The sequence below is a fragment of the Anabas testudineus genome, chromosome 19 (assembly GCF_900324465.2).
Source record: "Anabas testudineus chromosome 19, fAnaTes1.2, whole genome shotgun sequence".
Lineage (NCBI taxonomy): Eukaryota > Metazoa > Chordata > Actinopteri > Anabantiformes > Anabantidae > Anabas > Anabas testudineus.
The window spans coordinates 13,728,712-14,305,427 of NC_046628.1; the positions used below are offsets into that span (position 1 = coordinate 13,728,712).

A 576,716-nucleotide genomic window follows, 5' to 3' on the forward strand; every position below is an offset into this window, starting at 1 on the left:
CTTGTCATTTTTAGATTTAGTTCATCTGTATAGGTACTTATCCAAAGTCACAACTGGCTTTATGGCTGTTCAAAGGCTACTCAGGTGTCTATGAAGCACATGCATGCCATCTAGTGTTTATTTCTGGTAGTTCGAACTTTTAAGCTTTTGTGCTACGTGATCTGAGGCAAATGAGACTTTGTAAAGAAACTGGGACTAGGCTGTTCGGTAACACTGGTTTGTGTTCTGCAAGTGTTCCCTCAGATTCCCCAGAGCCTATACCAGTCTGATTCAAGCAGCCACAGAGTTTGCAGGACACATCATTTGTGTGCTCTCAGGTGGTCGTCTTCTGGGGCTCATGTTAACGCAGTGCCCCTGTGGTCTCAGGGAAAGGTTAAAGAAGGTGACCCATGGTGAAGACAATCCAGAGTTAATTAAACACAAATGGGTTTGACAAAAAGAATGAAGGACACGCACACAAAAAGGATTAAATGTCAAGTTATTTATTATTTAAGATATTCAAATAATAAAAGTGCAGAATAAAATTAAACACATAAGCAAACGCAGCATCACAGCATGAATTTTCACCAATTTACAGCATTCTGATTATTCCTGATACAATTAATACAATAATTATTGCAAAAAATACATAAATATTATATGAAATTGTTCCAGTGTCAACTAAAATAGGTCAGTGATGAATTTTACCTGAAGTGAGTGGCTGTACAAGCAATGTGCAATCATGAAAAACTGAAATGAAGGAATGTTTCGTGTCCGGTGTTTTTTAACAATTCCCCCGATTTCTCGGTACATGAATAATTGGTATGATTCTGAAGGTCACTCAGAGTTTTGCCTGCCTCTTAGGTTAAGTCACCATTTTTACAGTGTCTCGGCTGTCAGAGCAAAATGTGAAACATGCGAGTCTTTAGACTTTTGGTTCGAGGAACTTTCTTGGTAGAAAACTTGATCACTTTGTACAGATTTGAACAACTTCCCAAGCTGGAGAACAGGAACCAGCCAGTAGTCCGTTTGCTCCCATGAAGGCTCCAGAAGGAGGATGAGCAGCGCTGGAAAACCTCGATGTTGACTGCATACTGACCTGGTGCCCACTGGGACACACGCAGCAGAGTCACAGAAGAGGCAAAACCACAGGTGTGGGGAGAGACGCCGTAAAACGTCGACTCTCCAGGTCTCACAGGTGCACCTCTCTCCCAGATCATCCCTGCCTCTTCTGCCACTGCCATACCGCTGAGGTTGCACAGGGCCTGCAGGCACACTTCCTCCAGTGCCTCCTCATCTTGAAAGCGAAGCAGGATGGCAACAAGACGTGGCACTGCACCTCGACGCAGTAGCAGTTCCTGCTGCTTAGCTGAAGGAGATGCGAAAACACAGTTACTGTTGTGAGTAACTAGTAATCTTAAGAACATTTTGAGGAGATATTTTTAATTGCTTTCCTCTACTTACGGCTGTCATAAGACATTCTTGAAATAGCCTTTGCAGCATAAAGGAGCAGTTCTTGATCTGAACTTGTCAGCACTGACAGCAAAGCTAGAACCAGTCCTGCGTCCCCAAAACCTTTACGAACCACAGCTGACAGGAAATAGGAAAAGAAAAAAGAAAAACACTATGAACATGAAGTGACAAACAATAAAGACGAGGAATAATATCTGGAAGCACCACAGAAAACCAAATGAACCAGGCATAGCCAATGTAATAAAAATGTACAAATGCATTAGACTGACATAGATTTGTATAATCAGCTTACATTCCTTGGCAAGTTCAGCCACTAGTTTTGCAGTCAGCAAAGTGAGAGGTCCTCTGTGCCTGAGAGACAGGGCCAGGATCGGCAGGATCCCACTGATCACTACCTGCTCAGCAGCACCTTTCTCTGCACATAAAAATAAATCCCACACGGTTCACACCAGTGTCCACAATACTGTCACATATATACTATTTGAAAAAGATTCAATTTTATCACTTTGAGAGGCCAAGACATGGTCGACATCACGCTACATCATGGAGCAGCTGTACTGTGTGTGTCTTTAATGTTTGAGCAGATGGGACTGAACTGAATCCTGTACTGTTTTCCATCTTTACTCCCTGCTTGATCTCTGTGACCCTTCTTTACTTCTTCTGCTTCTCTATCCCCGTCGTGCTAGAAGAGACAAATGCAGCTTAACGTCTACCAGGGATTTACAACTGTCATACACCTGATCCCCTTACAGCTTCCCAAACCTCAGCGCCCTGTCCCTCACCGTCGTGGTTTTGCTTCAGGTTTTATTCTTCGGGATCGGGAGCTGTTACGATACAGCTGCCACGAGAAGTGCAATGCATGCTATCTTAATGTATATGGATATGAAAACATATAAATATGTAAATTTCCTGTGGCAGCAGAGTTATTTGCCTTTTGCAAGTCAAATCACATCAAGTAAAAAACATATTATGACCTTTTTATAGGTTGAAGCCTGATGCTCCCACATCACACATGATATATTTGGGATGTCTAGCTGCAGCTTGAGGGGCAGCGCAGCTCAAAAACAAATACCTCTCAGAAATCAAGTGAATCAACTCACTCCTCTCCTTAATGTTGGTCAAAACTGTGTTCAGATGGGGTTTAAGTTCATCTTCAATCAGTTCCAAACCGAGGACTCTAATGGCACCTAGTGCGTTGTTCAGGTTGTCTGTGGGGGGATAGAAGAAAAACATATTGACTCAAACGGGGCCCAGATAAAATATTACTCATGTTGTATGCTGGGAAAATATGATGGGCAGTACAGTTAGGTGAGGCAGGTGCTCTCAAAATAAGGCACTTCCACGATGTGGCATGAGAGCAAATGTTGATGATGGCAAATAAGAGAATTCAGATCCAGATGCCACCGTCTTTCTCATTTAGATCACAGGTTTTCATTAGTGGAGATGACTTGAATGAAAATGTGTAAAGATGAGCTTCAGCACCGGTCTGGAGGGAAGAAAGAGCTTCATGGACAGATGCCTGCAAGCTGCTGCCCATAACAATTTCACACTGCTGAACGTGCTGGACGGAGCAGATTCACAGTGAGGGGACACTATGAAGTCCAGTTCTCTACTAAGTGGCCCTTAACTTACACAGAGGCAAGAATTATTAGTGTGGTCACATATTTCCAGTCATCACTTCAGCAAACATATGAACATGAACTATGAAAACGTGTGCGTGTGCTGAATTTATATAGTGGATAACCTAAATAACTGACAACTGTGATGTGCACTATAGATATTCACTCTAACTGAGGAGTTTTCTTAAGCTGCAGTGGCCAATACAGAACAAGAAACAGTCCCACGTGTGAATTAAAGCATGAGCGAGACTTAAATAAACATATTGTTTAAGATTTATGACTAAATAAAAGTACTACTGTAGATCCTACAACTACTGACACAACCTACTTCACACTGTGATACCATTCAACTCACCATTTGGTGTGTGAGGTTGCAGTCGACTGGGTCTACGTTTGTCCCTGTGGGAATTCGTATATGTGTATGTGAGGGGAACATTAGGGTGTCCCATTGTGCTCCGTCCTGTCCCCAGTCTTTGGGCAGCTGTTGGCTAAACTTTCTCAGCTTCACGTCATTCAAAATGCACAGCACTTTCTACAGCCATTCTTCTTTTGCCCTCTCTTGCCAGATTTCTTTGTGTCAGCCGTTGGAATCATTAGCTTAGATAAACCTACACTGCATCATACTTTACTCAGACTCCTGCACTCCATACCAATCTTCATCATTGTTCTGTGCAAAATAAAGTTGTCCATTTTTTTCTCCTACACACGTCTGTCTTCCTTGTGCTCCAGCTGGTTCCGTCCCCTCTCAGGGTTAATACAGAGCAAATCCTCACTAAAGCTGTTCACGCTCCCCCCTCCCTGTATGTGTGTGTAAGGTATTAGCACTTGGCTGACTCTGCGGAGTGCTTTCCTACCACCTTAAAATCTCTCTTTCAGCGTCTAGAAATCAAAGCCAAAACAACGCAAACATTAGGCATCAGTTTGTTCTGTATCATTAGATGGCAGCTTTTCAACGATGCAAAATGTTGTGAATGAGTCGTGAGCCATCTTCAACCTGATGTATATGTGGATTTTTACTCCAACGCCCTTCGCTGGCGTGTCACAGGACTTGTGAAAACAAATTTCCTTCCTTTTCTCCTCAGAGTTGTGTAATTAAACAGCTTCAATATTAGGTTAGAGTCACGTACACTAAAAAAAATATAACGATACTAATGCAGTGTAACAAACTGACCGAGCATCAATCACAAGGCAATAACAGAGCTCCAGCAGTTATGAAAATTATATCTTTATATTGAAGTTCAGTAAAACAGACACTTATTCATTGATCTAGTAATGAATCTACAAAATAAATACAACAGGAAAACAGGAGACACTGTAACACCAGCATAAAATATAATGCCTAGAACCTCTGCTGTGATCTGTCATTGGAACAGACGACAGGTTTTCTGGTCGGTTTGTTCACTGAAATGCAGCATGAAAAAATAATGCATGATCCGATTTGCTTAGACACCTAAATACATACAAAATCTGGTGCAGAAATTCACTTAGAGGAATAGTTCAACATCTTGGGAAAAGTGCTTAATCACTTTTTCTCTAGCAGATGTGAAAACTGATACAACTCTCGTATCTGTAACAGCTAGTCTGGCTCTGTGCTAAGGTAACAAATCAATTAGAACACATTAAGCTCACTTATAATTCATGTTAAAAAGTGTACAAAATATAAGTTAAAAATTGTACAGCAGTCATAGTCCTGCACATAACCCCTATAACACAGTTTATTGTACAGGGGACGTGCAGTTTCTTATCCAGATGATTGGATGAGTCTCTGGAGATTCTTAAAATATCGTCAGAACAACGGCGAGTGTTTTTAAATGACCTTTTGGGTTTTTCAAACACTGCAGGTTAATTAACTTTCAGAGAAACCAGTGGTTACCTCTGTGACCTGAATGTATGGCAACAGCTGCCTGAGACGCACAAACTAGGTTGATGCAAAGAGAGCACCATGAGGAGCCTGAGGTGAGTGACGGAGAAAGACGGAGTCCTCCTGAGAGGCAGGGTGACCCCAGCACAGAAAACTAGAGGTCAAAGTGTAGAAGCTGTGGAAGAGGTAGTAGTATCAGTATGTACTAAACTAGCATCAGAATCAAATAGCACAAATCCAACTCTGGTTTCCTCATACTACATTTTTAATCCCAGTCCAACCAGACTTTGTTACAGTTGGACAGAACCAGACCAGCTGTTTCCTCTATTAACAGTTTTATGTTAAGCCAAGCTAAGAAGCTGCTGTCACCAGCTACATACTTTATTTACAATACAAACATAATAATGATAATAATATTCTCATCAAAGTATCAGCAAGAAAGCTAATACGTGTATCTCCCAAAATGACAATCTATTGTCTTTAAGTGGACTCCATGATGTGATATTATACATATAGTAGTTGCTGAGTTCACCACATGTCAAACAGTTCCTGCTGCACTGAGACCGCTGGAAACGGTCTCATATCCCACAGATACCAGGGTGAGAACATTACTTTCCACATGATCTGAATTGCACTGCTCTGCTTGGTTTTCCACAAAGCCAACAGCTCCAGTTTCCTGTCTTGTTTTCTTCCTGGTTTTGCCTCGTCCCTTCCCTTTTGAAATGACTTTCCCTTGCTCTTTGGTCCCTCCAGACACCTTGTGAGGCATCTCGTTGTCCGCCGAGCGGATTTTACGGTGGCGCCTGCGAATGCGTCGCAACGGTTGACCAGAATCAGCTGGGTCTGATGCTGCTGCGCCTGACAGGATGCGGATCTGCTGTTCAATTACCATAATGATCATATCCAGTGCAACATCCAACATTCCCAGGCCGAGGCCATGAGTGACATTGTCAAACGCACCACTGTTTACTGGGTCCTTGAAACATTTTCTCATGTCCTCAAGATGGTTCCTAACACAAAAAAACAAAGTGTTATTACTCATTTCATCTCATCTGTTATAAACTTAAAATAAGGCTTGAAAGCAGGGACACACATACTTAGTTTCAATTATTTTGGACCAGTGTTGAACTGTATTTGTCTCAGGGATGAGCTGCTTAGCCATGTTGCCATAGTCAATATAGTCTTGGGCGAAGTCTTTCATATCGTCACATAAAGCTCTGGTGTCGCCTAAGAACCAAAATGAAAACAAATTTAAGACTCCTGCATTCTTCTCTGCTGTCAAATTATAATATTACTCCACACACGTCTGTCACCTTCAGTGAGTTTGGAGAACGAGGACGATACAGAGGTGGTTGTGCTTGGTGTGAGGCCGAGCACATTAAGTGACTCCTGTAGAGTTTTCTTGCTGGCTGGACCTCTGCTGACCCGAGTGTATGCTGCCAAGGAGCGCAGGGACATCTTCTCTGGGGCCTGGAGACGGCGTTTGATTTCATCATAGGAGATGAGATGCTTCCCTAAAATTAGAGCAAGTCAGAGTGAGATGAGGGGTCATCTCTGCTGGGGTACGGAAGGTTTTCTACAGCATTTTATCAAATCTGAACAGAATTTGATGAATTTGCTTATAAAACCCAAATTGTTTATCATATTTAATGGGGTTTAACTTTCAACAAAACTAACCAAAAAATGACATTCAAGATCACAGGCACTGTCGGTAGCAAATGGTTTAGAGTGGTTCATGGTGAAAGTTTTCATTTCTGTTAAAGTTAAAAAACAAAACGAGTGAAGATAACTGATTCATGCCTGGTATTTTACCCACTTGGAGCCAAAATGGAACTAGTGATTACTGCACAACCCGAAAGCTTTCACAGTTTTCACAGTTCAAAGGTCATTATCTTCAAACAACTGGCCACTTACGAGCCTTAGAGCCTTTCATGTTGGGATCCAGCAGTGATGGCACTTCTGCAAATGGCATCTGGGTGCTGGGCTCTGCGCTTGTGCTTGAGTTTGGTGCTGGGTCCTGACTCTGTGACACATCCTCTGGTTGAACTGGTGCAGAAACCTGTATGTGTGGTTGAATATGAGGCTGTATGGCATGCATTTCCACCTGGTTGGGGTCTAGCAGAGCCTGTCCTTGCATTTGAGGAAGGACTAATGTGTTTTCTGATAAACCCTGTAGGTCCATGCCTGCTTGTGCTACACTGTTAGCTTGCTCTGAGGAAACTTGAAAGATGCCCATTACTGGCTTTACCACAGTGAAAACCATGTTCCCCTGTGCATCCAGACCCACCACCCTAGTAGACTGGTCCATCCCTTTGCTGAAATTGTACCTGTCTAGCTGAGCAGAGGGTTTCCTAAGAAGAGGCTTTAATTATCAGATCAAGTTACCTTGGAGGCCCATGTAGTGTTACAGTATCCCTTTCTCTTTTTTAATGGTTATGGTTAAAGCTGGCCAAACAAAGGGGGAACGCAAACCGACTTTCTCATCAGTCAAGCTAAAACTCCCCACATTGAAGCTGCTGGAACATTTCACTTCTTTGCATAACTGCAATCTTCTAATCGTTCATGTAAACACCATAGTTGAAGGAAGAAGGTCCATTCTGAAAAGAACAAAAAAGGAAAAATCATTGTCAGAGCTGAGGAGTAAATTGATTCTTTTAATTTAAAGTAATGCACCAATATTTATTTGGTGGAAAAGCAAACAGTGGCATTGGGAACCTTTATGACTGCAAACTGAACATAGAGACCGAGGTTGAGGACATGAAGTGACATTAAAACTTATAGTTATGATAAAATTGAATATGGCTGGTATTCATTTTGTGGACTGTTCACTGACACATGGTTGAAAATGGGCCAAACATGAGCTGGTTCACTGCAAAAGCTGACGTCACCGCTACTAATCTCCCCAAAGCTGAAGTTTGTTACACAAATGGCCTACATACATGTACTGTATCTTTGCTTAGAGACTTCTGTCCACATCTTTAGACTGTCTGTAAGTGATAAGATGCAATAATAGAGAGAGAATCAAATATCAGTCCATATCATTAAAGACGTAGGAGAATTTACTTGTTTTGGTTTTATTGTGAAGGTTTGACCTACTTTATATAAAACTAAATTATCAATACAAATTAATCTGCATATTTGAGAATAACATGAGCAAAGAAATTGAATGTGGGATAAAAGGGGACTATTTAGTGGGTTTGATCACCTGCTAGTCCTGTAAATTCAATATCAGACAACAAAACAACAAACAAAACAAAGAGGACGTTACTATGTGAAACGTACATCGTACAAATTATACAACACAAAGTTCTGCACTTCTAATGCAAAACTGAATAAACAATTAAATGGTGTTTGAGGCTCTAGTGACAGCTTTGTGTCAACAATCGGCAACGCTGCCTTTGTGTTTCTCTGAGAAGAACCAGCCGTGGAGTCTGTTCAGGTCGCCACTAAATCACCAAATTCCCACATTAAGTTTGGTGAGACGTTAAGTTGATGTGGGATTCACGTAACGTTAACTTCTTGAGGCGCTTAACTCAGGAAAACTCACGTTTTAACCTCTCCACCAGTTATGGAGGCACATTAAGATCCCAGTCGTTCGCTAATAAAATCACTTTGAAGCTACTAACTCATGTAAATGTGTGTTAAAATCCACTCTGCTAACGCTCCGTGGATCGTTACTAACATCATGGCGGCTTCGGCCCGGTTCCTTTCTCTACAACGGGCCTCACGTCTTTCACAAAGCGGGCAAAAACTGCACCGGACCGTTACGGGTCTGGACGGGACAAACCGAATTTAAGCGCTGACCTGAGATGCAACTAGTGACGGCTGTCCCACTCACCGAATTGCGGTCTGTCTTTCCTAAAAGCACACTGATCCTGGAACGGTCCGCGTCGACGCCACCGACATTTTCCCTCCTTCTCTTCTGTTGCTTCGGCGGGTTGCAAATCAGCTGTACGTCCACTACCGCTCCGCAGACGTAATCCCGCCGCTCATTGGTCGATTAACGCGTCAATCACACAGGCAGCGCTCTGTCATTGGACAAGACTGCTGCCAGTAGAGCAAATGAGGCGGTACTTCCGATTCTGCCTTTCCAAAAACAATGGTCTGAATTAGTTTTTATTTATTTTTTTGTTTACTTTTTTTTAAACTTTCATTTTAAGATGTGTCACCACCAATTAACGTGTTCAGAAATGGGCAAAGTATGGAAGTTTTGTTAAATGGACAACATTGTTTTCTATTTGGCTAAGAGATTTAAATGTGGAGGCAGTGGTCTGCAATGCATTATCTAAGACTGACTGAAACCAGCAGCCCCCTCATATGTGGACTAAAATATATTTGTTTGTTACATTTGCGTTTATTATTTCCTCTGCAGGGGGATGTTCTTAGCAGACTCAAGGACTCAATGGACTGAAATGATAAAATGTTCTGTTAAAATGCCCAAAGCAATTAAAATAAAATAAGTAATTAAGTGAGTAATAGATAGAGGATTACTTAAGCAGTGATTAATCATATCATAAAGTTTTGATATATATATGACATACACATACAAAATAATGAACTGGAAATTTACCAGTGCGTTAGTCCTAGAGTGGTATTAATGATCTGGGAGAAAAGGAAAAAAAGGGTAACTGAACTTCAGAAACAAGACAAAACGAACAGAGTAATCGGGGTTTACAGAATAGTTCTTATAGTCAAATAGTCTAGCCATATTATAAGAAATGAACTACTTTGAGAAAAGGTGCTATAACTGTAGCAATTGTGCACCATCTAGTGGACTTTTTTTTTAAATAAACCACTTCTAAACAGTGGAATAGTCTCGTTCTAGAACCCTGATCTGCATGAGTTGTTCGTCTTTTGTATTTTATTCTATCGTATAAATAAATTTCTGCCCATGGAGGGCATGATCTCCACATTAATAGCACAGTGGCTGCATTCTAAAAAAGTGTGACCGTGTCTAAGATTATTGAAATTTTAAATATGAACTGAAAAAATTCTCATTCCTGCACACCTGCAAATATACACATCTTTGAATTTATTTGTGTACAAATAAAAAAAAATGTACAAAATAAAGCATAGAAAGTAGTAATTATGAAAATGATGTCAGTGAAAACAACATAAGAGAAAAGGCAACCGTTAAATAATCACTAATAGTCATGTAAAAAGCAACTTGCAGTACTATACTGTACATCTACACAAACGAGCATGACATTTAAAAGTCAACTTTGGGTTAAAAAAAAGGCATAGACCTGGGGCATGTGAGAATACAAAATTGTGTTTGAAGAGCACGACAATCAAGATGATCTTTTTTTTTTACTCAGACATCACTGCATCATGAAACTGAAAAAGTTCCCTGCATGAAAACATTGATGAATGATTTTACCAGTAGGCCATTGTTCCTTATACAGATTTATACTCACAGCTTTATACTTCATTGAACAAATATTTTCCATCTATACTAATGTTCATTACTGAGAGGTTTACACCCATAAACATCCTCATTACCTTGATGCATCAGTTCTTTCATAAGAAGCACTGAATGTTACCAAACAGGATTTACTCAAAATGCACAAACATTAGTACAGTGTTGCATTCATAGTGAGCTTGACACCATCCAGACTTGACGAAAACACAAGTAATTGAGCACAACACCGAGCAAAAGTGGAAACACTTGACAGAACAGAACATGCACTGTACGTGTGACAATATGTGGGCTTGCAGCCTGTCAGTGCCATCCCTCAGTGTCCACAACAGTGCACAGACGAAAGCAGGTATCCAGCTGCTGGCTGGTTAGCCTCCATCACGCTGCCTAACGTGAGTCACTGAGGGCATAAGTGTTCATTTTATCGGACTAGGGCTGGGTGTGGATGCTCTCCGTTTCATAGACGGTTACTTCCAAGGCTGGTTTGGGTGTTAGTGCTGGTGTTAAGAGTAAATATGGGATGGTGGCTCAGTGTCTGCGTGTGCGTTGGGCCCCGGTGCCTGTGGTGGTGATGTAGAGGAGGGGCTGGGGCTGCCGCAGCTGGGGTCCTCGCTTCAGATTATTTATGTGTGCTGTGGAGGACTCTCCATTGGAGCCTGTGGAGAGACAGGAAACAACAGATGCAAAGCTCAATAAAAAAATCATTAAAGAAGAATGTCACCATCTCTTCACTGGCAGTGACAGATACCTGTTTGGTGGCTGATGTGCGGTGCCCTGACTTTGGCAAGAGGAGGAACCCCTCTGTACTGGGGACGCAGCAGAGGGGCCTGGGGTTGACCGTTAATGTGGAGATGAGGGTCTGATGTGCTGTCCAGAGGACGGAACCTCTGAGCTGTGGTTGTCTTGGTTTGAGGAACCTGCAAGTGAGAGGAAGAAGAAATGACTGCTTGTCAAAGACATAATTTCAGACATATGTGGCAGACAATTGATAAGGCAGAACTGAAAAGCAATAAATATTAAGTACTACATAGCACTAACCTGCAGTGCTTATTTTCTCCCACAGTTTAAAACCTCAAACCATGTATTATTCAAGGTAATGCTCAGTCATCCTGTTACATTGAATTACTGAAAATACACTTAGATTAAATCTTTAATACCCTGGAAAACTAAAGCTAAGTTTAGTCCAGATGTGTAGGTAGACAATGATTTACATATATTTTAGCTGTAGTTTGCACAAAGCAGCAAATGCAAATACATTAAATGTATTAATACTGTCCAATACTCACTGCTTGACCTGTGACCTCAAAAGAGCGCGAGCGTCTCTTCTTGCGCCGAGCCTCGAAGTCCACGTCTCTGGGTGTTTGGTTCTTGGTGGTGATTTGACGGTTGCGTGGCCGTGTCCAGGTCACCTGCAGGCCGGATCCCTCCCCGGTGCTGCTCGACAGGTTATCATCAGAGGTGGCGTGTCTGAGCTCAGGGCTCGGCTGCCTGCCACGCCGCACTGGCAAACCTCTAGGGGGCGCTTCGCTCAAAGAAAGTGTGCTTTTCTGCTTCTTGGGGTCCAGGGGAGAGTGAGGCGGAGGTAACCTCAAGGCATCCAGCTCCAGGGCTTTGGAACGTCGACGGGCTGCTTTAACAACAATGTTCTGGACACCCTTTAGGATCTGCTGCCTCTCTGTGGGAACCCAGGAAGATCTTTGTTAATTTACTTGATGTTTTATCTTTTAAGTGTGTCAGTAAGGAGTGTTTTAAAAAAAATCAACTTGCAAAAACATTAAAGAATTGGCCCGTTTTTAAATTGTTTAAAAACTTTACCACTCTCAGTCCCTCCACCCACACTTACCATTTCGTGATAGTGGAATATCAACCCCGGCCTCGCTGCTCTCAGGCGATGAGTCCAGGTGGCTGCTGATGCTGTGGCTGAGATGGCTGTAGCTCAGAGAGCTCTCAGGAGCCAGCGGCTGCAGCTGCAGACAAGAGATGCAGAGTGGCACATTATGATCAGGCATTCACTGTGGTTCTTTGCTTTCAATCGAGGTCAGGTTGAGTGTCATTATAATCAATTCTGTTTTTCTCAAATGAAATGTTCACTTTGAATAGAGCTTTTGGGTTTTAGTTTTCAATACTCCCTTTTTCTTCATCATGTGAGACACACTCCTGACACAAATTAGATCGAGGTTATATATTTTCAAGCCTGGAAAAAAGATGTAGTTCTGCTGGCTTTCAAAAAACCATGAATGTAAGAGTGAAAACTTAGACAGCTTATGTTAAAGTTCTTTTATGGTGTGTGGGTTGAAAATGAAAATGTTCTGTTGAAATAGCCGTGTGAGTTTAACCCAAACAGGAACCTATACTGCTAATTAAAAAGCAGCACCTGGCCGAACTGAAATAATTCACAGCAGGAGACTCCTCTAGCTATTGAACTGGAATGAAAATGCCTATTAGACATGATCTCACCTCTCGGTTGCCTTTCCCATTAATGTGAATGGGAGATGGCGTCATTACAGCTGAGTTTTTCATCTGCCTGGCATGAGGGCTGCTCTTAAAAACTCTGTTATTGTCCCTGATGGAGGCAGAAAAAGAGAACAAACTGAAAATCTCAAATAAATGTGTGCACTGAATTTAAAAATGTATGAACAGAGATGCTGTCTGTTCAGTTCTGTCATCTTACAGCTCAGCCTCAGGCAATATAGGGGGCAAGGTGTGTCTTCGAATTCTGGCTTGGCCTCGTCTGCTGTCGGAGTGCATGTTGCGTACACTCTCCTGGTCTGAGTCCATGTCCTGCATGTAGTCACGACCATGACCCGGCAGGGTGATCTTAGGGAGAGAGCCCTCCTAGAAATGCAATGCAGCATTTATTAGCAATCCTATATCATTTAGTATAATTATCTCGGCCACCATTTAAATAGCTGGTATAATCTGTTTTTTCAATTAGATTTTACATGCAGATACCTTGATGGTGTGAGTGGCTGTCACCTTATCCAAGGCCACGGCTCTGTCCAGTTTCCTCTCATCTAGTTCCCTCATGTACATATCGTACAGCTCCTGGAGGTGTGGAGGAACTACCAGACTGTGGTCTGAAAAAAGTATAAACACTTAATTCAGTGAACCACAGCCACAAAAGAATTATTTATTATTGCTAAACTTTGACAGACTCACTATCGATGAATTGTCTCTGCTGCTGTATGATCTCATCACACAGGTGTCTGTGCAGCTCGAAGCGCTGCACCACAAAGTTTTTCTGCCGGATCACATTGTCTTTGAGCAACGCGTGGGACTGCATCTCTGCGTTCTCGATCTCCAGCTCGTGGACTTTGCACAGGAGACCGAGGACCTCGCGTTGCTCCTCTGAGCTCACTCGCCGAGGCAGCAGCTCCTCCAATCGCTGGGCCCGGTCCCGAAGCTCCAGAAATCTGCGCTCAAGCAACGTCTTCAGAAAAAAACAACGGGAACGAATTACACTTTTGGATGACAGATGTTATTTCACATGGTTAAAGACGATATACAGTACAACCATTCCCTTTATTTTTCAGTAAGTGTGAAGTCCAGACAGGAAATCCTACCTTCTGTCTTTGAATCTTCTTCTGTTCAGCCATGAGTGTGACTAGGTTTTCTCGGGCAATTGCCACCTCCTGGGTTTCAGTGCTGTCGGGGGGAGACTCTGGGGAGTCAGAGTCCTTCTCACTTTCATCCTTATTGACACTTTCCTTTCTATTTTCTGCGCGCCACTTCCTCCTGCGCTTACTCTGCTCCTGCTCCCAGCTAGGAGAGAAAAATAAAAGTTTTTCACAGCAGTCAGTCAGCACATGCTGCACAAACTGGTCACTAGAATTTATTTCAAACCTCAGAACATTCGTATTTGTACATATTGCACTACAAGTGGACATTTCAAACTTGGATTCCTAAATGTTACACCGAATATCCGATGTATGACCTAAATGCTAAACACTGACTCTGCAATGGTTAGCAGGTGTTTGGAGGTGTCCATCTGGATCTCCATGTTGCCATTCTCCAGCTCTATCAGGCTCCTCCTGATCTCCATCTGTTGGCGGAAAGCATCCAGGAGCTGCTCCTTCAACTGGTCCATCTCTGCTTGACCTTGCTGGGTGGAGTGGGCCTGGACTTCAGCTATGGGTGGAGAAAAACAGGACAGAATGGGAGAAACAATAATGACAATAATGTGCTTGTTACTCTTCTTGCAGTGAAGAAGACAGCGTGGAAAAGACTTTACCTTGAACGTTGCGGATGTCAGCCCGGTCTGCATTGACCTGGCGGCTCGCCTGATCGGCAATCTTTTTCTTGAGTCGCTGGATCTCACAGCGCAGGTCTGAGATGATGTTGGTGTATTGAGCAATGTGGTATGACACATTTATCAGGTTCTTCTTTACCTGAAAAACACAAGAAAAAAGAAATTTAGATATCTGATTTTCTAACTGCAAACAGCTGAATTTGCCTTGAAATGCTATAACTCTTCCTGTTCTATTTGCTGTAAATGTCTTATATTCAAAGGATTAAAATAAGCATTCTCACCCGTGTTCGAATACTTTTGGCACGGTCAGCATACGTCAGCGTGTTACGGGACTCCTCAAAAGCTACAGAGGCCGGGCTAATGTGGGCTATCATGACAGTTCGGCTGTTCCCACCCAAAGAGTCCTGTCAATTAATATTGTTAGAAAAAAAATAACATAAGAACTTAAAAATGAAATTTCATTTATGATAGTGTGAATTAGTCTCTTATAAATTCCCTTTTTCAAACTTGTCATACCTTTAATAGGCGAGTTAACTTGCTATCTCGATAGTTGACGTACTTGTTGCCATTTTTGTCGCTCAGTGCATTAATGCAATTGCCCAAAGCCAGGAGGGAGCGGTTGATGTGGGCCCCCTCTTTTAGCCGCTGACCCCTATTTTGAGTCTAATTGACAAACAGATGAACACAAGAAAAAGTTTTGACATTTTATGCCTTTGTTAGAGAAAAGACAGTTGAGATATAACAGAAAATAAGAGACATTAGAGTCTAAACTTCTTGATGAATGAACATGTACAGTAGCTCCTGTCTGTAGTTATTGGTCTCATTTCCACTCTTCCCCAGGAGATGGCATCACCTGCTCTACTTTGTTCATCAATACTCAGCTGAAGTAAATCAGCTTCACCTTTTACTAACCACACACACTTGTCTTCTTTAGAGTCACAGAAAATGTTTCCTGTGGCCTCAATTGACAAACTCTCTGTTCTGCTAAGGTCCTAATGGAGGCCACATGCGCTCTCCATCAATAATATGGATGTGAACTTTTCACAGTCTCCATGGTAAATAAGTGCTCTCAGCGCCTGTTTGCATGTTATTCTCATGGTGCGGAAAGACACATTCGTGTGAACATAGGTGACAATTACAAGCTATTAAAGGCAGACTCAACTTGAAAAACTGCTAGCAACAAACTGAACAAATAGATTTCAACATCCTCACTTTACTACTTAAAAAGAGAAGGTCAAAGTATAATGAAGCCCGGATATCTGCTCACAGATCATTTTCTCTTTCAGCCCAGCCATCATGAAAACAAGAGACAAGTCAGGGTATGATCATATTTTTAAGAGGTAAATTTCATTAAAACTATTATACAGCGAGAGAAAGTGTCTTAATTAAATAAACATTCATTTAATATTAAATAAACACTTTTGATTAGATTCCAACTGTCCATCATGTACAGGCTTTACTATTTTTATAAATAAAGAATTTGAGGACAAAAAGTTAGCTCAAAAAATAATAATAATAAAAAAAGAATTTAACAGTAATGAACTGTAAAAATATAATTGGAATACATGTTAGCTTTTGTATTTTTGCAAGTGCATATTACAGAAATAATGCAAACTGCATTATTAGATAAAATGATGATGGTGGATTACACTGCTAATTAGTTTTTTCTATAGCATGGTATTTTACATGCTAAAACCTCCATTTGAAAAGTGAAGAGCAACTGTTGCTTCCGAGTGCATGTAGTAGACTGAAAGATAAAGCGGCATAAAATGGAAGCACTCAAAGTACAAGTACTTTGCACCGCTGACAATTTTTTACTTCTGTTTAAGAGGAGCAGCAAAGCATAGTGTTTCCATTACGTTCTCTTATTTCCTGAACAAACTGCATACTAGACCAAAGCAGAAGATAAAAAAGAGGCTTTTATTACAGTCTCTTGAGTTTTATGGGAACCTGAAACCTGTTAAGACAATATGAGTCCAAACACACTAACAAGCAGACCCTTGTAGTATTATAAACGTCTAATGTATCTCTACAGTCTCTAGTCACACAATATAGCTGCCAAAAATAAGTGTAACCTCAAAGAATAAACTTTTCACTTGTTCAACTACCATTTAACACAGTTTCATTTCAAATCTCCTGACTGAGTGTGTGTATGTGTGTATATATATATATATATATATATGTACACACACCTGTGCTGCTCGTTCAGAGCCAGCGAGGTCGATCATGAAGAGGCGTGCAAAGCGGACCTCCTGCAGGACATCTCGGCAGCGGCTCTGCTGCTTGACGGCCACCTGCAGCACAGCGTGGGAGCGAGATGACGTCTGATTGGCGGCCGTTGGCTCCTGGGTTCGCTGTTTGTTGCCCTTCATCAGCAACTCCATGATCTGAAAAAACACACAGGTAGAGATTTTTATGGAGTGTTTAGTTGCACTAGAAGTAATCTGAACAAAGTCCAGGGTTACATCGTTCATCTCACCTCTTGAGCATTGATGGTAGACACCTCAGTGATGCCAGCAACCTGAATTACTCCCTTAGAGTCTTCTCTTAGGTCTAAGAATCCCGAGGATGGGTTCAGCAGGTCACGGATCATCTCATTGTAGATCTACAAAGACCCAATTACAAATATATACCTTTTAGCAGAATGTATTTGCAATTAAGATGAGAAATATTCTAATGTTTATCTAAATGCAAGGCCTCCTTAAATTATGCTGCTTAACAAATAGACATGAATCAAGTGAAATCATTTTTTGTTCCATAGAAAAGGCTCCATTCAGGCTTTCAAGGCTACTACACATGCCCAACCCTGGCACAAAAACATCAAGTACTATAATTTCAGCAGCTTGTCATTTAGAAACCACAGCTTGTTGGGCGGCAGGCTGTCATCAAGCATGTGTCAGTGCTCTTCTTTCACAAAAATAATTTGACTTGACTGGTCTGACATTGATAGAGCAGCAAAAGCCTGTTCAACCACAGAAAAGCTTATTGCAGGACGTGACAGCCTGGAAAGCTGGATGACAAACCACTAGGAGGGTGGAACTGTAACGACAGGTTTTATTTGTCGAGCAGACCGTAGCCACTAACTCTGACAAGGGGATGCTTTTACTGACACTGACAGTCGGGTGTTTGTTCTGCTTCACATTTCCATGGGGTCTTTATGTATAGGATGGTAATGTCAGGTATTCCATTATAAACCACCAAAGTTTAATAAAAGAATTGACCAGACTGTGACACTAAGTTATCACACGGTGTCTCTGTGTGTTGTAGACGCTGCATATGTGAAAGAGAGCATGAGTTGAAACAAGAAAAAGAGCAGATGTGTGCACATCGCTCAGTCAGGCTGTAAAATGGCATTTAACCTCTTTGTGATGAGGCGGCAGTGGCAACAGATTGCTCCTTACCCTGGAAACAGCAAACATACACGTTACACACAGCAAGCTTGTGTCAGGAATCATCCCGAAGAGTTCAATACAGGTCAGAAAACATCCAGACTCCATGACTGGGAGATTTTAACGTCCACCTACCCAGAGTGCTACTAAAGCGCTAAGCTTCAATAACATTGTCAATCATTGAACATAATCATAGTGGTTGGCACTAAAAACACAAAATGTCATTTACGCGTCAGATGAAAACCCTCCTCCTAACAGACAAAATTTGTACCCAACAAGTGCTTATGTTGTGTCATTTTGATTTTCTGTTCAGGCCTGAATGTTCTTTTCATGTTTGCTCTTTTATTCTTAGTATCCAAGGTTATAGTCATCATTTCCGTCTTTATCCCTTCCCTTTCTTTCTATCCAACCCTTTTCATTTTCTCTTTTTCTATCTCGCTCATTACCTTTCCTGACAGCCAGAACATTTCTGAATCAATCTGACTCATTCTTATTTACTGTACATTTATGCTGCCATCTTTTCCAAAATGACTTTTGGGAGCATAACTGTAATGGACAAATTGTTCACTTGCAAAATGATTTTTGAATGAGGCACTCAGGTTTTTTTTATTATTATATTACCTTGAGGTAATATAAGAGGTGCAAAGTGAAAATATGTATAAAACTTGAAAGGGCAAAAAAGAAAGAGAGAAAGAAACACAACTGAAAGTCAAGGAAAAACATCAACTAACAAATTGAATGGGAATGGTAAAGTAAAATGTGAGGCTCAGTTACTGCACTAGAGTGAAATGAACCAACTGTGTAGTACCCGCTGCTATCAAGGGCTTCATCATTAAACACACATTATGAGCTGGAGCTGTATCTCAGTAATGAGGTGTGGCACCACATCCAGCAGGGACACAGAGACACCACCATCTCTCATGTGTGGTTCATCATCCGCTGACAAAGGCAGAGATAAATGTGAGCTAACAAGACCACAGACGACGCCACACAAACGCTGAAGGCTTCTGTGCAATAGCTACACCTTTAGACTACAAAACCGGATTTGTATGTAGTCATTTTCTCATTGTGGTGTTTTACAGTAGTTTGTAAAATGTTTTAAGTTGTTTTATAGTGGTGCTGAAGTAATAGATAATTAAAACCGTTAGAGAGATAGTATTTTTCTCCATTAGGTCTCCACTCAAACCACTATAATCAACCTTTGACAACCTGACAACTGATTTCACGTTTTCATGCCTCATGTTACCTTGTTTCAACTCATGTTTCCTCACTTTGCCTCAGATTTCCAGTTAAAGATTGTGCTTCGAAATTGTGTAAACATTACAGCCAATAGCCAGCTATTCAATGGCAGGAGAAAAAAAATAATTAGTCATCTGTATTTGTTATTCAAAGAATAAACCAGAGAGGCGCACAAAACTAAATGGGCTGTTATTATATCTTCCAGAACATCATTTCTAATAGAGCACTGTCAGTTGACAGTTTGTGGAAAAATAAAATAAAAGGCTGTTGAGGGAAATAGGAGAAACTGCAGTAATTGGGTAAAATTACTGCTTGACTTTGCTGTACAGCCTTTCAGACGCCTCTCCATCACTGCCTCCACTAAGCTGCCAAATGGCCGTGGATAAGGGTCAGACACATGGCAAAAACTGAAGGTGACAGCTAGTTATAGCATTCAGCGGTTCACTGGCACACTTTGAAATTCAAAGTGCTTAAGATAAGACATGAAAAGGTATCAAGAAAACCTAAACATCACAATGTGGGATTAACTGAGCTTCTGTACAGGGCCATGCTGGCTTAGCTCATTTAAGATGTGACATGGAAGCCAGGGAAAAGTAAAGTGACACCTGTAGCATCTGCCTACGATTGGTATTAGCTGACAGCTTCAGATGTTATCGGTGTGAACGTATGATGGCGAAGGAAGAAGCTCTAGTTGTGATGTTGACAGTAAACGGGATCGATTTCAATCATTAAAATGTGAAGACAACAGCAGAAATCTGAGTGAGCGATCAAGATAATAGCTGTAACATTTTGCCCCACTGCAGGTCAGTTAGAGGTGTTAATGTTGAGGTGTAGAGGTGTAGTGGAGCAGTAGATCATCATCATCTCTATCTAACCTCTAGATAGGACATGGAGACACTGTACAGCATATCGTCACTGGTCTCCTCGATGGCACGGAACAAGTCGTTCAGCGTTCGGACGTAGATGCCTGGCTCCTTGTCTGTCCCCAACATGGTGTATGTCTTCCCACAACCTAAAACAGATAAATGATAAATATGTTATGTGTCACGTGCATTTTTAAAGTTGTTTAACATGTTAAAGCTAAGGCTAAAAGTTATGTGTTTGCTATGCCTGTGGCACTAAATGTTCAGGATTTGTGTTGAACACTGTGGCCTGACCACACACTTTAACTTGTGTGTTTACGTCCCCATAGGTGAGGTGGACAGAAGAAGACGAGTAAGGTGGGAAGTAAAGCATGACTTATTTTCTAATCAGACCTGCAATAGAATTAAAAATCCAAAAAAGATGGGAGTGAGATGTGTCACCATTTTTCTGACTAGATGACTCATGATGAGGAGGACGAAAAATCAAGGGACAGAAAGGTGACATACATAATTATAGGTGATATACTGTACTTCTGTTCAGTGGTTAGTAATCAGCAACTTGCACACTCCCTCACTCGCTCACACAAACCTGTGGGTCCGTAGGCAAACACTGTGGCGTTGTAACCTGATATGAGACCCTCAATGAGGCCTCTGGTTGTAGCTCGGTACACCTCCTCCTGCACAGAAATTAAAATGAGTATGTATGTTGTAGAAACACAAATGCAGTGGCATATTACTATACACAAACTGTGATTTAGGTTTGGTTGTAGGGAGTTTAACTGTTGACTAACCTGGCTGGCGGAGTAGTCGAACGCCACGTCAAACATGTAGGTCTTCTCCCTGGAGCGGTTGGCACGCAGGATGTCGTCCGGGTCCTCCATGGGGTCCATGAGAACCACCATCTAATGATGAAGAGGAAGGCGAGGAAAAGGGAAAGAGAGTCAGGAGTATGAAAACAGGAAGACGTTGTCAGTAGGTGGTTGATCAGACAGTTGAGACGTTGGATATATCAAATAAATTCTGCTAATATTGTAATAATAAAAAATATTTACAGTTTCTCTGTTATCATTTGTTGCCTATTTAGATTCTAATGTTTATTAACACACAGCTAGAAAGAGAATTAAAAAACAGATGTGGAATCAGCTGTCAGGCCTACTTAGGAATAAATACAGATGGCTCCGTGTCTGTTGCGGAAAGGTGCATGTGTCTGTGTTGAGACACTAGCATGTGGAATATGTTGGGGAATTAAAAGACAATAAATGCTGCAATAGCTGTTGGTTTTTAAATGAAATAAAGTCACTAGTAAGTTTCTGGCGGGTTTACCCGATGCAGTAAAGAGCGCAAAAAAAGTTGTCCAGGTGAGCACACAGGATTCCCTTAAACAGGATCACCCATTATACCAGGAGTAAGTAGTCAGACACCTTCATATTTTGCACACTTAGATGCAGACTAAGAATTTTAAATGACTGAAACAGGGTTTTTAATTAAATCAACAGCTCAATAAACGGTTCTAAAAGAGAAGTCGTCACAGTCCTTTTTAAAGCCACAGTACCACGGTTATGGGGCTGCTGGGAGTTTGCCGGTGTTAGCAGCTGAAACACCCGGCTTGTTTGATTACACCCTCAACCACTGAGCCGCTCACTTTGAAGCCTCTCAATTGAAATTCAAGAGGAGAGATTTCACTTTTAATAAACTGACAACAGCGGATGAAGGCGGGGAGCATGGCAAGCTTACACAAGCTGCAATCAGCAAAATGGGGGACGGGAGAGGGGGATGAAGTACTGAAGAGAGAAAGGGCAGACACATGGGAAAGATAAAGAAACACTGCCACCTGTTTGTCCTTTGAGTTTACTCCTAGGATGGAAACAGGAAGATGTGTTAATTGATGCTGTTCGTGTTTCTGTTTTTCTTTCTTTTCTGTGGCAAGTGAGGTTTCAAGAAGAGCACATGAGGAGGAGAAGAGGCACCATGTCTGGCAGTTGATACTACTCCTTTTTCAATCCTTCCTCCACCCCCCCACCTCCCTTCCTCCTCATTCTCTTAACTTTGTGCAGCTCCTCTGACTTTCCTTTCCCCGCCGTCTGACGTGCGACTTCTGATCACATTTCACAGGAAAGATATCGTGAACAAGGCAGCACTTCTCTTAGTATCCAAGGTCAGATCTACTTAAGTCACTTAGTTCCTACCAATCTGATCACCTTCATAGCAACATGACTATAGTATATAGGAAGTAGTGTGTCAAAAAATAGCAAAAGGCCATGAAGAGCTAAGCTACTCTACACTGCCTTTAATAATTGTTCAACACAATGCGCCAAAGGCTTTTGTCATTAGAAAAGTCTGATGAGATCATTGATTTCACTGATAGTTGCTATGACTATAGATACAAGCTTGATTTGCAAACATTAAAATGGCGGACATGAGGCACTGTACACAGGTCTTTGTTCTTTGATGCTGTGTTTAAATAAAGCTGAAGACACAATAAAACTTTTATATCTCTCTGTTGAATATAACAGCATCATGCCACGCAAATATATAACTGAATACCAAGGAGAGCAGTAGTTTCATAGTGCCACAACCAACAAATATTTTTTATATTTTTTTATATTTAATATTATATTATATATTATATAGATTAATAATTCGATTAATAATGACAGAATATTCTGTTACGATGACATAAAGCAGATAAACATCATGTTTGAAAGCAGGAAGTAATTAAAAAGATTAATTAATTATTATAATGAACTAATCAATTAATGGACTACTTGTTTCTATTGCTCTTAAAGTCATCTGATAGCTCTACAGTGAACATAAAACTCAACTGTGACTCAAAGACCATAAGGCCAGAGCTAACATGATGCCCCCTTTAAATTTAGCCACCTTTGCCCAACCTGTTACTATGTGAATAGAGCGTGCATGTGTAATTGTGAAAGCTGATGAGTATGCAACAATGCACTCACACAATTGCATGTATAGCAGGTATCAAATGTGGGCATCCAACCACAGTTTTGTCCCCGTGCATGTACTTGGGAAAATCATTAAAGGCCAAGGGTGTTGATGGCACCTCTAGTCCCACCTGCCATCTGTGTTTCTTGAGTTACAGTACCTTCCACAGCTTCACCCATGAACATTCACACACAACAGCTGCTGCCCGGGGACGTCGTATGAGACTAATTTTCTTAAGGCTTCTGATAAGACAGTGATGTACTGAATCTAATGGCAGCACACAGTGTAGCAACATAAGACTTTACGTCTGGGCTTGTTCCTCATGTGTTGATGCCAATAATGAACCTGCCTGAGTGTAGACTGTGCCAACACAGGCAACCTTTGCAGCAGACTATCCTCTCTGTTCAATTAAGAGACTTCCAAGAAACAAAGGGTCTGGGTTGAAGTAGAGGTCAGTTCAAGCTGTTGAGCTTACAGAACCATGCTTTTGGAAACATGGCAGTCTCATGGATACCGTTAAATCTCCAACATATCCTCCCTCTGTCTGTGATTCTCTCTCTCACACAGTTGCACGGAAACGTACCTGCTACATGTGAACTGCAAGCACGGCAAGAGGCATACGCACACTCATATGTAGTGTGACTAATAATACCAACGCAGGTGGCTTGTACTCTTTGTTTTAAACTAGAAATATATGCTTTAAGTAAAAAAACAAAGCTGAATAGTCACATATTAGACAGTATAACGTGTGTAATTTATTTTATGGACCAACCAAGCACAAAACAAAACCAGAACCAGGGTCTATAAACACAGAGATCAGCTGATTAAACTGTCAGCTGTTAGTCCTCAGACAGACAGGATCAGCAGAATCAGCCTCAGAAAATCGTAATGATTCATCGTTGTATTTGCTGTACATGAATCACAAGTCCTAAAATTGAACTGCGAGTCAGTGGACAGGTGCACAGCAACCATTTTCCAAATACGCATTGCACAATAAGGTAAACACACGGCCTGATAACATTAATAGAAATGTCTGACTGGTGCCACTGTTGATGAAGAAAGTAGTGGATGAGCTGTAACTATGACACTGATGATTAATCACTGATTATTTGCTATAGCTGCAATGTGAAGGTATAAGACCACAACAGCTTCTGTTTCTATTTACCTTTCTGCCAATGTAGCCTTCATTATCCATCACCTGACCTGCCAGTGTTGAAAGCCTGTCTTAGCAGGCATGTATTTGACAGGTGAAACTACATCAGATAGAAAACAGAAACTAGATGTAAAAGGAAATCCTGGATCAGTTTAGAAATATAATATTTGGTGAGTGATGTCAAGGTCAATATTTTTTACTATTGGGACCAATGTCCTATTTTCCACTACCTACTGACTAATTCAAGGGCACCACCGAACATGCCAATATGACATAAGTGGGCTAGAAACCAGAAGGACTCGAGAACCATATGATGTAAAAAGGAAAGCAATTTCCTGGTTGACAGCCTCTGTATAAGCAGTGTCATTTTTAGCAGTATTAATCATGCTGTCCCTTGTCACAATGGACATCACATGCTGCAGCCGCTTTTCATTTGGATGCAGGGCTTGATTCCATTAAAACTTGACCTCAGGGGCTGATAAAACAAATGGCCAGAGCGTGAATTTACACAATGTGACTACAAAAAAAAAAAAAAAAAAAGGATCCTGAAATATTCATATCCCCACAAGCATCAGCCAAAGTCAAAACAACAGCTTGCTTATGCAGTGCCATGAAACCAATTAGTCTGATGGAGTTATCTAAATGCCATAAAAAGCACTGGGATGAGATGGAGCACACTCGCCGAGCACCATTATTGGCTGATGGCTTTTCTAATCAACAGGCCCTGCTGTTCTGGTCGTTAAAGCAGCAGGGTTGACTTGCTTGGCCATCTTGCTGATTGTTGCACTGGTAGCTCCCACCGCGGATCCATAATTCAAGGCCTGGATGCCGTGCAGTTTCACAAGCCAGCCTGCTCTGGTTGGATGTCCCTGACTCGCTCAACTATCATGTGCCAAGTAGCTAATTCTGCCAAGAGAGGCAACTAAAGTCAGCATTCATTGTGCCCTTTTAAAGGCACTGGTTTTAGATCACTAGCAAAATCACAAAAGTGCAACTGGAAAATTTTTACTTAGAAATTGCAATAAAATAGTGCAATGTCAAAAACACAAAATATATTGTCTTGCATATAACAGGAAAGTATTTGAAAAACTTGGAGGTCTTGTATCTTGTAAAACATTTTAAATGTAACTAACAAGAAAAGGTAGATAAATACAGAAGCTACAAATAAAGACAAAAGAAATATGACCTGCAGACAGGGTCTGAATCAGGGCGATATGGCCAAAGAATGTCAAATGATCTGCACACGTTCACGTCCATGTTGTTTAGTTTGTGTCCTGCCTTTGTTGTTCTGGCTTCAAAGGTAATGAGGTTACACCCCTTGTTATCAAGCTCATAGGGTTGACCATGCATGCACTGGAGAGATTAAGAGAAAGGCTTTTGTCTGTGTAATTAGTATCGGTGTCATATCTGAAGTCCATGTCCACCTTTTTTTAACCAAGACACCATCCTCACTTTAACCTTCTGGTGACCTTTGTGTGACCAGGTGTCACACGTTTTCAGTTCAATCTCCATGTGTTACTTAAAACTTCAAAATACTAAATCAATAAAATCTCTTCTTGGACACACTATACAGCAGATCTGCATAATGCATACAGTTCCACGTGCCCGTCTTGTTCTCTAATTTTTGATTCTCTTCAATCAAGGTCAATTCATGCTTTTGCATTAATTGGGTCTGTGATGAACGTACCTATGTCCGCTTGTCTGCATTGCAATCATATCAACTGTGTATGTACCAGAGAGGTGAACTGGACAGTCATTTAGTGAACTGAAGGTGTGGACTGTTTATATAAATGTGTAAGTGGTGTCTGAATCAATAGTGTGTGTACACATTTGTCTGTGGGTAAGTGGAAACTACAAATTGGACTGAACAGGAGTTCAATTCAGTGTTTTTACTGTATGTTGTGTTTACAACACAAGTCATCTGGAGGCACAATGTAAGGTTTAAAAATATATATAGTATGTAATATAAATTATATAGAAAACAATTCCACTTGAACAAGCACTTCAGGCATTCTTTGTTCAAACACTGGCCGGTGTCTCATTGTGTTTATGTTGTACTTGTCTTTTCTTCTTCTCTGTATTTGTTTCCTTCTTCTATAAACAGTACGTGAATTAGGTTTGCCTCATGTGTGGTTCACATCCTATCAATTGGCAGCACCAGGAAGTTTAAGAGACTGTACAGGCCCATGAGGCAAATTTGTAATGTTTCATTATGGGGCTATAAACATAAAATTTGACCTGACTGTGTGCGTATGTGTATGTGTGGACACAGATAGTCAATTTATCTTTAGACTCCACAATGACATCAGAGTCATTTAACAATGACATATGTGTGCCATGTCAAGAATACTGCAAAGAGCAGAGGATCAAGGTCGGACAAAGAAAGCAATCAGATCTAAGCAGTGACCTTTGCAGGGCAAGCTGTCAAGCTGCTCTTTCAGAAATGCAACCAAAGCTTTGGAAAGTCCAGTGGACACAATTGCGGTTGGTTATCTGATAGAAAACCTCAGACCTGCCCTCTCTGCACCCTAACAATGCTACAGTATATCCCCTTTCAGAGGCTTTCGATGATTGGAGATGTGTTTTGGATCACTGTGTACCTGATACAGTGTGCCTGCAAGGTCTGCTCCTCATTTGAGGTTACATAAGACGTCTGGCTGTGGCAAATTAACGCAAGTAAGACAAGGGTTGCCGTAACTCCGACTCAGACAAGTCCTTGCAATAGGATAGGAACAATTTACACAATAACTGAACTTGAAAGTTCTGGATGAAAATGTTTCTTTTTCTCCTCAGTAATATTTCATCTAAAATATTTCATTATTCTCACAGATCTAAATTGAATTTGAAGATGTGTAAAGGTGTGGTACACAGACTGGCAGATCAGATGCTATAGACTGGCACAATGTGCTGGCTATTAAAGGTAAGAGGTAACCTTGAGGCCAGAGGTTGGCCATTATGCACAAACTAGAGCAGTCACCAATTACCCAGACAAAAACACACTCTACACCAGGTAAAGTTACAAAACCGTGGTCAACATCTAGTCAGTGGAACAACCTAAGAGTGCAGGGGAAGCTGTTTGGCTTTAAAACAATAAGGGAAATAAAGGAAATCTTTGCATTAAAAACACATCAAGTACTGCACAGTATGTGTCCTTGTTAAAATATAGTTTATTTGTAGCGTATACACTGCCCGCCCAAAATAAAAAGTCACCACCTCGATTTAACTAAGCAAACAGGTAAGAGCCTCCCATTAGACAATTACTACATGGATGATTATGTTTCAGCCGGCAATAAGTTATTTAATCCTAACTGATGCAGTGAGTAGGTTCTAATTTCTTAAATAACCGTGTCGTCCAACGTGGACATCGGGCTCAAATTGTGAAAGAGTGGTTTAGGGGGCATGACGCATCCTTATCACATGGATTGGCCTCCACAGAGTCCAAACATTGAGAATTTTTGGGAGAATACTTTTTGCAGGTCCGACTCTCCCATCAGCAATATAAAATCTTGGTGAAAAATGAATGCAGTAATCAAAGCTAAAGGCAGTGTGTGACTTTTTTTTGGGACGGGCAGTGTGTGTTTCCTGCTTTGAGATATTGTGAATTTAGGGCAACACTGGTTTGCGTCATCTGCTCAGTCACTCTAGCCGTGCACCGCTGCTCATAACATCCGCTATGAATTTAAAAGAATAATGGGTAATCCTGGAATTCGAGTCGGCCTAATGGGCACGAAGGCTCTGCAACAGTTCAGAGGCACAGAGCAGTGTGAGCCTGCCGAAACATCTGAACCAGGATAATTGCTGCCTTCAAATGCCTTCCTCGCAAACATGTGAGGTTGCAGTCTTGACATGGCAAAGTAATTATGCTTGATGTTCAGGTGGTTTTAAGTCTTGAGAACACCGTTGCTAGGCAACTGACAGCAAAAACGAATGATGCATTTTGAAAAATGGTGAATGAAAAGTAGTCTTATAGTACACTGGTTGGAAAAATAAGATCAGTGGTTGTTTAAAAGCATCAGCTTGCATCACATTTCACAAACCTGGAGCTGCGGTATCATAACAGGGACAGCATCCAACTCCCTCTCTGCTGAATCACAGCAGGTGGCTGACAAGACTGATGACACACACAAATGGCTGAGTGAACACAGTTGCCCATATGCTGGGCTGTTTTGGCACTTAGAGTTTAGTTAAATATGAAATAGACTCATGATTGGCTTGTTGATTCTTATTTTAATTAAAGGCTGTGCCAGAATTTCTCCATCTTTCACATTATACTTTGCATTTAATCATTCAGTTTCCTATATGACTCAGTCCAAATAAATAACACTTGGGAAATATGAAATGCAGAAAAATATGTGCTAAGTCTTTTGCGAAGTAGTCACCTTTGGAGGATCTTTTCAAATGGCAAATTGAGCAAGAATACATTTAGCACAGTGTCAAGTTAACTTTGTGCTTGTGTTCTGACGTAGAGACAGCAGCGATACCAGAATGGTGCTTAACAGCAGGCTATTTCGAGGCATTTCAGGCCATTTTGACACAACAGAGTGTGTGAGAGTGTCATTTGTCTGTGCACAAAAGCAGCAGCCATTAGTATTTCCAAGTAGCATCAAGTCTCCTGTCCACAGGGTTTCAAAAATGCTCTAGGCTCTGTTTTTGACGATGAAAGACAGATCTTGTGCAGCAAAGAGAAATAAGCTATAGAAAATATCTGATAGATTTTTAGTTAGTTAGATTTATTTATGCCGCCAGTTAATATACAGTACATTGTTTTTGTGGGATTATATCTTGTATTTAAGTATTTTTTTTATAGTTGGATACATCCCTCAAAACGTAACAACAAAATCTTTCACACAATCAGTCATGACTCATACTGTAATCTTTTTTCATATCTTTCCACCCATGTGAATAAGCCTGTTTTGGTGCTGTGCATAAACATTTCCATCACGCCAAACTCTACTCTTAACTTTCACTTTTCTGGAAACTACTCTCTTGAAGACGCCTTATTTACCAGACAAACAACATGTTGTTATGACTGGGTTATTATACAGGAAACCCCCGTAGAGACTGACTCCCAGTTGGTCCTTAAAACCCAAGGCATATGACGTGTATTTATTCTAAAAGCCTGCACAACTAGCTGCAAATCCATCTGTCCTCTGTGTCACCTGTCTCCTCTGTTCCTTTTTCCCTCAACCTCCTTTTGTTTAGTTTCTTTGATAGTTATTGGAATTAACTTTTGACTTGTGTTCCAAGTCAAAATCCCTGCCGGCCTTTCGGGCAAAGAGCCCAATAAAGACGGCACATCGATGGCCCTGCGGCCAGCATGTACTTCCTGCTTGTGTAAGAGATTAGATGACCATAGAAGAAGCCGGGGAACATTGTGCCCCTGATTCGGTTACACAGAACACACACATACAAATGCACAAACACAGCATTAGCGTCTGCCCTCTTATCAAAATGTAGCATTTCCACTAATATAGTAAAGCTGTTATGTTTGTGTAATATATAATATAATTAGCTGATGAGTTTACAGTAAAAGCCCTTTGGGTAGTTATTTCCTTTTCATCAACTCCTTGTAGACCAGCGAAGGACTCTGAAGACGCCTGAAGACACAGCATGCTGCAAACAACTCACACCTGCTACCCTACGTTCTTTATAAAGCTGGATTGTATAATACTGTCACTTTTACTCAAATTGCACAATGAACTCCTAGTTCCTAGTTGTCTCTCGGTCTGTACAGCAAAGGCCTTGCTGTTCCCACAAAGAGGGTTAGTTAGGGGCAGTACGTGTGTTTACTCGAGTATTTAAAAGCTGTTCAGAACCAACAGCAAGTCCACTCCAGCATCTAATCTCCTTCAGTGGCTGCTTGTGGTGAGCTGCCACGCCCTGCCCTCTCATCGTGCTCAGGAGTGGAAGATCACACACGTACACGAACATGCACAGACCCACCGTCAGTGGTCCTTGTTGTAAAGGAGACTCAAATGAGAGCCAAGCATCAGGGGAGTCGTAGGGGGCCCTTTAGAGGTCAAGAAAGGGAAGTGCAGTCAGAGAAAATGAGGAAAGGAAAGATTATCCCGTTTTCAGGGTCAGTCTATTTGTGTTGACATATTAACCTAGCTTTGAACGGTCTACCTTCTGCGTGACTCAAAATAAACTCGCTCATGTCTGCATCCCTCCACTGTGCCACTGTTGCCATTTTAGGTTCAGGTCTCGTTCTTGGCTCAGTCTGTGTGTGTGGTGGTTAAGTCTTTACAGCTAAAAGGGACATGGCTATTTGTAGTTCCTTTCCCTCTTGTCCAAACACGTAGCTATTCAAACATTCTGTCTAAAAAAGACAAAGTGTGCCCTTTTTCATGCTTCCCCCAGGATTTTTAACTAGGATTATGATGGTGGGGTGTTTTGGAGAGGGCGTTTTCATCAACAGAAGGTGGGGGAACATTAAGACAGCAAATGAACTGGGTCATTTTATTGATAATTTTGAACATGCTACTCACAGTAATTTAATTTAACTTGGGAAACTGCTGATCTGTGAATGAACAGTGACATGCACAAGGAAATGGGTACATTCTTGATTAAAACAAATACTCAGGTCTGGCTGTTGTTCAACTATTGCTTGGAATTGGTCAAAAGCATATTTCCTGTGTAACATACTGGCGGCTGCTTGCACATCCCGATTTAGATTTTGTCTTGAGTGCGTTCCCCTCCTCATTCACATTAGTTTGTTTTCCAGGTAGTGCTGCTTTTGCTGAGCAGGATAACTACAGTGCAGATTCTAAGGTGAAAGCAATTTGAGTCTCCTTTCACTGACAGGTCTGCGTTGAGGTTGGCGGAAACTCTACACTGAGCACTTGAGGTGAGGCGCTTTGTATTCCACAAAGGTAGAAAATTTGCCAATTCACAGACATACTGTAATCAAGCAGACTTGTCCTTGGACCAGGCTCAATGCTGCTCATTGTTTTAAAGGACTTGATTTAAACAAAGGGACTGGGAGACAAAGAGGTAAAATGTTGTTCGCCTGCTGGCTGACATTCTCCTGTACAGAAGTCAGGATGAACCAACTGGAACCCAAAGGATTTTAGAAAAAAAAAACATACCAGAGACTTCCCCCGCTGGAAAAATGATTAGATTAAATACCGCCATCAGTATTTAGTGTGATTTACTTGCTACTACACTCACAGTGCACCACAGGTTGCAGCTTGCCAACTGAGAAAAATATATTTAATACAGTCAATTCACCTCCAGACATGAACAAACAGCCGCAGATATCCGATCCTTGTTGGGTTTGTTCCCCTGCTGTTTTTCCTCGTTCTCGTATATGGAGGATTGTACTACTGGAGAACCGGGAAAAAAAACAACACAAACATACAATGGCCCTGACCTTGTCTTGGTGTCTCCATGGAGACTAGGCCTCACTATAAACCATTCCCCACTGTGTGCTGCTGACAGGCCGGCCCTGTCAAAGACAGGCTTAACAGGTTCGAGGGCTAAGTAAGACACATCCTTCAGACCGCAAACACTCAATTCTACTGTATAAGTGTGTTTATTACAAACGCGCATGATTTAACCTCAACTATAACTCGAAAAGAGTCGTAAAAAGTATTAAAGCTAAAACACAAATGATGGCACTGTGTAGAGTACAGCTAATTCGACCCATTTAATCATTCATCTTGTCTCATGTAAGCTCCCACCATGTTTGTATAGCCTTAAACGCCACAACAACAGCCTTCTGTAAGTGGAGTGAAATTGCTAGTGAGATATAATGGTCCTCTCAGGTGTCTCATTCACGAGGCTGAGCGACCATCTTTATCCCCTGGGGGTTAAACATAGCTTTTAGCCTCTTAAGGAGGGATTGTATCACCTCTCTGGGTCTTTTACTTCACCATGGACGGTCAAACCATGGCTATTCTTAGCGATGGTCAGTTGAGAAAGTAAATACACACAACAAGATGCAGTACTTCACTAATTCCCCAAGGTCTGTATTATTGTATTTAGAAATGGGTCCGGTCTGTTCTGAATAGCAGAGACTCATAAACAGAAGAACAACATACTGTCCATGAACACAGTGGCTGAAACCTTTTTGTGCAGCTTATTTCAAAACAGTCTTATCTCCCTGGGTGTTCTTTTGTCTGATAGCAACTTAACTGTCCATAGTGTCCCAGACAACACTGGTCGGGCTGGTTTTTTAGTTTGTTCACCAAGAACTCTCAACTTTCCCCTCAAGGGCGTACAGTACTTCTTAGTGAAACATACTGTATCATGAGCATACTGTCTCCCTCTGTGTTGTGTTAAAAATGCTTGTTATGACATTACGACCTTGACTGAATAGAAAATAGTGCTACTTGAGCCATTTAATATCTCATTCATGAATCCACCTCACTACAACTCAGACCTGTTTACAACTCACTCAAGGAAAAGTAAAGCCCATTCAGCATAACAGGCAACAGGTGGTCCATGAAAGACAGCGAGTGGATCCCCTGAGGCTCTCAGTGGGGGGTGAGTAAGCCAGAGAGGGAGAGAGAGCAGGTGGCAGAAGGCTTAACCTGTGCTAAAACCCATCCAATGAGCTCATCTCCACAGGCTTAGCTAGGTTCAAGTTGTCTGCTTTCTGCCAGGACAGCCAGATCTCAGTACTCGCACCCAGTTGGCCAAGTCAACCACCAGCTAATCTGTCTGAGTACTACCTGTAGGCCATATGGTCATCGCCTGTCTGCATGCCTAGCAAACAAAGTAATCAGTACGCAGCCTTGTGTATTTACAGAGGAACCACGTGTGGAAAGGACTAAAGGTTATTTGTATGTACATATGTAAGGTGTGAAGACTGGGCGAAGAGTGACAACTACAGATTTCATCCCAGTGTTGTTGTGAACTACATACACTACACACCCCCTCCATTCATGTTGGGGTCGTCCAAGCAGTCCAAGCTCCCTGCTTGCTTTTGCATCAGGACACTGGTAAACATCACATTCTCATAATTCTGCTGCTTCAATAACAAGTGTGTATCGTAAGCTCCACTAATCCCCTGCTGCGAACGTGCCTCAGTGACCCTGATGTAACCCCGTAGAGACTATACAGCATTTCTTGCCACAGACATAACACAGTTTGAAAACATGCAACTCAGGAATAAAGGACACAAACGGCAAGAGAATAGTTCTATCTGACAACAACAATGAAGTCTTGTTGTGGTGGTTATGTCAGCCTCACATACCTGCTTACCACTAGGCTATAATCCCCAAGCCTATTGTAACAATGCCTTGGTAGACAGAACTGCTGATGCTGCCCTTATGACTTCGTTTAATTGAATTACATAAACAGACAAATAAGATTGATCTCAACACTGTGGATTATTTGCTTTCGTAAGTGCTCTCTAGGAAAATCCTTTAGCAGCATGAGCAAACTACTAATCACATCCTTGCATAAACACAATGTTTCCCACCTCAGCACTTGTCACTGTTGCATTGAGGCAAATCTGAGCCACTGTGTCAGCTGCTGCTTTGCTTTTCCTTTAAATTTTAATTAATTTAGAGAAGATGTCGACTACCTCATTCCATCTACAGTGAGCAAGGAGACACTTCAGCACATTCCCAGTGATGATGCTCATTATCATTTGCACTATCATCATCATCAAGTCACACTCACCAGTGGTACTGCTAAATGGCATCCATGAGGGAGTACCGGTAAATACGGCCCTTATGGAGCTCCAACAAAAATCAATGACCTTCTCTTATAAGTGGTCTCATGGTAAGAACCTTATTATTATTTGTTGCACAGTGGTCACCAAGGATGAGAGGAACACCTCTGTTATCCAACAACAACAAGTCCAGATGTATGTTTTATAGAAATAATGAATAAATCCCAAATCCTTTTGTGCACTTTATATAATATGTGACACGCCAGTCATTTCCTGTTGTGGACAATAGTGTTCATTCATAAAAATTCCTCTTATATTTTACTCTAATGGAAAAAACAATTTGCATAATGGTCCATCCAGTCCAGTAAAAGCAGTTTATTTGCCAGATAAATCAGAAAACCATCGGAAATAGAACAGATAGAGCTACGTTCAGTTTGATCTTTAAATATACATTATGTTTAAATTATGGTTTTAAATTAAAATTACCTCTATCATCAGTTAAATGTATTGAAAGCTGTCACATAAAACATCATTTAAATCAATAACCAAATGTTAAAGCAGTTGCTGATTCCTTTTCTGTTAATCAATTAATTGCTTCTGTTCCGCTGGGAGCAGAGACAGGGTAAACTAATTTTCCTTGAATTCACTAACAGGGATTTCATCTAACAGTACAGAGGTGGTTGCAGTAAATAGCAGCAGAAGAGCAAGCGGAAGCAAGGTTACCAGACCTCCATTATCCACTCCTCATTTCTGCTTGAGGCTGGTGGCTCAAAACTACTTTCACTTCCATTAGCATGATAGTCTCAGCCCGGACGTTCAAGGTTTTCATGTATCCGATGGAAAAACAAGATATTTCCGGTTCTAACAATGTGTGCAGAATTTCAAATTACTGCGTAGTTGTTGATGAATAACAGAAGTCAGTTGGTGCCCTTGTTCTAACTTATAATTCTAGTCAGACAGACACACTAAGAGAACACAGTATCATCAGCATAAATATTTCTGTTAGAAGACGACAACTCTGCAGCTGCTGGTGCTTCATTAACAGGTATTCACTATAGTGAAGCTGTTGTTAAAGACATCAGATATTTGAAAAGTCGCTTTTTTTTGCTTCAGGTCTGAGTCGTCCAGCATTTATTTAAAAATAAAATGTGACACTTTACAAACAAGTTGTGTTTTTTTTTAAGAGCTTCTTTACTAAGGCCCCTGCAGATACCTTATCTGTGCAGCGTCATCACAGGCAGGAAGAGGGCTCTGAAATGGAGACAACACCCCTCGACCACACAAGTGCACACACTGACCTCATCACTCAACCACATGCACGCAGGTGAACAGGATATTGACGCACGTACGCAGAGCGGTGAAATAAAAGGTGGTCATCTCACCTGGTCATCCACTCTGTGGGCCACGATCGTAGCCCCCTCCTCTTGCTCAGCATCGCTGAGGGGTCGGATCCTCAAGGCAACCTGTGGCACAAAGAGTGAATCAGTCAACCTTCAATTTAAATAACAGATATGTTCAATTTATAGAAATTCAAACATTTATTAAACCCCAAAGTACCACCAGAGTCCTTTCTACAACAAATTATTTTTTATATTATTTTACCTTATCTCGAGTTGTAACTGAATATGTAAATGTGTTGAAATAACATGTTCTATTTGTAGGAACAGCTAGAAGAACGTCAAGCAGACACAACACAGCCAGACAGACAGGCAAGGCAAACTGATGTACAGTCAAACACACAGAAATAGCTGTGTAAAGTCTTTCATGGGGGGAATTATCCCGATATAGCACAGACAATGCAAACAAACATGTGTCCTGGTCATACTGAGGAAACCAGGAACCATAGCTGTAAATAAATAAAGTAAAATATCCTCAAATAAAAGGATCTTCACATTGGGCATTGTTAATGTTAAATAATAAGAAAATAAAGAGAAGGAGTGATCCTTATCAAAGATGTTTTCTAAAATCATATTTAGAAGCACTTTAACCAAACACTGTTTGCATTTGCATGTTGTCCTCATTTCTCTCCCCACAGCCTAAACACACGCTGGGTTATAGTGAAAACTCAGTCGGTCTGCAGATGTAAACACGACGCTACATTTATTTGACAGTCTCCGTGTAACAGCTCTGCGGGCAGCGGGAGACCAGGCAGCCTTCTGTGCTGTGAATGCCTTAAATTCAGTAGGTGTAGAAAACAGAACGTCTTTATTAGCTAATTACACTCCACATTTCACTCTTAATCACTTCACAGACTAATTAATGTTAATTTCATCCGCACACAGAAAATAGAACAGATTAGACGGATGACATTTTCCCACAATCAGGAACACTCGTCTCAAACACACACCTAAAAATTTAGAGTGTAAATTACCCCTCCCTTATGACCACCGGAGACAATTTGGCGGATGCAAAACCATTAATTGAGTGGAACATAGTGTTATTACATGAATACATTCACTCACTCGTAAGCCTGCTGTTAGTCTCCCTCTTGTTCTACGATTTATTTCCAAGAAAATATTCAGAGTTCAGTAGAAAAGCTACTAATCACTCATGTACCCAGAGGTTGTCATGCATATGATTCACAGATTATGTTCGGCCTAACAAGAACAGTCAGTGACGTACGTCATGTCAGCATAAAATGTGTTTGTAGTAAAAAAATAACACAGGTCCACGTTAGTTCAACCACAGCAACAGGTGGAAAATTGAGGTCTCGTCTCTGTCAACACCCTGTAGAAAGTGTATTACATGCTGGACAAGAGAGAGGCAAGGCAACTTCAATAATTCAGATACGGGCTGCAGAACACAGTGCGGGTGGAGATAGGGTGGGGAAAATCGAACATATACTGTAACTCCAGGCTGCAAATAATGACCATCATCTACTATCAATTCATTTGTGGAGTGTCTCAGCTATTAAGGTAGTTGGTATCAATAAACATGATAATTTTCAAATTTAAAACTACAAGAAGCTTCTTCTCATATGTGAGAAGCTGGAACTAACAAACATTTCTGCTTGAATCATGAATGAATTGATGAATCTGATCAAAATACAGTATTACTACTGTATTTTGATCAACTAATTAATGAATGAACTAATTATTAAAGCTCTAGGAACCCAGGATGCAGATTGCACTGGTACGCCAGTGTGATCTGATGCAATCAAAACAACTGTGCTGCTATAAATGTACATTTATGAAGCATCTCATGTTAATTAAATTGTCTGTTTTTGCACTGGGGCCACAGTGTGTGGTGGTGTTGTACTGCTCAGCATATGTACACGTGTGTCTGTTGCACTCATGTATGTAAACAGGAAGGACAACAAATTAGAATCAGTATAATAAAGTCCTGTACAGAGTGAACTGAGCTTTGTGTTAGAACAGTTTAACAGTGTATTACAGGTGAAACATTATTATTATTATTATTATTATTATTATTATTATTATTATTATTATTATTATTTTGGCTCTTGTTTACTGTAGCAACAGTGTGTTTAGATAAAAACGTTACAAATCGCGTTTCTTTAAAACCAATTGAAAGAACTCACAGTTAGCTGGTGGTCCTTGGACTCCCCCGTGTCCTTCATGGTCACTTTTCGGGTCTGACTGATGGATAACGCGCGTCAACAGAAGCCGGGACGCTGGACCATCCTGCTCCCTGTCGGTACCTGCATGCCACCTCCTCTAAAAAATAAAAGAATAATAGACTGTGCAGCTGTGTGTCTCTTCAGGAGGATAAAACCTGAGCTCCCAGCCTCACGACGTGTCTTTTGTCACTTCACGACCTCTTTCTTTACTACGAGTCCAGTCCCAGCGACTCCCTCTCCCTCTCCCTCTCTGCGCCCTTCACGGCGCGTCGACGCACGGCTGCTCCTCCTGTTTGTTTGAACTCAGCAGGTTTAGAAACACGAACACGAGAATAATTCATACGTGAGGGCAGAAGAAGAGTTGGACAGAGGCAGGTAACAGGTAACAGGCAGCAGCAGCAGCAGCAGCAGCAGCAGCCCACCTGCTACATGTTGCTCCCTCTGTCTCTCTCCGGATCCGCTCCGCTGCGCTGCTGCTGGGGCTCTGCGTGCGTGCGTGCGTGTGTGTTTGCGTGCGTGTTGTCCCTGGAGATCAGGTCGGCCACTGTAAACATTAGCCTATAGTATTTCCACATTAAACTGCACTAGTGGAGCCTGTTTCTCTGCTTTACTTTAAAATACTAACACACGTCGAGGCTCCCAGTTTCTTATGTGCGTCTTTTTTGTTTTGTTTTGTTTCTTGTAGACTTATTATTAATAACATTTATTCACAGATTTTTCATATATACACATTATAACAGCCGGCTGTTGTGTTTATTACTTGTTTTCCAACCCACACTCATCTAAATACTCTGATATATCCGATGTTAAACCAACAGCAGCTCAGTGCTGGAAACTGTTTCTCTCCAGCTGCACTTTCTGCAACACTGTGCTGACATCTGCTGGAACAAATGAAAATGACATTTGTGCTCTTTCCCTTTCAAATAAGTTGATTATTTAATAACTAAATGTAACTAAGTGTAATTCAATGAAACGAATGAAGTGTAAAATTCAAACTGGAGTCCAGATGTTGCACTGATACACTGCAGCTGTAATATTGATGAGTTTTCATGTCATTATGCTCCGAAATTAATATTAGTTATTTAAAAATCAAAGTTCAGTTTAGACATTTGGTAGATAATAATAATTTACTGATAAATAAGGAGTTAAGTAATGTGTGTGTGGTAATGGGCAATTTAAATGTACAACGTACATTTATTTTAGAATTTTTTTTTTTTTTAAATAAAACCAAGAAATGACAAATAACTCCACTATCAGTCATCTGTCATCTGTCAATCATTTACTATGAGTGCTACTTTAAAGACTACAAATGCAATTCAAAGCTAATTTTAATATTTTTTATACTAACTAAAATGTCTATTTCTGAGCAGAATAAATGAAAAACATGTTCTTCAGAATATTTTTTCAAATGCAAAAGTCATTCTCTCCTTTAATCTGAAGATGTAGATGAGATTTAATTAGATTTCTGCAGAAACCTGCTCGTCATTCCACTCATACTTGCTTCATTCAGCACCGGTAGCTGAACTGGGACAGACGTGGTTCAGACAGATTATAGGACAAAGGAAAAGCACAAAAACTGAAGATTTATTCGAAAAAGAGGATTCTACAGTAAATAAAGACGCATTAAGTTGTACTCAAAACTTGTTTATTCAACTCACAACGAGGCCCTGACATTTGGGGTCACACACAAAATTAAGCACCACTCTCAGTGCCTGTACACTGTAACATGCTGAAACACTTAATAAAAATAATTAATCAACCACTGCATGTATTAAATCCCTACAGAAAGTAACTGTTAGTCAATACAAATGAACAGTTTGAAGTGATGACAGTAATTACCTGAATATTTTCATCAGTCACGGTAAGAGCAGCACAGCTTTCAAGAAGTTACAGTATAGATGACGACTCTATTGTATTAGCTGGATTAGATATGCAGGCGACGTGATTTAATGGCCTTTTAGAATGTACAAAAAATAGTGATCTATGTGACATCACCACAGAAAACTAGAAAAAATATATAAAAACATGGCACATACTGTAGTTTACACAAAATCAAATCAGAACAAAGTCTGTTGTTGTCCAACTCGACGGGATCTTGTCTCGTCTCTGGAGATTTGCAAACATAAAGCTTCACTCGCGGGTGAATCTGTATGTATGAAGGTAAATAAATTATCCCTCGAAAATACTTCCTATACTGTGTGCTGCTAGTGCTGGGTTTGTGCTTCACAAATATCAAGCATGAAGCGTATCACGGGTAATAAAATGGCATGTACACCAGCTGTCATGTTCACATTGTCCTCTCTGGAGACCTGAATGTAAGCTGTCCAAAGTAAAAACACACATCTGTTTCAAAGGTTTTGAAATATAGCAGAGTGAACGTGTCTTTTAACGTGATACAAATGCAGTAATTTCTCTTTTTTCTGGGGGAAAATGTTGCTAAATTACTGCTGTGAGAAATCAATTCCTCAAAACGACTCCCATTACCTGTGTGTTCATAGCTGTTATCCATCTGTTTCACCTACACACTTTACTTGAAGGACTCAGTGAACACAAAGATGTCTTATCTCTGCCATAACACATCAATGAGGCATTTAAAAAAAAAAGTTTCAAGTAGTGAATGAACACAATGGATTAAGAGCAAGTTAAATTTGACAGCACATGTCAGACAGACAGACATGTTTGGAAAGTTCCCTGCGAAGGGCTTTGGGGCAGAAACGTGTGATTAATCATTTACAACACACAGACCTGGTCCATTGTTCTGAGACCAGATAGGCTGGAGTCCCGGACAAACTGTAGATGCTAAACTGTTCCTTCTCATGCTTGGAACAGCCACATGCTACTGTCGAATTGGGTGTGTCTGAGGCCGTTTCCCTCCTGGAACAGATAAAGAAGTCTATGCTTGGAAGTCGTTCCCAAAGTGTCTACTCTGTTCCTCGGTCATGGACAGATAGGTGGCCCTCATACTGGGGGAGTACTGTGGAGACAAACACAAGGACACAGACAGACAGTAGTTTATTTACAGGCTGATCCTGGGAGCCAGTAGATCAGAATCATCAGCTACATAACAGAAAATGTCATGTGGAGCTTAAAGGAACAGTCCACTGAAAATCTATCTATTAAGCACATACTGCATTTCTCACTCTTTGATGGCTTCAATAGTTGATGTAGTCCACTTAGCAAATTTGCAGCAGTTGCAATAGTGAAACTACAAAGGTAGTAGTCTTGTATAGATGCTCATATGTGACATTTGAAAATGGTGCCTTTGTTTATTAATTAAAAGAAACTAGAAAAAGTTAATTGTTTTACCATCTGTGCTCAAACTCAGGTTGGTGTTAATATCTAAAATTACAAACAGCCAGCTTGAATTGTAACTGCTGCTAATCAAGTTGATTACAGTTGCACCTAACAAGTCACCTGTTACCTTTTGACTAGTTTCAGTGGAGTTTTCCTTTAATTCATAGCTACTAAACATACTTAGGGCATAGATAACAAATGCAGACTAATCATTTAATGTACAGTTAGCTAATAATAATAATAATCTATCAGTGGAGTGCTAGAAAAACATCCGGTGCTAAAGATCTTGGGCCAGGACTGCATGCAACTGTGAGGAAGTCCGGAAATAGAACTACAGTACCACCCTGTGAACACCAGGGGCACACATTCCTCACTTTTTTTCAACTAAACTAAACCAACACTGTCTTGAAATGAGGACAACAGGTCATGATTAAAAAGCCATGCCCAACAGGAAAACTGCACACAAACCAAACGATAAGACGATGTGAGGTGGAGGATAGGTAAAAGGCAGAGATACAACAGAGGGAAAGTGAGGGGCTTAATCCTGAGGAAGAGTTAAAAAGACTTACTCGGTTTCTATACTGCTGAGTGTATATCTCCAAAAGTTGATTAAAGAAGAGGAAATATAGAAATGAAAGATACAAACAAACAAACAAACAAACATACAAACATACACACGACAAACGAACAAACAAAAAATATATAAAAGAAGCTGTTAGCTGAAGACGAATGCATGGTGCTGTACAGCTGTAGTCATGAGGGAGAATTTAATTATACAGTACATGCCGGTATTAATTAGGAAACGATTCAGAAGGCAAAGCACGATACATTTTCTTGTAATATCCCAGTGTGAACTACAGTCCGAAGGCTGACTGACATAAAAACTCATCTACACATCACATACAGTAGCACCGTCCCTGTAAGAAATACCCTTGGATAAACATATTATCACCCGCACACTCAGCAGCTGGTCTGTGCACAATCCAAATTGAATCTTTAATGTTTCTATTTTTAACCTCTACATGTGACTGGAGACAAGTGGCCCAGCAGGGGTGAATTTATCCAGCGAGGAAGAAAACATTTAGTGTCAGCAGCGAGCAGGTTTATGGGTGAAGACCTGTGTCACTTCCTCTTGGGAGTTTGGCCTGAGACAGGCTATGTGATGTTCACAGTATGATTAAATATTAACGACATTACTTCTCCTCTCCTTGCTTTGGTACTGTAAGTTAGCCTCGTGTAAGTTAGGGAGTGCGGGAAAAAGGCACAGTGTACATTAAACAAGTATTTAATGAAGTACTTTAAAGAAGTATTATTATATATACAGTATGTCTTAACATCTACAGGTGAGGATGGAAGTGGGCTGACTAAGTATGAAAACAACTTCCTGTGCTTTAAAGGCTAAATCTGGCTTTGAGCTCAGAGGGAAGTGACGTCATAGGAAGGACTTGGCCTCTGGGACCCAACGCACCGAAGGAGGTGGAGAACCACGTCCTATCAGAGGCACATTCTCATACCGTGGATTTCCCCCGAAGAGAGCAGTCTGGTTCCTGAGAAAGAATGACACAAATATTCAGAGGCTGTGGGAATTAGAAATGTTTTGCTCCGCACATTATTTCCATCCACTCACATGTACTCAGACATGGGGGCGTTGGAGACGGCCGGAGCAGGCGGGTGCAGGCTGTTCTGGCTGCCCATGCTGCTGCTGTAGCTGCAGAAGCTGTGCATGTTGGTGTGGTTGGGGTTCTGAGAGCCTGTCCTCCTCGTCCGTGGGCTGAATGGGTCCTCCTCTTCTATGTCGTCATAATCTCGTTCCCTAGTAGCAAACAGAGACAATTAGAACTTAGGGGCAGTCTCATGAAACTAATATGAAACTAATACCATGTTTGCACTGGACTATCAGTAGTCAGCTTTGTGTGAAAACCCTTAATCTGAAAAAAATTTAGATCAGAGTTTTAATTAAATGTTTACAGAAACCATTTTTTAGTACAGTATAAATGTCGGCTTTTAGAGATTTGGAAGTTTCTCGGCACATTTAACCACTGTATCTGACAAATTTGTGTAATTAATGTTTAGTAATCTGACTGTGAGAAAGACTGTGGGTTGATTTCTTGTGCTAAAAAAGGTAGTTAACACCTCGAGAGTCAGAGTGTCGTTTCAAAACAGCCACCGCTCACACTAAATGATGAAAATACAACACAACTGGCAAAGAAACAAAGCTGCTTAATTGTCGAAATCCATCATAATGGATTAACAAGTTGCAAGTCACTGAAAAACTTTTTGTAGTGTACTAGAAACAACGCCTGAAACAGAGGGAATTAATCAGACTCCGTACTAGTCATGATATAGCTACTTAACATTTAAATAGTTTACATGTCAAATATACTGTATGGTGCTTTAACCTGATGTTTCAAATAAACAGGAACACACAGAAGCACATAAGCAAACAGTAAATTAAGGTTCGGCCACTTTGAGGATGTAATTTGTAGTCCAACATTTTGCACTCACTTTGTACCAAAATATCTGGACTTGTACAAGAGTCAAAAATATTCACACACATGCATGAGCTGGCTGATATAGTACAATATGTGGTGCTGCATAGAGATGGGTGCAGGAGGAGGAAATGAGGGCGCTCCGGCAGGCAGGCTGGCAGGCAGACAAGCAGAGAACAAACTGACCTGCAGGCAATTTGTCTCCATGCCCTGGGAATGGCACACAGCATGACAGTGAAGGCACAGGCTGCCAGGATAGAGAAGAGGCAGAGGTAGAGCACACCTTCCACACCATCATAGCACACCCCCACCATCGCATCCAGGTAGTCCTACCGAGGTTAAATGCAAAACATACTGTGAGCACAAACAAATGGTAAATGCAGTTTGCCAGTAAAAGCAGACTCTAGTCTAGACATTAGTGTGTGTCAAACCCAAGAAGAATTATATTATATTCATATGATGCACATTCAAAAGGCGGTTAGTCAGACAGTGCACGACACACACGTTACTAAGATCTTCGAGAAAATAATCTTGTTAAAGTCCTTTCTTTTGTTCCTGGTTTCACTCTGTTCTCAGCTCCACTTTCATTTTTATTCTGAAATCCTACATGGCCACTTACTCTGCTGTTGACCTAGTTGTGCTGCTCTGATGCCAATTAGGATGCTGTGAACAAACCTTGTTGAGCCCCCTGCAGTCCAGCAGGGCGGTCAGCTGGTGCAGACTGGCCTCCGAGGAGTTGAGCAAATGCTGGATACCCAGTAGGTCTCTCTGTGGAGAGGTCACCGTAACACTGAGAAACACTCCTAAAATAGTTCAGCCCTTCTACAGACCAAGAGGTGCTAAGAGAATAGGTTGGTGTTTGTGTGAGATACCTCAGCTGTAGGGAAGAGAGGCACAGCGAACTGGAGTAGACTCTGGATCTGGATCTGCATGGTGGTCAGGGACCTCTGGAAGATGGTCAGAGGCTGCAAACAGGAAAGCGGAGTGCATGTAAATGAAGAGTAGCCTTGACCTTAAGCAGAGAATCATAATTGAAGATTCTGCATACAGCAAGTTCTCAAGGCTGCTGAATGCAGCTTTTGTAAAATGAGGCCCATTTTTTCCAAAAGAATATGCAGACATAGTGTCTTTCCACTAATTCAGTGTAATTTAACAGGATGGAAGCACAGTATTTACAATGGATCTTTATTTCTGTAACATGGTCACAATGAGAAATCCTAAAATCACTTGTAAAAGAGAGCTCAGAACAAAACACAAAGACAAGGAAGTCGTTAAACCTCAACCGCTTTACGCCAATCATCACCCTCTCACCACATTCCCAGAAAGAAAGAAAATTGTGTGTGGGGGAAGCAAAAAAGAAACCATCGCATATTTAAAGAACTTTAAGGCTAGTAAAGGCTCGTGCTTTTAAATTAAAACGTTAACCTCCTTAAGACACATGTTTTGCAGTTAACTATTTGTAAAATGTGTCAGCACATTCATTAAAACATTTAGCATCGTCTTGTAAATGTCCGTTCTCGCCAACAGAGGGCAAAAGAAGCTTCCATTCAGCACAATATATCTAGATAAACACATTGTTCCTGCTCTGTGGCTTTCAAAAAATAATAATATTCAAGCATAACCATAAATTAATTAATCTGTCATCTCTCCACAGTAAAATTATATCTTCACAAGTGAAACCTGGAAGTCCCCCGGTCTGTGTTAAACTGAAACAGGATATGGTCAATTACCACAGCCATCTCTAAATGTAATTGCTTTCCTCTGATCTAATGTTTTTTCTTTGTCTAGCTCTGCGTGACTGTCCGTGGTGAAACTGCTCTGCGCTGCAGAGTGTAATGGACCGATCAGTTGGGTGAGCTTCTTCTGAGCCAGTTCAAGTAAAAAATAGGACAGATCAAGTGGACGAAGGAGGAGATGACAATGAGGAGGTGATGACAATGATAAGAACAGAAAAAGAACTGTGGAAGGAAGTGGCGTTAAAGCAGGAGTGATGCCTGGAGCTATGAAATACAAGAGTGCAGAGGGCAGAACTGCAGTTCATGCTGCAAATACTGGAGAGAGAGAGACGTTAAGAGTGAAACGTGAATGACAGTATACTCGTGTGTTTGCCGCTGACTGCGAATTCCTGTATCTGCCAGCTTGTTTTGTGAACTTTGCACCTGTTGGGTTTATGTGCAGCAGAGAAAAGAGTGCTGACTTTGTTTACCAGGAGGGGTGACAGTTGTCTGCCCTCTGTTGCTGTGCTCTTGTTATCCTCGGGGGCATGTCTACGACAGGCACATAATAAGATCTGCAATCCACTGGGCCAGAGCTCGCAGAAATTGACTTTAGTACTGATTGATGTCAGTGGGGAAGTCAGTGATGTGACCTAAAGACCCCTGCTGTTTCTCTGTGGAGTAGCCTCGCAGAACTTCAGAACAGAGGGAAGATTTACCAAATTGCTTCACTTAATCTGCAGCGTTAGAGCCTGTCTCTCGGCAGCTTTGGACCACATTGGCATTTTCTGGCTTGTTTGCTTAATGCCAAGGAATGAAGACAGAGGAAGAAAGAAAAATAACGGTGGCAAACCGAGAGTGTTGGACGCGTCACAATTTTCGAGCTGTTCTGATAGAGTTGTGAAGACAGAGTTAGACAGACGCAAAGAGTTTGACGAAGATGAAGCTTGAAGAGCAGAGAAATCAAGGTCAAATCAGGTCAAAGGACGTCTAGACATTTGAAGTATGTTCAAAACTGAGCAGAATGTGGTTGAAAGGAGTCAAGTTTTTAAACATTAAGCTTAATACTGAAAGTGTTTCCTACCTGCTGGAAGGGGTTCGAGAGAGTCTGGTTGCAGTAAAGGTAGTAATGCAGAATATCTGTGAGAAACACACACAGGAGAAGAAGCTTAATTTCACTTTCTAATCATCATTTTATACTTTAGGCAAACACAATTAGTGTCATGGTCATAGCTTAATGCTTTTGTTAATACAACTCCATTAATGCAACATTAGTCATATTATTCACACTGACGCTTACCAGCACCGATGATACCCTTCGTTTGACTCATGAGGTACTTGTCGGGGGACACACAGAAATCACTTGTACCCTGAAATAACATGCATACAGAGCATTAGATAAAGACACAACACAGAAGAGTAAAGGAAATTCAGAAAAGGAATGAATCATTTAGGTCAAATACTGCTATTCCAGCTGATATTAATATTTCATTACCTCTCCTAAAATCTTTTTGACAATGGCGACTATATTCTTCATGACTTTTCACAAAAAAGGAAAATAAAATGGACAAACTGCTCTTAAAATCCACTTAAACGTGTCTATACAGGAATGCTTTTCAATTCTGTCACTCACAACCACTTTCCCTCCACAGCACAGCGCTAACAAGAAGCCTGCCTTAGCAAAAATAACAAAAGTGAGGCGCTGCCGTCTCCTATGAACTGTGCTGTCTGAATGCTAAATTTCCCCTGAGCTCAGGACAAACATGCTGCAGGTAGCTTAACCTTCTCTGGGGGGTACACTAATGAGCCCCGCACACAGATGAGACAAAGCAAGACGAGCCGGTTTGTTAGAATCAAGAGATACGGAGGGGCTGCTCAATTCAGGATGAAGGGAAAACAGCAAATCTCAGAGAACGCAAAGTTCTGACTGCCCGCTGTGTTTAATTAAGAGTACTGTGAAGAAGAGCATACATTATACATTCATTTATTGTGCACTAAGGCACCAATCTGACTACGTCTTCAGTCAGTCAGGCATAAAAACGTGGAACACACACAAAGGCATCTGTTACACACCTGTAGCCACACACGAAGATCCTCACAAAGACAAATAAACACTCTGTCATATTCTGCGCTGGCATGCAGGTTTGTCTGACATCATTAGCGCACAGAAACCACACTCATTTAAAGTGGGACACGGCAGCCTGGCTGCAGAGGCAAATGCATGTTCATGAGTTTAACCCTGAGAAACGCAGCGCAGGGGAGGTCGGGGAGCACGAGAATATTAGTAAGTAAGTGGCCACAGATGCTGCTACAGTGTGTTCTCAGCAGTCTGAAACCATTAAAAGCAGTTAATGTACACAGTTGCACAAAGGTGTGAATGCCAATTTCTTTTAGGGCGGCCAGGACTGATGATCCGTCCAGTGTTTGCTACTCCAGCAACTGAAAGCCCCCAAAAAGACTATATAAAACAGAAAATAGATCAGTGGTGCACAGATGAACCTTAATGTTAACACCACCTTGTGCCGGCGAGAGGTTAACATGATGAAATGGTTTCAGGACACAGTCATCCCTGTTCACCACAGCAGTAAAACAACCACGTGATAATAATGCTGTGTTATACAGGTTCGGAGTCTGAGTCGGAATCTTTCAAAATGATCATTATAGTCAAACAATCAGACTATTTGTCAGTTATTCTACTGGCAGAAAATGAACTGCAATTAAATATACACTGCAATTTTCATAATGGATAAAAAAATCATTGGTTCCAGCTTCTTAAATGTCAGATTTTTGCTGCTTTTCTCTGAATTTACACTACTTAAAATTCATTACCTTTGAGTTTTAGACTGTTACGTGAACAAAAACAACTTGAAGACATAACTTTAGGCTGTGGGAAATTAAAATGCATCACATAATATGTAAATAAACATTCTGCTGCTCTACAGGGTATTGCGTCTAATGTCTATGTGCCTTTTGTTATTTGAAGTTGTGCAGACCATGCACAGCATGCAGACACACACTGGGCCACAGAGCAGTGCACACACATGTGCAAGCAGGTTCCAAACACTCCTGTTCCTCATAAATAAACCTGTTACACCAAAACGAAAGACACAACTACATAAACACTAACACATTTGTTCACAAAGAAATAATGGAGAGGAGTTGGTGCAGATTGTTCATGTGGCTGCTTTGTTCGCAGCAGTCTGTATCCCTGCCTGAGCAATTACAAGGCATTTTTAAGCCCTGGTGGTGTTTGCTCTCAAGCTGAAAAAAAAAAAGGCTCAGTGGACGTCAACCACACAATCCAATCAGGGTTCACCTCAGCCAAACACCACTAAGAGGCGGGTTATATAACAGACCGACATAAATGATTTTCTAATACAGAGGACGAAATGTAAGAGATTCTTTTTTGTAAGGCAATTTACCTCTAAAGCCATTCATCAAGTAAGAAGAGAAAGAACAACACAACTAAATTCCAATATCTCATCAACTACTCGCCAGATTATGATTACATTTGGTATGGCTGCAGCCTCCAGGAGATCATCTCCAATTATTCTGATGCTTCTACTACCTACTACTTACTATCTACTAACCACTTTTTGTTAAGCTAGATCAGAATTTCCCCTTGACAAACACTTGGGCCATGACAAAGCAGTTACAAAATGAGTCATGGTCTCCAAAGGGTGGGCTGTCCTATTTTCGATGAGCTTCCTACAGGCAACAATCCCCACTTGCATTAATCTGTGAGTTACCATGAAATTTAAACATTTCCTCAGAGCCACACTTTTTAATAGTATGTTACTTATGACTAGACAGACTGAGTCTGGACACTGGGTTTAGATAAATATGTTCCACAGAGAAGTAGAAAAGGATTTTTGTCATCCTGTCCGACCTTGGTTTCAGAATTCCTTGACAGTCTTGTGTCATTACATTAATATGAAAAGAACTGCACTATGATTCAAAGACTGGACCATCAGAGAGCAGAGACTGTGACCTGGTGAATGTTTAAAGGAAGATTAACCTAGAGACTCATTTGTTTAACTGATAACTCCTCATTTCTGCTTTCGATGTCGACCTGATGTTCATTATTTCCAACTTAAATTAACACATTAACAATCCTGTACAGCCTTGAGTAAAAAAAACACAACAAGCAACAACAAACCTGAGAAATAACACACATGCCTCAGGTCTGTGAGTCAAACACCAGCGCTCATCTGTCTCACATTCATTCTTACAAATGCTTTTCTCTGTTTTCTCGCAGATCATCACATTGATCCTTCTGCTCGAGGTAATTCAAACCTTTCTGTGGCTTGAAATGATTCACCTAATAAGATAACATACTTGACCTGAATAAAGTTGTTCAGGCTTGTATAATGATGCTGACAAAGTGTGGGTTGGGGATTTTGTTCTTTTGCAAGTCTATTTTTAGAGGTGTGCCGTTTGATGGCAGAGATCGGAAGTGCACGAGGTGATAGACTAACCTTGATCACAAGAATTTCAAATCGGGCTTTGTGACGAGGTTCTAGTACCTTATCGGATGACTGTGTGTGGCTGTAAGGGCTCTTTCTAGCTCACTCAAAGCCCCACTATGTAACATTTAACATTAAAACAGCATCAAATCATTTTGATGGTACGCTGACTTGATATAAGGCCAGAGGCCGACCAGACTGGACCGTCTACGTCTGTACTACGCAACTTTAGCGGTGTGCAACTGCTATCCTGTACTCGCAAGAACTGTATTTACTCCTTCTGGCACGGCCACAACTACTGAGCAATGAGTGAATGTTTGTGAGTGTAATTCAGTGAACTGCTGCACCACTTACACAGGTGTACATGTGCAGCAGTGTATAATTATCTTTTCTCCCCTACATCCTTATACTGACAGACTTTGTGCAGTGTGCACAGACTTGAAGCAATTTATCACCACGGTCAGACATGATAAGACTTTGTTAAAGACCAGTTTCTAGTAGTTTATATTGGATCAGACTGTCAGGGGAGACGGGCTGAAGCAGCTCACCACTGCTGTGGCCAGGTCAGCTCCCAGAGAAGTCCAGCTCAAGATCAGCGTCAGCACTCCAAACACCATCATCCTGCAGGAACACAGAACAACAGCAAGGTCACAGTGCATCCCAGTACAATAATCACTGAATCAATTCAAGATTAACTGAAGCCTCTGCAAAAGCTCCCTATTTGCCCAAATGAAATAAAGCTTGGGATGTCTCTAAACGAAGCACAGGGATGTACAGTAAAGATTTATATCACAGTATTTTTTATTGATTATAGCGGAGCACTCTTGATTTATTCAATAACACCATGCTAACTAGATAAATGCTAAAGATCTGGGACACCTAACCAGGTATAGATCAGGTTTTATCACTACAAATTACATCTTTACACATAGGTGGTCATGTAATTTGATGTTCATCTGCAAATATCAGCCAACTAAGTCTTTATGTAAGACATGAGGAAGAAATAACATGATGTATAAACAGAAACATCTATAGCATACACAGAAATACATGGACTGGAATTCTGCCGAGTTAATATCCTACAGAGGGAGCGCAGTGACGCAAATGGAATTTTTTTCATAATGGCTTCTGCTATTCAAAAGGAAACAGCGTGAGCCACGAGGGGCAATTGTGGTGATCTCACAGGCCTGTCATCAGCAGGCAAAAGTCGGAGGTCATGTTTGTTTCTGTGGGAGTAGATTCTGCAGCCTCAACATACAGCTGCAGCTGCGTGGCTTTATGGACCGAAGAGCAAACAGGCGCGTCGAGCTGCTCCGCTGGCTTACGTTTAATTACATCCCCCTGGGTGGGCGGCTGTTGCTGCATCCATGAGGTTATGAAAATGTGGTTTTATTTTACAGAGGGCTCCCTGCCTGATGATCTCATAGCATCAGAGAATGACATCAGAGATGTGACAATTAAAAAAAAGGAGGAGGGAAAGGGAGGGGGGGGGGGGGTCATTTGGGTGTTTATGTGAGATTAAACATCAATATCCATTAAAGGACACGGACACAGAACACTGGTCCTATCATAGATCAGCTCTAATCTACAAACAATCCAATAAGCTTGTGCTGATTTGACCACCATGGCACCTTCCAGACAGTCCTTCTCCCTTTATCGTTCCATATCTTAGTGTCTCTATTACTCTCTCTCTACTCCCTTAACTCTTTCACACATATCTTGTCTTTCAAATCCTTCACTGAACCCTGACACAAAATGGATAAGGCATAAGAAGGAGAGCTGGGCTTCACTTCATGTCATGATTTGCAATATATGAAGGTGACCTGGTCTGAATCATATATTTTATTTTTCATTTTTCGCAGCATGCGTTTTTATCTAAGGCCTCAGGTTGCACTATCGGTGTCAGATCCAAGAAGCCCCACCTCGCAACTTAAAGCACTTAACTAACACATACTGTCTTGTGGAGTCTATGGATTGATGGGTTAGAGCTGTTATTATAGCAGAGGAGGAGCTACACAATAAAACTCATTATTGGTTTTCACTGGGGGAGATTCATGTTCCTGCTTAAAGCTACAAGAAAGTACCTCGACAGAAAACAACATACACTAGCACCAGTTTTGTTCCTCATTTTAAGCCACTTTGTAGAAGTAGTCCTCAATGTAATCTCTGTTATGGGTCAGGGTTCTCAATAAATAACCCTCAATCTGAGGGTTAACAACACTTTATCTAATTTAAACCTTGTAATTGCTCAGTAATTCTTCTATATATCTTTCAAATAAAACTATAGGAGCAGGAATACTGCTATGTTTTAAAGGACCTGCAATAAAAAACTGTCTTCTACTGGCCTGTGTGCCTGATAAGCCATATGTATTTGATAATTTAATGTTGTAGTATGTGTGAAACCTTGTGCGCTCTTACAAACAACTCTGACATTGTGTGTAAATGGGAGTATGTCCTCTTATCGCCCCTTCAGTCCCAGCAGTTCACATCCAAACCAAGAGAGACTGTATTCAGCCTTGGGCACTGATGGACAGAGAAGATTCACTGAGCTACACAGAATAGCAGCAAATCGGGTGAAAACCTGATGCAGAGCACATCATGTGACAAAGTCACAGAGACCAATGAGCTGGGCAGATGATGCTAACAAGTGCACTCAACAAGGATGAGGCCAAGTCAGTCTGAATTAAATCAACGTGGGACGTGGATAAAAACTGGGATTGTTTGCTGTAAACTGCTGTTAAATCCAGTTCATACAAACGATATGGAAAAAGATTAGGTTGTATCATTGTGCTACAGTATATCAGTCAATTAAAACAGAACAAAGTAAAAGTTGTGACCCCCAAAGCAAAAATCCAGCATGCATGGGAACACGCTGCCAATGCTAATTAGCTTGTCATAATAATCACGCTTTTCTCTCACATTCTAATTTTGGTTTCCGTCTTGTGATCCTCATCTCAGAGTCCATTAGCGACTAACTTAAAATGCACCTCATTATGTTGTTCCAATGTGTTTCTCACAAATTGTGAGACTGCGGTGCAGAATTTCTCAAGTTTCAAGAGAAGACTGAGAACGTGGCTCAGACTGATTTAATGATAAACAGTACAATTATTATCAGTCTGTGAATTGACCATTTATAAATCCAATATCACTCCTACTGAGTGAAGAACACTGAAGTGTATATTATCATCACTGGAACCTTGGTGATGAGGGGGTAAAAATGCTTTATTCTATATTTTTCTCCCACACACCAGCGGTAGGAAGCTGGAGTTGCACGGTGGACATGCAAAACGCTTCTAAGACAAATTGTTTTGTCAAATTGTGACATTCTGCCTCCAGCAGTTTTCTCAATTGTTATCTTATTGGAGTCATTCATGTGCTTCCTGTATAATTCTAACTTTTATTAAGAAAGCAGATGTTTTATCAGCAAGCTCAGTTGCACAAATGGAAAAACTAGCTGCTGAGCTGGTACTGAACATTCAAGATAACCTGTCCAGCTCTGGTTTTCCCTGTAAAACTGTTTTATCACCTTCCACAGAGCTTCTATTACCATTTGCTTCTTCCTGGCAGTAAATATGTTTTTATAACTGCAGTTTTTCTGTTTTACTGTAATTTAACCAGATCATATTACTGGAATTAATTGTTTTCATAACAGTTCTTCTTGAGGTAGGTCCTTTCTCATGACAGGTCTAATTATTTCTGTCACCTGGGGAAATGATTTTCCTCTCCCCTTTGCTTCTGCACGAGGGAAACACAGGCACCTGCAATCCATAAAAGGAAGCCTGAAAATGCTTATGCTGTATTTACACTGTGACATTTTATGGTTCAATCCACGCAGTAGTTGCTGTGTTATGTACGAAGGCTTTAAGGGGCCATTTAGTGAGATTTCTGCCACCTCTCCAATACAACAGATGTAGGAGGAAATGCATTTGCACTGATCAGAAAAAACAGAAAGAAATACCAAAGAAAAACTCGACCTTTCCACAAACGGAATAAGAAAAACTCTTGACAGCAACGTCTGCGGCTATCTCTTCCTCTCTCACATGTGGGTGTATCTTCTTGTCTACACAGAGCCAGCCAGTTATAAGCACCAGAAACAGTCGGTAGGCCCCCAGAGTGTAATCTGCCCCCGAATGCCTCCAACCACTTCCACTCTACTGGAAGAGAGCATCTCTTGGGAGGGCAGATAGTCTTGACACTGACTCATGTGGTGTGTGCGAAGGAGTTGGAGGGTGAAGTGGGGGGTGGGTTCGTGGTTAGTAGGGCAAGTCTAGTGCAGCTCACACCCTGAACTGACTGATTGAGAGAGACAGAGTGACGCTCGGCTGGATGAATGGAGGCCTGGGTGGATTTCATGCCCTGTGAAAGCTCCTTTACAGCAGGAGGGAGGGCGGGGGGGGGGGGGGGGGGGGGGGGGGCAACAAAAATATGCACTTTCCAGTAGGGATGAATAAATTGAAGTTATAAATACAGTAAAAGGAGATTAAATGAAAGCAGAGGCAAGTGTAAGATGTGAATATACACAGTATATTATAGTATTTGTATAGTGTTTGTTTGCAGTGTTATAATGAGTGGGGTTCTCATATTAACATCAGCATTTACTGCTACATCCTAATAGGAATAGTTTTGTTTTTTAAGAGGACCTTGTGATAAAATAATCAATATTAATATCAAGAATACATGTTTCTATCTACATTTTGGCTTTGCTTAAATGTTCTTTTATTTATTGAAGTTACTCTTTTGACACAGAAGGTTAAATATTGATCAGAAAGAAAAAGTCTTCAAAATACAAAGCTACAGACAAGACAACACACAAGGCTCCAGAGATACAGCGTGTTGTGTCTGCTGTGAAGTCTAATTAAGTCATTTAAAGCAGGTCAAGTGTTGGAATAGTGTTGAATATTAGGAAGTTATACTGTTGATAACATCACATGGCTTTGCTCCAATGTCTCCTCGGCTCTCTGGCAAAAGAAACCTACTGCTGGAAACGCTTAAAGGCAAATGGTAAAAAATAACAGGGTTTGCAGGGCAGTGTTTATACAACACCATACAATTCTTAGCTGCCTTATTCACATGCGATGTCCTAAGGGAAGAGACGGAGCTCCTTCCTCAAGCATTTCCACTCTACACCAATTCCTACTAATTAATCTAATTCTACATCAGAATGGTTTATATCTTTTCTCCCTGGGCGGCGTATTAGATCAGAGTTGAGCACAGCGCGGATTATTTTGCATACAGTGGAAATATAAATTCCATGTTTTAAAACTTTTAGCCTTGCACTGCAATGTCAATTCATTTAGAAGTAAAAAATGTTTTTGTCAGGTTTCTGCAATTCACAATTTATATTATTTTGTTCTGTGTTGTAAAATCTGGAATCTGCATCAGCTGCCTCGACACCAATGTGGCAAAAAATGAATGTATTTTGCTGCGAGGTCTCCCAGCTCTGATTTACTTAGTCTGCTAATCTCTCAACCCACCCCTTCTTTCAAAAATCCTACCCCTACCTCTTCAGTCTTTGTCTTTCCTTCCACTTGTGTGGGATGAGAAAATGACAAACACACACACACTTCTTTGTAAACAAAAACAGCTCTTGTCTTTATAAATAGCTTAGTTGTTCAGAGCATGTGAAACTCACGTGGTGAGCAGCCAGCGAGACTGCTTGGCCAGACCTAGGCAGGCTAGCAGGCAGATGATCAGATCCAAGATGAGGAGCAGCAGGTAGGTGAGCCACCTGCAGAGACAGACAGAGACACACAATTAAACGGCTGATAGAGAGTCGATAGCTGACAACAGGTTATGCAACAAAAAGCCCTGACGTTAGTGGCAGTGACCTGCTCATTATCCGGCTTGAGGAGTTCAGCACAATGACAACTAAAACTTTTATGTGAGATAGCATTATGTTTCTCATCCTCAAATCCAAACTTTCTACTGAAAACACACATGAGAGAGAGTTGATCGGCAAAAGATGCTTTTCTACATTGAGACTAAGATGAAGTAGCTGCCCTGCAATAAGCAGACAACCCAAAGGATAGTAACTGAGTAGGTCCATAAAACTAACTGAATATCCCTTAAAGTCACTAAAGCCCTTTAACTTTAAAAAAAAAGATTTTTTATAGGAGGACATAGAAACCGGGAGGGGAGAGTGTCCCACTTTTTCCCCCTCAGAACAGGCACATGCAGTAGCTGTCATGAGTGTGTGTTCATGCTCGAGGGTGCACTCCTGTCCAGTTCTGCCCTCCTCAGTGTCTCCATCTGTTATGTGAACAGTGGTCAGACTGTGACTGGACCCGGAGAGCCTGTCCAGATGGTTAATAAAGGATTCAATGGTTTCAAATCTATATAAAACTTCTGAGTAGCAGAGCAGTTTGATTACAGTGTCACTCTGTATATCTAATCCACGTCATCTTATTTTTGTTTCCTCTCTTCCACTTCTACTCATTATAATCACTGTTCATCCTCCTCTTTTTATCCATCATTCCTCCTGCTCTCATCACTCCTACAACACTTTTTAGTCTTTTACTTCACACCAGTCTGTCTCCATCCCTCTACAGAATCATTCCCACTCATCTCTCATGCTCTCTTTATTCTTCCTCTTCTCTTTCACTTCTCTTTAATCTCTCGACTCTCTCGCTTTCATCTTCCTTTTCTCTCCCTTGCCCTCTCTCTCACAACCATCTCCCCGCTGTTGCTTCCTGGTTTCATCTTTTCCCCTTTTGGCAGGGTACAGTACATCAACATGCACACGGAGGCTGCTGGGTGACACTGCCACCGTGTTGGTCTTTGTTATCTTAATCCAATTAGAGTGAGTGCAGCACAGAGACACATGGACGTTTTGGATAGTGGAGAGCTGTTCCAGATGTGCTCGCTTCGGTTGATAATGACGACCTCCCTCATAGAGAAGTCATATCAGCTACTTCTGGAAGGGCTCTAATAAAATATTAGGGAGGCAGATATTTGCTAGCCTTGGGGTACAATGACATATTTATGATATTTCTGTTCTTGGCAGATTTAAATCTGAAAGTTGGGATTTGTTTGAATAAAGAATCTGTTTGACAAAATGATTTTTCCTAGATTTGAGAGACTTGAGAAACATAAATAAGAATGAAGAATCTGAACAGCCCGCACGTCCCTTAAAGTACCAGAACATCGCAAAGTGAATTTAGTTGAAATATAAAAATGTGAAGTAGAGGGTTTATTATATTGTATTGACAGTGTAACAATTGAGCTAGACTGAAGAGTAAACAGAGGATTTCTGGATGAGTATGAAGAGCTATCACAGAGAATACAGGATGATGATTTGCTAAATCAAACACTAACTGTTTGTTGGGCTGAAGCAGTTCTAACGAGTACATTAACGGCTTAAAATGTTTGGCTGTCTGCTCTCGGTCTGTTCGCTCTATTAGTGTGGCGCGATGTGGGGTATTGAATTATCGGCAGAGTAGGGGAGTCACATTACAGATCAATACCAACACAGCAGCGTGTCTGTTCCTGCAGAAATCCTACTAGAGCTTCACGAGCACAGGGCCTGTTTCTGCTCTAAGATGATAAGAGTATGAGTTTACCAGTAATGCATTAAGCCTAGGATGACGGTTCTTAATATACTAGTAAAAGTACTTTAATGGGATGTTTTAATTTTCAAACATGTCACAAAAACATATCTGTAAGGGACTTTGCATACATGCTTGCATCCACATTATTTCATCCCATCCACTAAACATTGAGTGATATATTCAGGTCATAATATCAGAATCTGGAATAAAACAACCTACACATGAACTGACAAATAAAGATATCTAAGAGATATAGATACCTGCTATTGTTAATATATTATCTCGGATCTCCATTAAGTAAATATATAAAACCCTAATACCTAAAATATTTTTACACACTGCAGTAATGATAAATACGTGTCAATCCTGGTTAGTCAAAAACCTCTCTCACACTTTGATCTCTTGATGTGAGTGTCAGATAGAGAAGAATAGAATATGTATAAAACTATTATTTATTCATTAGCATTTCAGCAATGCATGTGTAAATGTTCGTCTCCCACAACATTTTGGATGCACTATTCACTTATTTCTATTGTGCACCAATATCTATAGCTACAGCAAACAACATTTTAAGATTTGATGTAAATACACTTGGATGTGCACCATTTTTTTCCAGTTTACCCTGTTCCTTTCCTGCTGAGCATTTTGAGTCAACACAGCACATAATGACCATGCACTTTAAAGCCCTGACACATGTATTTCTTTGTTCCTCACCTGTAGTACTCTATTGTTGCTGTTTGATCAGCAATAGATGCCAGGTCCACTTTAGCCCCGTCCCAGTCAGGCAGGCCGAGCAGCTGCTTGATCACGTTGTCAGCCATCTGCTGCATGAACTGCAGGGCCTGCACGTAGTCACCACGCGTGGCGAAGATCTCGTCCAGCCTCGCGAGGTGCTGGTGCAGGCTACTTTTCATGCTGCCCATGGTGCCAGTCACCTGGAGGAGAGGGAGGGTGAGATGAAGGGTATGGCAGATGGTAGCAGAGTAAGTCTTGATCAGTCTAGAGTAAAAAATACATACTGTATACATACAATATACGCTACCAGTCACAGTTTGGGGAATCACGTGGTACGTAGCATCGCACAGAAAAGCACATTTTAATAACACCACATTAACTCTCCCTCTGGCACATCATCTGTGACATGCTTTATCTACAGAGTCCAGAGGTGAAATAGGAGCTTTGCTAGTTTGGAGTTCTCTATTTCATGACTGCAATTATTGTTTAACAGGCTTTTTTTCCAAACTGATAACCTCACTAATTAGCTGATAGTTTGTTTACCACGTTGCAATGTAATATTAGAGCTAATCTATTCCTTAAGGAGACAAATAATCCTCCAAAGTGAAAACGAGAGACTTGCTCTTTTCTCACTAGATTTTTACTTTGTCGGACAAAGACAGCTAGATTATATTACACAGCAGGTGTGGAGGGAGCATCTCCTGTACCGGCACAACCCATTTCCTTGGGTTTGATTACTCTGTGCTATGCTTGAACGAAGAAGTTGTTTACAGGGAAATGGTATTCACAGAGACATCCTGCTATTTGATAATTAAAAGGGGTAATAAATGCTCTCATTCAGCACTGGGTATCTTGCATTCATCAGAGAGACAACTCATATTGTTGCCATGTTTATTATTTGCTGGAGCCGAGGGAGAGAGAGGTTGGTTGGAAGTACTTGGTGGAAGTTTGGTTTGCATTCAACGAGCAGGAGAAGAGCTAGAAAAACCCCACGTAATCAACTGACAATCATCTGCTACACCTTAAGAATAAAAACATGTTTCCAAAAATCATTCACTGTAGTAGTCACTCTCAGAAGCACATTTTTCTATAAACAAGAGAAAAGTTACCCCAGAAAGTCATTTCTCCAGAATGCTTTTCTACTGAGCAAGTAGAACAATTTGTGCTATTGGGTGCTGTACAAATACAAACACATAAATATGTATAATATTTTTATATAATTGTTTGAATATGTTATAACTAGTCAGAAGTCATACACATGCTGCCTTTAATATTTTACATTTCAAAGAAGAGCTACACTGAGGCAGCTAGTGGCAGTTGCAGGCATTTACACAAGTGCCTGTGGTGCTCTGGGTTTTTTTTAATCTTTGCATTCAATATACAGCTTCCTCTTCAGACTGAACAGATGAAATCGCAGATGAGAAATGAATGCATGTATCTGGTCTTTATCTGAAATGCTTGGGGAGACAGCCAATTCAGCTAATCTCTCTTTTGCCTAGGACTGATCCTGACTGTGTAAGTCATCCGCACCGATCAAGTGGATATGATTCCCAGTGCCAGTGTCTTTATCTCAGCCTGATGTTTTAGGGCATAGAGGAGCATTCTCCATCTCACATCTTTTCCTAAACAAAAAATAGCAGGGAAGTGCGTTTGGCACAAAGCTGTTTTACTGCGGCATATTCATTTCTACAAGCTTAAGGGCAACAACAAACAAAACCCTGATAAATGACACAACTCTGAAAAACAAGTGGCCTTGGGCTGAAAAAAAAGGACAGTGTGCTGTCAAATGCTGAATGTAAATTCTAGCTTGAGGAAACGTTAGAAAACACAGATCAATGAGCATTATTTAAAGGTTCTCATTTACATGAGTACGTATTTATTTGACGGCCTTAAGCAGTGTTGGTCATGGTGGCTGCCAGTCTCAGATTATTTTCCTTGCGGAATTGGCTCCATTCCCTGGTATTTATGAATTTATCTTTAACAATAATTATAAAATAAATAGATTAAATCCATCTTATGCCATTACAAAATATTGTTTTATATAACAATATATTACTACTAATACTTCAATTAATATTTTTTGTTGGTACGAGAGTTCATATCACAGGAAAATTGCCAACCAATTCCCCATACCTCTCACACCGCGAGTGCTACTGGCTTTTCAGTCTATGAAATAATTAGTGCCCTTTCTAGCTGCTGTGCAACCATCCGAGAATCTCTTCTACTATATTCTGTAGTTGTCCTGTAAATGTTTGATAAATGAGGGCCACTTTGCATACAGTACGTCTTGTAGTTAAACAACAGTTAAGATATAGGTCTAAACCTTTTTAAGGCTCTAACTCACTGTTTCTGCTGGATAGTGGAGAAGCTTTATTCAATTAAACTCGAATGTGGGAGCTAGTGCGTGAAATAGAACATGCATCCGAAGTGCCTTGGCAGCTCAGTCACCCCAAAGATAGAGCCCATCTTCACTGTTGTGTAACAACGATCTCTTTCAAAATATATCCTTTTCTATTTCACTTTCTCTTCTCACATACTTGACCATCAAGAGTTCATAGACATTATTCTTCGGAGGGACTTACAGGTGTTTATGGATTAGCTGATGAAACACAGCAGACATTACATCAAAGCTTTTGAAAAACCAACACCCGACATAGACCACAAGCAAAATGAATAAATAATGACTAGATGATAGTACTACAACAAGCTGAAGCATGAGGGATTGTAGTTGGGGTATACACAAATTAGTGGGCTGAGCATTTATACTTCTGGTTGAGTATTAGTAGTAGTACTGTCTATTTTCTAAAACAACTGAGGAAAAGACAAAACTACAGTAGTAGGAGTAAGAGAGAGACAATGATGCTGCAACCTGCTCTGCGTTACAGCTGTTGAAGGGAAGTTTGTTTCGTGTTCAGTAGCAACAGGCTGTAAGGCTGTAAGGTAGTCCAGATGTCTTTTTCCACAGATAGAGTATCTTTCATTTCTTTGATGTATTCCCAAGGTACAGTATTGTATCTCCCAAAGGAGTTGCAGTGCTGTCATATCCTTTCATAGTTTCTTCTTTGTGATGTTAGAGTTCAAAGTAGATCTTTGTCAGATACAGAGAAATCTAATACCAAGGTGTGTACTGGGTTTGCCTCAGGATCTTCTGACTTGGACATGCTTGAAATACCTCTACAAAGAGACATCCAGGAGATACAAGACGCATAAGGTGACTCATATGAATGCAAAGAAACACAAATTCTATTTTCAAATAGCTTTTTAAAATCCATAATCATCAGCCAAAGCATTAGCCCAGACACACTGTGCCTATGAAGTAAAATCATTTTGTTTACTTGTTGCCAGAATCTCATTTTTGTTCTGAACATAGCTGAAGACTGGACCTAGAAGTGCACTAGTAAACTAAGAGTTTAATCTGCAGACTCAGACTCCCACTTTCCTTTTCAGCACAGCGGTCCATTACAAAAAGACACAGCATGTTGGCACAGTGCTTAGTAATGTCAGCTCACAGCAAGGGCATCTGAACTCCCCCTGAGCAACTGAGACTGCGCGTCGGGAGTTTGGATGTTCTCTCTGTGAGATTTCTTTCCTGACCAAGACAAAAATGTACATTTAGTTTTAAATTTAAAACTAAATCCCTCATATTAACAGTCCCTTTTTTATTTTGGTTATTACAAAAAGCGTATTATGAGTATGGTGTGATCTATGCCTGTTTGTAATTATGCAGTGGGCCAACTTCCAAACCCTGTTGCTGTGGCCAACTGCTCAGTGACTGACCTAGACATTGACCGAGTCCACCTAGTGACTGGCTGCCAAACCTTCTCACCCATCTCCAAACAATAGAGTTATTATTAGTGTGACTAAATGCTTCAAATGTCACATCACTCCCATTACAGCATGGATAAAACATCCTGGCTGGCTGCTTACCAGATTGAAATGCCCTGTTTGTGCTTTTTCCCCCCCCATCTCTGTTTCAAAGTAATGCCTCCAAAGCGCTCAAGTTATTTGTTTCTCACTAAGAAAGACTGTGTGTGTGGATGTTTGTGTTCATAAACACATCATAAGCATATATTCCAGACCGTAACTAATCAAGGGCTCAATAGTAGCCGAGAAAGAAAACCTTCTCCTCTCCTCTTTAACAAGCTGAATCTTTAGAAGCAAACTCACTTCTAAACTCTCTGGGATTCAGCTAAAAGGCATCTGAGTAGGCCAAAGGGCATTGAGGCCTTCATTGTCAATGATTTCAATACAGATTTCAATCCTGACTCTGTCAATCAGACGGGCTACCATTGCTCCCTGTTCTTCCCCATCAAAAGGCTTTGTCTCCTGAGCTCATGGTTGATTAAGTGGGGGAAGACTGGGAGGTGTGTGTGAGTGGCACACTGGTCTCTTTGTCCTGCTCAAGAAGTAGACTCCTTAACAGTCTATAGCTGCATGCAGGGAAATTGCTCACGCACACCGTCAGGCCGAGCACACTCACGCGCAAAGAATGCTAAAATAAAGGCCACTATGTACAATTTTGTGTTAGCACAACTTCACAAATCCCAGAGGAACACACTGACAAGCTTTCACATAACTTATATGCTAATGATTTGTCTCCTCTTGCCATAGACTCTTGCTTGATATAGAGAAATGGACGAGGCTAAGTACTTTACAAGATTAATAGGAAGCAATCAGTGAACATCAATTCGTTTTTAAATCAGTCCCTGTGCATTAATAAAAAGGTAATACAAGCCTGACTGGGTTATCCTCATGAAATGGAGTAAATCTAAAAGACGAACATGCTTACAGTTGGTGTTAGTCAGTTACAGCTGGTTGATGCATGTTACATGAGAACTAATCCCAGATGACTTTCTACTCAATGCACCTTCCAACATCAGTAGCCATAGGCTTCTTACATCTTTCCAATTTAAATTATTTATAAAGTGCATTAACCAGACCCCGACATCTAAGACCTACTCTCCATTAAAATCAGAGATAATTTGCCTTCATCGTCATTCCAAGATATCCTAACATGCCACGAAAGAGTGCTGTGAGTGTACTCTATACACTTTTAGCAAAGACTTTATTTCTCAGGCAATGTTGAGTGACTGTGCTGAGTGGTTCACATACCACCACATTAATCTCCATTAACACAGATGGAGACTTAATCCCTACTCTTCGACAGCAAGCACCCAGAATCTCTGCTTGCACTGACATCATTGCTGGTCACAAACTACCAAGGAAATAACACTCAGCTAATGTTTAACCTATAATAAGGTACAGCAAGTATAATTATATTGTTGGTCATACTGTATGTCATTTCTCACATTAAACTGGGTGCGTGAGCTGCTGAAGTCGAGGGACTCCGCCTTCAGAGCAGGAGACATGACGGCCTTAAGAACAGCAAGGGCTGAACTGTCCCGAGCCATCAGAGAGGCGAAGCGCGCGCACGCCAGGAGGATCCACGGCCACTTTGAGGACAGCGGAGACAGCCGGCGCATGTGGCAGGGCATCCAGGCGATCACTAACTACAAGACAACTCCACCCGTCTGTGTTAGCGATGCCTCCCTCCCAGATGTGCTGAACGACTTCTACGCCCGGTTTGAGGTACAGGTAAAGAATAACACGGTAGCTAGGAAATCCACCCTTCCCTCAAATGATCAGGTGCTCTGTCTCTCCACAGCCGACGTGAGGAAGACTCTACGCAGAATCAACCCACGGAAGGCTGCTGGTCCTGACAACGTTCCTGGCAGGGTCCTCAGGGAATGCGCAGATCAGCTCGTGGATGTCTTCACTGACATCTTCAACATCTCCCTGAGCAGCGCCGTTGTTCCTACATGCCTCAAGTCAACGACCATCGTGCCGGTGCCGAAGACGTCTACTGTCTCCTGCCTCAACGACTACCGCCCTGTTGCACTCACACCCATCATCATGAAGTGCTTCGAGAGGCTGGTCATGAGGCACATCAAGTCCCAGCTTCCACCCTCACTGGACCCGCTGCAGTTTGCGTATCGTCCAAACCGTTCCACGGACGATGCCATCACCACTACTCTCCACCTGGCTCTCAGCCATCTGGACAACAAAGACTCATATGTTCGAATGCTGTTCATAGACTTCAGCTCAGCATTCAACACCATCATTCCCCAGCAGCTGATTGGGAAGCTGAGCCGACTGGGTCTGACCACCTCCCTCTGCAACTGGATCCTGGACTTCCTGACTGGGAGACCCCAGTCAGTCCGGATCGGGAACAGCATCTCCAGCACCACCATGCTGAGCACTGGGGCCCCACAGGGCTGTGTGCTCAGTCCACTGCTGTTCACTTTGCTGACTCACGACTGTGTAGCGATGCACAGCTCGAATCAGATCATCAAGTTCGCTGATGACACGACTGTGGTGGGTCTCATCAGCAAGAACGACGAGTCAGCGTACAGAGAGGAGGTACATCAGCTCTCAGCCTGGTGCAAGGCCAACAACCTGTCTCTGAACGTTGGGAAAACTAAAGAGATGGTTGTTGACTTTAGAAGAGCAAAGAGTGACCACTCTCCACTGAACATCGATGGAGCGTCAGTGGAGATCGTCAAGAGCACCAAATTTCTTGGTGTCCATCTGGAGGAGAACCTCACCTGGTCACTCAACACCCGCTCCATCAGCAAAAAGGCCCAGCAGCGTCTCTACTTCCTGAGGAAGCTGAGGAAAGCCCATCTGCCGCCCCCCATCCTGACTACATTTTACAGGGGAACCATTGAGAGCATCCTGAGCGGCTGCATCACTGCCTGGTTTGGGAACTGCACCGTTTCGGATCGCAAGGCCCTACAACGGATAGTGAGGACAGCTGAAAAGATCATTGGAGTCTCTCTCCCCTCCATCACGGACATTTACACCACACGCTGCATCCGCAAGGCTACCTGCATTGTGGACGACCCCACCCACCCCTCACACCCAATCTTCACACTTCTGCCATCAGGGAAGAGGTTCCGGAGCATTCGGGCCCTCACAACCAGACTTTTCAACAGTTTCTTCCCCCAAGCCATCAGGCTCCTCAACACACACACAACAAACTGAACTGAGCACACATACTCGCTAGATTCGACATGTTTCCATCCTTCAATTGTAAATTGTATTCATTTCCGCTACTGGTCGCTGCTGTTTTGTGTTTTGTGTTCTGTTTTTGCACTGTCTTCTGACGTCTGTCTGCACTTTTTCCTTGTGTTCTTGCACTGTTTGCACTAGGTTGCACAGGATGCACTTTATGTGTTTTGCTAGGACAACTTAGCAGTCCTCAGCCCCATGTTTGTCTTGTTGCCGTTTTATGTAGCACCATGGTTCTGGAGAAACGTTGTCTCATTTCACTATGTACTGCTTCAGCTATATGTGGTTGGAATGACAATAAAGCTTCTTGACTTGACTTGACTTGAACTGATGAAAAAGACCTTAATTCAACATTTTGGCAGACGATTTTATGATATACAGCAGTTTAGAGCAGTAATTTCAGTCAAGTCTCAAGTGGGTCTAGATATCCCAAGATAAGTCTCATAACAGTCCATAATTCTTGAGTCCAAACTCAAATCCAACTGTAGAAGACAAGTATCACATCAGTATCTCCAAATATAAGGTCAGTCTAAACAAGCCTCAAGTTGCAAGTCAGTACACAAGTCTCAAAATAATCCACAAATCTGAAACCAAGTCTCAGATCAGTACATTTTGATCCAAATTCAAGTGTCAAGTCAGTCTACACAAAGTAAAGGTAGTTGCTTACGGTGATGGTGGTTTACAGTAATGTAATTAATCAGTGGTACAAGAGCTGCTGATGGCCACAGCTGTGTATGACAGTCACGTTGTCACGATAAAACTTCACCAATAATGCAAAATCAATCGAATAGCACTGCTTTTTTGTGGAGTGGACAGTACCGTGGGAGGATGCTAGTACAAATGGCCAACCTAATGCGGGCAGCTACAGGAAGCCTGTGTAGAGATCTGAAAAGTGGTGTAATGTGGGGCCTTTTTGTCTGATAAAAAATGAGGCGCACTGCTGCATTTTGGATCATCTGGAGGGGTTGGATGGTGCAAGCTGGTAACCCTGAGAGTAAGACATTGCAGCAGTCCAGTCGATATATGACCAGAACCTGCAGAATGAGTTGTGCTGTATAGTCCGAAAGGTAGGGTCTGATTTTTCTGATGTTGAAAAGGGCAAATCTGCACACCTTAGAAACAGGAGATGTGGTAAGTAAAACACAGTTGATCATCAGTGACCACCATCAGGTTCCTGGTAGACTTATGTTGTGGGCCTAGCTGCTAGCATGACATAGCAGAAGATATGTGATGCATTATCACAATGAGGGCTATACTGGTTGCTACCATGTGGAAGCAACATCTGTAATACAGATCTTAGGCCAGATCAAACCACTGAGTACTGAGTAGAAAGCAGCTTAATATGTTCAGTCAGGTTAGGTTAGGGAAAGATAACGGTGTCATCTATACAGAGGCCCAACAGATTTATAACTGATAACCAAAAGTCAATCCACAAAAGTCTCTTAGCAATTTACAGAAATATCAAGTCAACTGATAAAAGATCTAAAATATCCAACTCGTGCCTTGTCATTAGTGTGAAACTTTAAACGGAGAGCAACATCTGGCTGTCTCTATCGGGTTTTATAAAACGGGAGGCAAGATGGGAAGTGAGACAGATAAAAATAGAAAATGATTATGAACACTGAGCTAAAGTGAGCACAAGAAAGCCACAGAACAAGTCTTTGTTTCTGCTGTGGCCACAGCAGTTGGGAGAAGGTAGAGCATTGGAGGGTGAGAGTACGTGTGTGTGTGTGTGTGTGTATGTGTGTGCGTGTGTGTTAGTTGTCTGTCTGGGAGGAAAGTGTTTTTGTATGGAGAGACTGTCAATTTGCGTGTAGTGGTAAAACGCCATAAAACGACCATAAAAAGAAGTTCAATGCATGCTAAATTGAGTCCTCTGGGCTTTCCTACCCTCTTGCATGTGTGTTTGTGCATGCCTGGGTGTGTGAGTGTGTGTGTGAGTGTGTGTGAGTGTGTGTGTGTGTATACAGCATTTGTCAAGCCTTCATTCAGAGCAGTTTGTTCTGGCTGGATGCATCTTAACGTGATGTCACTCAATTCATACAAGAACATTATAAGTTGAGTGTATGTGAGTATATTTTAAAGATATTAATCATGTTAATCACGACACTAATGTCAGAAGGTCTCTCTTTACTCACCAGACTGTCCACACCGCCCAGTGTATGGTTGGCATTGTAGAGAGAGTACGACAACTGGTAGACACCATCGTTGGTCTCACTGTTGCCATAGAAACCCACGCCCACCGCGACGCTGCAAGGAGAAGAGGTACGAAGGGACAGGTAAGCCTTTGATAAATTAATGAGAGGAGCTGTACTGTACTGTACCTGTATTTTGTTCTTGTACTAAATGTACATGACGGCATTGCTTAGTGATAAATTTACTACCTACAAAAGTGTGGTGTAATGACTATTTCACAGCTTCTTTTTATCATCAATTTCCCCATCAACTGACTTTTTGGAGAAACACAAACATAATGAAGCATCTTGGGACAACTCCTGAAAGGAGATAGAAATGTTATAGGGCAGATTTTCTCCATTCAGTTCAGCTGGTTGTCTATGTACAGTAAATAGTCATCCAATCAGCATGATTGGCAGTGCTTCGGAAAGGCAGTGTTGATGTTTGTGTCTGTCTTGAGGGAGCAGCTTGGAGACTTCATGCAGAGTTCGAGTTATGGGAAAGATAGTAGTCAACACAAAGTACATATGGATAAGAACGGAATCTATTTCTGACAGACATGTTACATGTATGCAAATCTTTAACATTCTGTTACCACAGCCGAAAAAACAAATATACTGCATCTATAGAGCACTGAAACTGCAAGAAACTGTTTGGATTTCTGTGTTAATTTATGTAAACAACACTCTGAAACAGAAATTATACAACACAGGGTTTTGGGAATGTGTGTGCATAATTTGAAACCATTTTGCATATTCAGTCATCCAAGGATTTCATTTGTTCAGCTGGAGCTTCAGCACAAACAAAATAACCACCAACATAAACACACCCTTAAGTAGTCTCTCTGAGCTTCAGTTTTTCCCCAAACTGCTGTTCAACTGCATTGCCATATGAGGGGATTTGAAAGCAGCTTCACGAGCTTTCTCCATGTAAATCCCCAAAGTAGATCTTATGTAGCATTATAACGTCTCATGGCATACGCTCACAGTGCGATGCCCACGATACAGGAAAGATCGCTCAAGTCTGGCAGGGATAGTGTGTTGTGGTTTATACTGAGATGGAGGTGGAGCAGAACAACAGGGGTTGTATTCCTAATTAGCCCAACAAGAATAAGCTCTCATTAACTGAGCCCCTGCAGGTAAACCTCCCACTCAGCAGGTTTTAACGGAAAAAAGGCGAGTGCACGTGAATAAAACCATCAGTTTGGAGAGTGGCAGATGTGAGCCAAGCAAGCATATACTGAACAGAGGCAGACGGGGAGAAAGAGTTTTACTAAAACAATCATGACATAGTAGAATAAAACAAAAGCAAAGAGCATTGGAACAAACTCTGCAAATGGGAGGAAGTGAGTGAAGATTTCACTTGCTTTATATGCCCACAATTATTATTAGTCCACTATTGTTGTGCATACACTGGCACAGTTCTTTTGCCCATTATAAAGTAGCACCTACAAAAGAAAATATACAAAGGGAGTTGCTTCTTTCATCTCTGTGTGTTCACATAGATCCCCTCAAGCAACAGGAGCAGATACATGTATTGGGTAAAAGTAGCTGGGACAATCACTTCTTTGAACCATGCAAATATTTTTAGACAGAAATCTAATTATTATGAAGAAACCTGTACAAAGAGAGAGAGGACCTGTCTTTTTCTCCCTACCTTTCTTTTACTCCTTCATTCCTCCCAGTTCAGTCAGTGCTGCTCTTTAAGATATCTTATTCAAAGGGAAACAATATCTTAGATTTGAGCTGGCATGCACTGAGCAAAAGTCCAAACTGTCACGTTGATGAATGACAAAGTGGATAAAAGATAGTGAAGGGATTCCAGAAAAAGAGCCTCCAGCAAAAAATGCCCTTGGCTACTTTGAACAGACTCTGACATGTTTCAGTATTGGACATTCTGCCCCAAAATGGCACCAAAGACTCCCCTGAGACGACAAATATAGACAGATTAGTTTATTTTTACTCTGCCCTCCTCAACTCTTGAGGTTTCAAGGTACCACCCTCCCTAAAAATCCAGCAATTTGTAAAAACGTATGAACTGTATTTTTATCATTTGTTCTCACAGTCTGTTGCTAAAGAGATCCTGATCTCTCCTGATTAAATCGAGCTTAAATAACTGATATGCAGTGAGTTTATAACATAAACACAATTTGCTGCTTTTTGATATTTTCATGCAGGCATTGCTGCGCACAAACGTCAAAAATAACCACTCTGCCCTTTCTGTGGCTTGAGGCGCCGCACAAACAAAGTTTTAAATTGTCAGTTACTAAACATAGACGACCCCAAAAAGAGTGAGTGAGGGCTCTGAAACACGACTGCTGGTACGGTTTTATTGCTAATATGGTTTAAGATGCTTGAGTACCGAAGCATTTCTTCATCCAGTGGAGGACGTACGATGTAAACATGGACAGCTTAACTTTTAATTCTGATTTCTGACTGGCAACAGGCCACTGCTATTAACCCTTGCTTAATTCACACTTTGTTGTTCCATTATCATGCTGTGTATTTTTAGATTGATGTTGTGTGTGTGAGTGAGCTGATTTGAGGTTTGCTGTGTACGCACACATGCTTGCCTCAAACTGCCCCTGTGGGATGAATAAAGCATTTTAAATTAAAGTGAAATGAATGTTTGTCCCACAATTGTTTGTTGTGAACAACAGACATTATATTGTGAACAATAGAGGTTATTTGTTACTTGTTATTTTACATTTAGAACCTCCTAGAAAAACTATGCAGGCATTTACTTTATTGTCACAGTACCACACAAACTAGAGATATTCGGAACTGTTAAAGCAAATCAGAAGCTTTGTCACAGTCCAGATGTCCTCGCCATGGACAGTTTGATCACTTGTACAGTACAATTACAGAGTAAATATGCTGCTCTCTGGACTGGGATGCAACCACAGCCGAGTGACATCTGCTCTGGCTTCACTAGTGTTAATTAGGATGGACATCACGGCATATCAGCTCCAGCCACTGTCAAACATAATTATAGGACAACAAGGCAAGACTTTAAGCAGAAACATAAGGAAGACAAGAGAACGAACAAGACTCTGTGGAGGGAGAATAAGCGAAATGAAAGGAGAAACAGGGATTCAATCAAATACAAAATCCAGTATCTATCCCTGGAACGTTGAGAAGACTGATAATCAAAGTTGAGCGTCAGATAAAGAAAGGAATTCCCACAGGATGTTTCCTTCCACCTCATTCATCTCACTATATTAAGCCTTACAGTTTTTCAAGTCGGGCCACGTAATCTCTTTAAATCTACTCCAGCACAAAACAGGTCACTCTAATGGGATTACGACTGAACACTGTTAGAGATTCAAAATAAATAAATGAAGCACTGAATTTTGAGATACACAGTATGTTCAGGATGGATTTTATAATGCTCTCACATGACATAGGTTTCCACTTAAAGCTAAAAACATAAAGCCATGAGACTAAACCAATCCCACAACCCAAGCAATCAATTAATGATGATTTCCTGTCATGATCTTATACCCCAGCCACTTCCTGTTATCCCCATGTATGGACTGATTGACTCTCTACTCTCTCCTCTTATCACCTGATTGTCTTCACCTGTGTTCTTCCTCTGCTCACTCACCTTAATCACCAGATCTGTTTCACCTGTGCTCCAGTCTTCCTTTATAAGATCCCCTCACTCAACACCATGCTGCTCTCCAGGTTGCTTTCAACCTCTCATGACTTCTGCCAACTCTGGTTTATGGCTCTTTGCTCCCTTGTGTTTGTACTTTGGTTTTTCCGCCCTTTTGGTTGCACCTTTTGTTGTTGACTCTGTTACTCACTGTTACTTTGCTCCTCACCGAGTTGCTGGTTGTTTTTTGTTGTCTGTCTTCTTGCTGAGTTTTGTTACTACTTTGTAGGCTCCCTTGTTCCTCCTGTTTTATATCTTACTTGTCTGGCATTATAAGTGGGTCCTTTTTAAACCTGCAATTCTTAGTTTCCAACTGCATCCAACAACGTGCCAAGTCAAAATGCAACTTGGAAAATGCAAATCCCAATTATTCTTGTCGTCTTTCAGTTGCTGCTTGTGGCATACATCTTTAATGGCTGCCCTTGTAAGTCACTCTACATTTTAAGAAACTGCACATAAATAATTAAATATCACATAATGAAGACTGGTTGACTTGGTGGGAACAGAATCCATTTGCAACCCTCAACGGCAAGAAAGCATCGAATAAATGTGTGTCAGACCAAGCTAAGTGTTGTATGATTAGTGCTTTAGAGATGCTTTACTCACAGCAGTGATCCGAGGGTATTCTGAAATACAAAATGTTCGTCAGTGGCCAGCAGTTGGCTATGAATTGAGGTGGTAAGCTTCTCTTGTCTGCTTCTTTAAGGTGGTTTAGTGAAAACCAATTATTTTGTTTCATTGTACTTTTCATTTGCTCTTTCATTGAAATGCATGTGGTAGAAGAGGAAAGTGACACACACACACACACACACACACACATATATGATAAAGAAGAAAGTGGATGTACAATAAAACATGAATACAACTAGTGCAGAACAAATAGTTCGGAACACAAACTTGAGCTGGCAGTGCTCAGTGTCAAGGATTTCTTTTACACTGTTTACAATGCATTTCCATTTAACAATGAATCTTCTCTGTAAAAATGGGGAAAGAAAGATTGAAGAAAATGCTTGAGGCCTAATCTAATATTACTCACTCTGGTTGCTAAACATGACTGTCACATGGTTTAGAGAAATGTGCACTCTGTATCCAATCTGGCAAGAAATTAAATTATCTAGTATGAAGGTGGAGTACAACTCGATGACTGACTTTGGCTGCATGGGATGATTTAAGTTCTGACTGTGGTGCATCAGTCCATATAAGTGAATCTATGCTTCTATAGTTCATGGTTCAGGTTGTAATGGTTAACATTAGTCAGCAGCCTAATGGGTTGCTTTGCAAGTTTGACACACACAGCAGCAGAATGTTGGAGCCAACTAAAACTGAATAACTAGCAGCTAAAGGCTATAAAACTGTTATCATTAATCCTCATCGCATCTAACCGTAATGTCACTCCCCATCAGGAAAGTTTCAGTTCATCATAGACTTGATGAGAAACAGCAGCCTCCAGCCAAAACAAAGCACAGCTACGCTGCTCCTCCACGCTTAAATCTGACGAGATCCACTAGGTCAGATATCATCTGGAAAATAAAGAAGCATTTCTCCTCCTCTAAAATAGTCTGACTTTAATAATTTAAGCAGTTTATTGTACAAATTCAATATGCTTCTGCGTAAGACATGACAATTAGGCGTAATTCATTGTGCATTATAATTTTTTATTGTCTTGTGCTGGTGGCACAAGATATGTGCTAATGGGACTAATGAAAAATGTAATTTTATTCACCATGCACCTGTAACCTGCTTTCCATTATTGCATCGGGTTGCATTAGCCACTCAGTGATGTAAACAGGAAGCAAAATAAATGGGCTACGCCTGACAAACTTTATAGACTGATAGTTCAAGCAAACATTAAGCTGATTATTTACAAGCATGAAAAACACAGTACTATTTGAGCCGTATCTAGATTTGAGATCTGCATAGTGACTTTCATCTCCTTTATTTTCATCCAATGTGTTTAATTGTATTTAAATATCCCTATCAGTTTCTTTTTCTTTTTGGTTTCTTTGTATCTGGTAGTCCTCCCCTACAGCTCAATACCATAATATAATAAGCTATTCAACAAATACATGCATTGGTCTAATATGTATAAAGTCTACAATACAATATAGTTTTGAGCATATTATTTTGCAGACTTTGTGCATCTGGTTACAGAGGTTTAAGGCATTAAAGTAAAGAGATTTGTCTGTTGCAGTTCAACAGTATAACTACAATACAACATTGTCAGCAGAATATTCACAATACACCCACGCCATCAGGATGGCCTCTCCCACAATGATCATATAGTGCTTTGCAGTATTTTGTTTGTGCCATTGTAAGCTCAGAGCTGTACAAGTTCTATAGTTGGTAGTCACCAGCTATAGAACCTACATATAGTACAATTATCATCTATCACTCAGTTTTATTAAAACTATAATCTTGTAAAAGAAGGATTCATATCTTAGCTCCTATATAGGATGGTATAAAGTGGGTAGTGAGTGTACTTTGGACAGATATCCAAACAAGCCATAATAACTTATGGCTCTTGTGGGAATAGACTGTGCAGAACATCATCTACTTACAGCTCCTCGTGAAGAATTTAAAATGACCAGTAAAAAAAAAAAAATGGGGAAAACGCAGAACAGCAGATCAACAGAGAGTGTGTTTGCACTATAATCAGCAGTTAGTCATAATAGCTTGTCTGCATCCTGATTATCTCACCATGTGATGAGGCCGGCAGCAACAGCGGACCAGGTGACACAGCAGGGGTTGGGCTTCTTGCTTTCCTCCTCCTCATCTTTATGGCAGCAGCACAAACAGCTCAGGTAGATGGCCAGACATAGGAGGTTGAGGCCGAGCCCTGCAGCTGCCACACATCCCAGAAATATGAGAGACTAGATGCAAAAAAGGGGGGGAAAGAAGGGGAGGAAATGACATGATGCATGAGTCAGAAGCAGAAAATATCAGATCTCATGTCATGTACCATGAACAACCATTTAAACCTGGAATACAGAGCCAACTATGACTGGGAATATATGGGCTAACACAACAATGCTGTAATAAAGTGTTAGCATAAAGCACTGGAGCACATTAATTACCAGGATAAATTAATTACTTTTTAAAGTGTGTTTATACTTTAAACACACTTTATACTGTTTAATGAATGAACTGGAAATTTGACCATTTGGCCACAAAGATGGTTCCTTTATTTTCATGTGGCCTCCATTAAACTAGACCCACTGTATGGAATCCTACAATGGCAGCACGTGCTTCCCTCCTTAATGTCTAGCAATTTAGGACATAATAATGTAAGAATGATGTTTTGTGACTCCAAACAAACCACTTGAGATGATCATAAACAGTTAATGTGATTAGTGTGGTAATAAAAAGTAATGAATATGTCTGCTACAGCCCCAGAAACAAGGCCAGCTGCATTCTGTGAGCCTGTTATCCTCCATCTCAGCCTTCCCTGTTTCCAGCTGGAGAGCAGACACCTCCTCATGCATCTCATCTACTTCTCTCCCTCTCATTCCTCCTTTAGCCCCCATCCCACCTTCTGCGAGAGACGGAGTGTTGTGACAAAAATAGCAACAAGACTGTCCTAACAGCCTCAAATGAATTCTGCATCCATCTGTGAGCAGATGGATTTATTCAAGCTCTGTCCTTCTGTTCCCCCCCGCACACACACCACCACCACAACAACCCCCCAATCCCTCCCTTCCTCTTCTTTTTTAGTTTGTCTGAAATCTTTTTGGTGCTGAGCCATCTGTTCTCATGCTGTGATGTCATGTGTCCAACGAGTCAAGTAGTGGGATTAAAATTCATAAATGGGAGAATCTGCAGGATTATGGTGTGTCAGCGATTGCTCTAACAGAGCCAGGTAAATCGCAAATTGAAAAATCCTCCAAAAGCCATAAAACAGCTGTTGACACAGTCTTTATCTTGTTGACTTTGCTAATAAAATATAAAAAAAAATACATCTGCAAGATATATGTAGAGATCATTGCGATGTGTGTTCACCTTTTTATACTTTGTGCGCTATAAATCGTTGTTTTATCATTTGCTCGCTTCCTCCTACACCAGTATTTCTTTCTATTCTCACTCCTCTCCCTAGATCCATCTGTTAGGGCAGTGCTTCATCTTGTTCCATTTCACGGCTACATGCTTTTCACTTACAAGGCCACACATCTGGTGGAAAAAAGGATTTAAAAATGCTGTGAAGTGTCAAGGGAAGGCTGGGGCAATCAGAGCCTGACCCCAGGAGTCATTGACCCCTCAACTTTCTCATATTCTCGAGTGCCCCATAAAATAGATGTGGAAATTAGTAGAAATGTAGTGCTGTGGTTTGAGAGGTGGGACAGTAAAAGTGTTGATGGGTGTGCTCAGACAGATGGATGGCGGTGTGCATCAAGGTGAGACAAAGAGACACACTGAGAGTGATGAGGCACCCCGTCTGATGCGAAGGGCGGGGTTTAAAGTGATGAGCACTGGCGTAAACTGGGTGTAATTGAGTTGAACACGATAAATAAGATTGGAGATGTGGGGCGCAGGTGGATAATATGAATGTTGGGGAGGGGGATGGGTGGGAGACGGCCTCAAATTGTTCAACAGAGGCGAAAAAAGGGGGGGAAACTCCTGCTGAAAGCACAAACACTGGGCCACCCAGCCGCTTTTATTGTCATGGTAACATCCAGGTTAGTTGGAGGGAGGGAGGACAAGTGAAAGAGCGAATTATCACAGACTATTTGAATTAAGCAGCATGTGACAGTCCTGCTTAAATTGCCTTGCCTCTGTCTTGTGATTCCTCTGCAACCAGGCAATGCAGAGAAAAGCAGAAGGGGGAGAGAGTTGTGGCCCCCGGCTGGGACTCTTTATGGCTACTAGTAAGTTTCATGGTATTTGGGCCTCTAAACCTCTCATAGTCTTTGCTTAATTTAAAAAAAGAGGCATGGAGATTACTCTTTCCTACAAATTAATACTTTTATGGAGACGCTTTTATTCCAAGTCTGCCTTCAAAACTCTTCCGACCTAGACAACGTTCTCCACTTTCTTTTACTCTTTACTATTCTTTCTTCTCAGTGGTGTAAAAATAATGGCTTCTGAATTATGTAGCATCCATTCAGTAGAGGGCCATACACAGAGACTGTACACTCACAAAGACACACACACACACACACACACACTCCACAACCTCATCCTGGAACCATCACTTCCCGAGTGCTCCAACCTTCCATTAAATTTAAAAACACCATTTATCTTTCACCGACCGGAGTGTACACACATTCAGTGTTTGGTAAAATCAAACTGGCAGCCCTGACCACTTAACTGCTACTCAAATTAGGTCTGAGTAGTTTCCTATAAAAGCAAACTCAATGTGTTAACACCATTCTCCTTATTTACTCATTCCTAACTCAAGTGGCCGGCTGCACTGTCCTGTCTCCTCTCCATTGTCTTTATACTGTAGACGGGGCGTGGGGGGTGGGGTGAAAAGGAGGCTGGAGGCAATGACACAGGAAACAAAAGGAAGGAAGATGTAGCTGAGTGGAAACACAGTCCCCAAGATCTAGATGGCGCACAAAAGGAGACAAAAGAGAAGCGGTGAAGAGATGGTGACAGAATGATGGAGTGTGAGTACTGATGGTGAGGCAGCAAGGTGGGCATGACAAAGAGACTAAAAAAGTCTTTGCACACGGTTTTGTCCATATTGGTGACACGAAGATAGAGAAACTTCATCCACATGGTTCAAACACACTCTATAACTCGCTGCATGGCCCAGTTTCCCATTGTAAATGACTTCACCCTGAGGCTGGAGTGTTGCATAATGCCACGATTTCCCCAAAATAGTGAGCAAACCTAAGAGTGCCATTGTTGCATGTAGAAAAATGAGTGCACGTGTGTGACAATGCAGATCAGTCATAAGCTCTGCCCCGAAGGATGACATTAATTAATTTCCATTGTGTTGCACATCATGTCAGAGACAACTTGATGTTTAAATGTTATAAAATATAAATACACAGCAACAGAATTCACCTTCAAACCAGTTATTGTCTACAAATATCTAAGGATTTAATGCAGGACTGATGTATTCGGTGGCACTGGATGTACACTGGTGTACACAATACACCGAAGAAAAGCGTGTAGCTAAAAATAGTGAATACTGAGTAATGTGGAGAATATAGAAAAACAGGAAAGGCCTATACACAAAGACGCACACTCACAGCCATGCATCTAAAGGACAAAGGGAGAAGGATAATGAGGCAGTAATAGCCTGGGGCAGAAATGACCCAGAGGGCACTGCGTGAGTCATTTACACCCCCAAGTCCCATCAGAGGTATGATGAAAGCCAATGGGAGGACGGAAGCACAGATGGGACAGTGAGATATATGGAGTGAGGCTGTAATGGGCTGCCGCAAAGCTTTCTTGAAAGTATGACAAACCCCCTACACTTTTAAAAAAGATAACAACTGAGATAGCCGGCCACAACAGAATGGCTTGAATCAGTTCTTTGCATTAGACAATGTGAAAAAGCACCGAACAATAGACCTGTGAGTGTCTCAAGACTTCAAAATCAAGGCTGAGTAGAAAATGTGTAGCCAAAAAGCATCTTTGTGTGTGCTTCTTTGTCAACGTGAGAGTAATAGTGGGAGGTGTAATTCAGTGGTAAGATGTCCATATTTAAAGCTTCATAGTCACACAGCTTCATTTCATCAGCAGGACTCTGAACATTGATTTCTTGCAGAAAATCTTTCCAAATGCTGAATGTCCACATATAAAGGACATATTTTACCCATAAACTTTAACCTGAATATAGACAGTTTGATGAGCAGTCCACTGTTAAAAATGTGCTTTATTGGAGCATAAAGGAAAAGCAACAAAAAGTAGAGGAGAGGGAGAATGTACTGTGCATCAAGACAGGCCAACTCACTGCAGTCTAGGTATATAGTTTGTGCCTTATACTAAGCGTGCATTCATTATTTAGTACACAAGTAGTGACCATAATTAATACATAGAGACAAAAAGCACCTCCATCTGTTACGGTGCATCTACTAAGCAGGACTCTGTCATGTAACAGTGGGATTCCACAAGCTTGGAGTGGTGCTAAAAGCACGCTAAGTGATAGGAAGTGTCTTCCGCAAGTATTTGCACCACAGCAGGTGGTAGCCAGCTGTGTGTTGGTGGAGAAGGTCTCCAGGCGCAATGTGCAGTGTGTGTGTGTGTGGCCTGGATGGACAGTGACATTCCTTTAATGTGATAGGTGTTAAATGGGTGTCAATTCAGTTGGACACAGAAAAAGACCAAACTGAAAACCCCCATTAAAAAACAAAGCTTAGTGAGCAGCAGAGACTGAGACATCCCAACTTTGTCAAATGCTTTAACAAACATAAGCTAAAAATTCCCCCTCTACATAGATCAATGAAGAAGTCCGGCTCCTGTCTCCCCCCCATGCTGCTGGGTGAATGCACCAGGGACCAGAGTCTTTCCAGTAGAGTGCACTCAGTTGGGCTGACCCACGTTCACAGCAGAGTGACCCCTGGGATATGGATGTGAAGAGGAGTAAAAAGCTTTGTTGCTAAATGATCCTTTAAATCTATTGTGCTACACAGCTGTGCTGTCCTCAACACTTTTCCATTACAAACTGAAGGTCTCTGGAGTTTGGTGAGGTTTAAATTTCTTTTCAGCTTTTCGGAAAACAGAAACACAGGTTTATTCCTGTTGTTCTGCATAACTTACGGATCTATTTCAATTACCTGACTCTCTGTGCAGGCCATTCTTACTGGGACATCTCCAGAGTGCTGCAAAGTGTGTTATTCCTTGATAAACTGCTTTGGCTCTTTGGACCCCAAAGCTCAAACCATTCCCTCAGGGGAGTCAGGTGTTGTGAGTTTAATGCTACACCCCCACAGCAAAGGAAACACAACCCCCTAGCTCGGATGGAAGAGCAGACTTTCATTGTTGTTTCTGCTGGAGGGGAATGTGGTTGCATGAATCCACTTGTCCCAGTTCATGCAGGTTTGGAGAGTGGGCACATGCACTCAATCTGACCTGCTAAACATTCTTACTGTGCTGTCGACAAACAACTATCATGGACAGTCATCCATTGCTGTCATGTCCTCTTTAAATGCAGTTAGTTCAGCACGATGGATTGACACATCGCCTTATTAGTACAGACCTCAGCCATAGTATCCAGCCAATCAGGTGATGCTAATCATTGGCTTCAAACGCTGCATAGACAGATTGAGGTTAATGACCTTCTGGAGAGCCAGAGGGAGAAGACTGTCTTTCTGTACATATGCATGACACAAATAAGGAATAATTAAATGGCTGCGTAGGGGGGAAAAAAGCATCATGAATGCTACAAAGGCTGAGGTGAATCACTGTTTTAACAATAAGATTACACAATCATTCACACAAACACAGAGGCTGAGCTACGACAGAGCATGGAAATCAAGAACAACAGATTTAAGATCGATTTTTCTTGAAGAGGAGGCTATAGGAGTTGGTGAATTTCCAATGCAATCAGAGCGTCTGTGATAGCTGAACCGATAATGGATTTCCAGCTCTTGGCATGCATAATTTTTCCATTTTCTACAACACAAACTAAACCAAGTTAACACAGCAGGCCAGCATATGCACTTTGTTGTGAAATCAGGCAGCTTAGAACAGCATTATGGGAAGCTGGACTGATGCAAAAATTAAATTCAATTAAACACTTGAGACCATTAAATTAGAACTGTTAACAAATGTAAGAGTACAATGAGAAAATAAGTGCTGTACTTTATTATGGAGCAAGTGCAGTCATTTAAAGTGAATGCATCCCTTTGAGGACATTATATTTCTTAAGTAGTAAAATAAATGTGAAAGAGGACTGGAACTGGATTCACTTGGGTGGGACCATTTTCCCAGAGAACCTCTGCATCATGATCAAGTGTGTTAAGAGCATGTGTTTGCAGCTGTAATTGAAAAGTATGTCTGTGGCTTATTCATTTATCCCATAACATTCTGAGCCACGGTAATAGCAAGATAAAAGTTTTCAATAGAAATTTGTCTGAGCAAGGCATTAAAGTGATCAATGGTGAGACATGAAAAGTGGATGCTGTGTTGTCAAGGACAAATGGTGCTGCTATTAACCAAAACCTCTTTGTGGTGCTGGGGGATAGACAAATGTTCTTTTATCATCTGTAATTAGAGGACCTGTGAAATCTACCTTCATGTGTTAGCTGAGGTAACAAAAACGGATTTATACTTTAGTTTCTATTGCCAATAGGTCTATAAACACAAAGTTGGAGCAAGTAGTTTGCAGACAGTGCAAAGTTTCATTGACATACCACAGCAGCACTCACACTATGAATGATCACCTGAAGAGAAAACTCTCAGGTGCAATTGTGGATGAACCACCTGCCTCCAGGCTATTACTGGTCTGTAAACTAGTTATCAAATAGATTAAACGTTGAATTTGAAGTGTTCTTTTTATGCAACTCACCCTGATAATAGTAGTACCAATACCTGCTGACTTAAAAAACAAACTGAACAAATAAACAGACCACAGTAAAAGCAAATAGAAGCACAAAGGCCTCGATTTTCCCGTGATTTGTCTCTTGGATGTATGTAAAGGACAGAGCGCATTGGGGACAAACTTGTTTGGTTCTCAAATCAGGAAATGGGAAGGGAAGTCAGCTGGACTAGGACCTGCTGACCTACACATGATATCTGGTGCAATACACAGACACACACACACCCATACAGACAAATATTAGCAAAACTAGGCGTCTGTCCTACTTTTAGATGAGCTTTTTCAGTTTTTGTCCTCTTTCAGTCCCTCAGGCCTCGGCACAGGGAAATACATTTCAGAATCGCACAGAAATGACTGAGGAGGAGTGCTCGCTGAGATCAGCTGATTATCTCAGGAGCATGGGCATCCCCAAAGCAATCAAAACAGGGGATGTTCTGCGGTGCTTAGTCGAGTGAGGTCACTCAAGGCCTCAGTAAAACAAAGTGCTTGCCAAATAGACGCTCACCCTTGATTCCACAGTCAGAACTGTCTGCAATAATTTTTGTAACTTTTCCAAACAGACACAAAGTGAACAATCGCATCCATGAGATTTACCAACACATGTTTATCTGTAAGATAAAGTAGAATAGCTTGCTTATTGTCAGAAGACACAAATTTGAGAGTAACCGGTCAGCTGATTCAGCTTATGGTGACTCGTTTCCTGACAGCAGTGGTATCGAGCAGGGAGTGGGGAAACCTACCAACACATGGACACACACACAGAGAAGACGGCAGACAAAGCACAGTGAAAGATCATGACCTCGTACATTCCATCGCATTTGATGGCACAGCCCAGCAGAGGATTGCCCACACTACAACTAGTCAATTACAATTCCCCTAACAAGGCATAAGGTCTGGGTTAAAGGCAGGGCCAACACTCTCCACAGCAGCAGCCACCTAAACAACAATTTAGCAATTCATTTACAAAAGACTGGAAACTTAAACATTGACTGTTTTAGTGCTTCAGTGCTACTACTGGCACCTACAATTGACTCCTGAATATATCAAACTAATTATACTCATATGATTCACATTAGCATCGTAACACTAGCTGTAATAATTCAACTATAATTCACAACATAACAATTATGCAGGCACATCCAGGGGCAATAGATCACCTGTTTTCCCAGCTCATCATTGCTTGATTGCATATACACATTATCACTGCTACTAATCCAGGAGACGGTCATCAGAATTAACTTGACAGCCCACAAAGGAGTGGAAATGTAATGGCCTAAATAGCCTCCGCTTCAGCTCGAAATCGTGCCATTACCTTCGGTGCTTTACAGACAATTATTACAGACAATTATTCTACAGGGTGGGAGCAAAAAAGGCTTGACGTGTATCTGGAAAAGAACAAAAATCAGAGAGAACAAGGGAAGTTGATGGTGGTGGTGATGGGGAATTCCTACCCTTGACTGACTGTCCTGTGCATAACAGGCCTTTCAAAAGGAAGTGCTGCTCTCCTGCTGAGACTCGTCACCCACTAATCCCACGTGCCGTGGCCCTGAGTCTATTTCCACAATGCAAACTGGCAGCAAGAGAAGAAGAAAAAAATCTCCCTCACTTTGTATCTATCTCTTGTTCCTGATACCAGTTCAGCATAAATTTAGTTCAGTTGTGCTGTCAGCTCATATCTTATAGAACAGAGATGTCAGGACTGGAGCTGCTGAAGCAAGTTAAAAGCAAAGGTTAGCATCACAGCAAAAGCCTTTATGATATTGTGCTATAGTGTAATCTGTAGCTAGTGTGTGCTAATGTACAATATCCATACTGGCTAACTACTCATATAAGCTGCTTTCAGAACCTAAAATGTATCTGGACATTACCTGGATGAGCTGCATGTGAGAACGCGAATGTACGAGTCAGATGGCCTGGAGATGACCAACTTTAAAGTTAAAGTAATGTTCTTCCCATGTGAGAACACGCCTGACTCGGACAACCTCCCCCTGTGTGCAACTCAACACAATGTCCGGACCCAACATTGACATAAAACATTAAAGAATAACAACGGAAACTTTCTTACTCTTTTGATGTATATTAATTTGTAACGATCTGTTTTCACGTTTACATTAAATTATACTTTTGGTACATTTTTCTAAAGAAAGCCAAATTAAATCAACCATGACTTGTGATTGTTGCAATAAACTTAGGGGCAGTAAACAGTGGTGCATCTAGCAGCTGCATAAAGCCAGATGTTTCACTTCAATGACACCTAAGAATGAGTTAAAAGGAAAGTAATTACAGGATTTACACTTTCCAGGTGGCCAGAAATGCAGCATATAAATGCTAATCTTGCTTTCTAACTGCAGCATGAGTGTGGGCAACAGTTCAGTATATCAACTTAATGGGTGATCACATGTCAGTGTTGTGCTCACAGCCTGGTTCCACCAGTGACCAAAGAAAGTTATTAGCTATTTGTCATTAAAATGTTTTTAATAAATGACCTTTATCCTATTGAAAAATCAGTTAAGATTAATTTACTTAGAAACATCAAGATCTATTGGAAGAGAGACCTATGAACAAAAATACAGCATATTTCAGAGCATTAAATGTTAAATTAAGACATCTTGTGGGTTTTTGCTGCTGTAGTATTTTCTTACAGTAGCTTCTAGTGGCTAATGTTACCTAATATTAGCAAACAGAGTCTAGTCACTCTGACATTATAGATGTTCATTTGTTACTTTATCACCATGTGTCACCATTTGTCACTTGTGGCAATAGCTATTATTCAAAATGGCCTAATTCTGCTTTCAGCTCAATGATGATGAGTTTTTCCTTTTGCTTATTTATTATTCCTCATTAACACATGTATATGCATTGTTCCATATGTTTTGTCTTTCTGTTATACACAGCCAAGGGGACATTTTGTATTCAGACACAGGTTGAGTTTATATCAACCCACTTTGAAGGTGTGTAAAACAGCTTGTTACTGCCTCTGGAGTTCAGTGGGAATTATTCTGACTGGGTGAAACACATCCATGCCAACATTTTATCTGTAAGTGTGCCTCCTGGCCCACTCTCTTTGTCTTCAAAGACAAAGGCAACTTATTTGTCCCCTTTGAAAATAAATTAAATTTGCATGTTCTGCCTCAACTGGCAAGTCCAATTTCTGTATCACGGCCTTAAAGCACAGGATCAACACTACTATGGATTGTTATACAAAGACCAACCAAAACATCTATTCCTGACTTTGGTCTAGACTGGATGGAGCTCTAATTAATGTGGTTCCGCAAGGTGAAATAAATCTGGATCTGTGGACAACAGAGAGCATAATAACCAGCTAATGTCAGAGAAATAGCTGAAGTAATAAGTCAGAATAAAATCATACAGTATAAATTCATTGGCCTGCAGCATCCTTTGTACCAGTTTCCTTTAGACTGTGCTTCCTCACAGAGCCCCTTGTCCCATCTTTCTTTCACTGACCTGCTGGTAGTTCTCCTCTTCAGGCTGGAAGTTGTTGTCAATGGGCTGAAACCTCAGGTTGATGTGAGGAAAACTGTGAAGCCAGTAAGTCCACCAGGGCGCAATGTAATCCACCCGAGCCGAAGACATCCCTGCCCCGAGAAAAAGTTAGGCTGCCGCTTCTATTGGCCTCTGTCTACTAACAGGGACAGTTTATTCTGCTGTCCGAGCTCCTATTCCAGTCTCATCTCCAACACAGGCAGAAATAGAAGCATGATCCTTTCTAGAAAACACTCAAACGTGCGCAAAACGCACATCAAGACCTGCGGAGACGGTGGCAAAGTCAAATCCGACAACGGGTTCCCATGAAAGAAGGAGCAGTCACCGTGCACCCATGTCCTCCTCCGTGTGTGGACCCACAGCTACTATCCGACCGACGGCTGCTCCGAGCGCACGAAGCACAGTCTGCGGCGAGAACGCGCACTGATAGTACGCTCAGCACTCCAACATGTACAGGAGCGCGCAGAGACGCATCCAAGAGGATTTCTTATTATCCTCCTGTTTCACACAACAATTACATAGACACTGAAGTGCAACGTGTAGTAAGGGGGTGTTTATCCTGATAGTGGTTCATTGGTTCAGTGTCGCTTTTTTTTTTCAGTCCCTCTGTGGATTTAATTACTGTGCTGCCCCGAAGTGGACAAATAACACAATCACAGCTACAATCAGACTCCACAACAACAGCTCAGTTTAGAGCTTCTCTCTAGATCTGCCTCCACATTTCTGTCTAGTTTCTCTACCTGCTGGTTTTCTCTGTGCATTAAACAGTGGTGTCTAATCCAGTTGGATGTACAGTAGCTTGAAATTGATTTGTCAAACTACCCATTTCTAAACATTCAGCTTCCCCTGATTAACTCACAGCTAAAATAGTAAAGCACATGTACAAACGGTTCAAATCACATTGGGGTTTATTTTACATGACTGTAACAGAAGGCTGTGCTGATATTTTACAGTTTCATTGAATCTTAATCTTGTGGAAAGATGTTAAAATCCCATTTATGACCACCACCTTCATAATGCACCTTGTAGTGTAATAAAACGTACTGATTTATCAAACTTTAAACATCCCAACACTTTAGACATAAAACCACAGACAAATAGTTGGATTTTCAAATTTTTATTACAATCTGTACATCACGGATTTACTTCAGCTCCTTCACAGCCAGACCTGTAAAGAGAGAAGAGATTAGATTAGACAATGGTTACAGATTTTCATTAGTGGTTAAAATGCTTGATAATCCCATATTTAGAGTACAAAAACTAAACATTTGACAACCAACAAACTGGAAGATTGCCAGAAACAGTTAAGTTTATTCATATATTTCAACAGGCTTCTAAATTGAGGCTTTTAGTTTTTGGTACACTAATGTTTTCCTATTGTCAGACCAATTACAAGTACATTAAGAGCAACCAAACACACAAATACAACCAAATGAATGAAGACTAATTGTGTTTGCATCAGCTTGGAGGCTCTCCAGTTAAGACAGATGCCACAGAATATTTTATTTACACACAGCTGTGCTTTGCTTGACTCCAGTTTCTAGAGCTGCAACTCTTACCACCGCAACATATGCATGCTGTGATGCTCTAAGCTTTATTCTCTAATCATCAAGTCATCTTTACAGTACTCGCTGTTACTGCTCTTCAGTCTTTAGACAATGTTCTCTCTCTGTTCTGCATGTTATAAACTTTCTTTGTAGTAAAGTCTATTATTCTGTTTCAAGTGGCGCACTCATTTTTCCACAAGGGTTTATCCCCTGTGGACTTCAATCTAAAGCAAAACCACACTGAATCTTTGCTTTACATGGTTTATAAATTCTCTATTCTATTTTCAAGTGTATTCTTAAGGGCCTAAAAACATGCTGAACCCATTTTCTACATCATAACAAATCTGCAATGCCTTTTATCCAAGTTCTTAATGCAATCGTATTTACATCTGTTTGAGTTTTTGTGTTGTAGCATACCGCTTCCCTCTACTGTCCTTTACTACAATCAAAGCCATCATGTGCAGTCAACATGCATCATGTCATCCCTGCTTGTGGCATACATGTGCATGTGTGTTGGTAAAATGAGACAGAGACCCTCTCTAAAAACATGCTCTAACCCAGAAGAGCTCCAAAACTTGAAAGGGTAACTTTAATTAGACCCAAGCAGAAACCTTTTAGTGCAAAAACTGATTTGTTTGTTTCAAGCAAGATTTGTTGCAGCATTTCTGCATTGTTTTGTGTTCATCAGAGCTTTAAAAACTTGCTACTCATACTGACCTGGTGGCAGGGACTGCTTGAGCTTCTCAGCCTTCTCCTTGTCTGTGATGACCAGGGTGTACAGGTACCTGCTGCAGCGCACCTTGAACTTAACATTGTCCTTGTTCTTCTTGATCTTTACGGCTGAAAAGTCAAACAGGGCTGTGTTCAAAATCAACTCAACAACAAGCACCTCCTTAAGAGAAAAAACAGACTTGGGATATGTGGTGCTGGTGCCTGATGTGTATACATAAGACTTTTAAAGGGCATTTTTTAACCATATGTTTTATCAATCCCATAGATTGACAGTGCTTGCATGTATTGGAGGGGCAAAGAGCCACCCTCTCTTTTTTAATACACAAATACCACAAAGTGGGATATACGAGTTTGACTTACACTTAGCATCCTTCCTCCTGGCTGTCAGCAGGAAATCTTTGATTTCTTCGATCTTGCGAGGCTACAAGTTAAAAAAAAAAAAGCGAAGAGGACAAATATTCAGACAGATCATCACACATCATCACAGATTGTGAACAGGCAACAAATGAATGTTAGTGGACCGGTGGAACTGGCGTTTCTGTAAAAAAATCCGAAACTCAGCACTTGGTCCATCATTATTCTTGCAAGCTTGTGAAATGCATCTCTGGCACATCAGCCTGAGATGTTTGGACGTCTTGCTGACAGTACATGCTAGCTAGTTGTAGCAGATATCAGAAACCATAGCTGACCTAAATAACGTGCGCAGACAGTTCAAAACAGCAACTACTGATACACTCTTTCACTATACTTTAATATTTACAGGGTAACTTGTACTAATTTGGGTGCATGCTTCCAAAGACCGGCGAACATGCCATGTAGCCGAGTGGCCTACGTGAGACATTAGCAACAGCATGCTAGTTCTAACCACCAACCAGCTAACATGAACAATATTTTTATCTACAAATACACAATAACGTGAGATTAGCCCCTATAAACAATACGCTACGTTTCAGCAGATGCAGACTTTAATATCTATGTATTTAAATTAGAAGGAACCCTTACCATGCTGCCGTGTTAGCGGACTGACGGCTGCGGAAGACCAGAGAAAGATGGAGTCAGTTTATCGGTGATAACACCGGCAAAAAATAACTTGGAAAACAAATTATTATCACGTCATTTAAGTATTAAGAAGAATAATTATGAGTTAATATAAATGTTGATGTACGTATAGTTGTTTAAGAGGATGGATAACGATTCAAATGGTCATTTTGTCTTGGTGAAATGTGAAACTCACTCAGTCTGCCAGAGAGAGGATGAAGAGGGGTTGAACTTCCGGTTAAAAGGGTTTTTATACTCACTACGGCAAGCACGTAGGACAAGAAGGACTAAAAAGCGAACTCCGAGTTGTTCACATTTTTACTTTTTAATATTTTATAATACGTTTAGAGAGTAATTAACGCTAAGTAATTGTTCAACATTGCACCTTTCGGTCTATTTATATGCTCTGCCTCATTCGTTTAGCTTTTTTTTATATTCTTTATATTTCTTGCAAAGACAAAGGACAACATATTGACTGTATTGTAAAAGCATACAGCCTATTTATTTAATGTGTATATTTCATTATTAATCTATTGGAATTCAACCTGTTTTGCCATATTCTATGTATTCAAAGACAAGTTGTCAAATTAAGTTATGGCTCTCAGTCCAGAACAGGATCTATCCGGTGATAGATGCACAAGTGTATCTACATCTTGTCCTGCACTGAGGTGCTTGAACATAAACACTGGTCATCAAGCAGAAATGGTCAAGCTGCTCCTAGATTTGGTTAACATGATTCAATCTTCAGCACAGGCCACCTGCTCTGCCCTCTGGTGGTGCTTTAGATCATTGCTTTCTTTGGTGACGTATGTTGCTCCATACAAAGGGGAAAAACAGCAGAATCAAGTCCCTAAATCCATTTTTGGTCTGTATATGCACCTTGCCTGGTGCCTTAGTCAAGTTAAAAGTCAAATGGATTTTAATCACAGAGCCTAAAATTGCAAGTTTATCTCAAAGGGCTTTATAATGTGCACATGATTTGAGACCTTTAGACTCTCAGGAGACACAGTGATGAAGTAAATACTGCATACATGTACATAGTGGAGTAGCACAGTTTGCAGGGCTGTAGCCAGGATTTTAGAAAAACAGAGATCATGAATTCAAGACATTCATCAAATAAAAATGTTCCAGTCTTACTAAGTAATAATTCAAAATGATTTTACATCTCCCTACGCCAGTAGTTCCCAACTTTTGGCTTTATGAGTCCTCAGAGTGAAGACTATTGCACATGTCAGTCAGTTGTAGGCTGTTCTATCAATGTGCTTCAGATTTTCTTTCTTATTTCTGACTCTATAAATGGTGAAACTATAAAGCATTGCACAAGAAAAGAAAAAAACAATTAAATAAAAGTCGGGAGCAAATTATGTTACTATCCTCCCTCTCAGCCAAGGTGAGAGTCGCTGCCACAGATGGTCTAAATGCTGTTTCTCCACACTGCCAGTTCTTTATTCTGATGTAAAAACATAGCAGAATACTGTATTTTATTAGAATAGGTTTTATTTTTGCCAGAAACAGTCTCAATCCAGGTGTTCTGAGTCTGATTAAAGATAAAAATCACACAACAACACTTATTTATTTTATCATTTGCATAGTTCTGTATGCATCTGTAATTCCCCCCCAACCCTCAAAGTTCCAGTGAAAACTACCAAGGACATGGCCTCAATGGTAGAGATTTAATAGAAGGAATCAAGAAGAAGCATAACCGCTTGTTTATGAACTAGATCTTGCCACAAAAATAAATGATTGTGAAGGGATGAAAGGCTAGGTGAGAAACCTCATGTTCTTTTCAATCAAGTGCTTTTCAATTTTCAAAAATGGATTCTCACAGCGGGTTGTGTCGCTGCTCCAGGTTTATCTTACAGCTCAAGGTCAGACTGCATCGTGCGGTCTTGTCTATAGAGGGGGAAGATAAGCAGCCAAATTAGGTAACATCTAATCCAATTAAAAGTGATTTCTGACTGCTAAAATAGTTAATGTGCTGGTCTTTCTATCTGTATGTTGCTTTTAATCAGTTTGACTCTACATTTTTTTATTTTTCGTTTTTTTTTTCTTGTTGAATTAAGAGATGGTGGATATAGATTTGGCTGTAAGCCCAGAGGTTACATTTTTTAAAAACTAGTAGATGTTTCATCTTTGTGCACAGGTGAGACCTTAGATCCGTTTTTAAAATGCTGTTCAAGGCCGTGCATTGAGCTGTGGAAGAACTGCTTAACGTTTTGAATGATTGCTGCTTTGACGATTGAAGAAAATGGAAGAAATAGTTGTCATTCTATGATTTGTTTCCTGAAGAAAAAAAAAAAAGCTGTGTTGTGCGTTTGTTGTATACATTCAGGCAGGTACACCTATTTCTTAGGTAAATTATAGCTGCTCATTTCGCAAAAAGAAAAAAACAATTTGTTTGAGATACCCCGGAGGCTGCACACATTACAACCATACCTGCTGACTGATGAATTCAATTATCTTTTACAGTCACGACAGATAAATCCAAAGGCAGAGTAAAGGTGCCTTTAAATACATAAATTGTTCACGCTAAAGAAATTTGCATCTATTTTCCCCTCAACAAAATCATCCCATATATTTCCACAGCAGCAGCAAACGTTTCATGGACCATTCCTGCGAGACAGACAGTAAAAGTAGTCGAACACATTCCTGCTCTCCATTTCCTTTCTGCTTCTTCAGATTAAGGTGATGTTTAGTCTTGTTATTTATAGTACTTGCACTTTATTCTATAAGAAATGGCAATATACCACACCACAGGCTTCCTCATGCTCATTATCGGGTTTGATCAGATGAAGTATTCAAGAGACACAGTGAAGGATTTGTGTCAATTATTTACACCAGGAGCTCTGTGTGAGTCGAGTATATTTGGTCGTTAGACTGACACTTTAGTCCACTTCTGTGGAGTTCCACTTTGACATGGCATTAATTCATAAAGACAGGAAACACCAGAGCGGTCGTTTTTAATTAACCCTACCATCTACCTGTCTGCCCGTGCCCACAGGCCATCTCCCCCAGTGCTTGTACTACTGGACACGTTTCAGTCAGGATTTAAAATTTTCAGCAGTTCGGTGTCAATCATGATAGAAGATAGAGTGCAGTTAGTTTCAGTAATGATTCAGGATTTCAAAGGAGCACCTCGGTGACTCGGTACAGACTAGATGTTTTTATCCCATCATGCTTTGTTATTTTGTCTTCATGTTTACTGTCACAAACCATTTTCCTCAACAGAACAGAGACTAAAATGTACATTTTTCTCCAAATGGCTTTCCACTTCTTGACAACAAGACGATTATACTCTTTTCTTTTCCCAACTGACCTTCAGTCACATTGCTGCTTAGCGTTGCTGTTGTACAGTTAAAATCTCTCTCCCCTCATGTAAGGAAACAGGACCTAAAGGTTGCTAGATCCTTCCTATGTGGTGTGTTAAACTTTATGAATTCTCCTGCATTAATTCTGTTTTATTGTATTAAATGTATTATAGTACTTAATGAAGGCCTATATCTGTGTGCACCTGACTGCACAGTGTTGCAGTTAGGTGCATGGGGAAAATCAGCTCAGCCTCATAGATTACAACAAACGACCATGTTCAGTTTAACCAAAGCTATTTTGCTACAAGGAGGATCTTTATTCCATTTGCTTTAACTGTGACAAACATGATCCTCTGTGCCAAGCTGCTTGTAGGAACCCACAAATGTATTTTTATTTTCAATTGCAGTTCCTGATTTCTGACAACAGAGGGCACTGAACAATTGCTAATCAGGAGTTGAACCATGTCTCATCTGTACTGTTGACAAAGGGAGATGCTGCGCATCAAGGAGTGAACTCTGAGTCATTAGAGTTTGCAAAGAGAGTCAGTGCAGGACTGCATGTTGTTCTCTGTTTACACAGTATGTAAATATTAAAATAAGCATTTCTGACACTGTAAGGTGCTGTGTAGTTGAATTAATGTGTAGACTCCATACATGGACTCAATGTATCAGCCTATCTAAGATTTATTTCTGCCTCGAGGTATACTTCTATACCATGAATCTTTACTGTTATGGACTCTCTATCTGCCTTTTTGATAATTTGTTCTTACAAATCATCATCTTCTCGCCAAGAAGGATGGACATTCAGTGAGCCTGCCTGGGGCGACTGTTCATTTATTTACTCAGCAGTGTTCATTTGTGAAATTTACTCTCTGCTGAAAAGTCATTTAAAGTCCTTTTTCTGATATATACCTGGTATAAAAATAGTTCCCAGAAACTATAATACGCTTTTTGTGTAAAGGTAGTAATTGGAATAAAAATGTGCACCCTCAGGCTGAGGGATGATCATACTTTGTAACTATGCACAGGCTTATTGAAAAGGCATAGTGGGGTTACAGGAAAAATGATCTTAGCTCCGAGATCTTTTTTAACTGTAACAGACACGAAAAGCGTGGATGATGGAATTTCACGAGCTCCACCGCAGACATTGCAGGTAATGATACACATCATTTCTGCCGGCAGCCCTGTATAGACGAAAGCAGAACAGCTCTACCTGAGAGCTAATGAGTAATGCAGTGAAGGGCTCTGTTATTAATCACAATTTGATCTGTGGGTGAGAAGCAACAAAAGATTACCTGAAATAGTTTACTGAACCGTCATTATTAGATTTACTTGGGTCATGAAGTCAGTAGAAGATTTTAAATGCACGTCTAGCATGAATGCAATGCAAAATACAGCAGAGGTGGTTGAGTATTTTATTTCTTCCTTCCTTTCTTTTTTTTTTTTTTACTTAAAGGATTAAGTGTGTCCTAAAAAGTTGTTTCAGTGAAGGAAACCACCTACAGTGAGGATCTGTGATGAAAGACAAAAGATTAAAAGTTAATGTGAAATTTAAATGAACGCCTGTGTTATTAAAGTTATGTTCAAGTGTGCCTGTCATTAAAAATGCAAAAGGATGAGAGGACTTGAAAATCCTCTCTACCACACTGGTTCACTAATCTCCCTGATTATTGATCAGATTGATTTGTCAAGTATTGATCCCTTTTCCGGCAGCCTTATCAGAGGCAAACTTAGTACATCTGCAGATGAGGAGAGATTATTAGAGAGTCTGATGGTTTACCCTGACAGAATCTCAATGCGAATGTGCTTCGACTTGCCAGAGTAGCCGCAAACTGAAAAAAAAGTTTACTGAGAAGTTCTCAGTTTTCATCCTACTGTATGTGTCGCTGCACACTGCTGTCTGTGAAATCAGAGTGGCTTTTATCACGACACAGGGCCACTTAAGCCTGTTTGCTTAGAAAAACAGGATACAGAGGAGAGCAGAGAGGAAGAAGGCTCAACAGGTCGCAGAGCTGATCAGCAGTTGAGTATTTTGCAGATTTGAATGCTGCGTTGAGAGGTCCCAGATGACACAGAGCTTAAAGGTTTCAGTGGCGATTTAGCAGGTGGAAATTTAACATTTTCTTATCACTGATAGATACACTGTTACAGAAATAGATAGATAGATGTGTCACTTATTTCATCCAGTCCATGCGGACATCCATCTCACTTCTTACCCCTCATTCTATTTTCATTTTCTCCATCAGAGCCTTGGGGCTGACCTAGTGTGCCACTATTCTCATGACATGGATAGAAGACTTAAGAGCAGAAATGAAGGTTTTCATGAATCCAAGGTCAAAAGAGGGGAAGATGGAAAAAGACAATCCTCAAGGGGAATTTTACAGTAACCCTAAAGCTGCTATCTATCTCTATATGTCAAGGGTGTTCCCTATCTCTCAGCCAATGACAACTGGGACTGGCTCCAGCACCACCACACCCCTAAACAGGAAACAATTGTTAGGGTAACAAATGCCTGGATCCATAATTCTCAAAATCTTCACATACTAAAGTAGTTTCCATGTATGTATATTGCACATGCATGCATCAATATGCTGATCATAATCATTCTCACTGAAAATATGCCTTTAATTATCATTAAAGGTGCAAAGTGCAAGGATGAAAAATAAGGTATCTGTTAATTATTCAAAACCTGATGACCTTCTGCAGGTTATATGTGATTGGGTCGGGCATGTAAACAAAATATATGATGATGTTGTAAGTATAGCATTTCATAGCTGGTGGCAAACAAGGCAAATATCAGCAGGAGGCTCTTTAATCTTAAAATCTGAGAAAAAAAAGTATTTTTCTATTTGTTGAGAAGCGTCAAGAAAAAAAATAGGATGAATGTTTACACTTAGATAATTAAAGAAAATACCAGAAGAATAACAACAGGCCCTTTACCTCTCTATGTTCTTTTTCATATATTCTCAAGTTAACCTGTATTAACTTGTTGTCTTTACCAGTGCTTCAATTTTTATTGTTCTTTCATCATCACAACCTAAAACAACATCACGGAATAATGAACATTTAAGTGGCACTCATCAGCATAGCTCATGGTTTTGTAGGTTGCATCCGTATACACAACAAATTCTTTAATCATAAAGGTGTGCTCATGGTGCGAACAGCCTTTCAGCACACTGCCACATGTAAAGAAGGATTAAATGGAGAGACTATTCATTTTATCCTGGTCTGGTCCGCTCACAGCAGGCGCACTACTGGAGCACTGCACTAATCTTCTTCTTTTTGATTAGAATCTTGTAGTCTTTCTCACAGACGGGCTAATTATTCCAAATTAAAGGCAGGGTTTTACAGAGTTTGTAAAGTTTCCTGGCAACACAGTGATGTTCAGCGTGTCTCATGTGCGTGGTGACACTGTGTTCATGCAGTTTTGTACTGAGTCAGGTCTGACTGTACAGCAGAGTCTAGTGCATCATGAATTATCAGTTCTCTCTGACTTTCCTCTGGACCATGTCTGAGACCTGCCCTGAGTCATTCGCTATCTCTACAACCATCAATTTCCCCTTGCCTGCCTCCAGCCAGAACACACAGACCCATGCATGCACACACACCTGCCAGCCTGCAGTACCAAGATGTCTATTGTCCCACATGCCCTGAGTCAGAGGCACCCACAGTGTCAGTCTTGGCTGACAGTAGGCCTGCATTAGTCAGCTAACATTTCCTGGCCTCTGTTTGCTAAGCATGGGCATACAGACTGTTGGCTGCACACTACACACTACACTGATACCCTCCTCTTAGTATTGACATGCATAGAGATGAACCCGACATGCAGTTGGTCGGTGAAGTCATCCAGGTGAAGTTATCTGAAAGTTGAGTCATGGCAACTGGACTTCCTTCTTGTCAGGTTGAAACATTTCACTACTCATCCAAGCAGCTTCTTCATTCTGAAGATAGTTGGTCAGAGACCACAAATCTATCCTCCAGGTTGGTTTCACTTCACACCTGGCCTGAATAGTCTGTTTAGGTGAAACAATGGAAGGGGAGGCTGTGAAAAGATGAAATGGGGACACCTCTGCCAGCCCCTCCTACCCCCCTAAAGTGGGCCGTTAGGTGTGGCCAACCTGGTGCATGTGTGAATTGAACATGATCTGATTCAATTCTGGGGATGGATGAGAGAGCAGTATGATAAATAGAAGACAGGTTATATCTAAGGCCTCCACCTCTGTTGACTGAGGGGATATTTATTTGCACATGTAAAGCCTCCCTCACACCTCTCTCAAACCACTTGTCTTCTCAGTCAAATATGTGAACATCAGAGCCCTCAAATAAGTGTTCTTTGTCCTTTAAATGAAAGCTGACATTGAGTTGTAAGTTAAACTTCATGCTATAGTTATTGTAGTTATTAGCTCAAACTACAAATACAAGAAAAATGTAAGGACTCTTTCAATAAAAGCTCTGTAGAACAATCAATTGTTCTACTCACTGCATGATTGTATTTCACACACATGACAGTTTGTGGTCAATTGAAGTGCCAAAGTATTTAAAGCAGTTGATTCATAAAACACAGAACCTGGTACATTATGTCCTAAAACTAATAGACATATTCTTAGTTTTAGTTACATTCAACTCACGGAAGAATTCACAGCACCATTTTAAAAATTCATTCATCATAGGACAATGAGATGTTTCGTCATTGTTCAGCTGATTATCGCTGTGAAATCTGCAAATGTGATTCTCATGCTGATATAGTCGTTTGTGTATAAGATGTATAAGAGAAGAGGAAGAACATAGTGCTTTGGAGCTTCTGCTGTAATATCTACTGTATCTGTTATTTCTATCAACAAGCACTGACTTGCAGGTGTATTAAACTGCAGTCCAACGAAGATTAAGCAATGTAGGTGAACACTCTTCCTCTTGCTGTAAACAGATTTAACCACACTATTGATCCTGTGTTTGCACAATTGTGTGTACCTAGCACAGTCTCTCTCTTACAGTAGCACAGGCTCTGTGTCACAAAGTTCCCTGTCTGATGCCATCATCAGGGTTATTTTCTCAGACTTTATGAAGCTCTCTCCAGAGCTACAGAAGACATTACACAATTGTTTTTGCAAGCTGAACTCCTTGTGAAGCAAAAAATCTGCTCTCATTATCTTTAAGATCTAACTCATCATCCTGTCTTCATCTACTTAAAACGACGAAAACAAGTACCAGAAATTGCACTTGTGTTAAAAATAGACGCTAGTCAGAGACAGTTACCATGACTACTGTATACAAATTATACTGTATACGTCTTTAACATGCTCAACAGTATTGTATATGGACAACACATGTACTGTCTGAGTCAAACAAGACACCACATCCTCCTCTCAGTGCTGGAAACTAGTTTGGTCATACTAACATTGATTTCATTAATCAGTATCTCCCATATCTACACAATGCCTAAATTCCCTCACTGTTCTCATTACCATTGGATCATTACTTCCGCTAATACCATGCACCTTCCGGCTGCTCTTTGTCAGTGGTAATTAGGTGATGATCTGTACCAAAAGATATTAAGATGTATTCTAAAGGCAATGGGTGGTACCGCTGAATAAGACAAGTCCTTCTTCCAATGCCCTGATTAAGCTATAAAATGGCCACGGGGTACTTTGGGAAGATGGGGCTGAGAATCTATTTCCAAATGCCAAAAACACTTCACCCGCACTTGCCATTCTGTGTGTAGAGAATATTGCTGCTGCAGTGAATTGCTTTATGAAGGTATATTGAAATCTCTCACTTTCCACCTACTCTTCTCACGTTGTTGAATATTTATCAAATCGCTTCGCCACCATACCGTTACAGTTAGATGAGATATTTACGATCTCCACAAAAAAATGGATCTATTCATCTATTCTGCGCCTCCCACATTCACTGTCTGCCAATGCAAGCATGTAAACACATTTCTGTCTTGGTGAACGTAACGAAGAACAGCTTAAAAGTGAGGAACGACCCACTTCAGTCCATCCGCCAGCGTTTGAAATTTGATATGAATCTTTTTTTTTTAGCTTTTCTAACACAGGTAACTTTAACATATTAATATAAGAATTTAGAGGCATCATGTCACCCTGGGAGGCCAAGGCAAAGTCTTAAATAAGTGATAACCCCGTCTTGTCCTCCAAGCCTTGGAACTGCGTTCTCCATGGAAACATAGATGAGAATCAACCTGCACTTAATATACACCCACATGTGTTAATAGTGCCAAGTGGGCATGATAGAGAGCATTTACCTACTGTACACTGTAAAAAGGTGAGGAGAGAGGAACACATATACACCACCAATGTTTAGTCAAGCAATGCTTTTGAAGGTTTCTCTTCTTTTAGGCCACTTATTGTACTTATTCTTGCTCAATAGCATCACAGCTGCCGCACACCTGATGGTTAATGGGAAGTAAGACGTCTATTAGGGTATGATCTACATTCGCCCCTTTAAAGTGCAAGACAGCACTAACTATAACTTATGATGGGGAGGAGTGTTATTGTGAGAGAACAGCAACTCCCGCAGGAGAGATCAAAGAGAATAATATTAAAAAGAAACATTACGGGTCTCTGTGGGGAAATTAGGTCATTCTACCAACACACTTAATGGGATTCATAGGGGAAAAGGCAGTTCAAAAAATGTGCAGTGAAGTCGTTCACTTAAACATAAGTGATACAATTACATATCATAAATAATAAACACATGAGAATTTCTTGGGTTACGTAAACAATTTATATGCACATAAAGAGTCATTTCACTTTAAGTGTGCATTAAATAAATAGTGTTGCGTTACAAGGGTGTATCTATTCATCCCAATTTCAATGAAAAGCCAGCAAGTGAGAGATGGAGGAGTCATGTTATCAATTTAATGTGGAGCTAACAGAGCAAATAACAACAAAAATCAACATTAAGGCACTTTGCATAGTAAGAAAAAACATTTACAGTTACAGCACTAGGCCAAAAACTCTCTTTAAAGGAGGAAACCTCCTGCAGAACCAGGCTCAGGGTGGGCGGCCATCTGCCTGGTTGGGGTGAGTGGAAAGAGGAGAGAGAAGAGAAAAACAAGCAGGAGAGAAACATTTGACAGGTTGTCAGGGTCAAAAACAGCTCAGAGGCTGGGATATCTGCAGGAAGGTAGAGAGAGAGACAGAGAGAGACAGAGAGAGAAACACAACTACGAGTTGTGAGAGAAATAAGACACAAAGCCGTGCAATGGTGCTATCTAAATTAATAGAGAGTCTAGTCATAACTATGAGATGGTTCAGAGTCCCCTGAGACAGCTCTGACTATCAGCTTTGTCCAAAAGGAAAGTTTTAGGCCTACAGTCTTAAAAGAGATGGAGTCTGCCTCCTGAACCTGAACTGGATGCTGGTTCTACAGCAGAGGAGCTTGTTAGCTGAAGGCTCTGCCTCACTTAGTAAGGAGGTCTTTAAGATCAGACAGAGCTTCATCATTTAGTGCTTTGACTGTGTGCAGAAGGGTTTTAAGTTCTGTCCTAGATTTTTTTTACCTTGACCACTGTTTTTTTTATATTATTTTATTATTATATTTATTTAATATTAAAGTAGGAAATTACAGGACATCCTCTTTTAAACATGCTTAAATTGAGCACGTCTGAAGTGAATACTACATTTTTGAAGTTTAAAATTCTAGTCTTCTTCTCAACAATCACACGTTAGAGATACTTGCACACATTAAGGTCACCTCTGGTTACACCTCCAGTTCGACATCGCTATGCAGACAAGTGAAGGACCTGAACCGTGCACGGCTTCTGCTGAAGGATGATGCTGGAATGCTGCATTACAATTGTATTTCCCATTCACCCACACAACTCGTCTTTGTGAAACTCACTATACAGAGCCACTGTGACAAGTGCATGACTCCCACATGAATTATGGATCATCCCAGGGGGCAAACACTGGGCCAAAAAGCTGTTAGGCCCCGCGGCCCGCTATGTGTGACATCTCTCACTCCATACAAATTCATTGCCAGACAAAACTGGCCGGCGAATGAATTGTCCTTCATAAACCAAAGTGAAGGTCACGGTCTTAAAGGTGTATTTGCATAAGTTGCATAAAGTAGTTTTATTACTTTATGATTGTGCATGGTTAGTTGAGAAAGCACCAAAACACCAATATATGATCTTCCTTTGAAAGATGAAGTTGGACAAATAGGTTTTAATATCTGGAAGGAGTCTCATTCAACTTACTTTTGTCTCATATCGCCTCCAATATTTTGTGTATTTTCATTATCCTCACATTAGTCCCTCAGAGCCTCTTTAAATTGGACTGACAGTCATAAATTCCAGCTCTGCTAATATTGCACTGGTACTGTGTTCTTGTGTCTAAGGAGCATTTTACATTCCCTTTGCTGCTGCCTTCAGCTGGCACATAAGCATTCTCTTTTTTTTTCTGAGAATGCAATAAAGGATACTTTTGAACCAGTTAAATGTTTTCAGCCTGCTTGTGCGACTCTATGGATCGAGGCTTCTGGCCTTTTCCAAACCATTACTCTATCAGCTTTAATAGTTGTGAGAAATTGGCAAATACTCACAGGAAAATGCGACTCGCTTCCTGCTGCCAAATCTTTTCAGGCTGCTGTTTTTATGGTTTTTTTTTTTTTTGGATACAAAAGTTTTACACTAACAAGAGTTGACACATAAACTGGTGGCATTTTTGTGCTTTTGTGTTTACTCCAATATATCCACAATGACATGAGTGAATGGGCATAGTATTTGTTTGTAAGAGGAGGAAATGATAGATTAGGAAACCAGGACGAGAAAGGGGAAGCCTCTGAGCCGTAGCGGCAGGATTAATTCCCTTATTAGTTACTCTCCGCAGTGATGCTACATCATGAAAGCATGAAAGTCTAATACCATCTTTTTATGGATTTGACTCAATTTAGATTACCTCCCCCTACATTCAGCAAAGGGATCACAGTGTCTCCTTCTGTTTCACAATCTTTTTTTTTTTTTATTCCAGCGGCTTTCTCATTGCTTTGTCAGAGATGATATAGGAGAACCAGCGAATAAATTGGAGATTGGTGAAGGAAGACGCCATTAAGAGTGAGCCACCCTCACCCTAAACCGAAACACTCACAAACAGAAAAACAATAACATTCTCTGTTTGGAGGGATCATTAAGGGAAAGTGAGAAGTTTCTCTACAAGTAAAAGAGAGCAGGTTTTGCAGTGGATGTAGTGATTTTCAAGGTGATTAAAAACACATTAGTGGAACGACTCTCACAGGTAATTCATAAGATAGTAATTCAAAACCCAGTTAGAAACCAGGAAGGCTCTGACTGAAGAAATGACTGTTATTAGATGAAGATATTATATCAAATTGCACAAGTGAGAAAGCTCCCCCACAATCTCCTGTCTGTGAGTTAAATCACTGTCATTTGGAAAGATGGGCTTTCATTTCTTCTGGCCGTTCCTCATCAGACGGGAGAATCCCGAGAAAAGCTCAAACTAATTTGCAAGAGAAGCTGAATTAAGCCTGAATAAAAATTTTAATTAGGTTATATGTGGTCCATCAGTGACCGGGACTTTAACATTAAACAGATAAAACAGAACAAACGAGAGAAGACATCCGTTTTCTAAATGATAGCTTCCATATGAACGCATACTTTATCACTATTTCTGAAAGAACAGACATTAAAAATAAACTTTTCATACATAGCTGTTAATGAACTCTGGGATGCCACTGTTTTGGTGTCGTTCAGGGATGCTTACTGAGTTGCACTCAGAATATGCTTTTCTAATGTATATTTGTACTCTACATTGACCACAAACTCTCTATTTCAAATTATAATCACGGTGTAAATCTATTTCCATTCATGGCTTATTGGTTCCCATCTTCCATTCCAAGCTCCATTATTTTTGAAGATTGCTTCTTGCTATTTGATGATGTTCGTGCACCAGCCGATCTGTGCACCAAATTCAAACAGAGGAGTGGAAACTTGTTCCTCAAAAATCAGGTAAAGCTCGGTATTCATCTGCAGCGTCATGCCAATACTGTATTCATATTTATTGCCTGGAGACAAATCAACTTTTTCAGTGTTTTTCTGGAGCACGTTGGATCAGAACATCCCAACTACCTTCATCTGTTTCCACTGTCTACCCTCTTTTTGTCTGACCTGTTTTATTCCAAATGCAGATTTAATTCTGCACCTGGGATGGATGACAATGAGACAGTTTATAGTATACACCTTGACACGTTTAAACTAGGGCTATGGTATAAACTCTAGGAGCAGCTTAAAGTATGGGCTTAATTTGTGATACCATTTTAAATCAGTCGTGCTGTCGGAAAGTTTCAACTGGCCTAATTGGTTGAATTCACAGAACAATTGGCTAAGTCTGTTTTTGATATCTCTGTCAAACCTCCAGGCAGAACATTGTGTTTTTCAATTTTGCTAACACTTGCCCAGGCAAATTGGACGGGAGAGCTGTTAAAATTCATAAGATGTGCTTTTGTAAAGCATTTCCAGACATCCATCTCTGTAGATTTCATGGGGCTTGAAGGTTTACTTTGCCGAGCTTTTTAACTCGGCTGCCATCTTTTACATTTGTCTCAGCTTTGTGTCAACGCCCGGAAGGTAGTGAATGTGTTCCGTTTTTATTTTAAGACTGCCAAATCTTCCTTATATGTTTGTCAGATGAGTTGGATCTTACTTGGAATTGTATAGGTCGTGTGGGCATCTGGCTCATATAGATTATTTGCCAAACACAGCCACTGATAAAGAATAATAAAATTGAACAAGCTCAATATTTAATTCAAGTGTCCGACCTTTCTCCCCCATAGCTTTAAAGATGGAGGAAAGTCATGTTTTCACACTGTCACGTCTTGTTTGAGGCATGATTGCAGCTCTGTGATGATGAATAAACAATTCAGAACAACTAATATTTCCATTTTATCACATAATAAATATTCAAGATGTCTTCATTTCATCATTTTAGAAAACATTTCCCACCAGAGTCAGCATGAAAAACCATATGTGGGCACAGATTGTGGGTTTTAACAAAGTCAGAGTCGCATCATGTGACGTAAACATACATGTAAGAGAAAAGAGTGAACAACAGGAGTATAAGTGAAACATGGAGGTCTCAGTTTTGGTTTGTTTCTTCACATTACGTTTGTTTTACAATTTTAATTGAGCATTTTTCAAACCTGGGTGCTATTTTCCAACCATAACTGTGTCCATTACTTTGGGTCATGCTAATGGTGTGCTTTAAGTTATGATGTCACTAAACAAGGAGAAGAAACCCACTTAAAAATAAAGAATATTTAAGGATAGAAGTCTATATATTTGAAATTAAAACCTTATTAGGGAAGTTTTATCTCTGGAATCAATGTACGACCTCTTTAAGACTTTTTTCTTAACACTGACTCGTTGGTCATATTGTAGTCTACTGTTTCCATTTCGGCTCAGTCATGGTTTCCTCTTCATTAGCAGCAGTGCTTTAGAACCAGCATACACATATATGAAACCCTTAATAAGGCATAATAGTGCCAAAATGTCATCCTATGGAATAAAGTCTGAAGTGCTCCCACCTCTTTCCAAGTGTTTTTCCTTATTAGCTGTACCCAACCATAACTGCCTCATTGTTAAACTAAAACACATCATATCACTCTCAAGGGCTTTGGGGGATTTAACCCCTCTTTAGGTTGTGGAGACAGTGTTCTTGTTGGAGCTGGGGTTTTGTGGAAATAGAAAAGACACAAGTGGAAGCCTTAGCTTACGTGTTTAGCACTCTGAGAAGTGACTCGTTTTGACCGTGAGAGATAGGACCAGAGCGACTCCCTTCAGACTTCAGGCTTTTATTAATGTCCCAACCCAGGTTTTCTCTAAGGGACGCATGACCGAAGATGAGCTCCCACTTTCATCTCCCAGTTAATGAGAAAAGGCCAGATAACTATTGAGCCCCTCTAGGCTTGAGCGGAGATATGGAGGCCAAGTTCTTGTTGTAATCTCCTAACATAAAGCTTAATGCTTCACTGCCCTGGGATCCGGGGCCACTTTAATAAGTCAATATATACACATTTAAACATCATGTACCAGACATGTATTTGCTCTTGTAGTGTATATCAGATGTTGCTCTAAAAAGGGGCCTGTGTCAGAGGATTACTGCATATTCATCTCCATTTGGCCTCCTCAAGTTTGCCTCCGGTTGTTCTAGTGTTTTTTTAGGGTTCATTAGTAGTACGACTGCTAAAGTAATGATATTGATAGTTTAGAACAGTCTAACAGATTATTAGATCATTTAGCACCTGCCATCCCTGCAAACAACCATTCTTCTCTTTCTTTAGGTCGCCCCAAGTGGCCGGAAAATAAAACCGCTTTAAAGAAAGTTAGGTTTGGTTTGTGAATAAAAAATTCAGCCTCTACGTGCATCCGCTTTAGATGTCGTTCATTTGACTTAATGTCACCTTTATTACCATTGAAACCATGATCCAACAGCCCAAAAACAACAGTAATACATTACTATTTTATGTGGTTTCTGTGTCAGTGACTCATCCGAATCTTCTGCATTCAAATAGAACAATGTGTGCAATTTGTCTTCCTTCTGTTTACTTGTAGAATGATATATTCAAGAGAACAACCCTTTTCTCTTTTGTATTATTTCAAAGTCTGATTGCTCCTCTCTGTTGTCAGTGATTTATTGAAGAGTCCTCTGGAAACTTGGGATAAAATTCAAAAATAAGCACTTTGCTTATAAATTTCTTTCGACATATTCGTGACTGTCAAACTATTACACAGTTTTTTTCATTTGCCATAACAAGGTGGAGGAGAAAACATGTCACCCATTTTAAGAGTTCTGATCATTTTAATTTCCTGACAACGTCACATCACACATCAGTGTCTTCCTCAGGCACCAACAATAGCAAGCGGCTTTATCATTATACTGCAAACGTCAATATCAATTATCAGCTCTGACTCACATCTTTCCATCCTTCCAGTCCTTTTGCTTAACAGCTCCATTTCCAATCTTCCCTTCCATTAAAGCTTTTCTACAATTGCATTACGAGTGACAAAGAGGAAATAGATGTGCAAAACGTATGTTCCATGAGGAAAGTAATTTCTCGGCATCTGCAGGTAATTGAATTTTAATTGTTATGCAGAAAGAGAATTTGCAGTTGAAGGGTTATGTGTAAAAAGAGACAGAACAGCAATGGGAAAAGGCGACGTTATTATCACATCAGCTGTCAAGTTAAAGGATCTGAATAAACACATAACCTGTTTGAAACTTTATTTAAAGCACAAACTAAGTTGTCACTTGTCAGAGGACTCTAGGCTCCTAATGGTTTATCAGCCTTCCACATTATGCACCTTCCATCCAACCCAGCATCCTTTTGATTCCCTCTCTGTTAAAAAATTTAGAGCCTGATTCATTCAAATATATTTGGCATCACAACATGATTATTATGTCTTTACATTCGCTGCAGAACCCTAAACATGGCTGCATTTTAGTTGCACAGGAGCATTATTTTTAGGAGACCTCTGATTAAGTGCAAATAAAGGTTTATATTGCTTGGTGAATTCTACTGGTTGATAAACACATGCCACTGGTTTATTGAGATTGGATTTGAAACATTTGGACTTTATATTCCAGAAGGTGATTTGTATTGTGTTCAAATGTCAAACTGTGAAAACTCTAAAAGACTTAGTGAGCTTTGTTCATCCGTTGTTTGCTGTCCTAACTGTCTCATTTATATTAGCTGGTAATTAACTTACTGTTGACTGTTGAAGCATGCGGCTTTGCATCTTTTATAGTAGAGTATAGTCTCAGTCTAATTAATTGGTACATTAAGCTGTACAGTTTCTTCAGTGCATCTGGCACTGCTGATTCAATCTGTTTGTTCAGGTCGTGTTTTGCTCCACACTCTGTTTAGCTGAATGTCTTCATGTTTTTAATAAGCACACTACATCTATTCTGATTTGGGACGTCCTGAATCTTGAATCAGATTTGTCCTGTGACCTAATATCATTAACATGGTTTCACTTGATGACTTTTATGGAAGATTTATTGTGTTTAATGATTTTGTAGCTGTTTTGTTTACAGTAGACAGTTTTATCTTTTTAAGTGACTTGCAAGTGAGGAACATATCCTGAAGTTCAGGATCCTGCCCAAAGACTTTGAACCACCGGTCCCGCAGTTGCTGGACTACCCACTTTACTCTTCCTGCACTGTCACCTGTAATTTATTGGTTATGTGCTGTCATAACAGACATTTTCTACGTAGGCCTGACGCCTGCCCTTTTACTGTAAAGTCCATCATAAATCACAAATGCACTTACTACCAGTCTTTGTTTCTGAACAACTTAGTTTATCCCATTAAATAAAGTATGCAAGACAAAACTCACAGTGTCAGATAAGTGCAAGCAGAACAAAAGCACAGTTTAGTCAACCAGCTCATATGAAACAGATAATCACGCAAGAGAGCGTCCATATTTAAAAGTGATGGGTATTCTGAAAATGAGGATGATGTTTTTGTGATGAAGAAGATGAGATGAGAGACATCCATATTTGTCCACGTGCTGGGGGATTGCAATAGGTACATTTACTACAATACATGGCTTATAATATAATAAACATCTGCCAACAGAGATGGCTGTAACTCATGTAGACGACATACAATCTTGTTCAGAACTTTTCATTCCAGAGACAATCTAGAAAGTGACTGTATTCTGGACTGCTTTAGAAGTTATGGAATATGGAGAGAGGTGAAGACAAAGAGACGCAAGACAGGCATGTGAAGTGCAGCAAAATCCATGTCGGCTTTAAAGACTAAACTGGTGCAGCCTTTTCCTGGTGCAGCTTTAACCTTTAAGTTTGTTGGACTATCTTTAAATTTCAGATATGTATAAATAATCACCTCATTAGTAAAAGTCTGGATGAAGATCAGTAAAGCAAAGTATAGATACAAACTGACCTTCTTTTGGTTCGTAACATGTAAATCCAGTTGCAAGTCATTTTAAGTTATTCGTCCACACTTATACTCATGTTTTGGTTACACTGTCTGTTGTTGTCTTGACTCAACCAAATGATTTGATTGATTTCTAAACTGAACCTATGACTACACCCCACAGACGTAAAACTATGCCGTTGCACACCACGGGAGGGACAGATTGTATGTGTGTGAGTATGTCTCGGATCGTGGCTGTGTGCTAGGATTCTCTTCATTTAATGAAGGCCCAGTAAGTTTGGAAATCACATGCTGTTATGTTGTTAAGTGTCTTCATGCATATTAAGGAAACTTCATGAGTGGCACTAATTATTCAGCAGTGGTGGTGTGTAACAATGTGTGTTTAATACATTTCCCAGTAATGTCCAGGTCTTAGCAAATCAGTGAGCTACATCTGTCCATTAAGTAGCATATTGTGTTTAACACATGATGCTCCACGGCGGTACATCAATCAATCTAGGCCTGAAACACAGGCTGTGATTGATTGACACAGTGCATGGGGCTGCATAGCCCCCATCTGGCCCGAGCTGACTCCAAACTTAGTTTGTAAAACTCTTTGTTTTCTTTCACTTTATATAAGTGAACTGTTTCTTACAGTGAGCAAAAGTTTTCTCAGCACCAGAACTGCAGAGAAATCAAATTTGTCTATTGTTTGCTATTGGGATTAACCTTTATTACATAGTGTTCTTTCTGTCTCAAAGTTGTCAAAGTTGTCAAGTGTTACAGAAAACTACAGATTTGGATTGCCAAAACATACCCAAAGGGGTCTTATACTGTACCTTTTGCTGGCTAAAGAGTCTAGCGTGACCTATTTTTCAGCTGTGATAAGTTGTAGCAAGAAAATCTGTCCACAAAATGACCACAGATAAGTTGGCAGGTCGTGTGCGCTGCCCTTTACGCTGCTGATTTGATTAAAATAATGCTTCTGCTGAAGGGACGTAAGCATGAGGCCTGAATTTCATCATGAGGGTGGTTTACTTATAATCAGTGACCTGACCCTAGAGAACCACTGCCTGGCTTTAGCTGTGGCCACAGACACCTCAAGCTCCAATTGGATTAGTGACACTGAACCATTGGAACTGAAATAGCTGGAATAGAGAAGCTATGAGATAGGTTGTAATTCTCAGAAGGCATTAGCCCAGCCCACTGGGACACGGAGCATGCTGCTGGTGTGTGGAAGAGATCAGAAGGAGGGGATCCTCCTCTGCAGCTCCATTGTAGTCCAGGTAGCATAGATCAAAAACATCAATCCCCACAGAGCTCCCCAGGAAGTGCTTACCGGGAAGCAATCTTCGGCATCCCCAAACGATAGACATGGCATATGGCCTTTTGAAGATAGTGGCTTGATATTACAGCATATCCCGAGTCAGGGAGCATTGAGAGGGGTTGAACTGAAGGTACTATATTTTGGTTAGATACAGAACGTCAGATAAGGGAAAAGCAAAAATCTTAATGCAGCCATTTCAAAGTACACAGCAGAAAATGTGCATAGACCTGTTTAGATATTGATCGGCAGCATCGTCAAGGGCGTGAAGCAGAGATGTTTTCAAGAACCAGCTGGAATTCAATAAAGATGATGCTATAAAGTGCAACATCAAACCTCTCGCCTTCAACTTTCTGTGAAATCAAATGAATTTCTAGACAGGAGTATGATTTGTTTTCCACTTTGTGTGGACACTGATTTTCCATCTAGACTAATTTCCTGCTCAGTTCTTGCATCTGCTCTGCCCTATTCTGTTGAAAAGAATAAGAAATAATCCAGTATAGTGTATAAAAGCGTAATTGATGACAGAGTAGAAGCTGTGTGTGTGTGTGTGTGTGTGTTTTCTCTCATCAAGCGCTGTTTTTGACAGATGTTCACTGCAGCAGCCTGGAGAGTCGGCCACCGCCGTGATGCCATTTTATCTTCCAAACATCTGAGTAATAGAAAAACTGCTTCACTCTACACTAAAGGAGCTGATATGAAAAAGGCACCTCACTTGACCGAGACTTATTACTACTCTATTTGTGAAGCAATGTCTTGGTGATATTTCGTGTGATAAGATGGCAATTTCAATAAGAGGCTTCACTGGCTTTTGGCCCCTGTGGGCTTTGGCTTGAGGAGAAGGGATATATTTCACAGGGCAGAGCTTGATGAAATGGGGGCAAGCATTTGCAAAAGTGAGATAAAACTGTCTTTTTTTGAGACATTTCGCAGTCAGGGAGTCATAAGAAGTTTGTTCTGTGTTGATTGGGAGAGTGAGGCTAAACCCTGTAGAAGTGGAACAGTGTGGCTGGTGTCCCATCCATTTTCCACTCCGATGAAGATGATGCAGTGGAAGCTATCGGTGGTGGTTGTGTGTGGCGGCAGAGGGACAATTTAGGGTTATGCCAAGCCCAAAATTAAGATGACAGCAGTGACAAGGCAGATCTATTCCACTGATTCAAGCTGCAAGCTTAACAATCCATGATGAAGGATCTATCACTGTGTGATCACACATAGTGTAGTGTGTGTGTGTGTGTTTGCATGTGTTAGGGTTTGTGCCTGCATGTGTGCTTGATGTAGTGTGCAATATGTTCGCCCGTTGACAAGATCATGGAGACTCAGTGTCAAACTAGACAGCTGATTGCAGGCTGGGGTAAACACCTAGTATTACGCTTGTCTAAAGCTGAGGTGAGTCATTGCACATGCATGTCAACCAAAATGTCAGAATGAAGGCACCGAAAACAATGTCTGAAGTAAACAGAGGTGAAAATGCAGCAGGTGGAAAATATTTTGTTAGGTTTGATGCCTGCTTCCAACTGAAAAGCTTCTTCCATGCGGAGATGTGGAGGAGCAGGTCAACCAATACCACAACGTCTGGAATATGAGCGACCAGATAACTTGACCTGAACATTTCAGTTACGAGCTGAAGATGAGATTTTAATTTATGAACAACAGGAGGACATTTAAGACACTGCCCACATTAGAACCACAGGATGACAATTTAAAATTGGTGTGATTGAAAATTGAGGTTATATACAAAAGGCTGTGCAGATTATAGTGTATATAGGAGAAAAGGAGCCCTGATAATTGATGGTCTGCAGCTGTAGAATTCAGAGAGGGATCATAACTTAGTCTTTGCTGAACCGTCATCTTTTACTATTTTACTTGAATCAAATAATTGACATTCACAAACTCGCTTTCAATTTGGCTGAACCTTTAAGAGTAAAGTCATGCCGAAAATGGAATCGCATTCATAAATTAACTTTGAAGTTTTTTTTTTATTCCCACTTTTCATTTGAAAAGCAATTTTGTGTTCTTTCTGAAATAGTTTGACAGATAGATGGGGAATAAAGTGAAAACCAGGTCCCCCTGCTGACCCCCTGCTTGCTGCCTTGAAGGCAGACGATCTTAAGTTCTTCTGATTCTGATCTTCTCTGATATATATGGTCACATCTCTCTGCTAATGGAGGTTCATTATGTAAAGATAACAATAGGAGATGAGTCATTTGGGAAAATTGCCTCTCCCACTGAAATAAGACCATTTTTTGGTCATAGGTAAAAAAAATCTTTATATCTTCACTGGGAGCACAGATTGGCTTTAAGTACATGGCTCTCTTCTAATCATGAGCCTTTTCCTGCTCATGAGCCAACATCACTGCACTTAAAATATCTGAGCTTCAAAGTGCGGTCACTACTTTTGCACAAGTGGACGGAGTAAAATAAGAGCTGCTGATTAGAAGCTTAATTTTTTCATGCTATCATTACTTAACACAATGCAAGAAAACCTCAGTGCAAATGTGATTATTATTTTATACAAGGAGAGGAATGTAAGGTTGGAGTTGGGAGGACACAGGGAAAGAGAGTGGCATGTTCTTCTGTAGATTTCAGCAGGATGCTGCTATCCTAACATTATTTAAAGCACCTACACTTATAATCTTCCCACTTCCTTTTCATGCACAGGCCTAAAAATGAATAGCATGCAATTAACATTCATCTTTATTATTAGTTGTATTTAATTATTAGACTCACTATTACATTTATGTGCTTTTGGTTTGAACATGTTAGGGAGTCAGTCTCCTTGTCTATCGTCAGAGCTGACAGGTCTAAATCAAGTCTGGTTCATGCTGTTATTTATCCACTGACTCCTATAACCGACAGCCAAACTGTCAGACAATCACGCTGCCACCACACAAGGAGAGAGGTCAAGTAGAACTTAACACTGGGGACACAGGGGGCACTGTGTTTGGTTGCTGTAAATAGCCTGGGTCAAACCAACCAAATCAAAGCCGGTTGCTTGCAAATTCAGCAGACACACAGCAGAAGAAGCTGGTGTGACACTTCTGAGAGTTAATTATTCCCTGGTTCTAAAACAGTAGTTTTAATGGTGGGGCTGAGGTTTTACTTGGCTGAACAGCAATTATTTGCTAAAATACCACTAGTGAAATGCTTGCATTATCTTATTGGGTTGACTCATGAATGCAGGCGTTTGCATGTAAAAATTAATAAGAAAGCCATGGATGGTTTCCTGAAGCTAAAGGGATTCTAGAGTCCCCTGGCAGATTTCAAACCGGTACACATCTTGAACATAATGCTGATTCCAGGGGATCACACATTTGGAGCTTGTCTAATTGCCCTGCTTTTGCTATTTTTTAATGGAACAACAAGAGCAAATACAAAAGCCCAACTTACATGAAGTGCATTAATAACTTTAGTATTTCACCAGCTGCTGCAAACCACTGTTGACCTAACTCGCACACACTAAAGCGTATACTTCGGTACTTAAAATCTTTTCAAACTTGCAGGCGAGAGGGAAAGTTCTGCACCTGTATGATTAAATATAAAACAAAGTAAGAAATTGAAAGAATTCCACTGGAGTGAAAACCTGCGATGTAAGTGAGGGGAAGGTCATGGCTGTGGGCGGACAGTGCCTCAGAGGAGACTGGGAGTTTAGAGAGAATGAAAATAAACCCAATAGATCTTATCACCTATGCATTGTCTTGTCTTTCATTGTGATAGGGCAAAATCACATCAGGGATAAACACAGTATGAATTTTTAAGAGGCACCTCTCCTTATTTCTGTTCCGTCTTATTTTGCCTCGGCTCAAAATGACCTCTGGTAATCTTCAGAGGTGAATATCACCATTTTCCTGAAACTGGAATAAGAAAGCAGATTGTGAGACCTACCAGGGGAGTTGAAGTACAGGTGTTGAATATTACAGTATGTATATTTCATTAGTGTTTGGCACTTTGAATGACATGCTTGAAATTATTAAAAACAGCATAGGTCTCTGTGCATTGATCTGAATTGCAAAGGCCACCTTGGCTGCGAACTGAATGCTGAGGAAAATGGACATAGCACATTTGACAGACTGTGAAACTGATCGATGAATATTTGATCAGCGAAAGATGCAAGATTTTCAGCTGAAATCAGCTATTCCCTTCAAAAGCATAAAAAATGAAGAAGCATCTGACACAAACATGTGTCATGAAGATCTCATGCTTATGAAGATGGCTGCATTTAGAGATTCAAGTCACTGGGTGATCTAAGAGAGGTTGAAATCTAAGAGATGAAAGGACCTGATTGGCTCCAGTTTCCAATGACTGAGTGAATGCTGACTTTTTTTATTGGCTGTTCTCGTTTATTGTTTTGATGGTTGTGGGCTGTACTTTATCATTGAGGGGTAAAAGGGTTGTCTGACCAACTAATGCTCTGTAGAATCATATTTCCTCTGTTTCTATACATCGAGAGGACGAGTTAGAGGAAGGTAAATCTGGAGAGACAGAGAGGAAAAGGACGAATACTCGTTTGGTTGTCTGGGTCGGGGACCGCTCACTCCATCAAGGGGCCACAGTTCTGGGAGGGTCATGAGATGATTAAATGACAACACTCCAGCTTCACAAAACTCTCTTTACTTTCTCCAATTTATTTCTCTGATCTTTGCTTGCTGTCTTATGAAATCCTCGGGGGTTTGCCTCTTCAAGCTTCAGAAATGTATTCAAATTAAACAATATAAGAAGAGAAAAACAGTCTTTGGCTGAACTGCCCGTGACTCCGAGACATAATTATGCTAACTGTGACACTACTTTGGTTTAAGAGGTCAAACGTCAAAAAATGAGAAGCTTAACTCTATGTTGAATTAATTTCTCTTTTTATCATTCACACATTTAGCTTGTGTGCTCTACATCTTTAAGAATGATTGTGGAATCAAACATATTTATTTGTGAGCCTGTATATTCATTGTATTGTAGAAGGGGACACATCAACAAGCAAGTGTAAACACTAAAATAGGTGGTCAATACCAGGTAGTAGACACTAATGAGATTGGCAGTTTGACTCTGTATTGGCCTGCTGTCTCCAGGTGAAGTACAGAAGAGATGACCTCTCCTCACAGAGTGGAAATGTAATTTCATGGCCTGTTAGACACTGAACTCCAGGAGTAAACAGAGAGGTGTTAATGTTCACGTCTGATGGGGGCACGCTCAGACCACAGCAGCACTCTGCTACTGGCCATTCTATTCCTTAGCAGCAAATCCTCTCTTGCTCTGAGTTTCGAGGCTGTCAACACTGGCAAAGTGGATTGAACTTCTCCTAATAAGCACTTTTACAAATAATTATGCTGGTGGAGATACAAACAGTGTGTGTGTATGGGGTGGGATGGGTGAGGGATTGGACCAACTGAGAGTGAAAGACTACATTTATGCAAGCGATGAATGAAAATAGTTAATGCAAAACCATTCGTGAACTAAATGTGGAAACCAATATTTATTATGCATCCACTTATGATTGCAAACGACCAGCACTGACAAGAATGACTGCACTGTGGCTGCACGCTTCTCCTGATCAGAGATGTAGTTTACATGCATGTCTGTCCAGACTCGTGCTCTAAAGACGTTTATGCATGAATTATCCCAGTTGTAACAAAATTCCTTTGATGGTGAAGGGACATGCATAAGGTCACAGTGACTTTGACCTTTAATCACCAAAATTTAATCAGTTTATCTTTGACCCCAAGTAAATTGTGCCAGATTTGAAGCAATTGCCTCAAGATGTTCCTGAGACATCACATTCACAACAAGAAATAGATGAACATGAGGTGACTGTGACCTTGACCTTTGACATTTGGCCACCAAAATCAAACGAGTTCATCACTGACAGTCCTAGATGACAGTTCCAAATTTGAAGGAATTCCCTGCAAAGCACTCCTTAGATATCATGTTCACGAGAACTGGCAGATGGTTGTATGGATGGATAACCCGAAAACATAACGCCTCCGGCTCTGGCTATCACTGGCTCTGAGGCGTAAAAAAGGAAAAATACCAACACTATAAAGTTGAACATGAAAAGTCAGTTTGATCAAAGATAACAATTCAGTATTTTCATTATAGCCTACATGGTCTAGCACTACAATGGATTTACTCACATCGCTGCAGTGTGCAGCACATGTCATTCTCAGTCTCCCTTCATTTATTATGTATAAGATATATGGGAGATACAGACCGGTGCATACTCGATGAATTTAAAGATAGTGGTACCACCTGAAGAGCTGCTGGCCTTGTAAAAAATTCAGTGAAGCTGTGAAAGCAGTATGTGAGTTAAGAGAAATTCAGAGTCTATAATGAGTCTCCTAAGACATCAAAGGTGAGAGAAAACACAGAAAAACATATGAAACAATTGATTCAGGTTTCATCCCACTGGGTTTTCATCAAAATTGGCAAATTAATCATCAAGTAGGTTGCACAACCCTCATCTCTCAAAAGATGGACTATGTTAGCATGCTGAGATAAAGAGATTAAATAATTCACAAGGTTGACCTTTGTTGAACCTTTTACCTATTCTCTCAGGAAAAACTCACTTTTATTTCATCTTTCCAGTCTGACAGAGTTCAAGACAATATCTGCCTGAGCAAAAAGACAAGCCTGTCACAATCAAATATGTCTGGCAAATAAACTCTGAGTGTGACGTGCAGACTGCAAGCGCTGATGGGAAAATCATGCAGATATAGATTATTGCATTGATTCCTATTCTCTTTTTAAATAGAAAACAAGGAAGGTAGATTAAAATTGATTTAATTAAAAAAAATAAGTCTCTCAAAATCAACTTTCTTTAACTGTGCTCCTCCCACATAAAAATGAAGGGAGGAAGCACAGGGTCCTCTGTCTTGATTTGACAAAAATAAATAAATAAATAAAAGCAACACACAACAGGAAAGACGGATACGAAGTCATAGGGTTCAGACGAGCAGCCTCCTTAAAGCAAAATAGACTTTGAACATGATTGAATGAATTATCTTTACTAACCAACATTACTACAACAAAGTGAAGTGAAATTACATTTGGCTAAGTTATGTTAGTATTTGCTTATCTGCATTCACATTGTCTCCAACTATACAATCATGTTCCTTCCAAAGTTTAAATGGATGCAAACTGTTTCAGCGAGATATCAAGTCGATATTATAAACAGCTACACTCTGTTCTGCAAAAATCAGTTTGAAATTGTCAGAATGTCCTAAAAACTAAGTAGGAATATATGACTAGTTTGTCTTAGACTGACAAGCACACCCTATTTCAGCCACTGATTAGTCCTCTTCCATGACAATACATCTCCAGCCTGTAACATCCCACTATCGAAGTCGATGTCTTTCGCTGCAACAGTTCTAACATTAAAGAAGATCAATCATAACCCAGTACTATGTGCTGCTACCAAAAACTTCCCAAGCAATTTAAAAAAATGAACAGCAAACATGTAATCCAGCTTGATGCAATGTTGTTGAAATTTTGCTCCATCTCACTGGATCCTCCCATGTTCATCTAAGATTCCCACTGCAGTGTGTAAAAATGTAAATGTGCAGTTGTTAGTAGTCTGCTGTTCAGTTGTTTTAACTTCAGTCCATTAAACATTCAGTTGATGTGTTTTTGTTAAGTGAAAACTGCAAGTCACAAAGGTTATTTGTTTCTTTGCTTCACATTTTGCTTACTAATTGATTTCTGCAGGATTTAGTCGGAATACCCTGCAATAAAATCACTTTTTATTTCAAACTTTGCAAATTCCGATCAGCACCAATGCTGTAAGAGTTGTTATTAACTTCAACCCTATGTAAAACAACTTCGTTAACAGACAGAGGACAGCATCATTTTGCTTTCTAACCACAAACTAAAAACGAACCCTTTGAGACATGTCGAGTCAAAGCTTCTTCAGGCTTAACGGCGTTTAGCTCATGTAGCTGCTGTACAGTACGTTCAGCTGCGGTTAGTGTGTCAGAGGCTTACTGTTCTTATCAGCAATTATATGTGTGCCTCCGTCTCACTGCTCGCTTTCCTCTGGCTCATTGGTCCATTACCTCTCTCTCTGCCCTGCCCCTTCATATCGCTCCTCTGGACATTCAGGCACCCATGACCCTGTGTGTGGGAAGAGGTGGGGGAGATCAGGGAACACAAAAGAGCTGGCTGCGATTAATTTTAGTCAGGCAACCTTCACAATAATCCAACGAGACAGCCCTTTAATTGCACTAACCCTGAGCCTGCAGCGGGCCTGTCTGTCCCGACGTTCCCCTTTCTCAGTGAATACCAAGGAGCCATCTTGCTTCATCTTCATTAAAGGAGCAAGAAGAGTGTTGGTGCGAGTGTGTGTGTCTGTGTGTGTGCGCATGAATCTGAACTGTTGGATTTTTTTATTCTCCTCTGCTCTTTTCTTTCCTTTGCTCATGTTTATTTTCCTCAGCATTGTTATCTCAATTCTCTGCAGAAAAATAAAACGACATGTCAGAGAAAGTTATTGATGGCGACTGTGATGTAGGTTTATTTTTTGAAAAGAAACTCCGGAGTATTGTTCACATTCAGCAACGAGTTTACAGCTTGCTGGAGGGAGACATTTTGGAACAAAGGCAGAGAATGAGTTGTTGTGTGCCCCAAAGATAGAACGTATTGGAACTGCAGAGGTCATGGAAAAACAGCTTCTGGGTCGAAATCTCATCCATCTTACCTATTTCAGAAAAAACTAATAGCTAAAGACAGAGACAGTCTTACTCATGCAGTACAAATTACTAATATTACTGATTTATATGACAAATATTCCTAAGCCACTTGAATTCATTCCACTGGAACTGCAGTCAATTTAGTGAATTCACTCATGAGGGCGAAGTAAACTAACTTTGTTAACCTCAGAGAAGACGGAGCACCAGAAAGTCCCAAATGGAGGAATCTATCATAGCTTACAGGCTTAACTTTTTGTCAACAGCTTTCTGACAGTAGCAAGAAAAACAACTGTTAACTAGCATGGCTGGTGAGTAATGTCACAAAGTTTTAGAACCAGGTCAGGCTGTAACATCACGAGAGATTACAAAATCCTGAAGAGGTTTCAGTTCAGAAGAGGCAGTTATTTAAGAGCAAAAAGCAAAAAGGAAGTAATACAGGTAGAGTGTTTGACATGTGACTCGCTCCCTCTCCATATTCACATAAATAATCTAAGAGGTCATAAACTCACATCAGATGGTTCAGGTCAGGTAGTAACTCTATAGAAAATCCTCCTCTGGGTGAGAATGGCTTGACAAGTGGCCCTCCATCCTGTCAGTCCTTACTCACTTTGCTGATCCCTCCCTCAATAGCTATTGCTTCTCTGCAGGTAATTACAGTGCATTGGCACTATAGTCAGAAAAAGGTGAGGCTGACCACTCCAGGGGAAGGCACATGATCCATTAGCTGAGCACAGGGCTGGATGGACCCTTCCTTGTTCCCATTTTTCTTTCCCTCTTTGCTGTACCCATCCCTCTCTAGACATTTCTGAATCTTCGCCTGCTCCATCAAAGATACAGAATTGTATCTCTCTTATTTTTAAGAGAAAAATAATATCTTAAAAATCTATATTTCAGCATGAGAGATTTTTTTTTTTACATACCTGAATAAAACAATGCCCCGATAGCGAGAGAGTCAGCCAGAAACCGTGTATGCACTGAATCATTCACCAGGGGAGAATTTTTGACAAAACAGAGCTCAGCTGTCTTGAATTCCATAAAGGCAAATGTAATATATTTTTCATATGCTGATACTGCTAGAATCCAAATAATATAACAGGTCCACTGAGAGGTGCAGCCTAATGGCTTCACAGAGTTTTCATTTTCGTGTCCCTTTTCATTTTAGTTTACAATGCTATGACAACAAAAACAAACAGCTATCACAGGAAAAACCTTACAGTTACTACTTTTCTGTTTCTGTAAAAACTTCAGCTGCTAATGAGAGAAACAAATAGCAATGATAACACAACACATGAGACAATGAGTCATTCCGGTGGCAAATTTTGAAACAATTACACTCAATTTCCACAACTGTCTGAACTGCTGCCACTCAACTGCCTGTCACACCGATGACTCATGCTCCTTTTGTGCTGACATGACCCTTGCAAGTCGTGAACTTCTTTTTACCACAGGCTCACAGCTCAAGTAAAAGAGAAAGTTAATTACTGTAATGACCTTCTCCACAACTATTAGGTAAATCCATTACCAGAGAAAAGATGGGGGAGAGAAACAAAGCCATTATAGCTGCAGCTTCATGTCACATCACAGAGTTAACTCCTCTTGTCTTGTTTAATCAGGTGCAAAGTCTGCACTCATCGATAACCTATCCCGCAGGTAAAGGACCACATGTTCTATCCCTATCAAATGTCCTGTCCCTGATTACCTCCAATGTCTACAAACTGATATAGTTAGATAATGAAACTTATTTAAAACATGTTTATACAGTATATTTACTTAACTACTCCATGACAGCTTGTTCTGTTGGGGAATGATGATGAAAAGGAAAAAAAAGAGGGAATGATACCGCTGCTATGAAACACTTTCAGCGATTGAGAAAATGCAGATCAAATTGTTGTACCTACGAAGAGGTGGCTGTATTTCAAGCAGTTTTCATTCATCAACGTAGTTTATTTACATGTGGAGCAGAACAGGAAAAAAACAATAGCTGTTTTTCATGTATTGAATGGTGACCTCATTGCATATCTATGAATATATACATGTATAAAAATTCATGTTGGTTCACAGTTCCCTTTTTACACAATGTGTGCTGCTGCAAAAAAAAAAAAAACAGCCTTACATTCATTAGTCCACAGATCCTTTCCCCAGTAGAACCTCAGGGGAGCTGTGATATTTTATAAGGAAACAACACAACACACTAAACATGGATTGAAAAGAAAAGTGACTACCTTTATGAAGACATGACCTCAATGAAGTATGGTGGTGGAGGCATCATTATCTGGGGCTGCTTTGCCATTATAGAGGGGAAAATTAATTCCCAAGTTTTTCAAGGTGTCCTACAGGACAAAGTCAGGGTGGTAGTGGCTGTTTGCAGTGTCCCAGTAAAAGCCCAGATTTCTTCCCACTATATATATTATGTGATGACTTCCAGAGAATTGTTCACGTCAGATGTTCTAAGAACATGACTGAGCAGAGGTAACATTGTTACCCATTGTTCCTCCTGAACATTGTATGGTTCAACCAGTTAAAACACTGTTACAACTACTTTTTCCACAAACACCCTGCATTTTTAATGGGTGTGTTTAATAAGACATGAAAGATCATGACAGTTCAGCAGATCAGATCAGCTTAGAATTATTGCGTTTGTTTATATTTGTGACTTTGGTGAACATATTACATTTCATGAGCTGAAAACCAGGAAATTGCAAACAGCAGCATTACTTTTTCATGTGAATGCATCTACTGTATGTATGAATTTTCTGGAAATGTGACTAAGAGAAATTACATCTGTTGGTTTGCTTTCTTTTCTACTTCTCATCTCCCACTTTCTCCGTTTCTTGTTTTGTTTGCTAACCTGAAAGGAAGAAATCAATTCTGCTGACCCTAATCTAAAGCATGACATGAGAATTAATAACTTGCCTGATATGGAATATGCATAACTTTCTGTCAAGCAGATGAATAGGCTGCAGTCCAATTGAAATAACATATGAGGAGCTTTTTAATCATTGGGTCAAGGGAAAAAAAGCTCCTTGCTCTAGTCATCTTACAGAAGGGACAACATGGCCTGGTTGGCGTTTACAGGTATCACCAAAGAAAATGACAAAGTACAAGAAATATCTTCACGCAATTAAATATTTTATGTAATACTTGCAATAAGAGTAATTATGGCTACGTATATACAGCCCTTTTCATTACTGTTATAACTGAATGATAGATAAGACATAACATTGTTAAAGCTGTGAACACTTGGACAATTGTCTTACATGTAATAGAACTAATTCTTAAATGATTGATAAATTGATAAACAGATTTACTGATCATGAAAGCTAGATTTCCTGCCAACATGTTACCATGTTTACATGCGTGTCTGTCCAGACTCATATTCTTGAGTGAGGAAGATGTTTGATGTTTGACCATTAAAATGTAATTAGTTCATCAGAGAGTTTCTGAGAGATCATATTCACCAGAATGGGACGAACGGATGTACATTCTTTTACAGACAATGTAAAAACATATGCCATAGCTGTCACCAGTGTATCTTTACTGCTGCAGAGTGAAAGTGCAGGCACAAAAACCAAAGACAGTGACTCAAATTAGACAAAATCACTCTATGTTACTGATGGGGCTGATAATTCTCTGTGGGTTCATAATACATATTCCACTTCTAATATTAATAATACTGATTAGTACAACTGGTCAGTGAAGAAAAAAAGCAATAACATTTTTGATTATAGTGTGCAGTTGAAGTACGTGATTTAGCTACACAACAGTATTTTGTCCCTTCCCCAAGTCAGCAATTCAGCACCACATGCAGTGGACAGCTCCTGTTCAGAGGCTCAGTTCTGTAGGAGGAGGTTGTGAGCTGTTCTTCTAGAAATAATAATAATAACATTATAAAAAAAGAACACATGAAACTCTGACACTGCTGGAGATATAGAAAGTTAACTTATCCAAAGGTTAAATTTAGGTCTTACAGCTCACTAAAATTAGTATATAAAAAATTACACTGCATGAAGATCAATCAGCTTACAGCATAATGAATCACGGACTCCACATATTCATATATCACAACCAAACTGTTTTGGTGCTGTTACATTTATGGATTGGTAAAGTGAATGTACTGTAATGGAATTCTTCAGAGAACTGTATGCGGGCCAGTTAATTTTCTGTGGTATTATATTAAAGTAGTTCAGTAGTAGTTTGCCACTTTGTCATTCTTGCCTTAATGTTAAGGCTGAAACTAAGTTGCTTTTATTCTTTTTCTTTCATTTTTCTTCACTAACATTTAGACATAAGCATCTTGTCATGGTCATGTTTTAACCTCATGTGGATGTAATTTTTATGTCTTTGCAGATAAAAATATATTTTAAAAAATTTATTTCCGTTATAGACAAAACCATGCTCACCCCATTTTCAAATAATTAAGATTTTTATTTTTATAATTTTCTTCTTAAAATTATACATTATTTCCATTGTTGTACCACATTCCTATACAGCTTTTATTGAATTATTACCACACAGATGAAGACTCTTCTTTCACACTGATGTTTAGGATAATTGGGAGCAACCATTTTCTCCCTCTCCGCTGTTCAAGGAAATGTCAGTCAGCATTAGCATACTCATTTATAGAGCGCTACAGCTGTCCCTGGCTGCTACCTCACTGACCCTCGCTCTCTGTGCACCCAGCCGTCCCTCTCAAGAAGGGTTATCGCAACGATTATGAAAAATGACTCTTAAAAAAACCTAATGTGACACATTATCTCAATATTAAAGGAGTTAGAGCGAATGATAAGTTTGGCTTATTAATCAAGGTATGAAAGGGTAAGGAGCTGCCAAGTGGAGTTAAATGCCACTGTCAATCTCAGCATGAGTCACTTTTGACTTCAAAGTATATTTCAGCTGAATCATGTCACACTATTTATGGAAACACCAGTTTCCCAATGGGAGTCATGACCCTCAAGTGACACAGGGAGTGATTTTCTTCAGAAATTTGGTAGACAGTCCATGGAAGCATCAACTCCTGCTGAATATAATGAGCCCATTAATTTTGAGTTTGTACAAGTGCAGGCTTGCATAATGGTGTTAAAACTTCATCCCTCGGTGTGTGTTGGCATATGTGCATATTAATGCTCTCGCATGTGAGCACATGCATGAATACATTTTAAGCACTATATATATTCAAGCATTGTATTTTCGCCTGTTGGGCCATTAGGGATGTCAAATGAGAAGCAGTAGGTCGATAAACCACGATAGCCTAGTGAGAAATATATTATTCTCTATAAGGCTGCTTTAAAGAAAAGAAAGAGAGCTTTGAATTCTCTGCTCACTTTTCATGAATAAATGATGAGGTGTGTTTGAATGAATCCATGTCCTTTCTTGGTGTCCTTTCTAAAGTTCGCTAAATGGCAGACACGGTGGTACATTCCCATCTACCAACTAGGTGCCGCTAATCTGATGATGAGGCGTTATCTAGGCTGAGCTATTCACTGTATCCCCGTGTTACAAAAGCTTCTTTGGCGGAGGCTGCTGATAGCCTAAAGGTCCAGTATTAAACAGGGCACAGAGGTATAGCAGTAGGTACAAACTGTACACTGCTCCTTGCTTTATGCTTGCTCAGCCTTGATTTGTGTCACTCTCTCTCTCTCGCTGTGATATAAACAAACAGAAGAAATGCCGCCCTGCATCACACACCAAAGGGCGACAACACTAAAAAGCACCTGGTTGTTTAAATGCTGTGCACAGGCCATAATCGACAGCTGCAAGAACACACAGTGTATAGTAACCTGCTGCATTTGGGGCTGTGCAGAAGCAGGTAGGTCAGAGTGGCCTCGCTGACACCTCATCTGTACAAAACAAAGGCCTCCAGGTGTAAATTATATCATGTTGTTCTACATTAAAGTTTAAAGCACCTGTTTATGGGTGTGTGAACATGCACCTCAAACCATCTAATTGAATTGGCCACTGTCATTAAATACTTAAACAGCTCATGGGGCAAATTAGCTTGCAGACGTCTTTCAGAAAAAGAAATGAGGACATATGGGACATGTCTCTGAGCTCCACGGAGCAGACTCATGGGAAAGGAAACCAGTCGCAGCTCACACCCAAGCCCAGTTGCACAAAGTCAGCGCCACGAGCAAGAAAGAAACAGAGAAGAGAAGAGAAAGGCGCTTCGTTCAATGAGAGTCTGGGGCAAAGATAAGAGAAGAATTAGCAGTTAATTTGTGGAGAAATTAATCCGTTTTCAGTATGAATCAGAACCTAACTCTATGGCATTGTTCAAGGCAGTGAGCGCTCCTATCTCCTGTCCCCAGATATTTGCAGGTCACTACAGAGGAGAGGATTTCAATTTGGTCACTGATGTTGGATCAAGAGAGGAAAGATACAAAAGAAGTCTTTGTTCCAGCGAGGGGTTCACTGGAAATGGCACATATCATCTTGGGAGACTTTCGCAGCTGCCAATGTGCGCCACCACCACGTGTGTCATGAGTTGCTTTTCATGAAGGGAAAGTGAAGGCCACACAACAGCAAAACTGAGCAAACTGTATTTGGAGCAGTCTCTATTTGATAATGAGCATTTAATCGCAGATCATTAATGCGGTGCCATTTAAAAAGCCTCAGCATCCCCAGAATATAGAGAAGGTGACATTTAAAAAGCCCCCAGTTCTCCGCAGACACTAAATATTTCGCCAGTTGCTCAAATTAATTCACTGATGACTTGCCTTTGGATACGAGCAGCACAACATCACAATATAGGAGAATTTTCTGAAATTATACACTAGGCAAGGTTATGTGAAAGCACCGTCGTCTTGTGTTTAGATGAAACCAAAGCATTCAAAATAATACTGCAATGGCCTGGTTAATATTAGAATGTGTGTGTGTGTGTGTGTGTGTGTGTGTGTCCTTGTGGAATTGTTCTGCAACTTGATTGACATTCTTCATACAGTGGCACATCACTGAACTTAGACCTCTCACCTTAATCAAACAATGCATTCAGCAGTGCCTCATGCATTGTAATACAGTGACTTACATTGTTATACAAAAAAAAAAATAATATGAAGATGGTGATTTCATTTGGAGACATGCTCTCAGCTGAACTCTGACATCTACTTTCACTCCTCAGACCTTCTCCTCTTCTGACTCTTGCAGACTAAATCAACAAGACATCCTCTCTTAGCGCTGCAACCTCCATGCTAATGCACCTTAACAAAATGGCATGAGATGCTGTTGTTCGAGTTTTGTGCTTCTTATTGTTCCTGTGACTATTTCATTTCTCAGAGTTACATCAGTGACAGCTGTTGACAGTGTGAGGCATCAGAAAGGAGAAAAAGCCGTCATTTCCAAGAGGGGTGGCGAGTTCTCCTTCTCAAGCTTTCATCGTCCTCGCACCTGTGAATGGGTTTGAGAGACAAAGTGTTTCTCACTGTCTGAGGTATGGATATTAGAGACATTGAACATTTCATTAGGGCCTCCAGAGACTATGCATGTTGTTGAAGTAAATAGTAAAAGAGGTACACTGCCTGTCCAAAAAAAGTCACACACATATTTCATTGGACGGCCTTTAGCTTTGATTACAGCACGAATTTGTCGTGGCATCATTTCAATAAGCTTCTGCAATGTTATAACATTTATTCACGTCCAGAGTTGTATTAATTTTTCACCAAGATCTTGTATTGATGATGGTAGAGTTGGATTATCAATGGGGTTAGGGTCTGGGCTCTGTGGTGGCCAATCCATTTGTGAAAATGATGTGACATGCTCCGTGACCCACCCGTTTACAATTTGAGCCCGATGAATCCTGGTATCGTCATCTTGGAATATACCCGTGACATCAGGGAAGACAAAATCCATTGATGGAATAACCTGGTCATTCAGTATATTCAGGTAGTCAGCTGAACTCATTCTTTGGACACATAATGTTGCTGAACCTAGACCTGACGAACTGCAGCAACCCCAGATCATAGCACTGCCCCCACCGGCTTATACAGTAGGCACTAGGCATCTCTCTCTTCTTACCCTGATGCAACCATCTCTCTGGAACACTGTAAATCTGGACTCATCAGACCACATGACAACTAAACAGTTCTTAACCCACTTTAGTAGTTTCATCAGCCTCTATAGATGTTTTCTGTGCTTGATTCGTGTCAATAATTTGACCCTTCAGAAATAGATTAACATCTATTCTATGACCGCAGGATGCGTCTTCAGACATTCTGTATGAAACAATCCCATTAAAAAGATTAAACCATGCTTAAGTCTGTCTCTCAATATTTACCACCATCTTTATACCACTGAAACCAAACATATTTGAATGCACAGATGTAGCCTACAGTTTTAAGCACAGTTCACAAATACATGCTGACATTTATTAAGAAACATGGCCAGTGTAGCTTTGAGGAAGTAGGCTATTACTGAACAGTGAGCAGTGCATTTTTGGTCTATTTACAGCTGCAGAGTAATAAGATGAATATTTACTGTGCTTGTAGTATTGTCTAAAAATATAGTATAAGGCCTGTGTTTATCATGATGAAGGACTTTGTCACTGCAACAGTGTGCCTCGTGAAATACTCCCATCCTTTAATGTAATACAACCAAAGCGCAGAATAAAAACTGAACAAAAGTAAATGTGCATGATCGTGGGCGCAAACAGACCTTCTACATCCTACAAATCCATTAACTTTTGTTATGTGAGAACTTTTCCAATCATCAGTTCTCCTTCTGTAACAATGTTGGATGAGAATGAGCCGTGTTCTCCCTATTAGCTTCTCCTCATTATGACACAGAACAAAAACAAAACACAAAAGCTGTGGCAAGCAAAGGCATTCAAAATTAATTCACAGCACCTGCTTCCAAAGACACTGAGCCTCCATCGGCTTGCTGCTGCGGATTAAGTAGAATTAATAACATCACTTGGAAGAAAAAAAGACGTAGAAAGAAATACAATGAAACGATGTACAGACATACATACACAGACCACACAGTCCATTTGCTTGATTTACTGGGCCCTTGCAGAAAACCTTTTGACAAGGTTTAATTAGCGTGTGTTTTACACCGTTTTTCATGTTTAAGAGGTGATGAATTGTATAATTAAAGGGCTCACAATGTAAATCAATGGGGCAGAAAAGAGTGAAGGTAATTAAACAGAGCTCTGGCTGGCATCATAATGCTCCAACTTCCATGGGAGACAAGACTCCCTGCACCGTGGCCAAACAGTTGTTTGATAGAAAATGTTGATACACAACCACACAGCAGCTTTATATACTATGAAGTACAGTTAAATAATAACCTGCTTCAGATATTCTGCTAGACAGTAAAGTTTTTATGAACACAGTTTCTCTTGGCAGAAATGTCTCAATTAGTCCAATAATAAGGTATCTCAGTGTATCCAAGCCTGGATATTTGCACAAAGGTTGCGTTGTACTGTATCTGTTCCTCCTCTGCAGCCTAGAGAGAAGAAAAAGCATTGTTCTGAAACAAGTAAATGTTAGTATTTTACAGACTTTGCCCATTCCTTATCCAGCATGATGAGAACATGTCAGAATTCTGCACCATCCCGCCGGGCTTATCTTTCCATCGTCTTAAACTGCATCTCCCATTCAAATCAAACTTGCGTTTTCCCTATTCTCGTAGGATTTATGACATTTTAGAGCTATGAAAAGCTGCAAATGCTGATGTGACAGACCTCATTTGCAGTCTCAGTCCCAGTGCTCAACAGACTCAAAGCCTTAGGTGTTCTGCTACTTGAGCAGCCAAAGATAAAGCTCTTTTTTTTTTTTTTTTTTGGCCAACTGTGCCAGAGTTTCCTGGGATTGCAGGAGCTGGCGGCAGGGGTGCAGATGTGTGGTAATTGAGTTTGGAATGGGCTGTTTGAGGTGGAGCTGCCGCTATGCAGCTCAGTCATAGCTATCCTTCCTATTTTCTCTCTCTAAGGACTTCTCACCCCAGGGAGTGTGCAAGTGAGTGGACTACGGCTGACTGTTACTGTTATGTGAAGTTACAGATGACACAGTCTCTTCTCTCGTTGAGGCACTCTCGCCCACATCCTGTTCTCACATTCGGTATTGTAGCTGACTGTGCTAACAAGATTAACCACTAACTTAGGTTCAGACTTACCCTTTAGACATCCCTCTTTTTGGATGTTCCCTCTTTTGGCCCTTTAATTTGCACCATAGTATGAATGGTAAGCTCTCCATTTTTTGATCTTTCACGTAAAAATGTACTTTTTCTTAATGGATAAATCTGACACTCAGACTGTTTAAGGAACATTAGCTGTCAGAGAACCAGCCAGGTCGTAAAGCAGCAAGTCAGCCAGACATGAACTAAACCACTTCTGAGGTAAAAAAGCTTTGACCTTGCAATTCCTCTGCTGTGCCATGTCAGACACAAGCCAGCTGACACCATCATGTTCAGATATAGAGATGTATAAATTTGAGATTTAACAGTCAGACGACACATTTATGTCGCAGTTACACAGGCCTTCTCAAACCAGCACCAGCACATAAATATACCACTTTTAGAACACATGACTTAGATGTAGAGCATTTATGGTTGTATTACATGTACTCGTTACCTCTACAGATATGTTCTGGCATGTTCTAGAAATTGAGGGATTTCCATTACACTGGCCACAAAACAATAGTGAATATGCTATACTACTTCAGCATGACTATCAGCCAGTGTCAGAAAACAGCAAGTGGAGCCAACGTGGCTACCTGGCACATGAAACACATAACCATGGATTCATTCGTTCAGAGAAACAAACTGAAATCTAAATGAAGAGACAGACAGATATCTACAGCAGCAGCTCCTGTGGAAAACAGGAAATCAGTTGGCTCCTTTAGGTATAACACATGTAGCATTATCTGCAATTTCCCCCGATGTATAGAAGTATAGCTATGAGTTATTTATATATATTTATCTTTTTATCTCTTGATTCGCTTCATTTCACAAAGCCAGCGGTTCACCATTATGTGATGCTACAAAAAGCCAAGTCAATTACAGAACAACATAAAGATTACATACCGTATACAGAAACACACATTTGAACTATTACCAGACGTTCACTTTTTCCTTTTGTTGAAAGATAAGTCTGAGTGTATCAGGAAAAGACAGCGATGATTACCAGCAACCTGACTACATGAAAAGATGCATCCCTTCTGAAAATAAAAAATAATGAGGTTACCTGTAAAAATGCATAAAAAGACAGAATGTTGATTTTCGATAATTAATGTACACATTGTTTGGTATACCAAATCTCTTTTTTAAACCACCCACCTTGTTATCTTTTTATACTCAGTGAGTCTTCAACCAGACAATACTGTATAACAGCTGGACAGAAGCAAATTACAGACAGTAACAGTAAAACAGACATCAAATGAGGTCTAAACTGTTGAGTGTAACAAGACACCAATTATTTTGAGTAAGAAAAAGGAATGTGTGTTTAGAGCATTAACTGTGATTTGTAATCGCTCTCAAGTAAAAAGTGCAGCTGGGTTCAAATTATTCTCCAAAAATCAGACGTAGCTTGTCTTGTGCTAAAAATCAACAAGTGCAAAGCTCAGAACAGCGTACGAATTTGATTCCATGTGTTTCAGAGAACTGAATGGGGCTGTTGATGGAAGTGGCATACAAGGGGACGGGGATGTGAGAGTAACCAGCCACCATTTCTTGGAGGGGTTACAATTTAGAGGGCGGAGCAGATGGACGGCCAACAATCAAACAGCTGCTGTAATCAATTCAGCATGAGAGTTCATCATGAGTCTGTCTGAGAGTGAGAGGGGAACAGAAAGGCTGCTGCCGAAAAAACAAGAACAGACTGACGGCTTGATGCACACAGATAGAGTTTTTGTTATTTAAATATCAGTGAATGTAAATTTATTTGAAATTATATAATACCCAAAGACTATATTATGTTGTCTTGGCAATGAAACACAATGGAGCACACTGTAGGATGACATTATACTAGCGTTCTTAGTTATGATAATGCCATGAGACTAGGGATGGCAAAATTCGTCTGCTGGTTGATCATCTACTGTGTCCATCCATCCATTATCCTAACCACTTGTCCTCTCAAGGGTCGTGGGAGTGCTGGAGCTTATCCCAGCTGTCATTGGGCAAGAGGTGGAGTACACCCTGAATATGTCACCAGTTTATCATAGTGCTGGCATATAGAGACAGACTCATGGGCATTGTAGAGTCACCAATTAACCCCTGACTCAGTAAACCTAAACCAGAGTCCCTGCAGAAAACCCACCAACGGGGAGAACATGTGAACTCCAACAACTGTTACTGTATGATCACAACATAATATGCATCTATCTATCCATCTACTCCGATTGTCCAGAGCCAGGTCAGGGGGGCAGCAGCCTAAGCAGAGATGCCCCTCCAGACTTGCCTCTCCATAAACACCTCCTGTTTATTCTCGCCCCTGGGACCCGGCCGAGCAGGGCCCACTTTCTTGTAGGCCCACCACCTGCAGGAGGGGCTGATGTAATTAGATTATAGTAGATTGGGTGGCAGTCATGGGACGGTGCCTCTTTCTTCCACTATGACATCCTATATTGCTAATATGGCCACTGCTCTGGTAATTTCATTTGTACTGTTACAGCCTCTGCATTGTGACTCACTTTAGAACTAATGGGTCATTTTTTTAAAGGCAGACTGCATATATTTGCTGAGAAAGACATCTTAATGCTGCTTTGCATACGGACTGTTGAACTTTCATCTCCGCTGTTGTGCACACAGCTTTAAAATTCTGACACAAAAAGGCATATGCCACTGGATGTCTTTGGTCTCTGCAAACATTCTTGTTTGTATAGCTCTGATCACAATAAGACGAGCACACAGAAATCCCAAATGAGTTTGCCTCTGCAGATCACTTGATTAAACAGGCCTGAAGAATCATCTTTGCAGGAGTTGTGTCATTTAAATCTTCCATTTAAAGACTCTGGCATCACTACCTTCAATCTGCTTTACGACCTGCTGGAAGTTAAACTCTAAGCCTGATGAGGAATTAAATAATGGCTGCAATGTGTTATGTTTGGCTAATCACTCTTTGCTCAGGCTTTCAGTGGTTTCAGTGTTAGTCCTATCTCTTGCTCTTTACATCTTTTCTTTGCAGCTCACAGACTCTGCGCTTGTGGACTTCTATTCACTGGCTAGCTCATTGTTCTCCAACTCCACATTGCAGCTAAAGGCTAGAGCGCTATCACGCTTCCATCTGGACAGAATTTTAGGGACCTTTTTGTGAAGGCGCTCCTGTAGTGGGTACATTAAAACATAAAACACCACATGACACATGAGAGAGCTGGTCACTGGTCAGACCAGAAGCTCACGGCATATTTCTGACCATATAACACATTGACTAGAGTCTCCAGGGCACTGCTGACCTTTAGGAGGGAAGAGTCCAAGAGACCAACAAAACATTTCCATTACTCTGATTAAATGATATTGAATGTTTTCAGGGAATTGGCTAGAGACGAAAATTAGGTTTAATGCTTGCAAAATGCACCCAGATGAATGGAAAGCTAACACCTCAACAGGCTCTTGTACATTGACTTTTAATCAATCCACATCATGGTTCCTGGAAAGTTATATTTATGTGTTGTTTGTGTTACATTTGGTGACATCTGGGGTATTGATGATACTGCAACAGTACCATCCATGCACCGTATAACATAATTTAGAAAGAAATATGCTAAACAGAATACTTTATCAATTTTAAATAAACAGCAATTGCAAAATCAGTTGCTCTACAGTGAAGCTTCACCGGATACTATACACATGTCTGGTTACATGCAACATGGGACTTTCACAGGGAGAAAACAGATGATGTGAGGGCTCATTAATTCAGACTTCACCCTTTCAGAAAGTTGACGGTGCTCATTAGGATGGAGTCTAACCCGCCACCTGTGGAGCCCGGACAACTCCAAAGGAGACCCATAAAGAACTGAATGGCGACAGAGCAGAGAGCAAACAAATTTCACATGATGACAAAAGAGCAAGTGTGGGACACAGAGAATGGGAGGAAGGGAGAGAAAAAGAGACTCTGCACGCAGGCACCGGGATGAACAAACAAGAAGACTGATGTCTTCAGTTACCATGCTTTATAGATGATATTCAAAGCATGACCCTGCATTTATCACACTACTGTTGCCACGGTGCTGTCACTGTGACACATCAGGTAATGGCAGAGGGGGTTGTGGTAGCATGAGGGTATGTGGGGTGACAACTGGAAATGGATAAAGGGAACGTGGTGAATGAATGAGCAACCATGTGCTCATGTGCTGCAAATGACAAACAATGAATTATGAAGAAAGATGGATGTCTACAGTGAGGGAATGAGGAGAAATGAGTCCCAGTTGTGCAGCTAGCATCCCTGTGCAATACCCTCCCATCCTTTCTAACAGTCGAAGATTATAGGGTCTGTCAACTTATTGGTACATAGGAGGTTCTATTAATTAACACGTGGGACTATGGTAACTCCTGTTGTCTGGGGGGATTTAAGCAGGAGACCCAAGGGCAGCTGTTGGAAGAGGTGAAAACCACTTTGGTTCACCTTGGTGAGATGGCATAGACTTAATAACTAAGGTAGACACAGTGTCTGCATCACTACTGGTGGTTATGTCTCTGTCTCTAGCTCTTTGTGATATGGTGATGAGCAATGCTGTTCGAACGGGTTGCCACTTGCACTGAAGCTCAGGCACTCAGAGAGAAGCAAACACTAGTAATTACAATTAAAAATGTGGCTTTATCACAACTGTCGAGACCTGAGGAGAGAGCAACAGCCTCATGTTGTTCAGGCAGACTTTGTTATTATGTAAGTGAACACTGATAAACCTGCTGGTTTTATGTTTGTGTCTAAGTACGAAAGGAATGAAGCAGGAAATGTATGGAGAGTCTTTGAGAGGCACCGCTGTGATATGAATAAAAATGCTATAAAACCCTGATTTTACAACAGCAGCCAACTTCTCATCCAACTATCATCAGACACTTACTGATTTTATGAGGGGTTTGAACTGTGTTTCTGAGATCCTGTAGAACTTACGAACCAGTGATGGGGCATATATACAGTACTTTCGCTGTCCCATTAGATGGTACTGGGCCTTCTAACTTTGGTTTGTGTCACATGTTTGATCCAACTAACAAGGCATACCTCCATCAAAAGTAGGACTCCTCTGGCAGGCTACATTTGATTGACTTAACCCCTCTCCTCTTTTGACATTAATGGAATCAGAGCAACTGACAGGTGGAGTCTCACATGATCTACAACTTCAGTCAAATATGTTCTTCAAATGTGACATCATTGTATATTGTCACTCATCTAACTGATATGCCTCTATGCTGATATCAAACAGCAGAGGGGTTCACAGACAAGAAATGTTTTCCTGTCTGCTTGTCTGCAGACACCATTTGATTTTCCACTCTGTGACACCGTGATTGGCTCTAAACTCTACAATACGTGACCTACAACAATTATTATTTGCTACAGCTTTTGCACATTCCTCACGGTTAAGCCCCCAAGACACAACATATCATTTTCACACTCAAAACAACACGGCATATGCAAAATACATGAATTTTGCAGTAGCAGCTGCTGCATGGTTATTTCAGCTGCGACTATTTAGATATCCATGTGGCTCAGTTTGAATAACATTGTTGTAATTCATTTCTTCCTCCTCGATAAACTGATTCTCACAATGGTTTACATACAGCCTGCTGATGTGTCCCTGGACCTTCTGGTAACAATGTGTGAACTGTGAAATGTGTAAATTTTTCTACTATAGCTGGAGATAGAGACATGCCCAGACTAGATTATCACAGCGAAGGCAGCTGTGGCTCACCATCGCACTGTGTGGCTGACGGTCACTTTGTCCCAATCCCTAATGAATCCCAATCTTTGCTATTTTAATGCTGCTGGCAACAGGACACAAAAAAGCTAATGTACCATTATAAAGCCTATATTAATTCAAAATAAGATAACTGGTCACACAGTTAGTAGTTGTTCTATTAACTGTGGCCATCTGTTCTCTTAGTTGACAGAACGTTTTATTAGCGGACTATCAAAACCTGCTTTCCTTGTGTAAATTCAAAGTTTGTCCAGTACAGTGACAACACAAGTTTGATATAATGTTCACGCAACCGGAATGGAAATTCCAGCTACATGAATTATGGTGATGTTAAAAACATCACTCTCTCCGTTCCTGTGGACACCCCTGACTGGAGAGACGTCAATCAGTGGTGTAATCTCAGGCTCATTGTGCTAATCGAATAACATTTGAATCTCATATTGTAGCAAAATCGAATGGATGTGTTGGAGTTCCATTATTTAAGTAATAAATAAAACATAATGTGTGTTAAAATTTTCCCTGCTGTTTAACATGCTAGTCTCATAAAGCACAAAGTGCCCTCTGAGCCTTACTCAGTTTGGGATTATTGCCACCTCCCTAAATGTCAGTTTCAATTACTGCCATTTAAATTGCCCAGTGACCATCATTTCACTTTCTTCACCTCACCCTTCAACTCACCAAAATCCCATCACAACACTCTTTCTGGATCTCTATCTTTTTTGATTTCTAAAGGAACAGCCATTTGTGTATAACATTTGAATTTAGGTTGTAGATTTCTTTATTATTCCTGAGAAAGAGCCGAAGTGAATTCCCTGTTGTCACGATTTTCATGCAGGGGTCTAGTTTTTGCAGCTGCCGTGGTAAACAAACATTTCCTTTATAAATCTACTTCCATTTGACTTGTTAAAGATGCAGGACCCATTCTGAACACAGATAAAACGTATGGAAGGATGAAACTTTCTGGCTGAATTCTAAATGTTGAATAATACTCAGGCTGTATATTTACATGGTGTTTACCTTGTGCACAATATGCATTTCTAATGAAGGTGTAGGAAGACACACTTCTGGCTGCGATCTGAGAATAAACCCTCGGGGAACAGCTGACAACGAGAGAATGAAAACAATGTTTGGATTTGGTGTCAGATTCTGACATGGCAGAGATGCACATGGATTACAACTGTGAGAGAAACAATCATAGACTAACAATCAAATGTGCACACACATTCTTTCTCTTTAACCAGCAGATCCGTGCCTGACATTCACAGACCCACAAAAACACACACATACACCCACAGTGAGATAAGAACTGTGTACCACAGACATTGCATGGTCCGGTGCACAGAAGTGTCACCTGCGAGCATGTAGAGTTTGGACCAACAAAGATGATAACCTGGTCGGTTCACAGCAGCACAGGTTAGTGGCACATCAACCTCAGAGTGACTGACTGAACAAAAACCAGCCAACATAAAAATCAGCAACAGCAGCAACATACAGTTTTATAATGAACATGGAACAGGAGTTGACTTTTTGAACATTAAATAATTTTTTGCAGTCATTTTAACACTGAGCACTGAGGTGAGAGCATTTTGACATGCAAATTTGTTCTTGACCAGGAACAAACTACGTTTGACAAGGCTTGAGGGAACATTTATTCCAAAATAGAGAAAGCTATTACTTTTATTCTCTTCTGGAACACAAAATGTTCTACAAGAGGAAAGGGTTGCAGATGACTATCAGACATAATTTACAGCTTAACAATAATAACTATCTATCTATCTATCTATCTATCTATCTATCTATCTATCTATCTATCTATACATTTACAATCTAATCTAGTATGGGCAATGAGGCCTGGGACAAACAGAACGATAAGCAGGCGGCTTTGTACTGTATGTGTGTGAATGAACGTGTGTGTGGGTGTACCAATGAGAATGTGTGGGTGGTGTGTAAATGTGTGTGTATAAGGTGGTAAATTGTAACACGAGTTTTTTTTTCTCTGTCGAATGGCAGAGCCAGAACAGCAGCTCTCATCAGAGAGTTGTATATGTGGCAGCATAATGGGGTCACAGTAGATGTGCAGGACAGGCCAGGGCTCTATTTCAGAGGCTGGGAGATGGAATGTGCAGGGTGGTAGCTGGAGTAGGCATCAGAAAGGTCTGAATAATGAATTCTCTCTTTCTGACCTGTCTGCTTTGTGCCTCACACCCCCTTCCCCCTTCCCCCACCCCCAAACTCCACTTGGATATTCAAAGATGCCATAAGTTGTACACTGTCACCGCAGAACCAGTGCTAATGATGCAGCGGCAGAGAAATGTGCAGAACTGAAATGGGACCGACAGATGAAGACTGATAGAATGATATGATGTGTTTAAGTGCCTGTTTACCAAACACAGCAAGTTCAGATTTTTGTCATTATCTATTCCAGATGGGACATGAAGCAGTGGAGACAATTCAGTACGGAAGAAAGCTACAACACAATAAGGATTTCTGCTTCCCTTGTTTGTTCAGGTGACAATTTATAAGTATTACTAAGCAGATTAGACACATTAATATAGTTTGACCCTAGTTTTTCCCTTAAGGGGTCTGTTCAACAATTATTCCTGCATGACACTGCTCATTGCCTGACCTGAGCCGTTTATCAGAAACACGAGCTCTGGGTTTATGCTAGGAGGTGGTTGATGTTACCTGGGCATGAATTAATAATTCTATACAAGCTCCAGAGCATAAAAAAACAAATTAGGTTTCAAAAACAAACATACGTAGGCATGTTATTTTAATTAAAGTGTTTGCCTAAGGATGATAATAACGTACACGGGTCCTGTAACTTGCAGGTTCCATGGAGTCTGTCAGAAGCAATGATACTAATGTCCATTTGCTTTTTCATCGTTTCATTAAGGCTTAGATAATTGTATGTGTGTGGAGAAGTGTGTATGTGTGTAACTTTGAGTCTGTGAGTGATAAGCAGCTGAAAAGGTGGATGGGGACTTACAGGAAAGTGACATTAAGGCTCTGTCACATCATTAGACTACTGGCCAGGCCCAGTAGGTACTGCGAGGCTGGCATCCTACATTATTAACAGACACACTGAGACACCATTTGAGGTTTGGTGTACAGGACACTACAAGTCAGTACATCCCATCCTATCACCGTACTACAAGGTGAATAGCGGCAGCACAGTCTGATTACCAATTCAAAGCATTGCCAACTCAGCCAATCAACCAAGACACTGCTGAAACCCAACCGGTGCCGACACGGTGGCTTGCGAGTGCACACTGGTCCTCGGTTCAGCTAGCTGTCTTGTTTGGTCTTTTTTTTCCCTGCCTTGTTTTTCTTTTGTTTTGATATACCACCAGTCCCGGTAGATATGACGTGGTCCTGGTATGAGTGCTTCTCTTCTCTGACAGAACAAATTAAGCTGAAATGACAGGCGAAAGGCCAAATGGTTCCAGAACAGCAGAACGGAAAGTGCCGTTAATGAAAGTCCCTTGTTGTGAAAATGGGGTTTCACAGGAACCTCACTGGCCATATAACTTTCGATGAATATGCAATGCCTCCGTCAGCCAAACGTATTTAGCATACAGGATGACAGCTTTTTTTTCTTGCTTCATCCATGAACTAATGTGAAGGGTAACGTTTTCTGTGGAGTACATTAACCAGCTACTTAAAATGAGAGCTCTAATTAAAAGGATGACAGCTTTATTAACAAACGCGGAGGAGTGGAGTACTTGATTAGCAGGGAACAGCTGATTTACATTCTTCTATGCATGTGTAACCCCTCGCTCCCTTCAATGTGATGCACTGGAACTACTTTCCCAAGAAACAACGTCAGTAGCTGTCAACAACTCTTACAGTATTTCCTGCCTGTCCTAAGAAAAGGATTCCTTGTTTATAGAGTTGACGGTTATTTGCGCTGAGTGGGTGGCCAGCAGTATATGATAATTGTGCTGGTGCTTGAAAATAGTGTTATGGGGTGAGCGAGACTGTTTATTAGACCATACTGTTTCTTAGACTTTTCCTGCGTGTAGCTGTCTCCCCACTGAGAGATATTTTTCACCACCCCATAACAAGGCAGACAGCACCTGGCATAAAAGAAAAACACAAACCCTAGTTTTCCATTCAACGATGGCAGTCTTAATCCATGTAATTCCCTGTGAAATCAGATTTGTTGTGGCAATACCAAGGTGAGATAAGATAGTATTGTAATTGTCTTGCGCTGCCAGTCAGGATAGATTGAGCCTGAAACAAACATGCATGCACACAGACACCTGAAGAATTAATTATGGCTGTCGTGGTTCTCTATGCACCATTAGACAAGTTTCCAGGTATTGATCATTTTGACATCTCAGCTGTGAAACTACCACTTTAAGTGCACAAAAACCGAACTGCAGCTGTTTTTTCATGTAAACAAACATACTATTTATTCAGGTAGTGAAAAAGACACTAAACATTAACTTGGCATGTGACACACTTCACTACAAGGGTCATTTAATGCAAATAAACAATGTTAACCTCAGTTTTTCAGGGTAGTTTCTTATTCGGGTTTGTCAGCCACCATTAACATATGTTTGTGAGATTGTGAGGTGTAGAACCAAACAGTCCGACAGCTCCTCTGAGTTCCCTCCTCTCATTAATGTCTAAATTGTATAGCTGATGGGCTGGGGGGTGTGGAGCTTGGCAGGGCCCAGCTCTTTGGGACGTACTAGCATCACTTGGACAGATGGCGGGAGGAAGCAGCTGTGACTAAGGGATATAGAGAGGAGCCAGAGAGCTACAGCCACGGCACTGTGGCAATGACACAACCTCAAGATGGAGATTGAGAGTAAAGAAGTGAAATGGAAAACAACAGAGAGTAAGCTCTGGAGTTGAACTATGTTACAAACACCACTGGGCAACAATCTTCAATCTACATCCCTCACGTGGAGTCAAACTCTCAGTCTCCCATCCTCACTCAGACACAGTGCTGTGCTTCAATCACTCACCTTCCCTTTCTTCCCATTTCATTCAGGTCTTCAGAGCCCCCAAAGCAATCCCTCAACCTCCTTCCCAAAAACTATCTTAACTACCTTCTTCTGATTTCTGGAAGCACCAAAACATATAGTGAAGGGAAACTTCAGGCTCTTTCCTCATCCCAGTTGATGTGCTGTTTGGCAAGAAGGATGCATAAGAATGAGCAGTTAGCAGCGTTTGGAGTCCAACTGGGGGGCCTAGCTTGAGAAATGAGCTGGCATTTGCAGATAGGCAGGCACAGACTGATGGAGTCACTCTGAGGGGTTCTGAGGAAAATTTTCATTGCATTTCTTAGGGGGTAAATCATGGTGTATGGCAAAGGGGGGAGAGCATTGAGACACTGTGAGCTGAGGCACACAGCAGCCGTTTGAGCCTGGGACTTCTGCTGAGCATCTTATTAACATGCACCAATATGTCTGCATGTTTGTCGTTGTGATTTGTGATTTTGTTACAATTTTGGATCGACAACTTTTTGTCTGTAAATCTTGTTAATTTTCTTAAGTTCCTCAGAGACATAAAGGAACACTGTCTGATTATCTTCAGGTATTCTGAATAAAAGAAAACAAAACAAACATTTGCAGCCATTACTGCTAAACAGAAGGGAAAACTGAATTCAGCCACATGCCCTTCAGCGTTTTCCTAGCTCCCTCAACAACACACATCACTTCTCTCATTTGATTCCTTTGTCTTTTCTGGGAGCACAGCAGATGTTCCTCACCAAAATATTTGATGTTCTTTGGGGGCCTTTTAGTACGACAACGCAAGTTGTTCTGCTTGAAAAACAGCCCTTCCTAATTAAGCATGGTTTCCAAATAAACGGGTAAACAGAAAATGCTCTAAATGGTTGTCATTAGGCAATCACGTCAGAGCACACAGGTTTAACACCTATTTGCACTAAAACACACAAATCAGAGGCTAAAGCACATGTGTGCACATGTGTAAGTATTTATGTATGTATTGATGTATTTTTATGTTTATGTGCTTCTGTTTTTTACAGTATGTGCCTGCCTGAGAGAACAGGCTGAATCTCATTTACAGTTCAGGGGGTCACTTATTGACTAAGTCAAACCCCCCGACAGCGCCTGGACAGAATGGAAGCTTAACAAGATTACTGTTATATATAGCAGCGGTAATGGGGACCTCTCTGGAGGTTCTGTTGTTGCTGATTTCTGCCTTGCTACCCAAATTTGAGTAGAAACGCCAAACATTCTGCACACTGCCTCTCTCCACTGGGAAACTCCTGATGCATTACAGCTGCAACGGATCAATCAATCTACTTACTTCCATCTCTCCACCTGCTGCCTGCCAGCACAGTGATTCCTCAGAGGACTGCGCCTGGGGCAGACTCACTGAGTCTGCACTGCCCAGGCATGCTTGTCCACCTCCAACACCAGTTAGGGAAATCACTGGCTGTGCGGGCTACTCTCTATCACATTCTCATGTCCCTTTGGTGCATACATTCTGGGTCTAAAACCCAATTGTGCAGCACATTGTTGCTCTCCAGCAAGTCACTAGTCACGTTAGGTTAAGGTGGTGGCACTAAGAATTGAACGAGGGGGAAAAGGAGGTTCATACTAGAAAATGCGGCACTGCCACACTTGTTTTGATTAATGGACCTCTCTCTGCCAGTGAGTGACAAATTATCAGAAGAGTGAATGGCTCGTTTATCACTGTCAGCCAAGGCTTGCTAGTGTGGCGTCTCTAGTCCACCAGCCTGCTGCACTACCATCGTGTAGTAGTTATCGCTCTCACCTGGTCCTGGAGATTTGCAGAAGAAGAGAGAGTAGACTTAATCAGGAAGTAAGCGGCCCAAGGGAGCACAGCTGAGACATTGAGGTTTGGTGATGGCTTTCAGAAACTCTCCTGGCAGCCATTAGATAGGTGGACTCTACACTTATCCAGCAATTTTCTCTATGTTTACTCAGATAACCTGACTGGGAAATGTCTACAAGCAGGCAAGATCATGAACCAAACCATTTTCACATGATTGAAGTTAATTTGGTGAATAGGAAGGAGGCGGGTGATAAGAGTCTTCATGTTGAACAACTGAATGGCAGATAATTCAATGGCAGGCAGTGGAATTTAGTTTTGTATCTCAGCCCAAGGCTCTGCCTGGTCTCCAATTAAACAAACAGGGTTCTCTTTAGCAACGGGAATCTTATCTTTTCTTTTGCCAGACGACAGAGATAGGGTTCATAAGCATAAACACTAATTAATTACCAAGAGTGCACTTTGCTGTGAGAAAGCTTCTTTGCTGGTGCCTGTTGTGACGGGCATTACAGAGATACAGATAAAGACAGAAACTGCACACACAGATGCACACACACTATAAAGTAAGCAAAACTCCCATTTCCATTTTTACGCTCTGTCTCCTTTTTCATGTTCGCTTTCTCTCTTTCTGACTCATGCACTCAATCCCACCTGGACATGGGGGGAAAGGTAAAGTAGTTGTTTTTCAAGTGAGGCACTATCCTTTGACACAGACAGCAGACCACGCTGAGCCAGTGATGGATGGGAAGTGGACAGCTGTCGACAGGCAGGAGGACGATGGGGCCGCGAGCACCCGACAGAGACACACCTAATTCCCAGGTCTTATTTTGTCAATAAACAGCAGCCAGTGGCACTCAATTAGAAGACTTTATTGACTATGCTGCCTGGCCTGTGTCAGATGTCAGCTGGTGACACAGTATGATGTCCAACGCAGACACTTTGTCCGAGATTACAGAAAATAGAAAAATCAAAAGAAGACAGCAGAAGCGGAGAAAATAAATAAAGGAGGGAAAGCAGAGGAAGGATTTGGTGAGAAACACAGAAGGAAGAGGTGGGATTAGGAAGATAAAAAGGCTAGTGAGGACTACACTTGTCCTGAAAGTATTTTTCTCAAGTGCTCTGGTTATTACATACTGTTGGGCCCATTGAATATGCCCAAAATGAAAAATTTGATTAAGGAAAAATCGGATATGACAACTGGTAGCACTAATTGGCAGGTTTTACTTTGTTGTCTTTCATGATTATTCGTGCCGCTTCAAGTTGGGATAAGAAAATAGCCTCCCCATCTCTTTCTTAAGAGTGAACGAATCCTTTAACCAGTGTTTGTTTTCAGTTCTCTCCTGCGGTATGTTGTCTTTTGTTTCACTTCAAATGTCACTGCATCATCTGTTTTTCTCACGGAGAGGAGGAAACAAACAGCGCTACCAGCTTAAACCGGCTTTCCAAAGTAATTGGTTTGGAGTCCCTCCTTGAAGTGGTTGCATTTTTTGACACTGTGATGCTTATTTTCCAGCTATCTATTTACAGACTTTTAAATAATCTGAAAGAAGAAAACTACTTTTGTTTTTTTTTACCTCAGATCAACATGCAGCTGGTGCTGGAAATTACTGAGCAGGAGAGATCGTATCACTCCTGTTAAACACTTTTACAGATTAAAATTAGTGTTTTCTACACATTTTAGAATATTTTATTGTGATTAAACAATATATTTTTTTTCATGTAGGGGACTGACTGCTTCTTTTTTGTACATGTGGGAGAGGGGGCAATGTCAGAAATATAGCCTCTTAAAAAGAGAATACTGATGTATATTATAGATACAGAAAATGACCTTGAGCCTTCTCCCTACTTGTTATTGTGCAAAACATAATAGGCTTGTTGCTAATGAGGTTGACCTTTCAAGTTTACTTCCCATAAAATAAAAATCCCAGCACGTCATGCATGGTATAAGGAAGATTTACTTTACTTTATAAAGGTAAAAAGTATAAAGGTAGACATCAACTCCATTTTGCTGAAAGCTGAAAGTATATACGATAACCTTGTAAAACCTGTAAAATATGGTTTAGTTGTATTTCTTTGATGATGATGACACCACTCAGGTAAAATCCATAACTTTTTTAAAAATCCCATGTTAATAACAGGGTTTAATCAAAGTAACATTATATTGTTGTTTAATTATTAGAATTAAAAAATCATTAATCACAAGCAACGATACATAAGATTTAAAACATGGTAAAGTGTCTCAAATATAATGGATGGAGTAGAGGCAGGCTGGCTCCACTTTATCATTCCCTCCACTGACTTCATTATATTTTTCATGTCAGGACTTGGAACACTGCGCTTCTTCGGCTTATTTAATAGGCACTTAGGGAACTTCAGCATCTTTTGACTAATTTCATGAGTTCTTATCAGTGTTTCACTGGGTTATAACTGAATTTAACTGTTTGTGAGTTTCACCACTACAGTTGTGTAAAGCATGAGCTCAGCAGCTGTTCTGAAGTTGATAAACATTGATTTTGAACAGTGAATAAATTGTTAGGTGGAAGTATTATAATTAAGTGTGGTCCAATGATTTAAATGATTCGTTTGTTGTACTCTTAGAAGTTGTCACAAATGTGAATACAGTGTTTTGAAACATTTTACACAAGTAGCACTAAAATGCTGTAACTTAACGCACCTGATTTGGAAGATTGACATTATATGTTCACCTGAGAAGGTTTGAAAATCTGTGAGTCTATGCACACTATTTTGAAAACCCATATTTCCCTTCTTTTTAATGCACTGGATGCTGAAGCTGGGCAGTGGTTCTGCATCCCTCTAGGTGGTCTCTTAATCTTGGTGTAAAGCTTCTGACCCTCTGACCTCTCTGATACATGAAATACTGAGATGTAACAACTTGTGGAAGTTTTATTCAATAAATGTGAATGTGTCCGTCCCATTTCTGCCCTGTGGGTTTTCTTTAGCCTGATTTCTTGCTCTGACTAGATGCCCTGACGCTCCCTGTGTGTACCTAGGTCACCTTTTCACCTTCATATTCCCCTCTTGCTCTGCCTGCAAAGTTTAACTTTTGCACAACCAAAACAATGAGGTAAACTAGGCTTAAAAAAGAATTTAGAGAAACTGTGGACAGTAAAGCTTGACCATGTTTACCTGTACACAGTCACTTAATTCATTGCTTACATAAAAATAAACATAGTGAAGGCTTAAAAAATCAAATTACAGTGGCCTCAAATTTGAATGAATGCATTCTACCCCAGTGTGTGCCTGAATTATTAACTGAAGATAATAAGAACGATATCTGTAATGATATATGCAGGTGTGGCTGTGTTGGAATTAAACTGGAGCGGTAGACAGTCTCACAGGAGCTAAGAAGATGTGGAAATGGGGCTGAATTTTTATATCTGAGCTTGTAAAGTTTTATTAATTTTATTGTGGATAAAATTCATGGTTAGGATGAGGTAGTAATTACAGTTACTGGACTTTCTCTGCAAACACCACTGCTTACAGAAAGCTTTAGAGCCAATATTTTATTCCCAAATATTATCATTGCGTTTAAGTTAAGAGAAAACAAAACCCTCTAGATTTCAAACTCTGAGTAATCCAGACATACAAGTCAGACAATTTAACAGCAAGTCATGTGCCAGAAACACAAATGACCATCATGTGCAGCCAAGTGGACACTTGCATTCCAGGATCGACTAGTTATTGGGTGAGTTTGGCCAAGATATTTAACAATAACAATAAACCTGATACTCCCAAATGGCATTTTGACCATGGCATATTAATCTCCCAATTCAGGAACATGGTTAAAAAGTGGATTTGGGGTGCGGATACTTTGTTTGAGTGCTAAACGTCAAACCTTGAATACTCAGGAGTTAGTCTCTGGAGGCCTTTTAAAAATAATTCAACACAATGTGTCTCATTGTAAGTCGTGTCTACCTGGAGTTTCGCTCATATTCTCCAATAACCCTCTGCCAGTGCCTGTCTGCCACTCACAACATGAGTGGTAGAAGCAGTCATAGAATATGTGCCACATCACCTGTGCCAATTAGACACTGGCTGAAGAGTGATAGAAAGGTAGATACCTGAGAGATAGAGAAAAGCTGAGACAAAGCAAAAAAGGGAAAGTGAGGGAGAAACACCTGCTATTCACCAGTCAGGCAGGTAGCTGGACACGTTGCAATTTTCTGACTTGGATGGCATAAAATATACTACCTGTCCTTGTGATAATAAGCAGTTGTCTAAGTGTGACATTAACATGGAACAGTCAGTGTGACCTGGCAAGAGACACTAATGGAGAGATAAGTCAGTGTAGTAATTAGTGAATATTGTAATATTTCTCAATTTGTAATTTGACATTGTAGATGTTACTGTTTCTTGCATCTGAGTTGGAGGACATGTTAGCTGTGCAGCTCCATTGTTAGGACAAGGTTAAGCTGTTGTTAGTATTAAATATATAAGCTGTATAAGCTATAATCACAATGTCCTGTTTTGTACCTTTGATAGATCTTCACTGGGATAAGCAAGTAGTGTAACAGGTCATGTAATGCAGGTAATGGCTGCTTATTAAAATTCAATGACTCAAATATGGTGAGTGCATGATTATATTTGTCAAGTATTTGTCAAACACTGGTTCTGATATGCACATTGTATATTTGACAAACCAGCACACTGAGCACAAACTGTGATGCAGTACTATGTATGTGTGGCACCGTCTTTTGTGTAATCTCTTTACACAATGTGATACAGAAAAGAGAATTGACCAGATTCTGCTTTGTTGTTGATTAGCTTACACATTGAATCTATTAATTTTACATCACAATGCACATGTTCTAAACATTTGCTCTTTTTTCCATTACTTTCTGTCTTACCTTGTGAATTTTCTATGAATTAGTTGAAGATCGTTGTGTTGGTGGGGTCTTGGAGTGCAGAAGTATTTTTCTTGGCTAACCATGCTCACTTCCCTGCTGTAGAACAATTGAAACCCAATTGCCATTCTTTTCATTCAACCGATGCAGTTTGTTTCCACTTCATTGTCAGGACAATGGGTCAAAGCCTTGTTGCAGATTAACTGTGCAAATAAATAAGGAAAGGCAAGTGAGCAGGAGCTTCAGCTGGGGCAAATCAATAGGGTCAAATGAGGATGGAAACCAACAAATGCGAGAGAGAGTTGAAGGAAACAGCAAGTCGGAGAGAACTGTAGGTAATCAAGTGAGCCATCAGCTGCATGTTAAACCCACAGGAATCCCTTTCCCTCAAGGAAATGAATGTTCAGGAACACAGTGAAGGCTCATCTCCTCTGACTGAAGTCTGCATTAAGTGTCCCCACTAGCCGTGCACAAAAGCACTGAGTTGGAGAGAAAGAAACTCTCAAGTTGTGGTGTATTGATTCAGCTGTTCTCATTATTTTGTGTGTTTGTCTTTAACTCATTTACTTACTGTAAGGGAAAGAAATAAAACCACAACAAAGCAGACACACAGACGTTTTGCTGCCTCTTCAGAATTGGAAGTCAGTGTTTTCCTTCCTTAACACACAATAGCTACTGATTGAGCCGAATTAGGACTAGACTAGCCCTGCCATTGTGCTGACTTAAGTTCAAATAGTCATTGGAATCAATGGAAATTACATTAAATTAAGAAGAAATGCAAACATTTCTCATTTCTATATTGCATCTTCAAAAAGACAAACTACACTGAAAAGCACCAGAACAAGAAGGGTGTTGTCTCTGTAATGCCCAGAGCAGTGGAATAAATTCAATTGAAACAAAATTCTGTTTGTGGCCCAAAAACAATGAGATGGGTTTTATTAAGTGAAAACTGGGAAACAGTGAGAGTGGAAAAGCTCTTCCAATTGCATTAGGACCGGATCTAGGAGAGCTGGTGCAATAATGGCTTGGAAGGCCAGGTCAGATTACAACAGAATGGTAAAGGGTTTAGCAGAGAGGATGTCCCAGAGAGCCCAACACAGCCTGACTGAGTGGCTAAACGAAAAATATGAAAGATATTGGAAGTGCAAAGAATGGAGTGAATGGGAAATGGCAAGAAACTGGGAAAGTTAGAAAAGTTTTTAAAAATTGCCTGGCTGGCTGCTCTGGCTGGTTTAAGTGCATGCCATATTAGTACAGTACAGTCTGCAGGTGTTTGTCTGTGCCATAGACCTTTGCTTTGTCCAAAAAACATTTAACATCAATCAGACACACAGCTCCACCTGAGGACCTGTTTCTGTATTTATTTAAAAAAATGACCCAGTTGCCTTCCATAGCTCAATTGGAGTTCTTGCACATGTGCAATTAAAAAGAAATATCTCAATCCAGTGTTTTGGAATAAGAATTAATTAATGTCCCCCAGTAGAGTGGTGGGTCTGGCTGATGTGGTTTTCAAGTAACACCAACACACGGAAAGCAGTAACTTACAGGATAGTTAAGATAAATGGTTGGAGATATGACATCAGAAACATAATGGCCCACTGATGAAACCATTCTTTTTCTAATATCTTTTTATAACTAGTTAGTTTTAGAAAAGTTATGTGGTATGGTAAGATGAGCACCACAGCTTTTCAACCTGATATTAATTTGCAATTTAACAAGCTTTTTAATCTCCTTAAACTTTGATTATACAGCTTGGCACAGACTTGCAGTTTTGTCATCAGACATGATTTATAAACGTCTATCAAAAGATACAAAGAAAACTTAATCACTATTCGAACTCTAACTCAATAATACTGATTTATTAAATATTTAAGCTATTGACAGAAAGACAAAATTAGTGGCAGCTGTTTGGTAATCCAAGGAGACTGCAGTCTCATTAAGCGGTATTGTACAGAGGACCTTGAAAGCACAAGATGGCTCTAACACTTAGGTGAATCAGCCTCATCGACGCATCCCTCTAGAATGACTCTAGCTTCTCAATAGCATCCTCGTGTCTGGCCTTGCTGCCTGACTGTCTGCTCTCTGACCGTCCCTGACAGTGCTCCCGTCTGAGTGCCACTCCCTCAGTGTCCTTGCATCTGCCAGGGCGCGACACGCTCATCGATACGTAGCAAGATACACTCTCTGTAACGGAGGGGGATAAAATTGAACTGATTTAATCAAGGCGTTCGATACTCACCTCACCTTCTGCCAAATGACAATGTGATTGAGGACATTAAACAGCAATAACAGAGTGCCACAGTGCGGAGATGAACTCTTAGGCTGCCGTTTTCAAATTACCATCTTCATCTCTTAGGAGTTGAAGAGATGGAAAGACAATACTTTTGCTTTGCTGTTGATGTCGAGAAGGAAAATATTTCCATAGTGTACGTACAAAAGGTAAAGAATAATGATCTGTGTTTATATGGTTTGGGTTTTCAAACATCTTGTCCTTACAGTTATTGCTTTGGGAATTGGCTGTTTTTCCAGACTTGACAAATTCAATTGTCCTTCAGGAAAACAATCTTTATAATTAGACTGTCATTGCAATTAATGACAATGTTTACCATGAGAGCTTATGGAGAAAGTTTTTTCAAGGTTGTGGGTTTTTAGTTTCTGTTGTTGGAGGTGGAAAAGTTTCCAATTAGAACTATCTCACAAATATACCTAGTCTGTCTACCTGTGCTACCTTCTCCACCCGGGCCTTTATCTGCCTTGAGGATCTAAACTTATTCTTTTCTCTCAACAACATTGATCCCTCCCTTTCCTATTTTGCAACAACTTCCTCTCACGCAAGATGTTGTTTTCTGGGCAGCAGCTATTATGGGTTGTTTGGTGCTGACCCGTGGGGTTGTGTGGTTTCTCATACTCTCAGCTCTTATCCAAAGTGATTCCGACAGGCACATTAAAATGCAAATTCTTGCCGGTGCACTCCTTGCCATTTTGTCACTTCCTTTCTCCTTGTGTGGCATGTTGAGGGGAACAGAATTAGAGCACTGGCCCTGGGGTTGAATATTCAAATGGCCACCTGATTTCCCAACAGAGCTGTACCAGTCAGGTTTCCATTTACATAGTTCCCTTTCCCCATTTACTGCCCATCATCGCTGACTAACCCACAACTATCCACTAGACTATTCACACAACTTTCAACTCTATATAACGAACATTCAAACAATGAACTATCCACTTACATCAACTACACTGTGCTTCTTGAAAAAGACCAATCACAGAACTTCAGACACCCAAAAGGGCATAAAGAAGTCATCATTAGAATAATGTTGTGGAAAATGGCTACTCATTACCACTACTGGGTCTCTACGCTTGTTGCTAGAGGTCAATGCTTTCATGTAGCACTGGAGGGGTTACTTGGGTTTGACTGGCCAATTAGATGTAATTAGTATATAATGCTGAATATGAGCACAGTAGGATAATATAGGTAATCAAGCCTATAATGAACTGAAGCTGGTCATTGCCCCTGTGCTCACAGGGCACCGATCATGTGGCTGAACTTCTCTCTCCTTGAAAGTACAGAAAACTAAAGTTATTGTTGGCAAATGTCTGATTATCTAACAGTTTTTATTTGGTACAACAAGCATGAGTTGTAGAATAATATTAGTAAGCATAAGTGTGCAAAAATACTGTAACTTGAACACATCTTATAAGCAGACACTCTATAGCAAACACATCTGTTGAAGAATTTTAATTCACTAAACAATCCAGACAGAAAATTAAAGACAGATAAGAAACTAAATGGAGTGCTTTTCAAATGTTCACTGATTTCGCATCAGCTAAAATTTTCAGGCTTGACCCTGCTTGGACCTGGGACAACTCCTGTACTGGACAGTTACTTGATGGGATAGGTTTTCTATTTATTCAAGATGCAGTTAGTTACTTTTTGGGATTTACTTTTATAGAATTCTTCTTCTTCTAAAACCGGCAAGTTTCTAGTGCAGGCCACCACTGATTTCCTGATCCAGCCTCTGAATAGAACTGTCTGCAATGCAGAGATATTTGTTCTAAAAGTTTTTGAATGAAGCTCACCTATCTAAACTAAAGAGAATTTCAATAATTTATGCATGATTAGTACATTTAGGAGTATTGTTTGTTATAATTTTATAATTTTGACTACTCAAAGTGCTGAGCAGAGTGTGTTGAAGCACCTCAGAGCAAGAAGAAAGAGGACTATGTTGTGCAAAGTGAATTGATGTGTTTAAGTGTCATGTTAGTGCTAGTGTTAAGTTGAACATCATTATTATTACTATGGTATTATTACTGTTTAATTTGAGCCAACCTAATGTTATAGTAGTTCACATGTGCTAAACAAATAAACTTTACAAAAAATGTTTGACGATAGGCCCTGATATGTGCTGTACTTTAGCCAAGGTTTCGTAGGACTAAAACAGTGGAACATTTTCAAAATGTTCAATTAATCAGTCAATTAATTACTTGTTCAACTGTAACATTTCCACCATGGAAGGTGTACAGTAGCTGTGTGAAGTTAAAGCAGAGACCTTGGAGCAGAGCAGGTAATGACATATTCATAAATGATGTCTCCACAGTAAGCCTGTCTTCATTATACCTGTCTCTGTCAATGACTGCCCTCTTCTCCTGCGTGCCCGAGCTGAATGGCTAATTACCTGGATAAGGTGCATGGGGAGCAGTCGACCACAGCAGCCACCTGTCGGTTGGAGCGCCTCCAAATGACAAACGCCTGCGGGGCTGTGCTGCCCAGGTTGAGTCTGTGTTTTCCACTCTGTCGCCTTGCCCCACACCTCAGTATGGCAGCATCATCCTGGGGAGCAACTGTTGTCTTTACTAATTTACCCAAAATAGCTGCCTGCCTCAGGCTCTTCCATGCTGCCAGTGCTGGTGAAGAGCATCTGTTTTAAACTGCAGGGGCAAACGTAATCACACTGCACGGTGGCTCTGGGTGTTAGCCAGGCGCCCAGTTAATAATGCTGCATGTGTGCCTGTTTCTTCATAGGTAAAAAAAAGATTTAGTCCCTCACTTTGTAGTGTTCCTAGTATTTATGGTCATTCATAAGTAATAGTGTGGTGAAGGTATTGACTGAATACAGGTCAAGAAATCAGAAAAAGCGTATGCATGAATGTACTTTTTTGTTTGTGCAGCTGGGTGTTTCTGTCAAAGAGGAAATGAAAGACCACGGAGTAAACAAAAAATAACTTTTGGGGTATATATGTGTGACTGGCTGCCAAACAGGAGGAAATCAATAGTATTCCTGCGTTTTTGTGTGGTGTTCTCTTGATCTAGTCAGAGTATGACTCAAATGCAACAATTAGCATCCACAGAGAAAAAACGTTTCTTTCAGTTTTCAACAGCTCTCTCGATTCCCGCACTTCTAAAACAGGACTATAGATTTGCCCAAGGATATTCTTACAGAAATCTTTACAGGTTCAGCTACAGAAATCTTTACAGGTTCAAAAGCTTGCTGCAGGCTTTATAGTGGATGTTTTCAGAATATTTGGTCAAGTGTCACGGTTACAGTCAAGCTGTGGAATATTCCCATCTCCTTAAACACACAGATACAATCATTACATTTTACTAAGAAGAAATACAATTTGTGACATGTATTGCACTGAAAATGTGATTGGGTCAGCCAGGGGAGAAATAAAGACTCGAAATCTGTCTCTGGAAGGTACTGTGATGTTACCAACATTCAGCTTTATTGTTTTGTAATAAAACCTAATTACATAATGTGTTGTAGCTCTCACATGAAACAAATTTACCCCACCATTATGCTTAAAGCATACATGGATCATTTCCGTCTCGATGGAATGAGGGAAAACATCAGCACTTCAGGGAGACAGAATCACTTTGAGAGCCTCTGTAAGTGTTTTAGAATAAACGTGTGCACACATGTCCAATATGGCCCTGATGGTACGACAATGAAATTACAACCGAAGAAAGACATGTACACACACACACACACACACACAAATAAAATTCACTATGTGCCCAGCTGAGAAGCCTCTGCAAAGTGACAGTGTGGGGATTTTGGAAGCAGGTTGATGGTGGAGGGAGTTGCTGCTTAATGTGGCATCTGTTGCACCACAGACTGTTCCAGCTGGAACAGAGGACTCCAGGCCACACAGGCCTGGTGTAAAATATATAGTGGAGAAGGTCACTTTCCACAGCCCCACTGCACCAGGCTGTGATCCAGACTGCTGCAAGAGCTGGCTTCAAGAGATGAGCCCCCTAACACAAATAACCACATGCTAAGTCCTCACCCGGCATAAATGACAGAGAGACGTTTATGGAGACACAAAAACACCCCAGGGGTAATGTACAAGGTGAATGTAATACGATTATGTTTTAAGGTGTGTTTAGAATTCACAAAGCGATGACATTGAGATGCCGTACAAAATCAACAGAGCATAGAAAATGATTTGATGATTTAATTTCATTTAGATATGTCAGTTCAAACATCCACTTATTGGCCATGTTCACACACTGGCCTGGCTTATTGGAAGTTGGCCACTGTTAACAAGATTAGCTCCACCTGAGATTTTCCTGCTATGACAAGTCAAAGTGTCTGCTGTGAAAAAGGCAAAATAGACAAATTCCCATGAATAAAAGTGAAAATGCTCAATGTTCAATTTAAACATTACTTAATTCATAGGTTGTAAATATGCTTGCACTGGTATTTTTTAGTGTTTTAGTAAAACACATTTCTCACTTTCTTACATTCAACCTTGATCTATGATGCTACATTGCACTGAAGACAATAGAGGCTCATAAAAACACATCTAAATGAGCAACAAACGGTGTTTGTGCATTGCCGCTTTTGACACGTCATGTTATCGGTAATCCACATGACATCAAATCTACTTTTATCAACATTTTCTTGATAAAATCAAAGAAATCATTTTTACAGAGATCAGGCACACAACAGCTCAGAACCATACCTCCACAGAGAATTAAATGAATTGAAAATAATTTCCTTTACAACTTGAGAAGTGCCTGGTGGTTTGGATCCTGTCTTTTCTCCACTCGTGATTTTAGAACCATTGTACATTTGGGCTTTCTCTCGATTCCTCGTATACAATACCCCTTTCCTGCTGGATTCATTTGCTTGTTATTACTTTCATGCTTCTGACCTAAGTTGTTAACAAATTTGTGAGAAGCTTGAAATGTGACCGTTAATGGGATATTTAATCTTCCATTATTAATGCATCAACTGCTGAATACTAAACATTTATCTCAGCTATCTTCCTTCTCTGGTCATTGAGTTCATCTGCCAAATAGTCAAGCGCTGTGTTCATATTATTTGTGTGTGCATGTTTCTATTTATCTTCTATTTTAGATTGATTATACAGTATATATGACCATGTTTTCTTATAATATCACTACAGAAGTGAACTATAAAAATAAGATTGAACTCTATTTTATGATTACAGAAGAAGCTGAACTGAAGACTACATGTCAGATAAACAAATTTTATTATATACCAGATGAAAATGTTGCGGTTACCTTATATTACATTACCTTTGTCAAGGATATTGAACCGCAGGATTTGATATTTTAGTAAAACTGATTGTCTGAGGACATATTTGAGACTTGCCATCTATGTTAACTCTCGACATATCCACACTACTGTGATGTGTTCTTCCCCAGTCATGGACAAAAAGCTCAGTTGGAGCTGAGAATTATCGTCCTAGTTAATTAAAAATGCAATCACAATTAAAATCTAATAAATATGTTGTGATGCAACATATTTTGTATAATAATTATATTGCAGTGTGATGAATTTTTCGAAAGAATGAAATAAATGTTACGCTTATTATAGGAAAACAAGTTGCAAGGAGGTGCTGAGAGTAGACGATGACTTGTACTGTGCAGGACTGACAAACTGCAGACCTGAGTTTAAGTCCAGAATCTGGTGTGAGTTTGGATTTAGGCCAGAAAAGCACTTTGTAATACAGGTGCTGTGTGTGAAATGACTGTTGCCTTACATTAATCTGATTTTAACCCAGTGCTGTGAGTGTCCGAACTCAACCATAAATAATGTTGGAGTCCCACATCTGGATGTTGTATTGCAAGAAAAAAGTTGGATATCAGATATTTTGTGCATTTAATTGATTTATTAAGTATCAACATATATTCTACTTGTTAATTATGCAAATTGTGAACATATGGACATGTATGCATATAGAAAATGTAATCAGGTTACAAGACTTCGACTTTAGAGTCTTCCACATGCTTTCTTGCAGACTCTAGCTGAGAGTTAATGTGAACTTTTTCTCTTTGCTGCTGTCAGAGAAAAGCTCAGACTGATTATTGACCTGGACAAAACTTGCTGTGTGCACTGCCTCTGCCATCTCAGTTACAGCTTCTTTGCATTTGCAGTTTAATAGTATAAAAAGTCACGTAAGTCATGTGAAGTGTCACACAGGGACACTAAAAGACAACATATATAACATAACGTTGATCATTTCATGGTTTCATTTCCAGTAGTTTCAAAATTCTGACATTTTTATCACAATCAATTCAAATACTTCCTAAATTGTAAGTAATGATAAGAACGTGTTTAAAGACTGTGAAACAGTTTTTGTAATTGCTGGAAAGCTTTTAGTGTGTCATGACATCCAGCGTAATGGTCTCTGATGGCTCCTTTTCTTTGAGGCACTGTACGTTTATTTTTAACTTCACGGTTACATAATGCTGTCATATTGCCATACCGCGGACCTCACAATACCATCTAACAAATGATACTTCTGAAGAAGCAATAACCTCGGTTGCTGGTATAACTATTCCCAAATGATGTGATTTCTACAGAAAGCTGGGCCCGCCTGGGAAATGGCAAAGAGTTTAGAAACTCCTTTACCTTTTTCAGTATTCTTTTCTTAGAACGCTTCTAAAACACCAAACAGAATCCATCTTCTACACTAAATTATATGAAACAACTTCTGGTTTATGTTAAACCTTTTTAAAAAATAACAAATAAACAAATAACAAATAAAATAACAGAAAAATCTGAACTGAGCAAATATTTGTCGAAGCAATATTTGCTGTGTTGTTTTTCTGTGAGTATCTGAAAATACATTTAGTCAGAGTTCAACTGAAGTGGAATTTGTCTTAAATTCAAAAAGTGTTCTAATGGGAATCTACCGTAACAGCCGACCCGTACATCAAAAGAACCAGCGTTCTTGAAGGAGGAGAGTTTGTGCAACCACCATGTTTGTACAATCTAAATAGCTTTTTGACTTACACAATATTTATAAGACAGGATTTGCTTTTAATACACCCTGTAGCCTTTCAAAGGCACTAAATTCTGTAGCCCAGAGAGAGCTTGTTGATTTATCCCAGAAGTCACTGACTGAATACAGAATCTGCACCAGTGGAACTTTTATGCATTCAGGTTTGTGTCATGATTTGACAATTGACGTGTGTTATTTAGGCATGTGCGGTAGATTGCCACGTCAACAATTTCAATTCCAATATCAAATTCCATGTTGTGGAAGTAGTTTTTAGCACACAGATCAGAATTATTCAAATACATCATGGTTTTTCAGCATTGCCAGTCACATTTCACTTGCTGTCATAGATAGCTTCGTTCCACTAGCATCGATGACAGCCAGCTGTTACCCAGAATACAGAATGAAAACAATAAAAGAGGTGAGCATTTCTTTATTTCCTATGGGAGGAAACGTCTGCAGCCATAACCTAGGATGCTTTTTGGAAATTTCATGGTCCTTCTTTTTCACCTCAATTGAAGAAGATTGAAAGGAAGCACTTCTTGTAGTGTAGAATTAGCCTTGGGTTTTCTTTTATATTGCCTCTTCTAATGGTAGTAAATTATGCAGACAAAGTACAATAAGTGCCTTAAAGGCCAAAAGACAAGACTTGTTGAATTTCTTACAGAATTGTAGAAAAACAAAACAGCGTAAATGCACTTATTCATTCACATCCTTTGGGCTGAGGAACAAAGCTCGGTGTAAAAGTTGGTCTTGGCTGTGAAAACACAGTGAAAGCAGCTTGAGTAATCCTGCACAAGACCATGATGCGATGCAATGATACGCTACGTGTATTTTTTCTGTCTGGTACTATTGACCCTGATTCCCTCTGATAGGGCTTTAAGGAGGCTAAGGATTACATCAGCTTTGTTTGTTTGCTGGAAGGGAAGCATACAGAGACCTTGTTCGTGGAAAGAAGCAGACAAGGGCATCTTCCAAAGCCATCTGCGAAACAGACTCAAACAAAACTGGCCTCTACTTCTCTCCCTTTAGCCCTGTCAACTTTATTGATGTACCCAGCCTAAGTTAATGCATTACAGTAGAGTCTTGATCTGTATGGAGGGTTTGTACGTTTTTTCAAGAGCATCTTACATTATTGTCTTCTCATGCTGTATCACATCATTTTATTTTGAAGCAATTTACTGTAGTTTATGGAGGTAAACTATCTTCTGTAAATCTTCTTGAATACATCTTGTTACACAATGGTGTCAACTTCCTCTTGACACTATTATGATTTTTACCCTTAATTATAGTAATGGTTATGTGGATGTGTTATCTATGAGATGTGCATATTATTTCATTCTGTTATTTTGTGGATCTTACATATATAATTTGGGTCATATGAGATGGTGCCTTTTTATAATTAATGCCTACACTTTCGTCTTTCTGGATGGTGGAGGTTAACTAGATTAACGGGGATAAAAACAATATTTTGAATCTGTTTCTCACTTAGTTGAGTTCATTCAAAAGAATCACCAGCAGCACCATAAGCAGTCATCAACTATTATGTCTTCCTCCCACTTCGTACACCTCGAGCATCTCTCATCACCTTTAAAAGTCATCATCATCTTTGTTTACACTATCCAAAAACCATAGAACTAATTTCTCCCATACTAGTAAATTACAGTTATAAGAAATATAAAAAGCTTTGACCAACTACTGCCTTAATTGTTGGCACAATCAATGGAAGAAAATGGAGTCCCAAGTTTTCTTTTTGCTCTGGGACAGTAATTGAGCTAGCCACAAAGAACGGCTTCCATGCACAAAGTGTGTTTCACAGACATGTTTGAAATGCGTCAGAGCTTCCCATCCCATCCATCTGAGTTTTAAGATGTCTCCATGGAGATGATTGACGACAGTAAAAGGCCACTCTGGAGAAAAGGCCCCGGGTGAACAGATGAGATCACAAATCTCATCTCTTTCTCTGCCTCTTTCTTTTTCTCTGTCACCATCTCTCTCTCACCTCCTCCACATGTCTCCCTCTCGTTTTCTCTCTACAAACTACACAACACACAGGTGCAACACACACAAACAGTGTATACCCGAACATTTTATCACTTTATTTTCATGGTGCCGGTAAAAGTTTAGAGAAACTTAAAAGCAAAAACCATAAGAAGAAGAAAAAATTGTGGACAGAATTTGAGAGAGTCTTCAAGCTTTCTGGGAAGATGTGAACAGTGACTCAAGAAGAAGCAGTGTGCAATTTTACAAAGACAATAAGCGCTGAGTGATTTAATATTTCTCAACATAGCACATGTTAACGTGAGCTTTCATTGGAAGGTCAACTAGGAAAAACACAGATATCAAGACACAATGAAAATACCACAGGCTGAACTCAAGATCTTTTCACTATCCACTTTAAGGAACTTAAGCAATTTTATCATTTCTGAAGAACATTAGCACCCAGTGATGATTCTACTATCTGTGTCCCCCTGTCATGTCGTTTCATTAGTGTAATGACCCATCGATTTAGTGTTTATGCTACAAATTGTAGGGAGATGGCCCTGGGCCAAATCAATCACAGGCAGGGCTGGCTGTGCATCTTGGCAAAAGAAGGTGATTAAACTGACTTGGAAAATTTCTGTACTCCGCGCCCCAAACAAGCATAACGTGGCCAGCTAGCAGCTCATCCAACTGGATTTCTTCTATTCTTGCCGCGTCTCCCTCGGGGTTGGGAGGAGTCCGGTGTGTGCACCTCACTTACAGTAGGTTTGGCACAATCTGTCCTAGGAGGTGTGTGGCACAGAGCGGGAACTGCAGATGGACTTGGCAACATAGGTGAGGGCTGGGTTGTGTTTGCAACAAATCATTATCGAACAGAAACAGCTTTGCTCTCTTAGTAGAGGTAAGACAGCAATCGGTCATATTAGCTTAGCATGGGGGCCGATGGTATGAGAAGGCAGCAAGTGTTTATTTCATTATGGATTATCAACCTGGTAATAAAAAAGTAGTTAATTAGCCTGAGTTTTACCAGCTGCATGACGTTTACACATTAATGCACAAATGATGCAATAATATGAAATATGCTAGTACTTCCTCATCTAGTAAATATTTGTTTTGATCAAAGATACCTTTATTGATTTGTGTCAATTCATTTACAGCCAGGTTAAGCCCAGTTCAGCAGTTGCAGTGGAAATAGTCAGAGCGAGAGGGAATTCAGCCCCCTCCTTTGAATTACCCTCAGTGCCCCTTTTCTATTCATCTGTGGCCCTCTCTCCATCTTCTCCACCTCCTTCCTCCACCCTGCAGTGAAGATACTTGAAGAACCTTTCGCCCTAGCACTACCACAAAGGTTCAGAATACCTGGTGTTTATTTCAGTATTATTTATTCATTATAGACCAACAATACCTAGGAGCAACTGTTGTGTAACAGAAGTAGAAATGTGTACATTAGATGTCTGCACTTAGTTTTTTGTTGTTTTGTATTGTGGGGCAGGTTTTGGTGGAGTATCCACCTGATGGTTGTGGTGGGCTAGTCTGGGAAAAAAATTCTGGGCTGGTTTTTAGTCCCAGTCCAATTCTGACTTGTGTTGTTTTCGACCATTGCTGATCTTACCTGGAGCCTGCCTGTTTTTCACCACGTCTCTGCTCATGTTTTTCTATTTGCCTTTTGACAATCAAGGTAAACAGTTTTTGAACTGTAATCTGCAGCGTGCAACTCACCTGAAAAACATTACATCTACCCTGTGGTAATGCTTGTTTCATCATTACTCAGTATCCCCAGAAATACCACTTGACAGTTTTACTGTTTTTGTTTTACACTTAGGGAACACAGATCTTTGACCCTTATTTTTTATTACTAGAAGTTTTTTATTGCCATATTTTCTCCCTTTTGACTGTATATATATTATATATTACTCACTGATGTGTGTACCCCAACCTCCACTTTGTTGTTTCTACTATCTAAATAACACATGTATTAATACCTATTACATAAATCCTTATACAGTGGCAAGAAAAAGTATGTGAACCTTTTGGAATTTCATGATTTTCTGAAATAATTTGTCATAAAAAGTGATCTGATCTTTTAACAAATACAATGTGCCTAAATTAATAACTCTTTTTTTCTGGTCTTTCATGTCAATCATAAAAACCTGATAGTGGCTCTATAGAAGTCGTTCCATAGCATCTCTCATAAGGTTAAGGTGTGGGCTTTGACTAGGCCACTCCAAATGACTGATTTTGTTCAATGTTTTACCCACAGTCCAGAAGTGTCTTTGACATCACTTTGTAACCCTTTCCAGCTTTATGTAGGGTATACTCACAGGGGTGGTTGTTAAAAACCACGACACTGGAGGCTCCAAGTCTCATTTTCTTGTTTTCTATGGTCACTATTTTTGGAAGACACCTACACACAAAGTTAAGTTAAGTGACAAAAATTGTATAAATAATTAGTATCTTTTCAAGTGCATCTATTAGGTAGACAACACAGAAATAGCTTTATAAAACACAAAAAAATTTTTTGAGCAAACCAAGATGTGACTGAATTTATAGTATCACATGTTGTATAATCTATTGTCGAGTCTATACACTTGACCTTTTTACCAACATGTTGTTTGTCACTACATCTCGTAATATAGGCAGGTAACCACAGACGGGCATGCCCATTTCACTGCTGCTGTACCAACAATGCTCCTCAAAGATTGCCATTTGTCCCCATTCATCTCACACACTGCTCCCACTTTAACATATTGGCATTTCTGAGGTGCTTGGCGGTAATTGTCAGCCACATGGTGGCTCCTCGTTTGTTTCACTGACATTTTGCCTTTGGTTGATTGTGTATTTAACAGGGAAAGGAAAGCAAAATTAATTGGATAGAAGCCCTAATCTTTCTGCTTGAAATGTCATCCCTGTATTGTGATGCCTTCACTGACTTAGAGGGACACAACAGGCAGCAGCAGAAATGAGAGAGACTATTAGAAAAATGCGAAGAAAAAAAACGAAAGGAAAAGACAAAATAAAATGTAAAATGACAAGAAAAGAGAAAGCTGCAGAGCCCCGTTAGAAATCAGTGCTGCAGAACGACTTCATACTTCATCCCTGTGGGTTTCAGACTCATCAGTGATTGTAAATAACCAGACATCTACATTCTGGGCTCTTTAGTTGTGTCACTGAGCTGTGATGATAAAACATATGTTTTGCAGGAGTTTTTTGAAGCTTCACCACAGCTTCAAACATAGTAAAGGAACAGGGGATTTGTCATCTTACTCTGTTTGCTATGTAATACAGGATGTCTAGAGCAGAGTACAAGTTTGCATGCAAGATGTAACTGGGAAAGTAGAAGCTGATCAAAGGGTGATTATCCAATGCCTGGAATTTTTAGTTATGCGCTGTTGAATAAGTCATTTTAAAATGTCACCTCTGAGCCCCTAAAGAATATAGGTGACTGAGACAGTCCTCAGAAGATCCCTAATGTCACTGACATAATACGTATACTTATCCACAATCACTTCTAACCTTCTTATCTACCATAGAATAAGAATTCAACTGGAAGTCATGAGTAAAGCTGACTTACAGTATTTTTAAACCAAAATTCTGTGACAACACGTAGTAAAATCTTTCAGTGCTGATTTGAGCAGCTGTTCATAGTGAAATTTCCAGGTGCAAAAAAAAAATATTCTTCCCATCATGTACTTCCCACAATGGTTCAGCGTCTGCTGTCCACCCACACTCCATCCCACTGGACAACATGAGAGACGTGTACTTGTGTAAATGGCTCAACACTTCAGAATCACTGCTGTCACTCATGTGGCACGACCAAATGTCTCCTTGAAATCAGCTCGCTCCTGATTGTATGCGCCTGTCCTCTGTTGTGTACAGAATTAATGGATTCTTGTTTACCACAAAGATACAGCAAGAAGAAGCAATGTTATCATTTTCTTGTGACAATATTTCAGCAGTGGAGTGCAGACTTTGTTTGCTTGCTTAATATTAATGCGCAGAATAACTTTGACCTCAGAAAAATATGTTGCACATGTGTAAACAGTAAAGTTGCATCATGCCTGTCAAAGCTCTTTAATGAATTAAAGGTTTCTATAATTAGTTGCAGTGAAGTGAATACAGTAGAGTCCTTATTGCAGAGTTCTTACTGAAAACTTTCTTTAAATAGTTACGTCTGTGGCATAATTCTCACTGTCACCTGGTCATATTAGTGTTTTATTTCTAGGTACTGTGCAAAAGTCACCATTAGATTTGTCTTTTTAGCAGTGCTATGATATTTTCCAGTTGTGTTTTAGTGATGAGACTAAGATATAACAATTTGGTATAATAGACATAATAGATTTGGTCATAATGACATTGTCACAACAACAAATCTAATGGTGGCCACTTTTGCACAGTACTGTACCTCCACACATACTCAAGTGAATTTACTTTTCATTACTATCACACATTACAATTCTCTTACAGTATAAAAAACCTCTCAACTATACATAGACGTTTGGATTTACTAAATACTGTGGCATCTTGATTAATCAGAAGTGATAAATCCGATAGAGTCACCAAGCAACCACTTCCAAAACAAAAAAGTGGATATTAAAGTCATTCATTCGATCACTCATTCATATTATTGTGCAAATGTTCCTTTATGAATCTTCTCCTTCAAGCTGGTTTTATATATATATATATATATATATATATATATATATATATATATATATATATATATAATATATATGGAAAAGATAATTAATATCATGCTGGATGACGCTGAGATTTGAAAAGCTGGTCCGGCTGTATGAGGTTAGGTTCTGCAAATAAAAACAAGAAAATAATTAACACTTTAGCCCAGTATTAGTATTTTAAAGTGCTCAAAACATAAGGGTAAGGATAATTCTGTTTGGAACAATCTGATCTCAGCTCACTTACATACAAACATTCGGATACACATCCCACACATGGCAACAACGCTGGAGATCTGAAGTGCCCTGCCACACTCCGGGCTCATCAGACAGTCCCGTGTCTTCAAGCAGCATGTTGGACACTTGCGTCCTGAGCTTTTAGTCTCTGTCTCATTGAATCTCTGGGGCTGAGTTTGCCTTGTGTCTGGATGCTTCTCATCCCAATCGTCAACCTCGCCTTTCCCCATGCTACGTGTTTATATGTTGTTTTTATACAAAAAAAAAACAAGTGGAATAAAGTAGTTTGAGGACAGATGGATTGGATCTGTGAAGAAAATAGCAGAAATGTTATAGGGTACAGTATAAGTGCGCACAGCTTTATAATCACAGAATTTTCACAGGGAATAATACGAGCCACATAATGTGCCCACTCCCACGCGCTCGGGCTTCACAATGCAGGCTTTGTTTACAATAACAGCATCCCATGACCATGGCCATAATGCAGCGATTTTGTTTTGTTTGTTGAGACTTGCAAGTGCTGAATGTATGAGTGAATTGTTTTGTGCACAACTATGACTAGGGTGTGATCATTATCGCCTCCGTCTTACTTTAGGAATGTTTGCAACTGGCCAGGTAACATTCCTCAGATATTTGCTTAAAATGCAGAGGTTTGTTTATGATCTTTACAAAAATACAGTCTAAATATAGAATCCAAAATGTACTGTATGGAATGATAGACAGATTAAACCTATTAAACCAAAGGCAACTGAACATATTATGCACAGAACCGATCGATTTCATTAAGGAGAAATAAAGTGTGAATCATTAACACTGCCGTCTCTGCTTAAGTCTCTTTAGAAACACTTTATTGAGTAAAGTCACATTGATTTGACAGATTAACAATTCTTCCACACTGATGATCATTTCTCCTGCCAGGAGTTGAGGCCCCCTGTTTTAACTGTCGGATACAATTGCTCCCCACAGACATTATCAGATATTAAGTGATAACCCTGATGGTGAAATACCATCTTATCTGTGCCATCCGGTGGCTCCACATTTATTACCACTGACAGTAAATTAGATTGCTGGCATCTGGAGGGTATACTGGCATTTTGAGTGCACCTTTCCATCTCATTCTGCTTTCAAAACTCCATTGGTTTTCAATCATAAGTAATGAAATTCCATCACCCTCCCATGCCATGAAAGCAACTTGGAAAGGAAGAGAGAGAAGGCCATTATGAGTAGAGAAAATGAGTAATGGTCCTACCCTTTGCTTTCAGAGTCGCCTCTCTGTCAGTTTGAATCTCTTCTCTTTGTCGAGTTCTTTAGACACACACATCCACCCGGACAGACACACTGTTGGGAACAACTTCATCTCAGCCTCAACTCATGCAAGCAGAGCAGGAGTGTCGTCAGGTTTTACAGGTTTGAACAAGCGGACCGCCCTGACATGAATGATTTTATTTTCAACAAGGAACTCACTCTTCACATTTTGTACTGAGTCTGAAAGGTACAATCAGTAATCCAGGCGTAACAACAAGTTCTCCCCATCGACGAAATCCAATAAACTGTAAACTCTAGTGCTGCAGATACTCCGTAAATGATTGACAGTTTGTTTACTGTCAAACAAGCATTAACTCCAGACAGCAAGTCTTTTTCATAATATTTTCTGATGCTGTTTAATATTTGTTTACATAAAAAAAAGTTGTAAACACACAAAAAGCACAGTCGTATGTCAAGTATGTTCATTTTGACAATTTGTAAAAGTCTGTTTCATGTACTGTGTGAATATATATATAGAGAATTGGTTTATTTCTTTGTTTGTTTATGCTTTAGTTAGATAGAATTGAAGTCTTCCAGCATTATGTCTGCATAATTTCTTCCATTAATTCATCTCCAGACACAGTAATGTTGCCTTTTAATAGTCAATAACAAACAATTCTTCCCAGCACTGTTACAGAATATGCTGCACAACTTTTATCACTCTTTGCCTCTCTAGAAGTGCAATCAAGGTTTAATAAATAATTACACTGAATGATTAATTGATTATACAGCACATTTCAATACATGATGAACAATGATGAATCGAAAACACCAATTTAGGGAATTAATTAAACCCCAAACAAATGTAAAATATTCAAAGAATTACATTTCATTAAGAAATGGAATTACTTACTGAAGTGTTCATCATCTATAACTGTACTAAAGTAAAATGCACAGTCATTTACTAATTTTGTCTAAACAATACGTTTTACTTTGTTAATTGGAAAAGATGAAAGCATTAAAGTGTACAGGGATATACACACTTCCTATTCGCTATGAATTGTCACACTCACAGTACACACAGTGGTGTGAGCGAAGCTTTGCATGTGCAAATCAATACCCCTTCACTCAGCAGAGGTGGAGGCCTTAGATATAACCTGTCTCCTATTTATCATGCTGGTAACCAGAAAAACCTGGCCCACTTCAGACATCCAGCAGGTTGGCAATGACCCACTTTAGGGCGGTAGGAGGGGTTGTCAGGTGTGACTATTAGACTCACACCCTCCCCTCCCATTGTTCCACCTAACGAGCCTATTCAAGGCAGGTGTAAAGTGAAACCAACCTCGAGGGTAGATTTGTGGTCTCTAACCAACTATACTCAGGCTGAAGAAGCTGCTTGGATGAGTAGTGAGTAGTTTCGACCTGACAAGAAAGAAGTCCAGTCGCCACGATTCAACCGAACGAGTGAGAATAAAATTAGAACTGAACAGTAGTCTATGTTATATGATTAAGGGGCCACGTGAACAACAGGGTTAAACAGCTGTGAAAGCAAGTATCCTTTCTGTTCAGTGACCTTAGCAGAGATATGGGTGAGCTTGTAGAGAGGAAACAAAGGGAAAGTGCTGTTGAACTACAGCATGATACAGTACATGCTCGATTCCATTTTTAGCTCCTTGTGAAGCAGATTTCAAAATCCAAGCTTTAATTACTTTTTTAGGAGGATCATGCTATGTAGAATTACAAAAATACACATCTTTAACTGCTTCTGGAAAATGCTCCTAAGGTTACAAATGTAAAGTCAAATTTGAGTTTTGAAGCATTATTTGATGAGGTTGTTAGAATATGTAATAATAAGGTAAAAATATGATGCAGTGTCTTGTGTTTATTCAAACCACTTGGTGTAAAATGTGCGTGGCAGTAGAACATGACCTGGCGTTTGCATTTTCATTTCCTTCATGCTCTATTACCCATTCAGGAAACACCTCCTAGAAAAATGACAAGCACTATACAGTAGTACTGTATGTCCTGGTGTGTCATCAGATCACAAACCCATGCAGTCGGTGCTATTGGCTATACTGAACACATACAGTTTTGTAATTTCGATGTCTATAGAGGTACATCTGCAGCCGGGAAAAGGTTGAGCTATGATGTAAAATAATGGTAGATGAAGGAGGAATATGCTGTCCCTGACAGTGCATTATTCAAGTTGAAAGTGCATCTGTCACCTTCATTCTCTGCACAATGAACACTGCACAAGATGACATGAAATCCTGCCTTGAATCTGGTTTGCAGTCCTCCAAAGAATCTCAACTTTACAAAAGTGTGACTGGTTTTCATCTGCACTTGTCTGTCAAAATGTCAGAAATGAATGCTGGCCTCTGCTTTGCTGTTATGCTTTGTGAGATTAGGCAGTGCTCGCATCCAGAACGGCACAGACATGTCTTCCTGTGCAATGGTTAACATTATAACTGATTCCAAGTGAAAATGACATTTCTGTACTAAAAATTAGGACAGCACAATCTGCCATATGGGATGCATAAATGATAAAACTTACTTTGAATAAAAATAAAAGTAACTGCATATCAGCATTAGCAAACAAATACTGTATCAACTATGTCAGGTGCATGATTTGTTTTGAATTAAGCCTTAAATGCATGTTGGAGGACTTTAGAATATAACATGTCTAATATAATCCTTTTACTCAGTGAAGCTCCCAACGGCACAGAATTCCTCAAACTATTTGTCTTTAAGAATTTTCTGTTGTCACAATGTCAAAATGATAAAACACATTGTTTCCCTGATCTTTCTCTCTAAAAACTCTTTATTTTTGCTGTAACAAAATGAAAAATGTGATGTTTTTAAAATATGTTGTAATGTTGTGTTTTCTAGTTTGAACTCCCAATGGCAATGCAATCTGACTTTTACAGCATGTGTCGACACAGCAGGCATGTCTGTCGCTTGTTTTTAGTTGACCAGTTCACATGCATCTGATGGAACAGGTACGCTCCTATTTCAATCAATCTAGCCGCCTGGTGCACAGGCTCGAGTTTTGCTTGCAGTATAGGCCAATCTGAGGAGCACCTTCACATTCAAGTCCATTTCCTGTATAATGTATGGGACTCTAAGTGTTTCCAAAACACAGGTAACCTACAATCATTACTGCACCTGAACCTCTCCTACGTAGACACACACCGAGCACTGCAGCTAACACCAGTCTCCTGTGGAAAGTCAGATGTTTTTTTGATCCATCCACCCACCCAAACTTCTCCCTGGGGAACTTTGTAGCTCAGTAACAATCTCACAGTACTTCCTTCTGTGTGTATGCTACTAACAGGCAGCAGACATAATTACTACGGCTACAACTGGGATTTGTCACTTGGACGTAAACATTATTTTTGTACCCTATGTTTTTCTTGGGAGAAGAGTTTTACCAAATGAATGCAACTTAAGCTTTGAAGTTAAGTTCAGTTAGATTCGGACGTGGAATATGTATACCATTGTCACTCCCCAAACTCAGCACAGCAGGGAGTGACGTTAATAACTTCTCCCTATGGGAAGTTGGACTCTGAAATGCAAAAGTATGAGAACAACAGTGGCATGGACAGCAGTAGCAGCAAGGGACAGCTGACCTTTCAGATGAGCACTGTGACAGAAGGCGTAGTAGGAAAATAGTGAGAAGACAACTGAGAAAAGAGTAATAAAAATAGTGCTTTGGATATTCAGCATGTTTCAGTGACATGAATATACTACTGTATGTGAGTGCAGTGGCAGACTTGTAGGCTTTGCTTCATTTGTACCTTGGTGCAACTGCCACTGGCTGTAAACTTAGTTGACATCTTTGTTTTTCCTTTCAGCAGTCGTGTCAGATGTATTTCCAGTGAGATTTAACCTTTCAATGAAATATGAAATATCTGACATTTATTTTCACAATATTAATACTTCTATACTATAGGATAAAAATCACACCCTGTTCCTTTAAATAGAACTTTGAAATGAGTTGAGACAAATATTTGACTCACTGAAACCTACATATGATAGTGTCTGTACACACACAATGCAAAGCAATTAAATGGGATTTGCTATGGCTGAGTAAAGTCTAAAGTGTTTATTGTCAGTTAATTGTCATGCTAGAAACGAAGCAGCAGAAAGCCGCCATAACTCCCATGCTACTTCAAAACCTCAACTTAATTGAAAATGGTTATTTTCTCAGGTTATTCTCGGGTAGCCTTTTCTGTGTGGGGATATATTTTGTTTCATTCCGCTGCTGTTCTTCATGTTTTATTAAAGTGGAAATTACTGAGAAATTAAACACAGGGAGAATTTATTGCTTTCAACCTTTCGTGTTGGGATTTGGCCTTTAGAGGACTAGCCTCTTTTACTTACGGTTATTCCATTTATCTGAGAGAGTACCATTCTCCATGTGACAATATGCTTTTCTTATGGTGTCATGTCACTCAGGCACACATCGTGTCTGCTTGCATGATCACCCTCTCAACCCTCCATCATTACTCTCTTCCACTACACACATACAGTATCAACCATACATAATGACACACCTGAAGTCAATTCCTCTATTTCCTACTCCAACATGTATTATGATTATGCTTTGCTGTTGTGCATATATCTTCAGTCATAGACACATTTATGTATGCAGATATTGTAGATTATACTCTGTATGTGAACAGAGCAGAGATGAGAGCAGTGAATAGTTGTCAAACATGCAGATGTGACCTTGATTATACTCGAGGCGTTCATAAATTCAGCTATTACGCCATGGAAACTTGATTAACTCAGCTGTAACAAATATGTAAAATACAACCAAGACATTTGAGGGTTATAATAACTAACTATGACCCTTCACAGGAATGACGAGCTGTGTTGTTGGTTGCTATACATGTGCCATAATAATACATTAGACACTATAATACTGCCCACCTACTTTAACAGAGCCGAAGTAAAATCGTTAATATAAAATTCACATATGCGACTTACTGAATGCATAATGTACTTACTTATCTGTTTTCCTGTAGTGCACCAGCTAATGCTGATGCTAGAAAGAGCCACTGTGGCTAGGAAGCACATGCTCTGCTGACATTTGCAAACTGAGGTTAGGAGTGAGTTTGGCCACATACGAAACGCACCATTTAGCTCGTGTTTGCCATTTCTCTCTCCACTCAGCAGGAAGATAATTGGATATAAAACATCAGTGAAAAGTCATAGCTTTCGTCCGTCTATCCCTGCATGCCCTGACAGGCCCAGTTCACACAATAAAACACCATTAAACCTCATCAGCGGTGCTTTAAATGTGGTGGACAGGAGGAGACGGTTCAGGAGTCTGTCCCATAATTTATGTAGATGCAATTCTCATTGACCTCCACCCTCCTGGTTGACTAGTTTCTTTATGTTTCCTTCTGCTGTGTTAAAATTCAGCGCTCACATTTTCTGTTGTACCCCCAAGTCAGTTTTATGGCACCAATATAAGGTCAAATTAAAATGATTAGTTGAAGTCAAACAGATGTAAAATGAGACAATGAAAACCCCTAAACAGTACTATATTAAAGGGAACACTCCATGCAGTTACCTTGATGGCAACCTTGTTTTTCTCTCACTCTCTGATGCTCCTGGATGAAGCCCTGTACATAGAATATGGAGCCTTGTTCATGCAGAGGTTAAGTTGATAGAACTGGGATGAGATAAGTTTGATCCCTCTGACCATTTACATCTAAATAGTGACTCAAATTTCAGATTTTAAGGCACATGCGAGCTGGCACTCAGCAAGAGGTGAGGTACATACTGTGTGGCTTTCAGAAAAAAGCACTTTTAGAGCATTTATATAGGATTATAGTCCTATAATCATTTTCCTGTGGAATTAGCTTGTAAAACACAGAATTCATAGCTTCATCAATGATGGCAAACTGTCATGGTCAAGCCTTTCCCGACTAGTGAGTGTTAACAACTCTCAAGGTTCAGAAATCAGTGTTATTTGACCCTTAACACTTTCTGCAAACCTTTGATGTAAATATTCATCATCATCCCACTTAATCATACACTTTAATCTATTTACCTCTCAGAATGAACTTATAATAAGTTAATAATAGGTTCACACTCTTTTTCATCACATTGGTGCTTTTTGCACTATAAATACACTGAAACTATTTATTTTTTACCTTAAATTGGTTTCCCTGTGTAATTTTAGGGTTTTGTGAAAATCATAGTTATGCATAAATCAGGAAAATTGAAAAGAGTTCACATACCAGTGTTCTGAATATACTCAGGGGGATCCATACCAGGATTTAGCCTCCGATCAAAACTGTACATGATTCATAATTTCCCATTCTTCACATTTTCATAGGTTGACAATGGAGTACATATATCACTTTAGCATTTCTTCAATTTTAGGGTATAGCGTCCAAATCCAGAGATGAAAGAACTTACATTAGTTCAACTTATAGGGTTGTTGGGCTTTGAAACCCTTACTAAAAAGGGTACCTGTGTGTGTGCCTATGTGAGTGTGTAGCAAGTGTTAATGCATGAAATATAGCTGCAGTAAAGGGTGCAACATAAACCTGGCCACTCTAACTTTTTTTAATTTGGATTGGCAAGTCGGCTGCCAGGATGGCAATATTTTATCCTAAAGTTGTTTTCTGAGTATCCTGCTCTGAAGCAGAGTGGCTCTTCATCATTTTTGTCAGAGGGAACTTTATTGTGGAACTTTGGGACTGAATTGGATGCTGGGCACACACTGATGTGTGGAGAAGAGTGTGAATGTATGGGAGCTCCTATTGGTGGAGTGGTTATATCGAGTTTCTTTGTCCACAATCCATGCCCTCAGCCAACTAATGCATTTAGAGCCATTTCTTTAGCAAAGAGTTTGTATAGCTTTCCACTGTGTTGATTAGGGTTATTGTAAATCCTGAAGTACGTCTGACAAAATAAACTAAAACTACCATTATAAAATGTTGCTTCAACCGTCAGCAACCAAAAGAAAAGCATAGAAATAAACAGGTTTGTTTAAGGCTTTGTCTGAGGAGGTGTATACACATATCTTGTCCTTGCTTTCAACAGCATTAAATTTCAACAGAGGAATAAAAAGCGTTCACAACACTACAGGCATACAACAATATTATATTATGTTTATTACTTCTATACCTACAGTATATACTGTGGATTCTTTCAGGTAATACAATGCTGTGTTGCCATTTTAAAATGGGCCACATTGCTCCAAAGATCACTGGAACACTTTGGATGAGTTTGTCTCTTCATTGCAAACAGTGTATAAACAATTAACCACTTAAATTTGTTCAAAATGTGCTAAAAAATTAGTTGAATGTCAGTAATGAACGTGTAGAACCATGGTTTTAATGAACTAGGTGAGCAATGTTAAAAGCTATTTATGAAAGATAATTCCTTCTTCCTCCTTTTAAGCAAACTTGTTAACTTAACATTTTCATTCACATTGATGCCAAAAGAACCAAGGGCATCCCATTCTAATAAACACTGAATCTGAAAGACTTTATAACAACATTCACATTCTTTCGTGGCTCTCAAAACTGGCTTTAATTGCTGCATTTTATAAAAACCATCACTGAGTGCACTGGAATTAGTTGGGTTTTTTTTGTGTTGGTCCTAGATTTGTTCAAGGACCCTTGACTGAAATATAGTGCTTATGAATCCTCAAGGTAATGGAAAAGATGCTCTGCTGACAGGCAGCAGAGACCCAGGGTCATGTTTTTCCTTCCACACATAAATCTTGGCCTCCTGTTGGCCCTTGCCTGCCCTTCTCATGCATCTGTAGAAGGAGCTGTCTTTTGGCTATCTTGACCGATTGAGAGGCTTGATTTATGCCCATGGGTCAGGATTATAGCAGAAAATTCAATTAAATGGAGGAACATAAATAGAAGATAAATGAATAAGTGCCCTCACCTCTCTGTATTGCTCTTTCCCACAGGCCTTTGTCCACATGAGAATACATTAAATGCATTTCTGTAAAAAGATTGTTTTCATGCACCAGATGACTCACCCCGATATGGTAATTATATCTGCAGATTTGTACATTGGCAGCGAATTGAGGTAAAAGGACATATTGAGGAATATTTTTTAATTCTTACTGTATGTAGAAAAGCAGAAAGAGAGAGAGAGACAGCAATAATGAAAATCAAAGATAGATTCTCAGGATGTTGAGATGTAAACTGTTGTTTACATCTTTCCCATACAGCAGTGGAAGGTATCATTCGTTTTTTATATCTTGGGTAGGAGGACTGGAGAATACCATCTGAAAAGGGTAAGATTAATGACAAACATGTGGGCTCCAACATCAAGGACAACCCACAAGTAAGCTGCATTTGAAAGAGAGAAAAGCTCTGTGCCTCTCTCACTCTCCTCCATACAGGTCGCAAAAGTGACTTTTGAGATTTGATACTTAAACCTAGAAAGATCTGTTCCCTGCTCCCTGTTTAGACCTGACCTTTCCAAGCAGCCAGCTAGGCTATATCTCACCACACATGACAATAGGATCAGTGCTGAGAGAATGCAGTGCTCACCACTCGGGCAAAACAACTGGTTGTGGACCAGCGTGCATGCTTTTACAGTATTGACATTGCTGGTTGTTTTACTGCTTCATTTGCAGGACCACTGAATTATTTATAGACCCTCCCATCCAAATGCACCACATGTAAATTAAGCTTCATCATAAATAATCCATTGGAAAAAAAATATGCACCTCTATAATTGGAAACAGGTACAAAATACTAGATTCCTGCATTCATAATGTGCCAGAGTTTATTTTCTGTCCTGCAGTGTTATGGTTGTATTGCTTCAAGCCAGGATCATTAATACAGTATATGACTCCCCGTTTCAGATGCCCTTGCTCGACAAGGAGTTCTAAATCTGTGTAAGTGGTTAGGAGGACACTCATCTTAGCTTTGCGGAGCTATGGCTGTCTTCCTTCTCAAATAGGAGCAAATTTATGCCTGGTGATAAAAAATACATAAAACAAAAGCAAGGAGTAGCCCAGGGCAAGAAATGCCAATAAGAGGTGTGAGTCCTTAATGGCAATAATTCAGAGTGATTTATAACTGAGTGAAAGGAGGAAAATATGCTTCACCAGCACGTTTGTCACATGCATTCATGTAAGCATGAAGTGAAAACACAACCTACACCTCAGAAAAGTATATTTTCCTTTATTCATTCAGAAGAGTTATTTCTATTTGTTGGCACTCACTGGTATCTATTATAACAAGATCAACCCAACGGCTTTACCCACTGGCAAACACAAGTCGATGTGTGTTTGTGTAAACAATGTGTCCAAAAACACAGTTATTTTTAAAGAATGCATTGTTGATTATGTGGCCTAAATCTCTGAAGAAATAAACAGTTAGAAATGGTTTATAATTAATTTATTGTTCTCACGTCCTGTCTATATAATGGAGTATGGTAAAACATGTGGCACATTTGCATGATTGGAAGTGCTTTTCATGCTCTGCAATTGAAAAATTATCAGGTTGTTGGGTCACACCTGTCTTGGATGAAAGTGAAATTAAAATATTTTAAAAAATCACATTCGCGTCACACAGGCTGGTCAGTGTACTACTGAACTGGACACAAGCTTGAAGGTCTTCCATCATCATAACATGTGAAATGTGCTGGGTTTAAAAAATCTTAATTAAGATGATGCCTTCAGTAGTCTCTGTTAGGTAAAACACACATATAATGTGTTGGTGTCTATTTATCAAAGTATCATTTGTGTCACCATATACTCAAATTAAAATGCCCTAGGGTTGCATCCCAGCTGGCAGACTTTCCGACTCTGTCTCTCCTTCTTAAACACATATTTAGACATTCTTATATTCAAGCAAACAGAGATTCAGACTCAAAGACCAAGCACCAACATATGCATACTCCTGGACAAAGTTACACGTATGATGCAAAGGTGGGAAATTACAAAGGCTGTTGCCATGTGGGGTACCCGTCCCCTGCTTTACTCTCTCTGCTCCATACCCATAGCATCTGCTCTGCCCTCATTAATCAAGGGAGAGGTGGGCAGGGGGCTGCCACTTGAAATAGAGCTTGATCATCACATGGAGTGCCGTGGACCACATCCTGGCATTTAGCTAAACTGTTTTTGTCGTGTGTCTTACCCATCTTCCCTCAAGACTACACTGCTTGTTGGTTTTCCTCATGCTCCTAATGCACCTCATGCATAGTCTGCACAACATGGGCTCTGTGCCATCTGTTGGTAGATGTCACCCTGTGACCTAGTAGAAAGCATGAAGGCTGTTAACCCCCCACCCATATGTGCCATTTAACTGGGGCTTGACAAAGCAGGCACCTCCAGGTACAGTATCCCAAGAGGGTCTCTGACTTTTCTACAAAACTGTGCCAGACTGATATGTTCCCTCAGCAGCCCGGCGGGACCAGCACACTGTGTATCCTTCTTTATGCTGTTCACCATTTCAGAAGAGAATTTAATTTTCTACAAGGCACTTTCTGCCATCTCATTCCTTCAAAGAAAGCCTCACCATGTTGTGCTCCTGGGTAGCTGGAGGCTGTAAAGATTCATCACAGACTTGCTTGTGTAGACATATATGACAGAAGTCACAAGGACAGGGGTTCGGTGGCTCAAGGACACCATTAAAGGACTTAGCTAAAAATCCAGATTTAAAATTCCCCCAGCGTTTTGGTCCCCCTTTTTATCATTTGTGAGACTTAAAATACTGCAAGAAAAATATCTTTAAATCAATGTCACTGTTATTTTGCAATAATCTGCTGCTCTAACAGCTGTAACATCATCATATAGCTCTGGATAAAATAAAGAGGGGCACAGTTCCCATCAGGCTTCCTGTTTTGCATGCTTTTACTTTGAAATCCCCCTGATGTCTATGCCATGTTCCTGTGTCAGGAGGATTTCTCTCTTGCTCCCGTCTACTCTTGGGCTAATCAGGCTGATTGGTTTCATCTGTTTCCCTGGCTACGTAAGCAGCTTTTGGACTCCTTCTCCTCCAGAGGACATTATAGCCTGCTTGTGCTTGAATGTGTTGCTTTGGGCTCTGACTCTTGGCTAAACCCTCCAGAATGTGTTTTACACAGGTCCTGACATCAGGGCATTAGTGGCATGACAATCTGATATGTAACATGTCAGATACAAAACATTACTGGTTAATGAATCATCATGTGCTTTTGCTAGATTTTAATAATTTAGAGTCAAACACAGTTGTTGTGCATTGAGTACAACACGATCATAAGGGATCATGGTCACAGATTCACTTACCTTCAACAACGTGTGGCCAAGCAAACACTTGAACTGCAATCTTGCCTTTTGCCTCATCACCTAGTCACATCACTCAGCAGCACCTCAAGGACAAAGTACTGTATAACATTGCCAGCTTACATCTCAAGCACCTCACATCAGCCAATAGAGAGAAACTATCTTTGTGTGTATACTTACCGGAGCCATTTCCTGTATTCACCCTCCTGCTCTCTGTTCAATGTCTGTAACAACCACCATCTTGAACCAGCTCCTGGTCTCAGCCCCTCAAACTACCTCTGTTATTTTCATAAAACACCTTAAAGTGATCTTTTGGTGTCAGTGCAGTTTTTGAATCCAGGAAAAAACTAGTACTGTATATCACTGATATTATACCCCTGCAAAATGATTCTTTTACTATCTATAAGTATGTGTTTGAGTAAAACATTTAAGTTTTATTCACCTAAATTCCAAATAAAAGTGTCATTTAAAACACTTATTTGCATATAAATACAACTGCTGTTTGAACACAAGATTTCACAAATCAATATTAAGAATTATCATGATTTGTAATCACAGCTTTTGTTTCTTGGTGTGTGTATTGTTTTTACCACTGGGTAACTTCACGTCACTCCTGGTGCACCTTATTTTTGTTTGATGGCTTGTGACCATTCATGCTCCTTTTAATCACATTCCAGAGGTTTCAAGGGGGTTCAGTTCTGGTGATCATAGGATCCTCTATCCACACCTTCATTGACCTGGCTATGTAACACAATCCACAGAGTTGGGATCCATCCACGATAGCCTAGATTTATGTGTCCATCACAAAGACAAATCAATCTTTGTGAAGCGTCTGCAGATCATTGTAGATTTTCCACCACTTTTCAGTGGGTGCAACACACTGACTCTCCAGGTCTCCATCTAACCTTTAGAAAACAAGGTGTTGAGCAAAGCTGAAAACTGCACTTTTCAGAGATGACAACCTGACTTACTCCTCGTGTTTTTTTTTTTGCAAACCTCACCATGACTCTTCTGTGCTTGTCATTGATGAATGTTTTTTTTTTTTAGCTTGTTCATGACTTCAACCCGGTCACTAGGATCCTGTTGCAAGACGTCTTCACTGTACACTTCACCTCACGCTGCCGTTTGCTATTATTTGTAGGTTACTTGATGGCATCCCATGGGCGTTGAATGCCATTCGAATGAGTTGGCGGTCATTCCAGTCAGTGGAGAGCTTTCACCCTCTTTGTTGTCTCCAATGTCTGTCGTGTGACCTTGTCCTTATGAACTGTTGTCTTTGACATTTTAAGAATGGGAGCAACCTGACATCCACTGTATTCCTCTGCAAGTAAAGCCAGAATTTAATCCTTATTTTTCCTCACTCAAAACTTTTCTTTTTATCTCTTTTGTTATGGTCAATAGTTATGTTTTTAAAATGACTTTAGAGTCACTACTTACACTTTAATCATCCAATTGGCCCCATTGCAAGAGTGTAGTGTCAGCCACATCACATTTGGTTGTTGTTTGTTTGTTTTTACTTTTCCTCACTTGGCTCAGGAGATCACCTAATCAGTACCTCATTAAGTAGGTGTGCCTGTGTTAGAATTCAATTGGCACTGGAGAAAAATGACTGCCACACATACTGTTTAGAGATGCTTGTTTTTAGATCTTTATTTTTAGCCCTTATTTTTGTCCAAAATATATGTAATCACTAAGAGGAAAGGTGAGTAGGAACCATGGAAGGCCTCGATCAAATCATTTAGCAGAATTGTGATGCACTAATTCACCAGACTATAACTATGATGATTTAAGAGGCTTCAACCTATTTATTAAATCTATAACAATGAGCCAATGAAAAAAAATTCATGATTGGATGTAGAATGTCGTTATTGGGCATAAAAACATGGAAACTGATATCAGTAACAGAGTGAATCTACCTCTTCCATCTAACATCACCCTTTTCATGTTGCTTTTTTGAGTGACAAGATATGATATTAACTCTTTTGCTCAGATTGCTTTCATCTAAATTACGCATGACTAGTTTCTTCTGATGTCCTTGACTAGATTTTTCCAGCTGTGTTAATGATGGATTGTAGACGTTGAAGGTACTATACAACCTATGTAGCTGCTTTTTTCAGTGGCTTAATGAGAATGAAACTTCTTCACAGTATCACTCTGTCGAATCAGGTTCTTGACAAAAGAAATCTGGATCCAGACACTCACATACTTCTAAAACCTAAAGACATTTATGGGGCCATTTGAGTCTCAGATAACTAAGAGCCCTGTCACAGTCTGTAATGTGTCATGTGCTGCAGTGATGGTGAGTATGTGTTACCTTTTAGGTCATTGAGAGGAACATCGTGACACCTCACTAAGGCTCCATCACCAAGCACCTCAGAGGGCTGTCATAGGCATGACACAATACAGCCAAGAACCATTTGTATTAAATCGTGACAGCTAATGACAAGTGCCCATCACGGTGGAACTACATGCTGATTAATGTTGAACCATAAAAGGCTCTGGAAGGATATGAAAGAATGCCTCATCACAACAATGGAAGTGACTTTAGTAATTGATAACAAATGACTGCTGGGTTTGAAACCTCAGAGACTGTCACGCTAATAATGATGTGTTTTTCAAAGGCCAAATAACATCCCTTGTTATTGCATGTGTTGCATGTATCTAATAGGCGTACATTGCAGTAATCTCCACTGTCCGTGGCTTCAGTTCAGCCATTTGATTGCCTCAGATACTGAAGTGAAGATTCTGAGGGGTTTATACTATGACCTTCATAATCAGAGCTAATTTCCCCGTTGCCACCTTCACCACTTGAACATCAAATAATTCATCTTTCATTGTGCTCGGCTTCTACAAAGCACCTCAAAGATACCACTTAGGTGTTCTAGCTTGGATACAACAAATCAATCGTTTCTCTGTGTTAATATTTTTAGGCCAGAAATCTTTTATTCACCTCAACTTTATCTACAAAGTTTCTGCGTTTCCTCAAGGGCCCAAACAATCCAGTCCTACATATTGATTAGCAGATGCCTTTTGGGGCCCCAAGCAATTGTTAAGAATTCAGTCCTGCCTTTTTAATGGAAATCAGGGGTGAAGCGTTTATAATCTATACACATGCTTTGAATGATTTATTAACAATTATTTTGGAATGGAACCAATTTGTTTCATTAAATGCATTTGTTTATTTATTGAGCTGTTGAGATGAAGTTAAAAATTAATAAGCAAATAATTGGCAACAAAAGTAAGGCTTCATGCAGGCTGCTCACTGAAATATTGTTCTACACTGTGATCCTGAGCGACCCCACTGCACACCTTTTAATATGCATAGAAATATTCTCCCTACGGCGTTTATTAACAGTGCTCTCATGGCCAGTGGAGGATGTCATGTATATGTACGTATTCTATAAGTGAGGTTCAATTCATCCACTGTGATGTTCAACCTATAAAAAACACTTGATTTTCCATGAGAGATGGCAATGTTTATTTATATCTTAATTATTTATTTTTTTAATTTTCTTTCCTTTAAAATCTTTCTCCAACCCCCACACTAGTATTGCCCATTTGTGGTGAAATGTGGGTGAGTTTATTTCTAATAGTATAATTCTTCCTTTTGAAACTTCAGTGCTACACACTGATGTGTGTGTTATTATATTTTCTAGCTGTATTCTAATTAAATAAGTAATTTTCTGTGTGTTTTCTATGTGTGTATGTGGTGGTGCCAGGGTAGCAAGCATGATGGGGTTTGTCAAATATTTGTACCTAAAAAGCTCAGTATGAATAGTATAAAAAATATATATCAACAAATATAGTGTGGACCTGAAGATAGCAGAAGGACCCACTTGTTTTAAAAACTGAGTTCTTCATTAGATGGTTTTACTAGATTACAGAGACACCCTGTCCTCTCTGATTGGTCAGAGGTGTTACAGAGTGATATATTCAGTTCTTATAGTGAATAGAACAGCACTATACCCTTAATATTGGTATTTTACCTATAGTTTTAATGTGGTATCTTGTACAGAATTGGGACACAGGCCAAGTTTCCACTCTACCTGCACTCCACGCTGATGCAGACAGAATAGTTCAGGGAGCATTGGAGAGATGGAAGGTTAGATAAAAGAGGTTATATAAAACCACCACCCCCCCCCAACCTTTTTTTAAGCAGAGGAGTGTATGTCTATGTGTGTCTCTGAACCACATTCAGATAATTTTCTTGGGAATCTCAGTGGCCTTTAACGTCGTCTGAAAGAACCATCTCAAAGGGAGTAAAGGTGGGAGGCTTTTAGAAAAGACATTTCAATGCTAGTTTTGGCTTTAATCTCCATTATGAACTTGCAGGAGGTTCAACATTTATGCTAGAAGGCCAATTCTTTACTGTCAAGGTCTTATTCAATGACATTTTTATTTTATATTTTACCTTTCTGACATGAAAAGTAGCAAACACAGGATGATTACACTTTAACAATGTTGTGACTTCTGTGACACGGTGATTGAATGTTACTTCAGTAGACCATAATTGCATAAAAATGTGAATGTCACTTTAAACTGTAATCTTTAAAATTATGATTTAAATCTCACTTAATGCTACTCAGATATATAATTCACTGTTAATTACAAACATGGTTCACAGCTGGCGAAAGACCAGGCTGACAAGTGTTGATTTGTTTTTATGCAGCTGGGATACTGTGTATGTGTATAATTCATATGCTGGCAGACCGAAGTGTGAATTCAAAGGGCTTTTTTTGGTGCAGCTTATACCCGAACCTGCTGTAAAAGCGAACTTTAAAGGGTCTTCATGAAGTAGAATCACTTCAATAAAATACTTCTCTGTGCCCCTGCATGTCTAGCACCCCTGTATGTGCCTCTGGACAATCTCCTTATGTCTTTATTTCTCAAGTTTATTGGAACACAGTAAGAAATATTGTTGATTCTTCGATGTAGTCCGCTGTGCTGTGATATTTCCCTTGTTTCTTTTTTGACCACTGGACAGAATGATTTGGGCTCTATGACTTTCACAGCAACTGGCACAAAATTAGATTTAAGTCATGCTCAGCTGGTCCCAGCTCTTACCCAATGTCATCGTTGTCATCGGTGGCTCTGACGAGTCTCCAGTCAAAGGACCTGAATGCCAAATCATTTCAGATGTCCTCAGGTCCAGTCTTTTCCTACTGAAAACATTTCTAACCATACATGTTTTTTTTTGTAGATCAATAAAAGATATAACTATTCACTTCTATTTAACGAATAATGTGTAGATTAAGTATAAATGTGGTTAATTTGAGGAATCAAAGTGGAAATCCTTTGCAATGGAACCCCTGAAGACACAAAAACAACAAACCAACGGCTGATCACTAAAGCATGAGGTGTTAACTAACATAAAAAAAAAAGTGTTTGGCATACTGTGGCTTGCAATAGCAACATGTCGTCCAAAACTAACCACTCATGCACATAAACCCTTCAATACCCAAATGTGAATTATGGTTTAACCCTGTGCTGCTATGAAACCACACAGCTAAGTGGTCAAAAGAGAAATGCACGGTGTAACTTTGTTAAAAACAAGAGGTTTCTGGCTGTTTAATGCAAACTGTGCAGCCCACCTGACTTTACTTCATTAGTATTTAGCAGACGTGAGTGAGCAGCACGACTCCTGACAGATGCAGGATTCCTGCGCAGCGTTGTGATGGATAGAGCAGTTGACATGTTCCCAACAAAAGCTACTCCACTTGTCATCACTCTGTTTGGAGCCAGGTGTGGTATGACAATTCATTTACATTTTTTCTTTCTAACGCAAAGGGGTGAATTGATTGAATCATGTTGGACTTGCACTTAACACAAAAGCTGGGCTGCTCCTCACATCTGCTTTCTGCCACAATTATTCAAATGGCTCCACCAGTTCACTGCTTTACTGAACACAAACTGATCAACAGATTGTTTATGTCATTCTGAATTCATTACAGGGGCATTAGCCAGACCACTAGCTTCCAGCCCAGTTGATGGATCTTTGCTATAAAGAGCAGCTTTTATTTCAGGTACTTTTCAGTTTTTTATGAGTACAGATAGCAGGAGAGTAATTGCTTCAAGTGCTAAACTAATAAAAGGGTGTTGTATTAATTTGGGATCATCTTTATTTCTTTTTCACCATCTGTGTGACAGAAGTCGGCTGTGTACACAGTATGTGAGTGTGTTTTCTGTGCGTGCATATTTAATAGGGTGGAAGAACAGGTCACAGGTAACGGTGGGAAAAGGAGACAGGTAACACCCAAACTTAGCCTGACAGCATGACAATATGCAAAGTAGCATCTGCAAAATTCTTTCAGAAAGTGTGTTGTCACTGCATCCTGCCACCCACTCCCCCATTCCCTTCTTTTCCTCCAATTCCTCCTTTTTTTTTCTTTTATCAACGAAATTGAGAGCTGCTTCTCAGAGCAAGAAATAAGAAGTCGGTCTCACTCCACTGGCCAAAGTAATAGAGAAATGACTGGAGCAACAGGCAATGGTTATTTACAGCTTTTATTTATTTATTTGTTTAGACGTTATCTGGTGCCAGTGTTGAGGAAGGGGAGAAAAGCAATATTCATTTTTTTAATGGTGCTGCCCTCCACAGATAATGTCCCAGTGTTATTTCCTTTCTCCTGGATTTCTCATACAACAAAGTGTGCGAGGAATGCAAAGTGCCACTTTTGTTCTTCCATCCAGACAAAACTGAAACTACCCTTTGCTAGAAACTAAAGTCGTGAATGCAGAGAGCTGCATCTTCCAGTTAAACAGATGTTTTAATTACATGGATCACCACTTGCTGTATATGTTAACTGTTTTTGATGCTTTGTAATGTGATATAGGATCGGACCAGTATGGGCGAATCCTGACCAATTAGCACAAAATATCTAGTATTGTACATCACATGTGATAATTGTGCAGAATATTAGCACATCTAAAGACAGCCAGAGCATCATTAAAGGCTTAGCGTTGTTCCTCCTTTCTTAAACTAACAATAGTTTTGTGTATAACCTCACAGTTCTAGAGACAGTTTATTGTGGTGGAACCATTCATTAAGGCAAACTGCTGTAGTACTTAATTAATTAATAATTGTACACTCAATAATATTCCCCTAGAAATGACAGGGTTTCCTCTTAATGAGCTGCTTTGGTCCCGCGAGGAGACATGTTGCCAAAGCTACATGGACTGACTAATGCCAGGTTGATTCAGCAGGCTGGCTGTACCCAGCGAACACAACACAGCCACTCAGCCAGCTCCTTTTAAAGCTGTCTCTGCCTTTCATTCATCTTGCCATTTCATTTTGATCTGACTTTATTTGTTTCCCTTGTTTTCTCACAATTTCGCTGTGTCTGTGTTTTATTCATGATTTGTTTTGATCTCTGATTCTCTGTCCGCTTCACCTTCATCTTTCACAATGCATTCATTCTCTAGGAAAGGAGATAAAAAAAAGATAAAAATGGAATATAAATGGTTTAGAGGGAGACGGAGAGAGAGAGGGAAAAAGTTTAAATAATTTTCACGGGTCTGCACCAAATCCAAGTTGGAACTGAAGGACCACTGACCTGCATAAAAAGGTTAAACATGTGCTAAAATGAAAAGTGCGAGAGAAAAGAGAAGAATTTCAGCCAAGTTAATGCTAAAAATAGATTATAATGGAAGCAGCTGAGGTTTCCACACATGTTGGTATCTGTATGACATACTGTATGTGGTAAAATGTTCTGGCTACACAGTTCTGCACATGTAATTAACATTTCTATCTTTAATGATTTCTAATCATGCTTTCCATCAGTCCACTGTTCACTGTCATACAGTGAAAATAACTGTATGTTTGTTTTTTTGTTTTTCCAGCAGGTCTTCAGTACATCTTCTTCCAGCAGCAGTTAGAGAAGTGAACTTGAGCCCAGAGGATTTCCAGCGCAATTCTTCGACTGGCTGTCTAAATATTGTTGGAACATTCAAAGAGCCCCTTTCTCATTAAAACCGCGGAGTTACTCACGAGCAAATGCTGGAAGTGAAACTTCCCTAATAAATGAAGAATACAACAAAAAGCTATCAGCCAGCCTCTTCTGGTTTAGTGACACTAAGATTTGACAAGGACAAGTAACTACAAGGTGCCATTTGGGAGAAAATGAAAGACATGTTTAGACATAGTTATCAATAAATGTGATCCATTTGATAATTCTGTGCTCACTCAACCACCAGCGTATTCATCTCCTGACTTTAGCTGTTTCATGTTCAAACTGAGTGATTCATCTGCAACTATGCCAAAGAATTTTGTTCCATTTTAGGTGTTTGGTAAGTTTCAAGTCATTTTGATCTGCAGGGAACAATTTAGAGACAGTATCAGAGCAAATGTCTTACTTTTACAAGAGTTGTAGTAACCCTAACCTCCTAAGAAGTGTGTATTTCAGTTGTGTGTTTTTCGGTTAAGTCCCTCTCAACTACTAACTGAACCAAGTGGGACTTTCTTTAGAGGAGGATCTGCCAAATGCTAAGTCGTGTTTGAAAGCAGCGGGTATTCCCATCGGATGTGTATTTTAATTTGGGAGGATGAGCTGAATTGTAAAATCTCCAAAGTAATTAATAAAATGCAAAGTGTATCACCAAATGCTGTGGGTGAGGGGGCACAGTAACAGGTCTCTGAATGCCCCCATTTCCATGACTCAGTTACCATATTTCCAACCTCCAGAAGATGAAACAAACAGATGAAGGAGAGTGAACAATTTGGTGGCACCCATTAATCTACTGAAACTCCGAAAAACTGGAAGCTTTTTAGGACTCCACCGCCTGCACAGACTTACCGTCGCACCTCATAGAGAAGGCTAATGATTTGTTTGAAAGCCAGCTCACTGCTCCTGGGTGGGAGGCATGAATAGAAAACAGTGAGGCAAACAAGTCCAGCCAGGTGTGTACGCAGCTAGAGGCAATGAGTTGGGAACAGAGCTGCAGAGTCAGTCAGCATGGCATTCAGAAAGGTGTGAGAGGTGCCCTTCTCTGCCTCTAATGCATCCGGGGGTGCGTGATTGATTTTTTTGCACAGGAGCGGGTGTCTTAATGTCCTAATGCATTGCTCTGTCACAGAGGGCTGCCTTGGCAAGCTGCCCTTTCCACAGACTGATCTGCCACTCAATTGGATGGGACCAGGGTAAATAAATAAAGAGGGGAGGCTGGGAGAGGAGGGCTGGAGGAGAAGAGGCATGGGCAACATGCATGATTACACCACCAGATAAACACAGACACACACATTCACACATTATTCTCCTAAAAAAACACATATTCCCAAACTGGTGTCACACACACAAACATAATTTCACAACTGTGTTTGTTGTTTCTTTACCAGATATTGATTTGACAAGGTGAGGCCCGGTGCGTTTCAGGGCACATGCGCCTGTTGTTGTTCAGTGCCTGAAGGAGGATAACACCAATCGATATATTGTTTGACAGCATTTTCATGTACTTCTACTTTGGTGAAAAGAGGCCCACATGTCCCCCTCCTCAGAATTAAAGTATGTACATCTGCATGTGTTGCGCTTTAGCAAATCACAGTCAGTGTGATGTTGAAAGATGTGGGGGTTATCAGGGCAATGCTCATGTAAACCGTTCGCCACACTTGGAAGGGTTGTGTGCTCTCTTGTGTGGTGAGTGTCACTTAAAGCTCACAAAACAAAGTCATTCACATTCAACAGGGTGCAGCTTATTCACGAGATGAAGGTCATTGTCAAGCTGGTTCTACCGACTCACACCCCCTATAGAGAAAAAGAAGTAATAGCACATTCAACACAAATGTAATTAGAGTAATTTTCATAGTGATTCAAATTAAAAATTAAAGGTGCATACAGTGAGCTGTTTGAATTATCCAGAGAAACCAGTATATTGATTGTGGATTGCTGCTGTTTTTTTAAACGGAGTGTGTCAGTCCTTTGAGCATTACAAATGAGATTTCATTCACCTTCAGTAAATTAGGGTCTCAGAGCTGGATGACTTTAGAGCCTGAAAAAATAAAACCAATACTATCTGTGAGGCTGGGTCAATTTTTATATATCTGGAAAATTGGGTGAACTGACCTTCAAGACCTTTGGCTGCTTCGCATCAATGTCACTTTGTGTCCTTAACCTGTTTAACTCCTAATCCTCCGTCGTCCTTCCTTCCATAACCTTAATTGAATGCTTAGATGTATACAGTTGCCAGAGCTCTTACTAAACGTACCCTTCTACAAATGCTGTAACAATAAGCACCTGAAAAATGTCAGGAGACAGCATTCAGGAAACACGTGTACTATCTGATATGGTGAATAAAAGCACAATTTATACAGCATTATGTTTCCCTTGAATGTATTTTGCAATTCTTACATGTGAGCATCACTTGCAGGAGATAAGGTTGTTGGTAGCGCAGCAGAGAGGTGGGTGAATCTGCAGAGCCATCTCTCTCATTATTCAGCTCTTGCTTACTGTAATGTTCCTACACTATTAAAATAAATGAGCACCACTCAAGTTTTACTGTTTATGGGCTTACATTAACAGCTTTTACCCCCATGGTTTTTAAATGAGAAATTACTGTAAGAAAAACTATCAGTCATATCCACGTCGTGACAAAGACTTTTAGTGGGCAAATTGTTCATTATTACCCCCTTTGGTCTGATAGATGTTGGCTGCATTAAATGAAAAAAATTACACTTTTCATAAACATTTCATAGCTGCACTCTTGTACAGCTCATTGTGTTTTCACCAGAGGTTCAAGATTGTTTTCCCGCATGTCAGAGGAGATCATATCGGCATCAACAAAGAAATAATATGCATGATATGGCTATGATATATAATAGGCTTTCAGACTGTGGAATCTGGCATCATCGTGCTGGCAGCAAAGTCCTGCAAGTGCCAATTTCTGTCTCCAGAGAAATAACTCTTCAAGAAGAGCGTTTTTGTTGCCAAAAAATTGTAATTTGTAGCTTCAATGGAGTGTTAAAATGTAATGACCCGAGGTGGAGCAAAGTGGGAGGAAAGACTTGGGAATTAGGCTGTATCAAAGGAGTCTTTATGCGCTCCTATACCCCTCCCCACCTCACTAACACACAATAAATATAAACAATAATTGTTTGAAATGATGTGTATGTGCACACAGATGGTGGCTTCTGCAAGGCAAGTGCTCTCCACACAGACATACACACAGGCGCATGTCGAGTTCGTTGGATAAAGCAGACACTGGCTCAATTTGTTTGCCACATCCACTCTGCCCTGCTCTGTGCCCTTTTACTGTAAACTCTGTTGTGCTCATGGTAACTATGGTCAGGAGGTTTTATTCTATAGCAAACAACACGCTCACTTGACTGCTCCCACTGGCACTGGAGGAAAACCAATATAACATTTGAGTGCAAATGGCAAACTCTCACCACAGGAAATGTAAACTGCAGGGCGCTGGTTCCTCTCTGCTGCAATACTGAAGTGAACACTGAACTCTCAACTCGCAATCAGAGCACCCTTCCTCCTCGGTCCCTCTGCTTACTGTCTGTCTGTCATTGTTTTTCATTCTATAAGTGGAGACTGGCAGACAGCTGCAGCTGTGGGTCAGGTAAAAAAAAAAAAAGGGGGTTTGCTTGTTTGTATTTCTCCCCAAAGCCCCAGAGAAGCTCCAGCATGGCCAGTGACAGAGAAAAGACAGGATCTGCAATGTTCTGCAAAGCTATGCAAAGCTATGGCTTTGGAGAAAGTACCCCTTTAGGTGCCAGCATGACTGCAGCTTCACAGCAAAGTGTTCATAATGGTAAGAATATGCTGACAAGATGCAGTGTGTGTGCGTATACGCATACGCTTGTGTTTAGGAGAGGGGGGAAGCGATTTACTCCTCCCTTTCGCTTTAAACACATTGCAGATCCTGTCTTTTCTCTGTCACTGGCTGCCAAAGTAAAGCTTTCCCAATTTTGCTATGACAAGTGCCAGTGGTTATGCAGCATACATATCTGTAGCCTGACATTAATGCCTTTTATACGGGACTTAGAGTGCACTCCATAGCCCTCTCATCCTCTGTATGCTGGAGCAGGGGTTGAACAGGTTACTTTAAAGATGAAAATGTGAGCTGTGAGATCACCAGCCTGTTTTAAAGTAAACAGAATTCACATGTACAGCAAGTTCACATTTAACAATCCGCTCTCTGTCATGTTATTTCCTCTGGTTAAGTTCATTTTATGCTCAGTTTTTATGTGATTTACAATGCTTTTATATTTTTTTCACAAAATGTTTTTATACTAAAAGTCCAAGGTTAGAGTTGCTGCTAAATGCAGAAGATCACAATAAACAAAATGACATTGTTTTAATTTCATATTGCTTGTAATCTGTTTATGTTTCTTTCTGACATGAAGCAGTTGGTCTCTGTCTCGGTTTTAATTAAGTGTTGATGATGCCATCCTCATCTTTCTTTCAAACGCTGTTTTGACCTTTCTTTGGACATTTGCCAAATGGATGTAAAAAAGCCATCGTATTTGTGATATTTGCTCATGTAAGCTTGAAGAAACAAACTGTATGTGATTGCTGCAGGGCTGTATTAACTAACAAAAGGGACTCTGGGCTTAAATGTTTAGTGGACCCCATAATGATGCCCACCTGCTTGTCCTTCTTATTCTGCAGACACTGCTGAATATAGACTTCACTTAACATGCACATTTTCCTCACCTATGCATGATCATAATTTAACATCGCTTTTTTAAAATAATCCAGCCTATCATTGGTGAACATCTCACTCTATTTACTAGATGCTACTCTAACATCCGTGTCTGTGCCTCTCTGGGAGGGTTAGTAAGACCTGGGTCATAGTCAGCAGTCTGGGTCATCCCAAATGTGCTGTATAGGGTTGAGGTCAGGGCTCTGTGCAGACCAGTGAGATTTCTACCATACCTAACCAAAAAAAAAAACCTTTATGGACCTCGAGCATGGTCCTAATAGAACAGGAAAAGCTTCCTCCAAACTATAACCATATAGGTGGAAGAACACCATTGTTAAAAATAGCATGGCATGCTTCCAATCCTAACTCAAACCACCTCACACAAAAGTCTGGCATGTATGAACCGAACGAGTTGATCAAAACCGTCCACTCATGCTGAGAGGTTGAATGGTATCATGGAGGACACTGCTATCAGCTGAGGTCTACAGCACTGAGCCATGTCAGCGTTTGTTATACAGTTTGGATTTTCTTCATATTCACTTGTGAACTGGTGGAATTAACGAGGACTGTGGGAAACAATCTTCGGCCGCCTGGTTGTCATAGCAGCAATGCTGTTTGGTGCTTCCACGCTTCCGAGTGACCTGTCATCTCTCAACTTCACTCGCGCAGCGTGTGCCTGGTTGAAGTGGTAATGGCCAAAAATGGAGGTCAGATCACGCAGGGTCATTATCTGCAAAGGCACATTAGATGATTATCTCTGCAGCTGTTCTTTGTGGGTCACTGCAGACTGCTGTTAAAGCTGTCAGTCAGAGAGGAATAAGTCAGCTCCTCCCTGCAGTCAGGGCTCATCTGCAATATAGACACCCACACACCAGTAAATGTCATCACACTGGCTGAATGCAAAAACAAAAATACCAGCTAAAATCTGTAAAGCCTCTATGGCAATGACGCCCGCTTATTTGGTATGCATGCTAGATATTTTGACAATAATACTCACTTTAGGCATTAACTGTTTGTTGAATGCCACTTTCTTTTTCATTTGAATCTCACATAGTGGCAGAAGGTGACTCAGGAGAAATCTGGGCAAGGTCAGGTGAGAAAAGAAGGTCTGAGTTGGAAGAAACTACGGGGAGTGCATAATCAGGAGCAATGCGCTGTTTCTGTTGCTACAACTTCATCAGCCCAGCCAGTAATTAAGACTAATTAGAAGACACTAGGGAAAAGGAAGGCTCAAAAAAACTTAATTAATGTGAAGACCCATGATGTCTGTGCATAACAACTTCCTCAGCACCTGCTTAGCACAAGACATCCCATTAACCTACTGTTGCTCGCAGGTCTCCAGACAGTCCGCAGACATCCAGCAGAATCTTTAACTAGCTGATGCAACCTTTGATTAGCAGTGAGATCTGAGTCGGTCATGCCACAGCCAAGCTGATCAGTTGATAAATGGCTAGAACCGCCCTATAGCAGTCATGTGTTTAATGGATCATCAGAGTAACCTTTTTAGAAATATTTTTCCATTGGCATGACCAGTGGTCACTGTCACATATTGTATTGGAGGCTTTGATGGCATTTTAACTTGTAATATTAATAAAGGAAAAGTTTCAGTCCACTATCTTTCTCCATCTAATAATAATATTAATAATAATGATGACATATTTGATTGATCCTCTATAAGGAAATAGGTTTTCATACATGTGATTTAAATTATTCAGTGCTTTCAATTGTAAAAATAATAACAGTACATGCTCTAGACTTGCCCAGTAGTTTTATACTAGCCCCATTGACCCTTAGCAGGTCATAGCGATCTATTGTGCTTTAGGGCTAGTAGTATATTATATATATTAAAATATATATATATTTTGTCACTACACCACATCATAAAATAAATAAATAAATAAAACCACTCCAACTTTCTGTTGCTCAATAAAACTCTCCATGGCCTTTTCTCCCATATTGAGATGTGGGATCTTGCCGGTGTTAAGTGGTGGGAAAGGTGAGCTTCTTGGCGTGTTGAGCGATGCCGTGGGAGTCAAGGTCAAGTAGAGGAGTAAGAACTGACAGCATCGGTGTGTCCTCCCACTGTGTTATCTGGGCCTGACAGACTGTCGAGTCACAGGGAGCCAGACACTCTTTGAGCTCATTTAGGAAGATATTATACCAAGCCATGTCGAGATGGTACCTGCTGGTCCAACCTTTCTCTAACGCTAACAGGAAGAAAAGAAGAACGTGTACTGTTGACCCTTAGAAAGCAGTATACTCTAATACAGAATCAGGTAGTGGGGATCTCTACTATTGCTGCACCCTATAAAAAGGTGATGTCAGGGACTGAAAATGAATCTTAACCCTTACAACTCCAAAAGGTACAAATTCCTGTTTGTCTATGTAAAATGCCACAGGGTGAAATTAATGTCCTCCATTAACACTTGCCTGCTGATTGATCTTTTAAGGGAATTATTTAGCATTTTTGATAAATGCACACCTTTATGCTCTTGCTCACAGTTAGATGAGGAGATCAATGAATAACATGTTGCAGCGTGTTTGATTAATCAATGTAAAAATGACAATTTGTGGTTTGGTTTGCTAATTCTCTGGTGTCTCCTGGTTGTAGCCTCATATTTAATAGAAGTGTTATGTCAGTCATGTCATAGTGGCAAGACAATGAATGAGCGTCTTTAAATCAGATCAATAACTCCTTCAAAAGACACAGATCTCACATGTGTAGAAATGTAAAGTCAGTTCATGTATTTAAATTGGGGCTATACAGTAATTTCAGTTCAGCTGCACAGATTTAGTTATTCTTCTGTTTTAGGTAGATAAAAATCTTCATTTTGTGTTGTATCAGTTTGCATCGAACTTTTGAACCCTTTATCTTACAGCTCCATGAGCTAACTGATTTATATCATCACTATCTGGGAGTAATATTAAAACCCTCTATGTATATCCATGTATACCATAATAAAATAAAAAATATATATATAATAAAACCTGACTAACGTACCTCTGTAGTAGTTTATTACTACATGTTCCTCAAGCAGTTTGTAACTGTGTCAGTGTCTATACTGTAACGCTCTGTAAGTGGTGTTTCAGTGTAGCTGTCAGTGCCGTGATGTCCTGACGCAGTGAGGGGGTGACGCAGGGGAACGTGTCTGGCCCTGAAGCGAAAAAACTGGAGCATTGAGTGGAGAGGTCAGTGTTATTAGATAGCATTAGATGCAATGTGGCACACTCCAGTTGCTTGTTGAACACAGCAGAGGGCAGTGGGGACCTCACAAGAGAACAGACATTGACCTTTGATTGACAAGGATGCAAGCTTTAACAAACATAGGCTGCTATGAAATGAGGACAGAAGAGAGGAGGGTGATGAAGAAGGGGTGAAAGCCAGAGGTCAAATGTGCTCAGTGGAATGGCAATGAAGGACAGGCTGCTTGTCTCAGACTTAATTAAGACCCACAGGATCACTGTGATTATAGCAATATTCCAGTCTGAGCAATGAGATGAGCCTGATGAGACACAACTTGTTGCTCATGTTTAAGCCCTGATATCCCATAAAAAGAATTTATGCTCATTTTGCAAATCGCTGTGATATCCTAGTGGCCTATTTTCCTCCATTCCTCTCACAGTGTGTCTGGCAGCAGGTGACAGGTTTAAATAGGATTTGCATCGGAAACCGGCAGGAACGCAAACGTGCTTCGTGCAGGGAAGATGGCATGAAGATTGTAATAGACGAGAGAAAAAAATGGAAGACACTGCATTTGACCTTGGGAGGAGCTGAGTGGAGAAAGACGGCAGGCAAGATTGTAGAAGAGATTTAAAAAGATAAAGATGAGGAGATTAAGAGAGGGACTCAGTAAGACTGTCGTGTAAACAATATATAGCTTTAGGAAGGCACAAGAAAAAAGGATTATTTGACATATACAGTGAGCTTATATCTGATATTTAATGTAGACTCTGAAAAAGTGATTTTCATACATAAAAATATCTATTATTACAGGAATTCATGTGTTTGATAAGATTATTGCATAATTTGAATACTTCGTGGTCGTTTAAATGATGCTTGTCTAATCTACACAAAGACATTGTCTCAATCCGCCTGTTACTATAGGACATGCAGTGATTATACTGCAGGAACAAACATTTGTGACGGCAGCTTCTGAGAGCTGGTAGTTTAACCTCTTCACACGATTTACATAACCATGAGTGGTGATGCTCTAGTTTTGGCACAGCAACAATTTGGATCTGAGTTTATACTGTATAGTAGAGCAGTGGTTCATGAACTTCACAATAGGGACCCTAGAGTGCTGTGAAAGGCTGGGAGATGATTATATGTGGAGGGAAGAAGGAGGAGAAGAAGGAAGGAGGAGGAGAAGGAGTCATGCTAACAGCTCTGCGAGGCGGTGCCTTGTGAGCATTCAGACCAAAAACATGCATTAAAAGTACAAGAGGCCGCTTGACGTTGATGCTACAGGTACCAGTGATTCAAATTAAAGTGATCAAAAAAGTCCAATTTTAGTAATATAACCTTGAATTTGGAGGCTTATCAAATGCTGCGCTGTGGTTTATAAAACCCAGCTCACAGTGGCAATTATCATGACCATCACGTTGACAGTTACAAGGTAAACAGTGGAGGCTGCAAAAGTAATCTGATGGCTGATGCAGCACCTTCTCAAATGATGCCATTCTTCATTACTGGAAAAAGGATTCAGATTTTGCCACACCATATTTTTCAGTGCTGGAGATGTAGGCACGGTGGTGCACTATATTTAACTTTTGCTAATTAGAGCCTGTTGATTATCTTGTTGACAACACGTGTATGGCGATTTATATTAACATTTGTAATGTCGTGTATTTTTGTTAATTGTCTTGTGCCCTGTAACACCATTACTCACAATAAATGCTGACCTGCATACATTAAATTCTGTGATGGGTGGCACAGAGATGTACAGTAGTGGTTACCACTGTCCGCTCACAACAAGAAGGATTCAGGTTCAAATCCTGGCTGTGGGGTGGTTGCATGTTCTGCATGTGTCTATTTACATGTAGGTTTTTTTGGGTTCTCCAGCTTCGGGTGATAGACCCATCCAGGGTTTACTGTGCCTCTTTCAGCTGGGATAGGTTCCAACACTCCTGCAACCGTTAAGAGGAAAAGCGGTTAGGACGATGGATGGATGGAAATACTGTTGTTGTAAGAAATAAGGGACCAGAGCAATAAGAGGAATTTGGCTCACATGGCTAAAAGAAACAACTTCTGCAACAGTAAAAATGATTAAAACTTAATGCTCATATCTCACCAACCTCACAGAGACAACCTGTGAGGAGACATGTCGCTTCAGAGGTAAAGACTGGCTGCAGTGTGTTTATAATGAATGTACCAAACATCTACTGTAACTTCCCTTTGAGCTTCTGTCTCTTTCTCCTCTGTAACGGCACAGAGACAAAGATACCCGTGTGCTCATTGAGATCAGTGGTCAGCCCGTCTAATGGGGTCTGTCAGATGGTCCCATTACAGAAAGCCAAATTCTACACGGTGCTTTCACTCTTGTTAGCTTTCTAACAGACAGTACTAATCGTGACCCAAATGAAAAGTGTCTCAACTTGTTTGACTGGGTTCTTTATCCGTTTTTTCATTCATTCTCTTGAAATATGAAAAGCCCTCTTGATGGCAGTAAATAATGGAAAATAATAATATTTGCTTTCTCATCAGTCACAGAGGAAAAAAGTTTTTACTTGTCAAATGTTTTTTTGTCACTTGCCAAATTCTGGGTGCCACTTCAACAATTGTTGTTTTTTTCTTCCTATATTCTCACTGTTAGCGTGGGAAGATTAATCACACCTTCTTCCAAGGTCTCGCTTCGTTCCCTTAAACTAAATAGTGTATCATATTTTTACCCATTGTCTGCCTGTAGCTGGCAGGTGGAATCACTATATCTCATGGTGACTCCTCGTGACACCTTCATCACTAAAAACCTTTTCTGTCCTTGAGCATTGATTGTACCACAGGCTTAATCTAAACACTATATAGTTCCTGCCAGAAAACCTTTCAGACTATTAACGTTTTAGCCCTTTTCCCCTTTGCTTTCATGATCATTCCATCTCTGACATTGTTTCTCTCCTTTGTTGCTCAGTCTGTCTCGTGAATTATTGGATATAAGTGGGATTAAAGTTACAATTGGGTTGTGAAAACACAGGTGATCATGAGGCTTTACAGCATATTGCTTAAAGCACAGAGGATTCCTGTAATGAGAAGGCACCAAAGGGAAATCGGTCCACATTAAATACTAGCCCACAACAAATGTAACATATAAACACAACAGCTAAAAGCCTCTAAAAGATCCCACTGAATAAATCGACTTATCCGACGAGAACATCTCAGTAAATCAGTCACTTAAAAAACAAATAACAACAAACAAGTGCCAATAGCCTTGTCAGCAAAAGGAGCCATCATGAAGTAATTTTATTTGCTGTACCTTTATATCTTTCACCTCCTCTATAAATAAGATACAGGGTCTGCATTAAATGTGAGGGGAATACACCTGAGTAATAAACGCAGCTGAGTTATAAATCAAAATACATTCATACATGAAGAGCGGGAAGAGAAATGATCGAGGTGGAGGTGTGGAAAGATTTAAAATTCGCTGTTGCTGTGTAATGATAAAGCACGGCTACGCTGTGGCAAAGCACGGTCTCTCTCACCCTTCACATACACTCAAGTATTTGTCAGACCTTGTTTTGTGGGTGTTTTGACTTATTCTTATTCCCTGTTATTTGCTCAACAACAGCCATGGTGCCCCATTTTCCGATGGTAAAATTATGCTGAGCACAGCAAGAATGTAATGAAGGCACTGCAAACCAATAAGGAACTCCGAATGAGGGCGCTTACAAAATAACTATTCGAGGTTTGAAGACCACAGGGTGTGTGTGTGTGTGTTTCTGCAAAGACTACATTTGAAAGACAGCACAGTGCAGAACAAGAGGAGGCAAGAGGAAAAACTGAATGGAAGAAAAGAGAGGAGGCAGAGCGGGAGCAGAGCGACAGGAGAATGAGATACACTATGGTATCGCAGAGAGGCTTTTCATTCTGTTGGACAAATCGGAGCTCCTTGCCTGTTGAAGGTTGTGTTGCCCAAAAGCTGCATAAGTAACACAGACTAATCCCTCAATCCAGGGTTAGTGGAATGGGTGATTTGTAAATTGTGCCCTTTACAAATTGGTTTCAACCTTCTTCTTTTCCAAACTTGTGATCGACTGTTTTTTCCCTCCATTGTCCACTCTCTCTCTTCCTATTTCTCTTCCTTCCCCTTGCACACAATTCAGAAATATGTCATCGCCTGGGTGCATGGACTGGCTCGATGTCACTGCACCCGCAACCGTACTTAACACATTCAGTTAATATAGATTCTTCTCTTCTGTTCCAGTTCATTAAAGTTTCTCTCTGTGTGTGTGTGTGTGTGTTTGTCTGACTCTTTCCCTCTGCAGAGCATAGGTCTACTGAGATACTGGGAAAGAGGGGATTAGTGTCTGCCTGGTTCATTTCAATGCCTCCAAAGAATCAGAAACTAATCCTGGCCTCAGCTGCCTGAATGCTTCTGCTCTGTTTGCACTCAAAGGCTGTACCAGTGGGGCGCAAGTGTGCCACAGAGATGCCACAGAAACAAATAAGAGGCTTTGTCCTCACACATAGCACTAATTTTTCCTCGATCCAGGTGTCCGTGCTGCCTTATTTTTCTGGGGTTTAAGCCAGCTTGGCATCAGAAGAATTAAACCCTAGGGAACATGGCTGTGAAATACACTCAGGGGATAAACATGATCACACTATTGTCTCAGTTCTCTGCAAAGACTTTCACCCATCTTAGTAATATTATGCAAAAGCTCAGGTTACATTTCACAATAAACAGACAATTTTAATTTAGCAAAGATTAGAAGAGAATACATTCATGTGGGAAATTTCTCTCAGCACAATCTTAACAAACATAATAATTTAACCTCTTCGACCTGAAGCACTCTTTAATTACTTCTATTTACATCTGACAGAGAAAATGTTTTTGTTTCCAATTTTATGGGAATCTGACTTTTGCACTGAATTTCATTCAGATTACTTTTCAAAGTTTGTTTATTCCTGACTCAAAAAGAAATTATCTATTGTACTCTACAGTACAAGGTTCTCTGCTGTGGCACAGCTATAAAATACTTCTTCCTATTCCATAGCCATGTAAAAACATCATATCCTTATACATATACTCTCAAATCAATGTAAAGGATTTTTACATTTTCTGTCTATACAATAATAGATAGAAAACAGAGAATAGAAAGTCAGAGTGGTTTTTAATTCAATTCATGCTTGGGCTGCTGGAGAGTGCAGGATCTGGTGCCCAACTCAACCTGTGTTTGATTAGTCAGCAGAGTAGCCGGGCTTGTGCCCTTTTGTGAGTTAACAGTGTTTTATTTTCTCCTAAATACACTTTGGCCAGTATTACCAGCTCAAAAAATTGTGTGGGCTCATGTAAATACACAGAAATGTAGACTGTAACTTGATGGTACATTTCACATTGTGGCTTAGAGAGTTAGCATCCACTAGCCTGTGCTTTAATAAATAGAAATAACCGCTCCGTTTGTTTAATTTTCTTTGTTCTGTTTTTCTATCTGACCTCATAGAGATAGAAAACTAAAAAATAAAAGTCCAAATTTTACATTTACCTAGAAATTGCAAAATACAGTTTTAGAAAACGGAATTAGATTTTCTATTTGGTATTTTGGGTATTTCTGTAGTCAAACAACACTCTGTGATGTTTGTAGTTATAAATATTCAGATGAGAGTGATGTATTGGAGTTACTTCGTGGGATTGTTTTGTATTTTTTATCAAACAGGAGTTTAAATTCCATAATTGGCATAGCTTGGAGCTCCTGTTGCCAGGACTATATTAATATAATAATCAATTAATGTAACATCATTGTGTGATACTGAGATAAACCACAGTGATTATTATGCTAACTTGTAAAATTCATAGTGAATTACAGAATTCACAATATGTGTAGGTGAGATAAACAGATTGTTTAGTCTCATTAGTCTGGGGTAACTGCTAATACTAATAAAAAACATCAAATAATGTCAGAGGTCTTATATTTAGGATGCCTGACACTGTGGCACTGCCTTGTCATACCCTGGGTGCTCTATCTTGTGATTTGTCGGTGCTGTGTATGTGTGGTGGTTGGGTTTCAGTATTTCTAGGTGTGTATGTGTGTACATGTCAGCGAGTGCATGTTTGTTGTTCTGCAATCTCGGTTCACTTGTTGGTCTGGTTGGTTTAAGTGGATGATTGTGTGGAGAGATTGGAAGGGAGGGCCCATCCTCCCCGAGCACGCTGCTTGTTCGTCTCTCTCTCTGTCTCTTTATTCTTTCTTTCTCCTAAGGCAGACTTTATTTCTTAAAGAAGAACTATGCCTCCCCCAGCACTAAAGCCAGGATGTGCTCTTGGACATTCACACACACTTACACACTCTTACTCTTACAGAGTTTTACAGTTTATTCTGCTCTAAAACACACACACAACACGTCACCTGGGCAAAAGTCAGAGCCCTAAAGGCTGATGAACAGACCATAATTCACACGCTGCTCTGTGACTGGGCTGAGACCTTGTTTAATAGAGGAACTGTTGGCAATTTCCAACCATCAATGTGCTTGCTGCAGTTTTTACTGGTCTCAGAGTCAATAATTGCCTGTGATTGAATTGTGGTGTACCAATTTTTCAGTATTCCACAATTTTCTGTCCAAAAATGAAAGGATATATAACTGCTTTTAAAAAGAAAACATAGTTTCTCCTCCTTAATTTGATGAGAGACGAAAAACAACCTATTAGAAAATGTCACAACATAAAAAAAGTCCTCCCCTGATTTAGTTGATCAGTTCAATACTGTGAAAGCAGTATTTAATGTAGAATTTCAGTGTAATTATCACAAATAGAACTCTTGCCTCATGCCCATTAGCATTGTACTTAGTAATGCTTAAAGGTGCTTCTGTGCCAAACTTCTCCACATTTTACAATCTGCAAAGTGGGTGCAGCTTTCAGTCACCAGCTGCCAGATTGTCTGTGCTCCTTTTGTGAGTTAGTGGTGTAGATAATTCCTGCCTGCCTGTTACCTGCATGATATCTGTAACCTGCAAGGACTCTGAATTACCTACTGCATTAAATCTGGAACCACAACCACCATGTGACAGAAGATAAGTCATATAGAGAACTACACATTTTACTTAAAATATGATAAACAAGCTTGAATTAATTTCTAACTTTTCGTCTGGAGCATCTCGTATATGTGATGAATATTAAAAGTTATTATGGTGAACCATCAAATGGCTACCTACTCTTGACTGTTGGTGGCTTATTGGTGTTGGTTACATCGCATAGAGAGAGATTGTTAAAGATGTATTTTATTGTTATTTATCTTTTTTGATATCAACTGTGTACTGCAACTGAAAACGAAGGATCAGAGTTTATTAAGCTTGACATATTGGGTGTATGTGCTAGGGATTAAAAGTCAGCATTGCTCAGCCACTGCCGCTTAATTTTGACCATTCTTATTTATATTTATCTCCTGTGAGGCTTCCAACTTTATAAAAGTGTAATACTAAATCCTGAGAGTGCTAATTAATATAAAACATTGATTAGTGGACCTTGACATTTAATCTTTGACCATGTAAAAACTTTATTTGTGCGTATGTGTGGCGTGGTAGAAAATTACTTTGCCCTGGGCTCTGGTAGAAAAATAACTGTGACATTGACAAAAACCTTCAAACTGTGTGTTTACTAAAGTAGGAGGAATAACCTCTTGAATAACCTATTTTCACTGTAATTAATATCAAGTAGCATTTTACAAAAATGTACTGATATAGAATAGAAAAAATAATAATTTATGGACTTTATTTTACTCTTTTGCCTCCTGCCATTCTTCCTCCACCCACTAGATGTCCTCAGTCTTTTCCTCTATTCTTTGTTTCCCTACTTCCTCAGAATTTAAATCTGCCAGTTCCACCTTCTTCCTATTATGTTTGTACATTTGTGCTCATTCTTGCTAACTAACAATACTTGTTTTGTTTTCGCTGCTATTATCTGTGCCTACCTGCCTGCCTGGAACTCCTGGTCATTTCTGACTTTATTAAAGCCACTTCACATAACCTGCCTGAGGAGCAGCACTGAAGTCATATAGACAGGGCTGAAACCACCCACTGACACAACACACCTGGGAGAGACCTAGAGAGCAATGATGGAGATGTGTTAACCCCCTAGCAACATGGACGTTGGAGGTACCACAGTTTGATAAGTTAATCATCCATTGTTTAACCTGCAGAATTGCCAGAAGATGACCACAAGCTTGGGATTCTCTGCCTCATTTCAAGACGCTGCATCACGTGGGCAAGACCAATCCAGAGGCTATGGGTGAGTCAAGGCCTGTTGTGCCCGAAAAACAGAACACACTCATAAAAACAAACAGGAGCTACCTACCTCTGCTATCTCTTTAATAAAACGTATGGGGAAAAGTTCCACGTCCTAGTACAGACTGAGGCAAATGGCAGCGTTCCTCGCTTCAAGGTTTGTGTGTATCTGACTTGAATATGTTCTATTCAGTATCCCTTTAATTAGCCCCACAATGGGCTTTGGCCACAACCAAATTTCTTTATGCCTGAACAGATCTGAATTTCAATACATTTTACTCTGCTGTGGGTGATTGTGTTCTAAACCAATTAAGATGTCATACACCTTCACAGGCAAGGTCATAGCTCCTGGAATCCACATTGACAATACCAGATTTCTAATCAATTTGCAGCTTTAGAAGCTAATTTACAAAATGGAAATAGTCCATTCGCAGTAAGGGATTTAATATGGCCAGCAAAAACTGCAGCCAGTAATTTAATTGTTGTTTCATTCAAATGAAGCACTTGCTGTCCTCTGGGGTTGGTTGATTATCAAAGGGTCCTTTCACTCCTCCAGCGCTCCAGCTCAGTGTGTGTCAGGCTAATGGGCTTCAGCCAGACAGTTATTGTATATTGGTAATGTATCTATCACAAGAAAAAAAACTGCTGCCCAACACACACTCACAGCCAATACCTTCTGAGACATGAAATGGGCCATTTTATAAATGTTTAGCTTGGTCTTACAAGCAAATGAGTTCTTCTCATCTAATATCTCATATAAAAACACTAAAGATAATTTCAACCAGTCTGTAAAAAAAGAACTACTGCAGGGGAGCAGATGTGATAATAAGTAGATCTGTAGTGTAATAGTGTTTTTATTCTCTGACTTTCTGCAGTCCTTTCTCTCTCTGGTATTGGCTCCCATGCTGCATCCGTGCCTTCTTCCTCTCCAGCCCTTCTTCCATCTTTCTCACTGCAGCCCTCTGATCATGTTTAATTCCCCACCTGCTTGCCCTAGATTAACGTCTCCTTGTGTAATCCCATTAAGTGCCCTGTGTTTCCGCCTGGTGCTCATTACTCCTCCACCACACCACAGTGGAGTCTGGAATTGACATAGCCCTGACATCCAGCGCCACATGAGGCCATCTTCAGTTTCTTCCTCCTCCTCCTCCATCCCCAGCTGCCCCCCAAAGTTCACTTTGCATTGTCCGTATGGCGTGGAAAGTTTTGTGTCACATTTTAAGCTAAGTTTAGTCCATTCAGGAGCGTCACCACTGCAATTTGGCCTTCAATTGTTGCTGTTAGCAGCATAGCTATTCGTTGCTATATTGGTCTATTTCATTGGTTAAACTTGAAATATCTCAGCATCTGGCGATGGTTTGCCATGAAACTTGGTACAGATGGTTCAAATGACAGATCATTTGGCAATTACCCAAATGTTCCAGTAGCACCACCATGAAGTTGACCTTTATAGTTTCAGTGGAAAATGAAAACCATAATATTCTGGTGTTAATATTCATGTAACTTTGGTTCTTTCCTGATTTTTTTCTGTGAAATTTAATCCAGTACTAACCCTATGACCAAATATATAAAAAACAATGATATTAGCCTTAATTGTACCTTTTTATGTGGCGCTACCCACCAATGCCTAGTATGCTAAAATGCTAAACTGATATGGAGAATCTGAATTTTTAGTGTTGTCATTTAGAACCGACATTACCATTAGCTCAAAGTACAGCCTGAAGCCATGTGGCTGTAGCTTTGTAGCAGGCTTTATCTTCCTTACACATTGCATGGTGGATGGTGGATGGCATCATAAACCCACAGCCACACACCTTTCAGACACCTTCCCCTTTTTCACATTTTACTGCACTGTGAATTTATTTGAAATTGAAAAAAAAATGGTTCATCATTCTGCTGACAATAAAAATGAGACATTTTGAATACAATTAATTAGCTACATTTAAAAAATAATGTGTTTCCACCTTGTCATTATACTGTGTAGATTGGAGAAATTAAAATTTAATTTACAACACATTAAAATGCAAAGTTTGAGGGGGTCTGAATACTTTTCAAAGTGACTGCATGACTAATAATTTCTGTAACTCTACAAAACCGATGTAGTCACACCCACTTCACGCTAAAATGTAAGATGGTGATGTGAGAGGGAAGCCAGGTATTGAACTTCCCTTTCTAACTCCGTGTTTTAATTTGTTACCGAGCAATTTCAGTCACTTTTGATGTGTACAAGTAAGTGCAACATTATGAAGACTTCCCCGGAGAGCTTTTCTGAAAATGTGCAGCTTTATTCCTGTTTTTAAATGTTTTCCTTCTTGAAGAATGCCAGCTATTCACTTCACTTTTCAATGTGGCTGTTTGGAACAACATATATTTCTAATATGCTAGTTGGACAGCACGTCTTCACAACAAGTTCTGAGGGACCAGAAACTGCTCTTTGTCTTCGGACTGTGTCAGCAGGGTGGCAATTAAGGACTAGATTCATTAAGCATCATCTGCTCAATTAATAATTGCTAATAAAATGACAATCCTCTAATTCAATTAATCAATTAATTGTTTTGGCTTAAAAGTTGAGCACATGTTTTGTTCCACCTCTACAAGCCGGCTATCCCCTACAGATATTCAGTTTGATTTTTTTTAAATGAGAGTTCTTTCTGTTGTACAGGGAGAGGAAATTGCCCATGCTCGATCATTGGGCCTTGTTTATTGAATCAATGGATAATCAACAAAATTTGCTTTCAGGGGGTGATGACGATGGTGATAAATTGTTGTCATAAACTATGTTAGTGGAAGCTGCTGCCGGTGACCACACAGCCGGGGGATGGGGAGCATTCATACAGTCCTTTTAAAAGAAAGATTGGGATGTGAAACCACCTCCGCAACTTCAATAAACTCCCCATTGTGTAATACAATAAGCATTTATCAGTTTGTTTTCTCAACCACTCTCTCTAATGGCTGTCTGTCAACTGCCATTATCTCTCCCATATATCTGTCTATCTGTCTGATGTTTTTCCCACAGTGAGTAAGAATTTAATGTGGACACACCAAGACTTGTGACACAAACTTATCTCTTGGATGTGTGGGAGTATGACTGAGATGCTATCACGGCTCTTAGTTTACACTTGGCAGGGTCATGCAGGGATGTTCTGTTGGCTCAATATTATCTGCACTGCAGAAATGTTCGCATCTCTGCACTGTTACCACAATACATTCTTTAATACAGGCGTTTTATTCAGCATTCCCTGTGTGTCCTTGTTGTTGTGGCTGCTCATCTGATCACGACAGATAAAAGCACTCTGGAATAAAGTAACTGTGAACTACATTTTGAGTTTTGCAGTGAAGGGCAGTGTGCCTGCCTTGCAAAATGTCTGGCAAAAGCTTGTGTGGACACCAGAGTGAAGCATGCTGGGAAAACGAGTCTCCTCTGCACCTAAGTGTGATTTATGAGCAGCAGGAGATTAGTGGAAACTTCTTAAAACCTGACGAAACGTCTTCTTCTATGAGCCGCTCAAGGTTGGCAGACAGTAGAAGAAATAGGCCTGAGGGATCACTTGCTAACCTTAAGCACCTCTGCTGACTTTAGTCTTGTATGCGGTTTATATCTGGGGTGACATGAGTCTTACTGTTCTGCCTGGGATCCAGCAGAGTTCTTTGAATGTTTTTTAATGGGAAGATGCCGGAAACACATCCCTGCTGGACCAGCAGCCAGTAACTAACTCCCGCTGTCTTTAAAGTCGGGGCCAGCAGGAGCCCTCGTTTTTCCCAAACATCATTAATCTTACTTTACCTCAGCCTGTCCTCCTACCACCTCCTCTTCTCCCAGGGTGGTCTCCCTCGGGCACACCTCTCTGACTCTTTTTGCTTCTGTGCGACACATATTCATTCATAGATTTGCACACACAAACACCAATACACTTTATCCCTTATTTTCCTACCATTTCTCCTGCACTCATATACTCAACCTTAGTAGAATATGGAGTGGCCAGTGTCCTGAAATACTATAGCTGAGACAGGACTCGGCCAGAACAAACCACCTACAGACACAAACTGTACACACATTAAATGGAAGCAGTGAGGGGGCACAACTTACTCTGGTGACTCAGCACATCAACTCTGGCCAGACATAAGCATTAAAACCCTATTTCCTACTATTTGTAGCAGCTAATTCAATTTGAAAAAGATGTTTTGGAGACTGATTTCTGCCTGACTGCTCTTTGCCAAACTAAAAAATCTTAAAGTACGTCATGTAAAGAAGTTGTTGTTGATGGGTATGATTTGTGTAAGAAGCTAAGGATTTTTATTCGAGAGCCACATCATGTAGCAATAGACCACTAAAACACCAGAGTGGTTAGTTGGAGTGGTCTTGTTCAATTAAGAGAAGCCGATCTTACGTAATAGAAGTCAGGTTATCAAGTTACACATTTCATGTGAAACATGACATGGAATCTGTGTAGAACAGTAAAACATTACAGCCACCAAGACCTGTTGTCACAAACACATACTGTGTAGGCACCTCAGTAATGTCATTTCATGTAATGCCTTACTTTAACAACCTTCACCAAGCATTTTGTTTTGGTCAAATGTGATCATAAAAAAGTCACATTTCACTTTAGTGGACGATTTTACTGTAGAAAAAATGTATACAATATGGTGAAAGTGAACATTTTAGAAAAGCACTTTGCTTTGAATTCAGGCACACTTTTTAAACATGTCATGCATGACAAACATGTGCATATAATTTTTAATTATGTTAAAAGAATTGTCTTGCCTTAATCTAGAAAAATGATTAATCTGCTGGTATTTACTAATACTGCAAGTTTTAAGAGACATTTTGCACAGTTGCAATCACGTACAGTACTGCATGTACTTATGTGTGGCTGCTGAGCTGAAGAGTAGGTCTACATCAAGTTGTACCTGCTGCTTGAGACAGTCAGCTTTTGTGTGTGTCAAAATAAGTTCACAGAATCTGCAAATGCAGTTGCTTCCTCTCAGCGCTTTGCTCCTCTCCTCTGCTCCCTCCCCGAGTAGATGAAGAAAAACGACTTGCGTGTTCAAATCAAATGTCAGGAATTACATAACTGTGGGGCTGTTCAAACAAACTGGTTTCATGAATTTTATTAGAGCTGATGTATAGAGATTTAGCTTCGTGTTTTTACAATGCCTCAAGTCTTGTCCTTGGACTCATTCACCCAGCCGAGTTGAAGCTTTTATTGGATTAAGCATAACGCATATACAGTGCATGTGCTCGAAGACAGGCAGCAGACATTTGCTTCAGCATCTCATTTGGAACATGAGTCCTTTCATATCATTGACATTTTGAAATGAATGCATTTCTGTTTCATAGTGGTAGTTTATAATGACACTGATGTGTGCACTGTCAGATTGTAGTTTTTTTAATGGATATACACGTGAAGATGCACATCACAATGTTGTTCTGAAAACCACAACTAAATTCATGAAAATTGAACCAAATCTATGGGAAAAAAATAAAAAAGGAATCGTTTGGTCTAAGGGCCGTGGTACACCAAGTGAACATCTGTCACGCCAGTTTTTGCACTGTTCCATTGTTCCACACGCCCGTTGGCAGCTTTTCAACCAATTTAACATGTTGAATTGGCAACATGCAACATGCTAAGACTAATCAGAGAGACGCAGTCTGATTGGCTCAACACACATGACAAAAGCAAGCACACGTCAACTCGAGGACACACATACAAAAACTCTTGTGTACATTTTTTATCTCCTCTCATCTGAATGTTACAATGTGAGAATATTTTCACAACGTGGCCGTCTGGGATCAAGACACTGAAACCATCTGTGCTGAGCTGAGAGGTGTGAACATTGTAAGAAAACACTGATTTATTTTTTACAGTTTGTATCTGCCATCCTAGATCTTCCACGTTCCCATACTGGATAGAACCTCCTACAGCTTCTCCTATGGCATAATTGCGTCACAGTGTTGGAAGCAAATAAAAGAAGAGGTGGAGACGAACGTACTGACTTCAGGCTTCATCACCTACTGAAAATATCCTCTTGAATGTGATAATATATCCAACATTTACTGTATCACATACCAGCTGCTATTGTCAGTCAAACAGATGAAGACAATTGTAGTTAGACAGGATAACATGAAAAGCTGTTGAAAATGTTTGTAGCACACACTGGACACCAGGTGATAGTCCTCTGTCTTATTGTTATTGTACTGTTGCCTTCTTTTTTTTTTTTTTTTTTTACTGGGACACAATCGAATTTCAGGTTAGAGTTATTACTCGATCAATTCCGGCACCGCGCAACATAGCAAGATGACATTTTTGATGTCGTTGCAGTACGTCGTCTTTGAGACTGTAGCACAATCCCAGACCGAAAAGGACTGTACATGTTCAAATAAACTTGTAATTTATTCAGCCATTGCTACAAATACAAGCCAACATAACTTGCCAGACAGCATTAGCTCATATGTTCAGGGGTTATTTTGACTACAAACTACTGCCACTTGCTGTTTCCTTTCATGCAGATGTAGAACCTATGTGGTAGCTGGATGTTGGCTGTGGTTTATGTGGTGTGTTCAAATATAATTGTTTGGCCCAGAAGAAGCGAAATCAGTTGATGCAGTAGTAGTTTTAAGTTGCTTCTAGTTATTTAATGCCGGCTTGGTATGTCACAGCCCTAAGACTGAAGACCTGTGGAAGGAAAGGACAAACAAACTATCAGTGTCATCTTCAAATCTGACAAACACCAAAGCAAAAAAGTCTGAATGATGTTTGTTTGCTCACAAAAATCACACATTCTTATCAAAAAATGTATATGAGCCTGAGGGAGGTGTCTACCTCTAGTGTGAGCTTTCATACAGGCATACATGACAAAAGTGGGCACTGAGCAAACCTAGCATGCAGGTTTTGTGGGGGGGGGACTTCAAAGTCCCAGGCTGTTAGAATACATTTCTTTGACCGGTCTTGCATGAAACAACAGTGGATGAAAGAATAGAAGACAATGAGATTGCTTTGATGTAAAAAGGTAAAGCTCACAACCACTCGACACAGAGGACGAGAGGACAACTTTGCATATTAGTGAGTCTGAGTTTGAGGAGCTCTTGATTGGTACTTTATTGTATCAAGTCCAGATTCAGTCCTGTTGTGCTGCCTTAACTGTCAGTGTGGTAAAAGTTACGACAGTCCTAGAATAATCAAGGTAGCTACTGTCAACGGGGTGTTTTCCTTTTTTCAGTCTGTTCCAACTCGTTCTGCAGCTTAAAATAACTGCAAGTCTGGATATATTCTGTTTCTTTGTGTTGTGGGTCTCAGTCAGTGCAGTTGCAGGAAAACAACAATGCATAGATTGTAGATTTCTGTGATTTCTCTTTTTTCATGGCATGTTTTATTACAGTTAATGATTAAAACGTTTTTCACAAAGCTTAGTGAGAAACTCTTGTTTGTTTGGAAATAATTCATCTACAGATGATTTGCATGTGTCCTATGTCCTTAATTCAAATTGTATATGAATAGAAGTTACTTTGTGATATTGTAATGTTGAATAATCTCCTTTTAACTTTTTAACTTTTTTATTTCATTAAGTAATATTTTTCAGCTCAGTGGGTCCACGATGGTGGAACGACCTGCCCACCTCTGCACGCTCGGCTGCCTCACACCCAGTTTTCAAAAACCTGCTGAAAAAAGAGCTGCATGCCAGAAACAGTCGTTCAAAATGGGCACAGTGAAACAGATCATAAGCATAAGCATTTGATAGTTCTGTGTTTAAATTATTATTATAGATCATATTCATAATTATTTGTGGTAGTAAACAAAGACAATTTATTTCTTGTACACAATCCCCTCCACAGTTATCAGAAGGTGACAGTGATCTGGCTTTACAGTATTTGGATCATAACTCCCATGCTAATAATCTCAATGACTTCTGTGGCCTGAAGTCACAGCACTAATAACACGTATGCACCTACCCTATGGTATATGGTAACATTTAGGTTTTTTTATTTTTTTGGTTTTCCAGGGCTGTTTCTCGGGCTAATGTATGCATGCATCTATGCTCTGTGTTGTTATCACAGAGCTGAGAAATGTGTTTTAATGATCACCATGAGGCAGAAAAGTCAGTTAGAGCTCCACCATCAAAGAAAGTGAAGGACACAAGGAGGGAAGCCAGACTACTGAATGTTTCCGTGTCAGAACAATAAATATGATTTAGTAAAACTGATGCTGAAGTTTATCAGTCAGGAGAATACATTCAGAAGCTGTAGCATGACATAGTACATACATTAGCATGAATTTAGTTTTGTCTACTTAGGATATTTAAAAATAATATATAATATGTACCTTATCTTGTTGTTTATTCATATCTACTAGTTTTTTTGTTTTACCTTTATATTAAATTTACATTAGTTTTTCCTGGCTTTTAGGCGTTTGCTGTTTTGCAACCTGAGTCACAAGCCGAGTCAGCGGGAGGCTCAGCTCAGATTGTACATCTTTTGCGTAATGGCTCAAGTTACTCATCTGGGGATGTTTTAGTCACATTATCAACCACCACTCCCCTGTATTAGACTTTATGTCCTCACAGACGGCCAAATGCAGAAAAATAACTCGACAGGTCTGTGTCTGTAGATCCATGACCAGAAGTTCACTGTCACTTTAATAAGCTTTATGTCTTCGGGATGACACTGTTCAGCTTCTAAATGCTGAGCGAGTAGATAAGCAACAGGACATCAGTAACTAACAGTATTTAGCTGCATCCACCTATTGCATTAATTGCTGCTTTTTGTTTTATTTGTTTTTGTTGTTTTGTGATTTTTAAGTGCACTGATTGATTTATTTTTTTTCTCCATTCTCATCAACAACTGCCTCTCTCCTGAGGGGGAGCAGTTGAGAGGGGTGGGGGGTGATCATTAAAAATCCATTGTTTGAGACAACGAATGACTTCAAAAGCTTGGCAAGACTGCCAGCCTCTCTCCCAATGAGTGCAAATTAATGCTCCCGATGGCTCCTAATAATAACGTAGAGGAGTGCAGCAAATGAGAGAGCAGATTCAGAGAATCAAATCTTCAGTATGGGACCAGAGAGAGAGGAGGGTGGGGGGGGGAGGGAAAGAGCTCTTTATGGATTCTGCCCTAATTGACTGCCTTATTATGAGTGATTCACAGCAGCCTTTTGGGAAGCATCTTCCCGTGGTGCTTGACAAAGACCGGAGCTTGATTGCCCGAGAGGCCAAGAACCACAGGTGACATCTGTCACAAACTATTGCATTGTCTGCCGCTTAAATTCAAAGCTTGTAGATCACATTCCTTGCATTCCACTAACACAGTAAATAACTATAATGGACAAAATAACAATTGGTTTAACTGAATTGTTCATCAACATCAACATCAGAACTGATCACAGTAACCCAACACATGTTGTGATAATTGTTCTCAATAATTTCCGACAACATTACTTTAACACACTGTCACTGCATAATTGAACAATGATAGACAAGTTAGAGGCTTTACAAACATTTATTGAAATGTGCTTGTTCAAGTAAAATAAGATAACTTAACTTTATTAATCCCTGAAGGGAAATTCCGGTAGTCAAAGTAGTAAGTAATCATCTATTGCCCAGGGTGTTGTAGAGCCTTATGACCATGGGGATAAAGGATTTCCATCTTTCAACGCTGCAATGCAGCGACGTGAGTCGTCCACTGCAGCTACTTCTCTGGTCCATCAGGATGTTCTGTAGGGGATGGTCAGTGTACTGTAGAATGGTCTCTCACAAGTTTTTTGCATGAGTTTGTCCAGACGCCTTTCATTCTTCTGTTTTAAGCTGACTCCCAAGCAAACTGCAGCATAAAACAGCACACCTGTAGTACTGTAGTTTGATAAGACATTTGTACCATCTTCCTGCACATGTCTAATGACCTAAGACATGTGGAAAAGACGCCTCTGCCCTTTTTGAAATTGCACCTGTGTGAAGTGACCAGTGCAACTTATTGTCCAGGTGCACACCTTGACATTTGTAGTTGTTCTGTAGACCTTCCACTGCCATCTTATAGATTTTAGAGGTGTTCAATAGCAGTCGGTTTTGTGTGACTCCAGTCACTGAAGGATTTTACAAGTCCACTGTACTTCCCTTCCTGTTCATTCCATCATGATCCATTGCCTCATCAGCAATCATACGTCTAAATGTGGCAACACTGTTGTAGAATTGTACTTTAACCCCCCCACCATGTGGGCCTGCTGCCTTCCCATGGCACAGTCTTTGTAACTGCAGGCTGACTCCTGTTACTGTGATTGTCGAGCGTGATCAGGTGATGAAGAGGACAAAGCAGCAAGGGTGGAGATGCACACAGGTGATGTTATTCCATTGTAAGTGTTTTTATGTTCTTCAGGTCATGTTGGACATATTTGTGCCTTCTTTGTCTTCATCTTTAAATGAATCCTTTTTCTGGTTACGGATGGCCTTGATCTCACTAGTGATCCACGGATTGTTATTTGGGAAACAGTCATGTTGACTTCACAAGCAAGTCCCTGTTGTCTTGCCACTTTCCTGAGCATTTCTGTCTGCTCGTACCAGGGTGAGGTTTGTCACCATCCATGTTGGAGTCTTCAATGTTTTGATTCAATCAGGTCTCAATAAAACTCATCAGGCAACACTCACGACCAGTGCGTCCTGACCAGTGCCTCCAGCTCCTCTATTTTGTTCAGTATAGAGTTGACCAGACCCTGACCAGGTTATATAGTACCAGCAAAATAAGTTGTTCTCACTGGTGGCCATGTAAGTTATTAAACCATTTATCGAGCCATAACGTATAACCTATGAACTGCAGTATGCTTTATTAGAAAGTAGTGGTAAAGGATGTAAAGAGTCTGAGGTACAAGATGTGAGATGGTGGGGAATATGTCTGAAGGGATGGATCAGGTTGTGTAGGTGAGTACATCTGTCTGAGTGATCATTTGTGCAGGTGGGATTGGTTTACAGAGCAAGGAGAACAATTTAATTGACTGAATTAACAAGGTGCTTTATGGGCTTCGTTGCAGGCAGGAAGGGAAATTCTCAAGAAAAAAAACACAACACCTGAGGCTTAACTGCGGGGATGAGTGATGAGAGCAAATGAGTGGAATAATTGGTAGATAGTGACACATCCACTTAAGGAACAGTGCTAGTGCTCCTTGACAGTTGGGATTACAAGGGTAGATGATGGAAATGGAAGTGAGACGTTCCGGCACTTGTAAGAGGCCTCCCTTCTTTTGTGAAAACCCTTATATCTGTGTCTTCTGTCTTCAGTACTATTGCTGTGAATCTGGCTGACAGTGAAAGATTTCACCGAGTTCTGCTCAAAAGAATGAATTGACTTTGTCATGTTCACCACTGTCATTCAATATTAAACCCTCTTGTTTGCTCTCTGCCTCAGGGGCAAAGCTTTCCTTGCCTTTAATAACCTTTGTGATGGCACTCCATGTCTCACTGTTGTTTTGTTTTATACAATGGTGGGGATGAATAAATGAAGAGAAGTACTGAATTCCCGCCCATTCCTTTGGTTTTCTAACCTCTCACAGAAAGTCTAATCCTAAATGACTGACGGATGGGTAAAGGTATGGGGGAAAACAGACTTCAGAAAGTCTCACTATACAACATGCACCCTCAGGGTGAGTACCAGGTTAAGAAAAGAAAAGCAGCATCTATCGAGATGGACAGAAGGGAGGGGGAAGATGATGAGGAAAAGACAAAAAAGCAAAACTAAACCACTACCACTCTGTCTGCTTCTTTCTTTATTTCTGTGTTCAGCCTTACAGGAACAGAGAAGCTCTGACCATAATCTGTGCTTCCTGTGGCTAACGCATCCATTACTAAAAACAACCTCTGAAGGGGCCATTTGTTTGTACATCCATTAGCTTCATTCGCTGTCAGCTGATGTTGGATCACTCGTATCTTAGCCTCGCTAATGCTGTGTTAGCTTTGTTCCCTGTCAGCTGATGTTTGATCACCAGTAAAGCTCTGTGAATTATTTACTAATGTTAGGTCACCTGTCGTTTATCCCCACTTAAGGAATATTAGCTTCGTGTGCTTTTGGTTTGACAGGAGCTCATGTCCAGTAATGTTGGCACCTACTAGAAAACCAGGAGATGGTGTACACACCCTGTATCCCTTTTAATGCTTTTTTGATAAAAAGCTCCCCTGAAGTCACACTTGTGATATGAAATGCATGCAAAAGCATGGCTGATCTGGTTTTCAGCATTTTATAGTAGCATAACATCACACACCAACACAACTCCATCAGCAATCTTCACCTCACTCAAGCAACTGTGTCGTCTCACAGGCTGCCTTCGTCTGCCTTGCAGCCCTCCCTCTCCTGATCCATTTTAAAAGTAACCTACCTCTCCTCTCCGTATTTGGTTAGGAGAGTGCTGTGCTGAACTTGTCTCTCCTGCTGCTGATGTTGATGTTTATGGAAGACTGCGTGAACTGGCAAGAGCGGGCAGGAGGGTCCCCACGGTGTGCAGTCCTAGGCTGGCTGTGCTGATGCTCACTGAAGCCAGCAACTCGCACAAAGTCACCTGAAGCTACTGCACTGGGTTGCTCTAACTGCATCCATGTAATATAAAATTAAATATACCTGGCACTACTTTAGGCATTCAAAAGGGCCTTGAGCTGCTTTTAAAAGATATTCAAGGGAAGAGTCTGACACAGTAAATGTAGATTTTGAGTCATTGAACTACAGGGAGTTTCAATTCGCTTCTCCTGGTCCAGACAATTGTAAGATAAGTTGAAACAGAAGACGAGATGGAGTTTGAAGTACAACCTCAGGACAAATTCATTTTGATGCACAGAGGTGGAGGGGTCAATGAAAATAGCTTGCACAAAAACACAGATGTGCGGCACGAAGAGGAAGCAGCTGCAGAATATTTTGATCTAGTGATGCATTTGTGATAAGAAAATAGGATAAAGGTGAATATCAACACACTAATGTTAAAGTGTTACATTCCAAATATAATGTTACAAAAGTATAATTTGCCACTTTCTGATTTCATTCCACATACTAGTTTGTTTGTCTTGCCAGGTCTGACAGCTGCCTCACATCTTTTAATAACTACAGTGTACTTCAGTATGATCCTATGGTGCGCTCCCTTCCTCTTCACACTCCTCCGTCTCAGTGAACTGGGTTTGACCCTAGGGACTAAATAACAACAGTAAGCAGGAATTTATTTATATTCTCAGTAATCAACATAGGATCTTTATGTGCACGTGTGTTTGCATTTTAAAATGTTTGCCAAGGCATTTTGTGTTTGCATGGAGATCTCATCTTCCTGGTGCAACGGCTATGCTCCAAGTGTTTCGGTTTTGTAACATGCATGAAAAACCTGATTTACACTAAGGACATGTCTTGCACAGCACATATCAAACACACACACCAAACAAATAGGTATGTCAAATCATAAACAGCCGTGTTAATCCTACCGTATAAGACAAACCACAGTGTTGCATGAATCCACTGACAGAGGAAAAAAATGGAAATGAAGTTGAAGATCATTATGATTAAGGCATTGTTAATGAAAACATTTTGTTCCACTTATGCAAAACACCCGCAAAAATAAAGCTGAAGGTTGCCTGAGGACAAAAAAAGAACAGAATATGGGGCAAGGGGATACTATCCATCCCTCCCCTGCTATTCAACCTGGCTCTATTGTGTGCTCTAAGTAATTTTTGATGAACTACGTTGAACACGTTTGTTGTTGTTATGTTGTTGTAGAATTAACTTTAACTGAAAAAATCTGAATGCTTATTTGAAGAATTACTTTTGAACAATTGGTGATTACACAGCCCTAGATGATTTGATTTGTCTTTCAGTGGTTTTACTAATGTTTATTTCCATCACGCCAAAATAAATGGCACACTAAGTCAGCACTACATAAATTCATAAAATTTTAATTTAACTGAATCTGTTCCTTGTTTCAAGTAATTATACAACGTGTACACAATGAAATAGGTGCTGCAACCACAGAAACCAAAGACAGAATAGCATAACACAGAAAACATGTTCCTAATTCACCTATGACAATTAAACCAGCTGTTAAACCAACTAAAACTGCAAGTTACATTGAGTAAGTAAATGTGGACAGTCTTAAATTTGCCCTCCCAGGTGCTCAAACGTCTTCAAATAAGTTCATGCCCATTAAACAACTAATTTGGATTTGTCTCTTCCTCTATAGTGAGAGTGATCAGATCAGAACACGCAGTGAATGTCTCAAGTGCACATCTGCTCAAAAAGACAAGTACTGATAGGTGACCTTTTTGAGAAACGGATGCCTCACTGCTCCTGAACGGGGTGCATCAATAAATAAACGTAGAGAGAAAACAATGTGCAATAGACACTGTGTATAGGAGACTCGGGTTAGCTGACCACATGGGCACAGTTGCCAAGAAAAACTACTTTAAGTTTGAGGTATTTGGGTCCAAACAAAGAACATACAGCACAGAGCACAGATCCAGAGATCGTAAACAGGGGATACCTACCTAACACCATCAGATTAGTGAAGCATAAAGGTGGACATGTGATGATTTGGGAATGGTTTTGGAGATAATATGTCCAAGCATTCTTCCGGTTGAGTAAGTAGACTGACATACACTGACAGCACAAACCTGTACTGGCACATGGAAAACCTGGAAAAACAACAGTCAGAAATCAAGTTTCAGATCAAGAATAGCCAGGCTGAGGGTTATAGGGTCAGCTGTGTTCTCTCTTTGTGTGTGTGTGTTTCTGTGTGACAGTGATTCCGATTGGAAGAATATTTTTATTCCTGACGAAAAGGGGAAGAAGAAGAGGTGAGCCACTGTCAGAGACCCTTCTGTATCTGAGCTGTCACAGACACCGTGGCAGTGATTAATGAGACTGGCCGAGCGAGCGTGCCTCAGAGAGGAATGTGTAGGCCTACAGTGTGAGGGCGTCTGTGCATGGGCAGTGTATCAGATTTGCAAATGTTGGTTTTGGTTGGTTCATTCTCAGTGGTGCCCAGCACTAAATGACAGACAAACAAAGTTAGCAATTAGCTAAAGAGTCAGATAAAAAAAAAAAAAAACGGTTAGAAAATATAGAAAATGGGGTTGTTAAAAAAAGTCCTAAGAAACATGTTCTTAAAACTGCACATTTGCTCATACATTTGTTCTTATATTTTTAATTCCGATTGTCCTGAAAGCACATTCTAATTGTTCCTATTTTGAATGGGGAAATGCCCTTCGTGCCCATAAAAAGACACGTGAGTGCAGGGTCATATGCATACACAGAAATTAAATAGGAAAGCTCAAGACGGTGCAGTCTCACTGGAGTTCTGAACCAGAGGCAACATTGCAGGGCGTGAACAGCAAACAAGCCTGTTGGATAAAAAATAACACAGACACACGACTGATGAAGTAAAAAAAAGCCTCTATCTCAAATCTGAGAATATCTTCTCTTCTGGAGAACAGACTTTCCCAGAGCTATTTGAGCTGAGTGAGTCTGCTGTCTGGTGCCAGGAGTGGGTCAGAACAGTGGTGGTGGCTGAGAGAGAAGTAAGACATCACGGTTCATGATTGTTTCCTACGATGTGAGTTGTGCTGGTGTAGAGCTCATTAAGACCATAATGATTTGTAAAGTGGAATTTTAAAATATTATTAATAATAGAAATAGGACATTAGTTTAAATAATATTATATTAATATGGATATTATACAACTGTAGAATCAAAGAAAATGGAATCACCAGTTGCACAAACACGTCAGCACTAAAATGAGCATCAGAGTGGTCTTTGCTGTACACAGCTTTGGTTCTCATCTAAAAACAAATCCCAAATAAGAAATCCTGCCTACTTACAGTATGTTTAAAGCTATGGTTTCTACACATCCTTTGCAACCCTGCTTCCATACTTTGACGTTTTCTACACTGAAGAGACCTTGTTCAGCTGATGAAGGGTTTGATTGCACAGTGACTGGCAATCACATATCCTGGTACAAGAATAGATCTAAAACACGGAGTTGAGATTTATGAACTGGTGCACAGTTCTGCTATTTTTATCTTTGTGTGCGAGATATTTATTGTCCATGCTGTATTTAGTATTTATTTGTTTGCCTATAATATCTAAGTCATTTGTATTTGAGGGATTATTTTGTATGTGTGTAATCACTACTGTACCAGACTCCTTGTTTAGCTTTCAAATGGTCTCATTTACACTTACATTTTGCTGTGCTGGGCTGCCAAATTACCTGTCAGGGATACTTTATTGGTGCTTAATTAATCATTTTACAAGCCTACTGCATTTTCAAGCTATTAATGTAGCATCACCAATGCCCCAGATTGATTTTCATCATGATTTTTTTTTTTATCACGATTTATCAGATTCGGCTGCAAACTAGCTACAAACAAACACACAGTTTGCACAAGGCCTCTTGGTTTTGCAGGAGCTATTTTCACAAAGTTAAATCACTTTGCTGTTCTGTCCCTCCCAGTGTCACGGCAGAAGTGGATTCTCACTCCACTTGCTAGGTGTGATCAGCATCAATCTCGAATGAAACCTAGGGCCAGTCACACAGCTTTGGACAAGTTGGCAAGACCTCTGTGAACATTTTGACAAAAACATTTGTACGGACCCTTTTCATTAGATTTGTGAAGTTTTACAATTGTGTAACTGCATGTGTGTGAATCAGGTAACTTCCACTCGATTCCACACTCCCACAAAGCCTAATAATTCCTCATCAATACTTGACACCCCATGACACCCCCCAAAAGAAGCAAATAGCCACATATTACACATGGTTCTGGCTGTTTCCTGGCAGTTTAGAGCACTTACTATGTCATCAATTCATCACACATCAGCAGCAGTGATACAGTATTAGTTGTCATCACCAGACTTGAGATAGTCATTGATTATGTTTGTAGCACATATTAAAAGACTTTACAATGTGCTTCACAAGAGGATAGAATGAGAAGAATATAAGCACGGGGAATAAAATGATGCCTCAAGTAAAAATAAAAAGTAACTCGACAGAATCCGCTGAAGAAATTAATTAAAAGAGTTTCCTCCATGTTTAGTACACAAGGACTTGTAGTTGATGAACATGAAACATTTAGTTTTTCTGAATTATATTGCAGTGAAAATATTTTGGATTCCCTCCAGTTTTCTTCTATTTTTGTGTGTATTTACCTATGTAGTTACCAAATCCAAAAAGGGAAAAAATAACTGCATTGATCAGTCTGGTAAGTATTACAAAGCTATTTCTAGGGCTCTGGGAGAACACAAATCCATAATGAGACACATTATGTATGAGTGAACATTTAGAACAATAGAGAACTTACATTTAGTCATTTTGCAGACGCTTTTATCAAAAGTGACCTGAAAGGTAAAGTCAGCAGAGGCAGGTGTTACCTAAGGACCCCTACTGGAGGTAGGCCACAGCCACGATTTGAACCCTGCGCTCCCACACAGAGGGCAGCAACATTACCACTACACTATCCACTTACTTATCCAGAAGTAGCCTAGGATTCAAGGCCTCTCTCACATATAAAGAGTTAAGGTCTGTTATCATTACTCCAATACGGAATAGATACTGGGTAGAAATGACATCAGTAGACGAACATTAAGGCTCATCTGAATTTCAAACCTAGATGACCTCAAACCTTTTGGTAGAGTGTTCTACAGACTGATGCATCAGATGTTTAACTGTTTGAAAGACAGGAATCCTGTTATATTCTGCATAACCCAAACACAGAATACCACTAAACAGGCAACCATGGAAGCGGCTTTGCTGTTTCAGGGCCAAGGCGACTTGGCTGAAGTCGCCTTGAGGGGAACAGGAAGTCCACTCTCTGCCGGAGAATCAAGTTCATCACGTTGAAGCTCATGCAAATGGATTATTCAGCAACACGGCCATAAAGAGCATAAGTTGACCTTTGACTGGCTCCAAACAAATATAACTAAAGTTTTTTTTAAAGTGGCCTCATCAACGTCCAGACCTGAACTAGTTATTGAGGTCTAGCTTTCTGCTTCCAAAAGTACATTTATCAGTTAAAACCTGCCTTTTGTATCTTTGTGCTTTTGTTTCTGGTTGCCTTTGTTTTATGCCTGATTTTGTTTGAAAGTGTGAAACTGTTCAGTATGAGATAAAGATGAGAGAAGCTTACAGCACTGTCAGATGAAAATCAGTAAACATCTCCTAATGAAGAGAGGAGTCTTGTGAATTTGGTATTTTGTTCTTGATATCAAACCCTATCAATGACTGGCATAGGCTCCTTCAGTCTGTGTGGCAGTTCCTGTTCCTCTCCTAGCACAGTTCTCTAATTCCCTTCTCTCTCTATCTCGCCTTCTCCTCCATTTCTCCCACTCTTTCTGTCCATCTCCATCACTACCTTTATCTCCCTCACACCTTGTCTGTTCTATTTTCCACTCAAAGAGTACATTCATGATGCAGATAAGTGTAATGGTCCACTGGTTAGGAGCATTCTGCCGCTGAGACTTGGCAGACACTTCTCATGCTGCATAAATCCACCAGGCCTTTTTCTTGTTTGCCTTTTTCCCTTCATGAAGCTGGGGGGATTCTAATTCACAGACTGATCACCATGCACCGAGGCTCTGTGAGTTTGAGTGACGGCTGTGTGTACCTATAGGCTCTACTTTGATGAGAGGCAAGAGACTCCGATCTTCTCAGCCCCAGTGTCAAACTTATAAAGACAGGATGTTTTAACAGAAAAAGAGAAGAAGGAAGAGGCTTTTTTCCTTTTTGGAAACTGAAATATCAATGTTCCAGACAGCTACAAGAAAGATTTGACTGAATTTTCAGTGTGAAGTCTTCTTGGACTTCTTCTTCTTGGACCAGCCCTTTCACCTTTATGGAGTTTTCATTGAACAAGTAGGAGTAGTTCACATTGATCTTTAGCAACTGATCACTAAGGGGTGTGCACTGATAGCTGGCACCACAGTTTGTCTTCGTCTGTGACCGTCATGGCAAGAGAGTGGGAGGCACATTGGATCCACTCCATGTCCCCTTTTTGACCTTTAAGCTGTCGATGAAAATGCTCCTCTTTGCTTAATGCACCTTGGCAGGGTTTAAGTGTACCTTTTATAATGCAGCTTTTATGCTGCTGCATTCCCAGGATTCTTTGAGTCTGAAAGAATGAACAGAGACTTGTGGCCTTTTTCTTTCAAAGCACTATATTCTTCTGTAGGTATTCAGATGTTAAATGATCAGCAAAAGGAAGTAAAGACACTAGAATGTGAAAGCAAACAGGCAAACAAACACTTAAATACCAGTCTCATAGTGGATGTCTTTAAGTGCACAAGCATTGCAGACATTGGTTTTGCAGTAATCTATACCTTGACAGACACGTTTAATTAACAGTGTATCTGCTCCAGCAGCTCAGTTTTACTGCAGACATTTGTCATAATTGTCATAACAAGTGTCCCAGAAAGTCAAGCTAGCAGAACCCTTCCTGAAATCGAAACATCCATATGAAATGTGACCATATTGATGCTATTTTTACTACTACAACATGTCAAATTACCTGATGTGCAAAGTGAGCAAGGTTCTTCATCAATGCCAGGGTCACAATGCATCATGAGTTAGGCAAGACTGTGGCTGTGGTTTTAACAACTTGGCCTTCGCCAACTGGTGACTTTGACACCTTCAGTCATTGCTGTGTTTAGGTCTGGTGGTTTTACAAACAGCTGATGTTGTCTCTTTGCAGTCTTCATTCAGTCTCTTGTCCAGGGTCTTTGCTATTGCAGGGGATGCCACATGCTTCTTAGTTAGTTTGTCCTCTCAAGGTGAGAAAAGTCAGACATCTTTCATGACCTGATGTAATTGTGGTTACGTTTCTGTGTTTTCCATTTGCTTCTTCTATTGTGTTCTCCATCTTTGTTTAGTCAAATTACACCCAGTGTTGATTAATCATTGTCAAAGTCAAAACGGAGCTTCTAACATCATCCTCCTGATTTCTACAGGCTAAATTTCCATGTAACTGAATAACACTGACACAGAACAGATGGCAAAATGAGAAATTTTGGAACAGAAATGGCATATGTAAGAAAAATCATTAAAACTGAGCCTTATGCTGCAGAGACCCTGCGAGTCACCCCTCCTCTCCATGCCTCTCTTTTCATCACACTCACCCAATCATAGTTATCACCTAGACGAATTTATTCTTGTCACCATGCCCAGTAAATACAACAACAAAAGCACAAGGTGGCTTTGTTCTAGTAAATGAAATGTCTCACTGATAGGAGGAAGAGAATCAATCGCCGTTAGTTTTACTGTGCCTAGGCAATGTGGAGACATTGTGACTGTGGCCATGGAGGAGCTATCAGGGAATGCTTCAGATCAATAGCACCAGGATTAAGCACTCCATCAGCGACAGACTGAAGATGAAATGGGAGCTAGTGGGTTTTGTGAATGTGTGTGAAATTTCTTTTTTTCCCTCATCTTAGTGCTTTTGGAAGACAAAATGAATATAGGATGAACAACTGTATCAATCTGGTGTTGGATGCTAAAGAGTGTTTTGTCTGGTTTGTTCCCTTTTATCCCTGTTACTGTACTAAAATGAGATTTTGGAGCCAAAAAAAAAACAAAAGCTAAGGCCCAAATGATTGATCTACGTGCTATTCACTGTGGCCCTACCAGCATCACTGGTTCAGTAAGTCTGTTTCCATTGACCTGTCAAAACAGAAGTTTGCTGCGTGTTGGTTTTTGTTGTTTCCAAGAAGTGTGTGCACCCTGCCGGTGGTGCTGATGGAGATGTGACTAGTACCTCAGTTTGCCACTTTAGATTGTCATTATGCAGGATTTGCTCGGACCGTCAAACCCACCTTCTGCAGGCAGACACAAACATGTGACCCCCTCCGATGCATGTAAAGCCATATATAAACAAGTGTGTGTATACACACACACACACACACACACACACACACACACACACACACCCATCGTCTCATCTTCACTAGCTGTTTTATTTTTCTGAATATTTTAACAAACAAGCCACCTCTCTGCTTGCCCTTACCCTCAATTCCTCAAATGCTCTGCCCCGCAGCTCTTCAGCAGCATCTCATCTCTCTTCTCTGCACTGTCTGCACAACGCATGCTTTAGTAGAATTAATAGAAGTCTCCGAGGCTCATCACAGTGAAATGGGTGCCATGTGCTGTGCTGTCTGCCAGCCTGTAATTCATGTATAATGCATCCTGTCTTCTCCTCTCTCTTATTCAGGGGAGATGAGGAGACGCTCACTGAGTGGATGCCAAGTATGACCGCATGCTGTAGCAGAGGTGCAGGGGTCAGCCAGCGGGAGCGAGACACTGTAGATGTACTGTAGATTTAGAAAATGAGAGGGAAACAAAGGGGAGAAGGGCCAAGGGAGGACAAACAACAGAGGACAATGATGGAAAAATAAGTACAGGAAGAACTGGAAAAAACAAAAATGTAGAAAACAAAAATGTAGAAAGAAGTTTTGCAACAAGAAAAACGTAAAAAAAAATACTGGTAGTGGAAAGTAAATTTACTAAAGAGCAGTTTTAAATATAATTTGCATTCATTTTACTTGATAAGGTCTGTTAAAAGCTTCAGTATGATTGACAGTTAGTAGTTAGTATTAGGATTTTTACACAAAAACTAGACTAATTAGGTGAATATATAATGAATAATAAATAGTATAATTAAAGAAAATATTATTTTATTATATTAAGTGATTACCACAGGACTGTGGAGAGACTAAGACAGCATAGGAGGTTTAATTTTCTGGTACAGTAGCCAGAATGTTATATCGTCTTACAGTTTGAGAAATGTGTTCTTGTGAGGTGCTTATCCTACTGCTGAAACCAGGTCAGCATCAACTATCACAAGCTGTAAGTTCTTCGTCTAAACAAGTGTAAAATCACTGCCAAACAGGGACGTTGTCGACTCCTCCGCACAAATCCCACATGAGCACACAGTTTGACCCCTGCAAATGGCCCAGTAAAAGCACACTCTATGAAAAATAGCAGCAGGCCCAAGTGAGTACACACCACATGCAAGGTGATAGTTAATCGTTTACACATGTACACATTTTCCTAAAACTATTACACAAGTATATTTAGAAGCATAACGAACATACTGTATTTGTGCGGAGGAAAACTGTGATGCTAAGGTCATAGTCAGGGATTTGTTCTATCCACGCGTTTCCTATCTGAGAGGGAACAAAGCACACGATGCATCCATGTAAGAGGACTTTAACAAATATTTAATTTACTCTGGATTAGCCGTTCTAATACTGTAGTGTTCTATGTGCTTTTTATATTCAGCTACTTCAACCAAAGAAACATGGACAAAACACAGAATTTTTCTACACTTAATGAGAGGTTCCTTTTCTCTCTAATGGCCTTGTTTCATTTAAAGTATGCAATGCTAAATGTGCTCAACTAAATTTCCATCACACTACGCAGTGCATCAGATCATTGCTGACAGTGTTTTAGACTTCTGAATGCATTCTTTCTCACTTCAAGGCAGCCTCTGGTTATCATTGATTTCAGGAAGTGTCTATGACAGTTAGCAGCACACTTGAATATTTTACCGATGCTGCTTCCATTGTGATGGAGTAGCTGTTTTACAGTTTGTCAGAGTTGGTGTGTTCACATGTTTTTCAGCAATCACAACCTTTAATTACTGCAAAGACCAGAGGAATTTGGAACTCTGAATGAAGAGTGAAGGGTTAGGCTACGTTTTCTATCTTTGAATAACAGCAGATTTATCATTTATCATATATCATATATATATATATATATATCACCATGTTCACAATCTTAAGGGACAAGGCCACTAATTATCTCCATTGCTGTTATAGGTTTTTCAAATTTTAACTTTTTTGCAATGAAGAAACTAATTATTTTCTTTACAGGCAAATAAGCTAAATAACATTGTGGATTCACAGACCATGTGGTTTTACTCTACTTTATGATTTTACCCGTAATAAGAATTTTGCATCTTGTGTTAGCACACAGTGTGTAAATAAACAGCGTGCATTGATCAAGCATTTTACATCACATCATATATTTGCTTTTAACTGTAATCCTATAGGACAGAAACTAGAGGGATCCCAGAAAGTTCAAAGATCTTGTTCTCCATAGACATTTATCTACAGTCACTAAATCCTAAACACACAATTTTTTTATCAGCTTCTTGGCAAATCAGAGTAACCACCAGGCAATTTCTTCTATTTCTTCATCACTAAGTTGTATATAGTTAAAGCTTTTTAACTGAGAGGTCCGTCTAGCACACATCACCTGGATTTCCACAGTGCCTTTCATAGCGATTTGCTCGTGTCCCACAGTAAATGAATGGCGTTGGACTTCGCGTCATGCTCTCTGGGTCTCCATGGTTACAAAAACAAAAACAAGTCTGTGATTTCTGTGTATGCGGTGTACTTTACATTTAGTGAAGAAAGAGGGTTTGGTGGCTAATTAGTACCAAAACCAATTCTAAATCATATTATTGCAGTTGTTATTGTAATTACAGATTATTACAGTAATTACAGTCTCTTAATGGCTCACTTAAAGCACACATTTAAAACTCTTAAAAGTAATTTGTAAAATTATTCTCCATGTTCCAGGGGAATCATTGACACCAAGCAGTGACACTTTTCTTCTTATTTTCTTTTGCTTTCCATTGATTTTAAAATGTTTTCCGACCAAGAGCGATGAATTAGAACGTTTTTTATTCTTCTGTGCAGCTTGGTTTCTGCGAGTGCCTATCTCTATATCACACTACATCTCTAATCTCTAACAATTACAGTCTATTTTCTCTGTCTGATTACAGAGTCAGGTGGACGAGCAGGTGTCTGCAGCTGCAGCGTGACTACCCATTTTACTGACAATGACACAGACAATCATTTTCCTTGCGTGCAGCCACTGTACTTTGTTTAAACACCAGGACAATCCATTTTCTGAACTGGTCCATAAAGTCAGAAAAGACTCAACCATGTTTAATATTCCTGTCTTTCTTTGAGCAATGAAGATTATTTCCAACTGTTGCTTTTGTGAGTGGAGCTTGCATGGTCTCCCCCATGTCTGCATGGAAGTTTTGTTTTATTTTGCTTTGTTTTGTTTTGTTTTTAATCCAGAGATGCAGGTTATTTGAACTGGTGACTCTAAATTGCCTGAGGATGAATTGATATAAAATTTAATTATTAAAATATTTATATTATCTAATATCTATACTATTTCCTTGTTTTAAAGAATCTCTTTACCGCCATCTTCATATTTGCTGTTACAATCCTGATCACGTTTAATTGCTAGAGAAAGCCTTTCTCTTCCACTTCCTCTGTTTTTTTTATATAATTATTCTTATTTTCCAGATTCCAACCATGTGTGTCATTGTTTCTTTGCAAATATTAAAATAGTATTTGAAGTCTTTGTCTTTGACAGATAATACCGTACTGTAGTTGGTGAATGTGTTGTTTCTAAATCTAATCATGGACAGATGGACGTTAGGGTGCAAACTGACAATTTGTAATTTCACCACAGCAAAGAATCACTATGGGAAATGTGACAATGAAAATGAACCTAGCAATGACCATGAACAAATGACTCCCACACAATACAGTTTATTCTATCATGTTCTGCAATTGCCTTCACAGCATGAGCTAATCAGAATAAATAATATGAGATCAAATCAAAAGCAGCACAATAGGTGTGACAGCGTTTTCAGCCATCAACGCTGCTGAGCCGCGTGTCATTTCACATGTAGCTTTGTGGCCACAAGATGAAGCACAAATCACATGTGAACCATCAGAAGTATCTCATCCAAAGTGTGATGGTTGTTTTTTACTCCATGTATAATTTATTGGCTTTGGACTTCCATATGAAATGCGGTGACATGAAGGCAGAGAGGGTTTGTTTGAGTTTAGTTGTATTGTTTCTTTTAGCTTTTACAGCCCAAATAAAGTAAGTTATAATGTGTACGCTAAGTACTGATGGATTATCCATTCTTATGGACGTAGACTGTTACGAGTTCATCCATAAAAGGGAGAGGAAACTTTTTAAAAAAGTGGTCTGCAATTTGTTAGAGTGTGTTCATTGTTGATAGTACTTGTTGTCTTGTTATTCACACTGAATCCAGTTCCCTTAAAGGAAATAAACAAATTTCCTTACTCTTATTGTCTCACCCTGTCGGAGTGCTGTACCTCCTATAGGCACAATAACACAGAGACAGACTCTCCAGAAGACTCCGGCAGTTTGAAGACACACTAAATATTTGAAAAACGGCTTTGCCAGAATATGTTTACCAGAACAGAATATTACATTTACATCACCAGGTTCATGGAAACATATGCATTCATCTGTTTTCACCATCAACACTTCCTTTAACACATCTAGCTGCGTGTATGAAGCAAGCTAAGTTTGTTCAAAGAGAAATACAATTTGTGTTCGAATCATTTCAACTTCAGCCGTTGATGAATTAATTAACGTTTGTGGGAAAGTTTAGGCTGAGCTCCAGACAACGAAACTTAAGATTCACACCCACACATACAGTATGTGTGCACAGATATGGACCTTCAAGTTATTTAATTGCATTTTCAGTCCATTCAAATAACTTAATAGTAGTTAATGAAGACAAAAAAATGACATGATAACAGTGTAGATGCAAAAAACACAAACAACAGCTCATAAAACTGTGGCATGACAGTGTTTGACTGGGAGCCGCTGGCAGGCTGACGTCCAGCCGTGCCTAGAAAAACAAGTGTCAGAGTAGAAAGAAAAATAAATCCTGGATCATTGTTTTGCTTGATAGCGGATGTGGGGATATACACTGAGAACTGAGAACTTTTCCTTTCTGATTTTGATTCTGATGTGAATCATAGAACAGATTTTTATTCTGTAGCAAGAAGGAGTCTAAATGAGAATAGGAGTATGTTCCAGAGTTTGGTGGTCCTCACTAAAAAAGTTTGCAGTTGCTGTAACTAGGACAGGGTTTTGACTTATGGAGAGAATACAGATGCAGCATAAATGTCCAAGTTGGTACCAGAGTAGAGTTTTACTTTCCAAAAAGTAGAACTTCCTTCCTGCATTTGCTTATTTGCAGAAATGATGAAAGTCGTCATGTTAGCGAACAGAGGTTCATACAGTTGTGTATAAACTCCACAATACTGTATTTAGTTTTTGGCTGATGCACCCAACCCTCCTGGATTAATCAGGAACAAATGGGGGGAAGAAATTCAGCAGACCACTGGATGACTTTCTTGGATTTAAAAAAGAAATAAAAGGAAAAGTGGATCAGACACGGGAAAAAAAGCAATATTTAAAGGAAAGGTTGGAAAAGTACCATCATTATCAAAAACAGAATCAGTTGGTATTTATGCAGGATGCCATTGTCCTCCCACTCTCACACCTGGGGACCCCAGAAAAATTGTTGCACACCCACACAGATCCACACACATTTACTACTGTGACTACACATCGCACCACATGTTTATACTAGAAAAAAATAACGATTAACGGAGAAAACACATCCATTTTTTTGGGGGGGTGATTCATTGTTCTTTGGGAATACACCACTGCAGTAATTGTGCAGTGGAGAAAAGGGACTGTGCATCAGCAAATGCATGTGCATTGTGTAGATGAGTCTGTTAGAGCTGATGTCACCTTCACACATACGATCAGCTGTGTAACATACGAATGTTGACATTTATTGCTGCAGGAGAAGTGCTAAAGCATGTGCAGAGTCAAGTGTGTCTGTTGTATTTGTTCTGTATTTTGTTTCTTGACTTTGATTTATGTTTGTCTCTCTCTGCCAGTATCTTCCTCTTGAACATTCATTTTTTCAGCAGTTGTCTGCTCTCTCAAACTTGTATAGTAGATGTGCAGATTATACATCCCCTCATCTGTTTTAGCATTTTTATTCATAGTCTGGGGTCCAGAAGCATAAAACATAGTGTCGATTCGGCAAAAAGATTGTTGCATTGTCAAGGTTCTCCAGCAGCACCAGAGCAAGTGTTATCACGCACAACTGCAAGCTGTGGTGATCTACAGCTCCTGTACCACTAATTCTAGTTAATTACACTTAAACCATAACTGCTGTGATATCTGAAGTATTATTATTAAATGTAAGAAAGATGATAGTTCTGAGGATGAAACAGGCCTGGCACAGTACGTTACATCTCAGGAAATATCTGAAAGATCAAATAAGGGAAATTAATGGTTCAAATGCAAATAAAAAGAAAGGTAAAAGCGCTTTAGAAGCTAATAAAGGTATATGAAGGTACAAATTGCTGTGTAGATTAAAAAAATAATAAGGCCGTCAGTCAAACTGATGAAATACCTAAACAAAAAATGCTTTACTGTAATGTCTCTCATCTTATGATTATTCTAATGATATGCATCTAGAGAAGCATGTGTATACGTGGTCTGATTTCTGTGTGGGAAAAGGCTGATTGTATGGTTTTTATACTGTAAATCTGGCTCCAGGTGCTGTTGCGTGCAGACGTAGCCTCTTTATAGATACATTTTAAAAACACCTGGGTGAAAGTGCATACAGAAAATAGACTTTAGAATAATTTCCATCTTAAACAGGAACAAAATGTGTATAGGACAGCACAGAAGCACCTTAATTACTCCTCGTAGTTCCTTAAACCAAATGTTTGCATACGCTCGATGTGCTGTTCCTGTCCTGCTATCTGTATCTGTCTCTCATTGTACGTCTACCTCGTGTTGTGTCTGTAGAAATGCACACTCAAACCATAATCAATGCCTGTTTGAAGCATGTTCTAGTAATAGAGACATTTCATAGACACTTGTCTACAGAAGGTGCACTTTCCTGTCAATAGGAGGGGGAAAAATCTGCACTCCATCCTTAATTGAAAAGCTCTTTCCCTGAAATGATTTCTGCAAAATTCATGAATTATTGAAATGAATGAAGAGATGGAGGTAAAGTGGACCAAAATACCAGATATTTGATACTAGCAAAGTGGAGAAGAGACTAGCACAAGAAGAGGGATAAATCACTTGAGGTTATTCAGATCCGAATGCTTTCCTTGTCTCACTGCCAATAAAGGGCTAAATACACTTATATTTATTTTGTGCAAATTCAATTGCTGACTTTCTTTACGCTCTAGTCCTAATGAAGATTTCCACCTAAAATGCCCATTTGATGCCCGTTGTGATTCTCTATAAGATCAACAACTGCTGTTTTCGAACTTGTCTTTTGCTTGTCACAATTTGTCCTCCTCTTTTAAATGAGTCTCCACACCTACAGCTAACACCTTACTAACTGTGTTGTGGCTTAGCCATGTTAGAGAGAAATAGTCGTCATGTAGAGAAGCTCATCTCATGATGTAATGCTATGAATCTTCAGCATTATGTGGATAGAATTGGTTTAAATGAAACCCAGCTTAAACTTTAAATGATGCCCACCTGTTTTTAGCAAATTCATAATTGCACACACACAACTTCTGGGAACTTCAGCAGACTTTGCACTGTACCTGGCTTCTCACAGACTGTGAGATGGCGCGGTGGAATTTCATTTGAATGTTTCATTAAGCAAATTACAATGTGCTGTGTCAGAGTGGGGAATTTCCAAAAAGGCAGTTTGAGCTGAGAGCCGGACCAAAGAAGCAGAGGTGATGTGTCATCACATGATCTGTCTTAACCGTAACCCGGTTAAAGCAGATCAGAAATAGAGAACCGTAGAGAGAGGACTCGAGGGAAAGAGAGAGAACTGGTATGTCATGCACAGCACGGAGCCTTTTCTTCTCCTGTTGTCAATTAAAGCAGACGGCTCTGCACCTGCATGTGGATGCCAGGCCGGCGCTTTTAGCCAGCATTCACCTCGGCACTGGGCCCACTGTCCAACCAGCTCTTAATGAGGAGCTTTGTGTGAATAAAGGGGGCTGGCGCAGATACTCAGGCACCCATACATGGCAATTAGAGTGAACCAATCCTGGGGAGATCAAGAACTAATGCTCCTCTCACCCTCTTTCTGGCTTTCTTTCTCTCTTAGAGTCTTTACTCTCTATGTTTTCCTTAAGCAAGCCCAATGGACAAACATGTAGATACCAGATTGTATGGGTGTATGTACGGGTTTTAAAATGACTGAATGGAAACTGTAATCCTCACCAAATGAATCATAGCTGATGTGTTCCTCACTGGAAATCCATTCTAACATAGCATTTACATATTTCATCAAAAGACAATTCTTGCAGCATCATATTTAGGATTTTCTCTGAGACCCACTTTATCTTGACAGTTATGGTACTCAACATTTTTATTGCGATACATTTCGCAGTCTGCACAACAGCTCAAGACCCTATGGATCTCAAGTCTCAAACAAACATTGCAGGAGTCGATCACATAAATTGCCACTTACTTGACAATTAAGTCTGTTTCAAGACTTAAAATCAAGAGACCGTGATTATCTGGTGTAAAGCATTAGAGAGAAATTTTGGGTGCTAATGGAGACACATATTTAGTGAGCTGTCATAGTGTCATAGATTACAGCAGAGAAATGCAAATTCAGTTCTTGTGAAGCTTTTCACTTCAAACAGTATGCCACCCTCAAAAAATAAATAAATAAATAAATAACAATCTTATTTTGGAACCACAGCACTAAGAAAAGTTTTTTAATCCTACCTTTGGTCACACAAGTCAGGTTTTTCTGTGCTGATGCTCTGCAGTAAGATACAGTGGCAAGAAAAAGTATGTGAACATTTTGAATTTTCCCTTGAATAATGACCTCAAAAATTTTAATTGGAGTCAGGTGTTTGCATAGATTAAGAAAATTAGTTTAGAGGTGTGGACTAGAGCTACAAAAATCATTAACTTTTTGAGTTTTCTCTGTACAAGAAGAATACGCTTATGTGAGTCAGGCCTCATCAAATGGAACTTTCAGAGGATCATCATGATTTACATATAGCTGTAAGGGTTAAAAAGTGATGTCCAAGACTTTAAAAACTCACCAGTCTACAGTTTGACAAACAATCTACAAATGAAGACACTTTGGGACTGTGGCTACTCTACCAAGAAGTGGGCGGCCAGTCAAAAAGACCCCAAGAGCACAAAAAACACTCATTAATAAGGTAAAGAAACAACCCAGAGAGACAGCCAAAGATTTGAAGGCATCATTGGAACTGGTTAACATCTGTGTTCATGAATTTACAGTAGGTGAAACATTAAACAAGCAGCGTGTCTATGGCAGGACACCACGAAGGAAGCTGCTGCTGACTAAAAAGAACATTGCTGCACACCTAAAGTTTGCCAAAGAGCGCATTGAGACTCCTCAGCAGTATTGGTAAAATGTTTTGTGAACTGATGAAACTATATTGAACTATTTGGAAAGAACACACAGCACATCATGATTTGGGCCTGCTTGGCTGCATCAGGGTCTGATTGAGGGGAAGATGAAATACCAAGTGTTTAAAAAAAATTCTTCAGCATAATGTGAGAAACTGAAACTCTTTAAAAGTTGGGTGATGCTACAGAACAATGACCCAAAACACACAACAGAACAGCTTTAGAGTGGTCAGAGCCCAGACCTCCACCCAAAAGAGATGCTATGGAACCACTTGAAGAGAGCCACACATGAGGCGTCTAAAGAATATAACAGAGCTAAAGCTGTTCTGCCTCAACCAGTTCTAATTTGAAGGGTTCACATACTTTTTTTCACTAGCACTATGAGGTTTTTACGGTTGTTCTCAATAAAGACATGAAAGATCAGTATGTTTTTGGTTATTTTAGGCACATTATATTTAATTCTCTTCAGATCAGATCACGTTTTTTGGCAAATTAATGCAGAAAACCACGAAATTCCAAAAGGTTCACATACATTTTCATGCCATCGTGCAATTTTGGCAGGTACATTAGAAAGTGACAAGAACAGAGAGAACACGTACTAAAACCCTCGTGTGAAGCAAAGATTTGAGGACGAGTGTAAGTGAGGGGGGGAATCACTTGAGGAGAGCGTGGGAGTGCAGGAAAAGAAAGTGTCAGTTGAAAGTAAATTTGACACAGAACTTTGAAAGAAATGATTGCTTATCAATCAGAGCTGAGCTGAAAGAGAAGACGATGAAAGGTAGCTTTTTCTATCTGTGAATGTTTGCCTGTCTTCAAATAGAGCGCCACCCCCAGGGAAGCAAAGGGGATTTTCTAAAGTCATTGCTGAGATGTGGAAAAGTCAAAGTAGAGGTCTTGTTCCTCACAGGTCTAACGTGGATGTCATGTTAACTGCTGCAGAAAGGATTTATCTTTACAGGATCATTCCAGTGTGACAGGAATTCTATCCTCATGTTAGACTTTTTGCATGCATGGCAGCAATCACGTTTACAGTATGTGGACTGTGGCTTATATTTACCTGCAAAAACCGGGATGCACAATATTTTTAAACCTGCCAAGCTACGAAACGACTCCCAACAGTCAGTGAAGGTGATCCATCACTGTGATTGAGAAGATAACAAACACGTTTTGCCAAGTTGCATTAGAACGCCACGGCGTGTCGTGGTGCACTGATGCCCAGCCTGTGGTTATCATGTTTCTAACCAAGCATGTAATTGTATAGCTGCTGCCAAGCTGCAATGACACTGTGTTCTCATTGCTCTTTAATTTTCTATTTGCGTTTTATGTTTTCAGTACTGTACATAAAGACATGCATCGTTGCGCTTACTGAACATGCAAAATCAAGCTCAAATGTTAGTTTTATTTATAGAAGAAATGTATATGCGCTTGAAAATAAGAAAAAAGAATTCCCACAATAGTCCACTGGCTAGGAACGCTATTTAGAGCTGCAGCCCACGTGGTGTGACACATGCTCCCACAGCTAACGTTCATGTCTTACATGAATATAACTGTGCTAAAAAGTACATTTTCTAAACTTACACCTGAAGCTTGTGATTGATTTTGCCGGTCAAAGGTCTAAGGTCAAGATCAGTGTGACCTCGTGCAGATACCACACCAGAGGTGGTTTCTTTAACTTTGGCACTGACGTCCTCTTGGACTCAACAGGAATAGTAATTTGAAATACATGAAATCAATACAATACAAGTTTATTCATCATCCCTTTTTTTAATACCTGCTGATCATCACAGACATCACACATCTCTTTTATTTATCTACCTGTAGTTTGAACAATGCTGTTTTTGTTTATATGGGGGTTGGTTATCAATTCAGAATCGGGATACGCTAATTAAGAGAAATGGGACAGTGCCTGAATCTCAACAGTCTTTTGGTCTAGATTCGGTTCGATTGGAAGTAAACAGTGTATTTATCTACAAGCCAAAACATTCACAGAAAGCTAGAAATAGTTTGGGCTAAAAGCCATTTACCACAGATGTAATGGGTGCATTTTCAAAACCCTCTATAATAAAACTTAATGGCTTCAAACATCATCTTATGTAAAGGTAAAGAAAGTCATGCATCATCTAAAATAACAACAACATGCACATGCTGGTTTCTTCCCCTGACTTCCTGTGTGCATATCTCCTTTTAACGAACCTCAATCAGTTGCTGGAAATTCTTGTGTGCTCGTCGTCTCAGCTGCTGCTCTTCAGATGTAGAAATCTCTTCACCTCTTATGCTGCAAGATCAGCAAGCAGATTAAATTATAGATCAACAGCTCGTCGATTGATTATGTGTGTGTTGGTAGATTCAAGAGAAAATAAATGACACGAAAACAGGAGTAACTTCACTTTATTATAGAACAGTTCTTTTCAAGAAGACTCGAGCTTCTGATGCATCACAGCTTCCACTAACTGTAAAGTAAAATTTCCTCTGACTGATGTTGCTAAGGGGGATAATGTTGTTGGCACCATATTCCTGCCTTAAAAGCTTCTTTCAGCCCACAGAAGACTGCAGAATTTAGTCACCTTAGCCGGTGGGCTGTTTAGTGCGTTTATTGCTTTCAGCCAATCGCAAACTGCTTGGTAATTATCTCTAACTTCTTCTCACAAGCTGAGGTTTTCCAGGTCGTCTTCCTCCCTTTCAGCTGAAGCTGCAGAGGGAAAACATGCTGTGAGGGTTTGCTTAATTTTCAAAGTATTATTACATGTGATGTAATGAGGCTTATGGCAGAAATGTGCCACTTATTCTTTCTCCAGTGTTAGATCCTGTAAATCTGTCACAACTTAGAGGAACAGACAGTAGTTTTGAGCTGGTCTTTTCTTCCATCTTCGTGAAATGAGCTGTCACCCTTAATAATCGATGTGTGCTCTTGTCAGTCCAAATGTCTACTGTGACAGAGACAGTGGCTGCCTAAACTCAACTTTATGTTGGACTCTTTTACTGATGTTGGCTCGCTCACATGCCAAATCCCTGCGCTCTGATTGACTGGACAGTATTTCACATCCACAGCTGACAAAAAAGTGTGGAGACTAGGATTCTCAAAACAGAAAGCAAGACATGATTAGGCTCTCTGTGGTTTCCCCTGTTATGGCTTTTTGCATTGGACTATACAAGCAGGAAAAACTGCTGGAAACATTTCATGACACAATCCAACGGGTAGCACTGCATCAACACTACATCATGTTGCTATCATTCAAGATAACAGGCTTTCATTTCACCAAATAACAATGCATCAGAAGCCCATAAACAACGCATCTGATTCAGAGTGCAGTAAAGTTAAACATGTTCATCCACTCAATGTTCCTAAAATGACAGGAAAGGACAAGTCTGTCCCAGCTCACTGCAGAGGACTGCACATCACGTGTGAGCCAAGGAGGACCGCCGCTACATGAAAGGTCTCCCTGCGCTTGACATTCAACACATCAATATTGATGTCACAGCAATTTGTGGCTCCAAACAGGAGAGTGACATCTGCACATCAGCATCATGAGCCAGATGTGCGCTCAGTCTGGGTGGGTGGAAATGGATTTGTTTGCCTCAAATCAGAGTACTGACTGCATTCTGAAGCTCCCCCTCAGCTACTACAACCATTCACCCCTGTGGATGGACACATGGTGCACATGCCGCATGGCTAAATTAGGCTGCTTTAACATTTATTCTCAAATTTGTCCACAGCACAATTAGTCCGTCGTCGTCTGCTACACTGTGGAGCAGATGCAGAACAGAGACGTGATAAATCTTGTATCATTTCATATTTGCAGTGTTGCTGCTCATTTCCTGTTCCTCTCACATTTGGAAGACAATATGTTTACATGCTGGGAAGTGAACATCAGGATTTCTGTGATCCTTTGTTGGTAATACCTTTTAAAGGTTACGATTAAGACCCCCCAGCATGTCTTAACTCTCTATAGAACAATCGGCTATGCTCGCAGAAGATCTCATCACACATTTGATTTCCCTAATTTGTACTTTTTACTTCTACAGAATCCCCTGAAGGATTTTTGCAGTAATGTTGAATATTAGGCTGATTTGCCAGAGTAGAAATTCTCCCTGTGAAACTTACTGCTATTTGCAGATTGTTTAAACATTTAAAGAGGACAAATGCAGTATCTGTGATATCCTGCAACAAGTCTCACAGAAAATTATATTGCACCAACCTTTAATGAGCCGTTTTCAAATTATTTGCTAGATTTAGTGACATTTAAGAGCCTTTATGTAATGGCGTTCATGCAGGTTAATTTAAAAATTTTTTAAATTGTATTAAGAGGTGACAGACAAGAAAAGCACTGTTCATAATCATCAAAAATCTGTGGGCTAGAGAATAATGTACGAAAGAAGACAAGGACGGATGGGCTTCAAACAGGAATCCAAACTGAATGCAATGTGCATTAATGCTCATGAGTTAAGTGCAGACATAGATAATTCAAGAGTTAGATTGAGAGGATGACAAAAAAAAACACACAGCTGAGGCTAAGCTCTATGGCAGCAAAGGTGGCATGAGCTGAATTGCAGGATACGGCAGAAGTTCAACAGTGAATCCATCATGTGTCCTTGCTTCTCCACTTCCTGACAGAGTGCATTATTTCCTCTGAGGTGCACGAGAGGAAAAAAAAAATCTCTCCACAGGCCATTAAATATGACAAGGGCAGGTCTAAGGATGAATTTGAAAAGGTAATAGCTGCTTATCTCTATGTACGAGCTGGCACACACTGAGTATTGTGTGTGGTCTTTATGCATGCACTTTGTCATTCTCTCTGTCTCACAACACCCACACGGGCAGGTAGGCACAATGAATAGACACAAAGGAGCAAAATAATATCGCAACCTTTGGCAATTATTCAAAATCCTAAATTCAGAACAGGAAAATCAGTTCACGTGTTGATCACACGTGACTCAGTACAACGATGTAAACGAGCATCAAACAATTTGAGTATGAAATGAATCTGCAGCAGCTTTCGCATCCACCACCACATTTAGCATGCCAGGGGTGAGGGTCAAGACTCCAGCATGGAGGCCAGAGCAGTGTACTACCATTTGCATGGTAGCAAATTGGGCACTGGATGCCTTTTCTATCTCCAGGCTCAATGACACATAGTGTACATTGACCTAAACACATGAGTGGGTGGACGACTATCAGTGCTTCATCTCACATTTGCACAAATTATAGTACAGTTCTGCTTCCCTCACCCCAAAGAAGAGAATCCAGGCAAGGCTGAGTATGTTTGTGTTATTTCTATAAGTTCCGGTACACATGCCCTCAGTTCCATTTACTGCACCTTAATGTACGGGTCCAAATTGCAAAGGTTTATTCGTTACAGTGGAACCACACATTATGTCAGTACTTGGCATCTTTTCAAGACCAGGTTCTAAAGAGAAGGTCTAGGCCGCACCGGGTGGCTTTTCATATCTGTTAGGACTAAAAGAGTGATAATCTATTTGTGCCTGATGTGGCTTTATGTTATATAGATATATATTCATTTTCCCACTTCCGACTTCTATAGGTACACCTGTACATTCGAATACAATCCAATACAGCGGCTCTGCCATTACTTACTTTTACAAGGTTGCACTTTCTCAGAAAGCTGATAATTTTATATGTTTACTGCTGAGGTCATAGTTCCAGCTACCCATGTTAATCTAGCAAACTTGAGAAAGATTAGAAAAATAAATTTGTTTTTAACTTTTAACCATGTTTTAATAAAAATCCAAACTTTCTGCTTGGTTTTATACCATTCTAAATAAAATATTTTTCTTGGGGAATTTCAGTGATCCAGCTCTTTAAGCAAAATTATAATGTTGCTCAAAGCCTCGTGATTTATTTTGCAATCTCTTGAATACGCTAGAAAGGGAGTGAGGTGCATGTGTGAATCAGAGGGTGATGCAGTCAGGTGCAATCGTTGCTCAGGTTCTGGATGATCGTATCCATGCATACAAACATCTGGGCATTTTAGCATGCATGTGTAAAGTGGGGCAAGCGGGATATGTGAAGAGGAGCTGGTGAAATGGATTTCTAGGCAAATCCAAAACAACAAACAGGCTGCCGTGTTAGTGCACTTTGCCTCTTTGTTGTGTTTACATCTCAAACCACTTTACTCCCTGAGAACAGTTTTGTTTTTCTCTTTTTTTTAATTTTTCTTGCTTTTGTTTTTCTTTCTTAACACCCACACCTACTCTCTCTACCTTTCTGTCTATGATAAAGGCCTTCCTCTGCCAAGGTTGGCGCAGTCCTGCCTAACATATTTCTTTTCTATTTTGACCATCTGTCTCACTTCCACAAACAGTTCTGCTCCTCTTTCCTCTCCCTGCTTTTTGACTAATCTGTCTCTCTGATGAATACTATTGAATTTTTCTTTTACTCATCTCCATCTGCCAAAATGCCTATGATTAAAGATCCTTACATAAATTAGACTGTCCATCAGGTTTTTTAAATGTCACTTACTTTTTTAAACAAATTGCAATGCAATTTAGTCTCTCTGCCAACTATATAATGACATTCCATGGCCTCAGTGATGTTTTACCAAAGAAAACATTCCTCTGTGGTACCCAGTTCAGTTTTCTGAATACTGACTCCTGAATGTCATTATTGTACAACCTTATTTTTCAAGTAAATGGTAATTACACTGGAAGGTTGTTGAACTGTAAGTGGTTGATACCTGCATATCTAGTTTAAACCTCCACTTCACTAATACCGAACTATTTAATTTTTAATGTCTAAAAACTGAAAGAGAAAGGAGGCTGAGGTGCAGTACGTTGCTCTCGGCTAATCCTGCATACCAGTGTTTACGAGCTCACACTCCATAAACGTGAATAAAAAAAAAAAGGCTGCCTAAAAGTTCTTCTAAATTCAATTCACTGTCTTTGTATTGACTGGATTTTCAGGTCTGCAAAAGCCCATTGGGAGACCCAGAGTCTTTCTCTATCATAGGAAGACTATGACAGATCTTTATTGTAATTGGCCTTGGAGGTACAGTAATAAGCAACGCTCATCACCCCATCGGCCTCCTACTGAGCTCCCATTTCCATTATACCCTGCTCGTTCCGATTCATTAAACCTCCAGCGAGATTGGTCAGAGTGCTGGAAGAGAGAATGGAGCATTCATTTTGGTTAAGAAGATCCCTGTTCTTTTGATGCCTCTCCTTAAACGGGTGCTAATTGACACAGAAATGTTAATGGTGTAAGAAATATTTGATAAATAGTAGCAAGCCCTTCATAAAATGACACGACTTGAGTCCTCTTCTCCTCTACTTCAGCCTTCTTTTTTTATGGCCATGCTGTCTGGTAATAAAATATCATCAGAGGTTAATGCATCCAGTGTTACCCTCAAATTATCACTGGGGTCAGTTGTGCATCAGGACATCAGAGTGATGGGTGTGTGTGCAGGAGGTGGACATCACAGATCTCTCTGAAGCACAAGTCCTCCCTCAGGCTTATCTTCCTCTTGGAGTTCTGACCTCTATCTTTCAGTCTGAGCAGCCAAAGAACAATTTCTCTAGTATTATTTCCCTTTTACGTGCAATTGTTCAGTCTCCTGCTTAGTGTGCCGCACAGACAGCAGTGTAATTTGTTTATACCCTGCTAAAAAAAACTTAAAGAAACAATTTTTAATCAGATTTGCCATTTGCCATAGAACACTGGGGCCCTGTGCTTTTCACAGATCAGAGAACATGACAGACATGAAAGGTCTACAGAACGTTATACTGCCTGTTACATAATTTAGCATGACCGTTTTGGTGGTGGGTCAGTGATGATCTGGGGAGGCATATCAGTGGAGGGACGCACAGACCTCTACAGGATAGACAACAGTTCCCTTGTCTCATTGAGAGCACACCCTGACATTGTCAGTAACACAAGGCAAAGGAGGCCATACTAACTACTGAAAACATGGACTAACCTGCCACAAGATTTCTTCACTTTGATTTTCAAGGTGTCTTTAAATTCAGCCCTCTGTATGTTGATCATTTTCATTTCCATCAAACAATGTGGCACCCTTTTGTTTCTTACACATTACCCAGTCCAGATCAGTATAGATATCTCATGACTTTTTTTTTCCTCATTGAGATCTATGTTTTCTATGTTATGAGTGTCTCTTTAATAAGTAGATATTCTCAGTTCATCACCACGTGTCTGTTTGTGATCTTACCTCCTCTCAGGTAAAATCCTCACAAGCATTCACAGGTGAAGGTCCAAGCTGTTGATTGAGTCTTTGGTCTGAGCGCATCTCAAATGATTTCGAACACTGATGCCCTTTGTTGTTAAAAGATGCGTCGCCTCTCTACTCTGCTCCTTCTCTCTGTTTTTGCTCTCCTCAAGGCTTCAGACGATGCTGGGGGAATTTTACCTCTGAGTGTTTCTTTTACTTTGTTGATAGAAATGAAATGAGAGCAGAATTTCGCTGCCAGCACATTGTGTCTTCATTCAGTGGATAAGAAATGTCTGAATGAAAGGTTTGGAAAGGTGTGGACAAGTGGTTCAACTGAATATAATAAGGGATGTTTTTGGAGTCAATGCAGTGGTAACAGTGACAGGCATATATTTAATATATATAATATATATATATATATATATATATACATATTCTTAAAATGTATTTATTTTTTGTTTGAGGAACTACAGGATGTCAGTGTCACTTCAAACCTTGCACGTGCAAGCACTACCAGTGCCTGCATGTGTAAATCATGCATGTCTGCAATAAATGATCTCCATGTCTATGAAAACAATTTGTGCCAGTGACTTCCATGAACAATGATGCACATTTAATCTGTATGAAATGCACAAAGTCAAGTTATTTTAAGTCTCTCGCCCACACTGATACGGCCATTTAAAGGAAAATACTTTTTTGCTGTACATGTGCTGTGTCCAATTACTTCAATATTTCTTCGCCCTCCCATCTGTCTGCTCCTTCATGTCAAAAATGGCATCCAGTGGTCTGATTTAAAGTGTTAAATATGGATGCCCAGAGCAAATGTCAGAATAACTTGAAATAATTGCAGTCTGCTGTAGATAACTCTGAATCATCATTACCAGTTGTGCGGTTAATTCTAGGGCTGGATAAAGAGTGGGTTTTAGACTGAAGTAAATACAGTTTGCAGTAAGCTGCTTTAGCACCTGTGATCACAGTTAGCCATTGCTCAACAACACCACAAACTAACACCTGGCAATGTTGGCATCTGTAGAGAAGGGGCTGTGAGGGAGGGACACAAACAAACAGCTTTGCCACTTGTGTGCAGAAAGTGGTGGCTCAAAATACTGTGTCCAGGGATTTTCCAAATTACCCGCTTGCTGAGTTCAGTCACAGTAAGTACTTTGAAAAATCATAATCGCATCCCTGAGCAGCCCTGGGGGTGGCCGATGAAGCACTCTGTCTTGGTTTTCCTGATGTTAACTCTCCTATTATTAACTTTTGTGCAAGGTGTCACATTTTGGATAGGGAGAAGCTATTACCACGGTGCATTATTTCTTTGCTTCCCTATGGTGGCTTAGATGGGACTCGCAGTTCGTAAAAACATTACAAACATTAAGCACTTCTGCTTTCTCCTGGCAGGGCACTGTCATTTTCAAGACAGGAACATTTGCTCAGTCATGCTCTCTCATTCTCTCCCTCAGCCTCTACTTTACTGATACTGTCATTTTGGAAGCAGCATTTGCTCAGTCACTCTCCATCACCCCCCTCCTCTCTCTCTCTCTCTCTCTTTCTCTCTGCTCCTCCTTCTGTTCTCCTCTTATTCATTTCTCACCCTCTTCTCCTCTCCTCCAGAACATTAACAAGATACCATACAGCTGTTTCAGTGCGGTCTGTGTAAAAACCGACCATAGCCATTTGTCTTTCTTTCTGTTTATCTCATGCACCTCAAACACTGTGGAGAATCACACTCAAAACCTCAGCAAAAAAAAGACTGTATGTTCCTAAAAGCATTAAAATATAAATCCATGTAATGCAGCCATGGATGATAAAAAAGGTCAATAAATTCAGACACATAAATTCCCACGGAAATATTAGACTGATTTCTCCTCAAAGACTTTAATCTTGGCACTAGAAACAGAACACGTGTTCCTTAAATCTCTTTAACAAAGGACTATATTCATTTCACATTTTTGTGATGTGGAAAGCAATAAAATCCTCTCCTGGAAATCTGGTGCCGGCCTGGATTGAAATAGAGAATGTGCTTTTGCGCTCGGCCGCTTGGTGGCAACCTGCGCTGCGCCGGCAGCGCATCAGATCCTAATGTTTCCTCATAAGGAACCCGGGACTCGTCCTCATCCGACGCACACCGGCAGCCGGGCTCTCCTCCACGGCAGGCTCAAACCATGACTGCGCGCAACTTTCTCTCCCCTCGCCGCCGTGATTCTCTGCTCTCCGAGCTGCTGAACTTCTACCCAGTGCTCCTGTCAAACTGAATTGCCGACCTTGGCAGTGGGCTGTGGGCAGGAACTTTACAGGGGGTGTGCTCCCTTTCTGGTGCTCCTCTCCATAAATGATTCGAGGAAAAAGTCTGTTGGCTGCTCTAGATGAACTGTGACCACTCGTCTGTGGACAGCGACAGGGAAGCTGAAGTTTCAAGTAGAGGAGGAAGAAAACAGCATCTCAAGGACGCAAAGTGTCGATGGAAAAGTATGAGGTGCCGCTTGACTTCATACAGGTGCAGCGACAAACGGACTGGATTTGGACTTAACCTGGATTCGTCTGACTGAGTTGCATCCAGTCATCAAAAGAACCCGACTCAGTGTTTCATTTAAAGGAGCATACCTTACCAGCCCGCAGGGCTCCGGGAATTTAGGACGAAATTGTGTGAGAGTGTAAGACAAAGAGTGTGTGTCACCGAATTTCTCCGGTCGCGACAACCAGCAACGACTCGGTTGTGCGCTCCCAGGTCAGTGCGCTCTGTCCGGCTCGAGTGGCCGCAGGTTCGCAGACAGCCGACATCAGCACGTCGGCTCTCGGACACAGTACCGTGCCTCAGGCTCACCGAGCACTTGTTGTCCAGTCTGCCCGGTTTGGAACCATGTTTGAGGACTTCTGGAGCAGATCAATGTGGCGCGCCACATGGATTTTATTTTTTTCCGTGCTCATCCACTCCACACAAGCTCAAGGTAAGAGTGACACCGGCTGCGCGCTGTGCCGCTCAGTCACCACAGGACTGTTGGTGTGCGTAGCTCCCCTGCTATGTTGGATGTTGATGTGGAAGCGGTTCCCCTTCTGGTGGTAGAACGGATCTGTGATGTGCTCATTTCTCATTGCAGTCTGCACGTAGCCTATAATCTTCCCATTAGGCTACACATCACTCTGACTCACACAAACTCTTAATTTCAGATAGTGACACACACTTTGGCATCCACTTGCTGCTATTTTAAACTTTTATTTTCCCCATAGCTTCGAACTCCACTTGCACTTTAACTTTATTAAGTTGAGATCACCACTGAGGTGTTTGTAGCCTTTATAATAAGATGTGGATTTGTCTTCCGGCACTTTAAAATGTTTATAAAGCGTCTTTGAAAGCTCTGGTATAAACATAATTAGAAATACGTTAGTTAATATAAACTGATTAATTGCCACTAATTAACCAATCAACGGAAATTAAAGTTTGCGCGACAAACAAGCGCCGTAAATAAACAGACACACATTGAGACGCAGCCATGAGTGCATGTGGAACATTAAATGCCGAAAATTAATTGGTTCTCTGAGAATTATGCATCACTTTCCCCTGAGCGCCAGCGGAGCAACAGCCAGTTTGTAGGAGTCGGTGACTGAATGCTTTTTTTAATTCTTTCTTCTTCATCAGTAGCTGGAGTACGAGTCCAATTCTCAGCGCAAAAAATCCCACAAGAGCTCTGTAATATTTCTGTGGAGACTTGGAGCGTGTCTCTGGTGCCCAGCAGAGAGTTTACTGTAACCTCAGGCCTTCCTCCATTCATTATTTTACCCAACTATCAGATCCCTGTAGGACATGAGTTCTTTTTGTGATGTACAGTCTAATCGTTTCAAAATGATTAAGTCACTGAGAGTTTGTTTTTGGAAGTGAAAAGCCAGTTGCTCTGGGAAATGACTGAAGACATTTAGGCAAAAGCCACAAAAGTACATTAGTGGCTCTTTGATTTGAACATTCTTACTTTTCATTCAGACCCATGTGGGGTCTGTAGTTAAGGCGGTTGGATCCTGGAGGGTCCCCATGTGGTGCTCAACAAAGTACCACTTAATTGCTACCTGTCCTGAAGTAAGGCAGTGGAAAATAGTTGAAGAATTACAATCTTGATTGATGGTTGTCCTCTCCGGTTTGCAATTTCCAAGCCTCTCTGACAGGAAATGCGAAGCGGAACAGTTTGTGTCTTTGACATTCAGAAGTTTGAAAAGGTCTGATTTAGACATGTTCACAGTACATGTGTAGAAACCGTGCGTTCTCCAAAGGGTGACACTGACACTTCCGTGATGAGACATGGTAAAAAGAATTCTCTCACTCTTTATTTTCCTCCGCTGCACCCTCTCCACACGGGTAATTGGGATTCAGGTATTGCTGCCACAGTAAGGAGGGAGTATTACCTCTCAAGATAGAGTCTAAGCCCTCGGTGGTGCTCACTCAATGATACAATGTAGAGAAGATGGAAAAAAAAAACAAACAAGGTAGATATCCATCATTCATGAGGGCATATCCTGGTGCCTGACATTTACAGGAGATTGATAACTCGTGTGTCCAAGGGATTAAGAATCCTGACACTGTAGCTTCCTCTCTCTATAGCTGTATCTCTGCCTCCTGTCTGTATCTGATTGTGGATGCTTGGTCCCAGTCCTCTTCGTTTCCTACTGAATGCTTATTTAACCAAGCAAGTTAAATAAGAACACATTATTTACAGCAGTGAACTGGGGAGAATGCTGTGCCTGTTTTTTGGACGAGCTTGGCTGCACAAAGCAATAAGAGTACATGCGACTGCGTATGTGTGGAAGTTGGCGATGAGGACTGCCCGTCACTCTCTTTCTGCTCAGTGCATCCAGCAGTGGCCCTTAGATTTCATTATGTAGTCGCTCCTGGGTCAGAAAATGTCGCATTTAATTGGACTCTCTTCAGACCGTTGGGAGTACGGCTCGTTGAAAGTGACCCCAGTGTGAGCTGCTGTCTTTCCATCCAATGATTAAAGAACATGATGAGGCAAGTAGCATGCTTCTGAATGGACATATCAGCCACTGCTTGCCACATTTTAATGACCAGTCTACTGAAACGGCTTTTTAACGATGGCAGAGCGGCCTTCATCACACTAAAGTGCTATGAAGTCTTGCTTTGGGGCTTGCTGAGCAGAAAGATCATCTTTATTTCTGATAATTTGTATATTGTCATTCAACATCATCATCCTCATCCTCCACAGCAGGAAAATAAAATACATTTTGAAGTTAATGATATACTTTAGTACCTGACTGAAATTTACACTTAGTCAGTAGCGTTGAACCTCTGTTTTAAACTGGTGAAGTATTCACCATTTCAAATAAACGCCGAAACACTTAAACCCTATTTTTAGGAGCTGACAACTAAGAGCACACTAGTTCTTCCTTAAATCTTAGAAAAAACAGACCATCTCTCAAATCACCCTGGATATTTTGTTTAAAGTGACAGTTATGGGAGAGCTGTCTGGTCTGTCCAACTGTTCACTTCCATTCATTTACTGAGGTCATGCCGAGACAATGCTGGGCTCGCCTGCTGGTTTTGTCATTTCTAACACGTCTATTTTGGAGCTCGGAGCAGCGGGGAAGGACTCTATTGGAATGTCATGTTTGGCATACATACTTCTGCATCATTCAGTGTCTGCAGATTAGTCTGACTGGCTACAGCCCGACTTTAGGAGCTTTACAGGGAGTTGAGGACTTTATTCTGTCAGAGGCATGGCACTCAGATTACCATCCATAAGGATGGATATGACTGTGTGTGTGTCTGCGTGTGTGTGATGACAGGGTGGGTCGGCTGTCAGCACACTGCTGGCAAAGGAATCCTTTGTTTCGTACTGTTGTCTGGCAAAGAAGCACAACATGTCTAGTGTGGTGGTCTGTTTTGGGCATGGACCTTGACACAGTAGTAGAAGTCAAGGGCGTCATCTCCATTTTAAATCTGTTGGGAGATTGGATTGAAATTGTAAGGCTAGAATCAAATGCACAAATCCATCTAACAAGTGCTTCAGACAGAAGTAAAATTGCACACATTCTTATCACAGGCAACAGAAAAGAAGCAAAAACTCGTCAACATGCAAAGGACATTTTCAGGGAACTAGTGCCTTGATGTGACTTCTGTTGTGATTTATACAAATAAAATTGAATTGAAAAAATGCAATAGTCGATTGCTTTCAGACAAAGAGGTGGAAACTGTGGTTACACAGGGCAATATTAGACAGTTGGGATTTCATACATTTCACTTTTTGTTTCCTTGATGTGACTTCTCTACTGAGTGATTGTTTTATGTGTGTGATCGTGTAGACCTCTAGAAGCCAATCTCCAGCCCCATGAAGATGTAATACTGAGACATTGTACTCTATCTAGATGAAAGGACATTTAAATTAAGATGATTAGATTATTGATTTTCTTGTTACCCCTCCAATTCAACTTTGGTGTTTGGTGAGTCAGAGTGATTAGGCAGCAGACACGTATTAGTTTTAGGGTGACTTGGCACTGATATGATGGATCTGAGTAAAGCTGAAGTGAGGTAAGCCCCAGAAAAAATGATTGAGATCTGAGTGTGAGTGATTTGTGGAGACAGTTTTGGTTGAGAGAATATCTCCAGACTGCAAATGCCTTGATTTGTCACTCATCTTAATTGACACACTGAGGGATCACTGTTCCCTTGTAGCACCTGTGCCCAGTAAAATCATTTGCAGCAATAAAAGACTGAGGCTTTTCAAGATCCCTGCAGCCAGCACTTTGGCAAAAGGTCACAACATATCGCTTTTAGTATTCTGGGTTAGTGAGAAAACTCATGGTCAAAGTCCGATGATAGATTTCTCAGAGGGATGCCTAGAGTTTCACTGTGCTATATTCAATAAAACAAAACTTCCCACCCAAGGTCTCTTGTCCAAGTCCAAGAGAGAGGTGTAACTGAAAGACCTTTTTGTTTTTTCTCTCTGGAAAGCACTTCTAGAGCTCTTCAGAGTGGGGCTGTTTTTTATTGATCTGGGCCGTGTTTCCCTATACCAATCAATGGAAGAGGTTAAGAGTGTGGGACTTTGTCAGGGTTCTTAAATTTCTACACACACACTCTGGAAAATAAAATTAGTCTGAGAGCATGGCGTGCATATTAAAGCATGTAGAAATACAAAGAAACCCACAATTTCTACTGTTGTAAAAAGAAAGTTTATGAAAGTAAACTTGGTGTGCTTTCATCAGTAGAGCTCTTGTTTGAGTCAGAGGTCATTCGCACATTATATAAACAAAACTTACTTAGATTAAATTAAATAAGTCACTTGACTTCAACATTATGTGACTGAGAGGTTAAAAAAGAAGAAAGGTGAGAAGAATGGTGACCCGTTCTCAACTCTTCAGTGACGTGGTCGTTATATATACATGTGCGTGACCTGGCACGTTCCTTCGTCTTTAAACACACTGGTCACGCACAGTATGCACTCTGTTTTCTTCAGCTTTAGCCAAAGGTGAAGCCTCAAGATGATTGAAACGAATTTGAAAGATTCCATTTGAAAATGTCTCACCTATTGATAGCCATGAACACAGCTCAGCACTTTTCATGCTCAGTCTTCTAGATAAACGCACCTGCCTTTCACAGTACAGCATTAGGATTGTACTGTATACTCATCATCAGTCCAATATGCTTATTGTTACCTAGATATTATTCTGACTGCTGTATCAAAAGTTCCCTTGAACTAGTGAAAAACTTAAAATGTGTATCTCTTTGTATGGATAGCATCATCTTTTTTTTTTTTCTTTCATAAAAGGCTCCTTTGTTCATTATCAGTCTACATGACAAGACTTTGTCGTCATTGCATCTTTAGAGCTTCAGCCACTTTTGTCAGGACCTGCTGTGTCCTCATTTTCACTGTGTGAAGATGCTTCCTTTTGCACAGCCCTTTAAATGTGTGAGGAGGAAAGGGAGGGAAGTAAAGAAATGTGTGAATATGTGTTAAGCATCCATGTCTTAAGCTCGATCAAGGTTTAATTTATACCGCAGCATAGTGACTAACTCGGTCTGATTTTTCTGTTTATTATGCTGTTTGGCATCATCGGCACAGCATCTGATTATATTAGATAATCCCCCGTATTTGAGGTACCAAAAAGGCACCTTGTTAAGATGCTTATATAAATTGTGCTATAATTAAACCTGATACCTGGATTGTATTAATTGCAAACATAAACAGGCAAGTACACAAACTTCCCTTTGATGACCTCTTGAATGAGTGGTGTAGGCAGATGGCTCTACCACTGGTGCCAAGGCATGAGAATAAAGCAGACTAACTTTAAACCTGCATGATAAAAGGCAGTTCTCTTATCATCATCTGGCAAGATGCTGTAATGGTCAATTATGTACAAGCACAAATTCCTAGTAGACTAATTTGTGACATAAATATCATTCCCTGTTTAATATAACTTATCCCTGTTATAAACCAGTCTGTCTAAGAAGCCTTCAAATCTGTGGATCTTTTACTTAAAGTGGCGTACTGTTATTATTCCCACCAGTGCAACTCCTTGCATTTTTTTATGCTGGGATAATGTTGGTTTGAAGAAACACTAAAGGATTTAACACATTCGAACACCATGCCAGTGTTGATGCATCACTACATGCTCTGTACTGTTCGATACACTGACAAGGTAAATATACGCTGTAGTTAGCCATGCCTCCAGATCTATACTAACAGAAAAGCAAATAATATACCTTCATACTATTATGTGGTAACAGCCTCGTGTATTGACGCAGACAGGTATGACTCAAAACAAAGCAGTTGTAGGATGTAGCTGCTTTTTGGGAGGACTTTGGATTTTAAGGCTCTAAAACTCAAAAAATCCCACTCTGGCTTTAATACTTTAATGGAGCAGAAGATAAGGTCAGCCTAACTTGGGGCGAGATGACATAAAAATGGTGCCACCACGAATGACTCGCTCCTCAGAGGGTGCTTCTATGTGACAATGGTGAGACATAATCAATGCCATTTCACAGCTATCTGTTCAGTGACTGAATTTGCTTCCAAATTCCCTCATTGGCACACCGGCTGCTTTCCACTTTACTCGCTCATCTCATGGAGTACATTCTAAGAATCCTAAAACTTCAGCCTTTCACGCTCTTTGTACCCAATTTATGTAACATCCCTAAAAATGGCTTTTGGATTGAAAAGAAAAAGATTTAGGATTGTTCTATTTCTTGTCTTTTCGAAGCTTTTTGCAGCAGAGACAGTTTGACCAGAACAAGGACTGTTTAGTTGAAGTGAAAATTTAGCAGACACATTCACAAATGGTCTCTTTTAAGTCCTTCCTCCTGTCTGGAACAGGGCAAAAAGGATTCGGGTTAGTGTTTGCCAAGGTTTCCTATTTGTCTTTGCATGTTTATTAATTTAGGTTCTCTCCACTCTTCTGGTTGGACTGGGAATACAGGGCCACCCAGGCTAGCGGGTAATTGTCACTGTGCACTGACACAATAAGAGTCAGTGTTGAATGACCTGTGCAACTAAAAACATTTTGGTATTCTTGTCAATAAAACAGAGGATCCACTTGTCTACCTTTTGGCTTTAGTGGTGAGTAGCTGATTATCTCTGTTCAGCCACATAGCCCTTATTCTTAATTAGGGCTCTGACAGAAGTGGATTAAACTGCTATTGTTCATTGCCTTTTTTTCTGACGTAGTCTTAACCAACTCCTTTGATCATTCTGCTGTGCACTAGGGCAAGCAGGATTACTGTTTCAGGAATTCTTGTGCTATTCGAGGCTTCCTGTATCTTCCTGTATGTGTGTTTCCATGTAAAGGACATTTAGGGCACTGGTTAAAGAATGTATTTGTGAAGACAAAGCTTTTCTGTTTGTGCACCTTTATTTTCAGGTGGTAGTATTTACTCTTTGATGTGCAGCAAGTAGAACACTGATAGCTTACATGTGTATTGTACTTTGCTTTTCAAGAAGCGCTCTACATCATTTCTCTTTTGAAGCTGCTGTTCCTTTCGATCTACAGCGTGTGAGTCGCAACAATAAAGCTTTGGCCTGAACACATTTTTTTGTGTTGCGAATGGATTGGAGGATTTATGGTACCTTGTTTAAATATCACTGTGGTGAAACTGTTTCCTGTGCTTCCATAATTGCTGAGGCAAGCCAAGCCAAAGTTTTGCACTTTGCACAGCCTCCATAATTAGCATCTGGAGACCTTCTGCATTTTTACGCCAACATCAGTTCGAGCTGCTCAGTACCTTGTTATGAGTGTGATGTTCTCCAGCATATGTCCTTCAAGTGGGCTCCAAAATAACCTCTAAAAAAAGGAAAAGCCAGAGGTACGGATGTGATTATAGGCTTGAACTTTTGCCTTGCTCTTTATGAGGGCCATTATACCTGTGGTGACAGGCAGGGGGGAACCACAGTCGAGGCTTGTTTACCAGCATCATCCCTTGTATGGCTAAATGGAAATGAGCTTGAACCTTAGGGTGACACTAGCTTCAGGAGGCCCCTAAATCCAACTCACTCATGCAGATCGTTGTGTGTTTATAGTAGAAATGCACACAGATTGGCTCGAGGCTTGGGAAGCCACCTCTGAACCCTTTAATTGCCTTTCCCTCTGGGAGGTGCTTTGTGTGCATGCGTCTGCAGGTGAACTGTGGATTTGTAGGCATTTATAAGTGGGTGTATGCTTATGGTCTATGTGTGTACATGTGGTGGCCAGTCTAAGCTCACAGGCCTGTAAGCAATCCCTGGCATGCAGTTTCGCTTTCATAGATGGTATAATGAGATAATGAATGAATGAATGTAATGAGATCTTGTGGCACGAGATCTCTCAGTATTAAAACATGACATCAACATGGCATTGGGCATACTGCCCAGAGGTCTTAACTGCTGCCAGAAGACATAGATTAGGCCAGGCTATGTAGTTGTAACAATAATGTAAATTCCTGTTCTTACTTTGACTATTTAGGATGTACTTGTTTGAGTAAAAAAAAGAAAAACAGCAAAAAATGTAGTATTACTTATTTATGTAATTTATTCTATTTTTGTTTTTTGTTAAATGTTTGGAGAAGGATTTTAGTTGGAAGGTCACATACAGTTTCAATTACAAGTTAGAGGTTTGTACATAGTTCATAAACAGGTCTGAAGGGAATCATTGAATTTCCTAAAAAGTGTATAATATCATCTTGCCTCCTTCTTGTGAACCCTATATCATGTCATCCTGTGATTTATGTGTATCGTCATATCCCTATTAGACAGGTATACTAAAGTGAGTCAGGAGCTAGGGAGGAAATCTGAATAAGTTGGAAATGAGTCAAAAGTCTGAAGCTCACGACTGCCAGTATTTATAAATAAATTTACAGAAAAACAAGCCCAAAGTTGGTTATAATAAGTGGGCCTGGCAACAGTGCTACTAAGAACAAGTTTGCCTTTTAAGTGGTTCTTGGTTGTAGACCAGCAATTCTGACCGAGACCTGGTTCTTTGGCTGTCAAAGCATGAAGGACCACTTTGAAATAAAGTACTGACTCCAAACTAGCTGTGGTACTGGCCTGTTAGAAAAGGGTTAACACCGGGCTCCCCTGGAGCTATACTGATCCTCCTGCATTGCTCGAAGAACAAAAACGATGGGAGAAAAACACTGTAATTCTACTTCATGGATTTCATGAAGGGGCATTAAATTGAAAATGCTCGGAGCCATATATTTTGTGAATGAAAATGCATTGCGTCTAAACTGCTCCTTTCTGCATAGTTTGGTCGCACCGGCATGGTTCTCTCTTGAAGAAGCTGGATGACAAGCAAATCAATTTAATGGCTTAGATAGGGGTGGTAGAAGGCCTGATCGATTCTGACAATCACACCATCTTTAACAGACATCTCATCAAAGGGCTATTCCCTTTTTGCCATCCCATTACCCATCTATCCAGCACTTGGATCCACTGCCTATTTACCCATCCCATGCAGGAATAATGGGGCTTTCACCCCCAGTTGGATTAATCAGCCATAACCATATGCTACCGTGTGCAATTACGCTGCAATTTTGACCAAGGGAAACAGCTGTTGCCATTTGAAAGAGGGGAATAAGATTGTAATTGCCTTAACTTTGATTTGTGGGATGCTTTTGATTTGATGAGAGAACACATTTTTATGCTTTACATAATAATAACGCAGAATGAACAGAACTATTAGAACATGAGGCTTTTTCTGCTTCCACTTTCCAGATGCATTCAGAGGATAACCTTGCTGGTATGAGCTATTACTCACACATTATAGAAGAAATGATTATATTTATTCACTTGGGTTTGAATGAGCTTTCTATAGTCACAGGCTGTATTTTAGATTCAGTCGTCTAATAACATTTGAATATATTTATGCATCTGGACACTTTAACATTTCAATACAGGAGTCTCTCTATAATCCCACAGGTAAGCCAAATGCATCCAAAGTGATGTCTACTTTTACCGTTTGGCTGTATTTGGTAACAAAACCCACTGCTTGAAGCATAGGGTATGGGATGCATTTGTGACCTTGCACAGAATTCCTAGCATTATGCAGTGTCTATACAGCCAGAGGTTTAGTAGAGCAGCAGGACCTGCTCTGCTGTTCCATGTGGGTCTACACTAGAGGCCTGTGTCTACACCAAGCTTAACACTTGATAAACTGGGAGAAAAAGGACAGCTGGATGCTATTCAACTGGAAAAACATAGAAGTTAAATTATATATTGTATAGTTTCCAACCATATTAGAAGTTAATGGTCATCACAGTCGATATAAAGGTGTATAGAAGTATAGATAAAGATGGTATGTCAACAAAAAGTTAATTAAAAATGGTCTTTACCTTTTCCTTTAACTGCTGCTCTCTGTGCATTTTAATTGTGAGCTCAGAAACTGACAAGAAGCTAGAGAGTGTTGCTAAAGTCCAGCCTGGGAGATAAAAGCATACATTAACATTTTCGTATCTACATAGGAGATCAATTGTCAATTTCATATTACTTAAATGATTAAAAGACACCTTAGACTTTGTTTAAAATCTGACACTTAACATTTTGGTTGTTCCATCTCTAGGGGTGTCTAAGATAAACCACGAGGACTACCAAACTGCATGTGAACTGTATTTTAAGAGATGTTGCCTCTACTATAACACCAGATGATTATTGTCTACATTATCAGTGTTTATTCTAAGTTCATTCACAACTTTGATGAGAAATATTTCTGCATTGTGATGGGCCTCTGAGACCAGACAGAGTTTATTTAATGAACTCAATCTTATCTCTGAAATGATCAGAAAAGGTTTTGCATTCAGTAATGCTTAACACTCCAGGGTTATTCTTACAGTACAGGCAGAGTTTAAAAGATGGTCAACAGTTAAACAATGAGCCTTAGGATTATTAGAATTTCAGAGAATAAGTTGTGGCACTATCAACGCTGGACTGTATTTGCAGTTAGGTTTCTTAGGATGTCATGATGGATAAAATAAAAAAAAATTGTTGCAGGGTTTGCCCCCTTTAGTCCAGGCCTTTCAGAGGATGATGTCAGGTACCTTTCAGCAGGTACTGGTCAGAAAGAACAAGCCCTGTTAAAAAAACAACAACTGCCCATACGCTGACTGAAAGCAGCAAAGAGACTCTTCAGATGCCACAAAGGTAAATGCATTCCATATACAAGGAGTGATGAAGTGAATGAAAATGAAGCTCACACTGATGATGGTCTTTTGACTGAAATGTTTTTATTATTTTTTATTTAATTTTTATTCACTCTGAAGAGCCTCTTTGCTGCTTTGTGGGTGTGTGGGCATGTGCTCTGTGGAACCAAGGTTATAATAGTTAGATTTCCAAATTTGTTTTTATTTTTGTAATATTTTTTTCAGTCCAATTTGTATTAGTTTTAGTTTAGTTTTAATTTATTTAAGTCATTTGTACTTGATTTCTGTTTATATCAGTTTCAGTTTTGATCATTTTAGTTCAGGGTATGGGTTGTCAAGATCCACTGTAATGAGGAGTGAACAATGAGAACAATCTGCTGATCATGAAGGTACCAACACTAAGCGTAATTAGTCTCTTATTTCCTACACTGCAAAAGGCAAGAGACTAAATATTTGAATATTTGGCCAAGTAATGCACTGGTATCAACAATATGATGTGTTTTCAATGTCAACCCTGCATGGTTACCCGAAAACATCAGTAACAGACTGATGCCGAGTTGCTCTTAGCATTTTTAGTGCAACCAATTAAATCATGTGTGCAAACCTGCAGTTCTGAATGTCAGATCAAGTACAACATGTCTTTGAAAGCTTGTGTGTCACATCAGTCTTAAATAGATTGATGCTTTACAATTTTTTTTATTGGCTGGACATCCACTTTGATCTTCTGAATGTTGCGTTGCTGCAGCTTCATGGATGCAGTAAAGACAATACCCTTACTTCTCATGTTTTGTGTCTCTGCATTAACAATGTGTGTGACTATATATTTACTTGGAACCTGTAGGTTCTAGTGTTAAAATAGCCTCACTCAGGTCTCCCACATTTTCCCCCTGACAGCCTGATAACCCTTTGAAGCCTGTAGGTGGTAGTTACACAGTATTTTGGGTTAAGTTCTGTGTAAAACTAGATCAACAGATGAAGTATTACTATTACTATTACATAACATATATGTGAAAAACATTTTGTGCAACATTGTTTTTGTGCCAGTGCAGTAACCCAGAATTACAGTGCAGCATATGAAGAGAGACAGTGAGTTCAATAAAATACTGATCAGACAGAAGCACATGCATAACTGAGTAGACAGCACATGAGGCACTGTTTGAATTTTTTATGTGACTGACAATTGCTGCTTTTCTTTTCTGGAGCTTTTAAAGAAAGATACTGTACCAAATGACACATCCCTTTCTCTGCAGTTGCTAGATATTCCCCTTCTTTATGTAATTAGCCAAAGAATTAACTTTTCATGGATTGAGACCTGCAAACAGCACGATGTAGTGATGAGATGTCTTCTCAGTGCATCAACTGGATCAGGCCAGTGTTTCCTCGTCTTCTTAACAACACAATAAATGACTGCTTCCTTGTGCTGCTTTGAAAACTATACTCATGTAAATTTCTAAAATATGTTCTTATTCTCATTTTTATTTATTTTTTTTCCCATGTTTGTTGCTCTAGGGCGCATCTCAGGAGATTTATTGTGAGGCAAAAAACAACAAAAAAAAACAAACAAACAAAAAAGATGTGAGATGGTGGTGTTCGTGCATTGATCGTGGATACCTATGATACTTCTTTTGAAGAGTTCATTTTGATTCCTGCCAAACATCATGTAAAAACCAAGCCCTGTTCAAATGCGTTGTATTTATTTTTGTTTTTTAGTAAATGTACTTCACAAACATCTTATGTAAGTAGAGTGACACTAAGGGAGGAAGAGAGTTATAAAAGAAAGAAGAAGGTGATAGCGGCATTCCCAATTAACTTGATCACGATCAAAGTCTTTATTTGAAACTTTTGGAAGTCTGACATTTTTAATCACCTGAAGACTGACAAGCTTCTGATTACTTCCTTAGACAGCTTGTCCCTCATCACCACATCCAGCTTTCCACTTGGTGTCTGTTGAGACACTCGTATAACCAGCATGGCTCCGAAAGGCATAAGAACATATGCCTTTCTCCCTCTTGGGGAAGAAAGGCATATGTTCACAACTCTTCTTTACACTTTAAATTTATAATTTCCCAAATGCAGATTTGTTAGATTAACATCTTGATTATCAGCTGCTTGGATGCACTTCACACACGACCAAACCACCTAACACTCTTAACTAGAGAGGAATGACCCGATGATAATGGAAGGTGACAGAGTGGGCTGAACGTTTGAACGCAAGACTTTGACCTGCAGCATTACTTGCACTTGACTTCAACTCACACACACTAATTGGTAGTGATGCTAGCGCCACTCATTCGCACCACCATGTACACTGCATTTGCATTTGTGTCCCTTATGTGCATTGACCACACAAAGATAATCACTCTCACAGAGCTGAGCAGAACAGGCAAGAGGTGCTCTATCCATCTTGATTTGCCAATAGTTACAATTTTAATTACACCTGAGTGCTGTCAGCCTGCTAAGCTGGGCGGGGAATATTGATTCGCTCTGGTTAATTGATTAATTGCTGTGATCAAGGGGACAGTTTTACCTCCACCCTCCATCTCTTATTTTCTTATTTTGTCATTCTCTTCTTTATATTGGGTTTTTAGACGGTTAAGAGTCCACCTGCAGGCACAGTAGTGTTGTGTGAAATAAGTAGGGTGCTTTGTACAGATGACCTACCATATTTTACTCCAGTGGCAGAGAGGCATATTAAGGATAAGAAGGCATATTGTTACTGTACAGCAATAGGTAACGTTCGAGTACAGGGCAGCTAATGCAGTACATCACGGCAAGCATTATGTGACAGTTAAAGGGGGCGAGAGATTTGGAGGCACAGCTGTCAGAGACCTTTTACTCAAAACTGAAGCTTAAATATGTGTGGCTGTTTTTAAATCCGCTCAACTGTCTGGTGCAATGGGCTCCTACCTTTTTTTAATGCCATTTTAGAAGACAATATACACCAGTGATCAAAGAAGTGCGGACAGCCCCGTGAATTGGCTAGCACCACTACTTTCGCTAAATCTTCTTTCCTCCCTGGCAGAAGTCTTTAAACCTCTCATAAAATGACAGAACTCTGGAGCTGCTGTGTATCACAGCCAACCAGACTTCCTACCTCCCCAGCTTGAGTCTACATGAAATGTGCCCACTTAAAAGGCTAAATTTACCATTGTCTACCATTGAATCCTCAGAGTATTGGTAGAATATTTTAAAAATTGAAAACCTCACATAATTCTAGTGGTTTAATGTTGTTCTGCACATAAAAGCGAAGAATTCACTTTTATTCAACTGCTTTTTATTACATTTTAACTGTTGATTATAAAAGCTGTACAATCGAAACGCTGCGATTTCAGCGACTGACTTTTACGGCGTTTATATGGTAAATTACAACTTGGTCTTTTAAATATTTATACTTGGTGTGTGTGGGCTATATTTAAAGGAAGAAGTTAATGAGTGTCTGAGCAGTGTTTGTTTGTTCTGGCAGATAGGGCATTTGTGTAGTTACAGTACAGCAAACAACATGACTGGAGACACTGGAGATAGACAGGAAGTTACAGACGGTCAGCCAATCGTGTGTCATCAAGAGTTTGTATTGTTGTATTGTATGATAGATGACAGTGACGATATACCAAGTCATATTACTACAATACAATTACATGTAGCGGCATCTCATGATCTTTTTTTAATGGTGAAAGATGTGATCAAAATATAAAAGTTGAAAATCCCTAACGTGATTGATCGTATTTGCTTGGAACACACGCGATTGGTTAACACTCCATTAGTTCCCACTTTGGGTTGTCTCGAGCTGCAAAAGACATTTCTTCCTGCCAGGACTCTCAGCATGCATAGTTGAAAGAGAGTGTGTGAATCTCTGACACAAGTGTGCTGACTCTCTGCATGGCCTGGTTCAGAAATGTTGCACGCATCTATCTCACTGCAGACATTGCAAGTACAAAGCTCCTACTACAGCATTTAAATTCTATATTGAAACAGTCAAATCACAAGTTTAACTCATAAACAACAGTTTTATTAATGGTGAATGCCACAATCATCACCATCATCATAGATTTTAGTGTTGTCACTTGGAGAAAATGTGAGTAAGTGTAGTGTGTGTAGTAAGCAGTTTGAAGGAGGCTCTGTCATTTATGTCATTATGCTAAATTTATGGAAGGAACTGTACAACAAAGACAGAAAAGGTGAAGTGTGCTCACTCGCTGCTTACTCAGTTGAAGCAAAATACTTTCAAAGAAGTGTTGAAGAGCTGCTTGTCATTGTGACTGCAACACTGAAGAAAAGACGGAAAAGGTTGCTGGCAATGGCCAATTACTAGCTCTTTCATCCATTCTAGGGGCTAGAGAACACAACACAACCTACGCACACGTTCGCAGCCCCTCTGTCCGTCATGGTCCTTATTCACACACACATTTGTGTGCAAAAACATACATGCATGAAAAGTGGCATTTTGCACCATGGGACTTATTTTTGCACAACACAACACACACACACGGAGTCAGAGCGCTGCTTACTTGAGACGCCCCCCACACCCATCACACACACATGTATACGCACAGACTCCCCTTCATGGAACTGAGCGCAGACAAGCAGCACTGTTTTATTCCCCATCTGTTACTTTCTTCTCCTGTGGGATCCAGGAAATGGTTGTATGAGGATGCAGCGGTCTTTACACACCATGAAAAACGGCACACACTTATAGGGGCAGAGAAAACTGAGAAACGCAGAAGAAGCTGTTTCTTTGAGTTGTCGGCAAAACTGAAAGTGTGTAACTCCCGCTGCTTGATGTGACACTTTTTTCATTCTTTTTTTTTTTTGTGGTAAACTTTAAATAAACACCCGACGTTTTGGGAAATAGTATTTTTATTTTTTTTTGTCATTTCACCGACACATGAGAAGATGGATATCTAGTACATGAGATGAGTTTGTTACATAAATGTCCTACATATAAAAGGTGCTGCCTTCTAAATTATTTTATTTTTTTTATTTTTCATAAATCTGAATAATTTAGGATCTCTTCATACAAAAGAAAATAGGTCATTCTTCCTCTTACAAATGAATATTTAAATTCATACGTAATAAAATTCCTATTTAAATCCACTTTATGGTTCTTTCTGTTAAAGCCTCACTTAGTGTGGTCTGACCCGGAGCATGTGGTAGCTAATGAAAGCATCTGATAAATATGTCTGTTAATGTGACAATAGTCAGTTTTCTCAAGTTATAACTCAGGTAGAAGGTAAAGCTTTGAGGGATGAGGAGGGAAAGAGGGAAGATCAAAGAATGCCCCACCCTCTGCCCTCCAGTGTCATTAGGATATCTCTGATGGCATTATTAGAGTCAGGTAAAAAATGGGAGACAGGAAAGAAAAAAAAGCAATCTTATTATCCCCTTATGTTTGATAGATGCCAAGTCACCAACAGAGCCTGCAAAAAAGTGACACACCAATTCAAATGGCTTAAGATGGAGAAATATTAGTTACATCATGTTGAGTTCTATTAAAACCGCACTGAGGTAAATAAAATAAATGTTTCTGAATGGTCAGTGTGAAGTGATTCTACATGGATACTACTCAATACTGGTAAATTAAGCATTAACCAAGTTTTATAGTCTTGTTCCTGTGCATAACACCTGCTTATTTCATATACACTACTCAGTTTGGCTTTATAATAAAACACTGTGTCTGTAGAAAATATGATTGAAGCTTTCACCTCTGTGAGGTTAGCACCCCAAGTGTCTAAGTACAGGTCCTGCTTTGTGTGCTTTTGGACAACAACACCAGTAAACACGGGGGGAAAACCTTGGCAAAACACTACACTGCCTCATTGGAATGGACTCCCTTATGTTTGGCTTCTCCTACCATCTATACACCGTGCATGTTGGGTTCTTTCTCTTCTTGCATCTACAAGCAGCAAAACTTTATCAGCCTCTAAATGTGCGAGTCATAACATGGCATGAAACTGCTGCACAAGTCTCACCCTGTCTGTCAGAAGGTGTTGGTTGAGAAATTTGTCTGATGCATTGCTAACTGTTCGTTCAAACCTTGTCATATTATGTTTAGATGTGATGGAAGTGAAAACAGCTTTGGAGTTGGAATATTTCAATGTCTCAAATAGGTAGGCTAACATTGTGTCTGCTCCATTTGAGCTAAGTGACCCTGGTTTTCAGACCAGACATACTGGTCTGAAAACTGTATTGATCCACTCATCTCATCTTGGCTTAAACTGCAAACAAAGTGGTCTTTTAAGATGACTTTGCATTATCACTCTACAGGTAACCCACGGTCCAATAGTGAAAGACTGAACCATTTTTTGTAGAAAAATCCCCTTTGCAGTAAAACTTGAAACAGAATATTTTCTGATGAACATTGATTCAGTTTCTTCGCGTTGTGTTCAGTAGACTTGATACAGCTTTCGATGCTGTACAAGGTCCTGCTTGAATAGTTTCTCACAACTGTCATTTCCTGACCTCTGCAGCTGCTACACTGGCCCTAAGGTGCAGACAAACATAGGCCTCGATCTTTTGACCCACCAAGGCTTGGCAGGTCAACCAAAAATAGATGTGTACAGTACTTGCAGTCCTTCATGACCAGTGAAGTCAAACGTGCTTGGTAGTCCAAAAGACCCTTTCACAGTAAAGGATATAGTGGATCACTGCTATGATGTACCAGCTGACAAACATAAACAAGCTGTCTGATGATGTACTAACAGAGCTCTGAAGGGATTTTTCTGTTCTCTCCGTTCTCTCCTTGACTGACATTTTTTCCCTCTGTTATCACTGGGAAAGGAGGCTTTGAAATTTGATTGACAGCTGTGATCAGAAAGTACCTCTCTCACTCTGTTACTGTATGTGAGGAGGCAGATGTGGCAGATGTGCAGGGTTAATACTGGCAGCTAGCAGCTGCACTGACAGACCAGCCAGACGTGCTGTATTTGTCTTTGGCTGCTCTCAGAGACAGTTTGCTGGACTGCGGCAGGATCTCTGGCCAAATCCAGCCTTACTGTTCAGCCAGGGCTTGAGCAGCAGCTGTGACAGCAGTGGACTGTCAACTGTCTGTTGCCTTCTCCGCAGGTACAGGTCGTGAAGACCGTGCTCTTTTTCATCTCTCTTTTTCTTTTTTTTTTTTAAGTGCATTGACAGTTCTTCCTTTCTTACTGTCTTTTTAATGTCTTCCACGTTGTCTTATTACTCTGCTTGGATTCTTTCTTTCTTTATTGCAAGAAGCTTTGAGGGATGAGGAGGGAAAGAGGGAAGATCAAAGAATGCCCACACACTCTGCCCTCCAATATCATTAGGCTATCTCTGATGGCATTATTAGAGTTTCTGTCATGGGCTTCTGTGTGATTTTTGTCAGTGTGTAATTTTAGCCTTGCTTGAGTGATTTTGTGTCTTTGTGTGTGTGTGTGGGTGTGTACACGTGTATATGCGTGCATGTAGTCAGTACGTAGCTCACGTTTCTCTGGCATTGGGCCTGATTCTGCCTTTGGACCGCCCTGCCATCAGCCCTTCCATATTGAGCAAGACGTCCAAGCTCCCCTCTAGCACAATGCATGAGGGATCTGCCCTCTGTTTGATGTCACTTCTGTTTTGCTCTGATCTTCCTCAACAAAAGCCCCACACCAACATAGTCATATACTGTAGCTGAGATAATGAAGAAGCACACTAATAGGAAAAAAACAACATCTTGATCATTTAGCGGCAAAGGTCGCAAACCACCTGCTGATACAAAGCTCACCCCTGCTGCCTTTTCTGTACAACCTAACTCATAAGGCTGCGGCAGTACAATTAAATTATCATCAAGAAACACTAGAGTTAACAATGGGTATGTCATGTTCACCATCTCAACCAGAAATGATTAAAACACCTAGAGCTATAATTTTGCATTTAAGTAACGCTGTATTTCCTTATCATAAATATACACAGTGTCTGCCTGATACCATCACCTGCAATTTCTATTACAAATGCATTGTAGATAATAACAAATATAAATAAGTTTCATGCTTTGACAGTAAAATGACTCAGGGAGCTTCTAACTCAGCAGAACCATCTGTTTGCAAGCATATACTTTGCATATGCATGGACAAATCTTGCAGATGTCTTCTTCGTTTATGTGCGACTTTGACATGTTTATAAAGGTGTACACTTTAGGTATGTTAAAGACGTTGGAATTACCTTATGTGCAATGGATGATGACAGTCTATGGTATATGGAATTTTATTTTCTTTTATAGATTCCTATTCTGTTTTTTTTATTCTTTTTCATCAAAGGTATGCATTCAAAATAGCCTTCTGCTAGCAACTTTATTTTTATATAAATGCAAATGAATTGTATGAATTCAAATGGAGGGCATTGTGGGACTAGCATTTTCATTGCCAACATCATGTGTGGTATTTGAATTATGCCATAATAAAACTCGCAGAACTTAATCATGGGCTGCCTTTCCGCTGCTGATCGCTGATGGTGAGGCTTTCAGCAGCATGCTGAGTCCTCACTTCCGCCCACACCCTCAGAGTGTTGCTGTTAGGTGATGGAGGAAGAGAGTAAGTTGGGAAATAGAGTAAAAACCGTATAAGGCAAATGCCGACAATAGGTGTCAGTGGGGCCGTTGGTCCACACCTGAATGTTTAAATTGCAACTGGAGGTCCATTTTGCTGGAAACCGAAGGTCTCTGCTGTGTGTTTGCTTGCCTTTCAATTCTTCATACATCGTCTATTATATTGCTCATTTGGCCTGCTGTGGGTCTCAGCTGAGGGGAGACTTGTGAGTTGTGTGCAATTTTTCCTACGTGAGTGTGTGTACGTGTGTCAGTAATGCACAGTTGCTGCCACACTGCAAGTACTACAAAACTGGACTGTGTGAGAAGGGGCGAGCAAGCATGCAAGATGGAGGAACTGAAAGATTGAGAGAGACAGGAGGAAGAGGGAGGGGGCATGGAGACAGAGCCTGCACAGCTACTGAATCTATAAAGGATGAAAAGGGCCTTGGCACGAGTCTTAAGGGGCTAATAAAATAAAGTTCTTTCAGATTAGTTAGCTAATAGAGCTGTAACATAGTGTTGCGTCTTAATGCTGAGGGGAACATGGCCTCCTGTGTGTTGGATGAGATGTTGGGGGAGTGATATGGGTGGGTGGGAGGGCGTGGGGGGGGTTAGGCACAAACTGAGCACCTGCTGTGAAGGAGCCCTACGGGTCTGGTTATTCAGTCATGGGTGAGCAAGGAGACAAGGAGAGGAGAGGGAGCCTACCTGGCATGAAATTACTCTCCCATCAGCTTTAGTACTTACTGTATTAGATCAATGCAGAGACTGTAGCAGCTACATGTGTTTCTGTAAGCTCGAGGAAATTAGTGCTTTCTGTAAAGCATCTGATATGGGATTTCTGCTCTGATGTTAGGCCAAGAACATAAATAATATTGGTACATCACATATGTCTACATTGCATAAAATATATGTATTATATCAGTATTTCTATACCAGTAGTGAGTAGTAATACAGTGGCCAGAGGTTATTATATGTACTATATACCCAGATCTGACCCGTATTCTAACTTATTCATTTTAGCACATCACAATTAACAATGAATGTGCCATATATGTACCTCCACTAGAACCACACTGTCACCTTTATGCCACATAGTGTATTTCTTCATTATGATAAATATGGTAGTGGTTTCTTTAATGTCTGCTTGTTGCACAGGTACTCTCCAGAGACTGAAAATACAAATACACTGTTGATAATAATAAAAACATGAAATAATGGTGGTGGTAGGCTTTAACAGTCAATCAGTTCAGGTAGCTTGCACACATCAGGTATGTACAGTGTGGGCATGCACTTTGAAGGTGTGGAGGAAGACTGCAGCTGAAAAAGCTGAAGAAGAAGGCTGCAGCTCTCTGTGTGTGACGTCCTCAGACATTAACAGTATAGAAGGGACAGTACCAATTTAAGGTGGCCGTGCTCTTGAGATGAGAGAGGAGAATAAGAGGAAAAACAGAGAGGAATATGAAGTTCTCTCCAGAGACTAAAGTGGGGAGAAAGAAAGTGTAGAGATGAGTGAAGAGAGTGCCTTGTCTCTAATAACACAGTGCGAGTGGCTTCCTCGGTGCTGTCATTATCATGGGAATAGTTAATGAGAGGCCTCTCATAGTGGAGACTGATTGAGTGCGTCATCTTCATTCTCTTCTCACCCCCTGCCTTACGGCTCCCTGCCCCCTTAGTCTGACCCTACTCTTTTCTTTCTGACATTATTCTCTCTAGATCTCCTCTCCGGCTGTCATTCTGATAAACCCTCGTTGCTCTGTGATGTCTTGTTAATGATTTAGTTCTTTTTGTCCAGCTTGACTAAATGGAGCTAGTTATCACAGAGGGAAAAAGGGTCTTTGCTTGGTGGTTCCAATGTGAACGTACTGTTCTGTATGTTATGTGCATGTCTTTTGCATGGTAATGTTCATCATTTATGTGTATAGACTGTGTTTGCATGTACTCTACTGTAGTTCTGTGGTTATGAGAATATGCACTGGAATTTCAAACCATACACTGCAAAGTATATGTTGAAGTGTGTGCAAGCCTTCTGTTGTTTTCAATAGAGCATAATTAAAAATCTATTTTAATGAATGCATTGGTAATCTTTTTGGCATGTTTCACAAATCTGATATAGATCCAAAAAAACAGTTTAAGATTCTTGTCCAGCACTTGAATTTTGAGTACCCAGAGATTTAATGCACATTTTTAAGAGAGACAGATTTATCTGGAGTGGAGGTCCTGCCTTTGACTGCGGTATCTTGATGTAAGACTAAATTAATAGATCACACTGACAATGAAATTAAGTCGAGCATGAATAATTCAACCACACTTCCACACGTTTGTATTTTCAGAATAATAAAAAGCAACAACAAGAAAAACATGATATCCAAAATAAGAAAATCATTTTTAGAAATATAGGTCTGTATTTCTACTGAAGCTGGGAAACTGCTTCTCAAGGGACTGGTGCTATAAATGGACTTAGAGAACTGGTCCTGAGCATAATTGCAAGCCTCTGGTTTTGTCGGGGGGGGGGGGGGGGGGCAGGCACCTGAGAGGCACTCAAATGATTGGGAACTCTTAGCTGAAACAGTGGCGGTTGTTTTATGTGCTGCATTGGAACACACACATACACACATATGAGCTGAGTGGAACAACAGCAATTTCATCTCCACGCTCAAATCATTCTGTAATCACTCTGCTCCAGGCCACTCCAGGTTTTTCTATAGTCCCTTCCCAATGATTCTCTGTTCACAGTGAGAGGAAAGTTGCTCCAGTTTACTCCACAGCAAATTTTATAAATGCTGCCCTTTAGTTGATTTAGACAACACAAAACGATATTTAGAAGAAGCACAGTGGCATACAAAGTCAATGGGAAGAAGTGAACTGAGGGTAAGGGATGTGGATTTGCCCTAGGCGTCAGAGGCACAGCGAGAAGGGTATGAAAATGTTTCAACTTGAGCAAAGAAATGTTTTGATATCTCCACTTTGTTAATATACAGAGCCAGTGACAAAAAGAGATGGCCTGGAGGGAAATAAGCATTACCACCTGTGTATTTCCAAAAGCAGATCTCTTTCACTTTATTTAAGGTCAGTGAGAATTAGTAGACTGATTAGGCAAAATAACCTGCACCTGATTAAACTAATTTTAATACACATTACATGTTATGAATATGTAATGATAAAACTGGCATAAACCCAATAAATCCTTTGGTTGGTGGCCCATGGGATCAATTAATAGCTTTCCAAATGATATTAATTACAGGATCACTTTCCAACCTGCATCTCAGAAACGTGTACTGTTTCACTGTATAACAACTCACAAAATGACAAATAAAATTCCCCAAACTCTTGAAATCTGTGTCAGTGGCATCTTTTCTGCATAATGAATTCACTGAGCGAGTGCATTCCCAAGACAGTCCTTTCTCCCTATATTTAGCAAATTCTTTATCTGAGAGAAAGAAAAAGTCAGTAACAGCAGCGCATTACTTGACGCCTGATTTGGAACTGTTAAGCTGTTTTGTGCTTTTCAAAATGAAATTAATGGAGAGCATTTTAGTCTACTAATAGTAACTGTATTAGTCACGTGGCCTTAATTTGCCCCACGTGGTTTATTCTGGAGACCACTTGTTTGCACTCGGTGCCTCTTTGGGTTTTGATCTTTGCCATTTAGCAGTGGTGCAGCTTGACCAGAAGCAGAGGGAGTTAAAGTGGCGTACCATTAATAAAGACTAAAGCCATAGGCCGGTGCTGTTACTGATGCTGCAATGATTAATGAGGACCGGGCTTTGGCCTCAGTGGTGGTATCTCTGTTGAATTAGGCTCTGATTACGCCTGGCTGGGTCACACATGACTAATGGCTCTTGGGTCTAATTCATCCTTCCTTGAGGCAGACCATGTGGAATAACTGCTGGGTGCAACTAGCAGTTCTTGATCTGTTGTCTAATATAGGAGCTGGCATGCATTTTGTACTTACTGTATGTGTATTTACATTTATTTCCACACCAGATATGTCCTCCCTGTAATTTTATTGCCGTAGTGATAGTGCCTATGCCCCATGGGTGTGCAGCATTTCTCCATAATTAAGGTCTCACCATTACTATGGAGCCTACTTACTGTAACTTACAATATATTTACCCTTCCCTAAGGGCTGTTTTTTCCATTAGGAGTTCATGAAATGGCTTTTTGTTTACTCATTATCATTTGGTTTTCATAGCTAGATTGTAATTTGTTAGCCTGAGTAGGAGGGAAGGGGCAGAAGCTGTTGGTATGACACTGTGTAGGAGATTATTGCCATGCCCTCTGCCCTCAAAGACAGACTCTGGAAATTGATTTATGAAGGGACATAACACACAGGAGGGTAACTCTGCAGAGTGACTTCAGCTATGCAATGTTTCACTGGCAGATTGATTTACTGAACTGACTAATTATTATGAATTAATATAAAAAAAGTATGTCATTTTTTATGATGGAAGGATTATGACAAAAGACACTTCTGGACCAGTTTTACCAGCAGTAATGCTAAGTTTGAAAGGGTATTTTGGTGTCACCACAACAAATCTGATTTAACTTGTAATCTGTGGCCATGTTGGCTGTGTTACACTATGGTAAGCTACAGTCTCTGCATCCTGCTTAACTTCCAGCCGACAGAAAATATTACTGTTTCATTACCCAGTGATCGCCCACTCTCAGGCCTGTTGACTTGTCATTTTGGCTTCACTAGTCACCATTCTGCTCCATTTCCTTAGCTGCAATCACACTGTCAGAATCTGAGATGGTGTTAAGCTGTGGCTCATTGCACCATGGCTGTGCTTGCTGGGCATGAGCCATGTGGAAGCAGTGGGCATGCTTCTCGGGCCAGAGGGAGGCAGGAGCAGGGTGAAAGGAAGCAGTATGGAAAGCAGTGGCAGTGAAGGTCCTAAACCTGTATTTTTCCACTCAGGCGGGCTTCTTGTTTACTGCTCAGCAGTGGCAGCATGGTTCTCTACTGGGATAATTTGTCACCCCATAAAAACAGGACTGCACTGGTACACACAGAGTGGGAGTCAGTGAGCTTGTTATGTTCTAGCAAGGATGGGGAAGATAAGAGGAAAGAGAAAGATAGGCAGATGTGGAGAAAGAGGGAGCATCTGTGAATACCTGGTTTGCACAACTAAAGAGAGTGAGGAGAAGAAGATGTAGGACAAAAACACATGCAGAATAGGATAGAAAGGGGGAAAAGTAAAGGAAACGGTGAACTGATACCAGCTTACTAGGCTGAGAGAAAGAAACATTAAGCCTGGGAACATTTATGTTTGTGCGTATGTGTGTTTTTGGATGAAAGGGTGGTACTTCTTCTTTCATCTTCTCTGTTATAGTATTCAAGAGTAAGCTTGTTTGCTATTCTGAGGGTCCGCTGCTCATTAGAGACCCTGCAGACTCCTCTAACAGGGTGTGCTCAGCTGACCCGGGGACTGCCTGTGTGACAGCGAACTCCAAAATATGCTGCTGTCACAGTGTGATGAAATCGCCATAACAATGATATGCTACCGTATAAACACACAAAAATCCAAGATATTTTCTCTGTATCTGTTATCTTCTCCCCATCTTTTCCTCTTTGGGCAGCAGCATGTTTTCAAGTTGTATTTGCCCCATCTCCTTCACTGTATGTGCATGGGTCAGTAATAAGCTGGTTTGGTTTCTTTCTCCTGCCACAGGCGTATTGTTCCTCTCATCTCCATCATCCTCCCATACCCTCCTCCCTCATGCACTCTATAACTTTCTTACCTCAATGCCTCTTCTGCCCCAAGGATTCTCTAGGTTGCTTTTTCTGTGTTGTTCTCATCTTCTAAATTCACGTTCAGTCCTATTCTTCAGTTTAAAGAACTTTACTTCTATTCCTGTGGTGCTAGAGAAACCAACTCTCACGGCACCACCATGATCAGTCTACAGAAATTGCCTATATTCGACCCATACTGTCCTCATCTGTCTTCCAGGTGTGAAAAATGTATGAACATTTGTATTATTGCCCTCAGGCTAGACATCGACAGCATCACCCATGACTCTGTGGTGGAATGTTTAAATGATAGGTATTTCCTCGCACCATGAATAGTGAGGAGAAGGCATGTAAGCGTATGCGCACTGTGGTATGGAAAGTTACTCTTTAAGGAAGAAACATCTGGCTCTGAACCAGTTAGTGTTTGGTGAGGTTTTGTTTAAAAAAGCTATTGGTTCATACTGTTTACAAAAGGACTAAATGGGCACGTGAATTGGTTCTGATAGACAAGGTGAATTATGTTTAACACAGCAACAAACTGATCTTGAAAAAAAATAAAATTCTGATCTTAAAATGACTCACTTATCAGCTTAATTCCCCCTATTTTCCTGTCACAATGGAAAGCAGTTTTGTGGTTGATAAATTTAGCATGTTTGGCATGATGATGTATGACTGTGACAGAAATATCTGAGCCTCTTGTCCTCTAAGGAAAAATGGAAAGGTCCCTGTGCAGTGCAGTACATCTGGACCAAAGCTCTAGCTGTTGTCCTTTGACCTTAAAAATCACATACTTTATTGTAACCTTGAACAAACCTTTTCATCACAGCTAATTCAAAATGGCAACTTTGAAAGATGTAGAACAGATAGACAGAGAACATACAGGGAAAGTAAGAGCAAATGACACAAGAGCAATAAAGCTGAAAAACTGGAAGAAATCCTATTAATCAATTCCTTCCTCTAGTAACAATTGCGGTGAAGTGGTGAGTGGTTCTGGATCTACAGAGATACTGTCGGTTAGACTCCCGCCTGCTAATTGAAACAAGAGATGGGTAAAAGCTTCACCAGGGATAAGGAGTAGCTGTTATAATTCATGCCTCTTCACCCCAATCACACCTAAGCTCTCTTCTCGCTGTCATGATCCAAAGAAGATTCTCTCAAATCCTTTTATTTTCCCAGCCTGATTCTAACAGTGGTGGTTTGAAGTGACCCAAAGAAGTGCTTGCTTGAGAGGAGTTTGTACAATCCCCACACTGTGTGATTAAACCCCGGTTCTATGGTATGGAGTCGGGTAAATTAATTTGCATGGGGGAAGTCCACAGTCGAAGATTTAGGGATGGTATTGTGCCGATTTGATAGAAGGGTCAGGAAGGCTAGCTGCACTTGTTCAGCATGCAGTGCAGATGAACAAAGCCCTTACTGATTAACATTGTTATTCATTCATGAGAAGCAGAGCCATTTGTCTTAGATACATTTAGCAAATGCAAAACCAGTGAAGGCAAAAAAAGAAGCACAGATCTCCTTATGAGAAACAATTGAATAATTATGCCCCTTCAGCTCAAAGAGTTCTAAAGCTGTCAGAACCTTTTGTTTAAATATAGTGTTTTATTATGGTGGCACCAGCTTTAAGGATTTTAATTAGACTAGATACTGTCTATCTGTCAGCAATTCTAGAGGCATGCAAAATCAACATAGAAAATCTGGTTGGTGGAAAAAAGCTGAGACAAGATGTAAGGAAGAAAAACACTGCATACAAAAAACATCATCAGTAACCGTGAGTGAAGTACCCATGCCAAGCAAAGGTTAAGGTAACAGATGAAATGTAAATGTCAATTAATTGATCACCTCGTTAAGAAAAGCAATAGGCCATCCAGGGGGGCAGAGGAAGATATGCAAGGAGGCTGTAACAAAGGAATGATGCCCATATTGATGAAAAACAGTATTCACTATGATGCTCTGTATTCATTTTAAAGTATCCTATATTCATTCCACTAAGAAATAGTTGTTAGTAAAATATATGACATCTTCACATTCTTTGTCACTCGACTGTCTCCTCTTCCCAGTGTTTTAAATCCAAAGCAACTCTTTAGATGTCCTGTTTTGTCTACTTCCCTGAGGTTAAATAAACACGTGATAATAGATGTTCACAAAGCCCTGGACTAAAACTGTGTTTGTGGCTGGGGAATGTATACACAAACTCCACTGGGTGTGGGGGGAAGTGGGAAGTTACACCATTGGTTTTGGTTCTGTTTTGTTTGGATCATGCCAGTAATGTCCATTACAGTTGCTTTAACTGCCTTCGAGGTTCATTTTGCTGGAGAAACAATGACTTCTTTGTCTAAAGCCTATAAAGCTTCACTACAGCATTGCAATATAGTTCAATAAAATCTGTATTGTTGTTATGCCAAAGCAATAAATATCAAATAAGGATAAAAAAAGGATTCCACCTCATCCTCTGGATAATAAAGTTCTTCATATTTTTAGCACTTTTAATGTCAACTTTGGGTGATTTCAAAGTTTTAATATGATATATTCAGTATCTTTTAGGATTTGAACCAGTAAAGTTGTTGAATCTTTCTAGTACATAATGATATGTACTGTGACCTGAGGCTTTTTTGGAGTTGGATTTTACCCTACTGGGTCAATGAGATGCATTGCCATGTATGGCATATTTGCAGGGCTTGGCACCTGTCCTGTCTGGGTGTGTTTTGTGGTGCTGCTGCCCCAGCCAGTCCTCCTTAATGAGAGCAGAGGAACAACAGAAGCAGATGGAATTGCCTGTGGGATTGTGGGAAGACTCAGGAAGGGCTAGGAGAACGGTTGTGGAAGGAAACTAGTGCCATGTGGTGGCGTGCCCACTCTGCCCTCTGGTCATCTCTGCTAGTCCCGCTTGGTGGTCATCCAGGCATGCACTGGCCTGCCAATTAAATATGGGCCCTCAGTCAACCCTGAAGGTTTCTTCGTGCCCAAGGGGCTTCTCTCTTCCTCCCTTCATCTTTCTCCTCTCCTCCTTCTTCATATCACTTTCCAGCCAACACCCTGCCACGCATTCTGCTTTGTTCTTGCTTTCTAACTCAGGGGGACTCACTGTGCACAATTGGTTAGGCTGTTCTCCCGTCTTTCCTTCTGAACCAGATAACACACCTCCAGTGAGGTGGCAGGCCCCTGCGCTGTGATCTGTTCAACCATGTGATTTGACAATGAAGAAATCCTCTTTGGCACTGACATTCTTTCATTACTCCATTAAAAGCAAAATTAAGATGCAGATGAGGATGAACTTAAGATGGGCTCACTTCATCCTCAGCCATATGACCCTACACATGTGAGACCTGTGCTCTCAAGTGTAGTTTATCCACAGAAGGCTCAGAATTCTTCACCCTGGGGTTTAAGCAGTCAATGCCAGATGTCAGAGGTCACTAGTGTGGCTGGCTTTATGTAAGCTGCTAACTTATGAGAAAGAGATAGAGGGAGAAGAGAGAATAGACAGAAATCAGCACTGTACAGTGGCTGTCAGCAGAGCAGTGAAAACAGCTGACTGAGGAAGAATAGGTGGGATCACGGGGATTAGGGAGGCTTGTTAGCGAGTTCCAGAGGCCCAACCTCACCATCTACCAGCTGCCTTTGGGTGTGATATCTGTCACCAAACTAGCATTTAAAACTCTGAAATTACAGTTGTTTATATTGTCCTGTCATACTACTGTAAATGAGAAGGAGATGAGTCTGAACAACTGCTGCCCAACACATAATAGAAACTGCAATTCCTTTCCCACTCCATTGCATCTTTCTGTAAGATGAAGCAAAGTTGCATTCTGCTTCTCACAATGTCCTCTGAGACTTGTCATGACATGAAAACTCTCAGACTTCCATATGGAGTGGACAGATGTGAGGAACACATCAAGCATTCCTATGTTTGATATCAGTGGGTGTTTCCTCTTGGATCCTTCAGAAGGCTGCTCGGTGATAGAAACATCAATGCTGGAGTGTCCGTTTATTCTACCTCTGCTACTTTCTTTTTCCCCTAATGAATTTGTTGCCAGGGATCATGGCCTGAATGTCTGTTTCTGGTAATTTTAAAAGTTTTAAAAGTCCTAATGCTTCAACTAGTGGACAAAATGTTGTGTGTTGTGAGGAAATGCTGCATTTTGCAGTCAATCAATGCAGTGCTAAATAAATCTGTCGAGAGTTTCAGCTCCATTTCAGGATCAATTATATTGATGTGATCCTCTATGTCTCTAAAATTAGGATTTACAGTATCAGTCTAGAACAGCAGGGAAAACCTGTGAGTTTTACGGTTTAAGTAAATGTATGATACTGTATTTTTTATTTTATTTTATGGTAAGCCTGTAAGTTCAGTGCTAAATCCAGTAAGTGGTGTTTCCCGTTTCCTTCACTGATCACTAGTCTAGCATCAATGATATGTAGCTTTCATTTGGCAACACTTATTTGTCATTATGCTCTAACTGCTTTCTTGTCAAAGCTTTGTTTGCAAACTGCAGGAAAAATACTAATGGCACAGTGGATCAAGCACATACAGGACCAGAATGTAGATAATCATCATTCTCAAGTGGCCATTTGTCCTGTAAATTTTGTTGTGTTGGACTAAGCTGGACAAACTGTTCACAGTCTTGCAGTATACCGTACTGTCAATGGGTTTGAACAACATACAGTGATTCCTTCATTTTATTACTGTTTTACAATGCTTGAGTTCACAAGCCAGTTGACTCATGGGATTATATCCTTTGAAATTCCACATATTTAATCCTACGTCTAGGAGAACAGTCATTAATATTATGAACTTTCTAGCCCCCAATCATGTGTGTTCCCTTACATGAGTCATAACCATAACCACAACAACAACAGCCATTGCCTCACCTCAACTCAACCTAAAACTAAAACCAAATCTTTACTTTCAAACAGCCCTTTGAAGAAGCAAGGACCAGCCAACATGTCCTCATATTTCAAAAACAGCCTCACTCATTATCTAAATTCCTGCTTACAGAGACAGAAATACAAGAAAATACACAGCCTTAAATCTCTTTTTATGTAGGACCTTTGATGTAATTCATTCTGACAAATATGTCTCAGTGGAGCTGCCTTGAACCAAACGACATTTCATCATTTGTGAAACAGAGGCAGTCGGATGGATGGTTGTCAATAATGAGCTGAAGTGTCCAACGTTTTAGTCAGAAAAATCAAAGGCCAGTCTAAAGCTGACAGAACAAGAAAATCCTTTTTGAATGGTTCAAACCTCCATTTGTAAACCCGATCAAACATGCTTGTTCAGTCAAAGCTTGTTTTCTCATTTTTCAGATCGCTATATTCTGGGATACACATCATCAAAACGTCAAACAGGATTTCTTGTCTACATTGCAGCTCCCAAATAATTACAATTAGATTTGTAAAATCACCCAGAATGGTTTGGCATTTGATCAGAAATCATTATCTCAAGCTGTGAGGCTCTGTTTGTGCTGTATTTCCTCTTACCTACAGAAGTGTTTTAAATCATTGTAGAATTGTATGTACTTAAGGCTCTTTTTAAACTTCACTGGGGTACAGCATGTGGGAGCAGAAACTAGTTTTGAAAGTGAGAAAAGAAAGAGGTTGTTCTCTGGAGACCCTCTGAAGATCAAGCCTTTGATGTGATCTTCTCCCATTGTGCTTTGCACTCCAGAAGATTCCCCTCAAAAGGCAAAGATGCATCTTAAACCGGAGCACATATTTGTTTATGGATGAGGGACCCAACATCACAGAGCAGCCTCATACCCAATCAAAACCCTCCCGCGCTTTCCTCCTCTGTCAAAAGTACCTGTCATCTTAACTTGGCACAGCTTTTTTTTCTTGCAGCACTGTTGCTATGGTTAGAACTGGTGTTTTGGTTTTAGTATGACACAGAAAGGATGATAGATCTTACAATTTCTTAAACACAGAGAGATGTGAGCGAAACACATCTGTGTGAATTGTCAAGCAACCATCATTGTTTGAGCACAATGAAGGATACAAAACATTCTGAGAGCTAATCCGCTGTGTTAAGAGGATGAATTAAAGTTAATGAATAGCAAGCCTGCAGCAACAGATACTGCCATTTGTAAGCCACATAACTGGTTTCTCTTTCTACCACATGTAAAATCTATACACCTGCCTCCGATCCTTCATTTGGTGACGCCATCAATCCAAACACCATAGGGGAAAGTTATGGTCACATGAGCACAGTATAGATTAAAAACATATGTACGCTGTCCCACTTTAGCCATACATTAATCAGCCACAACAATAAAAGTATGTGTTAGCTTTAACAGGGGTCAACATGTCAGTGCTGCCCATGATCGACGGGTCTCCAAACACACTACATTGCAGCTTGCTGCATGAAAACAGAAAAGCCACCGATGGGTCCCAAGCTGACCACTGTGTCTAGCACAATATTAAAACCACCAAGTAATTTTATGTTGTGGTTGATTGTTATATGACAAAGGCACGCAGAAATACTAAAAGGTCAGTTTGCACACGGTGGATTCATGTGGTAACAGGAATCCCACAGGAATGCTGAGGTAAAGCATTATGCAGCATTTTCGCTGTAGGTTAACGAGCACTGAATTTAAAGCAAATCAATATAACTAAGCTTTGTGGTAGGTCACGCCTCTACAGTTGACAGTAGACTCCTGCAGTGCTGAGTAGTAGCATGGTTACATAAGCATTTTCAGACATGACGTTAAATGAACATCATACCAGCTACTTAGTACAAACTTCAAGTAATGTCCTGTTGAGCCATGTGTGATTATGGTAAGTAACATTTACCATACTTTCTTTTGTTATGTCAGTTCCTCTGCATTTTTTCTTGTCTCATGATTGGAGCTGCTCTGATATGTTGTGAACAAAAAACACTGTGTAACGACCCTTCGTTGAGACCAAATGGACTATTTGCACAAGTGTAAACACATCTGACACAGAATATATTCTGTCGTGTGCTGCATGCGTGATAAAGTAATTCCTTGACAATGTCCAGGCCTGATTCTACAGACATTGTCTGGAGTTCATATGTGAAATATGTGACTGAGCATGTGCGTTAAAGAAGGATCAGGGACGTTGTGGTGGCGGGTGTTTCAGGGTTGGTAGGTCTGGAATGCTCCTTGAATTGCACAAGTTGTAGTGGAGGTGTTGAGGCTTAGGAAGGGGCTCCTAGCACAGCACTGTTTAATTAAAACACAAACACGATTATTGCTCTGAAGATTGGATTTAATCCTGCAAAAAAGGTCAAGATAGTAGGAGGATATAGGAGCTATGCCTGAACTGAGAGCCAGAGGGTAAGACAGTGGAAAGAAATAACAATATAAAGTATTAATAAGAGAAGACTCCCTTTGTAGATTTCATTATTATCAGTCTTCAGTTCTCAAAAGATTATCGCAAAGATTCAATTTCATTAGTGAAGACTGGGCCACTGGGCCTGCTGTATAATATGTGACTGCACAAATTTATATCACAAGGTTGACAAGCCTTTGAAATATGGTAATTGTGAGGTTTTGATGTCTCTGAGTGTTTTTTTTTCCTGATTTGACATGATGTGCAAATATTTGTTGAAGCAACTTCATGAGTCACACCCTCCCCCCCCAAAAAAGAAAGAGGATACAGATACCCCACTGTGTTTAAAAGAAGACTTTTGAACTTTTTGCAAAATGCATTGGTAGATTCATCTTTTATTTATCTATAAACATAATCATCCACCTAAATATAATAAATGATAGCCCTCCAAAGTTATTGCTGCATGCAGTCACATATTATTCTGCCTTTATCCTAACATTTAATTAAAATGTTGTTGGTCACATGGGGTGATACAACACAGCATGTTGTCAATTTTATCTAAGTTTCATACTTATTTGTCCAACTTACTTTGGCTTATCTGTCTTTGTGTTATCTGGAAGCCAAGAATGGCTGCATATGGGGTAGTGGCACCGCAGTGATTGCAGTGATTAAGTGATTAACTACTAAGCTGGAATGAAAACTAGTGGACCTTGTAACATGGAAGCATGATCCATGGTGTTACAGCATCTTACTGCAATAGTAATTGACGGGGGTGTGGAATTGTATGTGTGAATGTATGGGTTAAACTATGTGTATGGGATGGTGCTTAGCAAAAGAAAACATAAACAAGTGCTAGAGATTGAGGAGCAGAGAGTGAGACCGAGTGTACCTTACTCAGTAACATGCTAAGTGGCTCTATTGATCACAAATCCTCACCAAGATGGTTTTATTGAATTGGAGCGGGAAGGGAAAAGGTGGATTCATCTGGATTCTTGCACATGCTCTTGTTTAAATAGAAACAATTAACCTTACGTTCAGACAGGAAAAAAAAAACTTTAGTGTGAAAACACTTTAACTATGTGAAACCTCAATGTCAGGTGGGGTTTTTAATGAATGATGTGAAGACCAAGTAATTGTCGCTCACAGATCTGTGTCCTTTCTTAAACAAGTCAATCCAACAATTGCAGATACAGTATACAAAGTAATACATTTAATCAGAATCGTCCTGCTAACTGCATCACGTCTTTATATTACCATTTATATTCCTTTATGTTAAACATGGCTTTATAGAGTCCAAATCACCATGAGGCTTCAGCAGTAATATGATTTATGCAGGCACAAACACATACTGTGCAACCAATTGACTTTTCTCATTCCTAAGAAAAGGCCCAACAACAGTTTGTGAGCAAGGCAAATAATTTGTTTGATGTTGCATATTAAACTGAACAAGCTTCATGTTTTGGTGCTTACAACAGTCCTCATCCTGTTATACAGTGTGCACTGTGCTTCTATACTGGCCTGAAACAGTGTGCGGGCTTAATACTCAAATTGGAGGCACAGACAAAGACCTGCTACCACTGGTCCAGATGTCAAAGGCTTTTACAAAAATCCCTAATGTGATCCAACTTGATCCAACCAACAAAGACCTCTTGTATTTCGCACAAACACAATCAGAATCTCTGTGATTGTAGCTGCTGAGCCCCTCATAATTGATAGATAAACAGTAGAGAGAAACAGCTGACTGCAGCACGACTATGCCTTGTGATAAGTCTTAAAAAAGCTTGCTTTATATCACGCAGAGGTGCAGAAATGGTTCAATCAAATGAAGATCCTTTCTTCACTTCTGTTTTCTTGTTTGTATTGGAATCTTAACTATCGGTGCAATGTCGCTCAGAGCTCAGAAAAGACTTTGCTCATAGTTTGGCTGCTGGCATGGCTTACTTCTTATCCTCCATAAAGTCAGACCTGCTCATATTTTGTTAACTTTTTGTATGGGGCAGTTTTCTTTACCTGCCTTCACCTTTCAGCTCCCCTCTGGGTGCATCCCCCATCCACTGCTTGGTCAAAAACAACCTTGCAAACACAGACACAGAGACAAATGCAAACACAGGGACAGCACTCAGCACAAGACCAGCTGTGGGCTAAATGAGGGCCATTCATCATTGTAAACTGATTTAAGGAACTGAATGCATATGCTGACGTGGCTGATCTGCCGATTAGCTCAATAATACCAACTAAGGCAACACTAGGGCCCTGAAACCTTTATTGAGATGTAATTTTGGAGGAATAATATTAGGAACACTTTACACTGTACATAGTTGTCAATGTCCCTATTGTGAAATATAAAATATAAATTGAAAAAAAGTCACTGAGGAGAAGAGAACTGCAAATGTGTAAGTTGCTAAGTATATCAGAAATCCCCTTCTTCATTCCTGGTTTTTCTTTCATTTTGCATTGTTGCATTGTTCTGGACTATAATCATCTTGGTTCTGAGGAAGTGGCTTTTTACAAGCTGTTTTAAGTTTTCTGTTGGTTTTGAGGCCTCTGCCCCAAAGGCCTTACAAGGGGGTGAAGGCTCAAACCTGCTATTTCATCTCCATATATAGTCAGGCAGCTAAACCACAAAGTCAGGGCAGACTGCCTGTCTGGCGCTGGACTGGGTGTGGTCCACCCTGCAAGCACACAGTGGGCAGAAATAAGGATGGAGAGTGTGTTGGGCTGCTGCACTTTCTCTTGTGTAAACTTTCGCTGCTGCTTATTTTACATGTCCTCGGAGCATGAGCTTGACATGGAAACGCATCAGCATTTTAAACCCTCTCCCACCCACTTGCCTAAACACACACGCATATGTCATAAACCAGTACTTGCAGTTAAAATGCAAGAAATGCATCACACCCTTGGTTGTATTCTACATAAAGCTTGTTTCAAAGCCGTATAAAGCTCACCTGCTTAGACATCCTCTCTGCATGTCATTGGCCCTGTTTTTGTGACTACCTGGTCAAAGGTATTTAAAGAACGGAATTTAAGTGCAGCAGTCAAAGAAAAGCAAGCTCCCCTTTGCTAGAAGTAGATAAAGAGTGACAGTCGCATTTGCTAAGCTCTGTTGAAGAGAGAGGGAGAGAGGGAAGAGCACATCCCAGGAGACACCGAGCTCTTTGGGGCAGATGAAATGTTTCAACATGCACTCACCAGCCACTTTATTATGTACACCTATTCAACTGCTCATTAACACAAATATCTAATCAGCCAGTCACATTGCAGCAACTCAATTAATTTAAACATGTAGACATGGTCACGGCGATCTGCTGAAGTTAAAACTGATCAGAATAGGGGAAAAAACTAACTAGGATTTACAGAATAGTCTGAAATTGAGAAATATCAAGTGAGGGGCAGTTCTCAGGGCAAACATGTCTTGTTGATGCCAGAGGTCAGAGGAGAATGGCTAGACTGGCTTGGGCTGATAGAAAGGCAAAAGTAACTCAAATAACCACTTGTTACCACCAAGATATGCATAAGAGCATCTCTGAACCCGCAGCATGTTGAATCTTAAAGCATATGGTCTACACCAGCAGAACACCTCACTGGGTGCCAATTGTGTCTGCAAGAACAGTGTGTATGAGCTCAGCAAAACTGGACAACTGGAAAAAATGTTGCCTGGTCTGATGAGTCTCAATTTCTGCTGCAACATCCAGATGGTAGGGAAAGAATTTAGTGTAAACAACATGAAACCAAGTATCCTCCCTACCCCGTATCAGCAGTTCAGACTGCAGTGGCACTTTGGTCCTCTTAGTATTGGTTGAGCATTACCTGAGTATTGTTGCTGATCATATCAGTCCCCTTATGACTACAGTATACCCATGTTCTAGTGACTATTTTCAGCAGAAAAACATGCAATGCCAAAAAACAAACTGAAACAACTTTATAATGGTGTATCTGTTTAATGCACATGCATGCACACAAATGTTTCTCTGATATCTCACTAACTTATTTGCTAACACCATATCTGAAAGAAGAAAACACACACAACACAGTCACATGCAAACATCCTCACACATACACACACTAACTTGTACCAGCTGTTCATTCATGTGAGAGCATCATAGAGTAAGAAAACAAAAAAGAAGGATGGAGGGCACACATAAGTGTCAGGTGAAGAAAAAAGCCATCAGGAAAAAGAAGTCAGAGAGATTGATGATGCAGAAAGAGAATTAAGTAGGCTTTCCAGCAGCATTTTTATTCTAGAAATTGGTTGACGTGTGAACCCTTGGGTTCCTTTTTCTTTGCCCCACCCCCCTCAGGGAGCCCTTGCCAGTGAAGGCTTTATAAAGACAGGCGAACACATAGCACCTGACAGCAAAGACAACTTTTATAAACTAGAAAGAATTAGTGTGTCGACTTTCTCTATGGCATTGCTTATAAAATTCCCTTATAACTTCACTTGTAAATGCCAGCCTGTTCCAAAAGGAGGATTAAAAGTATGCCAACTTAAGGCATTTTTTGAAGGGCAAAAAAAGGAATTGGCAGAGAGCAGTGGTCGTGTTAGGTGTCTGTGAGAAAAGGATAGTTAGAGATAGAAACTGTGTCTGTTGTAGGGTACTATTGGCTGAAATTGGCTCAGTTATTTTCTCCTCACACTCTTGACATCTAGAGGTGCGTGTGAGAGGCATTAGGAATTCATAGGCTCCAGGGAACCAAATGAGCTCCCGTCACCTGGAATTTACACGGGACAGAAATCACTTATTTTCAGTGTATTATTTTTCCGTGGCACTTCCACGATAGGCTACCAATTTTTCTCTATGCCTCGTCCTTCGCTTCAATTCCCTTCCCCCCTATAATCTTCTCAACAGGGGTACAATTTCTGTGGCAACTTGGTCACACATTTGATTGTGTATTCTATAGCCTCAGTTTATTCAAAATTGAGTCGTCCTTTGCATTGTTTTTCTAAATAGTTTTCCCATCTTACGGTGTGACCAATAAGCTCACCCTCTCCATTTAAATACCACGCTTGTCATTTAATAGAGGGCACACAGATGAGTACGTCCATATTGTGGGTGAAGCATATGCACATGAAGGTGGACCTCTCGGGATCGCACTGCCCCACTTCATGGGAGTCAACATCAGGCCTCATGTGGCATCAAGTGCCAACTGGGTATTGACACAGGATGGATGGCCCAGGGTTGGGATGGCGCAATGAGAGAGGTACCATAGAGATTTACCTCTATTCATCTCTGGCATGTTTTCATGGCCATCTTGGAGCCCAGAGCAGCTTGTGCTCATCATCAACAGCCTATTCCTGTCACAACAGCTGGGACATTATTGCGGCTGTTATGTGTCTGATGTGTTGCTCTCTATGTGATCCCATAATCACAGTCACAAAGGCCTTCTCATTTTAGGTTTAGTATGCGTGACTTCTCTCATACCCTAAAAATTCCAGACTCTTAGCCGTCATTGAAGGCATGCATGCGATTCCATTATACCCACAATCCATATTCCACATGAACCCAATCATCTGCCATTCTGTTGTTCAGTTCTCCATGCCTTCCTTAAAGCTCTCTTTCCCTGACACTTCAGTCATCTGATACCCTTGATGAGGGTTTTACCTCAGGCCCAAGGGCAAGCAACTCACCACAAGGGCCCAAGGCCCTGCTAGCACAACATGGCCCAAAAAGCCTGACTACACCACAGGGGCTGTGACCCTTCGTGTTCAGGAGGTCATACTCTCTGACACAGACGCTTCATTTTGGTACATCATTGTTTTCTCTCCAAACATACCTAATCCCTCCACCATCGTCTGCTCTGACAAAGCTCTTCTTTACCAAATTTACTCAGGTGTTCCTTGTGTTTATTCATATACTGTGTGGAATGCAGTTGAAATCCCACATTAACACAACCCCTGTATTTTATGAGGAAACTCGTGGTTGTTGGAAGTTGTTTTTTTAAGGGGCTCAGGGTTAAATGTGGTTGGAAGAAACATGCTTTGCAATGAAATGCAAATTTACATGTTACTGCTGTCTGGCCAAAAAGATATGTATAGCAGTAAAGCAGTGATGATTCATTTCTCACTGTCTTTGGTAGAGATATAAATCAGCTCTACTGACGTTCTGCTGACTGTCATAATCAGTTTGTTAAACCCACCCAAATTACATTGACAACGGACAGACAAAGCTTAAGAGTTTTCTGAAATCGAAAGATAAAATGTAATTCAAAGATTAAAAAACAGATCATGAACTCTAAGCTTTCTATGGCTTGATTAGACCCTCTTGTGGTCTAATCAAGCAATAAAAAATATTGCTAACTGTTAATAGCAGGGACTGAAGCTGTCCAACATGTGTTGCTGATAAAATATGAATTCCCAGTGTACACTGTATGATGATGTATAATCACAACACTAGAAAGCAGCTACTAAATATTTCTGACCATTTATGAGACATTATGTCCGTAAATAAGCAGATTTATTTATACACAATTTGATTTCAGTATTCAGCATTTGTTTTGCCTCAGCTGTACTTGCAGTAATTATATTTCTCATCAGCATTTCAATGGGGCTCTTTTTACTTTTCTCAGGTTACAGGCCTTTCATAATTGATGTGCTTAAGCCTGGATGATGAATCTATTAATATCCTCATGTAAATTACTCTTGTGTCAAGCAAGCCACATATATTTATCACCCTGATGCTTTTCTAATGAGGGAAGTTAAATTAAAACATTTTATCAGACAAAAATTGGGACAGCATAATTCTTATGTGAGCTGTCGCTTGCTGTCATCTTTCTGCTTCAGCTGTGTAAACATGCAGAGTTTAAAAAAGCAAGAGACACACAAAGAAATGCAGCGCGAACAGTATTGTTTAATCATTTAAAACACTTACAAAGGAATGAAATGAAATATCTGGGACAAATGGAAAAATCAATCAAAAAAGCTGTCAGGAGGCATCGTTTGAGCATTTCCACAGCCGTTTTAATGCTTCGTTATCCACTTCAAAGAGAAGGCTCTGATCCACGAGAGGGGTTGGAAACACATTTTGATCCATTTGGCTAATTTTTCGTTGAAGTAAAACATGTAGTAACATTTTAAGGTTCCAAGTAAAACTACAAATGGTCCTCTCACACTGTGATGGGTGCGAACAAGCTTCACTGTTTTTTTTTTTGCTTTTTTTTAACATCATGCACGAAAAATTACAAACAAGCACTTAACAAAATTGGCAGAATCGTTCACACCTTGCACAAGTACTGATGTTAATTGATGTGCCACAAAAATATTATCATTAGAAAAACTGTTTAAAAGAATTTCTTGTTCATGCTACTTGGTGTTTCTCAGTTAGCAGATTCCTTTCCCATGGCCGTAATGTGCTCAATGCATACTGTATGTTTACTGCATTGCTTTGGCGTGACCCGACCTACTATTTGTGATTTTTGACTTGACCCTCCTTGCCACTGGACAGGAATGTTGCTTCTCTGGCCCCAACTAATCAATTACCACATGGAGGCCTAGTGACCTGTGTTACTCTTTAATCTCTGCCTCAGAGTCCCACGTAGTTCATGTTGTCAATGAGCAATTATTGTCACTTACTTTCACTTGTATTGGATTTCTTTCTTATCAGGAGCAGAGAGTTATTATAAAACATAAATATTTAACAAATATATTTACTTTAATTATAGTTTTGCCTTTGAGTACATCCAGTACAGAACTGGTGTTAAAAATAGAAAAGTTTCCATGTTTGAATAAGGATATTTTTAACATTACGTCGGCTGTAATCATTTCAGCCATCCTAATAATCCACTTAAACCTTCAACCTCCTGCTAGACTCTGGAGCTGGCCACATAAATGAAGTGTTGCTTTCCATTAGAGTATGTGCTAAATCTAAACATTTTACCCTTTCTGAAGTTTGTTTTTGGCCTAATAAACCAGAATTCACTCAAACCTCAACTTTTTACTTTTATATTTATATTTTTCTTTCATTTCATTAGGCCACATTAAACTGTTTCCAAAACAAGATCGGGAATCTCCACAAAATGGGGACATTGGAACCCTCTAGGGTTGTTTATGCCTAAGAAAAGCAAAGCTTTGCAATCATTATTACATGTTGTTAACTGTTAAGGATGGAACACAAAAGTGTTTTTCTGGCATTATATCTGATTGAGTCCAGGGAAAATTTTTGGCATCCTTGGTCTGTCTGTTTGGCAAGAAATAAAAGACCTACAAGCAAAAGGAAGAACAAGGATAGCTTCAATTGAGTGCAGACCTCTGTGCCAAGGCCTAATAATCTCCCCAGGTACAGTAGTTGTTACTTTAATGGCCAACATTACGCTGGGTTGATGATAGGATAGTTACGTAAGGCAGGTTTAGTCTGACTGTGGCTGTGTGGGCTAGGATGACCAAAATTAGTAGGTACTTCTCGGAAGCATCAAATATTCACAACAAATTTTATGCAGATCTGGCCATTAGTGATCCACAGATGTTAGTCACAATCAATTACAGAGAGACTGAGAGGGAGGTGATAAAAATGTAAGTAAGAAATCAGTGATTTAGGAAGAGAAACTGGTGAGAGGAAAAGGGGCTCGGTATATTCACTGGATACTGGTGAAAGATGAAAGAGATAAACGATCAATGCGAGATGGAGACATTCAAAGAGAAACATAGGCAACACAACAGTAAGAGAAGGACACGATAGGAGTAAGGGGTGTTCAAGGAAGCAGAAAAAAAAGTGCCGAAGGCTGTGCAGTGGGAACAAGAGCAACAGATGTGCTTTAAATTAGCCTGGCTTGAGGAATGTATCCTGTGAAGGAGGCCAGGGATGGTGACCCTCAGCCTTGCAACCCGATCCCCCATGGCACAAGCATCTCTTTTGTGGTCTCCTTGTCTCTTAGCACCCCCACGTCCCCTACTCCTACCCAGCCACCCCCGCTTCCCAACCTCAGCACAATGAGCTTGCTGGGTGCTTCAGACCACTCCAATCAGACCAGAATAGCAGGCTGCAGGAACATGTCGGCCCTTTCTCCCAGAAATGCTCCGTAAAAGCTAGCTCAGCTCCCCAGTGCTCTGCTCTGTGCTCTAGTTTGCCCTTCATTAGCCAAGGTCTGGCATTCATCTAATGATCACCATTTCTCCTTTCGTCTTTTACTTCCTACAACTCAAATACCGTACTTTGGTTCAGCTCCTTTGTCTCTTCTCTGCTGGGTGAAACTCCATGACCATGACATTCAAGTTGTACAGCATGCATAGATCATCTCTGTCTTTCATTTTTTGCTCATAGAATTACAATGTGACTTCTTTTGACCTTCTAACCACATTGGATATTTTATTCACCTTCTGCCTCACCTTTCCTTTTCAACATGAGCTAATCATATTCTATTCCACATATCTCTCATTTTGTGTTAATTTCACATATTACATTTTTTTCTCCATCTCTCACAGACCACATTCTTCATTAGTTACACTCATCCAGCTGTCATCTGTCCTTGTATTTTGCACCTGTTCTGTCTCTGGACTCCCCTGCGTTGCCTTGTCGTGATCTCAATTCCCCATAGCGCCATGGTCGAAGCTAAGCCATAGTTAGTCTGCATGTCTCGGATTCTGTCTCACTGTCTGTTTGAGGGGTTAGGCGGGTACTACCCTCATCCCTGCTTTCTTTTTTTCAATTTAGTTTGATATTTATGATGCAATTATCATTTAAGAGTTTTAGACACTAAAGTAGTTGAGTTAAAATACTTAAAAATAAAGGCACACACATTCCTGTGCCACGGTCTTGCCTGGCAGGATGTGCATTGTTGCACACTATTAGCATAATGGCCATTTACATAGGGCAGAACTTTTGCAGGTAATTCAATCTATATGTAAAACACTGTTGCTAGTGAGGCAGGGGGCAGTGACAGCTCAGCTAACCCATGCTCCCCGGAGCACCTGTGTTGCCATAATTATAGCCTAAGATCAGGCCTAGTCTACACCCATGTTTAAAAACCAAAATTTAAACCTGTGCATGGTGACACATTGCTCATCTGTTGAGTTGTATAACATTTGCCACCTAAAATCTGGCTATTGGGTTACCTTAAGGCATCAGCAAACATGCAAAGCTTTCCCTACAGGTTGGCAGACTTGCTCCTGGTGTTTTTCCACCCATTGATTTGATGTAGAATTGTGCACATCATAGTATCATGAATTTTGCAAAAGCTGAGATTACACTACTGAGCTAGGAATTACTTCTTGACCCATGTAATATATTATATAAGAGCAAGACTTTGTGGCACAGTGAATGCACATACTGCCCTACAAGCATCCCTGTGTCCCCAATATACACATATACACACAGACACTCTGACACACTAACATCATCCTTCTCGCCTTTACTTTTTGTTTGCCAATCACATTATCATCCTGTAGCACTGCACTGGCTGCTGATCCGTCATGTGTGCAAACCGTCACCGTAATGTTATCATCATAATAAGCCTCTATTCATCCATGAATGACAGCCGACTCGATTTGAATTGACGGACTCATTCTGATTTGCCAAGTTTATGGGCTTCTACCAAACAGAACCAACTCAGGCTTTTTACAGAGCATTTATTTTTTACTCCCTTTATTTCATTTACAGCCCATTGTTTTATTTTCGGCTCATTTTTTTTTCTTATTTGCCATCATCTTCTTCCTTTTCCACTTCCTCTTTATGAATAATTCATTGAGTCATACATAATTTAGGGGAAGCAGCCAGAGATTTACACAGCTCTTTGTGTCACTGGGTTTTGTTTGGTGGCATATTCAGTAATTGTTTAATATATCAAATTGACTGGGAGTTGGGAGCCTGGGCACCACATTCAGCAGTTCCTGATAAGTCTGATTGTGGCAGGGTTGGGCGCCAAATACATACCTGTAATAGAAGACTCCACATGGCTGCCTTGGGAACTACGTACTCACCTTGAGCAACCTTAATTATTCACATTTCTTTTGGCTGAATTTATTTGCTGGAATACAGCATCAAGTCCATGCTAATGAACTACAGAGTCAGTTTAATGTAATTTATTGTTTGTGGGATTCTGCATGGACCTCATACTATGTTTGAGAATATCCTCTTTGATTCTTTCATTCCTTATGAAAGAAAGGAGAATCTATGTTTAAGAAAGATTGCTAACATTATTTCACATTTCACAGAGGACCCAGCGTGACATTTTCTCATCCACATTCTATCCAGTAAAATATAGGCTTTTAGTTTGCTCTGTTCATCCCAATGGATTTGCTAGAAACTGATGTTTGCCCCATTTTCACTGTATGTTCCAAAAGGTTTATTCATTCTACAATATGTGCGAAACATGTTATTACTTATAATATGCCTGAATCCAAAAAGTGTATTAGCTTTGTTTTGTTTGTCTGAATAACAATCAGTTGAGATAATCTGGTATTTGGTTTTGTGAAGCAACATCAACAGCAACACATACACACACAAAAAAGCAATGCAATAAAATCTGATCCTCAGGCAGCTTTACCTTCAACATCCACCCATCCATTGTTATACCTCTTGGGTGTATGTTTATGACTAAAGGCAATGTCTCTGCCAAGTCCTTTTTAATGAACCACTTCTGTGAACTAATTCCCTTCTTTCATAAAGTAAATTGTCATTTCTGCCTACTGTATGTGCAGTTTTTCAGGGAAACCAAAGCCACGTCTTTGTACATGGTAATAATTTTATTTTGATAATACACTGGAGAATTGTAAAGGTATTCTCATCTTTTCTTATTGATATTGACACTGTGGATTTTTATGATTGAAATCAGATGTGGGCTGGCCTGAGATCATAACTAAATGTACATGTAGAGACTGTTGAGATTATTTAAGTCATCAAGTCATGCAAGTCCTCTTTTTCTCCTGTAAAGAATGGAGTCCCTCAAGGTTTAGTGTTTGGGCCAATTCTATTCTTCCTGTACATGTTCCCTCTTGGACATATCATTTTTAACATGGTGTTTTTTTTCCTTTGCTATGCTGATGACATTCAGCTGTACTGTCCCTTTAAGGTCTCACACCATGAAAGGCTGAGTTCCTTGTATCAGTGTATAAATAAGATAAAAATTGGATGTCTTTTTTGGATGTATTTTTTGCAGCTGAATTCTAACAAAATAGAAATAGTTGTTATCCACATGTTATAGCCAAACACACTTTGTACAGATCTTCTTTTAGATAACACTAAAAGAGGTTGGTTTGATATTAAATTCAACTTTGAGCATCATGTAACTAAGCTTGTTCAGACATGTTTTAATCACCTAAGAAATATCTCCAAAATATGTTCAATCCTATCATTTCGTGATACAAAATTATCTTACATACATTTATTTCCTCATGCCTTGACTATTTCAACAGTCTTTTCACCTGTCTCAGTCACAAACATATTAATCAGCTCCAGATTATTCAGGACTTAGCTGCAAGACCCAAAAAAGAAAATATGAACATATCACTCCCATCTCAGCTTCCTTGCACTGGCTTCCAGTATGTTTTTAAAGCCTTGCATGGCCTTTCCCCCACCTATATATCCCAGCCGTTAAAGCCTTATGAACCGCCACATAGCCTGAGATCCTCTGGTGGAGGTCTTCTGTATGTTCCTGATGTTAGAATGAAAACTAGAGGTGACATTGCTTAGTTATTTAGTATTTAGCCAGTTAGCCAAACTCTGGAACGACTTAACTGAGGAAATCAGATCCTCTCCACTGTGGCCTAGTGCTTTCTCAAGTTGGATTTGTTGACTTATCTGTGTTTTTGTTTCTTATGTGAAGCATTTTGTAGCACATGTTTAAAAAAGTGCTTTATAAATGAATGTATTATTAACATTATTATTATTATTTCATTATGCGATAATCCCCATCTTAGTGTTTATCCTTCATATAAATTCTGGAGCTGTATTCTCTTCTGGAAGTTATTAGCAAGGGCATGAAAGAACCTAGAGAACCATATAGAACCATTTCATGCCCTTTTTGTGTGCCTGTCAACTGTTTTCTTTTTTTTTTTCTTGTCCTTGTGGACTGATTGAAAACCAGTCAGGGTTTACACTTTAATGTGCTGTATATATGCAGAGTTAAATATTTCATTTGGAACCACTGAAGAGAGAATTGGAAACCAAAAGTCTGTGTTGAAGTGTGTCTCCTTCCTCTAAACAGGGAACCATTACTGATATCCTCAGCAGGGTACATCCAGAGTACCAGGCAGTTTGTTGTAGCCAAGATTGGCTTGATAGCAATTATTAGAGGGACAGACAAGGGTTGCAAAACAAAAGTACTCATTTTTATTGTTTTCAATTGCTACAGTAGGTTGACAGGCAGCCTTAATTGGCTTAATGCAGTGATTAAATTACAAAATCATAGAATATCCTAGGCACAAAAATGTCTTCATGTTCGGCAGTAAGTCATCAAAGCAATGTGGGATTAAAAGCTTTATTGGCAGAAATTGATAAGTCAATGAAATATTGGCTCTTTTTTCAGCCTCAGAGCTGAGTTTTATTAAGAAATGGATTTAATTACATTAATTATTCATATTTAATCATAAAGTATGTTAGTGGCACTAGTGATATTTGTAGTCGATCATTCTTTTAGTCAGAATCCTGTCTTCAGTTGCTGTTTGTACTAATTACAGTGTGATGAGATCATTTGGACAGTTTGGCCAGGTTCTCCCTCACTACTGTGCTGGGTTTTAATGATGATTTGTGGATGAAATATAGCAGCGTCTTTCTCTTTACACTGTTACAGTAAACCGATTTAATGCATCAGGAGTAATCCAGGAAAAAAGGAAAACACATACCAGACATCAGCTGCTCTTCTGAAGAACACGTTTCATAGCGTGTCACTGTCAGCTGCCAGTGATGTGCCTTGGTACAGAGACATACTTTGCTCTGGCTGTCTTCCCCAAAGTGTCACTCAACATCTGCCATTGAGAATCAAAGTGAGAACACTTCGCTACAGGAAAATGCCATCCGTTGTTCGTTGTGTGCTGCCTTCTTGAGTTCTTACACAACATGCTGCAAGCCACGGCAGACGACACCACTTCGGCTTCAGGCGCCACCAGACAAATTGGACCCCGGGAGGAGTGTGAAACACTTGGCTGTGGAAAACAATCGGACATTTGGAGATGTCTGCTGCCTCTTTGGTTTGTAAGATTGGCTTAGGCAAGTTATGAAGGAGGGAGACAGGTGGAGGGATGGAGAGCAGGGATGTGGATGAATCTTTCAAGCAGAGCAGGCAGCAGGTGTGTAAACATGTCGTTTTCGACAGAGAGGGGAAGCGTAACGTGTGGTTACTTTGTTGGAGATCGAGACAACACTTTATTTCCTGTCGTACAATAAGAAGGAAAATTAAAAACGCTATAGACACAATCGGAGTACGTCCAGGCTCTTTCCTCGTGGGAGAGAAAAAGAAAAAGCACAAGGTTACCTGGATGTAGCGAAAGGAAAGAACGTGTCAAAATAAATGAGAGTGGAAAATCCAACGAAAGGAGGCAGAGAGGAAGGTCTGAGGAGAGATCAAAGGAGCGTGAGGGTTGTGTCTGCATGCAGCGGTGGAAAAAGCTTTGGAGAGTGAGGAGCGATAAGTCCGTGACAGCTGCAGCATCATTAGTGTATTAGGATCAATCCTCAAGACTCATGTTTGCACTCTTTGCTCATACAAAGGGCTGAGGTCATTTATATGGGCACGGTCATGGCAGCTGCTACAGCAGCTTATAGGTATGGTCTCTCTGCCCTCTGCCTCCACATCTCACTCTCAGCACCGTGTACTTCCCTCTTGCCCTACTCTGCGTGACTTTGACTTCGCTGATCCACAGACAGAGGCTAGCCGTAGGTGAAACTGCTCTGTTGAAGTTCATCTTTCTTTAGCTTTTACATGTTGACATGAGAAATAAAGAATTGTGGCTCAGGTTTTCTTAGCTACGAGCTCCTCCCAGGTGGTTCCACCACACCAACGGTTCCCCCGTTGTTGTGGCTATTGGTTTATCAATTCTAGTCAGCAGGATGTGATTTGCCAGGGACAGTGGGTGTGTGATTAAAGATCCCTTAACACCATGAGCCAGCCAGCCGGTACACTGTGACAGCCGAGCATGGTGGCAAGATGTAGGCATGCTGACAGATTTACACAAGCGCTCAGACAAGAAAAAAAAAGTGTAGCAGGCTTACTGTGTGTGCACATTATTAAACAAGCTACTGTGTTATATGCAACCATTGCATGTGTTTGTGTTTGCTTACAAGCATTTTGCATCTTTGTTCGCCTACTAATGCACAAACGTGTCCTTGAATAAGGTCGATTACACACGGAGCGCATTTGAAACTAACTTTATGGGCTGTGTTGAGGCCATTGCGTGTGGATAATGATATAATTCATGCTTGATTGATGGCATTAGATTGATGGTGTCATTAAAGTAGCATGTATTTTCCTTGCACAGCATTATGCATAGGCATCCATCCTTTTATACAACCATTTATTTATTTCTCTATGTACTCTATTTGACCTAAAACAATTTGGATTGGAACAATGGTCATGTCAAAAGAGACCTCTCATTTATTGTGGACATGCTTCATTTTTAATCTAACCAGGGAAATAGGCTATGATATTCATATCAAGCCTCTCAATTAATCTGGGCTTCCCCTTTTTTGTTTGCCCTTCCAGTCTTTGGACTTATCTTCATTTGGACTGTGGCGAGTCTGCGCAGGGCTGCAAGAGCCGTCTCACATTAACAGGAGGAGAAAGTCTTGCTTGTAATTACTTAACACTTGTACTGTCTTTCAGTGAAGGAAAAAAGCCGGCCATCTCATTTAGTAAATGAGGCCTTTGGCTGCCTTGTTTAGCCGAGCAAGTGTGCGTTGTGGCATAGACGATCCCATTGGTCCCTTTGTTTCAGGACTTGATTCTTTTAACCTACTGAAGCTAATTATGATACATAGGCTCATATTATTGCACATGACAGCACATTGTTTTACATGAGCTCTGTGTGGGTGTCTTTTTGGACATATTCGTATTGTCACTGTATCATTTATAACACTAATGATGCCACAGAAAAAAAAAATCTTCTTTTGTCCCAAAAAAAAATACAGAACAAAACATAATTAAAAAAATGTGAAACAATCAATTATCCATATAAAGAAAGAAGTCAACAGGATATGACGGATTACTTCCTTAGCTTTTGTTTACCCTATCAACATGTTTATATTTATTTTTTCCACTACATGCCATACTATGCTGTGAACACATGCAAGAAATATCTGTGAAGTCAATGCATTTATCAGGCATGATAAAGCAAGAGTCTCGACTCGGTGGACAATAAGAAACCCTACACTTTGGTGACTCATTTCCCACAGGCACGTCTGAATCATTGTAATGGCCGTAACAGCAGCTGTGTCTGTGTCTGGTGCCTGTGCCTGTGCATTAGTATGTGCTGGTGTGGTTGTGCATGTGTTCAACAAATCTCTGCTTTTCTCCTCATCTCTCTAGCAGGCGTGTAGAACCCTCCATCCGTCTCTAATTGCCTCCACCTCACACATCATTTGTGTTTCTGCTGTAAAAAGAAACACTGAAACGCCACCACTGGGGATCCATAACCATTTTCCAGACTATATGCTTTTTATTGCCATATTTAGAGCCTTCATAAATATAGAGCCAAGCATTAGGGAAAAGAGAACCCCTGAAGAATCACAGCCACGACATCTGCTGCTGTTTCTTTGGATAATCGGACAGACAGACCAATAGAATGGCAGGCAGATGGCCAGGAGGGTAGGCAGGCACTCAGAAAAGGGAAACTCGATGTACAGCATCCAATAATATTAGCAACATCACTCACAGCAGGTACACATCACAGATGAGATTGAACACAGGAAACCGTCTATACCCAAAATAAAACATGTCAGTTCCATGTGTGTTTGTGTATGTTTGTATGGCTATGTATGTGAAGACCAGCATGAATTTTTAACCATCGGACTGAGGATATCTTTACAGAGTGGGGGCATTTTAGCCGGTCCTCACAATGAGAGGCGTGTTTAAAGAGCAATTTCCGGGTTAGGACACTAGGTTTTAGGGTGAAGGTAAAGTTTAGGGTGAGGCAGTTAGTTGTGACGGTTAGGGTAAGGCAGTACAGGGGATAAATAAAAGATTTAAACAGAGTAGATTAGCATGGCCTACGCAACAGTAGGGGACTAGGGAATGCATTATGTCAATCAGTGTCCGCACACTGACTGCCACACAAAAATGTGTGTGTGTTTCCGAGCACGCGGTCTTGGCCTACACACTTAAAAATAATCATCATCTGGAAACACACGCAGAACATCCCCCCACACGCCGTTATCTTCCTCTCGCTGTCCAGTGCTTACAACCCTTGCTGATTATACACAGCCAGGTTCAGATGCAAACACACACACACACACACACCACCGTACGCCTCCAGATTGTTTAGCATACAGCAGGCATTCGCTCATTGTTCTGCGGGAGTAGCAAGGTCAACAAGTTCCCTCCCTGATAGACTCAACATGGAGAGGCTGGCGCATTAACAAAGCCAGCCATGCATGCACAGGCATCACCCTCACATGTATACAGACACAAACACACATAGTCAGACGGACGCTTGCATGTTTACCTGCTTTTCACAGGTATCACAGCACAGTAGAAACTTGCCAGGGTTGTTCTGTGACCTCAGTAAGGAATCAAATCAAATATTTATACTCCCTCATGCCTCATGCACTTTGCACGAGCCAAACTCCACACTTACAGTCAAGCAGTGAACACTGTGATGCTCAGCCATGGTAATGCTCAAATCAAGTTCACCACACAAGTTAGCATTTTGAATTATGTATTATATTGAATTATTTTAGGTTTTATTTTCCTTTGCATACTTTCATTTAGCAGAAAAGCAAATGCATTATAAAAACATTTAAACATAACAAAAATCGGCCCATGGTCTACGGAGTGGATCATTCCTTACTTTACCCTACACTACCCGACCTGTGATCGTGTACACTTGTCAGATGTGAGTGTTTTGTCTGTCACATTGGATAAAAGGAGCAAGTGAATATTGATTCATCAGCTTCTCATTCATTTTTTCTTGTTTGCTGCTGAGCTGAGTAACCGCTTTCCACTCCTGCAATCAAACAAATGTAATCTTCCTGGTGACACATATCAGACCAAATCAATCAGTGAAGGATGGAGATTCTTGGGCTCAGTTACAAGTTTAGAAAATATGACATTTTGACATACAAAGCTCAGTCGTATTGTTTTATGATGTGTACTTCTCAGGCTCATCTAGCACTGCACCGGCTTCTACTGGAGCTCTTTAACTGATTATGAGTATCTCTCCACTTCAAGTTCAGCATGATGCTGTTTTCACTTATCTTCACTTAGCCAGACGGCAGACTGAACACTGTGAGGGGGAGAAGGGAAGAAAAAAACAAAAACACAGGGGTGAGGAAGACAAACAGATGGCTTTTATCATGACTCAATTAAAAGTTTCTTTTCTTCTACTGGCACCACAGAAAAAGATTGAATTGTGTGTGTGTGAGTGTGTTTGGAGTACACGATGAGATGTGACTGTATTGCTCAGAGTGTAAGCAGCCAGGGAACTGGTTGAAGTCTCATTTCTTCTCACTGTCAAAAGCAGTCAACCAGTTACGCTACACCACAGCAAACAAATTTCACGCACTCACCTTTTTTTTCTTCACAAGAACAAATGTCCTGCAAACATTTTGGAATTATATACTGATCAGTTAATACAGGCCATGCTATGCTGGCACCTGCTGTGGTTTCTATTTATATTTCGTTTCATAGCTTCTCACCTTTTCCTCTTAGCTCCTTCCCTAATTCTTTTGTTTTTCTTTCTTTTATTTTTTTGCCCTTCAATCCTCTGTTGCCCTCGTACTTTTCTCTCTCATCTCGCTCTCTCTCTCTCCACCTTTCACTCGTTTCCCCCCTTCGCTAATTCTAATTAAAGACAAGAAACGCCATCTTTTATTAATGATGTTTAACGGGGGCTGCTTTTGTCAGGGACAAAAGTTTCCACCAATTAATTCTCTGCAATTAAAATAGTAAAATGAATGAAGAATGCCCAATTCAGAGTTCTATTCTGTTTTTGTATTAGTATTCCCCCTAGGCTAAATCATTTAGAGGAAATAAGCATTTGTGTAGTGCATTTTATTCCTTCTTCATATGTAAATTTAGGGTATTGTTATGAAGTCATTTGACCTCAAGTAGCTCTTAAAAGGCATCTTAAAAGGTGCTTCTTATGTCTCATGCAAAGCAGCAAAGCAACAATATTTTTATTGTTCACTCTGAATTACACGGTGTACTAAAGATAATCCAACCTGGCAGGGACCCTTCCCTCCATCCTCAAGCTAGCAGACATTATAGTCCGATAGGCAAGTAAATACATAGGGCTGAGAGAAGAGTTAGATAAGCTGTGACCTCCACCCTGGGAGAGTGGCTCCAGGAGGAAACAGCTGACATTTAAGAGCACATACAGATTTAGATTAGGTGATATTTGGTGAGACTAAGAATCTGAACTGATCATTCAACATTAGGTTTCTGTATGTTTTGAAGCTTTATGCTATAGAACCATTTCAGAGCTAATGATGAGCCACTCAGACGGAAAGCACATCAGTCCGTCAGACAGACAGCTTTTCAAAAGGGAAACACTTTAAATTCACCCGTCATCGCTGGTGCAAAGCTTACATTGCTTAGCCAGGTCATTTTCCAAACTTTGTTTTCATCCCACCTGCAAAAAAGAACGACAGGAGACAATTCTCCCCGCTTTCAATTTTCACAGGTAGTCCCGAAATTGATAGGAGCTGAATACACCAGTGATGCCCCAATTAGCTGGAGAGGCACTGAATGTCTCCCTTGAGTGGTGTGTTTTTGACAAAAACTGCTTTGTGGCAATTTGTGAATAACGGTGCTCTTTTATATGTACGTTTGAGTGTGAGTGCATTCTCATATGCCAGCATATGCAGAAACCAGCCATTAAATTGCATACACCACACACAGGCCATAGACAAAACACCCACACGCAGCAGCACTCACTCACTTCCTCTTCCACTCAGCACGCTGGAGTTTTTCATTTCTCCCAGCAGTGCGCCGTATTCTTCTGAGTGGCTGCTCAATCACCTCACATGGAGAGAAAAGAATGGACAAACCCACTGAGAGCCTAATTAACCCTAATTAAAGGCTGAAAAATAACAGTAGAGAAGTGAGGTGTTGTGCCTTTCTTACTTCCTGCTTGATCGAAATTTTCTATAAGATTAATATGAAGGTCTCAGTTGCATGGGAGACAGAAGTGAAAGGAACAAAATATAAACTCTGCTGGTCATGTCTGCGGAGATTCTCAAGCATCCAGATCATTGTTATCCCAGAAGTGCTGATTAGTGGCAACTGGACTTGTTTTTAAGTTCTCGAGGACGTTCACCGTCCAACCAGATGGCTTTTATCAGTCCAGTTTCCACTAAGCAGCATTTGTGGGGTGGATAGTGGTTCCAATCAACTGTCTAAAACCCAAAGTTCTTCAATTCACATTGACATAAAAAGGGAAAGTGAGCAAATACTCGCATGTGAGTTGTTGGAAACACAGACTTGTTTAAACAAAGGTTGTAAATATCAGTCAACTAAGCTTTCGTTACTGGGCTTCGTTAAAGTGCAGGTATGCCCTTTCATCCATTTTGTTTGAGTACTGTGAATTGTGTCTATGTGTGTTTCTTTTTTCCATACATGCCATCAGTTGTAGTTTTGCCACTAAGCCAGCAGCTAGCTCTGGCAGCCTCATTATTTAGCAGCCTTATAGGCCCTGATTAGGCTCCTTGTTTTGAGGCCAGTATAGAGGAGACCCAGGTATGATACTGTCCACATCTGTGATTCATAGAGCCTGTTCTCTGCCTTGCTCTTCATCCTCTCCTCGATGTAGGAGGAAGATTATAGGGTAGACTAATGAATGTCATCCTAAATGAATGACCGTCGGCGCCAATTGCACTGCTGCCACAGCCGCTCTGCAGGCCTATCTCCCTTCACTAATGATTAAATACTATACACTTACTTCCTCTTCACTCTTCTGTGGCTGCACTTCTACCTCACCTTCTCCATTCTTTCAAACTGGCTCGTTACCGTCCCAGATGAGAAGAAAAATTGGAAATTGTATCCTATCCTCTCTCCGGATGGATGGGTTCCCTTTTTTTTTTTTTTTTTGATTGTTTTCTTGAGCAGGCCCAACACCGTGCTGAGGTGTGTTGTAATGGCATTCTCAGCAGCTTGACAAGGTAGATCTAGCTGCTGCATTGTGCGTGGTGCTGATTGGGGTAGTGGAGGTAATGCGGTTTCTGACTGAAGCGTGGCGAGGGTAGGCTCAAAATTTGATGTTGGAGACAACTGGGCATTTCCCAGAGTGTGTGTGTGTGCATGCGTGACTTTCTGTGTGTGCTGAACAGAGGCAAAAGAAGACGGTGTCAATTTGGCACTGTTGTAGTATTTTGTGTAATATGTGTTTGCATCTCTGTATGTGTGCCTTTTTATTTTTGCTGAAACACTTCATGTCATTCTTGGACTGTATCACTCCCTGAGGCTAGTTTTGATGTGTTGGTATCTGATTTGGCACCCTTTCACACTACCTCATAACCCCATTCACCCAGAAGCAAACGGAAATTTTACAGCCTCTCCATTCTGTCTCTTCATTGCTTTTTCCTCTGGGGTCCTGATCCGGCGGGTGTCCGTCCATCACAGCGCCTGAATGAATGTCCAGAGATGCTTTGTTTCATCCCCACAGGCACCAAAACCCATCTGATGAGTTGGAAGAGAGATATACCACACATTACATGCCATTTTGAAATTCCTTCAGCATATCGCTGCCGAGTTCGGATCTCCTTCTTTTGTTGCAGTGGAAAAGAAAGTTGTATTATTTTGATCTATGATTGCTTGATATCATTTGCTGTGATCTGATATGATGGAGCATGTCACCTCTGCTATCTTATATCTGTGTTTGCCATATTGTTGTCTGTGATATAATAGACAGTTTTCATTCCCTATCTCTGTGCAGGAAAACCTCTGCTCAGGTCTAATCCTGTTAATGCTAAAATCTGATTATGGGCTGTAGCCTATAGCACCAAAGCTCTGTGTTAGTGTGTGTGTTTGAGTGTTCATGTGTCCGTGTCTGCGAGAAAGAGCAAGGATGATGGCAAATACTGTGGAGTATGAAAAGGAGGAAAGAAGGACAGCGCGATAATGTTCCATTTACACTAATAAACGTCTGCATGCAGAGAATATGTCCACCTGGATTTCTAAATTGTATTTCTTACCCCATTTATGTAAAAATATTACCTCTGCTCCCATCAAATGATTTCTTTTAAGACGTTAAATGCATTTTGAGGTAAAAGTGTGCACTTAGAATCAAATCAGCTAGAACACGGATTGATGAATATCAAGAAATATTTTGACCTTTTTCTTAAAATCCTTGAACACAGACAGTCTCAGAATGATTCTCAGAGGCCGTAAGACATCTAACCCTGTAACAGTTAAATGTTTGGTCAGATTTAACGTGCAGCCAATTAGCTTTGTTGCTGTTTTATTTTCTAAAGTCAAGCCACACTTTTGACTGTTTACTGCGCGTCTTCTTTCACACACTTTGCATGCTTCCTCATATCTAAACAAACAATACACACAGCAATTATTCCACTTTTTGGAACTGACGAGAAGAACTGATATTGAATTTTTTCTACAGGTACCTTGTACTTTCCATTTTGGATTTGGTTGTGTTTGTATGAGCAAATATGCATGGAATGATAACCATCAATTTTCATACCATGGTGCTCTGTAAAATTGCTTTAGCTCTGCAGCCCTACTGCCTGCATTCTTTTACAGAACTTCATGGTCATTACAGCCTGTGCTTACACTTGGACTTAGCTTAACAATTTTTTGAGTAATTTTGATTTGTAAGGTACAAAATCTGTAAAAGTGGCTGATGTATTTCAGCTTTTGTAATATTGTTCTCTCACTTTTAAAAATGCAAAGTGCAGGTGATACACCCACCTTAAAATCACTATTCTGACTTACATAGAATAAAGTTTTAAATGCTCACGCAGTAAAAGTAACAGGTTAAATAGAATCTACTTCTAATCATGTTGCTGCACAAAGTCACCTCATCACTTCACATACTGGTACGTGCTAAATGACACCTGGCAGGTACAAAAGGCTCTTTCATGCTTAGGAAGAACCTGGTGGATAGAAATAGCTTCTGTGCAAGACTAGGTTGGATTGGTTAGTTAAAATTGAGTACTTCTGATTGGACGGACTCTTTTTGATACAGTATTTTAGATAGCACTGTTGCATAGTCTGCTTATTATAAGTGACTTTGGGTTTGTTTTTGCGTGAAGTCACTGGAATGTCACATATTGGCCTGTAGCATAGTTTCTACAAATGGTTCTGTGCAGTTTGATATGCATGTGAGCAGTGTTCCCTACCAGCTCTTATCAACCAATGAGCATGCACATCTGGAGTTGGATGTCTATATGTTGACCGAACTTTCATACATGATTCAGGGTAAATAACGGTCAGAATGATGACAACCTTTCGCAGCACTCGTGTCTACTACAGTAAGTGTTTGTATTCCTTGTTGAGTTTCGTAACAGCTTCTCAATGGAGTGCAGTGTGGAAGCAGAATGAAGGCGTTCCAGGTAATCTCGACCAAGTCTACAGAGTCAACAATATTAAACTCACAAGTTTACCTAAAAACAGCGCACAATGTGAGATGTCAAGCAAGTCATTGACTTCTAATGCAAATAAAGTGAAGTGAAACAACCCGGACGATGAGAAAACTCATTAACTGTCAAACTGCTGTCAGTGATGGAACTTGTAAACACGTCGGATTTACTGGAGCGGCTCAGCTGCCATTTTTCGCTAACAATTGTTTGACTCCTAAGTTAACTTTAAAACCTCTTAAAGCATCTTTTGAGTCTGATTTTTCTTTTCGCTTTTATTGCAGTGCAACAAAAGAGAGATTCATGTTCATGTGTAATGGAATAGAAGCCACCTGCATTTCTGCTGTGACATGTCCGTCTTTGTTTCTGTTCATAACAGAAGAGAGTGACAAAGAGAATCACAGAGAAAATGATGAAACAACGGGGAGACATTGTATGGATTCTAGACTTTGTTCTCTTAAAACAAGACACATGAAAGCTCTACAGTGACCTGAGTACCCCCCCGTGAGTGTGTATGTGTATGTGAGGGACTATGCTTGCTGAGTTGATTGGGCTGCTTGTAGTTCCTCCGAGGGATTTATCAAAGAGAGATGCAGGCTGGGAGGTAGAAATTGATGCAAAGGAACAAACAGATAAGCAACTAAGCACAGCGCACTGATCAGCCTCAACATTAATACCACCTGGCGGTTTTAATCTTGCACCAGAACTTCTGAAAAGAAGCAACTGAGTGAAAACTTTCCTCTTAAGATGTATGCACAAAGCAGTGGCAGCAACTTTTATCAAGCAACGGAAGGAATATATCAACTCAGAGAAAGAACCGGGCTGACCCTGTTGCTATGGATGACATTAAGTTCCCAAGGATAAGTTGACAGTGGACAAGGCTCTGTTAGTGAAGTCATCAAAACAGTGCAACAGCATGAGGTGCAAATAATGTTGCCGCATTCACAGTAGCAACATATTCAAAGCCAACATTTTGTGGGTATACATTTTAAAATAAATTGTCTGCAGCGAGGGACCCCGGCTCACATCCAGCTGTGGAATGAGTGAAATAGAAATAGAATTTTCCAGTTTACTAAAACAACTTTGTCTTTCGATGCCGCATTTATTAGGACATGCATTACATCTGTAACACTAACTATGTGTGTGCTTTTTTATAAAGTGTAGAAAAAGGTTTTAAAGCAGAATATATTTAGAGAGCCGCTCGGTTAGACTGTCACACACACTTACAGACTGTGGATGACTGCTAATTTTTCACAGACCTGAAAGACAGTTTTAGTGCTAGAATGGAAAAATGAATAGAAATAACTCGTGTCAAAGAGTTCTCCAACAATTACTGTCTCAGAAGACGATTCTAATATAAGGTTTAACAAAATTAGTCACCCACCCTAAACTAAAAACATGGAGTTCTTTAATTATAACTTAAAATAAAAATCATTTTTTGGTGTATTTTCGGCCCCTGAAATAGAAAACAAGCAAACACAACAGGGTGAGGACAGGGGAGAGAGAGCTATCAATTATACACGAATGGCAGGGCAGGATTCTACACTGTTTGTAATTGTGAATATTTGATAAGGCAAAAGACAACTCACTTAGAACACAGCCATATGCTAACAATAGCATTATGAGCTGCCAGGCTTGTGAAAGGTGTGACAGGACCTCCCCCACGCTCAGGCTGCAGGAGGTGCTGGCAAGGCATGTACACACAAACAAACTCACAGTCCCATACCGCTGTTATGTCACTGAAGTTTAGCCCTGTGTAGGATGACATTTCAGCTCTCGAAGCCAAAACAACATCAAGCTGCCATAATAGTAGCTGCTGGGACGGGACCCCTGTCTGCCCTGCTGCTCTCGAGAGGGACCACATACCGGGTCCCTGCATCACTCACACTTCACCTCACCGCCACCTGCTAACTGGAGGGCTGGATGCCCTTCAATGTCTCTGCCCCTCGCTTTTTCCCTCTCCCTTTTTGTAGGTTCCCTTTCCTTTGATGCTTAAAGAGAAATCCAGGTTTATTACATCCTATAACACAGAGATGGCATTTTTAAATTTGACACTCAGTCCATCACTGGTCCACACTGAACTACTGGATGAATTGAGTGCGAATTACTTGATGGTCCCCTGACTTTTCATGTAACCCCAGTTAAAAGTTGATATTTGTAGTTCGAGGGTGATGTCTTGGCAACTATAGGAGCGATTGCTACACAATGCTATTAGTTAATGTCCCACACTGGGTCATAGAAACTGTAATACCTGGTGATGTGCCTTAAATCTTCACTGAGTGAATCACTGAGTCACTGAGTTAGGACTACAAGCAGTTAGACCTCCAGGTGGACTTTAAACCAACCCTACACTTGTCTGATTAGTTGGGACGAACTTCCTCAACTACTAACCCAAACACTAATGTAAACAGCCATCGCTGTTTACACACTTCAGGTTTGACCTATTGCACTGCACGGTTTGGGATTATAACTGGCATTTCAGGTGCATTTCATTTCAGATAAAGGAGTTTTGATAATCTGGGTAAACGCTTTGCTTGTTTACAACCCGTCTCCGTGTCCTCAGACCCCAGTAATGTACCTTTGTAAGTACAGTTTTATCCCAACCAGCACACGTGATGGCTCAAACTACACTATGAAAATAAGGTCCAAGTTGTAATTAACCAGACTTTTCTTTGAACTTCTTTGTCCGCTTATTCTCCTTTTATCATTTTCCCACCTCCTTTCTTGCAGTTTCTTCTCTTTTCTCAGCCGTCTTTTCACTCATCACGTCCCCCTGTCGCTGCCTCCCTTTTCTTTTTCGCTCTCTCTCTCTCCCACTGGCATTTTTCTTCTCTCTTGCTGCCATTTGTCCCCATCTCTTAAACTGCTTGCCGCTAATTGCTTCTTTCTCATGTCTCCTCCCTGTGACTAAATGACAGTAGATGTCTGGTCCTCTGATTCTCCTCCCCTGCACACCCCTTACAGTTACAATGGAAACACTGTCTGACATTAAACCACTCACAGAGCTCCCAAGTTGGAAGTGTCACTTCATTTGAGGAGCTTCTTCGACTAGCATCCCAACTCCTGCTGTCTGCACTTTGTGTGAAAAACAGGAAATAAAAAAATGTGATTTGGGGGAACAGTGGTCATTTATCAGACAGCAATCAGATGTTTTAGCCACCATGATTTTCTTGGAGATTGTTGTTTTATATTTAGAATTGCTTATATCATACTTGTCTGAGTGAGGTCTGTTTTAGCCTGGTGTGTGTGTGTGTGTGTGTGTGTGTTTCTTTAATGGCCTTCCATGAATATTACATGCGTGGTGGAAGACGAAAGGGACCATAGCGGAGAGAAAAAGAGAGGAGAGGGGAGGAAATATGACAATGGAGCAGAACAGAAAGAAAATGGGCGATAGGAGTGGAAATATAAGCAGAGAATGAAAAGAAGTGAATTGAAAAGACTTGAACAGAAGCAAGTTAAAAAGAAGAAAGCAGAACAGAGGAGAGGAGTGGAGAGAAGCGGATGAAAGATGACAATAGAACAAAACAACAGAAGAAGAGAGGAGGGGAGTGGGGGATGAAGAGCTGCAAATAAAACAATTCGGTTGGATTGAATTGAGCTGAATTAAACTGAAGGAAAGGAAACAAAACGAAACCGCAGGAAAGGATGGAGGCGGAGGAGAGGACAGTCACTGGCCAGTGCGTATGCAGTGTGAATGTTGATCAGAGGATTCTGCTGGCTTACCTATGCATGCTCAAATGGGCCCTGCTCAGACTGAGGGAGCCTTGTTTATGGAGAGAAGACCAAATTCTCCCATCAAACATGGATGAGACGACACATTTACACTTTTTTTCTCTCTCTCTCAGTCTCTTTCCGACATATACACAAATAAGCACCTGTACACACAGAAAAAGCGGGTCACTCTGGAGACATTACAACGGCACCAAAGGCACACACGAGGGGATGCGGATTATTTACTTATAGTACAGTACCTGCATTGAAGTGCCTTGGGGGGGTCTCCGGTGTGCGTAGGTGTGTGCGTAATAACTCCTCACTCCACCTCTCTGCCTCTTTATTAACCAAACACAACAAAACAGACACACACGCACATAAACCAACAGAGAGATGATGTACATCTCAGCAGACACTTGTGTCACATATTCCCCCCGCTGGTCTGTTTGGTAGCGTTTCTCTCTCCTGATGGAGTTTTTTGCATTCGCCTGCCTGAGGAGACCTGCTGCTTTCAGCTTTAATTTAAAGAGGAGAAATGGCCTGCGGCATAAAAAAGAAAATCTAACTTAATCTTCAAGTGAAAATTTTCTTGTAATTATTTTATTTTGTGGAAGATAGGAAATGCACAGAAGCTTTTATTTGGCAGATGAGTCGGCGTGTGTGATGACCCGGACAGCAGACCAAATGGATTTTAGTGTGTTCCTAACAATATCAACAATAATCATCTGTTTCAGCAGTCAGTAGTAGTAGTAGTAGTTAAAAGTAGTAAAACAGGAAGAAACTGAGACTTATTCATGTGTAATGCGCAAGTGAGATAATTGGTTTGTGAGAGGAGGCTTTGTGTGTTTGTGCCTGTGTAGAATTAGAGCAGTATGTGCTGATATATCAGTGTTGAATGTTTCAGCTTGTTAAAACTGAACAAAGAAATCGGCAATGAATCCATCACTAGTGTAATTTCCCTTGCCGTTTTTTTTTTTTTTCCTGATTTGAATTACCTTGATCTGCTGTAATTTAAATTGTTGCCCGTGAGCGAGATAGTCCGGTGAGCGTGGCCACGTAGGGACAAGAATTATGCTGGAGTTGATTTTTAATTTTTAAAACTGTGGAGCTAAAGAACAACCTGTAGAAATCCAATATTCAGATTCCTCACAGTGTGCCGGTTTTGTCTGCTAGTTGAAAGCCTGCTGGATATCTTGTGATTTTGTTTCCTGGTCTTTATTCTGGAACTTCGCCCCTAACCCTAGATTGTGTTGAATGAGGAGGATGCAGTCTGGCTTTTTCTACTGCAAAAATAAACATTTTTGGTTAAAAATGATTTTCATCATATACCCCCATTTATTGAAATGTTTATTTTTATTGCTGCGCGAACACCCAGTTCGCTGTAGTTTGCAGTAAATGAAGTCCTCCTGCAGCATTGACAGCTCAGAAAATGCTTCCAATAATTGGATGAACAAAACACAAATGAGTTGCTGACTTGCCAGTATCTCGAAATAAATAAACCGAAGTCCGTTTTTGTATTAGTGAATTGTTTTCCAGTTTTTCACATAAACTTATGTCAATAACTTCAAGGATTTATAAAAAAATAATAATAAAAAAAAAATATTGAGCCATAATATCAATATAAACCAATCCACTGTTGTGTACTGTTCCTTTGTTGCTTCTTACTATCAAATCTTGGTGCATTGCTGTGTGACAGCGCGATATCACAGCCTGTCACACACACTACAGCCACGACCAACTCTGGCTCTTCGGTTCCTGCCATGTGTGGAGGTTCAGTCCTTTTCCACCGTGTGTGCCAGCCTGTGTGTCTCAAATGGACTCTGGTGGTTTTGGATGGTTTCGTCCGAGCACCCTTGTGTGTGCAGCAGCACTAAGGTGTCAAAAGCGGTGACTGCTCTTTGCTTCTCATGTTTTTACTCTCCAGCCATCAATCTCCCTCTCCTCTCTGCCCCTCCATCCTTCACTCACCCTTGTGTTTTTTTTGTAACTCTCACATTTTAAGTGTTCAACTTCACAATATCGTAAACATCCACTATGTTCAAACACTTCTTTCAGGAATTTGTACAATATCCAAACGTGTGCACTCACTTGCATACAGGCCTCCTCGTTTGTCTGCATTACACCAAACGGGCAATTAAAAACAAGCCATTCACTTATCAGGAGTGTCTCTTCCTACCCACTACAATCATCTCATCTGCTTTTCACTATCAATGTGTGTGTGTGTGTGTGTGTGTGTGTGTGTGTGTGTGTGTGTGTGTGTGTGTGAAACAGAGAGGAGAGGCGGGTACTGCTCAAACTGACACTTCAGAGCGTGTGAAAATTAATTAAACATGCTTCACAACCATCCACACATACAGACACATATACACACCCTCAAATGTCGTGCAGATATAATACAAAAAAAGCATTATATGCACGTTTTCTCATGTATAGGGCCTTTTCATTTCCTATCATCTCCCTTTTTCAGATGTGGTTATTCTAGCTTTTCCAGTAAAAACATTTTATATAGCTCTCAAGGTATGAGGTAACTGATACAACTGTGAGGCTGGTTGCGAATTGAAATGGATCTGTTTTTTAAACAGTCATGACTAGACTGAGAACTTCTGGGCAAGAGTTCTAGGCCCTCGTGACTACCCCGAGGCACCCTTGAGCAAGGCAAGTAATCCCTTGATGCCCCAGTAGAGCTCTTCTGTAGCCTGCATATCAGGCTGAATAGGAAGTGGTGTTGTGGTACATGGACGTTGAGTTGTTCCCAAAGAGGTCTAGAGGTAGTTAAACAAAAAACAGTCTTCATTGAAGGTGTTCAAATAATTACACCAGTGTTGTACACATTCTCCACTTTTACATTTAAAGTACCGTGAGGCGCTCTTACTGTGAGAGGCCATTAGTTATAAGATAGAAATGTGGAAGGTTGACTCTTGGCTCTGCCTGGTTTTTAGTTTTACTTTATTTAGCCAGTGATGCTCTCTAAAGCATTGCTTTAATTGAATGGAAAGCCTGCATCATGTGCATTTCTAAATAATGACTGCATACAAATATTTAAAATGTTGCTAGAGTGCTACACATCTCCAGCCCTTTTTGACTTCCTCTGTGGCTGCTTTCAGACATGTACTGGAAGCCTGAACATATGCAGCCATCACCCCGGTGAACTGCATGCAAGAACACAAATGTCTGAGTGAGACGGTCTGGAGGTTGATCTGTAAGCTCCGTTCCTCTGCACAGGAGCCCATCCCCCTCACTTAAACCAAACTAAGTTTCTCCTAATGTAAGAACATGTCTGACTTGGACAATCTCTCGAATATTAAATATACAGATCATATTATACCACTGTCCTCAGAATAATTAAATGCCATGTGTCAGGTGAGTGACCCTTTTTGTATTAACAGTACATACCATACTTTCTTACAGCAAAAAGCAACGTTTTAAGTTTTTTTCTTTATTTTTCTTGCCAAGACTGCTGTAAATTACATTTTGACATGTTACATGTCTGGCCATGAAATGAGCTTTGCCCTTTAGTTTGGTATTTATGTCCCATGGCACCAAGCTGGGAGGAAAAGTGGAGCAAAAATACCTTCAGAAGACTCAAGATGTTGGCACATATGCTGTATTCAAGTGAAACCTGGGTAATATCACTTGTTCTAAGAATAGACATGTAAGGCTGGGACTTTAATGTCTATTTTCAACTATAATTTGATAATTAGGTGATTCTACGAGTAGGCGTGAGAAGGAAAAGGCTGTGTAAAGCCTTATAATGTAAATGCACAGATACTTAGCGTTTTAAAGAAAGAAAATACAAACATGGAATGGTCTTTGAACATCCAGAACATATCATTTAAACTGAATTTTGGAACAATCTTTGTAAAGCTTGCAATCATGCTGATTGGTTCAGCTTTGGTACTCTGTGACACGGTACATTCATGCTGACTTCATGGCACCGATGTGGAATGGCGCACAAAGTAAATACATCACATCCTGCATATAGGTGCGATGACAAGGCTTTACTGTAATTATCTGTGTACTTCAGCACTGATAAGCGTGATGTTAGTGACCTACTTTGATGTGAGGGTTCTAATTAAGTGTAGTGAAATACAGTAACCGGTTACTGTACAGTACTCTTGATGTACAGTATGTGGGTGCTCATGCTTCTAAATTAAGAACTTTACTCTTTCATGTTCCACCAAACACCCACTGCTGTTCACACTCAACACATATATCTTCTGTTGTCACTGTTTCTTAGTCATTGCAGTTACCTTTTTTGAAACTGATGTTGATACCCGTGCTCGATGTTTTGAACTTCTGGCTGACAGCTGCCTCGCACAGCACATGGAATCCCTCCTCATGGGGGCAAGATTTCAACCTGGCTAGTCTCCTCTCAGATGAGAGTGCCGGCACGGCCGTTGGGATTCTCTGCAGCGTGGTGTGAAAGAGGAGAGAGTAGGAAAGGAGGCAAAGAAAAGAAAAGAGTTCAACTCAGGTTCTTTCGCTTTGCAGGTTTGGTAAAGCTCGCGGGAAAGGCTGAGTGGTTTGGGGTGATAGTGGGCTTAACCTGCACACAACTTAAACCCATTGCCCACTTCTTTTAAAAGTCTTTGACCAATGTTTGACCTGACAACTTTACTTAGGTAGTGCAACCTGACACCACTTTTTAGTCCACCCACTTGTGTCTCTAAACAGTATCAATGCCATCACCCTTAGACGTGTTCGTCAACGCCTTTTGTAATTTTTCAATAGTCACATTGTTTGATCGTTTCTGATGTTGCTGCTTTTCAGTAACTTAATTTAGCTTCACCTGTGGCGTATTTCACAAGTCATCACTCAGCCGTCATCTACTTGTAGAAAGTTTCATGTTTATATGAAGTCAGTTAGATTTGACCCATTCGCAGACAGCCCGCAGCCCGGTCCTGTTGCCTATGGGGGGTTACTAGATTAGGACCCTTTTAGGGCTTGTTATTTCCTCGGGCTTTTTTCCTTAAAATTCCCCTCGCACAGTCACTTCTCACACTCAGTGTCACGAATGGCAGGACAGGCTTTAGGTGGCTTATGTAACAGTCCATTAAGTTTGCTGTAGAAATGGCCTGTATTGCCTGAGAGGCTGCAGCAGACACCTAGAGATAAGTAATGTCAGAAAGAGACAGCGATACGGATGGGGCCTCTTACATCTTTTATGGCACATTAGACTGAGTGAAGAGATGACCTAATTTGAATTGATTTGGCGTATATTTGTGCTCAGGAGAGCTCATACAGAGACACGCAGACACAATGGGACACACATATTTATGCAACCATCCCTACACACACACAATCACAGCTAATCTAGGTCTCTCAGTTTGTACACTACACAGCTGTAGCTGCATATCTTTGGCAAAATCTTAGATGTTTTCAGCTGAATAAGCTCCAGCTTGATTACGCTGCTTTCTTCTTCCTCTCACCCCCCGCCTCTCCATCCCCACATATGTATTAATGAGGCACTTCCTTCTTGCTGAAATCTCCCTCCATATTGTTGTGCAGTTCACGGTCCAGTGGGCTACTGGCCCGAAGATGTAATTGTTTTAATTTGCTAACTGTACGCTCACTCAATTAGGATGAAAGCAGCATTCTGTTTTATTTCCTCTGCCCAGTGCAGAACAGAAGAGTAGACATCTTCTTGAAGTAGCACTTATTGTGCCTCCACAACATCCCACACACACAAACACACATAAACAAGTTTATCTTCCTTTAGTTATGAGGCCGCTCGTTGACATACTGCATTCCCTTGGTTCTTACAGCCTTTATGCTAATCCTAAAACGAAATCTAATCCTAACCTTAACCCAAAAACCAAATTTTAACCCTAAACAACCCTTAGAAATTGTGAGGACTAACAAAACCTTATCCACCATAGAAAACCATGAACACATGCCTACATGCATTTGACTGGAGAAATGTGTTTTAGTACTATTTAGATTTATTGTCTACAATGTGCAACATAACATGCCGTGTTCATCTAATCCCATCTTCTTCTTTCATGAATTTTCTGCTCTCTTGCTTTGTCAAGGTTTCTCTGTATGCATTTGGTTTAATTAGAGTGCTTCGGTGCTGGCCTTTGGCAGTGGACTACTTATTACTGCATACTTTGTGAGTGTGTGTGTGTGTGTGCGTGTGTTATTCATTTTCGAACTCTCTCATTTGTTCTTGTGTACTCTGCATTTTAGGGTATTGGCAACTCACACATAATTGCTATTCTTAGCGTGTGTACACGTGACATCTCAGTGCTTTGATAAAGACTCCTTTTTTTTTTTAGTTCACAATCTTTACAAAGATGTGGAGTTATTTCTGGTGATGTGTACAATCTTTGGTATTGGGCTAGTTTCAAGAGTGTTACACAGTTACACAGTATAGTTGTACTGGAGTCCATTATAAGGTGTATCTCTACTGTTTTGACCCCCTCATGTATGTGCAGAAGGTGGACGAAACATTGGAAACACCTGATAATGTAACACACTCCAGTACGTCTCCACACATTATGACCTCAGTAATAAACATACTGCAGAATTTTCACCTTTCTGACAGTTGCAGCAAAAATCTGAGAAATGAAGACCATGTCAAAGTAGAATTCATTGCAGAGATGTTGTATTGCATTGCAGAGTCTACATGTGTACCTAATAAAATGACCAGTCAGTGTATCTGTGTGAAAGCCTCTTCTTGAGCTTGTGTGACCCCTGGCACGTCTGTTATTTGCATGTATTGTAACACCTTGGAGTGTATTGTCACACTTGTACACCCTCCACTTCTTAGATCAAACAAAACGTAGGAGGCTTTGTGTGTGTGTGTGTGTGTGTGTGTGTGTGTGTGTGTGTGTGTGTGTGTGTGTGTGTGTGTGTGTGTTTTACACTTTTATGGTTGAACATTAATTGTCCACAACATGCTGTTGTCATGGTAGCAACATTCTAGCTCCAGGCATTAAAGGGTTCTATTAGTCTGCTGTTCTGTTTGTGTAGGCAGCGTCTGTTAGCATCATGAGCCAGATGTAAGACACTTAATTAAATGTTACTTAAGTTAAGGCAGCCAGCTGAGAGGATCTCGAAGATATTATTGAAGAACTAAAGATATAAAAATGTATGTTAATATTTGCTCAAACAGCAGCTAATCTGTGAAGAAAATGTCAAAGAACTAAAGCAATATTAAGTATGACTAAGTGTTCATTCAACAGGTGATAAGTAAAGAAAATGCCAAAATAATCATAGATGGCAGTCACGTAATTAAAAACATTTTTTTAAGTAGGGGTGTGTCAGCTGTATTCTCACAAGACAGGAAACTTTAGATTAAATTCTTTTCCCTCATAAGAAAATGGTTAGAAGTTTTTTTTTGCAGACTGGAAATCCCTATGACAACTAGCCCTGAAGCAGGTTGTTTGGTTGCAATGATAAAAAGACAGCACTTCAGTACCTCAAAGTAGTCCTCATTTATTAAGTTCAGAGTACAAAGACTGCGGCTGATGTTTTTTTTTTTTGTGTCCTTTGAAAACTGCATGTATTTGTAAAAAAAAAACTAAACCAAAAAATTAAGATTATTTCAAACCCTACATGGAAGAACTAAAACTGATGATTTCTCTGCTAAAGAGGGATGTGACTCAATAATTCATCACTTAAACTGGAGTTGTGTTGATTTAGTAAAAAACAAATCCAAGTCCAAAGCGGTGTTTTTTCAGGCTGCTCTATTAATAATAACTTTATGTCTACACATTACTTTTAAATGTTGTATGATGAGGACGAGAGACTGAAGCAGGCAAACATAGTTTCAGTTGTTGATGATAACTGATATGTGGATAAGTATAATCTTATACTTCTGTTACAAATATGTGAGTAGTCTGTCAAGAGGACATAAGGAGGGCTTCATTTAAATCACAGTCTCAGTGTGGGTTTCAGTGGAAACCGAATCAAAAGACTCAAGAGAGACTCTGGCTTTCATCTCGACTGTTACATCTTGACTTGGATGGGTGATCTGCCTGTGAATGTTTGACACTTTGTTAACAAAATCTGTGGAAGTCTTGCTTGGCAAAGGCTCACTAAAAATCTCAGAGTGCCTCGCAGTGTGCACCAGCAGTTTTCGGGGGATTATGAGGATGTTCCTCAATGAGGTCAGTGGAAAAAACTAGACTTCAATCACTGTGGCATTTCATCAAACGTAGTTCTTCATCTATGTTCAGCAATTTAACTGTGTCTCTTAAATTTAGTTCTAGTTAACCAAGGCGAGGAGGATTTGTCATATTGAAGGCTGCAATTTGACTATAAGGGCAGATTTATCGACTCGGTATCAAGGGAAGGCACCGTTTCAGTAACTAGGAGAATGTGAATACTGCTGAGGACCATTTAAAAATGAACACATCAGTTTGTAACCCACATTAAGTCCTTGGCCTCGTTCCCTCCCAGTTACATTCTTTTCTGCTTCCCCCTTTTACTCCAACACTGCCCTTTACCCCCACACTGCGCTCCTTCCCCTTCCTTTTCTCTCTAATTGCCCTTGAATGATTTTATAATCGAGAGACGTTAGTGTCATGGGTGACAGTGAGGTAGATGCAATTATAGCCCTTGGAAGTCTTGAGATGAAAATAAAGGGAGGTGGCAGAGTACCCTATCATTTGGCGTTAATAGCAGAAGGATGTGCGAGTTTGTGCGCTGTGCAGGTGTGTGTTTGCCCACTGACAAATGTGCTGTAATTATAAATGAACTGATGAATGAACACACAAATACTTTATGAAATCTACACAGCTTCTGACTCAAATTTGTGTTGAGACTCTGCCTTTCTCATTCAGACACACATATACAAACACACACACACACACATGCAAATAAACACATTTGGTATCTACTAAACAAGCCAAGCACACAAACAGATGTTCATTGAAATGCATAATTTTCTCATAAAAAGTACTTGTGAATGCTCTACAGTAGGTGCTCAGACATGAATAATTGATGACGCATTTATGGATATGAGGTCGGAGAGGTTCCTGAGATTCATGCAGATGTTGGTTTGTTTGCATATGAATTCATCCAGACTTTATCGTTTCTTTTAATCCAGGTCACACTGACAAATTTCCACCTTGATTATGGAATCTGAAAGACTTTAGTCTTGGCTCAGGACTCGTGGCTGAAGCAGAGGAATTCACACCGAATTCAGATTATCAGCCAGTTTGAACAGGCTCAAGACTGCCTGTCTGCTTAGCCCAACATGGACCTTTAAGCCTGTGTGATTTCATTTGTCTCAGTCCGGCTGCGTACGGGAAGGCGGAAGCAGTAGAGACCTGCCAAAAGTGAAATCTGAGAAAAACAACTCAAACCTGGCAAAAACAAACAGGGGCGGACCACAAAGGGCCGCATGCTCTTCTTTTGTAAGTGCTTTACAGATGTGTCTAGAGGAAGCCAATCAATAAAAGGCAACATGATATAATAAACCAACAAGGCAGTTACACGGTAGGTAAAGGGTGTTCCATGTTAAAGTTTGTGATTTGTAATACCAACCTATTGCATACTTTATGAAAACACACTTTATAAATCCATATTTAATTGGAAAATTATTATTCCATGTTTATGTCTTTGTGTCGATGCTCATTTTATGCCATGCTATGGTGTGACTGATAGTATGAAGATCAGTTATTTATCTGGACTGGTCTGCTCACATCACCCCAGTTCACAGTGGCAGACACAATCACAAAGATACACTCATACACACGCATATGCAAAGCAAAGGCCTCTGAAAGAAAGCCAGTACACACTCATTCTTTTGATACTTTAAAAAGCTTGTCCAATTGTGTGTGTGTATGTGAGTGTGTTTTTGTTTTTCTCTTTGTCCAGCCTTTTGTTGTCCATGAGCATAAAACCACACAGGCCATTTTGAAACATTTTATGTGAGAGGAACCCAGCAGTGTGTGACTGCACTTAGAGGGCAATATTTTTTTAAACCAGCCCCGCGTTCGGACCCTGGAGACCATCTTTAGTTAGCCTACTGTTTTGAGCTGAAAACCCAAAACCTAGTGAGCCACACTTCATTCCAAAAAATCTCCACTTAATGTGCAACAAGACTTTGAAAAGCTTCTGTGACACGTCATGTCTAAGAAGCATTAGCAACGGGAGACGGTTGAGTGAAGCGACGGCATATCCAGGGCTCTCTTACCTTCTTTGCTTGTTTCCAAATAACTGAGTAGCTTTTATATCAGCCCAAAAAAGAGTAATCACAAAGCTTTTTTGTGAGTGTGGGGAGGGAGCAAAGTCTACCGTTTTGTGGACAGATAGTTGGAAATGGTAGACATGAGCAGTCTTAATAAAAAAAGGAATGATGGGATCAATAAAGCTGGATTGCCACCATGAGGGGAATTGGCAGAGAGCTTCATTGGCCGGGCTTTAACAGAGAAACTGAGCTAAGTGGAGGCCTGTTTTACAGCCCAAGCTGTTCCAATTACTCTCTGATAGACTAGTGCTCCAAACCTGACCACAGATGTCACTGTTACGATGAATACTGAAACAGTGTCGTGTCCATTGTGGCAAAAGGGCAAATTATTTGCTGAAATATACAGGCAATTCATAGTAGTTAATGTTGCGAGGGCTTCTCTTAGCAGGATTGTTTCTTTATTATTTGCATGACTGGCCCTAATGCAATGTAATCACTCTGGCTGACAGTGGAAGTTAAAACTGTGGTGCATGCATTATGCATAAGGGACAAGGAAAATAGGGTGTTTTTATTTTACCTGGTGTGTTATTTCTTCAATTCTGTAGCTAGAGGAAGAAGAAAGTTTGAGTTAACCCCTGAATTCCTTAACTTAAACTGTGCTATTGAAAGAGATATGAATGAACAGTAGTATAATATGTGAAAAATTTCTATTTTATGAAATGTGGGTATAAATGGATGCTAATGTGTCAGCTGCGGTTCAGCCTGACTCAGGTTTGTGGGTGTGGGTGAACAGCAAAATATCTGATATCATTTGTCAGTGCAGCTGAACAGCGCTAACATATCTGGAGCACAACTCACCTCTCGCTTCCTCCTTCTCAAAAGCTGAAAATTGAAAAGCCTTTTTTTAGAGTTGTCAGTGGTTTCTGATCATGTACTTTTCTCTGAGTTCTGCAGATGTTCTCCTCCCCTCGCATTCTCTTGTTTCCCATCAACTCTATCCCTCACACCCTAACCCACATTTGCCTTCCTTTCTCACTTCTTGGTTTTCACTTGTTCTCTTTTTTCACTGCCTCTCAATACATGGATGTTGATAGTTATGAAGTATGGGCTGGGCTTGTTCTTTACTCCTTCAGTTTACAGAGCATGAGTCTTTCTGAAAGCTGACAAGATGAAAGAACCATTTCCCCCCTCTTTGTATGCTCTTCAGCTCATCATTTTCTAGCTCTCTCCACCCTCTCAACCTTCCCTACTCCTTTCTTATCTTCAATTATCATCCTTCGGATTTTTATTCTGCCCTCCCCCTTTCTCCTCCCTCTCTCTTTTTCCTCTCAGCTAATGGAACTATAATGGAACGGTGAGTCTAGAGTTGGACTGTTTAGCAAATGGCAGTGCATGCTCCAGTCAGTCAAAGGGAATTCAGCAGGCCCCATTTACCAGTTTAACACCTAAATTACCTTGTAATATGCATGGTACCCTTTTCTTTTTGTCTCTACCAGATGAAGTAAGGCACTGACTCCATGATTACAGCTTGTAGGTAGCTGCATCTATTTGTGCAAATAAAATGAGGGACATTTTTCATCCTTCTTTTCCATCGAGGCCACTGTCCTTGACTGCGTTTACATGCACTTAGGTAACCAGGTTACTCAAAGAAAGCAGCTTTCTTGAGTATTTGGGGAATAGACTTTCTGACTTTGTTCTGTTTGTGTGTGTGTGCGTTTGTGATTGTGAAACTGCAGAGTGACAGTGCATAGAGAGAGAGGAAGAGACTCAGCTCCAAAGAATTTATTCCCCCGTTATAGTGGACAGTACGTTTTGGCACAACTCTACCAATCATGTTAGATACCTCTGAAAATACGGACAGAAAAAGCACATAATGATTGTCTGTAATGTAATGTTGAGCTGGTTCACACACACTAATATTGTTGCATTCACATACATCTGCTACATCCATTTCTATTGCTCACTATGTTACTGCTATAATCATTGCAGCTCCCTAATGCTACTCGAATTATTGCTACTACTCACTATTTTGCTTCTACAGTCTGCTACTGTGGAAAATAACCATGCACATTCATCCGTCCTCTCTCTCTTCCGCTGCCTTCAGCAGCTACTTACATTCTGAAAGTACCTTTACTGCCACAGCCAATACTGTTGCTGACCATTTCAGCATTTCATCAGCCCTACTTCAGCCTCCTCATTTCCTGTAGCTTCATACCTGTAGCAAACTAAAAAAATGGTTTAGGCAAAACAATCTCAAGCAAATCCTAATAAAACCAAAATGTATTTATATGTTTATTGTTCATGTTCTTACTGTATATTGCTGTGCTCAGTGCATTGTAGCGGAAAGTGAAAAGGTCAGGCTCCGTGTGCTGTATACAGTATGCTATATGTGCATTTGTTTCATTGAGTTGCATTATATTAGGTTGTTGGCTTAAGTTGTGAAAAGTTTTTAATTTACCATGATTATTCTAAGTTTATTTCTGTCTTTCTTTTTTCCCCCGGTGCTGTTCACTGTGAATTGTTGCAAATAAAGGTAAGAGTGCTTTTTTTTTATTATGCATGAATTTTGTGCATTGTGATGCTTGAGCAGAAATTTCCAAGTGACTTTGGGGACGTACTAAGGCCTCTTTGGATAATTGCTTTACGAAAGCAATTAGCAGAACTCGTAAATTGGAAAGTAAGTAAACAATATTGTGGCATATATCAAAGTAAATGAAGGAACATTTAAAATATTGTAAACCTACCCAGGCAACCAGAATCAAGAAATGATTCTATGCCTTGAAGACCTGGATATCTGATTGGTTTTAGTTGCACACAAGAGAGAAGATAAATTGTACTGCTTCTGGCATGTTTTACCACAACATGCTGACATCATGTCTATGCTAGATATATTTCAGTTTTAATGTGAAAAGCTTGCTGATTCTTTTCAGTTGTAAATAAGAATTTCTGTGTATTGGGAAGACAGTGGGTCCGCTGTCCACAGAAGGGCCCCTGACTGCCTTTGTCTGTTGACATTTCTCTCCAGTCCAATTCTATTGATTGGACTTGTATTATTTTTTTCTGGAACAGCTATCAAAAGTCATAAGAGCCTATGTACAAAATTCAAGGAGATGTCTCCATTATTTTTTGCACTTTTGCAAGATTTGTTTTTTCTGTGTTTGTTTTGTTGTGTATGTTTTTGTAGAGGTCTGCATCAATTATTGTGAATATACAGAAATTTTAACTTGTTTGGAGAAAAGTCTCCAAATGTTGTGGTTTGTTTGTTTGGTTTGTCAGTGATGAAAGAGAACCCACAGCAATTACAGAATAGAAGCAACATATTTCACTTACCTCTATGGAGAAGACTAAAAAGATCAATATTGTTATTCCCATTCTGAGTATGTGGGTGCAGAAAATGTCACTGCAGTTATGCAACATATGTCACATACAAAGCTTTTTTTCTTTTTGTCTTCACTTCTCTAATCTTCAGTTCTGTTCTGTTCTGTTCGCTTTTTCTTGCTTTGCTTCTCTTGTCTTTGCTATATTCTTTCTCCACGCTCTCTCCTGAAAGAACATTCATGTTAGCCACGTCTTTGATGAGCCCTCTGTGATGTCAGCACCTAAGTTTTGTCGTCTACATAGATGTGACTGTGTTTCTTTAGAAAACAAAACCTTAAGTCAAATGTTTTTATTTTATTTTATTTTATTTTGCAGAAAGTCTAACTTTCTGACTATCCTAACGTATTGTCTTTTGCTCATTCCACTTGTGGCCTGGTAAATGTGTAAGAACAGCATGTCACTTTAGATCCTGCCAGCTCTAATAGGGCATGCCATGATGCCTACGCCATGTGCTGGCTCCATAATCCTCCACTGTCTCTTTTTCCTTATGTTGTTATGAGAGGAAATAAAAGTTACAGGCCTGAGTTTGATCGCAGTATGTAGAGACTTGCATATATTCTTGAGTCAGTACAGGCTGGGCTTTAATAAAACCCTGCAAACAAGGCGAGTGGGTGGCCAGGCTTTAAGGATAAGCCCCCCATACAGGCAAGGACGATCTGTCGCTGCATTGCCAGGGACAATAAGTCACTCTGGTGCAATAAGAGAAGGGTCTTCTGCTCTTGATGAGGCATTCCATATGGGATGAATAGCATCTCTAATGACCACCCCTCTGCTTATTACCGCTGTGATTACAAGCCATTTGTTTGCTTTATCGTGGCCCTAAACCTCAGGGGATTTAATGAGTGTTGGGATGTAAAACCGTCTCCCCCAAGGATGGGAAGGTCACAAGGATTGTTTGATGTGGCGCAGGGGGTGTTGTGTTTTTCACTCATTCCTCTTTGCACTTTGTGAGCTTGTTCTCATCACACCCTCAACTACTGTCAGAATTATTCATGGCCTGTGCAGGGATGACAATGCAAGTTGGGTTTAGTAAAACCAGAAGAGAAGAGAACATGGTGTGTTTAGATGTGGAATCTCTGGTGATGATGAAGGGTTTTCGGTAAAGTGGTTTGGGTGGTGAAAAAAAATATGTCTGGGACAAAGAAAAGGATGATCATACAGAAATAGACTCCCTGAAATGGCAGAATGAGTTGTATTGTTGTGGCTGTCAAGGGTATACTTGTGTAATTGTTCTCATTACAGCACCATCATGACTTGTATTGTTATTATGTATGACTGCATCAGTTTGCCATTTCCCCTTCATCTTTCGCTGCAGTCTCAGTGGGCTTCATTATCAATAATTAAGAAATGGCAGGCACTCCTGCGTCTGTTGCAGCCACCTGACGGGATGCACGCCTGCACACACAAACATGCACACAGATACGCATGCGAAGACGAGATGTACCAGAGGAATGGCACGAGGTTTGGGCGGCCTTCATATCTCACCATTTTTCATTAACCTTTCGCTAAGACTCACAAGACAGCTGGTGATATGCAGTAAATAATGAGTGAGAGCCTAGTCAAGAATCAGCGTATGAGTAATTAATGTTTGTTTGGTCACACCCAGCTCCAAAGAATCAGCAGATAATTCGCACTCTCCGTGTTTGCCACCTGCAGGTCAAAGAATATGGCTGACATTTGAGTTGATTTATTCATCAAGCAATCTCCTGAAGGGATCAGGCCCCACATCCAGTCCTGATTATGAGTATCGATGTTCCATTACAGCTTCCTGTTGCAAATTATATCAAGGAGGATCCACATGGCTTTTGACAGTGAATTTACAACAGCGATAGTTGAGATTGTAATAGAGAGACGATTTATGGTAAATCAAGGATTCTGAACTAGAAGAGTTTATAGTTTCCCCTTGAATGTGTTTAGGGTCAAAATGAAGTCATGACCACAATTAAGTTTTGTTTTAAGCCCCTGGTTCTGTAAAGTTCATGGTGAACCTTCTTGTCTGGCTCCTTGGCCGACTCATTAAAATGACTAATTGATTATGGGCCAAGACCATGGCCAAAGAGGCAGTGTATCAATTATTAAACTGCATTAATAGATTAAACTGGAAGAATGTGCAGAGCATTTAACTTGTAACCCACGGAAAGTGGAAGCAATTAGGAGGTACCTCTTTGACCACTAAAAAAAAAAAATCTCTGTAGTGAAATCAGTGCTCTGACTATTCTCCCTAAGGGCTACCAGACCGACCCTGCTATTGGCATTTGACATAATTAACAACACTGGTCCAGATTTCGTCTTTTATATTTCTTAATTCATATTCCATATTTTCTTGTCTAATGATGACAGGCAAAGGCTGGAGAGAATAGTTAGTGCCCACTCAAAGTGACATATCATTCTTCCCATGAAGAACATCACTGTTAGCCTTAATGATTGCTCTTTGGGTGGTATTTCAAGGAACAGGTTGTATTTTGATTCAGACAATTGCTCCCAAAACATGATGAAGAATGTAATCAAATTAAATGACTTAATTGTCTCTCTTCAAAACTTGCAGGAGAATTTTGCCTTTGTTGAATTCTATTGGCACCAACAGTGATTGATGAGAATCTTTGTGTTTTTACCAAATACATTTTTGTGCATTCATCATTAATAGTTAGTTCATCATCATTATCATGTATTTATTATAAATAGAGTCAACAAATTAGGAATCACACAGAAAAAAGACTTCTTTGGTGCAGTTGGACTCTATAGTAAGAAAGAAATGCTGAAAGAAAACATATCTTTAGCAGGTACAGAAAAGTGAGCAGGCCTCTTATGACAAATGCCATGTCAGTCAGTTGGGCAGCCTATTGATTGGGTGGCGTCTGGCTGCGATTAATGCCAGCCATTCCTCTCCCATTTGAAGGGGGAGGTGTCATGAAGTGACAGAGTTATGTACAAGCCCTCCACATGATTGGTGATCCCATGGTGGGTTCTTTACCCACCTTCCATTCTCTCCTCTTGCGAAAAGCTACACAGGAAGAGCTGGGATTTGATGTGAAACTATTGAGAAGGATAATAGTGTGCAGAACTGTAGATCAAAAAGCAGCATGAATGTAATAACCCTCTCAACTCTGATTAGGATGGAACTTCTACTTGCCTTGCCATTGCCTTGATTAAATTTCACATCTTAAAATGGCCCTGATGGCATTGCGATTCAGAGGTACAGGATGAAATGAGAGTTTGCCATTTTTCAGCGATGATTGCTTTATTGAACCTGGCAATGATGACCATCAGCAGGCGTGTGTTTGCTGCTGTTGCTAACAAAATGAAAAAAAAAAGGTTGAAATGGGAAGGAAAAGAGGTGCATCGGCTGCCGCTTCCATTCTGACTCCTCTCCATCAGTAGCTTAGATGACATGAATAAATCGGCAGAAAGAAACCCAATAAATGTTTCGTCCTATTGCAGTAATCCGTACTCTTCCCCTTACAAAGTACGAACGGATGCCGACTGTGTTTTTTTTTATTTTTCCTTTTCTCACTTTCTCACTCAATTCATTTCAGGCTTTGTGTAGCAGTCAAAGTTTGAAGGTTGAGCAGAATAAGAGTGATCAGTGTTCAGATGCATTTGGCAGACGTTTCCTGTATTTCAGTGGCTGATTGAGAGAGTTGATAAGTGAATTGGTTTCCTGGTTCAGGCAGTGAAAGCCACTTAGATCTGTTTTGGTACCTTGGCACGGGAGCAGCTGTGTTTTTGTGGTTAGGGTGGATTGCTGTTTTAAGACAAATTGGAGTCAAGATTTAAAATGAGCATTTCAGTCTGGTTTCGCATTGAGCCTAATAGTGCAAACTCAGGGCTGTTTTCAACCAAAATTAGAATTTTGGCATCCAAGACTTGGATGCAGGGGAAATATAACTTTGTTCTGTCACTTGGGAACCAAATCAAAGTTAATATGACCCATTTTTTGGTTTTGACCCAAGCTTAAGTTCAAGAAGCTCAGAACTGAAGTCTTTAATAGATGTGGGATGAGGCAGACACTGCAGGACGTTGATTTTCTATTCCTTTTTCTCCGGGTAGAGTAGACCGCAGACTCATTCAAGGTCAGCTGCAAGTATATATTTTTTTAGAAATGCTTTGCAAAAAGTCTTGTCATGCTGCAACATCACCAATGTGTACTCCTTATATCCTGGCTTCTAGTCTTTTTGTTGAGGTAAGGACATTTCCAGCATTGTAGGCTTTTTCTGTGCATAGTAGAGGGAAAAAAGGCCGTTTATGAGTGATAAAAAAACATTTGCTGCAGATAAGAAAAATATTAAATCACTAGTAGAAGGGGATGAACATATGGTCTACACAAGAGAGCAAACAAAGCTTCACTTGTTCGGTGTTCAGTCTTTTTCAGTGAATGATGTTGCTTTTCATCATTAGAGATGAACAGAGAGCCACTCTGTTGCCTTTTGAATATGCTCCCTGTGACTAAGCCACTGTGTCATGGAGTGCACACCTTTATCCGCCCAATCAGGCGTGTCCACTTCAGACGTTAAGGCAATTAGCAGCTTGTGGGCTGCAGTATTTCACTCTACCCACTGTCATTAGTCCTGGTCAAAGTCAATACATAGACACTTGATCTATGAGTGGTCACATTGCATAAGTGCTCTCTCAGTGCCAATGACAAAAGCCTGTCACCCTGGTGAAACTTGTTGACAGGGATTTGTCAGTACACAGAAAACTCCTACACAGGCACATGGATGTGCACACAGTGTCCCTCTCACCTTCATTAGCCTGACTTTGTGATCCCAGGTCCTAATGAGAACTGAGACAGAGCAAAACAAATCCAATAATACTTGCCAGGCACACAGCACAAACTAGGTTGCCTCTGCCCCTTCTCCCATTTCTCCTTTCCTCTTTCCCATTTTGACTAATGTAATTTATGCAAAAAGAAATTATAAATAGCATATCAATACTGCCACAGTTTTCCAGGCTGGGCATGCAACACCACTCCCGGCTGTCAGGGTAAGTAGGTCGGGGTGTGTGTCTGAGAACAACCCCCCCCCAAACACTGCTCTGTGTGTGTGCATGTGCATATATGTGTGTGTGTGTGAGTGTGTGAAGAGAAGATTTAACAACAGTAACAGTTCAGGTCGCATCCAAAAGAGAAACAAAGATAGAACGAAGCATGGTGTGTGGTTTTAATCAGGCACCAGAAGTTCCTTTCCATGAGCTCAGAGAGTTCAGAGGTATGAGTTGGAGTTAGTTTGAGTTCACATATGTTGTGGTTTGGAAATTTCCAATATTTTGTTCATAGCTACAGTAAATCGGGGGGGAAAAACAAGTTTGGTGTCTTGCATCTTTTATTTAAGGATCTAGATACACACTCTTTCAGTCCAAGAACAGTTCAAAGCACTCTGAGAGAGACCGATAGCCCGTGGCTCTAAGGTGACCTCAACAAAGCATGTTTCACATCTTCAAGTTGATGATGGCCGGTGACATATGGGTGCATGTTGTGTAACTTCCCAGCTATGTTGTATTGTTGTAAAGACCTGTTGCTAATGAGTATCTTTCCTCTCCCCGGGTCTCTTGAGCAACTGAAGTTTGTGCTTTTCTTCAATTTTGTCTCCCTTAATTAGAATCGTGTTGTGCCACTAAGTACATTGATGCAGCTGTCTTCTCATCCAGACATCCTTCCCCTGGTGTCTTGCACTCAATAGCCTGTCCCCCATTTGTCCTACCGGTGCTGCACTTCTTATATTAATACATACAGTAGATGAATATTAATGTCCTTACAGCTGTTGCGTTGTTTACCAGGCCGCACCACTGCCTCTAATCTGTCAGTGTAATTAGTCAGGTAAAGCACAGAAAGGCGAAAGATAACCACGAAAGAAAAAAACAAGGATGACAGAGTCAAAAAGACATAGAGGTGTAAAAAGAATGGCAGGAGGTGAATGCAGTGGGGGAGTGGGGGCATGTGAACCTTACAGACTTTTCTAATTAAGCAGTTTTAAAAGGGGGATCAATGAGGGAACACAGTGGTGTGTAAATAAGCTTGTATAATTATATATATGAGAGAGCAAATGGAAAAGAAGGAAAAAAGAGCGAGTGAGTGAGGAGAAACAGATGTAAACAAGCTGCTGTGTAAGTGAGAGAATTGTAAATAAATCTGTGTAAGAAGGATGAGAGAGCGCGCGAGAGGGAAGGAGAGTAAACAGTTGGTTTTCCAAGAGGCTCACATGTAGCTGCTGATTGCAGATATGAGGTAATAAGACAATTTCCAAAAATATAGAGAAGGACATTATTTTCTTCCATCAGTCATCATACTGCCCCGTGTCTCCTGAGAACAGTAACATGATTTCTTTCTTAATTAGTAATTCCCGACCACATTTTGAGCAACAGATAATAAACAGAAAGAAAATACATCGTTCCAAGGCACAATCCAAGATCAGAACCTGAACCAAAGCACTCAACAGCGAAAATCGGTCGAACGGTTTAGAGCGTACTATCACTTTCAAACTGATCAGCAGGTCTGTGATCACAGTGAAAAGAATTAAAACTTGCACACACTAACAGTTCACAATTATCATCTCATTGTTGTCTGTAACCGCGGTAGTGAAAGACACTTTTATTTCTAATTACTATCAGTTGAAAATACACCACATGGTAATTTACATACATGAGAGATACTTTAGTCCAATTTGTTTTAGTGACCTGAGCAGAGCGATGGCCTCGTCAATGATAATACTGACAATCAGTGAGTCTGTTTTTGTATATACAGTATATGTATGTGTGTGTGTGTGTGTGTGTGTGTGTGTGTGTGTGTGTGTGTGTGTGTGCCCTCTTTTTTCAATGGATGATAGAAGAGGAACATTGCTTGTCATTGCTGGATGACTGAGCCCTTTCAACCCCTCCCCGAATGCAAAGATCAAAACACAGATGGTAGTCAGTGCTGTGCTGTGTGATGGAGGTCGAGGATGGTACAGTGGGCCGTGGGTATGTTTTTTTTTTTTTTGTTGTTTTTTTTTTTTTTACTTGTTTTCACCCTGGGTCTGGAATCTGTCAAGTCAGGACAAATGGTGGCATTTCATGGGGTAAAAACTGGCTGTGTGCCAGGCTGCATTGTTATCAACAGCAGGGTTGGTTGAATTTTAGAGGACACAAGCAGGATTCCTGCTTGCCCACCACAGTATGGAGTTAGTATAAGCCTTCTCACGCCCTCATTGCAGTACATCACCATTGTACTCTTATTATTTTTAAAATGGAATTTACACTCTTGCCCTATTGTTTGTGTTTTTCAAACCACGGCGGAGTGTTATTAACTCTTCAGTAATTGTTTTCTGGCTCATTTACACAATATACAGCTCATTCCATTGAGCCCATTTTTCCTCATGTTTCCAGTGAATTAAGATGAATTACATTAAGGTCAGACAGCTATTTAACCGAATCCATTGTTTATTTTAGGACCTGCTTGATACAGTGCTAAGTTTCGATAAGTGCCTCAGTTAAATTCTTTCCTTCTTGAGCACTTTTCAGTGGTCTGGAACGGGGCCCCACAGTGTTCAATTCCAGCACTTGAAATATAGAAAATTATCCGTTACCATAAATATATCTAGACTCAACTGTCCCCACTCTTTTTCTTCGTTCATTGAGGGGTCAGAAGACTGAGGTTAAGAGACTGGTTTGCCAGACACTTCAACTGTGGGCGGACAACTGTGCAAATCTAACAGATGCAAGCAGATTCTGAAAGGAAGAAGGAGTGAAACAGTAGACTTTGCTGAATAAAGGGGGTTGGACAGCAGCAGATTAAGAGAGCAACAGGAGTCAGGGGAGAGGGAGATGATGGGAGTTTCTTTCTTGAGTGATGGCCAACGGGGATCACTGTCAAAATAGCAGATATCAGTGCTGCCCTGCTCAACTCCCCCGCCTCCCTACACTCCTATCCATCAGCTTAAGCAGAGGGGAGCACGAGGCGTGCTGTGGCAAGGCAGGAGCAAGGAGTGTGATGGTGGTAGTGGGGTCAGACAGGGGGGCCTAACCTCGTCACAAGGCCTAAACCCTGCAGTCAGTCATTGTTGACCCAGGCCCACTCCTGCAGCCATTGTTATCCCAGAATCTCCGCTCTTCAGCCAACCTCGGGGAGGTGAAAGAGACGGCGGTTAACGAACTGCTGTGTGAGTTTGATGTATGAGCCTGTGCTGAGGATTGACGTGAAAGAGATGGTGAATAGCAGGTTCCATCAGATGCAGCCGAAGTCTGGAAGTCTGCACTGTCAGGTGGTTTTTTCTGTTTTTATGGAGTTGTCAGTCCGGGCCATTTGGGTCAAAAAGCCCCGGAGTGCATAAAATGTAGCTTTGTTTTGTCTGCTCTGGGCGCGCGTGTTTTCCTGTTGGCGACAATCTTTAAGTTCCTTAAAATGATGTTTGAAGTGAATCCAAAGACAGAAGGTTTAGATGTTTTGTTCGTCTTTGGCTTCGGGGCTTTTATACCATTCATTCTTTGGCTTGTTTTAATTCCTCATGCCCACTGGCTAGACAGCAGTATTAACTGGAGATAGATCCACTTTATCACTTACCCAGCCTACAGTTAAAACACCAGATAATATTTCCTCCCATATACTTTAGTTGGGTCCTGACTATTCATTATTTATGATCTATTCCAAATTACATTATCTTTCACCAGGCTTCAATTACACCCTTCCCTGAGGCTGGGAAAATGACTCACGGTCTGTGCTAAGGACTGTACGAGTGAGAGAAAGAAGGGGGCTGATCATTGCTGAGCGCTCACATCCAACACAGTGAAGAGGAACCTCATTTTTTCCAATTTTCAGATGTCTGATGTGACAAGTTAATTGATTGGACATAACAAATTTAATATCTATGCAGTGACGCAAACATGTATTCTACAAATTGTGTCTATTATTGATGATAGTGTGGTGAGGAAGATGCTAATACAATATAATCAACCCCAGTCAGCTGAATATCTTCTATTTGTGTTAATTGGGGCATAGGAGCCTAATAAGCTATTATCACTGTAGGATGACAAATATGGTAATGGTTAAATTAATAAAGGCCTCCCAGGAAGTAATTGTAAAGCATATGGTCATTTACAATAGACAAGTCCAAACAATAACATGTGCAATAACATGTTTGCAATAAATACCAGTCTTTTACAGAACGTTTTGGAGTTTGTACCATGTGAAGTAACACTGTCAGTTTAATATGGACAGAGGGTAAAGTCATCCTGTCCTTTTATGCTAGAAAGATAAATTCACAATGTCTATAATTGTAGCAGCGAGTACTACTATAGAGTACGGCTACTAAACTACAGTCACAGAAACCAGTGGAAGATTTACTCGCACAGAATCGATGGAAGTGTTGGATTTTCAATTAAAAGGAAGCAGTGGTTTGTACCCTTTTTATTTCTAGGCTAGGCTGACAAGTTTATATCCACCCATCTTTGATAAGAGTTTGTCCAGTAAGAACACATCATGCAGGTCTGATTACCTGTTTTGGAAAGCAGCTTGCAAATGTGTGTGGAGCGATGTGGCAAGCAGTCTCACTCAATGTTAGATGATGGTAAATCCAAAAAGAGGGAAGAGAAATTCTCAGATTGGCCCAAGAGTGGGTCTTTGAGAACGAACGGGGAGCGTGTACGAAGATGTGATGAAGCATCGCCCATTATTTGCTGCATCACATTTGTACATTTAGTGGTTTCAATATCTTACCACTGATTTGAACATGAATTCCACTTGAGCAAATTTGATAAGTTAAGCATTACCCTCCTCACTTGTTTTTTTATTTTTTCCTTTTTCTTTTCACTGTAATGTTCAAAATGTGTGGTATTAGCCATCTGAGACAGGCGCTGGAAGCTGACACAGACAGAGCGAAAGGGAATGAGAAGGAGGGAGAGAGGTGTGGGGGAAAAGAGGCGAGTGAGGGAGCATGTTTAACATGACATCTAAGTATCTAATTACCTTTGTGGCTATGTCAGCCTCCCAGACCAGGCTGCCGTTTTTGCACATACACCAGGCCAGGGTCTCTGAGCCTGCCCCAGTGTCCCCTTGTTCCCTTTGCGTGCCCTCTTGGAACACATTGCACATTTAATGTGGTACAGCAGAAATGACTACATGTGAATAACGACACGAAAAACGGGAAGGTGCATCATGCTATCGGGTTAGAAAGGTTTTTATCCTTGCTAATAGAACATTGTGTGTTATGAATATACACTGTTAAAGGTCACAGAGCAAGATGTTATATATGCAGAGTAAATATTAATAACCTTCTAAACTGATAGCATGTTCTCTTGGAATTTATAGTTCGCTGACATACAGTGCTGCTCTCCAGTCTTAGCAGAAGCAATATAAATATTTGACTTTATGCAATTGGTATCACTGGTGGAGTGCTTGCTAAAGAGTACTCCCATTCCCATCTCCATCATCTATTTCTTCACTGTGTCCTTTTTGTCGAGCTTATTTTTGGAGAATGATAAATGAAGGCGAACGATAACTTCCTGCAAGAGCGTGCTTGAAGACGTGCTGCAGAATGTTCGCAGATGATGTGGAGGGTGGTGTCTGTTAGGACAAAGTTCAACAAAGGGAATCGTTAATACACAGCTGACAATTTTATGGATGTGCAGGCTGATGTCTTCCCGTATAGTCATGTATAATTCATTTCTCCCCTCTTTAACTTTTTATTAAGTCGAAAAAGCAGCATATTGTCCATTGTCATCAACTTTTTCTGGCTAATTCCTCGACTTTTTTGGGGGGGGGGGACTTTACTGTCCTCTGCTTTTTAATGCAAAATAAGACAGAGCAGTGCTGAAAACAGAAAGTTACCTCCCAGACAATGCCGCTCTATTTTACACCGAGTACCCATGGTGGTTAATGAAGGTGACTGTGAGGTTCTGTGATTTCAAGCTGTGTCCACTTTTCTTACTTTGCAGTTTTCAGTTCCCTTCAGACTGCCTGCTGTTCATGAGGGTCAGATTAGTTAGAAGGAATCTTGGGAAAAGATGTTCCCCTCAGACTGCCTGCTGTTTGTGAGGGTCAGATTAGATAGAAGGAATGCGATAAGTACCCCTGTATTTATTGCAGGTGTATTTTTTTCACCTGCAAAATCAGAAGCTGGCGACTGCTTCAAGCGCAGCCTCTTCCACACAGGAGAGCCTACATGCAGTCCTTTCCACTACACACAGGTAGGTTTCCATCTCCATTGGCTTTGTTTGTCCCAGTGGTGACATTGCATGCCTGTCATAGCCTTGTCACACTGGTACAGCAGCATAGAGGTGTAACTGTTAGCATAGTCGCCAGCAGAGTCTATTAAAGGCAAAATGCTATAATTCATACTTTCATGCCGAGGGCCTGCCTTCCCTTTCAATGACACGCACGATGATATGTTGAGAAAACCCAGCAGCATGTGACAGCATCCGATTTAACACTTTAGGGCTGAGGTGCCCAATATAGAGCATTCTAATTTACCAATCTGCTGCGTAGGATGCACTGTTTCAAGTGGTGTAATGAGACGTTGCTCAATTTGTAGAGCTTGTTTTGTATACCTTTCTAATTCTTCTTATTCAGGTTGGTTCCTGTTGGTTGTACCTTTTCTCAGTGCTGCCGTAACTTCAAGCTTTACACTGTGCACACAATTAGCCAACACTTTTTCTCTGTGGCATTTTTTTCCATGATTGATTCATGCAGCGATGAATTGCTACATCACACCTTTACTCCCCCTCTTTCCATTTCTTCCCACTGCTCTCATCACTGCTGCAACAAAGGAGAGTGTACACAATATGCCCAGCATGTGCTGCGGTGCACACACTTCTTCAAGCATTCTGTCAGAAAGACCCAACAGCAAACAAAGAAGCTCCTGTGGATGTTTATTATGTATAGTTTTTTTTCCATATACCAGAGATTATATCCTTTGGGGGAGCGGAGTGAGTGAGATGGATTGTGTAGTGTGTATATTTGCAGAACGAAGGAGGAGGAGGCTTTTTCTGACGTTTCAGCTAGATGCACTGCCTTCATGGGATTGCATTAAAATCCCTTTGCCCCCATGTTGTTCTCATATTATTGCATCCATGAGGTAATTCAGACTTTGGGTTAAGAAGAACTTGAACGGAAACTTTCCACTGAAGGAAATGATCTCTTTGGCCTTCATGCACCATAGAAGACCAGCTGTCACAGAGAAACAACAATGTGTTGACGGTTTCTGCTTTTATTGTATGCTGCCACTGCTGCTGTTATTGTGGGTGGCATAATTGAATCTGAGCCCTCCGTTGGGGGAGAAGAGTGAGTGAGAGGATTGCTGTGTGACTGTAAACCATCACGTTTTAGTAAACCTGTGACACCATCTTTTCCCACTACTTTATACAGTATACTGATTTCCAGAAGTGTATGATTACACTACTTGTCTCACTATCTCAGAATGTAATGCAAGCACAAAAGAGCTGTGTTCCTCTTTTTGCTCGTTATGAGCATTTCAGCAATGTGCTCATATCAGCAACCTGCACCTTTTTCTTCAATTATCCTTTTTAGCTCCTCCTCATACCAGTGTGGCTTATCATGTTTTTTTGACATTATAAGGGAGTGAGTTGCTAATTTCTGTTAGAAAATGTATAATCAGTTCCTTTCTCCCCTCTTTACAAGTACGTTTATGCTAATTATATGTCTATTTACTCTGTGGCTGCTAAGGAGCATTTATTCAAATTCTCTTTTTGCCTTTTAATGCAGTGCACACTCAGAATCACACGTGGATATGAAAGGTAGGGGGTGGCTTCTAAAAAATGGATGGATTCCTTGTTCCTAGGGAGGTGGCAGCAGGTGGGGAGTAACTGTACCAGGTTGTGTTTTGGGGAAAGATTTTAGACCATGTGTGACTAAAGGAAAGAGTCCTATGTTGTTTGTGTATTTTTGATTTTTCCAGCATGCACAGTACGTGCTAGCGTAGTTATTAAGTCACTTCAGCAACTTAAGAGCCTGAAATCTCATAAATCCTCGCACCTGTGTACAAGATGGCTCATTGTGAACACACTCACACTCACAAACTCCCTGCCTACTTTTAATCATATTTGCACCTGGATCCAAATAGAACTACAAATCTTTGTGAACAATCCCACTTCTGGCGTACAGTATCACATTCTGTTTGGTAGTTTAACAACTGAACCACCAACAGGTGCCTTACGAGGATGCTGTCCTTGTAGAAACAGCAAGAGTAAGATCTTTTACAGCACACGGTTTTTAGCTTATCTGATTGAGTGCTGCCGGACAAGACGGAAAATTAATTCAACCAGTTTTCTGTGTTTCACACCTTACACGGCAGTAAAAAAGAATACCATCAAAGTGTTTATGTAATTGGTTCCTGATTGAATTGTGTGTGCGACTCTGTGTTGTGCAGATAGTGTGTCCATGTATTTGCATATGGGCAGTGAAAGCACTAAATCAAAGATGAGGGGACCAAGGAAAGTGAGAACAAAAAAAAAAAAAAAGAAAAATCATTACAGTACTGTGGAGCCTAAAAGAAGTATATTAATTATTAATCAACGTTCTCTTATCTTTTAATCAAGTCAATACATGTGAGGCAGAAAATAAATTAAGAGGAGAAGTGTAATGAGAACTCTGGTGGTTTTCCTATTATTCTTCCGTCCTTTTGATGATAGATGACATCCTCAAAATGCTCTTGTACTATGACACCATGGATGCATAGATGCAGGATAGATACCGAAGATTAATTTAGAAGCAGATTTTCAACAGTTGTAGTTCTTATACGTCATTCCAGATTCACCTAGGGTCTTGCCCCCATCTGATGTCGGGCATCATTATGAAGCAATTTGAAATTCATCACCTTGCCGAAGCTTCCTGTGATAATTTAGAAGAATTTACACTGTACCTCTAGTAGCAGTCACAACCCTCCTGCCAATGCCAAAGGCAAAGGCAGAAACCCAGACGCTTGTAGCTTTTATGCCTTTGAGCCGAACAGAACATCACATGTAAGAGAAAAGTGGAAAAAGGACAGAAGAATTCCTCCATTCTGTGTCTGTTCTCGACCTGTGTCGTACAGAATGCAAATATCTCTAATTTTGCCCTTTTTATTTTTACTCTAACTGACAACTGGCATTTCTGCCCATGTGTAGTACTATTTTATGGCATAGATGCAGCCAAACCTTTTGTTAGAAAAGGTTAAAAATCTTTCTGAGAATAAACTAGCCTGTCCAATTTACCTAAAAAAACAAAATAAAAAAACAGTTGAGCTTTTGGCACATTTTTGTCTGAGTAATAGCAATGTAATGGAGCCTATATGTGAGTGTTTGATCGAATATCAAGTCAGATGCACCCTTTGCTTTACTATCGAGAAAATACCGACAGTTACAGAGAAATCTGGCTTTGGCAGATTTCGAATCATTTTATTCTTCCACTAATAAATGATTGTGAGAGCTCCTGCTTTCAGCCACATCAGACTCGTGGCTGCCAATTTACACTCATTAGTTTATTTATTTATTTATTTTTTCAAATGGCCTGATTAAGATTTATCATTGAGATTGCTGACATTTTAAGATTGCTGAATACTGGCGTTGTATTTTCCATACTAAATTTGAGTTGTTATGATTCTCATCATTCAGACGTAATAAAAAAAATAAATATATGTTTTGATATTATCATGACTGACATCACAGCTTTAGACATTAGACTTCGTGTTTCTTTTCTTCCCCTTTCCACTTCATTTCCAGTTATCTTCTCTGAGTACATGCAGCCTTGTACCATGTCAGCCATTTAATCAGAGTGATTATCTTACCACTAGACACTGAAATATTTATGCCTCCTAACCGCAACCTTTAACAAGAGCGACAATGGGCCTGACCTCAGATGCACACAAAAGCATACACTTATGCTGCATTACTTGTGGGTTTAATGCGCAGAGACAAGCACAAACTGGCAACGGTTACAACTGGTAACTTCACTGGAAACCCAGAAGCTCGACCACATCCACCACATTGGGTTTCCAGCATGGGTATATGAGTGTGTCTTTGAGTGCATGCTTGTAATTTACAGGAAAGGGACACTGGGGCTCAGAATCTGGATCATAATCACCTTAGTCAGCAGAGTGTCAGTTAGCAGTGATTGGTCAGCATTTAGTGTGAAGTCCTCTATATGAGAGGTTGAGGTTCCTGCCAGCAGGTTCACTCTAAATGTTGGGGTCATCGGTACAACACATACCTGATGGGTGATGACAATGCATGACCTCTACAAACTCCACTGGGTGAATAATCCATAAAATTAAAACACAGTGTGAGAAAATTCCTGGTTCCTTGACCAAAAAGCTAAAGCATCAGACTTGTTAGTACATAAAAATGCAAAGTGAACTCACACAAAGGGTTTTTATTTTGGTAAGAATCGTATAATCACAGAGCTACAAATGTTGTTGTAACAATTACACATTGTAGGATACTGATAATACACTTAGCAATTTATTCAATTTACTTTCAGATGCTGCATTTACAAATATAGCATCAACAGGGTTTTTGTTTCCAGCTGCAACAGTGAAGTGTTATAAAAAATTAACACCTCCGACTTGCACCTCAAACTTCTTTACATAACACGAGCAGCTGAAGTTTACTGGGTCGTAGTTTCTCTATGACCTTTTGCCATGACAGACAGATCACCAAACAGTGACAACTAATGCCCATAACATCCAGTATGACACATTTGTTGTGTTGTTCAATTATACAGCAGACAGGAGTGTTTCTATATTAACATATGAAATAGAGGGGAAACTCCCATGACACAAAAATATCCATCCAGCACTCAAAGCCACTTCCCGAGTGTCCAATTTTCTGTTGGCCTCACCAAAACTAGCCGAAATATCCATGTGTATGTGTACCACTGTGTTCTTGTGCAGGCACATTTGTGTGTGTGTGTGTGTGTGTGTGTGTGTGTTGGAGTGCGTGGTTTGCCAGCTTTTCTCCAATTTCCTCTCCACCTGTGTCAGACTAAATTGCTTCCTGTATGAGATTGATTTACACTTTATGGAGACACCTCTTTCTTTCTCTGGCTCTCTTTCTGTCTCTCCATCTCTATCTCATCCGCCCTTGTGTACATGCGTGATAGGAGAAGTAAAACATAATAATGTGATGTGATAAGGGGGCCGAGGCCTGGCACCTCGACTTATCAAAAACTGTTATTACAGAAAGAAATGAACCAACAGCTAATGGCTGTATTCAGTTCAGCAGAAATTAGTCATCAGTGGGTCAGAATGAAACTCGGCACCATTAGTCAGGTAGGTTTGTCTCTGATCTGTTCACGTTCTCTGACATTAACTGCAACCATCAGTTATTACTGAACCACACACTTGTCTGTGAAATGGAGACTCCATTGCACAAAATGTGTTAAAGCCTGTTTCCAAGATAAAGCAAAAGCAATAACATTCTTTCTTTACCAAACTATGAATAGGGACAAAAAGGAAACCAGACACCAACATTTATATATATGCTAGAAGCAAGATACAAGGTCTTTCTAAGTCGACTCAATTTTAGTTGTTTCCTTTTTAAAGTTGCATACATTTTATTCTGTAATGGCACTAGAGAGAAAAATAGGGTAACTTACAAGGACATGTGGACAGCAGTAATACCTCTATTTGATATGGGTAATTCAACAAAATCATTTTCTTCCATTCACCAAATTTGTTTTTCAAGGTTATGTGAGGTCATGTTAAAAGACATTAAAAACAAGGTTTATTAAGAGCATTTTTTAGTTGGTGCATTTCTTTCTGTCAGCAGCTCTAATGACTGTACAGAGTGTTCCAGAGGACCTCAAACAGGTGCAGGATTTAGTCGGTGCAAGAGAGCTCTGGGCCCGCACTCAGAGGAGCTTCAGTTGAAAGGCTGCTCGATTTCAAAGAAGTTAGACTTCTGCCCCAAAACCAGGGGATTGGGGAATTGCAAAACTGGAGTTCCAGACAGGTTCCCCCTACAAAAACTCTTCAAAAATTCATTAGTGCTTTCCATATCATTCTGATTATTCCGTTCTGTCCTCATTTATCTGTTTTGTATGTCTGTCATTCCACCCATCTTCCCTCTATCTGTATCTTTCTCTCTGTCTTTGTCCTGCTTTAGTTGCTGGGCAGCCAGAGGTGCTTGCTCGCTTTCTCTACTTGTAGCCAGCAAACCCGGTCTCGAAGGACTTCTAAAAGCAGGCTGCGAACACTATGACGAATGTGTTGCTTGCCGTTTCTGTCACTGTCGCTGACATATAGTTTGAAAGATTTGTGAAAAAGACATGGCAAAAAAAAAAAAAAAGGTAAAGAGCCTGGACTCCATGGGGAGCTGGTGACATCAGAGGAAACTAGTCACCCCTCCCTGCTCCTCTGTTTGTCGTCTCATCTCTTCCTTTCTCACTCCCTTCTTCCCAGCGGCCTTTGAGCTCACCCTTTTTAACCAGGCCTTGTGTTCAGCTGCTGACCTATAAAATGTGGAGCCTGTCAACATCTGTCGAAAGGCATAGCGAGTGATGGTGATGATGAGATTTACATACTATTAATGATTTGGAAGGGGGAAGAGTGTGCTGGGAGGGTGAGAGGAGAAAGGGGTTGGATAATGGATGATGTGTGGATGTGTTCCAAATGTTAATGTGCCATTTTTGGATCAAAGGAAAGGTCTGTGAATGGAAAAGAAAAAAGAAATAGTTTCGGTGGTCAGACTCAGCGATGTGTATTTATGGACTGACTTGGTGTTTGGCCCGTTATCCTCACATGAAGTGGCTTACACTCATGGTGTTGGAGGATTGAAGATGCCCACTTCCTGTACTTTTCCTCAACCCATAATCTTCTTCTGTATGTTAAAAAGAAGTGGACACTGGTTTGTCTGTTTATGGCCACTCCACGCCAGTAAAAATGGATTTTTACCAAATCTTGAGGGGTTGCATTTTACATACATACAGTATATTTCTGGACTTGAATGTTTCATCTCTGTTTTTTGCCTCTTATGGCCAAAAAGACATTTTCAAGAACAACAAGTACTGTGCAGCGTGGTTAGGGAAAACCCTTATAGCCAATAAAATGCAGGTTGGGAATCTAAAACACTCTAAACAGTAAGTTAGAGAACGATTATGGTTATGGTGAAAAAAAAAACACTCGAACCGAATCATCGATTATGAACTTCATTTACAGGGATACTTTTATTATAAGTAGCACACACTGGAAATTATTTGTAGTCGATTGCACACTTTGCAACTCCACTGACAATGAATTGTTCACAGTCACATTTTGATGTTCTACAGCTCAACTCAGATGTGAAGTTAAAACACAAAAGCATTGCACTTTTTCTTTTTTTTTACAAGTATGTTATCATTCCACTCTTGTGTAGTCATGTCAGTGGTGACATTAACAGCCAGACAGGCTAAAATAGACAAAACAGAGTTGTGAAAACCAGATATATTTTATTTCTCCTCTCATTCTCTGTAAAGCCATGACTGTGATCGAAGGCTTGGATTGGATGGTGTTGTGTAAATACAGCTGGCATGCTCAGCAAAAGGTGTGAGTGCATATTGTGACACTGTGACAGATGTTTTTTTCCCCCTCTTAGTGAAGCAGTGTAACCACATTGTCTGTCCCATTTACTTTGCAAACAACTCGACTGCAAAGACACCTTTACACGTGTTTCTATTGTATGTGAGACTGTATGTGTAAGCAGCCTTTGTAAGGGTTATTTAATGGCCACTATCACACCCTTAATTATGCTCTAGAAGGAACAAACTGAACCCACTAGCTGCCCAGAAGGTCCCCATCATCAACTTTATCATATTATAATTAGACAATAGTGATCTTGACAGGACACAAGGGTTTAGTCACTGGTAACAGAGCCGCCATGCAAGACACTGGGCTGACCAGCCAGCAGCAACGTGGGTTTCAGTGTCTTATCCAAGGGTGCTTTGACATATAGACAGGAGGAGTTGGGCATCAAACCACCAGCCCCCAAGTAATGGACAGCTCATCTACTTTTTGATCCACAACTGCCCAACAAAGTTCATACATTTTGTTGGGCCCTAAACAGTTAGGTTCATGGTTCTGGTCTCAAACAGTAGGGTTAAAGGTCAAAACCAAAGTCGTATTGTTCATTTAATGCTGTGAGTATGGTTGGTCCATTGAGCATGGTCCGATTGTGGACAGGAGGCTGAAAGTATTTTTATATTCAGTGATAATACAGTATCTATATTCATATATTAACACATCGCTTCAACATGTTGCTGCACGTGAGTTGTTCTCTACCTTGAAAAGTCCCATCTCACCTCTTGGTCATTCAAGTGAGACAGAGAATCCATCTCGGTGGAATGACACAGCCATTTTTCACCTGACTACGACATATTATCTCATTTCCCCTGGTACGGATGCCCCTTCTCCCCACTGGCCTTAACGCTCTGACCTCCACACCCAACCCGGAAAACTCTCTGCCGTCCACCTCCATCCCTCCTAGAAGCTCTTTATCTGCCCCTTTCTCCACCCTCAATCCGTCTGGGGTCAGTAGCTGATGGATGGGCCCTCAGGAGAGGGTTGCAGGAAGGGTCAGTTCTGCTTTCTGTAACTTTTCAGCGCGCAAGGATCGAAAGAGATGAATTGAAGCAAGATAGGCACAGATTTGAGAGAAGAGACAAATAAAGGAAAACACGTTGATGGCAAAGGAAGACTGCAAGAAAATACTAACAACAGTCAGTTTGTGCAAACAATTCCTTCCTAGTGTTAGGACTGCAGCCTCCACCCCCTCCTCCAATCTATCCCCTGTCGACCTCCACATCCTTATTTTTCATCACCTGCATCTTCCCTAGCCCCATTCTGCCTGTGTTGTCTGCTGTCAGTAAAATCGACTGGGGACTACTGTGTATTCTGGTACATGTTGGTATGGTTGCTAGAGTGCGCTCACTAAGCATTTGTTTGGGCTGTCAAGGTGTCTCCTGAGTGCCTGCTTGCCTTCTGTTGAATATTTATCACTTATTTAATGCCGTCCCCCCACCCCTACCCCAGAGAGTTGGACTTGGCTTCTAATACCTCCCACCCTCTCCCTGTTTTCTCTCTTTCCTTTTTCTACACACCTTTCTGTCACTATCCTTGCCTTTTCATGTTTTTTTTTCTTTCAGTTTCTCTGTAGTGCTCGGCATGTGGTATTTTCTGGTACACTCTGTGTCACACTTTGTCTCAGTCTCCCCCCACTCCCATACAGTACCTAAACCTTATCCCACACGTGTACTTAAACACGTGTCCATGTCTGTCGTTACCTTTTGGTTTAACCCTGACTATCAAGGCTAAAACTGCAGCATCGTGGCTATTTCCCATCTGTCATTAAAGAAAAAGAAAAAGAAAAATCAAAATCGTTTCTTCCATCAACAACTGTTGCTGGAAAGATTGGTGGAGAACAAAAGCTAGAACGAGATATCAAGGGAGATGGTCTACCTGTACCTGGAATGGGAAAGAAAAGGAGACAGAAAAAGTGAAACTTCGTAGATAAAGTAGTCCCTCGTGTGTGTTTCTCCTATCCCTTCAGTCCCACTATTTATTCTCATCACTTACTCTTACCTGGGAGAGACAGAAGAAAGGGTGAGTGGTGCATGGGATAAAAAATCTGTACTTTTAAAGCGCGATTCATTACATAGGAACAGTGTCTCAGTAGCATCCGTATTTCTCACTGGAATTGTCATCTGACAAAATGCGTTATGGACAAAAATGGAAAAAGAAGAAACAGAGGGCGAGAGAAAGATAGGAGACTATAGGTAGGTGTGTAAAGACAGCTGGTAGAGTATTTGTCTATGACAAGCAGAGGCATGCAACTGACCACCATCTTTTACTTCTCACTTGCTCTTTCTCTCAGTGGTCACTCGTGTCATCTCGCCTGCTTTGTTTTGATATTGAAGTTAAACGTACTTTATTTGTTTCTGTCCGGATCATATGCACTGTGTTGAAAGACATACTTCTGGCATTCGATCATAGCCTTAAAAGACAAGAATGTGCTGGGCTACTGATATCTGGCATACAGATGGCTCTTAAACCACTAAAGAGACAATACAAACAAGGATTTAATTCATATTTACTGCTGTTATAGGGCCGAACAATCTCTCCCATTCAAAATAGCAAATAGATTGTGACTTTTTTTAAGTGCAATTTTATAATGATAAGAGACACTTGGCTTTAACTTGTATTAGTAATGATATTTTCATATGGTGTAAAAGGCATACATTTTTGCAGATGAATCACTTTCAAAGCCCAGAACTACAAAGATATACTCAGCTGTAGCATGTTATTAATGGTCCAAAGTAAAAAGTGAAAGTCTCGACTAATATGTTTTCTGCACGCCAGGAACTGCTTTATTAATGCTCGGGTAAAAATGGTACTGCCTGGAAAGAGGTACTATCAATTTAATGATGTCAGTTTAATGTTTCAAAGATCCAGTGTGGACTGTCTCTTTTTGTTGTTCAAAAGCACCAACAGAGTGGTGTCTTTTTGTAGATAAAGGACATAGGCGATCACATCAAATCGGTTGCGGACAGATAGCTAAGCAGTAGATTGTTAGTAAGCGGGCACAAATGACTGCGTAGCTGGCTGATAATGACCAGCTGACAGAATCTCCCAGTTAAACTTTAAAGCATAATTATGATCGTTTTAAGCTGCTTGCGAGAAGCGACTCTTCCTGTCAGTCCGTGCAGCTAATGCTAGCCTAATCTTCAGTGCAGGCTGTCAACAAGTTTCATCAGGGACAAATCTGAACTTCCAGTGTTCACATGCCGTTTCCAAGCAGTTTGTCATTGTGACCGTAATTGGGCGTCTACGGTGCGTTGCTGCCACAAATGCCAAGAAAATGCAAACATATAAAGTATATGGAAATGTGAGTTTTTTTAAACCTGACAGATTTGAAATACAAAACCTGCATAAAACTGCATCATGTTTAATAACATGTGGACCACAGCTACAACCCTAGAGTTTTTCCTGAAAGTAATCACATTTTCAAAATTGTAATTGCAACACAGGTCAGAAAAATGCAATTACATATTTTTGCCCTGAGCACTTTAACCTGGGTCCTGTGCTTTGCACACACACACTCACACACTACCCCCAACTGTGTTGCAGCTTCCTGCCAAGATCCCTCTGCAATCTGAAGTTCTTTGATACCCATCAGTTCTTTTAGAAGTCAGGACGGTAGCACTGTCCCCCATCTTGAAGCCATTTTGTCAGGAAATGGTATATTTCCCTCATCTGGATCCCATTACAGCCAGGCGGACTGCTATTCCTGTGATGCCTGTACACTGTAATTAAGGGCTTTGTGTCTCACACTCAGTTTTCTTTCTCTCACTACCTCCCTGTCCTCTATTGCTTTTCTCCTTGCTTAACCCAGGCCACTTCTCTTGAGACTTGCTCACATTTCCACTAGCATGCACACACCAATAGATGCCATCCCACACATAGCATATACATTTCTCCATGATTCAAGTACAGAGAATAAATAGAAGCCCTACACCCAGAATGTTCTGCTTGGCCTGGCAAAGTTTTATTTAAAAAAACACTGACTCAGAATGGCCTGCAGCCAGCTACCACTGTAAGAAATCTTGTATTTGCAGTCATTCTGGTCCTGTCTGTGTTCGACATCTTTCATTGTCCACACACTAACCTACTTTCAACATGTCTTTGTCAACACAGAAGGCACATGTTCTCATATCTTCAACTCTAAGTCATTGGTCCCACCTATCAGGAAAATTATATATTATAAGATTATAGCTAATATTACTGTTTAGGACTGTGTGAACCGCACATGTGATTGTGATTTCAAGGGTGTATTTTTACTATCGTACTTCTTTGCCATAAAGCGATAAGAGAGAGCCAGTTTTAAAGCAAACGTCATGGAATCTCATTAAAATACCTCCCTGGCTGGACCCCCCCCCACCACTTCAGCTCTTAAAGTGGAATGATCTGCTTTGTACAACAGGGAGGCCGGATAGCATCATTCCTCAAACTCGTGTGCTTGTGTGTGTGTGTGTGTGTGTGTGTGTGTGTTTTTGTGTGTTTGAGCAGGGTTAATTTTATGGACATAACACACACTTCAGCGTACAGGCCTGCTTTCCAACAGCCCAAACATGGACAAGGAGGGTGGCTGTTCCAGATAACTGTACCCACCGCTGTGCATGAAAAAACAAACACACACACTTATACTCACATGCAAGCTGAGTACACACACACAGCCTGTACATGTACTGTGATCTTGAAACCCTGAGTCCATGTCATTGAGAAATCAATATGCCTTGCCTTTTCATCCAATTAATTAGTGACTAGCGGATGGAGCTGTGTGTGTGTGTGCATATACGTCTAAGTGGTGAACGCTTGTAGGCTGTGTCTTTGTTTAATACTTTTCTATCCATTTAGATTTTGGATGTGTGATCACTTATCCTTGTTGAAATGTTTTAAAAAGTACACAGCAGTAAGCTGGTGTATATTTACTCTCAAGAACACAAATATGCTGTATTGTAATCCCCAAGAAGACCGGACAGCTTGTGATGATGTCATTAATACCTCTTCAAGCTCGCCGCACTTAAAAACTCTGTAACAAACAATAGTGTTGTTGTATAACCAGATTAGCCCAAAGCCCTGTGTCCTGGAGGCCCACTTCTGGCACCTCCTGTGAGGATGAATGTAATCCTTCAGGCCTTTCTACACCTGCTTGGTGACAACACAATGCAGCGATATGTAATGGAACGCTGTGTTGTGCTAAGCAGCACATTGAAAACAATTCTGACACGATGAACGGCTTTCAGGGCAAAGCGGCAGCAACACAGAAAAACCTCATACAGTGACACGCGATGTACTGTAACGTATTATAGCCAAACGCCATCCAGTGCAGGGATGTAAAAAAACAGAATACATGGTAAATTAGTGCGATCCTGTAAAATTAAACTCAAGAAATTTCAAGGCAAAACAAGACAAACAGTAGCATATTTAAAACAGCAGGATAGACCATGGAAGGCAGCACAGCACATATCTGTGAACAGCTTATCTACTGGTGATATTTTAGGACGCAGACTGGTTCAAATCCTCAGTAACGGAGCTAATCTAGCTGTCATTCTTATTTCTTCATCCTGCTTTAGGCGTCCGTGTAAGACAACAAAGGTCAATATTCAAGCTGAATTATACTGGAAGTTAGACTAAAGAAATCCATGGCACATATTCACGATGGATGAAAATCTCTGACCTCGATAGCCTGGTCCATAAAAGGTCTCTGGTCAGATGTAACCTGTGTTTAAATACTGATGGAAATCAATGGTAGTATTTTCAGTAAGTGGGGATTATTAGCTATTTGCTGCACCCTAAGGTTATAATGTTAACATGAGGTTTTCTGCATAATGTCAACTCTGGTACATTCTGGGACAAAGAGCAATGACAGGTCAAATCATTGGGGAGGAAGTGGGGATGACTGACGCAAAGACAGCAGAGGCTTTAGGTTTAGGGTCAGTGTCTTTCCCTACTGGTGCCTTTATATTCCCACCTGAAAATAAAAGAACTGCTTGCACTTTTAGTTCATAATGGTGTAAATATACTGATGTGGTTTGGACAGATGAAACCATAGGTGAATATCCTGGAATCTGAATTACATCTGTAGTAAGCACATTTTCACCTTGTTCTTTCTCTTGATGTTCTCTCTGCCTGTGTCATGATGGTCATTCTCATTTTCTTGCCCTGTCACCAGTAATGTCATCCTCCTGAAAACCTTTACTGTCTCACATGCCAGTCCACCCCGGCTAGTGATGAAGATAATGAAAAATTTACAATCAGCTCCACTGCGTCTCCACAGCTCTAAAGTTTATGGAATGAATTTGTTATAACTTCAAATATTAGATGAAGTCAATGCATTTAGAATGGATTGCACTTGGCAATCCAAATATTTGTTTCCTTCACGACAGCAGTTAACAGAGAATTTCATCCCTTATAAAATATAATTAAGTTCACAATGAGGGAATCATGGGGAATTTCAAGCTCGCTTAAGCAAAGAATTAACTGTCTCTTTCTGTTCAGTCTGTGTTTAGTCAGATTTTTTATTTTTTTTATTTTTTTGACTATGCAACATACTATGACACAGTGTTGAAATAAACCTTTTATATTTAAAGTGAGATATTTATGAGTCACTACATGACATGCACACTGTGCCTTTCTGTATCCAGTGATATCTGCATCTCTAAACTACAACAGTATCACCTTACACCTTCTCTATCAAATTAATATAGACCGGCTGTATTATTGGAGCAGCATCACCAGAGTCTGGTTCTGAAACTGTGTTATAGGTTCTTTGGAGCAGAGGATTTGCAACTTAATTTCTGGAGTTTAGTGCTGTTAGAACTTTAGCAGAGCTGACTGTGACACACTGACACAGTCAGTAGCTTTATCTATCAATATCAGAGATCCATTTTTAAACCCTGTTTACCCCAGGCCAGTATTTGAAAACTGCAACTGATGGTGCACGGGTCCTGGGTGGAGTGTGTCCCTGGCTCACATTACTGTAGCCTGTCCTACCAAATGGCATATTAGAGCAAGGAAATCAATGGAAGTGTTGGAAATAGAGTGCAGTGTGCAGTGCCACTCCCAGTCCTGGTAAAGCATATCACTCTGTTAACGGATGGTGAGCAAACCTCGTATTCTTTTTAGAATTTTTTATTAGCTGCGTTAAAAATGCAATGGTAACTATAACAATGTTTTTACAATATATTTCTAACGATATATATAAAATCTAAAAGTGGCACTTGTTCATCTGTTGTATATGTTGTAGCAGTGAGCTGTGTCCCTACATGCTGCACCCCTCTATCACTGATGACATTTTCAGATTTGACAGTTATCATTTTATCTTCAGAAATGTCTAATTCATCCGCCCTGCCAGTAATTTTTTTTCTATCAGGCAGTGACCTTGTCAAAAAGCTTATTGGCTGTCATTCAGCTCAACGCTGACCTCAGCCCACCATCCATTTCCCCTTTCATTCCCCAATTTCAACACATTTATGTCTCTCTGCAAGAAATTACTAGGAAAGCATCATAAGGGTACTCGAAACTACCACCTTTCTCGGGGACTCAAACATTCAATGTGCTCAAATATACTCAGCTGTCATATGAAAAAGAGTGACTCAAAAAAAAACAGTTTAAAAACTCTGCCTTCACTCTCCTTCAACTTTTCTTTCCTTTCCACTGGTAGTCGTTTCTCTCTCTAACCTGCCACTGCCTCTGCTCTGCATGACAAGCATCCACGTGGTGCCAGAGTGACTATGGGTGTCTTGAGACACTTTTATATTGCTAATTACATTTATGACATTTAAGGGTCTGCAGGTAGTTCTATTTCTTACATGCTGTAAATTGAACCATTCAGTGTCTGGCCTCTGTGGACCAGTATAGCCGGGGAATATGTGTTTAAAGACATTTCTTTTACATTACTTATCAGACCTAATTAATGTATATATTGAAAATGTCAAGAGTCTAGTAATTTGTCCTTGCCCAGCTAATGTTGCATGGATACCACCAAAAGAAAGGCTCGGAACATCTTCACCACCAGCGTGGATCTAGCCTTGAATAACCGAATGGTTTAGCTGTAAAAGTCAAAAAATAATTACAGGTGACACTTTTAACACAAAAAGGCCAATATATGTTCTCATACATACATAATTTGTGCATAATTCAAAGGAAGCATATTTCATTTTAGCAAATTATAGATCGGTTCTCGCTATTGCCAGCAACCACACTTCATGATGCAGGACTGCATGTCCTCACTAAGACCTGGTCGTATTTAGCCATGCATAGGTTTGGTTTAATTTGGCAGATAAATTAAATAAGAACACACAGTGGAAAAGCTTGCTGGTGCCCTTCTATTAAAGAAAGAAAAACCCACAAAAGTCACAGAAATAACTTGAAACTGACAAAAACGGTAAAACACATACACAGTGACAATCTGCATTGAGTCTGTAAAGATCTCTCCTTCAGTAAGTTTTTTTTTCTTTCTTTACATGACTGTCCGTTAAATGACCATACAGATTTATCTCCTCTTTCAGGTATTTAAACGTCCATAGTTATTATACTGAAGGTCATTCCAGAATAGCTGATATGCTGTATGCAATACAGAAAAATATTGGTGAATATTAGTCTTTGCTTTGGGATAAGCAATCACACATATACACACAAATACAGGCAGATGTTCAGTTGAGAATAACAAAATAAAATTGATATTCCCACCTTACAGCAATATAATTTTTCCTTACTACGTTTAATTTGCAGCAGAGCCCACACAGTGGAGTATAAAGTCTGATTTTGTAACTTTTAACTGTGATTCAAAAACATCTCACACAAAATGAAAAATTTATTTTGTCTACGTGTTGAATACTTGCCTGCTCCCCTTCAGCTTTTCTTTCAGATGTCTTGAAAATTTCCACCAGCTATGGCTTGTGAAAATCTTTAGTCAGGCTGTCTGCTGTCACTGTTCAGAGTCGTGCCTGTCAGTCTTTGATTCAGGCTCTAACACTTGGGAATACCTACTGGATGTGGATTTGTGCCTCTCGTGAGACTGCCATTTCATTACTTCCTTTAGCCATCATATAGACTCAGGTTTATTTCCGTCCCCTAGGCAGAGTAAATCTGGTCCAGGGCCAGGCAGCTACACCATGGAACAGTGTTATAAAATGAAGCCTAATCGTCCTGGCCCCTGTAAGTGGTTTTACCTTTGGGGAGCCATTTTGCTCCAGATAGACATGATCAGGTGCTCTTGCCGTGACCGGTAGCAGCTCTGCGGTGTCATCCAAGAGCAATAAGATGTCTCAAAGTGACCCCCGCACTTTTCAAGCCACATTTCCCACTTCACCAAACCTCGGCCCATAAAGGGAGAGAATTGTAAATACATAACTCTTTATAGGGACAAGTCACTTAGTGCGTGAAATGCAGTCACACCTTTTCATGGAAGGTAACCTTTGGCTTCTTTATAGCAGGCCAAAGGGGGAATCTTTACTTATACCATCACTTGTCCCCTACTGCACTAGTAGTGACTAAAATAAGACCCTGAGCTTTAGCTTAAACAGATATTTTGGACACTGACCACTGTCTGATACTATATTTTACAGAAAATGTAATTATGACATCAGTTTTAGTTGCTTTACTTATGCCAAAATAATGCATGAGGTTCACACATTTCTGTGTTTACAATATTTAAAGTATCTTATTGAAGAACAAATAAGGGTACAGAGCTGACTGGACATTCGTCGTTCAGCCCTGCAGCAGGTTGGTTCTGTACCTTTGTATCAGCATGCTGTTGTTGTATGCATGTAGTAAACGAGCTACGACGAAACCTAAAGCCTGTTTATTTACTACATACAAATCTTGTTTCACCTCACCTATGTAGACATTTGACATAATGAAGTTTATTAGAAGCCAGTCCATGTGTTGTACCTGAATGCTGGTATTAATTACGCCTTTAATGGACTTGGTGTTCCTGTGGCTTTGTCTCTGTCAGCCGCCTTCACAGCATTAATTGAATCTCCCTGGCGATCACAAGAAGGAACGCCTCACTTAACCTCTCCCAGTGGCTATAACCAGTCAATTACACCCACCCCCCTCTGTTCCGCATGTCAGCAAACATGGTCACATTTCACACGTTGTGTCACCTCTGAGGTTAATCTAAGGCTGTCTTGTATGCACCACTTTGTATGTTTGGGTATTGGTTGTGGTAAAGTTCTCATGCATTCCTGTAAATGTTCTTGCAGAAGAAGTTTCTGTGTCAGTAATGTGAGCATCTTCATTTGGATAGGTGAATAGACTAGTGCCCTTATTGAAGCAGATTTCATTTCCTATACACTACGAGGACTGATCTTGATTGGCATTCTGACATTGAATTCCAGTCGATTTCAATTCCCTTTGCATCCCATCCTCCTACCCCTCCCCATACCCACTTATGCAGCATAGTTTGATTTGCCTCCAGTTCCTCATATTGAATGAGACCAATTGTCCTTCAGAGGGAGACTGAGGGAGGGAAATAGCAGAGAGCGAGGAAAGAAGAGAGGCCATCAGAGAAGCTGAAAGAAAATTGGATGCAGAGAGAACTACACAGTTGGATCGGACAAGCAGAATAGACATGGGTCAGTCTTCTGTACTATCATGCTGTTAGACTTTCAGAGTCAGATGAGAAGCCCTGTGACTGATGTCAATTGTTGCCTTTAAGTGAGTTCTTTCCTTCCCTTCTTTCCTCGTCATTCTATTTTCCTGTCCTCTGTTCTTTGTTCCTGGGGCCTCATGTTTGTCCTTCTATCCATAGTGCTAGATTGGCTTGTTATCAGTTAGTGGAGAGCTGCTACTTCCGTCCCTCATGGCTGCACAGGCATGACATGCACACACACACACATACATGCACATGCTGGCTGGTTGCCAGAAAGAGAGCGTCCTGCCTGAGTCAGGAGAGCTGGGGAAAAAAAAAATTGCACCACCTCATCTAAAGCTGCTCTACAGATAATTCACAACACCTGCAAGTAGTAGGTCTGGAAAGATAATGATGACTGGGAAAGAGTGTGTGTGTTTTTCTGGTGGTGGTGGTGGTGGTGTGTGTGTGTGTGTGTGTGTAAAATGGTCAGTGTACAGGAAGCGAAACAGAAGTAGCAAGGGCAGATAAGAAAGACAAGACAGAACATCACAGCCCTCCACCCACAACCTGCCTCAAGGTTTTCTTTGTTCTTTATTGTACAGTCTAGCTGTCTTGTTGTAGAACAACACTAATGTTGTTAACTTCCATCAATATCTTTTCCATAAATATTAAATCCTTAAAGTGCAAGAAACTTGTAAAAAAAAATGTTCATCACACTCTCCCATCTGCAACATCCATGTATTTTTGACCAAAGCATCAAAAACCTCAAGATGTTCCAGCATACATTCATACTTGAAGAATAAAGTCTCTTGTCCTCAGATAATTCATGTCAGAGTGCTGCCAGCAGACGAGGAATTCGATCTGATATTAGCACATATTAGTCCATCTGCACTCAGTGCAGGAAGAGAAAGACTCAAGGATCAAGGAGAGTTATATAAGCATGCTGCCTTGGCAGTGGACATTGGCTGGCTATCTGGAGGACATCTTGGTGATCTATAAAGGGGACGGTTTGACCTGGGGAAGCCAATTTTCAGCCATTTTCCATGATGCACAGCTCTGAAACAAATGCAGTGCAGAGTGACACACTATAGATGAGTTGGATGAACTTCTTCGATCTGAAGACATCAGTGATTTTCTGGCTCATCTGGGACACCTCCTGACTCACTGGGACAGATGGAGGGAGACGGGGAGAAAAAGAATCGGGAAGACACAGAGATAAACAGAGACAGAACAAATAATTCATGTTGATATGTGGGGTCTCTTCTTCTGTGTTTTATTTTTGCTGCATTGAAACCCAAGAAGCACAAAATTCAAAAGTTGCATTTTCTCATTTTGCTGCAGAGATTGTTATTCACAGTGTGAGTTGGTCCAAAGTGTTGCAGTCTTCACTTGATGGGTTGCTTTACACCTTGTTGGCCTGGAACACAGTGGGTGGCTATTGGAATATCAATGTCTTCCATTTCAAGGTCTACTAAGCTAAGAAACCGGCGTACAAAGCACAGTTCTTCCTCACAACTCTCTTTCTCACTCAGAACCGAATACCCTCCATTGCTAAGCACATAATGTGCCAAGAGACATTTAGAGTACATGTTGTGACAGTCACAATAACAATAATGCTGCTCACAAAGTAAGAACATGCAAGTTGTCATGTAGAACCAATGTATCATAACTCATTCTTACAGCTTTTTTACATCATGAACATAGCTGTTCACATGTTCGTGTTTGGGTCTGGGTGCCAAATCCCCACCAAGTTGAAGCCAGTCTAGTGCATCCCCACAGTCTCAAATTCATGCCCATCAATCACAGCTTTGGAGAGTTTACAGACTGCAATTATTCTAAGTTTAAAATAAAGAATTTTGCACAACTAACTATCTGTCCCAGTTTTATCTCTGCAATGTTTCAAACTAATGTGCTTCTTGCCAGTCTCTATGGCACTCCGGGAATCCACACTGGACTCACACTGAGATGAAACACTGCAAGTAAAGTGTACCGCAAGCAAATTTGTGCTGATATTGTTTTTCCTCTTGTTTTTTTTTTTAAACTGAAGCTATTTGCAAAATTAGATATCGAGAGTTACTTATGTTTGCTAAACGATTGTGTGTAGGAAAAGAAAATGCGATCATCGAAATGTAATAAAGAAAAGTGTATTTTTAAAGGCAGCGTTCTACATCAGTCTCGAGTGTTTCAAGTCCTTGACAACTGAGAGACGTGAACTGAAAGATGCGTATGTGTGTTTTGCATTCTGATTGCTAGGAAAATAAAATGTCCATGATTTATTGAGGAGATTGTTGGCTTTTATGTCAGAATGATAGCATTTTGATAAATGGATGTGTTCTGATTATTCTAATGGGTTTTTCTTTCTCTTTCTCTCTTTCGGCTGCTACCTCTGACTGATGGATACACAAACAGGTAATAAACACATTTGATTTTATTTATCTAATTTTTCTATATTTGAATATTTGTTGTGGGTTTGTCACTCCGCTGACCTACTTCCTCTAAATTTGGGTACTGATACTTACAACATCTGACTTTTTTTTTCTAAGCAGTAACAGATGCCGGGATATTTATGCCTGTATTGTTGTTTATGCCTGTATTGTGGCTACCCACAGATGCAAAATACACACATGCACACTCAGGAATGGTGATGAATATTTTCTATTTAGCAATTAGAGCCAGCGACTTAACAGCTACAGTAATCAAATAGCGGGGAGTTGCCAAACCTTTTGACCTTGTCCTCTTGCTTCTGGTCTCTGTTTCATATTCCTCTCTTGCCTCTCTCTTCTCTCTAAGGTGTTAGTTCACCTCTCTATCAGCTTTCTTCAACCCTATTATTTTTGCTGCTTGACCATAACAATATCACCCCAGCCCCTTGATACAACATAGATATTTCACTGGAAACAAAACTAGTATCTTAAGCAAAGACATTTGTTGTTTTCCCCATAAAACAAGATGTCCCCAATCAAACCAGGGGTCTTTTTTTTGTTTGTTTGTTTGTTTTTTGCTAAGTCATCTTTTTTGACTTGTTCACCCACAGAGGAAAAAACTCAATAATTCACATAAAGCAGGCAGTTCATGATGCAGATATAATGCCAGCAGTCTGCGAACTTCGATACGAATGCGACGACTGCAATGGGACAGGCCGTTTACGATACACCACATGTATTTGAAGTTTATCCAAAGCACTTTCCATTGGAATAACAACCTACCTGTACACCTGACAGGTGAGGCCCCTGCTCAGATGCAGCGCTCTCACTTTAATATGTTGTGCACATCATGACAAATCTCAGTCGTGTATCCATTTTCCTTTTGGCTTTTAGGCTAAGCTCCTGAGGAAAAATTGGCTCATTAGCTACTAGATGTTCCACTATGTTCTCAGGCTAGTTGCTAACTTCCCCTGTTTGTTGTTTGGTTGTGGGCAGGTAGTGTACAATGGATTTCCAATTTTCTTGCTGTAAATGGCTGCCTACTCCTGCTGCCACTGCTGGAAATAAGGCTGATAGCAGAGAGAGTGAATCACAACCGTAAAGCTGTGGACTGTGAAGTCAGAACAATAATCATCTGTCAGGTGGTCATTATGAGAAACCTCTTTAACATTAAACAGTAATTTGATTTATTTTTGAGCAATGCAGCTTTAACTAATGTATTCATTTTGTATAATACTGGTTGTTTAATAACTTGCTACACATTCACATGAACAGTTGATTCAGATTTAATGAAAAGTGGAAAATAACAACAGCTGCTCCAACTTAGAGTAGTTTTTACAATAAATTAAAAAATAATTGCTAATATATACTTATACATAATAGTGATATTTCTCCTGCTATGATGCACCCACATCCTGTCCTGCCCCCTGCTCTAAAGTAGATTCAAACACTGAGGTTATTTTGCTGCGGTCCTTGTGTACTGGAACACAGCATATTCAACAACAGTGTCAAAATGTTAACGAACACAGTTGCTCCCACTCAGCATTTCCCCAAAGACAAGTCTCAGGGAAGTTAACAAACATCAATATTTGTTTCACTCTCTTAATGTCTCAGTGACCTTTGTGTCAGCTCTGACAAATAATTGTTGGGAAAGAGAATAGAGTGATGGATTCGTATTTAATGAGTGGGAATTATTTCAGTGTCTCGCTAACTATTATGTCATCTCTGACCGGTAGAGGCAGACGAGAATAAAACTCAATCCACTTGACTGCACTTCTGTTTTTGTCCCAATTAACCATTGTGACAACTTTGAATTCCTGCCAGTGGCACTGGTTAGATACTCACCAACTGTTTAGACACATCGTCAAACAGCAGAGCCAGAGAGGCATAGTTGTGAAGCAACTCCCTGCGAAACATTGAGCTATATATGGAGGCAACGTTCGACAATGATATGTGAGACTTCTAACAAAGTCAAGCACACCTAGAAATACAACCAAGATAACAGTCTCTTAAGAGGCGCATTACACCAAAGTGAAGGTGATAATGACTACTCAAAAATATTTATATCAAATATCAAATGTTCTTTAATTGCATTTTCATAATGAGCACCTTGCTTGGTTCTCATTAAGTAGCTGTGATATTACTCAGTTTAGCTTTAACCTGATTCAGAGTACAGAAATATGCCTACCAGCACCTCTGCACACTGTCACACAGGTACTTCATGGAGTGTTTACTGGTTTTCCTGCGTCTTCTTTTCTTATTCTCAAACTACCCCATAATAAACCACTGAATCAGTATTAATTTAGTTTACCTAAGAGTATTATCACTAACAATGTGTACTATTGTAATACAAGTAAAAGTAGAGTTGAGCAGGGAACCTAAAGATATTTCAATTCCCCAAAACCCTTATATGACACTAGACAGAGGAGGGGTGAGTTTCGTCTCCAGTAAGCTGTTCAGTATGACTTTGTTTTGTTTGTTTGGTGCAAGTTAGTAGTACTTCCCAGGAGAGAAAATAAAGATAGATTTCTTGCTCTTCACTCCAGGATCTGTGAAGGAAGTTACACCCTGTTCCAAGTTGTAAGCTAGCTGTAGTGCAGTGTTGCCTCAAATCCCATTACCACAGTATGTCTTGGAAGCGTCTCTGACCGGGGCTGTGAGTCTCTGTCGTGCTTTCAGGGTTGGTGCGGTTGTTGTTATCATAATGGTGGCAGATGAACTTTGCTTTGTATCCTCTGGCGGCAGGCTCCTGTTTGCATCTGCCATGCCAGAGTTTATTCAGTGATGTTTTAAGAGAGAGGCGCTACTGTATCTTCTGTGGCGTGTTGCCTTCTTCCTTCACTCTCTCCGTCCCCTCCTTGCGGTGTCAACAAGGATTGTGTTGTGCAAGCTAAACGGGAAATGGAGAAAAGGGTAATGTAGCCTGACTGCTTGCTTCGTTTCATCTCGTGGCCCTCCACCTTAAATGTCTGCTGTGACAATGCAAGGTGGCTGATGTGTGGATGGAGTGGGGGGGGGGGTGGGGGTGGGGGTGGCTGAGGATTCAGAATGACAGCAGCAGTAGTCGAGGGAGAGAAGGAGGAAGCCTAGGACAAAGAGAAACGGCAAAGGCAAGGTGTAGGAAGTGGGGAAAAAATGATCTACAATTGCTTTCACTTTGCATTAAATGTGTCTGCAGAGAGATGCAGGTTGAACTCTCATAAGTTGTGGGAGCTCAGCCATGGATAAGAGAGGAAATTACAACCAGCCTAAATGGACAGAAGCTTGGAGTGAAATAGAATAACTGCCATTATTCAAATAGGGGATTATTAGTTGGCTGAGTGGCCTTTCGCTCACTGCGCAGCCTAGAATATGTACGGCTTACCATCGACCTGGCACCATGCCACTCCTCTTGTGTTACTTTGAATTTGGCCTTATTATTGACTCAGATTGAGATCTCAGAGAAAAGGAAAGGGGGCTGATTTGAGGATATTTTCCCCCACATCCTCTCTACTACCACCACATTTCAATCAGATTACACTAAGAGTTGATGGCAGGACATATGGCTGCAACGGACCTCCTTCTGTGGAGACTTAATAAGGAGAGAGTGGAGTAATCCTCCATTTTTCATCTGTTCCTCTCTGTCAACCCCACAGGGATCTAAAGCAGCATCACATTCCTGTCCCCTCTTTTATCTGATGTAATGGATTTGCAACAGCCACAACCTGGAGCAAAGGCTCAGACAGATCAGCTTTCTAGGGGAAGATGGCTGAGTCTGAGAACATGTGGGAGGTTATGAAGAAGAGTATCGCTGTTGTTGTGTGGACAAGATGGACGACCGAGAGGTAGACTAGGGATAGTGCAACTCTTTTCGTTGTGCAGACTGTAAATATGATCTGCAGAGTGGGAGAACATTTTCAAATCAGCCTCCAAGTTCTAGTTGTGAGGAGAGTTGGAGTACCTCTGAGTTTCTCTCAGTTAGGAAAATAATTACCCACAAAGTAAGCGTCCTCTAACTGATGCCAAATAACAACAACAAAGTTATCATCCGTGTAGTTAAATAAGAGCCGCAGTTGTAATAAAACATTAAATGCACCATATTTAAAGCATAGTGTTCTTCTATCTGGCAACTTCTTAATGACCTACTCGGGAAAAAGACAAATTGCTGCATGGGAATGAAGGAGAACTGGGGACATGGTGTAAATAGTGAGCTGGGGAAATAATGACAGTGTGGGGGGAGATTACAGCAGATTTGTTATTTGTCCATCCTCTTGTCACTGTACCAACTCCAAACAATGCCAGGAGAGGTCTGTCCTGTTCGACAGAGCAATGTGTAAATGGGAAAAAAAAAAGAAGAGGAGCAGGTACAGGCTTAATTTAGCGATTCCAATTTAAGGATTCAAGTGAAAGAACGAGAAAGGGGTCTTAGAAAGAATAAAAACAACATTAAAATATCAGAAAGACTGACTGAGGACACCAAGGACTGCACTCGTGGTTTATGTGTGCAAGTATAAGGGCAAATTTATTCCTATTTTCTGCACTGTCATCCAAAATGCCTCTAAAGTGAGTTGACCTTGCAGCATGTACATTGGCTCATTCTACTGTCTGTCTGGCCCGGTGAGATCTGTTTGAGCAGCAGTTAGCCCAGATGTGTATCAGTCTGCTCATGGCGGGGGGCTGTAAGTCTTAGCAGAGACACACTTTACTAATCTCCCTGTGGAAACTTTAATATCCAACTTTCGCCCTGTTTTACTCTCATCTTTACTGTGTAATTATTCTTTGGTGGCTTTGTGTCATTATTTATCATCGCGCTCCTCTTTCATCTCTATCCTTATCTACCGAGCCAGCTCTCTCTCTGTAAGCTTCACCAGGACTACGGCCACCTACATAAACATTTTACTGACAAGGACGGTCAACTGTTTACTGACGAAGCAAAAGTCTTACTGGCAGCAGCCACAAAGTGTGTATATTCCTGTACATCAGGGTGTGTGTGGTGTGTTTGTGAGAAAGAGAGGGAGAGAGGAAAAGAAAGGATGACAAAGACAGCCCCTAATGTACGACCACTTTCGGTTTGGACACCTACAGGTCTCTCTGCAGGGACCCATTTGTCGAATGCACTTAATGCTGACTCCAACCTTGGACTGTACTGTAAGTCTGAGCACTACGGAGTATATAGTTGTAGGAATAAGTAGGGCTCTTTCTCTCTTCCCAACACCTTAATTTACTCGTAATCCACAACATGTTTTCCTCCTCCTACATCATTCTTCTTTACGTCACCGTCTAATTCTACGTTTTAATTATTATCACCAACCATCATGAATCATGGATTCATTTGAGTACAATTCACAATTCAAGTTAGACGATATCCACTTAACGTGAGTAGTTTGGAAGGCTGAAACCTTATATTGTCTTTAGGAAATGCTTTAATAAGATTTCCTCTTAGAGGAAGGACTGTGGATTTGGCACCATCACATACACACTGTAAGAAGTGTGTCTTGGATGGAACTCTTAAAGGCCTGTATGAACAGGAGAATTGATTACAAGTCAAATCTGTTTCAGTGTTTTGAAATATGGAGGCAGCTGACTATTGTTATAAGACAGATAGGAAAAACTGTGAACCCCTTTTTTAAACTGCAGTTGCAAACAGGGCAGCATGAGGATTAACCAGTGGAGCAGCGCTCAGTAAACCTGTGCTCCCACTTAACCTACTCATTCACTTGCAGCCAACCAGTGCGGTCTTTATTTCAATTTAACGGAGAAGTCAATGGTGGAAGACATTCCAGAGTTGAATGAATTGTTCCACACTACCAGCATCACCAGATTGACTGGGAGAGAAGGAGGAGGTAGAAGACGAAGCAGAGATATTACTTTGAAAAATCGCTGACTTGTGAAGCTGAGTGCTGTAACCCTGTGGGCAACTGCGATATATGCCCTGCGTGGATGCTGAAAGGACTTCTGTTTTATTGTTCTTTTATTGTCTGCAATGTCTTTGATTAAGTTTACCAGAGTGGTTGTTTGAAGACTCTTTGAAGACAAATGTTTCTCAGCCTGCTGCGGCATGCTGACTAGGGCAAAGACCGAGAAAAGTATTAATGTTCCAGATGCCAGCTCCAACCTGGAGTTCATTTTTCTGTACGTGTGTCTGTGAGAGAGGGCAGAACGGTGTGGGGACAACAGCTGCTGGCATTTGCAAACACAAAACCAAGCACACACACTGACACACAATAGACTAGGCCCTCTAGTGCCAGCAGGTCTATAGGGACCAGACGTCTTTGTCATCAAGGATCAGTCAAGGACCAGCCGTCGAGCTGCTGAGGTCAGCCAGACTCAAGCCACGGACCCTGAACTCTAAACATGTCCCATAAAACGGTCAAGCAATGTGGAAAGCAAGCTTGATTTGCCCTGGGTTGACACATATACTCTTATACTTTACCCACAACAACTTGAAACATATAATCTGAAGAACATGTGGGTTGCGGCTTGGATTTTGTTTGGAAAGTTTAATATTGTAGACCACCATATCACACACAGTGCCTCGAAAGGGCTTTGCAGCAGCATTTCCCAGTCTAGCCGAAGCCTTCTAAGGGGGATTTTACACCTATCCTGTTGTTGAAACAAAACAAAGAGGGTTTCAGTCGGCTGCTAAGCTCGCTTGGAAGGTTTGTTTTTTAGTGGAAATACAAAATGGGGCCACCGCAGTATTGTGTGACAGTAGATTGGTTGACATTTTGAATTCAATATCTAAACTGATATTACGTCTACATTATCCATCTGCTGTACATGGTAAATGTCATGGAGGACACCTCCTGTATAATTAAGATGATTTTGTAACCATGGTAACACACACACATATGCACATGGCCATGTGAATATGGAGATTTTCTTCCAGGTAGAATGGGATGCCGAAGTTAAACTCAAGTTCAAAGTTTTATGTGCAGATATATGCTTTATTTTGTGTGTATTAAAGTTGTGTGATAAAGTGTGAAACCAGCAGCAAAGAAGAGAAACACAGCCCACTGGTCACTGGTCATAATGCGCCTTGTGCTATGACTCCTCACATGTGGATGTATTTAGCATTGGCATGTATTGACACAGCTGCCCAAAAGCCTTTTACCACAGTTCGAGCAGTAAGTCTCTGCTCTAGCCTGCCACAAGGTCAAGTGACATCTAATCAATCATGTGTCAATATATAAACTTATGTTTTCCCAGACTCTGTTTCTGCCCACGGTGTGAAAACAGTAATAGACAATGATCAGTTTGCTTTCTCTTATTCAAGTTTCATATACATGAAATAATTGCATGTGCAGACAGTGTGAATTTTAATCATAAGCTGCTGTAATCAGAACTGTGCTCATAACTGAAATCAGGTCTCTTATTCTCCAACACAAAGGTCAGAACAGTAGAGAACGGCTTGCTACCTGATTGGGCCTTCCCTGCTGAGAGGAGAGCAAGCATCAGACAAGTGGGCTTCAGGACAAAATGCTAGTAGAAAGAGTAGCAGTGGAAAAATGCTCACGTGCAAAAGAGGAAAGAGAATTCAGGGATACTAAGAAATATGTATTATCACTACATTTGTTCAACAAACACAACGGGAATAGAAGCACATGCAGTGACACGTGTTACGTTAAGATTTTTCATTTACATTTTTTTTAAATACCTAAAAAACATGTCATTAAGCTACTGCGGAATGAATCAGTAGAACAACAGGAAAATAGGCACAGATTTTGAATGCTTTAGTTGAGACACCTCAGATAGTAAATCTCCCACAGACAGACAATTTTTATGGCAAACCAGGCGTTGGTTGATTGGTTTGACCTTTCACTCAGCTCTAAAAGGAAATTAGTGACTTTTTCCTCTAATTTCTTGCAATCTGAATGTACCATTACACACAAGCATCTTATACACAGCCACACACCAGCATGCGCCTGTTTTCTTACACTTATACACATTTACTTCACCGTCGCAGCCACCTCCCACACACGCACAAACACAATCCTCTATCTATGTGACTCATACACCGCTGCCCCCTCATTCATCAATAGCGCCAGAACAACTGGGCCAGAGGTCAGTGTGCCACTGCAGCAAGCAGGCAGTAGAGGTAGATAGGGATTTAACAGCAGGCGCTGTTCCCCATAGAAACCTTTAGAGCCGTTGCCTTCCTGCCAGATTAGCACTCCATTCCATCAGTAGTCTAGAATTGCAGCAGTGTGTGTCGAACTCGCCTGACAGGTGACACCGAACCACATGGCATCACACCCGGTCAGACAGCCACAGCACTGTGATGGTATGCGTGTGTCTGTGTTGGATAAATTGCAGGGATGGTGCTAGTTTTACTACTGCCAATCTGTCCATGTACACTGCGTGCCCAAAGTATGTGCGCACGAGTGTGTGTGTGTGTGTGTGTGTGTGTGTGTGTGTTTACGTCTTTTTGTCGGACTGGATGCCTTTCAGGTATGGCACTAGTACTCTCAGTGTGCCAATCCACCCATGCTGGTGGGAGCCTTGTGTGTGTGTGTGTGTGGGGCCTGTGCCTGTGTGTCAATTCATCTGGTAATGACTCGGCGATGACTGGGCCAGTTGGCATTGTGCAGTGGAGCCATTTCCAAGTCCCTGTGTCGACTTTTTTCTTTTTTGCTCTGACTCTCTCTGTTTCTGTCACAGTCAAATACACACACAGACCGTCGCAGTTGTGTGGTGGTATAGTTAATTCCATAGACACCATTTCTGGTGCATGTTCCTGATACATCCTCCTCAGTCTAGAAGAACTACAAACTCTCATAAGCACACTACAGCCATCCAGAGTAAATGCCACCCACATCCAGAATAGAACAGATGAATGGGAGCTCTTTCATCTGCTTCTAATAGTATCTGTTTTATTTTTGCAAGCCACTAGAACCGTGGGCAATAGTGACAACTATGAATATGAACACTACACGTCCTCAACTTCCATCATTAATCAAACTTTATCCTGTGAGATTCCAATGTGTCATAATACGAGCAGCACTGTCAGTATTTGTCAGTCACACACACACAGACACATTCCCCAGCAGAGATAGGATGACAGCACGTGCGACAGCTGGACACAGGTCTGTTTGGCTGCATCTGAAACTTACTATGCATTCGGGAAATACTGGAAGGGTAGATGGATGAGTGGGTGAATGTGTAAACGGATGAAACCCGAGGAAGACGTCTTCCTAGATCGATATGGACCTATGCATATGCAGCATACCGTTATCTGAGAGCTGCAAAGTCTTGGGTACCGAGCCTGGGTGTGCATCTATTTTTAGCTGAAGTACAGGCCTTGGAGGTAGTAGAGTGTAGAGTGTGTGCATTGCCTTCTTCTAGATAACGGACATACTGAGGGAAGTGGGTCAGCACAGATTTTCTTTGAGGGGTGCATTTCATTCAGCCAGAGCCAGCAAATTTCCTCCAGGATTTAATAGAGGTGCTCAAGAAAAGGGATAAAACAAAGTACATTAAAAGTCCCCTCTCCCCAAAGTCTCATTGCTATATGCTGCAACTCCGAGTGCATTTGAACATTTGTTCCATCTTTTGGTTTCTAAAAGCACTTTTGCCAGTTTCTTTCTTTCTTTCTTTATTTGTTCCTGCTTCCCCCTCACCCCTCAGCTCACCCCTCCAGCTTAGGTCTCCCTTCCCTTTGCAGCCTGCATCTAGCTAACAGCGGTGGCACCGTGTCTGAGCTATCTCTCTCTGGCAGACCTCAGCACTGTGGAATCACTTTGTCAGGCCAAGCCCCGTGTCATCTGCATGTCCTAAAACGAGAAGAAAAAAGAGGTAGATAGAGAGGGGAAGATAGAAAAAATCAAGGAAAACCAGGGAGACATGGGACAAAAACACAAAAATAGAAAAAGGATGTGCCTACTGTAGAAGAGGCAGAGGAAGGTGGAAGTACAGTTTGCAGTTTTTGACATTGACTTGCTCTGAGAGCATCAGTTCAGTTATTCATCTGTGCTGGAGTGAAGGTGGAATTCTCTAAAAACAAATATTATTTACCATCCACATGACGAGGTACCGCGGGAGGTGAAATGTTTTTTAATTGTGTTTTATTTGCAATAGTTAATAATAGAAAACTGGTTAGCTAATGATGTCTTTCACAATAAAGTAGCAGAAAACCATAGGGATGTAGACATTAACCAGCAATTCCCAAATGCTGAAAGATATTTCATACTGTTATTTCCAACACTAAATAATCTTTACATTAAATGTGAAACAACACATAATTGTCTATAAAATATGCAACTCAAGGCAGGCAAAAATAATGCTAATGGTACCTGACACATTTATTTAGAGGTATGTGCAGCCATGCAACATTGTTGGAAATATGAAATTCAGGAAGGTGACAGTGAGGAACTGAAAACCACTTCACATTTATTTTTCTTAACGACTGTTAGCAGCAGTTATCCAGGGTATTGCTGGTGTTGCAGATTATTTAGTTTTCTGGGTTTCACTGTTGGTTAATTTGAATTGTCATCATTTGTGGATCCAGATATACATCCAACCTTCTCAGAGTGAAACATACACCTATAGAAAACAGCATGGTTTAATGCCTTTCATCAATTTCTCCTCCATTTTGAAGACACAACAAAATATTACTCCAAGAACAAAATCACATTACAGAAAAGCCATTTTGGTTTTTGCTTCAAGAGCAGTTGCTGCTCTGGGTTCTGAAATTGCAGCACAGAAGCTGCAGTGAGTTTCACATTTTTCATCAGGCTGCCATGTTGGGGCTGCACATTTAGACAACACGCTCAGTAGATGGTTCTCAGTCTTTTAACCCTAGCCTTAGCTGGCCTCATGCACTCTCCTTCTAGTTCCCACTCTGGAAGTAACGCTTTCATAGCAGAGCTTTCAAAGCCACTTGAGGTTTCTTTGTCAGCAAAGAGAGACAGAAAACAAGAGGAAGATAGAGAATAGGTTATGAGAGGATACTTTTATGTCCGTTTTGATTAACTTTGGTTTTTTAATTCTTGTACAGATCCATCCTGTCTGCCTTAGCAGATGTAGACTCCATGTCTCCAGAGGCTCGCCTTGTGAAGCAAGCATGATTCACTCTTCTCGCTCTGTGCTATCGTTTTTATCTTGTTTCTGATGTTGATTCTGTGTTTGATTCTGTTTTCTTTGTATACTTTCAGTCGTAATGCCAATAGAAGGAGTAATACCAAAGGCAGTGGAAATTGAGGAGGAGTTGAATTAAACATCAGTAGTGGTGGGCATAAAAACTACTTTTGTTGTTTGTTTTTCCCTCCAGCTGTGTATCCAAGAACATTTCTATTTTCTCTTCTCTTTGCCAGCTGTGGTGTAACAGAAGTTTCCTGTACAAGGCTAAAAATGGCTCTTACCAAACTTTAGTGGGGAGCCTGAACAAAACTGTGCCATGTAATTTTGCTGTGCAACCGAGCAAATCGATAGGGTTGTCTGTGGCACTCAGAGTCAAACACACACTGAACCGGCAGAGCTGACCTTAGTCTTGTTCCAGTCGGTGCTACAAGGTGTAAAGAATAAAAGAATAGTGGTGATATTTTCAGGATTGATTTCTCATTAATTGTTTTGTGCAAAAAGCGAAGGCAAATCAAAGCTTCCGGCCTTGACACGACTTGTTAACGTTGGAGCAAATCAGTCCATACGTTTCTGTGTAGAGTTCATCCAGAGCAGTCTAGGAACACAGTAAAAGACCAAGCTTCATACAGTTCACAACGTGTCTTTAACTAACGACTGTAATCTGACTGTTTCCAGCTTCAGTGTATCTTAAGGCTAACTTAAACCGGCCATCATTGAAGATTCTATCGCACCAGAACAAAACTCTAATGTAATTGTTTTCATTGATTTTATGTTTAATGCTTTATATTGGATTCAGAAACCTTTGTAAACTTTCTGAATGTTAACTAGCTCGAGTCTAAACGGGACTCTTTATTAAATTCTGACCATTGCTCTCTGTGACCTCCCACCAGTGGCTTACAAAATATTTGCTATTGAGAATCTGTCCTAGAGGGAAAATAAGATTCTTTTATACTGAAGAAATGCTCAGACTGTGCTGGCTGATATGCTACCTAGGACATAAACTAAAAATAAGCCTCATTAAAACACCTTTAAAGGAAAGGATTACACTGATTGCTTGCATTAGATTAAACACAGCCCTTATTGACAACATTTACATAGGAGCCCATGGGATACCAATTGCATGTAGGGACCCTAAATAGAAAACACATATGATCTTCACAGCAATTGTTTTGGTTGCAGTAACATAGCTGCTGTGACTACGTGGAGGTGCAGTATAGCCTTGTCCTTCCACATTGCCACCTGTCTTTGGTATATATATTTGGTTCCAACAATAGAGATGTTCTTTGCACTGATAAAGAACAGAAGAGTATGCATTACAGTAAATAAAAGAGCAACAGACTAATGTCTAACAGTAAATGTTACATGTTGTATCTATCATACAAGAAATGTGGTCTAGCAGACAATCAAACTCACGCTGACTTCCACAGAGGCTTGTTACAAGCCAGATAACAGCTGTGGACACACAGTGTGGCGTAAAGTCAAATAAAAAAGCTGTCAAAAGCGTCACTGTCACCGGTTGGCGCAGCAGCAATGAAGTCTCAGTCAGTCATTAGGACTCTTTTTTTATGTCCTAACACTTTCATTTTAAGCATGCATTGAATGAATCTGCCAATTCGACTGGAGGTTGGCCGTTGATCAGTAGAATCTATTTGGTTTCTAGTCCCACATTGGCAGGGAACTATCTTCTACTGAGATAAGAAGTAAAAGTCTTGAAGGCTGAGTGTGAGATAAAATTACTTGTTAAGATAGATGTGTTTTTGCTGTGCAGCACCATGGACAGTTACAGTGTGATCGCAGCTTGTGTCTGAGCACCTACAGGTCACACACGAGCTTCTCTGCATTATTTTTAGAACATTTATATCCCCTCTCTCTGAGGCCGTCCATGTGGCATCATCCAATATCAGTCAAACTGTATTTTGCAACTAAATATTGAGTTTTGCATGATGTTACACTCAAACCTTCATATTTTCAGCTTACCTTACAGTGATGTTGCAGCATTCAGGCCTGCTTTTCTTCTGAGAGATACGATTTAGCCTTACTGTTCTTTCCCTTGTCTGTTTTTCTTTCCGTGTTCTTAGACTCTGACTTTCCCTTCCTCATCCCGCTATGGTTGCTCCCAGCAGTAGTTAGATTGATTCAAACTTTCATGCCTCTCCCTACAGCGGCATATCGATTAATCGAGAGGTAGAGAGCAGAAAGGCAGGAGGAGAGCGAAGGAGGACATAGCTACAGGAGTTGTCATGTGCTCTCACTCGTCTCATTCTTCACTTCTCCCCTCAGAACAACAACGGGTGAGAAAGAACGAGACAGATGGAGGAACTGTGAAGTTAACCCCTCAGACAGGGCTTTTCAGCAAGGCACAGAGACAGACAGGAAGAGTCCGTGTTGATTCAAGTAGTTGCTTTATCGTAGCAAGTGTGAGGAGGAGATGGTATAAAGTTTCAAGCCATACAGACGAACATATGAGCTGTTGCAGGCTGCTGGTAATGAAGCAGCATGAGACAGACACAGACTTCAGGAAGAGCAAACAAAGGCAAACAGTGAACATGTTAACCATCCAACATTAAGCCAGTTAATATATCAGATTTGTGCTTCCAGCCTCGATCTACCAACTGTTGCGTTCACATAGTTTTTCTTTTCAAAGAGGAATTATAACCATAGTGATTATACTTTCATTGTGACCTAGAAGAAGTTGCTAACTTTTTAACGTTTCTTGCCTTATCTTCTTTAGTGATTACAACATTATTAGTGCTGATAGAAATTATAGTATCTTAAGAATTAACAAGATTAGATACAGGTCAAAGTCTGGGTAATGTCCATGTTAGCTAAATAACCGGTCTACATGACAAACCCACGTGCATCATTTCTCATTCACATTCTATGAATCTAACTAGAAAATGCTGAATCTCTCAGTCCCACATAAACAGGCTGCCTGTGACCTATTTTGAGTCCCCACCTGCAATTCAAGCAACACTGCATTTTGCAACAGCTGCAGAAGTCTTTTTTTTTTTTTTTTTGTGCAGCACATGTGACGGAGGAGGAAGTATTTTAATGCATTTGTATGTCAGAACAGAGGCCTCAGGGTATGCAGACAACTGAAAACTGACTTTAATAAAGCCAGCTTTTTGTTTGTATCACTTAGGAAATGATCAACCAGACAGATATTCTGTTTTCATGGATTTACCAGCACCTTTGACAGAACTACACCACATTTATTCAGTATCGAACCTTCAACCTCCTCCACTTGTAGACACACTGAGACTGCAGAGCTGGATCTTTTTACATTTTAAAATACTCCTCTGTCAGAATAAATCAATACAAGTTTCCCCAAACATACATGTCCATGCAAGCACACATATTTTGACAAAGATTTTTCCTGTTGTCTTTTGATACTAAATGCAGAAGATGTAGTTTAAATTCAGTGTAGAGGCATTTTGCCCTCCTCATTCGCTTCTTCTTTTCTACGTCTTGATGAAAACTTAAATTTTCAAGGGCGGATGACAAATAACACAGAGCTCCAAGTTTTGTGCTTTTGATCCCCTACCCCCCGCTGTTAGATACAGGTGGGAAGCAAACTGTGATATCATCAGAGTGGAGTTGTTTGGCCCTTATTGAAGCTGTCCGCTGAATGTAAGCAGCCTTTTCCTGAAGAGTCTATGCCGATGCATCGCCTGAGGCCAACTAGCCATTTGGCCCTCACTGAACCTCTCCTCTCTTTTCATTGTCTCTCTCTGGTGCTGCCTCGCTCGCTCTGTAGCTCTGCCAGCTGAGCGAGGCGTCTGGCATCTTGGAAGAGCGCAAAAGAAAGTGAGGAAAGGGAGGGAGGTATTGCAACAAAGGAATCCTTTGGCCTAATCTTTTTTTTTACTCTACCTTTCATCTTTTTTTTTTTATTTCAACGGTGATTGTACTTTGCACTTTAATAAATAGTTGTGGGGCCACAGTTCTGTTTGATTGTCAGGTGAGAGACCACCCACTGTAACACTTTTGAACTGCTAAGATGAGGTGGCAGGGCTAACATAAGGAACAGCAGATTGAGACAAAATTGATTTTTACAACCTGTGTTCCAGTGACAGTGACAATTTGTTTACGTGCACTTATGTAAGCTTATAAGTCATCAGGTTGTTGGCAGATTTCTGGCAGAAAATTATATGAATGAATGAGCAACGTGGTTAGGACCCTTGATAAAAGACCTGCTGCATGAAAAATCTTCTGTGCATAACCAGTTTATAACTGTGTATACAAACGTGTTGTCTGATTTCCTGTAGATTTCCTGTGTACATATGTGTCCCTGTAGTGCGTGTGAATATATTCAGTGGACAGAAATACAAAAGGAAACAGCAGCATTTAGAAGCTGGCACCGAATTGAAAGCCATAGTAGTGAAGAGAACAAAAGGAAAGTCTGGCCTCGTGTGCGTCTTTCCATTAACATATGATCAGAGCCCATATATAAATTTAAAACTCCCCGTTTCACATTAGGAGGGCTGCATTTTACATGTTTTTCTTCACTGCGCCTTTAAACTTTGTTGCTCTGACAACTACAGTCTCTTACATTATGCAAATAGCAAAACATACTGGCGCTGTTTATTTCTGCAGCTGCATTCGCTTTTATACAGGCGATATGTGTACATAGCCCCTTTTAGCATAATGCAGGGTTATTTATCTATTAGAGTTGTAGCTTTTGGGCTTTCAAACATAGGTCTTTGTGATGTTGACTCTGTTCAAACATGACATATCCATTATGGATAGAGACACAAGGGATGTGGAACCTTTTTATGATGGAGAACAGCAATAACTTGATATGAATAGGATGGAGGAAAAGGAAAGTTTGCATGTACACTGCCTCAGTGATAGATCCTTTTTATTTTTGCGGGTCACCTCAGTAACTCAACTAATAGTGTTCAGTAACATCTACAACAGCTGGACTTAGATAATTACCCAGATGTCAAAGTAAAGTTTTGGCCTCTATTTAAATCACCTCTTTCTTACAGGCATTACAATATTTACACGCAAAGCAGGTTTTATAAAAAATAAATGAATGATTCAGTCGACAATGACTGTTAAATTTTGATTATATTTACATGTAACATGCATGAATGTGGAGAACACACTGTATAATCTCCGATATACTGTGTGCTATCAAATGCATTAGCTAACTTGTTAATGTGCTTTCATACGGGAAACATTCTAGCAATCGGATCTATACTGTATGAAAGTCAAAGCTGTATTGAAGTGCTCAGAAGAAACTGAGACTCTAAAAGCACACATATGCTGTATTTCCTGACTCTAGAGGATCGAATGACCGCTTTACTCAGATTTTTATTGTCTTTAGAAGCCAAGTGTGATTGGATGCAAGTTGCATGTTGTTATTTTGTTTTACAAAAAATATAAAATCAGTCCCCTTTAACTGAAAATACTAGTATGACAGAAATCACATGATCATCTGACAAAATACCTGATCTTGCTTTCCTAATGGTGACATCCACAGACATTAGAACACCTGTAGGAAGCAAATGGAAACAGACAAATCCCCGCAGACATACCCTTGGCTAAACTAAACGGTACGCCAGCGGAGTAGTGAGTCTGCAGGGAGACCTCATTGTTGGGGGTTGTCAGTTCCACTTATCCAGACAAACCCCTACTAGCTTAGTTTAGAGACTTGTGGTGGTTAGATCTGAGCTGGAATCTAAGGCTTTTAGAGGCCTCTCAACCCAACCCTGTCTGAATAATGGTGTCTCACTCCCCAGAGGTCACAATCTATAGGCATTAGCCCTTCATCTACCTCACTAGCTTCATCCCTCCATCTCTAGATGTCACCATCAACCCATTACCTCGTCTACACACCTTCAGAGAGCGGCAGAGGGATCATTGTCAGGCCCTCAATAGCCCTGCCCTGTCACTATTAATATCGCTCCTCTTTCTATCTCTCTCTTTCTCACTCATGCTCCCCCCCCACCTTTTTTTTTTCCTCTCTTCCAACTAATTTTCAGCTTGCTTTCAGAATGTAGTTAACAGAATAGAGAGGGAGGGAGGGAGAGATGGGAGGAAAGGAAGACTATTTTCAAGAGCTATCACACCTGGGAGTGAACCAAGACAGACATAGACAAAGGAAAACAAGGGCAGAGGTGAGTCAGTGTTTTGGAGGTGACATCCATCTTAGGCTCATTTAGAGTATTTAGTATTATTTGTCACCTATACACCCAAATAAAAATAGTTTTTAATGGTATTTTTTAAATATGGTGATATGGGAAAAGCTACTGAAAACCAATTATAAGCTGAGGAACAGCACCTTTTTCTTCTACAGTAGACAAAATACTTATGCCAGGCTGTTGCTTACCGTCACAGACACCCACTCTTCTAGAAAGTCACAAAAATAATGATGATTGTAAAGAGCCACGAAGCTCATGTCCTTCGTGTGTGTCACCTTACCTATAACCACAGCACCCTATAAAAACTCTTTGGGGTGGGGCTCGAATCAGTTTCATCCATTTCTTTTAATGAAATGCTGTGATTTTAAGTATTCCACAGAAAGCTCTCTGCTTTACCCGTGAAATGCATACACATTTGTTTTATTCATCATGGACCCTCTTGCAAACAAAATATTTTAATGTGTGCCCTAAACCCAACTTTACCGGCATCACTGCTGGTGTCTTCACTGCGTCTGCTCCCATCAAATTTCTCTTTCACGTACATTCATGGATTTTTCCTGTTTATTATTCAGTCTCAGAAAGGAGAATCATATTATTCAAACATAATCTGCCAAAAAATGATTTATGGAAATCTTGGTGATTAATCAGATCATAAGCCCTGACATAAACAAATAAACACACACACCAAAAACAATGGAAGCTTCATATTGCTTATTGCAAATGTTCAGATTTGATGCAACCAGTCAGATACGATTTAACATTTTGTTGAGTTGTTGTAAGTTTTGTGAGCTTTGGTTTATATTCAGGACGGTTTTCTTTCTCGACCTTATACTGTATGGGTGCTTGTGGATGGATTCTATTTCAGATGGGCTATATATGAGGGCCATTCATCGTGTGGTGGGACAAGCTGTTGTCTGACTCACAGAGCACAATAGGACCAATCCTCAGGCCCTACACTGGGTCTCGTCACAGTGGGAGATCAGACGGGAGATTAAAAGTGGACTCATGTCGTTTGGAAGGAGGGAAGGGGAGATGAGGAGACACTGACCTTCACTGATTTTCTTTTTCCCTCACACAAACACACACACACACACACACACACACATCAGGACTTGTATTCACACTCTCTTCTAGGGCCAGAGCGTGCATGGGATTGCTTTACTGAAGATTGCTTAAGTTTTATAGCCCCGAGCAAGCCCCTAGCATGGCCCAAAGGGGGTTATGGGTACTTTCTACCACTGAAGCCCAGCGCAGCTGACCACTTCCACTATTCAATTAAACCCCTGGCCTAAGTGCTGGAGTGGAATCACAGGGGAGAACAGTACACATAAATATACAATTGCTGAAGATATGCAAGCACATACACACTGATACTGAAAAGCAAAGAGCTCTCTTTCCACTCAGGCACACACACACACACACACACCTGCCTGTGTTTATATCTGGAGTTTGGTCACAGGCATCCTTGGAAACACACACACACATTTGCCCTTTGTTTTAGAAACAACAAAGGCTATCTTCAGGAATGCAATACACAAGGATTTCCAGGAGAGGAGAGGGAAGGAAATTGAAGCCATTAGAAACCTTATTACTTTTTTATCAGAAACTGGAGGATAAGCTTGTAGAATATAGAGAGGAGGCAAGAGAAGCACTGAGAGAAATGGAGATATAAAGATGGGAGGGGGTCAGGGGCAATAAAACGAGAAGAGAACACGAAAGGTGGACTGATAGAAGTTAAGAAGGAAGGGATAATAGAGAAAGGGAAACAAATAGCAAGTTGCTGATGAAAAGAGAAAATTAAATGAGCAAATGAGAGCGTCTGGAGGAAATAATCAAATTTTTGCACATCAGCTCTGTTCCATAAGGAGAGAAAATAGAAAAAGCTGGAGCTACAGGCGCCCGTTACTCAAAAGTCAACTGCTTGGAAAGAAACTGCAGAGCAGCTCAGTGTCCTCTGTTCCCCTAATGTCCTCCTTCAGCCCATTTACTTGGCATAGAGGAATCTGCAGCGTAATTGTGAGGATGGTAAATGTGTGTGTGTGTGTGCGTGTGTGTGTGTGTGCATGTCACTTTGCTGTCCCTTTCAGGTTGAAAAAGTGTGTGTGAGTGTGGGGAGTGCTAATATTGATGAATGAGGGTGCCGCGGATGACTCATGAGAGAAAGGGTTGATGTGGGCGTGCAGTGTGTACGCGTGTGTGTGTGTGTTTCTATGTACCTTGAATCTGTGTGTGTGTTATTTAAGCGTGTGTGATTTGCATTTGGAACACATTTACATTTTTTTTTTCTTCACGCCTCGTGTGTCCACTGTTGTATCAGTGCTACCCACAGCTAAAACCTGTCCCTGCCTTGTACCGCACTACTTCTTGGCTCATATTCACAGACCGAAAAGCAAAAGCCACATTTCTACTTCGGGGGTCAAGGTTGAGGTTAAGGTTCCACTTCAAAGTCTTGAATGTGAAGGAATGCTGCACATTCTGCTAACCCGTTTCGACCTTCCAACATAAGCCGAGTCTATCTGGACCCTCTCAATTTCTCTCTTACATTCACACTAGCCTGAGGGAATGCATCAGCTTCAAATGAGGAGACAACTCATAGGAGAGTAGGGAAACAGACTAGTATCTTAAGTGTGTTGTGCAACTGCAAAATAAAATTTAATTAGCCTGCAGACAAACACGCACACACGTATGCATACAATGTACAATGCATAATTGTAAGAAAATGTGTGTGCCATTATGTTACTTACTCGTAGATCCTGTGCACAATAATCCAAAAGCAACAATACAGCTCTTGTTAAGGAGTGTACCATGATTACACATAGACACAATGAACATTTTAACACTGAAGACACACACTCCCGTATGCAGACACAAAAGCCTTTGATCTACACTGCAGTTTCCACACTGTGCTAGTTTTACACTGCTGACTGAGAACAGATGATGATACCATAATGATACCATAACCAGTGCGTGTGTGTTTGGGTGTGTGTGTGTGTGTGTCAGCCCATTATCTGTGACTTAGAGCCCATCGCCAGCATTGACGGGCCCTATGGTTAAGTGCCTGTAATAAAGGTCTTAAGTGTTTTGGGCGAGCCTGAAGCTCAGAGGCCATTTGCTACAAAAATCGCTCAGGAAACCCCTCTGCCTTAGCATCATCCTGTGTATGAAAATGATTCAGCCCGAGATAAGTTGGATCTCTTCGTCACAAAACCGGAGGAAGGATTAGAGACACACAGATTCGTGAAATGTAAATAGCTGCCTGGAGGAGACTTATTTACCTCTTGCAGATGATGGGATATGATTAAATGTGAGGAAATGAAAGAGGCTGGAAGTTGACATAGCTCAGAGGTAAATCCTTCTTATCTTATTTATTTGACACTTTATGTGATCTCCTATGCATTTATCAGTTATCTCGGCGTGTGAAACATAACGTGAACGAGTGTGAAACACGCAAGTTTGTTACATATCAAGGTCACATTCGCATCAAAGGCTGTAGTCATGCCGCAGATCGGAAGTGAAGCTGCTCCTCAAACCCTATTGTTGTGATTGAACCCAAGTTCTCATCCACAAAGTCTGATCAGCACAAAAGCCCACACTGACAACTCTGCTTTTGTGGCTGGAGTTTAGAAACCAAGGCCCCAACAGTGTTGATTAGACTCAACACTAGACAGGGCAAATCTCCCCCAGGCATTTTTTTCTGTATTTTCATTTAGCCTCTTATCCGAGGGTGTTAATTTGACTGTTACACCTCAGGGCACTCCCTGGTGTTTGGATAAGGTGGAGAGGCTTGGCATATTACAGCAAAGATTATTGGCATGCAAATTCATTAGGCCAAATAGAAAGAAGAGCACTGGTTGTTGGTTCTTGTGTTGCAGCTGTTATGCCAGGAATCTCTTTTTGGCCTTGCCAAGGCTTCAGCAGCGTGGGATGGAGGAACTGTGAGGTTATTGACCCTCACTAACAAGGACTCAGAGGTCAATTCTTTTTTTGATTCTTTCTACATTTCCTCTCTATCTCTTTTTTTGATTCTCTTTGTTTCTTTTTCATTGCATATCCATTTCACACATTCCCAGGCGGCGCAGGATTTGAATTCGTATTAGAGACCGTACTCAAATCCTTCCTTTGTATTAATCTTTAGAAGGAATAGGGTTATATTTTGCAGTGTCTTTGAAGTATGGCAATCACACAGACTCGAGCGTATGACCTGTATGTACTGACCCTAAGGATTATTGAATGTTTTTTTTAAATAAATCCTCCTCAAAATTGTTGGCCTCTTTACAATATTCATTAACATCTGTGATGTATTTTGCGTGACATTTTTATATTGAAGCCTTGAGCCACTAAATGGCTTAAGAAAAATTATGAAAATATGCCTGTCCAGGGCGACCTCGATAAATCCTCTCACCATAATCACCACATTCCACGTCACTTGAATTTTTGTGGTTATACTAAAAAGAGATTTACCAAATATTCCCCAAATAACCAGCAGGACATCCATGTCTTGCAGGGGAAAGTATTTGTTTAGCACCTCTCTGAGTTTTGGCTCAAATCGATCGAAACTACCTGCGGCTCTACACGCCAAGGAATCAGCACCTCAAGCCAAAAGAAATGGCGACTTTATAAATCTTTTGTCACTTGCTGATGTATATACATAGATAACTCTCTGAGGGTTTAGTGTATGAAATGAATCACCATGCTGGCAGGATGAGTGAACACACTGGATCTAAAATGTTTTTCAGCCAGTGATGGCGTAAGATGTGTAAGGCATAGCCAGTGTATTGAATTCTCTTCTAGCTTCAGGAGCCTTCTGGTTTAGGCTCATCGCCTAAAGTAGTTCTTCCCTATTGTGTGTGTGGGACAAAATGGAAGTGCAGGAAGAGAAAAGTGTTGCAGAATTGGCTTTATTATCAAAGAACTGTTTACAAATGGACGCTGTCTTTGTCAAAGTGTACGACTGCCTATAGGACACTGTAAATACCCATCCATGCACCTGAGCCAGTTAATGCACTTGCATATTATGGGGTTGTGGTGAGGAACAGCAAAGCCGGAGGAGAAGGGGATTAAAAAGAATGTGTGGTGTTTCTGACGGGTTCTTAGTCAGTGCCGGGGCTTTGAGCTCGGCCCGTGGACAGTGTAGAGTGATGGGGGGATTTTCAGAACATCCGCTTTGTCGAAGTGAAACAGACCGAAATGGGCTCTAAGCTTACCAGAGCTCCCCAAGAACAGAAGGTGGGCTTACCGACCACTGAGGGTGAGCGCAGCCATTCAGGTTTCACTCCGGTTCAGATTTGAACGTTGTTTTCTCATTAGCTGCGTTGCCCACATTCATTTTTTCATACTTAATTCAGTTCAGTATAAGAGCGTATTGTCGCCGTGATGTGGTTCATCATTGCCTTATTTAATGCTGCAAGGTGGAGAGCGGTTTGCATAAAATTAGTCAAGCTTATTCTAGTCAAGGTTGTGCAGTGGTTTGTCATAGTTTACGGTGTTTGTCTTGATGGGGCTGTGCTTGGCTCAGCTCCGGGATTCCAAAGGACAGCGTCATCTCTACAATCGACTGACCACAACGAGGCCTTGAGGGATAGAAGGGAAGCAGAGGGAGGTTGAGAAAGAAGCAGGCGGAGAGAAAAGGACGGGATAAAAAGAAGGAAGCAAACAGTAAGTTAGGATAGAAAATATAACAAAGACAAAGTCTCTGAAGTTTTGCAACAGTCCGCTGGCATCTACTCTAACCAGGGAAAATTTGGGACTGAAGACCGTTGTTAGTGGCGTCTGAATTGTTTCTTTAAAGCTGCACTGTTGTAACTTTGAAGGTGAAAATCTCAAAAAGTCAGCACATAAAACTGGAACAATGTGAATGAATATGTCAACATTTTAGGAAATATCTCACTTGTGATCTGGCCGTGTAAACTACATTATGTTGCTATTTGACAACATACAGTAAATGTCTGTAGCTAAGTGAGGCATCAAGCTTATCTAAGCATAGCTAAACTTTTAGTTCATGCTAAGCTAAGCTAACTCTACAAACATGAACTATTCCGTCAAGTTGTTTGGATTTAGTGATTTGGCCCCACTTTATCTCCAGCGCCATCGCTACTTGTCGGGCTCTGAAGAGTTTGGAATTATGAGACCTTGGAGGGACCTTGAACAAAACACTCATTTCTTAGGCCGCCTCCCTGCCTCACTTCATTCTTCTCCAAACCGCTTTCCCTCCAAACCCCAGACCCGCAGTCTATAAAAGGGAGCAGAAAAACGGAATCATGGTGCTGCTGGTTTTGAAGCCTGAGGTTCAGATAAACAGTGAAACAATAGCCTGGCCTAGAAGGTTGTCACTGGAGATAAACATAGCGGGAGAGTGAGATATGGTATTTCCCAGCAGGGCAGGCTTTCCACTCTGTGTGTGTGTGTGTGTGTGAGTGTGTGCATTGTGGTTGAAGGGATAGGCCACGGAGGTTTACAGAGTGCCTCCATCTGGAAACACTCTGTTTTGGTCTGCTGTTTTAACTGGGGATGTGTAGGTTGTCTAAATAGTCACATAGCACAAAGAGGCAGACAGACACGCACACACACACACACACACACACACAGCTTCACACGTACTCACAGACAGATTGTACACACAGACGGATTCTGTTTCCCTTTGTCATCTGGAGAACCTACAGATGGACAGTGTGATTGAACAGAGCGACTTTGCCCTTAAAATAGAAACTCTGAAAAGAGTCAGGAGGGCCGCAGGAGATGAGACATCTGCAGATAAGAGACAAGGAAAGAGGGAGGGAGGTGGCATGTCGAGTCGGTTCTACCTGGAAGCTCAGGATTAGATCTTCTGAGAGTGCTTTACTCAGGACAGCCTGGATCATTTGTGTTGGTCAGGAGGTGTAGCATTAACATGTCTAAAGGTCCCTCTAGTCATCTACTGGGTTAGACACAGTCACATACAGATACACAGCAAATATTAATATATACACAAGACACCAATTCTTTACTTCTTTTGTCCACTTCAAATTTTGATTAACATCAAAATAACAACTGTACTGTGTGTGAGCTAGATGTTTGTTGTTGTTGTTTTGTCCAATATCTCTTGTCTTGAAAAAGACCAAGACATATTTTCCCATGCAAATTGCTCAAACTACGCTCACTGAACTGTGCTTTTAACAGCTGCTCTAACAGTAAGAAACACATGTCAACTTCAAATCCACAAACCTGTGCTCCATAAAATCTTCCTGGATTTGGATTTCAAACTGTCTTTACAGCATTATGCTCTGTCTGGTTCTGTTTTCTCACCACAAACATCATGTTGGATTAATGTTTTTGAATTTATCACCTGATCACAGATTAAAGGACAAATGACACATTACAATTTTTATATTTATAATAACAACTGCATGCGAGGAAAGAACAACAGAAATAAACCCAGGCTCGTGCTACATACTTTACATTAAATTTCTAATATACAGTATCTGGAGGTTCATAAACTGGTGTCATAATTCATTGCACAACTGAAATACATCCACTATCACATACCTTTATCACAATATGTGCTCACCATCTGTAATCAGTTCAATCATCCATGATTTTGCTGTCAGTAAAACTTCTTCCTATTCAAACACACATTTACTCTTATGGTCGTGTTGCTACACTTTGTGACATAAGGCGACTGATTAGTCGAGACAGGTAAGTAGATAAACACTTATCACAAATGCATGTCATGTGTTCTGACACATTGTCAAGTCTGCATGCACGCGTTAGGGAGAGGCACTTGTGTGCCATCAACATGTATAATGTCAGCTCTACCCGTGTGTAATGTAAACTCACTGGCGTTCCTCACACACATCTTTTCAAGGGCACAAAAAAACGGAGAGTAATCCTACAGCTTGTGTGGAGTAGTTGTAATTTCTGACAGTAATAGCTGATCTTGCAGGGTTAAATCTGAGGCTTACACTCAGTGGCTCTAGCAGAACCCCTAAACCTAAAGCCTCCAGTGTCTTGCCCAAAAAATACACTGAGCCGTACGCACACTGATAGACCCGCCGCATCCTTACACAGTTAGTCGCCCTGCTCTCTGCCACAGTCCATTAAATGGGTATTAATGCTACTTTCTCCTACAAGCCTCACCAAGCCCATTTTTTATCTCCTCACCTCCCTCGTTGGAATTTAGTTCTGCTCGGCACCAGTCCCACTTCCGCACCTGATCGGAGACCCTGACCTTTTCCCGCCCAGCTGGAAATGAGACACATAGTTTCTACATTTATTTATTGCTTTCTTTTTTCAGCTATCTCTAGGTGATAGATGAGAAGTGATCCATTTTAGCAGCAGAGCCTCTTAACACCCACCAATAACACGTACTCTGTTTCCTCCCTCCTCCCAGCATGATTAATTCTGTTAAATGGACAACAGCGGTTAGAAGCTTCACATTGGACAGCATGTAATTTATTGTAATTATTATGGACATTATTAGTGTGACCGGGACATTACAATTATTATCATTGTTATTATTTTGATTAGGCCTATGAAAGGAGCTCCAGCGGGCAACTATTGATCTACATATTGTGTAACCGGCCATGTTTCACAGTGGGAAGACATTTTCTGTGACACAAGGTCTTATTACATTACTGTTTTGTCCTTGGCAGACATAATTGCTCGTTTTTTTTTTTCCTGTCTCTTTTTACACTATGTTCCTGAACCTTCAAATGAAATGGCTCAAAAACTATTGTTGAAGCTTATACTTTCTCTCTTTTGTGTGTGTGTGTGTTAATGCAGTAGCCTGAGTGGCCTGTCTCAGCATAATTGGACAGTGGGTTTAGGACAATTGTGGACTTTGGGAGATTAGTTCTGCTGTGTCGCCCTGATGTTTCATTTAGTAAGACTGATGAGAACCTTCCTCACCTTGCAAGAGCTGAGCTAACCGGTGCAGTTGTTCAGTTATGGGGATACCTGTCAGGAATTAGTGCACTTGCACAGTGATAGCAGCTGTCTAATATATTTAACAAAAATTAAACAACCTGTTTATTTTATGTCAGTTTGCTTAGTAAATTGCATGTCTTAAAGTTTGTATATAAAGTTCTGTGGCCTACATATGTCCAATCAACTCTAATCCCAAACGTCTTTGTACTGTATAATGTATTTGCATAACGATAACATCCAAACAGGGCAAATTGCTGAACAGACATGGAAAAACAAACCAAATTAGCTTCCCAGCTAACACCTCCTTCTTAGCTACAACTAATAGACAGATTGTGCTGCACCTTTGATCACTGAATAAGCTGGATCTTATCCTTAAAGGAAAGATTTTGATACGAGATGATTATCTCATCTATCTAAAGCTAATAGAAACAGACAAAACCAGAGTGCATGTGATTGTGACAAGAGCATAAATACTGTATTTCCTGTAGATTGTATATGATTCAAACGTGCAGCCTTCACTGACCCACTCATTGAGAGGCTCGTATCCCCAAACTTCATATACTAATATAATACTGATGCGGACTGATTATCTGGGAAATAAAATACTCAAGTAACAAAAAATATCTGCTTTTTTTCCCCCTTTGAATTCCACTGTGACCTTAAATACAGAATAAAAGTTATCACCGAGTACCTTACGGCCCTGCAAAAACATCTGGTCAGTTTTTTCATCGAGTGGCAGCAGATGCTCTTTTATTTTGTCCATTGCCAGAACAGTGAAAGTATTCATCGTCTACTCAGTCACCTCTGCAAACCTCTCACCTCTATAACCCCGGTGCCCTTTTCCTTTCTAGCTGACGCTTGTGCAGCCTTGCTAGGCGTCTTTACATTTCTCCTCAGGATAAAACATCGCCTTCTTTGATATGCAAAACACAAAAGCAAAGTTAAAAGAGCACACGAGAAGGCGTGGAGCGAGAGAAGGACTCAAGGAAACGTTTGCTCCGAACGAAGAGCCCCAAGCCGTGGGTGTTAACTTTCTCTAGTCCTGGCGAGCATCAGATGAATTTGACCTTTTCTGGTTCAGTTAAATTTATTGTTTCTGAACCCAAAGCCTCCAACTGTGTGCTGACTGGTCGATGCAAACTCACAGTTTTCTCTGTGCCTAATTCAACTTAGTTAACATTGTTGAGCTGTGAGAACTGTGAAAAAGTATTTTGGACTGAAGTGGAGACCGATAGAGGAGGGAGGCCCTGGATGCAGTGGACAAAGTGTTTATTTTTGAACAGTGATTCTTTGATCTGGCAAAAACATAAATATTGATCTTCTTTCCATTCCCAGTCCAGAGGAGATCATGGAGGCCAGTAACATCTTTGAACTGTGAACAGTGCTGGCTCGAGCCTCTAGGGGGCCTCAGGCAAGATTTTACTCTCAGCTCCTTCTCAAAAACATACATCTCCCATTTGATTGAAGAGACACTTCAGATTATTATTATTATAGTCTGCAGCATTCAGCATGTTATTCTGCAGTACTATCTGTGAGATAAATTCCCAAAAGTATTATGGAATCGTTTCTCTTCTCCCAAATTGAAATAGGGGGATGAAAGTGGATTTTTAAATTATTATTATTGTTGCATTGTTCTCCGTTTTCAAGCTTCTTAACAACAATAGAGAAACTGAATTATCAGCTGCCATCTGCCAGAGATTCATACTCTGTGGATGACAAACTCCATTATCCAAGATAAGTGATTAGTGTGGAATCGACTCCCTCTTTGCGGCGTGCTAGTGATGTGCAGTGTGGTGTTTTGCTGGGTTTATTGAGCTAAATGTTGCTAGGAATAGGTTTGCATCATTCTGCGTACCGTAAACGCCACTCTACACAAGTCACCAGGCAACTACTGTATAGACCAGAGCAACATAGTTGACAGGAAGTAGGTAGATAGAGTTTTGAAAAAGCAGATTTAATAGCACATGATCTGTTTTGAGTTTCAAATAAACCTCCTAGTATTTCTGCATAAGATGCTTTACAGAAGGTCACAACTCAAACTACTCAGTACAACAGAACTCGCTCTTCTGTTGCTGGATCTGACAGAGTTGACTTCGGGTTACGTCCGTCTCTTTTGTTGCACCCTACCTACATGTTAATCAACCCCCAACATCGCAGCTTTATTTTTTTCTCAGCACCGACTTTTCCGTACTCATGGTTGTCACATTTTATTCCTTACAAGAAAGAGAAGCAAATGCCCCTGTCTTCAACTTTTCAAATGGCCTCAGGCTACACTTCAAATATGCCAACAAATACCCAAACACCAAGGAAGCTTTGGGTCTCTGATTCCCCTTCGGTCCTTATTTTCAAAACAAAGACGTGTGCCATGTTTTCTCAACAATTGATTTAGAGGCTTGTTGGTGCAGTGCACAGCTAGACCTTTAGCTGAATCTTCACAAACATCCAAGAGATGCAGAACCAGTGAAATGACCTTGGACCTCCTCTTCTAGACTCTTTTTTATCCTAATTAAGTTTTAAAAAACATCACAATTGGTGAGAAGAATTATTTTTCTGTGCGTGGATTGCATAGTTCTCACTGATAACCCCTAAGACAGACACTTAACCACCCAGCTTTTCCCCTCACATAACAACTACTGAATGAGGAAGCATAATATTGTCTGTGATACCATTCAGAGGACTTGTGGATTATAGTACATCACTGGATTAGGGCCATCTCCCTCCACGACATCTGTTTTACTATAAAGGCTCACAGAGATTATAGGAGAAACTGCATGCTCTGTTACGAACACATGGGCACAAGATGTAATCTCATAAAGTGATTAGAATCTGTTTTCTCCTTCTACACAAACTGAAAGAGAAGAACAAAAAGGCAGAAAAGGAGGGAAAAATGATTGATGAGAAACTGCTGAGAAGGCACAGTCTGAAAATTGTCTCCCTCCGAGGGCCGGACTGTGGTTTTTCTTGCCCCTTAATTAAAATGCCAGCACATAACAGCTTCTCAGCATACGTGTGCAATGTGTCTGGGGTCTTGCTACACCACGTAATCCTACCACGGAGGGCAGCTTCAGGGACAGTGAAGGGGGAAGTCATCAGTTCACCCAGATCACAAAAACACACACATACATAAGTCCGTCTTTCTTTATTTCTACATATTTGTAATTTCTCGTGTCGAGCTGCTCTCTCAATAACAACTGACCAAAGGCAAAAACCTCATCTCTCAAACACCCTCAGACACGTATGCACTTACACACACACAGTCAAAACATATACTCCCCACCATCCACTACTAATTAGGCGCTAATCATCTAGGCAAGTGTAAACAATCTCAGCAGATGGCAAAAACCATGGCATTAGCACTAATGACCTTGAGCAGTGTGAGACCAGTGGCTTCCATTCAGGAACAGCCTCTCTCGTTATAATGTGCCACATTATCATTAAATGCCACACACACATGCCTGCACACTATTATGCACTCACGCCGCCAATCAAGATTACCATTAAGTCAGTTGTCATTAAGGTCAAAGTGTTGATTTGCTTTGTTTTACACAGAAAGTTTTGCTGAACAGGATTTTCAGGGTGTGAGGGGCAATTTTAGGGTCATGGGTTAATGGTTCAAATTCTCTAAGAGTTAAATGTTGGATTTGTATGCGTGTATTGTTTTTCAGTCCTGGTTGCCCGCTTATTTGACTTGCTGATGCTGCCATTGGCCGAGTATCAGGAGTTGGAGTGACAGAAATAAATACTTGTGAGCATTGTTGAGAGGATTTACAGAATGCTTAAACTCTACCACCACACAGACACTCTGACTGTGTACGAGTGCTGTATTCCAACCCATTTTGCATGTACATATACAGCATCTGATGTGCTAATGTTCCTCATTTATGTTCTTAATCTTCTCTACAAGTACTCCTTACTGTAGTTTGTATGATAAATATCCCATGCAGCAAAAGAATGGAAATGTGTGACTGCATCAAAACAAAGCTCTCTCATATGTTTGCATATTTCATTCATTATATCTTGTTTTCACATATTTCATCTGGAAGTGTTTCCCCAGCACATCTGGCATAGTGTAGATCTAGTGTGTGGTATGGTTCCTTGTTAATAAACAGACGGCCTTCTGTCTTCTCCTAATGTAAGGTTCAGTCACTTCTGACAAACTTCTAAATGAATGGGTGTAGTCCAGTTTTTATAAACATAAACTTTTCCTGTTAGCCTCTTTGCAGTTTACCTCAGCATGTGCTCTAGAGGTGATGTGTGTAGGACAAAGATGTAGCGCATACAACAAGATATGATGTTGAGTCAAGGAATAAACATGGAATGGAATTAGACCAACATTTGATAGCAAGGCAGCTGATCTACAGATCTCCATCAGTAGGGTACCCATCTGTGTTTGCCCTTTGTTGCGTCCATAAGATATGTAACAAATCCTGAATGTCCATGTGCATATACTTAAACCTAAATCAATGTGCAAATTTGAACTTCATGCAAGAGTTTTTAATTTAATCTAACTGAAGAAATGCAATAAAACCATCTCATGCACAGTACGGTAATTAGGTCTAGATGTAAGTCTCCTTGTAGACTAATGTAGAGATGATTTGACACTTTAACTTAATTTGTAGCTCTACCTAAGAGCAGCTACAGTCACTCACTCAAATTTGGTGTCTGTCTTCTGCCTTCTTTTTTTGGTTTAAATTACAGTTTGACACTCCATAACCACGCCTGCTGAAACAGTGCTGTCATAACACACACTAATACTTATTGTCACACACACCTACCCTCCAATTAACAGAGCAAAGTGATGTTTTTCTCTTTGGATAAATAAATTAAATGGGAGGGAGAAGATCTCTTGATTTGATTCCACAGATGCTTTTAGGGTTAGTGTTTTAATCCAGTCTATATCTTTCTGCCCATCCTCTTAGACTGTAAAACTTCAAAAGTATGTATTAAAGTCTCCATCTTTTTAGCAGTGGTGCTACACGTTTTAAACATCCTCTTAGATTTCTTGCCTAAGTGAATTTTAAAAGAAATTTCAAGATGTGTTTGTGGGAGCTGGTCATGGAAAAGAACAAAGTGATGGAGTGAAAGCGAGGTGAGTGGAGGGAGAGCACAAAGAAAGCGGAAGCACAGAGACTGCATTGTGTGACCTCCATCTGGGACATAAATGAAGGCAAGCGGCTTCTGGTATCTTGCTTTTGAAGGACCTTAGCCCTTCATCTCATCCTGCCCGCCCAGCTTGGCAAAGGCCATTCTGCCCTTTCCCTTACAATGACAGTACTCTTCTTTCCAGGACAATGCATCATGGGACTTTGTTTGGCTCAAATCTGCATTATAAAAGAACCCTAATGTAGCAGGTAAGAATGGGACTGGCTGGGCTAATTGCAGCAAGGACGCAAGCCAGATTTCTTTGCTGTAAGATGCATGTGGACAGGTAGAGGGCACAAAGAGAAAGGGAACTTGTCCTTAAGAGACTTTTAATTTTAGGCTGAATGACTTTTTTTTTTTTTACCTGACTAGTAGTTACTTGGTAAAATATGCCTATGCTGTCAGCATTTATAGTATTAATTCCAATTAATTAAAACCCACCTCTTGTGTTTTTAGTTCTGCTCATAATATTAATGTTTTACTCAAATTATTTGCTGAGATTTAAAACAAGGTGTCATCCCAGAATAGAAGTAGCTGTAGTGATGTTACATTGTTTTCTAATCACAGCAGTTACTTTGATTACTACTTATTATAGAAAATATGATCAAAAATACAAGTTGTGATCAAATGCAATGATCATTTAAAGGACATGAAATAGCAGAGTGCGGATATACTGTGGTAATTTCTCAATATTGAAAGAAAATGAACCAAAGTATTATGGATATATGACAATATAGTACTGTAGATGTGTGTCACAGACACTAGTGCACTGCCAATGCTGTTAGATTAATCAAACCAGAGACTCTCCAGGCACTTTACTACTGTTCTCTCAAGCGCCCGGTTTGTATCCACTTCGCTCTTGTTCCACAACGAAAATGTGTTTCCTGGGCACCATTCTAGCAGCAATATGTTGCTATACTTCATTTGTGCATATGTATGAATACAAATAGAGCAATACAGAGCAACTGTAGTTTGCCTGAGCAAAGAGCACTTCATAAAGGAATCATTATTCTTCATGGCAGCCATAGATTGATAATGTGATGTGATGGTGAATACACAATGGTCCACACCTGAGTTGTGTCTACACAAGGTAGAAGAGAAATGGAGCGTGTCTTGTCAGTGTCATGTGGGGAGATGGTGACAACGAATTGAGAGCCATCTGATATATGATGGCCATGTAGACTACGTTGGAGATGGAGGGTGAGGGAGACACAAGGAGTGTGTGCAAGAGTGTTTAAGTGTTTTTAGTGAACAGTGCAGATAAACACACAGCGTATGTGCAGGCACGTATGCTTTTGTGCAGCATATACGATGTACTGTACTTTACAGAGATCTGTGCAGTTGTGTCACCTGTAGGTTCTTGTATATATATGAGCCTGCAACGAGATAGCTGATAGGATGTCAATCACAGGTGCCTGACATGTCATGGCTGTGCTGCTGTGACAGAGTGAGGGATGGCTCTGACCTTCAGCATTGACAACTCAGCGAGGCAGCACAATTAAACCGCACTTGCGCATCTTTTCTACTCCCTTGCTGCTTTCCTACAACAGGCCACACTCAACTGCTTTCACTGCCCAGAGTTCAATGTCACCTGATGAGTGTATTGGCTCATGTAAAAACGATGTGACTGGAATCGAACAGGGATTTGAAACTGGACTGAAGTGTGACAGGGGTTACAGATAATGACAAATCAGAAATGAGAGATAACAAAATTGGGGAACAAAAACAATGCTGACTAAAACAAATGTGATTATTTTGAAACTATATTTTTTTGTAAGAGCAGCATTTAATCATTCCAGCATTAATCAGTAAAATACATTAAATACAAAGTAGTCTGTGTTTACTTAAAAATTTTAAATCATTGTGAACGGTGAGTTAAATACAGAAGTTAAATGAAGACCGGTTGCAGAGAGAAGAAATGATGGATTAAAAAAACAAACGAATCGACAGATACCTTTAAAAGCAGGGCAACAGGCCACTAATAAAAGAAAATGGGGAGTGAGTTTAGGGTGAGTAAAGGACCGGTGAAGCCCCACATAGCGTGACGGGGGTGTGATATTCCCATACACAGTGATGATCACAGGACCTCTGATGGATGGTTCAACCCCAGCCCTCTTTGCAGTGTTATTAGGCAGAGAGGTTTCTGGGACTTGTTTAAATGCAGCGTACGGTGCCACTGCCCATTCATCACAAGGCTGCAGTGTCAGCTAAAGTGTGTATTCTTAAGCTATAGGAAGTGAGGAGTTGGATACATGCAGTCTTTAAGTCATCACACATGACAGCAGCCTTAATTACTTCTACTGTGGCGTATGTCATAGGAGCGCTCTTTGATTAATTGAAATCCCCAAGTAGATGTGATGTACGTATTTTTCAGTCTACAAGAAACTGAAAAGTTCCAGCACAAACTCGAGTATCTATTGTTGATTTTGTGGGTTTTCACAGATGCAGTGTGTACACATTTAGGATTCAGTGCTTCACACACTCATATGGTCCCTTCATAGCCTCAGTAATACCCAAACTGGCCCTTGGCACTGGCTTTGTGTCAGCTCTTTTACTCCAGTATGAATTGGATACCACTATATGGCACAGATACAGAGCAAAAGGGCAAACTCATTTTCTCTATGCAGTGCAGCAAAACTGGTCTGAAGATAGTTTCATAGGACACTGTAAAATGCTCACGTCTAGCTCAGATGACAGTGATTGCTTCTTTTTTTTTTCCATTTCTCTCACTGATGCCCATTAACCCTCAAAGGACAGTGTCAGAGTTGTGGTTTTCTTTTTCTTTATCATTCTTGAACAAACATTAATAAAGTGAAAAAATAAAGTAAAAAATGGCATTCTAGAGAAACTTGAGTGCAAGGATCATCAAGGTGTAGCCACCCGACCAGCTACAAATCTAGGCCCATGTCAGCGTATTCACCAGATTGGCAGATTGGTGTGGAGGGTTTCTTCAAGACTGCTGGGACGTTATGTGAAGGGAAATGGGTGCTGCATAGTGAAGGGCATCTTACATACATCTAATGGAAAAATCCATTTTTTTATTGCGATGAAGTGATATGGGAGACTAGCTTGCAAAGGGCGGTGGAGTGGCTGTGTGTTTTGAGTCTCCACTTTTAGACAGATGCTCATCAAACAACAGGTGACGTGGTTATGGAGGTAGGAGGCAAACCTGCCAATCATAGGACAGTCAATACACTTCTATTTGAGGACGCTGTCAGTCACCTGAGAGGTGCAGCATTAGCAAAGTTGTCACGAGATAGAGGAGGAGGATGGGTAGGAAGGTTGGGGCAAACAGAGCGAAAGAAAATGATTTGGCAAACTCGAAGCGGAATAACTGCCACTTCTGTGACACTGTCCCTGAAATCACTACCTACAGCTGCTGGAGATAATTATTGCAAAGCTGCAGGGAACATGATTGAATTAGATACCGACATGCAGCCGTTCTGTAGCTTGAGGTTTGTGTTTGTTTGCTTTACTTAATACAGTTATTACATTTCTCTAACATTTATGTTATACTTTAAAGAACTGGTGTGACATTCTGAAAAAAAAAATAATAATAAAAAAAGCTTATTTAGATATAATAAGATGGTTATTACCACTCATATTTGTAAATTAAATACTGATTAAATAATTAAATAAAGCCAGAGCTAGTTGCATGTTAGCTTAGCACAAAGAATGGGAACAGCTAGCATGTCTCTGTTCAAAAATAGCTAGATTTATATGTCAGCACCTGCAAAGCTCAGCAATTAACAATTTGTTTAATTACCACTGAGTTGTCCAAACTGTGACAGGTGCAACTGTGAGGTTGCTAAGAAACTTGCTGAGGCTGAATATCATACTGAGATAAAAGAAGTATCTCACTCTTGCATTAACAAGTGTAATTTCAGTATATTCCTTTTTTTAGGTTTTTTTTTTTTTGTTGTTGTTTGTTTTTTGTTTTTTTTTTTGCAATCAAATATTAATTGATTGGCTTTAATCTGTTGACGGACACTGTTGCATCATCATTGTTAGAAGCAGCTTCTCATTGAGAGACTGGGCCATTGTTCCATAAATTTGCCAGATGCAGATTTAATGCATTTAATTTTAAATGAATTAAATCAAAACTAAAATGCCGCCGCTCCATGTAGGGTTTACAAATGTAAATGTAATTTGCAAGTGACATTCTATTTGACATTGCCACCACTGGTGATCTGGATATAAGTGGAGCACATACATTGCTTTAGGGAAATTCTGCTAACCACTCTTTTCTGATGTCCATAAATTAAATTGGAGATTGTTCGCCACCAGTGGCTGTAGTGAAAATGTTTTCCCGTCCTCTACTAACACGCCACTGTTTTGATGTGGCGGTACTTTATAGCCGTCTGGCGGATCCAGACTCAGGAATGTGAGGCAACAGTGCTAACCACTGCATTGCAGTCCCACCTCAACAGAAACTCACAGCCTCTCTTTCAATCCAATTTCAGCTCCAGTGTTGACAGAAAGTATGAAAAAACAAGATTAAACTTTCCACCTGCCCTTTAGACACATCACTCTTTAGGTTTATAAAGATTTTTTTTCTTTTTTTACCATAACTTTTCTTACTACTCTTGAAAAATGTTCTAGTTCAACCTGTACTGAATAAAAAACAACAACAACAACAACAACAACACAGAATACCAATAATAAACTTTTTTTTTCTTCTGAACGCTGGCTGAGCTTTGGAAAAATATGTTGTACATGATCATCTGAATTTTAAGAAAGAAAAGATTATGTTTTATAAAGTTCAATTGAACTCATACTTCATATCAAAGTGAATGAAACCAGAATCAGGTCATAGCCTCTTCTCAGAAGCCTAAATCCCTGGTAAGCTTTGGCTAATAAACTGTCTTCGTAATAGCTCAGGAATACTCTTACCTGCCTACACTAGACTGAAACCAAACTGTCTCTAGGACCGTTGTATGTCTCTAACCCACTGGAGCTTCATTGTGTCCCAATCTGTGTGTGAGCATTGTAAAACTCCTGATGCTCCATCTCTTATTCTTTGATAGCAGCCTCAGTCTTGATACACTTTACAAACCAGTCACACCACACTGCTTATTTCAACTAAAAGAAAAATAAAGATTAAAGTATTTTGTTTCACAAAAACCTGTAAAGTGTCACGTACAGGCTTTTATGATATTCTGTCTAGACTGTAGCCTAATTCTCTGTACTCTGGCATCCGTTAAAAGCTTCTTTGCTGCCTGCTGTTTGTCCAGAATTGTTCCTATTATCATCAGACCTCATTTTAAGATCTTACTAATTACTTTTAGAACACAAATGGGCCAGACCTCTTTTTCTCTCATCCTTGGTTTTCTTCTTGGCGTTGGAAACACACATTCTTGACAAAACTGTCTCACCCATAAGACTTTATGAGCAGCTCTGAAGCGTTTGATCATATCACAAGCACATGACTCTCATCAGCAGATGAGTGAGCCCAGTTGTCATGGAAATTTAGAAGTCTCACTTACCGTTCTTTGTCTGAGCACTTTAAAGCAAGATGGAGTTAACGGTGGAAGAGGGCGTTACAAATGAGAAGTTGAATCCTGAAGCAGTAAAACACACAAAGACGTGAACATTCCCAACAACAACCTGCTTTTCTTGTCTTCTGCTGCTGTGTTTCTGCACTTTGAGTGTCACTTTATTTGCCACCACACTCTACGCCCTGTCCTCCCTCCATCTATTGAATGTTTATGAGAATATTGTGTTAAAATAACAAAGATGCTGTGAACAATAGTTTGCATCATGTTACCTCTTTACTATCCTGGCTTGCCTTTACAGATACAGTGAGTATAGAAACTCTGTTTACTTCCCACTGCCTGTCAGCCTCTTTGCAATGAAATATCCAGTCCTAATACCCATCCAATAAGGCTTTTGGCTTAAGAGTCTCTGTGTGCAGTCATGTAAATAAAACCGTTGTTTTGCCCTAAACCTAATCCTTGGACTTTATAATTTAGCAGTTACAGAATGTTTTTCTATCCTCAGCTTTAAAATCACCCTGCTCCTCCAGACCACTTCCTTCTTTTCATCCTTCTCCTGTACACTTTGTCCACCTTCTTTTTTTTTCCTGTGACCCGGGTGTACAGGCACAATATGCTGTGGCCTGATCACATAATAATAGCCAAATTGAAGGCTCATTAATGAAAGATTATAGACCTTCTGAATAGCCGCAATGAGCTTTTATTCTGTGTCCTGTGTCCTTCGGTGTATATAGTACAAAGAAGAAGACAAAATGAACAAATATGCCCCCCCACGCCTGCCACGAGTATGAACAGTGATAGAATAGCTTTTGTGCAAACATTTAAAAACGTACCCTTGACCTGTTATAACCCATCCACTAATAAGTAAAGAATAAACTACTTTTTTGTTCGCAAAAAATACAGTGGGATGAAGTACAGGGTTGCAACATGGCTCGATCTACAACAGCATTTAGTTTACTTAACCACTGTGTGTGTGTGCCTTCCTGCTGCTTCATTTTGGATCTCCAAACACTTAGAAATAGGTACTCAGTGGAGGCAATCAGAGGGGAAAGGAAAGCTGGGGGCAAACCAACTATGATTACTGTAAAAAAAAACAGCAGGTGGTCAAAGAAAAATGTACAGCAGACGGTAAGAAGGAGCTAATTGGCTTGCTGAGAAGTGAAACCAGCACCATTTATTCCCTTGACTTTATTTAGACATGACCTTCATTAGGTGAGTACAAAGGGGACGAAGCAATGATCACATTTATCCCGGGGAGGTAGATGGGGAGTAACAGGGCGTGTGTGTGTGTGTGTGTGTGTGTGTGTGTGCTTGTACATGTTGCAAACAGACAGAGGGGGGTCTCCTTGTTTATATGTATATGCCTTTGTCTCAGTGTGAGTGTCAGAGGATGAGCTGAAAGCCACCAACAGAGACAAGGGTGAGATGGATGAGGTGGGCGACGTGTATGTGCATGCAGCTCTGTCTGTGTGGAGACTTTATAAGGATCCCAGCGGCATATTGTGTGTGTGTGTGTGTGTGTGTGTGTGTGTGAGTGTGCAGGAAAAACATTTGCGAGTGTGTGAATGTTTGCCCTGTAACACACATGGGTGTATACAGATCCACAGAGTGATATATGAATGTGAAATACAAGAACACGCACACACACGGAAACAAATTCCGCAAACACAGACACGCTCTTCCATGATTTTCACTATCCAGGGTGAATTATGTGTCGTGAGCCTAATAGACCAGTAGATGACGGTTGTTAATTTGTGTGAATGAGAGACCAAGAAACACAGTAGCACAATGGAACAAATGTTAAATGACATATATTGTGGTATCTAGACTCCCCTTTTATCCAACAAACAGCTACCATTGTGGCAATAACAAAGACTGACTAAAAAGTCAATTCTAGTACATTAAAAGCCTTCTAACAAGGCCATGATGTGGAATTGTTTCCTGCAGTACTCCTGAGTGAACAAGTGTTGAATCAGGAGCGATGCTGGATAATGGCCTCTCCTTCAAACCGCCTCAGCTATCAAACGCTCCAGCATATTGACCTCCACTAATCATCTTTTTCAAAGTGGCAATTTAGACAATTATGCCCCAAATTTCTCATTTAAAGCAAGCGCTCTTTTTTTAAAATAAATTCATATTAGCCAGCACAATGTGCCCATACTCAACGTGGGGAGATTTTAAAAAAGCTCCTCTCAGCTGATGATAATTGAAACTCTTCTTCTTTTTTACCTTGTGTGTTCACAAACAGCTGATTATATTTCATTAGATTAGATAGTGCTGATGAAAGTTCACTCCCTATGTAGGACTCTATTCCAGACAAACAGCTGCTCATTGTAGTATGTTAATCTTTATTTCATGCTGAGTAATTTTACATGATTGGTCAGTGTTTTAGTTTTTTGTTAATGGCTTTTGTTTCAACAACTGAAAACTTCTGACTGACAGTTCCTCGGCACCATCAGTAACAGACAAGTTGCTGAACATTTTGTCTTTTGAGTGGTTTCATGCTAATTTATTTATTTTTTATTTATTTTCTAGACAGGAATTCTGGATTATCTGTTACTATGCAAACAAAACCACTAGTGTTAAGGAATCATGGACACACACACACACTAACTCATCATTAAATACTGATAGCACTGAATACTGATGACTGTGGTGATAATAATACCTTACTTTCACTATTAATTTCATAAAATGTGTCCTTATGCGGAAAGCCTGTGAGCTATTTCAGGCCATCAACTCAAGTTTTCCCTGTAGTCTAAATCAAACACACCCTACACAACAGTAGAGTGCCCACTCTGCCCACTTTGGTTTGGCAGTGCTGGATCCACCTGTAGACTCCGATTAATAGTACGGGAGTCACTGTTTGGCATCAAAACAAATGTAGGAGTGATATTTGAGCCTTTTCCTAACCCACAGTGTCACATATTGACACTCATTCATTCCCATGGCGTCAAGGAGTGACGCATCTGCTGCATCAAATAGGTGCATTTAGCGATTTAGTGTCGGAGTTGAGATGCCAAGTGAAAAGAATCCTCATGTGGTGTTGTGGGATGAGAGCTACACCAGAGTACTCCCTAATAATACTGTGTTCAGATAATTAAAAAAAAACAGTTCCACATGAATGAAACTTACTGAAATATCAGGAATACTGTCCAAGATGAGTATAAGAAACACTGGCCAAGATGTTATGTTGTGGCTGATGTGTCATCATCACATGAGAAACACTCTCTTCAGTTCATTCTCACATTTAACTATAAACTTGGCTTGATTAACTGCAGTACACACGTGGACAGTTATCGAGTACAACTAACAGTTTGGCAAACACCTCACATACAACGCCCGCATGTATGCATGTGTAGCCGTGTGTCTGACTGCATGTGCGTGTTTTTCTACTTTCCACCTGCTGTAGTCTACAGAGGAAGTGAGCAATAAGAAGACCAGGCTCATCTTTTCTCTTACTGTCTGTGAGTCCACTGCTGTAACCTGCCCATGCATTATTGAGCACCAAAGAACATTGTTCCATGATGTTAATTTTTCAAGAGGCCAGGGGTGGACTGCAGACACACCCCGTCCCAAAGCCGCGGGTTAGTCAAGTCACTGATGCGTACTCTCGTGTAGTTGTGTGTGTGTGTGTGTGTGTGTGTCAGCCGTGCATTTGTTCAGTTATTTCTCCCGCCTGCACCAATGCATGGTGTTGAGCTATATGATCCTGACACGTGAGAATCTTTATTGGGTCCCATAATACAAGAATTGATTTGCTTCTATCAACACAACCGCATAATATGCTCAGTGTACTGTGCTCCACACTCTACCACTGAGGAGATTTTGCTTTCTGGATCTTGAGGGAAATTAAACCAGCTTTCTCCTGAGCAAACACACACACATTCCTACACACACACATACACAAATTTGCATGTTGAGGAAACGGTAAATTGCGTAAAAGCAACAGGAATGGGGACACATGTAGCAGCATACATTAAACCATTAAATCAGATTTTCTTTTTATTAAAACTATTATTTGTGTATCTGCTAAGTCTAGCTTTGCAAGTCATTATTGGAGGTGGGTAAGGATTGCAGTGGTGGGGTAAGTGATAAAAGGTAAGCATGCAAGCTGAGAGCTTAGCCTGTCATGGCTAAAGGTTACCTCATAAATTTACGACTGTCGTCTCTCTTTGCCCAGGCTGTTTAAGGAGGCAGACACTTTTAATGTTTGAGCTGCTCTGATTGATTGTGGCCAGACACTGCTGTCTTATCCCTACACTAGAGAAGATGAGAACAGAGGAGTGGGAAGAAATATGAATGAGATCAATTTTCAAACTTTTGACCATTCAGATTTCATTTACAGAGCTGTGTTGTTGTTCACACTGACTTATCACTCGTATTGTTCAATCTATAATTTGATATCCAAAACCAGCCGTTCCCAGACTGCCAGCAAACTCTTTCTAATCTTTCTCCCATTCTTCTATACAGTGGTGAAGTAGTTAAGATTGCACAAGTATATGAGCGATGAATGCGCTTTTGGTGTGTAAATTAATAATCCTGTAAGGTTTAAACCATCATCCCAGAGGGACTAACACCAAAGCAACATTTAATGGAAGATCTGATGTATGTTGGGTGTGAATGTGAAATGGCAAAAAGCCTGTTCAGACTAGCATCTAAATAATTAAATATATCATAACAAATGAATTCATAAGAATCTAAATAAACCTAAACTATACCTTCTATACTTGGGCTGTGTCATCATCTCCTGCTAGACAGGCTGCCAGCTGAGGTACAGTCATGAGAGGAGAGCAGACCAGCAGCAGAGCAGTAGAGATTAGTAGCCAGCAGCGTGGTCTCATGGGAAATGCAGTGCTACAGGCCAGGACGAGGAGGCGTCAGTGAGCCATGAATGGAGCAGAAGGCCAACAGTAATACAGTGAAGACGTGCTAGAAAGCTGTGTGCTGTGTCTTTGTGCATATGTATGTGTATGTGCTGATGTGTTAATGCCGTGTGTGTGTGTGTGTTGCAGAGTAGTGCACAGCTGATTGGTTTTATGTAAACCATTTTGTAAAAAAGTGCCTTATACTGTAAATGTGCCTTTGTGTGGACAGAGGCTGGTGGAAATCAGCAGCTGGCCTTGGTTTGAGTGTCTCTTAGGGACGAGTACCATATCAGTCAGCACACACACGGCGGCCAAAGTAATCTCACACACACACACACACACACTCACACAACAGATATGTACAGTTTTGTACTGACATACATGCATTAGCACATTTTGGAGCTCCTCAATTTCCCATTCTGTGAACACACTCACACACTCAGCAAGAGGTCTAGACCAGCGTACTAAATAAAGACAGACAGTAGAACAGATTTTCACACCCAGTGGGGCCATTAGCAGCTCAGTTAGACCACCAGCAAACTTCCACCCTCATCAGCATTGCATACACACACATCCAGACACTTGCCATCAAAGAATGACACACACATATATTATGTAGACACACAGTAAACAAATTACCCACACATTCATGCAGCCATCGACATATACGATATATAAGCACGTTCTTTGCACATTCTCACAGTTTCACAACAGATTAGTAATTAATGTGTATAAGTGGCTGAGTCTATCAGATATTAAAGTATATATAAAGTGTATAAGCATGCACCTGTGTGTGTGTGTGTGTGTAGGTGTGTGTGGGCCCCCCAGGCTGCAGCTGAAATATGTATGCTGTGTCCGGGAGTGATGGCCCCCTGAGGATTAGGCTAGGAGGGAGGTTGCTGCTCATGACTGCCACTGCAGCACCACAGCCTTCTGGGAACTGGAAAGTAGCCCATGTGTGCATCAACTGTCTGGCTTATCTGCGAGAACTCAGTGTGTGCTGCACAGTGCTCACTAAAGCTGAGAAAACGTGCCATCTTTGAATCTGGCAAGCTCATATCAGACATGTTGAGAAGGACTCAGGTGCATGTATCTTCATGAAAAGTATTTCCCTGACAATAGACAAGACACGCAAGTGATTACACTGCGAGATGAATGCAACACATCTAACCTGCATCACCCTCAATCCACTGCCTTGTTTTTTGTTTTTATAACTCTGAATACAAAGTAAAAGCACTTGTGTCTCTGAGGTCATGGATGTATTTTCATTTATAGTTCATTAGGCATGAATCAAGTCCAAAACAAAATCAGAAAGAAGCAGTGACAAAACGTGAACTCTGGTTCAGGTGCAGCAGAAACATAAGAGAATCTGGATTTCTTAATATATGTTTTAATCTTGTTATGTCCTCGTTTTTATAATATTTAGTGTTGTACAGTATTTTGTATTAATACTGTGTGATATTAGAACCTAAAGAGTGATGCAGGTAAGGACACTGTAGGCTAGTTGTTTGACCTTTTTAAGCTGAATATTTGGAAGGAAACAGGAGAAATGCCCCTGACTGTAGCTCTTGTTATTGTAGAAATGAATTCTCCAAGTTCTTCTCAATTATGGATTCTCACCCCGGGGCAGGCATTTGTACCTGGCACTGTTCTCATTAATGAGAAAGCTGATTTAATTGACTGTGTGCTGTAGACGGGGTTGTGAGCGTCCATCTGACACTCTAGTCTGCACGCGCTCACACACACTCGTGTCCCTCAGCTATGAGTCGACCCGGGCCATGGCCCCAGGGAGCATGCTTTGGCATGAGCTGTGCTGTATGCAAATAAGGGGCTTCTTTCTCGTAATTATTGCTTTGTATGGCACAGGAAACACACACCATCACAGTAGAAGCTCAAGTTGGGTTTGCTCCACCTGTGGGTTCATCTGTAGCACGGATCACATTCATTGTCAATGCATAAGAACTCATTGGCCACTGGGGGTGTGATGTTGCATGTAATGGCATCACTGTGGCATAAATTACCAGGGCTTGTTGTAGTATAGAGGATGTGTGACGGTCAAATATCCAGTGGCTTGTATGTCACCAGTAGCTGATTAAACTCTCAGTTACTAAGTCATTATACAGCCATCATCTACACATTTATACTGCTTCTGGTTATGTGTCAGATAAATCTAATTCCAGCTTGGATAAAATTACTTCAAGCTACAATATGCAGCTTAAGTTACTAACATGAGACTTGAAATCAATCCACTCTGCTCCGCCCATAATTGGTAAATTTGTAAATTGAAAAATAGTTGACATTAAGTGTGAACTAAATTAATAATTAGCTGCGCCCGTAAGCCATGTCCCCAGAGTGTTTTTCTCCCACTGTGTGCTGATTCCACAGATAGATATTGCTGACGAGCACTCGTGGACTTCCTAATGAGAGTGAGTACTGGAGATACTCATCAGTGATCAATGTTGTCTTTGGCCTCACGCTTTCCTGCGGGTGACTGAGTATCTGTGTGTGGGCGCTACCATATGTATGATTGCATTTTTTGTTTGCAAACCCCCTCACTCTCTCTGCTTTGCTGCGCGGCCCTTGCCTGCCTTCCTCTGCCCCCCCTCCCTCCTAACTTTCTCTTTTATCTCCCCATCGTAGATAAAAGCGAGGCGCACATCGCCAGGGAACAATTAGTCTCAGCCATCTCAAATTACTATTGAGCATCTCAATCTCCCTCATTTCTGCAGCCCATATTACTCGGTGCCAGGCATAGCATTAACCCACGTTGCTTTGGGACATGCCCAGACTCTCCTACTGTAAAAGCACCTCAGAGTCTGTTTTATGTGTTATCACAGTTTTGCATCTGTTAAGCTCCGTCTGCCATGTGCATTCTCATATATCATTTTCACTTCTCTTATATCACTTAACCTATGTTTTCCTTCTTTGTTTCTGTTTTTCTAAACTTCACATCACAGTGTGACTTTCTTATTAGTCGTGTCTCCATTTTGCTTTTTTTGCCTCTGCTGTGTGGAGGCTTTCTTCATGTTTGGCTAACTCAAAGGATCCGATTTTAACAGAACACGGCACAGGCAGGATGGCAAAGTGCACAGTTTCAAACTCGAAAATGCTAGGTAGTAATGTGAGTTGAATCTGACAGATCAATACTGTGTGGTGCTTTATTGAGTCTCCTCTGTCTTCTTCTATTTGTTATAAATATTTATTCATGTGGACTGGGCAGCGAGCTGGCGCTGCACTCAGGATACCAAAAGTCAGAAGTCATATAAAAGTGCTGTTTTTTAATATGCATCAAGAAGGTCCTGCAGTTTCTGAATATTCATTATTAGATTATTAAGATATCTCCTGCACTTTTAACTACTGTATAAACAAGTACTGCTCATACAGTTTGCTAGAATTCATATTGATTTTCTTCATTGTGTGTTTTGTGCGCACCACGTTTCACCTGAGATTTCCTTTTGGTGAAGTATCTCTACTCAACTCCTCATTAACGTGACTGATTATTGAAGTTCCTCAACATTAAAGTAATATTTGAATTTGAAAGAATAAACTGATTAGTCATCTGCCTTTTTCATAACGTCTCTAACGAATATGTGTGGCTGTAAGTTCATTAGGAACATGCAGTACGATGTAGCTAAAACTAATACCGCCTTGTATCGGCGGTCCGACTATAAATCCACTCTTAATGATTAGATGAGATGCATTAGTGGCATTTATTCAGCTTTATGGCCATTTTGTAGGCTGTAGTTAATGGTGCTATTACAGAAAGAGGTCTTTATAATACTTTTTTATGAAGCATGAACGAGAATTGTCTAGTCAGTCGCCAATATATTCAAGTGAGAACATTTAAAACCAGAAAGTACGAACATCTTGCTATGTTGTGATGCGATTAGCGTTAATAATGTATTACCTATGACACCATCTTTTCATCAAATTAAGCATGTAGTGTACTTCCCGAGGCCCCAGCAGTAGATTTGAATGTGAGTGAGAGTGAAAAGCTTGTAAATCATCTTTAGTCTCTTTTATTTTTTACCCTTCCTTCAGTCTGATCTGTGTAGCTCCAGTGGATTTGTCAAGCTACAATAGAAGAACCAAATATCAGAGCTATAGATCATTTAGACACTTTAATTTCACTGCCTGATTATCAGTCATTTTGATAATTATATTATCCAACCATCCAATTAATGTGTTCTATATTTACAATGATCACCAAGTAAGCTCTCCATTTTTCCGTCATTTATCAAGGTTGAGATATTACAACCACAAGAGACCTTGACAGTTTGTGGGTGAGGCTTCTTGATTGAGATATAAAAATCAATGCGAGTCTGTTGCGAGGTTCAGTAAGTGCATCGCACTGTGGAGAGATTCTCGCTGGTCTTCCTCAATCCGTTCCTTCACACTCAACAGACCGTGTTGGAGAGACACAGAAAAGGCAAAAGACAGAGTGAAACAGAGTGGAGGCGAACGAATGATGAAAGGATTTCATGCCTTCTCCTCGGCTTTACTGCTCTCCTGTCTGCTTGTCTAGCTCAGAGGAAAGCGATGCCGGGGAGTTACTGACAAAGAAATATAGGAGATGTAGGACCAATCCTTCATGACTTGATGCCTCTTCTTCGTCTTTCCTGTTAGCCTGACATCTGACACTCCCAGAGCAAGTTGAAATCACCTAACACAGGCATCACAGGCCTCAGAAGAGATTAGGAAGCTCCAAATGGGACACGTTCAGATAGGGGTTTCCATCTGGAGTGTGGCAGCTTGGTGTTTAAGAGGAAGTGGTAATTAAACAAAGCAGAGTTTGCTTTGTCTTAGGTGAGATCCCAGCATCTGATCATATACAATCTGTCACAGTCGGAGAGATGTAAGCATCGACTACAGTAGCCTCTTTGTTCGAGTCTTCATGTTTTCAGTAGTTTGACAGCTTGTTTGCTCGTCGTGTACTTTATCGGGATGAAGTTTAAGATGACATAAAGTAAACTTTTCCTTCTCAGATATGTGATACGTTCTTATGTTTCTTTATGTGGCTGTACCTCGTCTGTGTGGTTCAACCGTGCGATGACTCTTTTATTAAAACATAAAACTAAATTCTGTTCTTCATTGGTTACAGATGACGTGCCTCCCTACTTCAAGACAGAGCCTGTGCGTAGTCAGCTCCACCTGGAACGCAACAGGCTGGTGCTGACCTGTATGGCTGAAGGGAGCTGGCCGCTGGAGTTTAAATGGATTCACAACAACACAGAGCTAACTCGCTTTTCACTGGAGTACAGGTGAGTGCACGCTGGATAACAACGTGAGTGAATGTTTGAGTGATTGATGATAAAATTATCAGCTGGGAGTTTGAATTTTGGGTTTTTACTCGCACCACTATTAGTGCACACAGAGTCTTTTATACTACTGGTAGTTTATTAACTCTCTATTTTAAAAGTTATTTTGTGTAATTTGAGAAAAGTAAAAAAAAAAAATGTAGGAAATTTCGTTTCAGTTTTGGATATTCTATTAAATGAACCAATAGCTTTTGCTGTTCTGATTTTTCTGCCCATACTTGTGACTCTACTTTCCCCTCGTGGCTCTGTGACCTCCATCACTCTCTCCAGAGAGGCAGCAAACAAGCGGAAGGTGTGAATGAGGGTTGGGGCTGGTGATAAACCGTCTTTAATGGTAACTGGGAGATTCTAATCATGTGGCAAACATTGCTCTTATCTCAAGGAGCAGTGCGTCTGCACCAAGTCTTTCTGTGTGTGTGTGTGTGTGTGTGTGTGTGTGTGTGTGTGGGTGTGGGTGTGTGTGTGCAGACAGCAGTGTCAATGAAGCACTAGGTGATTGAAAGAAAGCTTGTTTTGAGACCCACTTTGCTGATCGTAGCTGTGCAGGAAAGTGAGCATGTGAAAACAACAGGGTGAACTTACAGACAACGTCATGACGGAGCTGGGCCTTCCTCCTGACATCCTCTGGAGACCTATAAGACGAGAGTGGAAAGAGTGGAAGGGCGGAACCGAACGATTGATCAGAATGTGCTGTACTTGATAATGATAATACTGTTGTTGTTGGAGCGTCTGGGCCCCTTGAACTGTGTCATTGGGTGAGTGATTGAGTGATAGAGAGGGTGACTAAACAAGCAGTCGAGCACAAAGCTGCACAAGATTCTCTCTGTAGGTTTGTACGAGTGTCTGTGTGTGTGTCAGTTCCGTATAAAAGCATGTTTCATACAAAAATATCCAGGAAAACAGTTTAGATGAAAGAAAATGGGGCATCTTCATTCTTGTTTAGCATTGTGGGGTGAACATTTTTTGTAATATCTCCCCATCTAGATAAGTATGCATCTTCTATAATACAACTGAATTTGTGTATTAGCTGTGAATAAAGTGAACTCCAGGAATGGTTAGAAGTAAAACCCTTCCTAGCTAAAGACACACAATCCAAAACACTGAAAAATAAGCTAAACGCCATTTCCTTCAGATCTCCTACATCATTTTAGTGTTTCCGACGTTCATTCTCACAGGGTGCAACATGTTGCCTCAGCCCTTGTTGATAGATCAGTTTTCTTGTGTATTTTAGCAGCTCTCTGCATGTCAAAGGATATTGTGTGCGTGCATGTGTTGTTTGCATGTGGGTATTAACTCCTCTTCTTTCCTTGAGTAATATTTCTCTGTTCCAGGAGAGTCTGATCAAAGCAGGCCCCCATATTAATGAGGCTATAGTAGAGGTCCCTGTTGCTGAGTCCTCTTTTAAATATTGACACCATGTGACTCGACGTTGTGTCCTCTGGCAACAGATCAATACTGCGAGGTGTGTGTGTGTGTGTGTGCAGGCATTGCTATTCATGGTGTGGGTGTGTGAGGGAGAGTGCTGGATGAGGTAAGAGAGTGACACAGTTATAGTGATCTGCTTTGAGTAGTGCCACTCTTGGGAGAGAACAGGCTCTGCATTGACTGCTGTCAGATTACAACAGCATCACCTACACACCGTCCAAGCACTCACCATCTGAGCCACGATCCTGCACTAACTGTTAACAAATCATCATTTGAAATCTATATACAAATGAAAATGTATTCATATTTTGATCTGATCAAATCTAATTAATGCGCATGCAGCGCTTTAATGGATAAACTGGTTTATAGTATAAATACACAGCACAGCACCACATCTTCCCATCACATGAGTGATTATGTGTCATTCCACCAGTCTTTATGCTGCCAATTAACCCAGAAGCTTAATAAATAGAGTTAATTATTAATCCGTAAGTCATTTTTGTTTGTCAATTGCTTCTCGGCCTCTGTTTCCTGTAGAGAACAGGAAAACTTTGATTTTGTAATGAGCTGGACAGAGAATAATTACAATAAAATGCCATAATGGAGGCGTCACGACAGCTCCGGCATCACAGGTTCATGCTGACTTTTCATCTCTTAATGTCCCTTTTTTTGTATTTGTTAGATTTTTTGTCGCTTTTGAAGGAGTGAAAATTAATTCTCCATATAATACAATCACACAGGAGATTTGCTTTGTTGGTCAACTCTGCTTTTCACAATCAAGACAGAAAATACGTTTAACATCTTGACAGCTAGCATGATAAAGAGTTCCAGTAATGACTGTGCAAAATCTATTCAGAAACATGTCAGTAAAACACTTTTACTGTGTAGAAAAACATTGTTTTTCTTCAAATAATGGACACTTTTGAATCATTTATAGAGAGTTGGTTTCAGTCGTATTTCACGAGCGCCCTCCCTCCATCTTCCCACCTCTCTTCCCCGTTTCATCTCTCTCATCTTTTTGTTCATCCTGGCTGCCTCAAGTTGAATCCACTCGTACGTACGTGAGTCGCCACCGAGCATTTTAACAGATATAATTTCATGGTGGCTCTGAACAAATTAACACAAGTTCAGTACAATATTACTCCATGTCTGGAGGGAAGCGATGACAAGCCCAACTCGCTAACTAGATGGAGATGAAGGAAAAGCAGGGGGCAAAGTAGTGCTGCATGAAAGCATGTTTTCTGTGTGTGTGTGTGTGTGTATGTGTGTGTGTGTGTGTGCGCCAAATGAGACCAAACCTATTTAATTTTAACAAACAAATGTTAGTTCCAGTTCTAGTTCTTCTGGGTGTTTACTGCTGCCAAACTTTGGTACGAAATCACAGCAAGAGCAGAATTCAAACTATGCTGAAAGTGAAAATCCGCCATTATTCTCAGCTGATTTTGGCTGCATTGAACACCACTTCATCAGGAACAGCCCCCAAAGTCCTCCAAAAATCAGACAAATTGGAGGCTGTTGAGATGTATTTCTTTCTATTTCATTTTTTAAAATTTTCAGAAACTTGGCAAGGTTTGTGTTGCTACGTGAAAAAGAGCGATAACAGAATTTCAAACGCCGATTGTGCATTGTTTAACCAGTGGATTATGTGATCTAATTGAATTTTGTTACCCGTGTTTCTTTTGTCACCATGTTAGTCCTAATGAGATCAGCAATATTCTCATTAAGGCGGAAGAGTTGCAGTAACATCCAATTAGAGGCAGACAACTTGCCTGCACTTGGGTCTGCACTTGAATCACATCATGACACAGACTGGCAGGCCTTAGAGAGAGCCGCTGCCCAGCATCTCTCTCTGGATGACCTTAATGGATTCCCCTTGGCAACTAAAAACATCCATTTGCTATCTCCCTTGCATTCTCCTCCAAAGCCCCCATATACAATTGAATTTTTTACTGTACCTGTCTCTCCCCACTCATGTGCTCACTCCATGTTTTGTATGGTCAGACTTGAGTGAGTCAGAAAGTGCAAGTGAGAGAGAGACACACAAAACCAGACAGCATTTGTTTTGTTATACACATATACTGTGCTCGTCTATGAGTGTGGGTCTGACTGAGCGCTGTCAGCAGGTACAGGTACTTTTCTAATGGCTGGTCCACAGCCAGCATTATGAAGGATTTCTGTGCAAGCACAAAGACATCTGATTACATTTCCAATTGTATTCAACCCTTCACAAACGTTTTCTCTGATGATATGAATACTAATAGAATGTGGCATTCAAAGGCATGTAGGGATATTATAATTATCTCACTAGAGAAATCATAAATCAGTTGGTCCACAAAAAATAATGGCAGCTATTTTGATTATAGATTAAGTGCTTTAGTTTTTTTTTTTTTTTTATCTTATAGTACATTGAAAAACAGTGCAAAAATCAATCAAGCTGAGGTGGAAGATGTATACAAACAGAACTGCACAATATTCATTTAAGCTGAAGCTCAGATACTAAGTACTAAAAATAACTTCAGTATAGTGTAGAACAACAAATGTATAGGCATTAAAATAACTAGAAAATAAGTCAAAGATCTGACCTATAGAATCTAGAGCTGCAAAAAAAACTATGAACTAAAGCTGTCAGATAAATGTAGCAGAGTAAAGTACAAGTACCTCATAACTGTACCTAACTACTTCAGTAGATGTACTTATTTACTTACTACCTCTTAAAACCAGATGTTTAGTGGTGTGTATCTCGGTGTGCTGTGTTCGATTCTAATAACTTTTCATAGTTTCTATCGTAAATAATAAGCACATTAATTAATAGCAGTTTGCTGCAGCCCTAAGTGACAGAGTACCGTGTGATTTTGCATAATGCTGTGGCGTGAAGGATCGTGGTGAGATTTCCAAACATTTAGTGCTGATCTACATTGAAAGAGGTGTCTGCAGGCTTCTCCTTGATTTTAACAGAGAAGTGCAGCTGGTACTATACCATATAGTGGTTACAATACACCACCTGTGTCACTAAATGGAAAGAGAATTGCTGCAATGACAACCTAAAGGTTTTGTGCACATCAGCGTTCAGCTACGGATCATTTGGGATGTAGAATTCCATCGATAGAGCACGAGTTCAGATATGAAATCATTCACACCCAAGTCTGGCTGATCGACGCCTGTTTTAATTAAGCACCCACTCACAAACCAGATTTTGTGATTAAATCTCTGCTTCGAGCATCATCCCACTTTCGCTGCTGTTACTTGTTCTAAACATTTTTATTACTGGAGCTGATGCAATACCTGCAGGCCTTTCTCCTAGAAAAGATTTTACACACTATTAATTTGCAGCTGCAACCGCAAATACATTTGGCAGAAATGTCATGACCCTTGGATTACATTTTCTATGAACATAATTAGGAAAACACTGTTAATTAATGTAATGTTCAAGTAACAAAACAGACAAAAACAGAACAGTAAAATGCTCATAGACAACAGATTTCTCTCTTCTCTTCTCTGTTTCTGTGATATCTGTTTACTATCTATATATTTATATATATATTTACAGCAATTAAAGCATGATTGAATATGTTTATGCACTTGGTCGAGAGAGTCTCTATAATTAAATTCTGTATTTCTCTGCTCCTCTACCTCCAAGTGACATCCAAATATTCAATATTATTCATATACATATGCTCCCCAAACTAGAACCAAGTCGCCAAGTAAAAAAACTGTGAAGTTGCCATTTATTAATCAAGGTGCCTACGTTGCCTACCGCCTGTCCCACCCACACACAGGACTAATCATTCTGTGGTGTCCAGTCCAACCACTTATCAAGTATGAGCAGGTGACACATACACACTTTCTGCAGCAGGCAACAGGGGAAATTTATACAGAAAGCAGTTGTACAATTCCTACTATATAGAGAGAAACTTGTGCAGCTCAGGAGCTGCTGGATTTCACAGAGATCGTGGTTCATCGGGGGCGAGAGAACATCATGATGACACTGGCAAATTCATTAACTGTGTAAGAAGGAGTGATAAAATACAGTTGGCAATAGCTTGTGTGAATTGTCTCCATCAAGCAGTTGTCCATCTGTCTTACCCCTATAAAAGAAAGTACACGTGGAGGACGCCCCGTTGGCCCAGTAGACGAATTACCGAGTATTGATTTCCAGTAGCTTAACCCGGAAGCTCCATTACCTGTCATGTGTTGTAGTTTGTGTTGGCCGTTAAGAAGGAAGAAAGAACGAGTGTGTAACACACTTTCATCTCTTCAGAAATGATTTAGTACATGATTGTTTTGCTTGGGGGCGATGCTTTCCAACACATCACATGTACAGTAGCTCCGTGACAAACTGCAAACAATTTACTATTAATGTATTTGTCACACAGAACCATTTTATTTGAATTGTAGCTTTTCATTATAATAATAATATAGTCATAATATGCACAGTACAAACATATAATCATCCGATTAGAATAATGATACACATCAATCCAACATGATCTCTAAAACAAACAAGTAATCAGGCTGCCAAAGTAATAATTTGCCACCACTATTGCTTTTGTTTATATGGCACTGAATGTATTACAAGCTGTTGAAGTGTGCCACAATGTCGTGAGAGAACTCATTAATGAAAGTGAAGTAACATCAAACTGTTATAAGAGGATGATGACCTTTTCATAAACTCCAAAAAATAACATGACAATAAAAAAAAAAGAACATTGTTACACACGAGCTGCGACACATACTGGATCGTGCATCTGCTTTTATTATGAGTTATAAAATTATTGTTGCATGACGTGATGCGCTGCACTTTTTAGATCAGGTTTCACAATGTTTGTCGTGTTGAGCAGTGTAATGACATGAACCCCAATGACTGGAAAGTCTTTAAAATGACAAAGGGACAAAAGATGTGAGTGTCATTAGCGGCACATACCAGATTTCTAAGGCTTTATAATGTATCGTGATTTATTTTCATGCAGTCAAGGCAGAATTACAATGTCCTTGTGATGTTCATTTGAGGGTTTATAATCTTACTGCTGTTTTTACGTAACTAGCATTGTAAGTAAAATGTTACTGGAGCTAACCTGGACCTCAGGTGTAGTGTTAATATAGAAACACACTGTAAAGTGCACCACAATCTTCTTCAATCAAGAATTATAGGTTTGCCAATCATCTCCTACCACCTTTTCATCTTTCCCTCCATCTTTCTCCATCCCTCCATCTTTTTCATTCTTCACAGCCTTCCTCCTTCTTCAACCTTCTCCTCTTTCTCCCGTCCCTCAATCCGTTTCCCTGACACTCCCCCCGTCTAATCATTTCTCCTGAGTGGGGCTAATTAAAGGGGATCTGACGGAGTGCGCTGACCACAGGAACATCAATCAATCTCTGTCCAACACAGCCAGCCCCCGCTGACTCCCCCAACCTGCTGCCAACACGCACAGCTCCACAAAGGTTAATTGTATTCATTATATAAGGGACAGCGAAAAAGCAGGGGACACGCAAACACACACACATAGCGAGTACTGTCTAAAGTCACCCTGAAGGTTCTGGCTCGGGGGTGAATTCTCGGTAGGCCTTGGCAGGGTTAAACTTGGAGCACCGACACCAACTGTCAGCTTCTTCTCTCTTAATGCTGCAGCTTCTCCACCCAAACTGTGACGTGACTGACATTTTACCTCTTTGTCGCTCACTTTCCTTATGCACTACCATCTTTTCACCTCATCTCCCTTCCATCTTTGCATAAAACATCTACATAATTGTATTAATTTAGTTGATGGAACATCTGAAAGGAGTCACACATTGTTAATAGAGCCTCCTGATTAGTTGATTAATGCTTAACAGACTTTGGGCTAAAACTCATTTAGTTCCTTTGGGTCCAACTGACGCTGCCGCTAATGAGGTTTGATACCGCTTCATTTTTTGTTAAAGATATTAACAGGCTTTCAACACACTCAACCATTTGTTATTGCAGCACTGTTAGCAGATTTTTCCAAAGTAGAGAGGATTTTTTTGTTTGTTTGTTTTTGAATGCAAAATCTACTAATTCTGTATTATTATTTATTTCTTTGTTATTTCTCTTAATTAACCTATCGCTATTTCTCATGCATGTGGTTAGATAGCTAGCTTGCAATACAGTAGGGCGGTGGCACTGGCATGTTTAATCCCATAGTCAGAGCTCTGATTGATCTGGAAGGAGCCATCGGTGAAGGTGCAGGTACAGTCCACGACAGGAGTCTGATGGTTGAATGAAGAGTAGCGTTCGTCCAACACGAACCCGCAGAACAGTGAAGCTGTTTGATTGTCACCCTTTGTTATACAGTGTCTCTATTTTATCAGCAAACGTTCAAGTGATACCATTCGAGCCCAAAGACATATAGACTGGTAGTCTGGTACAACTTTAAAGCAGTTTTTTTTTTTTTTTTTGCCTGATCAAAATTAAAAGTTCAAAAGATATTCTTGTTCTCTGCGGACAGGTTTGTTAAAATATGTATGTTTTCTATTCAGTGTAATTAATTGAAGCGTGTGTTTGGTAACCTAATTTTGCACAGCTTCTTAAAGCATCAATTCATTTTGCTTCTTTTCTCTTCAGCCTTTGGCAGTCTGGCAATCAATCAGTCAAAAACTTGTGCTGGTGAATTCTATTTAAATCTGCTTGTTTGTTTTTAGATGACTGCAGAACTGTTAACGGGAGTTCTTCTTTTTGAGGCAATATCATATACAAATATAAATACATATTTAGTCTGCTAGTCTGCAATTTTAAGTTTAGTTTTAGTTTAAGCATCCAAACTTTTGCTGCAGACAGCTTGTTGAAAGCACTTCTGAACTCTCGAATATCGACTCTTTCATTTCATTTCCTTTCCTCTGGCCAAATATTTGTTCATGAAAAAAAGAAATCTCTTTAAACAAAAGATTAAATCACCCCAAAAAAATCCACAGTGTGAATGTGGTTACTGTAAAAAACCAGGACATCCCATCACTGAAGGTTAGACTCAGACCTGGCGGTGTGAGAACCACACTTGAGCACATGTCATGTGGGAATGTGACAGCAAAGATGGCAAGCACACGTCTAGTGGCAGCTGCTTCACCTTTACAGGAAGTATTTATTTTGACAAGAACTTGTTGTGCTGGAGTGACTCAAATTAAACATGTACAACTTGCTGTAGGGTAACTCACAGCGTCTACATGTTGTGCTGCCATCCAACATGCCTTTAGAGATTTGTTGAACCAATTTTACAGTTGGCTGCTCTATGTTTCTCCCGCTGCACCATTTATTAGTTATTGGAAAGCTGTTAAGAAGTAGATAACTGGTGTTCTGAGCAGTCTGGATACCTGATCTCTAAAATGAATTACTTGAATAACTCAAAACAGACAAAATCCATTCTGTATTCTGCTGCTATTGAGGCTGTTTCTCACAGATGTATTGATCCTAATGAGCCTCTTTAGGGGTCTCTTCTTTAAAGCTTGTTCATTCACAAGTAATGTTTTCTAACAGTGGCGTCTACAAGCTGTTTTATACGCATGCAAATGACTAGATGGAAATTCACTTTGCTTAAAATTAATTTGTTTTTTCAACGTGTCTTTTTGAGTGGCAACTTAAAATCATCATAGCCTCCGTACTGGACCACGGTCAGGGATCAGGCTTCTGTCCTACAGGGCTCCAATGTCTAGTGTTTGTTGGGCTAATTGCAATCAACCATGCAATAACTTAGTGTTGACCACTTCTGGGAAGTCATTGATGGTGTTGCACTGAGTTATGCACAGAGAGTGAGAAATGAAATAAGAGCTTTGGAGAGACAAGTTAAAATCAATGATTGCACGAAGTGAGTGAGATTGGTGGTTTCAGATGCTTCAATAATTTGTGCACATTTCAACTTACTGGAAGTATCATTTAAAAGTAAAAGTTTACAGTTTGTTGGAAGTTTCTACGAGTGCATTTCAACAGCAAAGGGTGTGGATACCAAATCAAACAGTTAGTAGAGGAGTTAGTAATTTAATTTTAATTTAGTAGTGAAACATAAGTGGACTTTTTGCTGTGATTTACAGAATATCTACAGCAGCCTCCAAATAAGTTTTAATTATAGTATTAATTGGGTGTTAATCAGTCACTTACCACTTCTTATTTGGGCGTCAGGTGTGTCACCAGATGTGGACTTAAGAGACAACATGTCAGTGGTTGGTCAACACAGTTGAGTCCCTGATGCATATAAAGTGTATGTCATGCTGCCTCCACATGGCAGGGAGGCAGCACGACAGCCACCACAGCTGGACACTGATGTCAAGGTCACGAGTGGAGCGTCAACTGTTGTAGAAACAGCTTGAACCTTTGTCCCATAGGATATTATATTCGTGTGTGTGTCTGCATAGAAGACCTTTTAATATAAGTGTTTGCTGTTTGTGCCTGTCTACGTAAGTGTGTGTCTTGGGGGGATAGCTTCACTGTGGTAGTCGGGTTAGCCTCTCGAGCATCATTATCATTGGAATAAACAACAGCTAAGCTCCAATGTCCTCTGTGCCCTTGTTCCTCTATTAGATTGTCTTAAGTTTGTATGTGTGTGCGCTCGAACGCTGATGTGTGTTTGTGCCTTTTTAGCATTGTTGAGCTTTCACATTTGCAAATCCCCATGTTTGTGCACTTACATAAGTACCCTTTTGATTTCCACTCTGGTCATAATTAGTTTACCAGTTTATTGCGATTTAAGAGAGTTCTCATCCGTGTCTTCTGTGTGTGTGCTTATTAAAGGTATCTGATCCCGTCGTTGGACCGCTCCCACGCTGGATTCTACCGCTGCATTGTCAGGAATCGGGTGGGAGCTCTTCTACAGAGGCGCACGGAAGTGCAGGTGGCCTGTAAGTATCCACACGGGATGCAGGTGAAACACAGATGAATGGACCTCATGTATGAATAAATGGATGGATGATAGATAGATACAGATGGAAAGAGAGAGTTTGTGTTTGACTGCCGGCAGAGTACACAGTGTGCCCACACTCTGTTTAGTTGCCTTTGTATCAAGGACTGACTAGGGAGGGACAGATGCTGGCAGGGTGAAAGATCTACCTGCATCTCATTCAGGATGTTATCAACCCGGACAGCTGTTCCACTCAGCATTCTCATTAGATTGATATTGTTGCCGTGGTTGTTTTTAACTTTACTTCATTTCAATATGACCGGCGCTTATTTCATTCGCTCTCTTTTGTCAACAACATCTGTCGTTTCTTGGCGAAAACGGGGCTCAGATGCGCCGTGTTTCTGTAAATTTTCAGCACAGGTTTCAGGCCTCTCAGCTCCCTCGTCTTGTTAACGAGCTATTACAGACGCTCCGCAGAGGTGTCTCGAGTGTTGTCACGTCAAATCCGTCCCCAAGCCCGCCCTTCCCCCACCCCACCTCCCTATAGTCGTAACCATCCTACGCCCATTATCCTGCCTTGCCTGGGTGTGCCAGGTTCATTGGCTCCCCCTTGTTTCACTAACATTTGAGTGGATGTGACGCACAGCTATACCTGGCTGAACAATGCAGCCAACCAGGCGTGAGAGAATGGGAGGTAGGAGGGAGACGGAGGGCCTAACAGTCCCACCGGTCCACTCCTTTACTTTTGGGCAAACATGCTGCTGCTGTAGCCAACTTCTTCCTTTTGCATTTTCTCTCTTGGCCAGCAGTCTGCCTCTGTCTCTTTCATCACTGTTTATTTTTGCTGTTGCTTTTTCTCTCTCTCTCTTGACTTTGTCTGCTGTCTGGCTACCACTGCTTTCTATTTATTTCTTGGCTTCTACCCCACTGGTATTCTGTTTCTCTTTATTCCCACCTCTTCCCATTTCCATAATTCTCTTCATCCCCCTCATCAGTTGCTCGTGAAGGGGTGCGGACAGTGAGGGAGAGTAAAAAGGAGAATTAAGGACACCTGCAGAAGAAATGGATGAGTAGACGGGGGAGCGAGAGGGAGAAAAAGAAAGAAGGGGAGAGATAGGAAGATCTCTTTTGCAAGCTATTCCATTGAGGCAGCACATTTAGGATTGTGAAGACACACCTCGGAGAAAGGGAAACATGCCGAGGCATTAGAGATTAGGGAAGGGGAGGAGGACACCACATCACCGAAACTGCAGATCAAAGTCGGGGGATTTGCACAGTTCCCAGATTTTCATTTAAGCTAAGCACCACAGCTGCACTGCAAAGCCAGATTACCTTTTTATTCTGTTTGAAAGAGAGTGAAGGAGAGAGAAAAATAAGATTGCCATCGATGCACAACCACTCCAGCATACCTGTTTCAAAGCCACATACCTTGATCCCTACATGTTTCAAAGATATGATTATTTCTAAACTGTGTTAAAACTTGAAATTGAGTGTTTGATGTAATGTTTAAATGAACTCTGCAGACTTTTCTTCATTGTTTCCCTTCATTTACAAAGGCAGATACAGTGTGATCTCAAAGTATTTCGCCACAAAACAAAGTCTGCAGTATTGTTTTCAGTGTTGGGAGAAGGAACGACTGCTTCTTACTGCTGCCTTGTAATGCATCAGCTGTGACTGCACAGACAGAAAAAACAACAATTAAAGTCGGGGTCAATTAACGTAAAATCCATCAAAACATTCCTCAGCTGGCCATAGATCTCACTTACAAATAACCAGAGCATGGAGCAGGAATATTAGCACAGTATTTTTGTCAGCTTTAAGATATAATGAGGCAGTGGAGGAATAAAACCGCTGTAACAAATGAAATGTATTATGAGATAATAGAATAGCGGCAGCGCTACTATGTTGAGTAATGCACACATTTAGAGTGTGATCAAGATTGATTGCCCTTGATGCATCCCCACAGGAGGATATGGAATATGAATATGAGTCAATTTAGCGTCCCCTCTGTGTCCCTGTGTGAGTCATTACATCTTGGTTTCTTCTAGCCTTTCTTGATGTACTGTGGAAACCATGGTAACAAGAGTGCGCTGTCCATCAAGGCGGCTCAATGTAATGTTTCAGAATTGGAAGCAGATGGCAAAAGCTCTGTGGGCAACAAAAAGTCAAATTCATGAAGGACGGGAGAATGTGTGCACACTTTTCTTGTCTTACTTTCCCCCTCTGTTTGTTTTTTTTCCTGTTTGTTTTTGTTTTTCTCTCTCTCTCTTTAGTTATGGGAAGTTTTGAGGAGGGCGAACGCTCCCAGTCGGTCTCTCAGGGAGAGGGCGCTGTCGTCCCTGCGCCGCGCATTCGCAGCTTTCCTCAGCCGCAAGTCACCTGGTTCAGAGATGGGCGCAAGATTCCACCCAGCAGTCGCATGTGAGTCTTATTGTTCAACTCGTATTTGTTCCTGAGTCTTTTCTTTTGCTTTACTTTGTGTGGTTGATTGTGTGAATTTTCTTTGGTGCTTTGTTTGTTCTCGGAGGTCTTTGAGTGTTCGTTCCTACCTGTCACTTTCCATTCATCTTGCTGCATTTTGTGCAGTTTGAATTTCCTCTGCAGAACAAGGGCCGGGACCAAAGCGGTTTTGGCACTGTGTGAAATGGAATTGCCCTATAGTTCCTCAATTTTATTTCAAAAGAAAACATAAGTTGTATCTTAGCTCATCTCTGATTCTCTGGTTTGCATTTTCCCCGTCTGAGACTCTCTTCATTTTCGTCTCAAAATTGGAGACGGTGTTTCCTCAGGTTAGTTATCAGTGTTTGCCAACCGGCAGCAGTGGTGTTCATTCAGGGCCATCAGCGCCCAAGGGCTAGTGAGCACTGGAGCCGCTGACAACCTCAAATAGGATTGTTGTTTTGCTTTCCCATTCTGTTCACTTAAAATGGAAAGGTGTAAATGGGGAGGTGGATTCGGTAAGAGGAACGGTTCTGTTGTCCACGAAAAGGAGCTGTGGCCAGTTTGGGAGCTTGAGTTGCATGAATTTCGTTCCTGTATGCTTCAGTTTTAGAGACAAGAAAAGTAAACAGGAATTTTATTCACACCTTTCAATATGAATATTATTAAATGAGAAGACCACCAATTTGTCTTTGCATTCCTAAAATGGATGGACTCACGATAGACACAATCAATGCAGCTGTCTGTTTTATTCAACACATGCTCCTTATTTGTCAAACAATGATGCCCACAGTGCAGCTCAATCCCTGACAGCACTTAGTAGCAGGTAAAGTAGCATTTCCCTCTCAATGATTAAATCTTTCTTTCACACAGTTGATGTTTAGGGTTTTTTACAGACATCTCTGTGCGATCCTCTCTTTGTGTTGGGACAGCACACAGCTATTTGGGAGTGTGTGTGTGTGAGTGTGTGTTAAAATGACACTCATCCCCATCTCATCACATCTGCATTTCGTCGCAGTGGGAGGTGACCTTGCCCTTGGTAAGAGTGAGTCTTTCTTATCAGCTCCTCATCATCGGTAATCACACCCTGACCTAGAATCCCAATGATACAGACTGACATAGAAGCTGAAGGCCGTGGGTCGGCTGCTCGCTTCCTTTTGTTCTGTCTGATTGTGCAAAGGTCGTTAAAGTAAGGTGAAATACTAGTGAAGCGTGGCCACATGTGGTCACCTCAGTCTTTGTATTAAGCCAGAAGTTGATATTTGAAGAGAGAAAGTTTGATAAATGATCAGACATGTTGGTGAGAAGGGTCCACGGCCTCTCAGCTCTTTATTAGCTTCGCATTTCTCTCATTCAGTTCCTGTTGGTCTCTTTCTTTTTGCCTCATTTATTTCCTCTATCGATGTCTCCCTCTTCTCTCCCTCTTCATTCTCTCTCTCGCTGCTTTTGTCTCCATTATAGGCCACCCACTGAGCCTACTTTGCTTCTCCTTATCCTTGCTTCCTACCTTCTAGCACTGAGGATGTTAATTCTGTGCACACTACCAAGGTCACAGTGTGCAAATGAGCACTGTTGATAACAGACGGACGTTTTTATTGAAAATCATTTAATTGAATTTGATTCATGCCACTAGCGTTGACTCTGTAGAGGCATCAAAGTCTCACTAGTGGGGGAGACTGAGGGTGTGCCAAACAGACAGATCTGCAGCAAACCACAAATGTTACCTTGATGAAAGCCTGTTCCAAGAATTAGTGCTCTCCAGAGTCAGTTCCAGCTGCTTGGTCTTTCTAAACTTTGCTGCATGGGCTTCTATGCATAACGGTTATTATCACTGTGAGGCTGAATGGTCCATCTGCAAAATCTATGCATGTCAAGTGTTCATAGTGCTCCACCGTGGAATACAATGATGAGAGGAAGACAAATGAAAAAAGATGCCGTGGACTACAACCATGGTGAACATTTTCACTTTCATTTTCAGTATCTCTTACTTTCCCACTCTGGACTTTCTCCTCTCTTCTTTTCTATCTCCTCTCATTGTCCCCTGCTTCTGCTATCCCGCTTCAGGTGTCATAACTTTAATTTGCAGGCTCTCCAGGGGTTCGTCATGCTGCTTCTCTCTGTGCTCTGCTTAATCACACCTCAGCAATAGAGGAGAGGGGAAAAAACAGCCAGAACCAGAATAGCTGTGGTAATCACCTCCAACCAATCTAACAGCTAATAAAATTCACACTTTCTCTGCAGCCAGTTGGACACCTCTTGTTGAATTTTGTTTACGTTCACAGTCTGATTTGTTTGACCTGCAGTGTGTTGAAATGCTGAGTGGAGTTACTTCTTCAAATTGTGTCGTATGACATGCTTTGCAATAGAAAGGTGGCAGAAGCTTGGAAATCACTCCAGGACGACACGCAATTGATCGATTGCAAGAAATGTGTCAGGTCCTGTGCAGACATCTTAGGTAATCGGATTGTAAGTTGAAACCACAGTATATGCAATAGGATATACTTTCCTTTCCATTAGATATTATGATATTTGATTGTTTTAGACTTTTGATATTAACAAATTTGTTATTTGTCAGCCTGGAAAACAATCCAGCATTAAACATACTGTTGGAGTCTGTTCCTCATGCTCAGGGATGTGTGTAGAAGCTCACATGTAGTAGTATGCGAACACACCACACCAACCTGGCCTTGGATGTGTAAAGGAAACCCACAGAAACTTAGTGAATGCTGCATTTCTGCTTCCCTTCTGCCAGTTTCCCCTGGCAAGGCAGCTTCTCACTGTGGCACTGTGACTGCTCTCTCTTTGCCATGTGGCCTCTGCAGCTGTTGTTCCTGGCTTACGCAGAGGCTCCTGTACTGTCTCTCGCAGTACACTCATAAACTTGCATATTAATTTATTAGAGTGTTTCTCTATAACGGTCTATGTGTTCTCCTTTCTCACTGTTTAGGTTCAAGAGACTGTGTCCTTCTCTGACTGAGTGCGGAAATGTGCATGCAGACATTAATCAGGCTGCACTTCAGTGGGTTGCCTCATCCTGCTCTACATCACACAACATCTTTGTTGTGTGATGTAGAGCAGGATGCAAACAGAAAAAGAACTTATTTAGCACTAACAGTCATTATTCTTCCCTTATTGAATGAGAATGCATTTGGCAGGGTCTTTGCCATTCAGCTGGCATGATTTGTTGTGTTATTTTGGAGACTTAATGTGGTGTATAATCAGAGCCTCCTTCAGTAAACACATTTGCCAGGAATTGTAGAGTTGCTGGCGAGAAGGTGAGTCTGCAGCTGAATGTAGCGAGGGAGTCTGTCCTATCACTAATTCACCTCTGACAACTTGCTGCCCACTACCTGGTTTTCTCTCCAAGAAACATCCCATTGACACTTGGGCATGGATTTATGTGCATTACACTGAAAACAAACTTGTATAGGTGTCTGTAAAGACAGAACACAGAGGAGCCTGACCTGGGGAGTCAGTGGGAGGACATCCCTGACACACACACACACTGCAGTAATCTGCTGTGGCTCCTGATCAATTAATGGCTCCTGCCTGTGATGCCCAGGTGCTGTCAGTCTGCCATGGATTCCCCATTATTCATGAGGGGCCAGTGAAAAGCCAGGCCCTTCCTTTACAATACCTACAACCAAATGCAGAGGAGGTGTCATGAACTGAACAAACTGCAGGTTAAAAGGAAATAAATACCAGGGAGGATCAGCTCCAACAGCACATACTTCATTCTGTGTCTTTTGTTTGGATTTCCAGTAAACAATTATGTAGGAGACATGAAGCGTTCTCCCTAAATCACTTGGGAACGTTGCCAGTAATTCACAGTTGATGGCAATTCGTTTTCTCAGTTGATACCTTTCGAGCGCAGATGAATAATGTTTCCACAAATGTAGCAGTTAACAAAAGTTGGCGCAGAAACCTTGGTCAGAGTTTACTCAGAAAAGAGCTCGTCCTAAATTAGAAACCATCCTTTATTTAGGCAGTTGTATATTTGTCACTGAATAAAGCATTTGTTTGTTGACTGAAAACAGAGTCAGGAAATCTTTATATTCTCCAAATAGACCTATAGAAAGCTTTTTTTTTGGTATCTTGAGTGTTGGTAGTCAGCGTTACAATGATACAAAACAGAAAGAAATCAGCTAATCCTCACACTTGAGAAAGGGGAACAAGCAAATATTTGGCATTTTTATTTGAAAATGACTTTGCCACTGGCTTTGTGTGGTTACACAGCAAATCAAGACTGATAATAAACAGCCTTGTGTTCATTTAGATGTCACAATTTGACCTCGCACGGTATTTGGGACATCCTTTATTTCTTCACTGAGGCTGGTTTTCTGAACACTCACCCAACCATGAGCAACAGCGAAGCAGCAATCTCTAGTTCATGCCCCCGGTGAGAAAACAAGTGGCTGTTTTCATGAGCAACACTCCCTCACCTCCTCTCATCTCTCTCACTCCTCCATCTCTCCATCCCCAGGAGCTGTGGCTTTTTCATCACAGGTCTAGTGAGCAGTAGGGCATGCAGCCTGCTGCTCGTTCTCACTCTTCTTTCTCTCTCCAGCTTTGTTTTGCCTTCATCTGTCTGCTGGCTGTAGTTTGACTCATACCTTGGCCAGCCATGTGAGCCGCTTGATCCCGCCAGCCCCTCTGTCTCTCCTGGGGGAGCCCATCAGCCGAGCGGGGCCATTTGTCTGCATGTAATGGAGGTCTGAGGCTGTGGAGCGAGGTTAGGCCCCTCACGGCCCAGCGGAGAGGGACAGCCACGACAGATGCCAAAACACTCTCGAGTGTGTGTTTGTGTGTGATAGAACAGGCCCGGCTCTGTCAAACTGTGTCAGTACTGGATTAACACGATAACATATGCATACAGACAGCAGCTGAACTAGATACAAACATATGCTCTTAAGCTTGTGTTTCGGAATACAGAGTGCAGGGATGTGTTCTTAATTAAAGAGAGCAACACTCGATTGTTGTTGATTTAATGTTGTGATGATGCCATTTATTACAATTAATGAACATTAGTGAAGGGAAGCTGCTGGCAGTAGATGAAACATTAAAACGTCCATCTCTCTATTTCAATCAAACGTAAACGCTTATCATGATTATTAATGAGAGTGGTAAAAACGTCATACGGCTGGGAGTCACTGAAAACTCACCCTCGACGTCAAACTTTAAGAAATTGATCCACAAGAAAGTAATCGAGACTGCGAGCAAAACTGGGTTTTGCACATTTGGCCGAGATGTTTGTGAGCAGCTGTCTAGCCTGCTAGGCTCTCTCCTGCACCACAGCGCTTTCTGGAGAATAATAATGGAAAGGGAAATTGGGTTTGAATAAAACGAGAGAGCGTTCGAAGGTGCAGCAATAAACATAAAAAGCAGACAGAGGTAGAGTCGTGTTCACACATATCTGATTTGTCCAAATTTCTCAGCTCTTTGACTTGATAAATCCTGGCTATGTGGTAAACCATTGTCACAAGCGAGTCTCAGACAGCTGCTCGCAAAGCCACAGAGAGGCAGGAGAGTTGAATGAGGATGACCAAAATGCATTCAGACAGAGAAATGAGATAGATAAGAACAGGCAACATACTAAAAACAGAAATTACCGCAGGAAGCTGGTCAAACAGCAAACAATTTCATTTCCAACTTTAACTAAATTCTTATCTTCCTCTTCTTGCTCCCTTGATATACATATAAAGCCATTCAGGATAATTGGCTTACTTTTAATTTCTTCCTGCATCATGTGGTCTTTGATCCCTGCGGCCTGGCTCTCACGGGGAGCAGTTAGATCTGCTGAACACGCTGTGGAACAAAGTTTTGTGTGACCCCCACTGCAGCAGCCCTGATTACAGGCTGAGTGCAGAGAAGGCTTAGCAGGGAAGCACATTAAAATCAACTAGCGGCGGAAAAAACTCCTCCCGTTCCCTGTAACATTGATGAAATCAAGACTTTGTGTGAATAATGGTGAAATATTAGTCAAAAATTAGTTTTGAAGGTACTTGGCTCGACTTACCGAGTGAGTGGTCTTTGGAGAAAAAGGAAACAGTGAATAAAAGAGAGAGTTTGTAATATCACCTCACACAGTGTTTGACATTATTATAGAATAGGCTGTCTTCTCCAGGTCACTGTAAGGCTCTGCCCCCTATCTCTTAGCAGCACTAGCCTGTATATTCAATCTCAAGAGTTTCCTACACGACAGGTAAAGACGTTAAGCTCTGGATTGTGTCCCCGTTTTAAAAAGGTCCTGGGAAGTCACCCAAGATTCATTCAGAGCTTTGGACACTTCCGTCCTGCCCATATCCCCGAAGGGATCCATAATTCATGACTGTGTGTCCAGGATGTCACCACTCCAGTGAGCTAGCATTAAATATTTACCGCAGATCATAAGCTGCAGCTATTGAGGCCTGCCAGCCCCTTTAAGAAGACTGTTTTCAGTCTGAGCATGCACGGGGAATCCCAAATGAGCCCGGTGACGGGGGCCGCTTTCAGATATTTGAAAATCAATCACTCTGGAGATGGATCTCATAAGTCATTTTACTGTAAATGCTACCAGCACAGGTAGCTATATGCAGCCTATGCAGCATGTGCTCCATCAATTCTTTTCCTGCATGACTCTTTGGAGTTACAATTTGAGGGTTTGAGAAGAGCTGTGCACAATCGACCAACAAATATTCTGTAGGTGCTTCTGAATATTTTTCTTCCTTCGCCTTTTTGGATCTACTTTTTTAGCTGTCTTGCTTCTCCGATAAGGCACTGAAGGTAGGGCAGGTTAGAGAGATGGATTGTGTTGGACTGGAGGAGGAGAGAAAGGCGAGGTCGGCTGTGAAATAAAAACACAGCTTCAATGTACACCGCAGGTCATAGTTTCCTGTGTGCAACAAGCAGCAAGGATTGCAGGCGTTATTTAGAAGAAGCCGTTACTTGATGTGGATCCAGTGTTTTTTATTTGTTTTTTATTACTAAGATCACTGTTATTATAGATTTAGTGCTGCCAATATCTCTGGGGACTGTCAAGATATTGATATTGATTTGTTTGTCTGACAGTAGTATTTATCTGAGACACCAAGCTTCCCGACGGTTTTGTGACTGAGAGACTATGGTTTTGCTAAAGTGACTAGGAAACATGCACAATTTTGACTTTATTCCTGAATGTGCACTGTACAGTTTGTTTAATAGTTGTTTTATTTCTTCAGCAGATCCTTTCTTCACATGACCACATGCAGCATCTTGTGGAATGGAGGGAAGAGGGGTGGTGGTACAGAACAGTAGATGGAGGAAAAGATATACAGTATGTGGAGGAATGCACCCAGTTGGAACCCGCTATCTACCTCCAGATTGTTGAACAGGCACAGATAATAGGAAAATATTGATTGTAAACATAGTCAGGGGGCTGTAACATGATGTGGCATGTGGGGGTGGGGTGAGGATTTCCCGCTCATCGGTTGCTATGTTGAGGAAGGACTTGATAGAGACAAGATACCAGGTATTAGCCACAATAGGACACCTGGTGAAAAATGGACCAGTGTTTATTTATTCAGGCGTAATTAAAGCAGCCGACAAGGAAGACACTATTGTTTCCTGCCAAATGTGGTTGGCTGCCAAGATGCAGTCCGCAGGAAGCAGAGGGGTACAAATAGCCAATTAAAAGCTGTGGGTTATTATGCAGGGCTATCATATTTCAGAATGGACCATAAGGAGAAGTACGAACAGGGGAGGATGTCAATATTTTCGCCTTGCTCAGTCAGCACCAACACATTGTTTACACATTGTAAATCGATGCACCTAATGCTGCTTGAACTGTGTAATTAAAATGTTAAAATGTTTAACGCCCTTTTCAGCAAAACGATAAAGCGTGGACACACAAGCAGACTACAGACCTCTTTAGCTCCACTTATTATTATTATTGTTTTCTGAACATCTTTATCTTAAAAGTTATATATGTCTATTCCCACATCTCCTCCTTTCCTAATTCCTTTACAACACTCACGGTGTCTCGTGCTTGTTCCCTCTGCAGTGCCATCACTCTGGACAACACACTGGTTATCCTGTCTACAGTGGCACCAGATGCCGGGCGCTACTACGTCCAAGCAGTGAATGACAAGAACGGAGAGAACAAGACCAGCCAGCCAGTCACCTTGTCAGTAGAGAGTGAGTAACCAAACACACACACACACACACACACACACATACAGTAAACAACTGATCATGCCAGGATGGTGACAGGTCTGGATGTAAAGTGAGATCTTTTCATAAGGCATTAACATTTTATCGAACTTAAATATAACGTGTCATGTTTCCAATTAGCATTTTCTTCTCACTTCTACTCCTCCACATTTCAGAGGGAGGTACTGAACCTAAGCTATACTTCTATACTTACTATTACGTGACCTTGAGTATATTGTACATGAGAAACTTACACCTAACAGTTCTTAAAATATCCTTAAAATATCCTCTTCAGCCAGCTATAGCATTGAAACTGTAAAAATTAAAAATGAAATAATCAATAGATGTTAGTGTTACCACTAGTTTACACTGTTGTATTGCTGCTTTGACTCAATTAGAGGATGTTAGCACTCCTGCCACCACTGTGGGAAATGTAAGAAGCTCAGACTTCGAGATCAGATTTCATTTTATTGCACTGAAGTGTGAAGACACAGAGGAAGGTGAAGCTACAGGGGCACAGACAGTCTATACGGCTGCCAAGTAGTTCTTAATATTCACCAGCACCCTTAACTCCCACAACAAAAAAACACAAGATACACAAATCAAACCAATGCAGTTGGCTCCAGCTCAACAGAGTGAAATATAAGAGACCTGCATAACAGACAGCATCTTATGACATGGTAGACTGGAGTTGAGTATGGAAGTGAATGAGGAGGGTAGGGGTAAGATATTACAGTTGACAACACAAGGGAGCAGAAATAGCCTGTGGCGCATATGGAGAACAGTGGCAGAGTTTATTATACTAGTGCTAGAACAAAAACACATATACACGCCGGTTCAGGTTCGATAGAGAGCCTAGCAGGAGGTCTCATCTTGGCAGCTTTCAGGGAATCGGGTCATCCATTTACATGAAGATTCCACACACGCTCCACCTGTGCACACACGAAAGCGGAGCCACATTTACACACATTGACATACGTGCTGCTGGGAAAGTCAATACTGTGTATTTAAGCGAGAGCTCATTTTTTACTGTACGTGCACATGTATCTGTCAGTACCTCCTGCAGCAGCTGTTCCTGCACCAGTGCCACTGACACTGCTTTTCCCATGAGCTTTTCTGGCTCCAACTGTACTTGCCTAAGACTTGCCGAGAGGAAAAACTCAGAGGAGACTAGTGTTGTTCGTGTTATCACAAAACTACTGTATGTAAATAAAGTATAGCTAAATTCAAGTGTCTCTGTACATAGAGACGTGATATTAATATTGATATTCTCAGCATATGAATTAATTACACAGCTCAGTCAAGTCGTATAGATGTAAACGCATCTGTTTGAAATATGCACTATCACAGATATGCAATATAAAAACACTGGTCAGTCCTTGGCCTTATTTAAGTAGTGTGTGTGTGTGTGTGTGTGTGTGTGTCTATGGCTGCACACATGGCCCATGTACACCACCTAATGATGCAAGATCAGTAAGATTGAGCCATGACAGCCCCCCTAGCTACATCTGACATGTGTAGCCACAAGCACACTCCCAGGGCATGATGGGATTGACGGATCACTGTGAGTTTATCACAGACATGACACATCTCAAGCAGCACACACACACTCTGCTCTAACTGCCATGGGCTGTCTGTCTCCGATGCTCACATCACACACACACACACACAAATGCATAGATTTAAACTAGTTTGCACAGGATGAGTTGTACACAAACACGGGTGTGTCTCCACATGCACAGCAGCCTATTCACCCCCTTCAGCCATGTGGTGGTCAGTCAGTATTTTTCTATCTGTCTCTGGTTCCTCCATATTATTATACACAGTCAGTGCACTGTCTCGTCCCATTCAGACCGTCTCTCTGTCAGAATTCAGATACAGTGAGTGCACTGGTCACTTTCAATATTTCATGTTGACGGGCACCCACACGGTGCATTAGGTAGAAATGAGATGTATGGGACACCACTGTCCAGAGAACTACACTGAATGTGCCAGTGACCACATTTAGTTTCTGTTACACACGTCTATCTATATCAAAACTATTGCTCTCTGTTTAACCTCTACATGTTTCTGTGTGTGTGTGTGTGTGTGTGTGTGATGATCTGTTTAGATGTGGGCGGTCCAGCAGACCCGATTGCCCCCACCATTATCATCCCCCCCAGGAACACTAGCGTGGTGACAGGCACCTCAGAGGTGACGATGGAGTGTGTAGCCAACGCCAGGTAAACATGCAACAGCTGCAGGGGATTAGACCACTTTTAAAGGGCCAGTTCACTCAAACCACTGAGGATAATCTAGAACAAGAGATTCCATAGGGGGCATTAAATTTCTATATTTTTTGTTTGCAGAATTGCTTTGCAGTGCATTTTGTAATAGGACAGAGACCTTTATCACAAAACCTGAGCAACAAAACAAAACTCACTAGGTTGGGGGTAGAATGACCCTTTAAATCACTTAAACTACTATTTATGTCCTGTATGTTCCAAATTTGTATAACTTCCAAGTTGCTCATTTACTCATTTCTCTGTGAGCGCTGAAGGAGAATTGTAGTTAATTTAGTTTCTCCTGTTTTGCTTTCTTTTGTAGACACAAGTGTTTTTTTGTGTCTTGAAATATGCTGTAACAAACCAGGGTACTCCTCTAATGACGTCCCTTGATTCATGAAATAGTCAGTTTGAATCAAAACACTTGGCATCATCTCAACCCACAGACAGATCTGTTTTTGTTTTGTTTTGTTTTTTTCTCAATACTTCTGATGGATTCATGTCATATTGTGAGAGAAATAAAATTTGGACCAGTGTTGCAGAACCAGAATTATTTTATGCACAAATAAAACACAGTGGAATCACAACACATGGCACTCTTGCTTTTCCCTCTGTAGACCTCTTATCAAACTGAGTCTCTCTTGGCGTAAGAACGGTGTGTTGGTGATGAGCGGTTTGAGCGACTTCAACCGCAGACTCACCATCCTCAGTCCTATTGTGAGTGATTCCGGCTACTACGAGTGTGAGGCCATTCTCCGCAGCAGCAGCGTGCCTTCAGTCAGCGCTGGGGCTTATCTGCATGTACTAGGTAAGACTGTGCTTGGTCTGTGTCATCACTTACCACTTAGAATAGTAATGTTGTAATCTGGTTCTAGAAGCATGCACATTTATAGGTGACAATGTGTTCCTATTACAATTTTACTACTTCGATTAGGACCAATTCACACCTTCTTCTTCTCCTACAAAGGCAGCGTTTCCACAAGTGAAACCCCATATAGGTTTAATCAGACTGCAGTCAAGTATTATTTGTTATTATATTATTTTTTTTACAGTGATCCCTGCAGACAAAAAGCATGTAACAGTAAAAGCAAAGCATTAAAGAATCCAAATGAGCACGTCCAAGTACTGCAGTCTTGTTATTCCTTCACCTCACGTTTGTATTTTGATCGTGTTTTTATTTTCACCTTGTTTTCCTAATGGTTTACTTCACCGTAGGCACAAAGAAAATAAGTAGATTAGTCATAATGCATAATTGAAGTATGTGTTTTCATACTTGCATGACAGCCTTAATTAAAAACAGTGTTATGTTACATTTAGCGGCATAGATCATATGGAGAATACATTTCATTTAGTAAATTCAAACAAAAAAGGTGCAATTCAATTCCAGCAGGTCAGATCAGTATATATCACGTAAAGCATCTGAAAGAGGTACAGTAGCTGTGAAGTCATGAGGCACTGCGGGGAAAGTGCTATTGATTTAAAAATGGGGAAAGCTAATGGTTGGCCTCAAGAAACTTTTTAATAGCATTGCTTTAGTCACATTCATTCCATCCCGTTGAAACGCTTTGATGTTTTCAAGGCTGTGATGTTTCCAAGCACAAGGTGGGGTGAACCTTTCACATGATATACCTAACAGAGCTTTTCCTGTCCTCATAAACCATCACCAGAATGGTTGTTGAATATAAATACCAATTTGTTTTGTCAAACGACTGTATAATGTCATTCTTTTCAGCTCTGCTATGAGAGGTTTGCCTCTCCTGAAATCAATACCTTTTTAATTAAAGAATATTTACAGTTCAATAGCTTTATAATACAGTCTCATTCTTTACACACGCTGTCACTTATTCTTTTAAGAATATATAACTTACGTCTTTTTCATATACTTGGCGAGCTGTTGCGACTACATCTGCAGGTTGGCCGTTTTATCACTTCATCCTCCGTCTGTCCTTTTCGCCATTTCCCTCAGAGCCACCACAGTTTATAAAAGAACCAGAGAAACACATAACTGCTGAGATGGAGAAGGTGGTGGATATTCCCTGTCAGGCACGAGGTGAGCACTGTTGTGTTAGTACAAGGATGTCAGAGCCCAGTGAGTCATCCCTGTCAGAAATGTTGAACAATAATTAAAACACGTTTGAACTGAATTCATTTTGTGTTTAAAAATGAAGAAACAGATTTAGTGTCATTAAAACCCACTCTCATTCACCTGCTGCAGGAGTGCCTCAGCCAGACATTGTGTGGTACAAGGATGCTTTGCCCATTGACCCAGTAAAGATGCCCAGGTACAGGGTGCTGGTGGGAGGCAGCCTGCAAGTCAATGGCCTTCTGCCGGATGACACCGGGATGTTCCAGTGCTTTGCCAGGAATTTGGCAGGAGAGGTTCAGACCAACACATACCTGGCTGTCACCAGTGAGTCCTAACTGCTCTTCTGGAAATGATTTAGCATAATTCCTGCGATTACATCACAATGTGTTTAGTTGAAAATCAGTATTAGTGTAATTACGTTACAAAAACCGAAGAGAGGAGGATAGATTCTGAAAGCAGGAAGAAGAGTAGAGGTCATTTAGTCCTGGAAATGGAATATGTCTATGGATATAAAAGATACAGGATGTAACTTTGCTTGACTAAAGTTTTACATATCTAAGATAAATATGCTCCAAAGTGTTTTAAGCAGAATGGATTGATCTCAAGTCTTGTGTTTGCTCCAGGGTAAAACTACAATATGCAACTTAAGCTCTCCGCTCTCTCTGCTCTGTTATGATGTGCTACACTCCGCCGTGCTCTGCTCCGCGCTTCAGGCTCCAAAGCGTATTAATTAAGCAGAAATAACGAGAATTGTTCTGATTGATTATAAAATAAGCCTCTTTAATGTAAAGAGACAAGCTACTTGCTGTAGCTTTACATTGCTTATTGTAGCTTTAAGCAGCAGTAGCACAGGTGTCATATTTAATCAGAAACATGAGGAATAGGTCCTGTTGTGGCAGTACTAACATCCCGTTGATCCAGAAAGCAGTATCTTATGATTGGATGGAGGCACCATGTCAAACTATGCTGTTAGTATTTGCTGTGCTAATAGCATTTTCTTCCTTCTTTGTTACCTAGACAACAGATAAGACGACTGTACATTTTTCTAATTGACACTTGACTCCGTGACAGTAGCGTTTTATGTGTTGCAGTCGGGTGATAATGTTGCAAAAGGTGAGACTCAGAGCTCATCAGTACAGATATCAAGCTGCACTAATTGAATAAATGAATCTGGCAGAAAAATTCTTTTACATAAAGTTATTGTTTATTGTGAAAACAAGATGTATTATTTAGCTTTTCAGGGTTACATGAAATGTATTTGCATTATGTATGGACTAATTGTTTTATATAAAACTTCCAATTACGCCTACACTGATTACGTTAACATTAACACTCAACCTTAACACAATGTTTGGTGCCCAATTCTAATTTCACCTGAATGACTCTTTTTGTTTTTTCTTTCTTACTGAGCTTGTGCTGCGACTGAAATGTAAAAATCATGGGTAATTTTACTCTCCCCATGCATCTGTTTGGCAAGTTTCTGACATCTAATTTTCTTCACTTTGTCTCAGTTCCTGCTGCCTTCACTCATCGCTGCACCGCGTTATCAGAATTCATGATATTCCCTCGAGCCGGCTCGCTCCCTCCATGCCCATCGCTCTCTTTCTCTCTCTCTGATGCTGTCTCCTCTTCTTCTCCACCTCCTTCCTGATCTCATCTTCTCACCTCCCTTTTCCTCAACATATTATTGTCCCCACTTCGCATTCTGTTATACTCAGCATGTCCTGAGATCGACTCTGCTCCTGTAACTCCCTGTTCCTCCTCTTCTCTGGGGAGAGATAAATCACCCTATATAAAAGCACTGATTTATTGCATATCACAACTGGAGAGTTTAATTATCTACATATTGCCTTTTATTTCTGTCTCTGCTTCTCCCTCAGTCATTTTCCTTTTTCCTCTCCCTATACACTAGCCACAAAAAAAGGCAAGCAGCAGCCAGTTGTGGCTTCAAGGTGAAGGCTGTGTCAATCCGTGAAGAATTAGTGGAACAAAGCATCAGCTAAACACTGAGATGCAGCAGGCAGGCGCTTACAAGAAATACGTTTGAAGTGGGGTTTTGCCACAGACAGTTAGTCTCCCACCTCTCTAACCCTCTTACCTTCCCTCGTTACTGTATCGAGCTCTTCCTTTATTCTGTGTGTTTGTGTGTTTGTCTCCCCTCAGGCATTGCTCCAAATATCACAGCCGGACCCTCCGACAGCACTGTGATCGACGGCATGTCAGTCATCCTGCACTGCGAGACCTCTGGAGCTCCGAGACCAGCTATCACCTGGCAGAAAGGTCTCTCTTTTACACACACATGCACTTGGACCTGCACGCACACACACACACTTAGGGATTACAATGTCTGTTATCTGTTACACAGGGGACCATAGTTTGCCGTGGCTTAACAAATAAAGCCTGATTGGATTCCTTTACTAGGATTTACTCAGCGCCAGGCTTTTCATGTTTGCATCCCAATAGCAGATCAGGAAAACACTGTCCTTGTTGTTTCCTCATGAACCACTTTCCTCTCTCTTTTTTTTGTCCTCCAACGCTTCATTTTTTCTCCTCCCTCTGTTTCATCTAAGGTGAGCGCGTGTTGGCCAGTGGCTCAGTCCAACTGCCCAGGTTCACCCTACTCGAGTCAGGCAGCCTGCTCATCTCCCCCTCACACATCTCAGATGCTGGGACCTACACTTGCATGGCAAGCAACTCCAGAGGCATAGACGAGGCATCCGCTGACCTCGTGGTCTGGGGTGAGTGCAGGGATTAGATAGTCAAGGCCTTTCACACACACGGCTGATGTTATATCTTCTAAATGCCCGTGAAATCTTTCGCATTCATTCTTGTGTGGCAAAAAAAGGAAACTTACAGTGGAGGAGTTATTTAGAGGCATCTCTGTTTAGCAGAGGTTGGGAAACAAGGTCATGACTTACAATAATAAAGCTGCACTCACATCTTTCATATACAAAAGCGAACTTCTGTGCATCTTTGAATGTCTCACTGAGGTGTTTTCTGCAAAAAGCCATCAAGGAACAAAATAAAAAATAAAAAAACGCAGCATGTCATTTCAACAGAAATGAGTTTTCTCCAATTTGGATTTTTTTCTGCTATTGTTCTTCTCGGGAAGAACATTTTGTTGACTGTGTTCTCTTTGTTATTTTCCTCATCTCATCTCTCGCTGTGATCCTTTTTTCTCCAAAGCTCGCACGCGGATTACCACCCCCCCTCAAGACCAGAGTGTCATCAAAGGAACTAAAGCCATCATGGCATGTGGAGTCACACATGACCCCAGTGTAACTGTCAGGTATGGATTCACAAACACAGGAAGTCTGACGCTCCTTAAACGATAATGACGATGTTGTTGTCACCTGATGAAATTCTAAAATCGACAAAGTGTTTTTCTCTCTTTCAATCGTGGTTTAATTTCTAACATAGTAATTCCCCAAAAACAGCTGGATAAGACATTTAGCAAGTGTTACTTAAGCAAATATTGACATTGCATTTGTTGGGTACTATATTCAGCTGTGTATAAATACACATTTGGTGCACTAGTGAGTATTTAGGGCAGCAGGAGGGAGTACTGACTGACCACACCGATGCGTTTTTAATAATTTTAAACAATGGAGGTCAATGGCACACATGAAAAAAGTTATAACTATTGTTTTATTCTTCTACTGGCAGTTTAATGATCTCTTTCCAGTTTTGTCAGAAAAAAGAAGGTTTAATAAGACTACACTATAGGAGCCATAACCTCAAAGTCGCAGAATCCTTTGGTCTTAAGCTGGGAGCAAGATTCAGCCGACAAGCCCTGATCAGATGACCCGAGGCCTCACAGATATTTACTAACGTATGAGGGTGCCTGACCATGCAGACAAAGTTGATAGGAAGTCAGTGCAAAGAAATCAAGGCAAGAGGTTTTAGAGGCCCTGTTCGAAAGCTTTACATTGACATTCTGCAACACGAGCAGGTTTTGCAGTGCAGTGTTTCCAAGGCTTGTGAAAAGAGGGTTACAATAGAATGGAAGAAATAAGTCCACGGACGCTTTTGTTGAAGTTTGGTTCACACATTTGTACCTGAATGTGTGCACATAAACATTCATAAACAACACAAATACATACAGAGAAACACAAAGACAGTGCTCACGTGTCTCCACCTGTGGTGTAGACTTGCAGTAAAAAAGTAGACACACACACAACACAGCGACATGCATGTATGTCATTAAAAAGTGTGTCTCTGTTAAAGCCCCGCACACCAAATGTATGAATGCAGTACAAAGCAGTGCGACACACAACTCTCACAACAGACATTTAACTGAACTCCAGGCTTGTAGCCCACATCAGTAGCGATCAACACACCAACCTGTCCCTTTTTCTGCTCAGACTAGAGGGTTCAAACATCTGAAGCTGCGTTTGAGCAATGCAGTTTTGATGAATGTCAATCGTGGCATTTGATATGCAGCCATCAGCCATTATGACATGCATGCAGGGCAGCTCTGATGACGAGTTTGAAGAGACGGGGGAGAAACATGAAACGCCTCACTAATAACATATTCTTCTCAGATTGCGGTGGAACAAAAGACAACAGAAACCTCGGTTTGTTTACTGCTTTACTGTCAAAGTGAGTTAACCTCACATCTGACGCTGACATGCAAGTGTGCGTCTGTATTCACATTCCAGCAGGTGGTAACGAAATACTTGAAGCCAGGTTTTGGAAATCCAGGTTTAGAATGAGGCTGGTGCGACGACGATAGCCACAATTTTATTTTTATTAGTTTCTTATGAAGGTTGCATTCACTGAGACTGTATTAAAAAGGTTAAAGATGTATTCAGAACAAATGCAAAGTGAATTTTCATCTTGCAGCGTTTGACTTGTTGCAATCTCATTTCATGGTGCATAGAGCAAATCTGGGTCAGTTCACATTAACTTGCATTTTTCAGCCTCTAAAGCTTTCTGACATTTTGAAAGATATTCACTATTTGTCAACCGGACTCTTATTCTCATGTTTCTGTCCATTATGGCAGCTGAACATGTTTCTGTCTTTCCCCCTGAGTTAGACCGAAAGACAAGTGTTTTTGATGATTTGTGGTAAATTGGAGCTTTTTGGAAGGCTTCGGACTTCTTGCCATGAATGCCGATGTAGCTGCTTGAGTGCAAATTTCTCTTTATCTGTATGGTGGAAGTGGAGAGTAATGTTGTCTTGTGACTAACGGACATAATGGAGAAAAATCATGTGAATAACAACCACTACTTTGTGCAACTTAAAAAGGTCTATGTTTACAACGATCAGATGAAGTTGCAGCAGTTAATGATGTTGGTGGTTGTGATAATGATGATGATTATGACAGTGATCATTACGTTAAGAACAAAACCATCACAACTGATAACTTTGCATTTCAGGCATGTCTGGGAGAAAGATGGCTCTGTGATCAACGTCCAGTCCATTCCTCGCATCCGTCTGGATGCAGACGGCACCCTCCATATCTCCCAAACCTGGTCAGGGGACATAGGCACGTACACGTGCAGAGTCACCTCTGTTGGCGGCAACGACTCCCGCAGCGCACACCTCCGCGTCAGGTAACCTCCTTTACCTTCCCCACTTGCCGCGCTTGCTATTTTCTTATTATTTTCCCTTTTTTCTCACGTTCTCATGTTTCTCAACTATTCTCCAGTGCAAACACGCAGGAAGGAACATGTTCTGTGAAGCAGGACACACGCAGACACACATGCATGTACACACGTGCAGGAAACAGACACACATGTGCACCTACCACTACCAAACTTTCACTACTGTTCTGCCTCTTCTTATTGACACCTCTGACTCATTTCCACCTAAATGACACCTGCTCTTCCTCACCTCCTCTGTCCTCATTCTCACCTGACACACATCCAGCCCCAGGGGACCCTCTCCTCCATTTGCTATGTGATACTACACACACACACACACACACACACACACACTCGTAGTCATACAAACACTTCTGTATTGTTTTTGTCATCTCAAATCTTGTCTTTCCCTCAAACTTTGCCTGCTACTGTTGTACTTTGGTACACGGTGAGTCACTGCAGCAAGGGTAAATTGAATATGAATGAGACATCTAACTTCCTGTTTGCCAAACTGACTGACTGACTGATTGTTTTTGTCTTCCTTTCTCTCCCTATCGGCCGTCTCGTTGGCTGACTTTCTTTTGACTGAATTACTGCCTATATCCATTCACTGCTATAAGGTTTATCTATCAATCTGTCTGTGCTTATCTGAATTTATGACTGAATGAATTAATGATCCGCAGCTTTGGTCTCATTTATTCAGGTCTTTGTCTGTGCATTTTCTCCCTATCTGTCTCCTTAAGCGTTTCAATCTATTTCCCCCCTCAGGTGATGTCTATCTCGTTTTGTTTGCCAGTGTGTCCATGTTGACAAGAAACCGTCTTTGCTGTCTTGTCTCACCACATTTCATCACCTGTCTAACTGATCTTTCAGTTATAAAACATTCAGCTTTACTTCAAGAGGCATTCAGAGAAGAACAAAATGCTCGGTAGCTCTCTGGCCCCACAGAGGATTTGCTGTCATAAGAGAGGTTCTTTTATTTATCGAAGTTGTCCCACTGTTCCCTGCAGGCAGCTGCCCCATGCTCCAGAGAACCCTACAGCCGTGCTGAGCACATCTGAAAAAAGAGCTATCGACCTGGCGTGGGCCAAGCCTTTTGATGGAAACAGTCCCCTCATACGCTACATACTGGAGGTTTCTGAGAACAGTAAGTCACGTAATACCCAGTCATGCATTCAGTGGTCACATCCTTCCATCTGTGCTTTGTACCCTTTGTGTCAGTTTGCACAACTTTAAGATTTATAAATAATTTATAAGATGTTGCGTAGGGTGGAAAGAGGGAACTCTGCTTTTGAGATCAACATTGCAGCAATAAGTGAAGAAGACGTTTCATGTTCTTGTTTACTTTTCCATGCAGCCAAACTTCTATGATGCCAATGTTTATTTCCCAAAGACTTTTGAGTTTACAGCAAAGACGGCCAGGAGCTCGAAAAAAGTTCTGCAGCGTGATCATAAAGAGTAAAAAAAGGATGTTCATTATTGCTTTTAATTTAAAGTTAAACATGTAAGCTACACCACAGTCTGTCTCTGGAATTTACACATAATAAGCGCTGTGCAGCGGTGCACTTGTAATCTGCAGCACGTTATGCTCTAACTATTCTGTTTCTTTTGCTTCTTTTTTTCCTCAGCATGACTACTTTTTTTTATGAAATTGAATTTTAAAATGTGCGCTGCTGTGACAAAATGATTGCAGGCATGAAAGTGAATATCCCTTCTGAATGTTAGTGAAATTACTAGAAATGTGAGACTCCTTCTTTGCAAAGATGTTACGTTTAAAGGGATGTTAAGGTGACCGGTTAGCATAGCAATGAACAAGATGCAGAACGAGATGCGTGCACTTGTAGAACAAGGTGGAAAACTTGATTTTCTTTGTTCTAGATGCTCCTTGGGCCATCCTGCTGGCCAACATTGAGCCAGAGTCCACAGCAGTGACGGTCAACGGCTTGATCCCAGCGCGCTCCTATCAGTTCCGCCTCTGTGCCGTTAATGATGTGGGGAAGGGGCAATTCAGCAAGGAGACAGACCGGTGAGCTAAAGATGGATATCAGACAGAGAGGTCATAGGAATTACCATCTGCATACATTCATCTATTCTGGCTATTGCACATCAACAATGCATGTACAGAACAGGGATCTTTGAGCTGTACTGTTCCAAGGACCTGCAGTAGAACGCTGTTTCACTTCCAGCTACAGTGAGAGAAAGTAGCAGGATCACATATGAAAACTTCACAATCACCTGGAACAGAACTTTGCAGCTGTTAGCAAATAGCACGTAGCACTTATGAACTGCGTTTCCTAGACAACCGGTCTGACTGATCCTTTCAGTCAAGAGTCAGTGAAGAGGGATATATGTGCGTAAGCCAACCAAAGCTGATACTCGCACACAAACACGGCACAAACGCATGTAAACACACATTCACTCACCCAAACACTCTCACATTGTAAAAGCCACAGGAGGGATTTAGGTTTGAGGCGAGATCAGGTTTGGCCTTTCCGTGGCCTCACACAACTTCAAGCACTTGTTTCTCCCCCCTCGTCCCTCCACCAGTCTGTCATGCCGCCTCACGCTGCCAGCTCCCTCACCAGAGGAGATCCACGGGGGCTCCGTCTGTGTGTTGCGGGGGACTGGCTCCAAACGCTCCGTGACACCATTTGGTACTAAGTTGCCACCACCAATTTCACTCCCATCTTCTCCCCAGGCAGTCAGGCTGTTTTGTCAGGGTAAATATAAGTGTTTATGTGGCAGAATAGCCCAAGCATCCAATGACTTTCTCAGAGGTGGTAATGAGAATGGGCACCACACATATTTTGGGGGGCGAATCGCATAGAGAATCATCAGAGGCTTCAACAAAGGAGTTTTTTCTTTTTTTTTAAATCCTATTTTGACTTTGCCCTCTCTCTTTATATCTCTGCATGCGTGTTCATGTGTGCTCATGTGTGCTCTGCAGTGTCTCTCTCCCAGAGGAGCCCCCCAGTGCTCCTCCTCAGAATGTCATTGCCAGTGGTCGGACCAACCAGTCCATCATGATCCAGTGGCAGCCGCCGCCAGAAAGCCACCAGAACGGCATCCTCAGGGGCTACACTATCCGGTAAGATCCATGTCATTTTTAATATGTGATTTTAATGAGTTGGATATAATGTTTAATGTACTCTGGAGCCTTGTACTTCTGTACCCCTTTACAAACTATTGAACCCACCCAACCCTGCACATCTACTTCTTTGTTTCCCATCATTTTTAGTCCATTATCCTGGTAACAGTAAGCTGCTGAGATTAAATCAAAAATATATTATAATATAAAATAATTTAGTGTGAGAGAAAACTAAGATTTAAGCACTGATTTGACTTCAAAAACTTTATCTGCTTTAATAAGCAGAGTCAGCAGTGTGCCACACTGACTGTAAATCCTGTAAACATATAATTAGTTTGGTTTTCTGTCAGACTTCTTTATTCATTGCATACAAATGAAACAGCAGGTGTTTTCCAGACAGTTAGTGCTGTCTGTGGTTTTTAATTACTTGTTTGCTAGTGCTTTGTCTCCCTCTAGCAGGGAGCCTTGGATGCTGCAGGTTTTGACTCAAACAGCCAAGTAGTAGCAGCACTGAGCTGTGTCTGTGTCAGTGAACCACTGAATATGTCAAAGTCGGTGTACAAACACATTAACCTTTATCTGTCGAAGTCCATCATCTCTAATTCCTGTGCTGTGTGTTCAACTCTTTGAAGGTACCGTCTCACTGGTCTGCCTGTGGACTACCAAATCAAGAACATTTCCAGCCCAGATGTGACCAACCTGCTGCTGGAGGACCTCATCATCTGGACTAACTATGAGATCGAGGTGGCTGCCTACAATGGGGCAGGTCTGGGCATCTTCAGCCATAAAGTCACTGAGTGGACGCTGCAGGGAGGTGAGCTCACATCTCATCAGAGACCCATAAAATGCATTTCACATTTTTGCCTCCACTCATTTGTTCTTCTTCATTTACTTCTTCTCTATTGCTCCTCTTCGTCCCCTCATCGTCCATCCCAGTACCGACCATCTCCCCAGGCAACGTGCAGGCTGACGCGGTCAACTCGACAGCTATCCGTTTCACGTGGACAGCCCCTAACCCTCAGTTCATCAACGGCATCAACCAGGGCTACAAGGTCAGTAAGTGCTGTAGTGCCATCACCACCGGTCATCACATCCATTGACAGAACTGTCAGAGCTGCACTTGTAGTATCGCACATTCTCTGTAGCAAGTGAGAGAGAAAAGCCAAGGGGCAAAAGATATTTGGTGCCATTATGAACAATGGACTTGGTTCACTCGTTTGTCAGTCAGAGGTCATTTTATTTGTCTTACTAACCATTTATCATATGTTTTATTGTAAAGCTGTGTGCACCTAATGATGAATGGCTTCATTATTTTGTCATGGGCTCTTAAAAGTAGTCCTTCTCTATGTCTCTTGTGTATACTCCACTGAAATAAATGTAGCCCACAGTTTAAAGCCATATCCATAAGGTAGTTCTTTGTTGAATCAGTTGAGGCTTTATTATGTCATTGGGTTTCGTTTTGGTTTTGTCTCTTTCTTTTTGTTTCTCTGTTCAGTGGCGCTCCACAGGCCTCACTCAGCTGGGTGGAAGGGTCACTGTACAAACTCAATTTGAATTTTAAATACCCGATACTTCTCCGGGGAGAGACTTAAGCAGCAGCGAGGAGAGGGGAAACAGGGAGTGTGAAAGGTGTTAGAAATGTGGGCAAAGGAAGAATTTATGGGATAGGAAAGAAGAGAGAATGGCAAGACAGCCAGGCATCGATCCATCTGACATCCTCATGCCAACTCTTTACTTCCCTGGAAGCTTCTTCAACACCCTGCTAGCTGGAAATGAACGCACCAGTAATGCCACTGGGACTCATTACCTAAGCACCTAATTGTTAAATCCAGGTCCCATTTGTAAATGCTATATCGTCTGCAATCAAAATGCATGATGGGATGCAATCGTGCATCTCTCGAGCCTTCTCCCGCTCTCTTCCTCTTCCAGTCTTAGTGGAGCTATTCAGCTATTTTTCTCCCAGTCAAAACCTCTTCAGGGCATCTTTCTAAATATATCTGGCTGAGCTCTGATGCCAGATAACTCCTCAGAGTGGCTCAGGACTTCCGGAAAGAGACACCGCTCTTACTTTTGGGACAATAAATTTTACGATTAGCTGCTGCTTTTTTTTTTTTTTTGACTGGTTAATTTTACCATTAATTTTCTGGCTCTTTTTAAATCTTTTGTTTGTTTGTCTGTTTTAGCTGCTGGCCTGGGAGCCTGGCAGGGACAAGGAGGTTACTATGGTAACAGCGCCACCGAACTTCCAGGACAGCGTTCATGTGGGATATGTGACAGGTCTGAAGAAGTTCACTGATTATTACACCTCTGTGCTGTGTTTCACTACGCCCGGAGACGGCCCCCGCAGCCTGCCTAAAGCACTAAGGACACATGAGGACAGTAAGAGACTTTTCTCTGTCTGGTAGCATGGGGACACAAACATCTCATAGTATCACATCCTTTGGGCAAAATATATTATTCATGCAGAACAAAGTTGTAGAGAACTGCTAATGAATAAGTATGTTCTGCACCCAGACAGGATCATCATAATTGGGACTTAGTTCCATTAGAGATTATTGGTTAAGCTTTGAAAACTCCAATTTTCCTCAACTTGTCATCAAATAGTTTTTTTATTCAGCAATTACCTCTTTTTACTGATTTCGCTATGAACACTTATAAACATGCAAACGCAGGCCTGATCAGACTGTAAGGAAAGCTGATGATTTGGTCATTACTCTCACTTGTTTCTGTCCAGCGCCCGGTCCCGTGGGTCACCTGAGTTTCACCGAGATCCTCGACACCTCACTCAAAGTGAGCTGGAGTGAGCCCAGCGAGAAGAATGGAGTTCTTACAGGTACGATCGCTTCTCTCCCAAAATGTAGCAGAGAAAACGATGATAATAAGTCCAGAGTCGTTTCCAGTGAGTGCAGCACACGTAGCTCTTGAAGTGCTACTTTACTACTTTACTGTTTATTTTATTTGAATCATGCAGATCATTGTCAGCTTATTGAAAACACAGAGCACTATCTACTCTCCTAAGTTCTGCACAGTAAGGAAACAAAGGGCATTTTACCAACAGAACATAGTGCAAACATCATTCTGCTATGTAATGAGCAATAAATATAAAACACACAGTTTTCTGTCTGATCCAGATTACACAACAAACAAAGTCATGCCTCCCCAGGGACGCCATTAAAACCACTTTTACTGCTGATGGTAGAGTACCTGAACATAACTGTCAGACAAAACTGAGAACTTTGGCTTTTGGAGACATTTTATTTCTCATAAGTCTCTCTAGTAGTTGTTTGTCAGAAGACAGTGTGTTTGTAATTTGGTGTAGTTACATATACTGTGCAACAACTGCACATTTTTCTTTAGGTATCAACCTGAATGAATGTCATAGATATTGTTTAGTAAGTATTTCACCTCACTAGTCAGTAAGAATACTGTGCAAATGATCCTAAATAAAGGTCTTTCCATGAGCCACTGTTCATTCTGTAGCCGTTTACGTGATGTTCTGACTTCCTTCTGCAAAACCTCAAGTAAAGTACAAATACTCACTGGTGACATTAATATTCAACTGTTTACTAAGGTGGAGATGTAGCAGCATATTGTGAAGTGTCTTTCAAAAGCAATTAATGTGTTGCACATTCCCAGGAGACAAACACTGACATGCCATGTGAAATTATTGATTTGGCAAGAAATGCTACCTAATGCCTTATGCAATCACATGAAAAGAGCTGCTGGCCAATGAGTAAATTGCATTAACTTTGAGAGGGTAAGCGTGCGTGTGTGTGTGGATGGGAGTGGGTGGAGAATGTGTGTGTGTGTGGGGAAGTATAATCACAGGCTGATTTAATTTGCTATATTCAATTTTTGATTAAGTTAATTTAATATTTCTGTTAGCTCGCCCCGTAGCCTGCGAGCTGAGCCGCTATTGTAGTTAAACTGCTGTCGAATTTTCCCTGAGAGGAATCTCTGTCTGCCGCTGCTAACCCATCTCTGCTGCTCTTCAGGTTATCGCATTTCGTGGGAGGAGTACAACCGAACAAACACCCGAGTTACCCACTACCTCCCAAATGTAACCTTAGAGTACAGGGTAACTGGACTCACTGCTCTCACCACCTACACCATCGAAGTGGCAGGGATGACCTCCAAGGGCCAGGGGCAGCTGTCCTCCTCCACCATATCCTCTGGTGTCCCACCAGGTCAGTTACCAAGCAATCCAGAACCCCAGTAGTTGAACACGACCTAAAAAAACACGGCTAGGCATGAAGCAGCCCGACCTCCACAAAATAACAGCTCCCAAGTGAGCACTATGGACAATTGCAGTGTTTAATGATTTCATATTTGCAAAATTGTGTAGAATAGAAATACAATGCCCGCATCAATTACTAGAGCAGCATTCAAAGCCCGGACATCTGCGAAACCTGAAAAATGACAGGCTTTTAAATTGATAGCAGGCTTCAGAGCAGCAGTTATAGTCCCCAGAATGGTGATTAATCCCTTTGTATATGTGTAAAGAAAACGCCTGTGTGCTGTACCTTAATGATCCAGCTAAAAAGCACCTGAATAATCAGTCGTGCAAATGATTTAGAGGTGGTAATTTCGCTGCAACCCATATAATCTGCATTTGATTAGGGATGAATACACCTGCATTTAAGCAATCTTGGTGGGAAAAAAATTGCTTAGTGTGCCCATGGGAGTGATTATATCTTTTTAATATTATGCCTCTCTCCACACTCCAGTTTGCGCTGATTTGACTTCAGCTAGGATTTATGTGAACTATATTGCACTTTGGAATGGGGATACGTTATGGTAGGTTTTCATATTTATCTGTAGGGAAACATGAGGGAATAAATATGAGGAATGACTTGAGTCATGTATATTTATATATTTATATACATCTGCAATGCATTCACATAGATGTGTACATAAACACAAAGACATCTAAGCGAGCACACAAACCAATGCCATTCATATACACTCACATGTCCTCCCGCTGCTCTTTGAATTCACCATTTTCAGATTCGCCTCCCCTCCAGGAATTCCTGGGAATAATCCATTCTTATTGTTGACTCAGCTCGAGTGTAAACAGTGGGATATCAGATTGAATCGTATCTCTAGATAACTGCAGTGTAATTGACATTCATGGCATTGTCTCTGCCTGCGCGCCGTGTGTAAGCACCTTTAACAAAGCTAATCTGCTTTTGGGAGAGATTTATGTGGGATCGCTGAAAAACTTAGATGTGTGCAGTAACTGTACGGCCACAAGAGGGCGCCGTAGTAGATAGATTTTCACCAAGTAAAGACTACAAACCCAAACCACTGTGTGAGATCAGACAAAGTAACTAGTATATAGCAGTATATGTTTTTTTTCTTTGTCCAACTCTGTCTCCACCTCTTCACAGAGCTCCCTGGTCCTCCTACCAACATTGCAATTTCCAACATTGGCCCCCGCTCTGTCACCCTGCAGTTCAAACCCGGCTACGATGGCAAAACCTCCATTTCCCGTTGGCAGGTGGAGGCTCAGGTGAAGCAGATTTAATTCAAAGCTGAAGTTCAGTCTTCTTTTCATAATTTATTGTTGCTTTTAGAGACAGTTTCCTTGATTTTGGGTTCGCTTGAAGATATTAAGAGTTTTGCTCGCTGCTCAATGCATTTATCGTGACTTCATGGCTGTCTTCATACCAGGTGGGTGTGGTAGGAGAGAATGAGGACTGGGTGATGGTCCACCAGGTCTCCAACGAACCTGAGGCTCGCTCCCTAGAAGTGCCAAATCTCAACCCGTACACCTTCTACAGGTAGTTTACAGGAGCTTGTACCTGCTTCATGTCCACCTGCATTAATCTTTAATAGTGTCTGAATGGAAGTTTCCTTTGACCAGACACTCACATTATTATAGTGAAATAATATTTTTAATATTTTTATTTCTTTTTGAGCGTGAACTTGCTTATGAATTCCCATTATATCAGGCTGCGTCAGATAACATGGAAATTAAGATTGTGCCGACTGTGACAAACAACAGATAAGGTGTATGTGCGCCTCGGTATCTTGGCTAGTTGCAGCGTATCCCAGGAGCCTATTTCACTTTGTTTTGCTTTCATTTCTATACAAGCTTTTTATGGTTAGTGTGATTCGAAATGTATTTTTACATCTTTTCTGATATTTATCTTGCTGCATTTTGCTTATTTTCCATGATCACGTTCGATATAACCAATTAACATTTCACAGAGCCAAGCCCCTGAAGACCCACAACAGCCATAGCTCTTATCATTCCAGCATCAGTGCTGCCACTTTACCCACTTTACATTTCAGTAGTGTTAAATGCTCACACTGGATTAAAAAAAAAATAGATTTTTTTTTTCATATTCATATTCAGGCTGTGAGACAAATAAGCTCTCCACTCAGCATATTCATGCTGTATTCATATTCAGTGCTGTGATCTCAGTTCAAATGCAATAAGCCTCATGTAAGAGGATGCACATTGCAAGTGCTACGTTAATGCTGGCAGCTCATTTTCATTGGCCAAATTCTGAGCTGCTGTTTCAGTACAAATTAGACTGTTCCTTTGTAGGTGCTGCATTATAATGCGCTATGTCTGACTCCAAACTCCAGATTTCGAATGCGTCAGGTGAACATAGTGGGCACCAGTCCACCCAGCCAGCCCTCCAGGAAAATCCAGACCCTGCCGGCTCCTCCTGACATGGCCCCTGCCAACGTCACCCTGCGTACCGCCAGTGAGACGAGCCTGTGGTTACGATGGATGGTAATTACGAAGCTGCTTTCTCTGTGCAAATCAGCTCTGCATTATCCGATACGTTCCATAGTCATGGTGTCATTGTAAGAATGATAGTATAAGAAATATGGTTTGTTCTGACCCGCTTTTTCCTCTTTCTTTTCTCCTCTCAATGTCTATGTGCAGCCTTTGCCTGAATGGGAATACAATGGGAACGCAGAGCAGGTGGGCTACAGGGTTCAGTACTCCCGTGTTGGTTCACAGGGCCGGGCGCTGACCCATGTCATTGCTGACCGCCTGGAAAGAGAGTTCACCATCGAGGACTTGGAAGAGTGGACAGAGTATGAGGTCAGGGTGCAGGCTGCCAATGGCATCGGGATGGGACCGTGGAGCCAGCCAGTGAGAGGCAGGACGAGGGAGTCTGGTGAGTTAGAACCTCATCTGTCAACCGTTCTCCTCATGTATGTGGATCAGATGATGATCGTAGTCAGAAGTGAGTAAGAACGAACGCCAGTAGGATTACAAAAACAATGGGCTGGTGCTTTATTACAAAAACACGTTTGTCTAGAAACAGCTGTGAAATTAGGATTTCCAGATTTAAGGCCACAGTAACATTAAAAGACAGATGTGACTAACTCGAATTATCACCTTGAAGTTAAAACTTTTAGTCCAATAAAGAACATGCACGGGTGCAAATGGATGTTTGTGTCACATGCAGTGAAATTCATCTACAGGCGTTTCTGAGAGGTAGCTCTGAACCAGAATGGGACAGACCTGAGGTCACGATAAATTTGACCTTTGATCCCCAAATAATCGTTTCATCCTTGACTCTCAGTGGATGTTTATGTCAGTTATTATTGGAATTATAGATTTTTCAAACTACTACCTGCTGCTTCCTTCTCTTTTTTTAACTTAATGTGCAAGAATTAATGAATTTCAGCCATGTTGATCCTGTGTCTGTTTTATTCTTTGGGGTGTAAAATACAGATCCACTTGGGGCATTGTAGACTAAGCAGAATACATACAGAAACCGAAATAATTTTCCCCCTGGTTACAGTGTAAACACATCACTTCAGTCATTCATTGCTTACACTGTGTTTTAGAAACATACGGTCAGTGACTTTGCTGCCACCTCAAACTGCAAAGAGCCCGATATTGTTCCCCTTCAATTGTTAATTTTTAATCCACAGGGTTTTTTTGTTCATAAAACTTTCCCAGAGCCAAGAAAATCGTTTTTTTTTTTTTGTTTGTTTGTTTTCAAATGGGCAGTGCCAGTGGGGGGAAAGATTATTGTACATGTGCTGCACAACGCGAAAGAAAACCCAGAAGCCAGTAAACTTTATTTGGCTCATGCGCCAGAGACATTCAAGCGACCGGGTGTCATCTATCTCCACAGAAGCAGAAATCCAGCTTTAAACAAGCCCACAGCAACACGCACAGTCCTGTATCATATTTTTATTGATTTTCTCAAAATTAGGTTTCCAGTATTTTTATATATATATATATTGTTTTTATTTTTAATTTTTTTGCCAAATTATTAATCTCATTAGAAGCAACAACTCAAATTCCAGACTGACGTTCTTCTCCCTCTTCACCAGACACTGTGTAGTCAGGAATGGAAGCAGTGAAGAAAGGAGTCAGAGGAAATTGAGAACACATGGACTTAAATGTGGAATTCCTGTGCTCTTTTTCCACTCACTCCAGCAGATTCTTAGGAATCAGTGCATTATGTCCAGGGATGAGTGCCAAGGAAGAGAAAAGGCCCATTCTTGAGACTTTCTTTTCCTCAGCAGGCCTGGAGGGTATACTAGGATATAAGAAGCAATGTGCAAACACAAACACAAGCAATATAACCACAGCGGATGACTCAAACGGCCCCTTTGTCATCCCCCTACATCCACACAGTAAATACATCTCCACAGAGGGACATTTTTTTAGACTGTATGATAAACAATGGATAATTCAGGCATCATTTTTCACCTCTCTGCTCTTTGTTTTCCAGTTCCCTCCTCCGGACCCACCAATGTGTCTGCCTTTGCCACCACCTCTAGCAGTATCCTGGTACGCTGGTCTGAGGTTCCAGAGCCAGACAGAAATGGTCTCATTCTGGGCTACAAGGTCTGTTTGTGCTTTTTATGCTTCACAGAGTTTTTTTCACTAAGCAGTCAGAAACCTTTAATTAGTTTTTAAGAATATTTTTTGGCAGTACTCAAAGCAGGGCGACAGGATGTGAGGCCATTTCTCCTACTTAGCTTCACACCAACTCCTCTTTATCTCCTGTCTCCTTGTGGGATCAGGTGGTGTACAAGGAGAAGGATGCTGACAGTGCACTCCACTTCTGGACAGTGGAGGGAAATGCCACTCACAGTGTCCAGCTGACTGGTCTGGGGAAATATGTGCTGTATGAGATCCAGGTTCTGGCTTTCACACGGATTGGGGATGGACGTCCCAGCGCTCCAACCATCCTGGAGAGGACTTTGGATGATGGTAGGGACATGGGATTAGGCAGCACTGAGGAGTGAAATAGCATCAGGATAGCAATGTGTCTTATGAAAGTACAAACATTTTAATAATATATATATTATTGCTTCCCTCCAGTTCCGGGACCTCCAGTGGGCATCCTGTTCCCTGAAGTGAGGACCACCTCAGTCCGTCTTATTTGGCAGTCGCCCTCACAGCCCAATGGGATTATACTTGGTTAGTAGAATATAAGATCATTTCCAGTTTTTGTTTCAGTTTTGTTTGAAGGAATTTTACCAGAAAATCTCAGCGTCTGTTGCCAATGTGTGTATCTTTTACAGCCTGGTAACCACCAAATTCTGTACACACAGGCTTCTTCATTTCGATTTAATGAACCATCAGGCCCACCGGTGTCTCCCCTGTCATGACACTCAGCTTTTCTGATTTGATGGATTAGGCAGTACAAGTTGGGGGAAATCAAATCATGTCATTTTCAGGCATTGCTGTAAAGGAAGTTGGATTGTGTTGTTGGCTAATAGAGGATTTTCCTGTGAGCGTGTTTCATTATGCAACCGTCAGATAATTTATTTTAAACTGTACAGTATGACAGACCCACGCAGCAGCATGTGAGAGCAGATGCTAATGCCATCATCAGAAGAGACTAATCTGCCTGTCGAAGTTTGTTTTTCCTCGTGTTGTTAGGAAAACCAGCACAAACAACAAATGCTTCAAATGGCTAAAATACATTTTTCAGCCTAGATTGAATTTACCACTTAGCTACGTAAGACACCTCCAATAAGGTTCTTTGTCCCCAACTTCTTTCCAGCCTACCAGATCACATACCACCTCAACTCCACCAATAGCAACACGGCCACAGTGGACGTGCTGAGCCCCAGCGCCCGCCAGTATATGGTGAACAACCTCAAGCCGGAGTCTGTCTACGTCTTCCGCATCACAGCGCAGACTAGGAAAGGCTGGGGAGAGGCTGCGGAGGCACTGGTGGTCACCACAGAGAAAAGAGGTAACCCAAAAGCTGCTGACGGAGTGGTGCACTTCAATTCAAATGTTAGATCATCTGAATGTGCGGCTTTTCAATGAGAACATGAAGAAACATCATTATCTCTATGGGGGTTCTGCTAAGTGAAGAGGTATTTTGAAGTGTAGTGTGCAGTTTATTAGCAAACAGGAAGCACAGTTATATACACAGTTTTGAGAGCAGACGCAGGTATGTGATCTCAGTAATGACACAACTTGTAGGAAACTATGCTAAGCCTTCGTTGCACTTCAAGTTAACAGTCCAGTAAGCAGATGTGTTTTCTAAAGGAGTGTTTGTGCCCTGTGGGTGTTTATCGGAAGCGCTCTGATGCAGTTGTGAGAACCAATCAGTCCATCTGCTTCCCTCTAGGCATGTTGCGGATTGTTTACTCTGCAACTTTCATTTCTCAGCTACTTTTCATTCATCAGCCTGTGCAATGTTATGTGGGTGAACAAAAAGCAATAAGTAAAAATGTTTTTTTTTTTCCACCCAGAACCATTTATGAGTTCTGACTTATTTTCATTTTCCCATATTTGCTTTCATTTCTCCTCCTGACATTCGTTTTCCATTAATTTCCTCTATCCTTTTAATGTTGCTTATCCAACTCCTCTGCTGCTCAATGTCTCTTTTCTCGTTTACACCTTCGGTCTGTTTGTCCATCCCTCCAGCTCGTCCTCAGCCCACCAGCCGCCCCATTGTTCCCCAGAAAGATGTTCAGGCCCGCCAGGTTGTGCTGTCGTGGGAGCCCGGCAGCGACGGCCTGTCTCCTGTGCGTTACTACACAGTGCAGCTCCGAGAACTTCCAGAGAGCAACTGGACGGTCCATTCTGCTTCTGTCAACCACGAAGCCATCTCCTACATAGTATCCAGGTGGAGAGTGCTTATCAGCTAACAGTTTCTGGTCATAGTTAGGCTTAATTTACATCCTGTGTATAGCAATAATGAAATTCTGCTTGTTTTGTAAAACCACACTTTATGTTTTCACTCCACTGCTACAGTCACTTAAATATTGTGTTGGCTAAATTACAGTTGGCAAATCAACAATATCCCTAAATGCAATAATGTTCCCAGGGTTTAGGCCTGGTTTAGAATGTAAACAATGGTATAAGCCCTAAAACATTTAGGGTATTAAGAAGGAAATTCAGCAAGTGCAGCAGTCAGCTTTAGTTTTAAAGTATGCCTGGTCGTTTGCTTGAAAAGCTCGTGGCTCCCACAGTGAGACTACATTTCTCTTTTGATGTCTGCGGCTTAAAAGATTTAAGATATACTGCTGTAGTTTATCATCGAGATTGATGTGCTTCCCTGTGCTTCCATCCCCAAGGCTGAAGCCCTTCACATCCTACCAGTTCAGAGTAAAAGCCACCAATGACATAGGGGACAGCGAGTACAGCGAGGAAAGTGAAGCGATCACGACTCTACAAGATGGTAAGAGTGACATCATGGTGAAACCCTTCACAGTGTAGATGATGTGGAGTATAATAGCTAGGCAACCAAATCCACTAAACTTTACCGACCAGCCATTTAAAGCTTTCTTACATGTCTTTTCTTTAATGTGGTTGTTTGATTTTTGGTGAGTGCAACAACCTTTCCAGTGGTTACCTGACAGCCTCTCATATCTAAAAAATGCCAAACTAGTCCTTTAAAAGTTATGTAATATACTGAATGCTCATAAACAGTACTTAACACAACACATCTCTGAATCACCGTCTTCATGAATAAGCCTATTGTTGGGATGTAGACACCACTGGCAAAGGCAGCAGGTGATGTCAGAAACGCACCATCTGCAGTTACCGTGACACAGGACGGCAGCTTTAAAACCTTTGCCCAGTGGCACATTAGCCAACTAAAGGAATGCTCGCTCCACTGATCTTGAACTGCTTTCTCTGACTCATCTATCAGTGGCTTTTCTGTTGGAGGTCATTATTCTAAGAGTTCACATACTTAGATGATCAGATCACATTTTATGACAAATTAATGCAGAAAACCATGAAATTCCAACCGGCTCACTTACTTTTTCTTGCCATTGTAGATGGTTTAGCATCTTGACTTGTGCACATTTTAAGGTCAATTTAGCTCATTTATTTCTCCTTTATCGCCTCAGCGCCTGACGAAGCACCCACAATTCTCTCTGTTACGCCGCACACAACAACATCTGTGCTGATTCGCTGGCAGGTAAGAGGAGACATTGCAACCGGTTTCATGTTACATTGTTCGGAAAATCAATAAGCACCTGAGAAACCATGATGGTTCATGAGGTAGACCTATACTTACAGAGTGGTTGCTGCTCATTTTTCCACACACCCTTAACTCTCTTAAAAACAACACCCGCTCCCACACTCACACGTGAATTAACAGGTCTTAAAGAAGAAAAGAGGAGGCTCCAAGCCATAATTTTTATTTTTATAGGGAACACTTGTAGAGTTTATAAGTCTGGAGAAGGACTTATTTTCTCTCTCTCTGCTTCTCCCCTCTGGGTCTGCTCTCTTATGCTCAACCATGGGGGATTTCTCTGTGTTACTCACCTGTGGAAGAGCTCAGTCTGAGTGGAGACATTTTCTGTGTGTGTGTGTGTGTGTGTGTTTCATTTACTGTAAGTCCCTTGAGTGATGTTAAGTTAGAAGCAAACACAGGGCGATAAAATAGGATTTAACAGAGTAGTAATGCACAAGTTAAAGGCCTGTGATAGTGAAATAAACTATTTAAATGACCTCATTAGAAGTGAAAAACTAGGCCACGTGCACGTTTTCAGACTACTTCTGGAGTTCAGTCCTGCAGGTGTCTACTACATTAAACCTAAGCTCCCCATGTTTTCCCTAACAGGCTCCCTCTGAGGAGAAGATCAATGGAATCTTACTAGGATTTCGGATTCGATATCGTGAGCTGCTGTATGACCGCCTCCGCAGTTACTCGATTCATACCATCAACAGTGTGTCCACCTGGGCAGAGCTCACAGGTGAGCAATAACTACAGCTTCTGACACTGACGCTGTTGGTTTCTTACATAAATCCAGTACATTTAGTAGTGTCACATTTTAATTCAGAACAACTGCTGCTGTGTTGCCTTTATAGTAAATGTAAATGATTTAAACCTCTAGATAAACTGAATTTAAAGTAATCAGAGACAGATTGCATATCAGAATTCATTCAGCAAAAGGTGTGTTGGTGCAAATTCACTTCGGTCTACTTCAGTAACACTTTTACACAATTATAAGACTCTGTCATAGTTGATTATTAATGTGTCAGCAGCACCATTATTTCCATCAGAGCAAAACCTTCATACAACCTATTTTGTGCCCAAGATTTCCCCCTCTGGTCTTGACATTTCACAGCAAAACATTTCATCTTATGATCAGTAGCTATCAGCTGCAGGCTGTTATTACATTTACTTAGGGACCGTTCTGTTTCTTCTGCTCTGTGCAACTTAGCCTATAATTTTGCTTTCATTCTGGGTGTTACAGAAGTATGATCACTGTGATTGTGTGAAGCTTTTTTTCTCAATAGTGATGCCCTTCTTAACAATGAAATCATTTCATTGCTGTTTTCTTTCTGCCTCTTCATTGCAGCCCCATACAGCATCCGCAATCTGAGTGATTCAACTCTGACCCACTATGAGTTGGACAGTAAGTTTTGTTATGTCTCTCTCATAAGCACAGACATTCACTTGTGTACTCAGTGATTCTCAATGTACCCCAAACCAATTAAAGTGGGAAAAAAAAGTCGTCTTTGTTTGGATCTCACCATATGTCTACTCTGCTGCCTCGAATAGTGAAACAGGAAAAGCAAATTAAGACAACATTTGGCTGCTTATATTCACATTGCATGGGTACAAAGACTTCCACTGAGGCCAGTGGAAGCATTCTGCACAAAGAAATTCTTGGACACTGAGAGTGCAAGTCAGCCAAGTCCAGCATACTCCTTGGTTTGCACATGTCAGCTTATTTGGCTAAGTACTACAAAAGCAGATGGCCACATACAGTACAGTATTTCTCTTGTACCTGCAGACTGCTGCATTCAGCAACCACATAATTACCACGTTCCTGCATGAATAACATAGTGTAATTTGTAATTATACTCATTTAACCAGATATTCCCCAAATCTTTATCTAACACTGTAAAACAAAACATCTTCACTTTCCAATAGCAGTGTTTATGGGTGGGAAGCCAGTGAGAGACTATATCCTATTGTAGGTACTACCGATTCTTTATGGCACCTTGGAATGGGGTAGTGAGTTGACTATATGATACTATACTATATGATGTCTAACTTTATGTTTCTGCTTGTTTACTTGTGCTGCAGAGCTAAGTAAACACAAGCGCTACGAGATACGTATGAGTATATACAACGCTGTGGGCGAGGGGCCAACCAGCTCGCCACAAGAGGTGTTTGTGGGAGAAGCAGGTATGTACACTTGCTGTCATTTGAATCAACACAGTCTCAAGTGCATAATTAGTTTGCCGCCCTCAATTAAAGCGAATTAGGTTTTTGCATATTGCAGCGGCTGCTGGCAGCCTTTGTATTGACATGATCTCCTTTAGAAGCTTGCAGAGATTTCAGTTGTAATTTGTCTTTTTTAAACCCCAGAGTTTTTCTGTGTAGGCTGAACATTTTAGTTAGTTAGCCTTAAGCCATTATGCTACAGTACGTGTCTACACAGTCAGCACAGTAGTGATGCCAGAAACGACTTATGATAAATACTTATCATGCAAAGAGATGCCTTTGTCTTATGCTAATTGTTTCATTTATGCAAAACTCTTTCATAGTGCCTACAGCCCCACCCCAGAACGTGGCCATTCAGTCTGCAACAGCCACCCAGCTGGATGTGACGTGGGATCCTCCACCTGTGGCTGCTCAGAATGGAGACATCCAAGGCTACAAGGTCAGATTTTCACTTTTCTTAATATCTCCAGCAGACGCTGCCAAGTGCTATATTGGGCTCAGGAGCATTTTATGGGCCTACTTTTTTAAGACAATATTGTTGGCTCCTATTTATAGTGTTATATAAACATTAAAATGTTTTATGGTTCACAAGAGACGGCATCTACTTGATGTTAATCACCATAAAGTGCACATTTTTACACTTTCAACTAAGAGTATTTTCCACGGGGGCCTATAATGAAAGGTTTAGAATGTTGCTCAAGAAATATTTACAGGGAATAAAATGAAATTGCATGTTTCCCTTAAGGGAGTTTGAAAGGGATTGGGTTTTATAGACACACAGCACCTGTAGACATGCATTAATATTTATAAATCCCTGTCTTATTCCATTTAGGTTTACTTTTGGGAGTTCCAGCGTAAGAATGAGACAGAGCGGCTGCGGACTCTGTTCATGCCTGAAGGAGGAGTTAAACTAAAGAACCTGACAGGTTACACCACCTATATGATCAGTGTAGCCCCTTTCAATGCTGCTGGGGACGGACCTCGCAGCCCGCCAACGCGAGGGCGCACTCAGCAAGCAGGTAAATCCCACCACCAGCTTATATGCACATTCTTACTCGCAATAAACGAGCGTAGCAGCGAGACTGCTGCAATCAAGCAAAATAGTAAAACAAATATTTCTCTATATAAATGAACACATGACGGAGAAGTACTGTGCAAAGGAAGACAAGCTGAAGACAAATGAGGTGATGGGATTAAGTGTCTAAAGCAGATAAATTAGAGCGTGTACAGCCCTGTTCTTTCATTTGTCATATTTATGTTCTTCTGCTGGTGTTGATGTTAGTTTCGAAAGCTGTGCGAGTTTTCTCAGAGTGGATGAGTCAACCATGAGGAAAGAATTTGATTTGAAGATGATGCTAATCGTTGCTGTCAGCATGCCAAACGATGTTAGCGGAACGACACACTGAGCATAAGTTCCTAATCAGCAAACCCACTCTGAAGTCATTCCCTGAATATCCTGTTTTGTCTAAAACGTAGATGGTAGAAAAATAATTTGAGCAAGCCTTCTGTTAACTGCACACATCCCCTCTTTCTTTCTTGCTTTCTTTCTGCTGGATAATGTTTGTCAGGCGAGTAGAAAAGCATGTTCACAGCTTCTTGGTTTCCCGATTGGATCACTGCGAGCGGTGGATGTAGATGGCAAGCTGAAAGGTTCAGGTTGAAGAAACACTGCACAGATTGTTACCAAGTCTTTTAAGAAGACAAAGACACGTCTTTTGCAAAGCCAAGCACAGCCAGCTGCAGTGGGGGCGTGAGTTAGAAATGGTGCTTGTGATTGTCAATTAGTCTGATCTAGGTCAAACAGTAATTTAAACTGACCTGTAACCTGCGGCATTACGTAAACATGGTGTTGACCTAATCAAGGCAGTTCAGCGGGTGAACAAGGACACATGCTCACTGCAAAGCATCTCAAGCAGCCATTTGTTTAGTTGCAAACCTGTAGCACCAACAATTTAACTGTGATTGTTAATCTGCATCAAGAAAGTAATCATTTCTTCAATTGACCAAACACAAAGAAAACAGCACCTGAACAAAATAAAAAAGATTGAAAGACTATAGATAGTTTAGATATAGAGCTTTCCAAGGCTATCAAGGCCTTAACAAGTTTCATTTCTTTGTTTATTGTAGAAAAGTCAAATGTCAGCTCCGTGATGTGTTTTACAGCCACTAAAAAAATAATAATTTGTAGATTAGGTTAAATAAACAGTAACAAGGTGATGGCAAATTGGTTTCTTTCAGAATTCAGTTCAGTATAGAAACTATCCAGGCTTGTTTTGTTCAGCTTTAAAATGCAGTATTGATGTAAATTATGCACAAATGTGATGTGGGCTAACTCACAAATCCACTTGAGTTTGGCCAGGCTCCAACACGTTAAGTGTGCATTTTTTACCACCACATGTCCAAAGATTGTTTTCTTGACTTTTACTAATGCATCTTTTGGCCTTTGACCTCTTTGTGTTCCAGCTCCCAGTGCTCCAAGCTTCATTCATTTCAGTGAGCTAACCACCACCTCGGTCAATGTATCCTGGGGTGAGCCGACCTTTCCTAATGGCATCATTGAGGGCTATCGCCTCGTCTATGAACCCTGCACACCGGTAGACGGTAAGCTCTCAGTCTTGCCCAGTGCACATTTCTCTGCTCAAAATGGCTGCTGGCTTCTATAAAAGCTTAATGCACACTATAAGATCCACGAGGACTCTAACTGGAAGCATGTGTGTAATTGGACTTTTGGTTCATGGAACTCAACTTGGTCAAAATCTTGTGGTGTGCATTTTTCTGGAGCTGTAAGCTAACCATCACCCTGACTTAAACAGCTCATATCATTGTAACATATTTACTGCCATCATAAATGATATGTGACTACGGTGCCAAAATGCAAACATATTTCCTAATACTAATTCCATTACTGCATTTGTGTGTGTGTCTCTGCCTGTGATGAGTGTGCTCCCACACTGCTTGGCATGTGTAAGACCTGCTTTAAATGTGGTGTGTTTGTCTAGAGTCCTCAGTGGCCTGTGCCGACTGTCTTCACTCCCCCTCCCCCCCAGGCGTCAGTAAGACAGTGACGGTGGATGTGAAGGGGAGCGGCCCTCTCTGGTTGAAGCTCAAAGATCTGGCCGATGGCATTACGTACAACTTCCGCATCCGGGCCAAGACCTTCATCTATGGGCCAGAGGTGGAGGCCAACATCACCACCGGCCCAGGAGAAGGTAGGTGCTGATGCATATTTAAAAATGCTTCACTGTTGATTTTACTATTTTATTTTAACACCTTATTTTGTTCCTCAGGAGCCCCAGGACCTCCAGGAGAGCCCTTCATCACACGCTATGGTTCTGCTCTGACCATCCACTGGACCAGCGGGGACCCGGGACGTGCCCCCATCACACGCTACGTCATTGAGGCCAGACCTTCAGGTGAGTGCCTCAGCTGTCCAGGGACACATCCATCCAGACAATCACCACTATAGTCAGGAATTTGTAGACCTTGCCTTATGCTAGCCTCCTTGAGAGTTTGATTAAGGAGAGCGGTGTAAAACGTCAACATCTGCCGCCCCACACTCTGTGTCCCTGGTATTTTAATGGGTTATTGATCGAGGTGCTGCAGTTGATACGACTGGCATCTGGTTTCACTTGTGATTGACAGGCACCAGCAGGGTTAAGAGGGTGATGGATAGTAGATGACTCACAGGGAGAGATGTGTTTCTCCATACTAAATTGAAAACTGAGGGGGATACTTGATTTTAAGGTTTTAAAGAGATTTAACCAGGAGGATGAATATATAGCAGAGGTTAATGCCCAGCGGACTATGAATCCCACACACCCTCTTTCCTCTTACCTTGTCTTATGACCATGCCATGGGCTATAACTCTCCTTGGTATCATGTAGCTCGGTGAGGGGTTTTTGTCTTCATCAGATCTTCTAACTTTTATCAGAGTTTGGCAACTTGACAGATGAACTCCTGTACGCGTTTCTGTTTGTGTTTCCCATTAGAAGAGTCAAACTTACATTGATGTTTACAAGCAGCGATGTGTAATAAATGGTCTCTGGCAAGGTTTCCAAAGCAAGCAGCAAGCCATCAAACATTGCTTAATTTGAAATATGGCTGCAGCGCTGTTTATGATGTAGATTTGGTTGCTGTACATTTTGCAGGACCAGTGAAATTGATGGATTTTTTAATATTTGTAGGAATTATGAATTACCCTGGTAGCTGCCAGCCAGACCGGAGCCTTATATCTAACAAACAACCTGTTAACGAAGACATATTGACATTGTTTAATTCTTTTGGAGCCTTTATAATTTCCCCTGACCCGAAATGAACCTAACTCCATTACAGATGAAGGACTGTGGGATATCTTAATCAAGGACATCCCCAAGGAAGCAACATCACACACATTCAGCTTGGATATCCTGAAACAAGGGGTCAGTTATGACTTTCGGGTAATTGGAGTGAACGACTATGGCTACGGGTCTCCAAGTCTACCCTCTCCTTCCATATCTGGTGAGCTTTTATGTATTTGTTGGTGGAGGTTTGAATTATATTAATTTTCAGACTAAATTAAATTCCCTAAGGTCATTTGAACATCACAGAAATACGAAGAGATTTTTTAACAACCATGAATTCCAATTTACTGTGTTTTATTCAGCTCAAAAAGTGGCACCTTTCTATGAGGAGTGGTGGTTCCTGGTTGTGGTGGCGCTGGTGGGGCTCATCTTTATCCTGCTGCTGGTTTTTATCCTCATTATCAGAGGACAGAGCAAGAAGTATGCCAAGAAATCGGAATCAGGTGAGTGCACACTATTGCAAAATTAAATGGAGCCTTTAGCTATTACAGAAACCTTGTACCTTGTTCCTAATCCCGTGGCATCTACAGCAGGCATGCAGTGAAAAGGGGGAAAGAAATCTGCAAATCTTACTTTTCTTCTAAAACACCAATGCTTTTCAAGGGGATTTAATGATTTGCAGTTTTCAAGTACCGAGCAGTGAACCTGATGTAACTTATTTTGAGAGCGGCATGTTCTGAGTTTGAATGAATCAGATAATTGACTGAGTGCCATGGGAACAAAAAGGCAGAGAAGGAGAGAAGTGGAGAAGCAGGAGTAGGGGGCATACTTGTCCATTCAGTGCAGCTCTTACATCAGCGGGTATTTCCCTCCGCTCAGCACTTCTACCATGGCTCTTTAGCTGCCAAGCAGGGGAGGGGAGGGGGTCCCTGCGGGTCACTGCCTATCTTTCTGACTGACAGAGGAAAAACAAGAGGTTCCTTTTCACTCCAATACAAAGATGCTCTCAAAGCATCCATATCCCCCTCTAAGAATCTGGCCCAGGCCACTGGACCTACCCAGTTGTTTTTCCTTGTCTGAGAGTTTGCGTAGCCACCAATTAACCTTGAGCAGTCCAGGAGCAACCACCGAGGTCCTGGCCTCGCTGTGATGCCCCATAAGTCTTGGATGATTGAGTGTTTTTAACCTGTAACACAGCAAAGCACTATCCCAACATGAATCTACTCTACAAAAGCACATCTTTATAACATTTCTCCATTCTGTGTTAATATATTGTATAATATTAGAATTTTTAAATAGCCGCCCACATCTAAAGTTTAAAAAATCTAAATTGCTTCAGACTCGTTATTCCTGTCATGTCTGTGTTATGAACCTCACTGTGAGAGTGCCCCTTCTCAGTGTGTGTGTGTCTTTATGAAGACACAGTAAAAGAAACAAAGCTGAAGATGAAGACTTTGATTTGAGTCAAACTTAAAAGCAACATTTGGGGAATTAGGCTTATTCGCTAAGATGAGAAGATCAATAACACTCCGAGAGCTGTCTGTTCAAAATAAATCTAAGCCAGTAGTCAGCTTGATTAAAAAAAGATTGGAAACGGTGCAACAGATAGACTCGTCCACTTGAAGGAGGAGAATCTGCTTACCAGCACCTCTAAAACTCACTAATTAACACCCCTGGCATATTTAGCAAACAGACCGAGAAGTTGTGATGTTGATCTTTTCATCTTATTTGACAAGAAAGTGAATAAGCACATTTCCCCCAAAAATAAGTAAATGTTGCTTTCAGTCACTTGGCCACACACCTTATTCCCACTGCGCATTTACAGCTCAGAACAACATTCACAGTTTTAAACTGTAAAATGTCCAAATGTCATTTTATTTTAAGACATGGATTTGAAAATCTTTTTTTTTTTTTGTTCACTTACTCATCAAGTCATTCATCAGTTCCCTTCGTCCTCCCAGACACTAACCTGTCTGTCCGTCCGGCCTGTGGTCACACAGTGTCTCTGTACGTGTGTCCAGGTAATAACTCCAACTGCAACGCTCTGACGCATGGAGACATGGTCAGCCTGGATGAAGGACGTTTCCCCGCTCTGGAACTCAACAACCGACGGCTGTCTGTGAAAAACTCCTTCTGCCGGAAGAACGGCGTTTACACCAGGTGAGTGATCCCCTCACTGGCAGCTTAGGAAGTCGATTCAAACTCGCAGCTTAATTTAAAGACAAAATGACATAACTAAATAAATTGCATTATCGGTGAAACTTCTGCTTCTTGTCTGGAAACGTCTTCAGCGCCTTGCTCCTGGACTAACGGTGCCTCTGCTCTTGCTGCTATTTAAAAGCAGCACATGAAGAGACTCGCTGCAGATTCTCTTTTAATGAGCGTCTGTATTTCAGTGAATCCCAGACGTGCAGCATGCTGAGACCGTGACCTTGTTTAAAGCCAATCAGTCTGACTGACACCTGTACTACGAACACTGCGGGGAGTGAGTGATAAGTCCAAATTTGGATTGAGCTGTGTACTTTACATTAGATCATTAAACCTGTTTAGGTAAGTGATGGGTTTTGGAGTCAGTGTGACCTTGAGGACAGATCAAAGCGGCTGTTTCTTTTTGCTATATCTTCATCCTCCAGAACTGGGAGTGAAAGAATACGCAGATGTACTTTCAGAATCAGTACTCTTTGAACCCATAGCAAAGGAACCCAAATCCCAACACCTGAGCCTCCAATTACAGATTAATGCCGCATCTTGATCTCCGATCTCAGAATACCAAAGACAGGATGAAGTCTTCTGACTGATACCAGGATCACAAATCAAACACATTCTTAATCCCCTTTGTAATCATTCTCATCCAGAGCTGTGTCAGACAGCGAATGCCTTTTACTCTTGATTTTGGATGGAGGTTTTCTCACTTGGCCGGAGTTTAACACAAAATATGCACAGCAATGAGTTCAGGTAACATCACAGAGACGTCAGCACAGTTCACGTCTGGAAATTACTTAATCAGTCACTACGTAAACTGTCAAATGCACGTTTACAATAGCAACATTCACAGACACATGAACTATTCAATGCACAATGTGGCCATATGATTTATGTGACACATTAGCAGTGTCATTAAGGATGAACTGCATAATGCTTGTGCGGCTTTGTGTCATTCTCTTTCAGATGAAGACACCCTAGTTTGGGGTTTAAGGAGGTCTGGGTGAAGTCATTCAATGTAGACAAACGTGGTTTTAAACGCTCTTGAGTGACAAAGCTCATGAACACTTCAGACATGTTAATGAGTCCCTACCGGCGATCGTAGAAAGACGAGAGCTTGATAATGAGTAAAGACTCGGGGCAGATTTGATTTCACCCCCTGGTTCTCATTCTTACCCGACATACTGCTGACTGAATTTTGCTGGAAGAGGATTAAGTGGACCCTTCTCTATCAAAGTGAGAGAGTTGATAAATAATTTAGGCCTCACTCGACAGTGTATGAGAGTCAAGGAGAAGGGGTGAAAGTGGGCTGAGCTTGCTCAATGTTTTTAAACAGGCAGTTTATCATAATGTCCCAGCGGGCTCACAATAGCATTTCTTCACGTTGGCTCGAGCTCTTTGTCTGACTGTGTTACAAGAGGGCTCGCTGCAAAGACTGCTGAGGAATGCAAGTTGCTAAAGGTTACGTTGTGAAGCGTCCTCTCGGGAATAAGTGCAGATAGGAATTCAGAGATGTGATTAAGACTCGGTTGTGATGTCTGCTGGGCCGGATTGCATCTTAGCAGAACAATGTACTGCATCTTGGGGAAATGTTTTTTGGCCATTAGTTTAAAACATCCTGATCATTTAAGTGTTGTTGAGAAAGAAATTATAGGAGGATTTTGGAAAATGCTAAACAGAGTTTTATGATAGTTATTAGATCAAACTGGTGCCAGCAGGAGACTCAGCCCTTCACATGTTTAGTGTCTCTGTGAATGCAGGAATCAGGACGCCGTTAGCCTGTAGTTAAAGCTCTGACTTCCTCAGTGACAGCAAAGTAGCAGGAGTAGGAGTCCACCTAGTGATGGATAGGTGTGAGCACCCAGCATTAACTTTCCCATTTAATGAGTATTTTCCTTTGTACATGAACATAAGTCTTAGAACATATTAAATTATTAAGAAAAAAAAAGACAAACACAAACAACCCTCTGCATGCGCCTGTACATATTAATTTCCTCTGTGTCCTCTGTGATTCCACCTGGAGCAGCACAGCTGTGGAGCCCACCTTCTTCCCAATCAGTCAACAGTGCCTCAGATTTTGATGAAGCCATTTTCTCCACGCTTTTAATTTTCTGTCCATTGGTCTATACTTGGGCTTCCCCTCTGCCTCCAGTTTCCTCTAATTATCTGTACAGAAGCTGGGCTCAGTGTTAGAAATAAATAATAAATGATTCAAGTTTTTATCCTTTTATTTCTTTACACTCAACTCTGTGTGTGATTACAGATGTCCTCCCATTTATTTGTTGAGTTTGTTTGATTTTGTTTGTTTACTTTCTCCCATCTTATTATTATTTTACTTTTTAATAACAGCCATGTGATGACTACCACTAGCTTCAGGTTTTCTGTTATTTTTACAAAATTAACTATGATATGATTTTACTTGATGAGTTCTCAATAATGCATTACAACTCTAAAAAAAAAGGCTTGTCCACGATGTGAGCCGCCAGCAATGTCATATAATAGTTTGCAGACCCTGAGATGCTGGAGATCTATTAAACATTCTCAAACACATACACAGAGATGTCACACAAATTAGCAAAACTGTAGCGCGCTGTATATAAGTAGCTCTCAGTTGCACATGTTACACTCCTCCTCTGAAGTTAAGGCAATTAAATCAACTTTAATAGAACTCATTGAGTGTAATTTAATTACAGCCTGCTTTGTGATTTCCCTGTGGAGTTTTTCATTTCGTCCACACCACACTCAGAATACCACTCCTTGTGAAAGCTGCTGGAATTTACCCACGACATTTCTGAAATGCTTTCAGAATACGCAGATGGAAGAAAAAGTAATGCCACTGTGTTTGCTTGAGGTTATTGCAGCTAACGGCAGATACACCAGTAGTTAAAACACGACCATCGCCGCTACTGTTTCCACCATCACTCTGTTCAATAAGGACATGGAAGTTTGCGACTTTATCATCTTAGAAATATTGTGTTTATATTTGTTACTTTTGAGAACATCCGAACACATTTCAGGACAGTGCCATTACTTTTTCTTGCAACTTATATTTGTTTGGTAAACACTCATTTGGAATATGTGTCTTTGCTGTGTAAAGTGGCTGTGTGTGCTACAGCGGCTCCACTGGCAGCGACTGGTGGCCGACACACTGCGGTCTGGAAAGTCAACAACAGTCAGCGTGTCCCTGTAGTTTCAGCCAAACCAGCACCAATCAGCAGAAACAGATGGGTGTTTGTTTAGCACGACTGGGGACAGTGGAAAGTATGGAGGAGCTCAGACACACCGAGCTTTTTTCCCTCTCATATTTACTTAAAGAAGCCCCGACTAGAGCACACCATTTTAGGAAATGTTTTCCCACTTTTTCTTCCTCCTTTGCCCTAAACTTTCAGGTTCACTTCACACCTCCTCAACCCTATTCTCTCATCACACCCCCTTCAACAATCCTTCCTCCATCACGTCACTTACACTCTGTAAACCAACACCTGAATGACATATTTAATCATGAAGCACGCCGCTGACAGTTTACTCCATGCCATCATTTATGTAAGCTTTGATAACGTTTGCCAGAGTAAAGCCTGAGGCTGTCATTTGTTTGATGACCCCTGAAGCACAGCAAGAGTTTAGTTTATAATTCAGTCACAAGAGCCCATTGGTTTGACATTCCACAGCCCACAGTGGAGAATCAGGGTGAATTATTCATTGCAGGAGCGACTGGCTGTAGGCAGCTATCTCATGAGTGTCCCATGATCCTCATCAAACTGCACTCCTACACAAACAAACACACGCACAGACATGCAGTCATAGTACATGTGTAGTACAGGAAGACAGGAAGGGCCAGCTGTAGTATCACACACAAGTGTACAAGACAAAAGTTTTAATAAATCAAAATACTTAAAAGAATCAATCAAACAAACCAAATACTATGGTTATCATGACGAAAAAAGGAAATCAAATTCGTGAGTTAAGGACATCAAGCAGCTGATTGATGCTGATAGTTTCCTTCTGTCCTTTTTTCCAGGTCTCCTCCAAGGCCCAGTCCCGGCAGTCTTCACTATTCGGACGAAGATGTCAGCACTAAGTACAATGATCTGATCCCTGCCGAGAGCAGCAGCCTGACTGAAAAGCCGTCTGAAATCTCTGATTCACAGGTGCAGTACCAACCCCTGTGTTCTCTCTTATAAGGTCTCTGTGCATAAACTGTTCACCATCTGTCTGCTTCATGTGTCTATTTGTTATATGTTTGTTCCTGTAAGTGTGCACACTGTCATCTTGAATTCCTCAGGAATTCAGTTTTGCATTGTTGGCTGTACAGTGATTTGTGTCAGTTCATGCTTTTGGCCATTAGGCAGAGGCCAGAAAATATAGCTACAGTAATGTAGACGGAGAGATCTGATTAATAACTCTGCTCACTGTCTGCAAAGTCGTTTTATAGACCAGGCAGTGACCTGTGGAGAATGTTGCTCTGCAGACATCCACCTGAGATCCAGGCCACAGCACTCAGCCACAACACTGATTATGTCAAAAGGCGAGGGCAGATGCACAGTGCAAAATTTATTTTTGAGCTAGATGTGTATTGAAAGATGCTGTTCCAGCCAGACTGCCTATCCAACCTTCCTCCTGAATTTAGAGTAAGCCAGGTCAGAGACGGGAAGAAACAGACTAGAATATTTTGGCTCCTTAATTTACTGCAGCTCTTCTTCTGTGGTGGAGCCGAGCCTTTTCAATGTTGATAGTTAGAGTTTATAGAGTGTGATCAATAATTCTCTTTTCATTGATCTGTCTGCTGTGTGACCACTCGTGTCCCAGTCAGTTTTGTTTAGTTTTAATTGGAATTTTTATTTGTTTTTTTTTTGTCAGACTGTTTCTGATTTTGCTTACGTCAGCCCCCCACCTCCATCCCACCCTACCCCCGCTCTGTGGTTTGGGGGAAACCATTTTGTGGTCTGCTTTCTGGTTTTCATCCAAGTTAGATGAAAGCGTGAGGGGGGACGTGGTCCTGAATTCTGTTGCTTTCAAGCTTCCGTCAGTTTCCTTTCATCTTGGAATTCTTTACATTAGGTATTTCCCAGGTTTTCCGGGAACATCTCTTATTAGACATACAGTGTGAATTCCAGAAGCAGAGATCTCTCCCCACCTGGCCTTATCAAGCCCTAAGTTCTACTTCCAGATCAAATGAAAATCTCCCTACGATAAATCACTATGGACAGGACCTTTCACAGCACGATAATATCCCCTCAAATTAAGCATTTCGACGTGTCATCACCCGTCTGACATATCTACCTTTCCCACTTGTGTGTTGTCAAACACGGACCCGCTGCAGTAACTGCCCTCTCACGACGCCTGCCTGCTGCCACACCGCACATTCATGGGACTCACCTTAGCTTTGATGGGCTAAAACACAGAGCCCTACTTGTTTCCTCAGGGCTCCACTGCCGTACCTCTCACAGGCCACCGTATCAGCACCCAGCAGTCCTTCAGAATCCAGGAATGCTCTTTGAAGTTTTATTGAGCGGATAACTCTGTGCTATCAGTATGACATTGTGCTTTCTGTCCTTTTTAATCCCTAGGGCCTCAACCAGCAGGTATAAGTTGACTATTGTACTCCTCCTCGAGAGAGGATTTGGCAAAAGCTAACATTGACTTGGCACGGCAACAAGGCGGCCATTACTGCTCAATAGGCCTCTACCTACCTCCCCTGCAGGTAAAGGCCTATTGACTTTTTTCCTTTAGAATATAGGCTTTCTCATTTTCCGAAGTTGTCTCTGCGGCGGTGTCTTTGTGTGCCATTTAGAGCTGAAGCCAACTGAAGACAGATGATCTCATTTCTGAGTCAGAGATGGACTGTAGATTATGCTCTCTCTGCGGAGTGGCATTCCGGGGGAGAGGGACGAAAATGTCTGCGTCTCTCACATGCCTCTTTTTCTGCTCCCTCTCTTTCTCCACCCTCATGCTCCCTCTGTCACTCTGTAGCTGCTGTAGCTTTTTTGGCGGCGACTCAACTGAGAATAGTGCCTGCAATGTTTGGATTGTCTCTAGTGACAACACACCACTTTATTTTGACTTCCCCCAGTTTGAAGTCTGATGCCACATCCCAGAATACAGGAAAAATATCACCGCAATTAAATGATGGCTTTTATTTTTAGTAATTTTATGGCATGTTTACAGAGAGTGGGTTTTGAAATGGTGTGTGAGATAAAATTAACCTCACATAATAACTTAAAGTCCACTAGGCTGGGACAGCACTAATGCCAATAACATCTTTAATCTCTTTGACTATAATGGTTCTGATGAAGCAACAGACACTAGTGGCAGCAAGAAGGGACTGATGATGATGATGATGATGACAAAACACAGCTTGGCTTTCATGCATGCTGCCAAAAACACATCACCCTCTGTTTTCCCCTGCCCCCTAATCTGTTAGAAAGACACAAACATGTATGTTATGTACAGTGAACGTCCCTAGACTTTGTAAACCCCCTTCAGCTCAGCATATACTGTTATTGTCTCTCTGGACCCCTGCTGTTTTCACGTCATCAATGACACAACCCCCTGCCCCCTCATCTTTCTCCCCCTCCTCTTTGCAATAATCCATAACTAGAGGACAAAGGCCTGACCCACTCTGTTGTTTGGGGGTATTTTGGGGTGGGGGAGGGGACATATCTATGAGATTGTTGTTTCAGTCCCACACAACTAAAGCATAGAGAAGGAAAATCAAAAATGATTTAGAGCAGAAGCATTTTACAAAGCGCAAGTGAATTGTTGAATTCTATGAATGCAGATAACATCAGGAGTCATTTAAACTCCAGATGACAGCATATACTGAGGTCAAAGGTCAAAGTTTTTCGAGATACACACGTACCTCATTTGCTGATAAAGACCAGTTTATCTCCAAATGTCCACTGATGCACATTTTTCTCCTTTTTCTGTCTCCTGCTCTACGTTGTTAACAATCATAAGCAGGAACACAGAACAACTTTGTTATGCTGATGATAAAATAAACTACTGTCAGGAGGTTTTCCCTCTGTTAATTGGATTGATTTCTTAATTTCTTTCTCTGCCTAATTTAACATAATAATGATGAAAAAAAGGCTTAATAATTGACACCAGCAGGCTGGTCTGTAGCTGTCTCACACATATCCCTGCATAAACAAGATGGTGATTCCCCTGAGGCTGAGGTGCAATGCTGCATTTCTTGCCTAAAGTGCGTTTCTTTCACAGCATTCAGCTCTGGTAATTAGCTTGTAATAAGTAGAAGCAAGGATCTGCTTCGTGGGCCGTGTAGCCCCAGAGGCAAATTTTTCAAGCATCTCTACTGTAGGTCCCTCATTTGGATCCTTGAGTTATTTCTGTTAAAGGCTGGTGATGAAACCAAAAGCAAATGAACAGAGTGGAGTGGTGTTTACATGTACGTACAACATTTCAAGAGTCAGATCAACTGTGGTGCATGCTCCAAGCTTGGATGGGCGGGAGTAGGACACAACCCACTGTGTCAGCACTCCCACAACCCCACACACACACAGCTAGAGTGGTGTTTCATCTCAGTGCTGTGTTAATTCCTTTAGTGTGAGGTAATACCACTTGAAGTTGCTCAGTATGTCTTGTTGGTCGATGGCTGGAACCTATTGTGTTGCTAAACACGCTGGCATTACAGGAATGCGTTTCAGCACTGATTGGCCTTAAGTGTTCACAACTGGGTAACAATATTACAAGGGGGCACAAACACACACAACCATTGATGCAGCTTGCACTCTTCCTGTCCTTATTCAGAGGATAAATATAAAAGAGAGTGTAATCATTTTGATCGATGTCAGAATGTGGAGGGATAAACACTGCAGCGCACAATGTCTGCTTTTGATTAATTTGAGGACAAGAAAGAGTACTGGAGAAAGCCGATCACTTTCCTTTGTTTAGAGTCAAAGAGGATCAAAAAGCAGGACTGTTTCTTTAAGAATTTAATCCATGCATTTTCTATTTGGACATTTATAAACTCTACTGACATGTAAACATGAAAAGCTTGTATGTAGGGGTTTGGGTATAGGAGACATGAACCATGCGGAGGCTCGTGGAAATGTGAGCATACCGCCACATGTATCACATATGTGCTATGCAATATCCAGCAGGAGATCTGTGCCGTGGATTGTATCGCTTGACTGTGAGCCAGCAGCCGTGTTTCTGAGAGAGATATGAAGTGAAAGAGTTTTCATTTTGTTACACATGTAATGTACACTACCTAATATGTTGTGGCCAGGTGATTAGTTGCAGCCTACCTGGCCAAACGGCAGCTTGCTTTCATGGCATAGTTAGTTGACTGTGAGTGACTGACTGTGTGTTGACTGTCTTTACAGACGACTACAGTGGAATTAAAACGCTCAAAATAAAGACAACATGTCCTTCCTCTTCACAATATGTTTTCTTTGCACTTTCAGCTATGTTTTTCATCTGTCATTAGCTTTCATTCTCATCATTCACACATAATGGCACAGAAGAATCTATACATGCTGCATTTGTGATGTTACCATCGTCATCTACATGACTGGGTCATTTTAATCCTTCTGTTATGGTGATGTACTGTAAAACATTGTTTTGTTCACCCTTAGGAGGCGCTGGTGTTTTCATATGGGACAGGTGGCCTACATACACTTCCACTGAATTTGGTGAGGTTCCTGTGGCTGCTTGCTTTGAATGTTTGTAGCCTGATAGGTGACTGGTTCCTACTGCTAGCCCCATCCAATCCTCTCCCTCTGATTCCCATCATGGGTTTTTAAGTGGTGCACTGTACTATATGACACCAAAGCCCATCTTCCTGGCGAGGTGTGGATACAAGATCTTATATCCTGAACATATAGTTTGATCCAGCGAGTGAGTGATTAAATTGGTGAAATTAATTGAGATTTGCCATCTTGTGTTGATGATCTGTTTCCTGTGCACGCTTCCGTAACATGTCATCTTTCCGTAACCATGCTTTGATCATTTTTGACCATTGTTGGTGTCCCTGTGTACTTGTGCTGTGTCGTAAATGTAAGTGTGTTTGCATGTCTGTGTTGTTCAGACAAGGATGATTGTGAATTGATGACTTTAGTTAGAATAACACTAGAACGTCATGGTCATTGACATTTATATACTTAGAATCTACTGCTCCACATGGCAGTACTGTAGAATCCTCCCATGCCAACTCCATAAATCAATGTTTCTTCTTCTGCTGTCTCGCACAGGGGAGCGACAGCGAGTACGAAGTGGACCCCAATCGTCAGAAGACCCACTCCTTCGTCAACCACTACATAAGTGACCCCACTTATTACAACTCCTGGCGCCGCCAGCAGAAGGGCATTTCCCGGGCACAGGCCTACAGCTACACCGAGTCTGAGTCAGGGGATCCGGATCACTGTGCCCCACCGCCACTGCCTCCTTTACCTCCACTGCCACCCCAACTCAGTTCACCCAGCCCCCAGCCTCAGCAGGCCCAGGGGCAACCCCAGGGCCAAGGCAGCCTGTTTAGACCCAAAGGTAGCCGGACTCCCACCCCTTCTCAGCAGAGCTCTAACCCCTCTAGCCAGCACAGCACCCTCTACAGGCCCCCCAGCAGCCTAGCTCCAGGCTCTCGGGCCCCAATTGCTGGCTTCTCTTCCTTTGTGTGAAAAACGCTGAAAAGGATATCCCAAATTTTTTCTGGAAATACCTACCCAGCTTGTGTTGAAGAAGAACATAGCATTGCATAATGTGCAGTCAATGCAATCAAGTCATCTATGCCTTTCTCTCCTGTTCTTTTTTCTTACATGTTTTTTTCTTTAGTGAGCCTGGATACATACGGAGCAAGAACATGAACCTTTTGAACAGACGCTTTTTTTTTTTTAATGCGTGGAAGTGTGCCAGTGTAGAGTTCTGTTTCTCTCACCAGTTGATAAAGTACTCTCTGCAACATCGATTCACTTTTATTTTGCTTTTTGAGCTTTTTGCATGATGTTTTCTTATCATTTCTTTTCTCTATTTCTTGTTACTTTTTTTTTTTGGAAAACAGTCTTTGATTCTGTACAAAGTCACAAGAATCTTTGAAAACACACTCACACACAAACACACACACATATATACAGTATATAATAGATGTACCTAGAATACAAAATCGAGTCAGTGCAGACTTTACATTGATGGAGACTGATATAACAATATGATGGAGCCATATGGTGGAAATAAAAGGACAAGTGTTTTTTTTTTTTTTGGTGCGGGGCTGAATGAGCTGGATGTAAAAACAAACAGAAACAAAAAAATGAAGCAATTAAAGACAGACGTGGATGTGACATTCATGCCAAATCAAACAAATTATTATGCCAGAAGAGTTTTAGGTGGACATAGGAGAAACAATCAAGCATTTCCATGGAAACGGCTATCTGGCCTATAGCACACAAATACATAGAAAAGTCAAACAACATTTGGCTACGGCGGGTCAAATGTCAGTAACTGTGCTGTGCCTGAAGAATTCTACAGATATATAAAAGGAGTTTATATCTGTTAAAGTGGAAATGTTTAAGTCTTTTTGTGAGTGTGTTACAGTGGATCAAAGATGCCTTGACAGAGAGACACTTATTTATAATATCTGGCACCGCTTGTGACTGAACTGCTGTTCGGTGCCCTTGACTGTGGCATCATAATGGCTGGACTCGTGCTTTGAGAGCCTTCTTTTAATCTCGACACATGTGGGCTGTGAATACATTTGCGTACACGTCCCGCATTCCTCCCCCACCCTCCCCATCTTTTGCTCGCTCACATATACACACATCATTCTACATACTACACACGCTTTGAGCGTTAAAACTGTCGAAAGTCGTCGGGGACCGTCACGTGTGGGCACTGCTTCTGGTCCTGCTCAGATGTTAATGTGTGATTTTGATAAGAAACAAAGGATTTTTTTCCTGTTTCCTCCCCTGCTACTCCTCTCTGACACTGATCACTATCATGGGGCAGCACTGAGTCTGCGCCAAGAGATGATGTCATTGGATTGCCTCACCTCTTTCCCTTTTGTGTAATCAACCACTGTGTACTATTCAGGTGTGACTGTACTGTCTCAAATACTAATGTGCGTGTGTGAGTGCATATGGTGTGTGTGTGTGTGTGTGCTTGTGTGTGCGAGTGTAAGCTTTACAGATCATTCACTGTCTGTCTGGTTATAAAGAGACTGTGTTGCAGCAACTGTAAACCTGCCTGGAGTTGTGCCACAGAGGGCCGGCGCCATCCAGCCACCCGCCAGGCGCACTCACAATGCTATAGTGAAGAATCAGTGGTGTGTTCCTAGTTTCCATAGTTCAAAAAAAAAGGAAAAAAAAAATGTCATCTACTTTTTTTCTGTGGGGTGATTTCATTGTACGCAAGAAAAACTTATCATGCAGAATCTGAATGAATATATGATCACAGTACATTTCTCAAATAAATTATTTTTCAATGTTAGTGGTTCTGGTACTCTGTCGCAAATGGAGGGGATGAGGGAAGAGTGTGTATGCAGGGTTAAAGAAAAGTGTGAGCACTACATAACTGATGGATGGATGACAGTTGCTGATGGGGAAATTCAAATCATATGACTACTGTAGCCTGGTCGAATGTTTTATTCAAACCAACAATACAATCCCTTTTATTCATTTTTACAAAAAGTAAAATACTATAATAAGTACAGTAAATCCTGCCTGTGGCTACTGTACACTGCCGTCGTCAGCAGTGAGCAGAAATAGTACAGACCAAATCTCTACCACTCACAGTTAATAAAATGACATAAACACAGCAGCTGCATGACATACTGTAATTTAACCTCAGCTCTAGAAGTTCTAGATAACACGAATCGCTTAAAACTGTCCATCTGTCTAGTACAAGACATCTGTGTAGTGTTGCAGTGGCGAAAGAGTGAAACCTCACCATGAACTAAGGGAAAACTTATGAGCTCTCAACCTCTCACATCAAGTGTAAATCCAGTATAAATAGTACAGTCTGTTGCATAATTCCTTAGCAACCAGAATACTGGAGCGGAGAAATTGCATTGTGAATGTGGATTTTCAGTGTTTGGAAAGTTTTCCGAGTAGCAGTGTGTTCACTCCGCTTACCCCATTGGTAGTAAATAAAGTGAATTCAGTGCTGATACATTTAGAGTATGAACTAGTAGAGGAGAACTGTAGTTTGGTGTCTGATAAGCCTTCAGATTTAAAATCTAAAATTCCTGGTTCAGATTTCTTTGCAACTGCCTGTGTTCCTCTGACATTTCCCCGTCCAACTGCAGCTCTCATTCGTGTCTCCGCACCCAAAACGGTGACTGTGTGAAATATGCTCTGTGTGTAAAAGTTGTTTGAAAACACATACGGTACTGTAGGTAGGATCTGTCAGTGGCTAATTAGCTGATGAAATTCCACCTAACCCTAGTGTTACTCAGGGCAGAAGTGAATTGGATCAGTGCAGATGCTGTGAAATCCTGTTATCTGGTTACAAATGTTCCCTCTAGACTTCTTCATCTTCTTCTGTGCTCCCAGAAAACCACAATTCTTGGGTTATCATTTGTTCCTCAATTGGCTAAACCACCTCATTTAACCCTTTAAACCCATCAGACTGTACATTAAGTGGTACCTATAAATTTAGGGCATGCGTAACGTGTTGGGAATTTTATAAAGAAGCTGAACTACCAGAGACGTAGTTCCATGACAGACGCGCTTGTACTGTGTCAGATGGTGTTAGATGCTAATTGGATCACAGTCTACTTGATCCAGGGCTAACCTACTAAACACATCGGCATGAGAAGAGAGGAGATTAGATGGGATAGGATGGAACAGGGAATTGGAACGAGTGCATCCAGAGCGCTAATCCCTTTTTTTGAAAACATGGGAAATTTCTCCCTGACAGAAGAATCACAGACAGGAGGTATTTCACTTGCTGAAATGTTCATTTCCCTCTCTCTCTCTCTTTCACGGTCCCTCAGGAAATGAATGACAGAGAAAAGAGTGAGCTGGTGGTCCTGGCTAAAAAGGACCAAGGTGCTAAATAACCCTGATGAGCTTTGAGAATCCACAGTTGAATTATTAAAGGATTCGGACAGAAGGTGTAGTTCAAAGGAGTTCAAAACCTTGGATTTAATTGCCTCATTTGTGCGCTTCACTGAGGGTGGTTTAGGGATTTGGAGAGGATATACTGGCAGTTTGAGAAAGGATACTAATTTGAGAAAGAGGGTTGTTCCCTGAGTGCCATTCATGAATGGTTTTCTAATGTTCTGTTTGGTGGATGCTGAAATTGGTTTCTAACTTAATGTGCAATATGGGAAAGAGCAAAAAAAAAAAGCTTGCACCAAGTCCCTTTTGCCCCGACCAACCTCAGTCTCACTCCTCTTGCTGTTCGGATGAGCACTGGTTTCCACAGTTTGTGGTGTGGTTGAAGCGAGATCTACTTCGGGATCTGAAGCAGCTTAAAATTGTGACATAAATTGCTGAAATTGGATGAAGTCATATTTGGTCGCAGTTATTTTCATCGCTGTGCTGGTTTGTCCAGTTGACAGGTTTCCATTAGAGTCTCTCGTGTCCCAAGTCCATGCTGTAGCCTTTCCCATTTTTTTTGTACGTTATATAATATATAACACAAAGCCACACAAGGAAGTAATAACTGAATAAGAGGCCCGCTTCAGGGTAACGCACCATCAAATACAAACTGAAATACAAAGTTCTGCAGTCTTACACAGCCTCACTGCAGCTTTGAAGGACCCAAACAGAGCTGGCTGTAACACTCTGTACTACTAATTGGTCCATTGTGTAATAATGTAAAAGACATGAGGACCGGATGACTGTAACCACACGGGCGCAAGCTCGTATCTACATGACCTGAATGTGTTCCACATCAAAGGTTGTTAAGTTGCTTTGTGTGTGAAATTAAAGGCCACTTTTAGTGTAATGTAGAAACTGTCAGGAATAATTGGAGTAAAGGCCACCACATGTACCCTAACTACCTTCATGGACATTATCAGTTAGTAATTATATAAATCTGTCTGTGTGTATGAACCTAATGCACTTTACAGTACATTATTCCTAATGCTATAAACCAGAATCCACTGGGAAGAACATCAGCTTCTGTTGAATTGTATGGACTCTGCCGCTTAACATCACACTGCACATTTCAGAGTATTTTAAATAAACGTGCCTTAAGTAGAAAGTGTTTTTAGAGTTTAATACATTAAAGTGTGTTTGCTGATGCATGTATGACACACAGTGACGTTTTCATCCTACGTTTGTTTGTTTGATATTACCTTATAACTTATCACCCATAGTATTAAATATAAAATTTACTTTTATCTAAGGATAAACACAGACATATTCACGGGTACAGGTCTAGAAGCTATTTCAGTAAATATAATCAAGCAATAACACTTCAACTGAAACACAGTTCTCAATTCCCTATAGAAAGTGCTGCTGTAACGTAAGTCCAACGAGTGCTGATAAGCTTCTGCTTCTAAATTCAACTCATAACATGGCAGAAATGTGATTAGAGTTATCTGCACAGGTTAAAGAAAAAGTTAAACTTTTAGAGAAATATATTTATCCCCTCTCTCCACTCAAAAGATTTTGCAGCTTTTTAAGATAATAATTATATGAGACTAACTGAGAGGGTTGAAGCGTCTTCTGATAAATGTCAAACACAATTTATGACCCCCATAATTTATATAGAAAGCATCTTTTCAGTGGATCTCCTAAAGGCCTGTTTTACCTGTTCATAACCTTTGGGCACATGGCTGCAGACAAGACAAAGACAAAGACAAGAAAAGCTGGTCAACTTTAAACATCTGCTGGAAGTTGACACATGTTCCCAGAATTTATCTTTTTGCAATATTTCTAGGTTTTATCACGTAACCCTGAATCTAATCACTCGACTTTGTTGCATAACTCTAACCGTGTTTGTCTAAAGATCCGTCTTCTGTTGAGATTAAAATGCTGATGTTGGCTAGAAAATGCACTGCAAACTTTTTGTACACAAATAAGAATAATAACAATTTACACTTAATATATATATGGTTCATCTAAATTAAATTTGTAATTTTTGAAATTAATATTTCAAATCAACAAATGAACAGAAGGACTGATGTATTTAAGGCCTACATTAAGGTAGCAGACACTGTAACGTGTTTATCTTTTACAACACAGCACATTACTTTTAGAAGTAAAACACAATCATCAACATTTTTTTACCTAACAAAAACATTTTAACACTGTGGTTTAATCATTTAGTAGAGAAACCTGAGTATTTTCTGCCAAAACAAAAAATAAAAATAAAAAGTTTGCCAACTGACAGGATGAAGCCGAGTTCATGCACCTCACCTGTGGGGCTCCTATGATTGAGTTCTGCATCTGGGCCCTTGTGGTTTTACTTGCTTGACTTTGCTTGATTAGCAGATAAGATATATTTATTCCTGCTAAATTAACTTTCTTTAACCTAAGATTTTTGCCACTGACATGAGCTGGGGGGGGGGAGAGTTCTGCTGTGGAGAAACGGGACACGGCCCCTTTAAGAGGCAGGGGGTGGGCGAGGCCCTCCGACATGTGAGAGGAGCAGGGAGGAGGAGCAGAGGGAGGAGGGGAGGAGCAGAGGGAGGAGGGGAGGAGCAGAGGGAGGAGGGGAGGAGCAGAGGGAGGAGCAGGGAGGAGGAGGGGACGCGGCCGCTTTGTGCGCCACACAGCTGCACAGTGAACGGAGCGCGGAGCCGCTGCGTCCTGATCCTCTGTTGGAAGAAGAAACACGCTGTTTGTTTGTTTGTGTGTTTGTTTGGATTATTACCTGTAAACTTTGACCCAACTCGGACTGACCATCAAGGTAAGTTTCTCTCTTTGATTACTGAGCTGTAAAGTTCACTTTTATTTCTTTAGTCCAAATAAAGTGACCTCTTCTAATAACTGGGCCGCAGAGTCCGAGTCAGGGAACAGACGCAGGTTGAAATCTGCATCTCATTTGAAAGTTAAATCAGAGGCTGGCAGAATATAAAGAGGACAACAGAAGGATCCAAATGTGCTTTTCACTTCATGTGTTCTAGTAAATCTTTGTTTTATCTTTAAGTCTGAGACACTAGAGAAACTTTCCAGTCTGAATCCTCCATGAACTTCTGCACAGCTCCTCCAACTTCTTTTTAAAGCTGTAAATGTTAGAGCACTGACCCCATTAGATTTTGGCACAGAGCGCACGTTTGTGCAATAAATCCTGTTTTGTGTAATTTATTTGTAAGTTGCATAATTATCTGTTTAAAGTTGAGGCTAAAACCTCAATAAGCAGATGAAAAGTTATTAATGTGATCCCCATTATGAGTCCCCAAGGCTCCATAGACCTCTGGTGCTTATTCAGTTTTCAGAGACCCAGTGCTGGGAACTAGGTTGCAGAGTCTGAAATAAGTGTCCCAAATAACTATTTTCAGCTACAGGACAAGATATGGTTTAATCTGAGCAGACAGATGGACTCTCTGTGAGTTATGTAACATTAATGCTCTACAGTGGGAACACGAAACGCAGTCGGATCTGTAGGAATTCACTAAGAAGTGGACAAACTACTACTGCTACTTGTTCAGGCCTCTCGTGGTCATCATGCCTGATGAACTGGGCGATTTCCTCTTGAATTGCCACTGAGGCTGTATACCTGCCCGGCGTCATCCATCAGGCTCTAATTGAAAGCTGTAGAGTGTGTACTTCACTTTAACGGCGCTGACCATAAAGTCTGCAGGTCCGTTTTATAGCGTTTTGGTTTCATTATTCCTCTGTCATCATCGGTAATGAAAGCTAAGCTGTATATCTGGATAGAAGTAGGAAGACGTGTCGACCCATTGGCTTGGCTGTAGTCTCTTTACTACTGTTGCCCTTTGACCTCATCTTACACACACAAACATGCAACCACTCCCTAACAACAACCTTAAAGTTGGTCAGTATTTGTCATTTTGCTTGATGAATCATCATCTTAACACCGTGTGTGTAACTAAAGGAATCAAGATGCATTGTGTGCACTGCAGAGTATGTGTGTGTGTGTGTGTCATCCATGACTGTGCCTTTTTTTGCAATGGAGGCTATTTCAGTTTGCCCCCGAGGATACTGCTGCTGCGTATTGAGGAAGCTGGCTACCTGCCCGACTCCCACTGCGCTGAGGTCATTACAGTTTTATACTGGAAAGAGGGTGTGTAGGAGTGGGGGTTGGGGAAAGCTCAGACTCATTTGCACTCACAAAAAAACACTAACAGGCAGTTTCACGTGCAATTAGTTAAAGTGGAGGGCAACTAATTTCTGGACTCGTAGTCTGGACTCCGTGTCATGTGTAAGTTTAACGTTTTGCTTATGTTTATAAGAGAGAAGAAATTAATAAGATGTTATCACTCGCTGTGGATTGAGTGTTCTTGTTGCTTCCTAAGGCCTCAGGAAATGCCAAGACAACACTGAGTGAGATGTCAATTCTTATAAAATGTTATGATGTTCTGACAGGAAAAAATGACATTTTGTGCCGAACAAAGGTTTTTTGTGATAATATTAGATTCAAATGGCAGCTGGAACATACAGGAAAATATAATTCATATGAAGTTTTTTTGGAAGTGTTTCACTAATGTATTCAAGAGCTCTGGACGCTTCCCAAAGTATTAATCACTTCTAAAGCGAAGGATGTGTAATTTGTTGCGTATGTTTGAAGCGGAAGGCGGAAGGGGGGTTTATGTTGATTTCACCCAGAAGAGTTTGTCTCAGACAATTACAGGATTCCCCCTGCCTGCAAAGAAAGCAGTGTGCTCTTTGAACTTCGAAGCGAAATCATGCTGAGGATGTTTGAGTTCGTTAGACACACTTCATATTGAAACAAAATCCAATAGCGTGTCATTGTCCTCCGGCATTTCCCATTTCTATTTTACTTCAAACGGGAGAAACAAATGGACCAGAAGCGATCAATCGGCATCTGTAAAGCAGAAACGTCCAGTAAAAAGACCACAGTGTAGGTCTGTGGTTCCCAGTCTTAGTGGCTTGTGGTCCATTGAATAAGGTCAGTCTTTCGCCCTTAGTTGTAAATGTCTGTGGTGTGAGACAAAGTCAGCCACAGTGATAGTTAACAGTAGATTTATCCTGTATCCACAAAGAGAAGAGCAAATAATTGTTTATACTTTAAAAGTTAGAGGAGAAGATTACTCGGACCACTTCTTTGGAAAGTTTGTATTGAGTGTGGGGTGGTTCAGGAGGTCGGGACTGTGAGGGAATCTTCGGCCAGACTTGCTGGACAATCCATAAACGTTCAGGGTTCAGTGCACCGTTACTCAAACTCAGCTGACGTCGGCACAGACCCTGTACCTGTGCTGACATTTCACTGAATGTGACGGTTGGTTCCAGAACATTCAGCCACTTTCTCTGTTTGTTGTTTGCAGCGCCCCGTGTGCACCTGACAATCAGATCCGTGTCTGTTTTGGTTACTGTCGGTGCAGCATGAGTGTTGTGGAGGAAAATAACCAGTTTAACAGGAATTATTTAGCTTGAGGTGAAGTAACAATCCAAGCTGAAGTCGTCCCTTCGTGACAACCCCGACAACAATTTGACGCAGCAGCTCACTCACTCAACATATGTTTTAAAATGTCTTGCAAGCCAATATTTATTTCATACAACATCATCATCACTCCTGCAGCACCTGTCATTGTTTATGTCCTGAATTGCATTGTTTGAAGCTGTAAAACCAGTTTGGATAATTACGGTGTCTCGAGCAGCTCCAGTGAAGCTGAACGTGGCCAGCTCGGTGCCTTGTTTCACTTGCACAACTTTCAGAAACGACTCTGTGGTTTCAGCTTTTTTCTAAGAGCACAGCAGAGCGACACCTATCATCAGGTGGCACACCTAAACTAGTCACATTCTCTGGAATCCTCTTATTTTAGTTTGCAATCATGCAAACATACTTTGGAGCTTGTCTCACAGCTTTGTTGTGACTTTGGACTGTTGCTAGAGGAGCTGGTGATTTACTAAAACCAGTGTCAGGGATTTAAAAAGACGTCATTTGTGAAGAACACAGAGGTGACGTGGGTGCCAGGGGACTTTTTTCTGTGTTTACCTAAGTCCAGCTCGGGAAAAATGGAAGTCATAATCCCCTTGTTAGTGGTCCTGATTTTCTTTGTTGTACATAGGCTCTGTCATCTCTGGAGCCCATGCAGGCTTTTATGGAATACTGATTTATGCAGTCCTACTTGGTTAATGGTTTACGTTCCCTCCTCAATCCTTAGTCGCTTGCACAATGTTGCTTATATGAGCAGAAGTTTGGCTGTGCACTATATGTTGACTTGACTAGGTCATACAGTATGTTGAAAACAAACATGGCTGACCGTGGGTAGCTGACCATTGTGGTGTGGGCTTTGACCCGTTTACAGTCCAGTGAGCTCTCATTGTTTCGTGGCTCTGTATGGACATAGAAACAGGTGGCTTCTCTCTCAGGCGTAATGAAAAGACAAAGGAGGACTGTTGGCGTAAACGCAGTTACTTCTGTGCCCAGCAGATGATGAATTCATGCCGGGAAACTAGTTCAGGAGATGGGAACAGTCATGTGAACTATTGTGATCTTTTATCATAGTGGTCTGATGATCCTGTGAGAGCAGTCGGCTTCCTCATGAATAATACCTTCCTGCCATGATCTTTTCAAGGACATTTCCAGGTCTGCAATCCATACAGTACCTTGATAGATAAGCATCTCAGGCCATTGTCCCTTTGTGTTTAATGAATGTGAGTCGCATACTAGATGTTGTTGTCACCCACATGGGTGTGCCACAAGGGCTTGCCTTGCATCTTCCTTTGCACTTTGTGTTTTTTTGTTTTGTTTTGTTTTGTTCTTTGAACACTGTGTTGTGATATGTGCAACATTGCTTGTTCCTCAGTTAAAAAGAAATCTCCAACAGGGTGTGTGTCTTTGTGCGGATGTTTGTGTTTGAACTGCATGTTTGCAACTTAAAAATACTGAGGCCAGTTCTCCCTGATGACCCTTGAAACCATTTGTGGCACTTGGACTGGGAGCTGTTGATGGACTTTAAACTTATTGTGCCCCCCCCTCCCACACACACACACTCACACACACTCATGTTCATATATGTGTAAACAGCCACCGTGCATATGCTTCCCTAATGAAAACTTAACGCTCGCAGACGTGAGTTCCCTGGAAATCACAGCCGTTGCCTGACTACCAAATCAAAGTAGCATGCCAAATGCGAAAGCCAACTCAAAGACAGCTTTACTGTGGTAAGATGACACTGAGTACACTTCAAAAGACTTCCTTGACATAATCAGGTGGTGTTTCCCGAAAGCTCTCAGGATTCAACACTCTTGTCATGTGGCCAACAGATCTGCAGGTTTCAGAAAAGCCACGTATATTATGATTTTGTTAAGATGTGGGTTTTATGTTGTCTGATGTAATCTGCCTTTGGTGTTTTATTTTCTGTGGCTTCAGCTTGTGCTGTATGATTATTGCAGTATCAGCCTGTGTGATTATAAAAACCACAAACGGCTGTGATTTAATTAAATCTGTATGTGTGCGAACGTGACAACATATTGTGTTTGTGTGCAGTTTGCTTATCACCTACACCCATAATAAAGACATGTGATCATGTGGATGGTCGCATGACTTTTGGTTGTGCAATGTTGCTCATTTAGCTGCAGTGTTGCTAGAAAAAGCGGGAGAGAGCTATGAATGGGCCAAAAACCACAACAGCCATGTCCACGGTCATATACTGTGGTTCAGTCATCCAAGGTGACATGTCAAACAACAGCCCAACATATGAATAGATGTAATTTACAGTCACGTTTGTCAGGTAAAAAGTAAGCTCGTCATTCTTTAAATGACTTAGCTACGATGGTCACGTGCAGCCCATTAGACATAATCAATCCTTGTGTGCTTAGCTGGACATTTCTGAGTCACTTTAGAAAGAACACATCAAGCATATCGTACTCACAAACTGCACCAACCGAATCACTGTGGATGGAGGTAAATCAAGCACGGGCCTCAATTACGTTAACAATGCGATTTACGAGCTCAGGGTCTGTGTACATGCTCCCGTCTTTATCTCTGTGCTGTTCTGGGATTTTTCAGCTTGTCAACTGTTGTGAAATGCTATTATCAGGTTGAAGTGGCCATGTTTGTGGGCCTGTGTGTTCTCTTTTGTCAGCGAGTGTTTTGTTGTCTGCCTCTGGTGTCATTAAGGTTAACACCATAGGGGTTTTATTAACTCATCTTGTCAGTCAGGCCTCGGTGCCGAGGCTTTTATAGCTGTTTTGTGTGTTTTTACTTCAGTGGGGAGGCTGCTGATAAAAAAAGGCCAGGAGCCGTTGAAAAGTTGACTCAGTGCCGAAAACAGTCACTTATCTTCCAGTCACACTGAGAGGACTCCAACTGATTTCACCAGAGAGTGTGTGTGTGTGTGTCCTGTTTGCAGAGACTTTGTTACCCCTGCATTAGCTCATCATTTTGGTGATTTGGCGCATTGTGTTTACCTAATATCTTACTCTGAACTACTTATTACTGCTTCTCACTGACCCCCTTACTTTAGAAAAAATGCCAGCCAATATGGTCATAAACCATTTGAACTTATTAACTCTAGTGTAAGCCAACTGTGACGTTGGCATCCCTGCTGTAACGGAGCATTTTGAATTCCCCCTCTGTGTTTTTCATGCAGTCCTCACTAGAAATTCTGCTTTGTTTCATTGTCCAGCAGCCATTGGACGTTTAATTCAAGCACTTGGCTCAGATCCTGCTCTGTGGTACCAGGCGTGAATGCTGTCTATTTGTCAGCGAGTGATGGGGTGGATTTTAGTGATTAATTAGACGTGTACTCGCACGTGCACGTACGCACACAGCAAATTCTAATCCCTCCACTGTAGGCGTAATGAGAGTTTGGGTGCATTTCATGCAGGACACGGTGAAAGAACGTCTGTCACTGTGCTGGCCTGACTGAGTGAATCCAATGTGCTGACACCCTCTGCCGCCCCTTTGAGGGTGTGTTCCCTTTCAGTGCCTCCATCTGTGCCTCTCCTTTTGCAAAAGTCCCTCTGGTAATGTTACTCCACATGGGAAAGTTTGTACCCCTTCACATTTCTACTTAGGATATTCAGAGCATTTTCAACTCAAAAATAACTCTCAGGAGACTCGTTTTGGTCGATGGCTTATTTCATAATCAAGAAACATGTTGATTATCTATTTAATTTAGCCAAGCTTTCTCTTTGCCATCAAGTATCTGTCCATGTGCTTTGTCCAACCATTCAGGAGCAACAGATTTATAAAAAGCCAGATTGACTGGAAACAGAACAGAATCATTTGGAAGCATGCCCTCTGCTTCTGGATAATAGGACCTGGAAATCGACGTGGTGATTGTGTTACAGGACGTGCCGAGGTCATAGCAGGAGCTTGTGCCACACACTAAACGGAAAAGAAAGTTGTTTCTGCAGATTTTGAAGTCAGACAGGGTAAGGCTGGCTGCCGGGGCAGTGGGAGGTTGATTTGCTTGTGAGTTTTTCAGTGGACGGAGGTGTGGTGTCCTGAGCTCTCACCGCACAGCGCAGAGGGCCAGCCCAGGCATGCTGGCTTTATTTGCTTACATTGAACACGCTGCCCTTAATCCTCCTGTGGTTTTGTTTCTGCCTGTGCAACATTGGGGCCCTGGAGGCTCATCTTGTGCACATCTCAGAGTGATCCTCATACCTCACCTCTGACCTTTGTTAAAGTCCACCCTCTCACATATTTAATTTGTCTATATGTTTGTCTATCTGTCACTGTCTTTATCTGTAATTTGGACAACCATTGCTCCATATGAATATTTGAAAAGTTGCTCATATTTTAGTTTATATAGACAACAACAGCCTTGATGGACTTTTCCAGAATGACTTCTGCTTGCATGACACATTTCGATGGCAAAATGTTACATAATGGTGGCAACTCCATTAAGCTTTTTTCCACATTATTGAGGACAAACTGAGCCTGTTGACATGGAACACTGTGCTAATTAAAGCTTTTAAAAGACCCAGAAGAGATTTTATTGTAATCATATAGTTTTTATTTGCATTTGGTGATTTTTATTTGAAGAAATTATAATCTTCTTTAGAGAAGCATTTTCTAACTATTAAAGTGTTTTTACATCCCCTAATGTCCATACTTCTTTAATTGCTGCAGTGGCAGATCATGCTCAACACAATCAGTGGTAAACAAGTGGTTATGGTGGTGATGAAGGCACAATAGGCCATCCCAGCACCTCCTGGACGTGTATTGGGTGTATCATTTTAAATATAGCCAATCATTTTAATGATATGTTTGTCTTCGGGCTGTTGTCTCCAGCTAGTGCAGGTCAGTACAGGAGGACCTGCACACCATAGTCCAACCTGCGCTGTTCATGCTTGCTGTTTTCTCTCAGAAATTCCAAACTGAGCACTAAGGGTGTGTTAACTTGTCGGATCTGTGGACTGTGCTATCACACTTTGCAGGGAGTTAGAGATACACCTCTGTGAAATAGGTACGTGCTGGAGTCACTTTCTTAACCTTCACAGCTGTTTGTGTGTTTCTGTTCAAGATATTTCTGCCATTTGTCATCCAAGGTTAGCCTCAGAAGTCGAACAGGAAGAACAGGTTTCTTCAGCAGAAAAACGCAGTAGGTTGTGTGAAAGAACAAAGAACAGTATACTGTAGTCTACTATAGTTGTGTGTTTGTAACAGCTCAACTGTCTTATGTTACTGTATCAGTTACTCATTGTAGACCTCTTTTTGAAGCACTTGACCTGTGTAACAAGTAAAACTGTTTACGCTGCTATTTAAACAGCATGCGTCTCCATCTATTATCTATGTGGTGAGTTAAAGACAGTAAAGTACATGAACTAGAGGGAAGTTTGAGGCACATGGAGACACACTAAGATGGAGTCTTTGCTAATGAGCTCACACCAAGGCTGCAGCTACATGATGTGAGGGAGAATCAGATTCATACATATTTGATGCACTCTCCTAATTCCTTCACTTCTAGCACATTTTTAGCATATTTCATAATAAAATTCATATTTATTTGTCATGTTGTTTTTTTTTTTTACTTTGACCATGGGATTCATAGTGATAAACACTACATATTTAATACATTTATGTCTCTAAGATATAATGAAATGATCCTACTGAAGGACATATTATGTTGTTATTCCTGTGCTTTGCTGGGACACTACCAACCTCCTCTCCCCCCGTGGGAATCAGATGTTTGGGCTTTAGGTTTGTGGGCCTCACATAGCAGGGGTAAATGAAGTTTGCCGACCTTCTTTGTCAGAGTTTGGAACTTCCCATTCTTATGCAGCCCCATTGATTAATTGATTAGCAGTGTCATAGATGGCGTTGGCTAAGTCGCATATTCATTTGCATATAAATGTTGCTGCCGTAGGACTGAACAATGGAGGATATTCACACTAGTTCAAGGTTAAACAAAGCAGAGTTTTTTGTTTTTTTTTTATTGTTCAGACAACAGAGTCTCTGTGTAGAACATTGTGTCTTTACCTTGAACAGGACTTAAAGCTCTGCTAGATAAGTTTTATGTATAATATTTAAATCATTTTCTTACTTTTGCTTACCCAAGAGACGATTCTGGAGTTGGATATGGTGATTTCAAAGTGCACATTAGACGTCATACAGCTAAGTAAATCTCAGAGTAGCCGGCCCTGCAGGGTTGGTAAACATGTGCAAGTGATACTGACTTAATACGACATTTTGACCATGTATGCTTCGATAATTGTTGTGTAATTAACCTTTTCTACTCCTTGTAATAGCTCCATGGTGGCTTCCGCCTCGTGAATAAATGATGAACTTTCTCTGTTTCTTTTTTAAAATTTAAATGCAGTCAAAAATAGAAGCACTCGGTATGGAGTATGCCTTTTGGTTTCACTTGATAGTAGCCAGGCTGTGGTTGGATGAGGCTCCAGAGGCTCTTGTCTCTATTCATTGCATGGAAAGAGAGAGAAAGTAGCATGGTGTAGCTGAGGACTGTGTGGCACTGGGATTACAAGAGTGAGGCCAAACTGATGACCATGTTGGTTGTTATGATGTCATTCTGCAAACACCAGTCTGCAGGCAACATGAGATGCACTTAATCATTCATGGCCCTGTCACCACTTGCCTCAGTTTGAGCTTGAGTCATGTGACACTTGAGTGCTCAGTTACATAAAGGCTTTGTCCCTGGGTGGCACGATGACTGAGCCATGAATCTCACCTAAAACAAACAAGATAATATGTACTACTACCCAGTTGGTCACTTCTAGTGCGCTAACACAGACATGTGAAGTTGCATGTTTGTCTATATTGGTAGCTGTGTAATGGTGGTGTGTTGTCTGTTTAGCCATGTGAGCCTGTAAAGGAGTGCTTAAATGGAATTCGTGCCTCCAGCTGAAGTGTGTGCGCACGTCTTTATTCTTGTGAAGACATTTTGGTCTTATGAGGACATTTTAACCGGTCCCAGTCTTTTCTCAAGCACATTTTTAGGGCTAAGACTATGTTTGGGAGATAGGCATTTAGTTGTAATAGTTAGGGTTAGGGGTTAGGGAATGCATTATGTCAATGAATGTCCACACAAGTAAGAGAAAAGACTGTGTGTGCTACAGGCCACACAGCAGGCCACACTGGAATCCCCGATCACCATGTTGACGTCAGCACAATGTATGAAAACAGAGCCATGACTGTGTTTTTCTATCTGTCTAGACATGGATGTTAAAGAACGTTTTAAACTTTAATTTACTCATGAGAAAGGCCTATATTATCTTTTCAACATTCATAAAATCAAACTGCTTAAAGCATTTAACCTCACCAGCCCCTACAAATAAATAAAAAGAAAACACAAAGTACATTAAGGCAAAGTAGCAGAATAGCCTGGCAACAAGAAGACGAAGTAAATACAAGCAGTGGTAACAACAACAGTAAGATAAAGAAGATAAAAGTCAAAAGATTTTAATAATGAGCTCACAAACAAAAAAATATACCAACTCATGTACCCAGGAATAAAGTCTGCCTGACATTTCAACAATGCCTTTATACTTGAGTAAAACTGCTAATATTCACGAAATGTGGAAGTAAAGAAATGCATAAATCAAATGTACTTATGATGAATAGCCTAAAAGTTTGAGGCAATTTTCCTTGCAAGATAACAAAATCCATTTCTTTCCACAATTATCATTAGTTTTGCATTTTATATTATGTAGAATATGACCAGGCATTGTACTTAGAAGAAATAAAGAACAGTTGCTAAAGTTAATATCGATGCATTTGGTGAAAGCAGCTTAGATATTTTACTCACCTTGTATCTCACTTGTAAGTCGCTTTGGATAAAAGCATCTACCAAATGACTAAATGTAAATGTAAATGGAGGCACTGATAGATTTTCTAAAAACAAGACATGTTTCCTAAATGTGTCAACCAGAGATACATACAGGACATTAAAATGCTTTAAGACTTTTGAAATGATCTGGGGAATGTGAATTTGAAACAGCTGAGTACACATGACACTGCTACTCGTCTTGATTGATCTTTTTTTAAAGTACTGAAAGTCAAGAAGTGAATGTGACAGAAATGCCTGCAGGTCATACTTCATCTTTTGTCGTGCCCATAATAATGGAGTCTTGATGATTCGTTGTGGGCCGCCCTAACAGCAAGAGACCCCCAAAGACAAAAATGGGGCCATTTCCTAGAAGGAGCTAAGGTGTGAAGTTCACACCTTTTGATATTTGAGCACCCACTGACATCTTTTATGCTGGGGTTGAATATCTTCTAGTGAGTTGGCACATCAAAAGCATTCCCCTTCAGCTACATAGCACTGTGGCAATTGTCTTATTGCTCTGCATGTGGCCACCAGGAAGAGTTAATCCATGTGAAGGAACTGATCTCTCAGTGCAGAGGATAAAATCTTTCTCTTCGTCTCTGGTTGGTTTACAGCCGGCACTCTGCTCCGATTTTACCATAGAGAAACATAAAACTCTGGACATTGGAGATGAACATATTAGTTGATACGTTCCCTGGAGTGGTCATTCACACATTCAGTAACCTAATTATCTAAAACATGTCACTCCGAGTCCTCGTATGTATAGATGTGATTTAGAATTGCATCAGAAAACATTTGGCTACTTCAAAACATGAGAATTAATACAGGTTAGCTAGTGATAGCTCTGCGTCGACTCATGAGGACTTCATTGGTATTTGTTTGCTCTAAGCTATAATTATAATCGGGCATCTAGTTGCTGTTTTAAATAGCTTTCTTAACAGACCATGAGTTTTCTCATTAAGGGTGTGAACTTGAACCCACAACCTTTACAATAGTGCTTTTCGAGTGCTGTTGTTGAGGTGTTTAGTCTTTGTTACGCCTCCTTATAATGTACTTTGTGTTGTGGGGACAGTACACGTCCCTGTTCAGCACCAGCAGAACTACTTCAGAAATCTTGAATGAAGTTGTTGAATGTAGAAGATAAAATCTTGGCACTGGATAGAGTTCAGTTTGGGGATGATCTGTCTTTTCAAAGAGGAGCGAACAAAAAAAACTGCTCTAGCTTTTTCCATTTATCAAACCCCCCTCTGTTCCCTCTAGTGCTACTGTTGCCTTTCCAATTGAATGGGTTCTTGTCAGAGATGCAAATGTTTTCATGGGTGACGTTGCTTTGTAATATTATTGAGTGAAGCCTCCATTCATTCACAGTGGGGGGTAAACCTACATGCTTCGAGCGTAGGCTGCAGCTCCAGTTTGAAAACACAGAGAATGATAAGATTGATGTCTGGATAAAACAATCAAAACCCTTGTTAATGTCATTAACACAGCTAGTGGACTGTGGCTGGCACATTCAGTTTCGGTCAGAGATCATGTTTCAAAGCTTGACTTAGTTGTGATCCAGTCATACTCAGAGGTTGAGCTGCACACAGCTACATTAAGCAGAGATAAGAAAAATGAACATGCTAACAAACATCCCATTTTATGTCTTGGGGGAGCCTGTGGTTGTCAGTCTGCCCCCCGAAGATCATTAAGACTCTATTATTATGAAAAGGACAAAAGATGAATTATGATCTTCACAGGCATTCCCTTGTCAAAGATAATCAACAGGATGAACAGAAAGCCGTCTCTTTCAATCACCAAGCAAATGTACAGGGAGGTTGTCTATTCATGTGTGTTCACAGGAAAAACTGAAACCGAGGCTGAAAGAGACAGAGACTCTGTTGGTCATGCTCAGATGTTCCTTCAAGGCTAAAGAGACAAAGGCCAATATTGAGAGTAACTCAAGGATCTAGCAGTGGAAACATTTCTATGTCGCTGCGATGGGAGGTTTACAATAGAAAGTAGCAGATTTGGGCTGTGAGCTGTGCAGTAAGTTGACCCATGCTGAAGAAATGCTGCTCCACTTCATTCGTTTTTGCCTTATTCTTTTATTCCTGTCAGTTTGAACTGTTCCAGCTCCCAGTATCCTGTGTCTTGCTGGTTATGTAACAGTCAGGGGCCTAAATGGGAACTAAAGCACAGCAGTGATAGCCGGCACTGGAGCCACTTGAAAAACTGAATACAAAAGAAGCCTGTTAGTTTTTTAGAAAGAGCACAAAAATGCACCAGAAGAATTGTGTCGACACATTTGAATGGAATTTATTTAGCCATGGTAAACTTGGACTATTGCTGATTTGAAAGAACATGAAGGTGCTGTGAACTTTTCTTTATTGTTACATAACTCCCTGATGGTAGTTTAGAGCCACTCAAGTAAGTCTTCATTTTGAAGGCCTTGCAAGAAAAGTTTTCATACTTGATGAAGATGAGGGCTGAGGGTGTTATGTGACAGTGAGTACAGAGAACTGGAGCTCTACAGAAGAATTTTAAAGTGGTACGTTACATTTTCTTGATTAATATGGTGTCTAATGCTGCTTCCATGTTTCCACTTTGCCTGCCAAGGTATGTAGCTGGCCTTGGTTTATGTAAGCACTGATGTGGCACTAATGCTCTTTATTCTTCTTCGTAGGCTGATCCAACAGATGAAACCTGAGCTGGAGAACCAGGATGGCTGCACACATTAAACACCTGGAACTATACTTACTCTGACATCATCTACCTTAGCCAAAGAACTCTCCTGAACCCTAACAGATCCTAGTTTCTTTCTCCCTCTGGATTGTAAGTAAAAGACTGCCATCATGCCTATTCTCAAACAGTTGGTGAACAACTCCAACCAGTCAAAGCGGCGGTCCCGGATTGACCTGACCGCAGAGATGATCAGTGCTCCATTGGGGGACTTCCGCCACACGATGCATGTGGGCCGAGGAGGTGACGCCTTTGGGGACACTTCATTTCTTAGTACCCGATCAGGAGAACCTCCCAGGGAGCCAGAAACAAAGCATGGCTCCCCCGGCTCCAAACCAGGGCTGCTGTCCCGCACCTTCAGAAGTAGCAAACGCTCTCACTCGGTAAACCGTGGGGACAATATGATGCCACCTTCCGGTGGTTCATCCAACTTTGTGAAAAATGCCATATCCTTGCCTTACCTGAACAATGAGGACACTAACAGGAGCAATCAGCTGCCAAAGAGCGTCTCTTCCAGCCCCATGAAGAAAATTACAGAGATGGAAAGCAAGCCAATAAATGGAGCAGCAGCAATGGCAACACTTGATGCAGAGTTTGATGAGCGTAATTTTGGAGAACTGACAGATTTGCCCCCATCCATGCCTAAAGGGGGAGGGATGAAGCATGCTGAGTCTATGATGTCGTTCCACGTTGACTTGGGGCCCTCCATGCTTAGCGACATTTTGAGCGTAATGGAAAAGAAAGTCTGTGAGGACGATGACCTTGGATACGAGGAAGGCAAGGGAAGTGAGGGCCACGCATCACCCTCCCACATTCCTCACATAGATGATGATGATGCAGAGGATCGGGCCCCTGCAAGGCCACCTCGCAGCATGTACCAGCAGAAAGCCATGATGGATCCTTACACCCCAGAGCTAACGGCGAGGAACAACCACCACAACCTGGATAGCTGCTCCGTGTCCAGCTCTGGCTCGGTCACTGAGGAGAAACCCCAGTACCACTTCCACGACGGCGACACAGACAGTGCAAAGTACAGTTCGCCACGTGGGGAGGACAGAGATTTCACATTCATGGATGAAGATGATGATGATGAGATTCGAGTCTAGGCATCAACAGTCTTCATCAAAGACACCAATAGAGAACATGAGGCATTGAGATGCTATCAAAAGCTGGGAAAGGCAGGGGAGGCATTTAGAGGGAGGCCCCCTCCGCTTTAAGCTTTTTGTAGATCAATTTAGTGTCTATACAGTTTATCCAACATCATATATAAAACAAATTGAGCCTAATGCACTGTGATGTAGCAAGGAGATGTGAGCTGAGTGTGAGAAGTCACAACAGACTGGTTCAGAGTGGTTTTTAGGTTTCAGATTTTTGCTACATAAATCTCATTATTATTACTGGGAACTCTCCATTTTCAATTAATACCTGCTGCTCAGATGTTCAAACTCTGTCCTTCTCAAAAGCTGCATTAGCGAAGGAAAGGAAAGCAAAAAGGAAAAAGCAGCAAGCTACTGGTCATGAGCACCACATTTGTTTGAAAGTAAAAAGGCGACCATAAGGTTAGAGAAATGTACACCAGCTGTAAATCACATGAAAGTCACATCCAGAGTGTGATATGTGAGGTTAGGAGGATGACACGTGACGTATGTGTACTACAGACTCTGAGGAAGGAAGCAGCAAAGTAGAAGTGAAACTCGGACAGCTTTGTAATCCCAGCGTGTGGGAGCTGATCATGGAGTTTCATCTGCCAATAACAATGGTATAAAATAGACACTACATAGATAAAGTAGTTTTTACTTTTCTCACTTTAAGATGTATTTTTTTGCTCTTTTTACTTTACAATATGTACATACAGCATCTGGAAGTTGGTTGTTGGAAAAGTAACCTGTGGCGAGGTCTTCATCCTTCCAAATCCCAGACAATCAGTCTGGGATTTGAAAGGATTATTCATATTTATTCATTAACGTTCATAAGGGATGGATCAATCTTACCATTCACAGTTAGGTCTTAAAAGTTTGGTTTGGGGTTTTTTATATTTCCTATGTTTAATAGCTTTCAGAGACTTCTTAATGGTACTACAGGGGAGCTTTTGTTTATTTGCATAGCTGGCTACATGGCACTTAATTGCAACAGACAGCAGAGTGTCTATGTCATATCACTCCTGCGATCAGTATCCTTGTAAGGCTGTATTATAGTGGATAATGATTTAGGTTTTAGAAATCACTTGCTGTTATTGAATGTTTTTCAATTATTAGAAAATGTGAATTGTCAGAAAGAGGTATTTTGGATGTGTTCTACGTCCTGCACGGTTTAAACACAGCAGCAGGACAGAGGTGGTGATTGTGACTAATTTTGTGTACGTGTGCCGTCACAACTCATTCCACATAATTACTGAGGTTGGTCGGAGCAGGTCAGCAGAGAGGAGTAAGACATGTTTGAGAGGGCGTTGCCGCAGTAGAAAAATGTTAGTACCCAAGTAAATCATGATGTCTCTCTGTAGACATGTGTCTGGTCTTGTTTCTAAGGCTGTAAAGACATTGTGTCGTTGGAGTGCAGCTACTTCACTGATGGGCATCAGGGGTCTCTGGGCAGTGAGAGTAGAAGATACTTCTCAAACTGGCCCCACAAGTGATAATATTCACCTCTTCCACACAGCCCAAACCACACAGCAGAACAGATGATTAAATCAACCAATCATCTGGCCTTTCCCAGTCTACTCATTAAGTGTGCTGCATTATTGGCCCCCAACCAGCTGGAACTATTCCAGGAACAGCAGGGTCAGAACAGACAGGTGGGCTGTTTCTCTTTTTTTGTGTTTAGTTGGTTTTACATGATAGACTCACTCCGTAGGCTCCTCCAAGTTCTTTCAGTATACATTAGCAGAAGGAGGCGTACGTTCGTCTCTGCTCTCCGTGATTAATGTCTGACCTTTTTTTTTATTTTGTGTTAGAAAACTAATTGCCATGTTTGACAAATGGAAGCTTTCGTCTTCTGTTGTGGCATCGATGCAGGGGTATATACACAGACTCAGGATGCCGTGCCATTTTGCCTCAGATTATTGTATCGTTTTGGGACCATGTCTACGTGAGCAGGTTACAAGAAATTCTTAATGAAAAGCGATATGGAGGAAATTGCCAAGTATGTTTTAATCATATTCTTCAGTGTTAGCGAAATGTTGGATTCGGTTTATCTTTTGTTTCTGTATAGATATGCAGTATGATATAAGTCAGATGTCTTTTACATTTTGACGGAAATGGGCCAAATTTTAAGATGTCTTATTTCTTTTGATTTATTGCAAACATATAGTTTGTGGACGGTTTGCACAGCCAAACAATGGACGCAAAGAAGTGGTTAATTTAATAGAAAGAACAACACTTCTGTCTGTCATCATGTTAATCAAGTAATGTAAATATAATCCGTGACATCAGTGATTACAGTAAACAATCTTTCTTATCAACAGCCTGACTGCATATGTGGTTCTAGTGTGGGAACTAGAAAAATGTCAGTGGCTCAAACACTAAACAGTACATATGGCCAAATTGTATTTGCAAGCATTAAAGTCTAACTGTGAACATCTAGGTTGTCATATTTGAGGATTTAACTAAACAAGGAATTATGGAAAAGTATTCCAAACGACCTTCGAGTACTTTTCTTGTAATTGTCTTAACTTTCTGGCATTTGCCATGTTTCTCTGTGGGGAACTCCTAAGTAGGCCAGAATAAACCATAGAAAGGAATTTGCAAATACTTTGTGCCCCAGGTCTGCTTAAAAGTTTTCCATGCCCTGACAGCTGTGGTTTGGTGAGTGCAAAAAAAGATAAGGACTGCGAAAAAACAACTAGCTCAAAGTTCAGCTGTAGAATGTTCTCTTTTCTGTTCTATCCGGTGGCTGTACAGCTATGGCGACTATGTACTGTTCTCTCCTCCCTTTCCTTATTCTGGTTTTACAGCATATTAATATATTCACCTTCGTCACCTTTCCTTTCTTTGAAATAACAGGTATATTTTTCAATAAAAGAGAAAGCTGGTAATCTTTACTGCGGCTCAGCTGTTTGTTTTTTTTGTTTCATCTCCATAGATGTGTCCCTACAGGAGGCTGCTTCATTTTCCAAGTTTATTCACATTCTGCTTCCAAAATAGGCAGAACGCTTGCTGAAATTTGACCTTGAAGAATTTTTAAGGGGGAGTCACTGAAGCGTTCCAGCCAAATCCACAGTTTAACAAACACCCACTTGAAGTGGATCATTCTACACAAATAACTGCAATGAAAGCTAAATCCTTGTTGATTTCACATCGGGGCAGACGAGTCTCGTTACCTAATTAGAGCCCTCCAGCCTCAAGCCTGACATTGATTTTAGAGTTTGGTTGATAAAACATAAAGATGCTTAAGATCTGAGGTATGTTTTAATGTTTTATGACATGCAATGAGCCATGTGAAAATTGTGCATCACTTAAAGATAACACATTCACATTTTCATTTGATCCAGTTCAGTTTTTGCATCTATGAGGTGGGTCAGGAAACAGCTTAAATAGTGCACTAACGAACTGAGAGAAGAGTGAATTAACAGATGGAGTACATCAGTACATCAGAGTGGGTTTTTGTAATGGAACATCTTGAGAGTGTGGTTTTGATACTGGTGTAAGTGAAAAGGATAGATTCCTCTTTCTCCTTGGTGAATCAATCGTAATCTGTCCTATACGACATGTATGTTGGTTACCTTAAAAAAAAAAAAAACAGCAAACAGAGATCATATTCTAATGAAATTAAAATCAACTTGTTCATGTAGTTGTTCATAGGTTTGCTACTACTACCCTCTAGTGTCTCATTTACACAAATGCAGCTCTAAAAGTCTGGAGTTTTTTCCTGTTGATCCAATTTGACACATACACGTGTCTGTCTAGAAATAATCATTTCATTTTAATTTAGATCAAGGGGAGGAAAAGATGACTTCATTATTTCATCATTCATTATTATTACTGCACAATTTTGAACAAATATAATACATATACACATACATATACACAAATATGCTGGATAGGGTAGTGGTAACATTGCCACCCTCCATGTGGGAGACTGGGGTTTGAATCCCAGCTGTGGATCTTATTCTTACCATGACTGCCTTGTACCATAATGAGTTGCTTGTGATAAAAGCCAAATGACTAAAGGTAAATTATATGTATCCTGCATGGAGGGTGGCGACCCTACCACTTTGCTATTCATATATAATATATATATATATTATATTACATATATGTGATATATATAGTGTGGGTGTGCACAAACAAAGTGGCAGGATAGTGTAGTGGTAGGATTGCTGCCCTGCATGCAGGATACTAGGATTCAAACCCAGGTACCGACTAACATCAAAGATTGACGAGGTACAGCAATAGTGCCAGGACGACAGGCCGGGGGGAGACGTCATCACCCCCACACTCCCAAGATGAAGACCAGTTATGAAGAACCTTTCCTCTTTCTAATAGAGGACTACCCTCCAGAAGAGGAGACTTGGCCAAATCTGTTGATGCAATGTCTGCTAATGTCCACTAGATGGAGGATGGATGCAAGTAATAGCGGCCAGTGTTCCTCCAACACGTTTTTTATGAATTATCATTTGTGCAAACTCCATTATATCAGGCTAACTATTTCTAAATACTGCTAGAAGGCCAGCCTTCTACTCATGATATTTAGGCTACCTATCATTTATGGGTTTTTAGAGTAATCTATGTTGCTGAGTCCTCTAATCTTCACTTCACCTAAATCCATGTTTGAACAGTAAAAATTCTTCCCAGACTTACACAACAATCATGTCATCTCTTGTTTAGTCTGAGCAGACGTGGCTTCCTTGTAATCCATGGCTTTATCCGTAATGAGACAGAAATTATAGTGAGAAGCAATTCTTGTGCACGTGAAGCTGTAAGAATGTGCACAATCGAGCTGGAATTTTGATTTTGAACCTTGAGTTTTAGTGTTGCTCGGTTGTGTTATGGCTCATGTTTTGCTTCCTTGAGGCTCTCACCTGCATGTGACACAGTCATGTTATGGACGTGTGATTTTTTTCTATTATTCTATATGTGAAAATCGTAGGGAGTTGTCATGCTGAGAGTGTATTTGCTGCGTGGGCAGAGAAAAACAAAACCAGAGTCAAATACAGACCATCACTGAGGGGTCTGGAGCCAACCACGTGCACCTCGAACACTTAAATATTTGGTTTAGTCCAGCTGAGCCAGTCTGAACGGGCCAATTTATCTTTTCAAATGAGAGTGTGGTCAAACAAGCTAAGATGCCTGCATAACAAAACCCTTTTCCCTTCGTGTGTGTGACTTTGAAAAGCTGAAATTATTATTAGCTGAGCAAAACACATTTAATTGAAGGGATAACAGCAGCATATTAATCATCAGAAGATCCAGAAATCCACAAATGTGGATTTAGTTAGGCTGGCTTCAAGTTCTGGGAACAGTGAAGAAGGAACTTACCTTTTAGTATTTGCAGGTGCAGGTCAAAATTTGAATAAAACATTAAGAACATGAATTAAAGGAACTGTTAATGTATACATCATTTATAATTTAAGAACTACCACAGATAAACATGGACAAAATATAATCAAATGACAAACAAAATAAGTTAACAAGGAAAGTAGATTCACAAACGCACTGCAATTCAAGAGTAAAACACAGTAAAACACCTGTAACTTTAAAAAGGCTTCTACAGTTGGTGCTTCAACAGGTGCATTTGGGGAGTAGATAAACGATGCGTGTCAGTATTTGCTTGGTCGCAGATCTGACAAAAGGCTGGGCGCAACAATATCAGTTGAAACTGCAAATGCTGTGGCGCTGTGCCAGTGGGGGCTGCCACCAGCAACAAACCGTTCAACTGAACACAAACAGCTGGCTGCACAACAATGAGGTCCCTGAAACAGACACAAGTCAAAAACTAAATGTGGCTTTTTGGATTTTTATCTCTGGGTGCTGACACAAACAAAACTTTGCATAATAAAAGACTTGAAATGTTGAAAAGGTGATGGAGTCGAAGAACAACAGCACCCAAAGGAAACTATACTGCTGTGTATGGATGAATACTGCTCTGCAATGGAATGCATGGGGTAGTGCTGGATGTGATTATAATAATGGCGCTTGGTATTGTGGTAAACACTGGTATGTTGGATTTGAAGGGCTGGTTGTAACCTCTGTTTAAGTAAATATGACAGCATATAACCTTTCTGTAATTTCTGAAAGGAAGTACTGTACCTTGGCTTTTATTTGAATGGATTATTCTTAGTTTTGGGAGGGTTGTTATAGACCAGTAGAGTAGTTCTACAAGATAAAGAGTTTCCCTAAATGCCAGAGGTAGAGCTGCTATAACAAAGGGCTGTTAGAAACACTTGTACTAGCAGGGATGTGAAGTGATTAGAGAGGAGGTGTTTTCACAGAATGTAAGGTCACATAAACTCTTTCTGACATTACACATCCTGTCGGTGGCCATTGGAAAACAGACACACAGTTTCTTTTTGTTTCCTCCTAGTGTTTCCTGCTGTCAGGAGAAGAGTCCAGGCTGACACCCTTCTGTCCCTCCCTCAGGGATCTAACCTTTTACTGGGTGGAGAGGGTCAGCTTCCTTCCCCATGAGGATGCTTGGAGGGAGGGGGCACCAAGCTGGCTTCGTCTTTGCTTTGCCTTGAGAGTAGGTGGTGGAGAGGAGACCCAAGATATTTACAGAAAACACAGGCGTGCCCCGCACATTCTCTCCCTCTGAATGGAAGTGCTGGGGTGGGGTTTGAGAGGGATTTTCAACAAAGCAGAGGAGGAAATGGACTGGACGGATACCACCACTCCATCATCTGCTCCTCCCTTTCCCCCTAAGTGTTTACTCTTTGCCAGATGTGTATGTACATGTGTAAGCGTGGTTGATCATATGAGGAGGTGTAACCCTCACTCTAACCCGAACGCCTTTGGACAAAGCTTCAGGATTAGATGGGCTACAGTCGCGATGGCCTTACTCCAACTCAGAAACGCCTGATATCCTCTAGGGTGCCATCTCTCCTCCCACTTCTCATTTGCAACCATTGTTCGTGATTTGTTAATGAGTGCCAGATCGTGGCTTCTAAGAAAAACCCTTTAGAATTTGCCCGTGCTGACACAGCTCACGAGTGATTTAGTTGTCGCATGCGTCCAACATGAACAAATGAGACGCATCAGTGTGCAAACGCGCATCATTTTATGCACATGAATCAAGATCAAATGGAGTCTTGTTTGTTTTACAAGGACTGAGTGTGATCCTGTGCGCACTAAATCAAACTGTTAAAATAATCTCCACCTCACCAAGAAAGTTCCGAGTGTCACTCCTTAATCTCCCACATCTGTGATCTGCCTCTGCAATCTGGAGCGCCGTCTGAAAAAATGTAGTCTTCATTGCAGCTCATTGGGGTTTCCTGTAGGATGGAGGGCTGAATCACTGGATTTGCTCCAACAGTCATTCCATCTAAAGGACGGCTGTGTTCATTCTGCATGTGGATGGTGAGGCCTGAAATTAATCACGGGCTTTTTTTTTTTAAATTCCCTTCCTCAGTAGTATGCTGCCTTCACCACATTACAGAGCAAAGGGTCCTATGACTTGAGATATACTCAAACACCACACTGACCCTTGAGCTTTAAAACATGGGAATTCACGTGCTAAGTGAAGAAGTATAAAGAGGGACATTAAATTCTTTTTGACACCGACAAAATCACGCATTCTGAGCATTTCTAGGTCCTGTTTATAATCTGTAACATTTACTTAGCAAAGCAGTGCAGAGCAGGCCCCATGTTGACTGACAGTGGTCAGAACCATTGGCAACTTAATGGGCCATTAAGTCAGTCACAAAACCTCCAACGGGCCTTCTCGGTCAAACATCACCAGAGGACTGCTGGCTCTTTACGCGGTTTTCCCTAGCCATGGAAAAAGCGCTGTCAAGTGCAAAGCGTCAGTTAAAACACATGTGGCCACTGGAAAGTTGGTGCAGAACAGGAAGCATGCATGGAAGTGACAAGTGAGGTCTTTGCTGACAAACTATAATTTCAAGAGGAGACCTTGAATTTCAGAAAGAACCACAGTCTTCTAACTTAAAAGGCTCCGATCGAGGAGAATAATATCCTGGTTTTAATGAGTGATAGAGAAGGTTGTCAAACCACTGATGACTGGTGTGTGAGATCAGCCTCAATTCTTCTCTTCTCCAGGAAGCTTTTTGTCACGCACGCAAGTGGCAAAGACAATCGCACGAGAACCACACACAGTGTCAGCCCTCGCCTCCACTTTAAATGGTTTATTTACATGGGCACTGCTAATGCGCTCCAACTGAAAATGGCCAAAAAACAAATATTACATAAGAAAACTATTTCTCCTATAAGCTAAAAAACTTTACTTTTTCGTTTCTAACCAGGAGGATTACATCAGGAAAAGAAGGAAACCAACACCTCCTCAGTTTGCATGGCCGACACCCACCACAGAACAACTAATAGCAGAACTTCACTACGCGTACGTACTGCCACATAATAATAAACACTGCAGTCTGCCTTATGTTAAGTTCCTACTCCCTGAAATAACCTACCATCACGAGTAATGCTTTTGCTATTGTATACAATAAATCTGCAGGGTGTGTTACTCTTAAAGTCTTAACTGTTCACCTCTGCACATTCCTTGCAGCACTGCAGAAGGTCAAAAGGTCACTGGTGTCTTAGTGTGGAAACACAGCTATTTTTGAGGTGTGCACTTGTTTAGAGGTTTGAACTTCAACCCTACACAATTTACTAAGACACTCCTCATTAAACCTCCTACAATCACCAGGCCAGTCGTTTAAAGGAAGGACTGATTCTTCTGGAACGTTTTTCTTCTTTTATGTCTTTAAGTTGAAGGATAGAAATTTTTCTTCTAAATGGGAGAAACCAGCTTTGTATCCGTGTTATTGGAGTCTTCCCACCTGCAGTACTTGACCCCTAATTGGACAAATTCTCTTTGGCTTTAGAATGAATTGCAAAAATGACACAAATTCATCATTTTTGCAGTTGCCTCCAAATATATATTGACAGAGTTTCTGGTCACTGTACTTATTCCTTCTGCCCATATACCCAAAACTAATATAAAGGATGTTTTTCCCCATTTTTCATGTGTTTCATTGCCAGTGACTAATAATTATTCGAAGTTGCCTGTAAAATGTACATGTACAAGTAAAAATTAAAATAAAAACTTTCTCTTTAAATTGATTAAGTTGTTTCCACTAAGGTGTAGATGTGATCTATGACTCCATAAACAAATCCTGTACTGGAACTGACTGATGTGTCTGCATGTGAAGCATATTTGCACAAGTCCAGGTTAGCTTTTCACTGGCTGTAAATACACAACCAGGGATCATAAATCACAACAACTCCTACTGTAGCGGCGACTTGTCTGATATCTTGTTGACTGGTTGCCCTCACACATGCACATATAAGTACACGACAAATGCAAACGTGGGACTTCTCTTCACACAGTATTATTTGAGCGGTGAAACTCGTGGCTGTAAAAACCACACAGTGAATTTCAGACACATTTAGAGGGGTGTATTTATAAATGGCAAGCCCACCCAGCCTGGCATGCTTCACATGCTTTGGGTGTTACCAGAACTGGCACCCCTAAAGGCCAGCAGCATTCCTGAAGCTATCCACATTAAAACAGCTAGCTCTGAAAACATTTTTCCAACTTCTAAAGACTATGCTATGTCCACATATAACGAGCAGAAACATTCTATCGTATCCGAATCAGCAGTGGTGTTATTGAGTATTAATGGTCACGTGTTGTGGGACTGGGTGTGTCTCCAGTGTTGACTAATGTGAGTATATATGAGGTCACAAGGCCACCACCTTCCTCTTTAGCATGTCCAGACAACAGCTGCCCTCTCTGTCTCTCATTTCAAACACAAACACAGCCCCATTTGGGAAATCGTTTTAACATTTTTGTGCAGATTACACAAACACGCTGTAATAGGTTAAATCTACAATATGCAACTTAAGCCACTAATAGCATTGAAATCAATGTACTCTGCTTCGTCTAGCGCTCTCTCCCCATACTGTGCAATGCTCCTCTACCACCTGCACAGCTCTGTTCTTCAGTTCTTTAACTTAGACCACTTACAGGGACCCATTCGTGCAGGCAGCGTTGTAGCTGTGTGCTGCCACTCGAGGGAACATACATAGAGTCAAAAGAAAGATGCAAGGAAGAAGGTAAATATGATGTGTGCTAAATAAAGAGGACTACAGAGGGTCACGAGGACAACAGGGTAACAAGTATGAGATAAACTCTTTAAAGCAAGAGAGACTTATAAATGTAATGGTCTAAAGACAAGTAGTAATACAGCACTCAAACCGTGATGTGACCCAGTAATGCTTTGGCTAAATGCCCAAAGTCAAACTGTAGCTTTGCTGCAATTCAGGAAGCTAAATATTATATAAAGGTATTTGGCACGGCTGTACAGTAAGAGTCTATACAGTGGCTCAGGATGTGACTTTATGTGCACAGTTAAAGAATTTGGCTCCAGACTCAGGTAATGAGACTTAAAGAAGCAGACATTCTCTACTTTTTTTTCTACTTTTGAACTTTAGCAGCAACAGCAAGGTCAGAATAAAACAACTCTGTTAAAGAAGATCTGAATTCAACTGCTGCTCAGTTTGTTTTTGCAGCACACTGAACATTAATCAGTTCTTCTTCATAATGTGCCCTTAAAAGCAAATAAACAAGAACCGTTACCTTTGATGTTAATCATCATTACCTTCTTATCTTAATGGCAGTCAGGAGCAGGATGCCAACTGCTCATGTGAATTACCTAAGCAAGGAGAAATTACAGAACAGAGACATTTTAATAGCACGCATCACATGCTCAGGACTTTCAAACAATGTTCGTCTTTGTAGGAAAGTTCATGAGCTGCTGCCCTGTCTGCTCCTCACTACTTCTATAATGATAGACCAGGTAACTCAAACTCAGTTAGCTCACAGATCCAGTGTCTGTGCATCTTTTCTCATGTCCCCCGTCCTCCCACTTCCTCCATTGAGTTCTTTACCGACTTTGTTTTCTCTTCTTCATGTCCTCATTTAGCCTCTCAGATAAAGTTTGCCAAAGTTTTCAGACTAAATGTTCAGCCTGCGTAACCTCCAGCATGTGGCTGAAAGGTTTGAAGGTTTCAACAAAGGAAATGACACGAGTCATTCCCCACATATGAAGTATAGGGGGCAGCAATGAGCTCCAGCTCCACAGCTCTAGTGGCTGAGACCTCTCTATCTGTCCTACTTATTCTCTCTTTGCACTTTCACCCCAGCCTTCCGATTTTTGACTTTCCTTCCGAAGTTCATCAGGCCTCTCCCCCGCTCCAGCGTTTCTTCCTCATCCTCAGATTCCTCCAGAGGGCATTTTCCAAAATGCTCTTACAGCTTCTCTCCACTCCTAATGCTCATAGCATCCACTCCCACAGGGTTCTCTTTTGCAGACACAGGGATTTCAGGGAGGAACAGTAATGCTGGAAATCTACATTACATCACAGCGGCGTCACTGACCTGCAGCGGTCATGTGTACACACTAAAAAGAAGATGCATTCCTGCTGATTTCAGGCAAGTCAACTCTGCTGTCTAACACAATAATAATCACAGTGGGATGGTGGTATGAAATCAATTTGCAAGGTGGGAGACAGTTGGGTGGGATCATCATTTGTTTTCTGCTCAGCACTGGCAGATAAAAACATGGTGGGGGGGTTTGGATCGGTGAGGCAGTTTAACTGTCTGTGAAACATAGCAGCTCTTTGTTTGCCTTAGCAGACATGGGGGCACTGGGCTGCTATGCTGACTCCTCTGTGCTCACTGCACAACAGGAACCGGGATAAGAGACTGCCGTGGCTAGTAAACTACGTAGTTAGTTTATTATCCTTTGGAGGTTATTTTTGGACAAATACATTTACAACAAAGGACATTACAATCACAGGCACACATCAACTACTACCTCATAAACAGTGCTGCTGCAGCAGCAGCTCCCTCAGAGAGGCACTTATGCAACACTTCCCCATCTGCAGACCTTCTAAGGACAAGAGAAGACAACACAATTTACAACCTGCGCAGCCACAATGGTTATGATTACATTTTTTGTGCACGGATACAGTTCACAGCACAAGCTTGGTTGTAAGCCATCATGTGCTGAGTGAGGCGCTGTAATTGTGAGGGCATCACAGAGTGAGTGTGTCTGTGGCAAAGCATGTTTTGTTCAACAACACTATGTAATAGGTCAGGAAAAATGGTCCAATCTGTTTTTCTTTGTCTTGTACAGGAGATAAATTGACAAATGAAAAAGAGAAAAAACAGACAATTAAACATTAAACGTGGTTGTGTGATATTTATTTGCTGAATACTCATGCATGTCTATATTTGGTCAGCATGTGTTGTTCATTGAATGGCCATGCATCCACTTTAACAGACACACAAATGCACGGAGCTGGCAGAGCTGTGGATGTTCACAAATTGATATCACTTCCCTCCACTCAGTCACATAGATAGGCACTAAATGAATGCAGATGTCAGTGCTGCCTTTGGTTTGCTGTCTGCAGCTGTCCAGTGGAGAGAGTGAAGAGGCCCTCCAATGTGAGGAGGGTGAAATCCAGCCCCAAGTGCAGCTGCACCCGACTATCCTCAGCAGCCAGAACCAACTATGTGGGCACGTGAATGCGTTGCTGGGTAAATGAGAGTGGAGAGAGGAATGAGGGGCTAACATATCAAAGGTCTTCCTCTGCTTTCCACTCAGGTTGGGAGCAATGTGCATTGCGGTCGGAGGCTTTGGGTGATCGCCTGAAACGCTGCATGGAAAAAAACTGAGAGTTCATTACAACAACCTGTGTTACACACAGAGCCAGAGCTGGAGAGTTGGAGGCACTGAAGCAGAGGATAGGAGACAGGAGCTAAAGTAGTGACGGGTGCATAATAAATATTATACTCATTTAAAATGAGCCCTCTCTGTTTTTCTCCCAAATGTTTTGTTGTATGCTGCTGTGGAGATGCAAGATTAGTAACTGAGCTTCACCTGTAGACACAAACAGGGTCTGATCTTTCCTTTGACCTCACTTTTATTGAGCTTGGCTCCTCCCATTGAGGTCAATGTGCATTCCCAGCTGCTCTGGGCTGTCCTGTCCACACACAAGTTGAGTGTGTATATCTGCCCAGATCCAGCAGAGCCATGCACGAGCTAATTCACAGCTCACGTCAACCCATCACGTGGCACAAACACCTGATATGGCAGCACAGACACATACTAAAACACAGTCACAGTCAGTTGGAATGAACTGTAATGAGAGTCAGTATGATAATAGGGGTAGGGGATTTGAAAGAGCATAACTGCTAAGGAAGTCTCTGGAATTCCACTGAGACATTTTTTTTTTACCAGCTCGACTTTCTGTGTGGTGACCAATTTAGGAAACATGTCGCCATAATTGTCTCTATTTATGATGCTGTGCCATCTCTGGCTCCTAATGCAAAACTCTGCATAGTAAAATGAAGAGTTCTACATATGTCTGTGAGACTGGATTTAACGCTGCCAGGAAAGTAACTCAAATCTGCTAAAGACACGTTCAATAGGCCCATTCTACTTCAGTCCAAATTGGGAAACTAGAACAATTTGAAAGCTTGTGAGGAGTTGTCAACCCGATGCTTTTGGCATTTCAGAGGCAGAGTTGGAGGGGTCGCAGGGGTTGGAGAATTCCTCTGAACAAAAACACCATAGTCTTAAATGCCTTTCTCCGCCTTGCAGTGGTAAATCTGAATCTTCTTTGGCCTTCTGTTTGGCCAGTGTGAGATATTAGAGAAGAATTCAGACAAAGTATGCCCAGATGAGAAAGCACTCAATTATGGTTTATGCAAAATTAGTCTTGTGGTCACACAGTCGTATTTGAAAGAGAGAAAAGCAACTACAATACAGTATGGCAATGTAATGCACTCAAACTGACGAGACCACAAAATGAAACTGAAAGCCATTATGACACTTGTTACAGAGGTTACTTTGGGGACACATTACTCACTTTCTTTTTCACACGTCAAGCGTTGACAAATCATGGAAAAACAAAACCGAATACTTAAAATGTTAACTATGCTTTCTATGAGTCTGATTTGAAATTCCTAAATGGCAGCAGGGTGTGTCTGTGAAGGTCTAACATGGGAACATACCTCTGAATGCATCTGATACTTTACTTGATGCACTCTGACCTTTGGCAGTACGCAAAGAGAATGCACGACCAGGGAACGCTGTAGCTGTAGATGTGTATACTGTATGTTGAACGTATGTGTACTGCATACCTTGTATCCCAAGGCAGTATGCATGATTGCATGATCAAGTTAAACTGCATGTGGAGAATCTTTTTCTTATCTGTTTACTGTGTGTGTTTAAAGCTTTTGGGGATGTACTTCATAAACTGAAAAGGTGGATAAGAATTCATTTGACACTGTGTTTCCTTTTTTCTTACTGTAGGAACTTCTACTTCTACTGATGAACAGAACACACATGGTGAAATGTCAAAACCACATGTCTAGTTTATACCAAGGACTTGCCACAAGCTCTTTTAAGGCATCTGCTCCAGTCCAGCTCTCACACTTTGAAGGCAAGAGTCAATGCTGAAACAGCATGTAAAAAAAAAAAAAAAAAAAAAGAAAGAAGTTCCAAAGCCAAACATAAAGACATCAGCAAAAACTTTAGTACAGCACGCATGCCACAGAAGAACAGTAGATCTGTTCAGCCTTCAGTTTTAATTGCGGCAGGTCTACACTTGGAGACAACGGCGTGTTTGGAAGGCTGTTAATCGTGTGACAGATATGGCCACAGTCACAGAGCTCATAAGGATCCAGCCGCCCCGGTTCCAATTCCAACCCTTGTTCCCATGCTACGGCGCTCCAGCTGTGCACAGTCTCCCATCAACACTGACAGACACCTCTTTGTGTGAAAGGACAGACTACAAGTAGCTATAAAAAGGGCACTGAAAGAACTGTAGCAAATGGAACATTTAACAAGTGATTAAGGGGAATGAAGGGAGTGGAATGAGGACGGGAGGGCAGCGCATGTGAAACAGCAGAGCAAAAAATAAAGGGAAGCATAGAACTTATAGTAGATACAGAAACGAGCTGCTGATGTTCAAATCAGTTTGCACATCACACCCTCGCTCCTTTGTGGAATGATTCATGAATCCTCATGATTAAGGCTCTAGATATTCATTTGACCATTACTTGCATGGTCATGAGTCACCGTGTTTCCATCTGAGGTTTCTATCATTCACGTTCCCTTGCCGTCTTGCCCAGACGACAAGCGCAAGCTGCATTTTCCCTAATTTGGGGTGGAGGTCTGTGTGTGCAAGAGCAATACACACGCCCAGGGTGAATAATTCAACTCCTGAGTCAGCACGGAAACATTAGACCTCTCTCCCCTTTATAAACGTTTGGCCAAAAATAGCTAGAATTACAAGCACCAAGTTTGTTGTAACCACAAAGCACATTGTTAACTCAGTTTATAGATACTTGAACAGTTTTAAAATCCTCAAACCTCTCAAAAAACTTTAACATAGCCTCAAAATGGGGATTTTCTAAGAGGAGGATTTCTGGGAGGCAGATAGCCTGACAAATCCAATATTTAGAGGACCAGCAAATCACTGGGCATGTTACATGGCAGCAACAATTCTACTGTTCTGTGCATTGAACTGTAGACATGCTACAGCAATGGGATGTCTCTGTGTCATTGCAAGTACTCTGCTGACGCTAATGATTCATACTTACCAAGGTTAGATATGAAGCACGCATTACTCAAAGGAAACGGTAAAGTTTTGTAGTACACTTCCTGTGACTGACCAGTAGAGGGGCTGCCCTTTACATAATAAAAACAACAGGGATTTCAAGGAAGGAGATCTCCAGTGTTGGCTTGGTGAAAACATTCAGCTGGTTGGGACAGAGAGAGTATTCAGAGACCGCTTCCAGATATATTGTGCAATTCACCAAAGGAATAATTACTTCCTCCACTTACAGTAAGTGTCACAGAACCACAAGCATCTTTGATACAAAGTCATGCTACATGTCAGAGACACGGTCAGTGTTTTGTCTCCAGGCCTCCCCTCTCCTCTCATCTCCTCTCCTGTCCTGTCCTGTCCTGTCCTGCCCTTGCCTGCCCTCTCCTCCGCTCTGCTGCGCACCACCACAGAGTGGCTCCAGTGGAATGTGATGACCATGGACTGGACAAAGCCCTGCATTCATGGCCTCTCAGCCCACTCTGGAAGTTTGCGACTGGACGCCGTGATCACAGAGTGGGGGTGGTCAGTGTCCATCGACCCCTCGCTTGTCCTGTCAGACAAGCATTGGCCACCCCTGCACTGCCACATGACTGCCAGCAGCCACATCAGCTACACGCCTCTCTCTGCTGCATTTCATTTCATTCACTATTTAAATTCGTGTTGTATGATGTACGGTTCAAATTCAACGAAAAAGCTGAGGAACAACACTCATATTCATTTCGGGAGAATGGGTCTACTTAGCTTCTTTGGCAAATGGAAAGTGTTTCATGTGATCTCCTGTAGGAACAATAATCTCTGCACTCTGGAAATGAAACAGCTAGCAGAAATAGAATCCATTCTGCAACATCTTAACCAGTAGAAACCCAACATCCATTACGTTTAATGGTAGCATGAAAGATTTAAAAGATGTTATGAGAAGAAGGCAGTTGATAATAATGTGGAGAGAAAACTAGGGAAGGCTAAATCAGTAAGTTTCCACACTTTAGATGTGTGTGTGTGAGTGTGTAAAATGATTTCAACTCCAGTACTTGTTCATGGGCAGTCACTTGAGACCAGATAACATAAACAAAACCATATGCATCCACTGCTGCCTGCCTGTCTGTTCTCTGCTTCCTCTGTCTGAGTATCTAATTCAGTGTCCATTTGCCTCCTTTGTGCAGGTAATATAATAGAGCCCACAGAGTACTCTGTGCCTCAGAGGCTTTTCCACTAAACCTCCAGACATTAATCTGCAAACACAGTAGTTACCATGAAACCCCACACAAACACACACACAAGGCATGCAAGCATGCTAATGCCTTCTTCTTACTATGGCACATGCATAGTTTGGATAGACACTGCTAACAACTGTACACTGATGCATATAAATAGTACTTCATCTGGTCTGGTGACAGTTTTTCTTACAGTCAACACTTTGTAATTAACAGAGACAGAATAATTATATCTAGTGGACAAATCTATGCCAAGGTCATTTCTTTCATTTGAGCAACTCTAAAAATTACATCATTATTACTGACATAGAAATTTAACTTTAACTTAATAATTTTTGGTGACTAAACAAATGCCACTTAACAAACAGCCAGAATCCAAATAAAGTTGAATTGCAATACATACAGAAAGCCAGTGTTTAGCTCTGCAGCTGGTGAGTTTCTGCTGCCTTTCTGTTTTTCTACTTTCAGGCATAGATGGAAAAAAAAGACCTAAGAGTCAACTGAAGGACTAATGTAACAGGTAAAAGAGAGACATGGTGGTTTATCGTGGCTACAAGAGTAAACAGTCAGACCACACACAAGCCCTCTCTCAACCAACTGTTGATGACCTGAGATGAGCCCAGGGGGCTTCTGTGATTTTCCCATCTGGACACACCATTATCTCAGTGGGAGACACCAGTACTGTCATTAGATTTAATGGTTCATTTCATCTCCTGTGTTCCTCTCCTGGTGAGGCCAGCCTTCTCATAGACGGCTCCATCCACAATTCATGAGAGGAAACCGATGCCATTACAACGGCTGGTACACTTGGACAGAAGGAGAGAAAAACGCTCCAAATCTAGTTTATCTATTAAATGATACAGTCAGAAGAAAATGTGAGCACAGAATAGCTATTAAACGTATGATTTTAAAAAGAGGAAGCAACCATGTGGTGTCGGATCAAACAGGAAACTTGCTAGGTTGGCATAGAAAGGGGCGGGTTGGCGGTGGGGCAGGAGTAAAGAAGTGAAAACACCAGGGGCTGGAGAGAGAACACACATGGACTTGTTTTTCACTGGGCGGGAATCTTTAGAAAACATTTCTGACCTCCTCCTCTCGTCTATTCTTACCTGATAAGTGGAAGGTCGGCGGTGAAAAGTGAAGGCTGTAGGGAGTGTGTGCGACTCCAAATAGAGTAGAACACACATCTGAGCTGACTGAAGATGCAGTGTATCTTTTATTTGTACCATGTGACAAACATCTCTGCACAATCACAAGACATGATTGTTCAAAAATGATTGTATGACTGTACAACTTAAAAGCTGCTTCGATGCCACAAGTCATTTCTAATATAGCGACTTTTCAGGCCAACATTTAATGATTGAGTTTTAATTCTTACGAGCATTACTGCCTCAGTGCAGTGTTACCTCACTCTAAGTGGAGGTGACAGCATGCCTGCTCCCTTAGACATCTCCACTATGCAGTAATTCACAACATACCCTCATGGGCCACAGGGTAGGTGTATATATAGGCCCCTCTAATATTTCCCTCACGTTCTGAGGCCAGCGGGGAGATTGACTAGGAAGCACTTTTCCAGTGGACACTGGCAGTTCCATGCGAGGGAGGAATTTCATACGAGGTCTTGCTTTTCATGCTTTTCTGGGACGTATTTATAGCGGCTGAGGTCAGGGCGGCAGAGGTATGTGGCTTGGCCTTCTTCAACCTGGCCATGTTAAGTGATGCTACAGGCCGCAGGGGTGGGGCAATGACATGTCATTCCATTCTAAATCTAAAGCTCCATGTTTATGACAATAGTAGCTTGACGACGAGGTGCAAAATAGTGCACGCAGCGGGCCTCTTTGAAGCCACCACCCATCTCTGCTCTTCAAAACACTGGACGCAGAGGTTTTAGGACAAGTTTGAAAGGTTTACAGGTAATGATAAAACGCCCTCCCTATTAGGAAGAACCCAATATCAAACTACTTGGTAAATGGTGCATAAGCTGTAGTTTCAGTAGTATGGAGACCAGGTATCACTACATGTACATTTCATCGGTGTGCAGCCTAGTGACAGCCGAGGAGGAAAATATTTACTCATGTATATGTATCAGTGGCTGTAAACCTCTCTACACCTGCTAACATATTGACAGATCTGACACTATGGCTCTATAACAAATGTATGCACCAAATTTAAACATGTAGGTAAAAGAACATGTAACCTGTGGTTGACAAGACCCCCCCAAAAATCACATACGCATATTTTGTTCTGGGTTCTGTCATAAAGTCAGACAAGCTGCCCACAGCTTTGCTTGTCTCTGGAAACCAGGCTATCATCTGTCCAGCCCTACCCCTTCACAACAGATTAGTGTAAATGATCCTCATTTGCAATGGTAGGTAACACAACACAGATTATTATTCTGTGCTACAGGGGTTTGTGTGGACTCTTCCTGTGGCATGAATCATTAAACAGGTGACTGTAATCCATACAGACAGCTAGGTTCTCAGGGTGGGGTGGTGGTGAGCAGCCATCTGATGCTGCCTGGAGACCAACTCTTGAATACAAAGCTCAGATTGCGCTGCCTCTAAAAAGAAATGCAAAGGTATGTAAATGACGGCTCTAAAATTTGGTACCATAAATGTTATTTATAATTTACAATGTAAATTGTAAAGTCTAATTTATTTGTTGTGAGAAGTTAAAATGGTGCATTTTATGACACTTGACTTTTCATTTTAGAAGCAAAATTATTGCCAGGTAAAGAAGAGGACATGAACAGTGTTCAGGGCAACATTAAGTCCCTGTTTATCACAAATTCACAGGATATATGTAGGATTAACAAGGATGTGTTACACAGAAATCCACTTATTGCCTTATCCTGACTTTATTTGTAATTTTAATTAAATGTGTTTGTTAAAGGAAAAAGATAACAACTTTTGAAATTGCAGCTAAAAGTAAATGTAATGATATTTATTTTAAGATCTCTTTGTATTCACTTAAACAAAGTAAAAGCACCTGTTCACCATTAATTTGAAAATCCCAGGCAAAGTGTTGCTGTAACCTATAGCAACTGCTTCAGTGTCAACAGAAATCTTGGACAGGTCGTCTTCTGCAGCACAGCACTGAGCACTACCATTGGCTGGCCTGCAAACTTGCCCATCCATTATGCATGTCAGTTTACCTTTAGTGTGTTCTTGAGCTCATTTCCAGGTAAGCACAGCTGAGAGATAGTCTGCCTAGAACAAGACGCAGTGTAGAGAAGGAAAAACTCTCGGTAAGACATTTCTTCTTCTGTTATATATAATAATGTTTTGTCACCTTAGCCATGTTCCTTTTCCTCCTTTACAAGAAAATGTCTAATTTTCTACCATCTTAGACTGTGCAGTTTATTTAATGCTTGAATGTCTTGGATTGGTAAAATGTAAATATATGTACTATGTGCCATGTGTTAAGACTGCTGTGAAAAGTTATTTTATTCATTCAAACCAGTGGTACGCTGAGGACAGACAAAAATGGAGCTGATTGGGTCCACCCTGACAGCTACATATGCTCGGCCAAAAACCAGCCACTTCCTCCCTGCCATCTCCACCATGGCGTCCAGCTACCGCAACACCCAGCCCGCTTTGGCCATGAATCCCAGTGCCAACCTGTGGAGGACCAACAGCTATTACAAGAGCAGTGTAGTCCCAACCACCTCTTCCATGCAGCGAGAGAATTTAGATCTGACTCGGGCCAAGACTATGTTTTATCCATCCAACAGGACAGCACTGACCACCCGCTACACCCCTGACGACTGGCACAAGTCTAACCAAAGCAACTACAGGGAATCCGAATCATCTCGGAAGAGCGCAGAGAGGCTCAGAAGAGACACCATCAGACTGATGCAGGATAAAGATCAGCTGACCAGACGAACTCAGGAGAATACCAGCAAGAACATTGGTGAGAGGCTCAATGACATCGTCTTCTGGAAATCGGAGCTGAGTCACGAGATCGACAATATGGTGACAGAGATAGCAGCCCTAACTGAGGTCAAGAGGAGGCTGGAGAGAGCCTTGGCAGAGACTGAAGGGCCCCTTCAGGTGAGGGTGAAGAGAATATTACACTCCTACAGAAACAAACAGCATTTGACTTGAGATCTTAACACCTCTATGCAGTGCGCCAATATTATCATTCATGCACAACACGTCACATTATACGTAGTAAAATAGTTTTGACCAGGGTTCCTGGTTCCTGGTCAACAGAATCTGTCTGGCCCTTTAAAATGAAACAGTGATCTTGCTGTGTCAAATTCAAGCAAAACAAATTAGATCACGTCAGTGACCTGCCCTTCTGGTCATTTGTTTCACCAACAGTTAGTGTCTTTAATCTGGTGAGCGATCTGATGACAGCGTTCTAGGCTAAGATCACATAGCAGGAGGTTAGAGATCCTAGGTAACTGCACTACACAATGTGTACATACAGGGGTGTCTCAAGTTACCTTTGAACTAGTTTTAATGAAGACAAGTGAGGTAATGAAAGAAATAATGGATATAGAGATAGAGAGTTTAATTAAATCTGTTATACAACCATCTAATCATGTTTTAGTCATGACCAATTTGTCAATAGGTGTCTCAAGAGTGTTTGTACCACAGAGAGAAGCGGATGTCCATCGATCTCGTACATGACGACGTAGAGAAAGATCTCATAAAGGTAACGGCAAAGCAACAATGTCAGTATGCTGACTTCTTATATTTACGGAAGAAATCAGCAAGTCATTCTATATTTCTTACATGTTCTGCAACAAGGAAGTGGAAGTCATCAAGTCCTGTCAGGAAAGGATGAGGCGTCACCTTGACAGAGCCATTGCTCAGCTTGCGTGAGTGTTAAAAATGAAATCATTTAATAAAATATTTGTTTTATAGTATGTTTTCATATTTAACTGTGAAGCTTGACATGTGTTTGATACAGTATATTCTCTGTTATCTCTTTGTTTTTATGTTGCTATGCGGGGTTGCTCAGGTCTAACAGAGCAGCCCAGCATGAGCTGGAAAGAGACTTAAATGACAAAGTGACTGCTCAGAGGATAGATGACAGGTGTCACTACCTGAGGAACACATCAGACAGCATCAGCTATTACAGAGGGATTGAAAGACTAGACCCTTCGTGAGTATAGTTTCACGTTTTTTGTCTTCAGGTTTGTTTAAACTAGTGTTCAGGTAAATTGTAAAAGAAGCATTTAACTGCACTGAACCTCGATGTGGTGCTACAGTCTTGATGATTCATCCTCTGGAAACCCTAAATGTCTGTATGAATTTTTTGCCTGAAATTAGCTAGCCACACTGCTAACATTAAAGTATCTGAAAATGTCTTCGCTGTACATGTTCTTCTTCTTCTTTTTCAGACTGTCCCTGCCAGACTCATGGTCAAAGTTCACAGATGACAACATCCTGCGATCCCAGAGCGAACGGGCTGCTTCCCACAAGCTCAGGGATGAGATAGAAATCCTGCTGAACAGCACGTCTAACGAAATGTGGAACCAGTTCAACAACGCCAACGTAGCCTTCACCAACCGTATATCGGAGACGGCTGATGCTAAGAACAGCCTGCAGTCTCACCTGGCTAAGGTCTTTACCTTTCTGCTTTTGTTTAAGTCATTATTAAAAATAATGAAAAGTGAAGCAGCTTCTCCAAAAGCTGGTTCTACAAAAGCTGGTTCCCAGGCAATCACGTGGTTCTATGTCAGAGAACCAGAATCCATTCGCTGGTTAACTTAATTTGCTACTTATTTTGATCATGTGTTCGAACCAGTCTCTTTTCTTTTCTATGCACACATGATTACCAGTAGCTTTGCTCTATCCGGCACCACCTGCAAACATTGCATAAAGACTGCACAATAGGTGACAAGACAGATCTCTGCTATCATTTCTCTTTAGAGGCTAATGTGCAGGTTTATTGTAAAACATGTTAGTTAAATCAAAGGAATGGTTCTAGGTGCCTCTCTTATTGTCTGTGCCAAATTCCACACTGGATCCCGTTGTTCTTGGGTTAATTGCCAAGGCTTGCACTTCAAGTCCACACCATCTGTTGGATGGGTTTAAACACCGACTCCAGCTGTAATATGAGACATGCTGTCCTTAATAAACCCCAGCCACTGTCAGCTGTAAGAAGAAGTGATTTGCTTGAATTAAATTATATAAAATGGGTTTGGAGAGAGCAGACCACTGTGCTGTACAGCACTTTGCTTATTCAAGTGCAGTTTGCAGCCTTATACTATTTTGCCCTCTTCCATAAAGACTTATATCTCACATTTGCTCGTTTCCCTGTCATTTTTTAAAATGCCGTCTACAAGATGATCTACATGTTACAGAAAACAATGCAGCTGCTGCTACCACGATTTAACAAGGAGTTTATTTCCCTTTGCATCCATTTTGTCTCCTCACCCAGACCCTACAAGAAATCTTCCAGACTGAGATGCTGATTGAGTCTCTGAAAAAGGCCCTGAGAGACAAAGAGAACCCACTGAAAGTGGCCCACACCAGGCTGGAAGAGAGGACACGCAGGCCAAACATAGAACTGTGCAGGGACAACCCATACCATCGGTAACCGCGCAACCAGTTACCACTTTTCTCATTGCACATTTATTGTAGGATGTACATGTTTTGAATGTTTTCTATGAATGTTGCAAAAAAGGCCAGGTTGTGATAATTGCATATGGTAAAACTGAGGTTAAACTATTGGTGGTACCATCTGGCTATAAAGCTAGTATGATTAGCCACTTAGCCATAAAAGAAAAGCAAATCTTAAGAAATAAAGAATGATAAAAATTATTTAATATTAGCCAATTTAAAGCCACTATTTGTAGAATGTTCCCACTTTAGTAGCACCTGGTGGGAAAAGGCGTTATTTCACTTTTCTATTTCAAAACGTATGACATTTTACTACTTAAGGCATAGATAGGATAGGTTTATATTTTTAATTTAAACTTAGGTGATAAATATTGAGTGAAAAGTTTACATATTATGGGTTAAACTATTAGTTCTGCTGGAGGAAATTACTAATAAAAATCACTTTTGTCTGTATACCTAAATTGGATTTTACGTGCTTGTGGTTTCCTTCACTTCCTTCTCTTGCAAATTTAGCAGTGAAGTTCTTTTCTTCCTTGTTTAGACTTGTGACTGAGGTGAGAGAGATCGAGGACACCATTCATAAACTTAAGGAGAGGCTGATGGAGGCTGAGAACACTCTGCAGATTCTGGTCAAGGCTAAAACTACCCTGGAGCATGATCTGTCCATCAAGGCCAACTCACTCTTCCTGGACCAGGAAAAGTGCATGAGTATGCGCAAGAGCTTTCCCAGCATGCCCCGTCTGGTGGGCTATACCTAAATCCAGTCTTGGACAACCAGTTTAATTAACTGCAACTATTAATTTGTTTGGAGTGATTTAAAGTTGTGGTGTGAGTTATTTGAATGTAAAGAAAATTTAGCAGGCACTGATCAAAATGATTATATTGTTATAATATAATAATATATTGTTGTGATGATATTGTTCTCCTAATTGTTACCCTTGAAAATGGTATATTAAATATCTTGTTAATCATACAACCCTCACTAATTTCTTTATAGGAAGGATAACTCAACAGTTACAGGGGAGCGTTGCAGTAACTATGATTCAACAACCACTGGGACACAAACGAAATAACACATTCCTTTCTGATGCATCCTGACACCATGCATAGCGTAGTTTGGCGTCCCTTGGTTGAAATATCAAACCAAGAACGTGTTGTGTTTTTTGCTTAACACTCCACTACACTGGTGACATGGCATGGTCCAGTGGAGCACAAACAGCTTTCCTGATACCACGTGTGACAGTGATCTCCCAACAAACAGCAGGGATTAACTTGTGCAACACACCCAGATACAAAAGGCAAACACACTCTCGCTGAAGGCTCACTCAGATCTGTCTGCTTAGACTGACCTGAATGTCACTTTAGACTGCTGACACGTAAGAGACAGTGACTTTAGAGTTTGACTGAGATTCCAACCACACACCTTTGAGCAGGTTCGTTTGGTGCGTGCCAAAATATGGAGTGTGATGGACATTTTGCGTCTTTACCAACTTTCTTTAATGACCAGTTGTTTTGCAGCTTCATTAGTCTCTCTCTTCGCCACCGTTCTGTTCTTTGATGCATTAATGCTGCAGTGTGCATAAAGAAGGGTTGGCATCTCAAGAGTTAACCGGCCTTAAGATAGCACACATTCAGATATGTGGGGAGTGTCACTTTCATTTGATTTTGTTTATTCAGTCGACACCTTTTACAGCTCAAGCAAACCACATATGCACACACAGGCACACATTCACACATACTGTACACTCTACCACACTCCTGGATCCAAACCTTCCACTACTGCACCTCCCACATAACCTTTGGCTTCACTGAGGAATGTAAACTTTGCTCAAATCACCAGCACTATTTGAATTTAACTGTCTGTCCAGTAGTCACCACGACCATATTATCAGAGTATGAAGCAAAGGGATATCTACTTGCCTTATTTTTCTATCTTCTAACCCTGCAGTCAACAGTGCCTGTGTCGTACACTTGTTATTGCACAGCAGCTGTGAGAAGAGAACATGTTGCTAAAAACCTAAATGATCTCAGTTTGAGTAAGTGCCTGCAGTCGGTAAGACAGCTGCACCAGCTCTGTAATCAATATTAAGAGATAACAGATGCCAACCTGGAATCTAAGCTGTAGAGCTGTAAAGCAACCTACTGAAAAGTTCAAGTAAAAGCAAGACATATTTTGTGTTAGCTTCACCTCAGGAGAGAGGAGCAGCCATTAAGATTAGCCACTTCCTGGACATGTGTGCGACTTACACTTTGATTTAGGAGTAAGGTTTTACAACTGTATTAAAGTCACAGAGCTCTTGCTGCTGTGCAAACACCGCTAGATTGGACTACAGTCTTAAGGAGCGAGTCAACGCCATGGTTTCCTCCACGTATGTGTGAGTTTAATGTGTGTGGACCCTCGTCGCCCGGTGCCCAGGCGAATTCCTGAGCCCTAGTATTGTGAAGAAAGGCCTCCTGTTGTCTAGCTCACATCAAAAGACGCCCTGCTCTCACCACCTTGTAATGAAACACACTGACAGCAACGATTTGACGGTCTTCTCCCCTTCATCTCCCCCCTGCCCACTCCCACTTTCATGGTTCAGAAAAACATGGTCTCTTTGGATAAGACACAAATAGGTCTTACTATGTGACCTCCGACGCCACCCCCGCTTATGGGGAATGCACGCTGGAATTCTCCCCGCAGTCCAAACATATTGGCGGTTTATTTTTAACACCTGTTCTTCTTATAGATGGCCTGTGCCCTGTGTTATTTTGTGTTTCTTACATACCATCATGCCATACTAAAGAGCTGATCACAGATCACTTGAGACTCGTGCCACTCACTGAGAGGTTTTTACTTTGCGCATCATTGAAGAAAAGTGGTCATAGGCTGTTTCATAATATATTATCACTGCCCCCTTACAGACACTTGATTCTTTAAGTGTCTCTAGTGGACAAACACATGCTGATCTGTCAGGTACCTGAACGTGTTATAGTGATTTAATATACATTTTGACCACTAGAGGGCTGATTACTTTTAAGAGTGGTTCACTTCAGGTTCAGGCAGAAAAAGTACTTGGTTAGCTTTAGGTACAAAGACAACTTGGTTAGGTTAAGGATCCTGATTTTGGTTAAAATAGGTACTTGCTATAGTAACAGCACTGACTGACTTCACCAGCTGTCTCCTGTTTGAAAGTCATGGGTTTTACTGCTCCAGCCATCCACCCTGACCATGCTCTTTTCACCACATCACCCACACTAACGTCTGCTACCATCATCAATGATATGAACCTTCTGATAGATGGAATCTGAGGCTAAATATTGGTGTGGTAACAGATAATGACACATAATGTAATGATAACATTTGAAATCACAGATTTTTGGCCAACTTAAGTAATTTCACCTCTGTTTTATTACCACCAATGCAGGCACTGGATTCAGTATATCTTTCAGAAGTATTACCCAATACATTACCATAGTAATCATGTATTGTTAAATTTAATCTTAGAGAAAAAGAAAATACAACATAGCATATGAAATGCATGAATAGTACTTACATGTAAAACTTCAACATCAACATTACATAACAGCTGGAGAATATCCAGTGATAAAGTTTACTTGTAATGTAAATTAATGTGAAATGTACAAACGTATTTGGGCTATTAAGAGGAAACAAATATAAATAACATGTAATATAATGCATTTTTCGTTCTTTCTTTCAATTACCTACAGATGCAGTGAAGGAATCACTGAGTTTACTAGATCTAGTTTAAATCCATCTAGTCCAATGACTGAACATGTGTCTTTGTGCTCACTCATCTCACACTGACCTGAACACTAAACATTCATGGGAACCGGCTCTTCCTGTGGCTTTTGGATCTGCGCCCAAACTCGGAGTTTTCTCGAGAGGCTGTTTCGCTGCTCTATTGTTGGACTGTGACTGTGTCTTTCTGTTACTGTGAGCTGGAATAAAGCCGTAAATGTAACTTAGCGGGAAACCGTTGAGTAAACGGCCCAGTAACTGTTACAAGCCAGCGAAAGGAAGCTGGTGACAGACAGATAAGACACACATAACATTCGAGGTGGTTTACCAATGGCCAACTGCCAACCTGCCAACGTACTGTAAAGTGGCTCTGTGGTTGTCTGTGACTGACTGCTGGTGCTTGCTCACATGAGTAATCTTCACCTTCCTAAACCTTTATTCAATCAATATTATCTTCTCCAACCAGAAAGCCACGATAACCAAAGCCAGAGGAGCCTGAATGATAAATAACCAAAGTCCACGGGTCAACCACAAAGACTGGTACATATAGAAGTGTACCAGCGCGACAGTCACCGGGGATTCATTGGTTTGATTAAGTGAAATTTTACAGCGACTCACGAAACCGATCTGAGTTTAATTCTCATGTTCAATAGTGGCTCAGCCAGAGAGGAGTGGGTGGATAATACAGTGCCACAGAGGTAAAGAAACAGTACTGCAGTCTTTCATGCTGAATCATAGTGCGGCGAGGATGGCCGGCAGTTATGCACTCTGACTTATAGTCACATTTATTACACTGAAAGGGATTGAAATACTAGTGAGAGAGAGAGAAGCCGAGAGAAAAGAGGACACACAACTGCTCGTCACACACGCACATGATTCTGCCACTTTCATGCTTACCATCTTCCCCAATTACGAATTGAGTGACATGTGATATTGTGTGAGTCATGATATCATGCGGTTGCCGTTGCCATGGTCACAATAAACGCTGTCCATACAAGTTATATGCACAAAAACAACCTGGTTAGGTTAAGGCACAAAGCCCACTTAATTTAACCAAGTGCTGTCTCCCATTTCAAAGTCCCACATTTTGTTGTCCTGACCACTGATGTCTTCTTATTTTAGTAACTAAGATTGCTACAGTCATATGTTGTTGATTTGCTATGATACAGATAAAAATTATTTAACTGGGTGATTTAAGAAGTGTTTTAAATGACTAGCAGGGTCTTTAAACACGGGTACATCAGGGTCAAACAAGAGATGGGCAGTCCAACTCTGACACAGCTAAAGTAGGAGGAGAGCTTGTCCAAATTCAATGAACCAACAGATAACAACCCTTCACAAGCTAATGACAGGATGACTGAGCCACCTTTGACCAACAGCCGCCAGAAACCAAAATCGCAAGGCACAAGGCCTATTCCTTAGTGGCTCAACAGTGACGCAGATGGGCTACAGCCCTGACATGTAAGGATCATCAGCTGGATTCCCTGTGACAGAAGTCTGCAGTGAGTATGAGCCACTTATTTGTTATAGCTAATGGATTTAGTTTGAGCCAAGATCAGTGAAACTGTATGCATACATCAATGCATGTCTTTTACTATTACTTCTAGTATTTCTTTATTTTGCTGATTTTTTTCAGGGATTATTTTCTTTAGGAAAAAGAAAACATCCCGTTTGATGCTACATCTGTTTTAACGCTCTCCTCTGTGTTGGTATGTGGATGGTGTTACAGTAACTAAATCTACTCTGCACATTCATGCTCTCTGGCCTAGATCCTATCTATGGTTTTGGTATGTACTCTGCGTCTATTGCGCTAACACGAACATAAGTCAGATCTTCTTAACCATGCAGGTGAAATGTTAGCTGCTGCTCCAGATGTAACATTATTCAGTATTTCACTCTGAATGTCTCTTATGTAGCTCTCCCCAGAAAGTCTGGCGTCAACTCCAACTTTACAAATGCAATAAACCTAACACTCCCATGTTCACTCAGCCCACTGATTATCAGACTTTTACAAACATTGACATATAAGGGATGGGAATGGGGAGTTCCTGAATGTCTACTCCACAGTTTTAACAAGAGTTCTCCTCCACACGTCACTGCAAACCTTTACTATTGAGCCCTTCGCATCTTCTGTGATTAGAGTTCATGCCTGGTAATCCAGTAAACACCAGCTACACTAGGTTAAATACACAACAGATATCAGCTACAGGCAGACCAATCTTATCAGACAAAGTGGGACATACTTCTACGCCGCACAGACTGAGAATGTCTCAAGCTTTGATTAGTAAGCAGCCAGAAAGCTCTCACTCACCACAGATCTGGTCTTGTAACCATCTATTGAGTCTGTGTTTGTGAACATAAGCACACAGCAAGTAACAGTAAGGCCTCCTTTTTCTTGTTAGGGTGTGAAACATACGGAGAGCCCTCTAGGAAGTGTGAGCTAAGTGGTGAGGAATAGATAGCGTATGTTGACAGGGGTTATCTGAGGGCAGGCAGCTCCTGAGCTCCTCTCCAAGCCTGCTGACGGCGAGGAAAATGTGCCATCCATCTAGGAAACCTGGTATTTTCCTGAACAGGGTAAGAAATCAATTTGTAATATTTTCAACAGAGGTTAATCCTGAATTCTAACTCTGTGTTTCATCAAAATTTAGCGAGAGGAAGAGATAAGGCAATCAACTCCTCCTTTATTACTCATATTTACAGTTTTTCCCTCCCCTTACATAAAAAAAAATAGTGAATTCCAGAGAAATTCCATCCAGTATGACACCAATATTTATAGAACTTATCTCAGTGCAAATATGTAACAACAGAGGGGGCTCCACCCCTTGTCAGGATGGACCTGCAAATGAGTCACATCCAACAGGGGAGAGCCCCAGATGCTCTCACCGGTGGTGCTATGGGTGCATCAATCCACACTTTCACACATACTGTGAGTCATGAGGCTGACTACACTACTACCAGAGGGAAAAGACCCCACACTGCACCACACAACAATGTTTGGCTCGGCGATTGCCAAGGTAACAAAAATCTAAGGTTACATTGAAATATTGAGTTCATATAAAGTCCACAAATACTGGATTTTATCTGAATTATTGTGTAACTCCTACATTCCTCTAAAATGTGGTCTTATGGATACTTAAAAATGTTTATCACTGCATTTTATAAATTAGCAATAATTAAAAAACACGCAGGAAATTTTCATTCCAAAGCAAAAAAGTAATAACTGTATTAAAAGAGAACAATAATATATCAGAAAGAAGAAAGTTAAAACCTCGAAAGCATAGCGTTGCTCTTAGTTACCATCAGCCAAACAATGATCAGTGAAGTCACAACACGTACAGTAAGTTAGTAACTAAGACAACCCATGCGCTATTACGCATGGCGAGTCTATATTGGGAACCCTGGCTGTGGACCAGAGGGTCACTCCATGACGCAACGACGCACGCAGGGCGTTGTTCTTCCATAATGAGACACTTTATAACAGGACGTCAGCTCTGGCATCAATCTAGTCTGCGAGCGACCTTTAGGACTGAGGGACTACCGCGGTTGGACTCTTGTGGGAAAACTTGCTTTTGCTTCTTGCGAGCCAGAAGTTCTTTTTGTGGAGATACAAGCTCCCCGCTCGAAGTAAGTGGACTTTGGTCCCTTCTAAACTTCCTTGTATTCGTCTGATGCCCAGAGTCTGTTGTGGCGGAGTAAAGGAGGGAAAGCGCTTTCACTGGGACGCACGCCACCCAGTGCGCGTACAGACAGGAGGACCTAGCTTGGCATTAAGTTGGAGACGTGATTGAGTTTGTTAAAACAGTTTAATGTAATTTGACTTAGCTACATTTAAATCTGAGTTTAATAACTATCCTCATTAGTCTGACTTTAATGTTGTACATGACAAACCCAGTTTGATTTTGGTTTAATGCGTAATGTTACTGGGATCATAATTAAATTAGATGCTGACTAACAGCCTGTTAAATGTCATGTAGCTGGGTTTTAATAAGAGCAGTCTCTGCTGTGTAAATGTGGATTCGGTGCCATCAGACAGACTCAGGTCCAGATGAAGTTTCTCTGAATGCTGTGCGTGTTGAACGTGCTGCAGCGACACACCCATGTCTCACCAGAGTGACTTCCACACACTCACACACCGTCTCCTCTTCTCATTACTGTCCAGATCGTCCGCAAAGATGCTGCTCCTACTACTGGGAATCATCTTCCTGCACGTAGCTGCCCTGGTTCTCTTGTTTGTGTCCACTATTGTCAGCGTGAGTGAAATCCCCGTTTTCACTTTTTACCTTTTTTTATATCTAATCGTTTCATTTCAAACTTGACAATGTTATATTTTCTAGCAAAGCCTTTAATACTCATGATCCTCGTCTAGCTTTAATGAATGTTCCAGTAAATTATTGTGAATATAAAACTAGACATTACTATTGTTTTTTTTATGTTTATATATTTTATGTTTATATAGTAAAGCTGCTTTGTGACAATGTCAATTGTAAAAAAAAGCGCTCTACAAATAAAATTGAATTGAAATTGAATATATTTGTGATTAGCATTGACATAGTACCTGCATTTAAATATGTATATGCCAATAAAACTTTTTTTATGAGCCATTTAATACTGATCTTTCTTGACAACAGGTGTGGGTGACAAGTGAAACTGGCACCTCAGACCTGTGGCTAAACTGCACTACTAACGGTTTAGGAGCCGCCTGTGATCCAGCATCAACTGGAGGTCAGACACCTGCCCAACATTTTACTATTTGCCTTTAAGACAAGTTAAACTGCTTATTTGTATGTGTTTAAAACTTGCTGAACATGTCAATCATTGCATTGCTGTGAGGTAGTAACCGTTCGGTATCTTTCCACCTGCTTTTTGTGTTTATTTGGGATCAGAAATCAGTTTGAATCCACAGAGATCTCAGCAGATGTGAGGTTTGAAAAATGACTTGCTAATATCCAACGTTTACCATGTCTGTGATGTGGGTGTGTCACTCTCCTCTGGGGATCTGGTGCCATCTAGGGCAGAGAATGTGGCTGTGCCGTTTGGACGTGTTAGCTGATAGGCTGCCGCTGTATAAATAGTTGTGGTGTGATGTCCATATTCAGGTCTCGTGTTGGGGGTCCATAGTGACAGGTGTTAGGGAGCTGTGGATGTTCAGGGTGGGGCTGCAGAGAGTATTTAAAGGTTTACATCTACGTGTGTGTGTTTGGCGGTGTTTGAAAGCAGGAAGACCTTGGACTACCTCTTGCAGAATATAGCATGCTGATGGTGGGTCACACCCAGCGTCCAATGACAGTGTCTAGTGATTGTTATGAAGAGTTAAAGGCAGCATTAGAATTATAACAATGAATATGTAGATTCCACTAGTTGTAGAGACACAATCATATAAAAATTTCCACTGCCTTAAACTGAATGACCTGGAAATGTTGTTTATGTCAGATCACTGTTGACCAGCTGTATGTTTTCCTACTAAGTGTAGCGTCACAGCGGTGCTGGAGCTGCTGGCTGCAGAGGGGTGATGTAATTTGTCTAGAATGAGCCACGCTCAGCCAGTGTGTGTTTTGTCAGGACAGCAATGTCTGCACACTCTGCCGGCTAGTTTGATGGCAGAGCCGGTTTGTTTGACTTGCTGTCGCACTGACGCAGTGTTTATTTAAGAAGGAGCGTGCGCTGTGCCTGGCTCTGTGCTTTGGCTTTGGGAGATGGAAGGTAGTGGTTTGCCCTCGTGCAGAGGCCGTGCCTGGGTGCAAAAGGGTTTTCTAAAACCTCGTTGAGCAATCAGGTTCTTTCTTAAGTGAATCATAACCATGGTCATCATAGTTATTTCTAGAGTAGTTCTAAAACCTTTGAACTTTGCATTGTTGTTGCCTTGGTAATGAATTACTGACTGCAGCTGGTTTTGATGTTGCGTGTGTGAGAGATCCTCACGTCACATGCTAAAACATTACGTCTGTACAGTGAGGAAAATAACTTCATAGTGTACTCGCTCCAAAATTAGCTTCTGGGGAAGAATGTCCTGTGGCCCCACACACATATAAACACAGTGCGATAAATACAACAGCAGTTTTATTTTGGTTGTGCACTGAAGGGTGTTGGCCCTCTGCATAGAATAATCCACAGCATTCATGTGAATTTTTAAACATGAGTCATATTTGTTCGTTGGTGATATTCAGAGGCTCAAATAGCATCACACGCTAAGTACGGCCCCGTGTCAACCGCATGTTTCCTACCGCTGGTCAGTGAAGGAAGGAAGGAAGATAAGACTGTTTATCAGACATCAGTGATGTACTGCTTGTTTATAGGTGAGCTCTATTCATAGGACAGAGATGGAACATGTCAGTCAGCGTTATCACACGCCATTATTTAACATCTAAAAACAGGATCTTCATAGTGGAATCTAATTGTTTCTCTAGTCTGGTGTTGTACTTGCCGTTTCTTGCTGTCATCATTACTGTGCATGCAGTTGCACTGTTATTGTGGGTAACACGACTCCAGGATGACAACTCTGCAGTCGATCAAGATACTGATCGTTTGAAATCTGTAATAGATATATTTCTAAACTGCACAATTCACTGCAATAGCTGCATCGAAAAGTAGGGTATGAGAATTAACTTTTAAGGGCTTTTATGGTTGGAGGACCTGTTGATTACATCACATCATCTTTTTTGTTATGAGTCTGAGCAGTGATAAATTATGCACCATGCATAATTTCCTCCATGTTAATGGTCTCCCATTAAAACCACAACATGACTTTGATTTACATAATTCAAGAGAATCAATAAACCACAGACACGGGTGTCTGAACATGTTGAAGGGAACATGTCTGAGTTTAAATCCCTAATAAAATCAAACTTTTTATAGAACTATCTGGACTATTTAAAGAATACAGAGGAGATGAGCGGGCCTTTGCAGTGGCTATCAGTTTAGCAACAGCAGACATGGCTAAAGACAAGAGTTGCATAGATACAGAGAGGCAAAGAGTGAGCGCATAAGAAACCCGATAGGCCTAGAAGGCAGCACGGATAACCCTTAGACAAGAAATAGAACCGGCTTGAAAATCCTGGGATTCCTGGCATGGTGGCACAAACACAAAACCACACACCAGCATAGACAGAGTGGATGGCACTTGGTCTTCCTACCTCTTAAATCGTAATGGGTTAATGGCCTCTGGCAGCCAGGCCTGTAATGATCAATATGGTACATTTAGTCATAAGTCCTGCTGTGAGGGGTGCACCAAGCTTTTAGGAACAAGATACCTAGGTTTCATAGTTAGGGATCCATTATACAGTCCCAGAAGTAAACATGGCTGAAGCTAGCTCATTGAGTTGAGGGAAGGCCAGTGAGAGCAAACACTTTGACATTTGTTTTTCCATTTGTTTCCTCTTCCTATCCCTTCTTATACACTCATTCAGTCAATGTTATATATAAATGATGCTCTGGCTAATGATGATTATGGGTGAGTTATTGACAACGCTCTCCTTCTTCTCCTCCTGCAGAGTGGATTCAGGCGGTCCAGGCTGTTATGATCCTGTCTATCATCTTCAGCTGCCTGTCTCTCCTCCTCTTCTTCTGCCAGCTCTTCACTTTGCAGAAGGGTGGACGCTTCTTCCTCACTGGAACTTTCCAGATCCTTGCTAGTGAGTTCATAGTACTTCACCATAAATCCACTGACTTAATACGACAGATATTAGACACATCTGATTAAGTCAGCCAGTGTTTTTCTTGTTCTGATGAATTGGTTATTCAAAAAAAATGTTTTAATATAGTGAGGACTTGTGAACCTGGATAACGGATTATCAGTTGATCACTTGATACTTAAACAAGTAATATTTCCAGCTCTATTCTGATCGACTAATTTGTACAGCAGCACTTTAGTAGTCTGGAAATACAATATACTCATACAATTCCACCTACACAGACAAACCAACAGCAGAGAATTAAATTAAGAGAGCCCGAGCCAGTTACTAATGGTTTAATGCTCCACTTGTCTATTGTACCTCATGCCCTTTGGCCAGAGATCACCCCAATTGCCAGTCCCATTGTGTCTCCTCTTGGCAGCCCTTTCCAACATCCCTGGTTTGCTATCTATATTGTGCCAGTGCATTGCCTGGCATCCTGGTGCCCATTCAGCCAAACAGGAATGACACTGGGCACACCGCCAGCCATGCAAATTGAAATGTCAGGAAGGCTGGCAGTGCGGGGGGTCTGACAAACAGATCAGGCAATGTTGAACAAGGGAGGTGGGCAGAGCTGGAAAGGCTTACAAAGGCTGGTCTGGTTTTCAGTAAGTCTAAAATACTGCAATACGGGAAACACTGACCGCCACTGCGAGACAGAGTTCTGGGCACAAGAGGACACTTCACTGCCTGGAAACCTGATCTGAGAATAGAGCAGTATGATGACCAGTCTCTTTTATCTCCCTGCAGGTTTGTTTGTGATGAGTGGCGCCATCATCTACACGGTGATGAGCACGGAGTGGGTGAATGTGTCGTACTCCTATGGATACTCCTACATCCTGGCGTGGGTGGCCTTCCCTTTGGCGCTGATCAGCGGACTCATCTATGTGATCTTGAGAAAGCGAGAATGAGCCATCACTCCATCCCAGCGGTCCCAGTAACCCCCTACTCATTTGCAAGTGTCATCGGCCCCTCACTCAAGTATAAGTTCTGATGTCAGAGTACCAATGGCCAATGGAGCCGCCAAGCAAATACACCCAGATCACAGAAAGGGGGGGGGTAACACCAAAAGGCAAAATGCAAACCGACACAAAATCAACCAATACTGTCTCAGTTAAAAGATGTATATAGTATCTATGGTTTAAAACCTATTTATAACACTTTTTACATATATGTATATAGTTTTTGTGTTGCTCTGTCAACAGATACTCGTTTCAGCTGATTAAGTGCCTCAGTGTTTGTTTGTAATGATGAAATAATTAGATACTATTTTGTTGTGTTTTCTTTTTTTTGCCTTTTTTTGTTTTGGTAATTGCAAAAGAAATATAAGAAAAAAGTATATTAACCTTAAGTGCATGTACAGAAATAGGAGGCTTGGACGGCTTTGTTTCATAGGCTTGCTTTACAAAAAGAGTGACATCCATGAAGGTAGCACAGCCATGAAATATCCATTTGGTCCGTTTCTATTTTGTGAATTTGCAAGTTTCAGTGTTTTTATTTTCGGTATTTTTCTATTTCTTATTTTCAACAAAAGATGGTGCTATATATATTTATCATTCCTATTACTGATAGTTAACATTTACAATAAAGTTACTTTGTTATTGTTAAGAGATAAAAAAGAGCTCGCCATTCATTCAAATGAGAATAAGACAGAGGTACTCTTGTATGTACAGTGCCTGACTGCTTTTCGGGAACACAGCCTATTTCAAATTGCAGTGTGATTTTTTTTTTTTTCTTCATCAGCTACTGTAAAAATGACTAATGAAGTTTGGGGTGATGCATTGATGAAATCAAAAGTCAGTATTACTCTGCAAGTTAGATAGATCACAGTAAAATTACTTTAAATAAGCTTTATTTCAGCTTTGCCTTACGTATTCCTCATCCTGATGTTTGTATTCACCTCGTGTACGGCTGTTAAAAGTCTGAAGACATAATACAGATATGAAGATAACACTGTGGGGCATTATAGCCTATAATTAAAAGGTATCACTCTAACCTTACTAGAAGCAAATGCCAGTGAGTTGAAGCCATATAAGAAAATACCAGATGATAGGAAAACCCATTTAGTATTAACTTTACATGTGAGGAAGAAGGACAGAGAAGTTTGCAGTGATGACACAAATATCTGTTTCACATACTTGAAGTTTGACATGCTGCAGCCTCTGTCCACTGATGTCTAGATGTTTTTCTCTTCTACTGTATAAAACATTTTCTGTGTTGTGCGTAACAGATGTAGACGGTTATCTTGCCTCCAAACAGTCACTTACTCAATAAAACTACTCTCACATTATCTAACACTGTGTATTCCGCTGTTGCAAGGAACTGGATTCACGCTAAAGGAAGCAAATTCTCGACCATTCGTGGGGAGGTGTGTGTTTTCATTGACAGTGCCCTGCGTGTGTGTGTGTCATGTGCTGCCAGGCATCAGCAACTGAAATACAGCGTGCAGCATGTCAATTCTTGTGCACAGTCTAGCCAAGCTATTCTGCCTTACAGTATGTGATCATGCTCTTGTACATCAAATGAGCTGCCCAGTGCATGTGGTTGCTAATGCTGCTATGCGACTTGTGTTACGCACTCCGGGGCAAAGGCATGGCGGTTGGCACACGGTGCCAGCCATTCAAAACACGCAGCTAGTGTTTCGATGTCAACAATGTCTCCCATAGCATCAGAAATAAGAGGGCTGGACATGTTTTGAGCACTGTAAGCCGGGTCTGTCCTCCACTTGACATCTCCCGTGAGGTTGCGAAGCCTTCCAGAGCAGAGATGATGTGAAGTGTTTCCTTCAGAGCTTATACTATAGCTACAGTCTGCTGTGATTCTTAGCGTGATGCTCATTTTTGGGTTCAGTTAGAAGAGACTGTCTCTAATGACAACTGCCCTTTTGTGTAAAGCTACAGATTCTGTTGTCTATACTATGTTTACACATAAACTTCCAAATGCTCCATTACCAAAGCTACTTTGAGTTTAATCATTAAAGGATATTTCTCACCACCACAATGGAGATGGCTGTGTCTTTCTATAACACTGCACACATACATAAATCTCTTTCAATGCATTTTAGATAAGAGTTTGAATGATAGAGGACTCAAGCAGCACATGATGATGATGATAGCTGAATACACTCAGAAGGAGGATTCTTGTTGCAGTCTTGGGAGGTCACCGCCTCCCACTGCCTCCCCTCTCTGACACACTAGTATGGGGCGAGCTGAGGACTCTGAGTGTGCATGTCTGTGATGTAGTTTCTGAGAAAGTCTGCACATAAGTCACCATATTTCTTCCGGATTCTTTGGGGATCTTATCATTCATAAAATCTTTGTGTCATTTCTGATTTGCCTAGCAACTGAACATGTCCTGTGTAATACCGCCATCTGGTGGATGTATACAGTAACATCACCAAAAGGCCTATTCACACTATATAATCTAACACTGCCTCTATCTGGTACAATAAGTGTCCTACAGTTAAATATTCTGTCTACCTCCATATTGACAAAGGAATGGAGGGATTCTCAATGTCTCCCCTGGGTTTTGCGAATCATATTTTTCTTACTGATGTGTGCTAAACCTCATTAACTCTATATATAATCATTAAGCTTTGTCTGGAGTTCAGCTTGTTTGTGAGTGTGAATACCCTCTTCCATTAGCATGCACGTATGCGATAGAGAGAGGTGATTTCTCCTACTTGTCGCCTCTCTATTACCCTTCAGTCAACCTAATGAACGCTCCTCCTCCAGAGCCATTATAAAGGCTTTTATGGCACAACACATCATTAGAGATAAAGGCAAAAGACAAATAACTCCTCCATTTCAGATAAATGATTTGATGAATTCAGACAAAACATGGTAAGTTCACCGTCATAAAATTAAATATGACAAAAAGTAAAGTGAGAGCCTGTGTTTCCTTCTCTCTTTTCAACCTGAATATGCCTCTTCACGTCTTCCTTAAAAATTAGGAGACATCACTGCTGACTGAGCCTCTGTCTTCATTCGCACCCATCAATCATCTGTACCCACACACAGACAAACACAACAGCTACAAATGTGCAGTGGGACAGACCAGACAGACACCAGACATATTTGTCATGTCACTGAACTAACACTGGTCTGCAAAGAACTGTCCACTCTCTGTCACATTAAATATGATGATGATAACAAATCAACATGCTGTGTTCGCTTCTCGTTTCATTTAACCAACAACTGGTTTTGGCAGTAAAATGTATTTTTTGAACACAGCTCAAACATCAACTGGCACACAGGTTAAAACAGCAAAGAAAAAAAATTTAATTAAAAAGAGAAACGCACAAATCAGTGTGTTGTGTCTGTCAATTATTCACTGTTATGCATTATTAGCTCCACGTTTTATAGGTGTCTGGGGGTTCCACACATCATTGCACATCCTTGACCATGTGATAGGTCAAGGATGAGCTTAAAAAAAAAAAAACTGTCTCGTCTTGTTCTATCCCACGCAATGTCACCATCACCTCATGTCCCTCCTTCTTTCCTACTTTGAGCCTAATGGGAGATAATATTTTCTAATTTCTAGAACACAATGAGGGTGATACACCCAGAAGGTCCACCTTAATTTATCACCGCTCCTTCAAGGTTCTAGGGGTGCACAGTGACAGGCACAAAATCGCAGAGCCGGTGGGGAGGAGGGCAACAGACGCAATTAAGGCTCATGAAATGCAAATGGCGCTTTATGGAAGGGGTTGGGGTTGGGGTTGGGGAGGAGGGCTAGGTCTCTCCTACCCTTGCTGCCATCTGCTTGCTATCACCACTGGTGGAAGAACCTCTGGGTTTTGATAATTTGTAGCTTTAATAATTTCTCCCTCAGCTGCAGAAAAGAAAAGAAAGAGATAGAGCTGAAGGGGTCGGAGAGGTGCAGCTGGCTAAGATTAGATTTAGATTAGTGACTTCTTATATTGTAGTATGGCCACTTGCATGTGAACAGGCAAGCAGGAGTGCACATGCATCACATATGCAGGTATACACACATTCAGCCCTACATAATACACTTTACCCGCTGAAAGCTGACCCTCATCTGAGGTGTAGTTCTGGTGCAGTTGGTCCCCAAATCCCTAAGGATGTCTGGAGTTTATTTAGGAACATAATCCCTGGCCACTGAGGTCTGAGCCATAACCCCATGAGCAGAATCAGGACCTCACTTTCCCTGAAGGGGCCTTGGAAGCGCCGAGAGTCTGAAAGTGGACAGCGTGTATTTTTGTTTCTTTTTTTTTTTTTCCTTTTTCTTCAAAGACACAGTCTTTCACGTCTGTCATGTGGAAAAGAAGGACCTTATTGAACCTGTAGACCCAACACTTTGTAATACCCACCGTCCCAACCCATTCCCAAGGTCAGAACAGGGCCAAGGTCATCGCCACACATAGCTAACCCCTGACCCTATGGGCGTCCATCACCCTCAGGAAATAAAGCAATGACTGGCAACCGATGTAGTCATGGACTAAATCAACCTCAGCGTCTGCCATACATCAAAATCACTTACGGCAACATGCACTCACATTGAGGGCCTAATCTTTTTATGGGCAATGAAAGAACAGATACTGAAGCCGTGTTCTGGATGTGTTACAATCAGATGGATAGGAGTTTTGTGCTGGATTCAGAGCAGACAGCAGTGTAAATGTGCATCTGTCCATGAAGTCTGTGAATATGGTTGGACAACGACTTAGGTGGAACATCAGCAAACATACGATGGCCAACAAAACAGTTCATTTTGTATTTCATAACACCGTATTGGCTCCTGCAAAACTTATAATGAGAAAGATGTTGCACATTTTTTGGTAGCAAAAGTTCAATAATGTTTATGTTGAAAAGAGTGACAACCACAATCTGCAGCAACTAATATGGATTAAATATATTGTCAAATATGTAAATAGCAGAGTCATGCATGTTTAATATGATGGTCACATGCCACACAAGACGGTCAAAGCATGTGTCTGCACTGGATTTCAATTACAGTGCAAACTGCTGAGAAAAGAGCATGATAGGAATCTCTCGGCTCTATTCAGAGCAGATAATATACAGTAGACAATGTACCATTGAAATGAACACTCACACCAGATACATACACAAAAGCACACAGACAGATGTCACAAAATGACAAGCTGGAGTAGACAGAAAGAGAAGCCAGAAAGTTCCAAGCCTGGCATTAAGCAGAGTGAACAAGGCTGCTTTTAATCTCTGCAGACAGACGGACAGAGACACATAGACGGCTCTTATGAGGTCCAGTAAAGCTTCATACTGGTCGGATGGACGGCAGTAAAAGTTCTCTGAATGGTGTCGATGAAGCCTCATAAATTCCCCAGGCAATAACAGGGCCTCCTATGGGAATGGAATACTCAGCAGCCAAGTTATTTGAGCTGTGCTGCATTTTAAACAGGCAAATTTGAGAGCCCCATTTACTGAGGGTTATGTAGATACTTTTTTTATGACCCATCCACTCTGCTCTGCTAAAGCGTGCACGCGCACACACATGCACGCGCACAACTAAGACATTAACAAGTGTTTGTACAAACATATGTGCACTCATGAAAGCAGGAAATAGAGATGTGGGTAATAACATTAACAACTGGAGTTAATACCTGAGAGCAGCAAACTGTCTGCCTATCATTTAGAGCAACAGGCTCCCAATGAGCCAGATGGAGCAGCAGCAGATACGAGCGACCAATAAAACTGCTGGGACAGTTTGAACGGGAAGATTAAATCTCTTCATATGTGCACTCTTCTGTATGCAACATACACCTACAACTCTGCAAAGTTCAGCCAAAACGCCTGAAGCCTTCAAACCCAGGAAGCCAAGAGACACTACAGACAGTGTAGTGGTTTATTATTCAGCTGCTACCAATAGTACTGCAGCAGCCTGTCAGTATTTCTATGGATATATCAGAGCATCATAATCTCAAAGAAAAGGTTCAAAAATTAAACTGTATCAAAATTAAAATAAAGTGCATTAAAGTGCACATTATTAACAATATGTAACCTATGTTGTGTGTGTATTTTGTTTTTGAAATAATTGTTTCAATGGACAGTTGAGCTTTGCTGCCACTATCTGGACAGTGTGTGAGACAGCACTCAATGTCTTTTCTTTAACAATGACAAAGGAGTATCAGCTACCCAAACAAAGCATGTCCTAGAACTCTTCAAGGACACCGTAAGATGAATACTCAAATGATTTATTTACAGCTCTAAAATATGCACATCCAACTCATTGTATCACTCCTATTTTAAATTATTAAGCTGAACAAAAACAAAAAAAGAAAATCTTGCTGATCAGACGAGGAAAGATTCAGACCTAAAGGCTAATGAAAATGCGATAAGTAAACCTAATTAGTCAGCTACTTTCCCAGCTTTTGCGTGGCCTGAAATCACAATTCATGAACATGAAATGGAGACAGGGTGATTAGTACAACAAAGACAAATGCTGTAATCTTCTCTCAGTGGAGTGTCTGCCATGGCCCATCAGGAGATAGCAGGCATGGGTTGATAGCAAAGGGGACTGTCAAGCTAGTAAGTGCCCATGTAGTTAGGAAGGCTGTGGAATCCCAGGACAAAGGAACAGGGCTGGGGGAGATAAGACAGGGCACAGTGGCATGAGGATCCACAGTGGAGGCATTATTGAGGCAGGGACACAGAACAAAGAGAAACCGCATACAGCAGTAGACTGTCCACACTGCTTGGAGTTTCACATAATCCAAAATCAATACGATTAAAAAGAAGTTCCATGATGTCCGAGATACTAAATGATAATTAATAACATAATTACTGTAGTTCACATGTCACAGTCCACCACAAAACATGTTTCTGATGATTCAGATGAGGATTTAGGACCAGTGAACACAGTATAAATCCCCACAGGACAAAAACAAGCACAAACACACCAATCCATGTACAGGCGGGGAGATATCAGTTGTTCTGCAGGGGACTGTTGGTTTGTGTAGCCCCCTGATGGCCTGACCCTCAGAGCCAGCGTAACCCCCCCAGCTTTCATCACTAGAAACACTGCTGCACTTGCAGTTCAGTGCTGTAAATCACACACACATACACACACCAGCAGACAAATTTCTGGATAATGTTCACACCGCCACTACTCCTCAGACTCCTCCGCAACCCCCATGCAGCTTTGGGAATTTTGAGGACACCCCCTTTAACACACTAACACACCACTCAGAGTCTTTCTGCTTTCTTCCTTTCACCTTCCATTTCCCTCCTTATAATCAAAGGCCATATGGCAAACATATTCCTATGGTTCGTTGACTTTTATGGCTGTTGTTCAAAGAATGGGCCGCGGTTTGGTTGAGGGGTATGGTGGGGGCCAGTTTGAAGGGCAAAATAATACACCCTGCCCTCAGTCCATTAGAGAACCTTTATTTCAATTAGTCTAGTCACATGGCACTCTGGGACCATTGAAACAGCCCTGGTTAATTAGGAAAGAAAAACATAAGCACATAAAGTGTTTTAAAGCAAAGTAGATGGTACGCTGCTGCTGAGTTATTCTGCACCTCTGCACTTGCTCCCTGGGCATCACTCCTTTTATGCATCATTTGATCACTTCACTGGAGCTAATTGTGCTTCACTGAGAAATTCAGCAGTCATCAAATAGACGGCCAAACAAAAAGTGATTATATTCTGCCTGAAGAGTCTTAATCATACATGAAAGTGACTTTGGGCTCCTGTTTGGAGCTTATGTAGAGGTAATTCACTCCACTTCAAAAGTTAATGTTCCACAATATTTGGCAAGAGTGCCTACCACAGCCAAAGTGCCACCAAAGCTAAAACACATTGGAGGTGTTAACATGAGCATATTTGCAACAATCTTTTCCCTTTACTGCCCCAGAGCAATAATTCAGCCAAATTTGGAAACCTTAACTCGCCACTTAATGCTTTCCACTGATCCAGAACAGAACCTCTAGTGCCAACCCTCAGACTAATGTGTCAACTTTCTCAAAAACGAGCTGCTACAACATTAAAGGAAAACTCAACACAATAATGAGGAACTCTATCTTCAAGGCATTTCATGCCTATTTGGTCCATTCTGCAAAGTGGAGTTTAGAGTTTAGCATTTCTCCTTTCTTTCCATTGTTGCCCTTTACAGCATGCCGTAAGTCACTTGGACAGCATCCTGCACCCCATTGATGACCTGCATCTGGACAGCATCTGGGGTCACCGAAGTAACCCTGGCAAGTGCTAAACCATCTGGAAACTTCCTCCTTCACTTTTAGAGGTCGCTGTGAGGGGGGGTGATGATGCTACAATGGAAGAATGAAAAATGGAGAGAGGACAAACTAGGCTGAGGAACAAGGCAGAACATTATTAGCTGAGAAAACAAATGTTTTGGAGAAATGACTTTAACTGGCGAAGATTATCATAGAGCACATTCAGCACGGAAGATTAAATACTCTCTCCAACTAGTTATCACTAAGCACTTTAAAAGTGAGAGGCCATCTATTGTTAAATCCTCCACTGTTGTGGACGATTAAGTGCTTTTGGAAGATGAAAATGATTAGATGTTAATAATTGCTGTTCCCTAAGGGTGACCAATCTAAAAGCACCCTCCTCTTCTTCTTTATATTTCTCGTTTTGTCTGTCTTTCAGCCGAAATGCACCACTGGAAAGCGCCGTTCTGTATTCAGATATGCAAACAGCTTCTAGTAAAGGTGAAGGGTGAGGAGTCAAAAGCAACATTCCACACCAAATAGAAAACAAGTGTTGCTGAAAGAACACGATACCCTCTTTGCTAGTCAGTATAGTGGCCAACATAAAAAATAAAAGGGATAAGATTGTTCGGACAATAGTGGGACAGCAGTGAAGAGGGAGCTTGGTGCCCTAGACTACTTCAAACACTTAAAAGAGTTCTGTGGGGAGCCCGAGGGTGGATTCAGGATAAAGGATCCTGCTACAGGAAGTAAACAAAGCCCTGTGAAAACAGAGTGGAATGTTTAAGACTCAGGGGAAGGACTGAGGGATAAAAGGGTTACTGAGCCAAAATACTGAGTGTTAATCAAGTGATGAGGACACTTTGCAATGTCATGTGAGGGAGGATGGGATAGTGAAGGACAGGCAGGGATGTGGAGGATGTGAGAGCTGAAGGAGTGGTAATGGATAACAGACTAGACAGTCATTAGTCTCAGGTGCAAGCTGCAGGACAAACTAGGATGCTGGGTCGAGAGCTAATTGCACTATGGAAGATGCAGTCACTAAGGGTTATTGTTCCATGGCTTCCAGTTTTGTAATTAAAGAAATCATTAGGATCCAGACAGACAAAAAGATGGCATCAGACAGCAAATATTATGTCTTTGCTCAACGTCAGTGATGAAAATTAGACCTGTATACGTCTGGTGTTCAGAAAATCACTGCTTACGGGGAAGGAAATGGAATCAATGTGTAGCCATCATTCCTTGCTAGGAAAGCAGATAGAGGCAGGGAATCCAAGTGGTACCATACGTGTTGTACTGGTTGTGTAATACTTCAAACCCTTTGGCAGTACATGTGTTCTGGCTTTGTTTGGTCACAATTACATTTCTCCCTTGCAGCAGTCCTTTTTTCTCCAGTTATACATATACTATAAACAAAATAAGAAGACCTCTTTACGTAAAAAGAAAGGTGGAACAAGAATGTAGAGATGAGATTTCTACTGTTACGGCAATCTTTATCGATAAGCTTGCGACAAAATTACAGGGAATCATTACTGACAGAAAGAGGAATTCCTGATGGCACTCATGTTATTTGGTTGTGTGGGATCAATAAGAGCTCTTGGTACATTCACTATTGAGATAACGGTAAATGCAATGGGACCTGGGGAAATGCCTCTCATTAACAGAAACTAGCTTTTAATGAAGTCCCATCTCATTAAGATTGATGATAAGAATTGATCCTTCTGTTGCCTATTGACTGCCAACTGTTTGACCTTTGGACCCCGAGTTACAGTGGTTAAACTGTAAGCCTTCCAGCGCAGATGCTCTGCATCTGTCACTGTAGGCCCACACATGTAGCCGTAGGCAGAGAAGATGGTGAATGTGAAAAGATAAAGCAAAGGAACAAGTGTAGGGACAATAATGAGATGTTGAGAATGGCGAAGGTAAGAAATGGCCAGTGGGTGATGGTGTTGCTGATCTTGCACTCTTTGCCCTCTCTACACCTCGGGGCACTGTCTCACAGCTGATCCCACAGGCCCTGTATCTGCCTTCCTAGACACTGTTCCACCCTCCCCAGTGACCCACTATAGCCTGCAGGAAGTAGTGACAAATGACCGAGCAAGCACCTTGTTGTCCACGTTCAGGCACCCCAGCAAGGTGCCCAGTGGTCATTATAGAGGACCACAGGCACTGCAGGGTGCACCCCAGACGATCTCTCCTCTGTGCCTCTGTGCACTCATTTCACTTCTCCATTTGCTAACGACCCCACGAAGCTGTCCGACGTGCTAATTTGTACCAGCTTGGCCAATCGGTGGGGAGTTATTTGGTTGCCATGGTGCCACTCAGCAGGAGATCCCTGGTACCAGGGAGGAGTTTTAAAGGTGGCAGGTGGACAACAGGGCCATTTGGTTCCTGTCTTGCCACCTCATCTCCATCATCGGGCTGTGGGCACCAGCTGTGTCCCACTTCCACATGTCATGACCCAAAGAGAGCCACCATGAAGAGGTCACTTTATTTTGTTTAGATCTGCAGTCTTACCATTATAGTGTAAAAACACAATGTCTTTGGTGTCAAACAATAATAAATCTTCTACTTTAGTACAACACAGAACTGATTCTTGAGAGACATCAAAATAAACATTTCTAAAAATACCAATATATTATGTGCCACTAGAATTTGATACTTGAGATACTTTGGTCCTTTAATCTCAGGAGGCAAATGTTATAACTTTTTAGGAGTAAACACATTTTATAGGAATACAGGGTTATTTGGGAATCATGCTCTAGTAATAAATAAAAAGTCATAATTTAATATTTCAATGATGGCCAGTACAGTTTTATTTTTATAATGAGCAGCGTGATCGTTTTAAAAGTAAAGACAAAATACTTGTTGAAATCTATGTTGAGAGCTGTGTCTTATTTTTGCGGTTTGCAGCTATATCCATGTGCAGGCATAATTACAAGCTGGTGAGTGAATCATATTTAAACTTATACTATATTTAACTTAACTTTAAAATAGAAGTATTATTGGAATGGCATTTGCTTTTAAATAAAGCTGCACACAACTCCACACAACACTGTTGTGTTGGAGTTAAGAAAAACCAAGTCAAATGCAAATTACAGTCTATTTCTATAGAGAACTCCAGTAAATCACTTCAGGATATTTGGATGCTAATGCAAGTAAGCAGAATGAAAGAGGTTATCCCCCACTCTGAAAGGCCGCAAGTGCCCTAATCCACAACAATCACCTCAAATGAACCAACTTTCCACTGGAAACAGTGGCTCAACAATGGGACTCAGCTTCCTTTAAAAGTAACATGAAATCAGTCAATCTGTCATTAATGGGCTGTTGTAAAAAAACACATTGTCTTTGCCAATGGGAATGAGAAGTATTAGGGGTGAGGGGAGCCGAAATGTCCATTCAAATGAAACTTTGACTGTAAAAAAAAATTAAAAAATAAACTCTTCACGACAGATTCCTTCCTGCTCTTCCTCTTCAGGTCTTTACTTGCACTGCTTTCTGAGCCTGGGCTCCAATTAGGCCATGCAACTCAGTAAGAAGAGAAATAATTGGGCTTTTTTGCCTATTAAAAGGATGAGACATGGGACCTGCCGGTGACTCCAATGAAGCTTCTGGGTTCCTTTCAGGAAAGATGGAATGGTAGAATGAGCAGAGAGACAATAGCATTAGAAAAACTCTCTCACCACAGCCTGCACAGCCCTTTGCCCAATGAATGTGCAGTAAAAAAGAAGATAATAGCAGATTGATTATGGCTAATGGAGTAGTTCTTTAACATCATCTGCTAACATTTTTTCATTTTTCTTCTGTGCTCCTTGAGTGGAGAGTGAAAGTGCTTTCAGTAAATCTGACATTTGTGAGGCACACTAGCTACTAAAGTCCTTACTTTATTTAGCAGCTCACAATACACTTTTGTTTCTAGAAATATTGACACTTCACTGTCTTGAAAATGAGTTTTACTCACCAATAATGTCATTAAAGCTGCATAAATTAAAGGTGGAAAGCAAGAGAAAAAAGTTTTAGGGTTGATATATGATATACTTTGCATGCTTGTCATCTTTACCTCAACCAAATAACACAGGCCAAGACTAACATTAAGGGTCTAGGCTTTGATTGTTATGCTTGTTGAATGGGTTTAGAGCTCCATCAATCTTAGCTACGGCTTGTAAAAACTAGTCTGTCAAAATACTAAAAACTTGGCACGGCCATTAAACAGAACAAACAATTTGCACTTATCAGTAATTAAAGGGCATACTGTAGCTGTAGACGTCATGGAATGCCAGTGCGCTGGACTTGATGGGGGCAGGAAAAACCAAATGAGGATCATTAACTGGAAATAAAACTCCTTCAAGTAGCTACATGCCATACAAAGAAGCATTTCTGTGGGCATGTTGTGTTTGTGTGGCATGTTGGTTTTAGCTCTAAATGCGAACATATCAGCTTACAATTAGCTTGGCTGATGGATCAGCCAAAATTCGGGTGATTATTTTGTCTCACCTTTACCTAAAATGTCTAACAATAACTAGCCCGTGTCACTCATGATGTATATTTGCCAAATTAGGACCCAATTAGAACTAATGGGCCTTGCAGTGTAAAATTTATTACCACGTGGATTTGATTAAGCTAAGCAAAGACTGCAGAATGATCGTTATTTATAATGGTTGTAAGTCTCAATATCAATAAGGTTTTCAAAGCGTTACAGAGATCTTTAAAATGGCTTTTTAGAAAAGATATGTGAACACCGCCAATTATGACTGACTGAAAGAGGAAAAGAAATAGATAGATATCCTCATAGAGCAGTTTGCACTCTTATTTCTATGTGCCAGTCCTTGACCAGAAGACTGTAATAGGACGAAGCTAATGAATAAGTGTACTGCAATTTGTTAACCTGCGCTGAACCTTACTAGAGACAGAGAGAGCAATGTGATTCACTGTCAGAGTTCAGCTGAATTTGGTGTCCACGGTGCACAGGTTAAAGATTGATGCCTGCTCTAATCCCCATCTCCACCCACATGCACACTCGCTTTCTCTTCCTTTGTCACTGCAACCCAAAGCAGAATCAAAGAGTGCATTGAACAGACCTGGAGTGCCAGCACACCCCATTGCACATGAAAAACAGATAGGTTCTTTTGGAGCCTTGAGAGGTAAGCCCTGAACTTTGAGGTCCACATTGTCCTTGTGCACTTTGACACAAGGCAACAATGGAAGCCCTATCTCCAGCTATAACACAAGCTCAGTGGAAGGGGCAGAAAACCATTCAACCTGTCATTAACCCTTCTGCCTGGCTCTAGAAACCAGAGAATGGGGTAGTTCCATGTCCTGTCCTATACACCTCATACTCCACCCCTCCCAACCGACCAGCTACCCTCCAGCGGTACAACCCCCTTTTGTCCTGTTGTGTCATGAGTGATGGATTCTGGCGGATTGGAGGAAAATAAGGGCCATAGAGATTTTCGTGGGCTTGATTGGCAACTTCGGATATGCAAACTGTCAAGAGAGAAGGCAGGAATAACTAGGGTACACCTAAATTGGCTGATTCTAAAAGAGGAGAGGGCAAGGGGCACAGTGTTGACACATAATCATAATGATAAAGAACGAAGTCCCTGAAGAGAACCCTTATGTGCACCTTGGCCTTTTCTCTGGTGGGTTAACTTGATCTCCTGTGAATGCTGATGGTAGATCATGCAGACATTTTGGCGGTCTAGGGAACGCTGACAGTATTTATAGAAGCTGCTTTTGAAGCACAGGGGCATTATAAATGCTAAATACCAAGCTAGACCCAGCTGATCACCGTAGCCTGCGGCAATCAATAAGTGAATGGAGACCAGGTGGTGACGGTACCATTCAGTAAGAAAGGAGGAGGACTTAGATTTTACCACGTGGGGCAGGAATGAATACACAATGGAGGTTAAACCTGGAAGATCACATGAGTGATTGGAAGGTCTGTGCACACATCAGTGGTAAAGCTTTGATTTAGCACAAGCAAAGATGGAGGAGGATCAATAGATCCAAACATTTTGGAGCAGTGATTCTTCTACTAACAAAAGGATCTTTACCAAACTACTGTAGATAGCAGCTTGCAAACTCTTCCAACATTCCTACATTTCAGCCCTCAGCTATTATGATGCACTTTGGGTAGCGACCAAAAGAGTGAAATCATAGATACAGTGAACTCAAATGGGATTTGCTTACACAAACAGAAAGTTAAAAGGAGCCATTACCTACAAGTCAATTGTCATGTTCACACATGTTCATAATGTTTAAAAAAGCCACCACAGTCATAATCCACCAGCATGCAATAGGTTTGTGTTTTTAACTACTGCTGCTTTAACAGTGATAATTATTCCATCTGCTCTTTGAAGGCTATTTTATTAATAAATCTGCTCTGCACACCATGCAATGCCAGCTGGTTTGCTATGTCTAATGTGATCCAGGTATGAGTTTAGCCCTCACTTAACTCTAATCCTTGCACACTTGATACTTTCTAACGTGTAACTGTAATGCAAACATCGTGCAGAGGCTTGCAGAGCTGCTTAATGTGATTGCAAAAGCAGGGGGAGGCAAACATTAAAAGATAAGCTTTGCCCGTAAACCGTTACACATTAATATGGATCAGGTGGAATCCCTTTTCTACTCATTCAAGGGAGCTGCATCCCATGAAAAAGCGGGTGTGAGAGGATTTAACGTCCATGCTGAGTAGGGAACAATATGAAACAATAAACTCAAGTGTTTTTATTTAACGTTTTGCTTTAATGTGTTTTTAAGTGTGCTGTGGTATTTAAATGCAGAACTGCCATATGTTGGGGTGCCTTGTTCTAGTTAATCAAATGATAAATCACTAATACAGCAAAACAGCTGCTGTATGCTACAGCTACACTACACTCATCTGGATTGATTTAAAGAGTACAGGCAGACTACCAGAAACAGGCATAGACAGAGAAAGACAGATGCACACGTATAACCGCAAAGCAAAAAGAGACACTGACAGACTTTTATATGTGGCTTGAGTACATGCACAGGGATGTTTTCTTCATGTAAAGCATGTTTAATCGTCACCTAATCATCCTTTAAAACTTGTCATGAAGCAATCTGTAACTGTTAATTCTGTAAATTACTTCCTGTACACATAGTATAAGCTTTACTCACAATCATTTTTTGTGCGTTCAGTTATAATTAAGCACATTCCCTTATTTCATTTGCATTTGCAAAACGACCCCATATTGATATCCCCTTTTGGTTTTTAATGAACTCTATACTGGCGGGAATAATTATAGCCATTTTCATTCACTGAATGTTAATCATGCACTGTATGGCTTCTCTGACATTAATTATTGCCATGCTGCAAGCCACTGCATTTGTAGATGTAATTAATTAGCATTTTATTGTGAATAATACCATGATTTTCTCTGCTGAGTGTCGCAGTGGCAAAAAGATGTTAACAGGATGATTATCTTGTTGATAATGTGCTAATAACTCAGGAATCGATATTGTAAGTACAGATTTATTTTAGTGGTTTTGCTGATGCAGATCAAATCATCCTATGGTGAGATGTTAGTATTTACTATTGATGACCACTGTGGCTTTGACCCTCACAACTTCACAACTTTGTGTGTTGCCAGTAATTAAAAAATTGAAAATGTACCCTGTGGAGTTTTCACGGAGCATTTTCTTATACATTCACTATTTCTCATTCAAACATGTTTTATGTGTCCAAGCATCAACACATTCCATTCCTCATGATATTTTTGTAAAGCTTTCTTTTCAGGTGCTTTCAAATCTGTTTACAATGTTTATTATTATTTGGTAGATGACTTGATTCAAAGAAACATACAGGTCAGGTTGAAAGCAAGAAATGTGCCAATTTGGGAAGTAAAACATTTTTTTGTTTTTGTACACAACATAGGAAGAGAAGGAAGACTTTCTTCAATTATTATTTTTTTAAATATGAGATAGTGTCTGATCTTTAGATTGCTATAGATGGCAAATCTACATCTGTAAAATCATGCAAATGGAGGGAACGTGGAAAGCTTAACTGGTGGATTATTTTTTCTACTAAAAGACCAATAATCATCAGTGAATGTCCTTATTCTGAGTTGCAGTCATCAATATCCTAAGTGTTAAAAGCACTAAATGCTGTCAGAAAAATAAATAATATGTTTTGCATTAACAATAAACTTTAATCTACTTATGTAGTTATTTGATGAAAATACTGATCCTCAGTTTGTCAGAATAAGAAGAACAGAATAACACATGGAAAGAATAAAACACCTAAATGTTTTGACTAATCCTTAAAAAAACATCTATCACTCTTTATTATTTGTGTGTTTATTGTTAAATCTTTTGTCTCTGTCGAATGATGACTCCATTTTACCAGTTGGTCAGTATTTGGGTTGTTGACAGGTTTTGACCTGATCTTCTGAAATTAGCCAGTTTGAGCTGGTCAAACTACAGGCTCCAGTCTCACTAGCAGTTAAAGACAAATAAAGACTAATACATGTATCAACCTGAGTTATGTTTTCAAAATAGCCTAAATCCTGTGAATAGAAACCCATAACTTTTACTAGTTCTACAAGGTTTTACCTATAATACATTTTATGCATATTTTTTATGGCTTCTACTTTGCTTTACTTTCAGATGCTCTTTTCTCCCTGACTGCTCAAAAGTGGGAATAGATTTCTATCTAATATTACATGCTATGAGGTTGAGCATGAAACAAAAAAATATAATTCAGCAGTTTCTTAGGATGACTTTGCATAACCTAAGGGGGGCTTAAAAGTCATTCAGGTATATGAAATTCACATCGTTTGTCCTTTTAATAACCTGGTCTGAGGATAGTTTCACTTTGAACCTCAGAGCTGTGGGTGCTGATGAGCCAAAGCTCCCCCAGTGAGAGTGTAATTACAATGATCTCAGATTTCTAACCTCTTGTGTGTGAGTTATGGGCTGGAATTTAAATAATCTATCATTTAGCTACCCGGAGAGGCCTGTGCTTTGTGCTTACTCAATATCACAGAGTCTTTTCATGTCAGCACGGACGAGGAAGAGAGTACTGATTGTAAGAGGCCAAGTTATCCTCAAGCCAATTGCTGCACTTCCTAGTGGAGGCTGTTACTGGCATTTGCTAGGATTTGTCTTATTTGCATTTTATACCACACGACATATTTTATAATAATGGAAGCATGCAGATGGAGTGCATAAATCTTACATGAGAAAATAAATTCACAGCAGATCAAAGAGACATGCTTCTCTTGTGAGCTATTCTTTCCATTGAAGAGAAGTTACTATATTCTCCCACGAGTCTTTGCATACTTTTTTAGAGCTCTTTTTGTAAAACACAGATTTGGAGACAGCGTCACATGTCAGATGACACATGAGCAAAGACTAAACAAAGAGACCACTTGAAAGCTGTCGTGACGACTCCTTTTTCAAAGGGATGCGATATAGTCTTCTCTCAGCAGCTGCGTTGTACTAAATCTAAATCACGCTTCAAACAATGCATGTATAAGTAGGTTTTGTTCTATTATTATGGATGTATGATTTTGATGTTCCTATATATAAAACTGAATGAGTTAGAGTGAAAGCCTGTGGTATGTGACTTGCAGACCAACTGTTGTCACTTGTGCAATCAGCACAGAGAGGGAGTCTGCAATAAACCCTGTGAGCGAATGATAAGGTTTGTCCCTGTAGAACTGTTAACATAGCAGTTTTTTAGTGGAGTGACCCAGGGCAGGGAGGCACTACATGGAAAAAGAGAGTCGGGGGCTAAAGATGTGACAAAGTCATGGCAGCAGAGTATAGTAGAAATATTATTCAAAACCATAAAGATATGATGGTTGTCAGAAATAAAATGCAGGTGATCACCCGACCAGCAGCCACAGAAATAATAACATTATGTTCTAATTCTTTCTGGAACAAGTGGAATAAATGAAGTCAGTAACCACTGCAGGTCTCAACACTTTTTGCAAAACGCTTCTGAAATTTTTGCTCAAACCACAAATGGTTGCATTTGTGAGTTTTGGGAAAATGTGAAGTAGGGTGGAAATGTTTCTTTTCCAGTTTATGGCTTAAATTATATCTGCATTTCAAGGGAAATACTCCAGTGCTAGCCTCAAATTATATTTGGCACAGAAATTTGGTGCATTCTTACACATCTACCAGCCATAGAAATCCAAATAATTCAAATTTAGGATTTGTTTTTGTGAACCAGAGGTGTATTTTGCAGTGGACTTATAAGGGGAATTATAAGTTTTTTTTCCCCACTAAGGATTCATTCATGCTCCATCCATCCGTCCACTGAGTCATAAGAGTCTTCTTCGTTATCTGTTGAATGCTTGCTTCATTTTCCTGCTCTGCCTTGTTTGAGGGGATTTGAGGGGCAAGATTGCTAATCCCAACTTTGAACATGAATCGGCGTCCAGGGGGAAGGCCTCCTGGATTCTCAGCCTCTTTCTTATGATAATGGTCCAATCAGTACGGCCGGAATGATGAAAATGCCAACCAGCTTATCTCAGTGGGACAGCTTGGCAGTGGGGAGGGTGGCCTGTCAGAAAGACAACAAGAACCTGTTTTGAAACAGGAGGGTGAAGCTCTTATTTCTTCATACTGGTGTATGTGTGCACATATGTGTGTATGTCTGCCTGTAGGCTGAGGTAGATCAGATAAAAATGTGTTGTCATGAACGCTTGTGTTGGTATTTGCATTCGCCTGAATGCACATTAGTGGAACAGTGGAGTTCAAGATGTTGTTTGTGTGTGTTTAAGAATGTATAGTGTTTATACGTCCTGTGTTGAGGCTGATGTTGCTCACTGCACGGGACAAATGGGTTTCTGCCACGCAAAACACTGAGATCCATGAAGCTCATGTTTCTGAAATTGATAACTGCTGACCAGAAGATAACTCTTTCCGTTCTGGCGAGAGCTTACTGCACATGCACACACCAGCTTGATAAGACATGTATTTTTTAGCACTAAAAACAGAACCAGGCACCAAATAATTGACTATGTATTAACCCCACAATTGAAATCCCATATGCGCACCAGGACTTGTTCAAAAACACAGCTTCCTCCTGTACTGATCTTCATTTGAAACTGATTAGATCATACTGGTGAACTTCCTGTGTATGTCATCGTTCATGCCATTCTTATGGGTAAAGCAACAGGTGCTTTTCATTGTCAGTGTGAGATGCAGGGGTTCAGTCACATTGCGGCTCTGGGAGGTATAATCATATTTGGCATGGATGTAATGTGTTAACTATCAGTAAGGTGGAAGTTCCTGCCAGCTGGGGAGGAGCAGAGGATGGTACTGGATGGGAATTGGCTGTGTGTCCATCACTGTACATGAGAGCTTGAGTTACAGCGAAGGCTTTATGCCAGATTATGGGGCTAAGCAGGGGGCACTGTCTGTCTCTCTACTGGTACTTGGAGAGGACTCTGGCTGGACTGGACACACAGCTGTTCTTGACTGCTCTGCACTAGACACTCAGGCGTCCAGTAAAACTGCAGGAACGGGTGTGCATGTTTTTGTGTCTGTGTTAATGTTTGTCTTTTTTGAGAGTGTGTCCCTGTTTGGGTCGTCCATGTGCACTCGCATCCAATTATGAATATGTACGTTTAAGCATGCAAATGTGTGTACAAAGGGGAATGGCCCTCTGATCACGACTTTTCCACTGTGTGATGGGGGGCAGCCTTCTGTTATATGGGGTTTAGAGCTGGTAACTTATCCAAATTTTCCCTGAGGCTGAAGCTCTGTAATGAGAGGTCATTATCACTGGAGAGTACACTGCACTGGAGATAAGCCCAGGCTGCAGGGAACCAGCACTGTTCACTCTCACCACCCAGCAACAGACACGTGATGCTTGTAACTCCAAATTAACTTCTCATCTCCTTTCCTCTTTCTCTCACTACACATTACCTCAACCGTTCCTGGCCACTCTTTAGTTCTCCCCCCTTCCTGTTGAGCTCTTTTCCCATAAAGCACCACTGCCTGAACTACTACTCCTTTCTCTGTGATGCCTCAGGATTGGCACAGCACAGGTGGGATTGTGCTTGTCAGTAGTGGCGGAGGTGGTGGGAGTGGATAACAAGCAGACAGAGGCACACAGTGATTATGAATCCATTCTCCCTCACATAAAGCGTACTCCATCAGAGGATAGGAATGGTATGAACAGGGTGCCAGAAAAGCTCCAAACCATGAGCTCATTTTCTATAAATGTGGAGTGTGGAATAAAGATAGACACCACATCCGAAGACAAGTGCATACGTTTGTGTTTGTGACCTTTGGGCCTGCTGGGCACATGCAATATGAGTGAAGCTTTACTCTGACATCAGATACATAATCATCAGTATGAGGTTGCAATTGAAAATAAATGTGAAATAAAAATGCAAACTGTTTGTAGAAACAGTTTTGTTAACTGTAACTAGTAAGCACACTTGGCTTTAGAGTAAGTTTTGAAAACCCCAACAAGCCTGGTCACAAAATGATGTAAGATGCAAAATTAAATGAATGACACTAAGCACACTAAGAATCCGCTTTCATCTATCCTAACATCCCTTTGAGTCTTCTTTGCAGCATCTTCTCTGAAATTTAAATCCCTTTCCATTTATTGGCTGAAAGAGCAGAAGATCTGTCTCCGCCGACTTTCATTTGCCCTGCTGGACACCATTTGCATAGGCCGCCTTCCACACTGCCGCTAATAACAACACACATGGAGAAGTTGATTCAAACAGAGAAACTTTACTAAGTGTATACGAAGGAGCAAAGCTGTTTATGTGAGTGCAGGCAGCTGAAGTGTCCTGCGTGTCCTTATCAGCTCTGCTCACAAAGCCGGACCTCAACACTCGAGGAAAATGAAATCGAGGTAGGACACATGGAGTTACAGAGACATGTGCACACAAACAGGGAGAAATACAAATATGAGTAAACCTAATAGAAAATATATCCTGGTAGTTTAAACTTGCAATTGGAAAAAGCATGTCAGGAAAATTAGAATACACCAAGGATGGGTACACAAAGGACGATGAACTTGATGAGATGACTGAACAACAGTAATTTATGTAAATGAGGAATTGGTGGCAACTGGAAACTACATCCAGACTTTAATTAATGCAACAAACCTGCAGCTCTGATTTATGAATTTTTTGTAGTTATTCTTTCTAACATGAATAAGATGCTTCAAAGAAATTTAAAAAATAGAAATGAAGAATATGCTTCTAGTGCAGTGTGACATTCACTGTGAATGTGCTTCATGTTGGGTAACATCTGGCTAATCAATCCTGGTTCACAGGATCCATATGATGATTCATTCTGTTGGCCCCCATCCGGGCCAAGTCCGAGATGAAAACAAACCGCTGTCTCACTGCTTCCTGACTGTATATTAAACCCTTACCCAAACCCTAATAGCAGCAACTGACACACCATCAGAGCCTGCCTTGGTGAAACAGAAAAGACAGGTGTCTCTCTGGCATGACTTTCCACATTCTCTCTACAGTGAGAGAAGAGGGGTCAGTGTCTGACACACTACTACTATGCCTGTCTAGATACAACCAAGTGTTCATTAATCACATGTATCCAGTGAGCACACAGACATCGAGACACACATTTTCACCTTTGGTACGGTGCCAATGCATCTGCCCAAAAGTGATTCAAGCCACCCGTTGTCATCGTTCCTCCTCTGGCGTATGAGGCACCTGCCACACACTGCTGTTGACCAGCTAGAGTTACTGCAACCAAATGGCTCAACACCACCGGTACATCTGCAGTCATCCAAAACACTGACCCCAAAGACCTTCCAACTGTGGGACAGCTGGAGCACTGAGCTCTCCAAGTCAGGAGAGGAGGGCCACACTAAAACCTTTAAACACCCTCGCTTCCTCCAAACTCCACCCAAAACACACAACAGTGACCTGTGTGACGGACTGTGTGATCCGTGAATACATGAGCTCATCAATCATCGATTAGTTCACTTTTTTATTTGTCATGTCAAACACGAACATTTGAATATTTTTGCTCTGTTGCACTTTTCTTCCGCTCCCATTAACGGTCGATTCTCCACGGTGCCGCCCCGTTTTACCACGCTGCAGATGCACAGCTTGCAGAAAAAAAAAAAAAAACACTTCCCTGCCTGCAAGCAGGTGTAAAAACAAGCCAAGCTGTGAGGAGGAGGGACGAGCAAAGAAGAGGGACGAGCAAAAGCAGTGGAGGAAAGAAGGAGGATAAGGTGAGGGATGCCATGCTCCAGTTATGGTTGTGGGTTTAGTTTGTAGCCCCTTCATGTGGCAGGAGCCCATTAATCATTCCTGTTCAGTGACAGGTCGTCTGCAAAACACACACACACACAACCTCCCAAACTCCAATCATATAGAAATACAAAGACACTCACGTCTGTAGCTCCGCCTCTGCAGCTACATACTACATAGAGGAGCATGCCCTAATTTTACCCAAACATGCCTGATGATCCTCTCCCGACACGTCCATCCCATCAAATCGTCACGTCATCCATCTTATACCTCTGTCCATCTCTCCATCCATCTATCCATCTTCCTGGCAACTGCTCATGAAGCATCAAACGTGCTTTTATTTCTTTCTCCCAGTGACAGCTGTTGAAAGAGAGCACAATCTCAACATCATGCCAAAGTAAATAAACTGAGGGTGAAATGCTAAATAAACTGTGAAATGACATCGAAACAAAACAGAAACGTGCAACAATAAGCCAGATTTCTCATTAAATACACTCTACAGACTTGGGTGCAGCTTAAAATAAACCTGAATATAAACTGAAATGAGTGAAATAGACTTTCTGACAGAGGACAGAAAACTGTTTTATTGGTAATTCATCATATTTTGTGCTTGTTGGAGCTGAGTGAATGTCACTGAGCACAGATCCCATTTCTTACTTTGCATGCAATCGTACTGTATAATGTAAAACTCTTAACGGTTCCAAGTACACATACAATTTAAGGACATCTGTCATGAATGACATCTGTACAAACCACATTCCTTACAAATACAACACACTGGCAGTCGAAAGACTAAACACAAACACGACTTGTAGAGATTTATGTGAACTTGGAAAACTCTACTACAAAGTGATTTCTGTTTAAAACCGTTCCACTTTCTTTCATTGTGACTTCAACTAAACATGTTAATATGACTGAAGTCCACATTGATTGACTGATTAACCACCTGTCCTGGTTTTGCAGAACATTTCCCCTTAATGAGCCTTATTTCATTTTCAAAGGGTCTTAATATAAAAAAAAAAAAAGAGACGAGTTATCTTTGTGAAAATGTTAGTACTGAAGTGACCACTAGGGGCTATCTACTCCACAGGTTTCTCCACATGAAAGCAGAAACTCCCTGAAGCTTCAGTCACCAACGCGTTCTCATGACAATGGATTAGAGTCTGAATATATTAATGAAAGTATATTGATCCAAGCGTATGCTTTTCACTTATGGATCCATCAAAAAAATTTGACTTCATGACAGAAAAGAGACAAACGGAAAGCAAAGCAACATTGAAAATCTGAAGCAGAACAACCACAGTTTTCCACATTAATCCAGTATGTGCAATTGGGCTGTTTTTCATTTTTGTGTGCACATTAGGAATGTGTGTGTGTGTGTGTGCGTGTGTGTCTGCGCTCTGTGTGTGTGTTTGTTTTTCTTAACTTTCTGTTCAAAGACACAGTGATTACTCTGCAAAATTATCCAACAAGATGAGAAGGCACAATGAAAAAATTATACTGTTGAGCTTGAGTTTTTCATGCTAAATTTGAAATAAATAAATATATATTTTGAGTTTTAACCCCTTTCTGCAGACAGAGCAAGAAACGTGGTTGGTAAAAAACCCCAGTGTGGTGTTTGTTGGTGAGTACAAGTTAATGTGGACAATCACAGAAACAGATGAGCGAGATAAACATCTGAAGTAGTGTAGTTTTTTCTGTCGCGCTGCCAGTTTGAAAGCATGAATGCCGAGTACGACCACTGAAGTATGGCTGAGGGACAGAGCGCCACAGAGAGAAAGACACGGAGTTGGAGAATGAAGAATGGATATGCAAATGAAGAAGCAGAAAGAAGCTCAAGGTAGGAGAAAGTTGGACCACGATAGTAAAATGTCTAAAGCATAGCAGAAAAAGTGGTGAAAGGGAGCAGAGAAGTGGATAGAAAATAGAACACAGCTGCATTAAAAGTGTGCCTGGATACAAAAAACAAGCTGAAGGCAAGATGTAGTATGATGCCAAAAGGAGGAGGGAAAGAAGGGTAATGATGCAGCAAAGAAAGCTCAGAGATGAGTGTAACCATCTCCAAATGAGAAAAACCACAATGGATAAAGCAAAATTCAGCATCCTCCAAGTCATATTTCCTTCTCTGCTTTTTTGCTTTTCTGTGGGAGAGATTATAGGTGAGGATTAATGAGAGAAGTCTTTCCTGGTTGTTTCTGGCATCTGCCTATTTGGAGGAATTTGCCTGGGTTAGTAGTATGCAAACAGAGAGAGGAATTAGAAAATGCCTCGCAGCGACCTGAGTGCTAATTGTTTCCTATTTAGCCAAATGAGTTCACATCTTTGAGGGCTGTGAAAATATGACTCAGTTGTCAGATGCAATATGAAAGGGACTTGATTAAACTCTCTAATAAACCCTTAGGGGTCACAGAACCCCAGTCTGAAAATGTCTTGTTCAGTCTAAGAATAACCAGATGTTTTTGATGCTGAAACATGGCAAATCCACTCGCTGAGTGGCAATAAAGAGAAATGGAGGAGGGAAGAAAAACAGAAATCCTTAAAGAATGCAATGATAAAGATCTAGTTTCATACTAAAATAAAAAACTAAAAATTATAAAATAAATAATGTAAATCAGCATCATCTGCTGCAAACTAGCAAAAAAGTGAAAAATAACAATTTTGACAAGACTATTAATGCAATGTGTAACCAGACTGAAATAGTTCTGACTTAAATATGAATACTGATGTGACAACAGAGGACGAGGAAATAAAAAAAACTTGGCTTAAAAGCTCTCTCTCTTTTTGCCAGTGTTATTACATGTGCAAAAATCACCATCAAACTGGATTAGGCGAATAGGATTGCGATGCTCGACTTTGATCTGCCAGATTACAGTAAATCTTCCACAGCACAGAATGAAAAGTTAGCAAGAGAGAGAGAGAGAGAGAGAAACAGAGACGGGAGGAGGGGATTCTGCAGGGGCCCGATATCCATGCTGTCTCTCAGCTAAGCCGAATTCTTCCCCCCTTGCCTCGTGCTTCCAGGAGATTTGGTGTGGCTGTGATGTCTAAGTCCGAGGAGACACAATCGGGACAGTTGCTAATGTAGCAAAAAAGAAGAAGAGAGACAGATATAGAGGAAAGAGAGGAAGAAGAGAAGAGATACTCTTCATTTATGAAGATCCATCTCACCACAGCATGTATATGGAAAGAGATCAAATGTTTGGATGAGATAAAAGCTGTAGCTCATTCAAGGCAGTCACTAAAACGGCACTCTGGCACCATTCCCCCTAAACGCTTTAATCTACGATATGCTTATTTGAGGTAGGGTGGGTGCAACCATTTCACAGCGCTAGTTAACAACTCTAGCATATGAGATCCCCAGACTGCGTCAGAGTGCGGTTAGATTAGAGCCACTGTCTGTTCATCTGTGCGGATGAACATGGCTCGATAATAGTTGTGCTAATTAACTCCAGGCTACAGTGGAAGAGCTGAGAGCTGGTTCCTGGCTAATCACTGAACAAATGTCTGCGCTCTATGCAGTACACCACAACCACCACCTCTATCCTGCTCCCTGCTCTCCTCACTGCCACTTTGACAGCATGCTCCCTTCATTATAATGGCTTTTTGTATATTTTAGAACGACCACCTCCACGACTCAGCTATAGCGAAGCCAAAGATCCTTCAGCAATCTCGCCGATGAGCCATCCAGGAATGAATCTTCGAGCAGCGTAGGACGGTGGAGACAGAAGACAGACAGACAGACAGTGAGGAAGTGTGAGTAGAAGAAGGAAGAACAATCATGAGGGTGTGAATTAGGGAACATGACATGTAAGAAAGAACCGTTCAAGTGAGTTTTTGGTGCCAAAGACTCTGATTACAGGCTGGAGAGCCCATTAATAATTGCTCAGAACCCTGTCATCACAAGGCTCCCCTTATTACACATGACTCACAGTCCTATTACAAGTGCTGCCGTTGTTCGGTTCTCTGGCTAACGACTCTGGACAGGCCCACTATCTGCGAAACTTTGGACATTAGATTAGTCGTCAAGTCAGGGGGAGTCAGAATGATTGTAAAGTCCATCTTAATAAAAGCAGATGCTGTCCCACATCCTCCTACTTTCTTTATGGCATTTCATTAGTTTCCTCTCCATTTCTCGTTGGAATTTCTCTGTCATCCCATCTTCATTCTTTATTTCCTCCATTCTTCCTCCATCCATTCTCTCCCTGTTCCCCGTGAATGCGAGTGCTCAGTGTGCAGGTTCTGGGCTAAATAGCTGGAAAACATTCAGACATTAATCAGTCTGTCGCCAGACAGCGCTGACATCACAGGCCTAGCAGGATAAACACAAAGAAGCACGCTCACACGCGCTCACACGCACGCACACACACACACACACGCACGCACACGCACGCACACACACACACACACACACACACACACACACACACACACACACACACACACACACACACACACACACACACACACACACACACACACACACACAGGTGATTTTTTTTTTTTCCTCTACAGCAAAAGAAATGTGTAATCAGTCTGGAGTGGGACACTAATTGGCACACATACAGAAACACACTTACATAGACCTCAGTAAGGCTGAATCGGCTGGTTGGAGGTGGGCAGTAAACAGAGGTGACCTCATGTTGGTGACCTAATGCAGGGTCCATGGCCAGGAGAGGCAGGGTGGTGCTGGAACGGTTTGTTAGGTCCCTGGCAAGCTCTTATACTGTACCTGCATGACTCTGTTTTTCTTCTAACATGGTTCCAGTGGAAGTGTGTTCAGACTCAAAATTTACAGTAACATTTATTTCATGTATTTGTGCAGAATTTGCACAAATACAGTTCTATACCAATACACTTTTTGGACTATATTAGTATAGAACAGAAAGCTGATGGAGAAAACTAATGTACAATAAAATAGGTATTTTTTCACTTACTCATAGACAAACAACTTGGATAATTCACAATTCATTTGTGATAAACAACACATGCTACATTTTAATTTTAGATTTCCACCACTGACAAACACAAGCTAACATATGTAACCTTGTATTCCCCTAATTTCCTTTGCATTAGGGTAATTTTAAAAACTTCTCCCAACCCCACCCTTTTTCGTAGAATCGTTGCACGTGGCTGCTCACATGCGGGAAATATGATAGCTCGCTGACACTGTAGACAGAGATGGACCAGTCGAAAGCAAGTAGACGAGAAGGCTGCTGCAGAAAGAGGCTGAGTGTGATGGTTCTGTGCTAAAACATTTACAGTTTCTGTATGTTTACAAACCAGCTGCATTAAAGGTAAAGGTTTGCGGTTGTGTCAGGTTTTGCACAGTGTACAGCGCAAGTAGCATTATGGGAAGACACACACACACACACAGGGATGTTAACATAAAGGGTGTCTGGAGGTTAACGTGGCAAAAGCTGTGTTAAACAAAAGAAGTCTGTTGCACCCCCTCCTCCCTGCCACATACGACCTGCCTGGGGATTATTTCATAGCAGTTACGGGACGAAAGATTTAGAGAGCAGACATGCACCTCACCTCGCACCTCCCAATCCCCAGTAGATATCCCTTTAAGATGAAGGTCCCAGCTCTGGTGACACAGAGAGCTACGAGGCTACAAAGGTTTCGTTACATCCGCCCCCAGTACTTAACAAATAAAAAAAAAAAATAAAAAAAAAATTCGCACTAATATATATATATATATATATATATATATATATATATATATATATATATATATATATATATATATATATATATATTTATGTATTAGTGCGAGCAAATGAGTGCCTAGGCTGACACATTACATTTATATCCTCTACGTACACACCATAAAAACATTTTCTTTATAAAAATTTGGGAATGCATTCATTGTCTTCACAATTCACATGTTATTATTTTGATTTTTCTTCCAATATTTATGTTATTTCTCTCTTTTTGGCTCATGACTTTCCATTTACCTATGGATCAATGTCCCAAAATGCAGCCACTCAGCTAGCATCTCTCACTATAAAGCAATACAGTACATCATTACCACAGGAAGAACAGGTGATCCTATTTGGAGCATGACATCCCTTTATTTTAAGATGTACGGTGATCAGTGTGTGTGTGATTAGTATATGTGTATGAGAAAGAGGCAGGGGCGCGATGTATTGTGTAAGTCTTAGAGGCCGTCTTAAGAAGCTGACAGCGAGTTCAATATGTGCATACTGTAGTGTGTGTGTATTATTCAGAGGCATGCTAAATGAAGATGACATTTAGACATTTGTAATTCTCCAACAGAGCACCAGACTGGAGAACAATGCCCTGCGGGCAGTAATCATAGAAGGCGATACACATTTTACACTATGATTGTTAAGATACCCTGCACACAATTCCTTTGATTAGTTCTCTCTCGCTTTAGATCTGTAGCCATTTAGTTAGTAGAAGAGACATGTCAATTACAAAGAAATACATTTTGGTGCCAGGTCATTGAGCAGCAAATATCACGCATACACAGAAGAGTAACATGCATTTGGTGTGGCCTTCTTCTTTTAGCTCTGTGTTTGGTCTCCACCAGCACCTTAGAAAACATTTTATATTAATAAAAAAATATTATTGTCTTTTTAGCAACATCCCTACTATGTTCACTAACTAGAAGTTATCTCTCTGTGGCAATTCTGCATAAGTCCTTTACATTTTAGCACTGAGGGTTTAGCAGAGTGAACAAAATAAGTGACGTTAAGAGGCAAAACATTGTGTGAATGATAATATAACGAACCACAAAGCTGAAGAGAACAGCTGAATAAACAGTAAGTGACGAGTACTGTTTATTTAACATTTATTAAGAATTATAACTTCAAATGCTCTAAATGTATCAACAATGTAGTGTCATGTTGCAAGAAACAAGTTATAAAAAAAGGGAAGGCTTGCTGAAGTGGTTGCCTGTTCTGTGAGAGTGAGTGATAAAATAGGACGTAGATGTACCGTGCTGGCAGCCTGTGGGTTTGGGGACTTAATCCAATGCAGGCAGGACAGCCAGGTCCTCATAAGGACTCTTTTCATGGAACTGTGGGGCCTGGTGTTTCCTGAGGTCTGGGGTGCAGGGACAAGCCACCCCTTCCCTCCCCCTCTACTCCTACCCCCATCTAGACCCTAGTCATCCTCCTTCCACCCCTTTGTGGGGCTTTTCCACTTTGATTTCATGTTTGCCCATCTCATGGCTTTGAGACGGGGCAAGCAGAGACATTCCACAAAAGATCCCATGAGACGCTGCCCCCTCCGCTTCCTACACACTCACATTGCGGAGACATAATAACACACACACACACACACACACACACACACATTATTTATATACTTATGTACATGCAGAAAATAAATATATATATTTTTTGGTTTTCTGCATTCATTTGTCATAAAACACGATCTGATTCTTCATCTAAGTCGAGAGTTTTTACAAATATAATGTTCCTACAATAATAGCACAAAAAAATTCTGATCCTTCACGTCTTTATTGAGAACAACCATATAAACCTCAAAGTGATAGTGGAAAGAATATATCAATTAATTACTTGTTGACCCCCACTTGGCAGCAATAACCTCAACCAAGCACTTCCTGTAATTCTGTCTTTGCTTCCTGTAGCATGGCTCAAAAGCGTATTTTTCTTGTGCAGAGCAAACTCAAAAAGTTTGAATGTTTTTTTGTCAGTCGAGGTAGCTCTAGTCCACACCTCGAAAACAAAAAAAATCTTGAATTATGCCAACACTGACTCAAATGAGCTTTTTAGAGGTCATTATTCGAAAGGTTCACATACTTCTTCCAGTCGCACTGTGAGGTTTTTTGTGTTATTACTTATTATATTTGTTAATACTGTTGACTTGGATGAAGATCAGATAACATTTGATGACAAATGACAATGAAATTACACACACAGTCTACATATAGTATGCATAGGTTAATGTGTGTACAAGCATGAATACAATACCATGCATGCACACCCGATGGAACAAACAGATACTGCCAATTTGCAGTGAACAAAGGGTTCATTCTGTTGTTTTTGTTTCAGGGCGTTCAAGTGTTATGTATGTGTTTGTTGTTTACCTGTTCCTGTACCATGTCCACATGAGGAGAGTAAATATGTGATGATACAGGAAACCCATAGACCCCAACACTGTCACAACAGCCCTCTGGCTGATGACGAAGCTAGCAGACTACCAAACCATACATGGGTCCCCTCAGCTGTTTTTCTCCCCCACAAATGGGGAGCTTGTCCCTGGCTGGGGGTCCTGGGGTGTCCCCCTGGGAAGCCCCAGAGCTCTGGGTGTTAGTGTTGCCACTGGGGCTTTATAGACTCCCTACTGAGAGCATCTCCTTAGAAGAGACAATGAGAGGCATTTATCCCCAGGGTGACCGTGCTGACCCCCTAAACTCACTCCCCTAAATCCGCTGGGCATGGACTGGCGGCTCCTTTCAGGGAGCCTTTCACAAGGCCTCACAAAGCACCCTGGCCCATGGGCAAGCCTCCTAAGTAATGCATCACTTATACACATGATAAAAGGTTGTGCAGATATAAGAAAAATTGTATCCTTGCATAAAAGAATGCAAAATGTTTGGTAGACAATGTAATGAGTCCAACAATGAACAATATAGATTCTGAAAGTCTTTATAAGGTTTGTCATAGTTCTTGCAGAGCTGCTAACAGTAGATTCATTCACCTGTGTTGTGTGTGGACAACATGCACCCCCATGAATGTCCAGCAGGGGAAGGCATGATTAAAACAATCCCGTTGCAGAGCCCTAGCCAGGATTGAGACACCAAGATCTCCTGCAGTCAGTAGGACCCTACAATGCACTCACACACTCATTCAGCCCACCGATGCATGCTCTCATCAAAAGGAGGAAAAAAAACATTTTCTATTTTCAGCCTCATCTTTGCTGCCTCTTCTCATCCCCCATGCTCTTCCCATCCCCTAACCTTGTTCTCTCTTTTCAGACACATCTCCCTCTTTTCAGCCTCACTTCCTTTCCCAGTTTGTATTGTTGTTGTTGTTTCTTCCCCCATTCCTCCTCTCTCTTTCACTCAGCACTTTTAATTCCACCCCCTATTTTCTCCTCCAGCCTCTGTGTAGAGGAGCCGTTTCAACTGGGGGAGGATGTTTGTGTGCGAGTGTGTGCCTGTTTTTGGGTACCAGATTGCGTCTGTGTTTGTGCATATGAGAGTGTGTGTGAAATAGGGGAGGGGCATGATAGAGCGAGGAAGAAAGAGAGGTTAATATATGTGTGTATATTTGTGAAAGACAGCGTAAGTGAGAGTTGGGCTTTTTTTTTTTTTTGCATTTGTGTGTCTGAGAGTGTGTGTCTGTGCAATGATGTCTTTGTGTATGTGATGGAGACTGAGTAAAGGGCTTTACCCTCCACTTTAGTTTATGTCCGTATCCTTTTGGGGGACCCCCACCACAAGGAAGAGGCTTCCTTTCATTCTTTCTTTGCATTCCAATGCATCCTATACACTCTGTAAGACCCCGTTAAATGCGGAGAAAATAGGCTGAGTGCTATGGGTGAGTGATAGACGTCTCTGTTCTTCAGGTTTAGCATTCTTTTCTCCAGGCTCCCATTTATTGCCATTTTTCAGCCTCGAGAAACAGAAAATCTCTATATTTGATTTTGGAGAAAGCACCATGGTTAGTTACAAGCCTGTCAATCCAAGGGTGACGTTTACCTCAAATTCAAACACCTGACCAATATCTCAGAAAAACACCCTCAAGGCCCAATTTGTGGTCATCTCGGTGTATCTGAGCATTTTTTTTATGAACATCATCATTTTTCATCTTTATTTAGAACAACCATAAAAACCTCAAAATGTCACTGGAACAAGTATGTGAACCTTATGAAACTAAATTGAACTATTTGGAAGGAACACACAGCACTACATCTGGCATGAAAAGGTCACAGCACATCACCATGAAAACATTATTCCAATCATAAACTATAGTGGAGGAAACATCATGGTTTGGGCCCGCTTTGCTACATCAGGGCCTGGTCAGTTTGCAGTGATTCAAGGGAAGATACATTTTTTATAAAGTGTATAAAAAAATTCTTCAGGATAATGTGAGAATGTCTGTACATCAGCTGAAACTCTGAAGTTAGGTGAGGCAACAGGATAATGACCCAAAACATCAACAGGATGGCTTCAGAAAAGATATAGATAGCTGCTGTTATTCAGGCATTAGAGAAATAAAAGACTACAGACGTGTTCACCCCTCATGTTAATATATTTGGAGTGATTTAGAGCTGCCGGATGGGCTACAGGCTTATTTGCACCCAGTCACAAGAAGAAATCATGCAACGCATGCCATACCAAAACTTTCATCTCTCCATTTCCTTGCTCCCGGGTCCTTCCACTGTATTGTTGCTGCTGGGGCTCTGGGTCTCTAAAGGCTAAATGCTAAATGTAAAATAGTTTTCTTTTAAAACACTTTTTTATTAGGTCTACTATAATAGAAGTACTGTTTATGAATGTTTATCCATGACATAATTTTTTAAAGGAGTGTGACTTTATGTTATTGCTGTTAGCATTTGGGTTAACTGTAACTCTTAGCAGCAGCGTACCTTGACAAGGTAACATTCATTTGTTGTCAAAGAAAAGTTGCACAACATGGACAATTAGCTGTTCCAATATACAAAGTATATACAAAGGTAAACAGCCTTGGTTTGATCTGGTTTGTTTCAGATGAGAATGAGAGCCAAGTCCCTCGGTTTTCCTTTGAACGTATGTTTTTCTTTTTTCTGCACTGGTCTCAAAGAGGTTGCTGAGACACAACATGTGGTTAAGTCAGACAAACCACAGAACATGCTACTCCAAACAATACACCACCATGAGAACAAGCTGCCATCTTCCACACAATGTTAGCTATATGAGCACTTGGAAACAGCAGAACATGTCCCAAAAGGCTGACCTGTTAACATCTTCAGGATTAAAACACATTACAAGAATTTTCTTCAAGTAAATAAACAAATGCCCCTTTCCAGTTTTTCATTCTTTGAATAAATCTCTGAACAGAGTTTGGTTTTGTTGTAAAGAGAAAAAAATATGTTGATCAGGGTTGGAGGAGGGTAAAACGTATTTAGCCTGTCCAACTAAATGAAGAACAACACAAAACATTTGCATTTGATGGTTAAGTTGTTAAAAACTGATAACAGGCGAAGTCAAGGAGAGATGCTTTTTAAACCTTATCCCAATTTCAACAATTTTAAACCCAAAAGGTTACTGTCATTTAGCTGGTTACTTTGAGGTTAGCCTTTATAACAAATAGAGCTAAAGATTAGTCTAGATTGTCAAAGGCCATATCAGGGTTCGGGGCGGCAACTGTGTATGCACTGACCTGACCTAGGAGTGTCTGTTTATTGTTTTCCCATATGCAACGCAATGCATGGGTGCACACGTGTGTGTGAGCTGTGCCCTGGACTGACCCGGGGATAATGGGTACACAAGGGTCAAGTATGTCTGGAGTGCAGAATGTGCGCAGCAGGTTGTTGCACGAAGTTTCAATCGGTGTGGTGGGATAGAAGGCAGGTGGCGAGTCAAAGAGTTAAACTAGAAACAGGCTGGTAAGAGTGCGTAGCCGCATGTGCCATAGTTGGTACTGAAATGCAAGTGCGCAAAGTCAAAAAGGTCGGTGAGCTCTTACTGAGCATGTGGGCTGTGCATTACTGCATGGCATAAGGTCAGGGTTAAAAAGACACAGTTGCTTTAACCCTGAGAAATTAAACATTTGGCCTTGAGGTCACATCCAGGTTTTCCAAAACTGTAAGCATATGTCACACTGCATGAACTTCTGATATGGCCACAGAGAGCATGGATGTGTGCTATTTCATCAGAACGTTTAAGGCATGCCCTTATTTGTGTAGGCAAGTGGAAGAAGTTTGCTCTCTCAGAAAAATAAACCTAATGGGAAGAGGGAATAGCTCCGCAAATGCAGCACCCGGGCCTGTCAAACTCACAACAAGATGAAATATCTCCAACATGTGAATCAGACATGACAGTAATTTTTCCCTGTCTACAGGGCCAACAGCATTGATGCAGAAGGCCTCACACAGGACCCTAACATCAGCACATATATCACCAAGTCCCCATTAACGGTGACTTGCCCAGTGGAGTCTAATAGAGCTCCTGAGTGGAATTTCTGCATTTACAATCATTTTCCACATTTCTCTCATATAGCATGTACCACACCTCAGTGCCAGAATCCCCGAGACACTCAAAATATTCTTTGCAAATCCTTGCTTGCTCCTTCACGGCATCAATGTTTCACGCTAACCAGGAGCGAAGAGATTGGGCTCAAATTAGTTCTGAGCCATTGGCTTTTTCTGCAAAACTTTGGACTCTTTAAACGTGAGTCAACCATAGCGAACGGTGGGAGTAGTTGGAGGCTGCATTCTTCCGTTTTGGTTTCAGTGTTGGCCTATAAATCTCTGGTAAATTAATCTCATCTAGGAGCGGGGCCATCCGTCTGTTCTTTTGTGTTTCAAGATGCACATTAGTGACAGGCTGGCTGGCTACTTTCACAACAGCTAAGGTGAAAAGGCTACGAAGCAAACTGGCACTCTAAACCTTATCAAAAGGTTTGCAATACATTAACGAAAATCACTTTCAGCTGTCTTATAGAAACCATGGCTATTACACATTCACTATGTAAATGTAACAGAAATATGAGATTTTTCGATCGCCGGCAGTAAAGTCTTATTTTCTACTCTTTCCCCATGGGAAGACGAGAATGTAGGTGAAGGAGGGCGAAAGTTGTCTCTCCTCCCCTTGTAAAATCACATTTTCCCCTCCTACTTGAAAGGATTTCTCAAATTTCTGGAAGCAATGCACACACACACACACACACACACACACACACACACACACACACACACCATGAAGGTTAGGTGCTTTTTTTAGGCATACTAATAACAGACTTACACACTACACTCTGATCTTCAAAGCAACTAAAGAGGAGAGGAGAAAGAGGTCATTGAGACACCATTGAGGAAGCTTTTGGCACATTTGAACCCACTTAGCCTGTAAAAGAATACTTTAATATTTACAAATCGCAGTAAAACTGCAAGCAGCACAAGGCTAAAGCCAACTCACTTCGGCAAACATAAAGTCTGAGTGAGGGAAGTTAATTTACAGGCAAAGAATGCAATAAATAAAAACAGCTTTTAGTGCGTCATTTTAGAGGCTCATAAAAAATCAAAAGTTTCCTTGCTTAATCTTCAAGTGTGAACTTAACAGAATTATATCCTTTCAAACTGTATTAGATGCTTTATTGCTTTATCTTAAAGTGGTTTGCGGACTGACTTTCAACTAAATTTTCCAACAGTTGTGGTTTATTGTCACTACTGAGAGATCAGTAATCTTACTTTTACATTATCAAATAAAAAATGAATGATTTTTATTGGTCATGTAGCAAGAAAAAAAAAGAAAAGAAAGAAAAACATAATTCTAAGTGCTCAAAAATCCACAGCCAGTATTTTCAACTATAGGAGATTGTAATACTAATTTAGCCTAAACTGAGTCACAGATTCTGTTTACAACTGGCATTATAAAGCTGTCCTCAATGACATTCTCATATTTCATATTCTGTTGTGGATGATATAAATGCAACTGAGGCATCTAGAGTTTTGGCAAGGGCACATTTCCTTCAGGAAACAATGTCCTGACTGAGTTCTGCTGCCAGTCAGGCTCCCAATGAGCCAGAAGAAGCCAAATCAGTCTTTGGATGCAACAGTCTTTACAAAACCATATAGATCATCTAATTCTTTCCAGAATCTTTAACCTCATTCAAGATGAGTGCATCAGGCAGATGCATATACCATTTGAAAATGCTTTAATGACAGAGAGAGATTAGCAGCAGAATAAAAGACCACAACTTCTAGCTGGAGAGTGAAAAGTCAACAAACTTGCACCAGTGGTAAAATTGGTTTTAAAATGCACAGAAACATTCTGCATCAATCTGTGTTTTTCATTATTCTTGGGGGGTTGTTTTGTTCTGTTGATTATAACTTCCTCCATATTTAAACCATTAACATTAATGTTATTTATTTGCGTAATGATTTTCTGGGAAATCTCTCATCACACCTAATTTATATCACTAAATTCTTACTGTTTGGATAAACGTGAACACACACACACACACACACACACACACACACACACACATTCTGGCACTGTCCTTGATATTTGGATCCAACAAGCTGAGTGTCCACTGGATCTTCCATTTTGTCTGTTACAAGAAACCTCCCTGCAAGAGGACGAAAAATCACAAACACAGCTTCTCTCTCAGAGGCAAAATAAGCCATGCATTAACCACAGCTCCATTTCCTCTACCACATTCATCGAGCAAACAAGTGGGTTTAATGGAGATCTAGTTTGCTGATTACAGATTATGGCAATGAACACCATCCCTCACCACCAAAGGAAAAAGTGCTGCAAGTCATAAAAGGTGATAAAAGACATAAAATAACAACCGGTGCCTGAAAACACAAACAATACAAAGGAAGCTCATTGTACCCTGCCGAGAGCTGGGTTAATGCAATAAACTGCTTCAATCATTCTAGGCAACTTTCCCAAGCTCCTAGCACATCATACTGCCTAAGTAATAATTGTTGAATTTGATCTAAATGTGAGAAAGTGATACAAGGACTACCTGGGAACATGAAGTCATACTGTGTTTTAGCTGTGAGCACGGCCCACAGTTTGTAAGAAGGCAAGCAGCAAACCACAGTCTGAAAGGATCTCCGAGAGTACCAGCTTCTATTACCACCATTTCTGCACATTACCCAGGCCCTCATTCTCTTCCTGTGTGTGTCTCCTTGCACTCATACAAACTAGGCAACACCGCTGCACCTCAGGCTACCCAGGAGTATGTGTGTGTGGGCAAATGTGCAAGGAGAGAAAATGTGTGTGCACCAACTCCTGCATACACATGCCCATTTGTGTGTGTGTCGCCGGGTAATATATCATCTCAGCTTGAATAGACCCCCAAGCCAGAAGTTAATGAAGTGAAATGAGACTTATTAGCCAAAAACCTTTAAAGTCACTGACAGGCTAACGTGGGGAAATAAAGACAGCTTGAAATTATTAATGACAACAGAGACGAAAGTGCACAAAGGGACTGTGAACACAGGCGCAGTCTACAAAATTTGCATTCTTTATACGCAAGGATAAACAAAGATGTAAAAAGACTATGACGCCTAAACTCATGAACTGCTTTTCCTAAAAATATATGTCCTCTTCAGTCTACTTCAAAAGGCTATAAGCCAGGACACATTGTCAGTATGCTGGGTGAGTTCATCACCTGGTTTTGGTACAGGGAATTAAAATTAGGTTTTGCCCTAAGGCATAAATGCAGCCAGTGTCTGCAAAGTCAGGTAACATTGGGCCTAATTGGACAGGAATGACCAGTTATCAGGTAGATTACTGCCACTCCTCATCGGGTAGTGGCTGTTCAACAGGCAACCGTCTATATGTGTTGTATAGTGTATGATTGAGAGTGCAGCCAGTAGGGGGACTGCAGTGGCTGCTGGCAGGTGCTGGTCTGGGGTCAGCCAGAGAACAGCACACATTTCTCATCACTGTCAGAGATTTGGAGGGCCCTCACATTTAGGGTGTGTAGGCCTCTTGACCAAGCAGAAAGTATTCCAGACCTTTGACTACCTGACCATCAAACCAGTTGGACACATGTTTTCTGAGTGCACTTGTGAGGGAGATTGTGACTGTGCAGATTTATAAGTAACACAGTGCTTCTTCCACTGCCCCTAAAAGAAGATAAATTAAAAGATCAGGTTTCACCCCCACCACTAGTCAGACCCTGGGGTTGACCCTCCGCTCTAAAGATGCTTTGAAGCCTGATACATCTGTTTGCCTTTGGCTGAGGGTTCACAGACAGGCAGAGGTGTTCATGTTTGACTGAGCAAACCCCTCAGTGTTCTTTGCCCTTTCTTTAGGCCAGGCCGTATCCCTGTGCTGACCCCGCTGGCATTTGTTTAAGTGGCCATCAATACTGAGCCACTTGTTTCGCTGCAGGCCAGAGACCTGAATGCCCAAGGGTACTAGGGTATGCTGTGAGTCAGCCAACCTCTGTCAGCACTCATGGTCCTTGTATGGATCATTAAGTCGAGCTTTGCTTAGTGGGAAATTAAACTTGACAGCATCTACCTAATGATCAGATGAGACTTTGATGTAATGGATGACCCTCTCCTAAATATTATAAAAAATATCACAAAATCACAAAGTCTAGATTCACCAAGAGATGACCAATAACAGTATGCCTCAATGGGCTGGTTTCGAGGGCTCTAACAAACATGCTCCTTTACCAGCTGCTTCTGACATACAGTATAGCTCAGCTCAATAAATGTGAAATGTTAAAAATAAAAAAATCTAAAGAAAAGACTAGACTAGTGTTTTTGCCTGCTGCACCTCTTCACATTTGAAACTGTCAGTCAGTAACCAAACCCTACCTTTTGCACACCAACTTCCTATTATAATAAATGATTCAGTTGCACTTACAAATATCTTACTTCGCAGCAAAAATTGGGCTGAGAGCTGACCTAGATTTATGTCAGACCTTCCTATCCCATTTTTTTTTTCTTACTGTTCCTACAGGAAGTAAAAAGGAGAAAGTGAACAAGGTGGATGGTGATGCTGGCACGGCCACAGAACTGGACGTGAGGTGAGAAGTGAAGAGTTGCCAGGAGGAAACTATTGTCTGGACGGGAGTGGATAGGGGAACTGAGGAAATATGGTTTGTCTGGTGGTTAGACCAAGCCTACAGCCTCAAAATCTCCCCTTTAATCATTTCTCATTATGGATTTAGTTCTAAAGTGGAGTGCTGGAACATTTACTGTACCTGTGGTCAAAAGTCGGTTTAAATCCACCCATCAAGATATTTTCTGTAATGTTTGACTTGTATTCAAGGTCATGGTCTGGTGGGTAAGTGTGAACAAAAGCCAAGCGCTGTTGTCAGCCAGCATTATAGCACTGATCATACCTACACAACTCCAAAAAGGCACTTAGGTCTGCATGCTAACCAGACTGTAAGAATGAAGCACAGGCCAGTATTAAGACATGATCTCCACTTGTTATAGCTTTGGTTGCTAATGTTTGATTCAGGCATTACTGACTTATCATAATTCCCAAGGTGTACCCAATTTGTGCTCCATCGACTTTAACAAGTGTAGTTTCAATGTTTTATTTGAGCTACATTTACATACAGTGAAATGCCAGAGAATCTGCTCCTAAACCAAAGCAGCCAGCACAAATTATGTTTATACAATCACAGCTTCCTCGACCGCAGTGATTAACGCTGTGCACTTATCAGAGAGAGCAGAAAGGAATAGGCGGTACCCATCGATGTCCGGCTTTGGGTTCTGTGGGTTCAGTTTAACGGCTTCGCTGTCTCCACCTCTTTGGCTGAATATGGACTAGTGTAGCCTGTAGTAGTCTGTGCGGCAGGGCAGGAGGTGCTCAGGAAGAGAGTGTGAAATAGTATCTATACATGAAGTTGATAAAATAAGAAATTCATTATAATGCAGGTAATTAAGGTTGTTTCCATTCAGCTAAACTTAAGTATTTTAGTGACAAATTACTCATAAGATACAAAGAATGTCTGAGTTTTGCTTTGAAGGAAAAAAAAAAAACTAAAAAATTATTTTAGACTCTGGGATTTCAAAGACTAAATTATATATAGATTTAAACTGGCAACTTGCATTTAATAACCTAAAATCCAGTATTGGAACATAGCGTTTTTCAACATATTAAAAAATAAACAATCTAACATTGTTGTTTACTTTAGATTTGTAGTGTCCTTTAAAGGACTCAATTTCCCATGAGCCTTAGGCGTTTGTGGGATAAATAATAAAATAAATTATTAATAAAAAATAATACGTGAAATAATTACAATAACAGAGTGTATGCGTGATATGGACCATGTTACAATGACCCGAGTAGTTTTTAAGATTTCAAGATCTAATGACTTGCTGTGCTGTTGCTAAAGAGGAACTGCATTGAGTAGTAGATGCTACTCATATCTCATAGCTGACTATGAAGATAATTCTAATTTAAAACCACAGACTAATTACTATTAAAACCTGACAAACCTGTGATTTTAGCAATGTGTGTGTGTGCAGGAGGGGGGTAGGGTTGGTGTCGCTGCTGATGCCTAAATGTCAAATTGCTCTAGGGACCAGAGAATAGTGGAGACACTCTGTATCAGCCTGTATGGGCGGGCGCTTCTCTGCAGACCTCGGGGACCAGGGAGGCTGGAGATAAGGCACCTAGCATGAACAAGCTTCATTCTGTTTCTGCCTGCTCATGTCAAACCACTGGGGTCCCCTGTACTGATAACCCCTATAGGAAAAGAACCTTTCATGTGGCCTGTCTGAGTCGTTTACTGTGCCACACACAGGCACACACTCATGCCATTTCCTATATAAATTCAGGAAATTCACCCCACACAGCTTTTTCAACTACATCTGACTGCTTTTCCTGCAAAACACACAGGCTCACTGTACAAATCCTCAAAGACAGACAGCACTGATAAAGGGAGAAAGTGGCTAGGTGTGTGAAACAGGAGCTTAGAGGGAGTATGGCCGGAGGGTGCAGGTCAAAGTTCTCCCGAGGTCGTTCACAGGAAAACTAACTAGCAGAGACAGAGAACGGGGAGGGAGAGAGCACGAGTTTGGCAGAATGAGAATGAACAAGGGAGACAGGGAGAGAACCTCTGGAGCCATTGATACAGCCCCCAGCTCTCTTTGATCTATCATTAGGAGCTTCCTCAAGTAAACACAGGCTAATTGTCTGGATCAGGTTGAGATGCTTATCTGCGCCTGCCTGTCTGTTCCCTCCAACGCTTCGATACGTTTCTTCAGCGACACAGAGGAGGCCAAGCTTGTCAGTTGCAATCAGACTCCTGGAGGTACAAATGGATACATCCACCATTTAACTGCTTCAATTCACCCCCCCAATGTTAAGTCCAGGCCAGGTTTGACCCCTACACATATCTCCTGACCTTTTAATCCAGCAAGCGCCTGACAATTAATGCAAACCTGATAAAGGACAAGTTAGAGAAGCTTTTTAAAACCCATTAATTGTGCTGTAAACTTATCTTTTAATTGCCTGGTTTCTTTGTTTGGAAGAAGTAGTTGGCTTTGTTAAAGTTTTGAATTTATCTTTTATTGTGTTACCTCTATTCTTTCAATGGTGTCAGACTTGCCGAAAGTGGTATTATCTACTTTAATGTAAGATTTATGACAAATAAAGTAGAAAGAAGAAAAATACATACTATTAATTCAGAAAGAGGAAAAAAATTATTTTCAGGGCTTTGAAGTTGAACTTTTGGTAGACAGGGGGTAATGGCTGGGAGGCAGGGATGACAATATCCTCTTTTTGAACTCCCTAGCATAAATATTGGTGCTGATCTTGTAATGGGGTTTTCCACATGATCCTCCTCCAACACAGACCTTCCAGAAAAGCCCCTCATGTGGATTCTCCTTCCCTTCCTCTGTACCCCGAGCCCACAGAGATCAGACACTGGGGGTCTCCAGGGGGAAATAGCTCATCTAGTGATGCTGCTCATTGCAAGCCTGATTGGGTTTATTGATGCCTTTGGGGTTTAGGTCAGATAGTAAAGATATATTAATATACCACAGCTACTGGGGGCACTGGAAAGAAATCGTTTCCTTGATCTTGGACAAACTGGTTATGTGCAGATGGTTGCCGAAGGTTACACACATTGAACAAAGCTGAACAATAAAGTCTTATTTCCTTTCTGCAAACTTTGAACATTATTATTCAGCATCTTTGTACGCAGCACTCGTGTAAGTCCATTCAATTTTAAATGCAGCACAGGCAACAGCCCTGTAATGTGGGTGGGGTACGTTCTGTGTAAGCAATAAAAAAGTAATGGAAAAAGCCAATGTGATTTACACAGCTGAGGGTGGGATTTGTTAGTGTTGTGATGTGGTGGGTGGTAGAGGCTTGTTGAATAAAGATATTTTTTACAGTCATACATACAATCTAATTTACAACGTCATCATACGCTCAATGTCTTTTAACAGAGCCTGTAAAACGTGTATATTTTGCTTTAAATTACGTTCTGAGAGGACGTAAAGCATTTTTATGCAAACAGCACAAGGATAGGAGCATGTGCTTTTGTTCAAGCATTTATATGCATGTGTGTGTCATACAGAGATACTGCATCACGGACCAGTCTTCTATCTAACTGCATCATTCCACCTAAGGCGCAGGACTCCACTGTGTCACTCAGGGTGACACATGGAGAGACAGCCCCCTGCCCGTGGCGTACAGCGGGGATCACCGCCCTGTCACTGTCTGTCACTCTGGCTTTGTCCCCCGTCATGCCCCCACGCTGGCAGCTTGAGGGAGGGAGGGCCTTCATGAACAGTGGCAGACTGACAGGTGACAGGTGAAGCCAGCCAGACAGCAAGTGCCACAGACACTCAAGGTTTCATACATATTGCAGTGGGGTTCAATGTGTGCGTGAATGTGTAGTAGCCTACAAACACATACAGCTGCTTTGTTAACACTACTGGGATGGGATTACAAGGTCCACTGGGGGCATGACACCACTTTAGCACCATTTCACAGACATGCTGTATAACCTCCTGACCTGTAGGTTTGATAATATAAAAGTCTGAAATAATATGTGTATTTTTAAAAAGGCAGACATGGGTGACACAGTTCTGGGCCCTACATGATCATGGCTGTGCCTGGTCTTCTTTCCCCTCGCACACCATTTTTGTAATGATCTTCCCACATAAGTGAAAACTACACAATTTTTCCTCAGGCTGAAAATCTTCTTTGTGTTATTTTCCCTTAATGAACCTGTTGTTTTGTTTTGTGTTTGTTATTTGTGTACACACATATTCTGGTTAGTTTTTGACTCATCTTTTTCTGTTTATGGCCACTTCACTTGTATTGGAACTACAATTATCAGGCTTTGTTTTATCAGTAGATACTCATTTTCTAAATACTGTCATGTTACATTATTACTTTAATACACGTTACCTACAAATTTGAGAAATGTGTAATATATGGCCTCCAGTTACTGTATAATTCAGTACACATGTAGAGCACCTGCACCACACTGAATTCCTTTAATAGTCCCCCAGTCTCATGTTTTATCTCTAAGATTCGTGGTCAGATGCATCTGTTCATCATCTGTGAGGTGGATATACGAGCTTTCGCTAAAGAGAAAGAAAGTATTCACTGTGGTTATAGTTAAGTTGTAGAAGTACAAACCATAATGTATAAACAATGACCAAAACAAGGGAAAAACATATACTGTTCTGTTTTATTTTCTCATTTCCTCTTATATATTTTTATTTTATTTATTAAGTTTTTAGTACTCTACTGTCACTGTCTGTAACTCTGGCTATTTATATTCTCATTTCTGTTTATTATTTTTTTATTTTGATGTCTGTTTTTAAATTTAGTTTATTTTTAATATTTACATCTCACATCATCTGTGAAGCACCTCGACTTGCATTAACAGGTACTAAAGGTGCATTGTACCATTTTGATTGATTTTTGTAATTCTGTGTTACTCGATTGTGCAGCACAGATCAAATAGAAGAAACATATTCAACCTTTGTTACTGAGAAATAGATATATAATATTTATATGCACATAAAGTGGAAAGAAAAAGTATGTGAACTCCGCATATTCAGCATATTCACAAACACAGCAGCAACATCTTTTGATCATATTCTATACTGCTGGATGTAGAACATACCGAGTGCAATGATGGTGCTGATGCTGTCAGATCTAAGCACGGACTGAAAGTACATGCTAGTACAAGTGACAGAGAATAATATTTACTTTAATTTGACGCATTTCTTAGAAGAATCAAAGATAAACCTTGTGTGATTTCAATTTTCTCAGACAAGTGATGATATCAAATTATCTTTAAGAAAACGTTAAACGACATTAAGTTATTTATGTGTTTCTGAATTAAGGCCAACATGTCCATGGGCCAATATGAGCTTAGATTTACAGCTTTCTTTGTCACTTGATGGACTTTTAATGGCCATTATTGCTGGAGCTTGCAGTCCCAAATCGAGCATTAGAGCTTCACTGTGGCTTGAATCTAACCTCGTGCTGGAGGTTGCACCCAAATCTTTCCATTTGACCTGAGTCTCCCATTCCATTACCCAGCATTCCCAGCGGGGACAGTAGTGGTCTCTCAACACTTGAACTCTGACCTTGGCTCCAACAGCAGAGCAGCCAATAACAGTGAGAGAGGTTTTATGGGCACCAATGTTATCTGAATTGTCTCTCTTTGTGTCTCAGAGGGGACATACAGTAATGATGCCCTATGAGGTTTTGCTCTACAATGTGATTTAGTTCCTATTACCTTTACAATAACACTGTGTGAGGCAGCATTTGGCTGGGGGGTGCATAGAGATTTGAGTCCAGGTTTCATTTAGCATCATCTCTATAAAAAAAGAAATCTAATTATCCATCAAACATTTTTAACCTGATGTATTTTTATTCTTGCAGGGTTCAGAGCCAGTGGGCCAGTGTGTCTCAGACCAACATTAACATAAAACTTAGTGTGCCATAAAGTAGTTGATTCCTGGTCTACTGTAAATACACATGTACACTATGCATCATGGTGCAATTTAATCGTCAGTATGTACAATATGCATTCACTCTATAGTAGCAAATTCACTAGCTTAGCAACATTAGGCTGGAAAACAAACTTCTTTGTGAGTTGGTGTTACTCTATCTAATTTTTAAACATGAATTAATAAGTATAATAATGTATGGGTCATTAAAAAAAAGGTTTTAATTATGATGTGATTTGTTTTAACAGACTAACATCAAAACATTTTTTTATTGGCATTGTGCTCACTATGGGTTTGACTTTATATATTTTGTCCAGTTGCTAATGCAGCTATTTGATAATTCTTTATTAGGAAAAATCTTTTTAGATTTTTAGCTTTTTAAATTGACAGAATGAATATCTCTGCTTATTCACAGTAGGATCCTCCAACCTCATAGTCTGATAAAAATATCTGAAAACTAGAATTTTCAAAGCCTAGTTTCCTGAAAATGTGTTCAGGGATAGGGGAATGGAAAATAAGAATGCAAAAATGACAAAAGCACATTTAAATAAACACACACAATCACATACAACCATTTAAGAAAGAATGAGTGAGACAGTGTTAGAACAACAGCAAGCTAGAGTAAAGGATGATTAAAGGCCAAGAGCAAAGCAGTGGAGGAAGTTAAAAAGGATAGAGAGGAGGGAAAAGATATATGTTTTTACCGTTCACCGAGTCCTGGCAGGCCTGTGGGATGGGCAGAGATTGGTGAGGATATGTGAGGCGCAGCACTTGAAAGCCCAGTCAAAAGTTTAAGATGTTCAGAGGGAGTTACTGGTCGCCTGTTCTTCCTCTCCCTTCCCCTCCTCTGCTTCCCCGAGTCTTTTCAAGCTACGGACCTACAGACCCTTTTTTCTTCTCTCATCCCTTGTGGAGCCCTGACATGCGTGACAGGTACAAGAAAGGAGAGAGACTGCAGAGGTGTAAGAAGAGGAAGGGGAAGGGAGCTGGATTCACACATTCAACATTCGCGCTACCTTAAAACAACATAAGTGGGCTGTGTCGGTGGGGGTGTGTTGTTTCATCTACCATCAACACAATGAAATATGATCTGGGGAGTCCAGTTGGAAAAACAGATTTATGTGTTTAAAGCTTAGTAGATGTCAAAAAAACAGCTCCAACTGTATTTTACAAATGTGAAAAGTTATCTCAGCGGCTACTCTTTTATCTTCGGTTGGGGTGATTTCAAGATAAACAGCAGAAACACGCCATTCGCTTTACAAACTAACGCACCGGGAATTAATTTTACTCCAGAACCTGGCACCACCTGTAGTGCAAGTTCTGACTGCATAAATGTACTTAAATGTATAAGATAGATGTGTTCTTTCGGGCAAATGGCTGCATAAATCTAGCAAAATGGAGAGGAGGAATAAAGGTAAAGGCTTCCAGAAAAAGAAGGGGGACAGTTAATGCATCAGCAACACATGACAAAGACTCCATCTTGTTTAAGGGGCCAACACTAGGTAGGAAGTTATAGTTCAAACTGTGGCAATAGGATTTCCCTTAAGTGCAACTAGAGGGCAAAGAGCAAACCATAGAAAAGCCCAAGACAAAAGTACACAACAATATGTGGTGTCCAGATACTTTTAGCAGTGGTTGGATGGTTTTAAAGAAAAAATACACAGCTTTTTAGAGGAGGAAAATTAGCTTCGATCAGCAGGTAAAATAGGCATCTGCATGTTCCGCAAAACATATTATACTACTGCAAAATATGTAACTGTGTGCTCAAATCTTCTGAATAGCTAAGACTGAATAGTGTAAATAACATTACATTGTGAATATAAAGCGTATCACATAGAGCTGGTGGTGAAGTCGAGGTGAAAGGTATTAATTTTCAGATAAAGCAACTGGTTGGACTTTTAACTCTTTCATATTTAGAAGCATCCTCCGCTGGCCCCATTCAAATTTATTAGCTCCTTTGAAAAGGGTTTATCTCAAAAAGTGATGTAATATTTATCTCCACTAGTCCCAATCCCTGTATCAATGAAGTTCAGGTGTGCAGTGGAAGAGAAGACATCAGAGTGCTGTTTTACATTTATGTGGGTGAGTTACTGCTCCATTTTTTGTGCCGTATAACAATGATTTGCTTGACAGGCCTGTAGTCAATGAGGTTACTGGCTGGGGTTTTAAAGCAAGGGTGCTCATGGTTAAAAATAATAAATATTCCTATGACAAAATGAGAGTAGAAATGACAGATGGTAAGAGGTATTTTTTTCTCCTACTCAATGCCATGTGTGTCTTCTATCAAATCCCTCATTCTTTGAAAGGACGACCGAAGAAAGTGAAGAGGTTCAACTCTGGCTCAGAGAAAAAAAAGGAAGTAAAAGTTTAGCTCGTGCTTTCACAGGGCTCTTTCATAACCATTAACTGTGTGATGACACCAGCGGATATTCAGATTGATTTACCATCATCTGGGGATTACTTGGTCTGTGCAGAAGTCTCCCATACCCAAGATTCATTTGTGTCCTTAATGGAAGTCTTCCTGCCCTTACATTTCCTCAAACCAAAATCCACCTCTTTTGTACCTCGCTTTGATTGCTGTAATGGCCTTATTTATGAGGTCACTGTTGAAATGTGTATCTCATCGGTAGTTCTTTAATTCTTTGCCCATTCTGTGGCTAATCTAAAATCTTCAAATCCAACCCTCATTTTTCAAAAAATTGTGGTGGTACCCCCAAAATCAATGAAGGAAGGAAATGCCAAAATACGAGATAAAGGACAATTTGTCTTTGCAACTTGGCAAAACCCCACTGTAGTACAAGGAACAAATATTAAAAGGCACCAAACAAGTAGAAAAGGACTCTAAAAAACTAAACCCTACACAGATAGATCACTTATATCTTCAGGACCCTGTTTTATGCAATTACTGTCCCATAACACAATTACTGACGGTGACATCAAAGAAGTCAACAGAGGTGACCCTGGTGATGCCTGGAGTAGGGGCAGCATCAAAGACACAGAATAGCTGTGTCAAGAGTACACAACACCAGCTGGATTAACATGTCACAGGAAGATCGGGGCCTCTATAATCAGCATGCATAGGTTATTAGACCCCCAAAGTTCCCACTCTCTAAGGGATATGTGGGGCTGACTAAGTCGCAGTTGGACAAACAGGTCATTTAGCTCTCCTTGTTTAATGGATGTAGACACAGTGCGACAGTGAAGCATGAGGTTATGCTTTCTAATCAAAGCTAAAGAGGAAGCTGAGGGACACAGGAGTGGTGGGTAAGAGAGACTGGAGACTGGGGGTCGGTTTACAAAGAATCTGTGCGTTCTTCAGTCTCTGTTTACCTTTAACCCTGAAGGCACAGTGGCCTGTATTCCACAAGGTGAATAATTTCCCCTTTCTCTCAAAACACCTTCCATTCACTGAAAACCATGTGTAATCAAAATACAGGACAGTTGCTATGGAGACAGCTGTGGATCTAGATGGGATGGGGATGGGAAAGCTGGATTGGACCACTGGATTGAGGGGGATCTAGAGGAGACCTCTGAGGAAGTGTCGTTAACCCTTGGGGCTGGAGCTGAGTGATGCTGACATTTAATGCTAGCCAATCAAGGGAATCGACATCTATATGGATCTGAGGCAGGCAGAAGAAAGCTCAGCTTTGAAGCTCAGCTAGATGTAGCATAGAGGCATGGCAAACAGTCAAGGGGTTAAAGACAACATTAAAACCAGATCTTTAGTCAGTGGTGCTCATCAATGAAGATCATACATGTTATAATGTCAAACATTAGTCTTAAAATGTTTTAGGGACTCCCTAAAGGTTTGTTCTGGCAAATCAATATAAGTTTTGTCAATGAGACAAAACTGGATTATTAAAGCTCTACAATAAAATGGTCAGTGCATAAGTCACAGCTACATTAAAACACGTTCTAGAGTCACTTTGAGACTTGACTAAAGAGTTTGATTTGACTTGGACATGCTTCAAAAACTAAAGTTTAAATGCTTGTTGATGTTTAAAACTTTAACATTTTTCCCACTTATGAGCTCATGATTGGCCATTCCATCTGAAAGCTCCTTAAAGAATTATTCATCCACTAATGGAGCTTCTATTCCAGCTATAATCAGGACCAGATAATCCCAAGGCCATGCAGTAGGAGTCAGGTGAGGAATGGTCTAAGCCCCCAGAGTTAGTGTCTAGAAACAGACAAATTAATCCCCTCGTCCTCATTCTAGACATGCATTATCCTCCACTGTCATAAAGTTGGCTGTGGTCAAGATTTTCAGCTGCCTCGTGCTCTCTCTCCCATGGCTTTCCTTCCTAATTGTTTGTGTGGTGAAGACTTTGACTGTCATCGTAAGTCTATGAGATCGCCAGAATAATTGCCAACACAGGCTAATAGTAACACAAACTGAAGGAAGTCAGGACTCCATTCCTGATGGCATATTCGCAGGAAACCAAAGTAATTAAATGATCATCCACTGAGTTAAGATGTTTGCAGAAGAGAATATGCCAAACTGAATTTAAGCACTCTGACATTAAAATGGAATATACCACCAATTGGCTGCCAAAGTTATACACTTTTAAATTCATACACAAGGGAAGACATTGAATTAGAAAAATTGCACTGTGTGTCGATTTCTCCACTGATGATAATATTGTTGCTGCTGCTACTCCAACACATAGATCACATGACTGTAAAGCCCTGCATCTTTGCCAATTCAGTTAGTGGGAAGCAGCGGATGTGAGTCAAGGTTATGAACCGGAGGACATTGGCCTTTCTGATAAAGCTCTGCTGTCCTTCTCCTCAATAATAGAGCCACACACTCATACGCAACCCACACTAACATTGTCATGCTTGAAACACATGTCCATAACAAGAGCATTCATAACCACAGAATGTCGGAAACAAGCAAAGCAATCAAAGAAAAAGCTTAGGACCTTTTCATAAAGACAGTTGCATTTTGCAAAAAGTCATTAAGCAGAAAGACTGCAGACACTGCTAATGCTTCTGGGAACAAAGTTAATTTCTTGCTTTTTATTCTGAATGGATGACTTAGAAATAATGGAAAGTGGGTGTCGGCTGGAAATGTAGGGGAAGGGGAGGAAGAAAGGCTTCTCAACTGCCAGGTACTTTAAGTCTCAAGCTCTCCTCTCATTTGTTCACTTTTGTATAGATAAGATCCTACGTAGACTTTAGTCTGTGGAGTACTAAATAGTATTAACTTGGAGAACATATAAACTAATAGCAATGAACAAATATCAGAAATTTCTGAATGATTAACTACAGCAGGCCTGTAATGGATTATGTTTAAGAAGCAACCATCTCAACCAAGCCTGTTCATTCCTTTACTGAACCGTATCTGTGCTGAAAAAGACAAGCTCAGGTGTCGTAAGCTAGATGCTGGAAAAAAAAGACGCCCATTTTTTAACAATGAGACAGTGGCGTGCTCTCAATGGCTGATTTGATGCCATTAAGTAATGTTTCCCAGCAAAGAAAACCCTTTCCCTCAGGCACCACGTTCTGCAGCAATTTGGCTGATTAGATGAACTCGGCTGGAATTTATGGGGGGATTTTGTTTGATCTGTTGGCTTCGATACATAGGGATGGTGGGGAGGGGGCCGAAGGTTGAGAGACTGGAGGGGAGTGGGTAGAGTTTGGATGAGCAAGACAGGGAACCATGCAAGAAAAATACTGGAAACATAAGCTTTTAGGATGAGTGAGATAGAACAAAGTACAGGAAAGACGGTGAGAGGATTTAAAAAAAAAAAATAAAGAGACAACCTGAGGAGGGAAGAAAGGGTGACAGAGCTAGAGCTCATTACAAATAACTGAGGCACAGGAGCTCATTACAAGTCAGTGAGGCACAGGACAGTTGCAGCTCCTGTTGCTGCTTTACCATGTGTCTGATTGCACATTACAGAGACACCACTCCCCCATCATCATCATTCACTGATTCTCCAGGTCTGTTTGCTGTTTACTGCTTTCCCAGTTCCCATCCCTTGCTACCTCTTAGCTTCCTCCGTCTACATTGTCTATCCTTTGTTCTTCTCAACTCCACTTCTCCAGTTTTTCCTCTGTCATTTCTAATCTATTATAGTAGGAAGGGATCCAGGATATCACCATGATGTTATGATTCATTACTCATCTGACATCTTTGCTTTTTCCATCTCTCCTTTCCTGTGGATGGGACATATTTCGCTACCTCCTGCTCTCTCCGACCACTACCTCTGGTGGTCTCGTCAGTGTGCGTCAGCTCTGCATGACCACCTCCCTGCTTAACACCAGTCCAAGTAAAACAACAACCTTTTTATCACTGACTTATACTGCACCCCTAACCCTTCTAGACAACATTTTTTGCTGCTTCACAGCAGCAAAGACTTTGCATAAAACAGCATGTGATTAAAAAAGTCTGACATTTTATGAAAAAATATGCTTCTAATATGCCCCCCCTAGCCATTTATGATGTATAAATAAGTTGCAAAACAGCATTAATAAAACATAGGACTTTACAGCAGCAGCATATCTTTGCTGTCTTTAAGGGTGAGAAGCAGTTAAAACAGTACAACCAAAAGAGAAGACCCAAAACACAAAGGGAGCCCACACAGGCTGCAGGTTGTCTCAGTGTCTGCCCAAAGGACAGTGAAGCCCAACACTAAGCAGGAGTGTTTACACGCATTCCAGAGTGGGATGCATTCATTTCACTGTTGGAGCAATTACAAAAACCCAACAGCGTGAATAAATATGTGACCAAGCAGGCTACATTACTACAAAGCAATGCCAAGGAAAATATACTGTAGGGTGGAATAATGGATGACCTCAAGTGCTCACTACAATAAGCCACTTATGAAGATTTAAACTTAACTCTTTGCTTTTCCAAATGTACCTCCACCATCATGACCTTCCTTTAGGAAGCATCCCAAGTCATCAGTGTTGAACAAGTTACTTGAAAAATGTAATCGTAAGAGTTACTTCATCAATGAGTGATGAGCAAATATGTTAATTCACTAATCAGAGTAAAACATGTCTAAATAACCACCAAACACAAGTTGCTTTTCCAGTTTATTAAAAAATTTAAACAAGATATTTCCAAATAATATCAAAGTGGAAAACCTCTCTGCATCCACCATATTAACTCTCCCTTTCACATGCACACACACACCACTGAAACTGAATCTGCTGCGCAGCTCATATGGACTGCAGGTTTGTAAGATTGTTAGGAGACATAACACTTATCTCTTCTCCACATCTGACGCTTGGTTAGCGGCGAGGCTCTGCTCATCTCCAAAATAGCCTACAACATGGCCAGGGGTAGAAGAGAAAGGATACCAGTCCAGCCACAACTAATCATCATGTGATGAATCATTTGAGCCGAAGCCCTTAGCTGTGGCTAAAGGATCACAGATTGCAGCTCTTGCCTCTTAGGGCCCCTGAATCTTCTTGATTTATATGTGTTGTGAATAGAGGCTGTGCTTTCTAATCTACTGTACTGTCTTTCTAAATCCATATGTGCAACTCAGCATAGAGGCAGATAAAGTAGATGAAAAAACACATGAAAAATAGTGAAGTGCACCTGGCTTAACGAGAAATGCTAAATGTGAAAATTACCTTTTAAGTGGTCAGGAAGTCATCAGCTCAGATTTGTCTTTCACCAAGACTTTGAAGAAGATACACAAACAGTAAGATTAGAGCATGAATTAAACAGGAAGTGGGAAGGCTCAGTGTGCTCCAACTTTTCCATTTGTCTTCCCACTTTTTTTCTTATTATACACATCTGGCGCAATTTGCTTGTAAGCTTTGATTTAAGCCTCTTTGTGTGTTTTATGTACCACCTAGAATTTAGTTTAATTTCCAAAACTCCTTGACACTAGCTTGACAAAAAATATCAGCCAACATGTTAATGATTCATGGACACAAGTCATTAATTCCAGAAAGAAGTAATTTAGCAAGACAAGGTAAGTGGCATCTGGAAATGTGCTTACGCAAAAGCCACCATCATGAGGGGCTCTGTCAAGCTGCTCTTTGCTGCTGTACAGCCAGTACATGGCAGCTGCAAGACAGTAGCATTGACAGAACAAAAATCTATGAGCCACTAAGTGGTAAGATGATGTTAGGCCGCTGGCTGAAATGGAAACTGTGCACAGGGTAAACATTTACACAGGCTTGATGAGACCTCTAGCATCCGGCACACTGCCTGAGCCATATATTCCAATCACATGCTCTATGCATGCATACTGCCCGATGCTGTGTGCTGACACCCACTTTGGCTCAGTGTACCCCATTTATTTAACTGCAAATGGAGCAAAGCAGTTCAATTGTAGCCTTGGTCACACTTTGGCTGTGGCAACACCCACAGTAAAACAAGATCTTGAATTTGCTGATTGCATGAAGAGAGAAAAATGAAATGGGCTGGAGTTGGCAGGCTGGAAGAATTCTTTCTAAAATCTACAAATAAGTGCCTGGACACATGTGAGATGGCTTAATTGTGGAAATGTTTAATTGCTTAAAGGAAGTAAAGCTAATTCACAGGCACTGACAGACAGATGTTGTAATGGCAGGTGGTATGTTGAGTAAAACTAGCCTTACGATTATTTAGATGTTATTCTCATAATGTGATCCTATGAAGATCCTATGTGTACTGTGTTCTCGTACCTTAAACCTTTCCTAATGTCATGGAACTGAAACAATGTTTATGCTCCAAATAAGAAGATCTAGTTTCCACATATGGCTTTATTTCCTCAGAATGAAAGGAACCAACTTGATGTGAAAACTGTATCTTATTTGTGCTTCCAACATGCAGTGTGCGCTGTGCCTTTCAACAGCTGACGGTCCGAGCCCTCAAATACAGAGACCACACCTCATTAGGAGATTTAATCAGGGTCATAGAAATCTGAGCAGCTATTAAACAGCTTTAATCCCTGAAGTAAGACTGCTAAACACTAAATCTTTGTGTTTGGAAAAAAAAAGAGAGCAATGAACTCAGCAGACAGATTAGTCAGTGGTTACTGAGGAGCGGAGCGCTCTTTCCCAGACTCGCAATTTCTTGGCATCTTAAAATATTGTAAGTTTTTTTTACATTTTCTTTTTATAAGCTTTGAAATGTCTATCCCTTTGTGATGAAACAGATCTACAGGTCTCAAGTGGATTTGAAAAGCACGTTGCTGTGGACACAGGCCTCAGCAGCTCACCGAAACAGACACTGAATCATATTTTGGCTGCATAAAGGCTCCTGTTGAAATATACTGTGCATGAGCGGAGAGAGCATGGGGCAAGAGATGCAAGAGCTTTCAGTTAGTATTACTCACCATCTGATGGTTTCTATCTAAAATGGAGTAAGCACAGGACTGTGTATAAAAATGTTAACATGCTATCCAGTATGTGGTTAAAAAAAATCTAATGTCCTCCCAAGACTTTTCTACTAACCTCTTATTCATGTGTTTGCCTTCAGTCTGAAAGCGCAGGCTTTCCTCAGTGACTCTTGCTGGACAGAGATCACATTTACAGCACAGGCGTGTAATGATGAGGCTGTGGTATAAAAGTATTAAACCTGGACTGCAGCATAAAAGGAAGGGGGTTAGGAGCAATCTGATATCGGGACTCAACACTCCCTCAGGAAAACAGGATGCACAAAGTCGTAGAAATCACTGCAAGTAACGTCAGACAGCACAAGATGACAGAAAGAGAGAGAGACAGAAAGGTATTATGGGGTGGTTAGACAGCCAGAGGCATCTAAAGAAACACAAGCCAGATGTAGAACATGTGTGTGAACATGAAACAGGAGTGTGGATAAGTGCTTTTAGTAAAATGTTTACTGCACACGGGCTGACGGGCTTAATGATATTGCTTATGTTGTTATTGTGCTTTTGTCTTTCTGAGGACAGGTTTGACTTTGACACTACAAGCGAGAACAATTTTGGAAAGGGAGGACACTTCAGTCAAATTTTAAGACTCCGCTTTAGGGTTCATTTTGGAATTATAGTACAGTTGGGCTCAGATGTGTGTGGCATGAAGTTATGATGGTTAGAGCCTGGGGAACACTTTATACCAGTAGGGGTCTAAACTGAAGTTTAAGCCAAAGCTTAAAATAATAAAGCGAATAATGATTTTTTTTTCTTTTAATAGAGGAGAAAATGAATAAAGGCACGTACATCTATAACATGCATAGATCAAAATGTTACGAGTTACAGAAGAAGCAAATTATGAGGATTATCTTTTAACAGCACATGTAAAGGTTTGATTTCATATTATAAATAGTCATACTGTATGCAATAAAAATGAGCAGGCGTGAATACCCAAATGACTGTAACACGGGCCAAGTCGTTATGACCAGAAAACTACCTCAAAAAATAAAATAAAATAAATAAACTGCATAACCACATCTGGTGCTCCCTCTGCCAGAATCATAATGTGGTAGGTACTTAAGTTCTGATGGTAACAGAATATAAAACATTTAGCAGAAGGAGAACAGACACGTTTTAGGCTGCAATAAATCAATATATTTAGAAGGTACACCATATAATCTAATACAATCCAATACATCAGCTTTACCATGGCTTCTACTTTTACAAGGTTAGAATTTTATTTTAACATTAGAAACACCTCTCGATGTAATGCACTTCAGTACAACTCCACCACCACTCTGCCCTAAATAAGAAACACAAAAAAAATTAAGCAGCTTTCTAACAATTTCAACAAAAACAGAGAATTTTTAACCTTGTAAAAGTAGAATTAATATAATATAATATAATATAATAATCATGTAATTTTTTATTGCCTGAAAACATTGCTTGAAGTTTGAGTATTACAACATTTTGTTTATTTTTAGTTTTACCTTATTTTCTAAATATTCTATATGATTTACATCACAGCTGTAAACCGTTCTTCCATGTTTAAGAAGTTTTAATATGTTTTTACTAATGTTTAATTATTGTAAAATCCGCTGGTACACTTGTTCTATCATTTATTACTGTGAAGATCAGTTCTCAGATCTCCTCAATTTTAATATAGCGTGCACAGGAAAATCAGCAGAATTGTAAAAGCACATATAATTTATAGCAGTACTAGATCTAAAAACATAACGTAATTTTAAAGCAAATGCAACATCTGCATCCATACTTTAGTTGTGTCTACTTTAAGTGACTGTCAAAGCTTTCATACAGCAGTTTCTTTAAATCTCAAGACCCTGAAGGCTTTCTGAGCGGCACAAGGCCTAGTGTGGAGCAAAAGAGCAGTCGGTTTAGTCTAATGTGAAGTTTAAGGCTAATCCTGTCTCGCCTTTGATATGTCTCCTCACTCCTGCAGTGTTTGTTGTGGTTCCTGATGTTGGACCAGAGCAGATCTGAGCCCCAGCTGACATTGCAAAAGAAACAGGCAGATGGACCAATGATGGCTCTTATTCACATTCATATTTCATTTCTCTAAACCCACTTATGACGATGATGCCTCTGTAAAAGTAATAACTACTGGAGGAGTTCAGGACAAATCTGTAAAAGCTGTGACAACTTAGCTGCTACTACAGAGGTATTTGCAGTACTTTATGTGGAGGGTGTGGTGTGTATGTTTTGTGGCACATTTTCTACCAACTCGTGGGCCAAGCAAGGAGCCAGCCCCACCCTTCAGCCCTCCTGAGAGGCCCATGAGAATGGCCCTTAAAGTGTTTCAAATAGTTGGAAGGATGACACACGCAAGGAAAAGAATGGCAGAGCCAAAGTAGCATGAAATAAACTGCCTCGAGGAGAGACAGAGACCAGAGAGCAATTTGTTTCCCCTTGTGTGAATTACAGGCCGGAGCCAGCCACTGTCTCTAAATGGGAACCAGCTCAGTTCTGCCCAGACACCACTATTTGGGCACAGTAAGTGATTTGAGAAGAGAAATACACCAGCCAAAACCCTACGTCTCCTCTGGGCTCCGAAGTCTGCCTGTAAATTCTTGGGTGTTCCTTTTAAAACAATCTTTGAAAAGACTTATATAAGTGTACAGTGGAAATATCTAATATGGTGTCAGACCTCTCAGGCGTCTGCTTTATTTTATCAGTATCATATTTGTATGACCAGCTATGTGCACCCTCGAATACATCAGCACTGTCGGAAAAGAAAGTTAGTTGTGTATATACACAAAGGCTTTAATGAACTGTTTTTTTTTTTTTCTTAAGTGAAACTTTTTCCTGATTGTTGCTGTTTGCATGAATCTGTACAGATAAATTATTCTTCTCTCTGGACGAATACACAAGATGTTACTCAAATAAGCTCAGGGACTATGCAGAAATTGCATTGTCCAGTCAAATCCCTTCATTTGCCAAATCCACTAATTTCTCCAGACATGATCTCACGCACTGGGCATCAAAGAAGCACATTTTGCGTCCTCATCCTAAAATTGTCTTAGTGTTGACTGTGTGGTTTGCTCGTACAATGCAGCCTGTGCACAGCAACAGGCTGAATTTTTCACTCCACTGCCACTCCTTTTGTCAGACGTCATCAGACGAAATCGATAGATGATCGACAGTTGGTATTGTTTTGAAGAGGGACAACTAAAGTTGCTCAAATGGGATTGTTGGGCTTTCTATGAAATTTTCTATACATGTATACTCTGTAAAGTCTTAAACCTTACACTGTTTCAGAATGTAAACCTGGTTCTATGTCTATGACATGGACCTTCAGTCTGTCTTTGAGCCGTTTCCATGAAATTTTAATTCATGCAGGGATGGCAAAAGCAAGAGTGGCCTTTTGTCTTTGAGGTCAAAAACCACAAGACATAAAAGGAACATTAATGGCATTGATGATCTTAGACAATTTTTTTTTTTCCACACACACACACACGATATAAGATGCTTACCATGGCTATTGAGAAATGAGTCACTGCTTCAGACCAACTCAACTCTTAGTTTCTGCTGAGTGAGTATATCACTCCACACAATTAACACAGTATGCACGTATAAATAAAGCCTGTGCACACATACAAAGCACACACATATACATCGTGAAGTTCTGTTTGAACAAATGCACACAAGCTCATGAGAGATGCTGATGTCAACACCATCATGACCGCTCAATGATGTCAACAAGCACAAACCACTGTGGCAAATCAAAGATATTAAATTGGTTTCCCTTGAGTCTATTCTTTAAACTGTATGGGTGTTTTTCCGCATTTGGATCAGAACCATAGCCAGAATTTCTACTTTAGGCTTTGCCATATATGATTTCAACCAGTGACAGCCAGTTGGTTCAGTTTCCCACTCACATCTTGTGCCCCTGTGGCCATTTAGCTCATCTTGTCCTCTGGAAAGAGATACTTATTCAAATGGATTAATCACTGGAGGGGTCCACTTTGAAGACGCACACAGAGATGAAATTAAGGGGTAAAAGACAGTTGGAGGAAAGTGGATGTTAGAGGATAAGATGTTATGTCGTAGCCAAGGCAGCAGGGAGGATTTCAATAGTAAGCTGCTGGCATGACTATGTGGCTTAAGATTCCTGGCATTGCCTGCATATCTTCAGGGGGGCGTCTTTGCGTGCCCACCATATTAAGGTGGGCCAAGACCCCTCAGAATTCAGTCCATATGCTCCCCCATCTCTGCCCAGCAGCACCCTGTACCTCAGCCAAAGCACACAATCTGTCCTGATTACCGGCCTCATCTTACTGCCCTCATCTAAAATATGCACATGTCTGGTTGTGTATGCTCTATAATAACTCAGCTGCACTACAAACCGCACAGAACCCCACTTGTCTTTGCCTCTGCCTTCCTTGATCGTTGACAAATTACAGCAAACACATCAATGCATCATACAAGTCACGGTGGAGCTGCATTTTAAACATGAGATTAACAGGAAAGAGGAATTGCACCATAGGACTCTTCACTCCTCACAGTTCAAACTATCTTCTGTGTGCTCGCTTTTTAAATCAGGTTTCTATGTTGGCCGGCCTTCATCCATCATTCAGCAGGGGTGTGACATTAGAGCCCTTCACCATGCCTTGTCATGCTGTCCCAGGGCCACGCCAATGCCAGGGCAAGGTGGACAGTAGCTGCACATTTCATGCTGCCTAGTGGCTATATTGGACATTTTTGGCCTCGTGCAGCAACGAGTGCAGCTGCAGATGGCCGAGTCCACAGCATGCTTCTGATGGCTGTTGGTTTAGTCTGACTGACCCACTAATGGCCTGCCACATGTAACCAGGATGATCCAGACGTGTCCTGCGGTGGCCACTCTCTTCACCGTATACAGACGTATTTCTAAGTAAATATTGTTTCAACATCAATTGATAGCTACTATATTTTCCATCAACATTTTAATCTACGAAATATAGAGAATAGAGAAAGTTTACTTCTTTGTATTGCTCATGTTGCGTGACTGACTTGTAAAAACAAATATAGACACATGCGCATACACAGAATAAAGTATCTCCTTATCTCTAACAGGTAAAGTTAAACAAAAGCAAAGCAAAACTAAAAAACACAGATGACGATGTACCTCCACCTTGACCAATCAACCTAAAACCTGCGTTTTGATAGTCGTTTATCTCGACTAAACATAGCAACATAAGACATGTTTGTCTTTCGTCGGAGATGATGATGGTGGCATAATAGAACCCCAAGGACAACAAACAGCCTCACAAAGCTTAATTTAAATGGGCTAATGAGTAACTGCAGGTTAAACATTGGTGAAATATGGGCCTCTGAAGGGTGGCGCATCTTTTTTTGTTCCTCCCCCCTTTAGTTTGATCATCGCAGCCACCTGGTCATGGCTCCTAGCTGGTGCTCTGCCATGTTTAAACCTTTCCTTTACTTTTACATGCCTCCATTTGACTCTGAAATACCATTAATCTCACCCCCCCTGTTGGACAAGCCTCAGTGAAACAGAGCGAGAGACTTAATGATGGTTTATAGTAAAAAGAAATCTGTGTACACATCCACTACAAAAGAGGTAGACCCATAGACAAGGGCTTGAACATAATGCAAAAACACATTTGTACACAGTGGAAGGTCCATTATAGCACACGCTTCACCAGCCAAACCCTTATCAGTGATGAAATGAGAAAACGTATTTCAGATGAAAAATCTTAGCGTCTGTGACAAAAAGTAGGACAACATCTAGTTTTACTGGACTTTACCAAGTTGGTAATGCTTGGTGAAGTCTTCTTCATGTGTTCAAGTTCACATGATCACAAAAAAAACAGTCTACACTCATGCTGACACACCAAATTATTTCAAATGCAGTGTTGTTCAGTCTGACATCAGCATCAGCCAAACCTTTCTTGTGCCAAACCTGATGTCCTGAAGTCCCCCACAGCTTTTTTGTTTATTTTATTAGCATTATTTAATGTTAAATTGTCAATTAAACTTTTATGCTCCAGTGGTACATAAGTCTTCAGCTCCATCTTTTATTCATCTGGCCCAGTGTGTGAGATCCATAAAAACCTGCAGTATACATCACCTAAGCTGTCTGCTCATCACTCATGTCATATTTTTAACACTCTGCAGTAATACCTTAATATCCACTGATTGGATGACCTCTTTTAAAGTGAGGGGCTAGCGGTAGGATGAGAGAAGAGTAAGAAACCAAGTCAAGTGGAGGGTGATAGCAATGGTGTTCCCGATGGTAATCCAATTACCATAATGCAAACACTCAGGGCTGGGACGCCCAAACTGGGGCGTCCTTGGCCTCTAGACGGTTGGAAGTGCATGGATTTCTTTGTATTGAAAATGCTGGAGTGAAATTAAACTCAACTAGTAAAAAAAAAAAAAAAAGACAAAAGTTGGGAGAACGTCCAAAAAGAAATAAAAATCTAAAGTGGGTTCTGGAGTCACACCACATCAATTGAGAGCAGAATCTGCTTCAAAGCTGATACCTCACAGCTCATTTACCTCCACACTCATTTTTCATTCAAGGAATTCATGACAGTCAGTGAAGAACATGCACGATAAAAACTCACAGATGGACACCCTTTGGCATTAAAGGCATCTAAACATACTCTTACAGTCTTAATTTTTCTATTTCCAAACCTTTAATAGCAGCCAGCTGTCAAATACAGCTGTATCAATTGAAATTATTCTATTCAGAGAACCACAGAATATAAGTCACTGATACTGAAAAATGATCGCAGACACGTAGACAAGTAAACTGGACTAGTTCTGAAAAGACTTGTGTGGAAAGATTTTCAGTCTGCTAAACCTCTTGAAAATTAAAACACGTTCACAACTGCAGAGGTTTTGTTCATACTTGTTGGCACAGTAGGTTGCAAGAAACAGAAAAAGAGAAGTTCACATGCAATAATTGGAATCCACTCGAAAGCCCATATCCATCCTTTATATTCTCCAGCTATTAAAATCTGACTGAGAAATAAAATCCAGAAGCATTTTTGGATAGGAATTTGAGAGCTGGGTGAAAAAAACCAAACTAAATGTTCCATTTGACTTCTTTTTTTTTTCCTTTCTAACACAGGGATATAAAAACTTTGTCACTCTTTAAACAGACAGACAGACATGCTCCTCGGGGAGCTTCTGTCACTTTTGTGACCTGTAGAAAATGAAAAAAAATATATATAGATATCTGGTAAAATCATTATGTGTACTTTTCTTCTTAAGATTTCACCATCCAGACATTTCACATAAAATCTGATAAAGTTTTCAATCACAAAACCATAAAATAAAGTGATTTTCCAGGGCAAAAAGGCAAAGAAGGTGCACTATTCTGGCACTGTCATTTGTGGCAAACTCTATACCCGAGACAGGTTAAACCAAAATCCAAGATCTGTCTGCAAATACCATTTGCCTCAGCTCAAACACAGACTATGTAGCACATTAGTGAAAAGTCTCCAATGGGACAGATCAAAAAAAAAGTCCTAAAACATAACGACTCATGTTAAGCGTAAGGTGCATTAAATTCCCTTTTTTCCCTCCCTTGTCCAGTTGTGGTTTAATGTTGCTTCCCTTATGTGTGCACACACACACACACACACACAATACACTTTTGGCAAACGGTGTGAGTGTGTATCTATGTGTGTGTTTTCACACGTCTGTGTGTGTCAGAAGGAGAAAGGGCTCCTTGGACACTCTTCACGAGTATGACATTTCTACCTCTCTAAAACTAGAGGCCATATATCACTGGCACCATTAAAACCTGCGCTGTAACTCAAATGATGATCGAACAGTGTTACATCGAGGCCACCCAGCAGAAATACCCCCTTTAACGATGGAAATGGAAGAAAGGAAAAGAATGATCAAACTGCCGTTGGGTTTTAGAGCATGCAGGGCCTTTGATACAGGCCAGTCGACTGTAGCGCAGACTGAAAGATCCCATTTTGCTCTAAGGAGGAAATAATGCAAACCAGCCACAAGAAGAAGGGAGGGACGATACATACGTATAAGAAGATCTGCCACAGTGAAGAGAGCTGTCCATGCCTCGGCGTGATGAAGACATGGAGATGTGGTGCAGAATCTGTGAAGTGTCAGTGATGATGTGTAACCACAGGAGCTGACGCCATGCAATTCATCTCTATTAACTCCTACTCACCTCTCCTTTGAACTGTCACTTGACAGGACAGAGTCTGTGCACATGTTGCCTGGGCACTGTCTACGTGGATACAGTATCTAGTGCATGTGTGCCTGCATCCCATGACGTTTACCAGCCATCTGAATTTAATCAGTTTGTAAAAGTCACTGAATGGATCTATTTTTTTCCACTAGTAGCCCAACAATTTGAGCTCATTCAACTCAACTAAAGGCTAACATGCACTCTAATGCAGCAGCTTAGTGACTGAGCAACAGCGCCTGTGGTCAGAAAGCGATTGATGTGTTAGTTGAAGCAGTAGTTAGGGCGAACGACGATCCCTGTGAAGTATAATGACATCTTTTTAACCCTAGACCCACTGAACAGGAGCCTCGGGGCCAGATGAAGCACATCACATGCAGGCCTTCTGCATCAGAACATACACATCTGCAAGCACACAATCAGAAGTATATGCACCCGAGTCAAAGACTGCAGCGAAACTCACAAAAAATAAAAATAAAAAAGTTTATTCCCGCCTGTCTAACTACCCATGGTCCCAACTTAGCTGAAGCGATCAGGAGCAGTGGTGAGCAAAGGTCTGCACGTTATAAACAGAGCTGATTTTTAGGGGTCCAGTGGGTAGACAAGTGCCCTCACTTCAGACATCCACCGTCTGTCTCCTCATCCGCTCCCCAGGATATCACTCCATTCATCATCTTACTGCACGCCACACAGCTCTGCTTAGCCGCATTCTTCGGTTACAATCAGGCTTTCATGCTCATCCTCTGATGACTAAGCCAGACACTGGATCAGACAGCAGCTCCTCAGTTGACTCTCGGTGGCAGGAGTTTCGAAGAGGCTGATAACCTGTCCTGTGAGCTTCCGAACGTAACGCAATGACAGCACACAAAATGAATTTTAGATGTGGCGCAATTTCACAGTTTGCTTCATGAGGCCAAACTGAGGCACAGGAACATCTGCAATAACACTGTACTTATCCCATCACTTGGCTTTTCAACCTAGTAACCAAACATAGATGAGAAAATTAGGAGATGAACATCAGAGACCTGTTGCATCAAGATAATAATTACATTATAAAACCAGAATTCAACATTTATGAAGGTGGAGCAATTCATTTTTTTAGCATGTTTTACTATATAAATGTGTTGTAAATTAATATTTTGCCAGCTAATAGGTAAATTTACTATTTTAGGTCCAACTTTTTTAAAGCTTCCCGTCCTCGCAGGCTGATGATGTTGCCATCCATTCGGCAGCAATGACGCATGGTGGTTGGCTCCCAGTGGCTCCCAGTTTTCATCATCTTGCTCAGCAGTGCTGGTGTCTGATGCCCCAGTCTTTATTGTTGGTGGAGCTATTAATCATTGACCCAAAGTTAAGCCGCTACTTTTCTTTGCATTCTTTGGTTGTCACAAAATCTCAAGTCTGGTTTGTTGATGGGTCTCAAGAGAGCTCCCCAAGGAGCAAAAACCGATTTACAACGACAACGGTGAAATGCAGAAATTATTCAAATGACACAAAGAACACTGCTAAATTCTGTGGACAATAACAATGTCTCCTCTGTGATTAATATATATATCAGTAGTGGTCCTTTAATAACTACCATCAATGTAAAACACACAACCCTACTTGCTATAAAAAGAAAACCCGAGTAGTGAAAACCCTGCTTTGCAGAAGTCATTTAAAAATATATGTCATCTGAAATGATTGTAAAAGCATTTTAATAATAACAGCCTATGTAAGAAAATCCTTTGATGAGATTCCTGCAGTGGTTCCTGCCTTTTCACACAGTAAACGGAGAAGGTAGCTCAATCCCCTACCTGTCATATTAAGAGCCCTCAAAGCTCGGAGAATGTGTTTCTCAGAAGATGATTCAAAGTTACAGAGCCAGCGAGCCTCTCGCAGACAAACTCAAACAAGAAGAAGATTTACCGATACCCCATAGCTCGGGTGAAATTTCACATGGGGGAGAGAATAAAAAGGCTGGAGAGGAGATTACCTCTCTCTCAACACTGATCGAAAGATTAGAAAAAGGTCTGGGTTTGAAGACGTACACGCTCACTCTGCTTTTCTCAGAATCGGCGCCACATGATGGCCTTTGGAGAATTGAACTGTTTTGGATCACCAAAAAGCAAAGCGATGTACATTCTGACATTTCCTGTCGAGAGGTTTAATTGATTGAGTCTTCTGGAAACGTCTAGCATCACTTCATTTATACAACAAAAGTGCTGCACTCACAACATATGAAGACCCGATAAAAGACTTTGGAACATGTGCTGAATGTCGAGGAAAAAACAAACAGACATAAGGAGGACTAATCAACAGCTCCGCATCATCACCTTAGAAATGTTTCATATTAAGTCCTACGATTCTCCATAAAAGGGTCCTCAAGACATCAACAGTAGAGATTGCTAATGGGGCTGTTCAGCAATTAAGGACATTTGCAGGGAGGATGCATCTTTACAAAAACAGGATCCCCTCATATTCTTTGGTCTCATGAACTTTTCTTCTGCTTCACTTCTCCATCACTGATAAAAAAAACAATGGCCTCAAACATTCAGCACTGAGCAATCTGTCGGATTTAAAGTAATCTACACACTTCTATCTATGTGATGTACAGCTAAAGATTATTCATATGAACGCACTGAACTCTGACCAGACACAATTGGATAGAAGGGGAAAAGTTTTGATGGCAAAGCACAAAGAGGGACTATTACTTGTAGCTGTAAGGCGCAGTAAGCCAGTGCTAGAAACAAGTCAGTAAGCAAGCCTGTGGCAGGTGGGAACAATGGAAAGCACTTAGTCTCAGCGATGTGCCGGTGCAGTAGCCGTTGACATCTCAGCTCAATAGCAGTTATGGAACAGACTTCCAGATGCAGCCTTTTCCTGTTTTGGAGCATAATGTATGTTGTGCTTATTCTGCTCATTTCCTTGGCCACCATCTCTTTCTTTGCCCTATACACTTTTATCTCCTTTTCTATTTCTTTCCAAATACCTGGCTCTGACTCTTTTCTCTTCACCATTATCATCTTTCTCTTTGTTTCCTCCTGTCTGGCATAGAGAAAAAAGTATGCGGCATAAATGCTTTGTGAAAGTGATGTTATGGCCATGACAACTTCTAATGTGATGATTTATCACCGCCAAACATGTATATGGGATCACAGGCATGTGCTAGGGGCCTGGCTCGGAGTTTGTGTCAGCTCTACTTACTATATGCTTTTATGATGAAAAAAAGATCTCATACCTTATCAATAGTGCTGCTTTTAATGGTGTGCATGTGCACAGAGCTAGTCGTAACATATCCACAATAACCGTGGACAAAATCAGTATCAATCACTTAAGGAAAATCCCCAAATATCTGTGGTTTTGGCTGTTTCCAGCCCCACAAACCCCCAAAATCATAACAGACACATTTACTGTATACTTGCTCTGGCAGAGAAACCGGCTAATGCTGGGATCTCCATTCATTCTCTCGAAGACGTTGCACCATTCTTTTTGCAGTTTATAGGAAGTAAATCCAAACAGCAAGTGAAATATAGCTACTGTAGAACTATTTGGACTTTACAGTGTTACGTTTGGTTTCTAGGGTCTACTAAAATGGGTTTTGTGACTTAGGGCAGGTACTGTGCGCAGATGGCTGAGTTTGTAGGCTAGTTAAACTACTGCACACTGAAAACAAAGGCTAAATAACCGTCATGACATATTACATCACAAACCAGAGACACAAATTTCCATGACTTGTAAATCTGGTCAAGGTTCTTTAACATACACTCTACGATAAACCAGATCAGACCCAGTCTCTTCAGTCCAACTGACCATCCCTCTCTTCCTTTTCAATGAGGTCCTAGAGCCAACAGCTTATCAGGACGATAAGAGCCAGTGCCTCCTTCCCAGGGAGCTCTGGATCTCTCAGGCCCTGAGGGCTCTGAAAAGGGTAGAGGCTGCCTCTCTGGGCTTATCTCCCTTTTACCCAGCAGTACAGAGCCAGAGCCAAGGCCAGCCAGGTGGGCTTCCCTGTAAGGCATGTCAGCATTATGCCAAACCCGCCCGCCCTCACTCACACCCCCTCAGCTGCTAGCCCTGAGCCTCTTGCCTCGTTTCCTTCCATCACTATCTACACTTGGCAGTCAGGGTCAGCACAGAACTAGCAGCGGATATTAGTGATATGGAGGAGGTTACTGACAGGGCATTGCTCAGACGTTTCAAGCTCACCTATTTTTATTAACGTCAACAGTACTATAACTGTACGGTTACTGTTATTATTATGAGGTTTACTTCATGTTATGCAAAGATAATAGTGACATCATGTATCTAGTTATACAGTTACGTTGTTAAATACTTCAATGTTTACCATATTCTCATTTCAGCTATTTGAATTTACCATAATTTACAGTAATTACCAGGTAGTGTACAATAAATGGTACCTGCAGTTTTGGTACCTATGCTCAAGTCCTGTATTGTCCTGTTTCAATCCTTTGTCATGTTCTTGTACAGCTGTCTTTGTATGACTCCAATCGTGTTTCCTCATTGTAACTAAATAGGATGAATACACAAATATTTTCAGTTGAAGCTTGAAAATCATAAAGATTGATATTGCAATCACCTTTGGATGACCGTACCCATTATAATACAAAGTACTGTCCCTGTGAGGTAGAAAAAAAGTGCAGCAATTTCACCATCGTTGCACAGTCAGCAAACTAACGTATGTCCAAAGTTGAAACTTCCCCTGTACTACTTTTGGCTTTCAGGCTCCTCGAACTATAAATTAGTGGAAACGTCTACGCCCAAAACAGATAATGTGCTGAATATTAGATTTTTGAGTATGGGGAATGTTTACACATGTGCTAACACTGATTGGTCCCCTGGAGTGACTATTTGTGATCAGCTTCATTAGTGATCCTAACCAATTTCCAGTCTTTAGGGCAAAAGATGTTTTTGCAGAGGTGTCAACTCAGCGGATCAGTAAAGGTAACCACAGGCAACAGATTCATAAAATATGGTTTTAGTAT

At 40.8% G+C, this 576,716-nt stretch overlaps 9 protein-coding genes and 1 long non-coding RNA gene across 15 annotated transcripts; 4 read left to right on the forward strand and 6 right to left on the reverse strand.

The window, feature by feature from the left end:
- Window positions 1–875: 875 nt before the first annotated feature.
- On the reverse strand, window positions 876–3,520 carry si:dkey-21e13.3 (uncharacterized protein LOC100150043 homolog). The gene is made up of 5 exons (XM_026351888.1): window positions 3,427–3,520; window positions 2,553–2,660; window positions 1,745–1,867; window positions 1,444–1,569; window positions 876–1,348 (listed from the first exon to the last, which is right to left on the reverse strand). The coding sequence occupies exons 1-5, from the start codon at window positions 3,518–3,520 to the stop codon at window positions 876–878; spliced, it is 924 nt and encodes a 307-aa protein (XP_026207673.1).
- Window positions 3,521–4,495: 975 nt separating this feature from the next.
- si:ch73-127m5.2 (uncharacterized protein LOC561202 homolog) lies at window positions 4,496–8,882 on the reverse strand. Of its 3 annotated transcripts, none has more exons than XM_026351636.1 (5): window positions 8,771–8,882; window positions 6,847–7,529; window positions 6,246–6,446; window positions 6,030–6,159; window positions 4,496–5,942 (listed from the first exon to the last, which is right to left on the reverse strand). In XM_026351636.1, the coding sequence occupies exons 2-5, from the start codon at window positions 7,238–7,240 to the stop codon at window positions 5,471–5,473; spliced, it is 1,197 nt and encodes a 398-aa protein (XP_026207421.1). In that variant the 5' UTR covers window positions 7,241–7,529; window positions 8,771–8,882; the 3' UTR covers window positions 4,496–5,470. The 3 variants fall into 3 exon arrangements, with proteins under 3 accessions (XP_026207421.1, XP_026207422.1, XP_026207423.1); XM_026351637.1 differs by lacking the exon at window positions 8,771–8,882 and adding an exon at window positions 8,615–8,737; XM_026351638.1 differs by lacking the exon at window positions 8,771–8,882 and adding an exon at window positions 8,480–8,585.
- Window positions 8,883–10,010: 1,128 nt separating this feature from the next.
- Window positions 10,011–37,820, reverse strand: kif19 (kinesin family member 19). The gene is made up of 20 exons (XM_026351635.1): window positions 37,354–37,820; window positions 35,195–35,275; window positions 20,883–20,993; window positions 20,681–20,768; window positions 20,104–20,240; window positions 17,080–17,205; window positions 16,793–16,987; window positions 15,117–15,263; window positions 14,882–15,004; window positions 14,583–14,739; window positions 14,305–14,479; window positions 13,915–14,113; window positions 13,511–13,781; window positions 13,304–13,428; window positions 13,023–13,186; window positions 12,809–12,914; window positions 12,195–12,318; window positions 11,638–12,026; window positions 11,100–11,268; window positions 10,011–11,007 (listed from the first exon to the last, which is right to left on the reverse strand). The coding sequence occupies exons 1-20, from the start codon at window positions 37,390–37,392 to the stop codon at window positions 10,880–10,882; spliced, it is 3,054 nt and encodes a 1,017-aa protein (XP_026207420.1). The 5' UTR covers window positions 37,393–37,820; the 3' UTR covers window positions 10,011–10,879.
- Window positions 37,821–39,031: 1,211 nt separating this feature from the next.
- ttyh2 (tweety family member 2) lies at window positions 39,032–84,045 on the reverse strand. Of its 2 annotated transcripts, none has more exons than XM_026352128.1 (14): window positions 83,494–84,045; window positions 73,239–73,411; window positions 66,848–66,959; window positions 57,618–57,838; window positions 54,989–55,084; window positions 49,905–49,977; window positions 46,191–46,260; window positions 45,975–46,030; window positions 44,048–44,140; window positions 43,851–43,943; window positions 43,362–43,504; window positions 42,314–42,499; window positions 42,155–42,233; window positions 39,032–40,366 (listed from the first exon to the last, which is right to left on the reverse strand). In XM_026352128.1, exons 1-14 carry the CDS (start codon window positions 83,620–83,622, stop codon window positions 40,286–40,288), a joined length of 1,605 nt encoding a protein of 534 aa, XP_026207913.1. In that variant the 5' UTR covers window positions 83,623–84,045; the 3' UTR covers window positions 39,032–40,285. The 2 variants fall into 2 exon arrangements, with proteins under 2 accessions (XP_026207913.1, XP_026207914.1); XM_026352129.1 differs by having other exon boundaries at window positions 40,256–40,366; window positions 42,201–42,233.
- A 588-nt stretch (window positions 84,046–84,633) lies between these two features.
- Window positions 84,634–87,103, reverse strand: rpl38 (ribosomal protein L38). Its single transcript, XM_026350589.1, has 5 exons — window positions 87,046–87,103; window positions 86,814–86,840; window positions 86,172–86,232; window positions 85,797–85,919; window positions 84,634–84,700 (listed from the first exon to the last, which is right to left on the reverse strand). Exons 2-5 carry the CDS (start codon window positions 86,814–86,816, stop codon window positions 84,675–84,677), a joined length of 213 nt encoding a protein of 70 aa, XP_026206374.1. The 5' UTR covers window positions 86,817–86,840; window positions 87,046–87,103; the 3' UTR covers window positions 84,634–84,674.
- A 70,719-nt stretch (window positions 87,104–157,822) lies between these two features.
- On the reverse strand, window positions 157,823–160,093 carry LOC113156002. Its single transcript, XR_003298269.1, has 3 exons — window positions 159,950–160,093; window positions 158,711–159,007; window positions 157,823–158,592 (listed from the first exon to the last, which is right to left on the reverse strand). It is a non-coding gene; the product is annotated as an uncharacterized LOC113156002 (long non-coding RNA).
- Window positions 160,094–235,703: 75,610 nt separating this feature from the next.
- On the forward strand, window positions 235,704–454,565 carry sdk2b (sidekick cell adhesion molecule 2b). Of its 2 annotated transcripts, XM_026352273.1 has the most exons (46): window positions 235,704–236,645; window positions 387,955–388,114; window positions 398,325–398,431; window positions 400,704–400,851; window positions 408,887–409,020; window positions 411,146–411,257; window positions 411,917–412,107; window positions 413,266–413,349; window positions 413,515–413,709; window positions 415,549–415,665; window positions 415,956–416,123; window positions 416,572–416,674; window positions 418,768–418,944; window positions 419,985–420,121; window positions 420,853–421,000; window positions 421,922–422,062; window positions 422,695–422,876; window positions 422,999–423,114; window positions 424,246–424,441; window positions 424,797–424,895; window positions 426,058–426,249; window positions 427,453–427,574; window positions 427,736–427,845; window positions 428,660–428,810; window positions 428,967–429,204; window positions 430,783–430,898; window positions 431,078–431,267; window positions 431,379–431,477; window positions 432,067–432,261; window positions 432,945–433,146; window positions 433,598–433,701; window positions 434,378–434,448; window positions 435,097–435,229; window positions 435,839–435,895; window positions 436,573–436,674; window positions 437,037–437,152; window positions 437,546–437,732; window positions 439,177–439,314; window positions 439,713–439,922; window positions 440,001–440,126; window positions 441,046–441,210; window positions 441,356–441,496; window positions 443,015–443,153; window positions 447,214–447,343; window positions 451,793–451,849; window positions 452,408–454,565. In XM_026352273.1, the coding sequence occupies exons 1-46, from the start codon at window positions 236,558–236,560 to the stop codon at window positions 452,828–452,830; spliced, it is 6,717 nt and encodes a 2,238-aa protein (XP_026208058.1). In that variant the 5' UTR covers window positions 235,704–236,557; the 3' UTR covers window positions 452,831–454,565. The 2 variants fall into 2 exon arrangements, with proteins under 2 accessions (XP_026208058.1, XP_026208059.1); XM_026352274.1 differs by lacking the exon at window positions 451,793–451,849.
- Window positions 454,566–458,856: 4,291 nt separating this feature from the next.
- On the forward strand, window positions 458,857–476,245 carry cdc42ep4b (CDC42 effector protein (Rho GTPase binding) 4b). Of its 2 annotated transcripts, none has more exons than XM_026351431.1 (2): window positions 458,857–459,008; window positions 472,154–476,245. In XM_026351431.1, the coding sequence occupies exon 2, from the start codon at window positions 472,323–472,325 to the stop codon at window positions 473,313–473,315; it is 993 nt and encodes a 330-aa protein (XP_026207216.1). In that variant the 5' UTR covers window positions 458,857–459,008; window positions 472,154–472,322; the 3' UTR covers window positions 473,316–476,245. The 2 variants fall into 2 exon arrangements, with proteins under 2 accessions (XP_026207216.1, XP_026207217.1); XM_026351432.1 differs by lacking the exon at window positions 458,857–459,008 and adding an exon at window positions 466,514–466,668.
- Window positions 476,246–493,006: 16,761 nt separating this feature from the next.
- On the forward strand, window positions 493,007–497,651 carry tekt3 (tektin 3). The gene is made up of 8 exons (XM_026351606.1): window positions 493,007–493,463; window positions 493,679–494,268; window positions 494,795–494,878; window positions 494,974–495,044; window positions 495,188–495,331; window positions 495,570–495,792; window positions 496,613–496,767; window positions 497,336–497,651. The coding sequence occupies exons 2-8, from the start codon at window positions 493,702–493,704 to the stop codon at window positions 497,550–497,552; spliced, it is 1,461 nt and encodes a 486-aa protein (XP_026207391.1). The 5' UTR covers window positions 493,007–493,463; window positions 493,679–493,701; the 3' UTR covers window positions 497,553–497,651.
- A 6,361-nt stretch (window positions 497,652–504,012) lies between these two features.
- pmp22b (peripheral myelin protein 22b) lies at window positions 504,013–510,501 on the forward strand. Its single transcript, XM_026351982.1, has 5 exons — window positions 504,013–504,163; window positions 504,699–504,789; window positions 505,168–505,261; window positions 508,027–508,167; window positions 508,957–510,501. Exons 2-5 carry the CDS (start codon window positions 504,712–504,714, stop codon window positions 509,115–509,117), a joined length of 474 nt encoding a protein of 157 aa, XP_026207767.1. The 5' UTR covers window positions 504,013–504,163; window positions 504,699–504,711; the 3' UTR covers window positions 509,118–510,501.
- The last annotated feature ends 66,215 nt before the right edge of the window (window positions 510,502–576,716 follow it).

Excerpts from the sequence above, each read along its gene's own strand:
- si:dkey-21e13.3 (XM_026351888.1), bottom strand. The coding sequence starts at position 3,520 with ATGGGACACCCTAATGTTCCCCTCACATACACATATACGAATTCCCAC. Across the intron at positions 2,661-3,426 it reads GCAACCTCACACACCAAATG|ACAACCTGAACAACGCACTA; the intron begins GTGAGTTGAATG and ends ATCCCCCCACAG. Across the intron at positions 1,349-1,443 it reads AAGAATGTCTTATGACAGCC|CTAAGCAGCAGGAACTGCTA; the intron begins GTAAGTAGAGGA and ends CATCTCCTTCAG.
- si:ch73-127m5.2 (XM_026351636.1), bottom strand. The coding sequence starts at position 7,240 with ATGGACCAGTCTACTAGGGTGGTGGGTCTGGATGCACAGGGGAACATG. Across the intron at positions 6,447-6,846 it reads CATGAAAGGCTCTAAGGCTC|GGAAGCATCTCATCTCCTAT; the intron begins GTAAGTGGCCAG and ends CTCTAATTTTAG. Across the intron at positions 6,160-6,245 it reads GTTCTCCAAACTCACTGAAG|GCGACACCAGAGCTTTATGT; the intron begins GTGACAGACGTG and ends TTTGGTTCTTAG.
- kif19 (XM_026351635.1), bottom strand. The coding sequence starts at position 37,392 with ATGAAGGACACGGGGGAGTCCAAGGACCACCAGCTAACT. Across the intron at positions 20,241-20,680 it reads GTTTGCCTACGGACCCACAG|GTTGTGGGAAGACATACACC; the intron begins GTTTGTGTGAGC and ends TATCTGTTTTAG. Across the intron at positions 13,782-13,914 it reads AGAAGATTCAAAGACAGAAG|ACGTTGCTTGAGCGCAGATT; the intron begins GTAGGATTTCCT and ends TTTTTTCTGAAG.
- rpl38 (XM_026350589.1), bottom strand. Across the intron at positions 85,920-86,171 it reads CAGGAGGAAGGATGCTAAGT|CCGTAAAGATCAAGAAGAAC; the intron begins GTAAGTCAAACT and ends TTGACTTTTCAG. Across the intron at positions 84,701-85,796 it reads CAAGCAGTCCCTGCCACCAG|GTCTGGCTGTGAAGGAGCTG; the intron begins GTCAGTATGAGT and ends CTCTCTTTACAG.
- tekt3 (XM_026351606.1), top strand. The coding sequence starts at position 493,702 with ATGGAGCTGATTGGGTCCACCCTGACAGCTACATATGCTCGGCCAAAA. Across the intron at positions 494,879-494,973 it reads TAGAGAAAGATCTCATAAAG|GAAGTGGAAGTCATCAAGTC; the intron begins GTAACGGCAAAG and ends TTCTGCAACAAG. Across the intron at positions 496,768-497,335 it reads AGGGACAACCCATACCATCG|ACTTGTGACTGAGGTGAGAG; the intron begins GTAACCGCGCAA and ends TTCCTTGTTTAG.
- pmp22b (XM_026351982.1), top strand. The coding sequence starts at position 504,712 with ATGCTGCTCCTACTACTGGGAATCATCTTCCTGCACGTAGCTGCCCTG. Across the intron at positions 504,790-505,167 it reads TTGTGTCCACTATTGTCAGC|GTGTGGGTGACAAGTGAAAC; the intron begins GTGAGTGAAATC and ends TCTTGACAACAG. Across the intron at positions 508,168-508,956 it reads AACTTTCCAGATCCTTGCTA|GTTTGTTTGTGATGAGTGGC; the intron begins GTGAGTTCATAG and ends ATCTCCCTGCAG.
- cdc42ep4b (XM_026351431.1), top strand. The coding sequence starts at position 472,323 with ATGCCTATTCTCAAACAGTTGGTGAACAACTCCAACCAGTCAAAGCGG.
- ttyh2 (XM_026352128.1), bottom strand. The coding sequence starts at position 83,622 with ATGTCTTCGGCTCGGGTGGATTACATTGCGCCCTGGTGGACTTACTGG. Across the intron at positions 44,141-45,974 it reads TCTCGAACCCCTTCCAGCAG|CCTCTGACCATCTTCCAGAG; the intron begins GTAGGAAACACT and ends TCCTGTTTGCAG. Across the intron at positions 40,367-42,154 it reads GTGGTTCTCCACCTCCTTCG|TACTCCCCCAGTATGAGGGC; the intron begins GTGCGTTGGGTC and ends TTGTCTCCACAG.
- sdk2b (XM_026352273.1), top strand. The coding sequence starts at position 236,558 with ATGTTTGAGGACTTCTGGAGCAGATCAATGTGGCGCGCCACATGGATT. Across the intron at positions 431,268-431,378 it reads GGAGAGGACTTTGGATGATG|TTCCGGGACCTCCAGTGGGC; the intron begins GTAGGGACATGG and ends GCTTCCCTCCAG. Across the intron at positions 451,850-452,407 it reads ATACACTTCCACTGAATTTG|GGGAGCGACAGCGAGTACGA; the intron begins GTGAGGTTCCTG and ends TGTCTCGCACAG.